The sequence below is a fragment of the Gobius niger genome (genome assembly GCF_951799975.1).
Source record: "Gobius niger genome assembly, chromosome: 3".
NCBI classification, from domain to species: Eukaryota; Metazoa; Chordata; class Actinopteri; order Gobiiformes; family Gobiidae; genus Gobius; species Gobius niger.
Window position 1 is genome coordinate 44,914,054 of NC_136854.1, and position 500,642 is coordinate 45,414,695.

Here is a 500,642-nt window from a genome sequence, read left to right on the forward strand (position 1 = left end):
GCTCCTGATGCTCCTGATGCTCCTGCTGCTCCTGATGCTCCTGATGCTCCTGATGCTCCTGATGCTCCTGATGCTCCTGCTGCTCCTGCTGCTCCTGATGCTCCTGCTGCTCCTGATGCTCCTGATGCTCCTGATGCTCCTGATGCTCCTGATGCTCCTGCTGCTCCTGATGCTCCTGCTGCTCCTGCTGCTCCTGCTGCTCCTGATGCTCCTGATGCTCCTGCTGCTCCTGATGCTCCTGATGCTCCTGATGCTCCTGATGCTCCTGCTGCTCCTGATGCTCCTGATGCTCCTGCTGCTCCTGCTGCTCCTGATGCTCCTGATGCTCCTGCTGCTCCTGATGCTCCTGATGCTCCTGCTGCTCCTGATGCTCCTGATGCTCCTGCTGCTCCTGCTGCTCCTGATGCTCCTGATGCTCCTGCTGCTCCTGCTGCTCCTGATGCTCCTGATGCTCCTGATGCTCCTGCTGCTCCTGATGCTCCTGCTGCTCCTGATGCTCCTGCTGCTCCCGCTGCTCCTGCTTCCCCCTCGCTCCACTGAAACACTCAGAACAGGCCGATAACTGAGACTGTAGCAAACCTAATGTAGAGGCTTGAACTGGAGCGCAGTCCCGGGTCAGCAGAGTGAACAGGAGGGGCCTCAGCACACAGCCTTGGGGGACGCCCTGTGTTCAGTGCGATGGTTCTGGAGGAGTCGTTACAAAACGTACGGCCTGTGGTCTGACACATACTTCAAATTAGTTTTAGGCTTTGGACAAAAAATCTATTTAGTTTTAGCCAAAAAAGCAGCAAAAATGTGACAAAAAGTGGCAAAAACGTAAGGAAAAAGATGGGTTTAGAGTCTCCTCCCCCAGACGAGGCGCCGCTCTGGCCCACAGGCTGCGAACTCTCCAACTCTTCCAGACCTGGGCAAAGCTCACAACATGAAGGTCTCAGGTTCGTTCCCTGGATGTTCTCCCCGTGTGTGTGTAGGTCTCCTCCAGTTTCCCCACCACTAAAAACATGTACAATAGGCCCTGATGGTGGTGGTCCGTTGGCGATGTGACGTTCATGACCAGGAACTCCCCCCACTGCAAAAAGTAATGAACTAGATCAGTATAAACATCTCAGTTTGAGCACAATAATCCACACTTTAGTTGTTCTGACTGGTTAAGAAGTTGTTGGGCATTTGTCCTGGATTATTTCACTTGTTCTGAGGCAAGACACCAAAGAAGAAACAAACTATCCATCCATCCATTTTCTTCCGCTTTATCCGGGGCCGGGTCGCGGGGGCAGCGTCTCAGCAGAGATGCCCAAACTTCCCGGTCCACACACACCTCCTCCAGCTGTTCTGACCCCGAGGCCACACCTCCTCCAGCTGTTCTGACCTGGAGGCCACACCTCCTCCAGCTGTTCTGACCCCGAGGCCACACCTCCTCCAGCTGTTCTGACCCCGAGGCGACACCAGGCCAGCTCAGAGACATAGTCCCACCAGCGTGTCCTGGGTCCACGAGGCCTTGTCCCACTAGGACATGCCTGGAACACCTCCCGCGGGAGGCGACCAGGAGGCATCCGGAACAGATGCCCGAGCCACCTCAGCTGCTCCTTTCGACGTGAAGGAGCAGCGACTCTACTCCGAGCTCCTCCCGGGTAACTGAGCTCCTCACCCGATCTCGGAGGGTGCGCCCAGCCACCCTGCGAAGGAAACTCATTTCGGCCGCTTGTATTCGCGATCCTGTCCTTTCGGTCATTACCCAAATCTCATGACCATAGGTGAGGATCACATGACCATAGGTGAGGATCACATGACCATAGGTGAGGATCACATGACCATAGGTGAGGATCACATGACCATAGGTGAGGATCACATGACCATAGGTGAGGATCACATGACCATAGGTGAGGATCACATGACCATAGGTGAGGGCGGGAACGTAGATCGATCGGTAAATCGAGAGCTTTGCCCCGACTCAGCTCCCTCTTCACCACGACAGACCGATACAGCGACCGCATCACTGCTGACGCCGCACCGATCCGTCTGTCCATCTCACGCTCCATCCGTCCCTCACTGAGAACAAGACCTGAGATACTTGAACTCCTCCACTTGAGGTAAGGACTCCCCACCGACCTGAAGAGGGGAAGGAGAACCATGGCCTCAGATGTGGAGGTGCTGATCCCCATCCCGGCCGCTACACACTCGGCTGCAAACCAGGGCAGCTGAAGGTCCTGGTTTGTTGAAGCCATCAGAACAACATCGTCCGCAAACAGCAGAGATGAGACTCTGAGGCTCCCAAACCGGACACCCTCCGGCCCCTGGCTGCGCCGAGAAATTCTGTCCATAAAAATAATGAACAGAACCGGTGACAAAGGGCAGCCCTGGCGGAGACCAACACGCACCGGGAACAGGTCTGACTTACTGCCGGCAATGAACCAAGCTCCTGCTGCGGTCATACAGGGAACGGACAGCCCTTAGCAGAGGGCCCCGGACCCCATACTCCCGGAGCACCCCCCACAGGGCACCACGAGGGCCCCGGACCCCATACTCCCGGAGCACCCCCCACAGGGCACCACGAGGGCCCCGGACCCCATACTCCCGGAGCACCCCCCACAGGGCACCACGAGGGCCCCGGACCCCATACTCCCTCAGCACCCCCCACAGGGCACCACGAGGGCCCCGGACCCCATACTCCCGGAGCACCCCCCACAGGGCACCACGAGGGCCCCGGACCCCATACTCCCGGAGCACCCCCCACAGGGCACCACGAGGGACGCGGTCGAACGCTTTCTCCAAGTCCACAAAACACATGTGGACTGGTTGGGCGAACTCCCACGAACCCTCGAGCACCCGATGAAGGGTATAGAGCTGGTCCAGTGTGCCACGACCAGGACGAAAACCGCATTGTTCCTCCTGGATCCGAGGTTCAACCATCGGCCGGATCCTCCTCTCCAGCACCCCGGAGTAGACCTTACCGGGGAGGCTAAGGAGGGTGATCCCGACCCTCCGATCCCCCTTCTTAAAGAGAGGGATCACCACCCCAGTCTGCCAATCCAGGGGCACTGTCCCCGACCGCCACGCGATGTTGCAGAGACGTGTCAGCCAAGACAGTCCTACAACATCCAGAGACTTAAGGTACTCAGGGCGAATCTCATCCACCCCCGGAGCCACCGAGGAGCTTTCTCACCACCTCGGTGACTTCAGCCCCGGTGATGGGCGAGCCCACCTCCGAGTCCCCAGCCTCTGCTTCCTCATTGGAAGACGTGACGACGGGATTGAGGAGGTCCTCGAAGTACTCCTTCCACCGCCCGACGACATCCCCAGTCGAGGTCAGCAGCCCCCCACCCGCACTGTACACAGTGTTGGTGAAGCACTGCTTCCCCCTCCTGAGGCGCCGGATGGTTTGCCAGAATCTCTTCGAGGCCGACCGATAGTCTTCCTCCATGGCCTCCCCGAACTCCTCCCAGACCCGAGTTTTTGCCTCCGCGACCGCACGAGCTGCAGCACGCTTGGCCTGCCGGTACCTCTCAGCTGCCTCAGGAGTCCCACAAGCCAACAAGGCCAGGTAGGACTCCTTCTTCAGCTTGACGGCATCCCTTACTTCCGGGCGCCACCACCGGGTTCGGGGATTGCCGCCGCGACAGGCACCAGAGACCTTACGGCCACAACTACGAGCAGCCGCATCGACAATGGAGGAGGAGAACATGGTCCACTCTGACTCCATGTCCCCCGCCTCCCCCGGAATCTGGGTGAAGCTCTTCCGGAGGTGGGAGTTGAAGACCCCACTGACAGAGGGGTCCGCCAGACGTTCCCAGCAGACCCTCACAACACGCTTGGGCCTGCCAGGTCTGACCGGCTTCCTCCCCTGCCAGCGGATCCAGCTCACCACCAGGTGGTGATCGGTTGACAGCTCAGCCCCTCTCTTCACCCGAGTGTCCGAGACACGCGGCCGGAGGTCAGACGACACAACTACAAAGTCGATCATCGACCTCCTGCCTAGGGCGTCCTGGTGCCACGTGCACTTATGGACACCCTTGTGCTCGAACATGGTGTTCGTTATGGACAAACTGCGACTAGCACAGAAGTCCAATAACAGAACACCACTCGGGTTCAGATCGGGGAGGCCGTTCCTCCCAATCACCCCCTCCCAGGTCTCACTGTCGTTACCCACGTGGGCGTTGAAGTCCCCCAGTAGAACAATGGAGTCTCCAGTCGGAGCACTATCTAGTACCCCTCCCAGGGACTCCAAGAAGGCTGGGTACTCTGCACCGATGTTGGGCCCGTAGGCCGAGACAACGGTGAGAGACCTGTCCCCGACCCGAAGGCGTAGGGACGCGACCCTCTCGTCCACCGGGGTGAACTCCAACACGTGACGGCTGAGCTGGGGGGATATGAGCAAACCCACCCCAGCCGCCGCCTCTCCCCGCGGGCAACTCCAGAAACATGGAGAGTCCAGCCTCTCTCCAGGAGTTGGGATCCGGAACCCAAGCTGTGCGTGGAGGTGAGCCCGACTATATCTAGTCGGTATCTCTCAACCTCCCGCACAAGCTCAGGCTCCTCCCCCCCAGCACAACCTCCCGCTCAGGCTCCTCCCCCCAGCACAACCTCCCGCACAAGCTCAGGCTCCTCCCCCCCAGTGAGGTGACGTTCCATGTCCTGAACGCCAGAAGCTGCGCATGTGGACCAGGTCGTCGAGGCACCCGCCTCTGACGGCCACCCAGTCCTCTCCGCACCCGACCCCTACGGATCCCTCTGCGGGTGGTGGGTCCACAGGAGGGCGGGCCCACGTCGTCCTTTCGGGCTGTGCCCGGCCGGGCCCCGTGGGCAGAGGCCCGGCCGCCAGACGCTCGCGTTCGGGCCCCAACCCCAGGTCTGGCTCCAGGGTGGGGCCCCGGCTGCGCCATGCCGGGCGGCGTCTCGGTCCTTGATTGGTGTACGTCCATAGAAGTCTTGTGAGCTGCTCTTCGTCTGACCCGTCACCTCAGACCTGTTTGCCATGGGAGACCCTACCAGGGGCATAAAGCCCCGGACAACATAGCTCCTCGGATCAGAAACAAACTAAACTAAACTAAACTAAACTAAACTATATCCAGTGTTTTAGTCGATGGCCCTTTAAGAGAACAGGAGTGCAGGGGGGGGTGACCTCTTCTGCCTCAGGATTTCCTTTCTGGTAGATTTTATTTGAGATTCCCGCCTGCCCAAAGCCCACTGTCATCTCCTCAGCTTTAGATGTTTCACTGCAGCCGCTCCAGGGGAAACATCAGAGCTGAGCCTCCGTCCACACAGCCACAGCCGCCCTAAGGTCTGAGAGTCGATGTGCAAAGGCCTGAGAGGAAAACACATGACTCCAAACGCCTCCCTTTGTTCCCCGTGGATTCCTCCTCCCCATGTTTCCTTCCTTCCTGCCCGGGGCGGGGAGTGTAAAAACTTTAAATGCCGAAACAGCAGCTGAGGCCTGTCCCGCCCTGGACCCACATACTCCAGACGTGAGCTGGAAAACCTCCATCGCTACGTCACGCTTCTGCAAAGGCATCACACTTTTTTACAGACTTTTTTTTGTTGGGAATTCAACTCATTTTTGTCACTTTTTTGTCATTTTTTTGTCAAATTTTTCTAATTTTTTGGTCAATTTTTTATCAACTTTTTGTCCATTTTTTGTAACATTTTTGGTCAAATTTTTTTTAATTTTTTTTGTCAATTTTTTTTCCAATCCACTTTATTTCTATAGCACATTTTATAAACAAATAAAATCAAGTGAAACCAAACTACACCTTCAGCTAAAACGATAAAATAGTTTAAAACATAAATAAGATGCAATAATAAAAGAAATGTAATAACATTTGTTAAAACAATAAAAGAAAATCAAAGACACAGACGACCACACACTCACGCGGTGCTAAAAGCCCGAGAATAAAAGTGTGTTTTAAGACGAGATTTAAAACCCTCCAGGGTGGGGGCCGTTCGGACGTGGGGGGGGGGGCAGAGCGTTCCACAGCTTAGAACGCCCTGCCCCCTCTGGTTCTACGGTTCGTCTTAGGAACCACGAGCTGGAGCTGGAGGAGCCGGGCCTCAGACCTCAGAGCGCTGGGGAGTAACTGTGGATCTGTTCAAAGCTTTAAAAACAAACAATAAAACCTTCAAATCAATTCTAAAATGAACAGGAAGCCAGAGCAAAGAAGCAAGAACTGGTGAAACATGTTCATGTTTTTTGGTTCCTGTTAAAGCCGTGGAGTTCTGGACTAACTGCAGGCGGTGAAGAGCGTTCTGGCTGATCCCTGTAGAGGCATCGCAGTCGTCCAGGCGAGCGGAGACAAAAGCACGACGTGTTCAAGGTCGGATCAATTTTTCTGATTTTTTGGTTAATTTTTAATCAAATTTTTGTCATTATTTGTAGCATTTTTGTCATTTTTTTTGTCACATTTTTCAAATTTTTGTTGTCAATTTTTAATTTTTAATCAATTTTTCTAATTTTTGGGTCAACTTTTTATCAATTTTTTGTCCATTTTTTTTATCACATTTTTCTAATTTTTTGGTAAAATTTTTTTATCAGATTTTTGTCAAATTTGTAGCATTTTTGTCATTTTTTTTGTCAATTTCTTGTGACATTTTTGCTCCTTTTTCATCAATGTTTTCTCACTTTTTTGTCACATTTTTTTTTTAAATCAATTTTTCTAATATTTGGGTCAATTTTTGAGTAACTTTTTGTCCATTTTTTGTCACATTTTTGGTCAAATTTTGCTAATTTTTTTGGTTAATTTTTTATCAAATTTTTGTCATTATTTGTAACATTTTTGTCAATATTTTTAATCCATTTTTCTAATTTTTGGGTCAACTTTTTATCATTTTTTTGTAATTTTTTGTCAATTTTTTGTCACATTTTTCTAATTTTTTGATAAAAAAAAATTTATCAAATTTTTGTCATTATTTGTAACTTTTTGTCATTTTTTTGTCAAATTTTTTTTTTAATCAATTTTTCTAATTTTTGGGTCAATTTTTGAGCAATTTTTTGTCCATTTTTTGTCACATTTTTGGTCAAATTGTTGTTATTTTTTTTCGTCAAATTTTTTGTCAATTTTTTCTGATTTTTTGGTCAAATTTTTGTCATTATTTGTAACATTTTTGTCATTTTTTTGTCAATTTCTTGTGACATTTTTGCTCCTTTTCCATCCATTTTTCGTCACTTTTTTGTCACATTTCCATCATTGTTTCCGTCTCAGTTTTGTTGCTATTTTCTCAGCTTTTTCCCAGCAGCTTTTGGATTGGGGTAAAGCCAAACAGGCGGGGGTTAAGGGGTTAAATAAATGACATCATCACCGACTCTCTGCAAACTGCCTGGACTCTAACGTTCCCGGTGACTCGGTGTGAAGTAGATATTCCGCCTTTTCCTCAACCTGACAGAAGAACAAACAGTGACTCAAACGCGGGGCTAAAAATAGACTCAGAATCACATTGAGGACTTTCTGCCGGCTCTTCCCTCCTCACTGCCCCCCCCCCCCCCCTCCGCGGGCTCCACGTTTCCTTAAATGGTCAGAGGAAGCGAAGTCTGCACACTGCACCGAGCGCCGCCGAGGATGGAAGATTTTCAATCACTTCACACACGACCGAAGCCTCGCGCAGAGAGACAGAAGAACAAGTCAGGAACATGCAGGGACCACGGGGCGTCCACAGGGACCACGGGGCGTCCACAGGGACCACGGGGCGTCCACAGGGACCACGGGGCGTCCACAGGGCCCAGTTCACGGCCCGGAGGTTTTTCAGTGTCGGAGCTTCTGTTTGTTCAGGGCACGAGTGGAAACTATGTGTTAAAAACGCTCAGTCTTTTTTCACAACTCTTTTAACCCCTTAACTCCCGCCTGAACCCAGCACATGTTCTCCAGTTTGGCTTTACCCCAATCCAAAAGCTTCTGGAAAAAAGGTGAGAAAATAGCAACAAAACTGAGACGAAAACAATGATGGAAATGTGACAAAAATGTGACGAAAAATGGATGAAAAAGTGGCAAAAATGTCACAAGAAATTGACGAAAACTCAACAAAAATGTGACGAAAATTCAACAAAAATGTGACAAAAATTCGACAAAAATGTGACAAAATGTGACAAAAATTCAACAAAAATTCAACAAAAATGTGACAAAAATTCAACAAAAATTCAACAAAAATTCAACAAAAATTCAACAAAAATTCAACAAAAAATGACAAAAATGTGACAAAAAAATGACAAAAATGTGACAAAAACTCAACAAAAATTCAACAAAAATTCAACAAAAATTCAACAAAAATTCAACAAAAAATGACAAAAATGTGACAAAAAAAACATACAAAAGGTGACACAACACAGCAACAACGCGAGGAAAAAGATCAGTTTTGTGGGTCTTAGCTTTCAAATGAGGTGTTACACAGGCCTATATAATAACCAAAGAGGACAGAAGGCATTTGGTTCAGGCGGGGGGTCAGAGGTTAAGGTGAACACGTTACTTAGCGCTGCTTTAAAGTTTCCTCTCTGTGTAGAACGGGAGAAATGTCTTCAGGGGTTTAAACATGTCAGATCATTGTTTCTTATCAGGAAAGTCACTTCTTCTTTTCACTTCATGTTATACATCCAGCTCCAGCTCCAGCTCCGGCTCCAGCTCCATGTTTTACTAACGTCTTACAAACAGGTCAACACATTAACGTAGCTTTAGTTTGTGACTCTGCTGCTCAAAGTCCACATGTGCCGATGACATCACTGTTTACGAGCCCGCCCTCCATGTTGGATGTGGGCGTCGACAAAACACGACTGAATCATAGTTTGTGTATTTCCCACTGCTTGGTCAGGACTCATTACATCACTACGACTTTGTTTAACCCCTTAACTCCCGCCTGAACCGAGCACATGTTCTCCAGTTTGGCTTTACCCCAATCCAAAAGCTTCTGGGAAAAAGGTGAGAAAAAGCAACAAAACTGAGACGAAAACAATGATGGAAATGTGACAAAAAAATGACCAAAATGTGACAAAAAAGTGACGAAAACATTGACAAGAAATTGACAAAAAATGACAAAAATGTGTCTAAAAAATGACAAAAACATCACAAAAAAATGACAAAAACGTGATAAAAAATGTGACAAAAAAGTGACAAAAAAGTGACAAAAAAAATGACAAAAATGTGACAAAAATGTGACAAAAAAATGAAAAGAAAATGAAAAAAAAATGACAAAAAAGTGACAAAAAAGTGACAAAAAAGTGACAAAAAAGTGACAAAAAAAGAAAAAAAAAATTACAAAAATGTGACAAAAATGTGACAAAAAAATTACAAAAAAATTACAAAAAATGACAAAAAATGAAAAAAATGAAAAAAATGAAAGAAAATGGGACAAAAACGTGACAAAAAAAGACCAAAAAAAATAACAAAAAATGACCAAAAAAAATGACAAAAAATGACCAAAAAAAATGACAAAACATGACAAAAAAATGACAAAAAAATGACAAAAAAATGACAAAAATGTGACAAAAAAGTGACGGAAAAATGACAAACATTTGATTTAAAAAATGACGAAAAAAAGGACAAACATGTGACAAAAAAGTTACAAAAATGAGTTGAACGCCCAACAAAAAAATGATGGAAAAAGAATAATCTGATGACGTGATGAAAAAGACCCTCTCGGTTCAGGCGGGAGTTCAGAGGTTAACATAGTGTCGTCTCAGTCTTGGAGGTTTTGTTCTAGAACCGGCCTCTGATGTTTGTAAATCTGTGACTGGGTCAAACCGGATCAGAATTTCCCTTTTGGATTCATGTGACGATGATTTATAACGTTTGTTTGCACCTCGGAGCCGGTTCACTGTTAAAGCAGCCGGTGACTCGTCCACGCCCCCCCCGGGACGCGTCACCGGGACGGCGCTCTTTCATCAGATATTTATCAGACACTCACAGACTCGTCACACTGTGTTTCATGAACGGACCCGAGGCTGAGGGTTTTCTGACATAACAAACAAAGGAAACACATTAAAACGTCTGTGAGCTTTTAACCACATAATGTTCTGTGATTTGACTTCATTCAGGTTCCCTCTTCACTGTGGTCGTCCTTCTTCTGCGGCTGAAACGCTCCCATCTGTAGTTCCTGCTCTTTATTACGACAACACTGTCCCTGTGAAGAAAAATCGACTTTTTACAGGTTTTAACAATGTCATTCCTTTAAACGTTATACAAACATTTCCACTTCTTTGTGAACAACGTGACCGAAAGGGTTTAGGCCCAACCCAGTTTACAGACTCCACCAGAGAAAAAACAAAACACAAACATTAATAATGAACAATATCAAGAGTCAAACAGAGAGAAATCAGCATGTATCTGCAGTGAGTAACATACATCTCAATATTCAAACACTTAAACTAAATCATGTCATCATTATTATTTATTTTTCTCTTACTGTATTCATCCTAAGCTCATATATTCTTGAATTTTATTAGCTTTAAACAACTTTCTGAAGCTTTGACTGTTTGTTTTAACTGATCTTCCACAGATTAACCTCTCACAGAAACACATCCACTCTTTTTATTCTTTTTAGCTTTTGCTTTTGTGAAAATAGCAGCTCCTCAGAGGTTACACTGACTTCTCCTGTGGATGGAGGAGGGAGAAGATTATTAAATGCTTTGTGCACAAATACTAATGTATTTAGATCAATAAGATCATGGATCTTCAGTCGGCTCAGCTCTACAAAGACAGAATCTGCTTTAGTGATGATGGAAAATAGGACGAGTGTTGGATTTATAATGGTTTCCACATATTTCCAGGCCATAGTTAAGGTGAGGAAGTATGAGGGAGTTATACAGTAAGAGAAGAGATTTTTTATCCAGTTCAGTTTTCAATTTGCCGATTACAGCGATGTCTTCTCATCAAAAACTGACCTGGAGTCGTGTTTGGTGCCACTCGCGCAGCTTTGAGTGATCTTTGAGTTCTTCTGAGTGGCTGTTCTTGCCCACCCACATTTTTGTCATTTTTTTATCACGTTTTTGGTCAATTTCTTCTGACATTTTTGCCAATTTTTCATCAATTTTTCGTCACTTTTTTGTCACATTTCCATCATTGTTTTCGTCTCAGTTTTGTTGCTATTTTCTCACCTTTTTTCCAGGAGCTTTTGGATTGGGGTAAAGCCAAACTGGAGAGAATGCTCTCGGTTCAGGTGGGAGTTAAGGCGTTAATGTTGCACGATTCTCAAACAATGTGAATAAAAACTCTCCTTTTGAACTGCGATACATGAACATTACTGTAACAGATAAATACTGTGAGTTACTGCGATACATGAACATTACTGTAACAGATAAATACTGTGAGTTACTGATACATGAACATTACTGTAACAGATAAATACTGTGAGTTACTGCGATACATGAACATTACTGTAACAGATAAATACTGTGAGTTACTGATACATGAACATTACTGTAACAGATAAATACTGTGAGTTACTGCGATACATGAACATTACTGTAACAGATAAATACTGTGAGTTACTGTGATACATGAACATTACTGTAACAGATAAATACTGTGAGTTACTGCGATACATGAACATTACTGTAACAGATAAATACTGTGAGTTACTGTGATACATGAACATTACTGTAACAGATAAATACTGTGAGTTACTGATACATGAACATTACTGTAACAGATAAATACTGTGAGTTACTGCGATACATGAACATTACTGTAACAGATAAATACTGTGATACATGAACATTACTGTAACAGATAAATACTGTGAGTTACTGTGATACATGAACATTACTGTAACAGATAAATACTGATGTTACTGTGATACATGAACATTACTGTAACAGATAAATACTGTGAGTTACTGTGATACATGAACATTACTGTAACAGATAAATACTGATGTTACTGTGATACATGAACATTACTGTAACAGATAAATACTGTGAGTTACTGTGATACATGAACATTACTGTAACAGATAAATACTGTGAGTTACTGTGATACATGAACATTACTGTAACAGATAAATACTGTGAGTTACTGCGATACATGAACATTACTGTAACAGATAAATACTGTGAGTTACTGTGATACATGAACATTACTGTAACAGATAAATACTGTGAGTTACTGCGATACATGAACATTACTGTAACAGATAAATACTGTGTTACTGATACATGAACATTACTGTAACAGATAAATACTGTGAGTTACTGTGATACATGAACATTACTGTAACAGATAAATACTGTGAGTTACTGTGATACATGAACATTACTGTAACAGATAAATACTGTGAGTTACTGCGATACATGAACATTACTGTAACAGATAAATACTGTGAGTTACTGTGATACATGAACATTACTGTAACAGATAAATACTGTGAGTTACTGCGATACATGAACATTACTGTAACAGATAAATACTGTGAGTTACTGATACATGAACATTACTGTAACAGATAAATACTGTGTTACTGATACATGAACATTACTGTAACAGATAAATACTGTGAGTTACTGTGATACATGAACATTACTGTAACAGATAAATACTGTGAGTTACTGCGATACATGAACATTACTGTAACAGATAAATACTGTGAGTTACTGTGATACATGAACATGACTGTAACAGATAAATACTGTGAGTTACAGTGATACATGAACATTACTGTAACAGATAAATACTGTGAGTTACAGTGATACATGAACATTACTGTAACAGATAAATACTGTGAGTTACTGTGATACATGAACATTACTGTAACAGATAAATACTGATGTTACTGTGATACATGAACATTACTGTAACAGATAAATACTGATGTTACTGTGATACATGAACATTACTGTAACAGATAAATACTGTGAGTTACTGTGATACATGAACATTACTGTAACAGATAAATACTGATGTTACAGTGATACATGAACATTACTGTAACAGATAAATACTGTGAGTTACTGTGATACATGAACATTACTGTAACAGATAAATACTGTGTTACTGATACATGAACATTACTGTAACAGATAAATACTGTGAGTTACTGTGATACATGAACATTACTGTAACAGATAAATACTGATGTTACTGTGATACATGAACATTACTGTAACAGATAAATACTGATGTTACTGTGATACATGAACATTACTGTAACAGATAAATACTGTGAGTTACTGTGATACATGAACATTACTGTAACAGATAAATACTGTGAGTTACTGTGATACATGAACATTACTGTAACAGATAAATACTGATGTTACTGTGATTAAACCTGCTCTGTGGTTGTGCAGCTGCAGCTCTTTGTTTGTAGCAACCGGTCGTCAACACTAGTGCTGCTGTGATCCTGTAATAGCTTTAAGATTGGCCCGTAGGTAACCTGTGTTACGTCATCACATCTGGGACACACACACGTATATAAATATATATATATATATATATATATATAAATACTGCTGCTGTTTATATAATGACAGGCTTTACTCGTGACAAAGCAGCTCCAGGTTTGTGTTACTGTTTTTAGGTTTTTCTGCAGATTTCTCGGGGGCAAATCTCCTGGTTTTCCTTATTTAAAGGGGGCCTATTATGCAAAATCGACTTTTTCAAGCTTTACATCATGTTATTAAGTCATTCCCTCATTAAAACCATGCCTGAAGTGTTGCCTTGGCACATTCACGTATTTTCGAGTAATCTGTAGAAACTCTGATGGCGGCCATTTTAGGGATAAAACGCCTGATTCCTTCAGGAAACGCCCTCGACCTCCAGGATACGCCTCCGACCTTTCGTCACCAGCCGAGTAACCAACCACTGCTCCTCAGCAGAACCCCCTCCCCGCAGGGTCCAGCCCTAAGATGTAAACAGAGTCATAATGGAGGATTAGCTTCATGTGTTGTGAACCGGAGCCACAGCAGACTTTTACAAAGACACACATCAGTGTTTCTGTTACCGAAACACCCAGGATTAAAACCGGTGACAAGAACGCTTATTTCAGTGTCTGGTTCTGCGCTGGGCCTTGATGATGCACAGAGCCTCCGGAGAAAGCTCATGCTAAGCTAAACCTCGAGTCATCACGTGAAAACGAGAAATATGCACAAATAAAGTCAATAAAACCACCACACACATAAAGAACCGTTTAACAATGATCACACACGGAGCCTGGCTTGTTGATTTGGAAGTTTATTGCACACATTTCATCTACAATGGGTCATAGACGAGTGGCTTTCTCCCGGAGCTAACAAGCTAGCCGCGATAAGCTAACGGGAAAATTCACTGAATACAAGCATATTATGCATTGAAAACGTCACTAAAACAGGCAACTGCTTGAAGCAGCCTTTATGATGATCACACAATGAGCCTGGCTTTACACATTTGTGGTTTATTACAGACTTTTCATCAACAATGAGCTGTAGTCGATTATAACAAGCTAACGGGTAACCTCGAAAAACCACTGTCCACTTGCACAGATAATGTCCGTCTTTGAATGGTATGGGCTCCTGCAGATCCTGGTGTCGTCCATGGGGGTATAGTTACAGATCCATAGGGCAGATGCAAAGAGAGAGCCTCCAAACAGCAGTTATTTTTCAGGCAAGAGCCCCTTCCAAGCGTCCGGTGTGGAAGGTTCGTCTCCAGATAATATCCTGTGTGGCCATTGTTCACAAAGTGATAAACAGCAGCTCCTTTCCAACAATAAAAATTAAAATGCACCGATCGTAGTTTCAATACTGTGGAGAAAGTGTTGTGATGCCACAGACAGCGTGTGGAGGGGGCGTGTCTAAAGGCTCAGAGGTTCTTAAAGAGACAGAGGCCTATTTCAAGTCATTTGCTAACGCCATTTTGAAAGAGCAATTTTATACAAGGCAGTTATTCTAATTTACTGCATTGACAGACCAACAGAAGGTTTCGTCATCATTGTAGTGTGATATAGACTGGTGCTATGTGGCTGAAAAAAGCATAATACCCCCTCTTTAACTTCTTAACTCCCGCCTGAACCGAGAGGATCTTTTTCCTCACGTCATCAGGTTTTTTTTCCATCATTTTTTTGTTGGGTATTCAACTCATTTATGTCACTTTTTTTTGTAATTTTTGTGTCATTTTTTGGGTAATCTTTTGTCAATTTTTTTTGAAATTTTTGTAATTTTTTGTCACATTTTTCTTCCATTTTTTAATCACATTTTTGTAATTGAGAAAAATGTGATAAAAAAAAAATCTTGTGACATTTTTGCCACTTTTTCATAAATTTTTCGTCACTTTTTTGCCACATTTCCTTCATTGTTTCCGTCTCCGTTTCGTTGCTTTTTCCCAGAAGCTTTTGGATTGGGGTAAAGCTGGAGAGACTGTGCTCGGTTCAGGCGGGAGGTATAAGGGTTAAAGGGAGGACGTTTCCCCGCGGTCGCCCAGTGTTTGTAGCAACCGAGAGCCGCTCCGTGTCAACACACTCGGTCCTGAAGAACCACAGCCCGTTTGCTCCACACACGATTCTGACGATGTTTTGATTCATTATCTATGACTTTTATCCTTTGAGTGTTTCCTGAAGGCGTCGGCCTGAGCTCGAGTGTCGCCATGGTTACCGAGCTCAACGTGACGACGCAAACATGTACAACGGGCGACCTGCACAGGGCGACAGACATTCCTCTCTGTAAGAATCTGCACAAAGAAAGAGGGAAGGACGAGTTACTGATGGACAGACACTGTGCTCCAAATGATTATGCAAAGTGTATTATTGTGTCAAAAAGGTAAAAATAATAATGAAACTCATGGATGGTGTCGTGTCTCGGGCTCTATGAATCACTGACATTAATCTCAGACCTGGGAGGATCAGTTTTCAGGTTAAGCCCAGTTAAGGGAAAAACTACTGAAAAAGGATGTTCCACTTTATTATGCAGATCATCATTTTCAAGCAATGAGGGAAAGAAAAAGGATCTTTCTGCTGATGAAAAGCGTGAAATAGTTGAATGCCTTGGTCTAGGTATGAAAAGATAAGATAAGATGATACCTTTATACCTTAATACCTTCGATATTTCATGAAAGATTAATCATCGAACTGATGAGAGATTTGTGGATGATTCAGACACACTCGGGTTTGTGCAGATAAAGGCACAATGAGGACGGTTTCTGCCAGACAAACACATCAGATTAAGAGAACAGATGCTATAAAGCAACACACTCTGGAGTCTCCAGAACATGAAGGTGTCGGACCCTCCAGAGGCTGCAGTTGTGCATAAACCTTCTCTCCGGCCTCCCCTAAACGGTTCATTGAAGCTGAAGCAGAAACGGCTGCAGTGGCCCTTAACTCCCACCTGAACCGAGCACAGTTTCTCCAGTTTGGCTTTACCCCAATCCAAAAGCTTCTGGAAAAAAGCTGTGAAAATAGCAACAAAACTGAGACGAAAACAATGATGGAAATGTGACAAAAAAGTGAGAAAACATTGGCAAAAAATGATGAAAAATGGATGAAAAAGTGTCACAAAAATGTCACAAGATATTGACAAAAAATGACAAAAATGTGATTAAAATGAGTTGAAAACCCAACAAAAAAATGATGTAAAAAGAATGTGATGACGTGAGAGAAAGATCCTCTGGGTTCAGGCGGGAGGTCAGAGGTTAAGTAATGACATCATCTCTGAACCTCTTCACCCGCCTGACCTGAGCACATTTTCTCCAGCTCAGCTTTACCCAAACCTAGAAGCTTCTCCACTGGAGCTTACAGCCCATAGGCCAGAGTAACGCCTCATTTGTCTTTGTCTCTTTTCCTGTCGCTCACTTTTGTGTTGCTTTTGTGCAGTTTTGTTGAGTTTTTGATGCTTTTCTGCTGCGTTTTCATCTCACTTACGTCTGGATTTGGGTAAAGCTGAACTGGAGTGTGTGTAACCGGCAGTTACATAAAAAGCTCCTGTGACCCAGTTACCTCGCGTTGTGCGTCCACGCCCAGAGACAGGCCACGCCCCCGTTTGGCCTGCGGCCCGGGATCACAAACACACGGCAGTCGCCACGGTAACGCCCGCGGGACAGGAAGCGCTGGGGCCGTTACTGTACAACACTGTAAAACAGAGGAGGAGGAGGAGGAAGAGGAGGAGGAGGAGGAGGAGGAGGAGCTGTTTGATCCTCGGCCAAAAGTCTGGGAGTTATTACGTGTGTGTGTGTGTGTGTGTGTGTGTGTGTGTGTGTGTGTGCGTGCGTGCGTGTGTGTGTGTGTGTGTGTGTGTGAGACTAGACACTATAATACACCGTATGTGTGAATTTGGGAGCTCTGTGAGGAGAGAGGAGTTAATCAGAAAGGAGAGCGTTTCATAAAACATCATTATCTCAGTTTGTCCATAACGAACACCATGTTCGAGCACAAGGGTGTCCATAAGTGCACGTGGCACCAGGACACCCTAGGCAGGAGGTGGATGATCGACTTTGTAGTTGTGTCGTCTGACCTCCGGCCGCGTGTCTCGGACACTCGGGTGAAGAGAGGGGCGGAGCTGTCAACCAATCACCACCTGGTGGTGAGCTGGATCCGCTGGCAGGGGAGGAAGCCGGTCAGACCTGGCAGGCCCAAGCGTGTTGTGAGGGTCTGCTGGGAACGTCTGGCGGATCCCTCTGTCAGTGGGGTCTTCAACTCCCACCTCCGGAAGAGCTTCACCCAGATTCCGGGGGAGGCGGGGGACATGGAGTCCGAGTGGACTCTGTTCTCCTCCTCCATTGTCGATGCGGCTGCTCGTAGTTGTGGCCGTAAGGTCTCTGGTGCCTGTCGCGGCGGCAATCCCCGAACCCGGTGGTGGCGCCCGGAAGTAAGGGATGCCGTCAAGCTGAAGAAGGAGTCCTACCTGGCCTTGTTGGCTTGTGGGACTCCTGAGGCAGCTGAGAGGTACCGGCAGGCCAGGCGTGCTGCAGCTCGTGCGGTCGCGGAGGCTAAAACTCGGGTCTGGGAGGAGTTCGGGGAGGCCATGGAGGAAGACTATCGGTCGGCCTCGAAGAGATTCTGGCAAACCATCCGGCGCCTCAGGAGGGGGAAGCAGTGCTTCACCAGCACTGTTTACAGTGCGGGTGGGGGGCTGCTGACCTCGACTGGGGATGTCGTCGGGCGGTGGAAGGAGGACTTCGAGGACCTCCTCAATCCCGTCGTCACGTCTTCCAATGAGGAAGCAGAGGCTGGGGACTCGGAGGTGGGCTCGCCCATCACCGGGGCTGAAGTCACCGAGGTGGTGAGAAAGCTCCTCGGTGGCTCCGGGGGTGGATGAGATTCGCCCTGAGTACCTTAAGTCTCTGGATGTTGTAGGACTGTCTTGGCTGACACGTCTCTGCAACATCGCGTGGCGGTCGGGGACAGTGCCCCTGGATTGGCAGACCGGGGTGGTGGTCCCTCTCTTTAAGAAGGGGGACCGGAGGGTCGGGATCACCCTCCTTAGCCTCCCCGGTAAGGTCTACTCCAGGGTGCTGGAGAGGAGGATCCGGCCGATAGTTGAACCTCGGATCCAGGAGGAACAATGCGGTTTTCGTCCTGGTCGTGGCACACTGGACCAGCTCTATACCCTTCATCGGGTGCTCGAGGGTTCGTGGGAGTTCGCCCAACCAGTCCACATGTGTTTGTGGATCTGGAGAAAGCGTTCGACCGAGGCCCTCGTGGTGCCCTGTGGGGGGTGCTCCGGGAGTATGGGGTCCGGGCCCTCGTGGTGCCCTGTGGGGGGTGCTCCGGGAGTAAGGGGTCTGGGCCCTCGTGGTGCCCTGTGGGGGGTGCTCCGGGAGTATGGGGTCCGGGGCCCTCGTGGTGCCCTGTGGGATGGATGGATGGATATTTAAAGTGCGATATTTAAAGAGCCATATTTAAAGAGCCATATTTAAAGAGCCATATTTAAAGTGTGATATTTAAAGTGATACTTAAAGGTCTGTCCTGTATTTGTTAATGTTAAATCCACTCTGAGATCCTGAAGTCTCGTTTCTCCTCCGCGCTCCGGCCTCCAGACCTGAGTGTTTTCTGAACGCCGTGTCCGTGAAGTTTCTGAGCGTCACGCGCCGGAGAAGACGGTCTCCACGGCAACGGGCGCCATTTTGCCGCTACATCATCGACGTCTTCAGCACTTCGTCAGTCACAGCTGAGGGAGAGGAGGCTCAGGCGGGTTCATGGGTTTGTTTCTCATTCTTCTTTTGGTTTTCACACACGTTCACCTGCAAAGGGCACAATACAGCACAAATCCTTCCTTCTTTCCTTCCCTCCTTCCTTCCCTCCTTCCTTCCTTCCTTCTCTACTTCCTTCCTTCCTTCCTTCTCTACTTCCTTCCTTCCTCCCCCTTCCTTACTTCCTTCCCTCCTTCCTTCCCTCCTTCCTTCCTTCCCTCCTTCCTTACTTCCTTCCCTCCTTCCTTCCTCCCCCTTCCTTCCTTCCCCCTTCCATCCTTCCTTCTCTACTTCCTTCCTTCCTCCCCCTTCCTTACTTCCTTCCCTCCTTCCATACTTCCCCCTTCCTTCCTTCCTTCTCTACTTCCTTCCTTCCTCCCCCTTCCTTACTTCCTTCTTCCTTCCCCCTTCCCCCTTCCTTCCTTCCTTCTTCCCTCCTTCCTTCCCCCTTCCTTCCTTCTTCCTTCTCTACTTCCTTCCTTCCTTCCTTCCCCCTTCCTTACTTCCTTCCCCCTTCCTTACTTCCTTCCCTCCTTCCTTCCTTCTCTACTTCCTTCCTTCCTCCCCCTTCCTTACTTCCTTCCCTCCTTCCTTCCTTCTTCCTTCCTTCCTCCCCCTTCCTTACTTCCTTCCCTCCTTCCTTCCTTCTTCCTTCCTTCCTTCCTTCCCCCTTCCTTACTTCCTTCCCTCCTTCCTTCCCTCCTTCCTTCCTTCCCCCTTCCTTCCTTCCTTCCTTCCCCCTTCCTTCCTTCTTCCTTCTCTACTTCCTTCCTTCTCTTCTTCCTTCCCTCTTCCTTCCTTCCTTCCTTCCTTCCTTCCTTCTTCCCTCCTTCCTTCTCTACTTCCTTCCTTCTCTTCTTCCTTCCCTCTTCCCTCCTTCCTTCCTTCTTCCCTCCTTCCTTCTCTACTTCCTTCCTTCTATTCTTCCTTCCCTCTTCCCTCCTTCCTTCCTTCCTTCCTTCTCTACTTCCTTCCTTCTCTTCTTCCTTCCCTCTTCCCTCCTTCCTTCCTTCTTCCCTCCTTCCTTCTCTACTTCCTTCCTTCTATTCTTCCTTCCCTCTTCCCTCCTTCCTTCCTTCCTTCCTTCCTTCCCTCTTCCTTCTCTACGTCCTTCCTTCTCTTCTTCCTTCCCTCTTCCCTCCTTCCTTCCTTCTTCCCTCCTTCCTTCTCTACTTCCTTCCTTCTATTCTTCCTTCCTTCCTTCCCCCTTCCTTCCTTCTTCCTTCTCTACTTCCTTCCTTCTCTTCTTCCTTCCCTCTTCCCTCCTTCCTTCCTTCTTCCCTCCTTCCTTCTCTACTTCCTTCCTTCTATTCTTCCTTCCCTCTTCCCTCCTTCCTTCCTTCCTTCCTTCCTTCCTTCCCTCTTCCTTCTCTACGTCCTTCCTTCTCTACTTCCTTCCTTCCTTCTCTACTTCCTTCCTTCCCTCTTCCTTCCCTCCCTCCTTCCTTCTCTACTTCCTTCCTTCCCTCTTCCTTCCCTCCTTCCTTCCTTCCTTCCTTCCTTCCTTCCTTCCTAATAATACATAATAATTTACACCCTTTTCAAACTCTGGCACACTCAGTCCTTTTGCTCTACAAGTATATATATATAGCACCGTCCACTTTCCAGGCCGAGGTTTATTCATCCATTTCCACAAATAGAAATAAAAACATGAAGCCAAAGCGATGCCATAACAGTGTGAGAAATGCACCACCTACAACATGTACAACAGCAGCCGCAGCGCGATGTCAAAGCACAAAACTCAGTGTTCCGACGCGCTTCTCCCTTCATTACGCTCGTCCTCGCTGCTCCGCGCGTCTCCATGGAAACGCCCGACACGTGCGCGCTGTTGTGAGAGCGCGAGAGAGAGAGAGAGAGAGAGAGAGTGAGAGCGCGCGCGCGAGAGAGAGAGAGAGAGAGTGAGAGCGCGCGAGAGAGAGAGAGAGACAGAGAGAGAGAGGAGAGCGTCGTAACCTGTTTTACTCCGGGGCCGCTCCATATAAGGAGACAGACGCGTCATCAGCGCCGGCTACGCACTGACGTCACGGCTTTTCCACTCTTCTCCCTCCCCCCTCCCTCCCCCCTCTGCCGCTGAGAACGGAAACGCCAAATATGGAGCTTCACGCGTCACGGGGAGAGAGAGAGAATCACAACAAACCGTTTTACTAAAGCGGCGTCACTTTCATTCACTCTGAGGTTAAAAATACCAGACTTTCATGACGAGCGTTCCATCCCCCTAACAAATGAAAAAAAGGGAAGCCAGGCGCCGATACTAACGAATGAGGAAGTGGCCGTTATGTAACTTCTCATGAACATCAGAACCTGTATGTTTATCTGACGCCACGAAAAGCAGAATCTGAACTGAATTTGAGTCAGCGTTAATAGACCCTGATTTGTATCTAAAGTAAAAAGTCTGTACGTTCATCAACCCCTTAACCTCTTAACTCCCACCTGAACGGATCCCATTTTCTCCAGTTTGGCTTTAATCAAAAAGCTTCTTGGGAAAAAACGCCAAAATGTAAACGCAACAAAAAAATGAGAAAAATTCAAGAAAAAATGACAAAAATTCAACAAGAATTCAACCAAAAAATTACAAAAAATGTGACAAAAATTCAACAAAAATGTGACAAAAATTCAACAAAAATGTGATAAAAATTCAATAAATATTCAATAAAAATGTGATAAAAATTCAATAAAAATTCAATAAAAATGTGATGAAAAATCAATAAAAATTCAATAAAAAATTCAACAAAAATGTGATAAAAATTCAATAAAAATTCAATAAAAATGTGATGAAAAATCAATAAAAAATCAATAAAAATTCAACAAAAATTCAACAAAAATGTGACAAAATGTTTTGTGGGTCTTAGCTTTCAAATGAGGTGTTACACAGGCCTATATAAAAGCCAAAGAGGACAGATGTTTTTCCATATGTTCTTCCCTGAGCTTAGACGAGTTAATGTGTACCTGATCCGTATATGTTTACATCTGTAAGAAAACACTGGGAGACAAATGCTAACATCAAAAACACTTAGCTTTCAAATGAGACATTACACTGATGCTGTCCAGCCAAGAAGCTTTTAGATTTGGGTAAAGCCTTGACCGAGCACTTACCCAAACCTAACCCCTTCACCCCCTCATGAACATGAGAGGAGTCCTCGCCTCAAGTGGAGGAGTTCCAGTATCTCGGGGCCTTGTTCACTTCGAGAGCGGGGGAGGAGCTCAGTTACCCGGGAGGAGCTCGGAGTAGAGTCGCTGCTCCTTCACGTCGAAAGGAGCAGCTGAGGAGGCTCGGGCATCTGTTCCGGATGCCTCCTGGTCGCCTCCCGCGGGAGGTGTTCCAGGCATGTCCTAGTGGGACAAGGCCTCGTGGAAGGCCCAGGACACGGTGGTGGGACTATGTCTCCGAGCTGGCCTGGTGTCGCCTCGGGGTCAGAACAGCTGGAGGAGGTGTGGTTGAATTTTTGTCACTTTTTGTTGAATTTTTGTCATTTTTTTGTTGAATTTTTGTCATTTTTTTGTTGAATTTTTGTCATTTTTTTGTTGAATTTTTGTCACTTTTTTGTTGAATTTTTGTCACTTTTTGTTGAGTTTTTGTCACTTTTTGTTGAGTTTTTGTCACATCTTTGTCGCGTTTACATCCTTGTTTTCTTCTCATTTTTTGTGGCTGTTTTGGTGCTTTTTTTCCCAAGAAGCTTTTTATTATTATTATTTTGATCGGCATCATCAGCAAAAAGAGCGGGAAAGGCGGTCGTAGAAACAGAAGCAAAATCATTCATTTAAATAATAAATAATAACGGTCCCAAAACTGACCCTTGTGGTGCACCAGACTCCACGGAACTCCTTTCAGATTCATGTTTTTTTATACTGGGCTTTACCCAAATCTAAAAGCTTCTCGACCGGAGATCAACAATGTCACGCCTCATTTGAAAGCTAAGACCTACAAAATTGACGGAAACTTTTCGTCGCCACATTTTTGTCATATTTTTGTTGTTTTTCCCACATTTTTGTAGTTTTTTTTGTCCGTGTTTTTCTCATGTTTGTGTCGACTTTTCATCCTCCTTTTCTCTTATGCTTTTCTTTGTAGCTTTTAGATTTGGGTAAAGCTCGGTTGAGGCGGGACCGGTGTGGAGAGTGAGTGGAGTCCGAGCTGTGATGGAGGCGGGTCTGGCTGCGGCGCCGGGGCTTCTGGGAAACGGCGCTGGGCCTCAGTAGAACGTAAACAGTGACGTGTTCCAGGCCGTGGATCAGCGTTTTCATCAGCAGCTGCTCCTCTGCTCCTCACTAGGTACATTCCTCACATAGCTGGAGAGGTTTGTCCATGTAAGGCTTCGAGCAGTGCAGGAGAAAGAATGTCTGCACCGGGAACGACACACAAACACATTCTACTGACACAACACGGGATTTTAACGCCACAGACGCAGAACAGGTTTCAGGAGGTTCTTAGGATTTACAAACTTTCCATCAGAGGAATGAGGGAAATGTTAATGTTCAAAAGCAGAAACAACTTTAACCTCTGACCCCCCGCCTGAACCGAACGCATTCTGTCCTCTTATATAGGCCTGTGTAACACCTCATTTGAAAGCTAAGACCCACAAAACTGATCTTTTTTCCCGCGTTGTTGCTGTTTTGAGTCACCTTTTGTATGTTTTTTCTTTTTTGATGATTTTTTGTCATTTTTTGTTGAATTTTTGTCATTTTTTGTTGAATTTTTGTCATTTTTTGTTGAATTTTTGTCATTTTTTGTTGATTTTTTGTCATTTTTTGTTGAATTTTTGTCTTTTTTGTTGTTGATTTTTTGTCATTTTTTTGTAGATTTTTTGTCATTTTTTTTGTTGATTTTTTGTCATTTTTTGTTGATTTTTTGTCATTTTTTGTTGATTTTTTGTCATTTTTTTGTTGAATTTTTGTCACTTTTTGTTGCGTTTACATCCTTGTTTTCTTATTTTTTGTGGCTATTTTGGTGTTTTTTCCCAAGAAGCTTTTGGATTGGGGTAAAGCTGGAGAAAATGTGCTCGGTTCAGGTGGGAGTTAAGGGGTTAAACCAGGGGTGTCCAAACTATGGTCCGTGGGCCGACTGCGGCCTGCGGCACACTTTTAATTGGCCCGCTGCAAGTTAAAAAAATATAATTGAAAAAAAATAATCTTTTTTTTTTTTTTTTTTGCTTTAATTGAATATATATGAAATCAATGAAAATCCATTCATAGAAAGCTGTGGTGAGGGCTGTTTTTTTAAGCCTGTTCAATTAAAAAGCATCAACACATTAGTTCATACATGTGTGTGTGTATCAACCAGAAACTATTCTTTTCATAGCAGCTTAATAGCCAAAAATAGTTATTATTTAATGCTTACCTGAAAACAAATTCAACCTCTGAACTCCCACCTGAACGGATCCCATTTTCTCCTGTTTGGCTTTACCCCAATCAAAAAGCTTCTGGAAAAAGCACCAAAACAGCCACAAAAAATGAGAAGAAAACAAGGATGTAAACGCAACAAAAAAGTGACAAAAATGTGACAAAAATTCAACCGAAAAGTGACAAAAAAAAATAAAATAAAATAAAAAAGGTGACCCAACACAGCAACAACGCGCGGAAAAAGATGAGTTTTGTGGGTCTTAGCTTTCAAATGAGGTGCTACACAGACTTATATAATGGTCAAGGAGGACAGAATGCATTTGGTTCAGGCTTGTGGTAAGAGGTTAAAAGACCCCCCCCCCCCCCCCAGAGGGCGCTCTCTCCGACCACAGTCCCCTTGAAACCTACAGGAAACATCTATACATTTTATTTTATTTGCTAACTTTAATACCATAGAGGTGAAGTTATATACCTGACTCGGCTGGTGACCAAAGCTCGGAGGCGTCTCCAGGAGGTGGGGGCGTTCCTAGGAGGACTCAGGCAAACCTGTCCCTAAAATGGCCGCCATCAGAGTTTTTACAGATTACTCAGAAATACGTGAATGTGCCAAGGCAACACTTCAGCCATGTTTTTAATGAGGGAGAGACACAATAACATGATGGAAAGCCTTTAAGAGGTTAATAGATGTTTTTGGTTTATTCTGATACTAAATATATCCACAGGCCTCTCTGGATGAATCTATGGAGAAACGTTCAGTGCAATATTTACACCTGATTGTGTCTGAATGTTCTCGCCTCAGACAAAGATCTGTTTCTGTGATTCCTAAACTGGCTGTTCCCTCACACGCCGAGCGGAGTCGAACACTGAGCGTGAATCACTGGGATGAAAAGGTGAGAACGAGGCCGGTCCGAGAGGCTTTGTTTTCCTGTGACTCAGGCTTCAGTCAGCCCGACCTCTCGCCCAGACACTCCAGGACACAGAGGAATTTATTAATAAACCCAGAGATAAAACCAGCATCGAGACAGGGAGAGGAGTGGGCGGAGCTGGGCACGGAGTGGGCGGAGCCGGACACGCTCAGGCTGCGGGACAGGGAGAGGAGTGGGCGGAGCCGGACACGGAGTGGGCGGAGCCGGGCACGCTCAGGCTGCGGGGAGGGAGAGGAGTGGGCGGAGCTGGACACGGAGTGGGCGGAGCTGGACACGGAGTGGGCGGAGCTGGACACGGAGTGGGCGGAGCCGGACACGCTCAGGCTGCGGGGAGGGAAACACTACAGGTTATTGTGAACGGAGATTATTCATGTAACAGCTCATTGTGTCAAAACAAGACTTTGCTTTGTGTCGCTCTGCACCCGAGGGAGGCGGGTTTCTTCTTCTTCTACATGTGCCAGTGTTCACATCATATACACTGGGAAAAGGTCCATCTTAAATTAGATAAATTAGTTAAATTAGCTTGAATTTAAAAAAAAATGTTAAATTTGAGTCGGTCAAAAATAGAAATCCCACTGGAAATCAGACAAATGAACTTTTACTGTAAAAATTATTGATTTTTCACTTGAAATTATACACATTAATCTGAATTAAGAAAAAACTTGTGCTTGTTCCACTGGCAAGAATATGTTTTATCTGCTCTAAGGCCAGAACAAACCTACTCACACTTTAGATTTAATCTCTTAATTCAAGTAGATGTGAGTCATTTCTTCCTTAGATGATTATTCTTTCAGGATTATAAAAGCTGCTCTGCTCAGACATTTGAAGAAAATGACAGTATTTTCCACATTTCCAGAGCACTTTAACAGGTAACAGTCATAATATTTCTCAAGATCATCTGGAGGGCCAGAGTTTGATGATGGAGGGCCGGTTTTGGCCCCCGGCTCTACACTATACAGGGGGGAAAAATACAAATAAATAAAACAGAAATGACACAGAATAAAACATGGCCGTCCCTACACAAGGCAAACGCGTGATCAAACAATGAAAATGAAGTTGAATGTAATAATTGGAAACATTAGATATTGGAACCGATGCCAGAAAAACACAGTGTAAACCTGTGATTAATCTGCAATGACGTAAGATTAACGACGCAGTCATTCTGTTTCCTCTGGTTCAAACATCTGTAGCAGCTGTTCCAGGCTCCTGTGATGGACTTAAATACTCGTCCTGGCAAACGCTGCTACGTCTGAAGCTTAAGGATGTTTCAGGATGTTTGACACAGGCCTCACGTCCTCGTTATCCAGAGGGTTGCTGATTCATGGAGATGTTTTATTTTTATTCATGCAGTTTATATTTGAAAAGCTACGTGGCGCTAGGCTAATGCTAGGCTAGTGCATGTCTATGGTAACTAGTAGCGTGAAAAGCTTCAAAACGCTGCGGGATGTTTTGACGCTCCCTGAGGCGAGTCCTCCAGGTATTTTCAATGTAAACTTGTGAACGCACCTTAAATAACTCTTTTGTCTCATTTTTGCCGTTTTTTTCTCATGTTTTTAAGCATTTCTGTCGTGTTTTGGTTCTTTTTTGTGGCATTTTTGTCATGTTTTTCATCTCTCTTGTGTATTTGCCTCTTTTTCGTGCCTTTTTAAAAAAACACGTTTTTCCCCATGATTTTGTCACTGTTTATTAACACGGAAACACGGAAAAGCAGTTCTTTATTTCAGGATGTTTGACACAGGGCCTCATTTCCTCGTTATCCAGAGTGTTGCTGATTTCTGGAGATATTTTTTTTTGTAATTCATGCAGTTCTTCGAGTTTCGTGGCGCTAGGCTAATGCAAGGCTAGTGCGTGTCTATGGTATCAGCTAGCCTGCATTAAAAACAGTGTGACCCGCTCCACAGAGCACCTGAGGCAAATCACTGATAACACCAGACTAACCATATACATGTCTGTGCCACTTTGCATTTAAAAGACCTTATATATTACACAGCAGCGGAGGGATCATGCATACTTATATACTTATATACTTATAAACTACTTACATTTTCTTCCCACTGGAACTGCTTTCCCAAAATGGCCGCCATGGTCTGCAGTAGGAAATCTGGTTTCATTGTGGACGTTTTGAATGAGAAATATCTGAATGAAATGTGTCATATTTTTATGGCTTATACGAATATTTCCCCTGAAAAACCTTCAGTGTGTGATTGAGTAACGTCACTTATGTTCAGCTCCTATTGTGCATGTTGTCTCTTCATTTGTTTGGGCTCATGTGTGAACACGCCACACTGGACTGTTGCTATGGGCCCGTGTGACGTGTTCCTGGAGCCGGACGCTCCACTTCCTGTCGCCGATCGTTCCCCATCAGCAGGTCCCACACGGTAAAGAGAGGCTCAGGGTAAAGAGAGGCTCAGGGTAAAGAGAGGCTCAGGGTAAAGAGAGGCTCAGGGTAAAGAGAGGCTCAGGGTAAAGAGAGGCTCAGGGTAAAGAGAGGCTCAGGGTGAAGAGAGGCTCAGGGTAAAGAGAGGCTCAGGGTAAAGAGAGGCTCAGGGTAAAGAGAGGCTCAGGGTAAAGAGAGGCTCAGGGTAAAGAGAGGCTCAGGGTAAAGAGAGGCTCAGGGTAAAGAGAGGCTCAGGGTAAAGAGAGGCTCAGGGTAAAGAGAGGCTCAGGGTAAAGAGAGGCTCAGGGTAAAGAGAGGCTCAGGGTAAAGAGAGGCTCAGGGTAACGAGAGGCTCAGGGTAAAAAAGTGACAAAAAAGTGACGAAAAATGGATGAAAAAGTGGCAAAAAAGTGACAAAAATGTGACAAAAATGTGACAAAAAAATTACAAAAACGTGACAAAAAAATTACAAAAACGTGACAAAAAAATTACAAAAAATGACAAAAATGTGACAAAAAAATTGACAAAAAATGACAGAAAATTTACAAAAATGTGATAAAGAAACTACGAAAAAATGACAAAAATGTGACAAAAAAATGACTAAAAATGTAAAAAAAATTGATTAAAAATGTCACAAAAAAATGACAAAAATGTGACAAAAAGTGAAAAAAAATACGGGAAAAAAAAATACAAAACAGTTACAAAAATGAGTCTCAGGGTAAAGAGAGACTCAGGGTAAACAGAGGCTCAGGGTAAAGAGAGGCTCAGGGTAAAGAGAGGCTCAGGGTGAAGAGAGGCTCAGGGTAAAGAGAGGCTCAGGGTAAAGAGAGGCTCAGGGTAAAGAGAGGCTCAGGGTAAAGAGAGGCTCAGGGTAACGAGAGGCTCAGGGTAACGAGAGGCTCAGGGTAACGAGAGGCTCAGGGTAAAGAGAGGCTCAGGGTAACGAGAGGCTCAGGGTAACGAGAGGCTCAGGGTAAAGAGAGGCTCAGGGTAAAGAGAGGCTCAGGGTAAAGAGAGGCTCAGGGTAACGAGAGGCTCAGGGTAACGAGAGGCTCAGGGTAACGAGAGGCTCAGGGTAAAGAGAGGCTCAGGGTAAAGAGAGGCTCAGGGTAAAGAGAGGCTCAGGGTAAAGAGAGGCTCAGGTTTCATAAAGGACGAGTTACTGATGGACAGACACTGCAGAGAGTTCCAAACGTCATGTTCACTGTGGATCCTGCCCCAAAAGAAAGGCCAGCGAGCGTCAGGGCGGAGCTTTATCTTAGAGCTAAAGGCTAGTGTTAGAAACAATAAACAGACATATCATTTCGGCTATATAATAAAGGCGAGATGTCTCAGACGCACTGCTGGACAATGGAGGTCCGCACACGACGGCCATCTTGCCACAGAATAAACAAAACTTGCTCACTTTTCTACCGATTTTCAAATGGTTTGGTTTGTTATAAACGTCACAGATGTAGTTATGACACTGAATAATGAACACACAAGAGCATACAAGAAACCAAATGGTAAATCTGTGTGTTCATACCTTACTTCAGAGACCACAGAGCTCGCCAGAAAGCTTCCCTGTGGCAAGATGGCCGCCGGTGACGACGGAAGTGAGTCCGCCTTAACCTCTTAGCTCCCGCCTGAACCCAGCACATGTTCTCCAGTTTGGCTTCAGCCCCAATCGGAAAGCTTCTGGAAAAAAGTGAGAAAATAGCGACAGAACTGAGACGAAAACAAGGATGGAAATGTGACAAAAAAGTGACAAAAAAGTGACGAAAAATGGATGAAAAAGTGGCAAAAATGTCACAAGAAATTGACAAAACAATGACAAAAATGTGACAGAAAAATTACAAAAAATGTAAAAAAATATTGATGAAAAATGTCACAAAAAAATTGACAAAAAATGACAGAAAATTTACAAAAATGTGACAAAAAGTGAAAAATAAAGAAAAAAAAAACCAAATATAAAAATTACAAAAATGAGTTGAAACCCCCTTCAAAAAAATGATGGGAAAAAAAATGTGATGACGTGAGGAAAAAGATCCATTTAGATGAGTTTTGTAGGTCTTAGCTTTCAAATGAGGCGTTACACTGGCCTACAGGATTTGGGTAAAGCTGAACTGGAGAAAATTATATTATTATTATATGATATATGGTTGGAGCTGCACCAGCCCCTATAGCGCCTCCTGCAGGTGGTGGGTCCACAGGAGGACGGCCTCATGGTTCTAACCGGGCCGGGTCGTCTCTCATAAGGAGCTTCTGACCCGCTGTGTGTCTGACCCGTCACCTCAGACCTGTCTCGGGATCATTCAGGTGCTCAAACCTCCACCACGTTAAGGTGGTTCCAGTCTCACGTAATGTTTTTAACCTGCTCTCGTCACATCTGTTCCTCACGGTCCTGTATCAAATCCTGAGCAATGGCTTCATTTCTGGGACCTGCTCCTTTTTAATGGGAGGAGATACGGGACAGGAAGGACAGTTCATGTCATCATCAATCACGTGGGGTCAGGGGCGTAGCACCAAACTCTGGGCCCTGGGTACAAACTATCTTGGTGGACCCCCCAACCACCCCCAATTTAAAATTCACATTTCATATTCTCTGTCCTTTAACCACATGACAGTGGTTTAGTGGTTTGACAGTGCAGTTCATTTATATTCTATTATAACTTTATATAAATACCTTAACTAAGTGAAAAAATGGGTCGGCCAAACACATATCCAATCCATGGTTTGTTTGTTTGTTTGTTTGTTTGTTTTATTGTCTGTTTGTTTGTTTCAAGTCAATGTTTGACTTGAAATTGCATCTGATTTGGCTTCAGTTAAGATAAGTTAAGATAAGATAAGATAAGATGAAATTGAATAACCTTTAATCCAGTGGTGACATAGATATTTAGATTAAGGTGGAATATTCTACTCTCATTGGGCCAGTTGAAATGGCTGGTTTTAGGTCGAGCATAATGATTATTAGCATCACATTAAACAGGACGGCTGCACCAGGACATGGGATATTTGTGCTGAGAAAACTTTAAAATAGGCTTTAAAATGCAATTTTACAAAAAGTGATGATACTATGATGTCTCTGTGTCCCACAGGCCAAAAACTGAAGGGCTTCAGTTTGATTTAGTCTCACCATATTTGAAGCCTTTACCTTTAAGTTTATTGTCAGTAAATTGTTGTTGTAAATGTTACATTGGAATCGACTAAAGCTCGAGCTCCACCTTTCACTAGAACCAGGTTGACTCGTCTCCAAAGCTGCGCATTTATAATGTGAGTCTCCAAATGCGCGCGACTCATCAGCATCATTAATTCGGGGGAAATAGCGTGTGTGACCTGTGGCTTTGTCCCTGTATTGGCCTGAGGCTCAGTTATAATAAACATGAGGAAAGAGAAACTTTAGAGGTTAAAACGAGGAGAGAAGCAGCTCTGACTCTGACTCAGACTCAGACTCAGGCAGAGGCAGGACTCGCCTCATGTTTAAGTGTCATTTATGACAGAAAGTTTCCTCTAAGAACAGGCTTGTGTTAAATAAAAGCACATCAGAGCGAGGCCAGACTAATATCTGTCATTACATCACAGAGTTCACCTCATCAGAGTCACTGCTGAGTTGAAGCTGGTGCTGAACACTGTGTGGGCTGAACCATTGGGCACATGTTTAAAGGGGTGTTTCAGGGCCTGAGATATTATCAATCATTATTGTTTGTGCAAACTTCTGTGTAGCAACCACTGTATTTTAGCCGGTTGTTCAGTTCTTATAGCATCAATTATGAGGAAACTTAGAAAGTACAGAACGCTTTCTGCAGCATTTTTGAGGCCCCCCCCTGCTCTGGGCCCTGGGTACTCAGTACCCTTTACCCCCCCAGTCTGACGCCCCTGCGTGGGGTCACTGTGCATGAAGCCCATTGGCTCATCTACACCCACAAACTCATTCTCGGGACCCTATTGTACACATTTTAGTAGTAGGGGAGCTCCCGCAAGGAAAGCTAAATGTACTGTTTATGAGTTTTTTAGGTCTTAGCTTTCAAATGAGGCGTTGCACTGGCCTCCAGGCTGTGAGATTTTAGATTTGGGTAAAGCTGAACTGGAGAAAAAGCACTCGGTTAGCGGCGCGTTCGCACTCGCTGCTCTCGTGCCGGAGCCTGAACGAAAACAGCTGAGAATGTCGTTCCTGGAATCCAGAGGTTACAAGAGGCGATCCGCGCTCCACGAGGACACTGGCGTTTACGCAGTTTACACGAGGGGGCGCGGCCTGCGGCTCCTGCGTCACCGCGTATATAAAACACCGCCCTGCCGCTCCGTCCGCGCTCATTCCTCACCGCGCGTCACCGAGGGAACATCTGTAACGCACGCTTCATCCCCGGGCTGTCAGAAAAGTGTTACGAAACTCACAACATGGAGGTGAACGCAGAAGCGAGGCGGATATTAGCGGTGTCTATCAGTAAACTGTACGCGTCTCGCAGTCAGAGAGGCGGGCTGAGGCTTCACCGGAGCCTCCTGGTGTCTCTGGTCATGAAGTCCGCCCGGGATATCTACCACTCCTCGGCGGCCGTCATGGAGAAAGCTGCCGCCGCCGCCGCCGAAGCGAGTCTCGTGAGCACGGAGGAGGCGATGGAGGCGATGGACACCGCGGAACAACAGCAGCAACAGCAGCACCAGGCTCCGGAGAAACAGCCCCGCGAGGACAAGGAGAACCAGAGCCCCAACCCGCAGCGAGCGAGCCGGAAACGGCCGGGGAAAGTGTCCGCCGTGCCCGACTTCCTCCCCGAGAAACGAGCGAGGCTGGAGCCGGGAGAGGAGCGACACGAGGCGGCCGTGAGTCCCAGCAGCTGCCGGGGGACGTTAGCGGAAACTCTGTCCGCGCTGCCGCTGAACAGAGTCGTCATCGCGGCTTTTTGAGCTGAGACAGACCGGGGGTTTAAAAAAAAGCTCCGATGTGACTGTAAAAGCTGAAATAAAACACAAGTCCCAGTCGACGAAAGTCTGACCTACGCGGGGGGGTGCTTGTTTATCCACCCCCCCCACGAGAAAGCGGGGCTACGAGGCTGCCTGCCCCCGCCGGCCGAGGCGAACTCCTGCGCGGCCACGGCGAGGAAGAAGCTCCCGGGGAGACGGCGGAGAAGGAGCCGAAGCGGGAAAGAAAATGGCGCCGCTCGGAAAAAAAAAAAAGTTCGAGGAAGAAACTTTTTTTTGTTGTTGGTAGTTTTACGAGGAGGAACAAACTTCGGCTTTGTTTCGGGGGTGATTCACCGCCCGAAGCCGTGACTGTGCTGCTGACTCAGTGGATGTGGTAACAACATTCACCCGTTCACAAGAAAAGGGACGTTATCACCGTTTATTACTCACCAACTGACGTGTAAAGTCCAGCGAGCGGACGATAGCGACGCGTTCCGTGCGATTTAACGCGTTCGTGGCGTTACGGAGGATTTTAAGACAATTTTAACATGTTTTTTTTTATGTTAAACTTTTTAAAGAAATGTTGGTATTTGTGAAGAAATGGCTATTCTTGTGACGTCAGCCATTTTTTTTTTTTTTTACTTTTTTTTTACAAACATAATGCCCAAATACTCTCATCACGTGATTTCAGAATGTAACGCTAACCTTTTAAATCAACGTTACGACGGGGGAAAACTTTGAAAATGTTGTGTACTTTCTGGGGGATTTTGTTTCAGTCACGCCATTGTCTCTTGTCACACGCCCCGAGAGAGTTTTGCGGAAGTTTTTTTGTTTTGTTTTTAATGTTCAGCGAGAAGAAAAAAAAAAGGAACCGGTTTGACCCTATATAGTTTCCCGGTGATTCACGGCGTGGCCACAACACGCGAAGTGACGTGTTCCTCTTCTGAGTCATGTGTGGGGAATCGAACCGGCAACTCCTCCCGAAGCGGAAAAGAACCAGGAAGGACCAGGAGATGGAGGGGCGGGGGGGGGTTTCCTGAGCGGACAGACCGGACTTTGTACCAGACACAGATACTACTGACGGGTTTCAGCCGAGATAAAGGAGTTTAACGCTGGAACGAGCTTCACGGACAAGTCTGTGGACGTCTGAAATACCTCACATTCAAAGCTGCTATCGTTTCGTCCTGTAAATATTTGAATGTTGTACATATTTTTAATAAACGAAATGTGAAGATTTTTTATAAAAGTCATGGTTTGGGCTCGTTTTATTCTCTATAACAGGGAGTAGAGTCGACACATAATAACAGTAACATACGGTGAATAACATGAGGACTTTAGTAAATATAAATGCAGTCGTTCTGAACTAAAATCACTAAGCCATAACTGCTCATCTATCCTGTATTTCTCACTTTTTTACTGTCAGAGTGATTTGCCTAAAATGCAAATGAATAATTAGCGACTGAGATTAGCTTAAGTCTTACATAATGCAGTATTTACAGTCCTCTGGCGACTGAGAGAAGCTGCGTGAGTTTTTTTTTTTTTTTTTTTTTAGTTTATTTATTTATTTGAACAGGGACAGTGTACAATATACATTAACCTTAAAGGGAGAGATGCTGTACCAGGTTATAGCACTTGTGCTAATTTCCACCTGCAGTCCCGGGGCACTGATGTCAACTAAGTCATAAAAATACTAATACAGAATAATACATTTCCCCAAAAACAGCATTAAAATCAACACACACTTCATTCTTTCAAAGCATTAGATTTCACGCTCTTGCACACACACCAATTACAGGACATTATGGGAACAAGTTTGTTTTAAAATAAGCCATTTTTTAGCCTGGTGTGAAAAAGTGTTAAAATTTACACATGTGGTTTAGCTCTGTTGGAACATATTCCACTGTTTGATGGCCACACTGGAGAAAGCGGAGCTGCGGATTTACACTGGGGGGTCCGACACTCGCCCCCAACAGTCGACCGAGTGGCTCCAGATGACATTTCTGAGCTCAGTGAAATAAACTTTTTTAATGGAGGAGCTGCAGTACCATTAATTATCTTGAACAACAGACAGAGATTTGAATATATGATTATGTTTTCAAAACTTAATATACTATGTTTTTTAAGAATATGACAGTGATGATATAAGCGAGATTTTTTGTCATGAACTTTAAGAGAGCTTTTGTACAATGATTCCAGGGGCCTTAATGCTGTTTTACAGGCCTGCGACCAACTCGTCATGCAGTAGCGAAAGTGCGGGATTATCATTGCATTTAGATAAAGATTAGAAGCATCTATAGTCAAAGAGTTTCTAATATGTCAGAATGTCAGAAACTTTACGTGTGTTTAGAAGAAGAGAGTCAGGTTTGTTAATCTGATTTCAGACTTTTAGAGACGGATATTGAGTTTCAGCTTTGGTACTTAATTGCTCAAGTAAAAGTGAAAAAGTACTGGGGGAAAGGTACTTGAGTAGTGAGTAACTGAGCGAAAAAGTCTTACAAAACAAAATCATGTGGATATCGTGATATTTACAAAGAAAATTCTCGGCAGAAAACACAGAAAATCTAAATAATTGTAAAGAACGACATCTGTTTTATCAAAATGAAGCGTTTGCTGCTTGAACATTTACTCAGTGAAAAAAAGTCTATTTTATTCAAGTAAGAAACAAATACTTTGTTTTAATTTCAGTCCAGTAGAAGTAAAAAGCACATTTCTCCATTGTGAGATCAATAAAGACTATCTTATCTTAGGAAGTATAATTACTTCAAAAAGTTACTCAACTACATGTGTTTGAGTAAATGTAACTGAGTACGACCTGCCTCTGATGATGAGAAACAAAAAGTCCTCGTATTTATGTGTCAATATGAAACGAGACTCACTCACTGTGGAACAAGTTATTATGATTTTTACTCAAGTAAGAGTAAAGATACTTCATTATAATATTACTCAAGTAGAAGTAAAAAGGAGCATATGGTAAAACTATTCTAAGAAGTACAACTGAGTACTCCCCGCCTCTGTACATCACTCATACACTATTGTTTTGTTATTGTACCTCTTGGATACTATTGTTTTCCCTCACTCTCAGTACTATCACAGCTGCTTTACTGCTACTACTGCTACTGCTACTACTACTACTACCACTGCTACTACTACTACTAATAATAATAAACCTTGACTACTACTACTACCACTGCTACCACCACTACCACTACCACTACCACTACTACTACTACTACTAATAATAAACCTTGACTACTACTACTACTACTACTACTACTACCACTGCTACTACTACTAATAATAATAAACCTTGACCTTGACTACTACTACTACTACCACCACTACCACTACCACTACCACTACCACTACCACTACCACTACCACTACCACTACTACCACTACTACTACATAATTATGGGATTTATTAGGAGACAAATCTTTGGAATCCATTAATTTGAAAGAGCCGTTCAAACATTTAAGTGAGAAAACGTACAGTGGGGAAAAAAAGTATTTGGCCAAAATCCAATACAATGTCTATGTGAAACTGACCAAATACTTTTCCCCACTGTATATTCATTTACACCTAATTTGCTCAAAGGTTCAGATTTGGCATCAACGTCCCGTCACCAACACAGAGTCATTTCCACAGCGAGGACGTTCACCCTTTAAAGCCGGAAAAACAAGAGGTTGAACTGAAAAAACCTGAACCTCAGTGAACCTCACGCAGCCACGGAAACAGGTTCATAAAAGGACTTTACCTCGTGTAACTGGCGGTAATGGAAATGTTTAATGTTTACTCACAACTGAAGTACAACGTGTTCTAATAAAGTAACAGTTTTCATGACTCAAAACAGTGAAAAGGTTTTTATAAATACTTTACTGCCAACATTCCTATTACCAATCTATTAAATCAGACTGTCACTTCTAGCACTACTGCAGAGCCAGGCCCTCACACTACTACAGAACTACCACAGTACTACTGCTGTACTACTACAGTACTACTACAGTACTACTACAGTACTACCACAGCACTACCACAGTACTACTATATTTCCTGCACACCCAGAGTGTTTTTCTCGAGAGCCTAAAGCCACGGGGGAATTCCTCCACTGTCAGATCAATAAAGGCTTATCTTATCTTAGTGATAGTAGTAAACAAAGTACTATAAAACAAAGTACTATAACACGAGCAGCTCCACATCCACATAACTCATTCTGCAAAGCTCTGAACAAACATCAGCTTTTTATTGCTAGAATAAAAACACATTTTAAAGATACTCTTGTGAAGCGTCCACCTTATTCCTGAGGTCACTCTGTAGAATGGACCAGGGGGTTTGTGCGTGTGGACTAAAGCTGGACTTACACAGGGACATGTTTGGGTGATTTTGAACATTCTAACTGTGACTGACATTCTAACTGAAGAAGAGTCCATGGAGGTGTTTTACTGAACACACGCCTGACCCGCCCACACTGACCCCTGACCCGCCCACACTGACCCCCTGACCCGCCCACACTGACCCCCTGACCCGCCCACACTGACCCCCTGACCCGCCCACACTGACCCCCTGACCCGCCCACACTGACCCCCTGACCCGCCCACACTGACCCCCTGACCCGCCCACACTGACCCGAGCCCGTGAGGCCACACAAGCCCAGCTGGGTCTGAAAACGTGGCAGCTGCCTCCCCTGTACAGGTCTTACTGCGGATATGTTTTTCTCAACAAAATTAATTCTCAATTCTTTAATTCTCAACTTAATTACAGTAAAAGGGGAAAAATGATAATGTCAATGAGTTCAGACTAGTGTTAATGTCATCGACTAAAATATTGAGTCTTAATTTTAGTCAAAGTGATATTTTTGTGTCTAAAAATGGACAAAAACTAAATTAAATGTTTCTCATGAGACTAAAACTGTGACTAAAATGTCCAGATATTTGAGTCGACTAAAATCAGACTAAATAAAACTGAAAAGGAGAGACTAAAATCATCCAAGCTTGTATTGAGCGTCTGAAAGAGCCTCAGATCATGTTTAAAGGATCAGCTCTGAGCTTTGTTCATGTGGAGCAGAAACATGAAGCAGAGGAACAACATTAAATATGATTAGAATCAATATTATCAATGCAAAGTCCACTCAATTAGTCTCAAATTTACTTGCAATTTTAGTCGACTAAAACTAGAGTAAAAATGGGGATGAAATTTTCTTTTTTTGTCACATTTTTTGTATTTTTTTTGTATTTTTTTCTTTTTTTTTGTCATTTTTTTTGTCATTTTTTGTCATTTTTTTGTCACATTTTTTGTATTTTTTTGTATTTTTTTCTTTTTTTTTGTCATTTTTTTGTCAATTTTTTAGTCATTTTTTAGTCATTTTTTTTTGTCATTTTTTTGTCTTTTTTTGTGTGTCTTTTTTAGTCTTTTTTGTCATTTTTTTAGTCATTTTTTGTCATTTTTTTAGTCATTTTTTGTCATTTTTTTAGTCATTTTTGGTCATTTTTTTGTCATATTTTTTGTATTTTTTTGTATTTTTTTTTTTTGTCGTTTTTTTGTCAATTTTTTTTTTTTGTCAATTTTTTTAGTCATTTTTTTGTCACATTTTTGTCTTTTTTTTGTCTTTTTTTTTTGTCTTTTTTTTTTGGAGAGACTAAAATCATCCAAACTTGTATTGAGCGTCTGAAAGAGCCTCAGATCATGTTTAAAGGATCAGCTCTGAGCTTTGTTCATGTGGAGCAGAAACATGAAGCAGAGGAACAACATTAAACATGATTAGAATCAATATTATCAATGCAAAGTCCACTCAATTAGTCTCAAATTTAGTCGACTAAAACGAGACTAAAATTGTTTTTGTTTTTTTTGACTAAATCTTGACTAAAATTAAATTACATTTTAGTCAAAAGACTAAAACTAAACTAAAATATGTTGTCAAAATTAACACTGGTTCAGATTCCTTGGCATCATTTCAGACTCGAGACTAAGCTTTAAGAAACACATCAAAAAGTTATGCCAAACAATAAAATATAATTTGTTTACATTTAAATCTATAAGAAATTCATTGACAATACAAGGAGCTCAAACGTACTTCAGTGCAGTGATCTGACCTCACTGACTCTGTGGAGGATCAGGCTGGTCACAAGCAACAAATCCACAATTAAATCTTCAGAATCTCTTTATAAACAGCACTGAGGATTCTAGAGGAAATCACCACAGCATCATCACTGTCAAATACTGACAAATATAAAAGGCTCACATATTGAATATATAGTTAAATCAGCCAATCTAAAATGACTATTCAACATTGTTAATAATGTGGCTCCTCCAGCACTGAAAAAGTTTGTCCAATTAACGTCTGATCAGAGTCAGAAAAACAAAGTCAACAGTCAGAGGCCAATGGACCAAAACTAAAACACATCAGGACAATCAGCATTTTCTTTTAAAAAGAAAATGGAACAAACTTCCAACTGCACTAAAATTATAAAAGACTTAAAACGATTCTGCCTGAGTGTGAAACAACATGTTCTGGGAAATGAAAAACATGTCAGCATTAAAGAAAACAACAACAACAACAACAACTACATTTTACATCTGAGAAGGGTCGGGGCGGGTATAGACGATAGAGGAACCCTTGAACCGAGCACATTTTCTCCAGCTTTACCCCAATCCAAAAGCTTCTGGAAAAAAGGTGTGAAAATAGCAACAAAACTGACACGAAAACAAGGATGAAAATGTGAAAAAAATGAGAAAAAAATTGACGAAAAATGACAAAAAAAATGACAAAAATGGACAAAAATTTGACCAAAAAATGTGAATAATTTGACGAAAAAGTGACAAAAAAATGGACAAAAAAAACGAAAATTTGACGAAAAAGTGACAAAAAAATGGACAAAAAAGTCACGAAAATTTGACAAAAATGAGACGACTTCCCAACAAAAAAAGAGATGAAAAAAAATCTGATGATGTGAGGAAAAAGATCAATTTAGTTTTGTAGGTCTTTCCAATGAGGTGTTACACTGGCCTACAGGATTTGGGTAAAGCTGAACTGGAGAAAATGCTCTCGGTTCAGGCAGGAGTTAAGAGGTTAATGAACTGTATTTTTTGATGCTTTTTGTCGTGTTTTGTAATTGTCTGTCTCGGGGACGGCTGATGGAAAGTCTGGTACAAAGCATCTTTTCATCTGCTGATTAATGCTCCTGTACATGTCCCTGTCAAATAAATAAAATAAATAAAATAAAATAAACCACCCCATAGATGTGATGTCTCTCATCTGCTTGTTGCACATCAGCCTAGTAGAGCGCTGCGGTCTGCAGGACAACACCTGCTGGAGGTCCCCAGGACCAAAAGTAAGCAGTGGGTGATGGTTCCTTCTCAGTGGCTGGTCCGAGGCTCTGGAACTCTCTGCCTGTTGAGTTACGAGCCATCACTGACCTGACACTGTTTAAAGCGAGGCTGAAAACTTACTTGTTTAAAGCCGCTTTTCACTGCTAATTGCACATGTGTAATGTATATGTATTTTCTTACATATTTTATGCTAAAATTGTTTTTATTATATTGCACTTATGGAAAGCACTTTGGTTCAGCAGGTGCTGTTGTAAAGCGCTATACAAATAAAGGTTGATTGATTGATTGATTGATTGATTGATTGATTGATTGATTGATTGATTGATCTGCTGCTCGTCGAGGCTCACTCCCAGTTATTGCTTTTTTAGACAGGACAAAGAATTAAAAGAACTTTGTAGCTAAATAAGGAGCCAGTTGCCAACTCCTGTGGCCCCAAGATGATTATTGTTTTTCTTTTTTTTACAAAAGTTTAAATTTGACCTGAGTTAGAATCCCCCTACTTATATTATGACAATGCTATTATTTGTATATCATTTTGGGGGCTGAGCTGCTTGTACACGGAAAACCTGCCCTGCGATCAAGCAAAACCTGCGTCTCCCCGTTATAAACATTCGACATGATCCCTGACCCCGCTGACCACCCCGGGATGTTTTTCCTAGATCCGCCCCTGCGTTCAAACTACGTCCTCGAGGTTTTTGAGTAATTGAAGTGAGTTATTAAAACTTGTAATGAGGCTTCGTGAACTGTAGCTCAGTTATAATCTGAAAATGTGACGATCTCTGCAGATATTTGACCCATCATTACGAAACAAAGCCTGTTTTATGCTGACGATCGATTCTCTAAACCTAAAGAACCACATCTGAGTCAGGTCTGTGAAAGAGCTGCAGAATCAGAAGATCCACAGAGTTTAAATGCTGCCATTTTCAGTCACTTCAGTTTATTGTCTCTAAAGATAAGAAGTCGTACGTCCTCACCTAAATTATGGCCTGGAAATATCTGGAAACAATTATAAATCCAATACTCGTCCTATTTTCCTTCTCCACAAAAAGGCAATAAGAATCATCACTAAAGCAGATTCTGTCTTTGTAGAGCTGAGACTGAAAACCCATGATCTTATTGATCTAAACACATTAGTAATTGTGCACAAAGCATTTAATAATCTTCTCCCTCCTCCATCCACAGGAAAAGTCAGTATAACCTCTGAGGAACTGCTGTTTTCACAAAAGCAAAAGCTAAAAAGAATAAAAAGAGTCAATGTGTTTCTGTGAGAGGTTAATCTGTGGAAGATCAGTTAAAACAACCAGTCAAAGCTTCAGAAAGTTGTTTAAAGCTGCTCAAATTCATGATTATATAAGTTTAGGATGAATAAAGTAAGAAAAATAAAAACAATATAATAATGATATGATTTAGTTCCAACTAAATTAACATAAAACAAATGTAACATATTTGTTGGAATATTGAAATGTATGATACTAACTTCAGATACAGGATTATTTCTCTTCTGTTTAACACTTGTTCATTATTAATGTTTGTGTTTTGTTTTTCTCTCGTGTTAGTTTGTAAGCTGGGTTAGGGCGTTATAAGTTTTCCCTTCAGCCTAAACCCTTTCGGTCGTGTTGTTCACAAAGAATTGGAAATGTTTTTACGTTTAAAGGGATGAACAGACCGAATAAACTACTACTAAACTACTACTACTAAACTACTACTACTAAACTACTACTACTAAACTACTACTACTACTAAACTACTACTACTAAAGTAATACTAAAGCTCCTGAAAAGTGGATCAGAGCGAACCATGTACCTGCAAACAAACAGCTGCTTCACAAAGGGGCTCACGGGCGGAGGAACCAGGTGGATATCTTTGAAATGTTCAGAAAGTTCAGAATAATAATGTAAATATTGTATAAATATGCCTGTCCACCTTCAAAGTTCTGTAACAATTCTACAATAATGACGTGAAACCTCTTTCCATCATCAGTTAAATGACCCCTGATGTTGCAGACGGTTATTCCTGAAGTCTGAGTTTCTGTGAGTTTAATCCCGGAGTGAAGGAGAGCGAGGCCGAGCCGGAGGAACCGGCGCCAAAAAAGGGAAAAAAAGAACAACATTTAGGGCAGATTACGACAGAGGCCACATCCTGAGCCTGACACACTTTCAGAGCGTTACGCAACACGGAGACATGTGCGGGAGGAGCCACGGCTAGTACTACAAACACTACTACGACTGTGTACTACTGTGTACTACTGTGTACTACTGTGTACTACTGAGAGTACTACTGCGAGAACTACTGAGAGAACTACTGAGCCTGACACACTTTCAGAGCGTTACGCAACACGGAGACATGTGCAGGAGGAGCCACGGCTAGTACTACAAACACTACTACTACTGTGTACTACTGTGTACTACTGAGACTACTACTACTGTGTACTACTGTGTACTACTGTGTACTACTGAGAGAACTACTACTGAGAGAACTACTGAGCCTGACACACTTTCAGAGCGTTACGCAACACGGAGAAATGTGCAGGAGGAGCCAGGGCTGGTACTACAAACACTACTACTACTGTGTACTACTGTGTACTACTGAGACTACTACTACTGTGTACTACTGTGTACTACTGTGTACTACTGAGAGAACTACTACTACTGAGAGAACTACTGAGACTGACACTTTCAGAGCGTTACGCAACACGGAGAAATGTGCAGGAGGAGCCAGGGCTGGTACTACAAACACTACTACGACTGTGTACTACTGTGTACTACTGAGACTACTACTACTGTGTACTACTGAGAGAACTACTACTGAGACTACTACTACTGTGTACTACAGAGAGTACTACTGAGACTGACACTTTCAGAGCGTTACGCAACACGGAAACATGTGCAGGAGGAGCCACGGCTAGTACTACAAACACTACTACTACTGTGTACTACTGTGTACTACTGAGAGTACTACTGAGAGTACTACTGAGACTACTACTGAGAGTACTACTGAGAGTACTACTGAGAGTACTACTGAGAGTACTACTGAGAGTACTACTGAGAGTACTACTGAGACTACTACTGAGAGTACTACTGAGAGTACTACTGAGAGTACTACTGAGAGTACTACTGAGACTACTACTGAGAGTACTACTGAGAGTACTACTGAGAGTACTACTGAGAGTACTACTGAGACTACTACTGAGAGTACTACTGAGAGTACTACTGAGAGTACTACTGAGACTACTACTGAGACTACTACTGAGACTACTACTGAGACTACTACTGCGAGTACTACTGAGAGTACTACTGAGAGAACTACAGTGACTACTACTGAGAGTACTACTGAGAGTACTACTGAGACTACTACTGAGACTACTACTGAGACTACTACTGAGACTACTACTGCGAGTACTACTGAGAGTACTACTGAGAGAACTACAGTGACTACTACTGAGAGTACTACTGAGAGAACTACAGTGACTACTACTGAGAGTACTACTGAGAGTACTACAGTGACTACTACTGAGACTACTACTGAGAGTACTACTGAGAGTACTACAGTGACTACTACTGTGACTACTACTGAGAGTACTACAGTGACTACTACTGTGACTACTACTGTGACTACTACTGAGAGTACTACTGAGAGTACTACAGTGACTACTACTGTGACTACTACTGAGAGTACTACTGAGAGTACTACAGTGACTACTACAGTGACTACTACTGTGACTACTACTGCGAGTACTACTGAGAGTACTACTGAGAGAACTACAGTGACTACTACTGAGAGTACTACTGAGAGTACTACAGTGACTACTACTGAGACTACTACTGAGAGTACTACTGAGAGTACTACTGAGAGTACTACTGAGACTACTACTGAGAGTACTACTGAGAGTACTACTGAGAGTACTACTGAGACTACTACTGAGAGTACTACTGAGAGTACTACAGTGACTACTACTGAGAGTACTACTGAGAGTACTACAGTGACTACTACTGAGAGTACTACTGAGAGAACTACTGAGACTACTACTGCGAGTACTACTGAGAGTACTACAGTGACTACTACTGAGAGTACTACTGAGAGAACTACTGAGACTACTACTGCGAGTACTACTGCGAGTACTACAGTGACTACTACTGCGAGTACTGCGAGTACTACTGAGAGTACTACTGAGAGTACTACTGAGAGAACTACTGCGAGTACTACTGAGAGTATATGTGTACAGACAGTAGAATGAGGGGGTGTTTCAGGTCAGCCTGATGTAAACACTAAGGGGTTTCTGGGTTACATGGATTATAGAGCGCCGGGTTGTGTCATCAAAGCCACTAAGGATTCTGGGAAAAAGGTTCAGTCTCATGATAATAAAGCACTGGAAGCTTCTCTTTTCTGTATTTGTTTCATGGTCGATTTGTAACATTCAGTCTCGACGTGTTTGTGAAGTCATTATGTTCGAGTGGAAGGCCAACACTGCAAAAGTAATTAACTAGATCAGTATAAACATCTCAGTCTGAGCACAATAATCCACATTTTAGCTGTTTTGACTGGTTAAGAAGTTGTTGGGCATTTGTTCTGGATTATTTCACTTGTTCTGAGATGTTTCTGACTCGTTTCGATACATTTCGTCCTTATTTCAGGTCATTTTCTTTGCCAATGGGGAAAGAAAATCGGTCTTATCTCATTGGTGATTTTACTTTCTTATTTCAAGCGAGATTTCCCCTAGAACTGGTGTGAAATGTCCTCAAACAAGCAAAGCAAACTCGATCAGGAAAAGTGTCTAAATGAGTGAAAACCTCAAAACAAGAAACATTTCCTCAATTCATTAAAGCCAATGCTTGATATTTAAACCATTTCTTACGAACGAACAATGAAATGATCATTACTCATCTATCTGGTTACTATCATGAAAACGTTGTGTTCTGGCAGAGGAGAAACATTTGGGCGCCTCTGCTGTATGAAGTGATTTCCCGAGCTTCAAAAGCCGCTCTCTTTCATCTGTTGGTTCGGTTATCAATCTGTGAGACAAAACCACTTGAACTTGTAGTAACTAGTTCACCTTAATAAATCCTTTTCGTCGTCCCTCTGGGGGGAATATAAGTGTTAATGGGATGATTGGAGGGTCTTTCATCGCCCCCTGGTGTCTCTGGCCAGAAAACCACAATTGCAACTTCCCTGCCCCTGACCCGGAGCACCAATACACACTAATGGAATCACGAAGAAGAAGCTAACAGGCTAACGGGCAAAGCTAACTGTGGGCTAGCGCCACTTAAACAGTATTTACAGCCAAGTCTGAGTGAAAAAGAAAGATCTCCGTTGTGTAATTGGATGAACAATATCCCTCTGTCCCCCTTGTGGCCTCTAGAGGCATGAGCTACTTAGTACTGCTTTAAAGAGGGAGTGTTCTGCTTTAAAGAGGGGGTGTTCTGCTTTAAAGAGGGGGTGTTCTGCTTTAAAGAGGGAGTGTTCTGCTTTAAAGAGGGGGTGTTCTGCTTTAAAGAGGGGGTGTTCTGCTTTAAAGAGGGGGTGTTCTGCTTTAAAGAGGGGGTGTTCTGCTTTAAAGAGGGGGTGTTCTGCTTTAAAGAGGGCGTGTTCTGCTTTAAAGAGGGGGTGTTCTGCTTTTGTCAGTCCCACAGCACCAGTCTATATCACACTACAATGATGACAAACCTTCTGTTGGTCTGTAAATGCAGTAAATTAGAATAACTGCCTTGTATAAAATGTCTCTCTCAAAATGGCTGTAGTGAATGTCTTGAAATCGGCCTCTGTCTCTTTAAGAACCTCTGAGCCTTTAGACACGCCCCCTCCACACGCTGTCTGTGGCATCAGTGGGGAGGGGGTTCTGCTGAGGAGCAGTGGTTGGTTACTCGGCTGGTGACCAAAGCTCGGAGGCGTCTCCAGGAGGTGGGGGCGTTCCTAGGAGGACTCAGGCAAACCTATCCCTAAAATGGCCGCCATCAGAGTTTTTACAGATTACTCAGAAATACGTGAATGTGCCAAGGCAACACTTCAGCCATGTTTTTAATGAGGGAGTGACAGAATAACAAAAGTTGATTTTGCATAACACCCCCCCTTTAGTGTCCGTCAGAGAGCTCGCCCTGGAAGAGTCAGTCACTAAAAAGCCTGACTTCATGCTCCTGATTTGTTTTGTCTTGTGGAGCTCTGTGTTGTTGATGTGTGTTTTATAAATGACCCTTTGACTGTAATGTCTTTAGGATGAGAATGGACTCCAGGAAGAGTCGTCTCTGCGTTGGTAAAGACTAATGGGGATCCTTAACCTCTTAACCCCACCTCTGGCTTTACCCTAATCAAAAAGCTTCTTGGAAAAAACACCAAAATAACAACAAAATGAGAAGAAAACAAGGATGTAAACGCAACAAAAATTCAGCAAAATTGTGACAAAAAGTGACAAAAATTCAACAAAAAGTGACAAAAATTGACAAAAAGTGACAAAAATTCAACAAAAAGTGACAATAATTCAACAAAAAGTGACAAAAATTGACAAAAAGTGACAATAATTCAACAAAAAGTGACAATAATTCAACAAAAAGTGACAAAAAGTGACAAAAATTCAACAAAAAGTGATAAAAATTCTACAAAAATGTGACAAAAAAAAACATACAAAAGGTGACACAGCAACAACGCGAGGAAAAAGATCAGTTTTGTGGGTCTTAGCTTTCAAATGAGGTGCTACACAGGCCTATATAATAACCTAAGAGGACAGAATGCGTTTGGTTCAGGCGGGGGGTCAGAGGTTAAATAAAGAAGTAAAGATCACAGACTTAGATCAGAGGCAAATTATCGTTGTGTGTTAGATTAATTCCCTCAGGTCGACGTTTTTACTTAACTGTGAGCCAAACAAATCGTTATTCAGACTCATTTATACTTTCAGCGATAAACTAAGAGTGTGTGTTTTACTTTGTCTGGCTTCTCAAATCCACAAATGCCCTGAACACAAAATACATGTGTGTAAAACGTGATATAAATTCAAAGCAGACGCACAAAGAGCAAAGTTGAAACAGCCCATGACTCTCACAGTGACGTCACCTTCTCTTTTACGACCGGCGGCGTCAGAAAAACAAACGCGCTGAAGTCTGTGGGTATTTTTAGGTCGAGGAAGAATGTGCTGTGAAAGTCCGAGACAAAAGCCGTGAGTTCAGGTCGGACCGGATTCCAGAGCGTCCTGCGTCACCGAGCATCAGGGAAACATATGCTCAACATTCAGTTATTATCATAGAATACGTCTTTATTTGTGTTAACTGTGCCGTAAGAGTCACAGAGTCGAAGGTATGCAGGTGATGTCACAGAGGAGCAACAGCCTGGAAACAGAAGCCCAATGAGTGGAAATTCTGTATCTGTTGTATTATATAACACATATATTATATTTGTTTTGAGCCAGAACTGGTGGTGCTCAGGGTTCCTGTTATAAACTGTCACCAAAATCCCCATATTTTTAACGACAAATCTAAATAATAATGGATATAAATGTGTGATGTTACTTTGTTGACTTTTTAGGCACCATGTTTCTGTTTTCTTCTTCCAGATTATGGATATTTTCTTTAGTTTTTTGAATGAACTGGTTATTGTTGGTTAAAAAAAAACATACAAAAAAGGATCTAAATATTGAAAAATCCCTGTGAAAAAGCTTTAAAAAACTTTGGCTTTAAGGGATATTACATTTCAAGAGTTTAGTGGTGCTAGGCTAATGCGAGGCTAGTGCATGTCTATGGTAACTAGTAGCCTGCATTAAAAAGTCTGTGCTCAGTCTGACCCGAGCACAGAGCACCTGAGGCAAATAACACCAGACTAACCACATATGGAATAAGGTAGGGCTGCTCGATTATTGAAAAAATAATAATCACGATTATTTTTGTCATAATTGAAATCACGATTATTCAAACGATTATTTGTTGCCTTTAAAAAAATCCATCAAAAAAATGACAAAAATCCAGCAAAAAAATGACAAAAATTCAGCAAAAAAGTGACAAAAATCCAGCAAAAAAGTGACAAAAATCCAACAAAAAATGACAAAAATCCATCAAAAAAATGACAAAAATCCAACAAAAAATGACAAAAATCCAACAAAAAATGACAAAAATCCCCAAATTAAAAATTAGAAACAAAAAAAATGTGAAAAAAAAAGGAAAAAAAATATTTAAAAAAATTGAAAAAAAAAATTAGAATCAATTTTTTGCGATTATGCTAATTTTGTAATCGTTTACTGTTGTAATCGAAATCGTAATCGAATTTCGATTAATTGCACAGCCCTAGAATAAGGTTTAATTATAACCATTTTGCATTTAAAATGACTTATATTTGAGCACTTCCTGGTTGTAGCTACGCAGCGGCGGAGTGATCTGCTCACTGGTTTGTTTACCTGCGGCCGGTGATTCACAAAGGAGCTTCTACAAATCAGATCTGGCAACGAGCCCATAGATACAGAGGCATCTCTTCATAGAAGGGGGCGTGGCCTCGCCAAGGGGGAAAATAGAATAATTTGGGAAACTCCATTTTTCACTCTTTTCAGCCATTTTCTGGTGGAAAATCAACTTATTTATCACATAAATAAAGTCAGGTGTAAATCGGGCCCATATGGATATTTTCTCACAGCAGATTGTTCAGTAGAAGTGAAAAAACGGCAGTTGTAGCAAGCGCTAGCTAACCATTAGCATTAGCCCGATGCTAACATGTAGCATCATGTTAGCATTCTCCGTTATTTATGTATTTATGGGCTGTTGAACCACTTTGCTCCTCCCCGTGTCTTTGTATCTTTCTTTAGTAGAAACTAGATTCATGATTCAGCATTTGTTAAAGTAGTTTTTGAATAATTAAAGAAAGTTTAGATTTTTTCTAAATTGTTTCCCCCTTAACTGTTTTCAAACATGACCATATATGGGCGATTCCAGAGATGCCGTCTGTATCTATGATTTAGAAGAGGTTTTTAATGAAGGCTACTAGTTACCATAGACATGCGCTAGCCTAGCACTAGCCTAGCACTAGCCTAGCATCACTAAACTGTGCTGCATGAATACTTTTTAATCCAGAAATCAACAACACTCTGGATAACTAGGAAATGAGGCCCTATGTCAACAATCCTGAAACATCCCTTTAAGACTTAAATCAGATGCACTTTTAAAAAATATTCAGTTTCCGATCACAAATTCATGAAATACAATGTTACAAATGCTACAAATATGTCATGAAATTGCTCAATCATCCCACGACCCCGGCTTCAGAAACCCCGGCTCTAAACCCGGAAAGACAGTGTTTATATCCGTGTTTATATCCGTGTTTATATCCGTGTTCTCCGCGACGCGGCGTCTTAGCCCCCAAACTGTTTATGTTTATGATAAATCCGCGTTACGTCACGGTGACGCCGGACTCTGACCCGGCTGAGGCGGGATTAACCAGAAGTGGGTCATCCCGGGGTTTATATGAAAATAAATAAATGTGTGTTTGTGCCTCAGATGCCCTGCCGTCCCTCTGCACCTCTGTAGTCAAGGTTACCAGTTATCATCAGTTAAGTTTACCAAAAATACATCAAAACCTCATCCAGTTTCTAATGTTTTGGATTTGTCATTGAAAATTAGGATCTTGAATAATAATTCGGCTAAAATTGACATATTTTACATTGGAAACAGCTCTGCCAAAACTCGCACAATCACAACAACTTCACTTTAACCCCGTAACCCCCGCCTGAACCGAGCACAGTTTCTCCAGTTTGGCTTTACCCCAATCCAAAAGCTTCTGGAAAAAAGCTGTGAAAATAGCAACAAAACTGAGACGAAAACAATGATGGAAATGTGACAAAAAAGTGAGAAAACATTGACAAAAAAGTGACGAAAAATTTATGAAAAAGTGGCAAAAATGTCACAAGAAATTGACGGAAAAATGACAGCAATGTGACAGAAATGTGATAAAAATGTGATAAAAAAAAATACAAAAATGTGACAAAAAAAATACAAAAATGTGATAAAAATTTTAACAAAATGTGACAAAAATGTGATAACAATTTGACCAAAAAATTACAAAAAATGGACAAAAAATGACCAAAAAAAATACAAAAATGTGATAAAAATGTGATAAAAAAAGACAAAAAAAATGACAAAAATGTGATAAAAATTTGACCAAAAAATTACAAAATGTGACCAAAAAACTGACGAAAAAACGACAAAAAAATGACAAAAATGTGACAAAAATGTGATAAAAATGTGATAAAAATTTGACGAAAAAAGGACAAAAAATTTGATTAAAAAAATGACGAAAAAATGACAAAAAAAAATTAAAAAAATGCCAAAAAAATGGACGAAAAAATGACAAAAAAGTTACAAAAATGAGTTGAATACCTAACAAAACAAAAATCTGCTGACGTGAGAAAAAAGGTCCTCTCGGTTCAGGCGGGGGTTAAGAGGTTAATAATCTGTTTGCACTGGAAACCTTTATTTATTATTATTAACATGTTCTGCTTCCTTTGTAAAGTCTTTCATTGACTGTATATACGATGCCTTTATTCTTCTAACAGGGAAACACATCTGTGGGTTTTTTCCTGTAGGGTTTTATGACATCTGGCCAAATAACCTAATCCAGATGTGTTTGTGGTGACAGATTACAGCGGTTTAGCGACTTCCTCTGACTCGCTTTATGTCGGTGATGTCACTGAGGGGGCGGGGCCAGAGGTGTTTACAGACGCAGAGACGACAAGGAAACAAATGTTTTACGGTAAAGCTGTGGAAACTAAACCAGGGCTAAAGTTCAGCGACACCAGGAAATCAAACACGATCTGGAAAGCACAGCATCAGCAGCAGCTTTATTTATTCACTTTATGGGTTTGGTCGTTTCAGTCTCAGTTGTTTTTCCACTTTTATTACTGTCAGTTTAACACGTTTACATGAAGTTCTTCCTTTATTCATGCATGAATTAAAGGGAACACTTGGAGTTACATTGTGTTTTTGGAGCAGTGTATATTATATTGTTTGGGGGCAGCGCATTTCCTGCAGTTCAGCCTTACCCAAATCTAAAACCTTCTCACAGGCCCAGTGTAAAGCAGCATTTGAAAGCTAAGACCTTGCGTTTTCGGTCACATTTTTAAAGCGTTTTTGTCGTGTTTTCTTCTCTTTTTTGTCGTGTTTTTATCATGTTTTTGTTGCTTTTTTGTTGCTTTTTTGTCACGTTTTTGTTGCTTTGTTGCTGCTGTCTTTTCTTAGCTTTTTTTGTTGACTTTTCGCCACGTTTTTGTACCTTTTTTGTTTGCGTTTTCATCCTTGCATTGATCTCTATTTTGATCTTTTTTGTCGTGTTTTTGTTCCTTTTCTGGCACATCTTTGGTTGCTTTTATGTCGTGTTTTTCGTCATGTTTTTGTACCTTTTTTGTTTGCGTTTTCATCCTCCTATTTATCGCTATTTTGATGCTTTTTTTTTAAGCTTTTGGATTTGGGTAAAGCCAAACTGGAGAAAACGTGCTTGGTTCAGTGACTGTTTTTCAATAGAACAGAGTTTATTTCAGGTCAATATTAACAGTGCTGTAACTCCACTGTAAAATAAACTCTGATAATACTAATACTAATACTAATACTAATACTAATACTAATACTAATACTAATACTAATACTAATACTAATACTAATACTAATACTAATACTAACACTAACACTAACACTAACACTAACACTAACACTCTGAGCTGCAGCTGTGTCTGAGGCTCTGCACCTGTTCCACATGTGTTCTTCTGTAGAGAGAGACATGTAAATATAACATATAACATATATAACACATATAACACATATAATATATATAATATATTATCATGCTGGTCCTCAGGTCATTAAACTGCAAGATCTCTGACTCTGAGTTCCCAATAAAATCCAGAGTGAATCCTCTTATGCTGATTCACTCTGAAACAGTAATTGTGCATTTCTCCATTGTGAGATCAGTCAAGTCCGATCTTAACCTCTTAACTCCCGCCTGAACTGAGAGGATCTTTTTCCTAACGTCATCACATTTTATTTCCATCATTTTTTTGTTGGGCATTCAACTCATTTTTGTAACTTTTTTGTACTTTTTTGTAATTTTTTGTCAAATTTTTATCATATTTTTGTCATTTTTTTTGGCAATTTCTTGTGACATTTTTGCCACCTTAGTTAGTGCTCTCGCTTCACAGCCAGAAGGTCCCAGGTTCGATTCCCACCTGTACAGACCTTTCTGTGTGGAGTTTGCATGTTCTCCCCGTGTCTGCGTAGGTTTCCTCCGGGCACTCCGGTTTCCTCCGGGCACTCCGGTTTCCCCTACCACTAAAAACATGCACAATAGGCCAGGATGAAAGATGTGAGTGAATGTATGGTGGTGTCAGTGGGTCCGTTGGCGCAGACGTGTGTAGTCGCGAAAGCGCTTCTGACAGCCTCCCCCAGGGGGAGCTGAAGCTACAAACGTAGTTTACACCGAGTATGGAGTGAATGTACAAGTGTCTCATGTAAAGCGCTTTGTGTCTGTGAAAGGCGCTGTATAAATAAAGATCTTCTTCTTCATCAATTTTTCGTCACTTTTTTGTCACATTTCCATCATTGTTTTCGTCTCAGTTTTGTCGCTATTTTCACAGCTTTTTTCCAGAAGCTTTTGGATTGGGGTAAAGCCAAACTGGAGAAAATGTGCTCGGTTCAGGTGGGAGTTAAGGGGTTAAGGGAGCAGTCCAATCTTCAGTTCCGCAAGTTTTATGTCATATTATATTTTCATATAAGAATTAGGTCTTTTATGCCTAAAAATGCCCCACATTTCCCATGTTTTTGGCGATGAAATCTGAATAGTCGATCGAACCAGGTTTTATTCAATGTGTTTTATTTTTACATATTAGTCACAGAGACTTTTCCTGAGGGGATTTTGGAAATCTTTAACGGTTCTTAAATGTGTCTGAATGGCTGCACTAGTGACAGTTTGAGAGGTTTGGGAGGTGAGGAAAACAGAACAGCCACCGGGGAAGAGTCAGGGATCACTCAAAGAGGCGCGAGTGGGTGAAAACACAGCTCCAGGTCTGTTTTTGATGAGAGAACACGGACTTCAATAAAGCGGATCATTGTGGGATCTTTGTGTCAACAAGGAGGAGGAAAAGTGTTAAAACGTCATCGAGGTTAACGTTATTGGTTCCACGAGACTCAGTGTAATCGAAGACTGTGAGGGGAGGAGGAGAAGGAGGAGGAGAGGTGAAGATGAAGAGGAGGTGAAGATGAAGAGGAGGAGGAGATGAAGAGGAGGTGAAGATGAAGAGGAGGAGATGAAGGAGGAGAAGATGAACGTGAGTAAACTGTGAGACATGGACGAGTGGAGGAAGGACCGTGACGTATGTGCTGATGAAACACTGGCTCCTCTGTGGGGCTGAGGAGGATCAGACACAACATGAGCACAGAACAGGAAGGACTCGTCTCTTAACCCCTTAACCCCCACCTGAACCGAGCACAGTTTCTCCAGTTTGGCTTTACCCTAATCCAAAAGCTTCTGGAAAAAAGCTGTGAAAATAGCAACAAAACTGAAACGAAAACAATGATGGAAATGTGACGAAAAAGTGAGAAAACATTGATGAAAAAGTGGCAAAAATGTCACAAGAAATTGACAAAAAATGTGACAAAAAATGACAGAAATGTGATAAAAAAAATGACAAAAATTTGATAAAAAAATGACAAAAAATGTACAAAAATAAGTGACGAAAAAATGACAAAAATGTGACAAAAAAATAACAAAAATGACAAAAATGTGGTAAAAATTAGACCAAAAAAATGCTAAAATGTGACAAAAAATGGCCAAAATTTCATTTAAAAAAATGACAAAAACATACAAAAATTTGACAAAAAAAGACAAAAAAAATGACAAATAATGTGATAAAAAATGGACAAAAAAATGACAAAATTTAGACAAAAAAATGACAAAAGTTACAAAAATGAGTTGAAAACCCAACAAAAAAATTATGGAAAAAAAATCTGCTGACGTGAGGAAAAAGATCCTCTCGGTTCAGGCGGGAGTTAAGAGGTTAACCTCCACCTAAACCGAGCACATGTTTCCAGTTCAGCTTTACCCAAATCTAAAAGCTTCTTGAACAAAGCGTCAAAATGGAGCGGGAAAAGAGTGGAAAAAACATGCCGGAAAAGCAAGAATAACACAATAAAAAAAGCGACTGAAGAGTGATGAAAACGCAAAAAAAAAAGGCGATGAAAAACGGACGAAAACAAGATAAAACACGACACAAAAATACGAAAACACAACAAAAAAAGACAGATTAAAAAGAGACGACAGAAAACAGCAAAAGTGCTTTAAAAATGGGATAAAAATGGGACAAAAAAAAGTTACGATGGGTTTTGCAGGTCTTAGCTTTCAAATGAGCTCAAACCCCACCTGGACCCAGCACATGGTTCCAGTTCAGCTTTACCCAAATCTAAGAGCTTCTGGAACAAAGCGTCAAAAACACGACTAAAAAATGGCAATAATGCGACGAAAAAGATCAAGGAAAAAAAGCGACAAAAAACATCTGCAAAAACAAGAGAAAAACGGAGCTGAAAACCCGGCACTGATGAGACACTGAGAGCCTGGTCAGAGCTGGGATGATCTTCAGGACCCGAGCACCGTTCTGGACCTGAAGACATTTCAACACCATGTTTGAGGATCACTGTTTAACCTCTGAACTCCCGCCTGAACCCAGAGGATCTTTGTCCTCACGTCACATTTTTTTTACATCATATTTTTGTTCGGTATTCAACTCATTTTTCTAACTGTCATTTTTTTGTCATTTTTAGTCACATTTTTGTCATTTTTTTGTCACATTTTTGTCATTTTTTTGTCACATTTTTGTCATTTTTTATCACATTTTTTATCACATTTTTGTCTTTTTTTGTCATTTTTTTTTTCACATTTTTGTCATTTTTTCCCCACATTTTTTATCACATTTTTGTCTTTTTTTGTCATTTTTTTTATCACATTTTTGTCATTTTTTTGTCATTTTTTTCACATTTTTGTCTTTTTTTTGTCACATTTTTGTCATTTTTCTGTCATTTTATTTTCACATTTTTGTCACATTTTTGTCATTTTTTTGGTCATATTTTGTCACATTTGTCATTTTTTGTCACATTGTCATCAATTTTTCGTCAGTTTTTTGCCAATGTTTTCTCACATTTTTGTCACATTATTTGTCATTTTTTCATCCATTTTTTGTCATTTTTTTGTCAAATTTTTATCACATTTTTTGTCATTTTTTCATAAAATTTTTGTAATTTTTTTTTGTCAAATTTTTTGTCATTTTTTGGGTCATTTTTCGTCATGTTTTTGTCAAATTTTAATCACATTTTTGTCACAATTTTGTCATTTGTCGTCAGTTTTTTGTCAATTTCTTGTGACATTTTTGCCACTTTCTCATCACTTTTTCGTCACATTTCCATCATTGTTTCCGTCTCAGTTTTGTTGCTATTTTCACAGCTTTTTCCCAGAAGCTTTTGGATTGGGGTAAAGCCAAACTGGAGAACATGTGCTCGGTTCAGGCGGGAGTTAAGGGGTTAAAACTTGAAAATCCTTCAGCCTGTCGGTCAAACTGACTTTTCACACCGAGGACCAGCTCCTAAACATCTCATCTGGAAGTGAACCACGTCTAAACCTGAAAAAGCCCCGACATGAACCCGTCACTAAAGCAGTGATTCAAATGAATAAAGTCTAGAAGCCCCAGTTCCACAGTGGAGAAACTCTGGGTTCCTGCTGCCCTCTGGTGGTGGCTGTCGATAACACACGCTCGACATGAGAAACTGATCTACAGAGACTCTCCATGCTCCAGCTGTCATGTCTGTGGAACATCTGTCTTTGGTGTGGTCCATGTCCAGGCTCCTTCTTTTATAACATCTGTGAAGTGACACATCTGGATTTTTGTTTGCAGCACTTCTTCATTTGACGATCCTTGACCTTTGTTAACCCCTTAACTCCCACCTGAACCGAGCACATGTTCTCCAGTTTGGCTTTACCCCAATCCAAAAGCTTCTGGAAAAAAGCTGTGAAAATAGCAACAAAACTGAGACAAAAACAATGACAAAATTGTGACAAAAAAGTAATAATAATAATAATGCCTTACACTTGTAATGCGCTTTACAAGCCTGTATTAACAAGTTTCTCAAAGCGCTACATTGTCGTCATTATTCATTCACTCCATACTCGGTGGTGATAAGCTACTGTTGTAGCCACAGCTGCCCTGGGGTAAACTGACGGAAGCGAGGCAACCAGTCTGCGCCATCGGCCCCTCCGACCACCACCAACCACTCACTCACTCACTACATTCGCTCAGGCTTCCTGGTGTTACCAAACGGTCTCCCATCCAAGTACCGACCAGGCCCTTCCCTGCTTAGCTTCCAAGATCTGACGGGATTGGGCATAGCAAAGGCGGTATGACCAAAAAGTGATGAAAAATTGATGAAAAAGTGGCAAAAATGAGTTGAATGCCCAAAAAAAAAGATGAAAAAAAATCTGATGACGTGAGGAAAAAAATGAAAAAAGTGTGACCAAAAAAAAAAAAAAATTGATAAAAATTTGAAAATTAAAAAAAAAAAATGTGACAAAAAATGACAAAAAAATTTGACAAAAATTTGACAAAAAATTGACCAAAAAATGACAAAAAAGTTACAAAAATGAGTTGAAAACCCAACAAAAAAATGATGGTAAAAAAATGTGATGACGAGAGGAAAAAGATCCTCTCGGTTCAGGCGGGAGTTAAGAGGTTAAAACCAAGGTGTCAAAATAAGCCACAGAATGATTTAGTTTTGATCAGAGAAACAGGAGCTGTGTCCATTTATGAAACAAGGAAGTTTTCGTGGGAAGTTTGTTGTTCATAAATGTCCAAAGATCTGAGTGAAACCTGTTTCAATCATGTACGTGACGAAAAATGGATGAAAAAGAAATTGACAAAAAAATGACGAAAAAAATCACAAAAAATTAAATGTGACAAAAAATGACAAAAAAATGACAAAAAAGTGACAAAAATGTGTTGCGTGGCTCTGCCAGACTCTTCCCTGTCCATTCCATGCAGGGAGTGAGTCTGGTCACGGAGCAATTGGAGCAGTTTGAAGGGGCGGGGCCTAACACGCACATATTAGGTGTGTTTGAGATGAGCCAGACGGACGCAGTTTTGACAGCCGACTGCAGACGCACGGTGCATGCCGGTTAGATTTCTGTCCGACTTGCTCCAGACGGGCTCTGATGTCACGGGCACGTGGGGCACGGAAAGATCGTGAGACCCCAACGAGAGCAGCCGACTTGATCAGCCGCTGCATCTCTCCAGAGGTCCTGCAGCGGCTCCTCGGCCCCGTGCATGACGGGAAAACGCCCACCTGTCCGCGGCTCACGCTCAGGTGATTGGATACGAGTCTGCTGTGATCAGAAACGTGCTCCTCGCCCCCTCCTCTCTCCTCTTTAGATCTGAACAAATACACTATGGCTGAAACTATTACAGTTTTGCATCGCCCCCTAAAATAGAGCTCATGTTTGATGCTTTTCAGAACAAATTAATGATTTAAAAGGACGTGTTTTATCTCACAAACTTGAACAAACAAACAAATGGGAAAGTTTTCTCTGATGAAGAATGATGTCTCTGGAGTAAAGGAAACAGAGCAGGAGGTGAATGACTTTTATTTAGGATAAACTTTAAATGAACGCGATATCTGAACGAGACGCTGCGTGATCTGAGGCCACTCTCGCTGTTCTCTGCATGTGGAGGGTCGGATTGGCTTCAGACCTTTTTTCTCCGCCCCCGTTGCGCCGGCTACTCTCGCCGATCATCCAGGCGAGCCGCAACGGCATCTTAAACACACCTAATGTCAGTGAAATAAACCCATGAGCGATTAGCGGACCTGACGACAGCTGTGTCCAATTAAACAAATATGAAGTGAATATAAACTCACGTGGAGAACGCGAGGCAAAATCTTTCACTACTTCATCCAATGGTTAGTTTTGGCTGATGTTAACGTTAATTGAACTAAAAACACAGAGGTGCAGCGAGTGACGTCACCTTCTCATTTCTCTGTGACGGTCGTGATTGGTTCGGCCTTAGCCGCCAATAACAACTTGTCTACCGTGCGTGGCCACACCCACCTTCTTTCGTGCAGAAAGAAGGTGGGTGTGGTTTATCAGGCTACAAAATGTGACACAAAAAATACAAAAATGTGATAAAAATTTTACTAAAAAATGACAAAAATTTGACAAACAAATGAAAAAAAATATGGAAAAAAATGACCAAAAAATGACAAAAAAAAATACAAAAATGTGACAAAAAAATGAGAAAAAATGACCCAAAAAATGACCAAAAAGTTACAAAAATGAGTTGAAAACCCAACAAAAAATGATGGGAAAAAAACCTGCTGACGTGAGGAAAAAGATCCTCTCGGTTCCGGCGGGAGTTCAGAGGTTAATGGGTGTCACTGAAGATGCTTGATCTCCATAAACCCCCCACAGGGCACCACGAGGGACACGGTCGAACGCTGTCTCCAGATCCACAAAACACATGTGGCCTGGTCGGTCTCTCGAGCAGGAGGTGCACAGCTGGTCCAGGGTCCAGGACGGAAACCGCACGGTTCCTCCTGAATCCCAGGTCCAGAAGGGCCAGCACCGGCTCTGGTGGAGCAGCTCCAGCAGGCGTGATAAAGAGCACAGGACGGCTGAGTCGATAACGTTGGATTATGGACAGTTTTTGGGGTTTGAACAATGACGTGAGTGAAACCAGGAAGTACAGAACGAGGCGCTGACACAGTAGAAGAAGAAACTGATACATCTGAACAGCTTTGTCTGAGGAATAACTCAAAACGACATGAATGTTGTGAAATACGGTCTTTGACAAAGGAACATGGTTTAAACCTCCAGACCGTTGATTTAGCATGTGTCCACTTTAAGGTTAATCCTTGTGGAGAAATGTATCGGACACTCTCTCTTCTCTGGTGGAGGAATTACCAGCAGCCGAGTGCAGGGAGGCCCTGACCTTCAGAGCAGGGTGGCCCTGACCTTCAGAGCAGGGAGGCCCTGACCTTCAGTGCAGGGTGGCCCTGACCTTCAGAGCAGGGAGGCCCTGACCTTCAGTGCAGCGAGGCCCTGACCTTCAGAGCAGGGAGGCCCTGACCTTCAGAGCAGGGAGGCCCTGACCTTCAGTGCAGGGAGGCCCTGACCTTCAGAGCAGGGAGGCCCTGACCTTCAGAGCAGAGAGGCCCTGACCTTCAGAGCAGGGAGGCCCTGACCTTCAGAGCAGGGAGGCCCTGACCTTCAGTGCAGGGAGGCCCTGACCTTCAGAGCAGAGGGAGGCCCTGACCTTCAGTGCAGGGAGGCCCTGACCTTCAGAGCAGGGAGGCCCTGACCTTCAGTGCAGGGAGGCCCTGACCTTCAGAGCAGAGGGAGGCCCTGACCTTCAGAGCAGCGAGGCCCTGACCTTCAGAGCAGGGAGGCCCTGACCTTCAGAGCAGGGAGGCCCTGACCTTCAGAGCAGGGTGGCCCTGACCTTCAGAGCAGGGTGGCCCTGACCTTCAGAGCAGAGAGGCCCTGACCTTCAGAGCGGGGAGGCCCTGACCTTCAGAGCGGGGAGGCCCTGACCTTCAGAGCAGCGAGGCCCTGACCTTCAGAGCAGGGAGGCCCTGACCTTCAGAGCAGGGAGGCCCTGACCTTCAGAGCGGGGAGGCCCTGACCTTCAGAGCAGGGAGGCCCTGACCTTCAGAGCAGGGAGGCCTCTGCATCTCTGGCTCGGGCTGAAGAGAACCTGAAGCTCAAGGACTTCACTGGAGAAGGACTTCCACACAGGGGCGGACTGGGACTTCAACACGGCCCTGGACTCAGACCAGCCTGGCACCTCCACAAAGACATAGTTTACCCTCTTACACCCCGCCTCAGCCGAGAGCATTTTCTCCAGTTCAGCTTTACCCAAATCCTGTGGGCCAGTGTAACGCCTCATTTGAAACAATTACAAACTACAAAACTCATCCAAATGGATCTTTTTCCTCATCAGATTTTTTTTCCATCATTTTTTGGGGGAGAGGGTTTCAACTAATTTTTGTAACTTTTTTGTAATTTTTTTTGTCAAATAGTAAATTTTTTGTCACTTTTTGTCACATGTTCATCATTTTTGTGTCATTCTTTTAAGTTTTTTGTCATTTTTTTGTTAATTTTTTCTTTTTTTGTCATTTTTTGTGACATTTTTGCCACTTTTACATCATTTTTTCGTCATTTTCTTTAGTTTTTTGTAATTTTTTCATCTTTTTTTGTCACTTTGTTAATTTTTTCGTAATTTTTTTGTCAATTTCTGTCCATTTTTTGTCTACGTTTTCTCACTTTTTTTGTCCCATCTTCATCATTGTTTTCGTCTCAGTTTTGTTGCTATTTTCTCACCTTTTTTCCAGAAGCTTTTGGATTGGGGTAAAGCCAAACTGGAGAAAATGTGCTCGGTTCAGGTGGGAGTTAAGGGGTTAAAGGAGAAAACTGAGAGGCCAGCCCGGTGCAACAACAATGATGGAAATGTGACAAAAAAGTGAGAAAACATTGACAAAAAATGGACGAAAAAATGACAAAAAATGTGACAAAAATATTACAAAAATGTGATAAAAAAATGACAAAAATATGACAAAAAAATGACAAAAAATTAGGAAAAAATGACAAAAATGTGACAGAAAAATGACCAAAAATAACGAAAAAATTATGAAAAAATGACTAAAAATTGACAAAAAAATGATCAAAAATGTGATAAAAAAAAGTTACAATAATGAGTTGAAAACCCCCCAAAAAATGATGGGAAAAAAATGTGACGACGTGAGGAAAAAGATCCATTTAGATGAGTTTTGTAGGTCTTAGCTTTCAAATGAGGCGTTACACTGGCCTACAGGATTTGGGTAAAGCTGAACTGGAGAAAAAGCTCTCAGTTCAGGCGGGAGTTAAGAGGTTAAAACAGATTCCTGATTGTGAATAAGTAAAGTAAAGTAAACTAAACCTGACAGTGAGAAACGTGGACTTAGGACGAGCTGCACCTTCATGAACCAGGTGTTATGTTAACCAGGTGTTATGTGCTAGGCAAAGACTAGTGTCTTTGTCTCCCTCTTGTGTTTGTTCCCCTCTGTTTTTGTTTTTCAGGCTTGGCTCTTGGCTGGTGGGAGTGTCTCTGAGCAGGCAAAGCTGACATCCATCTTCAATCAAGCTCTGTACATAGACTCCTGGTTTTCCTGCACTCACTGCCAGATTGTTCCGTTTTCTTCACGGTTAGTACCCAAGCTTAGTAGTCAAGTTTTTGGTCATCTGTTTTTGTGGCTAAAGTTTATTTTGTTCCTTTGCGTGCAGATCCTTCCTGCCTCAGAGACACCCTGCCAGACCGTGTAGTAGTGATGGGTTGATGAAGCTTCATGAAGCGTTGAACCTTTCCATCCATCTGGTTCGAGAAAAGGTTCATTTCTTGAAGCTTCATATGCACACAAACCCCCTGCTGGTTAAAATCTGTACTGACATTTGAACTGTTTGAGAGGGCTCTTAAAAACGCCTTCATTTGATTGTGTGTGAATCATTATTGAATCTGTTTGATTATGATCCATATCAGTGTTAAATTATTAATAAAGAATATATTTGAAATGACAATAAAATTATAATGTACTGGTTACTGTTACAGTTGTCTGCTCTACCACGCACGCACGCACACACACACAATGTATATAAATATGTCATAATTAATAATTATAGCTTACTTTACCAGTGTCAAGTCAGTCAAAAAAAATCAATGAAATAAATGTAAGTGCTTTTCAAAGGACGTGACACAGATAGGTATCAAGATATCACTGTCACTCACAAACTTTATCGCCAACACAAACCCACAAAGCTTGAGCGGAGCCATTGCTGTACTTATATAGGTTCATGAAGCCCTCCATTTCCTGTGCTCCCGAGGCTTCAAACGTCATTCGTGACGTCACTCACCCAAAACAACACAGGTTTCGAACCGCGCTCCGTTAAAGACTTCCGGGATTTCTTGACTCACGCTCCGAAGGGCCGACGCAGCACGACCCATCACTACCGTGTAGAGCCAAGCCTGTTTCGTTTTTTGTTACTTGGAGACGTCTTATTAAATAAAGACATTTTTTGTTCAACTTAGCTGCCTTTTGTGTCTGCTTTGGGGTTCACTCACCAACCCTAACAGAACAATCTGGCCAACTATGGACCCCGCAGACTCAGAGGCTATAGTCAGGGCTCTATCTGCTCAAGGACAAACCATTGGACGCCATGAACAGGGCATCACGGAAATCATCGAGTCTCTCCAGGAACTCACCAACCAAGTTGTGGACTTGGGAACAAAGATCACAGCGTTGCAGTCTCCTGAACCTTTAGTGTCTACTGCTACAACTCCTACGCAAGCTCTGCTCCAGGATTTTCGGACCCCTGCACCACGTGAGCCATTCATTCCCATCCCACAACCTTATTCAGGAGACATTGGCAATTGCGTGGCATTTTTGTTAAAATGTGATTTAGTTTTTGAACAACAGCCTTTAACCTATGCTACTGATAGGTCTAAAATTGCCTACATTGTGGGTTTGTTAACTGGAAAAGCATCGGAATGGGCCACAGCTGTTTGGAACAGTCAATCACCCATTTGCCATTCCTATCCTGAGTTCACCACAGAAATGAGACGCATTTTTGACCACCCTATTCAGAGCAAAGAAATCGGCCAACGCCTATTCACACTTAGACAGGGCCCTAACTCAGTTACACATTATGCTTTAAATTTCCGTTTTGCTGCAGCAGAAAGTGGGTGGGACCAAAGGGCACTTCAGGGAGCATTCTTTCATGGACTTAATGAAAATATTAAGGACGAATTGGCTGCTAGAGATGAATGTAGAGACTTAGAAACATTGATCTCATTAACTATTCGTCTTGACAAGCGTCTCAGGGAGAGGCGCAGAGAAAGACTGTCTCGGTCTAGTACTTCCCCTGTGATTCTTGGTTTTTCCCCACCTGTGTCCCATCCTAAACGAGAGCCTGACCATGCTCTTTCAACTGCCACTCGAGAAGAACCCATGCAATTGGGCCGCTTAGGCCTGGATTCTGCAGAACGCCAGCGCCGCCTGGTGTCCCGACTCTGTTTCTATTGTGGAGGTTCTGATCATTTCCGGGGCCAATGCAACCTACGTCCAAAAGACCAGGCTCATCAGCGGGAAAGGGGTCGCTGGTGAGCCCAATTACATCTCACACCAAGACCCCTCAACGCATGCAACTTCAATCCTCCCTTCTGATCAATGGTGAGTCCTTCTCTGTAACTTCGCTCATAGACTCTGGTGCCGACAATAATTTTATTGACGCTGACCTTGTAAAAGACTTAGGCATACCACTTGAGCCCCTAGAACAAGGTGAATTTGTAAAGTCTGTAGATGGTCGACTCATTTCCAAAGTTACTTCCTGCACCATACCATTAACACTGGTTTTATCTGGAAACCATAAAGAATCTATAAGACTGTTTGTGCTGCCTTCGCCACTCGCACCTGTTGTCCTTGGAATCCCCTGGTTAAGACTCCATAACCCTCAATTTGACTGGCCCTCTGGTTCGGTAGTTAACTGGAGTGTATTTTGTCACTTGAATTGCCTACGCTCAGCTCTCACTACTTGCCATTCGGCAACAGCTCCTTCTGAACCACCTGATCTGTCCAACGTACCTCACGAATATCATGATCTGGCTGAGGCATTTAACAAGGATAAAGCACTCTCTCTTCCCCCTCACAGACCCTATGACTGTGCTATTGAACTTATTCCTGGTGCCCCCTTACCCTCAAGCCGGTTGTACAATCTGTCTCCTCCAGAAAGAGAGGCCATGGAAAAATACATCAATGGTGCATTAGCTTCTGGACACATACGTCCATCCTCGTCACCTGTAGCAGCAGGTTTTTTCTTTGTTGAGAAAAAAGACACTACTCTAAGACCATGCATTGACTACAGAGGTCTCAATGACATCACTGTCAAAAATAAATATCCACTGCCACGAATTGACTCTGCTTTTGAGCCTCTTCACAGTGCCACCATCTTTTCTAAGTTGGATCTCCGCAACGCCTACCATCTGGTACAAGTCAGGAAAGGAGATGAGTGGAAAACTGGGTTCAATACCCCCCTGGGGCACTTCGAATATCAGGTAATGCCTTTCGGCCTTACTAATGCCCCTGCAGTTTTCCAAGCCCTTGTAAATGACGTTCTTAGAGACATGCTCAACAAGTTTGTTTTTGTCTACATTGATGACATCTTAATTTTTTCTCGCAACCTCCAAGAACACATTCTACACGTTCGTTTGGTTCTACAAAGGCTACTTGAAAACAAACTTTATGTCAAAGCTGAAAAATGCGAGTTTCATGTCTCCTCAGTTGGCTTCCTGGGATTTATCATTGAGCAAGGCACACTCCGAGCAGACCCTGCTAAAGTTCAGGCAGTAGCAGACTGGCCAAAACAACTTTCTCCAACTAAACTCAGACAAAACTGAGATCATTGTTTTTGGCCCACAGGCACAAAGACACAGTGTTATCAGTCACCTTGAGTCTCTCTCTCTCTAAAACCAAAAAATCAGGTTAGAAATCTAGGAGTAATCATGAACTCAGACCTGAACTTAAACAGCCACATCAAAGCAATAACATCATCAGCTTTTTACCATCTGAAAAACATGGCTAAGATCAGAGGAACAGTGTCAGAACCAGACTTAGAGAGACTTATCCATGCATTTGTCTCCAGCAGGTTAGATACTGTAACGGCTGCTCACTGGCCTCTCTAAACGAGCTATCAGAGCTGCAGAACATCCAGAACGCTGCTGCTCGAGTCCTGACAAGAACCAGGAAATACGACCATATTAGTCCAGTGCTCCGGTCTCTGCACTGGCTTCCTGTCAGAGAATAGACTTTAAAACAGCTCTGCTTGTTACAAGTCTTATCATGGTTTAGCTCCAAAGCACATCTCTGACATGTTAGAGCCGTATGAACCATCTCGGGCCCTGAGAACTTCAGGGAGGGGCCTCCTGGTGGTTCCAGAGTCAGGACTAAACACGGTGAGGCTGCGTTTCAGTTTCATGCAGCTAAAATCTGGAACAGTCTTCACGAGGATGTGAGACAGGCCTCAACTCTGACAATGTTCAAATCCAGGCTGAAAACAGTTCTTTTTACCAATGCATATGACTGAAAGTATTTGATCTGCACTCTCGCCTTTTACTGTAATTGATTAATTTTATGTTGATGTTTTTATTGATTCTATTTGTTTTCAACTGTGAAGCACTTTGAATTGCCTTGTGTGACGGAGCCACCGTCAGCTAACGCGGGGAGGCCACGACGCTAGCACACCTGTATACACGCACACACACGCACACTCACCCAGACCAACTTCCCCTTACCGTGTAGACGGTTTACCGCTGTCCTCTGGGTATTTCTCAGCCACCACAGCCGCCATGGGTGCACACTTGGCTGCTGCTCAATCCTTTTCCCATCCATAGATTATTCCAAGTTACAAACATTTCTCCAGTATACAGCACACGCGCACACCCTCACACAGCCAACCCGAGTGAAGGCGTCTTCCGCATTATGTTGCGTGATACGCAGGGCGCATCCGGGTGACGTCACGGGGCATCACGTGACTTTGCGTTTTTCGTAGGACGTTATTATATTTTTCTTGTTTGGGGTATTTTGAGCTGTTAGGATACAGATTATTGTCTTTAGTTATTTTAGGGATTTTTCAAAATTAATTACTTTGTGTTTTGGTTTCTGTATGTAGAGAAACTGTGGGTTTGCTCTGTTAATTGTTTTGTGGGAGGGGCTACATACTATATGAGGGGGCCTTCAGCACCCCAAGGGCAGAGTGTGTGCATGAAGGGGAGCTGGGTACAACGCAGGTACCAGCTCCAGGAATACTGAAAAGGCGGACTGAAAAACTGTACATATTGTATAGCACTGCACATGGAACTGGTAACAACTTTATTTTTATTGCACCTTTTGGCGGACCAGCACAATAAAGTCACCCGACACGAATCTGACTAAGCCATATCATTTGTGTAAAGGCGTAACCCCGCAACAATTGGTGTCAGAAGTGGGATATGGCTAGTCGCAGAAAACGTAAGGGTCGACAACGGAAGCAGGAGGCGGAGGAATCTGGGTCACTGGACGAGGAAGATGGAGCTTCTACCGGACAACCGATGGCTGAGCTGGTGTCTATAATGAAGCAATTCCTGGTCGGACAGCAGAAGAGGGAGGAGGACCTGGTCGGGGAGCTTCGGGGGCTGAGGGCTGCCATACCAGTCCAGAGCACCCCGCAACAACCTCGAAGGCCACCACCGAGACCTCCGCCGCCACAGCTCGCCGCCCAGAGGTCCCCACCGTCACGGCGCCTGTCCCATGCATCTGATTTGAGCGAGATGTCCAGCAGTCCCCGGATGAGGGGGCTACCAACCCCTGGAGGGACAAGAGTGGTAGGGCGGCATGGTCACCACCAGGAGGATGAGCCAGAAGCTGGTTCGTTCTACAACGCTGAGGGGGGAGCCGGGCCAAGACCAGACTGGAGGCCGTTCAGTGATCCTAAAATTCCGCCCTATCAGGTTAACGAAGACATTGAGAACTATTTGTTGCGGTTCGAGCGTATCGCAAAAACCTGGCGATGGCCAGAGTCAGAGTGGGCATGCCGGCTGGTCCCACTCCTCTCTGGGAAAGCGCTCGAGGCATATTCTGCAATGGATGAGGAGGAAGCACATAGCTATGTCTGCCTGAAGACTGCACTGCTCACCAAATTTGACATCTCTCCAGAGACGTACCGCCAGCGCTTCCGAGTATCCTCTGTGCCGCCTGGGGAATCGCCGACGGAGACGTATCATCGGCTCAAGGGACTCTACCGACGCTGGATCCGACCGGATCAACTGTCCAAGGACGCGATTGGGGAGCTGATCATCATGGAGCAGCTGCTTGGAGTTCTCCCCACGGACGTCAGGACCTGGGTCAAGGAGCATGAACCGGAGGATGGTATCTCTGCTGCAAGGTTGGCTCTGCAATACCAGAATGCTCATCGGGGTCCCGCGCGTTTCTCCACTTCTGGACAGCGTTCTACTCCACCAGCGGAACCACCACGGCATCAACAAAAATTCAGCCAGGACGCTAGAGGTACTGCCGGCTCTAACCCGTTCCAGTCAGCACCTGGTAAGACCTTAATTTGTTTTTACTGCCAGCAGCTGGGGCATAAAGCCTCAGTGTGTCCAATGCGTAAAAATAAACTTACTGGAGCGTGTTATGCCCCTCGTGTTGAGAATGAGCAAGGCGAGAGCAAATCTATTCTAAAAACTGAGAAACTGTTTTTTGTGAACGGTCAGCAGGCTGTGGCACTACTGGACAGTGGGAGCTTTACCTCCCTGATCAAGAGGAGTTTGGTTCCTGTTGGCAGTATAGACTACCGCTCCAAGACAGACATTGTTTGTGTTCATGGGGATTGTCATGTTTACCCCAAAGCAGAGGTCTCAGTCGAGATAGAAGGGCAACAGTATCTTATGACTGTGGCGGTCGTTGACAATCTGCCGAAAGACTTAATCCTGGGAACTGATTTTCCTCTGCTAATGGACCTCTTGCCGGGGTCCGGGATTGTCTCTATGGGGGCGGTCAAGGGGAATGTCGCGTGTCCTGTTATTACACGTGCCCAAGCCAGAGATATTGGTCTCCAACCTCTGCCAGACTTGGATGGTAGTCTGTGCGAGGGAGGGACCAAGGGACCACGCAAATCCAGGCGGCAGAGGCGGTTTGAGAAAGGGCTGGGGGGTACGGTGTATGACAACAAAGACTTAATGGTTGACGGGCTGTGGGAAGTACCTAACAACATCGCGAGTGTACAGAGGCAGGATGCTTCGCTAAAATGTTTATTTGAGAAGGTGGTTGAAAGCACACACCCTTCCTTTTCAGGCAAGGAGCAGTTTGTGATCACAGATGATGTTTTGTATGCGTGTAATGATGGTTGTAAACGTCTAGTTATCCCCACGAGTTGCCGACAGTTAGTGATGCGTCTCGCACACTCACTCCCGTGGGCCGGACACCTCGGTCGCCACAAAACACACATGCGTATAAGCACTCGATTTTTTTGGCCGGGCATGTACACTGACATACAAACCTACTGTCGCACATGTCCAACCTGCCAGCTGACTGGTTCTCCTCGTAAGGCTGACCGGGCACTCCTACAACCGCTTCCCATCATCTCAGAGCCGTTCCGTCGGATCGCCATGGATATCGTCGGTCCATTGCCACGGAGCGGTCGGGGTCACCAATACATCCTGGTCGTGTGTGACTACGCTACCCGTTTTCCGGAGGCCTTCCCTCTTCGGACGATTACCGCTTCGAGTGTGCTGAGGGCTTTGATCCAGCTCTTTTCTCGGGTCGGAATACCAGAGGAGATATTGACTGATCAGGGCACAAACTTTACGTCACGGCTGCTCCGACTGTTCCACCAACAACTGGGGATTTCTGCCCTCAAAACTACCCCCTACCATCCACAGACAGATGGGTTAGTGGAACGATTTAATCAGACTCTAAAGAGAATGCTGCGGAAGTTTGTGGATGACTCCGGGAGGGATTGGGACCGCTGGCTCCCGTTCCTGTTGTTCGCTTACCGGGAGGTGCCCCAGGCCTCCACGGGCTTTTCACCCTTTGAACTGTTGTATGGGTGGGATGTCCAAGGGCCGTTGGACCTGCTTAACTCCATGTGGACATCCCCAGAGTCTAAGGCCAGCGAACGAGGAGTCGTGCAGTTCGTCCTTCAGATGAGAGACCGGCTGGCTCAGTATCGGGAGGAGGCTGCTGAGAACCTGCGGGAGGCCCAGCAGAAGCAGAAGAGGTGGTACGACAGTCAAGCCCGGAACCGGAGCTTTGAACCAGGACAGAGGGTACTGCTGCTGCTTCCCTCCTCCAACAGCAAGCTTCTGGCCAAGTGGCAAGGCCCGTATACCATAACACGGCGTATGGGGCCTGTCACCTACGAGATCCATCACCCTGACAAGAAGAAGGCCAAGCAAACCTACCACATCAATTTACTTAAGGAGTGGAAAGATCCTGCAGTAGCAGTTCCTACGCCTGGCCTTCTGGTCCAATCCGTGGAAGAAGAGGGGGATCCGGATGTTGCTCTTGTCACTGAGGTTGGGGCCGTACCAGATCTCTCCCATCTCACTGCTGACCTGGTCGATCAACTCCGCCAACTGTTTGATGATTTACCCTCGCTGTTCTCCGCCAAGCCAGGAAGGACTTTGGTAATTGAACATACTATTCGACTGAAGGACATTCATCCATTCCGCCAGCGGCCCTATCGCATTCCCCAGAAATTAGTGGATCAGCTGAAGATGGAGATAGAGGCGATGCTGCAGTTAGGAGTCATCGAGCCCTCTAACTCTGAATGGTGCAGTCCGGTTGTGATAGTGTACAAGAAGGATGGAACGCTGCGAATCTGCATCGACTTCCGCAAGCTTAACGCTGTTTCGGAGTTTGATGCATACCCCATGCCCAGGATCGATGAGCTACTGGAACGGATTGGGTCAGCGGCATACATCACCACTCTTGACCTGTGCAAGGGGTATTGGCAGGTGCCATTGGATCCGAGGAGTCGAGCTTATACTGCCTTCCGGACTCCAGCAGGGCTCTTCCAGTTTACCGTCATGCCGTTTGGTCTCCATGGAGCACCCGCCACGTTTCAACGGCTCATGGACAGGGTCCTGCAAGGGTGTGAAGACTGTAGTGCAGCATACTTGGATGATGTTGTGGTCTACAGCCGGACGTGGGAGGAGCATTTGGCCCATCTGCGGAAGGTGTTGGGGAAGATCCAGGGCGCAGGGCTTACTCTAAATGTCAGGAAGTGTGAGTGGGCCCGAGAAGAGGTGCGCTACCTGGGTTATCAACTGGGTCAAGGTCAGGTCCGACCCCAAGTCGACAAGGTGGAGGCACTGCAGAACTGTCCCAGGCCCCGTACAAAGAAGGAGGTGCGGTCTTTCTTGGGTCTTGCTGGGTGGTACAGACGCTTCGTTCCGCAGTTTGCCACCATTGCTGCACCACTCACCGCCCTAACTGCCAAAGACCAAAGAAATCCGGTGGTCTGGACAGAACAATGTGAATCGGCTTTTCAGACATTGAAGGAGTGCCTCTGTTCATCTCCAGTCCTCCAAAGTCCCGACTTCACCAAAAGTTTCCTGGTGCAAGTTGATGCTTCTGCAGTTGGCCTTGGGGCGGTTTTGGCTCAAGGTGATCCGGGTGCGGAGCGGCCCATTCTCTACCTGAGCAGAAAGCTTTTGCCTCGGGAGGGCCGGTACTCGGTGGTGGAAAAGGAGGGTCTGGCCATCAAATGGGCACTGGAGAGTCTCCGCTACTATCTCCTTGGGAGGGAGTTTGTCCTCGAGACTGATCACCGAGCACTCACCTGGATTCACAGCATGAAGGACCATAACAGTAGGCTGACAAGATGGTATCTGTCTCTGCAGCCTTTCAAGTTCGAGATTCGTCATCGGAGAGGGGCAACCAACGTCGTGGCGGACTACCTTTCCAGGTTACCCAACCTTGGCAACCTTGGGGAGAGGGAGGAAGGTGTGACGGAGCCACCGTCAGCTAACGCGGGGAGGCCACGACGCTAGCACACCTGTATACACGCACACACACGCACACTCACCCAGACCAACTTCCCCTTACCGTGTAGACGGTTTACCGCTGTCCTCTGGGTATTTCTCAGCCACCACAGCCGCCATGGGTGCACACTTGGCTGCTGCTCAATCCTTTTCCCATCCATAGATTATTCCAAGTTACAAACATTTCTCCAGTATACAGCACACGCGCACACCCTCACACAGCCAACCCGAGTGAAGGCGTCTTCCGCATTATGTTGCGTGATACGCAGGGCGCATCCGGGTGACGTCACGGGGCATCACGTGACTTTGCGTTTTTCGTAGGACGTTATTATATTTTTCTTGTTTGGGGTATTTTGAGCTGTTAGGATACAGATTATTGTCTTTAGTTATTTTAGGGATTTTTCAAAATTAATTACTTTGTGTTTTGGTTTCTGTATGTAGAGAAACTGTGGGTTTGCTCTGTTAATTGTTTTGTGGGAGGGGCTACATACTATATGAGGGGGCCTTCAGCACCCCAAGGGCAGAGTGTGTGCATGAAGGGGAGCTGGGTACAACGCAGGTACCAGCTCCAGGAATACTGAAAAGGCGGACTGAAAAACTGTACATATTGTATAGCACTGCACATGGAACTGGTAACAACTTTATTTTTATTGCACCTTTTGGCGGACCAGCACAATAAAGTCACCCGACACGAATCTGACTAAGCCATATCATTTGTGTAAAGGCGTAACCCCGCAACACCTTGTGTATGAATTGTGCTCTACAAATAAACTTGCCTTGCCTTGCCTTGCCAACACCTACTTCTCGTAAACAATTGCAACGTTTTTTAGGTTTTGCCAATTTTTACAGGCGCTTCGTCAGGAACTTCAGTCAAGTTGCTGCTCCACTCAATCGCCTCACCTCTACCTCGTCGCCCGTTCAGTGGACCCCTGAAGTCCAAGCAGCCTTTGACCAGCTGAAACACCGGTTCACTACAGCACCTATCCTTGCACATCCGGACCCAAGTCAACAGTTTCTCGTGGAGGTAGATGCATCTGACGTTGGGGTGGGTGCTATTCTGTCTCAACGTTCCCCTCAGACCGACAAATTTCATCCGTGTGCATTCTTCTCCAAACGTCTTTCGGATGCTGAGAGGAACTATGATGTCGGAAACCGTGAGTTGTTGGCTGTGGTTTTAGCCCTACAGGAATGGAGACATTGGTTGGAGGGGGCTACGCACCCATTTGTTATCTGGACTGATCATAAAAATCTGTCTTATCTCCGTTCAGCCCGCAGACTCAACTCTCGACAGGCACGTTGGGCTCTTTTCCTCGGACGTTTCAAGTTCAACCTTACTTACCGACCTGGATCTAAGAACACCAAACCAGACGCTCTGTCCCGACTCCACACGGCTGATGGTACGGATACGCCTCCTGAAACGATAATACCTACTTCCTGTATCCTCGCAGCTGCTCATTGCGACATAGAAAACCTTGTCACTGCAGCCCAACACACCGAACCTGATCCTGGAACTGGCCCCGCTAATCGTCTCTTTGTCCCGTCCACTGCTCGCTCTCAGGTTCTCCAGTGGGGGCATTCATCTAAGCTTTCTTGCCACCCAGGTATTCACCGCACACTGTCCTTTATAAAACAAAGATTTTGGTGGCCTACTATGGGTCCAGATGTGCGTGAATTTGTATCTGCATGTGATGTTTGTGCCCGTAGTAAATCTTCTCATCTACCTGCTGCTGGCTTGTTGCTTCCGCTCCCAGTGCCTTCTCGTCCTTGGTCCCACATTGCTGTGGATTTTGTCACCGGTCTACCCCCCTCAGAAGGTAACACTGTTGTTTTGACAATCATCGATCGCTTTTCTAAGGCGGTACATTTTGTCCCCCTCGTGAAACTCCCGTCGGCCCTGGAGACCGCTAATGTCCTAGTCCAACACGTTTTCAGATTACACGGCATCCCTATTGACATTGTGTCCGACCGTGGGCCTCAATTTTCTTCCCAGGTTTGGAAGGCGTTCTGTCGAGCCCTCGGTGCCTCTGCCAGCCTCACGTCAGGTTACCATCCTCAGTCTAATGGACAGACAGAGCGTGCCAATCAGGATCTGGGTACTGCGCTTCGCTGTGTTACTGCCCGTCATCCCTCTGCCTGGTCTTCCTTTCTTCCTTGGATAGAGTATGCTCACAACTCTATGACCAGCTCTGCTACTGGAATGTCCCCTTTCATGGCCTCCCTGGGATATCAACCACCCTTGTTTCCAGCCCAGGAGGGTGAAGTGGCCGTTCCCTCGGTTGCGGTTCACCTTCGTCGCTGCAGAAGCATCTGGCGGACTGTCTATGCAGCCCTGATTCGTTCTGCAGCTCGTACTAAGCGCACCGCAGACAGACACCGTGCTCCCGCTCCGGTTTACCAGCCGGGTCAGAGAGTGTGGCTCTCATCTCGGGATCTGCCTCTTCAAGTAGCTTGCAAAAAGCTTGCCCCTAGGTATGTTGGGCCATATGAAATTGAGAGGGTCATTAACCCGGCTGCTGTCAAGCTGAAGTTGCCAGCGGCCTTGCCTGTCCACCCTGTTTTTCATGTCTCGTTACTCAAGCCTGTCTTGTCTAGTTCCTTGTCCCCTCCGGCCGAACCCCCTCCGCCCGCCCGTCTGGTCGATGGTCATCCGGCTTTTACTGTATCCCGGATCCTGGATGTGCGCCGCCGTGGGCGTGGTTTTCAATACCTGGTCGATTGGGAGGGCTACGGTCCGGAGGAACGTTCATGGATTTCTCGGAGGCTCATCTTGGACCCTGGGTTGCTTCGGGACTTCTATGTCCGGTTTCCTGGCAAGCCCGGTAGGACGCCTGGAGGCGTCCATTAAGGGGGGGGTCCTGTTATGTGCTAGGCAAAGACTAGTGTCTTTGTCTCCCTCTTGTGTTTGTTCCCCTCTGTTTTTGTTTTTCAGGCTTGGCTCTTGGCTGGTGGGAGTGTCTCTGAGCAGGCAAAGCTGACATCCATCTTCAATCAAGCTCTGTACATAGACTCCTGGTTTTCCTGCACTCACTGCCAGATTGTTCCGTTTTCTTCACGGTTAGTACCCAAGCTTAGTAGTCAAGTTTTTGGTCATCTGTTTTTGTGGCTAAAGTTTATTTTGTTCCTTTGCGTGCAGATCCTTCCTGCCTCAGAGACACCCTGCCAGACCGTGTAGAGCCAAGCCTGTTTCGTTTTTTGTTACTTGGAGACGTCTTATTAAATAAAGACATTTTTTGTTCAACTTAGTTGCCTTTTGTGTCTGCTTTGGGGTTCACTCACCAACGCTAACACCAGGATCATAAACGTTTAACCAGACACAGGATTCCCCTCTTTGTTCACTGGGGCAGTAAAAGGAGGAGCTCTGAACTGGAACCATTTAATCTGTAACTTTTCCTGGAACCATTTAATCTGTAACTTTTCCTGGTTTAGTCTCTTCATCTGCAGAGACTTGGACGAGACCAGATTCTCTTCACAAAACGCTTCAGCCTCAAACCTCGGTGAGTCAGATCAATGATGTGCTTTGGAAAGATTATCAGTCTATTTTCTGTATTTTATAATGTGCGTATTGTCATTAGTGGATTGTGATGATGAAATGAGAATATAAATGAGTTCCAAGTATTTAGTTTAAATTTCTCAGGGGAAACTCACAAAGAATGTTTCAATGTGTTATTTAAAGATATTTAGAGAAATAGTCTGTTTGATATGAATATCGCCTCTTAAAGGAACAGGCCACCGTTTTTACATACTGAGATATGTTCTTACCTCACTTTTGTCGAGTTAATATATCCCCGTCTGGTCTTTGTCCGTGCGCTCACACATACGCAGCCTCTCCCACATGTCACATAGCTCCAAAAAAGCTCACGATAGAAGCTACCAAGCTCTTCCACGTGTTCCCTATTTAAATAAAGTTACGTGAAGTGTTTTCATGCGAAGTATATTTACACAGAAATGTAACATGTGGATTTTATAAGCAGATAAAAAGGGGAACTATATTGTGAGGCGTAATGATACGAGGAGCACAGCGTCCGCGTAGTAACTCCTAAAGACTTCCCCCGCTCACTTCCGTCAATAACCTTTAGGAGTTATTGCGCGGACGTTTTACTCCTCGTATCATTACGCCTCACAATATAGTCCCCCTTTTTATTTGCTTATAAAATCGACATGTTACATTTCTGTGTAAATATACTTCGCATGAAAACACTTCACGTAACTTTATTTAAATAGGGAACACGTGGAAGAGCTTGGTAGCTTCTATCATGAGCTTTTTTGGAGCTATGTGACATGTGGGAGAGGCTGCGTATGTGTGAGCGCACGGACAAAGACCAGACGGGGATATATTAACACGTCTAAAGTGAGGTAAGAACATATCTTAGTATGTTAAAACGGTGGCCTATTCCTTTAAAGGAACAGTACATTTGACTTGTTCGAACGAACGGCAGATAATGTTTTCAGTCAGGGGACATAAATACAGGTAAATGTTTGACCAAAGCTGCCTTTAAGACACTCACACAACAGAGGAAAAGTACGATGATCTGAACAGTCTGTGTAGAATCAGAACGTCCTTCAGGCGAACGCACACCAGAACCTCTGACGCCATGTGGGACTTCACTTCAGAGGCTTTACTCAAACCGTGCAGGGCTTTAAACACGTGTTTTATCATCAGTAACAGGACACACGTATGTGAGAGGGAGCAGAGAGCAAACATGGCTCTGTTTTGCAGGTTAACAGCGAGTTTAACCGGTTTCCCCTGAGCCCTGACGATGGTTTATCAGGGCCAGGTCTTGTGGCGGTGAACGGAGGGCGCAGGCTCTTAGCGAGGGGCGGAGGCGGAGCTACTGCGCCACTCGCCTCCGCCCCTCGTGAGGGGGCGTCACAAGAGCAGTGAGGGGGCGTCACAAGAGCAGGTGACTGCACTGAAGCCCCCGCTGACATTCATTTCCTCGTTCTATTATTGATTGACTGTGGAATTCTTCCGCAGTCAATTATTGGTTTTCATGTGCTTTATTATTATTCCTCCATCTTTTTCCCGATTTTCTAGAGCTTTCAGCACCTTCATGCTTTGTGCAATTTATGCAAGTTATGCATCAAAATGTTCCGCATGTTGAGGAGAAGGTGCTGTTACTTTTGTTCCGCATGTTGAGGAGAAGGTGCTGTTACTTTTGGGACTTCTGCAACTTACGGTTTTTCCGCAATCGGCCAAAATGTCGGAGATTTTTCCCATTGACTTATAATGGGGCTGCCGCAAATCCATGCTTTTCTGCACTTTTTTCTGCATTTTATGCAATTTCTGCACTTTGTGCAGGTTCATCTTCTGCAACTTGTGGGTTTTGAGAAAAAATTGTCCTTCTGCAGATTTCCAGTTTTTTTTATACGAGAGTTTGAAATTTTTGCATTGGTGTGTATGGGGGAATCCAGCCAATGGGGAAACTCCGCCTTTCAGCCATTTGTGCTTCTGCCAATCAAGCACTGAGGCCATTTCAACAGTTTGACCAGTTTATGGAATATAAAAGTTTATGCAAAAAACACTTTATGGGATTTAACCAGTTAATGCATTTTAAAGCGTTTATGCAATTTACATAATTTATGCAAATTAACCCATTCATGCATTTTACCAGTTTATGCAACATGACATTTTATTTATTTATACAAATTAAGCAATTTATGCAATTTGAACAGTTTATGCAATTTCTGCATTCGCTTCCCGCAATTCCGCAGTCAATCATTTCTAGTTATTATTATTATTTATACAGGTGTCTCTTGAGACTCAGTGTCTCATTTGCGAGAGAGACGTGTTAAAACACACAAGGTAAATAACAGTTAAGACAACAGTGGAACGATTAGACTCTAACACAACACTAAGAACATGTGTAAAACTTAAAAACAAGAGCAGACACATGGTAGCGGACGTGTACGTGAACAGCAGGTGGCGCCCTCACTGGCTAAGAGAATAGATGCGACTTCCTTTTTAAATGACAGATTTATTGTAGGATTTGGTGAGTGTGGTTTCTGCAAATGAACAAACAGAACAATATATATATTACAGCACAGACGTGCGCTGTACAAAGCAAATTATATACTGTTATACACACTACTCTAATAATATACATGAATATGTACTGAATTATTCAATAATATAGTATAAGAGAGTATGATCGCACTCATAAACATAAGATTGACGATAAACGAAATTACTGCAAAGAACTAAATAATATGCTATGCAGTCACTGAAAGAAATGCAGGTAAATTACACTGCACTACCATTATAAGCCACAAGATGGCGCTCTAAGACCACACATGGGAGAAAATGGGTTATCTCAGGAACGTCAAGTAAACGTCAGAGCACAAGAAATATTAACATTTCTACCAATTGGAATAAAACTGGAACTATGAACTTGAGCTGGATAAACACTGTAAGTGTGATATATATATAAATGTACTTCCAATCCCCAACATACGTTAGGCAGTAACTTAGGAAATATAAACTGAATTTACCGTTTTCTAGTGGAATAAGAACGGTACCATTAGACTAAACATGGAGGTAAAGTAAGTCTACAGAGTTACCAAACGGCCTGACATGTAACAAACACAAAGAGGGTGAATGTGACCAAAATATAGACCGACATCATGTACTCACATCGTCATTAACGCACACGTACACCCAAACAAATGTCATGCTCGTAGCGCCATGCTGGCGTCGCACGACTTGTGTCCACTAGCGAACTATAAAGAATAAAGTTATTGCACGCAAATGCGTGGGTACGTCACTGCTGACGTAAAAGTCAAGCAGGGAGTTTTCCACAGCCGCCCCCGGATTCGTAAAATGAATACGTAGGAACAGGAAAGTCACTGCTGGACTCGGGTGCGATGTGATCTCCATCGTCGGGCATCTTAGGAAGCTCGATCAGCTTGGCGACAGGACGGGTGTCGAGCTTGCCTTTGATATCCACTTCTGCAGCTCGTACCTTGCCGTCGTCACTGGGGATGATGCGGGTGATGCGCCCAACGGGAGCTGAGCGTCGAGTACCATCACGACAGAGCCCACTGCCAGGTCTGGTGTTGCGGTTCTCCACTTCTGCCGGGGTTGGAGACAAGGGAGATACTTGCGAGGGAACTCCAGAAGTGATCAGAAGCACCTGACTGTGTCGCCATCTGCGTCGTCCTAGTAGATCGCTGGAGCCGTAGACTGCCTGGGGTAGCGCCGCATCCCGCCGCTCCATGAGTAGAATGTTTGAGGTAATCGGATCAGGATCAGCCAAGTCGGAGGACGCGTAGCCTAGAGGCTCAACTTCGATGAGCACGGTCATCAAAACTTTCTCTGGGACAACCTGGTCTTTAAGGATGGTCTGGAGTGATGCCTTCGCCGATTTAATTTCCCTCTCCCAGGCTCCGCCAAAGTGTGGCGCTAAAGGTGGGTTGAATCTGAGAGATATACACAGTTTGGCCAGTTGTTCCTTGAGAGATGGATCTAGTGCTTCGAAAGCTTGTTGGAGCTCCTTATCCCCACCGCGTAGGGCTTACCCCTGCGGGCGATGAAGCGACGGAGGGCAAGGAGAAAGGAGTCCGTGTCCAGGCTCGGCAGCAGATCTAGATGAACACACCGGGACGTGAGACACTTAAACACATATGGGCCAAAACAGTCCACACCGGTAGACCAAAATGGAGGCTTGTTGAATCGGAGGCCCGCAGAAGGTAAGTCGGCCATCTTGGGGATTGTTGGCTTGCTACGCCATCTACGACACTCAACACAGTGTCGCTGATGCTTCTTGATAGCTTGACGGCCTCCTGATCTCAGCGAAGACTCTGTCCGGACCAGCGTGTAGTACACGGTCATCATAGTCTTTCACCGGCAAATGCGTACTGGGGTGATCTGGTGCAAGGACGATAGGGTGAAGTGAGTCCTCAGGCAGATCATCGGCTTTGCGGAGGCGACCTCACACTCTGATAAGGCCAACGGTGTGATCGTACTCTGGCGAGAGTGAAATAAGGCGACTGGTAGATCGGATAGGGCGGTCATGTCGCAGGGCACATCAGCTTGTACTCGCTTCAGGAGGGCTACCTCTGTGTCTAGGCGCGCTGAAGCAGACATAGGAGCTACTGCCGCCCCATTTTGGGATTGATGGGTAGCGTCTAGTAGGTCAGACCATGTATTGTACTTTGAGGGATCAGGACAAGTGTCATAGACTGTAAGCTGACCGCAGAAGGTGGATTTCCTGTGCTCTTCTGTGTTTTCCACTCTCACTGCATCACCGCGGTTGGAGGAGCCTGTAGTTTGGGTGCTGCTGGCTTGCGGAGTAAAGGTGTAGCGTAGCGGGCTAAACCATCCACTGTGACACGGATTGTTCGCTGATCCAGTGTGTTGACAGCTAGCTGGTCTTGTTTAGAGCGTGTTGCCTCCTTCTCAGTTCGAAACGGCAGGGTGTCGACTTGCCACAACATTTCAACATGCCAATATATATCCTGAGTAGGTGACGGGAACGCTGTATGAAAGCACAAAGTTTCCTTGGAAGGGGCTTGTTAGAAGTTGGTCGGTCCCTGTATGGTCCATCCCAGCAAGGTGCACACAGCGACCGGACTTCCTGGAGGTCCCATCTGCACTGGACGCACTGGGGTTATTAAATGTGGGTTATCCGAACCGATGAGGAGCATAGGCTGAACTCTACTGAACCCGCGCACTGGCACCCTACGGAGATAATCAAACCTCTTCTTGAGCATCTCTGCCGGGCAAGACTGCTCTGCGAGACTCAGTTCCTTTGTGGTGAAGGCATGATTGATGAGGTATTTAACACGAGTGTCGTCATGGTTGCACACCTCAAATGAGACAGAAGCTCCATTAAGCTTCACTACATCCTGTCTGATGGTACGAAGTGGCAGAATTTCATCCTCAGTGTGTAGACCAAGATACCTAACAGCATCAGGAGGGATGATGGTTCTTTCAGAGCCGTCGTCCAGTACGGCGTGAGTATTCAGCGTCTTGCTTCCACTGTGAAGCTGAACAGGAACAACTTTCAGCATGACCCGACTAGAGTGACTGGCCTGGCCTACATAAACCATGCAGGAAGAGGCTCTGACTGACTTTGGTGGCCACTTCATGCAGGACTAGAAGGTGTTGTTCATTGCAAGTGGAACATGGCTTTTTCAAGGTGCAGCTCTCCTGTTTGTGTCCACGCCCACATCGCCAGCATTTACCCTTGTCCTTTATCCAAGCACCTTTCTCAGCTGGAGTTGGTTTGGCAAACTCGGTACAGGCACTGAGGTAATGTTCTTGGTTGGAGCAGTAAGGGCAGTACGGCTTAAAACGCTCTCGTTTCTTGGACGTCTCACTTGGGTTAGAACTGGTTGGAGAGTTGGAAAAACTCTGTGGTGTCTCTGAAGTCTCAGGCTGGTTAGTCGCATAGATTTGGGCTATGGGTTAGGCTGCTGGGACTTTGCCGTCTTGTTCTTGCGCTCGTACAGAGTGACTTCCAGTTTGGAGGCTTCAGTAGCACGTCTTGCTACCTGTATGGCTTGAGCCTTGCGTTCCAGCCATTCAGCAAAATCAGGGTGTGTGTGTATGTTCGATCACTGCCACTGCGAATGATCCCACGGGATAAGCAATGTTCAACGAAGCGGTCTCTATAAGTGTCAGGTAGTTTCCTTAGCAGAGTGTCCATGTGCGAACCACATCTCAGCTCAGCCTGAGCGGAACCATCTTTAGTGCTTAGCAGGCCCACTAAAGTGCTGATAGCAGATGAGAAGTCCTCAGATGCCTGTGCATCACCATGCTTGATGGGGGAGAGTTCAGAATAGCCTTCAGCTCTCCCTGGACAAGTTGGCGGGGCTGTCCATAGCGCTGTTCGAGGGCTTGCATTGAGCTTGTGTATGGTGTTGGGTGGTTAACATACCTTTTTGCCACCTGATAGGCATTCGGCAACTTGAGGAGATCTAGTAGCACTTGATACTTGTAGTCCTCTGTTAAGTGTTTGTGTCCAGTCATTATGAAGTCACTCTCCTTTCCAGTGCTAAACGGGGTAAGTTTGGGTTTTGGAATGCCGTAGGAAGAGGCAATAGCCATTTCCAAGATGCCCGGAGCTGTTGGTCCCGGTGGTGGAGCAAGTTGTCCATAGGGTGCTGCTGGTGGCATCGTGGGCATGTGCCCTGCTGGTGGGAGAGGTGGATTATACGGATGGATGCACCAGGTGGATAAGCTGGATAAGCAGGGTACTGTGGGTATGACTGGTATTGTATTGGCGGAGGAAGAGGAATACTGGGTTGTACAGGAGGTGGATGTCTGACGGGCTGGGCAAGCGGAGCCTGTTGCATAGTGGGCTGTGGCGCAGACCGTACTGGTTGGTTTAGATCCTGTCTAGGAGGAGATCTGGGCTGGGAGGACCACTCATCATCCATAGACGCTTGTGCTGCAGCCTGATTCACTGGTTGAGTATGCCTGGATGGGTCTTGTGCACTTGGCTCTCCTGCTTGAAGGGCTGCGTCAGGCTGTGCAAGCGGGAAAACATCTGGTAATACTGGCTGCAGTGGGGGTTCTTGACCACTTCTATTAGTATTCCGTGTGGGGGTGTGCACTGATGCCTGAAAGCAGGGCGGCGCAGTTGTAACTGTGGCATACTAGTGTATTGCAGAAGATAATGTTGGTAAGGTGGAGGATAGTGAGGAACACTTTGTGGATAGGGCAGGCGTTTGGCACTTTCCATCACAAACTGCAACTCCTCTAACTGCTTGGTTAAGTTGCCGTAGCACGCTTCAGGCGGCACCATCGCTCCTCATCACTTGTCCTCTGCAGGGTTGGGTCAGGCATGGTCAGGTCAGCCTGAGCAAGATTGCTAGCTGTTAAACTCTCTGTAGCTTGATGGACGGATCTCTCAAGGGGAGGTCGCTGACTGGGTAAATAGCTGAGCTCGTAGTCTTTAAGGTGCAGGGGGAGATGCCTCACTCGGCTGAGGCGTTCTCTGTCGTCACCCTGGAAGGTCGCCATAACGCAGTGGGAGGGGCTATCCGGCTCGAAGGACGGCGGACGTGTACGTGAACAGCAGGTGGCGCCCTCACTGGCTGAGTATTCCTGTCAGAGAATAGATGCGACTTCCTTTTTAAATGACAGATTTATTGTAGGATTTGGTGAGTGTGGTTTCTGCAAATGAACAAACAGAACAATATATATATTAGAGCACAGACGTGCGCTGTACAAAGCAAATTATATACTGTTATACACACTACTCAAATAATATACATGAATATGTACTGAATTATTCAATAATTCAGTACAAATAATAATAATAATAATATAGTATAAGAGTATAATTGCACTCATAAACATAAGATTGACTATAAACGAAATTACTGCAAAGTACTAAATAATATGCTATGCAGTCACTGAAAGAAATGCAGGTAAATTACACTGCACTACCATTATAAGCCACAAGATGGCGCTCTAAGACCACACATAGGAAAAAGTGGGTTATCTCAGGAACGTCAAGTAAACGTCAATGGCGCCGAAGCACAAGAAATATTTACATTTCTACCAATTGGAATAAAACTGGAACTATGAACTTGAGCTGGATAAACACTGTAAGTTTGATATATATATAAATGTACTTCCAATCCCCAACATACGTTAGGCAGTAACTTAGGAAATATAAATGGAATTTACCGTTTTCTAGTGGAATAAGGATGCTGTCGTAGCATTAGCACCGGAGAAAGCTAATGCTAAGCTAAACCTCCGGTCCTCACGTGAAAACGAGAAATATGCACAAATAAAGTCAATAAAGAACAATGATCACACACTGAGCTGGGCTGATGTTGTAGTTTATTACTCACATCATCTACAAATAGCTCCGGGAGAAAACCATAGCTTGTTAGCTCGGTTAGCTCGGTTAGCTCGGTTAGCTCGGTTAGCCCGGTTAGCCCGGTTAGCCCGGTTAGCCCGGTTAGCTCGGTTAGCTCGGTTAGCTCGGTTAGCTCGGTTAGCTCGGTTAGCTCGGTTAGCTCGCATTGAGCTCCGGTTTTCTCCCATGACAACAAGCATTAAGCACTAATAACGTCAATAAAGCCGTAACGACATAGAGCAGCTTTATGACGATCACACACTGAGCCTTCACACATTTGTGGTTTATTACAGACTTTTCATCAACAACACAGGCTGGGGAGTTAATCCACCTGTAAACTGCACTAATACATGAGTAAGTAAGTAAGTAAACTTTATTTGTATAGCGCCTTTCACAGACACAGAGTCACAAAGCGCTTCACAGTGTTAAAACATAATAATATTCAAAATTCAGTAATACATGAGGCTCCACTCTCTCACCTGAGTCTGATCGTCTTCAAAGTAAATCCAGTTTCCAGAGTCTCCTCATCCCTCTGTGTGTCCTCAGGTGAGCCATGTCTGCTGCTGGCAGCTCTGAGGAGCAGTTCCTGTGCTCCATCTGTCTGGAGGTGTTCTCTGAGCCCGTCTCCACTCCATGTGGACACAACTTCTGCAAACGCTGCATCTCTCAGCACTGGGACACCAGCAGAAGCTGCTCCTGCCCCCTGTGTAAAGAGGTCTTTACCATCAGACCAAAGCTCAAAAAGAACACCTTACTTTCTGAGGTGGTTTCTAAGTCTAAACGAGAAGCAGAACTTCAGTCAAACAAAGTGTCCAAACCTGGAGACGTCCAGTGTGACGTTTGCTCTGAGCCCAAACTGAAGGCGGTGAAGTCCTGCCTGGTCTGTCTGTCCTCGTTCTGTGAGAGCCACCTCCAGCCTCATCTCACAGTGTCTGGGCTGAAGAGACACCAGCTGATGGAGCCTGTGGACGACCTGGAGGACAGGATGTATCCCAGACACCAGCGCCCCCTAGAGCTGTTCTGTAACATTGATCAGAGCTGTGTCTGTACCAAGTGTGTCTTTCTAGAGCACAAGAACCATGAGTATCTGTCTCTGGAGGAAGCGTGTGAGCGCAGGAGGAGCTCTGTGCAGAAGACTGTGGCTCAGAGCCAGGACATGGTGGAGCAGAGGAGGCTGAAGGTCCAGGAGATCAGAGCTGCCCTGGACCAGAGAGAGGCTGATCGAGAGACACAGCAGATGGTGAAGGTCTTCAGTGACATCATGGAGTCTGTGCAGAGACGTTTGGACCATCACCTCGAGGTCATGGAACAAAGTCTTTCTAAACATAAGGAGCGCGCTCAGGCCTTGATCCAACAGCTGCAGCAGGAGATGTGTGAGCTGGAGAAGAGCAGCACTGAGGCCCAGCAGCTCTCACTCTCTACAGACCCCCTCCACTTCCTACAGCGCCGCCCTGCACTGCCCCCTGCTGGCCTGAAGGACTGCAGCAGCGTGAGCTTTGAGCCGCAGACGTGTGAGGGCAGTACAGCCCGAGCTCTGTCTGAGCTGGAGACAAGTCTCTCACAGGAGATCAACAACGTCTTTAAACAACTGCCCAAAAAGGAGCAACTGAGGAGAGTTCAGACGTTTGCTGTGGACGTCACTCTGGACTCAGACTCTGCTCAACCTGCTCTGGTTCTGTCTAAAAATCTCAAACAGGTTCATTGTGGTGATGTGAAGAATAAGAAGCTCCCAGACTCTCCTCAGAGGTTTGATTATTGTCCTTGTGTTTTAGGAAAGCAGAGTTTCTCTTCAGGCAGGTTCTACTTTGAGGTTCAGGTCAAAGAGAAAACTCAGTGGGATTTAGGAGTCGCCCGAGAGTCCGTCAACAGGAAGGGAAAGATCACTGTATCACCTCAGAACGGATTCTGGAAAATTTGTTTGAGAAACAAATATATGTACAGTGCTAGTGCTGACCCTCCTGTCCTCCTGTCTCTGCAGCGTCCTCCTCAGAAGGTCGGGGTGTTTGTGGACTATGGAGCAGGTCTGGTCTCCTTTTATGACGTCGATTCTGTGGATCTGATCTACTCCTTCACCGACTGCAGCTTCAGGGGGAAAATACTGCCTTTGCTTAGTCCCTGCACGAATGATGGAGGAACAAACTCAGCTCCTCTGATCATCACCGACGTTCGGACTTAGTGTCATCCCAAAGACAAGGATGCCACTAACCCTAACCCTGTCACAAAGCTGCCGACAGATGAGTCGACAGCTCAACATTCTGAACTCACTTAGACCCGAGTCATGTTAAAACAAAAACGTCAGACTCATGCCCTAACCCTAACCCACCAATCAGGTATCGGCTACAAATATCCAATACTGAACCGAGGTTTCACCCCGCCGTTCCGACACCCCCCCACTCTGACACTGAGGTCTAATTGTCGGAGTGGGGGTGTTTCCAATTTTTATCAAACGTCCCAGCATTCCGACATTTGTTAGTTGTTAGTTAACTAACTGTAACCTCACCGTAGCCCAAACCTTAAAGATAGTGGGGTCGACAAACTAACCTCACCTTAGCCCTAACCTTAAGGATAGTGGGGTCGACAAACTAACCTCACCTTAGCCCTAACCTTAAGGATAGTGGGGTCGACAAACTAACCTCACCTTAGCCCTAACCTTAAGGATAGTGGGGTCGACAAACTAACCTCACCTTAGCCCTAACCTTAAGGATAGTGGGGTTTACAAACTAACCTCACCTTAGCCCTAACCTTAAAGATAGTGAGGTCGACAAACTAACCTCACCTTAGCCCTAACCTTAAGGATAGTGGGGTTTACGAACTAACCTCACCTTAGCCCTAACCTTAAAGATAGTGGGGTCGACAAACTAACCCTAACCCTAACCTTAAAGATAGTGAGGTCGACAAACTAACCTCACCTTAGCCCAAACCTTAAAGATAGTGGGGTCGACAAACTAACCCTAACCCTAACCTTAAGGATAGTGGGGTCGACAAACTAACCTCACCTTAGCCCTAACCTTAAGGATAGTGGGGTTTACAAACTAACCTGACCTTAGCCCTAACCTTAAGGATAGTGAGGTTTACAAACTAACCTCACCTTAGGCCTAACCTTAAGGATAGTGGGGTCGACAAACTAACCTCACCTTAGCCCTAACCTTAAGGATGGTGGGGTTGACAAACTAACCTCACCTTAGACCAAACCGTAAAGGAACAGGCCACCGTTTTTACATACTGAGATATGTTCTTACCTGAGCTTTGACGAGTTCTTTAGGACCTGTCTGATCTTCCCCCGTGCCTTCAGCCACGTAAAGCGCAGACGGCGTTAGCATTTAGCCTGCGCAGTAATCTTCACTTTACTGTGCGGATGCCAAATTACTCCTGGTATTATTACGCCTTACAATATAGTTCCCCCTTTTATCCGCTTAGAAAATCCACATTGTTTAATTGTGTGTAATTATACTTTGTAGTGGAACACTTCACGTAACCATATTTAAATAGGGAAAACGTGGAAGAGCTTGGTAGCTTCTATCTTGACCTGTTTTGGAGCTATAGAGGAGAGAGGGAGAGGCTAAATGCTAACGCCGTCTGCGCTGTGTTTACGTGACTGAAGATCAGACAGGTCCTAAAGAACTCGTCACAGCTCAGGTAAGAACATATCTCAGTGTGGAAAAACTGTGGCCTGTTCCTTTAAGGATAGTGGGGTCGACAAACTAACCTCACCTTAGCCCTAACCTTAAGGAATTGACGGGATGTCGCAAGGGAGGGGTGTCGGAATGACGGTTCGACCCCCTGAACCAGTTTTGGCTCTCAACGCCTTAAAACATAACTGTTACCACCTAAAATCTAAGTGGATATGGGCTGCATATCATTGGAAAGCTGAGAACCAGGAGAATCCAACCGCTGAGTTACTTTCAACCTGCGCAAACGCATTTCTCATCGCCGCGCGAAATTCCGTGGTTAGCATCAGTAGGATGTGCTAAAGCTAGCGTGCTAAAAAACAAAAAACGAAAAACCGACTTGAAAAATGTATTCATAACACATGCATAAACGAACACAGCACAACGAGGAGTGCGGGAAAGCGTCCGAGTCCGCGGTACATTGTCCAGCACGAGCCGTCGGAACTTCCCGGACAGGTAATATTTAGGTTAATGTTTAGATCAGTGTCGTTATGTTTGTGTTGACTCTCAATCGTCCAGAAGAGGTTGTTTTAGCCGATGTTTAACAGATCATTGTGTGATATTGTGGGAATCAACATTCAATCATTTTGTGGTTTCTAAATGATGGTGTAAATATGGTTTGTTTGTGGCCACAGCGCCCTCCAGTGGGAAGTTGAGTGGAAACATTTAGGGCATTGATGAAGTGCTGGATTTGTTTGTTTTATGTGTAAAGTATTTAGTTAATTTTTTGTCTCTTCAAATATAAAACTGATAATGTCCTGGATTTCTGACTTCATTAATCAAAACAAAACAGAAAATCTGATCGGATGTGGATAAAATCTTCTATAAATCGAAATAAAAATGTGCTGAGCTCACTTGTGTTGTTGTGATTATTAAAGTTTCTCTCTTTTATTCTTCTGCTCTGTCTTAATCAGGGACGGCTGGTATCGATGGGCTCGCTGCACTAAGCCCCCCCTGACATTTCTTTGAAAGAGAAGACATTGTAATTGCCATTTTAATGTGCATCATCAGTGTAGTTTTATGTATCTGATCATGACTTTTGCCACAAAGAACAGAAAATGGGACGAGGTTTAATCAGCCCTAGGCTCAAACAAAGGCAAACATGACAGAGACCAGCAGATGGCAGTAGTGCGTGGACCCAGCACTCACACATTAGCACCCTCTCCATAGGACCGAGACCGGTTCATTTAGGGAGGGGTGCCCAAACCCAAGCCAAAATGAATTGATATCACATTTTGAGTCCGGTCATCTATGACAGTTCATATTTGCACTAGAGACATTTTTGGAATCTAGTGTAGTTGTTCTATATTTTTTCTACAAATAACACTTTTCATTTTTAAAAAAAGAAAAAAAGAGAAAAAGCTGAAGAGACAATGCTTTTACATATTTGCACTCTGTTGCGTTTAAATGTAGCCGGGCCGGACTGGGACTGAAAAACGGCCCTAGACTCTGGACCAGCCCGGCCCAAACCAGCGTAAATGCAACACTTCCACAAATACATATTTTACCCTTAACCGAGTGCATCTTCTCCAGTTCGGCTTTACCCAAATCTAAAAGCTTCTTGACCGAAGAGCGACAGTGTAATGCCTGACTTGAAAGCTAAGACTTACAAAAGTGATTGAAACTTTTTGTCACGTTGTCGCCACATGTTTGTTGCTTTTTCGTCACGTTTTTGTCGTGTATTCGTTGTGTTTTCGTCACTTTTGTGTCACTTTCGTTTTGTGTTTTTGTGGCTTTTTTCCATTGCTTTGTTTTCGTCTCTCGTTTGTCATGTTTTTGTGGGTTTTTGTTGCTTTCCTGGCACATTTTTGTTCCGTTTTCATCCTCACTTTCGTCGCTATTTTGATTCTTTCCTTTTAAGCTTTTAGATTTAGGTAAAGCTCGGGGGCCGGTGAGCCATATGCCCTGTATTACAGAGAACAGAACTAATAAAGCACCAAACAAGACGCCTCTATGTCTTTCATGCCAACACCAGACTGAACAACGTGGGGTTTAGAGAGTTAACCCTCCCAGACACGGTCAGGGGACAAAAGCAGGTCAACACAGCGATAAAGAGAGTTCAGACATTATTCCCTCCTGAGCTGCAGAGACACATCCACATCAGGCTCTTTCAGATGAACTTTTCTAAACTCACTGAGCTGCTGCACAAAGCGGAAACACTTCACAGTCACAGATCTGTTACACAGTGAGAGCGCTCACTCTGTCACTTTACCGGAACTGTTCCAAACGTGGCTAAGGCAGAGTGAGCGCTCACTTTATCCACAAACAATCCCTGATCCCGAACGCTCCGGTGCAGTTGGAGGTCAGTAACAGCAGCAGAAGCGTCAGGCTGTGCAGCGCGGGGGGGCTGTCGCTCAAGGTAAACTTTTCACTTTCTTTATCTGATCAGGGACATTCACAAACAACATTAGTCTAAGAGAGAAGAGATGTCAGTCAGTCAGTCAGTCAGTCAGTCAGTGGTGCAATAGCTGAAGTGTTTCTTGTTGTCACTGTGTTTCTCTTTGTCAGAGAGCTCTAGTTTCTTATTCAGTCCTGGCTTTTAACCTTTTTTCTCTAAGTCCTGGTTTAGTCCTGGCTCAGACTCAGCTCTGCCGTCTCTGAGAGCGACTAAAGTGTTAGTAAGTTATAGCTCTGCTTCGCTTTAACCTCTTAACTCCCGCCTGAACCGAGAGGGTCTTTTTCCTCACGTCAGATTTTTTTTCCAGCATTTTTTTGTTGGGTGTTCAACTCATTTTGTAACTTTTTTGTCTTTTTTTTGTAATTTTTTGTCAAATTTTTATCACATTTTTGTCATTTTTTGGTCACATTTTTGTCATGTTCTTGTCAATGTTTTCTCGCTTTTCTGTCACATTTCCATAATTGTTTTCGTCTCAGTTTTGTTGCTATTTTCGCAGCTTTTTTCCAGAAGCTTTTGGATTGGTTGGACTGGTTGTGTTCTGTCCGTACAGTGCAGGACTTCAACATCTCCTGAATATCTGTTCACAATATGGCTTTGATAATGATATTAAATATAACGCTGTGAAAAGCTGTATAATGATTGTGAGAACCAAGGATGACCGGTCTCTAACATTCCCTGAGTTCACCCTGTGTGGCAGTTCTTAACATCACAGATGAGATGAAGTATTTGGGTCATTATATCTGTAGTGATCTTACTGATGACCGGGACATGCACAGGCAGGTGTGTAAACTGTATGGTCAATCCAACATGCTGGTCAGGAAACTCTATATGTGTTCTGTAGATGTCAAAGTGACTCTGTTTAAAGCTTTTTGTTCTCCTCTGTTCACTGCACAGCTGTGGCGAAGTTTTAAAAAGTCCAGCTTGCAGATGCTCACAGCTGCATATAATGACTCTATGAGGCTGCTGTTAAAGGATAAATGGATCGAAACTAAACCTGATCTGAACAGAGTCACGGAACACGAACTTTGCAACAGAAATGTGTTAAAACTCGTGTGTAAAGTCTGAGGAGAACGACTTGTTCAGAGCTTCATCTGCTCCTCAAAACCAAGGCTCTTATTGCACTAATACAAACGTGAATCGGAGCTTATTATCGGCTCAGTTTTACCGTAATGTTTAAGAATCAGTGGGTGAACGGGACGATATTCACAAGTTTGTGTCGTAGCTTCCGTTTTTGAAGTCGCTCCACCTGGTCCGTGAGCTCACACTGCAAAAAGTAATTAACTAGATCAGTATAAACATCTCAATTTGAGCACAATAATCCACATGTTAGTTGTTCTGACTGGTTAAGAAGTTGTTGGGCATTTGTCCTGGATTATTTCACTTGTTCTGAGATGTTTCTGACTCGTTTCGATACATTTCGTCCTTATTTCAGGTCATTTTCTTTGCCAATGGGGAAAGAACATTGGTCTTATCTCATTGGCGATTTTACTTTCTTATTTCAAGCGAGATTAACCCTAGAACTGGTCTGAAATGTCCTCAAACAAGCAAAGCAAACTCGGTCCGATCAGGAAAAGTGTCTAAATGAGTGAAAACCGCTCAAAACAAGAAACATTTCTTCAATTCAAGTCATTTAGGCCAATGCTTGATATTTACTTTTTGTAGTGCAAAGCCTCGTACCTCCTCGGTGAGAATATAGAGATAGAGACACTACTGAAACTAGTGCATATTAGTTATATTCGTGATTATATTTGCGTGTTTCTGGCAGGCGGGGGCGTGGCATCACCATGGACGATGATATGATCCATCGGACCGACCGTAGTGGCCGTCAGTGTTAATGTCGTCGACCAAAATATTTAGTCTTAATTTTAGTCAAAGTGATATTTTTGTGACTAAAACTAAATTAAAAGTTTCTCATGAGACTAAAACTGTGACTAAAATGTCCAGATATTTGAGTCGACTAAAATAAGACTAAATAAAGATGAAAAAAGGAGAGACTAAAATCATCCAAACTTGTATTTTTTGTCACATTTTTGTTGATTTTTTGTTGAATTTTTGTCACATTTTTGTTGAATTTTGGTCACATTTTTGTCACATTTTTGTCACATTTTTGTTGAGTTTTTGTTGAATTTTCGTCACATTTTTGTCACATTTTTGTTGAATTTTTGTCACATTTTTGTCACATTTTTGTTGAATTTTTGTCACATTTTTGTCACATTTTTGTCACATTTTTGTCACATTTTTGTTGAATTTTTGTTGAATTTTTATCACATTTTTGTTGAATTTTTGTTGAATTTTTATCACATTTTTGTTGAATTTTTGTTGAATTTTTGTCACATTTTTGTTGAGTTTTTGTTGAATTTTCGTCACATTTTTGTTGAATTTTTGTCACATTTTTGTTGAATTTTTGTCACATTTTTGTTGAATTTAACCCAATCTGAAAGATCATTTAATCAGATCATGTAAATTCTCTGCCAAATGAACAGGTTTGTGCTTTATTCATGTGGAAGCAGCTCCATGAAGTCGAGGACCTTGATTAAATATGATTATAATGAATAAATTATAAAATATAAATGCAGAGTCGACTAAATTAGTCTTAAATTTAGTCGACTAAAACTAGACTAAAATTGAAAAGATTTTTTTGACTAAATCTCGAGAGACTAAAATAAAATATGTTGTCAAAATTAACACTGGTGGCCATTTTACTTTTGAGCTCACATTAAAGAACATGTTCATGGTAAGGGCTTCCTGTCACCGGAGGGTTAGCAGATCCAAACCCGCAGCTTCACATGGTTGTCCTTGGGCAAGACACTTCACCCGCCATTGCCTCCGGTGTCTACATGGTCAAAGAATGAAACTGTGAGTGGGTTTGTGGTTCCTCGATGTAAGACAGTGGTACATACAGGCTGGTACATGTCCTTGTTGATAGAGCAGGCCCTTCAAAGCACCACCACATTCTCCATAGGCCTGTGTAGAGTCGCTTAAGCCAAAGGGGGGGCTCTCGGTCTGGCCTTCCACCAAAAAGCCAGTTAACCCCTTAACTCCCGAGTGAACCGAGCACATTTCCTCCAGTTTGGCTTTACCCCAATCCAAAAGCTTCTGGAAAAAAGGTGAGAGAATAGCAACAAAACTGAGACGAAAACAGTGATGGAAATGTGACAAAAAATTGAGAAAACATTGACAAAAAATGATGAAAAAATGACAAAAAATGACAAAAATGTGACAAAAATTTGATTAAAAAAAAATAAAAAAGACAAAAAAAATTACAAAAAATGTGACCAAAATGTAACAAAAAAATACAAAAATGTGATAAAAATTTGACAAAAAATAACAAAAAATTACCAAAAAAATGTCAAAAGGTTACAAAAATGAGTTGAATACCCCCCAAAAAAAATGATGGAAAAAAAATCTGATGACGTGAGGAAAAAGATCCTCTCGGTTCAGGCGGGAGTTCAGAGGTTGACGAGCCATGTCAGGAGCCCAAAGCCGATTTTTCGCCCTCTCTCTCCCATTTGGTACAGTATGGTTATATTTGGTACAGTGTGGTTGCAGTCGGTACAGTGTGGAGGCATTTGGTTCAGTGTGGTTATATTTGGTACAGTGTGGAGGCCGTCCAGGTCCATGTTAGGGTTGTTGTCTGTGAGTAAAGTGAGGATGGCGTTTGAGTACCTGAGGAATCTGATGTGAGCGAGGGACTGACGGGGAGTAAAAGAACGGGCTGAGAACACACCCCTGTGGTGCCCCAGTGTTCACGGTGATGTGGTAGACCTCAGCCGTACGAGGTGCAGAGGAGCTGAATCATGTTAAGGATCAGCAGGTGCCTCTGGGTGGAGCTGAAGGCTGAGCTGAAGTCCACAAAGAGCACACGAGCAAAGTGACCTGGAGAGCCCAAATGCTGGAGGGCAAGGTGTAGCAGACGGGCATCAGGCCCACAGCATCCTCGGTCCCCCATGGCCTTATCGCCGAATTGGAGGGTCCAGTTGAGTGTTGACATAGGTAGGATGATGTTCAGCAGCAGCTCAGGTCGGTAATGGTTCGAGGCTTCTTTGGAACTGGGATTATTGCTGCTTTCTTCCAGATGGTTGGTGTAGCAGTGTTGAAGGCTTCCTGGAAAAGTGAAGAACTGGTTAGAGTTCCTGTGTGCAGTTCTTGAGCACCTTAGCTGAGATGTGGTCTGCTGAGCGTTCTCCTCACGTCCTCTACTGTGATGCTCAGTTCACTTTATCGATGTCAGTGCATGTCGTGTATTTGAATATGCAGGAGCTGCTGAGATCCACAGACACCCATGATCCTGCTCCCTCTTCTGGGAGGCCACATTTTAACCTCTGAACTCCCACCTGAACCCAGAGGATCTTCTTCCTCACGTCAGCACATTTTTTTTCCATCATTTTTTTGTTGGGTTTTCAACTCATTTTTGTAACTTTTTTGTCATTTTTTTTGTCTTTATTTTCTCATTTTTTCGTCCATTTTTTTATGAAATTTTGTCACATTTTTTGCATTTTTTTGGTCTAATTTTTACCACATTTTTGTCATTTTTGTTATTTTTTTGGTCAATTTCTTGTGACATTTTTGCCACTTTTTCATCCCTTTTTTGTCACTTTTTTCTCCCGTTTCCATCATCGTTTTCGTCTCAGTTTTGTTGCTATTTTCTCACCTTTTTTCCAGAAGCTTTTGGATTGGGGTAAAGCCAAACTGGAGAAACTGTGCTCGGTTCAGGTGGGGGTTCAGGGGTTAATCAAGTATGTAGCAGATGTTGAGTAACATTTAGGTGACATGTAATATTATTATTTGTACTACATTTATTATTTTGTATTTATGTAATACTTTTGGGGGTGAAATGCAAAGTCATTGTTGTGAAGAAACTGTCTGCGCCGCACAGTCATGTTGAATGTTTACAGTAAACTGCTCTAAAGGTCCTGCTGCTCCGGGCTCTTCTCACGTGCGCTTTTCTTTCAGATTACGAGTCTCGTGTGGAGCAGGAATCCCAGCAAGTTCAGCATGAAAACAAGTAATTAAAATGGCCGCTGTATCTCTGTCTGGGTTCATTTTGTCAGACACTGTAGCACAAGTAGACACAATGAACGTTATGAAGTTTAAAATGCTGCTGATGCAACTTTGAACCTCTTAACTCCCACCTGAACATGTTTTCTCCTGTTCTCCAAGTTCTCCAGATCTAAAAGCTTCTTCAAAACAGCGATAAAAACGAAAAAACGAAAATGAGGATGTAAACACAACAAAAAAGCGCTAAAAAGTGACCAAAAACAGCGACAAAAGTGACAAAAACTCAACAAAAAATGACAAAAATCCAGCAGAAAAATAGACAAAAATCCAGCAAAAAATGACAAAAATCCAGCAGAAAAAAAGACAAAAATTCAGCAAAAAAAAAAGACAAAAATCCAGCAGAAAAATGACAAAAATCCAGCAGAAAAATTACAAAAATCCAGCAGAAAAGTGATTAAAAAATGGCAAAAACACATAAGGGAAATATAAAGTGACGACACTGGCAAAGAGGAGAGAATGCACTTGGTTTTGGCGGGTGGTAAGAGGTTAAACTTACTTTGTCGTTCTCTGTGGATAATCTACTGGGCAATGCCATGACATGACACTATAATGAACTCAAAGTCAGGCAGAACAATGGACTGCTGTGTCTGTGTCAGCTGCATTATAACCAGTGTATTACTGCACGTCTGTGTCATCAGTCAAACTAAAGGATGCACCTCTGGATGATGTGCTGAGCCTGGGTTTATGCCACAGGCTGCAGATAAACCACTGGCCGTGTCTCAGTCAGACTGTAGAGTGAAGAGGCTCATTGAGGCTCATTGATTTCATGTCTGGTATGTGTCAGTACAGCAGGAGCTCTCACAGGAGTGAATGTGCCTCACAGTCTGTGCACATGACCCTCCACATATTCCCTTTGAACATTATTACTGTCTATACCGGGGGGGCCAGTGGGTCGCGGGTCACACACGGCGATGTCAGCGTGAGACACATATCACTGCAAATAATACAGGGCTGCCAACTCTCACGGTTTCACCGTGAGACACACGCATTTGAGTGCCTTCACACGCTCTCACGCCACACTCCTCATATCACACGCTCAACTAAAAATCATCCCTGACTTTTTGCAGTGAGCGGCTGCAGACGCTTTATTTTGTCTGTGTGCCTCCACGGCTCCTCTGCCGTGTGTTTGTGTGTCTGTTGGCGGCTCTAGTGATGTGATATGAACGGGTTCTGGGTTCGCGGAGGTGAACGGCTCAGTTTTTGTACAGTAGCCTATTATTCGAATGCACGACGCGGCCTGCGGAGAAAGGGTTTTAGAGCGCGGCTCCGGGGAAACAGCGAGAGAGCGCCCGAACGCTCCCAGCACCAGCTCTCCCGGGCCATGGGAGAGAAAAAGGCGCGTGGGTATGTTACGAGGCGGATACAGGGGCCCCGACACTCACATCGTCCACCTGTTCACTCAGCTCACTCCACTCTCGGCCGCCTCCGAAGCGACATCACCGCGCACTGCCTCCTCCTCCTCCGTCCCGGTCACCTCCGCCGCTGCTGCCCCACGAGGAGCTCAAAGTGAGCAGCATAAGGCAACGAGTTTGAGAAATAAAAGTCCTAATGAAATAATAAACAGCGGAGATCGCGTTGAACCTAGACCTCTTTTACTTAAGTTTTTTTTCCCTCTTGCGCGAGGGAGAGAGAGGCAGAGAAAAAGTAGTTATTACATTGAATAATCATATTCAAAGTTAATCATCAAACATGCTCTAACATGTTGCAAAATACAGGGATCAAATGTTCATATTTTCTAAAGCTTGTGCTACTTGATTTTTGTTGGTAATAATTGGAATGACTGACGCAGAGAAACAGACATTGTGTCATTGTACCTTTTGGCAGGGCTGTAACGATGAAGGGGCCTCTGGGCATTTGCTGAGAGGCCCCAATTTGAAAAGGGCCCAAAAATATAATTCTTTAACAGCAGTAAATAGACCAGCTAAAATTATTATTTATGATCTAAAATGCACCAGATTGCAGGAAATCATATTTGAATTCTAAAAAAATTCTTAGGGGAGGACTCCCAAACCCCCCCTTCAGAGTGCCCTCCCACACTTTCAACAGGTTCTGATGGTCATGTGGGGTGGAGCCAAAACCCCAACCATTATGCAGCTCCTGATGAGCTCAGTCATGTTAAACGTAGACTTGTTTTTTTCGTTAGAACTTATTACGATTACGAGACACTGTCACAATGAAAAAGGCCCCCCAGCTCGGGACCGACCAAAGTCTCACTCCAGAGTTTGGTGAAAAGTTGGCAGCCCTGATAATAATAGTTACTTCATTGTTTTATATATTTGCATCTACGCAAATAACATGCCACATTAAAACAAAGTTAACCGTGGCAACGTCCTAGTCTAAGTTGAACAAAACCAACAATTGTAGCAATATAGTGCAAAATGTAAACACAATTTTACAGTGACTTTACCTCATTCCTTTGTTAACTCAAAGAAAAAGCCACATTGGATCATTTTGAAAGTGTCAGTTCAGCTTAAAGTCTTTTATAAGTCAGTTTTGAACATGTGCCTTTGTTGACGTAACAACCTTTGCAATAAAAGTTGGAAAACTGTAAAGTTGATGCTACAAAGCTCTGTAATAAACAACCAAGACACAACAGTGTTTCCTTCACTTTGCGAAAGCAGTGAAACAGCGCCCCCAATTTGACGCTGGTGGCCAAAAAATGTACTGCATCCATATTTACCATTGAGAATGAATGGGAGAGAGTTGGTATTAACCACACACGGCGCCCGCGGGCCCCACTTTGACACCCCTGGTCTTTCACACAGGAGTTAATGTTGTAAATACCGACGTCTCTCTTAGAAAAGGAGGAACATTTGTATAACCTACATATTGAGAATCATTTAGTGCAGTACATACAATAAAGGCCTGTGAGTGTCAAACCCATTCCAGAGGTCGCTGTGAGATCCTGATGAGACTCTGAGGCTAATGCTGCTGTGTCTGTCAGGTCTGTTTCAGATCCTGATGAGACTCGGAGGCTAATGCTGCTGTGTCTGTCAGGTCTGTTTCAGATCCTGATGAGACTCGGAGGCTAATGCTGCTGTGTCTGTGTCAGGTCTGTTTCAGATCCTGATGAGACTCGGAGGCTAATGCTGCTGTGTCTGTGTCAGGTCTGTTTCAGATCCTGATGAGACTCTGAGGCTAATGCTGCTGTGTCTGTGTCAGGTCTGTTTCAGATCCTGATGAGACTCGGAGGCTAATGCTGCTGTGTCTGTGTCAGGTCTGTTTCAGATCCTGATGAGACTCGGAGGCTGATGCTGCTGTGTCTGTGTCAGGTCTGTTTCAGATCCTGATGAGACTCGGAGGCTAATGCTGCTGTGTCTGTGTCAGGTCTGTTTCAGATCCTGATGAGACTCGGAGGCTAATGCTGCTGTGTCTGTGTCAGGTCTGTTTCAGATCCAGATGAGACTCGGAGGCTAATGCTGCTGTGTCTGTGTCAGGTCTGTTTCAGATCCTGATGAGACTCGGAGGCTAATGCTGCTGTGTCTGTGTCAGGTCTGTTTCAGATCCTGATGAGACTCGGAGGCTAATGCTGCTGTGTCAGGTCTGTTTCAGATCCTGATGAGACTCGGAGGCTAATGCTGCTGTGTCTGTGTCAGGTCTGTTTCAGATCCTGATGAGACTCGGAGGCTAATGCTGCTGTGTCAGGTCTGTTTCAGATCCTGATGAGACTCGGAGGCTAATGCTGCTGTGTCAGGTCTGTTTCAGATCCTGATGAGACTCAGAGGCTAATGCTGCTGTGTCTGTGTCAGGTCTGTTTCAGACCCTGATGAGACTCTGAGGCTAATGCTGCTGTGTCTGTGTCAGGTCTGTTTCAGATCCAGATGAGACTCGGAGGCTAATGCTGCTGTGTCTGTGTCAGGTCTGTTTCAGATCCTGATGAGACTCGGAGGCTAATGCTGCTGTGTCTGTGTCAGGTCTGTTTCAGATCCTGATGAGACTCGGAGGCTAATGCTGCTGTGTCTGTGTCAGGTCTGTTTCAGATCCTGATGAGACTCTGAGGCTAATGCTGCTGTGTCTGTGTCAGGTCTGTTTCAGACCCTGATGAGACTCGGAGGCTAATGCTGCTGTGTCTGTGTCAGGTCTGTTTCAGACCCTGATGAGACTCAGAGGCTAATGCTGCTGTGTCTGTCAGGTCTGTTTCAGATCCAAGAGTTTGCTCGGAGAAATGCAGCCAACGCTCTGTCCGTGGCCAACATGGTGATGGGCATGACCTCCATCCTCAGCAGCCTCAGCGGGTGAGTCCAGCCTGTGGTCAGTGGGCTCTGCTGGTGTGGGTCAGGTTTGTAAATGCCACATTTAGACTACATCGAACTCCTGATCACTTCAGTGCACAGATTGCCTTCACTTCAAAGCATTTCCTCCTAATCCGTGGTCACTATAGTTTTAAACAGTCTGGTCACTCACACGTTAAAGATGTTTGTTTGTTTGTATGTTTACTTTATTGTCCCCGTAGGGAAATGTGTCCTCTGCATTTAACCCATCCTTCGATGCCGCTGGGGCGACCCGTAAGGAGCAGTGGTCGACGGCAGTGCCGCGCCCGGGGACCCGTCTCCATGATGTGGAGCCAGGCTGGTGGTCAGAATCACCTGGCTGGAGGATTCACCTATTGTACATGTTTTTAGTGATAGGGGAAACCGGAGCACCCGGAGGAAACCTACGCAGACACGGGGAGAACATGCAAACTCCACACAGAAAGGCCCCGTCCTGGTGGGAATCGAACCCGGGACCTTCTAGCTGTGAAGCGGAGGCGCTAACCACTGCGCTACCGTGCCGCCCTTGTGTTTGTGGAGCAGCTGCAGGACTCACCTTTGCCCCTTCACCAGAGTTTGCCTGTGTTTGTGGAGCAGCTGCAGGACTCACCTTTGCCCCTTCACCAGAGTTTGTCTGTGTTTGGCGCAGGCACCATGGCGCGGCGTGCTGGCTGGTCCTGATTGGCTTCCTGCTGGACTTGGCGGACGGCGCTGTTGCCCGGCGACTGGACGCCTGCTCGGCTCAGGGTAGGTCTCAGCCGTGCTCAGCATTAGCATTAGGACTTTCTGTTCTGGCCGAGCTCTGCGATAAACAAACCCTGCACAGAATGAGAAAAGCTCTGGGTTAGTGACAGAACTGGATAAATATCACCAGATTCATGTCATTGTAATATTTGGGGACACGATATCACAAGAATTCAATTCAAACTATTTGACAGTGACTAAACCACTAGTCCTAGTTACACTGCATAGATTTTCATAATACTGGTGCCCAAAATAGGCTTCTATTGTCTCTGTGATCCCTCTGGTCCTCACGCCTGGGAGCTGGAACCACCTCATCCTCCTGGGCCACAGGTCTGGTCCCGGTGGCTTAAAGGCCGACGGGTTACAATAGGAACAGGAGACGCTGAGCTGACTCCTCCAGCCCCATGAGGAGCGTTAATAAGCCTCTGTCATTATTAGCTATACTTTATTTTGTGCCCAGACAACACGGGAGCCATGTCTGTAGAGACAGACAGAGAGAGACAGAGACAGAGAGATGAAATGCCGGGCTCCTCTCTCGGTTCAGGGGAGGAAATAGTTCCTTGTTGTGGAGTTTGGGCTGGTCTAATCGGGCAGAAAGTGCAAAAATAACACTGTGTGAATGAGTGATACGTATCTTTGCCCAATTAGTAGTGGCTATACGGCGTATACCTGCATATCACGTACACTACACCACTGGTCACATCTGTATCTGGGGGGCACAAGCATCCTGGGGGACGGCCACGGCCCCCTATGGCCCGGCCATAGGGGGCCGGTATGACAACCAATACACACTTATCATGAAGAAGAAGCTAACAGGCTAACTGGGCTAGCGCCAAATGGGCTAGCGCCACCTGGGCTAGCGCCACTTACACAGTGTTTACAGCCAAGTTTGAGTGAAACAATGATCTCCATTGTGTAACTGGATGAACAATATTCCTCTGTCCTTTGTCTTTTCTGTCAGCGTATTTACTCACGGACGATTAATGAGTAAAAAAAACTAACATGCAGTGGCGCTTATGGCCTCTAGGGGCAGGAGTTACTTAGTTCTGCTTCAAGAGTAAAACATTAACAGTCGTTTCCTGTACAGGTGCAAAACTGGATGATTTCGCCGACTTCACCACCTTTGGCATCGCCACAGCTTTACTTCTGAGAACCCCAGAGCTCCTGGACAACCTGCTGTGCATGTGCTACGTCCTGTCGGTGTACGTGCGCCCCTGTTTCTTCTCCAGCGGTGAGTTTGTACCTGGACCGTCTTCAGCAGCTGATTCTGCTGAACGTGTCCTCTTTGACCTGTAGGAATCCCGTTCATGTACCGGGGCCTGCCCTGCATGTACCCCTCAGCGATCCTGGCCAGCGCGTCTCTGCTGTCGGGGGGGGACGTGGTGCTGCTCAGGCTGACCGCGGTGCCCATGATCCTGTTCATGATGAGCCAGAGCTTCTACCCGCACGACCGCGTCCTGGAGTCTCAGGCCTGGAAGAAGGTCGTGTACGCAGGAGGTACGGGCACTTACAGCAGTGGTTTCCAACGCTTTGTGCCTCGCGGGCCCCTGGAGTCGTGGATTTATACTCCGAGTACCCCCTACCTTGAGGATTTGGCCATTATTATTACAAAGTGACTAAATTAACTAAATTATTATACAGTATTTAACCTCTTAACTCCCGCCTGAACCGAGAGGATCTTTTTCCTCACGTCATCAGATTTTTTTTCCATCATTTGTTTTTTTTTAAAAACTTTTTTAACTTTGTCACATTTTTTTGTCATTTTTTTGTCATTTTTTTGTCATTTTTTTGTCATTTTTTTGTCATTTTTTTGTCACATTTTTTATCATTTTTTTGTCAAATTTTTTATCATTTTTTATCATTTTTTATCATTTTTTCGTCATTTTTTTGTCAAATTTTTATCATTTTTTCGTCATTTTTTTTGTTAAATTTTTTGTCATTTTTTTGTCATTTTTTTGTCATTTTTTTGTCAAATTTTTATCATTTTTTCGTCATTTTTTTGTAATTTTTTTGTCAAATTTTTTATCATTTTTTATCATTTTTTATCATTTTTTCGTCATTTTTTTGTCAAATTTTTTGTCAAATTTTTTATCATTTTTTATCATTTTTTATCATTTTTTCGTCATTTTTTTGTCAAATTTTTTATCATTTTTTATCATTTTTTATCATTTTTTCGTCATTTTTTTGTCAAATTTTTATCATTTTTTCGTCATTTTTTTGTTAAATTTTTTGTCATTTTTTCATCATTTTTTTGTCAATTTTTTATCATTTTTTTGTCTTTTTTGTCAAATTTTTATCATTTTTTCGTCATTTTTTATCATTTTTTTGTCATTTTTTGTCAATTTTTTTTATCATTTTTTCGTCATTTTTTCGTCATTTTCTTAATCAATTTTTTCGTCATTTTTTGTCAATTTTTTTTATCATTTTTTCGTCATTTTTTCGTCATTTTCTTAATCAATTTTTTCGTCATTTTTCTGTCAATTTTTTTTATCACATTTTGTCACATTATTGGCATTTTTTCAGGTACCCTGATTTTTTCGGTTCAGGCGGGAGTTAAGGGGTTAACAGCGTGTTGTGTTCAAAATTAAGCTAAAACACCCTCAAAATCACACCATTTACTGAAAAACATAATTAAAACTAACTTTCCTTTGAAATTCACATTGAAATTCTTCACTTTTTTTATGTGAAATAATTCCAAGTACCCCCTGCTAAGTGCTCAAGTACCCCCAGGGGTCCCCGTACCCCTGGTTGGGAAACACTGACTTACAGCAGAGAACATCTGTGGCAGGTTAGAGGCACATCTGAGGACCTCATGGACCTCAAGGACACAGACCACCTCCTGGCAGCTGTGGCTACATATGCGACACATGTCAAGCTTGTAAAGTGCAATTTAAGTGTAAACCTTTTGCAGATGTGAGTCAGGTTCATATCGGGGTGAAAAATGGTTCCGTTCTAACTTTATTGACCCTGTTTGATTTTAAACTACAGTGGGGAAAAAGTATTCAGTCAGCCAACAACTGTGCAAGTTCTCCCACTAAAAAAGAAGATACCGTAACTATGGGAGACAAAATGAGAAACAAAATCACATCGTCTGATTTTTAATGAATTTATCATTTTTTCGTCATTTTTTCGTCATTTTTTTGTCAATTTTTTATCATATTTTTTGTCATTTTTTGTCAATTTTTTATCATTTTTTCGTCATTTTTTTGTCATTTTTTTGTCAAATTTTTATAATTTTTTCGTCATTTTTTTGTCAATTTTTTATCATTTTTTTAAATCATTTTTTCGTCATTTTTTCGTCATTTTTCTGTCAATTTTTTATCACATTTTGTCACATTATTGGCATTTTTTCGGCATTTTTTTAATACGATTTTTGTCATTTTTTCAGCAATTTTTCAACACTTTTTTTTATCACATTTCCATCATTGTTTTCGTCTCAGTTTTGTCATTTTTTTGTCATTGTTTTCGTCTCAGTTTTGTCATTTTTTTTGTCATTTTTTCGTCATTTTTTTGTCATTTTTTAGCTGTGGCTACATATGCTACACATGTCAAGCTTGTAAAGTGCAATTTAAGTGTAAACCTTTGCAGATGTGAGTCAGGTTCAGTTCACATCGGGGGGAAAAATGGTTCCGTTCTAACTTTATTGACCCTGTTTGATTTTAAACTACAGTGGGGGAAAAGTATTGAGTCGGCCAACAACTGTGCAAGTTCTCCCACTAGATAAGATACCTTAACTATGAGAGACAAAATGAGAAACAAAATCACATCGTCTGATTTTTAATGAATTTCTTTGTAAATTATTGTAGAAAATAAGTATTTGGTCAAAAGTTCATCTCAATACTTTGTTATTCACACCCTTTGTTGGCAACGACTAAGTTCTCTGTAGGTCTTCACACACTGCTGGTGTTCTGGCCCGTTCCTCCAGGCTCCTCCTCCAGAGCACTGATGTTTTGGGGCTGTCGCCGAGCAACACGGACTTTCAACTCCCTCCAAAGATTTTCTATGGGGTTTGGATCTGGAGACTGGCCCGGCCACTCCAGGACCTTCGAATGCTTCTTACAAAGCCACTCCTCGGTTACCCCCGGTGGTGTGTTTGGGATCATTGTCAGGCTGAAAGACCCAGACACGTTAAGGTTTTCACTCACGATACATGGCCCCATTCACGCCTCCCTTTACACGGATCAGTCGTCCCGGTCCCAGAGCAGATGTTTCCACCCCCCATGCTTCACAGTATCTTTCTCCTCCAAACACAACAACTTGAGTTTTTAACAAAAGGTTCCATTCTGGTTCCATCTGACCATGACGTTCTCCCAGCCTTTGTTACTTTGGTCCCAGCTCTCTGCAGGTCATTCACCAGGTCCCCCCGTGTGGTTCTGGGATTGTTGCTCACCGTTCCTCTGATCATTGTGACCCCACGGGGTGAGATCTTGCGTGGAGCCCCAGATCGAGGGAGATGGTCAGTGGTCTTGTAGGTCTTTCATTTTCTGATAATTGCTCCCACAGTTGATTTCTTCCCACCAAACTGCAAACCAACTGCAGATTCAGGCTCTACCCACACCAAGACAAAACGCTTGTATAATGTAAACAAAATGATCCAAAAGCTTCTGGAAAAAAGCTGTGAAAATAGCGACAAAACTGAGACGGAAAAAATGATGGAAATGTGACGAAAAATGTGGAAAAAAAGACAAAAAATGTGAAAAAAATGACTAAAAAAAGAGACAAAAAATGTGGAAAAAATGTGGAAAAAAGACAAAAAAAAAGACAAAAAATGTGACAAAAAATGACTAAAAAAAGAGACAAAAAATGTGGAAAAAATGTGGAAAAAAGACAAAAAAAAAGACAAAAAATGTGACAAAAAATGACTAAAAAAAGAGACAAAAAATGTGGAAAAAATGTGGAAAAAAGAAAAAAAAAAAAGACAAAAAATGTGACAAAAAATGTGGAAAAAAGACAAAAAATGTGACAAAAAATGTGGAAAAAAGAAAAAAAAAAAGACATAAAATGTGACAAAAAATGTGGAAAAAAGACAAAAAATGACTAAAAAAAAAGACAAAAAATGTGACAAAAAATGTGGAAAAAAGACAAAAAATGTGACAAAAAATGTGACAAAAAATGTGACAAAAAATGTGACAAAAATGACTTAAAAAAAAAGACAAAAAATGTGACAAAAAATTGTGACCCCACGGGGTGAGATCTTGCGTGGAGCCCCAGATCGAGGGAGATGGTCAGTGGTCTTGTATGTCTTCCATTTTCTAATAATCGCTCCCACAGTTGATTTTTTCCCACCAAGCTGCAAACCAACTGCAGATTCAGGCTCTACCCACACCAAGACAAAACGCTTGTATAATGTAAACTCAATGAAAGTGATGGAAGGATTTAAGATCTACAGAAGAGACGAGGAGGAGAGTTTATTCTTCTGTCAGTGACTTTTCCTGTCAGTCCAAAAACACAAACAGACTCGTGTTTTTCTCCTCGTCGCCTGTGGCTTGTGGAGCAAAGAGGGGCGGAGTCAAACCATCACAGATCCATGAGGAAAACTCAGTATCAGGTCAGTAGGTTCTGGATCACAGACTCTGGAGCTGTGATGTCATCGCTTTAGTCAAAGTTGCGGAGACGTCGTAACAACGGAGCCACGTAAACGGCCTTTTCAGATCTTTCCTCTGGGACCTGGTTTGGAAAATGCAGGGCTTAAAGTGAAAAAATAACCTGAGCCTGAACATTCTGTGGCTCAACCAGGACTTTTATCGATTCTCCTCATCGATCCGGTACTTTAACGGTGCTCTTACTCTCGGTACTTAAAAAGAAAAAAGAAAAACGTTAGAGGCTACTGTATAAAGGCAGTGTAGCCGAGGCCAATATTTTTTATTAAACTTTTTTATTACACATTTACTCTGCATTTGGTCCTAATGTATTTCCAATTTGTGCAAACACTTAATATATGGGAGGTAAAATACAAGTATAGACCAACATGTAAAGTGTAATATTTTTCAAAATAATCTAGTAAAGGCTCATTCATACTTCACAAGATGCAAGAACTTGTTGTTCTTGCACCCTGAGCTGCAGAACAAAATGAAGTAACTTTTGCCTTGTCGCCCTGGAACTGTCGTCAGTTACAAAACGTTTCCATGGCCACAAGGCATGTATGTAAGTGTCAGACATGTTAATCAGGCTGTTGGTCAGATTTGGCTGGAGCTATTGGGGCAGGTCCTTATTTTAGCGGGTGATGCGACCCCGTTAGCCCGACTGTTCTCACAGAAACAGTAAATAAACTCACTGTGGATCAGACGTAGAACCTGCTGCTCTTCACTCTTTACCCGATTCTCACTCGTCTGGTCATCGCGTCCATTTGGCAAAACAAAAGTAGCTCCAGCCTCCGCGTGGCCGTTGTTTTGGTTTCAGAGGAATCACGTAACAGCGAGGCTGCGCGTGAGATGCATTCATGGACCGTAAGAAGTGCGGGAAACGCGAGTTTTTCACAAATGCGCGGAAAGACGGGACAAATACTTTAAGCCCTGAAAGTGTTGGTTTACAGACGCCCAAAACGCCGGCTCGTATGGACGATACACTCAGTCCTCAGCTTGACTTCGTGTGGAGCCTCAGCTTCCCAGCCTGGTCAGGTCGACTCTTTGGTCTTGGCCATAGTGGCTCAGAGTGTGACTGTTTGAGGCTGTGGACGGGTGTGTTTTATACTGATCAAGAGTTCAAACAGGTGCCATTCTTACAGGTACTGAGTGGAGACAGAGGAGCCTCTTAAAGCAGAAGCTACAGGTCTGTGAGAACCAGAAATCTTGCTTGTTTGTTATTGACCAAATACTTATTTACATTTGTTTCTCATTCTGTCTCTGATGGTTGAGGTAAAGCTATGATGAAAATGACAGGCCTCTCATCGTTTTAAGTGGGAGAACTTGCACAATTGCTGGCTGACTAAATACTTTTTCCCCAGTGTAAATAAATAATGTTGTCTTGTATTGTGTAAACTTGTAACTTGCCTCAAGCAGTTCTTAATTTGTAAATGAGTATTTTCAGGAGCACTTTTGGTCTGATGTGATGGATTCGGCGAAGACTCTCATTAACCCCTTAACTCCCACCTGAACCGAGCACATTTTCTACAGTTTGGCTTCTGGAAAAAAGGTGTGAAAATAGCAACAAAACTGAGACGAAAACAATGATGGAAATGTGACAAAGAAGTGAGAAAACTTTGTCAAAAAAGTTATGAAAAAATGACACAAAAATGACAAAAAAAGACTAAAAATTACAAATAAATGAGTTGAATATCCCCCCAGTTATATTTGCTTTCCTAAAACTATGAACTTATTAATAAGAGCTTATTTTTGGCTCCACTTTAACCCCTTAACTCCCGCCTGAACAGAGCACATTTTCTCCAGTTTGGCTTTACCCCAATCCAAAAGCTTCTGGAAAAAAGCTGAAAATAGCAACAAAACTGAGACGGAAAAAATGATGGAAATGTGACAAAAAAATGACAAAAAATGTGGAAAAAAGACAAAAAATGACTAAAAAAAGAGACAAAAAATGTGACAAAAAATGTGGAAAAAAGACACAGAAAAAAGACAAAAAATGTGACAAAAAATGACCAAAAAAAAGAGACAAAAAATTTGGAAAAAATGTGGAAAAAAGACAAAAAATGACTAAAAAAAAGACAAAAAATGACTAAAAAAAAGACAAAAAATGTGACAAAAAATGACTCAAAAAAAGAGACAAAAAATGTGACAAAAAAAGACAAAAAATGTGGAAAAATGACACAAAAAAAAGACAAAAAATGTGGAAAAAAGACAAAAAATGTGACAAAAAATGACAAAAAAAGAGACAAAAAATTTGGAAAAATGACACACAAAAAAAGACAAAAAATGTGACAAAAAATGACAAAAAAAAAAAGACAAAAAATGTGGAAAAAAGACAAAAAAAACACAAAAAATGACAAAAAAATTACAAAAATTAGTTGAAACCCCCCAAAAAATGGAAAAAAATGTGATGACGTGAGGAAAAAGATCCATTTAGATGAGTTTTGTAGATCTTAGCTTTCAAATGAGGCGTTACACTGGCCTACAGGATTTGGGTAAAGCTGAACTGGAGACAATGCTCTCGGTTCAGGCGGGGGTTAAGAGGTTAAAAAACTGAAAATGGAGGATCAAATGAAGCTCTGGCCTCGAGGCGTTCTCAGTAAAGCGAGAGAAGACGCCTCAGCCAGGAATCTGAAGAGAAAGCGTTTGCAAATATGAAACAAAAGTGGGTGATGAAGGGATTTTGTTTTTCAGGAGTGGTCCTGGTGTTCTGCTCCTCGTTCTCTCTGGTGTGTATCTACTACCTGCTCTGGTCCTCCTCCTACATCCTGTTCCCCAGGCTGATCTGGGGAAACAAAGCGTAAGACGTCACCGCTGAACTAGACTAGACGGTGTCGAACCATCATCACACGGACACGGCTTATTACGAATGTGTTACTGACAAAGAGGAGCCTGCACATGTTTAGGAGGGATAATGTTCTAATGTCTCCAGGGCATCTTAGTCAAATCCTGTTCACACTTTAGTTTAAACCTGCATGTGGGTCTCGACAGTGTTACTTTAGCTGTTCATATGTTGACCTTCTCTCCAGTGCTCCTGATCATGTTTAAATGTGCACTAAGAACTCAATCTTCTTTTTCAAATACATTTTTTATTAAAGAGGGGGTGTTCTGCTTTAAAGAGGGGGTGTTCTGCTTTAAAGAGGGGGTGTTCTGCTTTAAAGAGGGGGTGTTCTGCTTTTGTCAGCCCCATAGCACCAGTCTATATCTCACTACAATGATGACAAACCTTCTGTTGGTCTGTAAATGCAGTAAATTAGAATAACTGCCTTGTATAAAATGTCTCTCTCAAAATGGCTGTAGTGAATGTCTTGAAATAGGCCTCTGTCTCTTTAAGCTCTTAACTCCCGCCTTAACTGAGAGGATGTTTTTCCTCACGTCATCAGATTTTTTTTCCATCATTTTTTTGTTGGGTGTTCAACTCATTTTTGTAACTTTTGGTCATTTTTTTTTCCACATTTTTTTTTGTCCTTTTTTTTTCAAATTTTTTTTTCAATTTTTTTTTTCAATTTTTTTTCTTCAATTTTTTGAGTCATTTTTTTTGTCATTTTTGTCATTTTTTGTCACATTTTTTTCATTTTTTCGTCATTTTTTTAATCCATTTTTTGTCACATTTTTATCACATTTTTGTCATTTTTTCATCAATTCTTCTTCACTTTTTTGTCACATTTTCATCATTGTTTTCGTCTGTTTTGTTTGTCTCAGCTTTTTTCCCGAAGCTTTTGGATTGGGGTAAAGCCAAACTGGAGAAAATGTGCTCGGTTCAGGTGGGGGTTAAAGGTAAAATGTCTGTCTCAAAATGGCTGTAGTGAATGTCTTGAAATAGGCCTCTGTCTCTTTAAGAACCTCTGAGCCTTTAGACACGCCCCCTCCACACGCTGTCTGTGGCATCAGTGGGGAGGGGGTTCTGCTGAGGAGCAGTGGTTGGTTACTCGGCTGGTGACCAAAGCTCGGAGGCGTCTCCAGGAGGTGGGGGCGTTCCTAGGAGGACTCAGGCAAACCTATCCCTAAAATGGCCGCCATCAGGCAAACCTATCCCTAAAATGGCCGCCATCAGGCAAACCTGTCCCTAAAATGGCCGCCATCAGCCAAAAATTCAACCAAAATGTGACAAAAAAATTCAACAAAAAATGACAGAAACTCAACAATAATGTGAAAAAAATGTGAAAAAAATGTGAAAAAAATGTGAAAAAAATGTGAAAAAAATGTGAAAAAATGTGAAAAAATGTGACAAAAATTCAACAAAAATTCAACAAAAATGTGAAAAAATGTGACAAAAAAATGACAAAAATTCAACAAAAATTCAACAAAAATTCAAAAAAATGTGACAAAAAATGACAAAAACCTATCCCTAAAATGGCCGCCATCAGCCAAAAACTCAATCAAAATGTGACAAAAATTCCAAAAAATGTGACAAAAAAATGACAAAAATGTGACAAACACCTATCCCTAAAATGGCCGCCATCAGAGTTTTTACAGATTACTCAGAAATACATGAATGTGCCAAGGCAACACTTCAGCCATGTTTTTACTGAGGGAGTGACAGAATAACAGGATGGAAAGCTGGAAAAAGTCCATTTTGCAGAATACCCCCCCCCCCCCCCCTCTTCCACTGCGTTAAAGTGATGGTCTGGAAGTCTAAATGCATTACACCTGGTCTTGCTTTCTGATAAGTAATAATATATATGTAATTCTTTGTGAGGTCCCTCCTTCCCGGATCTCAGTAACTAATCAGAGTCGTCCAATCAAGTCCTGGTCCAATCAGGAGAGGATGGGGAGGAGCTTGATAGTTTACTTTTGAAAACTCTGCTCCTGCTCGCCTCATTTTTAAGAAGGGCTTCCTGGTTAAAGAGGGGAGGGAACTTTATTGTTTACTTTCAAATAAATTTCACTCCATCTTTCACTCACTTTGCAAACTTACAGACGATCACTTTAAAGAATCCAGCCTCTGCATTATCACCATTTCTACCACTCATTACTGCATTCACACTCTCACAATAGCCTGTGTCTACTATGCTGAATTGGCGCCATCTAGTGGTTTGGTTTGATGTTGCATTTTCTGTAAACTGCAAATCATTGTATTGTTTTGATTCTAATAATCTTTCTTTTTATGACATGTCGATATCGTATAGTAGTCCTAGTTTATTTTCTTCAGTCATTATGAACGTTTAGATCTTAGGTCACATGTTTTCCAGAGATCTTAAACATTAGACAATAAGAAAACATTAAGTATTTAAGTGCTAAATGAAGCCTGAGCGAAAGGGGTTCAGGCTGAAGTCGAGACTTATTCTGCCTAAACCCTTTTACAAACTGTGACTCTGTGTCCAAAGAGACGCATTAACAGTTTCTCTGATGCCAACGATGGAAACACTTAAGAACAAAACTTAAACTTCAACTAAAGAATGATGTTAAGCTTCATTCAAGTGTTCTTTACTTCTCCATCATGTTCAATCTCTAACAGTTTTAACCCCTTAACTCCCACCGGAACCGAGCACGTTTTCTCCAGTTTGGCTTTACCCCAATCCAAAAGCTTCTGGAAAAAAGGTGAGAAAATAGCAACAAAACTGAGACGAAAACGATGGAAATGTGACAAAAAAGTGACGAAAAAATTGACGAAAAATTTATGAAAAATTTATGAAAAATTGGCAAAAATGTCACAAGAAATTGACAAAAAATTGACAAAAAATTGACAAAAAAATACAAAAATGTGACAAAAATTTTATTAAAAAAATTGACGAAAAAATGACAAAAATGTGACAAAATAAATTACAAAAATGTGATTAAAATTTGACCCAAAAAATTACAAAAATTTGACCATTTTTTTTTTTTTACAAAAATGTGAGAAAAAAAGAAAAAAAAAAAATACAAAAATGAGTTGAATACCAAACAAAAAAATTATGGAAAAAAAATCTGATGACGTGAGGAAAAAGATCCTCTCGGTTCAGGCTAAGAGGTTAATCAAGGTTCAAGTCATTCTTCGGTTTCCACAGACGTTTATTTATCTTCACGTCTTAATGATGCCAGTAATGCCATTGCCAACAATGCCGTCAGAACCAAGAAAGTAAACACAAACTTAAAATACTGTCACAAAATAACACACAAATATCTCACAAAGCTTAAATAAAGCACCTCATCGGCCGCTTAAACCCCAAGGAAATAAAGTCTTTTCTCTCTCGGACTCAGGTCGGTGCCGGTGACCTCGTGTTGCTCTGTGTCACACTTATACTGTCCCCATAGAAACTCAATTAACCTCTGAACTCCCGCCTGAACCCAGAGCATTTTCTCCAGTTCAGCTTTACCCAAATCCTGTAGGCCAGTGTAACGCCTCATTTGAAAGATCTACAAAACTGAATGGATCTTTTTCCACACGTCAGATTTTTTTCCATCTTTTTATTGGGGGGGTTCAACTAATTTTTGTAACATTTTTGTAATTTTTTAGTCACATTTTTTATTGTTTTATTTTTTTTGTCACATTTTTTGTCATTTGTCATTTTTTGTCTTTTTTTTTTTTTTCATTTTTTGTCACATTTTCATCACATTTTTTGTCTTTTTTCATTTTTTGTTTTTTTTTTCTTATTTTTTGTCACATTTTTTGTCACATTTTTTAATTTTTTGTCACATTTTGTGTCTTTTTTTTCCATTTTTTGTCACATTTTTTGTCTTTTTTTTTCATTTTTTGTCACATTTTTTGTCTTTTTTTTCCATTTTTTGTCACATTTTTATCACATTTTTTGTCTTTTTTTTCTTATTTTTTGTCACATTTTTTGTCACATTTTTTGTCTTTTTTTTAATTTTTTGTCACATTTTTTGTCACATTTTTTGTCACATTTTTTGTCTTTTTTTTTCCATTTTTTGTCACATTTTCATCACATTTTTTGTCTTTTTTTTCTTATTTTTTGTCACATTTTTTGTCACATTTTTTGTCACATTTTTTGTCACATTTTTTGTCTTTTTTTTAATTTTTTGTCACATTTTTTGTCACATTTTTTGTCTTTTTTTCCCTCACATTTTTGTCACATTTCCATCATTGTTTTCGTCGCTATTTTCTCACCTGTTTTCCCGAAGCTTTTGGATTGGGGTAAAGCCAAACTGGAGAAACTGTGCTCGGTTCAGGTGGGGGTTAAGGGGTTAAAGTGGAACCAAGTTCATAGTTTTGGGAAAGCAAATATAACTGCAAAAACAAATGAAATATTGATAATGAACTGTATTGTCTTTATATGAAATTCTTTGTCCTTTTTTAATCTACAATGAAATTCTGAAATTAAATATTTAGATGTAGATCAACTCCTTTGACTGATAAACGCCTCCTCTTAGTATCACTCTTCACATGGGTTTAATTATAGCAGAGCAGCTCCTCTGAGGTGGTTTACAGATTCTCTAGTTTGAAACATCTCCTGTAAACACTGAGGAAGCAGGAGGTTGAACCTTGTACGTCACAACTGCTGTATAAACAACAACAAGATCAAGATCATACACATATATATATTTAGTCTAATAAAAAGTGGATTTGTTGGAGCCAAGTTTTCTGCAGATACAATAAAAAGGTAGGTTGTATATTAGTTTTATAGGTATTCCCCCATATTTCCACACAATGGCTAAAGTATGGAAGGATGAGGGAATGGCACAGTAAATATAATGCATTTGGTTTTTATTTCACATAGTATGCTGCCCTACAAAGGAAAAACGCAGTAACTGCTCTCTAGGTCAAACTGAGAAAACTGACTTTAGTTTTTTTTATGCCCTGTCAAATTGATTTGAACTTTATCATTGGTTTCTTTTTTATTTTGTAGCTTTTTATGGTAGAATTATTATGGGTATAAAACACAAACTCTAAATTTACTCTAGTCCATAAAAAAGCACATACTGCACTTTGCCTTTGTACAAGGCTACATTCCACATATGGTCATACAAAGGAAAAGTGCAGTATCTGCGTGCTTGTTGTGTCAGTTACTGTTCTTTTGCTTTCGGGTATTTTATTTATTGATTGACTGTGGAATTCTTCCGCAGTCAATTATTGGTTTTCATGTTCTTTATTATTATTCCTCTTCCATCTTTTTCCCGATTTTCTCCAGCTTTCAGCACCTTCATGCTTTGTGCAATTTATGCAAGTTATGCATCAAAACGTTCCGCATGTTGAGGAGAAGGTGCTGTTACTTTTGTTCCGCATGTTGAGGAGAAGGTGCTGTTACTTTTGTTCCGCATGTTGAGGAGAAGGTGCTGTTACTTTTGTTCCTCATGTTGAGGAGAAGGTGCTGTTACTTTTGTTCCTCATGTTGAGGAGAAGGTGCTGTTACTTTAGTTCCTCATGTTGAGGAGAAGGTGCTGTTACTTTTGTTCCGCATGTTGAGGAGAAGGTGCTGTTACTTTAGTTCCGCATGTTGAGGAGAAGGTGCTATTACTTTTGGGACTTCTGCAACTTATGGTTTTTCCGCAATCGCCCAAAATGTCGGAGATTTTTCCCATTGACTTATAATGGGGCTGCCGCAAATCCATGCTTTTCTGCACTTTTTTCTGCATTTTCTGCTATTTCTGCACTTTCTGCATGTTCAGCTTCTGCAACTTGTGGGTTTTGAGAAAAAATTGTCCTTCTGCAGTTTTCCAGTTTTTTTATACGAGAGTTTGAAATGTTTGCATTGGTGTGTATGGGGGAATCCAGCCAATGGGGAAACTCCGCCTTTCAGCCATTTGTGCTTCTGCCAATCAAGCACTGAGGCCATTTCAACAGTTTGACCAGTTTATGGAATATTAATAATTTATGCAATATTAACAATTTATGCAAATTAACCACTTTATGCATTTTAAACCGTTTATGCAACTTAAGAGTTTATGCCATTTAGGATTTATGAATTTTAAAGAGTTTATGCAGTTTAGATAATTTATGCAAATTAACCCATTCATGCATTTTACCACTTTATGCAGTTTATGCAGTTTATGCAACATGACATTTTATGCATTTTACCAGTTTATGCAAATTAGGCAATTTATGCGATTTGAACAGTTTATGCAATTTCTGCATTCGCTTCCCGCAATTCCGCAGTCAATCGCAATGGCAGCCATTGCATTTCTATTTTTTTTTGTAATTTTTTAGTCATTTTTTAGTCATTTTTTTGTCTTTTTTTGTCTTTTTTTGGTCAATTTTTATCACATTTTTTGTCATTTTTTTTGTAATTTTTTAGTCATTTTTTGGCATTTTTTTGGTCTTTATTTGTCACATTTTTGTCACATTTCCATCATTGTTTTCGTCTCAGTTTTGTCGCTATTTTCACAGCTTTTTCCCGAAGCTTTTGGATTGGGGTAAAGCCAAACTGGAGAACATGTGCTCGGTTCAGGTGGGAGTTAAGGGGTTAAAGTGGAACCAAAATAAGTTCTTAGTAACAAGTTCATAGTTTTAGGAAAGCAAATATAACTGCAAAAACAAATGAAATATTAATAATGAACTGTATTGTCTTTATATGAAATTCTTTGTCCTTTTTTAATCTACAATGAAATTCTGAAATTGAATATTTAGATGTAGATCAACTCCTTTGACTGATAAACGCCTCCTCTTAGTATCACTCTTCACATGGGTTTAATTATAGCAGAGCAGCTCCTCTGAGGTGGTTTACAGATTCTCTAGTTTGAAACATCTCCTGTAAACACTGAGGAAGCAGGAGGTTGAACCTTGTACGTCACAACTGCTGTATAAACAACAACAAGATCAAGATCATACACATATATATATTTAGTCTAATAAAAAGTGGATTTGTTGGAGCCAAGTTTTCTGCAGATACAATAAAAAGGTAGGTTGTATATTAGTTTTATAGGTATTCCCCCATATTTCCACACAATGGCTAAAGTATGGAAGGATGAGGGAATGGCACAGTAAATATAATGCATTTGGTTTTTATTTCACATAGTATGCTGCCCTACAAAGGAAAAACGCAGTAACTGCTCTCTAGGTCAAACTGAGAAAACTGACTTTAGTTTTTTTTATGCCCTGTCAAATTGATTTGAACTTTATCATTGGTTTCTTTTTTATTTTGTAGCTTTTTATGGTAGAATTATTATGGGTATAAAACACAAACTCTAAATTTACTCTAGTCCATAAAAAAGCACATACTGCACTTTGCCTTTGTACAAGGCTACATTCCACATATGGTCATACAAAGGAAAAGTGCAGTATCTGCGTGCTTGTTGTGTCAGTTACTGTTCTTTTGCTTTCGGGTATTTTATTTATTGATTGACTGTGGAATTCTTCCGCAGTCAATTATTGGTTTTCATGTTCTTTATTATTATTCCTCTTCCATCTTTTTCCCGATTTTCTCCAGCTTTCAGCACCTTCATGCTTTGTGCAATTTATGCAAGTTATGCATCAAAACGTTCCGCATGTTGAGGAGAAGGTGCTGTTACTTTTGTTCCGCATGTTGAGGAGAAGGTGCTGTTACTTTTGTTCCGCATGTTGAGGAGAAGGTGCTGTTACTTTTGTTCCTCATGTTGAGGAGAAGGTGCTGTTACTTTTGTTCCTCATGTTGAGGAGAAGGTGCTGTTACTTTAGTTCCTCATGTTGAGGAGAAGGTGCTGTTACTTTTGTTCCGCATGTTGAGGAGAAGGTGCTGTTACTTTAGTTCCGCATGTTGAGGAGAAGGTGCTGTTACTTTTGTTCCTCATGTTGAGGAGAAGGTGCTATTACTTTTGGGACTTCTGCAACTTATGGTTTTTCCGCAATCGCCCAAAATGTCGGAGATTTTTCCCATTGACTTATAATGGGGCTGCCGCAAATCCATGCTTTTCTGCACTTTTTTCTGCATTTTCTGCTATTTCTGCACTTTCTGCATGTTCAGCTTCTGCAACTTGTGGGTTTTGAGAAAAAATTGTCCTTCTGCAGTTTTCCAGTTTTTTTATACGAGAGTTTGAAATGTTTGCATTGGTGTGTATGGGGGAATCCAGCCAATGGGGAAACTCCGCCTTTCAGCCATTTGTGCTTCTGCCAATCAAGCACTGAGGCCATTTCAACAGTTTGACCAGTTTATGGAATATTAATAATTTATGCAATATTAACAATTTATGCAAATTAACCACTTTATGCATTTTAAACCGTTTATGCAACTTAAGAGTTTATGCCATTTAGGATTTATGAATTTTAAAGAGTTTATGCAGTTTAGATAATTTATGCAAATTAACCCATTCATGCATTTTACCACTTTATGCAGTTTATGCAGTTTATGCAACATGACATTTTATGCATTTTACCAGTTTATGCAAATTAGGCAATTTATGCGATTTGAACAGTTTATGCAATTTCTGCATTCGCTTCCCGCAATTCCGCAGTCAATCGCAATGGCAGCCATTGCATTTCTATTTTTTTTTGTAATTTTTTAGTCATTTTTTAGTCATTTTTTTGTCTTTTTTTGTCTTTTTTTGGTCAATTTTTATCACATTTTTTGTCATTTTTTTTGTAATTTTTTAGTCATTTTTTGGCATTTTTTTGGTCTTTATTTGTCACATTTTTGTCACATTTCCATCATTGTTTTCGTCTCAGTTTTGTCGCTATTTTCACAGCTTTTTTCCCGAAGCTTTTGGATTGGGGTAAAGCCAAACTGGAGAACATGTGCTCGGTTCAGGTGGGAGTTAAGGGGTTAAAGTGGAACCAAAATAAGTTCTTAGTAACAAGTTCATAGTTTTAGGAAAGCAAATATAACTGCAAAAACAAATGAAATATTAATAATGAACTGTATTGTCTTTATATGAAATTCTTTGTCCTTTTTTAATCTACAATGAAATTCTGAAATTAAATATTTAGATGTAGATCAACTCCTTTGACTGATAAACGCCTCCTCTTAGTATCACTCTTCACATGGGTTTAATTATAGCAGAGCAGCTCCTCTGAGGTGGTTTACAGATTCTCTAGTTTGAAACATCTCCTGTAAACACTGAGGAAGCAGGAGGTTGAACCTTGTACGTCACAACTGCTGTATAAACAACAACAAGATCAAGATCATACACATATATATATTTAGTCTAATAAAAAGTGGATTTGTTGGAGCCAAGTTTTCTGCAGATACAATAAAAAGGTAGGTTGTATATTAGTTTTATAGGTATTCCCCCATATTTCCACACAATGGCTAAAGTATGGAAGGATGAGGGAATGGCACAGTAAATATAATGCATTTGGTTTTTATTTCACATAGTATGCTGCCCTACAAAGGAAAAACGCAGTAACTGCTCTCTAGGTCAAACTGAGAAAACTGACTTTAGTTTTTTTTATGCCCTGTCAAATTGATTTGAACTTTATCATTGGTTTCTTTTTTATTTTGTAGCTTTTTATGGTAGAATTATTATGGGTATAAAACACAAACTCTAAATTTACTCTAGTCCATAAAAAAGCACATACTGCACTTTGCCTTTGTACAAGGCTACATTCCACATATGGTCATACAAAGGAAAAGTGCAGTATCTGCGTGCTTGTTGTGTCAGTTACTGTTCTTTTGCTTTCGGGTATTTTATTTATTGATTGACTGTGGAATTCTTCCGCAGTCAATTATTGGTTTTCATGTTCTTTATTATTATTCCTCTTCCATCTTTTTCCCGATTTTCTCCAGCTTTCAGCACCTTCATGCTTTGTGCAATTTATGCAAGTTATGCATCAAAACGTTCCGCATGTTGAGGAGAAGGTGCTGTTACTTTTGTTCCGCATGTTGAGGAGAAGGTGCTGTTACTTTTGTTCCGCATGTTGAGGAGAAGGTGCTGTTACTTTTGTTCCTCATGTTGAGGAGAAGGTGCTGTTACTTTTGTTCCTCATGTTGAGGAGAAGGTGCTGTTACTTTAGTTCCTCATGTTGAGGAGAAGGTGCTGTTACTTTTGTTCCGCATGTTGAGGAGAAGGTGCTGTTACTTTAGTTCCGCATGTTGAGGAGAAGGTGCTATTACTTTTGGGACTTCTGCAACTTATGGTTTTTCCGCAATCGCCCAAAATGTCGGAGATTTTTCCCATTGACTTATAATGGGGCTGCCGCAAATCCATGCTTTTCTGCACTTTTTTCTGCATTTTCTGCTATTTCTGCACTTTCTGCATGTTCAGCTTCTGCAACTTGTGGGTTTTGAGAAAAAATTGTCCTTCTGCAGTTTTCCAGTTTTTTTATACGAGAGTTTGAAATGTTTGCATTGGTGTGTATGTGGGGAATCCAGCCAATGGGGAAACTCCGCCTTTCAGCCATTTGTGCTTCTGCCAATCAAGCACTGAGGCCATTTCAACAGTTTGACCAGTTTATGGAATATTAATAATTTATGCAATATTAACAATTTATGCAAATTAACCACTTTATGCATTTTAAACCGTTTATGCAACTTAAGAGTTTATGCCATTTAGGATTTATGAATTTTAAAGAGTTTATGCAGTTTAGATAATTTATGCAAATTAACCCATTCATGCATTTTACCACTTTATGCAGTTTATGCAGTTTATGCAACATGACATTTTATGCATTTTACCAGTTTATGCAAATTAGGCAATTTATGCGATTTGAACAGTTTATGCAATTTCTGCATTCGCTTCCCGCAATTCCGCAGTCAATCGCAATGGCAGCCATTGCATTTCTATTTTTTTTTGTAATTTTTTAGTCATTTTTTAGTCATTTTTTTGTCTTTTTTTGTCTTTTTTTGGTCAATTTTTATCACATTTTTTGTCATTTTTTTTGTAATTTTTTAGTCATTTTTTGGCATTTTTTTGGTCTTTATTTGTCACATTTTTGTCACATTTCCATCATTGTTTTCGTCTCAGTTTTGTCGCTATTTTCACAGCTTTTTTCCCGAAGCTTTTGGATTGGGGTAAAGCCAAACTGGAGAACATGTGCTCGGTTCAGGTGGGAGTTAAGGGGTTAAAGTGGAACCAAAATAAGTTCTTAGTAACAAGTTCATAGTTTTAGGAAAGCAAATATAACTGCAAAAACAAATGAAATATTAATAATGAACTGTATTGTCTTTATATGAAATTCTTTGTCCTTTTTTAATCTACAATGAAATTCTGAAATTAAATATTTAGATGTAGATCAACTCCTTTGACTGATAAACGCCTCCTCTTAGTATCACTCTTCACATGGGTTTAATTATAGCAGAGCAGCTCCTCTGAGGTGGTTTACAGATTCTCTAGTTTGAAACATCTCCTGTAAACACTGAGGAAGCAGGAGGTTGAACCTTGTACGTCACAACTGCTGTATAAACAACAACAAGATCAAGATCATACACATATATATATTTAGTCTAATAAAAAGTGGATTTGTTGGAGCCAAGTTTTCTGCAGATACAATAAAAAGGTAGGTTGTATATTAGTTTTATAGGTATTCCCCCATATTTCCACACAATGGCTAAAGTATGGAAGGATGAGGGAATGGCACAGTAAATATAATGCATTTGGTTTTTATTTCACATAGTATGCTGCCCTACAAAGGAAAAACGCAGTAACTGCTCTCTAGGTCAAACTGAGAAAACTGACTTTAGTTTTTTTTATGCCCTGTCAAATTGATTTGAACTTTATCATTGGTTTCTTTTTTATTTTGTAGCTTTTTATGGTAGAATTATTATGGGTATAAAACACAAACTCTAAATTTACTCTAGTCCATAAAAAAGCACATACTGCACTTTGCCTTTGTACAAGGCTACATTCCACATATGGTCATACAAAGGAAAAGTGCAGTATCTGCGTGCTTGTTGTGTCAGTTACTGTTCTTTTGCTTTCGGGTATTTTATTTATTGATTGACTGTGGAATTCTTCCGCAGTCAATTATTGGTTTTCATGTTCTTTATTATTATTCCTCTTCCATCTTTTTCCCGATTTTCTCCAGCTTTCAGCACCTTCATGCTTTGTGCAATTTATGCAAGTTATGCATCAAAACGTTCCGCATGTTGAGGAGAAGGTGCTGTTACTTTTGTTCCGCATGTTGAGGAGAAGGTGCTGTTACTTTTGTTCCGCATGTTGAGGAGAAGGTGCTGTTACTTTTGTTCCTCATGTTGAGGAGAAGGTGCTGTTACTTTTGTTCCTCATGTTGAGGAGAAGGTGCTGTTACTTTAGTTCCTCATGTTGAGGAGAAGGTGCTGTTACTTTTGTTCCGCATGTTGAGGAGAAGGTGCTGTTACTTTAGTTCCGCATGTTGAGGAGAAGGTGCTGTTACTTTAGTTCCGCATGTTGAGGAGAAGGTGCTGTTACTTTTGTTCCGCATGTTGAGGAGAAGGTGCTGTTACTTTTGTTCCTCATGTTGAGGAGAAGGTGCTGTTACTTTTGTTCCTCATGTTGAGGAGAAGGTGCTGTTACTTTAGTTCCTCATGTTGAGGAGAAGGTGCTGTTACTTTTGTTCCGCATGTTGAGGAGAAGGTGCTGTTACTTTAGTTCCGCATGTTGAGGAGAAGGTGCTATTACTTTTGGGACTTCTGCAACTTATGGTTTTTCCGCAATCGCCCAAAATGTCGGAGATTTTTCCCATTGACTTATAATGGGGCTGCCGCAAATCCATGCTTTTCTGCACTTTTTTCTGCATTTTCTGCTATTTCTGCACTTTCTGCATGTTCAGCTTCTGCAACTTGTGGGTTTTGAGAAAAAATTGTCCTTCTGCAGTTTTCCAGTTTTTTTATACGAGAGTTTGAAATGTTTGCATTGGTGTGTATGTGGGGAATCCAGCCAATGGGGAAACTCCGCCTTTCAGCCATTTGTGCTTCTGCCAATCAAGCACTGAGGCCATTTCAACAGTTTGACCAGTTTATGGAATATTAATAATTTATGCAATATTAACAATTTATGCAAATTAACCACTTTATGCATTTTAAACCGTTTATGCAACTTAAGAGTTTATGCCATTTAGGATTTATGAATTTTAAAGAGTTTATGCAGTTTAGATAATTTATGCAAATTAACCCATTCATGCATTTTACCACTTTATGCAGTTTATGCAGTTTATGCAACATGACATTTTATGCATTTTACCAGTTTATGCAAATTAGGCAATTTATGCGATTTGAACAGTTTATGCAATTTCTGCATTCGCTTCCCGCAATTCTGCAGTCAATCGCAATGGCAGCCATTGCATTTCTATTTTTTTTTGTAATTTTTTAGTCATTTTTTAGTCATTTTTTTGTCTTTTTTTGTCTTTTTTTGGTCAATTTTTATCACATTTTTTGTCATTTTTTTTGTAATTTTTTAGTCATTTTTTGGCATTTTTTTGGTCTTTATTTGTCACATTTTTGTCACATTTCCATCATTGTTTTCGTCTCAGTTTTGTCGCTATTTTCACAGCTTTTTTCCCGAAGCTTTTGGATTGGGGTAAAGCCAAACTGGAGAACATGTGCTCGGTTCAGGTGGGAGTTAAGGGGTTAAAGTGGAACCAAAATAAGTTCTTAGTAACAAGTTCATAGTTTTAGGAAAGCAAATATAACTGCAAAAACAAATGAAATATTAATAATGAACTGTATTGTCTTTATATGAAATTCTTTGTCCTTTTTTAATCTACAATGAAATTCTGAAATTAAATATTTAGATGTAGATCAACTCCTTTGACTGATAAACGCCTCCTCTTAGTATCACTCTTCACATGGGTTTAATTATAGCAGAGCAGCTCCTCTGAGGTGGTTTACAGATTCTCTAGTTTGAAACATCTCCTGTAAACACTGAGGAAGCAGGAGGTTGAACCTTGTACGTCACAACTGCTGTATAAACAACAACAAGATCAAGATCATACACATATATATATTTAGTCTAATAAAAAGTGGATTTGTTGGAGCCAAGTTTTCTGCAGATACAATAAAAAGGTAGGTTGTATATTAGTTTTATAGGTATTCCCCCATATTTCCACACAATGGCTAAAGTATGGAAGGATGAGGGAATGGCACAGTAAATATAATGCATTTGGTTTTTATTTCACATAGTATGCTGCCCTACAAAGGAAAAACGCAGTAACTGCTCTCTAGGTCAAACTGAGAAAACTGACTTTAGTTTTTTTTATGCCCTGTCAAATTGATTTGAACTTTATCATTGGTTTCTTTTTTATTTTGTAGCTTTTTATGGTAGAATTATTATGGGTATAAAACACAAACTCTAAATTTACTCTAGTCCATAAAAAAGCACATACTGCACTTTGCCTTTGTACAAGGCTACATTCCACATATGGTCATACAAAGGAAAAGTGCAGTATCTGCGTGCTTGTTGTGTCAGTTACTGTTCTTTTGCTTTCGGGTATTTTATTTATTGATTGACTGTGGAATTCTTCCGCAGTCAATTATTGGTTTTCTTGTTCTTTATTATTATTCCTCTTCCATCTTTTTCCCGATTTTCTCCAGCTTTCAGCACCTTCATGCTTTGTGCAATTTATGCAAGTTATGCATCAAAACGTTCCGCATGTTGAGGAGAAGGTGCTGTTACTTTAGTTCCTCATGTTGAGGAGAAGGTGCTGTTACTTTAGTTCCGCATGTTGAGGAGAAGGTGCTGTTACTTTAGTTCCTCATGTTGAGGAGAAGGTGCTGTTACTTTAGTTCCTCATGTTGAGGAGAAGGTGCTGTTACTTTTGTTCCTCATGTTGAGGAGAAGGTGCTGTTACTTTAGTTCCTCATGTTGAGGAGAAGGTGCTGTTACTTTAGTTCCGCATGTTGAGGAGAAGGTGCTGTTACTTTTGTTCCTCATGTTGAGGAGAAGGTGCTGTTACTTTAGTTCCGCATGTTGAGGAGAAGGTGCTGTTACTTTAGTTCCTCATGTTGAGGAGAAGGTGCTGTTACTTTTGTTCCGCATGTTGAGGAGAAGGTGCTGTTACTTTTGTTCCTCATGTTGAGGAGAAGGTGCTGTTACTTTAGTTCCGCATGTTGAGGAGAAGGTGCTGTTACTTTAGTTCCTCATGTTGAGGAGAAGGTGCTGTTACTTTTGTTCCTCATGTTGAGGAGAAGGTGCTGTTACTTTTGTTCCTCATGTTGAGGAGAAGGTGCTGTTACTTTAGTTCCTCATGTTGAGGAGAAGGTGCTGTTACTTTTGGGACTTCTGCAACTTATGGTTTTTCCGCAATCGGCCAAAATGTCGGAGATTTTTCCCATTGACTTATAATGGGGCTGCCGCAAATCCATGCTTTTCTGCACTTTTTTCTGCATTTTATGCTATTTCTGCACTTTGTGCAGGTTCAGCTTCTGCAACTTGTGGGTTTTGGGAAAAAATTGGCCTTCTGCAGTTTTCCAGTTTTTTTATACAAGAGTTTGAAATGTTTGCATTGGTGTGTATGGGGGAATCCAGCCAATCAGGAAACTCCAGGCCTTTCAGCCATTTGTGCTTCTGCCAATCAAGCCCTGAGGCCATTTCAACAGTTTGACCAGTTTATGGAATATAAAAGTTTATGCAACATTAACAATTTATGCAAAGTAACAACTTTATGGGATTTAACCAGTTAATGCATTTTAAAGCGTTTATGCAACTTAAGAGTTTATGCCATTTAGGATTTATGCATTTTAAAGAGTTTATGCAATTTACATAATTTATGCAAATTAACCCATTCATGCATTTTACCACTTTATGCAGTTTAAACAGTTTATGCAACATGACATTTTATGCATTTTACCAGTTTATGCAAATTTGAAGAGTTTATGCAATTTCTGCATTCGCTTCCCGCATTTCCGCAGTCAATCGCAATGGCACAGCCATTGCATTTCTAGTTATTATTGTTAGTAAATTATCATCAGCATCAGTATCAATCATAATTTGAGCATTTGATAGGCTATGTAAAAGTAGTTTATGTAACACATTAGGGGAATCCATATACTGTGTGGTTGCACAGTATGTAACTATTTTTTTTAAGAACCCAAACAATTTTGATTTGAATCAAATTTATTTAACAAACAAATCCAATTTGTCGCTATATTGACGCTTTTTTCCCCAAGAAGCTTTTAACACTTGGGTAATGACAAACTGGAGAAAATGCGCTCGGTTCAGGTGGGGGTTAAGAGGTTACGTGTATCGCGCTGTATTTGTCATCGTATTTTGTCACTGAAAGAAAGGCTATGTACATGACTGGTTGGAGAAAAAATAGGTCAAGCTTTAACGCAACAAGTCATTGGATTTACAGTGTGGTGTGGGTGGGATATTAGCGCTAGCAGACCAATCATCGCCACTTCCGAGAGGAGAGTAACTCCGCCTGAATAGGCCAACTCTGTAGCTTTTACGAGGTACGCGAAAACATCATTTTAAACACGTTTTGTTTGGATTACCCTCGAACACGCCAAGGAAGTAATGGATTATGGAATACCCTGTCTGGATTTGGGAAACTGGATGGCTGTCAAGCGGGAAATGGGACACAACATAACCAGGTAAGACGTATTAGCCGCGGCTATCGCTAGTTTTTACTTTGATTAAACTCCTTACCTTTCCACGGATAGTTCCGTTTAGTGGCCATTTCGACCACCCTCTGGCCCCGTGACAATGCCATAGCTTTGTTGATGAAAAGCTGAAACGCTGATGAAGCCAAACTGGGTTTTGCTGGAGCGGAGTCCTGGTTGCCACGGCAACCCGAGTGGAGTGCCGGGAAAAGCTAAGGAAAAACGCCGTATGCAGAGTTACTGCGTTTTTCCTTGGTTTTTGTCTCAGTTTTGGAGTTACTGCAAATTTAATTATGGATTTTCTCTAAAACGGAATAGTTTTGAAACAAACCACTTTGGTACAAGATAGTACAGATGAGAAGACGTTCAAATCTGCTCTTAACTCAATTTTGACAAAATATGCAGTTACTGCGTTTTTCCTTTGTACGGCAGTATGGCAATACGTTTAGAAAGGTTAGTCTGTAGTGTGTTTATGTGCACTTTCCAGTTTAACTTATCAGTATTGATTCCCAAAAACGTTGTTACATTAACACTTTTGATTCCACATGGTTTGTTTCCAAATACAATATATGTAGTTGTATGCAGATTTATGGAAAGTTTATTTACATCAAAACATTTTAGTCTCTTCAAAGCAGCTCAAGATCTTTTCCAAAACTAAACTGTAAATATAATTTTCTCATTGGGATCATTGTTCTTTAGCCACTTGTGTTAATGAGAGGATTATTGTGAACTGCCTGACGACAGCTTTGGCCGGTTAGTCCAGCTGTTGAGGAACACACTGTGTGCAATTTGTATATTTTGACAATAAAAATGTCATTAACACTAAAGCAACCGTGTGTTTATTCAATGACATTACACGGCCTGGCTTTGAAAGAAAATGGAGATGACAAAGCAGTAAGATGATCAGCCAGGAGTGAAAACGATGTGAGCCCGAGCGACTCACAGGAGAGCGGAGTCGATGGAGCGTCGAAACATGCGCTTCCAGTGACATCACGCATAGTTCCGGCGGCCATTTTGAATACCGAAGTAGAATCATGCAGTACAATAATATCTCTACACAGGATGAAAATGAACGACGACTGATCGACAGTGGCATTTTTATGAACTCGTAATCATTGCTCAAGAAGAAAACAGTTAAAACTCGGCCCCAGAGACGCACGTTTTCATTCCATTTAAAGCGATAGAATAAACAGGAAAACCCCAGACTACTCACTGTAAACATTGGCTAAATGTATTGATCAACCAGATTTCCTTGACACTCTCACATTTATACTCAACCATAGAACCGGAGTACAAAAATGAAAGATACCAGCGCTGCATTCACATATTTTAGAGGCTAGATGCTACGTAGCCAGTCCGTAGTGTTTATGCCGGAGTTAAGGCTAAATGCTAATAGCAAAACAAACACTCACCAAGACCCGTTATATTTTCCGCCACGACGTGATCAACCGGCTCCTACTCCCAAGGTAGACGAGGACTACAGGAGTACAACACCCGAGTAAGCACCCGAACATAGAAGCAATTGAACGAAAACAAGCGGCTCAAGAGACTGACCTGTGGCAGCTGCTCGCTGTGCGTCCCACACCCGACTGAATGGGAACAACCCCAACAGCTTGTAAGGGGTGCTACTGCTACGCGATTGGTTGGCTGCGGTCACGTGACAGGCGTAAGACGCTCCTACAGACTAGATATTTATTTTATTTAATAACCAGGCGTTTTTTACCCGGGTTACATCCTCCCCGCCTTAAACCAGGCCCGTCCCGTTGCATGTTAAAACACTACTAAACAACGTGTAAAGACGGCGCGGTAGAGTCAATGGGTGAACGACCCAAAGCATCAGACAAACTATGTAGCAACGTCTGGACTACCGAGATTAGCGGGTTACCGAGGGCACTATAACCTAGTCGCTGTGGAGGTGCTTTTTGACGGGTTGAACGTCTGGGAGGTGAGTTTTGGTCAACTAAGTCAGTGGCAGGTTGTGGATCCGGTCGGTCAGAGTCTGGTGGAATAGTCTCTTCAGGTGGGTTGTCAGGCGGATCGTCATTCATGGGAATCACGGTAGGTATGGTTACCGCTTCAGGTGAGTATACAGGCAAGTCTGCAACTGATTCACCGACTGGATCCCCCTGATTCTCCTCCACACTGGACTCTTCATGGTCACTGCTCGCTTCCAACTCTGATCCCTCTGAAGCTTCAGGACTAGCAGAAGATTGAGATGGAGTGTGAGCAATGGTTTCCTCGTGATCACTCGTGAGAGACACAACAGGCACTGGACATTGGTTCTCCACAGTGAAACGGACAGCAGGTACCGTAAGATTGAGGGGAGTCATGTCCTCTAATTCTTCATACCCAATAGGAAAATCTGTTTCAGCGGGTGGCTCAGGATTGAGCAGAGTACGAGAGCGCGACACAGGATGTTCATCACAAGGCAGTTTATCGTTCTCACTAGCCAGAAGGAACCCGCAAGGTAAGAGGAGATCTCTATGGAGAGAACGGTCCACCTTTGAGCTCAGGTTTGACTTTATAAACTGGGAGATCTCCAGCTCTGCTGATCACAACAAAGACATCACTTTCCCATTTGTCTGAGAGTTTGTGTTTCCCTCTGAGGCGTACGTTCCTCACGAGCACTCTGTCTCCAACGTCCAATGCTGACGGTATGATGCGCTGGTCGAAGCGTGTTTTGTTCCGCTCAGCTGATTTGAGGGAATTCTCTGAAGCAATCCTGAAGCTCTCGTCCAGGCGTGACTTCAAATCCTGCACATACTGTGAATGACTCTTGTGGTTGCATCTCTGTAAAGGGAGGCCAAAAGCGAGGTCGACAGGTAGGCGAGGTGTACGGCCAAACATTAGCTCATACGGTGCATAGCCAGTTACGTCGTTCTTGGTGCAGTTATATGCATGAACTAATGGCTTCACATAATCCTTCCATTTCGACTTTTGTTTCTCCTCAAGTGTTCCAAGCATGCTCAAAAGCGTACGATTAAATCGCTCCACCGGATTGCCTCTTGGATGGTACGGCGTTGTCCTGCTCTTACGGATTCCTGCCACCTCACACAGCTCCTTGATTAACTTAGACTCGAAATCCGGCCCCTGGTCAGTATGGATCCGCTCAGGAATGCCGTAATAGACAATAAAATTGTCCCACAGACACTTTGCCACTGTTCTTGCTATTTGGTTTGGCGTTGGGATGGCCACGGCAAATTTGGTAAAGTGATCTGTAAGAACAAGAAGGTCTCTGGTGTTACTTAAGTCAGGCTCGATACTCAGGAAATCCATGCAGAGTAGTTTGAGTGGACGTGATGTGGTGATGTTGACGAGTGGAGCAGACTTATCAGGCAGCGCCTTCCTCCAGACACATCTGCCGCAGGTCTTGATTTTCCGCTCTACGTCCACAGCCATTTTGGGCCAGTAGAAACGAACACGGACCAGGTCAAGGGTGTGCTCGATTCCCAAGTGACCCATGTCGTCATGGAGACTCTTGAGAACCCCCGGACGGAGATCAGCAGGAAGAACAAGTTGGTGAGACAAGACCTCGTTATCTTGCCGTTTACGATAGAGAACATCATCGATGACAAGTGTGCGGCCGGCCGGAACTCGCACTGGGACTTTGCTCAGAAGACTCACTACTCCCACGCTGCCTGTGTCTCTCTGCTGGTGTGTTAGTTGCAAAGTCTTTAGAACGGCTCTGTAACCATGAGTGCTGGACTGAAAGGTTGGAAGTTCACTGCACAGATGCTGCTCGTAAAGAGGCTCGAGTGTGTTCATCCCAATCAGCACAGTAGATGGAGAGTCAGGGCGAGAATCAGGAACCAGTGTGGAAACTTCGATGTCTCTGCCCAGAAAGTCCTTTGTAAACATCATCGTGAGGTTGACATAACCGAGGTAGGGGACAGATTGGCCTGCAGCTCCTTCGACTTGTAACAGGTCAGCAAGCGGGTGGATGGGTTCATTGTGGAGATGGCGGTTGTAAAACGATGCAGGTATAGTGGTCACTTGCGACCCAGTGTCCAACAGGCACTGACAGTTGTGGCCAGCAACACCCACTTCAGCTGTACAGCAATCCCACCAGCCCATGGGGTAGTTTAGATGTCACCCCGGGTTGAGGATGCTGTAGCTCTTCACATCGAACAGTTTTCTTCAAAGTTGCGGGACAGTTTGGGTCCAGCACAGTTCCTGTTTGTCCCTCAACAGGAACGGATTCTAGTTTAAATGTTCGTCATTGGAAGTTCTGGTGTGCCATTGTTGTTTCTTCTCGGCGAATTGCTTTCGTTTGGCACTGACAAGGGCGGAGTCTGGTTCATTGTCACACTGAGGCTTGATGTGCCCATCTTCGCCGCAGCGGAAACAAAAACCTGGCTTCGGACTAGAAACAGCAGAATTCATGAGCTTTTGCTTTTTACCGGGCTTTGCTGCGTGACTCGTTCCTGCCACACTGGATTGAGCGCCAATCGTCTGGCCGGCGGTCAGAGCGGCAAGCTGTTGCTGTATGACGGCCATTTGCTGCGTGAGTTCCTTTGTGAATGAAGTAAATGCAGCACACATCCCTTTATCCTCTTCTTCATAAGCAAACTGGGCTTGTGATGAAACCCTTTGCTTTGAGTTCCCCAGATGCTGCTTCATCCTCTGTGCCTTTGCAGCCTCTCTATCCTCTTCGGTCCTGAGCAACAGCAACAGTTCAGCGAATGACGGTGGATCGGTCTTTCTCTGTTTAAGCTGGAGTTCAGAGATAAGCGTATTGTCCCAGCAGCCTCTGCAGAACTGATTTAGCAGGTGTTTATGATTGCCCCAAACAGACTCACCAGGCCGGCTGCCACCTGCTCTGCCACCATGAACACTGATCGTTCTGAGAAGTCCTTCGTTGGATCTGCTGGAGTTAGATTGTTCTGTCATGAAGGAGAACAAAAACATATTGTCGCAAGTTCAGTAATTGTTTTCATTCTTTTGCACATTTTTTTAATGTCATATATGGACCTTTATTCTTACATTTCCAAGAGTCCAGAGGAAGTGCAGGAGGTTCCCGGGGCAGCACTGGTCAAATATCAAATATTCCCTGTAAAGGCACAGAGAGCGAGAGGGAAGAAGAGAAGTCTTTTCTTTTGCCATAAGTCTGTTTAAAGAGAGGTATTTTCTTTTCTACTCTAGTGGTTGTTGTTTTCGACAAAGTTTACATCCAGACATAACTTCCTTGTATAATTGGCTTGTTGCACGGTGTGGCTATGCTAGCTCCTCTGACCTGAAGGTGTGAGCGCCTGGACTTCCTGTCTGTTTTCTTTTCCTGGAATAATAATCATATTTTCTAAAGATTATGTTGTGGGCGGTGAGTTCCCGGTAGACGATCATTTACTGTGTTCAAATCATGAAGTTCAGATCAGAGACGCCTGTGATCATAGAGGCTTGAGAGTTTGTCTTGAAGCTAAAGGCTAACATGCTATGAAAATATATATAAAGGAACTATTTCAAATTAACCGCTTAACTCCCACCTGAACAGAGCACATTTTGTCGACGAAAATTATAATGGAAAAGTGGCAAAAATGTCACAAGAAATTGACAAAAAATGGATGAAAAAATGACAAAAATGTGACAAAAAAATGGACGAAAAAATGACAAAAATGTGACAAAAAAATGACAAAAATGTGATAAAAAATGGACGAAAAAATGACAAAAATGTGACAAAAAATTACAAAAATGTGATAAAAAAAATTACAAAAATGTGACAAAAAAATGACAAAAATGTGACAAAAAAATTACAAAAATGTGACAAAAAATTGACAAAAATGAAAAAAAAAAATGTGATGACGTGAGGAAAAAGATCCTCTCGGTTCAGGTGGGAGTTAAGAGGTTAGATTAGCCTTTAGCTTCAAGACAAACTCCCTGATCCTCACAAACATAAACGTCTCCTCTATGGAAATATTTCTACCAGAAACTCACTGGTCTGAGCTCATCTTAATGGAAATGAACACGAACAGGAAGTACTAGCGCCCACAGCTTCAGCTCAGAGGAACTAGCGTAGCCACATTGTGCAACAAGCCGATTTAGGGAAGGTTTATTGCTCAAACTGAACTGATTAACAGCGCCCTCTAGTGTTGACTTCTGATGACACAGACTTGAGAAACAGGTTTTTGCAAAGGCCTTTCCTTCCTGAGCTGCTGCCGAGTGACTCATGACATTTAAAGCAGCGGCCAATCAGAATCCAGGCTCTTGTGACCTCACCTTCATACCTGGGCTGGGGCAGACCTGTATCGAGGATCCGAGTGAAGACGAGAGCTGCGTTTGAGAAAGAGTCTGTGCGCTGCTCCACTGATTTGCTGTTTTGGTGTCGGGTCTAAAGTAAGTCATCGTATTTTTCTGTAAGTAAGTGGTTAACCTGTTATCTGCCAGCTTAGGGTTAGCCATTCTGCATATCCAAATATCAAAGTCTATCGACCCGAGAGCTTACAGCTTATGGAGAGTGAGGGGGTTATTGTCATGGCACAGAGCCCCTCCCCTCAATCGCCAGTACAGCTGTTTTCACCAGCTGGAGGCTTGTAGCGAGTCCTGAACCAGCCACAGCAGAACGTCTCATAACTTTCCAAAGACTTGTGGCTTTTAAACTCCCGCATCATGTCGTAACTTGCACCAAAAACAAGGTCGTTTGCCATGTATCTGCCTGTGCACGGAGGTAAACGGTCCAGGTCTCTGTGCCGCTCCGCTGCAGGGAGTGTGTGTCCATGTTTTGGATGTCCACAAGCTTCTCCACACACCGCTGCTTTGCGCTTGGTATGAGTTTCTTTGTGTAAGTTCCCTTTTCTTCTACCTCATCTCCTTACTTCCGGGTACTCCGGTTTCCCCTATCACTAAAAACATGTACAATAGCCCAGGATGAATGATGTGAGTGAATGTATGGTGATGGTCAGATGTCTCTCCCAGGGGAAACTGAAGCTGCAAACGTAGTTCACACCACAGAGTATGGAGTGAATGTATAATCCTCTCATGTAAAGCGCTTTGTGACCATGTCTGTGAAAGGCGCTGTATAAATAAAGATCTTCTCATCTTTTTGCATTGCTTTACTTTCTTCCTTTTCTTTGTCGTATTCGTAGGTCCATGTCTGTCTTGCCGAAAAAAGAAATGCGTAAAAATTGAAGTGCTCTGTAATGTGAAGAATGCGAGGCTCATGAATTGCATGGCAACACATGTATACTGGCAGGCTTAGCTTTAGCTTCTAGCTTTTTCTCAATATGCTTTTTCAAAACTAACACATCTTATCTCTGCCAACGGCATTTAAACACATCACACAATGTCAGGATACCAACAGGAGCCTATATTATCCAAAAAAAAAGAGCTTTCTAATAAAATGTACAAACACAAAATGGCGCCCGCAGCATCGCCGTGACTTGGGCTCAATCCGAAACCATCAAATTGCTAAGAGCTCTTACGCCAAACCAGATGTGCGTCAGCGTCCGCCATGGCAAGTTGCTTCCGAATTGGTCAGTCAGTTAGGAAGTAGTTAGGAAAAGGAGCCTTGATGCTAACTATCATAGCCACTTTAGCATAGGGACCTCTGATGCTAACTATCATAGCCACTTTAGCATAGGGACCTCTGATGCTAACTATCATAGCCACTTTAGCATAGGGACCTCTGGTGCTAACTATCATAGCCACTTTAGCATAGGGACCTCTGAAGCTAACTATCATAGCCACTTTAGCATAGGGACCTCTGAAGCTAACTATCATAGCCACTTTAGCATAGGGACCTCTGTAGCTAACTATCATAGCCACTTTAACATAGGGACCTCTGATGCTAACTATCATAGCCACTTTAGCATAGGGACCTCTGATGCTAACTATCATAGCCACTTTAGCATAGGGACCTCTGATGCTAACTATCATAGCCACTTTAGCATAGGGACCTCTGAAGCTAACTATCATAGCCACTTTAGCATAGGGACCTCTGGTGCTAACTATCATAGCCACTTTAGCATAGGGACCTCTGAAGCTAACTATCATAGCCACTTTAGCATAGGGACCTCTGATGCTAACTATCATAGCCACTTTAGCATAGGGACCTCTGAAGCTAACTATCATAGCCACTTTAGCATAGGGACCTCTGAAGCTAACTATCATAGCCACTTTAGCATAGGGACCTCTGAAGCTAACTATCATAGCCACTTTAGCATAGGGACCTCTGAAGCTAACTATCATAGCCACTTTAGCATAGGGACCTCTGAAGCTAACTATCATAGCCACTTTAGCATAGGGACCTCTGAAGCTAACTATCATAGCCACTTTAGCATAGGGACCTCTGAAGCTAAATATCATAGCCACTTTAGCATAGGGACCTCTGAAGCTAACTATCATAGCAACTTTAGCATAGGGACCTCTGAAGCTAACTATCATAGCCACTTTAGCATAGGGACCTCTGAAGCTAACTATCATAGCCACTGTAGCATAGGGACCTCTGGTGCTAACTATCATAGCCACTTTAGCATAGGGACCTCTGAAGCTAACTATCATAGCCACTTTAGCATAGGGACCTCTGGTCCTAACTATCATAGCCACTTTAGCATAGGGACCTCTGAAACTAACTATCATAGCCACTTTAGCATAGGGACCTCTGAAGCTAACTATCATAGCCACTTTAGCATAGGGACCTCTGAAGCTAACTATCATAGCCACTTTAGCATAGGGACCTCTGAAGCTAACTATCATAGCCACTTTAGCATAGGGACCTCTGAAGCTAACTATCATAGCCACTTTAGCATAGGGACCTCTGTAGCTAACTATCATAGCCACTTTAGCATAGGGACCTCTGATGCTAACTATCATAGCCACTTTAGCATAGGGACCTCTGATGCTAACTATCATAGCCACTTTAGCATAGGGACCTCTGATGCTAACTATCATAGCCACTTTAGCATAGGGACATCTGATGCTAACTATCATAGCCACCTTAGCATAGGGACCTCTGGTGCTAACTATCATAGCCACTTTAGCATAGGGACCTCTGAAGCTAACTATCATAGCCACTTTAGCATAGGGACCTCTGAAGCTAACTATCATAGCCACTTTAGCATAGGGACCTCTGTAGCTAACTATCATAGCCACTTTAGCATAGGGACATCTGATGCTAACTATCATAGCCACTTTAGCATAGGGACCTCTGATGCTAACTATCATAGCCACTTTAGCATAGGGACCTCTGAAGCTAACTATCATAGCCACTTTAGCATAGGGACCTCTGAAGCTAACTATCATAGCCACTTTAGCATAGGGACCTCTGAAGCTAACTATCATAGCCACTTTAGCATAGGGACCTCTGAAGCTAACTATCATAGCCACTTTAGCATAGGGACCTCTGAAGCTAACTATCATAGCCACTTTAGCATAGGGACCTCTGGTGCTAACTATCATAGCCACTTTAGCATAGGGACCTCTGGTGCTAACTATCATAGCCACTTTAGCATAGGGACCTCTGAAGCTAACTATCATAGCCACTTTAGCATAGGGACCTCTGAAGCTAACTATCATAGCCACTTTAGCATAGGGACCTCTGAAGCTAACTATCATAGCCACTTTAGCATAGGGACCTCTGAAGCTAACTATCATAGCCACTTTAGCATAGGGACCTCTGAAGCTAACTATCATAGCCACTTTAGCATAGGGACCTCTGAAGCTAACTATCATAGCCACTTTAGCATAGGGACCTCTGAAGCTAACTATCATAGCCACTTTAGCATAGGGACCTCTGAAGCTAACTATCATAGCCACTTTAGCATAGGGACCTCTGAAGCTAACTATCATAGCCACTTTAGCATAGGGACCTCTGAAGCTAACTATCATAGCCACTTTAGCATAGGGACCTCTGAAGCTAACTATCATGGCCACTTTAGCATAGGGACCTCTGATGCTAACTATCATAGCCACTTTAGCATAGGGACCTCTGAAGCGAACTATCATAGCCACTTTAGCATAGGGACCTCTGAAGCTAACTATCATAGCCACTTTAGCATAGGGACCTCTGAAGCTAACTATCATGGCCACTTTAGCATAGGGACCTCTGATGCTAACTATCATAGCCACTTTAGCATAGGGACCTCTGAAGCGAACTATCATAGCCACTTTAGCATAGGGACCTCTGAAGCTAACTATCATAGCCACTTTAGCATAGGGACCTCTGAAGCTAACTATCATAGCCACTTTAGTATAGGGACCTCTGAAGCTAACTATCATAGCCACTTTAGCATAGGGACCTCTGAAGCTAACTATCATAGCCACTTTAGCATAGGGACCTCTGAAGCTAACTATCATAGCCACTTTAGCATAGGGACCTCTGAAGCTAACTCTCATAGCCACTTTAGCATAGGGACCTCTGAAGCTAACTATCATAGCCACTTTAGCATAGGGACCTCTGAAGCTAACTATCATAGCCACTTTAGCATAGGGACCTCTGAAGCTAACTCTCATAGCCACTTTAGCATAGGGACCTCTGAAGCTAACTATCATAGCCACTTTAGCATAGGGACCTCTGAAGCTAACTATCATAGCCACTTTAGCATAGGGACCTCTGAAGCTAACTCTCATAGCCACTTTAGCATAGGGACCTCTGAAGCTAACTATCATAGCCACTTTAGCATAGGGACCTCTGAAGCTAACTATCATAGCCACTTTAGCATAGGGACCTCTGAAGCTAACTATCATAGCCACTTTAGCATAGGGACCTCTGAAGCTAACTATCATAGCCACTTTAGTATAGGGACCTCTGAAGCTAACTATCATAGCCACTTTAGCATAGGGACCTCTGAAGCTAACTATCATAGCCACTTTAGCATAGGGACCTCTGAAGCTAACTATCATAGCCACTTTAGCATAGGGACCTCTGAAGCTAACTCTCATAGCCACTTTAGCATAGGGACCTCTGAAGCTAACTATCATAGCCACTTTAGCATAGGGACCTCTGAAGCTAACTATCATAGCCACTTTAGCATAGGGACCTCTGAAGCTAACTCTCATAGCCACTTTAGCATAGGGACCTCTGAAGCTAACTATCATAGCCACTTTAGCATAGGGACCTCTGAAGCTAACTATCATAGCCACTTTAGCATAGGGACCTCTGAAGCTAACTCTCATAGCCACTTTAGCATAGGGACCTCTGAAGCTAACTATCATAGCCACTTTAGCATAGGGACCTCTGAAGCTAACTATCATAGCCACTTTAGCATAGGGACCTCTGGTGCTAACTAACCGGTGATTAGGAGCTAGTTTCCAAACTGCACAGATCTAACAGTCGACCCATGAAAGGTTCAGGAGTGAGTTGCTAGTGTTAGTGCTTAGAGGCGACAATTTGATGGTTTCAAACGCAGCCTTAGCTTTTTCACGTCTTTTCACATGCTCAAAATTGAACAAAAATGCAGGGTTTACCGACTGATTTATAAAGTTACACTTAGCTATGTTTCTTATAAGTGTTTTCCGACCCATTTGATGTGGTTTATATTGTTACTAACCTGGAAAACAGGAAAATGAATGAGACAGGCGACAGGGGAAGTTTCTCAATGCCTCGCTTCTGCTATTTTGAAGGAGGGCCTATGACCTCAGAATACCGTCTCACGAGGTAATACGCCACCTTCTGGCGTGGGTGTGTAACTACAACTAAATCAAAGTTATTACACGAAATCAGCGTTGTCCTAAAACCAAAACAAGTAACAATATGAACACACATTAGTGTGTCATATACGACCATCATGGCCGACCGGCTCAGAGCCCCCCCCCCAAATCAACCCAACTTGGCCACTACAATATGGCAGTGTAAAACCTAATTTGAAAGCTAAAACCTTCTAGTTTCTAAAACTATGTGTGAAATCTGTGCGAGTCAAACACAACCTGCACTTCACTGATTGATGAGCTCGTTGTTACGCCGTAGTTTTTCTCTGCGTGGACTCAGGGCGGCATCGGCCACACTCCAGTTCAAACACTCCTCTTGTCTCTAGCAGAGGATCAGGACAGTAGGTGAACAGACGAGAGAACGTTGTATTTGTCTTAAAGGGGAGTTGAGTCCACACTTTCAGTAACTCTAGTTCTCTAAATGTGCTCAGTCTAAAAGGACTTACTATCCGGCTTATTTTCAATGATAAGACAGAAATATCTGTCAGGTGCAGGTTTCAGTTCATTTTTATAGCCGCAGTTCTCCAACTACGAGACAATGGGACAATTTGTCAATTAAGCATTTTTTAAAACAAGTCGGGCCTGAATTGAGGTCATTATGTTCCCCCTCTGCCCTGCACTACAGCATAGTGGAACTGACTGTTTTGACTGTAAATGGATTCGCTCTTCGTCGAATAGCCATGGGGAGCGTACTGTAGGGCCCCTATGTGGATTTTTGCTTAGGACCCCAGAAGGGCCAGCACCGGCTCTGGTCATTAGCCTTTGGCGGCCGTTAAGTTGTGGTGACCACTGAAAATAACCCTCACCGATCAGCTGCCGATACATGTCAGATTTTCTCAAAGGTTTATAACTGTTCAGTCAAAGGTTTAGCAGATGGTTCTACGATGCTTTGTCTCATTGTTCCCTGAGGCTCCACTCTCTCACCTGAGTCAAACTGCTGGCTTATCAGCTAAACCCATTTGAGATCTACAAACTTCTTCTTCTGAGACACTGAACAGTGAAGAGGCACCAAGAGCCCCCACACCTGCAGCACGGAGGAGGCGTCACAAGAGGAGCTACAGGAAACAACAAAAGGGACCAACGAGGAGATGGTGATAGACTGTGGAGGGAGCTGTGCAGGAGGAAGAGGAAGGACGAGGAGGAGCTGACCAGTGCAGGACACCACGCTCTGGGGAGGCGGTGCACCGTTTCAGATGATCAGAGGAGACAGAGGGCAGCTACAGTTTCTCCATCCTCCAAGGTCACGCGGGTGGAGTGGCTGAAGGACAACGAGATCATCGACCCGGCCGAGGACAGGAACTTCTACATCACCGTGGACACAACCTGATCATCAAGCAGGCGCGTCTGTCCCACACGGCCAACTACACCTGTGTGGCCAAGAACATCGTGGCCAAGCGCAAGAGCTCCACCGCCGTGGTCATCGTCTACAGATTTCCCATCAACCAGTGCTCCTCCTGTGACCAAAACAGTGAAGATGGCGGCCGCGACACAACGATCTTTCACCAAAGAAAAAAGAGTGGTGCGCACTGAATGGGTGCTGCTGCCGGATGCTCTCTCATCGAATGCAATTTCTCCATCTGTGAGATCAATAAAGTACCATCTTATCTTATCTTATCTTGATCTTCAAAGTAAATCCTCAGTTTCCAGAGTCTCCTCATCCCTCTGTGTGTCCTCAGGTGAGCCATGTCTGCTGCTGGCAGCTCTGAGGAGCAGTTCCTGTGCTCCATCTGTCTGGAGGTGTTCTCTGAGCCCGTCTCCACTCCATGTGGACACAACTTCTGCAAACGCTGCATCTCTCAGCACTGGGACACCAGCAGAAGCTGCTCCTGCCCCCTGTGTAAAGAGATCAACAACGTCTTTAAACAACTGCCCAAAAAGGAGCAACTGAGGAGAGTTCAGACGTTTGCTGTGGACGTCACTCTGGACCCAGACTCTGCTCTTTCTGCTCTGGTTCTGTCTAAAAATCTCAAACAGGTTCATTGTGGTGATGTGAAGAATAAGAAGCTCCAAGACTCTCCTCAGAGGTTTGATCTTTGTCCTGTTGTTTTAGGAAAGCAGAGTTTCTCCTCAGGCAGGTTCTACTTTGAGGTTCAGGTCAAAGAGAAAACTCAGTGGGATTTAGGAGTCGCCCGAGAGTCCGTCAACAGGAAGGGAAAGATCACTGTATCACCTCAAAACGGTTTCTGGAAAATTTGTTTGAGAAACAAATATAAGTACAGTGCTAGTGCTGACCCTCCAGTCGCTCTGTCTCTGCAGCGTCCTCCTCAGAAGGTCGGGGTGTTTGTGGACTATGGAGCAGGTCTGGTCTCCTTTTATGACGTAGATTCTGCAGATCTGATCTACTCCTTCACCGACTGCAGCTTCAGGGGGAAAATACTGCCTTTTTTTAGTCCTTGTTTAAATGACGGAGGAACAAACTCAGCTCCTCTGATCATCACTGACGTTCAGACTCACAGACTCTGAGAAAACAACAGATTGTAAAAATGAATTACAACAACTACAAAATTAAAGGTGAACTTTATCAAGGCAGCTGTACAATCATATGCAATTCCCCATCTGAAAGCTCAGAACCTCACAAACTCACCAAGCACAAATTAGGACTCGACTGTTGTTTAGATCAGTCTCATTATGTTTGCTCTCAATCAAGAGGTTGTTTTAGTCCATGTTTTACAGATTATTATGTGATATTGTGGGGATCAATATTAAATCATCTGGTGGTTCATTTTGACGCCTTGGTTTTTAATGTTGATGTAAATAAAGTTTGTTTGTGGCCACAGCGCCCTCCAGTGGGACGTTGAGTGTGAACATTTAGGGCATTGATGAAGTGGTGGATTGGGTTATTTTATGTGTAAAGTTTATCTGTTTATTTTTTTACTTTTTTTTTTCTTCCATTAACGTGGAAAAGTGTCAATGACTTGGATTCACATTTTCTGACTTTGTTCATCAAAATCAATGAACTAAATCTGATCTGGATAAAATGTTCTGTAAATCTAAATAAAAAGGCATCTCTCACTTGTGATGTTGTGATTATTAATACAGTTCTCTCTTGTTTTCTTCTGTTTTGTCTTCATTGAAACATAAACTCCTGTGATGGAGCTGGTGAATAATCGATGATCAATAATCGTGACGACACAAGCGACTTCCAGGTCCAAACTCTACAAAGCAACAATGAAAACTTTTGTGACTTGACACAAATAAAAGGTCAGAAAGCACACAGACGTTATTAAGACACATCATTAATAACACACAGTAAACAATGTATAAAAACAGGGATTTCCACAAACCACAGGAGCAGACGGCGCAGCTTCAGACAGCGGATGTGTTCACTTCCGACTTCCACTTTTCATACGTCACATGGTTTGGTCTGAGCCACAGAAGTGACTTTTCTGCCCGACTCTGCACAGACACTTCAGCTCCTGACGCAGAAACTGAAGACTCTTCTGTTCAAGACCCTGGAACGAGCTCTGGTGAGTAAAGAGCAGAGGATGAATGTATTGTATTTAAACAGTTTGACGCTACATTACATTTCAGAGAGGCTTTTGTCTGTACATGACTATGTTTTAATCATTACTCAAACACAGTACAAAAGGAACATTCCTGATGGAGCGTGTGCAATCACTGAACATAACGAGGTAGAAACAGTATTTTCACTGTTAACTCCAGACAGAGGAGTTGAAGAGAGAATTACAAGACATGGTTTTAAAATGGACAGAAGAAAAAGTAAATGTGGCTTTTCATCTTCAAGAAGATCAAAATAATCCTGTCTAAGATAAAGACACTGACTTGACAAACCTCATGCAGAGGAAACGTTTCTGAGACAGGAAGTGGTGAGACAGGTGGGAGGAGTCTGTAAACCCGCCATGGTTTCCCTTTCGAACGTGGTCGTTATGGTAAACAGGGAGGAGTGAGCAGAAGCCTATGTCTGTAGTGATGTTAATGCTGAAGGGGGGGGGACACGGCTTTTAACGGGGGCTTCTCGCTCTCAGAACTGTTTTTAAACAAAGAAATGAACAGAGAGAAAGAAGACGGAGAGACAGACTGACTGAAGACTGTTCAGCTGATCACGTACTGGCAGGACAATACAAAGCGAATATCACAACTTGCATTCAAGCACCGTCTCTCACAAGAACATCCAAATCCGTCTGTAAAAGCGTCAGAACTGAAGTGAGGAGATGTGGCATGAGTCTCGTGCCTCCATCTCCCTCCCAGAGCTTCAGAAAGCGCTCATTCACTCACGACATCGAGCACAAAGTGAAGATACAGACAGACAGGACACTGTTCAGGACGTCGCACTGATTAGTCCAGTGTAAGAGGAAATATTTCAGGAACAGAAACAAACTGGGACAGATGAAAAGTCCAGTCTGATGCAGGTCACTGTGTCTTTCATTAATCATACGTTCATTATTGGCCAACATGAGCTTATTACAAAAACACAAACTGTCTGAGTTTGTGGCCTTTGAGCTGGTGTTTCTCACTTTAAAATATACAACCAATAGAAGCCTTATGAAACCCCTGGAAGCTTTTACAAATGTGTCTGTGTGATGAGCAGTATTTTTAAAGGCACATCAAATAATAAAAAACAGTCAAATCAATATTTAATAAGACCTAAAGGTGTGTTTCGGCCCCCGCTCCAAAAGAGTTCGACCCCCCTGCTATGAACCATCTGTTTGGTCTGCGTTGGATTATTAATATATTATTTTCTGTTGCAAAATCGACCATTTACAAATGAGTTTCTGAAACAAATATTGTCAACTGCAAAATAAGATGCTTAAAAACACTGACGTACATGATCACTAACCTCCTGGTTACAAGACTAGACTCAGGATCTCTTCCCTGCAGAGCCTTAATATACACTACTCAAATGGAAACCTGATTGAAAACACTGATGAATTTAAATATTTAGGACTATGGCTTGACCAAGAACTAACCTATAAAAAACATATTGAATATGTAACTAATAAAGTAAATGCTTGTCTTGGTCAACTATATAGATCTATCAACTGTTTTACCCTCGATATCAGGAAAAGAATAGCTCAGCAACTTATACTACCAATAATGGACTATGGAGACATTGTTTACCAAAACACTACAGATGCTGTTCTTAAACCACTGACGACACTCACAAACTCGCTCTGCACATTTGTGCTGGAATCACTTATCAATAGAACTCAGATCAATGACATCCTTACATATATTCAAAACATTCATGTACAATCATCTAAAATGTCAATGTCAATGTTATTAGCATTTTTCCTAATGTCCAATTTCTTTTCTTTTCTATTATCCCTCTTCTTATGTTAATTTATTTTCTCTTTATAGAGATATTGTTTTATTTTGAAAGTGGGGGCATTGGTGGGGTGGGCGGGGATGGGAACAAGACATGAGACCTTGTGATGTGATGTTATGTTGTTATGTGTATGTGACTGTTGTATGTATGTGTCAATACTTGCTATGTTTTGTTTTGTTACTTTGTGTTCAGGACCCCCTTGAAAAAGAGATGGTTCATCTCAACGGGGCTATCCTTGAAATAAATGAAATGAAAGTTGTAAAAATGACGCCTCACTGAGTCTGTCCTTGTGTCCTCAGGTGAGCCATGTCTGCTGCTGGCAGCTCTGAGGAGCAGTTCCTGTGCTCCATCTGTCTGGAGGTGTTTTCTGAGCCCGTCTCCACTCCATGTGGACACAACTTCTGCAAACGCTGCATCTCTCAGCACTGGGACACCAGCAGAAGCTGCTCCTGCCCCCTGTGTAAAGAGGTCTTTACCATCAGACCAAAGCTCAAAAAGAACACCTTACTTTCTGAGGTGGTTTCTAAGTCTAAACGAGAAGCAGAACGTCGGTCAAACAAAGTGTCCAAACCTGGAGACGTCCAGTGTGACGTTTGCTCTGAGCCCAAACTGAAGGCGGTGAAGTCCTGCCTGGTCTGTCTGTCCTCGTTCTGTGAGAGCCACCTCCAGCCTCATCTCACAGTGTCTGGGCTGAAGAGACACCAGCTGATGGAGCCTGTGGACGACCTGGAGGACAGGATGTGTCCCAGACACCAGCGCCCCCTAGAGCTGTTCTGTAACACTGATGAGACCTGTGTCTGTACCATGTGTGTCCTTCTAGAGCACAAGAACCATGAGTATGTGTCTCTGGAGGAAGCGTGTGAGCGCAGGAGGAGCTCTGTGCAGAAGACTGTGGCTCAGAGCCAGGACATGGTGGAGCAGAGGAGGCTGAAGGTCCAGGAGATCAGAGCTGCCCTGGACCAGAGTCAGAGAGAGGCTGATCGAGAGACACAGCAGATGGAGAAGGTCTTCAGGGACATCATGGAGTCTGTGCAGAGATGTTTGGACCATCACCTCGAGGTCATGGAACAAAGTCTTTCTAAACATAAGGAGCGCGCTCAGGCCTTGATCCAACAGCTGCAGCAGGAGATGTGTGAGCTGGAGAAGAGCAGCACTGAGGCCCAGCAGCTCTCACTCTCTACAGACCCCCTCCACTTCCTACAGCGCCGCCCTGCACTGCCCCCTGCACTGCCCCCTGCTGGCCTGAAGGACTGGAGCAGCGTGAGCTTTGAGCCGCAGACGTGTGAGGGCAGTACAGCCCGAGCTCTGTCTGAGCTGGAGACAAGTCTCTCACAGGAGATCAACAACGTCTTTAAACAACTGCCCAAAAAGGAGCAACTGAGGAGAGTTCAGACGTTTGCTGTGGACGTCACTCTGGACCCAGACTCTGCTCAACCTAATCTGGTTCTGTCTAAAGATCTCAAACAGGTTCATGACACTGATGTGAAGAAGGATCTCCCAGACTCTCCTCAGAGGTTTGATCTTTGTCCTTGTGTTTTAGGAAAGCAGAGTTTCTCCTCAGGCAGGTTCTACTTTGAGGTTCAGGTCAAAGAGAAAACTAAGTGGGATTTAGGAGTCGCCCGAGAGTCCGTCAACAGGAAGGGAAAGATCACTGTATCACCTCAAAACGGATACTGGAAAATTTTTTTGAGAAACAGAGATCAGTACAGTGCTTCTGCTGACCCTAGTGTCCTCCTGTCCCTGCAGCGTCCTCCTCAGAAGGTCGGGGTGTTTGTGGACTATGGAGCAGGTCTGGTCTCCTTTTATGACGTAGATTCTGCAGATCTGATCTACTCCTTCACCGACTGCAGCTTCAGGGGGAAAATACTGCCTTTTTTTGGTCCAGGTCTAAATGACAAAGGTAAAAACTCAGCTCCTCTGATCATCACTGACGTTCAGACTCACAGACTCTGACTAAATTAAAGGTGAGGTTTATCAAAGCAGCTCTGCACAATCACAGGCCATTCCTCATGTGAAAGCTCAGAACCTCCAAAATTCACCAAGCTCTTTCCAGGACCTGAATGTGACAGTGTCTGTTTGGTTTCAATTGTCCAGGATTTTGTTTTAGTCGATGTTTTACAGATTATTGTGGGGATCAATATTCAATGATTTTCTGGTTTAATTTGTCGCCTTCGTTTTAAATGTTGATGTAAATAAAGTTTGTTTGTGGCCACAGCGCCCTCCAGTGGGACGTTGAGTGTGAACATTTAGGGCATTGATGAAGTCGTGGATTGGGTTATTTTATGTGTAAAGTTTATCTGTTTATTTTTTTACTTTTTTGTCTCTTCCATTAACGTGGAAAAGTGTCAATGACTTGGATTCACATTTTCTGACTTTGTTCATCAAAATCAATGAACTAAATCTGATCTGGATAAAATGTTCTGTAAATCTAAATAAAAATGCATCTCTCACTTGTGATGTTGTGATTATTAATACAGTTCTCTCTTGTTTTCTTCTGTTTTGTCTTCATTGAAACATAAACTCCTGTGATGGAGCTGGTGAATAATCGATGATCAATAATCGTGACGTCACACACGACTTCCAGGTCCAAACTCTACAAAGCAACAATGAAAACTTTTGTGACTTGACACAAATAAAAGGTCAGAAAGCACACAGACGTTAATAAGACAGATCATTAATAACACACAGTAAACGATGTATAAAAACAGGGATTTCCACAAACCACAGGAGCAGACGGCGCAGCTTCAGACAGCGGATGTGTTCACTTCCGACTTCCACTTTTCATACGTCACATGGTTTGGTCTGAGCCACAGAAGTGACTTTTCTGCCCGACTCTGCACAGACACTTCAGCTCCTGACGCAGAAACTGAAGACTCTTCTGTTCAAGACCCTGGAACGAGCTCTGGTGAGTAAAGAGCAGAGGATGAATGTATTGTATTTAAACAGTTTGACGCTACATTACATTTCAGAGAGGCTTTTGTCTGTACATGACTATGTTTTAATCATTACTCAAACACAGTACAAAAGGAACATTTCTGATGGAGCGTGTGCAATCACTGAACATAACGAGGTAGAAACAACAGCATTTTCACTGTTAACTCCAGACAGCGGAGTTGAAGAGAGAATTACAAGACATGGTTTTAAAATGGACAGAAGGAAAAGTAAATGTGGCTTTTCATCTTCAAGAAGATCAAAATAATCCTGTCTAAGATAAAGACACTGACTTGACAAACCTCATGCAGAGGAAACGTTTCTGAGACAGGAAGTGGTGAGACAGGTGGGAGGAGTCTGTAAATCCGCCATGGTTTCTCTTTCGAACGTGGTCGTTATGGTAAACAGGGAGGAGTGAGCAGAAGCCTATGTCTGTAGTGATGTTAATGCTGAAGGGGGGGACACGGCTTTTAACGGGGGCTTCTCGCTCTTAGAACTGTTTTTAAACAAAGAAATGAACAGAGAGAAAGAAGACGGAGAGACAGACTGACTGAAGGCTGTTCAGCTGATCACGTACTGGCAGGACAATACAAAGCGAATATCACAACTTGCATTCAAGCACCGTCTCTCACAAGAACATCCAAATCCGTCTGTAAAAGCGTCAGAACTGAAGTGAGGAGATGTGGCATGAGTCTCGTGCCTCCATCTCCCTCCCAGAGCTTCAGAAAGCGCTCATTCACTCACGACATCGAGCACAAAGTGAAGATACAGACAGACAGGACACTGTTCAGGACGTCGCACTGATTAGTCCAGTGTAAGAGGAAATATTTCAGGAACAGAAACAAACTGGGACAGATGAAAAGTCCAGTCTGATGCAGGTCACTGTGTCTTTCATTAATCATACGTTCATTATTGGCCAACATGAGCTTATTACAAAAACACAAACTGTCTGAGTTTGTGGCCTTTGAGCTGGTGTTTCTCACTTTAAAATATACAACCAATAGAAGCCTTATGAAACCCCTGGAAGCTTTTACAAATGTGTCTGTGTGATGAGCAGTATTTTTAAAGGCACATCAAATAATAAAAAACAGTCAAATCAATATCTAATAAGACCTAAAGGTGTGTTTCGGCCCCCGCTCCAAAGGAGTTCGACCCCCCTGCTATGAACCGTCTGTTTGGTCTGCGTTGGTTTATAAATATATTATTTTCTGTTGCAAAATCGACCATTTACAAATGAGTTTCTGAAACAAATATTGTCAACTGCAAAATAAGATGCTTAAAAACACTGACGTACATGATCACTAACCTCCCGGTTACAAGACTAGACTCAGGATCTCTTCCCTGCAGAGCCTTAATATACACTACTCAAATGGAAACCTGATTGAAAACACTGATGAATTTAAATATTTAGGACTATGGCTTGACCAAGAACTAACCTATAAAAAACATATTGAATATGTAACTAATAAAGTAAATGCTTGTCTTGGTCAACTATATAGATCTATCAATTGTTTTACCCTCGATATCAGGAAAAGAATAGCTCAGCAACTTATACTACCAATAATCGACTATGGAGACATTGTTTACCAAAACACTACAGATGCTGTTCTTAAACCACTGACGACACTCACAAACTCGCTCTGCACATTTGTGCTGGAATCACTTATCAATAGAACTCAGATCAATGACATCCTTACATATATTCAAAACATCCATGTACAATCATCTAAAATGTCAATGTCAATGTTATTAGCATTTTTCCTAATGTCCAATTTCTTTTCTTTTCTATTATCCCTCTTCTTATATTAATTTATTTTCTCTTTATAGAGATATTGTTTTATTTTGAAAGTGGGGGCATTGGTGGGGTGGGCGGGGATGGGAACAAGACATGAGACCTTGTGATGTGATGTTATGTTGTTATGTGTATGTGACTGTTGTGTGTATGTGTCAATACTTGCTATGTTTTGTTGTGTTACTTTGTGTTCAGGACCCCCTTGAAAAAGAGATGGTTCATCTCAACGGGGCCATCCTTGAAATAAATGAAATGAAAGTTGTAAAAATGACGCCTCACTGAGTCTGTCCTTGTGTCCTCAGGTGAGCCATGTCTGCTGCTGGCAGCTCTGAGGAGCAGTTCCTGTGCTCCATCTGTCTGGAGGTGTTCTCTGAGCCCGTCTCCACTCCATGTGGACACAACTTCTGCAAACGCTGCATCTCTCAGCACTGGGACACCAGCAGAAGCTGCTCCTGCCCCCTGTGTAAAGAGGTCTTTACCATCAGACCAAAGCTCAAAAAGAACACCTTACTTTCTGAGATGGTTTCTAAGTTTAAACGAGAAGCAGAACTTCAGTCAAACAAAGTGTCCAAACCTGGAGACGTCCAGTGTGACGTTTGCTCTGAGCCCAAACTGAAGGCGGTGAAGTCCTGCCTGGTCTGTCTGTCCTCGTTCTGTGAGAGCCACCTCCAGCCTCATCTCACAGTGTCTGGGCTGAAGAGACACCAGCTGATGGAGCCTGTGGACGACCTGGAGGACAGGATGTGTCCCAGACACCAGCGCCCCCTAGAGCTGTTCTGTAACACTGATCAGAGCTGCGTCTGTACCATGTGTGTCCTTCTAGAGCACAAGAACCATGAGTATGTGTCTCTGGAGGAAGCGTGTGAGCGCAGGAGGAGCTCTGTGCAGAAGACTGTGGCTCAGAGCCAGGACATGGTGGAGCAGAGGAGGCTGAAGGTCCAGGAGATCAGAGCTGCCCTGGACCAGAGTCAGAGAGAGGCTGATCGAGAGACACAGCAGATGGTGAAGGTCTTCAGTGACATCATGGAGTCTGTGCAGAGATGTTTGGACCATCACCTCGAGGTCATGGAACAAAGTCTTTCTAAACATAAGGAGCGCGCTCAGGCCTTGATCCAACAGCTGCAGCAGGAGATGTGTGAGCTGGAGAAGAGCAGCACTGAGGCCCAGCAGCTCTCACTCTCTACAGACCCCCTCCACTTCCTACAGCGCCGCCCTGCACTGCCCCCTGCTGGCCTGAAGGACTGGAGCAGCGTGAGCTTTGAGCCGCAGACGTGTGAGGGCAGTACAGCCCGAGCTCTGTCTGAGCTGGAGACAAGTCTCTCACAGGAGATCAACAACGTCTTTAAACAACTGCCCAAAAAGGAGCAACTGAGGAGAGTTCAGACGTTTGCTGTGGACGTCACTCTGGACCCAGACACTGCTCAACCTGCTCTGGTTCTGTCTGAAGATCTCAAACAGGTTCATCACACTGATGTGTGGAAGAAGCTCCAAGACTCTCCTCTGAGGTTTGATCAATGTCCTGTTGTTTTAGGAAAGCAGAGTTTCTCTTCAGGCAGGTTCTACTTTGAGGTTCAGGTCAAAGAGAAAACTAAGTGGGATTTAGGAGTCGCTCAAGAGTCCGTCAACAGGAAGGGACAGATCACTGTATCACCTAAAAACGGATTCTGGACCATTTGTTTGAGAAACAGAGATGAGTATAAAGCTTCTGCTGACCCTAGTGTCCTCCTGTCCCTGCAGCGTCCTCCTCAGAAGGTCGGGGTGTTTGTGGACTATGGAGCAGGTCTGGTCTCCTTTTATGACGTAGATTCTGCAGATCTGATCTACTCCTTCACCGACTGCAGCTTCAGGGGGAAAATACTGCCTTTGTTTGGTCCAGGTCTAAATGACGGAGGAACAAACTCAGCTCCTCTGATCATCACTGACGTTCAGACTCACAGACTCTGACTAAATCAAAGGTGAGGTTTATCAAAGCAGCTCTGCACAATCACAGGCCATTCCTCATGTGAAAGCTCAGAACCTCCAAAATTCACCAAGCTCTTTCCGGGACTTGAATGTGACAGTGACTGTTTGGTTTCAATTGTCCAGGATTTTGTTTTAGTCGATGTTTTACAGATTTTTGTGGGGATCAATATTCAATCATTTTCTGGTTTAATTTGTCGCCTTTGTTTTAAATGTTGATGTAAATAAAGTTTGTTTGTGGCCACAGCGCCCTCCAGTGGGACGTTGAGTGTGAACATTGAGGGCATTGATGAAGTGGTGGATTGGTTTAGTTTAGGTGTCATGTGTTTATTTTTGTCTCTTCAATTAATGTCCGGGATTTCCATTTTCTGACTTTGCTCATCAAAACCACCACACAAAATCAGATGTGGATCAAATGTTCTGTATAAATATGAATAAAACTCACTTGTTTTGTGATTCTTACTGTCGGTCTTTCTTCTGTTCTTCTGCTTTGTCCATTTTCTGACACTGAGAAATGACTCCAAACTTCCATCCATAGTTTATGTGGAGTGAAAAAGAGCCGTCAGTCAGAGTTTGGCAGAATGCATTCTCCGCTTATTGAGTCTCTGCTTGAAGGAACAGGTTCTTCCACACTGAGATATGTTCTTACTTGAGCTGTGACGAGTTCTTTAGGACCTGTCTGATCTTCAGTCACGTAAACACAGCGCAGAAGTTGGAGTATCATCCTTTGAAGACGGGGTGGTGCGGCAGCGAGTGGTTTTTTGAGAATTGCCTCCAGTGGTTTGTGGTCGGGTTCTACGATCACTTTTCTGCCGTACATGTACTCGTGGAACCGTTTGCACCCAAACAGCACAGCGTACAGTTCCTTTTCGATTTGGGCTTAGTTTTGTTCAGTATTGTTTAGTGATTTGGATGCATAGGCCACTGTTTTTTCATCTTGGAGCAGAACCGCGCCCAAGCCACATTTTGAAGCGTCCACTTGTAACGTGAGTTCTTTCTGTGGATCAAAGTTCGTTAGTACTGGGTGGTTTGTGATCAGCTCTTTAATCTTGCTGAATGCTCTGTCATGGATAGCGTCCCACACAAACTCACTGTCTTGTTTCAACAACTGCCTTAATGGTGCGTTTACCTCTGAGATGTGCGGTGTAAATCTGGCCAAATAGTTGATCATCCCTATAACAGTCTCTAGCTCGGACACAATATCAACACAATATCTTGTATGACATTGATCTTTTTGGGGTCTGGGCTGATCCCTTTGTTTGAGAGGGTGTGGCCAAAATAGCTGACTTCCTGGACGCAGATTTTGCACTTATCTGGGGTTAACTCGAGTCCCCTCTCTCTTGTGCGCAGTAACATAGCTCGCAGATTTTGATCGTGTTCTTCTTTGGTTTGACCAAAAACTAGAATGTCATCCACGATAGCAGTGACTCCTTTCAGTCCTTCATACGGCTCGTCCACACGCCTTTGGAATTCATCTTGAGCTGAGCTTACCCCGAAAGGCAGTCTGAGGAATCTGTATCTGCCAAATGGTGTGTTAAAAGTCGTCAGTAGAGATGATTCCTCACTCAGTTTTATAGCCCAGTAGCCCGATGTGGGATCAAGTACGCTAAAGTACTGAGCTCCCGCTAGCTTCGTTGTGGCATCTTCGAGCGTGGGCAGAGGGTAATGAGGTCTCTGGATAGCCTTGTTTAGGTCTCTTGGGTCTAGACACACACGCAGTCTGTGTCTTTGGGCCTTTCGAACAACAACAAGGGCGTTGACCCATTCTGTAGGTTCAGTTTCCCTTGTGATGATTTTGTCGTCCTCAATCCTGTCGAGCTCTTCCTTAAGACGTCCTCGTAGGGCGATGGGGACTCTGCGTGGAGGGTAGACCACTGGTGTTGCGTTTGGCTCGATGCGGAAAGTGCATTCTCCTTGAAACTCTCCAATACCCTGAAAAACATCTGCGTATTCTTTATACCGTGCTTTCGGGTCATTGTCTGTTTTGGTATGGCTTTCACTCACCCCCCATGACAAGCCTGATGAGGTTCAGTTCTAAGCTGGCACTCAGCCCTAGGATGGGTGGTGCTTTTGCGTGGATGATGTGAAAGTCCAGTGTTGTTTTGCGTTTTTTTCTGTTCACACGTTAGGTTGCAGATGTACCTTTAACGCCTTGCCACCATAAGCTGTTGTGCAGGTGGTGTCATCGGTACAGTCTTAAACAGTGTGTCGTACATACTGTTTGGAATAGCGTTGATTTCTGCACCTGTGTCGATTTTGAACTGTATTGTTTCCTTCTTGGGACCCACTTGTATGTCTGCATAGGCTCGGACATTGCTTTTGTTTGTGTTTACAGTAGTGATGCTATCAATGAAAAGCTCACGCTGTTCATCGTCGTTTTGCTCCAAGGCATGCACGGGTCTCCTTTGAGGCTTTGCACTTTTATCCTTGCATGCCCTGGCGAAGTGGTTGTACTTTTTACACTTCATGCATTGTTTACCTTTTGCGGGACATGTTTCTTTGAGACTGTGAGATCCCGCGCATCTGTAGCATTCTTTACTTGCTTGTTTTGGGTCATTGGGTTTTTACATATTTAGGAATGCCTTGCTGCTGTTTTACTGCGTCTTTTGATCCGGTCATCTCTTTTAGTTGTGTTCGAGCCAGTTCATGTGAGCGAGCGACATCTATTGCCTTTTCCAGGGTGAGACTAGCTCCCTCGTTCAGCAGCTTTTCTCGGACTCGCGGTGAATTTGTGGCAAAAACGATGCGGTCGCTATTTGGGTAGCCTCGGTCTTTTACCAATCGCTTCAGTTCGGTTACAAAGTGCTGGAATGATTCACCGGTAGCTTGTACTTTCTCGTGGAAACGGTACCTGGCGTAGATCGGGTCGGACTTAGGAGTGATGTAGGCGGTGTACTTGTCATAGTACGTCTGTAACTTCTTTGCTTCATCAGCCGTAAGTGTCCATGTGTTATAGATATCGCGTCCCTTCTCTCCAATCCACAGTACAAGATGGCTGCATTTGTCAGGTTCCTCTTTTTCGCGGAGCGGTCCTGAGAATGTTAGCTCGACTTGCTGCTTGAAACACCGCCACGCCGTGACGCTGGAATGCCGTACATTTCCATTGTTGGCTCTGTCGGTGGGTATACTGGCCTCTACTCTGACACCATGTTGTATTTGCCCTCTGGCATGAACTTATTATTGTAGAATAACCACACCAGTATAGCTTCAGGTCTGTTTACTTGGCCATATTGGATCTCATGCATGTATACAAAGTCTCGCGGTACTTACAATACATCCACATATTACCTTGTGACAGCGTCTCTAGCGCTAGGATGTTACATTGATGAAGTGGTGGATTGGTTTATTTTAGGTGTTTTATCTTTTAGCTTTTTTAATGGCCTGGATTTCAATTTTCTGACTTTGTTCATCAAAACCAATGAACTAAATCTGATCTGATGCGGATAAAATGTTCTGTAAATCTAAATAAAAATGCATCACTCACTTGTGATTATTAATACAGTTCTGTCTTCATTGAAACATAAACTCCTGTGATGGAGCTGGTGAGTTAAAGTGAGTGTTGTTTGTAGAGAAAAGCTGGTGAATCACTGCTCAAACTGAACGGATTAACAGCGCCCTCTAGTGTTGACTTCTGATGACACAGACTTGAGAAACAGGTTTTTGCAAAGGCCTTTCCTTCCTGAGCTGCTGCCGAGTGACTCATGACATTTAAAGCAGTGGCCAATCAGAATCCAGCTCTTGTGACCTCACCCTCATACCTGGGCTGGGGCAGACCTGTATCGAGGATCAGACTGAAGACGGAAGCTGCGTTTGAGAAACAGTCTGTGCTCTGATCCACTGATTTGGTGTCAAGTCTAAAGTAAGTCATTGTTTTTTTCTCTTCATTGAATGTTGGAGCAGGTTTTCCTCTTGATTTGCCAAAGTTTGGACAAACACATGGACATAAATCTAATCCTGAACTTATGTCCAGACTGTCCAAGCAGCAGCATTCTTCTTTTTTTTTTCATCTGATCTTTATTTAACCAAGAAATTCCACTGACATTAGGAATCTCTTCCAGGAGAGTGCTGGCCCCACAGGGATAAACCTATTGTACATGTTTTTAGTACAAGTTTTGGAGTTTGGACGAGAAAAGGGGAGATTATTGTGCATTAAATGATTTTGAGCTGAGGTTTGTATAAAAAGGTGTGTCACATTTTGCTGCAGGTGTGTCTAAACATACCTGATTCATGAATCATGAATCACATGATCACATGAATCACGTGATTCATGATTCATAAATCAGTGAATCACATGTAATTATTTTATTATGAAAAATCAAACCAAATTAAAAAATGTGATTGATTTTTCTGCCATATCATCCAGTCCTAAGTTGCTGTGAATCGGAGCTTGAGTTGAACAACATTAGTAACAGTTTAGTTATTTCATGAGCAAAAAAGGACAATGAGGCGTAATACAGACTGTAATCATAATCATGGAGGCTGATTCATGTTTTTCCCAGTGGGAGCCCAGTCTGTAGAACTAAAGTCCTATTCTCAACAATAGAAATTATTTTAAACCCTGATTAAAAACACAACTCCTTCTAACCCCATAGCTCTTTAAAGGAACAGGCCACCGTTTTTACATACTGAGATATGTTCTTACCTAACCTTAGTGGAGTTAATATATCCCCGTCTGGTCTTTGTCCGTGCGCTCACACATACGCAGCCTCTCCCACATGTCACATAGCTCCAAAAAAGCTCACGATAGAAGCTACCAAGCTCTTCCACGTGTTCCCTATTTAAATAAAGTTACGTGAAGTGTTTTCATGTGAAGTATATTTACACAGAAATGCAACATGTCGATTTTATAAGCAAATAAAAAGGGGAACTATATTGTGCGGCGTAATGATACAGGAGCAGTAACTCCTAAAGACTTCCCCGCTCACTTCCGTCAGTAGAAGCTGCGTGACTTGCACAGAGCCTTTTACAACAAGCAGAAAATATATTTTGGGAAAGTGCTCGCGCATTCCTACCTCATGGTGGAGCTCCTGAGTCCTGCGTCGTCGTCCGGGGTGAGTTGGAAATCTGTGAAACATTACTACACTATATACTTTCTGCTTGTTATCACAGCCCGGCACGATGCACGTAAAAGGCATCGTTCACAAGTTATCCAGGCTTCAACTGTTCTCTGCTGCTCTACAAGTCACGCAGCTTCTACTGACGGAAGTGGGAACACGTGGAAGAGCTTGGTAGCTTCTATCGTGAGCTTTTTTGGAGCTATGTGACATGTGGGAGAGGCTGCGTATGTGTGAGCGCACGGACAAAGACCAGACGGGGATATATTAACTCGTCTAAGGTTAGGTAAGAACATATCTCAGTGTGTAAAAACGGTGGCCTATTCCTTTAACACGTTTGCAAACCACTTCAGGGGAAAGATAGACACTATCAGATGTAATATTTTATCTACCCAAAGTAACACGGTTCTAAATTTCCAGAGGAAACACTGGACAGTTTTGTCCTGGTTAATGCTGAGACGCTTGATAAAGTTTTCTCCTCAGTGAGTTCCACCACATGTCTTTAGGACCCGGTCCCAACGCCGTTTTTTAAAACATTTTATGGATCTTTTAGAGACGAGCTTCTAAACATGATGAACTGCTCTTCAGACGGGGTCTTCCCTGCTGCCTTTAAAGGGGCGGTGGTGAGGCCCCTGTTGAAGAAGAGCAATTTAATTTGGACTGTAATGTTTTAAACAATTTCAGACCAGTTTCCAACTTACCATTTTTAAGCAAAATCTTAGAAAACATGTCTTTATCCAACTTAATGATTTTATTACTGCACAAAATGTCCTTGAGAAATTCCAGTCCGGCTTTAGGGTAAACCACAGCACCGAGACCGCCCTCTTAAAGATTTTAAATGACTTTAGATTAGATTCTGACTCACAGAAGGTCACAGTGTTGGTTCTTCTGGATCTGAGCCTTTGATACAGTCGACCACACTATTCTTTTAACTGGTTTAAAACACATGGGCCTCTCCGGTGCTGAACACAGATGGTTTACTTCCTCCCTCACAGACAGGACGTTCATGGTGAGTGTGGATACCTGCTCCTCTAAGGTCCATGGAATCACATGTGGTGTGCCCCAGGGGTCGATGTTAGGCCCAGTGCTTTTTAACCTGTATATGCTCCTCTTGGTGATGTCATCAGGAGACATGGAGTCAACTTTCACAGTTATGCTGATGATACACAGTTATACATCTCCATGTCTCCTGATGACACCAGGCCAATAGATCTATCTATGCACTTTTTACATTTTAGATATCAAATTCTGGATGGCAGAATCCAGCTTAACCAGGACAAAACTGAAGTTTTAGTCATCAGCCCTGAGAGAGAAACTTTTACACAAACTTTAATCCTTCCTCACAGGTGAAAAACCTGGCGTGATCTTGACTCTGAGCTGACTTTTATTCCACACATTAAGAATATCACAAAGACAGGTTTTTACATCTAAAGAACATAGCCAGAGTCGCCCCATTCTCTCTCGGGCCAACACGGAGACGCTCACGCATGCTTTTATTACCAGTCGTATCCACTACTGTAATGCCCTGCTTTCTGGTCTTCCCAAAAAGAGGATCTCAGGTTTACAAACTTCTACAAAATTCAGCATTCACTGTCGTAATTAACCAACTACTTTCAACAATTTTTGCTCGTTAGAATGTTGTGGGAACAATTTTTTCCAAGTTACAGTATGAGAAAGTTTTCTCTACATTTATGTTATTTTCTTCTTTAACCTCTTAACTTACACCTGAACAGAGCACATTTTCTCCAGTTTGGCTTTACCCAAATCTAAAACCTTGAAAAAAGCGCTCCCTGAGGCTCCGCTCTCTCACCTGTGTCTGATCGTCTTAGAAGTAAAACCTCAGTTTCCAGAGTCTCCTCATCCCTCTGTGTGTCCTCAGGTGAGCCATGTCTGCTGCTGGCAGCTCTGAGGAGCAGTTCCTGTGCTCCATCTGTCTGGAGGTGTTCTCTGAGCCCGTCTCCACTCCATGTGGACACAACTTCTGCAAACGCTGCATCTCTCAGCACTGGGACACCAGCAGAAGCTGCTCCTGCCCCCTGTGTAAAGAGGTCTTTACCATCAGACCAAAGCTCAAAAAGAACACCTTACTTTCTGAGGTGGTTTCTAAGTCTAAACGAGAAGCAGAACGTCGGTCAAACAAAGTGTCCAAACCTGTAGACGTCCAGTGTGACGTTTGCTCTGAGCCCAAACTGAAGGCGGTGAAGTCCTGCCTGGTCTGTCTGTCCTCGTTCTGTGAGAGCCACCTCCAGCCTCATCTCACAGTGTCTGGGCTGAAGAGACACCAGCTGATGGAGCCTGTGGACGACCTGGAGGACAGGATGTGTCCCAGACACCAGCGCCCCCTAGAGCTGTTCTGTAACATTGATCAGAGCTGCGTCTGTACCATGTGTGTCCTTCTAGAGCACAAGAACCATGAGTATGTGTCTCTGGAGGAAGCGTGTGAGCGCAGGAGGAGCTCTGTGCAGAAGACTGTGGCTCAGAGCCAGGACATGGTGGAGCAGAGGAGGCTGAAGGTCCAGGAGATCAGAGCTGCCCTGGACCAGAGTCAGAGAGAGGCTGATCGAGAGACACAGCAGATGGTGAAGGTCTTCAGGGACATCATGGAGTCTGTGCAGAGACGTTTGGACCATCACCTCGAGGTCATGGAACAAACTCAAACTAAACATAAGGAGCGCGCTCAGGCCTTGATCCAACAGCTGCAGCAGGAGATGTGTGAGCTGGAGAAGAGCAGCACTGAGGCCCAGCAGCTCTCACTCTCTACAGACCCCCTCCACTTCCTACAGCGCCGCCCTGCACTGCCCCCTGCTGGCCTGAAGGACTGGAGCAGCGTGAGCTTTGAGCCGCAGACGTGTGAGGGCAGTACAGCCCGAGCTCTGTCTGAGCTGGAGACAAGTCTCTCACAGGAGATCAACAACGTCTTTAAACAACTGCCCAAAAAGGAGCAACTGAGGAGAGTTCAGACGTTTGCTGTGGACGTCACTCTGGACCCAGACACTGCTCATCCTGCTCTGGTTCTGTCTAAAAATCTCAAACAGGTTCATGACACTGATGTGAAGAAGGATCTCCCAGACTCTCCTCTGAGGTTTGATCTTTGTGCTTGTGTTTTAGGAAAGCAGAGTTTCTCCTCAGGCAGGTTCTACTTTGAGGTTCAGGTCAAAGAGAAAACTAAGTGGAATGTAGGAGTCGCCGAAGAGTCCGTCAACAGGAAGGGACAGATCACTTATTCACCTCAGAACGGATTCTGGGCCTTTGTCTTGAGAAACAGAGATCAGTACAGTGCTCGTGCTGAACCTCCAGTCGCTCTGTCCCTGAAGCGTCCTCCTCAGAAGGTCGGGGTGTTTGTGGACTATGGAGAAGGTCTGGTCTCCTTTTATGACGTAGATTCTGCAGATCTGATCTACTCCTTCACCGACTGCAGCTTCAGGGGGAAAATACTGCCTTTTTTTGGTCCAGGTCTAAATGACGGAGGTAAAAACTCAGCTCCTCTGATCATCACTGACGTCCAGACCGGTGGTGGAGCCTGGGGGTGGCTTGGAACGTTTTTTCAAAAGTAACGAAAATGACACGCACACTCACCTCAACTCCAGCTGAACACAGGAGACTTTCTTCTGGCCGACCTTTGAGACTTTACAAGAGCCACATGTCATTTTAGAAGACGTTTACGAAGTTTTCAACTGGACTAGGTTGTTTGAGACTTGACATTTTGCCCTTTTTTCTTAGGTTCACATTGACATTATTTCTGATTGGATCATTGTCATAAAGTAGACACACCAGCAGTAAAACGCGAACATGATTGAAACAGGTTTCACTCAGATCTGTGGACATTTATGAATAACAACATTCCCACGTGTTACGGGTCCGGTCTACGGGGCAGACCCGCACCAGAAAAACCATCTGAAGAGACAAGAGGCAGTACGCTTTGTTCAATGCAGCCTCGCTTCATGTATATTTAATTACAGAAATTATTCAAATACATTACATTCCTGTATTACCAAAAATCATGTATACTTTTACTTTGTCTAATCATGTTTCACCTTTTATTTCAATAATCACGTGTAACCTTTATACTGTACAAGTACCTTGTTACTATCTTATCTGGTTTATCACTATGTTACTTTTAGCTTTAGCAATTTTCAGCAGAGAATAGTGCTTTCACTTATATCTAATTACATATGTAGTTTTCTACTTTTTAAAACAAGTGTATTTCGTTGCTTGAGTACAACTAAAATAATGTTTATAAGTACAATCGCTTGGTCTGCTAATCAATGTTCACTTTCTTTACAAAATTACGGAACCAAAAATATATATCAAAACAGATAACCATGACTATGTTATCCTAAACGAAGCCAGTCTAGCATTTAAACATTAATTACACTTTTCAACAATGTCTCGGAGCTTATGTTCTTGTTACGGAGAGTAGGGCTGTGCAATTAATCGAAATTCGATTACGATTTCGATTCCAACAGTAAACGATAATATTTTTTTTTCAATTTTTAATGTTTTTATTTATTTTATTTTTTTTTTCAAATTTTTTTCTTTTTACATTTTTTTTCCTAATTTTTGATTTTGGGATTTTTGTCTTTTTCTGCTGGATTTTTGTCTTTTTTCTGCTGGATTTTTGTCATTTTTTTTATTGGATTTTTGTATTTTTTTGATTGATTTTTGTCATTTTTTTTGCTGGATTTTTGTCATTTTTTTGCTGGATTTTTGTATTTTTTTGCTGGATTTTTGTATTTTTTTGATGGATTTTTGTCATTTTTTTGCTGGATTTTTGTCATTTTTTTTGATGGATTTTTGTCACTTTTTTGATGGATTTTTGTCTTTTTTTGATGGATGTTTGTCACTTTTTTGCTGGATTTTTGTCACTTTTTTGATGGATGTTTGTCACTTTTTTGATGGATTTTTGTCATTTTTTTGATGGATTTTTGTCATTTTTTTGATGGATTTTTGTCTTTTTTTGATGGATGTTTGTCACTTTTTTGCTGGATTTTTGTCACTTTTTTGATGGATTTTTGTCACTTTTTTGATGGATTTTTGTCACTTTTTTGATGGATTTTTGTCTTTTTTTGATGGATGTTTGTCATTTTTTTGATGGATTTTTGTCACTTTTTTTGATGGATTTTTTTAAAGGCAACAAATAATCGTTTGAATAATCGTGATTTCAATTATGACAAAAATAATCGTGATTATTATTTTTTCAATAATCGAGCAGCCCTAACGGAGAGAGTTAAGGTTAGGGTGGGGCGCCGCCATTACACGACCTCATGGTAGCCTTACTACAACGGCCGCGATACCAAACAGCACTAACGTAATCCAGCTTTACCAAACTACTTGAAAAATGAAAAAAGTAAAACACTGCTGTTGTTGATTCAATATGTTCTTTGCTATTGGCTTAAATAAAGAAAATCAAATTGGTTAGTCCAATTAAAACCATATAGATTGAACATTGTGTTTTGATACATTTTTGTATGTACATCTAATGGTCTATTGCAAATTGACAGTTATTTATAAAAGTTAATTGATCGAATGAACAATCGTTCGTCGAGCCATCGAACGCAGGGGGCAGCACTGACAACCGCAGCGCTTGACTCTACCAATTAACGCTGAAGAAGATGACACACCACGTGTTCCAGATTTCAAATGTGGCCAAGACCTTTTCACTCAAGATATGGCCAGACCCACTGTTGGAACTTTACAGCGAGAAAAGGTAAGTTAAAAGCATATTTAGACTTGTAAACTTAATACATGTGTCCTGTATGTATGCACAGAGGCGTCAACTAGAATTCTCCTGAAGTTGAATTTTAATTGAACATGTTTTGGCACTGAAACGGAATAAACTGATTGTGCATCAAATCTCTAAAATATTGTAGGCTATGAGTATTAGGGTGAAGGTTTTATTTTTGACCAATTGCACCCTTATGATTTAGATATTACACTAACTTAGGAGGGTTAAGCGCAGCCGCCATTTTGTGTCGTGACATCGCCTGGACTTTGAAATGCAACTCGCATACAATAAATACTATCTACCTTTACTGTGCTTTAAGCTGACAGTGATGTGACGTTCACGAACGAATCGAGTCTTTGTTCGTCTCTTCACTGAGAACGATGGGAGGGAACATGAACTCTTTTTCTTTATTATTCCTCTTCGCGCATGATTATTTTGCGAAACAAGCGTGGAGTGGGGCGGAGATAGGAGTGGCACGGGGACAGACCGCGGGACGTGAGCGCGGCCTGCGGGGAAAGGGTTTAAGCGCGCGGCTCTGAGGAAACAGCGAGTGAGCGCGGCCTGCGGGGAAAAGGTTTAAGCGCGCGGCTCTGAGGAAACAGCGAGTGAGCGCGGCCTGCGGGGAAAAGGTTTAAGCGCGCGGCTCTGGGGAAACAGCGAGTGAGCGCGGCCGAACGTTCCCAGCGCCAGCTCTCCCGGGCCATGGGAGAGAAAAGGTGCGCGGGGTCGGTGAGTGATGCGGCGGCTACAGGCGCCCCGACACGAAACATCTTCCACCTGTTCGCTCAGCTCCACTCCGCTCTTGGCCGCCTCCGAACGGCAGCGACATCACCGCGCCCACTGCCTCCTCCGCCCCGGTCACCTCCACCGCTGCTGCTGCCCCACAGGGAGCTCAAAGTGAGCAGCATGAATGAAATAATAAACAACTGTTTGGGGCAGACGAGCCCCGCGTTGAAACACTATTATATGACCTGTAATTACAATTAAAGGACAGAAAATGTTTGACCCAACTTCCAAAAGTGACTGTCATAAAAAAGTCATAAAAAGTCATTTGTAAAACAGTTTGTTCAAAAAGCTGAACCAAGCAAATGTAATTAATGTTCAGCTGTTCTTGTGTTATTGTGTACTTTTTGTAATTTTAGCATGAATATGCGTTGCACTTTTTTTCTTAACTTATTTATTAAATTCACAAGACTATATGCATTTTAGTGTTAAATTTGCTGAAAAAATGACAGACCATTTACAGTTAAGTAATGTATTTTTCTGTGTCTCATCTGCACAGGAGCCGTCCCCCACACCAGCACTAGGACGAGGACTCCTGTTTGCTGGTCATCTCCATTTGAGGAGGTCGGTCTATGCATTATTTGAAAGGCATAATGTTATGTAATCTTATTGTGCCAACACATTTTCAAGAATATATATATTTAAATTACTACAATGTCTGTACATACTTGTTTACAGTTAAATCATTATTTTACAGGCTTCCATGAGGTACACTGGATGCAGGTACACACCATGTGTACTGAAGTTAGTGATGCTGTTCCAGTGGACGCGCTCATTAAAGAACATCAGGTATGACTGGGCTTGAAAATAACTAGGGATGCACCGATACCGATACCAGTATCGGGTATCGGGCCGATACCACAGGCTTGTACTCATACTCGTACTCATTCATGAGGTCCCGATACCAGAAACCGATACCATTTGACGTGCGGCCAGCGCAGCTACGAGGCGCAGCTACGACGCATCTCTCAGCTGAGGAGAGAAGAAGCAACAAACTGTAGAATTCTGTAGTGCAAATACAATAATCCACATAGAGCTGACTTTATTACAGACTGCGCTCTCTAAACCAGAGTCTGAGCTGGATTTAACCAGAGCTTAATGTTGTTCGTGCTGCAGCGTCTGCAGTGTTTACAACATACAGGCTAACTTTGCTAACTCGCGGCTAGCGCAGTTTTGGCCATTCTGATGCCGTTTTATGCCCAGGGGTTTATTCTTCTGAAAAACTAACCCAGCGACTAAAAAGTCCTCAGAAAATCCAAATAAAAGAGATACAGCATGTCCATATTGAGCGAAAATGAGCTGCAGCAGAACAATGAAAACGCTGTAGCTTCTCGCTAAGTTACTACAAAACACACGAGAAAATCCACACGGAGCTGAAGTAAAGACGAAAAGAGACCATTTAAGTAAGATTTCAATACTATTGTTAAAAAAAATATATGAATAAAGCTCAGGAATTGGGAGCTTTTGGACATGGGCTTTTCTGTCTATGATGGACAGTGCAATAAATGAATGAAAATAAAAATAAATAAATAAATGGCATCAGCACAATTCTAATAACTGCTCTTAAATGTGTAGCCTACTTAAGGAAATGTAAATGAGTAAATTTACTAATTACAAACCAGTCTGCTGTTGAAAAAGTAAGAATGTTGAAGAAAATGCCTTGTACTCGTATCGGTATTCGGTATCGGCGAGTACTTAAATCCAAGTACTCGTACTCGTATCGGTTTTAGAAAAAGTGGTATCGGTGCCTCCCTAAAAATAACCATGTCTTTGTAGTGATTGTGCTCTTAGCTGTAAAATGTCTTATTATATTATGGTATTAACAACCGAAAATGTTACATGATTTATAAAACTTAACTGTTCAGATTTGAGCAACAATGCTATTAATCATTTCTCTATTTGATCGGTTCTTTACTGGTTCTCTGGGTTCCTGATCAATGGCCTACATAACATATGTGCGCCTTGTAGTTTTACATTTGATCAGAGCCAATAAATGGATCTTTTTTGACAAGTGTGCGAGCTGACAATGGGCTCTATTCACACAAGTGACACGTGACTTCAGACTGGACTCTCTGGGAGGCACTGCTCTTCCTCTCCCATTATTTCCCTAAGGAGGATTAAAAGTATCTCATCCAAATAAATGAATAGTTCTAGATTACATGGCAGGCTGTAAGTTACTGACAGTCAGTGTTATAAACATCATACTGGATGTAAAGGCTTCACTGAAGGACACAGTGTTCCATCGTGGTAGATGTTTTTGACCTCAAGCTAAGGGCTAACTTTTTTCTTTGGTTAAGTATTTACATCCAACATAATGTTTTTAACATGTACCATCAACTGTTCATGGGTAATTCACTGTCCATGGAATCTAGAGCTTTTCATTAATTTGGACGAGACACTGCTAATCCCCGACAAGGAAATAACGGGAGATGAAGAGCAGCGACTCTCAGAGAATCTAGTCAGAAGTCCCTCATATAGAGCCAATCATGTACTATAATGCATTTGAAAAAAATCTGCAAATAAGCCTTTGGATGTTATGTACTTAACATCGGCCACTGAGTTGGCAATGTTTTCTTGAACTGTCCCTGTCAAAGAAACAAATAAATGAATAAGGGTATTGTACAAATATTAGAAAATGAACTGAAAGCTGAAGATATTAGAGTTGCAGGAGAAATATGTTTTTATTTTACCCAAAAACTAAAATTAGTTCTCTTGTTGTGCAATACCTGACATTTTGCTAAAGATCAATATCATGTAAATACTGGAGCCAGTCCTTTTGTCTAAAATTGGTGTATATATATGCTGCTTTATATTTTGATTAAGAAATACCATAGGAATGTATCATTTTCTAACTTTACTTTACAAAATGGGGGAAATCAGGCTTTTTCATAGAAGGAGAAGACGAACGACATTTCAAATATTGTAAGATTCTGGTTTGTGTTTAACATGAAGTGCAGATTTATTACTGATTTGGATATTTTGAGAGCGGACATACTTACTTACATACTTTCTCAGAGCTCCCCTTTAATACATGTATTTTCAGTTTTATCTACAGCTGCAGTAATGTTATTTACAAAACCCTCATACTGTAATTACAAAGTTAAAATACCAGTGGTTCATTCAGACTCTGTTTGACCTGGTTAAGGCTTAGTTTAGCCGGGTTTAGACCTGACCATGAAAATCACTGCATTATTTGTAAATTCTAATATGTGTTATTCCACTCATGTTTTGCAGATTCAGCAAGATTTCCGTGTGGAGGACGAGCCGATGGCAGTCGTCGTAACACCCATCGTGAAGATTGTGACAGATCTGCATTCAATGGTTCAAGACTTTGCAATTCGGACTCACAACACCTCAACATGAAGTACCCAAAGAAATGTGAACGCACAGTTGAATTCATCCTGAAGGTACTCATGGGACTGGATAACAAGAAATGAACACGGATCACAGGGAGACTGATGCAGTGATTAGTATGCTGTACCTTGGCTGCACAGTTTTTTTTTCTTGGAAAATTCTTGTTCATCCAGTTTTGCTGTGCAAGTGTTTGAAAATGCATAACAATGTGGCTAAATACATTATACTACAGTTTTAACACTTTTTCTCAAAATGTTTAACCAGCTTTTGAACCTTGAGCCAAGAATTGAAAAATTAGAAAGTATGAAATGTTTGTGTACCTACATTACTCATATTACAAAATATTGCAATTTGCATTTGTACATACAATGTCTTTGGTAATAAAAAAGTAAATTAATCCAAATGTGTTTTAATGAAATTAATCAATTTAAATGAAATCAATAAATGGCATTGATTAAGCTATTAAAAGTACATTGGTTCAATGAAAAAAATTAAATTGGCTCATATCTGCTAATGAAGAGTTTTAAATTGACTCAATGAACCTTTGAACATTCAACTCACGAACATTTTTTTGTTGAACCAATTTAAAATGTTCACAGTTACAGATGAAACATTTATAGTTGGACTAATGAATATATATCATTATAAACAACTAGTAAAATGCAGATGTAAATGATTTCTAAACAATTTGCAGATTAAGCCAATGTTTTATTTTTCTCAGTGTATAACCAACCACAATAGTAAACAATCTTGTTGTATGTGATATTGTATGTGCTTTATACGTTACTACCTGAAGAGATGGAAGAAATGATGAGACAAGAGGCAGTGAGTGTTGTTCGATGCAGCCTCGCTTCATGTACATATTGATAATGTCAAAGTAAAGGTGTCCCAAATAATAGCTGTGCTGTATAAAGTCAAGGATTCTCTCAATAAGAATGCATTGTTTTTGTTGTATAACTCATTGATTGTTCCATATCTGACCTATTGCATTGAAGTGTGGGGAAGTGTCTGCAAAACATACATTAATCACATGTTTCTGTTACAGAAAAGAGCGATTAGAGTCGCCAGTGGAAGTGGATACAGAGACCAGACCAATCCTTTATTCATACAACTAAAAACACTGAAATTCTGTGAATTAGTAGAGTTTAACCTTTTAAAAAACATGTATAAAGCTCATCTGGAAAGTTTACCAAATCATTTACAAAGCAGATTCAATAAGAGAAAAAGCAGATATGAACTAAAAGGTACTGAGGTTTTTACAAAACCCAGGTTTCCATCGGCAGCAAAGGAAAGATGTTTCTCGCTCTGTGGAACAGTCTCGATTGTAAAGTTAAAACTTCGAAGTCCATTGATGTGTTTAAAAAATGTGTAAAATTATCAATGTTCCAAAAATATGACACTGCGGAGGAGCAGATCAACTTTATTTATGTATTTGTATTTTGTGTTTTGATGTCTTGGACAAGAAAAAAAAAAAAGAAAAGTTGGCTGCATGAGACAGTTTAACATTTAAATGAACTGGAACTGTAAATGATTTTGTGTTGATTAGGGGCAGACATTATAAGTTTTTTACTTCTTTCTGCTCCTTTTCATTCATGCTAAATGCTGCTGTTGCATTTTTAAATGAATGAAATAAATAAAAAAATGAAAAAAATGAAATGAAAATGAGGGAAGGCCGCAAACGTGTTGACAAGAAGGACCCGCCTGGCGGTTCCGCTGCTTCCTCACTACATTGCCCCCTTGTGGCGCACCCCAATACTGCAATAACCTCAGAATCAAAGAAAGACATTAATACATTAAATTATAAATCCCCGTTAACTGAAGTTCTACCAACTAAAAATACTCTGATTATAAAATAACATCAAAAATGTGACTGCACGTTTTGTGTGCGTCACACACGCAAACTTCCTTGTTTCATAAATGGACACAGCTCCTGTTTCTCTGATCAAAACTAAATCGTTCTGTGGCTTATTTTGACACCTTGGTTTTAACCTCTTAACTCCCGCCTGAACCGAGAGGAGCTTTGTCCTCACGTCATCACATTTTTTTACCATCATTTTTTTGTTGGGTTTTCAACTCATTTTTGTCACATTTTTGTCATTTTTTGTCACATTTTTTATCTTTTTTCGTAAATTTTTTATCAAATTTTTGTCATTTTTTTGCTACATTTTGGTCATTTTTTATTTATTTTTATTTTTTGTATTACAACTTTAAAGTATAAACGTCGTGCCCAAAGGCATTGGCGGCTGGGTTCATGAATATTAAAACATAACATCAAAGATCAGCCTCTTATCAATGTCCCATAATTTGTTTTTAAAACAGTCCAAAGTAGTAAAAGTTAAAGTTATCACATTTTGTCCATTTTTTGTCAATTTCTTGTGACATTTTTGCCACTTTTTCATCCATTTTTCATCATTTTTTCATCAACTTTTTGTCACTTTTTTGTCACATTTCCATCATTGTTTTCGTCTCAGTTTTGTTGCTTTTTTCCAGAAGCTTTTGGATTGGGGTAAAGCCAAACTGGAGAAAATGTGCTCGGTTCAGGCGGGAGTTAAGGGGTTAAACGCTGATGCGATTAAAGCTTGTTTGTGGCCACAGCGCCCTCCAGTGGGAAGTGGTGGATTGGTTTAATGTGTGTCATGTGTTGAGCCCGGTTTCTTTTTTATGTTTTGTTTCTTCAATCACAGAAACCTGTCGTCTGCTTGGATTCCCATTTTCTGACTTTGTTCATCAAACTCAATACAGAAAATGGGATGTGGATGTAAATCTGAATAAAAACACATTACGCTACTCGTGTTATTGTGATTATTAAAGTTTCTCTTCTATGATGGAGCTGGTGAATATAATCCCATATTGCACAAAGGCCCGTGTGGCCAAAGGAAGCTCAGACAAATAGAACTGGACTGGAGAGAATCTTGTTAAGACTTCATTTAAATGGATCAACAACAGACTCTGTGTAGGATAAAGACTATTATTACAGAATGAAAACCAGAAAGAAAAGTCTCTGGATGTGTTTGTAACCGCGGGAAAAGCAGAAACTTAAAGGCGCAGCAGGTGATATTACCTTATGACTGGTGTAACTGTAACTGATACGTAGTAAAATAAAAACATACAATCAAACCTGAACCCACACTTTTCCTGCACGTCACGCGGGGGTCAGGCGGGGGTCAGGCGGGGGTCACGCGGGGGTCACGCGGGGGTCAGGCGGGGGTCACGCGGGGGTCACGCGGGGGTCACGCGGGGGTCACGCAGGGGTCACAGTGAGGGTGATGTATACGCAGAGTGGAGAAATCCATCAGCTCATGGAGAGGAAAGGAAGAGGAAGATGGAAATCAGAGGCGTACCTGATGATTTGAAGCTGATCCATGTTGCCTCGTCAGAGCTTAATCCAAACGTCCTCAGGAGCGTTCGAGTCAGTCGCGTCAGAGTGAGGATAGTTCACCAGAGGTCGGCCACATTCACACCACGCCCGCCCCGGGGCAGAGGGCGGCTCAGGCTCCGAGACCTCCTGCTCCAGCCGCAGTGTGAAAGTGCTGCGCTCAGATTCACACTGACCCTAAAGCCGTCGGGCCGAAAGTCCCTGAAAGTCCCTGAAAGTCCCTGAAAGTCCCTGAAAGTCCCTGAAAGTCCCTGAAAGTCCCTGAAAGTCCCTGAAAGTCCCTGAAAGCACAGCCTGTGTTTTAGCGCCCTGAGGCTGACACTGGTCTCACAGCTGCAGGTGATGACCCATCACGGCACACCTGTGTCAGGCTGAGTTGCCAGATAAGATGGTGATCTCCCTCTGAGGCAATGGCCCTTTAGTCTGAGGGTGAAGAAGTTGCTCTCAAACTTCTGAGGTGTTTAGTCTTTAGCTCTAAAACAAGCCGACATTTGTGCCTGAGTCCACCTTAGTCAACACTCGGAACTTTTTATCACTTTTTTTTTTTGGTGATGTGGTGTGTGTTTGGTAATGAAGAGCCGTGTTTGGCAAAGAAGAGCCGTGTTTGGTAAAGAAGAGCCGTGTTTGGTAATAAAGAGTCGTGTTTGGTAAAGAAGAGTCGTGTTTGGTTTAATAAAGAGCCGTGAGCCGTGGTTGGTTTAATAAAGAGCCGTGGTTTGTTAAAGAAGAGCCGTGAGCCGTGGTTGGTAAAGAAGAGCCGTGTTTGGTAATAAAGAAGAGCCGTGTTTGGTAAAGAAGAGCCGTGTTTGGTAAAGAAGAGCCGTGTTTGGTAAAGAAGAGCCGTGTTTGGTAATAAAGAGCCGTGAGCCGTGTTTGGTAGAATGCATTCTCAGTTTATTGAGTCTTTAGGAAGAGTCGTGTTTGGTTTAATAAAGAGCCGTGAGTCATGGTTGGTTTAATAAAGAGCCGTGTTTGGTAATAAAGAGCCGTGGTTGTTTTAATAAAAAGCCGTGAGCCGTGGTTGGTAGAAAAGAGTCGTGTTTGGTAATAAAAAGCCGTGAGTCGTGGTTGGTAAAGAAGAGCCGTGAGCCGTGGTTGGTAGAATGCATTCTCAGTTTATTGAGTCTTTAGGAAGAGCTGTGTTTGGTTTAATAAAGAGCCGTGAGCCGTGGTTGGTAAAGAAGAGCCGTGAGCCGTGGTTGGTAGAATGCATTCTCAGTTTATTGAGTCTTTAGGAAGAGTCGTGTTGAAGTTACAAAATGCACTGTAGAAACAGCTGAAAGGTTCAGACAGAGATGTTTCGCCCTCGGCTAAACTCGCACCACTGCCCTCGTCCTCCGGCCATTTCTCCTCTTTTTTTTGGTTCAAATTTTACTCTTTTTTGTTTTTAAAAATAGAAGAAAAAGAAACACATTGCTTTAAAAACATCTATCTATATATATTTTTACATATATATACTTCATTTTCTCATAGTATTTTTTATTCCTGAAGTTGACTGTTACCCCACATAGTGGCATGCACATCGCACATGCAAATCTGTATTAAAGACTTCTCTTTTGTCGTCGCCCTGTCGCTTTTTTCTATCCCCGTCTCTGTGAGCGATGGCCCCGCGGTCGGCCCGTGGTCGGCCCGTGGGTCTGCGAGTGTCCGGTCGCACTGGGTCGGGGGTGTTACCATGGGATGGGAAATGAAATGAGGGTTTCCGAAGTCGGCCATTTTGGATCGCAGCTTCAGCAAAGTCAGTCAACGCCGGCACTTTGGCCCTGAGCTCTAATCTGACTTTTAAAATGACATCGCGCCTCGTTTTACTAGAAACATGTCAAGAAGTCGGTCTGTACTTGAGAAATATGGCTTTTTAAACCACGTACTGGCTTCATCGCCTTCGCCGTTTCAACTTCACTAACAAGACGACACTGTTTCTGTCACACTGGTTTACATTTCACTTCTGAAGATTTGCAAATACTTGATCAAAGTGAAGAATGACGAGGAATATTACATTATATCAAACCAAATCAGCCACAACAAAACTCTTTTGAGCAGAACATTGTGTATAATTTCATCCATAACTGAAGCTAAATGTGTTTTATGACCAAATGTTTAGATTTTGGACAAACTTGTGCAGTAAAAATGGTCAAGCAATGTTATTATATTCTATGAGATGTACATTCGATGCCAATTTAATGCTTTGTAAAATGGCTCAAACTCCTGCACTAACCGAGTTTCCTGATCATTTAAAGTCTGTCCACGGAACGTCCACGATTACCTTATTATTATTATAAAAGCGTCACTGTGATTTCTCCAATAAGGACAGTTTTTATTACGATTCATGAAATAATTACAAAGGGATGTGCCTCGAAATAGCTTTCCTCAACAGCTTCAATCACAGAACAGAGTTAAATGTGACTGAATAGAGTTAAACGTTTCTGCAGTCGAGTGAGTCGTGAGTCGTGAGTCGTTTTCCGGGGGGGTCAAAGTGGGAGTTGAGTTTGTGAAGCTGCAGATCACAGGGACAGGACGAGTGTGAAACATGAGTGGATCCGAGTGACGTCAAACTGTGGAAACGCTGAGGTTTTGACTGCGGAACAAGAGGCTGATGAAAGATCCAGATCTCCAGGACAGCAGGTGGCGCTGTGAGGATGTTCTGTCAAATGTAACTGACTCACAGCGAGGAAGAAGAAGGTTTGTCCCTGACGTTTTCACCTTTTTGAAGCCGCAAACTCATTTTTACGAACACTTATTTCCTGCAGCAAAGACTTCAGTATTTTAACTTGATTCCACAGAGCAAATAACTACACGTTTATATAATTTAAATGCCTTTTTGAAGCTTGAGTTCTGAGTCTGATGTTTGATCTGGTCCCGGGTAAACTGGAACATCTGGTCACCCTTTTCTTTGGGCCGTAACGATCTTTTACGGTCTACAAACCAGTCGGTCTTTTCTGATGCAAAACTACGACTTCCACACTTTCCAACATGACATTTTCGGGACTATTTAAGCAGCTTTAAGTGCGCAGGAGCGTGAAGACGGTATTTTATGTATGAATTGTCTACGAGCGATCACTGTTGTTTAGTTCGGCGATATGTTTTGCTCGGCAACAGAGGCGTAGCTTGCCGTAGGGCTGCCTGGGGCCCCCATGATTCTAAAGCCTGCAGTAAACACTTAGATATTCACAGTCTTCCTAAGGAGTTTGGAGCTGCAGTTACATCATCTCTCCACCAGTGCTCTGTGGCGCTGCTGCTTCAGTGAGTCCTGGTTCCCTGATGTTCACTTATCACGAGCTGTGGACAGACTTTTCACTCACGGCTCCACCAGATCATGTTTCTAAAGTGAAACCAGTGAATTAACTCTTCATGACCTAAAGAACCTCAGCTCCTGTTCTGAGGAGAACTTGGAGAACTGCATTATGGGAGTTGTCAGGTGACCCGCTACGCCACTGCCGATCATAGAACTGTTATTATTATTTATTTAAAACATTCACACAACCTCATCAACCTCGACATCGCGATCGCTCGTGTCGTCTAAAGAATCTTGTTCAATGAATCGGCTTTTACAAAAGTCTGAGTCTCTCTGGTAGAAAGAGGCCAGTGTTTATCTGTGTTTATCTGACTCTGTTCGAATCGGAGTCCGAGTGAGGACTGATCCGAGCCAGGTCTGAGTCAAAGTCTTCAGTAAAGAGAACTATAAAGAGCTGAGTCTTCGGTAAAGAGAACTATAAAGAGCTGAGTCTGAGTCTTCAGTAAAGAGAACTATAAAGAGCTGAGTCCGAGTCTTCAGTAAAGAGAACTATAAAGAGCTGAGTCTGAGTCTTCGGTAAAGAGAACTATAAAGAGCTGAGTCTGAGTCTTCAGTAAAGAGAACTATAAAGAGCTGAGTCTGAGTCTTCAGTAAAGAGAACTATAAAGAGCTGAGTCTGAGTCTTCAGTAAAGAGAACTATAAAGAGCTGAGTCTGAGTCTTCAGTAAAGAGAACTATAAAGAGCTGAGTCTGAGTCTTCAGTAAAGAGAACTATGGTCCAACAGCGCCAGCGTGTGGTCGGGGGATGGTATGACACATGGAAGAAACATGGATGGATTTAGAGGAAGTTTGAAATACTGAGGCAGGAAAATAAATGATAATCGAAAGCTTAAAAATGACTGAACCATATTTAAACATGACAAAACATGAAGGATAATGAATATAAAGATATTGAGCATCTGAGCTTCTGGATCTGTTTTACATTTTAGACAAATTCAGTGACTGTTTTTCTGTTTCAATGTTATTTAAGCCGAAAACGCAAACTCTGTGCATATTCCACTTCTTAAAATTTAAAAACATTCCCTTGAGCAGAAAAATGACATTTCCACCTGCACTGAAAGAAGTTTCTGTTGAGCCAACATAAAAAATGACTAAATAAATTAAGTTTATTGAACTTATATTCTAATGTTTAGTTGAACTAACTTTAAAAATGACTTCAGTTGAATAGTAGAAAGATCCCGGTGCCGAGGCGGATCTGCCGTGACAGTGCGCCCTCTGCTGGACGGAGCAGATCCACAACAGTGTTAGTTCATATTTTATGTTTTACAATTATTGTTAGGGTTAGGTTAAGATTAGGGTTAAGGTTGTTGGGGTTAGGGTTGGGTCAGGGTTGTTGGGGTTAGGGTTGGGTAAAGATTAGGGTTAGGGTTGTTAGGGTTGGGTAAAGATTAGGGTTAGGGTTGTTGGGGTTAGGGTTGGGTAAAGATTAGGGTTAGGGTTGTTAGGGTTAGGGTTGGGTAAAGATTAGCGTCTGCTGTTCAAGGTTATGTTGTCTTTATCGATCAACAGAAGCATCTAGTTACACTTTCCTAATTTGTTCATAAAACGCTTTTGTGTTTATGAAAAATAATAAATAATTCAGCCTAACTCCTCACGTGCGTGAAGTAGATCCACATATCGCTCACCCTTCCTAAAGCTGATGGTCTGTCCAGCAGAGGGCGCACTCTCAGGGTGGATCTGCAGCTTTCCCTTCAGTCGGTAACACTAGATTGAATTGAGTTTATTTAACTCATATTGTAATGTTTAACAGACTGATGTTTAAAAGTTTGATTTAATCCAATCGGCTGCTTTACTCTAACTCAAAAAGACTCAGAAAACCAACTTAACATTTGCTGTTTGTACTTTTAACCCGACACCATGAGTGACAGTAACACAGTGAGCAGCTAAACGAGATTCAAACCATTTTCCACTTTTTGACAAACTCTGTGGTGAAAATATTTTTTTCTTTCACAGAAATTTCGATTTATTGCCAGTTTGAACCCGATTGGTCGTTGTTGCTTGATATTGACATTGAAGCACAATTTAGAACATGCTTTAACCTCTTAACTCCCGCCTGAACATCACTTTTATTTTGTTGGGTATTCAACTCATTTGTGTAACTTTTTTGTCATTTTTTCGTCATTTTTTTTCATCAAATTTTTTGTCATTTTTTGGTCAAATTTGTATCACATTTTCGTCACATTTTTGTCATTTTTTCGTCACATTTTTGTCATTTTTTCGTCACATTTTTGTCATTTTTTCGTCACATTTTTGTCATTTTTTTGTCACATTTTTGTCATTTTTTTGTCACATTTTTGTCATTTTTTGGTCAAATTTGTATCACATTTTTGTCACATTTTTGTCATTTTTTTGTCACATTTTTGTCATTTTTTTATCACATTTTTGTCATTTTTTCGTCACATTTTTGTCATTTTTTCGTCACATTTTTGTCATTTTTTTGTCACATTTCTGTTATTTTTTCGTCAATTTCTTGTCAATTTCTTGTGACATTTTTGCCATTTTTTCATCACTTTTTCGTCACTTTTTTGTCACGTTTCCATCATTGTTTTCGTCTCAGTTTTGTTGCTTTTTCCCAGAAGCTTTTAAACTGGGGTGAAGCCAAACTGGAGAACATGTGCTCGGTTCAGGCGGGGGTTAAGGGGTTCAGAGCCTTTTCGAACCACATCGCGGAACATTCCAGACCACACGTGCTCCTCGTGCTCAGCTACTCGTGGGTGAAGCCGTTTTACCAGCGGCTCCTCGAGGTGCAGCGTATGAAACGCATGGACGTGAAGGGAGTGGGTGAACAGAGACAAAGACATGAGACAAAGAATGAGATGGAGACGAGGGTTTGTCCAAAGTTTATGAAGTTTATACAGAGATGAACAGGAAGTGAGGGGGCGGAGACAGATGGTGATGATGATGTCAGAGGAGGAGGAGGAGGAGGAAGGCACTGAGGCGACCCACGACCACGGGGGAACGGGGGCGTGGCCGGTCGGAGGCGGGACCACGTCGAGTCCGAGCTGAGTCCAAGTCTCTGGAGGTCAAGTCGAGACGCAGGAAACAAATCAGAATCTAAGGAAATCACTTTGACATGAATATATTTATGGAATCTGGTGAATGGTTAGATCCAGGTTCAGATGGATGGGTTTATTCTGTGACATATTGAACACAAATGCAAGAGTTTTTGGGGGTTTTGTTGGATATCGCCTTTGTCTTTTAGTGAAACTCAATCAGATGCTTGTTTTGGGGATTGAAAACAAAACTCAAGGAAACAGGACGGAATTTGATGATACTGAAAAATCTCTATGAACTTAACCTCTTAACTCCCGCCTTAACCGAGAGGATCTTTGTCCTCACGTCATCAGATTTTTTTCCCGTCATTTTTTTGTTGGGTTTTCAACTCATTTTTGCAACTTTTTTTTAATCATTTTTTTGTAATTTATGGCAAATTTTTTATCACATTTTTGTAATTTTTTATGTCTGTTTTTTTGTCCAATTTTTATCACATTTTTGTCACATTTTTGGTCATTTTTTGGTCAAATTGTTATCACATTTTTGTCAATCTCTTGTGACATTTTTGCCACTTTTTCATCAATGTTTTCTCACTTTTTTGTCACATTTCCATCATTGTTTTCGTCTCAGTTTTGTTGCAATTTTCCATCATTTTTTTGTTGGCTATTCAACTCATTTTTGCAACTTTTTTGTCCTTTTTTTGTCATTTTTTGGTCATTTTTTAAAATCAAATTTTGGTCATTTTTTTGTCACATTTTGGTCATTTTTTTGGTCAAATTTTTGTCAATTTGTTGTGATCTTTTTGTGACATTTTTGCCACATTTTAATCAATTTTTCGTCACTTTTTTGTCTGTTTTTTGTCTAAGTTTTCTCACTTTTTTGTCACGTTTCCATCATTGTTTTCGTCTCAGTTTTGTTACTATTTCCAAAACTTTTTTCCAGAAGCTTTTGGATTGGGGTAAAGCCAAACTGGAGAAAATGTGCTCGGTTCAGGTGGGAGTTAAGGGTTTAAGTAAAGACCTGGAACATCTGTAATGGCTGTAACAGGTGCAGATGTGAGAAAACGGGCCTTGAAGTTCTTGAATCTATGGACAAACATTGAGCTAATCTTCACCGCACTGGTTCTTTTGTCTGTTTCCTGGTGAAAGTCAGCGTGAACCAAGTGGAAAATAATCAGTTTTCCTGCAGTGTCTCCCCCTTTAAATACTTTTCATGGTGTGGCTCGATAACAGAAGAGAAGAGTCAAGTCTTTTCAAGTCAAGTCCAGAGTCAAGTCGTCAGATCGGTGACTCATCTCAGACTCGATTTGCTCAGGCAGTTCGTTCATCCAGAAACTCAAACAACCAAAGCGAAAACGAGGAACACTGGCGGCAAAACGGGGGAATCTTAGATAAAACACTTTGCTAAAACTCCACACGGTTTGGGAATCCGTGACCTTCGAACCCTTCGCACGATCGTCATCTCTGCTGCGTTCTTTTGCGACAGACTTTGCTCCAGCAGTAAAACCTCTTTGTCCACAGTTTCTCTGCTTCGCGAAACCGCCTCGGCGAAAGATGAGCGGGATGGAATGACCACATGGCATCTGAAGGGGATGAGCTACGCCGGCGAGTCCAGTGCCATCGAAATTGTGTTCTGTTTGTTTTATAGTTTCGACCTCCGCTGCTGCCCCCCGCCCCAGATTTACTCTCAGTTTCTCCTTCTTTGTCTTTCTATCCGTGGCCCTCTGAAAACTCTTCCCGCCGCACAGACTCTGGCTACATTATCGAGACTTCCTGCACGAGAACCCCACGCCTTCTGGAAACAGAGCCCTTTAAACATCCGTCGACACAATTTCACCAAAGTGGATGGGTGTTTTTGTTCCGTTTTAACTTCGCCCCACGACGAGCCGTCCCTAAAACATGAACAAAGCGTTGGAGGAGGAGACTTTGCTACCGCACGCAACATGCCACCGCAGTGTTGTGTGTCGGCCATGTTGGATCTGCTCGCGTGTGCGGGTTAAGATGGAGGAGGGGGGGATGGAGGGTAGGGCCTGCCTTTGGGGACAACACGCTTCTTCGGAGGCGGGTGTTGGTGCGAGGCAGGAGCGCCGTTAGACACGAGCAGCTCGGGGAAGCGCGGCCGGCGGCTTTACGGGGGGAGCGGAGGCTTTTCCATCGGACTAATCAGGCGTATGTGGAGATATAGCGTTGATACTGATCGTCCCGGGTCAGTGCCCTCGTGGGTCAGTGCCCTCGTGGGTCAGTGCCCTCGTGGGTCAGTTCCCTGTAGCTGCGCTGGACTGCTACTCCCAGCAGCTCCTCAAATGGGGTTTCCACTTGTGTCCATCTGTACCCAGCCTTATATATCTATTTATGTTGTTCTGTGTATGTGTTCTTGTAATTACGACATTGTGAGGACCAGTTTGAGTTTTTAACCAACTAAGTGAGGACATTTTTGGTGGTCCTCACTTCTTTGAAGGACTGTTTGAGGGTCAAGATGTGGTTCTAGGGTAAAGGCTAGGATTAAGGTTAGGGTCTGGGTAATACATTAAGTCTATGAGAGGGCTTTTCCACCAAGGTGTTGGTTCTGGGCTGGTTCTGGTGCCGGGTTGGTTCCACACTGACTTGGTTTCCCACCAAAATGAGAGCTCTGCCTGTTGTCATAGCAACGCTTTGGGAAGTCAACATCAAACATGGATAGTAACATCTCACTACAGCCCCTTCTGGTTATAAAACACAGAAAAATCAGTTCATGTTTCAGTCACGGCAGCCGTTAACATTCTGATTTCTTCTTTCTAACTCTTGTTTTAGCTGAAGAGCATAAAGCAAAACAACAGTTTCCTCCACAGAGACTGTTTTGGCTTCTCCAGGAAGTTCTAACTAATATTGATTGGTTGTTGGAGGAGAGAGCCACGCCCCCAGCCGCTGACATCACTGCTGCTCGTTTCTTGGTCCAGCTTTTAACTGGTTCCCGACCGGCACCAGATTTTGGAACCAAGAGCCGGGGTTTCTTCAGTGGAAAACAAAAGAACCGGTTCTGAAACTGGAACTGGCCCAGAACCAGCACCGGCACCAGCCTGGTGGAAACGGGCTTTGAGTGTCCTCACTGAGATAGAAGTACAGGATTATGTGTGCGTTAGTGAGGGTGTGTGTGTGTGTAGACGGTGGGGTAAAGGTTTGTGTGTAACGTTTGTATATATTCGCGGGGATGGGAGGCTGTGTCGGGCGTATTGTTTTAAATGTTGTAATTTATAAAGCACTTTTGGTATGAAAAGTGCTTTATAAATAAAGTTTGACTGATTGATTGACTTGCTTTACGTAGCTATTTCTACTTAAACGTCGTTGATAGAATAGAGTCTGGTCTTTATGTAAATAGAGTATGGTCTTTATGTAACCAGGAAAGTCCCGCTGAGATTCAGAATACCCCAGAGGGTAAAGGTGAGGTTGTTCTCATGGGAAAATGTTCCCTCTGCGTTTGACCCTTCCTTTGCAGGGCAGCGCCCGAGGACAAACCTCCAGATGTGGAGGCTGATTGTCAGAATCACCTGGAAGATTCACCTCTTGTGACGAGGAGAGAAGATCCAAACTCCACACAGGAAGGCCTCGCTATGGTAAGTGCTGACCACCATGTCACGGCTTCAAGACTTCAGGAGAATGTGTAATGAAGTGTGGGCACATTGCAACAGTAATCTAGAACTTAGTGATGGATGATTAAAGGGATTAACAGTAAATAAATGTCAGTTTGTCCTTGATTTGACCATAAGACAAGCTTTTTTTCTTTACTTTAGTTAATTTAAAACTATTGTTGATGTTTTTTCTCAACATGAAGGACAAATATTCTTATTGCAAGAAAATAAAACGCCTGAATCTTTTCAGAAGTCTGACCCAGTTAAAATACTACGTAAATTCTAGGGCTGGGACGATCCACTTTTTTCACGAGCCGATACACATCACGATACTCAGGGGCCGAGTATTACTTATATACAGTAAGTAATTATGATAAGTAACATGTTAAGCTTAAAATGTGCATAAAGTCCTGTGTCCAAAGTCTATAAACCAAAGTGTTCAGATTGAAGTGCATTAACACAACATGTAACAAAGTGCTGTGTAGCTGTTACAAGTATTGAAAGTATTGAAAGTATTGAAAGTATTGAAAGTATTGAAAGTATTGAAAGTAATGAAAGTATTGAAAGTATTGACAGTATGGAAAGTGTTGAAAGTATTGAAAGTATTGAAAGTATTGAAAGTATTGACAGTATTGCGATAGGAGATTCTGTCCCAGCCCTGGTAACTTCCTGTTTGTCCGTGTTTTTGTCCCGATGGAAAAGCTCGGTTCCGCCCGAATCGCCGGCCGCCTGGTTCCCCGGGGCGCGTCTAAGCGGATGGAGCATGGGTTGGTGTTCTGGGACGGTTTACGTGCAGGTTACGTCAGATGCCATGCCGTTTCTGAAAACACGTGCGACTCGTACCGCCAGCAGCCTCTCTCTGTTGTGGAGAGCCCTGAGTTTTCCCCTTCGCACCTCTGTAAACCTCACACACCGACCTGAAGCTTGTGCCGCGCCTCGAAAACGGCGAGGAGCCAGGAAAGGGGGCGGGGGGGGGCGGGTCTTAAAGGAGAAGTAAGTGAGGGGTTTCTACATGAATCTGTGAGGAAGGATCCCAGAGCGTAGATTTAGACTGTTGTGCATGTTTTAGATTCGGTGCCAAAGGGATGGAGCGGATACGACTTGTTGCACAATGTGGCTACGCTAGTTCCTCTGAGCTGAAGCTGTGGCCGCGAGTACTTCCTGTTTGTGTTCATTTCCATTAAGATTAGCTCAGACCATAGAGGAGACATTTGTGTTTATAAGGATCAGTGAGTTTGTCTTGAAGCTAAAGGCTAATTTAAACTCTGTAACTCCCGCCTGAACCCAGAGGATCTTTTTTCTCACGTCATCACATTTTTTTTTTCATCATTTTTTTGTTGGGTGTTCAACTCATTTTTGAAACTTTTTTGACATTTTTTCGTCAATTTTTCGTCAATTTTTCGTCAATTTTTAATCATTTTTTTGTCCATTTTTTGTGACATTTTTGTGACGTTTTTGCCACTTTTTCATAAATTTTTCGTAACTTTTTTGTCAATGTTTTCTCACTTTTTTTGTCACATTTTTGACATTTTTTCGTCAATTTTTCGTCAATTTTTCGTCAATTTTTAATCATTTTTTTGTCACATTTTTGACATTTTTTGGTCCATTTTTTGGTCCATTTTAGTGACATTTTTGTGACATTTTTGCCACTTTTTCATAAATTTTTAGTCACATTTTTGATTTTTTTTTGCCAAAATTTTGTCTTTTTCTATCAATTTTTTTGGTCAAATTTGTATCACATTTTGGTCATTTTTTCGTCATTTTTTTAATCAAACTTTTGTCATTTTCTTGGTCACATTTTTGCCTCTTTTTCATCAATTTTTCGTCACTTTTTGTCAATGTTTTCTCACTTTTTTGTCCCATTTCCATCATTGTTTTCGTCTCAGTTTTGTTGCTATTTTCACAGCTTTTTCCCAGAAGCTTTTGGATTGGGGTAAAGCCAAACTGGAGAAAATGTGCATTACACAATTTGAAATAGTGGCCGCGAGTACTTCCTGTTTGTATTCATGTCCATTAAGATGAGCTCAGACCAGTGAGTTTTTGGTAGAAATATTTCCATAGAGGAGACGTTTGTGTTTGTGAGGATCAGGGAGTTTGTCTTGAAGCTAAAGGCTAATTTAAACTCTGTAACTCCCGCCTGAACCGAGAGGATCTTTTTCCTCACGTCATCACTTTTTTTTTTCCATAATTTTTTTGTTGGGTGTTCAACTCATTTTTGAAACTTTTTTGTCATTTTTTTGTCACATTTGTTTTTATTTTTTCGTAAATTTTTTTCAAATTCACCAAATTTTTGTCTTTTTTTTAGTCACATTTTTGCCATTTTTTTTGTCAATTTTTAATCTCATTTTTGAAAAATTTTTGCCAAAATTTTATCCTTTTCTGTCAATTTTTTTTGGTCAAATTTGTATCACATTTTGGTCATTTTTTCGTCATTTTTTTAATCAAATTTTTGTCATTTTTTTTGGTCACATTTTTGCCTCTTTTTCATCAATTTTTCGTCACTTTTTGCCAATGTTTTCTCAGTTTTTTGTCCCATTTCCATCATTGTTTTCGTCTCAAAGCCAAACTGGAGAAACTGTGCATTACACAATTTGAAATAGTGCCTTTTTATGTATATTTTTTGATAGCATGTTAGCCTTTAGCTTCAAAACAAACTATCAACCCTTTACGATCACAGGCGTCTCCTCTGAACTCGCTACATCATGATTTGAACACACAGAAAATGATCATCGACCGGGAACTCCTCGCCCACAACGTAATCTTTAGACAACATGATTATTATTCCAGGAAAAGAAAACAGACGGGAAGTACTGGCGCTCACACCTTCAGGTCAGAGGAGCTAGCATAGCAACGAGCCTATTGACTTCACTAAAGGTTCTGCTCTGAAAGGCCTGTTCTTGTCCGAGCACAGACACAGACGCATCTTTGGGAAACGCCCACAAACGTTCAAACGCTCCTCCTTCCGTGATCGCTCCAACATCGCTTCATGGATGTATTTCCTTCCAAATAAAGAGACACGGAGAACGACAAAGCAGTTCGACGGCCCACATTTGTACATATAACAGGGGGTGCTAACCATAATGGTCAGTGCTGGATGTTCTGCTCCGGAGGGACGGTCTGCTGTGAAAACGTGAGATATCATGACACAAATGAAGGTCAGGGCCAGGGAAATGGTTAACCTCTGAACTCCCGCCTGAACCCAGAGGAGCTTTTTCCTCACGTCATCACATTTTTTTTCCAACATTTTTTGGTTGGGTGTTCAACTCGTTTTTGTAACTTTTTTGTAATTTTTTATCAGATTTTTGTCATTTTTTCGTCAATTTTTAATCAATTTTTTGTCACTTTTTTTGTCACATTTTTGACATTTTTTCGTCAATTTTTCGTCAATTTTTCGTCAATTTTTAATCATTTTTTGGTCAATTTTTTGTGACATTTTTGCCACTTTTTCATAAATTTTTTGTCACTTTTTTTGTTACATTTTTGACATTTTTTCGTCCATTTTTAATCATTTTTTTGTCCATTTTTTGTGGCATTTTTGTGACGTTTTTGCCACTTTTTCATAAATTTTTCGTCAATTTTTGTCAATGTTTTCTCACTTTTTTTGTCACATTTTTCTAATTTTTTTGTCACAAATTGTCACATTTTTGACATTTTTTCGTCAATTTTTAATCATTTTTTGTCCATTTTTTGTGACATTTTTGTGACATTTTTGCCACTTTTTCATAAATTTTTCGTCACTTTTTTGACACATTTCCATCATTGTTTTATTGCTATTTTCACACCTTTTTCCCTGAAGCTTTTGGATTGGGGTAAAGCCAAACTGGAGAAAATGTGCTCGGTTCAGGCGGGAGTTAAGGGGTTAACCTTAAGGATTAGGATTATTTGTATTTTTAGACAAACCAACTCATAGATCTACACAAACTCACAGCAGACCGTCCCTCCGGAGCACACGATCTAGCGCTAACCAACCATAATCCTAACGTTAGCTCCATGCTACATGCTAATGGCCAGTTCAGAGCGCCATTTCTCCACTTCGTCTGCTGTTTCAAAACATCCATAAGGACCTGATTTTGCTTTACTTTATCTGTTTCTCCGCCAGAAGCGTCTAAAACAGTTACAAATGATGATTCCCATAACGGACTTCCCTCCCCCCTCGTTAGACCACGCCCCTCCCACTATAGATACAGACGGCATCTCGTCATAGAAGGGGGCGTGGCTTCGCCGAGGGGGAAAAAAGAATCTTCCCACTCTTTTAAGCCATTTTCTGGTGGAATATCAACTTATTTATCACATAAATAAAGTCAAGTGTAAATCGGGCCCATATGGATATTTTGTCGCTCCAGATCATTCCGTATAAGTGAAAAAACGGCAGTTGTAGCAAGCGCTAGCTAACCGTTAGCATTAGCCCGATGCTAACATGTAGCATCAAGTTAGCATTCTCCGTTATTCATGTGTTTATGGGCTGTTGAACCACTTTGCTCCTCCCCATGTCTTTGTATCATTATTTAGTAGAAAACTATATTCATAATTCAGGGTTTGTTACAGTAGTTTTTGAATAATTAGAGAAAATTTACATTAACTGTTTTAAAAAATGAGCATATATGGGCGATTCCAGAGATGCCGTCTGTGTCTATCATGGCCAAAGCACTTGTCTAGACTCAACAAAAGGAGGCCACGTGTTTGGAAACCTTCACCGATTGCTTTATCTGCGTAGCCCGGCCAGCCAGACTGAATGCTTTTCCAATCCTTCTGGCATTCGGTTTAACCTCTGACGGGCGGATCAACCAATCAGAGAAACGCACGGTCCGCCAATCTGTGTGCGGAAACATTAAGGAATATCGCACGGTAACTTTCCACACTGCAAAAAGTGTTTAACTAGATCAGTATAAACTTCTCAGTCTGAGCACAATAATCCACATGTTAGTTGTTGTGACTGGTTAAGAAGTTGTTGGGCATTTGTCCCGGATTATTTCACTTGTTCTGAGATGTTTCTGACTCGTTTCGATACATTTCGTCCTTATTTCAGGTCATTTTCTTTGCCAATGGGGAAAGAACATTGGTCTTGTCTCATTGGCAATTTTACTTTCTTATTTCAAGCGAGATTTACCCTAGAACTGGTCTGAAATGTCCTCAAACAAGCAAAGCAAACTGGGTCCGATCAGGAAAAGTGTCTAAATGAGTGAAAACCGACAAAACAAGAAACATTTCCTCAATTCAACTCATTTAAATTTGACAAAAATATGACAAAAAAATTGATAAAAAATGGACGAAAAAATGACGAAAAAATTACAAAAAATGACAAAAAATGTGATGAAAATTGGACGAAAAAATGACAAAAAACTGACCAAAAAAAAAATACAAAAAATGACAAAAAAATGACAAAAAAATGACAAAAAAATGACAAAAATATGACAAAAAATTGATAAAAAATGGACGAAAAAATGACGAAAAAATGACAAAAAATGTGATGAAAATTTGACGAAAAAATGACAAAAAACTGACCAAAAAAAATAGAAAATATAACAAAAAAATTACAAAAAATTGACAAAAAAATGACAAAAAACTGAAGAAAAAAATTGGAAAAAATGACAAAAATGTGATAAAAATTTGACAAAAAAATACAAAAAAAATACAAAAAAATGACAAAAAGTTCAGAAGTTGTTGGGCATTTGTCCCGGATTATTTCACTTGTTCTGAGATGTTTCTGACTCGTTTCGATACATTTCGTCCTTATTTCAGGTCATTTTCTTTGCCAATGGGGAAAGAAAATTGGTCTTATCTCATTGGCAATTTTACTTTCTTATTTCAAGCGAGATTTACCCTAGAACTGGTCTGAAATGTCCTCAAACAAGCAAAGCAAACTGGGTCCGATCAGGAAAAGTGTCTAAATGAGTGAAAACCGCTCGAAACAAGAAACATTTCCTCAATTCAAGTCATTTAAGACAATGCTTGATATTTTTTGTAGTGCATCTCCTGCCAAATCAACAGGAGAACTACTAAACTATTACTGTTACAGGTGGGAGGAGCTTGTTCTGAGTGAAAGGCGGAGCTAGAGTGAGGCGTTACACATTGGAGCAGTAAAAAAGTCCCAGATTATTCAGTGACGTGACTTATTTTATGCTAGTGATGCCGTTTCCACTCAAGATCGATCGATTTATTGCAAAGGTCCCGATGTTTTATCACATGAGACTCGTGGATAAAGGAACGCCGGCTGACTGATTGATTGTTGGCGTCACAGACTTCCCAGAACTCCCCACCCTTACACTTACTTCTCCTTCAGCGTCTAAACGTCGTGGGTTTGTCTCTTGGCGTTTCCTCTGTTTCTGATGTTGTTGTTTTTTTTAAGGCGCTTTTTTCGACCGTGACATGTTTTTCTTTAGAACAACGGGATGGGTTTGTTACAGAAGGCACTGCTTTTGGAGCGTCCGCTTTCGCGCTCCACCACTTTGAAACCTTTTTTTTTTTTCTCAGCAATTTGTCCTTTTAAAAAAAAAAAAACACGGCGTTTTTTTGTTGTTTTTCATCGGAGCAGCGAGCGGGCGGGCGGGCGGGCGGGGGGCAGCCTCGGAAGTTCGTGGCGTGTGCTTAAAAAAACAAAAAAAAGTCTTCACATTTGTTGTTTTTTCTTCCTATATTCGCGGTTTTCTAGAACGACTTTGAAAGTAAGACTATGCGGCGATGAGGTTCTGCATAGCTCTCGCGCGACGCACTGGGATTTTTCTTTTTTTTTTTTTGTTGTTGCGAAAATAAATAGAACTTTCCTCTGACTACGTCTACCTCTATGGATTCGTTTCTACAGATATACCACCTCTAATAGTCTACTCTTATAGAATGTATCGAATATAGTTTGATGGAAAAAGTAGCTCGTCTTTCTCGTGATGCTAAAGGCGGCGGGGGGGGGGGGGATTTCTGAGCAGTGCTACAAACTCTCTCGGTAAAATCCTGAGGAACTGGAGGGGTCAGCGTTGGCACAGACAGGGGAACAGCTGGGGGGCCGGGAGGGGCCGGGGGGGCGGGGCCACGCGCTGCATCCAGGTGTGCAGGAAGTGTCGAACCGTCTCACTGTTGTGCAGAGAACGGTTGTAATTCACTACAGAAGTGAGCGATATTTACAAAACAACTGCTCGTAGAGAGAAGGAACCTCATGGTAAACGAGTCCTGAAGCTCTTTTGAGATTTAGCATCTTTTAACTTTCTTTTCATCGAGCTTGTTATTGCAGTTTGGCAGATCCTCCCACTCATTCATTATTCTGTTAGTATCAGCTGGTATTCATTTTTTCTATTTTATTCTAACTATATATGTTTTTTTAGTATATTTAGTATTGTTTTATACTTTATTACTCGTCTATCTCTTGTTTATTATCTTGATTACATGCCCTTAAAATGTTAACGGTAATAAATAACCTATTGTTAATCTATTTTTCTTATGTTAAAACACTGAGTTTGTGAACCCTTTCATAACAGCAATGATGATATTGATGTTATCTTTGATGTTATTGCGAAAGCTAAGCTAGTAAAATGACCTCTTGCTACATAAACTATCTTTTGTGCACGAATATAAAACTATTTTTTAAAAGAATAAGGTTCACATTTCTTTTTAAAAATGAGTTTTCTTGTTATTTTTTGTTGTCGACTGATAAACAGTATCAACACATCTAACCCAGTGGTCCCTAAAGGGGGGTCCGGGGCCTCCGGGGGGTCTAAGAGGTATCGCAGGGGGCGTATCTACACAAGTCTATTAGAAAAAGTGCTTTACAGACGAAAGCCAGTGACCGATCTTGTTCAATCTACTGAAGGAACAATTTTTATATTCAGTAAAGCTTGAAAACGTTCATCTATTTGTTAAAATGTTCTGCCCTATATCAGTGTTTACTCTGCTGCCATAAACATTACAAATCCTTTAAAAAACAGGGGTGATCAGCGTGGACCTTCGAGCCGGTCACAACGACACACTGGACTTTAGAAATGTCTGAGCTAAACATTTAACTATGTAACTTGAAGCCTTAAGGGGAGACACTACAGGCAAAACTCAATTTTTTCAGTTTTCAGGTTTTGGGCCAAATCTGTCTCTGAACATATAAGCTTTTATATGTTTATAAGCTTTTTTTTTCCACTAAAAAACAGCTTATTTTAAAACTAAACAAGAAATCCTGAATCCGCTCTGAGAAAGTCTCGGTAACTAATTTATCAATAAAATGAAACCATAAATTTGAATGTAGCTCTAACATTATTCAGATTTCGTCGCCGAAAAGATGGGAAATTTGGGACATTTTTAGGCATAAAACCTTGTTCTTATATGAAAAGATAAAATGACAGCAAACTTGCAATGTATTTTTTTCTCACATTTATGCCACTGATCTACAGCAAATGTATATCTGTAAATATACATTTTTTCCCTATTCACCTGCAGTGTCTCGCCTTAAACATTTTTTAAAACAGGGATTATCAGCGTGGACCTTCGAGCCGGTGTGGGGGCAACGACACACTGGACTTTAGAAATGTCTGAGCTAAACATTTAACTATGTAACTTGAAGCCTTAAGGGGAGACACTACAGGCAAAACTCAATTTTTTCAGTTTTCAGGTTTTGGGCCAAATCTGTCTCTGAACATATAAACTTTCACCCGGAAACAGAAAATATGCCTAATCTTCACAATAACATGTTTAAATATTGCGCTGATTCAATGTTCCCCCATAGACTTATATGGGAGAACGCAATTTCAAGGCCCTTTTTCTCCAAACACATGTTTCTGTCATTGTGGCGACACTATGTCCACGTCAGTCGGACCTAAAGACGTCACATTTTCCAGCCTCGGACTGAACAAGATTTGGAAGATTTTTCCAGAGGGATTTTTTATTATTTAATCCCTTAAGCCCCATTTATTCAGTTTTGAATATCAAAAAATAAGGCAAAAATTACATTTTTACACATTTTTCCACTAAAAAACAGCTTATTTTAAAACTAAACAAGAAATCCTAAATCCCCTCTGAGAAAGTCTTGGCAACTTATTCATCAATAAAATGAAACCATAAATTTGAATGTAGCTCTGTCCATTATTCAGATTTCGTCGCCGAAAAGATGAGGAAATTTGGGACATTTTTATGCATAAAACCTTGTTCTTATATGAAAAGATAAAATGACAGAAAACTTGCAATGTATTTTTTTCTCACATTTATGCCAGTGATCGACAGCAAATGTATATCTGTAAATATACATTTTTTCCCTATTCACCTGCAGTGTCTCGCCTTAAACATTTTTTAAAACAGGGGTTATCAGCGTGGACCTTCGAGCCGGTGTGGGGGAAACGACACACTGGACTTTAGAAATGTCTGAGCTATTTGTTATTTTACATGTAACTTGAAGCCTTAAACATTTTTAAAACCGGGATTATCAAAGTGGACCTTCGAGCCGGTCACAACGACACACTGGACTTTAGAAATGTCTGAGCTAAACCTTTGTTATTTTACATGTAGCTTTAAGCCTTAAACCTTTTTAAAACAGGGATTGTCAGCGTGGACCTTCGATGGACTTTGGGGTGAGCTCAACAATGGCTTCGCTAACCTGGATGCAGCGCGCACACGCCGCCCGTCTCGTCGGAAAAGGGGGTAAAAAGGCATGACTGAGAATGTGTGCTGATAACTGCCCTCTAGTGGCGACAGAAAGAACATCACCGCTGAGTAAAACACCGACTGACACCAACACTGCACCGCCAGAGACTGCGCTGCGACGCCTGCCTCAGTCCAGGGGAAAGATACTGCTCTGTACATGTACGCTTTCGGCCTGCAGGTGGCGCTCTGAGTTCAGATGCACACATTCGCTCTGGGTGGATGTTTTTTTTGTGTTTTTTTGTTATAGCCCTGGCCGTGTGTTTGGAGATCGGTCTTTGGGATTATCTCTCACTCTCTCGGTCTCCCCCCTGATCTCCACCGTTTGCAGTTCATCAAGAGTGTTAAAAACGCGCCATGCTACAACACGTGACGCTCAAAAAAGACGCTAAAGGACGTTCCTGAAACGTTTCCGCGGAGAAGGCCTCAGGATCGAAGTGTGGGGGGGGGGGGGTCGGGGGTAAACACCTTCCGGAGAAGAAAGGAGGGGCTTAGGGGGGGAGGCGGAGCCCGGAAAACAGAATGCATGTAAACAATTATGGACGTTAGCATACTCCGGATCACATGACACGAGTCTACAATAACAGCGCGATCAATCATCAACAGGTCGTCATCATCAGCGTCGCTTTGCATTGACATCGACTTCATTATTTCATAAGACTATCATTAAGAAGAAGAAATCAGGAGTGGAAAATGTCCGCCGTCCGCTCGTCTCTCTCTCGCGCTCCGTCGGCAAAGGAGGCAAACAAAATGGCTGCCGAGGTTTGGGAGTTGAACCAGCAGACGCAAGATCTCTGCCATTTGTGGATGTTTTTTTTTTTATGTAGTTTTTTTTGGGGGGGAAAGAAATTGCTCCATGTTTGTGGCAGTACCGCAAACGGCCACCAGAGGTAACATTGCCATCTCAAGGCGTAGCTCGGCTAAAACTGGAGTAAACACCAAATTCCTGCTGCTGTTTCTCATAAACGATGCACTTCTTCACACCGCGAATGGTCACGGGCGGAAAGTCTTTGTTTAGAGATAAAATCTAATCTAGTGACGGAAAGTCAAACGTCTGAGGCAGATTCCACATCCTGCGTGTTCGCTCCCAACTCCACAGTAAACAGGTTTCTATCCACCACAGTTATTCAATTCAATGTATAATTCAATTCAACTTTATTACAGACTCAATCTTTTAACATGTTATTTAGTTTTTTAATCAATCAATTCAATCAACTTCATATTAATATTCAAATATATTCAATCTTATTCACTGCTTCATGGAGCTTCTTCCACATGGACGATGCACCGATCTTATCCATTCTTATTTATGTTTTCTAATTATTTATTATTAGTTTGTTTAATGTTTTTTTTGTTGTTTCAACTTATTCTTTGTTTTCCTATTTACTGTGGATCTCACGTGCAGCACTTTGGAAACGCCTGTTGATAAAATGTGCTTATGAATAAGTGGATTGGATTTTAGTCCAAGGTTTCGTCTCCTTGAGTAGTTTAAGTTGAATTTAGTCAGCAGAAACATGACTTTTAATGTGACTTTTTGTGACTTTTTTTATTTTTTTGTCATTCTGCACAGCTGGTCTGTCAGAGAAGGTTTTTAAGGAATGTAGGTAACGATTTTAACATAATTTCAACTGAGGTTGACGGGCCGTGGTTTGTTCTTTGTGTGTTGTCAGTGTTTGGATCTGTCTGCTGTGTCACTGTTGTATTTGTGTACTCACTGCACATGAATTTCCCCACGGGGACAATACATTCTCTACTACTACTACTACACTGCTCTGTACTTACTGTGTTCTACTGTATATTCCACTTTCTTACTTCATATAACATTTCCACTCTGTTTAAGCATTTATGGCACAAGTTCACGTAACCGTCCTCTGCCAAGTTATGATATTTTTATATATAATCCTATGATATTAGTTTTCAGCTTGTCTGATCCTAAATATCTAGTGTTTTATGCAAACAGGACCAGGAAGGATCAGTGGGAGGCGTTTGCAGCCGAGCGAACACGCCTGCTGTGGAATCAGGGAGTTCTGTTCGTACAAAGATAAACTCGCTTTGGCTTCGTCGTCGAACCTTCTGATTCAGTTTCTTGTAGAGAAAGATTCCCTCATCTGCGCGCTCGTTCATGGAGTCGAGAGAGGACCAGCGGGAGGCGAACGCGGCTTATAAACTTAAACTTTTTCCTAACAAAGAAAGCCCCTGATCCCACCCACAGCAGTAAAACCTCCTCTCCAATATGTTTTTAATCAATCATGCAAGGTTTCCATCACTTTTCGGACTTGACTTGGAAAAAGGTTGGGGAAAAAGGAGGCTGAGCGAATGCAACAGAAGTACCAAGCTCCAAATGTCCCGAGAAGAACGAGAAAGTTAATACAAGGAATACGCAAATTCACCTTTTTTTTTTTCTTCTTCTTTTTTGAAACCCCTTTCGATCCCCTCCGCCCCGTTCCAGCCGCGTGATGCCACTTCCTGTCAGGTGACCCGCTCCACGTGTGCTGGGGCCGAGCGACGGAGGAGGTTTCTATCAAAAAAAACGTTATGGCATTCCATCTTTTTTATTTACTCTTTTTTTTTTTAGCTCAAAGAAATCGACCAATCGGAGCTTCGTATCACGGAAACAATTAGTAAAAGCAGTTAGTTTGGCCAGTGCAAAAAACGATTTCAGCATTCGTCGCCGTAGTTACCGCATGTCACTTTAAGTTTTGGTAAAATCGTGCAGCCCTTGTCGGTTTTTCTCAGCCGTCTCCTCCTCCTCCTCCTCCTCCTCCTCCTCCCGCCACCAGACAGGAAGTGATGTCACCACAGCGCCGTCACATTAAGAGTCTTTAACAGTAAACAGAGATGATAAAACTCATCGAATATCGGCCAGCGCTGTGATTGGCTGGTTTTTGCAGTAGTAGGCGGAGCTTCCTGGTTCAGTCTCTTAAAATAAAGTGGTTGTTCTCCCTTTTTTTTTTTTTTCACGTCAGTCTGAACATTGTTCGATTTCGGAGGCATAGCTTGGCGTTAAGAGAAAAGAGGAGTCCTGGCTTTTGTTGATTTATTTTCCCAGATCCCGTTTGGACGTCTGCAGCGGCGCCGCCGGAGTCTGGGATCGCAGAGCGCTCTCATGGCGGCCGCCGTGACCGCAGCGCCTCTCGGAGCCGTGCAGAGAGCAGGGCACTCTGGGAGCTGTAGTTCTGACCCCGGACGTCCCGCGTGCACCGTCCCGTGCTGCGTGTCACTGATTGAAGTCTTTATAAAAGGCTTGTGGCAGCACCGCGACCCAGCGCCCCCCTCCCTCAGCTCAGAGAGTCCGATGTAAAAAGGGGGCGAGCCGTTTCCACGTTAGCGCATTAGCATGTTAGCACGTTAGCGGTTCTCTCCGGGGTCAGCACCAGTCGTCCTCGTCCGTTTCGCTGTAAGGTTCGTGGAGGCCTTTCCGGGGGCCTCGGGGGTGGGGCCCGCGGTGGTGCGGGTGCGGGGGGGCGCCCGGGGGTCCGCGCCGGTGCGGGGAGGGCGAGGACGAGCGGTACCCGTTGGGGACCCTCCGCGTGTGGGGCGGGGGAGGCGGGCCGTGACGCGAGGTCCTTGGGGAGCGGGGGTGGGGGTTCCCGTGGGACAGGCTCTGCTCGTAGGCCGGGGGCTCGTAGTCGTGCTCGTAGAACGGGCCGTCCCCCTCCAGGCTGTCCCCCGGGGGCGGCCCGCTCCAGCGCGCGCGGTGCGGCGAGCGCGGCGAGCCGTGCCGGGAGGAGGAGCCTCCGTGGTGGGGCGAGCCGTGGCGAGAGGGCGGCCGGTGGTGGTACGCCCGCTCGTGGTCCGGGGGGGAGAAGTGGCGCGGGGACGGGGAGCGCAGGCGTCCGGGGGCGGGGGCGCCGTAGCCGGGCTTCCTCACCGCGGGGGAGTAGGTGACGTGGGGGCGGGGCACGGCGGGCGTCTGGGGCAGCTGACGCCGGCCTCGCCGCGGCGTGCTGGTCCCGGACGTGGACGGGACGGGGCTGCCGCTCACGGAACTACTGCCCTACAGCAAAACGCACACAAGGAAAATCAAACCGCACACCACCACAAGAAAAGCAGTGAACAAAGCAAAGGATCCACAGGAGAAGCACAGACACACAGACACAAGGCGAGAGAGAAAAGCGTCAATGCAAAGTGTGAGCAGGTCAGCGGCAAACAACCCGCGGTCTAAAGGGTCACTCTGAAGTGGACATAACCCTAACCCTAATCCTACACGAGGCTGAAACAGACCTAAAACTGGTACTGTTGGGTTTGACGTGGTAGAATTTGAAATGACGTGTCTGTAATTAAATAATGACAATGAAATGCATGTGCTGGAGCTGGTGAAGGCTTTGATTAGAGCGCCTTCTGCTGGCGGCTGGAAGAATAACTTATTAAAACCGTTCAGTTTCCATTCACGCCGTGGTTTCCAGCTTCAGCACTGACTGATAAACACCTCAGAACCGATATGTAGTTGGATTATGGGCCTTGTAAATGTGGAGGACAGTTTCATGTTTGAATAATGACACAGTTGTATCCAGGAAGTACAGATCAGGACAGAACAGGATTAACTTGAAACTGTGGCTGTATCCGAATGTCCACACTATCCCCTAACCCCTCATTCACTACACAGGCCGCACTATATAGTCACTGATTCTGTTGGCGATTCGGACACAAGACACGACTTTCTCCGCGCTGCAGCTGCAGATATGTTTTTTTAATTTTTTTATCTGAATTTATTTATTGTTACAAACATTTATTTTATGAAACAGAACGATTGTTTTGGCACTTTTACAGGCGTTACTGTCATCACAAAAAAGCAAAAAAAAAAAAAGAAAAAAAGTCACCCCAGCGTGAGCTCAGAGACGCCGTAAGTAGGTCACAGCCCGGTGTCCGAACACCAGCAGATTGAGCGACTACATCTGATAAAAGTTTGCGAAACTCCTGGAATAAAGTATTTCTGCGATAAAAACCAACCAGACTCATGAGACAGTGGAATATTTATGATAAATACGAGTCAGATACGCTTTTACTTCACATGGATTTTACATGAATGGCTTGGATTATCCGAGAGGAAGCTGTCGGTCATTTAACAGCTCCAGCTAAAGGTTAGCCGCTAACGTTAGCATGAAGCTGTCGGTCATTTAACAGCTCCAGCTAAAGGTAAGCAGCTAACGTTAGCATGAAGCTGTCGGTCATTTAACGGCTCAAGCTAAAGGTTAGCAGCTAACGTTAGCATGAAGCTGTCGGTCATTTAACAGCTCCAGCTAAAGGTAAGCAGCTAACGTTAGCATGAAGCTGTCGGTCATTTAACGGCTCAAGCTAAAGGTTAGCAGCTAACGTTAGCATGAAGCTATCGGTCATTTAACAGCTCCAGCTAAAGGTAAGCAGCTAACGTTAGCATGAAGCTATCGGTCATTTAACAGCTCAAGCTAAAGGTAAGCAGCTAACGTTAGCATGAAGCTATCGGTCATTTAACAGCTCCAGCTAAAGGTTAGCAGCTAACGTTAGCATGAAGCTATCGGTCATTTAACGGCTCAAGCTAAAGGTTAGCAGCTAACGTTAGCATGAAGCTGTCGGTCATTTAACAGCTCAAGCTAAAGGTAAGCAGCTAACGTTAGCATGAAGCTGTCGGTCATTTAACGGCTCAAGCTAAAGGTTAGCAGCTAACGTTAGCATGAAGCTGTCGGTCATTTAACAGCTCAAGCTAAAGGTTAGCAGCTAGCGTTAGCATGAAGCTGTCGGTCATTTAACAGCTCAAGCTAAAGGTTAGCAGCTAACGTTAGCATGAAGCTGTCGGTCATTTAACGGCTCAAGCTAAAGGTTAGCAGCTAGCGTTAGCATGAAGCTGTCGGTCATTTAACAGCTCCAGCTAAAGGTTAGCAGCTAGCGTTAGCATCTTTTCACCGTAACCGGTTATATTTTGGTCGTTTATTCATGACAAATACACTCGACTGAAACAGCTGATTTACTTCAGTCGTGTTTAGTTCACAGACCTGTCTCTGTCAGGCTCTTCTCCCACTCTCCCAGTGCATTGTGGGAAATATTGACCCGTTTAGTGACCATCGATGCTCACTACTTTTCCAGATGCATTGTGGGAAATTTCGAGTGCACTTCTTTTTTCTCTCTGGACATTCGGACACGCCTACAACATGGCGTCAGCGCTATATAGTCACTATATAGTCACTATATAGGGAATAGTGTGGACATTCGGACACAGCCTGTGTGTAACTTTACAACATGGTTTAAAGCTAAGGTTATAATATGTCCACTTTCAAACTTTCATTACAGGTTTTCTTAATTGATAAGACACGGTTTCTAACACATTTCCCCAAACACCGAAGGCTATTTGTTCTTTACTAGAGAAACTATAAGAAGAAGAGATGACTGCGAAATGGAAAGGAGTAAACGTTAATGAAGTGAATGTGATCTTTACTTGTCTTACAGAGAGATTAAGAACTGTATTCAAACCATTCATCGGGTTAAAGGCTCTGCCCAGAGCTCAGTCAGGTGGTGCCTGGTGCGGCGACGGCATTTTGTGTCTTATCAATGGAGAAAAACTGTAAAATATGCAATAATATACGTAGTACTAGCATTTTTCAAAGTCCCGTTTCCGGGCCCCTGACTCCCACCTGTCTGTGGCCCCTCCCGTCGGGGCCCTCGCTCGGGGACCGGGACCAGTGGCGGTCCTGCGGGTGCCGGTGGTAGTCGTGGTAGCGCTCCTTGTCGAAGGAGCCGTGGTGGTGGTGGTGGTGGTGGTGCCGGCGGTCCTTGGTGCGGCCGCGGTCCCGCTCGCGGTCTTTGGGGGGCAGGTCTCCGGACTGCGTGGTCGTGCTCAGGTCTGTGCCCAGGCCTAGCGGAACAGTCAGTCAGTTCAATCGAGAAACATAGAAACGGCGAACGGGAACGCGGGGCTGAGGCGTCGTGGGGAAAAGATCAGCAGGTTCCTAAGCAGTCGTCTGTACTGTGCAGTGTCGGAAGCTTCATCAGCTCAACTCATGGCTTAGCTTTTGGTCAGCAGGCATTTAAACAATACGAGCGGGTGGACTTGCACAAGAACTGCCCATCTTTAGGCGAAAGAGCTACTCTCGCCTTGTTGCTCAGGGGGTTGGAGAACCGAAACCAGTTAAAAATAAAAAACCCAGGTAATCCCACAACAACAACACTCCCCACCACACTCTTTAGCCTCCTTTTAGAATCATGTCATCAAGGAATTGTTAGCTTTGACTTTCAACTCTATCAAACATCAAGTTCTGGTCCACCTATAGGCCTATGTTATGTGTACATTTAATTTAAATGTTGTTTTAAAGCAGCACTAAGTAACTCTTAACCCTAGAGGCTTTAAAAGAACAGGCCAGCGTTTTTACACACTGAGATATGTTCTTACCTAACCTTAGTCGTGTTAATATATCCCCGTCTGGTCTTTGTCCGTGCGCTCACACATACGCAGCCTCTCCCACATGTCACATAGCTCCAAAAAAGCTCACGATAGAAGCTACCAAGCTCTTCCACGTGTTCCCTGTTTAAATAAAGTTACGTGAAGTGTTTTCATGCGAAGTATATTTACACAGAAATGTAAAAAGGGGAACTATATTGTGAGGCGTAATGATACAGGAGCAGTAACTCCTAAAGACTTCCCCGCTCACTTCCGTCAGTAGAAGCTGCGTGACTTGTAGAGCAGCAGAGAACAGTTGAAGAAGCCTGGATAACTTGTGAACGATGCCTTTTTCGTGCATCGTGCCGGGCTGTGATAACAAGCAGAAAGTATATAGTGTAGTAATGTTTCACAGATTTACAACTCACCCCGGACGACAACACAGGACTCAGGAGCTCCACCATGAGGTAGGAATGTGCAGCACTTTCCCAAAATATATTTTCTGCTTGTTGTAAAAGGCTCTGTACAAGTCACGCAGCTTCTACTGACGGAAGTGAGCGGGGAAGTCTTTAGGAGTTACTGCTCCTGTATCATTACGCCTCACAATATAGTCCCCCTTTTTATCTGCTTATAAAATCCACATGCTACATTTCTGTGTAAATATACTTGGCATGAAAACACTTCACGTAACTGTATTTAAATAGGGAACACGTGGAAGAGCTTGGTAGCTTCTATCGTGAGCTTTTTTGGAGCTATGTGACATGTGGGAGAGGCTGCGTATGTGTGAGCGCACGGACAAAGACCAGACGGGGATATATTAACTCCACTAAGGTTAGGTAAGAACATATCTCAGTATGTAAAAACGCTGGCCTGTTCCTTTAAGCGCAACTGCAGTTGTGATATTTTAACCTATTAATTGTAAATTTACTACGCTGACAGAAACTCAAACACAAATTTGGCTGTAAATACTGTTTAAAGTGAAGCTAGCCCGCAGTTAGCTTTGCCTGTTAGCCTGTTAGCTTCTTCTTCGTGATTCTGTTAGTGTGTATTGGTGCTCCGGTCCGGTGGCAGTCAAATTGCAATTGTGGTTTTCTGGCCAGAGACACAAGACCAAGAGTAGTTTGGCGTCCGCACAGTAAAGTGAAGATATTACTGCGCGGATGTCAAACTACTCCTGGTATTATTACGCCTTACAATATAGTCCCCCCTTTTATCCGCTTAGAAAATCCACATTGTTTAATTGTGTGTAATTATACTTTGTAGTGGAACACTTCACGTAACCATATTTAAATAGGGAAAACGTGGAAGAGCTTGGTAGCTTCTATCTTGACCTGTTTTGGAGCTATAGAGGAGAGAGGGAGAGGCTAAATGCTAACGCCGTCTGCGCTGTGTTTACGTGACTGAAGATCAGACAGGTCCTAAAGAACTCGTCACAGCTCAGGTAAGAACATATCTCAGTGTGGAAAACGGTGGCCTGTTCCTTTAACACTTGTATAACCCCCAGAGGGACTACAAAAGGATTTATTAAGGTAAACAAGTTACTCAGTATTGCTTTAACACAAATAACTGTGCACACACTAGAAATTCAGGACCTGAAATCACCAGCTTCATTCATAGCATCACCCGAGTAAAACTTTGATCTTTGTTTCCACTCTCCAAACACTGCTGTATCTTTACACGATATCGCCTCCTGTCTGTCCCGATATCGTCACATGACTCTGACACGCTCTGAGGCGAACCACATGTTCATAAGGGCAGGATCCCACTGGCCAAAGCCCCTCTCACCGGTGTCCACGTCGGTGTAGCGGGTCAGCGACCTCTGGCTGGTCCGGTGGCTGCGGTCGCGCTGCCGCCTGCCCCCGCCGCGGTGGTTCTCCTCGGACACCTCGCGCTCCAGGGAGTAGTCCTCCAGTCGCACGTTCCTACCCGAGCGGCCGTGCACCAGGCTGGAGGAGGAGCGGCGCAACGGGCTGGAGTCTGGCACCGACTGTGGAGAGAAGACGGTCTGTGAAACTCAGGTACAAAGGGTTTCAGGCATCTGGGAAAGTCCTGTCTGTTCCTTTACAACAATGATTTACTTGATCTTCAGCAGGTCTCACGTTTGACCTCAGGCACTGCATGTTAGAGCAGATACACTTTACAGCAAACATTAGTCTGGATGGGGTTCCCCTTCAACCTGAAACATGTACATTACACCAGTCCTCCAGCTCGGCACTTGAAAAAAAGTGAGTAAACATTGACAAAAAAGTGACGAAAAATTGATGAAAAAGTGGCAAAAAAATGACAAAAATGTGGGGGAAAAATGACAAAACTTTGACAAAAATTTGATTAATAAATGACGAAAAAATGACAATAATGTCATAAAAATGTCACAAGAAATTGACAAAAAATGACAAAATGGGACAAAAAATGACAAAAAATGACAAAAAAATGACAAAAATGGGACAAAAAATGACAAAATGGGACAAAAAATGACAAAAAAATGACAAAAAATGACAAAAAATGACAAAAAAATTGACAAAAATGTGACAAAAAATGACAAAAAATGACAAAAAATGACAAAAATGTGATTAATAAATGACGAAAAAATGACAAAAATGTCACAAGAAATTGAAAAAAAATTGACAAAAATGTGACAAAAAAATTGACAAAAATTTGACACAAAATTACAAAAATGTAACAAAAATGTGATAAAAATTTGACAAAAAAATTACAAAAAATTGACCAAAAAAAGAAGACAAAAATGTGATATAAAACTTACAAAGAAATGACAAAAATGTGACAAAAAATGACAAAAAAGTTACGAAAATGAGTTCCCAACAAAAAAATGATGGAAAAAAAAAATCTGACGTGAGGAAAAAGATCCTCTCGGTAAAGAGGCTAATAGTTGCCATTTTGGATTGTTTTTTATTTATTTATTTGCCTTCAGTCTTATTAGAAAGTGTGTTTTTGCTTTGTTCAGGTGGATGTGTTCGCGTACGGGATCATCCTGTGTGAGATCATCGCCAGGATTGAAGCCGACCCCGACTTTCTACCAAGGACTGAGGTACAAAGTTTTTCTTTCTTGTGATGTCCGGATAAGGGAAGGTCATATTATTTATATTTACTCATTTTGTCAAAGATCAAGCTTTTATATTGACATTTGGAGGAGTGGCACAGTTGTATAAGATATTTCTTCACAGAGTTCTGAGCCAAAAGCCATGCTATCAGAAACTGTCAAAAACGATTTATCAGCTGCCGTTTATGGAAAGGCCCACGACCCGCTGAAAACTGTCCTGTGGTCCATGGTGTCTGTTTGTTGATTCCAGTCCAAGATCAGGATCTTAGTCGCTGCAAATCGCCCACCACTAAGCAAACTACCCCTGCACTCAACTCTCCAACTGAGCATGAGACACGTTTCCCTTATTTACCCACTAAAGTCCACTTAAACTCCTTCACCTTTTGCTTGTTTGATTTTTAAAACCTTTAAACTATTGAAACTGTGTTATCAAATATCAAGCCCAGACCCAGTGGGACTGTACATGTTTCCAGGAGTCGGGGAAACCCCAGCACGGTTTATTAAGTTAAATCTTCAGCAGATTTGAATGGCCTCAGTCAGTTCAGTTCATGAGCCATTCTCCACAGGTCCACGGGAAAGACAGGACTTTTACACAGGTTCTTATTTCAATGACAAACACATCAATGCTTTTAACGTCCCAGCATTTTCATTCAGTTTTACGCCACAACTACACAGCGCGTAATATCCAGATGAATCAGGCAAACACACAGTCCAAGAGTCTACAGCAGATGAAATGCAAACTCCAGGCAGAAAATCCAGCCCATGCGTCTCTTCCAAGAACAGGAGCCGAACCGGAGGAACCAGGAGAACCAGCAGGACCACAGGGAGGGCGACCATGCCTCATGCAAACTGCCCACAAGCTCCATAATCACACATATTACAAAAGTCTTATCAAGCAATGGGTTTCTAATAAAGGGAAAGCTTCTCTCACAATCAGTCGTATCAATGACATGGCAGATTTGTTGACCCCAAAACCAAACAAAAGAATGATAAAGTTCAACAATATTATGGATTTTCTATTGGAGTATTAAAAAATGTAATTGCCTTGAAGATTGCAGTGAAACAGCTTTCTTTGGGAGCGTTTCAAATCTAATATCATATATGGAACCTCACCTTAGAAAACCTCCATTTTAGGGGGAACTAACAAACATTACCCACTGCATAGACTAACATTTGCTAAAACCATTTACATACAGTAGAGGAAAGCGCTGCAGAACAGCTCTGTTTGCTGCCATATCACCACTGGTAAAGCTCTAACACACTGCAGATTACAAAGGATTTCATGTCTAAGAGAACAACAATTAACATGTTCAAACATCCTTGACTTATTATTGTGCAAAACACTGAAATCTGAGTTCTATTGAGGGTGTGGTCATCTATTTTTTTATCTTCTTCAGGTAACCAGGAAGAACCGCCTTCAAATTGTAGGAGCTGGGATTTGATCTCACAATGAAGCGAGCATGTGTGCTGCCACTTTACCCCTGGGCCATTGAACATGCCCCTATTTTGGTCTTCAGTCTTTAGTAAGTTCCCCCTAACCAAGCCTGATATTTACAAGCTAATATTCTCTTTTAATTAACTGTGAAAAGTCAGAAACATCCCCGTTTGAGAGGGGACGGAACAGGGGTGCCCTTTATCTCACCTCGTGTTTGACTCAACATTGAGCCATTTTAGAGGCTTAAAGCAACAGGCCACCGTTTTCCAGACTGAGATATGTTCTTACCTGAGCTGTGACGAGTTCTTTAGGACCTGTCTGATCTTCAGTCACGTAAACACAGCGCAGACGGCGTTAGCATTTAGCCTCTCCCTCTCTCCTCTATAGCTCCAAAACAGGTCAAGATAGAAGCTACCAAGCTCTTCCACGTTTTCCCTATTTAAATATGGTTACGTGAAGTGTTCCACTACAAAGTATAATTACACACAATTAAACAATGTGGATTTTCTAACCGGATAAAAGGGGGAACTACATTGTAAGGCGTAATAATACCAGGAGTAGTTCGAAATCCGCGCAGTAATTACAAATTACAATTTTTTTACAAAAAATGACAAAAAATGTACAAAAAATGTACGAAAAATGACCAAAAAAAAGACAAAAAACTAACAAAAAATGACCAAAAAATGACTAAAAAACTGACAAAAAATTACAAAAAAAATTACAAAAAATGACTAAAAAACTGACAAAAAAAGACAAAAAAATTACAAAAAAATTACAAAAAATTTAAGAAAAATGACAAAAAATGTACAAAAAATTTAAGAAAAATGACAAAAAAAGACAAAAAATTTACAAAAATTTTAAAAATAAAATGACAAAAAAATGACAAAAAAATGTCAAAAAACACAAGTTCGAAATCCGTGCAGTAATCTTCACTTTACTGCGCGGATGCCAAACTCCTGGTATTATTACGCCTTACAATATAGTTCCCCCTTTTATCCGCTTAGAAAATCCACATGGTTTAATTGTGTGTAATTATACTTTGTAGTGGAACACTTCACGTAACCATATTTAAATAGGGGAAACGTGGAAGAGCTTGGTAGCTTCTATCTTGACCTGTTTTGGAGCTATAGAGGAGAGAGGGAGAGGCTAAATGCTAACGCCGTCTGCGCTGTGTTTACGTGACTGAAGATCAGACAGGTCCTAAAGAACTCGTCACAGCTCAGGTAAGAACATATCTCAGTGTGGAAAAACGGTGGCCTGTTCCTTTAATCCATCATTCCTAACAATGTTTTGAATCCCATCTACGATCTGTCCCATCGTAATGAAGATATCTGAAGCATTTAGAACTTAAGGATACAGAATATTTACAGATGAAACAGCTGAGAGGTTTGACAGTGGTTGGTGTGAGACCAGACGATGACAAAAGCACATTGAAAAGGACATGCCATTTATAAAAGCTACAGCAAATGTACTGACTCCCACAGGACTTTCCTTCATTCACAAAACAAGCACCAGGTCAACACCACACAGGACCAGCAGAGGGCGCAAGCCATGCACAGAACAATGCCACCTCTCTACCGCAGAGTTTTACACCAATTACCGAAGTTATGCATAAAAACCTCTTAAACCCTTGAGTGTTTAGCTGAGTCAAATTTACTGATGTTAATGATGTGAACAGATGTTAAATTATCAGGGAAATATCTGTGGATTTTCCGTTTAAAGTAACCAGATATTCTGCCTCCATCAAAGAGATATTAGCAACATTCAAATTGATTAAACCAGTGATAACAAGATGACTTTTTTAACACATTGAGGCCGCGCTGTTTTGGGGATTTGGCTGTTGAGTGCCAATAATCCATGATATTTGTGGCACCACAGTGTATTCTGTGTTATAGCTGTGGACACAGGCTGTGGCTGGTCTGAATGACGAGACTCTAAGCTCTCCGTAGGTGAAAGCAGTTTCATTCTACGTGCCTCGGTTCCTGAGAAATCTAAGCTAATCAGAGGCTAAACTTCGTAACGTTCATTGTGTCTACTTGTGTTCTAGCATCACTTTTTAGGTTGGTTTTGTCAGACACTGAGGTTAGAGATGTGAAAGATCTTTTACCTTTACATGTTTCAGCGCCATTTGCAGGCCGTCATCAGAAGTATCACCGGCGTGCGGTGACGTGTCACTGATCAGCTGTTCTTACTTCCGAGGCGTGACCAGTCTTGATGATTAGGCCCCCTGTCGCCCTGAATCCACCGGGCAGCAGAGGGCGGGACCAGTCTGTCAGACCTGTTGGGACCGTCAGACTGGTCACGCCCCCTGGTGGCAGGGGGCGTGACCAGTCTGTCAGACCTGTTGGGACCGTCAGACTGGCCACGCCCCCTGGTGGCAGGGGGCGTGACCAGTCTGTGGGACCTGTTGGGACCGTCAGACTGGCCACGCCTCGTAAGTAAGAACAGCTGATCAGTGACACGTGACCGCACGCCGGTGATACTTCTGATGACGGCCTGTAGATGGCGCTGAAACATGTAAAGGTAAAAGATCTTTAACATCTCTAACCTTAGTGTCTGACAAAACCAACCTAAAAAGTGATAAACAGAGGCTAGTTTTGATCAAAATCACAGTTGCTTTTCTAGATTCGGAGATAACGGGGGTTTCTGATTATCTCCTCTCTCTCCTCTCTGGACGGACACTGACATTATGTGAAGAGGCAAATGCCGAAATATCTCAGTTTCAAGTCAATTTTCAACAACATTGTTGACACGTTTTGAAACACGCGTGTTGCCGCAGATCGATGCTTTTTATGGCGTGTGCATTTAAACAGCCTGGTTCTGGATTGAAGACTTTAACAGGATGTTTCTCAGTCGTCCGTGGACCGATTTTGACCACGCCCCCTCAGACTAACACCACGCCCCCTCGGACAAAAAGAAAAGAAAAGAAACGCAATAATACATATGAAATGTCCAGATGTGACTTTTCACAAGTATTTGATCATTATTTATTTCACTTTAATCAGAGCTACCAAAACCACACATAAGGTGTATTAGAGTGTCGAGTTTCGTAATAATAAAAGTTTGTTTTTGGCATGTGTTAATGTAGGGCTGCACGACATGAGCTTAAAAGTGCGATAATTAATAACTGTCTTGATTTTTCTAATAGTGATTTAACAGTGATAAACAATTACAGCGCAGTAATTCTATAACATTTCAACACACATTTTAAGCACTTAGTTTTATTTTGTTAAAAAGGAAAGTTGTTTTAAAATGTACTGAAGAAAAAGATGTGTCGTCACGTGGAAGGCCTCCGTATTATGTGAAATGTAATATATATTGTGCTTCGTTAAAGCGTAAACCACATCATGCACAGTAGATCCCATGCCAGACGGGCGCCATGCTCCCAATGCTGCGGCAGCAAAACAAACATGAACGCCGCACGTCAGACACGGCGAATTCAGCGACTTCACAGAGAAAATGAGGAGGGACAGAAAGGACAGACAGAGCGAAGCAGAGCTGTACATACACAATAGTTATTTCCTCTGGGCCTGTGTCTCCTCCGCTGCAGAGCAAAGACAAGACGAGACAAACCAATGCAAAGAAACGTGAAACCGCCGCCAAAAAGAGAGGGGGGGGGGGGGAGAGGGGGGGGAGGGGGGGGGAGGGAGGGAGAGGGGGGAGGGAGAGGGGGGAGAGGGGGGAGAGGGGGGGAGGGACAGAGCTTCTGACCAGGGAGAACGAGGCCTCTCGAACATCAAACTCTGATATTTTGAGAACAAATCTGTTTTTTAGTTGAAAATAAGGCATTTATTTGTCATGTGGCCGGTTGGTTCACGTCCCACACAGGGATACTATGACTGTATAGGATCAAACTAAGTATTTGGGGTATTTCCGGGTACTAGATGAGACTTTTTTCCAATTGAATAGTTTTTTTTTTTTAAGTCCTATATTAAGCAAAATCGACTTTTTGGAGCTTGAATCCATGTTGTGCTATTTCCTTATGGTTCTTGGCTTCATTCACACAGTTCTCAGTCAATCCTCCTGAATCCTGCTCTGAGCAGCTGCTCCGCCCCCTGCTGGTGAACCGTCGTCACAGCGGAGCAGAGTCTGTAATGTAATGTCTTAATTCTCTGCTTACGGCCTGAGTTTAATTTGTGAAACTGCTTTTTCATTATTTCTGTCGTAAGAAAGAAACAAAGGAAGGAAAAAACAAACAAACAAACAAACAGACAAACAAACAAACAAACGCACGCCTGAGCGTCTGAACAGACGTCATGTTTGCACTGAAGGATGTGAAGAAGGAGCTCGTTCTAACCTGCTCTGGGGTGGATTAACTCAACGAGTCCCATAACAGCGATGGACCAGAGCGGTGTTAGCATGTGTGTTAGCATGTGTGTGTTAGCATGTGCTTTAGCATGTGTGTTAGCATGTGTGTTAGCATGTGTGTTTGCGTGTGTGTTAGCGTGTGTGTGTTAGCGTGTATGTTAGCATGTGTGTTAGCGTGCGTGTGTTAGCTTGTGTGTGTTAGCGTGTGATAGCTTGTGTGTTAGCATGTGTGTTAGCATGTGTGTTAGCGCGTGTGTGTTAGCGTGTGTGTTAGCGTGTGTGTTAGCATGTGTGTTAGCGCGTGTTAGCGTGTGTGTTAGCATGTGTTTTAGCGTGTGTTTTAGCGTGTGTGTTAGCGTGTGTTAGCATGTGTTTTAGCGTGTGTTTTAGCGTGTGTGTTAGCGTGTGTGTTAGCATGTGTGTTAGCATGTGTGTTAGCGTGTGTGTTAGCGTGTGTGTTAGCGTGTGTGTTAGCGCGTGTGTTAACGTGTGTGTTAACGTGCGTGTTAGCATGCGTGTTAGCATGTGTGTTAGCGTGTGTGTTAGCGCGTGTGTTAACGTGTGTGTTAACGTGCGTGTTAGCATGCGTGTTAGCATGTGTGTTAGCGTGTGTGTTAGCGCGTGTGTTAACGTGTGTGTTAACGTGCGTGTTAGCATGCGTGTTAGCATGTGTGTTAGCGTGTGTGTGTTAGCGTGTGTTAACGTGTGTGTTAGCGTGCGTGTTAGCATGCGTGTTAGCATGTGTGTTAGCGTGTGTGTTAGCGTGTGTGTTAGCGTGTGTGTTAGCGTGTGTGTTAGCGTGTGTGTTAGCGTGTGTGTTAGCGCGTGTGTTAACGTGTGTGTTAGCGTGTGTGTTAGCGTGCGTGTTAGCGTGCGTGTTAGCGCGTGTGTTAGCGTGTGTTAGCGTGTGTGTTAGCGCGTGTGTTAACGTGTGTGTTAGCGTGTGTGTTAGCGTGCGTGTTAGCGTGCGTGTTAGCGCGTGTGTTAGCGCGTGTGTTAGCGTGTGTGTTAGCGTGTGTGTTAGCGTGTGTGTTAGCGTGTGTGTTAGCGCGTGTGTTAACGTGTGTGTTAGCGTGTGTGTTAGCGTGTGTGTTAGCGTGTGTGTTAGCGTGTGTGTTAGCGCGTGTGTTAGCGCGTGTGTTAGCGCGTGTGTTAGCGTGTGTGTTAGCGCGTGTGTTAACGTGTGTGTTAGCGTGTGTGTTAGCGTGCGTGTTAGCGTGTGTGTTAGCTTGTGTGTTAGCGTGTGTGTTAGCGTGTGTGTTAGCGTGTGTGTTAGCGTGTGCTAGCGTGCGTGTTAGCATGCGTGTTAGCGTGTGTGTTAGCGTGTGTGTTAGCGTGTGTGTTAGCGTGTGTGTTAGCGTGTGTGTTAGCGCGTGTGTTAGCGCGTGTGTTAGCGCGTGTGTTAGCGTGTGTGTTAGCGTGTGTGTTAGCGTGTGTGTTAGCGTGTGTGTTAGCGCGTGTGTTAACGCGTGTGTTAGCGTGCGTGTTAGCATGCGTGTTAGCGTGTGAGTTAGCGTGTGTGTTAGCGTGTGTGTTAGCGTGTGTGTTAGCGTGTGTGTTAGCGTGTGTGTTAGCGTGTGTGTTAGCGTGTGTGTTAGCGTGTGTGTTAGCGTGTGTGTTAGCGTGTGTGTTAGCGCGTGTGTTAGCGCGTGTGTTAGCGTGTGTGTTAGCGTGTGTGTTAGCGTGTGTGTTAGCGTGTGTGTTAGCGCGTGTGTTAGCGTGTGTGTTAGCGTGCATGTTAGCGTGCGTGTTAGCGTGTGAGTTAGCGTGTGTGTTAGCGTGTGTGTTAGCGTGTGTGTTAGCGTGTGTGTTAGCGTGTGTGTTAGCGTGTGTGTTAGCGCGTGTGTTAACGTGTGTGTTAGCATGTGTGTTAGCGTGTGTGTTAGCGTGTGTGTTAGCGTGTGTGTTAGCATGTGTGTTAGCGTGTGTGTTAGCATGTGTGTTAGCGTGTGTGTTAGCATGTGTGTTAGCGTGTGTGTTAGCGTGTGTGTTAGCATGTGTGTTAGCGTGTGTGTTAGCATGTGTGTTAGCGTGTGTGTTAGCGTGTGTGTTAGCGTGTGTGTTAGCGCGTGTGTTAACGCGTGTGTTAACGTGTGTGTTAGCGTGTGTGTTAGCGTGTGTGTTAGCATGTGTGTTAGCGTGTGTGTTAGCGTGTGTGTTAGCGTGTGTGTTAGCGTGTGTGTTAGCGTGTGTGTTAGCGTGTGTGTTAGCATGTGTGTTAGCATGTGTGTTAGCGTGTGTGTTAGCATGTGTGTTAGCGTGTGTGTTAGCATGTGTGTTAGCGTGTGTGTTAGCGTGTGTGTTAGCGTGTGTGTTAGCGCGTGTGTTAACGCGTGTGTTAACGTGTGTGTTAGCGTGCGTGTTAGCGTGCGTGTTAGCGTGCGTGTTAGCGTGCGTGTTAGCGTGTGTGTTAGCGTGTGTGTTAGCGTGTGTGTTAGCATGTGTGTTAGCATGTGTGTTAGCTTGTGTGCTAGCTTGTGTGTTAGCATGTGTGTTAGCTTGTGTGTTAGCATATTAGCATGTGTGTTAGCCATTTATGAAGCTGTGTTGCAGGTGTCAACTCCTTATAACTGCATCATGAAGCAACTTCACTTTTTGCTACGTATCTATATTCCTAATACTGCAAAAGTTGTGTGAGCGCAGACAGGGGGCGGAGTTAACGGAATCGAAGCGTTGTGTCTTCCAGGTTCGAAAAATACCTCCAGAAAATACTTATATTTATCACAAAAATGAGTTCTCCATAGTGGTCGTCGTAATAAATCATATGCCCATAGTTTACTGTAGAATGGCTAAAATAGCAGGAAACAGATCCTTTACGATAACAATGGCCACATTTCGGTGCATAATCTCTTTATAACTTTGATCATTTATAATTTGCTGTAATCTGACCTTTGCGTGTTTTAAGAGCTGCTGTAACACTGTGAGACTATTATCCAATCTGAACTAATTAAGTCTTTAAATAGTTGTATAAGTTTCCCTCCAGTTTAACAACAGTCACAGTAACAAAGAGTGAAATAAGACTTGTTCCTAAAGCATCAGCGTGAGTTCGTGTGGCCGTGGTTTCGGGGGAGCAGACAGAGTTTCACCCACAGGGGGGCAGACGCTGAAGCGGGAGGACACTCGAACACAACACTTACCGAGACACGAGGAGCTCTCTGGAAAGCAGCAGTGTTAGACAGTCAGTGAACGCACCACCAACGAGAAGCACACAGAAAGGACAGGACCAGGCTACTGATACTTCTACTACTACTACTACTGCAAGTGTGGGGAGGTTCTGGGGTCATGCGCAGCTACTGTCCTGAACTAACAGGTACTAAAAGATAAAACACTTAAAGCCACACTGAGGACCGTCCCAAGTTATAACTCAAAACAGAAACTTAACTATTGTAAAACCTGATACAAAAACATTTCAGTGCTCCTTATAGAGGGTTAGTGCTAGATCGTCTGCTCCGGAGGGACGGTCTGCTGTGAGTTTGTATAGATGTGAGTTGGTTTGTCTAAAAATACAAATAATCCTAATCCTAACCCTAATCCTTAAAGTTAACCCCTTAATTTATTGCTACTGTGCAAATAGCAATAAAACAATGATGGAAATGTGACAAAAAAGTGAGAAAACATTGACAAAAAAGTGACGAAAAATGTATGAAAAAGTGGCAAAAATGTCAAAAATGTGACAAAAAATTTATAAAAAATGGACCAAAAAAATGACAAAAATGTGACAAAAAAATGACAAAAAAGTGATTAACAAAAAAAGACCAAAAAAATGACAAAAAAGAGACAAAAAAATTGATTAAAAATTGACAAAAATTTGATAAAAATTACAAAAAAGTTACAAAAATGAGTTGAATACCCAACAAAAAAATCTGCTGACGTGAGGAAAAATATCCTCTCGGTTCAGGCGGGAGTTAAGAGGTTAACCGTGTCATGATATCTCACGTTTTCACAGCAGACTGTCCCTCCGGAGCATACGATCTAGCACTAACCCTTATAGAGCTCAACAGTCCCGCCCACTTCCGGTCACATGTTTTATGTCCGGACCCAGGCATGTGACCGGGATAGGACTGTAAAGAACAGGGGTGCCCAAACTTTTTGTCTCCGAGGCCAAAATGAAAAAGTGCCTGTGGGTCGCGGGCCAAACACGGCGATGTCAAGCGTGAAACACATAACTGCAAATAATAAAAGTTATTTTCTTTTCTTTTTTGGTTTACCTTTGCATTTAATTCAATCTACGCAATTAACCTCTTAACTCCCGTCTGAGGATCTTTTTCCTCACGTCATCAGATTTTTTTTCCATCATTTTTTTTGTCGGGCGTTCAACTCATTTTTGTAACTTTTATCTCATTATTTTGTCATTTTTGTCACATTTTTACCACTTTTTCATCAATTTTTCGTCACTTTTTTTCAGTGTTTTCTCACTTTTTTGTCACATTTCCATCATTGTTTTCGTCTCAGTTTTGTTGGTATTTTCACAGCTTTTTTCCAGAAGCTTTTGGATTGGGGTAAAGCCAAACTGGAGAAAATGGTTCAGGTGGAAGTTAAGGGGTTAAACCTGCTACAAAAGCCTAGTTTTAGTAGAACAAAATCAATGATTGTGTATAGAGCAAAATGGAAACAACAGCACCACCTGTACCTGCAGCACCTACAGTGACTTTAGCTCATCCATTTCTTTAAGTCAAAGAAAATGCCATATTATATCATTTTGAAAGTGTCAGTTCAGCATCAATTCTTTTATAAGTCATAAATGTCAACGATTTTAGCAAAAAAAAAGTTATAAAACTGGGAAAGTTGATGCTACGACGCTCTGTGATTGATAAACACCAAGAACAGTGTTTCCTTAACTTTGCGAAAGGAGTGAAACAGCGCCCCCAATTTGACGCTGGTGGACAAAAAGTGAACTGCATCCATATTTGCCATTGAGAATGAACGGGAGAGCGAGTTATTAACCCCTGCTTTAGAAGATGAACTAGGAGGCTCATGTAAACCATGGGCTGGTCCTGTCCTGGGTGAACTATGTTACACAGTGTGGCTTTAAAATCCTTCCCAATCTCGAATAAATCATGTTTTCATACGAGCGCAGAGCAAAACTAAAAACGCTTTACCAACTGCTTCTGAAAATGCCACCTTTTACCATCAGCCCTGTTCAGACCTCACTCGGCTAACAGCTAACTGAGCTAATGGCTAACCGAGCTAACACATTACAAAGCTATTGACACAGAGACATGCGGTTAAAATGAGGTTAAAAACTTGCTGCGGCATCGACAGACTGAAACAGTGGCCAGAGGTTTTACCAGACAAGCCACAAACAACAGCACCAACTGAGCAAAGAGGAAAACGTTTGACAATTTCACACGCAAGTGACTCCACGCAGAAGTCAGGAGTCAAACCCAAACTGTGGCGCTGATCGAAACGTGTGTGTTTTGGGAAATTCTCCTTCTCTGACGCCTCGACTTTGTCTTTCTAAATGACTTGTGGATCCAGAAGCACTGTCTGAAACCTCCCCTGGTTCATTTCTGCAGCTCACAAGTATAAAAGCGGCTCCGTGGCTTCGACCTCTGGACACTGTTTACAGAGAAGAGACACACCAAGGATTGAATGTGGATGAGGAAAGGGTCGGGATGAGGCTCTAAAGAACTGAATCTACAGCTCACAGTGTTGATGTATATACTGTATATGTGGTGAACATGCTTCTGTCAGAAAAGGGGCTTCTGAACTGATGAAGTGCAGTGGAACAGGTGAAAGTATACGCCTCTGGGATCTCTTGCATTCGTTCATTCTTAAATACATTGGTTTGTTAGGAATTCTTAGGAAGATTATAGACAGAATTAGATTTTAGATTTAACAGCCATGACGACTCTCACATAAATAGAGACCATTGATCATTTAGTGATTGATTGTGGTGTTTCTTAAAAGATTTTGTGAAGAATGGGGGGTCCACATGACTGGATTTAGTCCCATTATAGAAGGACTGGGGGTTCACACATACCGAGAGAACGGTGAGAGTGGACTCACCACACGAGTCTGTTACAGCTGCTGTGTTATAATCTGACCTCTCTTCATTTCTCTCTTTACAGATCAGCAAATGTCGGCCTCTGTTTGTGAACATGGGAAACACGTCTACCGTAAATGCTCTAATATCGGCCGGGCCTTTATTTACTCCAGGGCATCTGGGACCAGGCCTTTATTGGAACCAGGCCACAATTAGAGACAGGCCTTTATTTCTATTTGAGCAAAACGGACGACCTAACTAAGAAAAACGAGATTTGTTCCATTTGCACCTAAAATATTAGGTTCATTTATTAAGTAACATTTCAAACCCTCTCCCAGCAGCTGGAACATTGACGCCTTTTATTTTGTCGGGACAACAGGAAGTGTTTCGTTGCTGTTAGCGGAGCTTTGACATCAGTGTCACTGCAGGTTTCTGTTTCGTTTTTACCGGATTATTTGTTGTTATCTCGTGTAAAAGGCGAGTTTAGACGGAGCGTTTGTGTTTGTGATCGATCATGAGACTGACCCGAGAGAAGACGAGACGCTCGCGCTGATGGGAGGAGTTATTTTGAGGCGTGGGACTGACCTGCACACGGAGCAGCTGGACGTGCTTTGAAGACGCGATGGAGACTTTATTAAAACCCTTTATTAAAGTCCTGTTTCCAAATATGGTCACAGGAGGTTTGAAAAGTGGCTGAATCTGTGTCAAAGTTACGCTGGGATCAGCTCCTCCGCAGCGTCCCCCTCGGCCCGGGTTCAGTTTGTTACTTCCTGCACCTGAGTTTTCATTTACACCAGTATGAGACAAACTCCAAACATGGGGAATATTTCTACTGCTGTAGTTTCTAATAAAAGCCCCGGCCTGTTTTAGAGACCGCCTTTAATTTAGACCCGGCCTCTGTTAGACCCGGCCTAATGGAATACAGGCCAGTATTCGAGAATTTACGGTATCTCATGATTGGTCAAAAGTGTCATGTGATCACTGTCTGCACAACACGGTTCAGCGGCGCGGGTTCGAGTCTTCAACTTGTTAATAGTGGGAAATAAGCGGGTGTATTTCTGTGGATTTACTAAGAAAAGGAGACTTGGGCTTCAGTCCCGGGACGGAGAATAGTCCGACTCCAAACTCAGTAAGAGCCGCTAAACTCTGTGGTTGAAATGTAGCTGGAAAAGGTGGTTCGTGTGAACGTTTGCCTCACTTGTTGTGAGTGACGATTGTCGCAAAATGGCCGCCACGTTTCTGTAACACCAGGCAGCTTCGGCGTGTGTTTCGTACTGTTTTCTTATTTTGTGTCCGGAGCAAAGCCCTCACAAGGCCACGCGTTCACAAGGTTTCCCGCAATAGCAACTACTTACATAAAGAAATAATAGTAAACGGTGCATTAAAGTATATAGGACAGATCAAACTATTCACTGTCCTGCTAATCCACTCCATGATGCTCCGTTCTGTTGCCGACCTCAGAAATCCACATGTTCCTCAGACTGTGATTCTGATTCTGATTTGTATTGTTTACATTAGCAAAGTTAGCATAAGTTTGCGGCTGATTTTATTCTGAAAGTGAATGGATTTTCTCCCCTGGCCGGCACCGGACTTCCTGTTTGGTTTGGTTTGGTTGATCTGGGCTAATGTGAGTCGAGAACATTGATGTACGACATAGTTTTGATTGGATTCTGAGTAAATCTCCTCTTGGATGCAAGCAGAGGCCGTATACTTCACTCGTGTGCCTTTAGTGTCCGGTCTGTGTGGAGGCGAAACCGCCCGGGGTGGGGGGGCGTGTGGGGGGGGGATGGGGGATGGAGGTGCTCACTTGGTTGTCAGTGGAGAGGCGGGGCATTGACACCGTGCGCCCGTGAACATCCAAGTTCGGCGGCTCAGAGTCCGAGAACCGCCCCATCTCCCTCATCTCTACAGTCTGCAAAAACAAACCAGCATCAAGGCGCCACACGCTGCACACACGCCAACACACGCCACACACGCCAACACACGCCACACACACACGCCAACACACATTTATGCAACACGTGCTCTTGCATAAACCCACGGACCCGCGGCGTCGGCTCGATCACGGGGAGTTCTCTCCACGTTTCAGCTCCGTGTGCGGCCCTGTCCCAGCTCTCGCTCCTGCAGCCGGCGTGTCCCCACACTCCACATGTGTCTCAGGACTATGATCCCGTCAGAGAGCAGCTCCACGCTCATCGTTTAAATCAGTTTGGAAATGAACACGAAAGGATTCTCTCTCCCTCAGTCTCCTTTCCCTGGTGAAGTCTCAGTCGTCACAGCTCAGTGATGGGCCGTCTCTGACCCATTGATTCAAAGGGCCAGTCTCACCGGCCCGGAGACTTGTTGGAGACTTGTTGGAGACTTGTTGGAGACGAGATCCGCCACTGGCAACAAGGCAAGTCTTGGTCGAGTATGGAGTGAATGTACAATTGTGTGTAAAGCGCTTTGTGACTATGTGTGTGAAAGGCGCTGTATAAATGAAGCTGACATTTATAAATAAAGATCTTCTTCTTTTTCTCTGAGAGGTCTCTGAGAGGTCTCTGAGAGGTCTCTGAGAGGTCTCTGACTGAGAGGTCTCTGACTGAGAGGTCTCTGAGAGGTCTCTGAGAGGTCTCTGAGAGGTCTCTGACTGAGAGGTCTCTGACTGAGAGGTCTCTGAGAGATCTCTGACTGAGAGGTCTCTGAGAGGTCTCTGCGAGGTGAGAGGTCTCTGACTGAGAGGTCTCTGCGAGGTCTCTGCGAGGTCTCTGAGGTCTCTGAGGTCTCTGAGGTCTCTGCGAGGTCTCTGCGAGGTCTCTGCGAGGTCTCTGAGGTCTCTGAGGTCTCTGAGGTCTCTGAGGTCTCTGAGGTCTCTGAGGTCTCTGAGGTCTCTGAGGTCTCTGAGGTCTCTGCGAGGTCTCTGCGAGGTCTGCACGGTCTCAAGCTGCTGTGGCCATGTTGCGAACACTCTTTGTTTTCCACACCCCTCTTTGAGATCTCTTTGGAATCTCACAGGTTGAGGATAACACTTAGTATTGGAAACAGTCAGAGGCCAGGCGGAGACCACATGGAGACTTTTCCATGTGGTCGTTTCCGTGTGGTTCGTTTTCACCGAGACTACCTGGAGACTCGCCCTCTCTCCAGGAAATCTCTCGGAGACATCTCTGCAACCAGCGGCAGCTCGAGCTAGTCTCCAGCTAGTCTCCAGCTAGTCTCCAGGCCGGTGAGAGAGGCCCTTTAGCCACCGTTCCACCCAAACGTTCAGTTTCCAGGCGGCTCATTTGAGAAGTGTATTTGTCTAAAAGCCTCCGCAGTTTCCCCCCTGGAGGAGAAACTTCCCTGTCTGTAGTTCTGAGTGAAGCCAATGGGGCGATGGTCCAGGTTCAGCTGGTGACGAGAACAAAGAGCGTCTCGTAAACCCTCGTTTTTTGTAAGGACTGTAAGGAAATCTGAACAAGCTTCTGACTCATGCTTTGCTCACACTACAGAACATGAAGACCATAGACAATGGTAACGTCACAATCATCCCGGACGAGGGGACGGTTAGGACCTCTTTTGAATCACGCGAGAACAGATATTTGGAAAAAGCCAAAGCAAACACTGGAGATAGAAGTCGTCTCAAAGAAAAGGCTTGTTCCTGGTTACAAAGCAGTAGAACAGCTGGTGACTTCAGAGGAACAGAAGACGTGAAGTCCAGACCTGACAGTCCCCGTTCATCCTGGTCCTGCTCCTCTGCACAGAGAGGCTGAGGCCCATCTGTGAGGCAGCTGTTTGTGGCTAAGTGTTTGTATATCATCAGTACTTCACGTGATGTTCAGGATGATTATGGTGTTTCCATTGTCCGCTGATCTCACTGACATGGTCTTCATGTTCTGGAGCGCGTGAGCAAAGCACGAGTCAGAAGCTTCAGTGAAAATATCAGCGTTTGTGTCACCCTGACTGTGAAGAACTCACACGTCTACCCACAAAGCACCAGGGGTTTCCTTCAACACCATGAGCCGGAGAAGAACGCGCCTGAACTGGGACAGGGCCGACGGGAAAACCTTAAAGCTTCATGATTTACGAAACCGTCTCTAACCATGGAAACAGCCGCAGTCACGTGACCAACACCACCAATAATTTATGCAAAAAGTGCAGTTGCATAAATTGACAGTGAATCAGCGGCAGCTTTTTTTGGTTCGTTCTGGGAAACAACCGAGAACTTTCCTTCAAACACCTGCTTCACGCGGCGCGTCTCGGGTTTCGCTCAGGTTATTATGTCGCAACCTCCATGATGATGCTGATTAGTGATGGGAGGAGTTCAGATGAGGAGGATTATTGTTTAGTAAGATCATGCCAGACGCTTCACGAGGTTTTACAAAAAAAAAGGCACAACTGTATCTGTGTTTCAAAGAAGCAAAACAAACAATGAAAGAGGATCATCCAACAGCGAGCGTGTCCGTCCGGGAAAATGGCTGCTTCAACCACAAACGGGTCCCCATGGAGTCGAAAAGATGCAACAGGATCCACAGTTTTACCACAAACCGAGTCATTACCACCTAAATACTTCAACGCTTTACCAGTACATACAACAAATACTTCATCATCTCTGAGGGAATCCATTTGGCCTGTTCCAAGCCACGTTCAGCAGCTTCACGAACATGTGCTGTGTTTCCGGCGTTAGCGTTAGCGTCTTACCTGGGGGTTGTTGCGCGAGTCGTGCAGCTCGTCGGGGTAGGCCCTCTCCGGACTCCAGTTGCCCGTTTTCTGGAACATTTCCTGGGCTTTGGCCGTCATCCAGGAGGGGCTCTCCGTCATGCCGCCCTCCTGAGGTCTGATACACACAGCGACAGTCAGAAACCGCACGGCTACACGGGTTAGAGACGCGCTACTCACATGTGGCTGAGGCTGGGTTAATATGGATGTTTATAAACCATGTGCCTTACATGAGGAATCATTTGTGTCTAATCTCTGAAACATGGCGTGTGTGACGTTATTGAGCTGGTCTGTGTCAGTTTAATGTCCTGTATAATCAGTCTATGAACTAGGACGACATGGAAAAAAAAACATTTTTTGTCTCATCGATCGATCTCAATATTTGATTCAATATAATTTCGTCTAAGCTCAAACAAAAACACTTTCCTCTGGTTTCATCGTCTCGTCTGTTACGACACTTTTAGTCAGTTAAGTTGGTGACCACACTGGCGTCCTGTTGCTGGGTTCCCTGCTGGGCCTTTGACTAAACCAGGTAGAGAGACCGGCCTTTCCTGGACCCCAGACGAGGCCCTCGCACCTTTTAGACAAAGGTCCCAAATGGCCCATCTCCCCAACAGCAAAAGTATCTCCTTCTGCCTCCAAACGCCACCATGATTTCATTCCCATGCAAAGTGCCTTTTGGTGGCTGCATTAACATCTCCAACTGTATTACCATTTCTCTGTGTTTCTGGGCTTCCCTTTGTTGTGCATGACCCCTGTCCTGCTGCTCTGTCTGTGGCACTCACCTATAAAGGTAATGCCAGGGCTGAGCAGAGCAGAGCTTAACATGAACTCGTGTCAGGTGTAACTTCTCCGCGATGCATTGTGTAATAAAAACTTCACATCTTCACTAGACAAACTTCTCTTAAGCTTTATTAAGCAAGAAAATCCACAACACGTCCAAACTTCTAAACCAGGAGCTGCTTCTGCCAAAGACCTGCCTGTAAACCTGACAGTAATGTTGACTTTAGAATCACATTTAAATCCATAAAGGGTTTAGCTCCGCTTTATCTCCAAGACTCTGTCATTCCATATCAGCCAATCAGAGACTCCGCTCTCAAAACTCAGGGACTAGTGATTCCTCGAGTCTCCAAGCCTTCAGCTCCAAGCTCCGGTTTTATGGAATAAACTCCCAGCCCACGTTAAAGAAGCAGAAACAGTCCCTACATTTAAGACTAGGCTCAAAACGAACCTCTAAGAAGTAGCTTATGATCAGGTCAGTTTGGTAAAGCTCTGACCCACAGCCTGAAGTAAAGCTCTGACCCTCAGCCTGAAGTAAAGCTCTGACCCTCAGCCTGAAGTAAAGCTCTGACCCTCAGCCTGAAGTAAAGCTCTGACCCTGAAGTAAAGCTCTGACCCACAGCCTGAAGTAAAGCTCTGACCCTCAGCCTGAAGTAAAGCTCTGACCCTCAGCCTGAAGTAAAGCTCTGACCCTGAAGTAAAGCTCTGACCCACAGCCTGAAGTAAAGCTGCCTCAGGAGAAACACTGCTGTGGGAAGTACGGTCCACTGAGCGCTCTCCTCTTCTTCTTATTGCAGACTTTCTTATCATGATACAATATTTAATTTATCTGTAGTCTGTTCATCACTATTCACATGGTGTCTCCTGTCCCCCCCCCCCTCGGGAGTGCCTGTCTAGATCGAATGGAGGAACCCGGGTGAACGGAGGAACTGGCATTCTGGAATCTGAGGACTGGACAGTCTGTGATCTCGTCTGCTGAGGGATCCTTCGGCCCTGGGTCTCTATAGCCTGTCCGTCCATGGGAGTGGATCTCTCCTTCTGTGGTTCTCCCCAAGGTTTCTCTTTTCTCCTGCTGGGTTTGTGAGTTTTTCCTCGCCGTGCTGGAGAGTCTAAGGACGGGGGACGCCCACGCCGCTCGCCGCTGCCTCCTATTGGACATTATATTTGCCTGGATTCACCTGAACTTTTCATTGTGATATTTATTGCTCTGTTTTATTGCCTTAGTGTCGGTGCAGCTGTGAGGCCACTGGGCTTTACAAAACCATTAACTGAAACCACAGAGATTGCGATGTCGATGAATTCCCCAGCTCTACCGTGTCCAGAGATACTCACATGATGTTGAGGTGGTCGGGCTGCAGGTTGGGGCCCCCGTTGGGCCCCTGACCCTCGGGGCCCCCCTCGTTCGGCGCCTCCATGCGCTCAAACATTAATGGCGGTCGGTTCTGTGACAGATAAACATGGCCTACAGCTCGAATCAAACACTCACGGACAGATGCACTCACAGCATGCACCCACAGGGGGCGCCAGCGTCACAGCCGGGCTTTGGGTGAGCACAAGGTGAAGGCAGAAGAACTCCAATCTGAGATCTGCCCTTCGTTAACATGTGGACCTTCAAAAACATCTGTGCCCTTCGTTAACATGTGTGCCCTTCAAAAACAGGCAGAGACACAAACTCCACCGTTTGGAGATTCTTTTGGTTTCTGTTCCAGGATAAACATTAAATCACAGTCGTTCTCTCTGTCAGAGCCTGGACTGTGGAGCTCAGACTCTTGTGTATCAGTCTGACGCTCCGAGAGGGTTTTTATCCCTCGTCTGTGGAAGCTCAGACAGACTTGAATGGCAGGACCAGCGCAATGTCTCGAGTTCGTGTCTCCGGGTCCCGCTCACATGGTAAATAAACACCTCCTGTATGAGACATCCAGACTGCTGCCTGTTCTTCATCTACCATCTTCAACACCATTGTTAATTCTCTAACAGCATCTGTAACTGTCTCTCACATCAAGTCTTATTTTGTCCATATCTTTCGCTCCTACGCCCTCTAGTGGTAAAGTAGACGGAACAATTATTCAACCTCTTAACTCCCGCCTGAACCGAGAGGATCTTTTTCCTCACGTCATCACATTTTTTTCCCATCATTATTTTGTTGGGGATTCAACTCATTTTTGTTACTTTTTTGTCATTTTTTGTCCAATTTTTGTATTTTTTTTTGGGTCAAATTTTTATCACATTTTTGTAATTTTTTTGTCCATTTTTTGTCACATTTTTGCCACTTTTTCATCCATTTTTTCATCAAGAAAATGTGCTCGGTTCAGGTGGGAGTTTAGGGGTTAAAATGCTTTGTTTTTTTTTATTATTTATTGACCTTTATTTAACCAGGATAGTCCCACTGAGATTAAGAATCTCTTTTTCAGGGGAGTCCTGGCCCCAGTGGGGAAGCTATTGTACATGTTTTTAGTGGTCGGGGAGACCGGAGTACCCGGAGGAAACCTACGCAGACACGTGGAGAACATGCAAACTCCACACAGAAAGGCCCCGTCCTGGTGGGAATCGAACCCGGGACCTTCTAGCTGTGAGGCGTGAGCGCTAACTGCTGCGCCACCGTGTAAGACTTGAGCTGGTTAAACACTCACTGTTTCTAAAATAAAAGCAGCTTTTCCACTCGTTTGCAAAGAACAAAACACTGTCAACTTTACAACTCATTAATGATCATAATTATTTTAATGATATTATTATTAGGCCAGAATCTAGTCCAGGTTTTCTGTTTCCTAAACGTGTTTGTCAGATGTTTTGATGTTTCTAAAGTAACAGGACTTTCACAGAGGAGCGTTCGCTTTGTGTTTCCAACATTTGGACAAACTTTATTATGAATGATGCCGTTCATGACCTTGAGTTGGATATTTACAGTGAAGGATTATCTCCACGTTGTTTCATATTGGACGTGTCTTTCACCGACAGCAGCGTTACGGATCCATCAGCCACACCTCGCTCATGTTCTGGATTCTAAACTTTGGATTCTTGAATTTGAGACTTTTTAAGCGGATTCCCTGAAGAACATTTCCTCGTTCTCCACTTCGTAAACGGACTTCGTGTTTACCGAAGTGCCTTGACAAAGGAAGTGCTGATCCGAGGCAAAAAGAGGCAAGAGTGGGCGGGGCGTAATAAGGTGAATACTTGATATACTTGACCCACTGTTAAACGTCTGCTGTTTCCAAACGGAGCCTGAGCGTCTGAAGGGAATTCATTATTTCATTTGTGTACAAAACTTAAGGTGACCATAAAGATGATCCATTTATGAAACAAGGTGATGCTGGACAAGGGTTTTGGGAACGTTACAGTTGGATTTCTCTAGATATTCAAGCAGAAATATTGATTTGTTGATGCTCTATTACAATTAGGTGTAATGAAGTGCTCTGTGACGGTTTTTATCCAAAAGGTTTGTGTGGCTTGACAGATCAAGCTTCTCATCTGAACATTCTGTTAATGTAAACATGTATTTTACTATCGGGGCTGGGTTAGCTACAAAGGGCTGATCTCAGATCTGGCTCAGAGAAACTTTCACCTTGTTTTCAGGAACAGCACGTTTCAGATAATTCACCAAACTCTACAGACTCACCACAGAATAATCATGCGGAATCTCACACAGTCAGAGATACGGAGGTGTAATAATATGAGGATTATATTATTATTGTGACTTATTCTTACTGTCGAATCGTCATGTTCTGAAACAGTCACATGATCACCACACACGCCACACAGTTCAAACACAGTCACACCAAGGTTTAGTGAAGGTTCAGGAGCAAAAGAAGAGTCAGATCTGACCTTTGGCTGGAGAAATGAAGGAGGAAAAGAGACAGAAACACGGGACACATGTGACAAAGCAACACGCAAGAAAACCACATCCTAACATTAAAACTACAGTCTGGGTTCTGATGGAGACCAGACAAACCTCAGCTCCGTTCACTCAGAAACACAGAAATCATTCAACAGAGCGGAGAGCGAGCAGTCGAGCAGTCGAGCAGTCGAGGAGAACTGTTTGTTAACGGCAGAGCGAACCAACGGGCTCCTCTTTTCATGCAAAACAATGTCCGACATAGATACAGACGGCATCTCGTGGCCTCACCGAAGGCGGAAAAACAACATTTTTCTCTCTTTTTATCCTTTTTCTGGCGAGATATAAAAGTATTTATCACATACAGAGAAAGTCACGTCTAAATCAGGTCCATATGGATGTTTATTCACAGCAGATTGTTCAGCAGAAGCACAATGCTAACATGTAGCATCCTGTTAGCATTCTCCATTATTTAAGTATTTATGGGCTGTTGAACCATTTTGCTCCTCTCCATGTCTTTGTATCTTTATTTAGTAGAAACTATATCAATAATTCAGCATTTGTTAAAGTGTTTTTTGAATAATTACAGAAAAGTTACATTTTTCTCCAAATTGTTTTCCCCTTAACTGTTTTCCAACATGACCATATATGGGCGATTCCAGATGCCGTCTGTGCCTATTGCAGATATTGTCCGAGACGAAACCTAGATAATGGATAGACCCAGGTAGACCTCAGTGCAGGACGGAGCGCTACCGCAAAGCCTTCATCCCCACTGCTGTCAGACTGTACAATAAGACTGTGAAGTAACGCCGACTGTAACAAGTGAATTTCTCCTTTGTGAGATTAATAAAGGTTTATCTTATCTTATCTTATCTTAATTTATTTACAGTAAGTCAGACGGTGGGACTCCATTGAAATTGAGCTAATTAAAGCCTTTGTAAATAAATTAATCACATTTGAGCATCTTTTATTTAGAGGTTGTATTTATGTTTTAACCTCTTAACTCCCGCCTGAACCGAAAGGATCTTTTTCCTCACGTCAACAGATTTTTTTTCCATCATCTTTTTTGTGGGTATTCAACTCATTTATGTAACTTTTTTGTGAAATTATGTCACATTTTTGTCATTTTTTCTTCAATTTTTTGTCATTTTTTCTTCAATTTTTTGTCAATTTTTTTTAATTTTTGCCATTTTTTTGTCAAATTTTTTTGTCATTTTTTTGGTCATTTTTTTGTCATTTTTTGTCACATTTTTGTCACATTTTTGTCATTTTTTTGTCACATTTTTGTCATTTTTTCTTCAATTTTTTGTCATTTTTTTGTCATTTTTTTTCTTTTTTCGTCATTTTTGTAACAAATTTTTGGTCATTTTTTCGACCCTTTTTTGTCAATTTCTTGTGACATTTTTGCCACTTTTTCATACATTTTTCACACTTTTTTGCCAATGTTTTCTCACTTTTTTGTCACATTTCCATCATTGTTTTCATCTCAGTTTTGTTGCTATTTTCACAGCTTTTGTCCAGAAGCTTTTGGATTGGGGTAAAGCCAAACTGGAGAACATGTGCTGGGTTCCGGTGGGAGTTAAGGGGTTAAAGGTATATCTTAGATGCCTCTCTGTATTTTCCGTTTTAAGTTTGTATGTAAAAATGTGTATATTTCTCCGCTCTTTAGCCGCTGCCTCTCCCACAAAGGAAATGACCATATTTGGATTACAGCGTCATCTCGGTCACAGCCTTTCCTGCTACACGTGGATACCAAACACGTCAGTACTTGTGAAGAGAGAAAACTAGCTGGACCACGGTCATTAATCAACACTTTTCCCTTTAAGTCTTCAGGCTATAAGTTGCAGTTATGACCCTTTAAAGATAAGTGGCGCCGCCTCCACGTGGAGACACAGAAGAGCAGTCATTCATCCACACAGACAGGGGGCACCACTGACAGAACTCTCAAAGCCACTCCTGCTCAGGTTAAACGATGCTCAGGCTCGTTGCCAAAGGAAGTGCTCGTTTTGGACGTTAATGCATGAAAAATCATCGAGTTACTTCCATTGCCAAACGGTGTCAACATTCCCAAACCATCTCTTTAAAGGTCCCGCGTTGTGCTGATTCCACTTATTCACTTTAACGCATTTATATATAATATAATTATAATATCGCCTCGGTGTCAGAAATACACCTCAACAGTACTTTCTCAATGTACTTTCCTATCGCCGTTAGCATTAGCCTGCTCTATGTATTTTCCTATAGCCGTTAGCATTAGCCTGCTCAATGTACTTTCCTATAGCCGTTAGCATTAGCCTGCTCTATGTACTTTCCTATAGCCGTTAGCATTAGCCTGCTCTATGTATTTTCCTATAGCCGTTAGCATTAGCCTGCTCAATGTACTTTCCTATAGCCGTTAGCATTAGCCTGCTCAATGTACTTTCCTATAGCCGTTAGCATTAGCCTGCTCAATGTATTTTCCTATAGCCGTTAACAATAGCCTGCTCAATGTATTTTCCTATAGCCGTTAGCATTAGCCTGCTCTATGTATTTTCCTATAGCCGTTAGCATTAGCCTGCTCAATGTATTTTCCTATAGCCGTTAGCATTAGCCTGCTCAATGTACTTTCCTATAGCCGTTAGCATTAGCCTGCTCTATGTATTTTCCTATAGCCGTTAGCATTAGCCTGCTCAATGTACTTTCCTATAGCCGTTAGCATTAGCCTGCTCAATGTATTTTCCTATAGCCGTTAGCATTAGCCTGCTCTATGTATTTTCCTATAGCCGTTAGCATTAGCCTGCTCAATGTATTTTCCTATAGCCGTTAGCATTAGCCTGCTCTATGTATTTTTCCTATAGCCGTTAGCATTAGCCTGCTCAATGTACTTTCCTATAGCCGTTAGCATTAGCCTGCTCAATGTACTTTCCTATAGCCGTTAGCATTAGCCTACTCAATGTACTTTCCTATAGCCGTTAGCATTAGTCTGCTCTATGTACTTTCCTATAGCGGTTAGCATTAGCCTACTCAATGTACTTTCCTATAGCCGTTAGCATTAGTCTGCTCTATGTATTTTTCCTATAGCCGTTAGCATTACCCTGCTCTATGTATTTTTCCTATAGCCGTTAGCATTAGCCTGCTCAATGTACTTTCCTATAGCCGTTAGCATTAGTCTGCTCTATGTACTTTCCTATAGCCGTTAGCATTAGCCTGCTCTATGTACTTTCCTATAGCCGTTAGCATTAGCCTGCTCAATGTACTTTCCTATAGCCGTTAGCATTAGCCTGCTCTATGTACTTTCCTATAGCCGTTAGCATTAGCCTGCTCTATGTATTTTCCTATAGCCGTTAGCATTAGCCTGCTCAATGTACTTTCCTATAGCCGTTAGCATTAGCCTGCTCAATGTATTTTCCTATAGCCGCTAGCATTAGCCTGCTCTCTGTATTTTCCTATAGCCGTTAGCATTAGCCTGCTCTATGTATTTTCCTATAGCCGTTAGCATTAGCCTGCTCAATGTATTTTCCTATAGCCGTTAGCATTAGCCTGCTCAATGTACTTTCCTATAGCCGTTAGCATTAGCCTGCTCTATGTATTTTCCTATAGCTGTTAGCATTAGCCTGCTCTATGTACTTTCCTATAGCCGTTAGCATTAGTCTGCTCACTGTATTTTCCTATAGCCGTTAGCATTAGCCTAATCTATGTACTTTCCTATAGCTGTTAGCATTAGTCTGCTCACTGTATTTTCCTATAGCCGTTAGCATTAGCCTGCTCAATGTACTTTCCTATAGCCGTTAGCATTAGCCTGCTCTATGTATTTTCCTACAGCCGTTAGCATTAGCCTGCTCAATGTATTTTCCTATAGCCGTTAGCATTAGCCTGTGCAATGTACTTTCCCATAGCCGTTAGCATTAGCCTGCTCTATGTATTTTCCTATAGCCGTTAGCATTAGCCTGCTCAATGTATTTTCCTATAGCCGTTAGCATTAGCCTGCTCAATGTACTTTCCTATAGCCTTTAGCATTAGCCTGCTCTATGTATTTTCCTATAGCCGTTAGCATTAGCCTGCTCTATGTATTTTCCTATAGCCGTTAGCATTAGCCTGCTCTATGTATTTTCCTATAGCCGTTAGCATTAGCCTGCTCAATGTACTTTCCTATAGCCGTTAGTATTAGCCTGCTCAATGTATTTTCCTATAGCCGTTAGCATTAGCCTGCTCAATGTATTTTCCTATAGCCGTTAGCATTAGTCTGCTCAATGTATTTTCCTATAGCCGTTAGCATTAGCCTACTCAATGTATTTTCCTATAGCCGTTAGCATTAGCCTGCTCAATGTATTTTCCTATAGCCGCTAGCATTAGCCTGCTCAATGTACTTTCCTATAGCGGTTAGCATTAGCCTGCTCACTGTATTTTCCTATAGCGGTTAGCATTAGCCTGCTCAATGTACTTTCCTATAGCGGTTAGCATTAGCCTGCTCAATGTATTTTCCTATAGCCGTTAGCATTAGCCTACTCAATGTATTTTCCTATAGCCGTTAGCATTAGCCTGCTCAATGTATTTTCCTATAGCCGTTAGCATTAGCCTGCTCAATGTATTTTCCTATAACCGTTAGCATTAGCCTGCTCAATGTATTTTCCTATAGCCGTTAGCATTAGCCTGCTCAATGTACTTTCCTATAGCCGTTAGCATTAGCCTGCTCAATGTACTTTCCTATAACTGTTAGCATTAGCCTGCTCTATGTACTTTCCTATAGCCGTTAGCATTAGCCTGCTCTATGTATTTTCCTATAGCTGTTAGCATTAGCCTGCTCTATGTACTTTCCTATAGCCGTTAGCATTAGTCTGCTCACTGTATTTTCCTATAGCCGTTAGCATTAGCCTGCTCAATGTACTTTCCTATAACTGTTAGCATTAGCCTGCTCTATGTATTTTCCTATAGCTGTTAGCATTAGCCTGCTCTATGTACTTTCCTATAGCCGTTAGCATTAGCCTGCTCAATGTATTTTCCTATAGCCGTTAGCATTAGCCTGCTCAATGTATTTTCCTATAACCGTTAGCATTAGCCTGCTCAATGTACTTTCCTATAACCGTTAGCATTAGCCTGCTCTATGTATTTTCCTATAGCGGTTAGCATTAGCCTGCTCAATGTACTTTCCTATAGCCGTTAGCATTAGCCTGCTCTATGTATTTTCCTATAGCCGTTAGCATTAGCCTGCTCAATGTATTTTCCTATAGCCGTTAGCATTAGCCTGCTCAATGTACTTTCCTATAACTGTTAGCATTAGCCTGCTCTATGTATTTTCCTATAGCTGTTAGCATTAGCCTGCTCTATGTACTTTCCTATAGCCGTTAGCATTAGCCTGCTCAATGTATTTTCCTATAGCCGTTAGCATTAGCCTGCTCAATGTATTTTCCTATAACCGTTAGCATTAGCCTGCTCAATGTACTTTCCTATAACCGTTAGCATTAGCCTGCTCAATGTACTTTCCTATAGCCGTTAGCATTAGCCTGCTCAATGTACTTTCCTATAGCCGTTAGCATTAGCCTGCTCAATGTACTTTCCTATAGCCGTTAGCATTAGCCTGCTCAATGTACTTTCCTATAGCCGTTAGCATTAGCCTGCTCAATGTACTTTCCTATAGCCATTAGCATTAGCCTGCTCAATGTACTTTCCTATAGCCGTTAGCATTACCCTGCTCAATGTACTTTCCTATAGCCATTAGCATTAGCCTGCTCAATGTACTTTCCTATAGCGGTTAGCATTACCCTGCTTTATGTATTTTCCTATAGCCGCTAGCATTAGCCTGCTCAATGTACTTTCCTATAGCCGCTAGCATTAGCCTGCTCAATGTATTTTCCTATAGCCGTTAGCATTAGCCTGCTCTATGTATTTTCCTATAGCCGTTAGCATTAGCCTGCTCTATGTATTTTCCTATAGCCGTTAGCATTAGCCTGCTCTATGTACTTTCCTATAGCCGTTAGCATTAGCCTGCTCTATGTACTTTCCTATAGCCGTTAGCATTAGTCTGCTCACTGTATTTTCCTATAGCCGTTAGCATTAGCCTGCTCAATGTACTTTCCTATAGCCGTTAGCATTAGCCTGCTCTATGTACTTTCCTATAGCCGTTAGCATTAGTCTGCTCACTGTATTTTCCTATAGCCGTTAGCATTAGCCTGCTCTATGTACTTTCCTATAGCCGTTAGCATTAGCCTGCTCTATGTACTTTCCTATAGCCGTTAGCACTAGCCAGCTCAATGTATTTTCCTATAGCCGTTAGCATTAGCCTGCTCAATGTACTTTCCTATAGCCGTTAGCATTAGCCTGCTCAATGTATTTTCCTATAGCCGTTAGCATTAGCCTGCTCAATGTATTTTCCTATAGCCGTTAGCATTAGCCTACTCAATGTACTTTCCTATAGCCGTTAGCATTAGCCTGCTCAATGTATTTTCCTATAGCCGTTAGCATTAGCCTGCTCAATGTATTTTCCTATAGCCGTTAGCATTAGCCTGCTCAATGTATTTTCCTATAGCCGTTAGCATTAGCCTGCTCAATGTATTTTCCTATAGCCGTTAGCATTAGCCTGCTCAATGTATTTTCCTATAGCCGTTAGCATTAGCCTGCTCTATATATTTTCCTATAGCCGTTAGCATTAGCCTGCTCTATGTATTTTCCTATAGCGGTTAGCATTAGCCTGCTCTATATATTATCCTATAGCCGTTAGCATTAGCCTGCTCTATGTATTTTCCTATAGCCGTTAGCATTAGCCTGCTCAATGTATTTTCCTATAGCCGTTAGCATTAGCCTGCTCAATGTATTTTCCTATAGCCATTAGCATTAGCCTGCTCAATGTATTTTCCTATAGCCGTTAGCATTAGCCTGCTCAATGTATTTTCCTATAGCCGTTAGCATTAGAATGGAAACATTAATGAATGTTCAGACCTTTGGAGATTCTACTTTAAATGGAAATTAGCGTCTCTGAGCTACATGCTAACTGCTTGTGTAAGGTCAAAAGGTCAACAGGCCGGAAAAGCCGAGAGCCTCGAAACAATGTTAGAACTATTATCTGTGAACTCTGACCTGTGAAAAAGCACAACATGGGAGCTTTAACCCCGCCCACGGCACGAGCAGATGCAGACCCCGCCCCCTCTGTTTTCAAAGTGCCCGCAGGCCGGGTGTGTGGGCGTGTCTGTGGGCGTGTCTGTGGGCGTGTCTGCGGCGTTACCTGCTCCTCCCTGAGCGTCTGCAGCTTCTTCATCTTGCTCTGCCGGTAGTACTCCATGATCATCATGGCGGCGTAGATCTTGCCTACTGTGAGGTCTGTCGCTGCTGAGAAAGTGAAGAGTTACCTGCCCCATTAGACCCTTCGAGTAATGAACCCTGAGCGCGGGGGGGGGGGGGGGGCGGGACAGAGACACAACAACAACAACAACAACAACAACAGCAGTACCAGGCACCGGGAGGCAGAGCAGCGCGGGGGTCTAAACGAACATCTAGTCGAAAATGCAATTCAATTTTATTCAAGATTTAGTAAAAAAAAAAAAGACTAAATCTGCATTTTAAGGGGTTAGATGCAAGTTCGCCATTTTATACTCACTACTGCCACCTCAGGTCTTATGCGTAACTGCAGCTTCTGTATTAAGCTCGTGCATGACGGCGCTTCAGACAGAACAGGTCTGATCTTCTACACATTAGGACATGGAGGAACATGTGGGGGAGGAAAATACTTTAGTTTTAACATGTTTAAACCCTGTATAGTCTCTTTAAGACAAATGTAGTGGACTTTGCATTTCTAATATTCATTATAATCATATTTGATCTGGTTCCTCTGCTTCACGGAGCTGCTCACATGATCTGAGGCTCTTTCAGACGGTGAGGATTTTAGTCTCTCCTTTTCATTTCTATTTAGTCCAATTTTAGTCTTCAAAAACATCACTTTGACTAAAATTAAGACATATTTTAGTCGATGAAATTCACACTGCTGGAGTAATAATGTGTCTCTTTGTTAATGCTTACTGCTAACTGTAATTATATTTATTTATCCGAAAAGTCACGTGTCGGCAGATGTTCAAACCCTGAGTGTCAGAATCAGAACTCGCTGCTTTAAATCCTCGAGACATCAGGGTTTCTGAACTTAAATGTCTGTAAACACTCAGTTCATCAAAGTTTCATAAATTCTGATTAAAATGACTTTTGCAAAAATACAACAGTTACTGGAGTTTAGAGAATCTGAGCTGTTACGATAACCAGGCTCCCGTCAAACTGCAGCCAACAATCAATGGATTTAAGTCACACATTCAGATGTAAACTCTGCTTAGAACTGACTCCTTCATAAATATAGAGCTTTTTTTGTTTTTAAAGTATTTTGGAAAAGTACTAATTTGTGCATGATGTGTACGGTCAATACACAACAAGTCATAGTAAAAGGCAAACTTCACCCCGTCATTATTTGTACTTGAAATAAGACTTTTAATGCTGGTTTTGACTCGGTCTCGACTCATCTTGAAATAAAATTGCCAATGGAACAAGCATTAATTTGCATAAAATAAGATAAATCAACTTGAACGCTTAAAATAAGACAAAAAAAACGGAGACAAAATGGTCACAGACAAGAAAAATATGTCTAGTTCCATTGGCAATCGTGTTTCAAGTCAAAACCGCATTAAAGCAGCATTAAAAGTCTTATTTCAAGCACTTTTAAGGCACTTTTGTCTAAGATAAGATTTCATTTTTTCCAGCAAACAGTCAAACAGTCTCCGTGACGGTAAAAACACTGCACTGCTGAACCAAAATGCTGAACTTCTCTTGGTAAAAGTAATTGGCTTGTTGCTCGGTGTGGCTATGCTAGTTCCTCTGACCTGAAGGTGTGAGCGCCTGGACTTCCTGTCTGTTTTCTTTTCCTGGAATAATAATCATATTTTCCAAAGATTATGTTGTGGGCGGTGAGTTCCCGGTAGACGATCATTTACTGTGTTCAAATCATGAAGTTCAGATCAGAGACGCCTGTGATCATGAAGGATTGATAGTTTGTCTTGAAGCTAAAGGCTAACATGCTATAAAAATATATATAAAGGCACTATTTCAAGTTGTGTGAAAAGAAAATTACAAAAATGTGTTAAAAAATGGACAAAAAAGGGACGAAAAATTGATGAAAAAGTGGCAAAAATGTCACAAGAAATTGACAAAAAATTGAAGAAAAAATTACCAAAATGTGATAAAAATTTGACCAAAAATGTGACAAAAAAATACAAAAATGTGATAAAAAATTGTCAAAAAAGGGACGATAAATTGATGAAAAAGTTACAAAAATGCGACACAAATGTGATAAAAAATTGACGAAAAAATGAAAAAAAAAAAAAAAGTGACAAAAAAATTAACAAAAAAGTTTCAAAAATGAGTTAAATACTCAACAAAAAAATAATGGAAAAAAAAAATCTGACGTGAGGAAAAAAAGATCCTCTCGGTTCAGGCGGGAGTTACAGAGTTTAAATTAGCCTTTAGCTTCTCGTCTATGGAAATATTTCTACCAGGAACTCACTGGTCTAAGCTCATCTTAATGGAAATGAATACGAACAGGAAGTGCTAGCGCCCACAGCTTCAGCTCAGAGGAACTAGCGTAGCCACATTGTGCAACAAGCCGATAGAGGTTTATGCAGATCAGGAGATTCAGACCATTTGATAAAACTATCTCCACACAAAATATATATATATATAAATATAAATATAATGAAATATGAAATGCAAAGGCTGCTCCTGTGTGTGGGAAACACTGCCGCTGCTCTGCCTCTGTGGTGAAAACACACTTTTACAATTCCACATTTCAACAGCACAAAGCGGTCGTCTTTTCACAGGCAGATGCTCCTCTCACCTCTAATGCATTCATTTATATCAGACTTAAATTTAACTTAACGCTGAGCTGGGGGGGGTCGGGGGGAACCATTACGATCGTCACGGTGCAAAAAGAAAAGACTCAAAAACACCAGCTCAGCATTTTTCCAAAAACTCCGGATTCATCCCCAGAGTTTGGTGAAACAGTGAAACATTTAAAGTTGGAAAAATGTGAGCTTTGTTTTTGGAAACGGCATGCTGTTTATTACAGAGGCTCCGCCCCCCAGCACGTACGGTCTACGACATATTTGATCTATTAGGATCTATCATGCACAGATTGAATGTACATGCACCGTCCAGTCTTTGCTGAGGCTATTTCGATGCAGCTAACTGTAGTGAAAAGACTTCTATAGAGGATCTTCTATAGCGACACCCCCTGATGCAGACGAGTGTGAGGAGGGGTCAGAGTGCAGCTGTGTGTGTGAATACAGCTGCTGAATGACCAGTGTGAGCAGGTCCTGTGTAAATACAGCTGCTGTAGTGGAATAATGACCAGTGTGAGCAGGTCCTGTGTAAATACAGCTGCTGAAGTGGAATAATGACCAGTGTGAGCAGGTCCTGTGTAAATACAGCTGCTGAATGACCAGTGTGAGCAGGTCCTGTGTAAATACAGCTAATAATGACCAGTGTGAGCAGGTCCTGTGTAAATACAGCTAATAATGACCAGTGTGAGCAGGTCCTGTGTAAATACAGGCTATGATTAAAGAGCCTATAGCGTTTATAATTTATTTACTCCTTTATAACTACTTTATACACTGCAAAAAGTGGATTCTAAGCAAGTAAAAAAAGTCTTACTTTAAGAAATAAGTTCTTATTTTTTTCCCTAAAAAGTAATAATGTTTTGCTGAGCAAAGTTTTCTTGAGAAAAAAAAATCTTGTTTTAGGAAATAAAATCTGGCCATTTTCTTGTTCAGATAAATTTACTAAAAACATGCTAGTTTTTCTCTTAACAAGAAAGAAAAACTTTTTGAATCTTCAGTTTTAGACAAATAATATTTTTTTCTTATTTTAGGAAAACTCAGATCAACAACTCTTAATGTAAGAACTGCTTCTCACAGAGAGATAAAACATTCCATTCTTTAAAGTGGGCGGCTCGGTGGCACAGCGGTTAGAGCCTCAGCTTCACAGCTAGAAGGTCCCGGGTTCGATTCCCACCAGGACGGGGCCTTTCTGTGTGGAGCATGTTCTCCCCGTGTCTACCACTAAAAACATGTACAAAAGGTGATTCTGACCATCAGCCTGGCTCCACATCATGGAGGCGGGTCTCCGGGCAATACTTTCCTTAAATATTAGTATTTATTAAGAACATTTTGCTCAAAAATGTGTGAAATTTAGAACATTTGACTTAAATCAAGCAACATTTAAGTAAAATATCCACAATTTTTCACTAAATAAGAATGTTTTTCTTAAATTATTCCGTTTTCTGAGGACATTTTGCTTAATTCTAGTTATTTATTTGCTTAAATTGAGTGTTTCTTTCTTGTTTTATGAAAGAAAAATATTCTGGAAATAAGAATTCTTAGCAAGAAAACAATGCTTTACCCCATTGGCAGAATGTGTTCCTTAAAACAAGACAAAACGTCCTTGTTTTTAGTGGGGTACTTTTTGCAGTGTATCCATTAGCCTCGACATTGATCGTTGCATCAAATCAAAATAACGTATGGATCTAAATAAGTATATGGATGTGAACACGTGACCTCCGCCGCCGCCGCCAGAGTCATAAGTACCAGAGGCGTGAGCGGGTCTGACTCTGTGAAGTGTGGAGTCTGTAGGAGCGACTCAGGTGCAGATGTTGTTCCAAGACTCGAGCCTGGTGTGGTCACGCGGTGTGGTCACGTGTGCAGTGTATGTAGCGTGTTTCTGCTGCGTGCTGTGGGCGTGGTCTGATCAGGGGGTGCAGAGCGGACACAGATGTCGGTAGAAGCTTTCCTCTCGTGGTGAAGTGAGTTCAGAAACACAGGCCGGAGCTTCAGTAGAAACTTACCCTTGTGCGGCGTCACCAGCAGGTCCAGCGTCTTCTGCGACAGGTTCGGCCAAATAGCCATCATCTCTTTTCTGAGCTCTGCGTCCATTTGGTGCTTATCTGCCCCTCCTGACGCCCCGTGACCCCCGCCCGCATCAAAACACAAACCCCCCACCATTCATTCACATGGAAGACACAGACAGGAGGACAGACAAACCCAAAGGTGACACATCCAGTCACAGAAAAAAGGCACGAGATGGACCGGGTCAAAAAACAAGACGAAAGAAATGGAAGAAGAAGCACGAACGATCGGCACGAGACATGGACCAGACACATCCGCCCACATGGACCAGACACATCCGCCCACATGGACCAGACACATCCGCCCACGGGCACATTCAGCCAGAAAGAGGAGAGGTTAGTGACATCGTCAGAAAACACACAGTCTAACTACAGCAGGCCTATGCTAACATCTACTATCATCAGTCTAACTACAGCAGGCCTATGCTAACATCTACTATCATCAGTCTAACTACAGCAGGCCTATGCTAACATCTACTATGGTCAGTCTAACTACAGCAGGCCTATGCTAACATCTACTATCATCAGTCTAACTACAGCAGGCCTATGCTAACATCTACTATCATCAGTCTAACTACAGCAGGCCTATGCTAACATCTACTATCATCAGTCTAACTACAGCAGGCCTATGCTAACATCTACTTTCATCAGTCTAACTACAGCAGGCCTATGCTAACATCTACTATGGTCAGTCTAACTACAGCAGGCCTATGCTAACATCTACTATCATCAGTCTAACTACAGCAGGCCTATGATAACATCTACTATCATCAGTCTAACTACAGCAGGCCTATGCTAACATCTACTATCATCAGTCTAACTACAGCAGGCCTATGATAACATCTACTATCATCAGTCTAACTACAGCAGGCCTATGCTAACATCTACTATGGTCAGTCTAACTACAGCAGGCCTATGATAACATCTACTATCATCAGTCTAACTACAGCAGGCCTATGCTAACATCTACTATCATCAGTCTAACTACAGCAGGCCTATGCTAACATCTACTATCATCAGTCTAACTACAGCAGGCCTATGCTAACATCTACTATGGTCAGTCTACCTACAGCAGGCCTATGCTAACATCTACTATCATCAGTCTACCTACAGCAGGCCTATGCTAACATCTACTATCATCAGTCTAACTACAGCAGGCCTATGCTAACATCTACTATGGTCAGTCTACCTACAGCAGGCCTATGCTAACATCTACTATCATCAGTCTAACTACAGCAGGCCTATGCTAACATCTACTATCATCAGTCTAACTACAGCAGGCCTATGCTAACATCTACTATCATCAGTCTAACTACAGCAGGCCTATGCTAACATCTACTATCATCAGTCTAACTACAGCAGGCCTATGCTAACATCTACTATCATCAGTCTAACTACAGCAGGCCTATGCTAACATCTACTATCATCAGTCTAACTACAGCAGGCCTATGCTAACATCTACTATCATCAGTCTAACTAGAGCAGGCCTATGCTAACATCTACTATCATCAGTCTAACTACAGCAGGCCTATGCTAACATCTACTATCATCAGTCTAACTACAGCAGGCCTATGCTAACATCTACTATGGTCAGTCTAACTACAGCAGGCCTATGCTAGCATCTACTAACATCAGTCTAACTACAGCAGGCCTATGCTAACATCTACTATCATCAGTCTAACTACAGCAGGCCTATGCTAACATCTACTATGGTCAGTCTAACTACAGCAGGCCTATGCTAACATCTACTATCATCAGTCTAACTACAGCAGGCCTATGCTAACATCTACTATCATCAGTCTAACTACAGCAGGCCTATGCTAACATCTACTATCATCAGTCTAACTACAGCAGGCCTATGCTAACATCTACTATGGTCAGTCTACCTACAGCAGGCCTATGCTAACATCTACTATGGTCAGTCTAACTACAGCAGGCCTATGCTAACATCTACTATGGTCAGTCTAACTACAGCAGGCCTATGCTAACATCTACTATCATCAGTCTAACTACAGCAGGCCTATGCTAACATCTACTATCATCAGTCTAACTACAGCAGGCCTATGCTAACATCTACTATCATCAGTCTAACTACAGCAGGCCTATGTTAACATCTACTATCATCAGTCTAACTACAGCAGGCCTATGCTAACATCTACTATCATCAGTCTAACTACAGCAGGCCTATGCTAACATCTACTATCATCAGTCTAACTACAGCAGGCCTATGCTAACATCTACTATGGTCAGTCTAACTACAGCAGGCCTATGCTAACATCTACTATGGTCAGTCTAACTACAGCAGGCCTATGCTAACATCTACTATCATCAGTCTAACTACAGCAGGCCTATGCTAACATCTACTATCATCAGTCTAACTACAGCAGGTCTATGCTAACATCTACTATGGTCAGTCTAACTACAGCAGGCCTATGCTAACATCTACTATCATCAGTCTAACTACAGCAGGCCTATGCTAACATCTACTATCATCAGTCTAACTACAGCAGGCCTATGCTAACATCTACTATCATCAGTCTAACTAGAGCAGGCCTATGCTAACATCTACTATCATCAGTCTAACTACAGCAGGCCTATGCTAACATCTACTATCATCAGTCTAACTACAGCAGGCCTATGCTAACATCTACTATGGTCAGTCTAACTACAGCAGGCCTATGCTAGCATCTACTAACATCAGTCTAACTACAGCAGGCCTATGCTAACATCTACTATCATCAGTCTAACTACAGCAGGCCTATGCTAACATCTACTATGGTCAGTCTAACTACAGCAGGCCTATGCTAACATCTACTATCATCAGTCTAACTACAGCAGGCCTATGCTAACATCTACTATCATCAGTCTAACTACAGCAGGCCTATGCTAACATCTACTATCATCAGTCTAACTACAGCAGGCCTATGCTAACATCTACTATGGTCAGTCTACCTACAGCAGGCCTATGCTAACATCTACTATGGTCAGTCTAACTACAGCAGGCCTATGCTAACATCTACTATGGTCAGTCTAACTACAGCAGGCCTATGCTAACATCTACTATCATCAGTCTAACTACAGCAGGCCTATGCTAACATCTACTATCATCAGTCTAACTACAGCAGGCCTATGCTAACATCTACTATCATCAGTCTAACTACAGCAGGCCTATGTTAACATCTACTATCATCAGTCTAACTACAGCAGGCCTATGCTAACATCTACTATCATCAGTCTAACTACAGCAGGCCTATGCTAACATCTACTATCATCAGTCTAACTACAGCAGGCCTATGCTAACATCTACTATGGTCAGTCTAACTACAGCAGGCCTATGCTAACATCTACTATGGTCAGTCTAACTACAGCAGGCCTATGCTAACATCTACTATCATCAGTCTAACTACAGCAGGCCTATGCTAACATCTACTATCATCAGTCTAACTACAGCAGGTCTATGCTAACATCTACTATGGTCAGTCTAACTACAGCAGGCCTATGCTAACATCTACTAACATCAGTCTAACTACAGCAGGCCTATGCTAACATCTACTATCATCAGTCTAACTACAGCAGGCCTATGCTAACATCTACTATCATCAGTCTAACTACAGCAGGTCTATGCTAACATCTACTATGGTCAGTCTAACTACAGCAGGCCTATGCTAACATCTACTAACATCAGTCTAACTACAGCAGGCCTATGCTAACATCTACTATCATCAGTCTAACTACAGCAGGCCTATGCTAACATCTACTATCATCAGTCTAACTACAGCAGGCCTATGCTAACATCTACTATCATCAGTCTAACTACAGCAGGCCTATGCTAACATCTACTATGGTCAGTCTAACTACAGCAGGCCTATGCTAACATCTACTATGGTCAGTCTAACTACAGCAGGCCTATGCTAACATCTACTATCATCAGTCTAACTACAGCAGGCCTAAGCTAACATCAGTCTAACTACAGCAGGCCTATGCTAACATCTACTATCATCAGTCTAACTACAGCAGGCCTATGCTAACATCTACTATCATCAGTCTAACTACAGCAGGCCTATGTTAACATCTACTATCATCAGTCTAACTACAGCAGGCCTATGCTAACATCTACTATCATCAGTCTAACTACAGCAGGCCTATGCTAACATCTACTATCATCAGTCTAACTACAGCAGGCCTATGCTAACATCTACTATGGTCAGTCTAACTACAGCAGGCCTATGCTAACATCTACTATGGTCAGTCTAACTACAGCAGGCCTATGCTAACATCTACTATCATCAGTCTAACTACAGCAGGCCTATGCTAACATCTACTCTCATCAGTCTAACTACAGCAGGTCTATGCTAACATCTACTATGGTCAGTCTAACTACAGCAGGCCTATGCTAACATCTACTAACATCAGTCTAACTACAGCAGGCCTATGCTAACATCTACTATGGTCAGTCTAACTACAGCAGGCCTATGTTAACATCTACTAACATCAGTCTAACTACAGCAGGCCTATGCTAACATCTACTATCATCAGTCTAACTACAGCAGGCCTATGCTAACATCTACTATCATCAGGTCTAACTACAGCAGGTCTATGCTAACATCTACTATGGTCAGTCTAACTACAGCAGGCCTATGTTAACATCAGTCTAACTACAGCAGGCCTATGTTAACATCTACTATCATCAGTCTAACTACAGCAGGCCTATGCTAACATCTACTGTCATCAGTCTAACTACAGCAGGCCTATGCTAACATCTACTATCATCAGTCTAACTACAGCAGGCTTATGCTAACATCAGTCTAACTACAGCAGGCCTATGCTAACATCTACTATGGTCAGTCTAACTACAGCAGGCTTATGCTAACATCAGTCTAACTACAGCAGGCCTATGCTAACATCTACTATGGTCAGTCTAACTACAGCAGGCTTATGCTAACATCTACTATGGTCAGTCTAACTACAGCAGGCCTATGCTAACATCTACTATGGTCAGTCTAACTACAGCAGGCCTATGCTAACATCTACTATGGTCAGTCTAACTACAGCAGGCTTATGCTAACATCTACTATGGTCAGTCTAACTACAGCAGGCTTATGCTGACATCAGTCTAACTACAGCAGGCCTATGCTAACATCTACTATGGTCAGTCTAACTACAGCAGGCTTATGCTAACATCAGTCTAACTACAGCAGGCCTATGCTAACATCTACTATGGTCAGTCTAACTACAGCAGGCCTATGCTAACATCTACTATGGTCAGTCTAACTACAGCAGGCTTATGCTAACATCTACTGTCATCAGACTAACTACAGCAGGCCTATGCTAACATCTACTATCATCAGTCTAACTACAGCAGGCCTATGCTAACATCTACTATCATCAGTCTAACTACAGCAGGCTTATGCTAACATCTACTGTCATCAGACTAACTACAGCAGGCCTATGCTAACATCTACTGTCATCAGACTAACTACAGCAGGCCTATGCTAACATCTACTATCATCAGTCTAACTACAGCAGGCCTATGCTAACATCTACTATCATCAGTCTAACTACAGCAGGCTTATGCTAACATCTACTATCATCAGTCTAACTACAGCAGGCCTATGCTAACATCTACTATCATCAGTCTAACTACAGCAGGCCTATGTTAACATCTACTATCATCAGTCTAACTACAGCAGAGCCTATGCTAACATCTACTATCATCAGTCTAATTACAGCAGGCCTATGCTAACATCAGTCTAACTACAGCAGGCCTATGCTAACATCTACTATCGTCAGTCTAACTACAGCAGGCCTATGCTAACATCTACTATCATCAGTCTAACTACAGCAGGCCTATGCTAACATCTACTATCATCAGTCTAACTACAGCAGGCCTATGCTAACATCTACTATCATCAGTCTAACTACAGCAGGCCTATGCTAACATCAGTCTGACAGGAGCACTGATGTGAGTAAATGGACCCCCCTTCGTACCCTTGGCGATCTTGATGTCCAGCGCGGTGCGGATCAGGGCCATCAGCGTGGAGTTGAAGTGCACCGTGTTGTCGTCGGCGACCGGGAGGTCCATCCTGAGCAGCCTCTGTGGAGAGTAGCCAGGTAAGGTGCGGTCAGGGGGGCGTGGCCTGCACACCTGGGACACACCTGAGCGCCTCGGGACGGGGGGGAGGGGGGAACGGGGAGGGGGCGGGGGTCGAGAGAGCTCCATAGACCACGGCCTGAGTTTAGGACGGCGTTTACGCTCCAGGGGTGTCTTTTCATTGGACGTCAGAGCGATCCAGGGCCGCGGCGCTCGGCCACTTCAGCCACGCCTCTTTAGAATACTTCCCTTCTCCATTCGCTCGATAGTGATGGGACAAATGAGGCTGGAATAAAGGGAATCTCACGAGCCAAAGATTTGTTTTTGGTGTAAATTAAAGGCCCTATACTTAATTTTGACCTTTCGTTCTTTTATGTTGTACATTTTGCAATAGTTTTCTGTTGTTTTTACGGACTTTAGGCCAAGGTAAAGAACTGCATAAACAAAGAAGTGCTGTCGATCCACTCATATTTTTGAATCACAGGTTCCAGAGTTCATTTTACTGTAAGAATTAAACTCATTATTGATACTAGTCCGACATAAACACTTAAGGCGAGACACTTTAGGTGAAAGTATTGATGTTTCCCGCAGTGGTGGAAGTGGAGATTTGTATCTGTTTTCCTCCCTTTACACCTTAGTTTTCATGTCAGATATAAAAATGATGATGTTTATTTGATGATGTTTTGTCTGCGAGGTGGGGGCGACCCGGAAGTAGAAAGGCCGTCTTTCCCGCGGGTTTTCATTCATAAATATTGACAGATTTGACATCCACGTGTCCTGCTAAGGGGCCCCGTGATGACGCTTTCACCCAAATATGGTGTTTTTCCTCCTACGAGACGCTGGAGCGGAAAAGTGGAAGAACGGGCCGAGCATGCGCACTCGCTACAAAACTTCAGGGCTGGTTTTCTCTGAATGAGAGAAGCCGCACTCGGGCAGAGCCTGAGCCCTTATAGAAGCTCCCACAGACTCCACACTTTACAGGCTGAGACACAACAAGGTTTAGAAGGTTTTTTCAGACAGTTTTTTTAATATCTAATTCCTAGCCTGATTTATTCAGCTTTGAAACCAAAAAAACAGGCGGAATTTGAGTTTTTACAGATTTTTTCACTGATGATTAGTTTATTGAAAAACTAAACAAAATATCCAAAATCCCCTCTGAAAAAAATCTTAGTTACTAATATGTCAATAAAATAAAACCATTTAATCTGGATCAATTCATTATTTTGGTTTCGTTGCCCAAAATATAGACAATTTTGGCCATTTTAATGCTCAAAATGCCTTATTTTTATGGGAAAACATAAAATGACAGAAAAAGTGCAACACATGTTTTTCTCATATTTATATCTGTGATGTTCAGCAAAAGCTTCAAATTGACATCTCTACATTTATTTATTTCCCCTATTCACCTACAGTGTCTCGCCTTAAAGCATCTGCTCACATTTCAATGACTATTTCCTGAATGTAGATGTGAAAAGTTTGTTATCTGCAGAGGTGGTCAGTGACAAAGTGAAGAGGTTTTCAGGATCCGTACTTTATTTGAAAAGGTATTTGTGTTGAGGACTTGCTACTTCACTTTCTGTCATTGACACTGACTCACACAGGTTTGTCCCGGTTGTGTTGCCGTACGGAGGGGAATTCTGGCACAGCTTTTATGTTTTTGAAGAGACATAGAACATACTTCACAACAGATCTGTTTTTTCTACAGAAAATACTGAATTACTTTTACTTTGACCACCTCTGTCACGTTCCAGATACACGGTCATCACGTACGACAGGGATTTGCAGCTAATCCATGATTCATTTGTTAATTATGTCTTGATTAATTGTGAGTTAAAGCGTTTACTTTGACAGGCCTGAAGTAAAGTTGACAGTGACATTTTCCTTTTGAAGAAAACGTGGTTCAGTAACGTGTCATACAAAGGGGTGTGGCTTAGCTGAGGGGAAGAAAACCTCTCAGGGGAATCACAGTTTTTTGCCGTTGTCTTGTCGACCCTAAACATATTTAACACACAAATAAAGTCAAGCCAAAATCGGGTCCATGTGGATGTTTTTTCAGCACAAATTGTTCAGTAGAAGCAAAAAAACGGCAGCTAACGTTAGCATATGTAGCATGAAACTAACATTAGCTTCCTGGTTAGCATTGTCCGTTTTTCATTACTCCATCACTTTGCTCCTCTCTGTGTCTCTCTTAATAACTCAGCATTTGTTAAAGCAGGTTCACTTTTTCCTCTTTGTTTTCCCTCTGGCTGCTTTGGACATGACCATATATGGGCGACTCCAAAGATGCCAGAAAACATCCACAAGTACGACTCAGACTTGCATAAATTACTACTCGTACAATGAAATTCATGGGGTGGACGCGAGATTTCCCGACAAAAAGAAAAAAATTAGACACAGGGCCTTTAAGAACTTTTGGGTTTATGCAGCTCTACAATATTTTAGAAATATTCTCATCACTTGCATTGACTTGCACATGCTTCAATTCAACTTTCAGCCGTGAAAAAGTAAACTGTGATACTTTCAAATCAACAGCAGATGGCAACGGTAAAAGAAGCTCCAGCCACTGCTTCATTTTCCCATCACTACTGATCATTCATGGTTTATTCATGGTTTTCCGTGACTTTTCCCGCATTTAAAGGATTATTTAATCGATAGAAACGTGTGATTTGGCAACACCCTTCCTTTTGCATCACTCGAAACCCATGGATTGAAAGCTGTGACGTCACATGAACGCACCCCACTGAAGGCACGGGCTAAACTCGCCTTAGTTCTTCAATTAGCCTGGATTTTATTTGCTTTGAAACTAAAAAAAAACAAAAAACTGCGTCTCCTGCTTTGCCAGTGATACTCTTCGACAGCACAGCTTCCCAAATGAGCGCCATCTGCTGCTAAAAGCAACCGTGAGAGCCGCCAACCACGAGGAGGAACAATCGGAGCCGAAGCGGCGTCCGACCCAACCTGTGCCCATGTTCCCTAAATGTGTGAATGCTGGGGGCGCATTGACACATCTCGTTTTCCACACAAACCCCGCCGTAGAGACAGATATACACCGATCCCACAGACCCTAACACACAGACTGCAATTAAGGCTTTTAATTGGCTGGTCGCGCGGTGTGGCTGCGCTAGTTTGGCTAACCTGGCGTCGCTAGCGGCAGCGCTTCCTGTCCGTGTTCGCTTCCGTTTGAGGTTAGCTTAAATCCATCTTCGGTGGACGGTAAGTTCCTTGTAGATGATAGTTACTGCGTGGGAAAAATACTTATTAAATATGTCTGGATTTATAAAAGAGTTTGTCTTGAAGCAAAAGGCAAGAGTTATAACGCTGCTAATATGAACTGATCTGGTTTTGAATTGTCTTTAGCCTGTAGCTGCAAGACAAGCTCTCTGATCTTTATAAAGACTCTGAGTTTTCTGTTCAATATTAAAGTATGACGAGGTAAGACGTTTCATTAACATAGTATCAGGCGATGTTCACAAAAAGCATTTAGCTCGGAGAACACTTGCTCATTCTTATCTTAGGTTTCAAAAGGTCTGGTCGTTCATTAAGGATTTCTAACGAGGCTTTGACCTAAACGTGTCGAGGAGTTGACAACAGCGTAAAACATTTGGATTGTTCGTAATTTGGGACGCTTGATGGCTAATGCTAACAGCTATAGGAAAAATACAGCCATACAACCAGAAAGGGTTAGTGCTAGATGTTCTGCTCCGGAGGGACTGCTGTGAAAACGTGAGATATCATGACACAAATTAAGGTTCGGGCCAGAGAAATGGTTAACCTGTTAACTCCCGCCTGAACCCAGAGGAGCTTTTTCCTCACGTCATCAGGTTTTTTTCCAACATTTTTTTGTGGGGTGCTCAACTCATTTTTGTAACTTTTTTGTCATTTTTTGTCACATTTTTGTCATTTTTTCGTAAATTTTTTTGTCATTTTTTTGTCATTTTTTTGTCATTTTTTTGTCATTTTTTTGTCATTTTTTTGTCATTTTTTGGTCATTTTTTCATCAATTTTTCATCAATTTTTCATCCATTTTTCATCAATTTTTCATCAATTTTTTGTCACATTTTTGACATTTTTTTTGTCATTTTTTTGTCATTTTTTTAATCAATTTTTTGTAATTTTTTTGTCACATTTTGTCAAATTTTTGTCATTTTTTTGTCAATTTTTAATCAATTTTTGTCACTTTTTTGTCATTTTTTTGTCACATTTTGTCACATTTTTTCGTCATTTATGTGTCAATTTCTTGTCAATTTCTTGTGACATTTTTGCCACTTTTTCATACATTTTTCGTCACTTTTTTGTCACATTTCCATCATTGTTTTCGTCTCAGTTTTGTTGCTATTTTCTCCCCTTTTTTCCAGAAGCTTTTGGATTGGGGTAAAGCCAAACTGGAGAAAATGTGCTCGGTTCAGGTGGGAGTTAAGGGTTAACTTTAAGGATTAGGATTATTTGTATTTTTAGACAAACCAACTCATAGATCTACACAAACTCACAACAGACCGTCCCTCCGGAGCAGACGGTCTCGCACTAACCAACCAGAAACCACGCCCCCAGTGAATTCTCATTGGATTAAGGTTGGGGTAAGAACACTGTCGGGGGCGGGATCATGGCGTAACTGGGTTGGAAGGTAGAAAGACACTTCCCGGACTAGCCCGCTTGCTAACTGTCCGCATACGCTTAGATAAAGGATGCACTGATCAAACACTGGTATTGGATATCGGAGCAGATACTGAACTGATACGGTTATATCGGGTATTGGCTACAAATATCTGATACTGAACCTGTTTTGGCTCTCAGCGTTTTAAATACACAACTTTCACCAACTAAATATAAGTGAATATGAACCTGCTGCTCCTCCTTTTGAAGCTCAGAACCTGGAGAATAGTTTTAACCTCTGCAAACGCAATCGCCGCGCAAACTTCCAGCAGCAACAGTATGCTAATGCTAACGTCAGCTAATCAAAGCTAGGGCAGAAATTATGATTGGATCATCTTATGAAATAAAATAGCCACTGCTGGAGTGAACAAGTATTTAAGTTTATGAGTTTAGTTATAATGATCAGATCGGATCAGATCATCGTAAGCTAAAAGTCTTACACCCGAGGACATTTAGTGCAGAAAAGTCCAGTGATCTTTGTGTGATGTGTTTTCCAGTAGTTTATTAATATATATCATTTATCTGCAACATCTCGTCCGTAAGAAAAGATTAAACTTTGTTGATCTGACAATGGAGTAAAGAGGACCATTCATGTTTTTCACTCACAGCAGCCATTTTAAAAAAGTCTCTTGACGTCGGATATCGGCAGATACTCAAACCCACAGTATCGGAAAAAAATAGTTTGGATCGAACACCATTTCTTCTCTTTATTTTTATGCTCAACACACCACGTGATCATCTACTAGAAACTGGCTTTTCACCGCAGAAGCTTCAGACGTTATAACTGAATCTCAACAGGAAGTGAATTAGGACAGGAAGTACTGGCGCTCGCAGCTTCCGGTTAGCGTAGCTAGAGTAGCCACATCGCGCGACGAGCCAATCGCAATTTAATCGCTAAATGGAAACAAAAAAACCGGTATCACTGCTCGCGTCGCAGGAGACTGCTGATTCGTAGGCGTCTGCTATAGAGCTCCCCCTACCTGTAAGGAGGTTCCCTGTCTGTTACAAGTCTATCCCGGGTAAAACCCATGGACGGCGGCGTGCGGATAGAAGCGGGAAGCGCGGGCGCCGCTTGCCGTTCGTATCCGGGGGAAACGCTTCCATGGGGTTTACCTCCGAACATGAGCGTTGGGCACTCACTATGGCACACGGGTGGATGGCGGGGGGGAAGGGGGGCGTGTGGTGTGTTTGTGTTGGGCATGCCCCGAGCCAAGAGGGTGGGCAGGCTGGAGGGGCATCGGCCGAACATCCAGAGCGGCATGCCAACTACTGCCACGGCCATGCAACCCAAAAAGAACATGCGGAAAGAAAGAAGCCGTAAAACACCGACAGGACTCCCCAGACACATGCACATGCGGTGGATCTAAACCCGGCGGGTCTGCACACACAAGCAGCCGTGCACCGCGCAAAGAGAGTATCCTCCGAATCACGCAGGATCCAACTCTTACGCTAAACTTTTGCGTGTTTTTAAAATCCCTGGATATGAGTCAAATTGTGCAGTATGAAGGTCTCTCTCGATGCCAAACGGCTGCGGTTGACAGAGGTGGGCAGGATTGCGGGAGAGTTTGTTTTGGACAGGTTGTAAAGTTGGTCGGGGGACGGTTGTTAGAGCTGAGGTGAGCGATGGTTTCACAGATAAAAGGGGAGAGTGAGCAGAGAGGAAGGGGGGGGACAACACTTAAAAGGCAAAAAAATTAACCAAAGAGAATATTTATATCTTTGAAAACACATAGATCTGTGTAGAGAGAGAGAGAGAGAGAGGACACTGGGCGGAGACTTCTAACGAGACGAAGACTGGACCAACATTGACGTAAGCTCACAGGAGAAGTTGATAAAGACAAACTGACTATTTCTCTTTCCCAAAGTGTCTCCAGTGTTGGATACTGTCCCGTGCCCAGTGCTTAGGAGGCTAGCCCTGCTGTGGGTGTGACATGTCTTGCAGCTGGTTCAGAGCCAGGACTTTGGGGCTGGGAACTGGTGGAGTCCAGGAGGAACAAGTTCTGCCGGACCTACTTGGTGCAAACGCAGGAATACTCGCTTGTATCTTGTCCAACCCGGTTTTCCACCACACAGAAGCGATCAGGGCTGTGACACGAACAGAGCTGCTCTTTACGCACTCCTGCCGTGAGCACAGGCAGTTTTCTGTGGCTGACGGGGACTGAGGTAAGCTTTATGGGGAGAGCGGTGCAGCTGAGGCGGGATGATGAATGGACTTATACAGTGCTTTTTCACCTCCATCAGGCTTAAAGCGCTTTGCATCAACAAACCACTCACTCATTCACAGCAGTGTGATGGGAGAGTGTCAGCGTTTACCTACCACTGTCTTCCATCTGAACCACTGTCTTCCATCTGAACCACTGTCTTCCATCTGAGCCACTGTCTTCATCTGAGTCACTGTCTTCCATCTGAACCACTGTCTTCATCTGAGTCACTGTCTTCCATCTGAGCCACTGTCTTCCATCTGAACCACTGTCTTCCATCTGAGTCACTGTCTTCATCTGAGTCACTGTCTTCCATCTGAACCACTGTCTTCCATCTGAGCCACTGTCTTCATCTGAGTCACTGTCTTCATCTGAGTCACTGTCTTCATCTGAGTCACTGTCTTCCATCTGAACCACTGTCTTCCATCTGAGCCACTGTCTTCCATCTGAACCACTGTCTTCCATCTGAGTCACTGTCTTCATCTGAGTCACTGTCTTCCATCTGAACCACTGTCTTCCATCTGAGCCACTGTCTTCCATCTGAACCACTGTCTTCCATCTGAGTCACTGTCTTCCATCTGAACCACTGTCTTCCATCTGAACCACTGTCTTCCATCTGAACCACTGTCTTCCACCTGAACCACTGTCTTCCATCTGAGCCACTGTCTTCCATCTGAGTCACCGTCTTCCACCTGAACCACTGTCTTCCATCTGAACCACTGTCTTCCACCTGAACCACTGTCTTCCATCTGAACCACTGTCTTCCATCTGAGTCACTGTCTTCCATCTGAACCACTGTCTTCCATCTGAACCACTGTCTTCCATCTGAGCCACTGTCTTCCATCTGAGCCACTGTCTTCCATCTGAACCACTGTCTTCCATCTAAACCACTGTCTTCCACCTGAACCACTGTCTTCCACCTGAACCACTGTCTTCCATCTGAGTCACTGTCTTCATCTGAGTCACTGTCTTCCATCTGAACCACTGTCTTCCATCTGAGTCACTGTCTTCCACCTGAACCACTGTCTTCCATCTGAGCCACTGTCTTCCATCTGAGTCACTGTCTTCCATCTGAACCACTGTCTTCCATCTGAGCCACTGTCTTCCATCTGAGTCACTGTCTTCCATCTGAACCACTGTCTTCCATCTGAACCACTGTCTTCCATCTGAGTCACTGTCTTCCACCTGAACCACTGTCTTCCACCTGAACCACTGTCTTCCATCTGAACCACTGTCTTCCACCTGAACCACTGTCTTCCACCTGAACCACTGTCTTCCATCTGAACCACTGTCTTCCATCTGAGTCACTGTCTTCCATCTGAGTCACTGTCTTCCACCTGAACCACTGTCTTCCATCTGAACCACTGTCTTCCATCTGAACCACTGTCTTCCATCTGAACCACTGTCTTCCATCTGAGTCACTGTCTTCCACCTGAACCACTGTCTTCCACCTGAACCACTGTCTTCCATCTGAACCACTGTCTTCCATCTGAGTCACTGTCTTCCATCTGAGTCACTGTCTTCCACCTGAACCACTGTCTTCCATCTGAACCACTGTCTTCCATCTGAGTCACTGTCTTCCACCTGAACCACTGTCTTCCATCTGAACCACTGTCTTCCATCTGAACCACTGTCTTCCATCTGAGTCACTGTCTTCCATCTGAGTCACTGTCTTCCACCTGAACCACTGTCTTCCATCTGAACCACTGTCTTCCATCTGAGTCACTGTCTTCCACCTGAACCACTGTCTTCCATCTGAGCCACTGTCTTCCATCTGAGTCACTGTCTTCCATCTGAACCACTGTCTTCCATCTGAACCACTGTCTTCCATCTGAGTCACTGTCTTCCACCTGAACCACTGTCTTCCACCTGAACCACTGTCTTCCACCTGAACCACTGTCTTCCACCTGAACCACTGTCTTCCACCTGAACCACTGTCTTCCATCTGAACCACAGTCTTCATCTGAACCACTGTCTTCCATCTGAACCACTGTCTTCCATCTGAACCACTGTCTTCCATCTGAACCACAGTCTTCATCTGAACCACTGTCTTCCATCTGAACCACTGTCTTCCATCTGAGCCACTGTCTTCCAGTGTCAGACCTCATTTGAAAACCAAGACCTTCTAGTTTCTAAGAATATGGTAAATGGTCTATAGTGCTTTTCCCCCTACATTAGGCACTTTCACCCTGAACCACTGTCTTCCACCTGAGTCACTGTCTTCCATCTGAGTCACTGTCTTCCATCTGAGTCACTGTCTTCCATCTGAGTCACTGTCTTCCATCTGAACCACTGTCTTCCATCTGAGTCACTGTCTTCCATCTGAGTCACTGTCTTCCATCTGAACCACTGTCTTCCATCTGAACCACTGTCTTCCATCTGAGTCACTGTCTTCCATCTGAACCACTGTCTTCCACCTGAACCACTGTCTTCCATCTGAGTCACTGTCTTCCATCTGAACCACTGTCTTCCATCTGAGTCACTGTCTTCCATCTGAACCACTGTCTTCCACCTGAACCACTGTCTTCCATCTGAGTCACTGTCTTCCACCTGAACCACTGTCTTCCATCTGAACCACTGTCTTCCATCTGAGTCACTGTCTCCCATCTGAGCCACTGTCTTCCATCTAAACCACTGTCTTCCACCTGAACCACTGTCTTCCACCTGAGCCACTGTCTTCCATCTGAGCCACTGTCTTCCATCTGAGTCACTGTCTTCCATCTGAGTCACTGTCTTCCATCTAAACCACTGTCTTCCATCTGAGTCACTGTCTTCCATCTGAGCCACTGTCTTCCATCTGAGTCACTGTCTTCCATCTGAGTCACTGTCTTCCATCTGAGTCACTGTCTTCCATCTAAACCACTGTCTTCCATCTGAGTCACTGTCTTCATCTGAACCACTGTCTTCCATCTGAACCACTGTCTTCCATCTGAACCACTGTCTTCCATCTTAGTCACTGTCTTCCATCTGAACCACTGTCTTCCATCTGAGTCACTGTCTTCCATCTGAGCCACTGTCTTCCATCTAAACCACTGTCTTCCATCTGAACCACTGTCTTCCATCTGAGCCACTGTCTTCCATCTGAGTCACTGTCTTCCATCTGAGTCACTGTCTTCCATCTGAACCACTGTCTTCCAGCTGAACCACTGTCTTCCATCTGAACCACTGTCTTCCATCTGAGCCACTGTCTTCCATCTGAACCACTGTCTTCCATCTGAGCCACTGTCTTCCATCTGAGTCACTGTCTTCCATCTGAACCACTGTCTTCCAGCTGAACCACTGTCTTCCATCTGAACCACTGTCTTCCATCTGAGTCACTGTCTTCCATCTGAACCACTGTCTTCCATCTGAGCCACTGTCTTCCATCTGAACCACTGTCTTCCATCTGAGCCACTGTCTTCCATCTGAACCACTGTCTTCCATCTGAACCACTGTCTTCCATCTGAGTCACTGTCTTCATCTGAACCACTGTCTTCCATCTGAACCACTGTCTTCCATCTGAACCACTGTCTTCCATCTGAACCACTGTCTTCCATCTGAGTCACTGTCTTCCATCTGAGTCACTGTCTTCCATCTGAACCACTGTCTTCCACCTGAACCACTGTCTTCCATCTGAACCACTGTCTTCCACCTGAGCCACTGTCTTCCATCTGAGTCACTGTCTTCCATCTGAACCACTGTCTTCCACCTGAACCACTGTCTTCCATCTGAGCCACTGTCTTCCACCTGAACCACTGTCTTCCATCTGAGTCACTGTCTTCCATCTGAACCACTGTCTTCCACCTGAACCACTGTCTTCCATCTGAACCACTGTCTTCCACCTGAACCACTGTCTTCCATCTGAGCCACTGTCTTCCATCTGAACCACTGTCTTCCATCTGAACCACTGTCTTCCATCTGAGTCACTGTCTTCCATCTGAGTCACTGTCTTCATCTGAACCACTGTCTTCATCTGAACCACTGTCTTCCATCTGAACCACTGTCTTCCACCTGAACCACTGTCTTCCATCTGAGCCACTGTCTTCCACCTGAACCACTGTCTTCCATCTGAACCACTGTCTTCCATCTGAACCACTGTCTTCCATCTGAGCCACTGTCTTCCATCTGAGTCACTGTCTTCATCTGAACCACTGTCTTCATCTGAACCACTGTCTTCCACCTGAGCCACTGTCTTCCACCTGAGCCACTGTCTTCCATCTGAACCACTGTCTTCCACCTGAACCACTGTCTTCCATCTGAACCACTGTCTTCTATCTGAACCACTGTCTTCCACCTGAACCACTGTCTTCCATCTGAACCACTGTCTTCCAGTGTCAGACCTCATTTGAAAACCAAGACCTTCTAGTTTCTAAGAATATGGTAAATGGTCACAACTTGTATAGTGCTTTTCCACCTACATTAGGCACTTTCACCCATTCACACAGACATTCATACACCAGTGTACGCAGACACTGGAGGCCAGGTTGGTGAAGAGTTTGCATCTATGGGTGCTGGGATTCAAACTGCCAACCTTTCCGGATATAAGGTGACCTGCTCTACCGTCTGAGCCTCTGTCTTAACCTTTAAACCTCTGCCGTGAGGCCAGAGTTATTTCCTTCAGTTGCACCCGAAGCTGATTGACACCTCAAGCCAAAACCTTCTATTTGACTAAAAGCTATGTGAATGAAACACAACTTACATCAGACTTGCCGTCAACAACCCGAACCATCACCCCACGGTAAACAACAGGTGGTAAAGAACTGTCCTCCAGTGTGTGTCTACACCTTCCACAAACACGCAGTGTGTGTTGGCTTTTAGAACACAAAACAACAACAACAAAGTGCGTCTAAGCAGTTGCCACTAACAAATCTCTTGCATGTCTTTCTTATCTAATCTCAATACTGCTGCATTTTAATGATTACTTTCTTTTTTACACCTTCTATTATAACTGACTAATGTTATTAACTGTATCTTTTAATCTGTATTGACTGTATCTTTTATCTAACTGACTAGTTGTTCATGAACTCCTGCTGTGCTTCCTCATGTTGCCTCCTGCATTCTCACTTAAGCTCTGTCGCGCATGAACTCTTTGTTGCATGTTTGTTTTGGTGTGTTATTCCTGCTGCTGAGCAAATGTGATGTTTATTGTACTTTGCCATGTGATAATCGTGATAACTTGTCTTACCCATTTCCAGGGTGCCTACTGTACATCTGGCCGAGGACTACAGATGGAAACTAGCCTTTTGGCAACTCTGGCATATTTTACAGTTGAGCTGTTATGTTAATATGCACTGTCCTTGCAAAAATAAATAAATAAATAAATAAATATTGGTATTATCTTGTATGCTGTGAGTTTCAGACGGCCGTCTTGTCTCTCCTCTGGTAAAGTATCAGCCGACAGTCTGTTGAGATCATGTTTAGGTACGTACTCTGGGTGGATGTGAGCTGAGTGGGTCCCATGCGGCCCTTAAACACACTGGTCTGTTTCAGAGAGGAGGGAGCTTGTTTTATCTCAGTGTTCTTGAAGGTAACACATGGTTAAACAAAGCTGCGAGACATGTCACACCTGACCTCGATCTGTATCCTGTGGTTAAGGACCTCAGTGGCTGAAGGATGGATGGGGGATCAGTGGAGTTACGGACTTAAGTCGTTATGCGGTGGACAAACTTAACAACAGCGTAAAGACGACAGAGGAGGGGAATGGACAGTGGACGGACAGGACGGACAGGAGAGAGAAAACAAACCGAGGGACTTAAAGGAAACTGAAATGGGTTCATTCGATATGAAACAGAAGTGTGGACAGACCAGGAGGCAGTGAGCGCGGACACACCCTGCAGTTACTGTGAGCTCGTCTTCGTGTACTTACAGCGTCAGTACTGTGTGTGTGTGTGTGTGTGTGTGTGTGTGTGTGTGTGTTTGTGTGCGGAGGGTTGGATATAAAGAGTCCACAGCATCGAGAGAGGGACGACTGAAGCGGACTCTGCAGGTCCTTCTGCGCCCACAACGGCAGCTTTAGCTTACAAATGTCTCTGAGCACATTGGAGGTTTATCCTACAGGACTGTCTGTCTTTGGGGCCGACCCGCCGCCACACGGGGGGGTCAGGTGCACGTCTAAATACTGTAAACCTGGCTCCGCGTTAGGGCTGCACGATATATCGCAAAAAGAATATCGGATCGCAAACCAGGCGATGCAATATCCGGATCGCAAGAAGCTACGATACATCGCAAAGTCTCTAACCTCAATAAAAAGGAGCTTACAAATGGTTAAGTTTTAGTGATAGTTTTCCTAATTTAGTTCCATTGTTGCCTTGTTTTGATGATTTAGGTTGAAACGGGTTCCTAAAATACTAAAAGGTGATTCCAATATCATGCAGCCCTACTCTGTGTGAAGTAAACAGATTAGCAGAATGGAAGGACTTCCTGCTGCGAAGGCTACAGCCGCACTAATGCTTCACAGAGGCGTAAAGGGAGTTTAATTTGAGCGTCGAGTCCGTGGAGCTGGTTTGATCTGAATGTCATGATAAAGAACGGCGCAGAAGTGTGGCTGTAGCCCCCGGCGCCGCCGTGTGGCTCACAGGAGAACCGCAGAGCTCTCCCTCTCTCGCTGCTGCGGACACAGACCACTTCACTGCACAGAAGCCCAGGGGCCTCCACCGGCCGAGAGAGGAGGGCCCACCAAAAAAACCACCACCAAAGACACCAGAGCACCAGATCACCACACCGGCACACACACTGGGAGCTGAGACGACAGGACAGGAGCGGGACGGGGGCAGCCCCTTTTACAGAGAGACCCTGCAGCTGGTCCGTCTGACTGACGCTAAGAAAAACTTCGTACTGAGCAGGGAACTGGCTCTCGCCTTCGTGCTGTCGGCTTTGGGTCATTTAAAGGCTCTACACCTGATGGTTTTATAGCTTTAGAATGTTGTTTGTAACAACAGGTCCAACACAGAACCAGCAAAACCCAGGGAACGGTTTGGTCACATGACACTTATCCAAGAAGCATATCATTGATTTTTCTAAAGTCTCTCCGTTTGCTGATCTTTGTAACTTATCAGAGTCTGGGCACGGACCAATGAGAGGAGCTTCTCTGTGCACAGGGAATGAGGAGGGTCCAATCAGGACGGAGCTTTTTCCCTCTCTGTGTCCTTATCTTATTATTTCTGTATTATCTTACAGAGCATCACTTTAACACAGCAGCATGTAGGCTCTGTAACTGTAAACACTAATCAAACAGAGGCTTATTGCAAATCACCTGTGGAGCAGAAGGGGCTTCATTAAGTATGTAAAAACAACTGAAAGTATCTATACTTTAATTAGATATCGGTATTGCTATATGTTCTAAAACGATATATCGGCCTCTGCCAGCTCCCACGCACCCTGACCCTTTACATCATGGAAACTACTGTACTTTCCTCTCAAATATAATGACAAAGCATTAGTTTTCATAGAGTGGTGTTTCCTTACAATTTGTATAGATAAATATTAAACTAACAGGCCACCGTTTTACACACTGAGATCTGTTCTTACCTGAGCTTAGACGAGTTCATGTGGACCTGTCTGGTCTTCACGCGTGTCCTCAGGCGTTAGCATTTAGCCTCTGCTCCTCTATAGCTCCAAACAGGGGAAGCTAACAAGCTCTTAAATATGGTTACGTGAAGTGTTCCACTACAAAGTATAATTACACACAATTAAACAATGTGGATTTTCTAAGCGGATAAAAGGGGGGACTATATTGTAAGGCGTAATAATACCAGGAGTAGTTTGGCATCCGAGCAGTAATGTCTTCACTTTACTGTGCGGAAGCTGAAGGACTCCTATAAGCTCAGTAGCTTCTATTTTCACCTGGTTTGGAGCTATAGAGGAGCAGAGGCTAAATGCTAACTGTGCTGTGTTTACGTGATTGAGGACACGCGTGAAGACCAGACAGGTCCACATCAACTCGTCTAAGCTCAGGTAAGAACATATCTCAGTCTGTAAAAACTATTCCTTTAAAGGAGTTGGTTCCTGGTAAAGGAGAAGGGTTCTGAACCCACCAGTTGAGAAGCACAGGTCTGGAAAACCAGCCGTGTTTCAGCATATACTTATACGTGTTTCATGTTTTTACAATAGTATTAGTGGCTCGTGCTCATAAAGTCTTCCCTGTGAGGAATTGGGATGTTAGAAAGTAGCACTAAAGACTTTGGACCAAAACTAAAACCTTCAAATGTTTGCTCTCTCTGTTCACAGCTCGTAAAGAAAAAGAATCAGGTGTAGGGCCTTTAAAAGTGGAGTTTAAGGTTGAAGGAAAGTGAGTTTTTATGTGAGATGGTTTCACATTGTCACCAAAGACCTCCCCACTCTGTGCAGAACAAGCACCCCAGATGGATGTCCATGTTCTCTCACAGTCTGAGCTGTCGACCTGGCGCTGAATGACCCTGGCGTTCAGTGTAAAAGGGGCTGCGCGGAGGCTGGGGGGGGGGTCTACCTTGTAGGCGACCCGGGCGGGACACCGCTTGCCCAGGCCGAGCGGCGGACACATGTGTCTTAACATCTGATACATGTCTGAGTAAGTGATCCGACCACTGGGGGGGGCGCCGTGACACCGACAGGGACAAACAGAGGACAGGAGCATTCGTTCGAGCGTTCAGCCGCCCCCATTCGCACGAGAAACACAACCCACGGCCCACACGCACAGCACACGCAGACGAGTGTGGGAAACAGGAGACAGACCACAGAGGAGAAACACAGTTATTGAGAGAAACATGGGGCCGGTCCAGGACAGGACAGAGTCAGAGGGGCGTCAGAGGAGGTTAGTGTTAGGATGAAACCCTTCTGAGGCAGAGCTAACAGCCAGGGGGCTTTGGGACATGACCTTCTGAGAGCGAGTGGTGATGTGCATCTGTGACAATCTCTGCTCTTGTGTCCAGAAAAGGGTGTGTGCAAAGCTGGACAATCAAGGAAGCATCAGTGTGTTACCGAGAGTCCACCAGGGGGCAGTGTTCGTGAGCGTGTTTCCTCCCTGGACGTCCTGCTTCCAGCCTTAAGCCGGGTGTGCACTGTTCGTTTCGACCGCGTTTGCCTTTCACCTTTCCGTGGAAACAAAAAACGCTTCCGAACTCTTTCCCACAGACTTTGGTGGAAGCGATGGATCAGTCTTTGCTCACGATTCTACATTTCTCACAGTCCCGAAATGGCAGCCAGGCCAGCCAGACAACTCTCCTCTTTTTATTCTAAACGCTAAAGCAGTCTGGTCACAAAGCCGGGTGAATCAGCTTCACGTGGAGGCGGGACTTGTGACTGGTAGCCAATCAGAAGGCGTGACCAAGGCAGAGCGACAGCAATAAACATGGCCGTGCACTAAAGACTCGATTTTTCCACAAAACGGAGGAATAAAACATTGTTCCAAGACGGTTCTTTTCCTTTAACGGTGGAAAATGAGACCGATTCTAAAAGGCTCAACAACAAAAAAGTTCTGTTAAATCGCCAGGACTTCAGAGCGATTAGCATGAGCTACAAGAGCTAGCGGTAACAGCATCAAGCAAGGAGGACGCGATCTTGCTGAAGTCCACACCAAATAGAATATATTTTATATATTCACTGTTACCATGGAAATCCGCCATGTTTGTGGCCACCAGCAAACATTGTCCCTAGACTGACACTAGCTATGAAAAGAGTATAAAGTGGAGAAAGAGTCGCTACTGCTCCGTTAGCTCCAACTTACTGCAAGTAAATCCATCCTTACCTTCTGAAACCTCCATTATGGAAGATGCTGCAAATCCCATAATGCTTTGTAATATGACATCATGATCCCAAACTGCTTCATTTCGATTTCCAACAGTTGAGCCATAAGCCACGCCCCTGCAAATTCTCATTGGATGACACTGTAAATGAAGCTTTTTCAGTTGGATTTATGTTAATACTTTAGTTTTACAAATGATCATGGCGTAACTGGAAGGTAGAAACTAATACTCCACAGCTAAGCTAGTCGTGAGCTAGCCTGACATGTCCCTGCACAGAACGTTCAAAGCAACAAAGACGCCATCGTTTCCACAGATTCTTGACCTCCGGAGGCGGGAGCGGCCGCTCGTTCTGTCGATCGTAAAGAAGTGGGTCTGAACTGAACAGTGCACACCGGGCTTTGGGATCTGCTAAGTCTTTCTAGAACTGGACTCTCCAACCATTTCTCCCCGTGAGCTTCTGTGCCTGATCTTCACAATAACGAGTGGAATCATTGTGCGGATTCAAAGTTTCTCCACAGATTTAAAAGGAGAATTGTAACTTTTCTCCCTCCACATGCAGACACTATGTTTTCCTGTCTAATTCCTGCCAGATTTACTGAGCCTTGAAACCCCAAAACAAGTTTGATTTGACACATAAATGGCTAATCTTTCTGCTCTTCACCTGCCGTGTTTCCCCCGCAGGTCATTTCCCCCCTGATTCTTTACCACATGAACCGAAACATCAGATTGAGCTTTTCGGAGCTGCTTGGAGAGTTCCTGGTTGGAGACCCGGCTCTGCGACTTTATAAAGAGTGTTCGCTGTAGCTTGTGTTGAGTGCAGAAGTGTACTGCGTGTATTCACATGTATTTGCGTGTACTGCGTGTATTTGCTTGTATTTGCGTGTACTGCGTGTACTGGGTGTATTTGCGGGGCCCTGTTGGACTCAGAACTCATGGAAGTCCCTCCCATCTTTCCCCCACAGCGGAGACACAGCCAGAGCGGGTCCGACCGGTCGATGGCAGAGCCGACTTTAAGAAAAATCTGCTTTATTTCAGTTTGAATTAAAGTTACACACTTATGTGAATGACAGGGCTGCACAATAATCCACACATGATCGAGATCAGTTATGAGGAGACGATATTCCCCTTAAAAGAAGACACAAGATCTAGCAACATTAGCACGATCATTTTTGTAAATACGACCTGTAATAAAAAGTCCGCAAAACCACAATCAATATTTGTGAAACTCAGCAGAGAGTTACTGAACAGACTTATTTATCAGACTCATTACCCAAAAATGCCGCACCTACTGCTAAAAAAGTAATATTTACTGAAGTCGGTACTTGCGTTGCCATTAGCATTTATCTTTGCTAACCCGGATGTAGTGATTTTGGTAAATCTGACTTTTATAGCAGCAGGTTCAGCATGTTTGGCTAAAGGTTCTGATAAATAAGTGTGTTCAGTAACTCTCTGCTGAGTTTCACAAATATGGATCGTGGTTTTAAAGAGTTTTTTGTAGTTTCTCGCACATCTGTGAACCCGGAGGTCGAGCTGTGATGTCACCACTTCCTGGGCCGAGCAAACCGGCAAATATGTGAGAAGAAAAACATTAAAACCTCTTTAAAACAACATCAATATTTGTGAAACTCATCAGAGAGTTACTGAACAGACTTATTTATCAGACTCATGAGCCAAACATGCTGCACCTACTGTTAAAAAATCAATATTTACTGAAGTCGGTACTTCCGGGGTTAGCGTAGCTGCTACACCGTTGTAAATCTGACTTTTATAGCAGTAGGTTCAGCATGTTTGGCTAAAGGTTCTGATAAATAAGTCTGTTCAGTGACTCCCTGCTGAGTTTCATTAATATTGATCGTGGTTTTAAAGAGTTTTTTGTAGTTTCTCGCACATCTGTGAACCCGGAGGTTGAGCTGTGACGTCACCGCTTCCGCTTCCTGGGCCGAGCAAACCGGCAAATATGTGAGAAAAAAAACATTAAAACCTCTTTAAAACAACATCAATATTTGTGAAACTCAGCAGAGAGTTACTGAACAGACTTATTTATCAGACTCATGAGCCAAAAATGCTGAACCTACTGCTAAAAAAGTCATATTTACTGAAGTCGGTACTTCCGGGGTTAGCGTAGCTGCTACACCGTTGTCCGCCAAACCAGAAGAACCGGTAAATCTGACTTTTATAGCAGTAGGTTATGCATTTTTGGCTAAAGGTTCTGATAATTAAGTCTGTTCAGTAACTCTCTGAAGAGTTTCACAAATATTGATGTTGTTTTAAAGAGTTTTTTGTAGTTTCTCGCACATCTGTGACCCCGGAGGTCGAGCTGCGACGTCACCGCTTCACAAACGTGTATCGCTCCACTGCAGCTGTTTCCATAGTAACGATAAACAATTGAGCTGGAACTAGTTTCAGGTAAAACAGCTTAAAAAGTGAGATACCTCCTGCCCAGGAAACAGTTCCCAATGAACAGTTCGCGGGACCAGGGTTAAGCGGGATAATGCACGACGAGGGGTCCATTAAAAGACATAACGGGACTAAACGAGGAAGTCCAGTCATTCCTGATGATGGACGCCTCGTCGTGCATCATCCCTGACTTACATTTGACTTGCTGCTCCAGTAGAAGCTCGAGCCCACAAGAGGATTTTGATCAAATATTAAAAAAGCTAAAAGGTTAATTTGCGCCTCCCAGACCCCTGTTTGTTTCTCATATTGTGCAGCCCTTAAAGCTTCCAGCAGGAAATGGCCGCTCAGCCACACTATTCTCTGTGATGTTGGTGAAACAGACCACGCCCCGTCTGCCTGCGTCTCCGGTTCTCAACCCAAACCCCCCCTCGAAACAGAACAATGCACTCAGTCGTTTTTTTTTTTTTCTGCTCAGGCAAAAAACTAGAGACAGCAAGCAGTAAGTCTAGACTACCACGACTCCCATCAACATGTTATAATGGACAGGGTGTAAAAGTCAGTAGCAAGTGCAGTGACCACCTCATGCTCGTGTCAGTGTGGCATCGCTGCATCGTCCCAAAACATTCTCAACAGAAACTTTCGATGGTGAGATGAGCGTCAAAGTAAAACAAACAACTAAAAAAAAACCAAAGAAAAAGTCTAGTGTCGTCTACAGTGCCACATTCATCAGGCTCTAGAGCAGTCTCTAGGTCTGTAGGGTGGGGTCCAAACCTTGCAGGCCACCCTATGAGGGCATTTCTTGCCAAGGCCCAGGGGAGGGGAGATAACTCGCAATAAACTGTACATATCCTTATAATGAATGCGCCCGCTGCAAGAAGAAACAAGGAGGGTAAGGTTAGGCCACAGACAGAGGAGAGACAGAGGAGCATTAATAATCACAGCCCGCTTTAAAACAGGCCCCTGATGTGGGCGCCGAGGACACCGATGGGTCCAGTCACTCTACACTGTCCGAGACCTGTGGATGAGCGGCTGGTTCACGGCGTCAGGCAGAGGGTCAGGTGGAAGCAGAGGTTACAAAGCCTTGACGTAACATTCTGAAAGGCGTCCTTCATTCTGAGGGATTGAAAGTGAAGCTGTGCACTGTCCCTGAGCCGGGGGCCTCTGAGCTCTCGGTAAAGCGCAGCTCAAAGACCCACCATGTGAACTCCTAAATATGATACAAATAAACTGTCCGTCCACTGTGTTTCGGAAACACAGCGTTGAAATTGAGGTAAAAGGAAAAGGCCACCATTTTTCCAAACTGAGATGTTCTTACCTGAGCTTAGACGGGTTGATATTTTGGGAGAGGCCAAATGCTAACAACATCTTTGGTCGTTTTGCGTGACTGAGAGCTCGCACAAAGACCAGACAGGTACACATCAACTCAGGCAAGAACATCTCAGTTTGGACAAATGGTGGCCTGTTCCTTTAATACTTAACTCCAGTTTGGCATTTCGAATAGTGAAATATGAGCCTTAAAGAAACAGGCCACCATGTTTTCATACTGAGATGTTCTTACCTGAGCTTAGACGAGTTGATGTGTACCTGTCTGGTCTTTGTGTGTTCCCTCAGTCACACAAAACGACCAAAGATAATTTTAGCATTAGCCTCTCCCAGTGTATTCCTATGGCTCCAAACGGGAGTTGGAACGTACCTTCCACATACCTCAGTGTGGAAAATGGTGGCCTGTTCCTTTAGCCACATTTTTGTCTGGATGTTTATGTAAGTACTATCTCTGCACAAACATGACTGTGTCACTTTCATGGTTTTGTTCGATCAGTGACTGACGTGTTCTGACGTGTTGTGACGATCCTCTGCCGTCTCTGAGGCCTCGGATCCACCACAAAGACACTGGAGGATTGTCCAAACATGGCCTGTTGCTTTAATATTGCTGAGCAGATGATGCTTTGAATAAGTCGTTCTTTCAGGCTTTTCCGCACAAGTTTTAACACATTTCTGTTGTTTAGTTCAGCTCCGTTTATCCTGGAGTCTGATCGAAATAGCTCATGACTAAACCTCCGGTCAGGTAAGAACTTCAGCTCCTAAAGTCTGTGTGTGAATGTGACGTAGCAACATGATGCTAACGTCCAAGAGTGCAGAGGTGGGAAAACTAAGGCGCAGCCTTTCAATCCAGCCAGCAAAAACACAAGCCTATATGGGCTTAGAAGAGAGATGATACAGGACTGACGCTGTTTTGTTCAGTTTACTCGACTCGACTCCACCTGAAACAACTTAATGCTTCAAAACATTTGCAACTGGTCCGGCCCTCGGGGGTTAAAAAACAAAACAATACAATGCAGAACATATCCCGCTGTTGTATCAATTTAAAAAAACTTTCCTCGGGTGTAAATACTTCACTGGAGGAGACTTAAGTGTTTATAATGTGTTTCGTGTGACATGTCTTGCCTAATGACCAAGGGGCGAAGGGTCAATAGGTCATTACGTCAGCCCCTGTCCTCATGGCTGAGGGCTGACATCGCTGCGATACCACCCCCTAGTGGCCAGAGGCGACTCCAAAAGGTTTAGCATAACAAAGAAACCAAAGTGGACGTCACACGGGCCCTGGAGCACTGTGGGGCTGCTGTTGCTCTGCACTGGAGCTTCTGCATTGGAGCTTCTTGGCCTCACGGTGAAGGGAACACTGAGGCCTGTGAGGGCTTTAGCGCCCCCTGTATTAGCCATGACAAACAAAGCACCTCCACGTTTGGATCTAAATGAGGGTTAAAATGACTGGACCCATCGGCGCTCGGGGGAAACATCACAGGAGCCTCAGCGTTTTAGACCGAGGCAGTTTTCACAGAAGAGAAGATTAAATCCCACACATCAGGAAACGGGACGACGGGACTCTGGACCTGAGAGAGAGGGTTACACACATTACACCCATGCAGATCCACATCAGGGTTACTGAGAGTGTCCTTCATCACATCAGGGTTACTGAGAGTGTCCTTCATCACATCAGGGTTACTGAGAGTTCATGTCCAGGCTGAAAATGGGCCAGTAAATAAACATGTGAAACAGTGGCATCATTTTAAAGGGCTAACGTCACCACAGAGGAATCTAACATACATATAACAGATCATGGGTTTGTCGCTTGTACATTTGTTCTCTGCCCTTCCTGATGCAAACCTTTTCATTTATCCTGACTTGGAGCTGACACAAAGAGAGCAGGATTAGACATTCCCGGGGACCTCAGGTAAAATGTACCAATTAAAGGTGTTCCTCTAAATCTGGGCAACACTGATTAAAGATGGATCTAACGTCCACTCACATTATGAAGCATCACGGCTCTAAGTTTAACTCAAACACATGAAGACTCTTACACTTCACTGTCATGGAAACGTTGGAGGATCTTTGGGTCCATGAACTGACGCCGCCCAAGAAGTGACTTCCTGTTTCGATTCACTATGACAGTGGCGTAGCAAGGGCACCAGGGGCCCAGGCAGGGATGTCAGTGCGGGGCCCTCTGGGGGCCTTTTTGTGCTCTGCCACGGGGTGGGGGAGCTCCAGCTTGTTGAGGATATTTGCCAAACATTGAAGGCTGCTGAAACTAAGCACTTCAGAAACAACTGCAGTAACTTATGACACTCGCTGCTCCTTCCTCCTCTTCATCCTCCTCTTCTTTCCTTTTTGCCTCCAGAAGCAGAACTTCTCCACATTCTGTTGTGTCGGTTTTCTATGTGACGGCCTGTTGTCGTTGCAAACTGCGCCTCTGCCTAACTATGAAAACACATTCCAGTGTGTGTTTGATTATATTCCTACACTGCAAAAAGTATTTAACTAGATCAGTATAAACATCTCAGTCTGAGCACAATAATCCAGATTTGAGTTGTTTTGACTAGTTAAGAAGTTGTTGGTCATTTGTCCCAGATTATTTCACTTGTTCTGAGATGTTTCTGACTCGTTTCGATACATTTCGTCCTTATTTCAGGTCATTTTCTTTGCCAATGGGGAAAGAACATTGGTCTTATCTCATTGGCAGTTTTACTTTCTTATTTCAAGCGAGATTTACCCTAGAACTGGTGTGAAATGTCCTCAAACAAGCAAAGCAAACTCGGTCCGATCAGGAAAAGTGTCTAAATGAGTGAAAACCGCTCAAAACAAGAAACATTTCCTCAATTCAACTAATTGAAATTTGACAAAAATATGACCAAAAAAATGCAAAAAAATGACAAAAATGTGACAAAAAAATGGACAAAAAATGGACGAAAAAATGTCAAAAAAATTACAAAAAATTACAAAAAATTACAAAAATGTGATGAAAATTTGACGAAAAAATGACAAAAAACTGACCAAAAAAACCCCAAAAAATAACAAAAATGTGATGAAAATTTGACAAAAAAATACAAAAAAAAATACAAAAAAATGACCAAAAGTTAAGAAGTTGTTGGGCATTTGTCCTGGATTATTTCACTTGTTCTGAGATGTTTCTGACTCGTTTCGATACATTTCGTCCTTATTTCAGGTCATTTTCTTTGCCAATGGGGAAAGAAAACTGGTCTTATCTCATTGGCAATTTTACTTTCTTATTTCAAGCGAGATTTACCCTAGAACTGGTCTGAAATGTCCTCAAACAAGCAAAGCAAACTCGGTCCGATCAGGAAAAGTGTCTGAATGAGTGAAAACCGCTCAAAACAAGAAACATTTCCTCAATTCAACTCATTTAAAACAATGCTTGATATTTACTTTTTGTAGTGTGTCAAGTACCTGCTGAACTAACACTGAGACGAGCTGTGCTTTTATTTTGCCGCGCTGGATCGAAACAGGAAGTTGTTATGATTTGACGTTTTGCACAGAGTCACTTGTGCCTCTTCACATTCGTTTACACAGGACCGGAGAGAAAATCAGCCCTGAGGACCCGCCTCCGACAGCCCTGAGGACCCGCCTCCAACAGCTCTGAGGACCCGCCTCCAGAGCGAGCACGCCGAGTTCTAGATTTTATGGAACACTGATTATTCGTAAAGGTTTCAATAAAGATTAACCGAAGCATTAAAGAAGAAACACATTCAAATAAAAGTACTGTTTGAACCTTTACTGTAACATTCGTCGTGTCTTAAAGGCGGCTTTTGTAAAAAACATAGAATAAAAGGATTGTTTGATTATCTGGACGTCACTTCTGGATAAAAGATTCCAGAGGTAAGTTTGACCGAGGTCCCCGGGCCGGTCTAATCCCGTGTGACTCGGGTTTATGTGGATGATTAAATAACCCTGTTCTGTTGGAGCTCTGATCCTGTGGACGCTCAGACACAGCCACAGTTTAACCTGTCCTGACTAAAGCGGCGTCCTGGGCCTGTCCTGACTAAAGCGGGCGTCCTGGGCCTGTCCTGGGCCTGCCCTGGGCCTGCCCTGGGCCTGGGCGCTCGCCACAGTCTCCGCTCTGGCTGGTTACAGGGACAGATGGCTCCGTTAGTCACAGGTAAACCCACGGCGTTTCCCCCGCGGTCACTCACCAGGCGGCCGGGTCGTACTCCGCCCAGATCCTCACGTACTCGTCCAGGTGGTGCGGGCCCAGGATGGACGAGTCCCGCGTCAGGTACTCAAAGTTATCCATGATGACGGCCACGAACAGGTTCAGCATCTGAGGGCGAGGAGGAGAGAAGGGAAACCTTGACAAAATAATAATAATCTACGTGCAGATATAAAGGACCCGTGTTTTGTTGTTTAAAAAAAATAAATAGTGGGAATGTATATATATATATGTGTAGAAACTTATACGTGTGTAATATCTGCTTATACAGGAGGCTCACACTGCTGACACCAGACTTTTATTATTTTATTATTATTTTATTTCATTTTTAATTTTTTCGCTATTGATTTAACTATTTATTTATCTGTTTTACCGCTGTTTTCTCCTTCTTTGTTTCTGTTTTTTTTCTGGGACAGTGTGTGTGTCCTGACCAGGAAGGAGCAGAGGAAGGTGTGTGTGTGTGTGTGTGTGTGTGAGTGTGTGTGTCCTGACCAGGAAGGAGCAGAGGAAGATGAAGGAGACGAAGTAGGTGTAGGCGAAGGTGCTGCCGCACTCCGGCTCCGTGTTCCCAGAGTCCGGGTCACACTCTTTCCCTCCGAGACACGCCAGCATGATGTCATGCCACGCCTCGCCCGTGGCACTCCTGAAACATGTATGTACGAGAGAACACGCGTGTGAGTGAAGCAGAGAGTGAAGCAGAGGGGCAGAGAGTGAAGCAGAGGGGCAGAGAGTGAAGCTCAGGGGCAGAGAGTGAAGCAGAGGGGCAGAGAGAGTGTGAATACCTTTTTTTTCGTCCTTTTTTCGTCACATTTTTTGGTCATATTTTTTGTAATTTTTTCGTCATTTATTGTGTTTTTTTGTGTTTTTTATGTCATTTTTTTGTCAATTTTTTTGGTCATTTTTTGTCATTTTTTGTCATTTTTTGTCATTTTTTTGTCATTTTTTTTTTGTCATTTTTTTGTCATTTTGTGTCATTTTTTTCGTCTTTTTTGTCATTTTTGTCATTTTTTCGTCATTTTTTTTGTCTTTTTTTGTCATTTTTTTGTCATTTTTTTTTTTGTCATTTTTTTGTCATTTTTTGTGTTTTTTTGTGTTTTTTATGTCATTTTTTGTCCATTTTTTTGGTCATTTTTTTGTCATTTTTTTGTCATTTTTTTTTGTCATTTTTTTGTCATTTTTTGGTCATTTTTTGTGTTTTTTTGTGTTTTTTATGTCATTTTTTGTCATTTTTTTTGGTCATTTTTTGTCATTTTTTCGTCATTTTTTTTGTCTTTTTTTGTCATTTTTTTGTCATTTTTTTTGTCATTTTTTTGTCATTTTTTGGTCATTTTTTGTGTTTTTTTGTGTTTTTTATGTCATTTTTTGTCATTTGTTTTGGTCATTTTTTGTCATTTTTTCGTCATTTTTTCGTCTTTTTTTCGTCTTTTTTGTCACATTTTTGTCATTTTTTCGTCAGAGAGTGAAGCTCAGGGGCAGAGAGTGAAGCAGAGGGGCAGAGAGTGAAGCTCAGGGGCAGAGAGTGAAGCTCAGGGGCAGAGAGCAGGAGCTGACCTGAAGAGCAGCATGAGCGCCATGATGAAGGTCCTGAAGTTGTTGTGTTCGTTGATGGCACTTTCATCGTCGTCCACCAGGGCCACGTTTCCAAACAGCTGCGGACACAGATGAGCCGTGTTTGTTTTTAAAAAGGTAAAAGCGTGAGCAGAGCCGTGTGTTCCGCACTCACCTGCATCCCGATGATGGCGTAGATGAAGAAGAGCATGGCGATGAGCAGACACACGTACGGAAGAGCCTGAGCCACAGGAGAGATCAGTCAGTTCCCTCACACACGTCTGACTCTTTCTGTACCACGAGTAAAGTCATGATACATATTACATACACAGTTTAAAGAGGGGGTGTTCTGCTTTAAAGAGGGGATGTCATTTTTTTGTCATTTTTTTGTCATTTTTTGTCATTATTTTCTTTTTTCTTTTCTTTTTTTTTTCTTTTTTTTTTTTCTTTTTTGTCATTTTTTTTCTTTTTTTTGTCATTTTTTTTTGTCTTTTTTGTCATTTTTTTTTTGTCTTTTTTTGTCATTTTTTTGGGTCTTTTTTGTGTGTTTTTCGTGCTTGGCGTCGCCGTGTTTGACCCGCGACTCACAGGCACTTTTTCATTTTGGCCTCGGAGACAAAACGTTTGGGCCCCCCTGATCTAGACCCTTTAATACAGGGGATTCCACGCTTTTACTTCAAAACATCTTCATAAACCTGTGGATAAATTCGTGTATTGATGACATCGTGTTGTCCAGCCCCACACCATGTGACCAGTCGACTGTCCCTGGCTTTTAAAGCAGCATAAGTCACTCCTGCCCCAGTAGGCTTGTTGCACAATGTGGCTACGCTAGTTCCTCTGAGCTGAAGCTGTGGGCGCTAGTACTTCCTGTTCGTGTTCATTTCCTTTAAGATTAGCTCAGACCAGTGAGTTCCTGGTAGAAATATTTCCATAGAGGAGACGTTTGTGTTTGTGAGGATCAGGGAGTTTGTCTTGAAGCTAAAGGCTAATTTAACCTCTTAACCCCCGCCTGAACCGAGAGGATGTTTTTCCTCACGTCATCACATTTTTTTTCCATCATTTTTGTCACTTTTTTGTCACATTTTTATCACATTTTTGTCATTTTTCGTCAATTTCTTGTGACATTTTTGTGACATTTTTGCCACATTTCCATCATTGTTTTCGTCGAGAAAATGTGCTCGGTTCAGGTGGGAGTTAAGCGGTTAATGCTTTACACAACTTGAAACAGTGCCTTTATATATACTTTTTATAGCATGTTAGCCTTTAGCTTCAAGACAAACAATCCTTCATGATCACAGGCGTCTCTGATCTGAACTTCATGATTTGAACACAGTAAATGATCGTCTACCGGGAACACACCGCCCACAACGTAATCTTTAGAAAATATGATTATTATTCCAGGAAAAGAAAACAGACAGGAAGTCCAGGCGCTCACACCTTCAGGTCAGAGGAGCTAGCATAGCCACACCGTGCAACGAGCCAGTTGGATCACAGCGTCCAGACTCTAACACTGAGTACAGGAGATGAACAGCCGCATTGGAGACGTGTGGACAGTCTGAGCCCAGAGTCCCGCGTGTGAGAACATGGACTGACCTTAAAGGACTGCACGAAGGTCCAGAGCAGGATGCGGATGGTCTCCCCCTGTCGCAGCAGCTTGATGAGACGCGCCGCCCGGAACAGCCTCAGGAAACTCAGGTTTATGAAGTTATTCTGAACAGACAACAAGCACCTTTAACAAGCACGTCGCCGCGGGACAAACGGCCTCGAAAAGGACGAGAACTGAACAAAACCAGAGGACAGAGAGAGAGGAGAGGGAGGGGGGGGGGCAAGTCAAACCACAGAACCAGCCTCTACGACTGAGGGTGCAACCAAAGAACCAAAGGGGAGACAGAGAGAGGAGGCAGAGGAAAACCGGGAAACCAAAGAGTCAAAGGAAAAGTCACTTCGGACGTCGTCATCCAATCTGGTACTATCCGTTTTTTTTTTAAGAGGAAAATGCACTGATCTTTGGGGACGAGCAGAACACACAGGATGAGGAGCGAGCTGTCTGTCGGCCAGCGCGGGACCACCACGGCGGGACCACCACGGCGGGACCACCACGGCGGGACCACCACGGCGGGACCACCACGGCGGGACCACCACGGCGGGACAAGGATCTGTTATTGGTGTGAGGACATGCAGGGGCTTCAGGACGTGCTCTCTGTGTCTCCAAACTCAAACTAAAATGTCGTCTTTTATTTGTCCTTTATCCAGAAAAAGCTCTGAACTCCCGCCTGAACCGAGAGCATTTCCTCCAGTTCAGCTTTACCCAAATCCTGTAGGCCAGTGTAACACCTCAAGCTAAGATCTACAAAGCTCATCTAAATGGATCTTTTTTCCTCACGTCATCAGATTGTTTTCCATCCTTTTTTTGGGGGGGTTTCAACTCACTTTTTGTCATTTTTTTGTCATTTTTTTGTCATTTTTTAGTCATTTTTTCGTCATTTTTTTGTCATTTTTTTGTCTTTTTGGTCATTTTTTTTGTCATTTTTTTGTCATTTTTTTGTCATTTTTTTGTCATTTTTTTGTCATTTTTTCGTCATTTTTTTGTCATTTTTTTGTCTTTTTGGTCATTTTTTTTGTCATTTTTTGTCATTTTTTTGTCATTTTTTTGTCATTTTTTTGTCATTTTTTTTGTCATTTTTTTGTCATTTTTTTGTCATTTTTTTGTCATTTTTTTGTCATTTTTTAGTCTTTTTTAGTCATTTTTTGTCATTTTTTTGTCACTTTTTTGGTCATTTTTTTGTCATTTTTTGTCACATTTTTTTGTCATTTTTTCGTCATTTTTTTGTCATTTTTTTGTCATTTTTTGTCACATTTTTTTGTCATTTTTTTGTCACATTTCCATCATTGTTTTCGTCTCAGTTCTGTCTTCACTTTCTCACTTTTTGTCCAGAAGCTTTTGGATTGGGGTAAAGCCAAACTGGAGAACATGTGCTCGGTTCAGGCTGGAGTTCAGGGGTTAACTTCCCTCAAATGTTCCCTATAAATATGTAAACACTTCATAATGTGCTTTTATTGTTGTTTAAAGTTTAAATTCCCCTAACTCGGGCTTGGCACCGTTAAACAACACTAATAAAATACACATCTTTAAAGATCAGGTTTTGATGCTGTCGATCGCGGGACTTGAATGTTTCACCTCCAATAAATGATACACATTTATAAGAAATTATCTTTTCTGGAATAAATTCACATTTTTGTTCTGCTTTATGGTTCGATATACAAATATTTTCGTATTTTCGTAACGTTCACATATTGGAAATCAAGTATCTTTAACCTCTTAACCCCCGCCTGAACCGAGGGGGTCTTTTTCCTCACGTCATCACTTTTTTTTATCATCATTTTTGTAACTTTTTTTGTCATTTTTTTGTCAAATTTTAATCACATTTTTGTCACATTTTTGTATTTTTTGTATTTGCCACTTTTTCATCAATTTTTTGTAATTTTTTTGTCACATTTTGGTAAATTTTTTTCGTCCATTTTTTCGTCAATTTGTTGTGACATTTTTGTGACATTTAGCTTAGCCCATTAGCATGTTAGCTTCTTTTTAAGAGACCCCAGGGGGAGATGAAAGACCCCAAATCATCCCTTTAACACTTGTCTTACCCCAGAGGGACCACGGGAAGTTTTCTCACTTTTTTCTCACATTTCCATCATTGTTTTCGTCTCAGTTCTGTCTCTTCTTTCTCACCGTGTTTTCCGTTAGCATTTGGATTGGGGTAAAGCCAAACTGGAGAACATGTGCCCGGTTCAGGTGGGGGTTCAGGGGTTAACAGTTCCTCTGCTATGCTATGAATGAGTTTATATATAATCCGGGTGTTGAGGGTGAGGTTTGGCGCTGGCGGACAGGCAGGGCACCGGGGCATGAGGGCACAAGGGCATCGGGGGGGGGGGCACAGGGGCAGGCGGCGTCAGGCACAGCTACAGGAGGCTCCGGGGGGGGGGGGGGGGGGGTCCATCTCATGCAGCAGAGACCGAGAGCATTCGCCGCTACAGAGGGAGAGCTCGACTGGGAACTAGAGCTCGACTGGGAACTCTCTACACGGCTTCAATCGCAGTAAATCAGAGAATAACATGAGACTGAGCTCAGCTGGAAACCCCAGAGAAACTAAAAACTAAACTTCTATATCTTATACTGTTCCCTGGTTCTTCCTTACATGACTCTGGCCTAGAAGTCTGGAGAAACACGAACAAAACCAACCTTAACCCGACTAGTATCATTGAAAACAGAGCGACTAAACTAAACTAAACTAAACTAAACTAAACTAAACTAAACTAAACTAAAGGCACTAACGTTGAAGGACTCGTCGACTTTAAAACAGCACAATTTATGTATAACATGAGCTATAACAAGTCACCTGTGCAGATTTAAAACAACATACGTGAGTAAAAGCAGCCTTGTTTCGATTGTTAGGTTTAATGTGTGGAGTAAGAGGCTGTAAAACCTTAACGGAGGCTAAGGATGCAAAATTAAGATAAGAAAACAATCTGAAAACAAAAAGTGTAGAACTGCATTAAAGACTTTTGTAAACACAATGGGATCCGCCTATTCCATTTCAGACTTTATGTTTATTTATGTCTTTATTATCTTTTATTATCTGTTAAATGTGTAAATGTTTGAATAAATCAAATCACAAACACATCATCTTTCTAAGGTTAAAGTCTAGTTCTGAAGTCTGTCGATGACTTAGACACAGATGCATCTCGTCATAGAAGGGGGCGTGGCTTCACCGAGGGGGAAACAGAATCTTTTGGGAAACATATTTTTCACTCTTTTTAGCGGAATATGAACTTATTTATCACATAAATAAAGTCAAGTCTAAATCGGGTCCATGTGGATGTTTATTCACAGCAGATTGTTCAGTTGAAGCGAAAAAACGGCAGTTGTAGCTCACGCTAGCTAGCATTAGCATTAGCACGATATGTTATGTATGTATTTATGGGCTGTTGAACCACTTTGCTCCTAAACATGTCTTTGTATCTTTATTTAGTAGAAACTATTTTCATATTTCTGCGTTTGTTAAAGTCGTTTTTGAATAATTAGAGAAAGTTTAGATTTTTCTCCACATTGTTTTCCCCCTTAACTGTTTTCAAACATGACCATATATGGCCGTCTGTATCTACATTCTCCCGTCTTTCGCCGCCGCCTCTCCCACAGAGGAAAGGTCAGTGCGAGATGTTCTGCTCCGGAGGGACAGTCTGCTGTGAAAACGTGAGATATCAGGACACAAAGTAAGGTCAGGGCCAAGGACATGGTTCACCTCTTAACTCCCGCCTGAACCCAGAGGAGCTTTTTCCTCACGTCATCAGGTTTTTTTTCCAACATTTTTTTGTTGGGTATTCAACTCATTTTTGTAACTTTTTTGTAATTTTTTTTATCACATTTTTGCCATTTTTTCTTCCATTTTTAATCAATTTTTTTGTCACATTTTTGTCATTTTTTCATCAATTTTTAATCAATTTTTTGTCAATTTTTTGTCATTTTTTCGTCCATTTTTAATCAATTTTTTGTCACATTTTTGTCATTTTTTCGTCCATTTTCAATCAATTTTTTGTCACATTTTTGTCATTTTTTCGCCCATTTTTAATCAATTTTTTGTCACATTTTTGTCATTTTTTTGTCCATTTTCAATCAATTTTTTGTCACATTTTTGTCATTTTTTCGCCCATTTTTAATCAATTTTTTTGTCACATTTTTGTCATTTTTTCGTCCATTTTTAATCAATTTTTTGTCACATTTTTGTCATTTTTTTGTCCATTTTTAATCAATTTTTTTGTCACATTTTTGTCATTTTTTCGCCCATTTTTAATCAATTTTTTGTCAAATTTTTGTCAATTTTTTGTCAATTTTTAATCAATTTTTTGTCACATTTTTGTCATTTTTTCGTCCATTTTTAATCAATTTTTTGTCACATTTTTGTCATTTTTTTGTCCATTTTTAATCAATTTTTTGTCAAATTTTTGTCAATTTTTTGTCAATTTTTAATCAATTTTTTGTCACATTTTTGCCATTTTTTCGTCCATTTTTAATCAATTTTTTTGTCACATTTTTGTCATTTTTTCATCAATTTTTAATCAATTTTTTGTCACATTTTTGTCATTTTTTCGTCCATTTTTAATCAATTTTTTGTCACATTTTTGTCATTTTTTCGTCCATTTTCAATCAATTTTTTGTCACATTTTTGTCATTTTTTCGCCCATTTTTAATCAATTTTTTTGTCACATTTTTGTCATTTTTTCGTCCATTTTTAATCAATTTTTTGTCACATTTTTGTCATTTTTTTGTCCATTTTTAATCAATTTTTTGTCAAATTTTTGTCAATTTTTAGTCAATTTTTAATCAATTTTTTGTCACATTTTTGTCATTTTTTCGTCCATTTTTAATCAATTTTTTGTCACATTTTTGTCATTTTTTCGTCCATTTTTAATCAATTTTTTGTCACATTTTTGTCATTTTTTCGTCCATTTTTAATCAATTTTTTGTAATTTTTTTGTCATTTTTTCGTCCATTTTTAATCAATTTTTTTGTCACATTTTTGTCATTTTTTTGTCCATTTTTAATCAATTTTTTGTCAAATTTTTGTCATTTTTTTGTCAATTTTTAATCAATTTTTTGTCATTTTTTCGTCAATTTTTTGTCAATTTTTAATCAATTTTTTGTCACATTTTTGTCATTTTTTCGTCCATTTTTAATCAATTTTTTGTCATTTTTTTGTCAATTTTTCATCAATTTTTCATCAATTTTTCATCAATTTTTTGTCACTTTTTTGTCAATTTCTTGTGCCATTTTTGCCACTTTTTCATAAATTTCTCATCACTTTTTTGTCACTTTTCCATCATCGTTTCCGTCTCAGTTTTGTCGCTATTTTCACACCTTTTTTCCAGAAGCTTTTGGATTGGGGTAAAGCCAAACTGGAGAAACTGTGCTCGGTTCAGGCGGGAGTTAAGGGGTTAACCTTAAGGATTAGGATTATTTGTATTTTTAGACAAACTCACAGCAGACCGTCCCTCCGGAGCAGACGATCTAGCACTAACCCAAAGGAAATGCCCATATTTGGATCACAGCGTCATCACAGCCTTTCCTGCTACACGTGGATACCAAACCAAACATGGTCTGTATTTAAACGAAGATGCTAAAGGAGGAAACTGGCTCAAACCTTCACCTTTCACTGACTGATAAACAGTATGGGAGTGGGGGAGGGGCATGCACTGGGACAGGGAGGGGGGCGGGGCCAGGGCGAGGGCATGACCAATGAGGATGCAGCATTTAGCTCCGAGAGAGAAATCAACCAACCAGATTCTAAAGTGCGGAGATGTAGAAGGATGGATGGGTTGGAGTGGGTGACACACACACAGGTTTAGATTTAGGGGTTGTTTAAGTGTTTTTTTGTGTGTTTTTTTTTTTAAATCGTGGGACATGGGGCGGACACCACAGCACCATCACATGGCATGGGCGGAGCACACGATGTGGGAGGAGTCATAGTGCATTTCGATTGGATGGATTTGTCAAAGGGGGAGGGGTAAAGAAAGCATGTAAAGAGACAGAGAGATTCATTACTGTCAACACGGGTCACAACAACGTCTGTTACAAAACCAAAAAAAACAGACACAGAAAGTTCAGCGTCTCTTTGGATAAACTCAACTCCTGCACGTGGTTCTGATCCAAGGGAAACTCGTGAACAGACTGGACACAATGTGACACGTTTCAGTTAAAACTATCGGCCAAAACTGCAGCTGAAACAGTATTTGGGTATTTTTGACGAACCTATGCAGGAAAAATAGTTCAGTGATGTTATTTAAAATCCAAGAAACTTTACTTTAAAGCTAGTTTGGATGGATGAGGCGCTTGTGGCAGCATGTCGGGGACAGGAAGAGACTTGGACACAGGGGTTTAGCGCATGCGCCAGCTTCGCACGGCCAATTTATGTTTACGACAGTTAGAAGACAGTTGTGGCGTATCGGGGACAGTTAGAAGTAGGGCTGTGCAATTAATCGAAATCCGATTACAACAGTAAACGATTACAAAATAAGCATAATCGCAAAAAAACGATTATACTTTTTTTTTTTTTTTCAATTTTTTTTTTCAAATTTTTGGATTTTTGTCATTTTTTTGATGGATTTTTTTAAAGGCAACAAATAATCGTTTGAATAATCGTGATTTCAATTATGACAAAAATAATCGTGATTATTATTTTTTCAATAATCGAGCAGCCCTAGTTAGAAGTGATTAATATGTTGGAGTCGAATAAAAAAAATAGCTTGACACAGACATAATGCTTTGTATAACATCATTTTAATACAAATCAAAAGTACTGTTTTGAAAGAAGTTTGTTTTAACTCAGCACAATATATTTAGTACTTCTGCGCATGCGTCTTACAGGCGCGAAGTTCGACCGGCTTTAAAATGTATTAATATTTTTATGATCGGTACAATTTATGTGTTTAATAATATAATTATAATTTTAATAGTTTTTCCGCTTATTCCAGTCATATAGATGCAAACTACCCACGAGGATGTTTTCTTTCGCGTTTTTTCGCTGAAAAGAATGGCTTTATGAGGAACTAACCTATTTAAATCTTATATTTGGCTGCCTTGTGTGTAAATATATAGGCCTATAAATATTATCATAGATTGTACATTTTGTAAATAGCCAATTGTTGTGTTTTTGTTTAGTTAAATCTGATCGTTTATAATTATTATAATTTATATCATCATCAAAATCATCATTATTTTGTTTATTTGTATTTTCTATAAATATACACAATTTACAACTTGTTGTTCTGTTGCTTTGTCAAATCTTTCATAATCGTTTTTATCATTTCTATCATCATTACAATTATTTATTTCAATGTATTTTACATAAATATCGCCGACATAATTTACACATTGCCAAATTAACACTTTCTCCATCTGTGAGATCAATAAAGTATCAAAGAGCTGCGTAAACATGCGAGGCTGCGCATGCGCTAAACACCGTAGCCCCGATTCTCCAGCGTTCGCTAGCTCCGATTCACTTCCTGTCCCCGATATGCCTGCCACAGCGCTGTGCAGTGTTTTAGCTAACTTCCTGTTAGCCGCTGCAGGCTAAAGACGACTTCCTGTCCACATTTTAACGTAATATAGAAATAGATTGGTTGGTACATATTAACATTATCAGCGTCAAATTAACTTTAGCCGTTAGCTTCGAGGCTAAAAGAGTTAATAATTTTCCAGCTGCTGCTTGTTTTCTGCCACGTACTGTTTAAACATGTATTCAACTTAGCTTCGTTAGCATCATGTTGCTGTGGACCAGTTCATTAATGTTGTTTTAAAGCAGTATAACTAACTCATGCCCCCTCTAGAGGCCATAAGCGCCACTGCAGGTGTCGTAGCAAAAGGACAGAGGGATATTATTCATCCAGTTACACGATGGAGATCATTCTTTTCACTCAAACTTGGCTGTAAATACTGTTTAAGTGATGCTAGCCCGCAGTTAGCATGCTAGCTTGTTCTTCGTGATTCTATTAGTGTGTATTGGTGACTCCGGTCTGGAGCAGGGAAAGTTGCAATGGTGGTTTTCTGTCCAGAGACACCAGGGGGCGATGAAAGACCCCCCGATCATCCCTTTAACACTTGTATCACCCCCACAGGGACGACGGGAGGATTCATTAAGGTGAACACGCCCCTTAGCGCTGCTTGAATTACATTACAGGTCTTTTTTAGGGGTGCATGTTCCGTAATCAACGTTTTTTTTAATGTCCAGTGGAAATGTTGGGCGTCGCAGCTTGTTTATGGATTCAGGAAGTGAACCAGGCCTGAACCCGGGCTGTGTCCGAACCTCCCAGTGCATTCACTCCCCGTCGCACGTTTGGGTCGTCATGTGACCTCTGACCAGCTCTGACCACGCCCACAATACGTTTGCTTCACTGAACGGATGTAAATGATGGATTTAAGCGAGAAATGGCAAACAAATCAATCAACAATATCATTAGATCAGTTTTATTGATCATGGATTTTTACACGTTTGAATTGGATTACCTGAAGGGGGCGCTATCGATCATTTAACAGCTCAAGCTAGAACACCTAATGTTAGCGACATTTCTTTGTAACGGTTTATATTGAAGTGTTTAGTTTATGTAAAATGAAGCTAATTTGCTGCTTTCCTTCATCACCTCCTCATCATCGCTCTCTCCGATCATCCAATCACAGACCTTCACCACAGCCAATCACGCAGCTGCTCATCCCCTCACCCGCCGTGCTGCGACCCTCCTCCACCCCTCTCTCCGCCTGGCCCAGGTCTCCTCTTCCACCACCACCAGGGTCCAGGCTCTCACTCATCCATGTGGTTCGTTCAGTCTCGGGCTCTGAGCTCCAACACTCACTCATGTCTGATAATAAATCACTCACACCGTCTGTTTCACCTCACGTGATTCCTACACATGTTTTCACTCATTTGTGTTTAGTTCAAAGTAGTGATGAACTGATAACCGATTATTCCACATGTCCCGATACCGATAACCGATAATTATGTTTATATATATTTGCACTTTAGTTTGTGACAAGAACTCAATGTAACAGTTCTGCCCAAAATGTATTAACTCTACAAATATACAAGTGTATAAATATAAATCTTTGGGTTTGAGTCTCACCTTTTTCTAAAGCTCTGGTTTTTACAGTTCATCATCTGAGCAGGTCTGACTCTGCTCATCTGTGTCACATCTTATTACAAAAAAGAATAATAATAATATTACTACCACTACTTCCTTCCTTGTATTTTTCTTTTTGTGGACATCATACTAATGACTTCTTATTTACAACACTGGAATATAGACAGTATTATAGTATTTCACTGAGTCTGGAGGCGTCTCTGTGACAGATTCTGACTAATAATCTGATCCTACAGCACAAAAACCAGACTCTCTCCTGCACTGGATCATTTATGCATCTGTGACGAGGCTCATTTCATCAAAGTAAAACTCCTCTGGTTCACAGCGCTTCAGTCTCGGGGCTGTCGTGTTTATTTGATCAGAAATACGAAGATAATACATGTGTTTAGGCCCCGCCCTGTTCCAGTAACTCACGTGAGCGGGTCAGAGGTTCACATTTCCTCGTCTTTCTCTCATGTTGTTGCTAAAAACTCTTCCTTCACGTGAGCGCCTGCACAGCTGTTCCTCTGGAAAACTCGTGGTGTTTTTCAGCCGTGCAGAAGTCGGCCGTGGAGAGCGAGTATCTGCTGCTGTAAACGTGCTGTCCTGAGTCTGCAGCAGCTCCGGGCTGCAGGACGAGCGGGTCGAGAGGGAAAGGCAGCGAGCTGGAGCCGCAGACTCAAGGTCATTTTAGCTCATAATTATCAGGCCCGATATTATGAATGGCCGATATTATGAATGGCCGATATTATGGATGGCCGATATTATGGATGGCCGATATTATGAATGGCCGATATTTTGGATGGCCGATATTATGAATGGCCGATATTATGGATGGCCGATATTATGGATGGCCGATATTATGAATGGCCGATATTATGAATGGCCGATATTATGAATGGCCGATATTATGGATGGCCGATATTATGAATGGCCGATATTATGAATGGCCGATATTTTGGATGGCCGATATTATGAATGGCCGATATTTTGGATGGCCGATATTATGAATGGCCGATATTATGAATGGCCGATATTTTGGATGGCCGATATTATGAATGGCCGATATTTTGGATGGCCGATATTATGAATGGCCGATATTATGAATGGCCGATATTATGGATGGCCGATATTATGAATGGCCGATATTATGAATGGCCGATATTTTGGATGGCCGATATTATGAATGGCCGATATTATGGATGGCCGATATTATGAATGGCCGATATTATGAATGGCCGATATTATGAATGGCCGATATTTTGGATGGCCGATATTATGGATGGCCGATATTATGAATGGCCGATATTATGAATGGCCGATATTTTGGATGGCCGATATTATGAATGGCCGATATTATGGATGGCCGATATTATGGATGGCCGATATTATGAATGGCCGATATTATGGATGGCCGATATTATGAATGGCCGATATTATGGATGGCCGATATTATGAATGGCCGATATTATGAATGGCCGATATTATGGATGGCCGATATTATGAATGGCCGATATTATGGATGGCCGATATTATGGATGGCCGATATTATGAATGGCCGATATTATGGATGGCCGATATTATGGATGGCCGATATTATGAATGGCCGATATTATGAATGGCCGATATTTTGGATGGCCGATATTATGAATGGCCGATATTATGGATGGCCGATATTATGAATGGCCGATATTATGAATGGCCGATATTATGAATGGCCGATATTTTGGATGGCCGATATTATGGATGGCCGATATTATGAATGGCCGATATTATGAATGGCCGATATTTTGGATGGCCGATATTATGAATGGCCGATATTATGGATGGCCGATATTATGGATGGCCGATATTATGAATGGCCGATATTATGAATGGCCGATATTTTGGATGGCCGATATTATGAATGGCCGATATTATGGATGGCCGATATTATGGATGGCCGATATTATGGATGGCCGATATTATGAATGGCCGATATTATGAATGGCCGATATTTTGGATGGCCGATATTATGAATGGCCGATATTATGGATGGCCGATATTATGAATGGCCGATATTATGAATGGCCGATATTATGAATGGCCGATATTTTGGATGGCCGATATTATGGATGGCCGATATTATGAATGGCCGATATTATGAATGGCCGATATTTTGGATGGCCGATATTATGGATGGCCGATATTATGGATGGCCGATATTATGGATGGCCGATATTATGGATGGCCGATATTATGGATGGCCGATATTATGAATGGCCGATATTTTGGATGGCCGATATTATGAATGGCCGATATTATGGATGGCCGATATTATGGATGGCCGATATTATGAATGGCCGATAATATGGATGGCCGATATTATGGATGGCCGATATTATGGATGGCCGATATTATGGATGGCCGATATTATGGATGGCCGATATTATGAATGGCCGATATTATGGATGGCCGATATTATGAATGGCCGATATTATGAATGGCCGATATTATGAATGGCCGATAATATGGATGGCCGATATTATGGATGGCCGATATTATGAATGGCCGATATTATGGATGGCCGATATTATGGTGCATCCCTAGTTCAAAGACTGTTCCGACTCTCGTAATGCACCGAGGTCTACATATCGATCGCTGCTTTTCAGGATGCATTGTGGGTTATTTTGCACTTTTTTCTCTCTGGACACTCAGACACAGGACAAAATGGCGACTACGATAGCGTGACTTTAGGGAAGGTGCGGACGCTCGGACACAGACCAGGTCTTCACAAACAAAGATGTTTTTTCTGGAGTTTATGACCAAAGAGAGGCTGAAACACACGTTCATCATGTTCTAAAGACATTAACATGTGCTGCTGCTGTCAGACAAACCTCATGGACCATCAGAGAAACATGAGGTTCCTGACAGCAGCAGACGTCACAGGGTTCACTACACGCTACCATTAACAGAAGAACATGTTTAAAGGGGGTGGAGCCACAGACTTACCCCTAACTCCGTCACCAAAATGTCGGTGATGCTGCCGAGGACCGACACGAAGTCAAAGATGTTCCAGGCGTCTCTGAAGAAGTTCTGAGGAACAAACCCGGGAGTTTAAAAGGCGGCGGCGCCTCCGGAGCCGCCGTTTCGCCCGTCGTCTCACACCTACCAGAGGCCCGAAGGCGATGACCTTCAGGATCGACTCCATGAAGAAGAAGGTGGTGAAGACGATGTTGAGGTTCTTCAGGACGTTGTCGTAGGCTTCGGACGCTCCGTTGAACTGCAGAGAAACAAACACAGACGTTACCTTCTGTGTCGAGGCTTCAGGACCGGGAGCTTTGGAGGTTCGTAGAGTCATTAGTGAGAAAAGTATTTCAGATAAAACAAAAAACACCGGCAAAACAAATGAATGGAAACAACTTCACTATTTCTGCGTTGTGTGTGTTTAACTTCCTGCTTATTGTCCAGTTCACTATGTTTACATTTCCACTGTTGTGAGGATATTAACTATATATTTTAGGAAACCTCGTGGTAAAAGAGATGAACAACGTTTCCATTTGCCCTCGTCATTTGGTAAAATTGTGCAATTACACCATTTTCCCACTAGAGTAAAGTCATCGCTGCGGTAACGCCATGAAACACATGAATAGAATTTCATTGACTTTGTAACTCACTGGCTGCCAATGACGCCTTCAGATGTCAGTTAGGTTTTGTAAGTAAGGATTAAACAACGAGGAGCCGTGCATTAGACGGTTATAATGCACGACGCGGAGTCATTCTAACGTCTAACGCGGCTCCTCGTTGTTTAATCCGCTTATACCAGGGTCCCACAAACCTAACATTTATAATAAATGTGTTTCTCATTGACTAAAGTCACTAAATCTGCCAGACTACGGGACTATTTTGTGTGGGTTATTAGCCGGTCACTGAAGGCTGGTCTCAGAGCGAGTCATTCTCCGCAGCTATTACGAGGATCTCAGTCAGGCTCAACGACACAACATCAGCACAGAATCACAACACAACAGGACTAACCCGGAAACACTTTTCCCTGGAAGGAAACACCGATATGCGGCACTCGTGGGCAGGAGTTATTTACCTTTTACATTTTTTTGTGTGTTTTTTTTTTTTAATTTTTTTTCTTCATTTTTTTTGGTCATTTTTTTGTCGTTTTTTTTGTCATTTTTTTGTCATTTTTTGTCATTTTTTTGTTTTTTTGTATTTTTTTTTTTTTACGTTTTTTTTTTTTCATTTTTTTTCATTTTTTTACGTTTTTTTGTCGGGTTTTTTTTTCATTTTTTGTTGTTTTGTAGTTGTTGTTTTTTTCGGGGTTTTTTTCGTTATTTTTTATTTATTTATTTTTTCGTTTTTTTGTCTTTTTTTTGTTGTTTTTTTGTTGTTTTTTTGTTGTTTTTTTCCATTTATTTTTTTCATTTTTGCCTCCATTTTTTGTCAATTTCTTGACATTTTTGCCACTTTTTCATCAAGTTTTTGTCACTTTTTTCTGTCACATTTCCATCATTGTTCCAGTTTTGTTGCTTTTTCCCAGAAGAGCCTTAACCGTTTCCAATAGAAATGTAAAGCTCATATGTTATTAACAGTAGCTAACCTAGCTGCTCACTCTCCTCTACAAACATTTAGCAAACACTAAATCCATCTCATACGTTCCTGTCAGTCACTAATTACGCCTTTATCTGACTCAGCTGTGTCAGGCGTTGCTATGGCGACGCCACAGCGGAGTGACATCCCAGTGATATAACTACCGGACTAAAATAATGCACCAGCCAATCAGAGTCCAGTATTCACCCAGACCATGGTATAATGGTGCATTAAAGCCTTGTGCAGCGGCGATATTGAGTCAGCAGGTGGCAGCAGTGCCTTTGGATGCGTCACATGTCGGGTCAGAAGTACTTGTTTTGATCATGGTCTCAGACAAAGACTCTGGCGATGAAGATCCAGAGGGAGTGACGAAATGTGAGGAAAAACACAGCTTCTGTTTGGGGGGGTCTTCGTAGTAATGGTGGAACACGGGATCAATGAAGCAGAGCTAATGAAAAGCTCTGCACTTTTGTTGCTTCTCTGTCGTGTGTGTGAGCGAAGAACACGAGAGAAGCTTCTGTGTTATCGATGGAAACCACTGTTCAGATGAGGAGGCGTCACTAAAGCAACTCACTGTTCTGCTTCATTACAACAAGCTCCTTTTCTTTGCATCATGTGGGATCTCACCTGTTTCCTATGGACGATTACTAAAGAACAAACTCTTTTAGATGAAAGAAGAGGTTCTAATCCAAATCCAAATACAAATTTTGTAAATTTCCGCCAAACTACGTTTTTTTTACTCCCCATATAAATGTTATTATCGCACTTTTCTCTTTGTTTCTACATATCAAAGCAAACGGAAACATTGTTTTTCTGATTTAACCTCTTAACTCCCGCCTGAACCCAGAGCATTTTCTCCAGTTCAGCTTTACCCAAATCCTGTAGGCCAGTGTGACGCCTCATTTGAAAGCTCAGATCTACAAAACTAAATTGATCTTTTTCCTCACATCATCACATTTTTTTTCATCACTTTTTAGATTTTTTTTGTCCATTTTATTATCGATGTTTTGTCACTTTTTTCGTCAAATTTTTCACATTTTTTTGTCAAATTCTTAGCACTTTTTTGTCCATTTTTGTCTTTTTTTTTCACATTTTCATCCTTGTTTTCGTCTCAGTTTTGTCGCTATTTTCACACCTTTTTTCCAGAAGCTTTTGGATTGGGGTAAAGCTGGAGAAAGGTGCTCGGTTCAGGTGGGGGTTAAGGGGTTGATAAAGTTTTTTGATATTCTTTACAACGATCCAGCCAAACGACATTAGGGTTTGTGAACCTGACTTTTATTAGTTCATACATAGTGTCAAATGTAGCTTCATTTCCTTAATGTTTAAAAAGCACATTCTAGAGCAGGGTCGGCAACGTCAGGCCCGGGGGCCAAATCCGGCCCTCCAGCACAGAACCTCTGGCCCTCAAGGTGATTTTGAGAAACATTATGACACAAATCAGAAAGTACTTTAACATTTTTAGGGTTAAATGGGAGAAATACTGTCGATATACCCAATTAGGTCATACCATGTACAACTCTGGCATTTGTAGAAAGTGCAGTGGAAAAAAAAAATAAAAAATAAGGAAGAAATGACAGAAACCTACTTGAATTAAGAGATTCAATCGTATGAGTAGATTTGGTCTGGTCTTAGATCAGATAAAACATCCTGTCGCCAATGGAACAAGTCATTATTCTCTTAACTCAGATTATCTTTTTAAAGGTAAAAGTTCATTTGTCTGATTTCAAAGTGGGTTTTATGCTCGTTCCATTGGCATCAGCGTTTGTATCTTTATCTTAGATTAGTCCAAACAGACTAAAATTCAACATAAAGAACCTTTATTCAAGCAATTTTAAGTCATTTATCTCATTTAAGATGGTCATGTTTCCAGTGTGGTGCTTTACTTTGGCCCTCGGTCTTTTCATAATGAAAAAAACTGTCCCTCCGTTCCTGTTCTAGTGTAATAAAAGCAAACTGCTCTACATCTGGATGCAAACATATGCCTCTTTTGTCCACATGATGGGGCAGTAGAGCCATGAATATGTGTCATAGACTGTAAGTTAAGACAGCCTATGGTCATTAACCTCTTAACTCCCGCCTGAACCGAGAGCATTTTCTCCAGTTCAGCTTTACCCAAATCCTGTAGGCCAGTGTAACGCCTCATTTGAAAGACCTACAAAACTAAATTGATCTTTTTCCTCACGTCATCAGATTTTTTTTCATCACTTTTTCGATTTTTTTTGTCCATTTTGTGTCACTTTTTCGTCAAATTATTCGCATTTTTTTGTCAAATTCTTATCACTTTTTTGTCCATTTTTTTCACATTTTCATCCTTGTTTTCGTCTCAGTTTTGTTGCTATTTTCACACCTTTTTTCCAGAAGCTTTTGGATTGGGGTAAAGCTGGAGAAAATGTGCTCGGTTCAGGTGGGAGTTAAGGGGTTAATTATAGCCTCCTTCCTCCAGAGCTCCAAAGGAAATCCTCTATTAACCTCTTACCCCCCTGAACCAAACACATGTTCTCCAGTTCTCCTTCATCCAAGTATAGAGAGGTTCCTTGATGGAGCTCACAGCCTCCCTCCTGTGTATCGTTGTGGGTGCTGAGTGTCTGAGGGAGCGTTACCTTCATCATGAGGACGATGGTGTTGAGCGCGATCAGAGCCATGATGCTGTACTCAAACGGGGGCGACACCACGAACTGCCACATTCTGTACTGGAAGCTCAGCTTGTTCTTGGGCATGTGGCGCGTCAGGGGCCTGGCGTTTATGGCGAAGTCTATGCAGGCTCTCTGTGGACGAGGAGAACCAGGAGAACCAGGAGAACCAGGAGAACCAGGAGAACCAGGAGAACCAGGAGAACCAGGTCAGTCACGGATCCAGAGGAGAACCAGGAGAACCAGGAGAACCAGGTCAGTCACGGATCCAGAGGAGAACCAGGAGAACCAGGTCAGTCACGGATCCAGAGGAGAACCACCTGCCACGCGCCGCACTCACCTCGTTCTTTTCCAGGCTGTAGTCCTCCATCATCTTGTCTCCTTGCTCTTGGAAGGTGATGATGATGAGAGCCACAAAGATGTTTACGAAGAAGAAGGGGAAGACAACGAAGTACACCACGTAAAAGATGGACATCTCCATCCTGTATCCCGGGCTGGGGCCCTGATTCTCATAAGTGGAGTCCACCGAGTGTTTTAACACCCTGGAACAGAGAGAGAGCGGGTTAGAAGCTTTCACTTCAAGAAGACACTTTCACTTCAAGAAGACACTTTCACTTCAAGAAGACACTTTCACTTCAAGAGGACGCTTTCACTTCAAGAAGGCACTTTCACAATAAGACAGAGCCGGTTAGACACTTTCATTTCAAGAAGACGCTTTCACAATTAGAGATCTTTTACATGCTTTATATTAAAGAGGTGCTTGTTAAGCATTAATAAGGTATTAATAATTAATAGGCCATTAATAATGTGCTTGTTAAGTATTAATAAGCTGCTCACTATATCATTACTACTACACTCCTCATAAACCTTGTATAATATGCTTATTAACACTGACCTTCAGATTACTGATGATTATTTACACCTTAACTTAACGAGGATCCTAAATTTAAGGCGATTCAAAATGTTCTGCATCAATTTTTAGACACCTGATAAAAAGTATTTTTTTTGTAACCCAGTGTTATAGAAGCCACAAAGGGCCACCAGGGGGAGCTGTTCCCCCAAAGATGACCCAGAGCAGGGGCTGAACATCTGGCTCTTATGTTGCTTCTATTTGGACACTGGGAAGGTTTCAGACGCTCATCACGTGCACACGCACGTGCACACGGACAATACACAGGATGCCGTGTGAACTGAACTGACTTCCCGTGTGTTAATGAGAGACCAAGACTCATCGTTTCCAAAATGAGGGAAAGATCACAGGATTTCTTTCACCCACAGGGGGCGGGACTCGGATGTTACTCCCATCCGTGGGTTAGAAATGCTTCAACACCTCGCCACAATAAGAGCGTGGGTAACCATACAGAGTAGTAGTAGTAGTAGTAGTAGTAGTAGTAGTAGTAGTAGCAGTAGCAGTAGCAGTAGTAGTAGTAGTAGTAGTAGTAGTTGTATTAGCAGTAGTAGCAGTAGCAGTAGCAGTAGTAGTAGTAGTAGTAGTAGCAGTAGTAGTAGTAGTAGCATTAGTAGCAGTAGTAGTAGTAGCAGCATTAGTACTCACTGGGGCCACCCCTCTCCAGTGGACACAGTGAAGAGGGTGAGCAGGGCCCAAGCCACATTGTCGTAGTGAAAATCGTACTTCTTCCACTCCCGCTTCTCAGCTTTGACCTCGTCCCTTTCGTAAACCAGGAACTCGCCCCTGAGGAGACACAAGCAGACAGAAGACATTCACTACAGCCATTTTGAGAGAGACATTTTATACAAGGCAGTTATTCTAATTTACTGCATTTACAGACCGACAGAAGGTTTGTCATCATTGTAGTGAGATATAGACTGGTGCTGTGGGACTGACAAAAGCAGAACACCCCCTCTTTAAAGCAGAACACCCCCTCTTTAAAGCAGAACACCCCCTCTTTAAAGCAGAACACCCCCTCTTTAAAGCAGAACACCCCCTCTTTAAAGCAGAACACCCCCTCTTTAAAGCAGAACACCCCCTCTTTAAAGCAGAACACCCCCTCTTTAAAGCAGAACACCCCCTCTTTAAAGCAGAACACCCCCTCTTTAAAGCAGAACACCCCCTCTTTAAAGCAGAACACCCCCTCTTTAAGGCACTTTCTTGGCCTTAAATGGTTTGTTTGTTTGTAATAAATACAAAGTTTGAAATGCCTATGTGCGTTCATGTTGTGGTTATATGGGGGGTGTAGGTACATGTGCACGTGATGGGTCCAGTGCACGAGTAAAACACAGTATAACTAACCCTAACCCACGAGAAAAATGACTAAAAAAAGACTTCACCACTGGGTGGCAGTGTTTGCACAGAAAGTTGATGAATAATGAATTTTGTATTCGAGACACTGTCCTCAAAACCCTCATGAAACCTCTCAAAAGTTGTCACGTCCAGGCCTGTAGAGTCTTAAGGAGCGACAAAAGTGCGGATGTTTTAAAGAGTGTTTAAAGTTTAGTCCCTTTGTCTGCACATGCCCCCCGTGCGATCTAATCGAATCGAATCTAATCGAATCGAATCGAATCGAATCGAATGCTCTTCAATGACGTCTAAGATCTGAGCGTGTGTGAACCCGCTCTCCTCCGCACCTGCAGTCGCGCTCAAACTCCTTGGACTCGTCGGTGCAGAAGAAGAAGCGTCCCTTGAAGAGCTGCACGGCCACCACGGCGAAGATGAACATGAAGAGCATGTAGACGATCAGGATGTTCAGGACGTTCTTCAGGGAGTTGACCACGCAGTCGAACACGGCCTGGACGCAGAGAGAGGCGGACCACACAGTCAAACATCTGGGATCAGGAGGAGCTTTTAGGAGAAAGTGCAATGACATGTTCTCCCCTGTAGGGACCGAGTGGCTCTGTAGTGCCTCTACTTTCCATCACGGTGGGCTCTACAACGCTCCAGGATCAATCTGTAGGTTTCCAAACAATTCATCCTTGAACGTCCTAGAGACCAGTTTGTGATGGAAGGTAAATGCTGACCACTCACACATGAGGTCACTACGAGGTCAAACACAAATATCAGCTCAAGCTACAGCTGGTCCATTCAGACCCGTTCATTGAGAAGGTCCTGAGTCCTGTGTGAACCTTCATGGCCGCTCTGGCTCCTCCTACGCAGCCTGTTCCTTAAAAGGGAAAAAAGGCTCTTGATTGACAGGCTCTGGAACCAGTTAATGCACTGAAAATGCTTGGTTTAAAATATTCCCCCTCCCCCAGCTGGTCACATGGGTCAGAGCGATATTTAGAAAAACTCTTTGGAGCCGTTATTGGGACGTTTTAAGTCCCATCAGAAGGAAAGCTCCACAGTGACTTGTTGCTCGGTGTGGCTATGCTAGTTCCTCTGACCTGAAGTTGTGAGCGCCAGCACTTCCTGTCTGTTTTCTTTTCCTGGAATAATAATCATGTTTTCTAAAGCTTACATGGTGGGCAGTGAGTTCCCGGTCGATGATCATTTACTGTGTGTGAGTAACGAGTTCAGAGGAGACGCCTGAGATCATGAAGGATCGATAGTTTGTCTTGAAGCTAAAGGCTAACATGCTGAATGAATAAAAGGCACTATTTCAAATTGTATAATGCATGAAATGAATGTTAGCCTTTAGCTTCAAGACAAACTCACTGATCCTCATGAACATGGACGTCTCCTCTACAGAAATATTTACTCTGTACAATAGGAAGTGATCGTCTACCAGGAACTCACTGTCCAACACAGAATCTTTAGGAAATACCATGATTCCAACAGGTCAAAGCTCATCTTAATGGAAATGAATGTGAACAGGAAGTACTAGCGCCCACAACTTCAGCTCAGAGGAACTAGCGTAGCCACATTGTGCAACAAGCCCACCAGGGGGCGGTATTACCACAATGCTCCCTCCATAAGGACCATAGAGAAGCTGAGGGACCGGACTCTCACCGCCGGTAAACGCCAGCGTGAGCTTCTCTGTGCTGACAGTTTGTGTTGTGTTAATGCTGCGTTCAGAGCTACTCTGGAAATAGTGATATATGTTTGTGGAAAGCGGTTTACATGGGTTTAATGTATAGTTCATAGTCCTAAGCAATTCATCACTGCATTTTACTAAACCATTCAGATTTGTTAAACTTATTCATTTTTTAAATCTAGATTAATCTAGATTAAAATGTCTCGCTTGAATTCTGCCGAAGCCATTCAGAACATGTGTTGCTGCCCAAATACTGACTAAAAGTAAGTCTTTGAGAACGAGTTTCTCAGGTCAGGTGGTGCGTTAGACCAGGGGCTCATCTCCTGTTTCCAAAATGCATCACAAACTGCTTGAGAACGTTCTACTATGATCATTGGTGATGAAAATAATTCATGTTCAAGAAGATGCACTTGTGTTTCCTAACTGTTTATTCAGTTAAACATTAATGTTGAACTGTCGGCCGACATCAGAGGTCCTGATGAACTGTTTACAGTCAGTAGCTTTGTGTTTGTGACAAACTAAATCTCCTCTTCAGCAACTATGACCTGCTAAAGAACATGGGACAGTTGTTTCAGCTTCTGGAGAAGATGTTCATGAATGAGTTGTCGTTTTCCCCGATAAACAGAGTTGTGAAGGACCTTTGTTACCCAGCACTGACCTTGAGTGTGGGTTAGGGTTAGGTATAGGGGTTAGGGTTTGGGGTTAGGGTCCAGGCACTGACCTTGAGTTTGGGTTAGGGTTAGGTTTGGGGTTAGGGTCCAGGCATTGACCTTGAGTTTGGGTTAGGGTTAGGTTTGGGGTTAGGGTCCAGGCACTGACCTTGAGTTTGGGTTAGGGTTAGGTTTGGGGTTAGGGTCCAGGCACTGACCTTGAGTTTGGGTTAGGTTTGGGGTTAGGGTCCAGGGTTAGGGTTAGGGTTTGGGTCAAGGCACTGACCTTGAGTTTGGGTTAGGGTTTGGGGTTAGGGTCCAGACACTGACCTTGAGTTTGAGTTAGGGTTTGGGGTTAGGGTCCAGGCACTGACCTTGAGTTTGGGTTAGGGTTAGGTTAGGGGTTTGGGGTTAGGGTTTGGGGTTAGGGTTTGGGGTTAGGGTCCAGGCACTGACCTTGAGTTTGGGTTAGGGTTAGGTTAGGGGTTTGGGGTTAGGGTTTGGGGTTAGGGTTTGGGGTTGGGGTCCAGGCACTGACCTTGAGTTTGGGCAGCCTCTTGATGGTCTTGAGCGGCCGCAGCACTCTCAGCACACGCAGCGACTTGATGGTGCTGATGTCTTTGCCTTTGCTGCTCCCTCTGCAGGCCGGGCACGGGAACGACAACAACACAAACAGAGTTAGAGGAAGCTCGGCGCGAGGTGGCACAGCCCTGCAGCAAAGGGCACTCACCACGCCCTCTCCTGGAAAGTGCGGTCAGACATGAAACCAGGCGTTCCGGTTTCATGGACGTGTGAGTCTAAAAGCGGGTCATTCCGATGGACAGGCAGCTCGCGGGGAGTGCCCGGCCAAACCTCTTTCTTTCTTTACCGCGCTGTTCGCTTCGGTTCGTTTCAAACATGGCCGCCCAAGGATTATGTCTGGGATAATCCTGTGTTTGTGAGTCATCAACACACTATTCACTCTTTCACGTGGTTTCCACCCAGGCTCCGTTTGGGAAAGTCAAAGCCAGAGTTCATGTTTTGTAATAAATCTGAATCAAACCTACGTAAGTGCAAACACGACGATGCAGACGGAAGGTGTGGACCAGGGATCGTCATGGAAACCCAGATTGTAGAGCTATGTTTACATTGAGTGTTCTATCACCAAACATATCACTAGGGAAGCCAGGCCCAATACTAAAGTATGAGGTCGGGTCGCCCGTTGCATTATGGGTAATGGAATTTCTTTTGGCAACCAAACAGTATTGATCGTTAGCGTAAAGCAACAAATAAAGCTCTGATTTGGACCGTTTTAACGGCTGGAAAGTTGATGATTTAAAGCTTAGCTAGCTTAATATTAGCTTAAAGTCTGTTTTTACACCAGGACTGAGTACGGAGATACAGAAGAACGGAACAGCCGTTCATATGTAGAGATGCTTCAACATAGAGGTCCAGTCCTGGTTCACACAGCTGGACAAACTATGTGAGAAAAACCTTTCTGACCCTGAAGGCGACTGTTGGACAAAGTCCTGGGTCTGAAACTGTGGCCTCAAGTCGCCGACATTCAGAATATTTGTCTGTTTGTTTGTTTTTGTGATCTGACGGAAATCTACCCACTATGTTAAACTTCAACACCGTTTTGAAACTTCTCCCTGTGATTCCAAGACAAATTTAAATGATTTAAAAAGCCCTGACTTTTCCCGCGCTTTCACCTGAAGTATTTGCAAGAAATGTCACTAAGACTTAAAGTCTTTAAACCACTGCCCGTAAGCCGCCATGCTGACCACTCATGCTCACTCACTGCGAGGTCAAATACTCACATTTATAAACTTTCATCTAAAAAGATGCATAAAGCACCTTCAAAACAAATCTGAACCCTAATCTGAATGTTCGCAAGACTCTTTTGATTCCAGAGAAGCGTCAGAACTGTAGAACTGTAGAACAGTAGAACTGTAGAACAGTAGAACTGTAGAACTGTAGAACAGTAGAACTGTAGAGCTATAGAACTGCAGAACTGCAGAACAGTAGAACAGTAGAACTGTAGAACTGAACTGTAGAACTAGAGAACTGTAGAACTGTAGAACTGTAGAACTGTAGAACTGTACTGGGCCCATGTGATTTCCCTTCACAGACTTTGGTGGGAGCCACGTGAAAGACACAGTAAACATGTCATGCCTCGTCTGGGACATGACATGTTTCCACGTTACAGCCGAGCGTCCGGTTTGAGCCGAGCGTCCGGTTTGAGCCGCGAGGCCGGTTTGAGCCGCGAGGCCGGTTTGAGCCGCGAGGCCGGTTTGAGCCGTGAGGCCGCTTCTCCGCTGAGCTGAGGACGGTATAATTGAGTGTGGATTGACTGATCGGGCCTTGGCAGGTGCCGGAGTCAGTCGCTGCATTGATTTCCTGTGGCAGCCGTGCCCTGGAGGAGCGCGGGAGTCCGTCAGAGAGACTACGGGAGTTAGAGTAAAGCCCCGAGAGGTCAGGGGTCACGGGCGAGGACTTAATATGCGGCTGTATCTAGTACAGGAATAAAAGCCAATCACACATTAGTCGGCCCTCTCCTCTTAAATGGTTCTGGTGTGAGCTCTCCTCAGGGCAGAGGCCGATGGAGCCCTGCTGATAAACTTCAAGCTTTTCACAATGAAGCATCACATGAAGAGTTGATTTCCTGATTGTAAAATTGTGAAAATGAACTTCTAAGAGGGTGAATTCTAACGGAAGATCCTCCTGACAAACCAAAATACCGATGGCTGCGCGTCTAAATGTGGAAAGATTCTATGGCTACGTTCAGACATCAGGCAGAAGGAAGAAGATGTTTTTGTATCTGATCTTTTCATGCCAGCATGAACAACACAGATCCAGGTTTTGTCATTTGTCTCCTGAACGCAGATCCCAATCCGATCAGTCACAGGCTTTAACGGGGCTCACGGTGCGCTCACAATATTCAAGAATGTCAAATCATTGCTTAGTAACGTTCACGGTGTCTACTTGTCTTAGGATAACTCACTGCATACTGTGATACGGCTTGCAGATCAAGGGCAAGTCATAATGTCAGTTTGAGCAGGGGCTTCTTATACTAAACCCCTAAAACCGCCTAAAAACCCCCGGCTCTGAAGACTTCGCTCACCGATTTGACCATCACCAGATCCGCGGTTCATTTTGGGGATGCATTTGTTCAGACAGAAGATCAGCTACAAGACCAGGTTAATAGTTAGCGATGTGAGTGTCATTCCGGAGCGCCAGGGCCTGCAGTCTGAACGTAGCTCCTTTATCACTTCCATAGATTCCTAAACGCTTCGTAAAGCTTCACGAACTGCGGAAACATGCACCCGATTCACTCATGAACCACCGGGATGTGCGCGAGCGTTAGTAACAAGGTCGGGTTTGTTTTCACACTGGGATCAGCCGAGGTCGTGGCGGAGGCGGAACGGCGTGAATGGGCTCGAACGAACAAAGAAAGAAAGAGAGAGAAGCCATTTTGGGGGTTGTTGTTTTAGTTCCGGAGGTGAGTAGGAGCAGTTTGTGGGGAGGAAGAGGAGGACAGAGGGACTTTACCGGGTACTGCTCCTGTGGAGAGGCAGCGAGAGGCAAAACGTGTGCACACGGACAAGAGATTACACAGAGGACAGGAGAGAGACAGATGGACGCAGCAGACGGACAAACATCCACAGCAACAGGAGAAAAGACACAGATGAGAGAGACAGACAGAGATGGGTCAAACTGAAAGCATCTGGGACTGGATAGTGTTAGAAAACACAGCGTGGCACAGCCTTCCAGACCATGAATTAAAGAAGACAGGAAGCATAGTTACTTTTATCGAGAAGACACCACAGACACCTCATGCACTGCCGGGTCAAAAGAGTCTCCACCAAAAGGAAAAGGCTCTTCTGCGATAACACAAGGTTCATCTTTGTCCAGTTCATTGATCATCAAGATCTGGGGAGAGTTGGACCAAAGCTCTCTCCATGGGGATAAGGTCTGGAGTCTCTGCTCTTTCCCAAGCTGATGTCAATGAGTCTTGGCATCTTGGAATATGGCCGTGCAATCAGGGAAGAAGGCCTGGTTTATACAAACTAATGTAGTGCAACTGATATGAACCTTTGTACCGGGCTCAGGTGTCATGGGAAAATGTATACAAAGATGTTGACCTGTCTGGTGATCAACCATAAAAGTGCCTCATAGTGTTTATGGGTTTCTTATCTGACTGGACCAGGGTCGACAAAGGAAGTATAATTAGGAGTGAAGGGGTTAGTCTGAGAAGTCAAGTCAAGTCTGAAGTTTCTTCTCTGTCAGTCTCACTCAGACGTTTACATATGTGTTATCATTTATTCATTTGCTCTTTTTCTCCCGCTCATTACTGGGTTTTTCCGCAGCACTTCCTCGTGCATGGACAGTTTCAAACATTTACACACTCTTCATTGTATTAGAGCTGTGAGCTAATCACTTGTTAGCATTTTAGTCAAAACACTGGGTACGACAGCGCCAACCCCGGCCCGTTTGGTCACCAGAAAGACTGGGCTTTAGGCTACACTATGTTACACGGCTCCCTGGACAGTTCGACACAAAAGAGAGCAAGTCTCATCAGTCTCCGATTCAAAGCTATGCAAAAGTACGCGATGTTGTAGATGGCAGGACATGGACCTCATGATTTTGAAGAAATAAAGCATGATCTGGTGCTCTGTCCAGCAGATGGCACCGTTGAGGCAATATCGCTAACTGTACGTTTAAATATGTGGCTGTACTTTGTGCTGTTGCTGTTGTAACTCCTATTGCCTCTGTTTGACTTTCAAAAGTGAGAATGTTTCATAGCTTTGTGACAGTCACAGTCACATGACTCTGATTGTCTTTGATTGGCTAAATGATTTGACCAGGCAGTGCATTTCCAGTGTCCATGAAGGTAAGCACTCCTCACACAAAAAGGATAAAGAACAGGCTTTGTAGAAGAAGTGCTGACGAATGGGCTGCACAGACGTCCTGTAAATGCTCTTCTTTCCCCTTTGTTCCTGCTGGTTAGAGGTGAATGGGCTGAATCTTCCGTCTGAACAGGAAACTGGCTGCGCTCGCACTGATCCCATCTCACTAAAGACCATTTAAACCAATTGGCCACATTTAATCTGCCGCCGCTGATATCATCTGGAAGGTGTGGGAAATGTGGACCGTCGTGACAATAAACGCTGCCCTTCGTATCGATAAACATCTGCTGCTGTTTAGATGTTTTCTCTGATCAAAGCGCGCAGTGAGAGGTTAAGAAAATATCTGTCTCCTGAGCGGACGATGAAGACTGATGGTGGGACAGTCTCCGACAGGGAAGTCGGTGCCGGGGGGACGGGGGTCATGCTCTGGAGCGATTCCAAACTTACTTTAAACACTGGTCAATGCTAAGCCTGTGGAGCATCACTGAAGTGCAATGGACACTTTGTAATAACCTGAAGCAGGTGTTTAAAGGAGAGGCGTTATGCAAAATCCACTTTCACAGCTTTTTACATGTTAGGATCTATTCTGTGTCTTCAGGAGAAGAATCTATATAATGGATAGAACCAGGATTTGTTTTTGGATTAACTAGTAAAAAGTTAAGGCCGAGACTGGATAGTTTGGTGCCTGTAGGAGCTACTAAAGAGGAAATGTTGTTGCAAAGGGGTGAAAAATACATTTTACAGAAACTTTCAGCATTTTTGTTGCATAAACAATTAGTGTGATCGGTTAAATTCACCCGTCACTAACTAAGATCAGGACAGACGGCCTGAGTCTGACACAGAGCTGCTTTACAGTGACAGCCTGGACGTCTATATGTTTTACAAACTTGATCAAATGTGCAAAATCGGCCAAAGTATGTAAAAATATATATATATAAATCATGTTTGTAAAGTCCTCCTTCCCTGATCTCAGCAATTAATCAGAGTCGATCTTCAATGAAGGTTCTTGAGTCATTCCGCTTAGAACCCGGACGATGGAAAACTCCTCCCCGTGGTCTTTATCTGGGCTGCGGGCTGACCTGAACTTTAGTGTTGCCTTTTGGATGAAAGGCCGACAGAGAACAGAAGACGACTAAAGCAGAGGCATGTCTGCCATTAGGCAAGCCAGCAGGGCCCCCAGAGGGCCAACAGATTTGACAGAAATGACCAAGAGAATACAGTCACTGCAGCAGCAGTGAAGAGGTGCAACGACAGCGCTGACAGAATGTGGAGAAGTTCTGCTTCTGGAAAAGGAAGATAAAGAGGAGGGAGGATAAAGAGGAGGGAGGATAAAGAGGAGGGAGGATAAAGTCAGCAGCCAGTGTAAGAAGCCACTGTAGTTCTATGTCTATATGTTCTATATCCTTCATCATTTGTCACCGTGCAGAACACAAAATGGCCGCCAGAGGCTACTGACATGCCTGGTTGGGGCCCCCGGTACCCTTGCTATGCCACTGGACTCAAGAACCTTCATTGAAGATGGAGAACTGCTGCACGACTGAGAGCCTACACAGACATAAGAGTCTAGTCTCCTCCCGCGTCGACCAATGAGACGAGCTCTTCCTGTGAACCAGCCCGTCTGGATCCGGCTCTCCTCATTCTGCAAACTAAAGGACTTTCTTTTGAACGAGGGATTTGATTCTTTACTTTCAGATTTCACTGTCGCTCCATAAACATCAGTGAAAAGCATAAAACCCCCACTTTAACGTTTACAAAGTCACATGCAACCCCCCCCTCCCCCCCGTCTCCAGCAGCATGCCCCCCCCCCCTCCCCGTCTCCAGCAGCATGCCCCCCCCTCCCCCCTCCCTCCCCCCGTGGGTCATGCAGGAGGACGGAGACAGGTACCTGGGTCTCGGAGACTCTGACAACATTAAAGTCTAAACCTGAGCGTGAGCAGGTCCTGGTCTGTTAAAGGGTTACAGGTGTCTGGGGCCGCCGGGGGGGGGGGGGAGGGGGGGGCGAGATGGGGGGGTCCTGACTCGGAGAATATGGCGTGGATGTGGAGGGAGGGGTAGAAGGTCCCGGAGCTCCACTTTGAGGACACACACACAGACTTTCACGCTCCTGTCAGAAGCACCTGTGTTTTTATGTTTCCGAATCTCATTTCAAAACAGTGACTGTCGTTGGCTTATTTCTTGATGGAAATCACTATTATCGAGCGACAAAATCTCCAACCCAGAGAGTCTTTCTCAGTGAGAGACAGAGAAATGACTGAAGGATCACATCTGTAAACTCACGGACTGTCTGGGAACTGAGGTGACTTATTCACATATTTTTGAGCGGGTTTGACGCTGTAGGGTCAGCGTGAGGACTGAAGTCTGTCTGTCTGTCTGTCTGTCTGTCTGTCTGTCTGTCTGTCTGTCTGTCTGTCTGTCTGTCTGTCTGTCTGTCTGTCTGTCTGTCTGTCTGTCTGTCTGTCTGTCTGTCTGTCTGTCTGTCTGTCTCTAAAGCCTGTGAGCTCCAGGGTCTGAGTCTTTCCTGTGGAGCAGATCACATGTAAAGGATGCGTCTATAACGAGAAACGCTGAGCTGATCATGTGACCAAAAGAGCGCTGTCTGGGCGTGTCCATTGACTATTTTTATTTGACTTTTATTTAAAGGAACAGGCCACCGATTCTACATACTGAATATGTTCTTGCCTGAGCTTAGACGAGTTGATGTGTACCTGTCTGGTCTTTGTGCGTGCCCTCAGTCATGCAAAACGACCAAAGATGTAGCTAGCATTTGGCCTCTCCCAGTGTATTCCTATGGCTCCAAATGGGGGTGAAGTTGGAATCGACCGCGCTCTTCCACGGGCACAAAGACCAGGCAGGTACTCCTCTAAGCTCAGGTAAGAACATATCTCAGCATGGAAAAACAGTGGCCTGTTCCTTTAAATCTCATTCCCAGGGGAGTCCTGGCCCCAAAGGGGAACCTATTGTACCTGTTTTCAGTGGTAGGGGACACAGGAACACGAGGACACAGAAAGGCCCCGTCCAGGTGGGAATCGAACCCAGGAACCTCTCGCGCCACCGTGAGCCTGGCGTCTGACATTTATCCGAAAGGGGGAAAAACAGCGTGGAATATCTCTGACATGTCGTCGTCTGGCTGTAATAAAGTAGAGTAAATCCTGAGGACATGAGGACGCTGGGGGGGTCATAGGTCTGTGCGTGTGTCCTCCCAGTGGAGACCCACATCTGACTTTGGGACAGAGCGTGAGGCGTCAGGAGGAGATGAGCAAAAGGAGCGCGATGGCTTTTCTACAGATCCGTCTGGACACAGCGGTTAAACCAGCGTCTCTACAAACTGAGACGGGGATGAGTGTGACAGATGCAGATTTATGACCTGAACAGCGCTGATGATAGACTTTTCAAAGCACAGTTTAACCTCTTAACCCCCACCTGAACGGACCCCATTTTCTCCAGTTTGGCTTTGCCCGAATCAAAAAGCTTCTTGGGGAAAAAACACCGAAATAGCCACAAAAAATGAGAAGAAAACAAGGATGTGAACGCGACAAAAATGTGACAAAAACTCAACAAAAATGTGACAAAAACTCAACAAAAAAGTGACAAAAATGTGACAAAAACTCAACAAAAATGTGACAAAAACTCAACAAAAAAGTGACAAAAATGTGACAAAAACTCAACAAAAATGTGACAAAAACTCAACAAAAATGTGACAAAAACTCAACAAAAAAAATGACAAAAAAGTGACAAAAATGTGACAAAAATTCAACAAAAAAGTGACAAAAATGAAAAAGAACAAAACATACAAAATGTGACTCAACACAGCAACAACGCAAGGAAAAAGATCAGTCTTGTGGGCCTTAGCTTTCAAATGAGGTGCTACACAGGCCTATATAACAGCCAAAGAGGACAGAAGGCATCTGGTTCAGGCGGGGGGTCAGAGGTTCATGTTCACAGATGGCGAGGAAGAGTGTGGTCATGAAGGGGAGGGACTTACGTGAAGGCGAAGGCCACCAGAGCACCACTAACCACTATAAAGTCCAGGATGTTCCACAGGTCGCGGAAGTACGAGCCCTGGTGCAGGAAGAGCCCGAGGACCACCATCTGAAACACACGCCGCGGCACACGGTCAGACACACGAAACACGCCAAGCTCCGTGTTACAAACAAACAAGCGTTACCTTTATCAGCATTTCAAAAGTGAATACTCCCGTGAAAACGTAGTCGAAATATCGCAGCACCTGGAAAAGCAGGACACAGATCATTTAAGGCGAGACACTGCAGGTGAACAGGGGAAAAATGTGTATTTACAGATATCAATTTGAAACTGTTGCTGTCGATCACTGGCATAAATGTGAGAAAAAAATACACGGCGAGTTTTCTGTCATTTTATCTTTTCATATAAGAACAAGGTGTTTTATGCCTAAAAATACCCCAAATTTCCCATCTTTTCAGCGACGAAATCTGAATAATGGACAGAGCTACATTCAAACTTATGGTTTCATTTTATTGATGAATGAGTTGCCGAGACTTTCTCAGAGCGGATTTTGGATTTCTTGTTTAGTTTTAAAATAAGCTGTTTTTTAGTGGAAAAATTAGTAAAAATGTAATTTTCGCCTTATTTTTTGACAAAACTCAATAAATGGGGCTTAAGGGATTAAATAATAAAAAATCCCTCTGAAAAAATCTTTCAAATATTGCTCAGTCCGAGGCTGGAAAATGTGAAGTCTTTAGGTCCGACTGACGTGGACATAGTGTCGCCACAATGACAGAAACATGTGTTTGGAGAAAAAGGCCTTGAAATTGCATTCTCCCATATAAGTCTATGGGGGAACATTGAATCAGCGCAATATTTAAACATGTTATTGTGAAGATTAGGCATATTTTCTGTTTCCGGGTGAAAGCTTATATGTTCAGAGACAGATTTGGCCCAAAACCTGAAAACTGAAAAAATTGAGTTTTGCCTGTAGTGTCTCTCCTTAACAGCGTGACAGGCCCGTCATTAGAACTTCAGATATGTTTGAGGCCCGTCATTAGAACTTCAGATATGTTTGAGGCCTGTCATTAGAACTTCAGATATGTTTGAGGCCCATCATTAGAACTTCAGATATGTTTGAGGCCCATCATTAGAACTTCAGATATGTTTGAGGCCCGTCATTAGAACTTCAGATATGTTTGAGGCCCATCATTAGAACTTCAGATATGTTTGAGGCCCATCATTAGAACTTCAGTTATGTTTGAGGCACGTCATTAGAACTTCAGTTATGTTTGAGGCACGTCATTAGAACTTCAGATATGTTTGAGGCCCATCATTAGAACTTCAGATATGTTTGAGGAACACGGAACACGGATCATGAACGCCGCCACAGGAGCAGACTCTGGGTTCTCACGTTGTTGCGAGGCGACTCCGGCCACACCGGGTCCTCTGCGGCTAAAGCGATGCTGCTCATGGCGATCACCGACAGGATGCTGAACTCGAAGTACTTCAGCGTCAGGATGTAGTGGCAGAACTTCCGGAACCTGCGGGAAACAAAGGAACGATAAAAACCATCAGATCAGCGGCATTTCCCAAACTGTTCAGCCCGGCGTAAGGACAGCTCTGCTCCCGACGAGGCGGCCACTCACAGGTGCACAGCTGTGGCCGTGCACGCCTGGGCCACCAGAGGGCGCTGCTTCTGCCATGTGGTTTTACAAGCAGTACTGTAGTAGAACTAGTACTCACGGGTTGGTAGTACTCATGATGAAGCAGGAGCTGTAGGGGGGCAGTAGTAGTAGTAGTAGCAGTAGTAGTAGTAGCAGTAGTACTCACGGGTTGGTAGTACTCATGATGAAGCAGGAGCTGTAGGGGGGCAGTAGTAGTAGTAGTAGTAGTAGTAGTAGTAGTACTCACGGGTTGGTAGTACTCATGATGAAGCAGGAGCTGTAGGGGGGCAGTAGTAGTAGTAGTAGTAGTAGTAGTAGTAGTACTCACGGGTTGGTGGTACTCATGATGAAGCAGGAGCTGTAGGGGGGCAGTAGTAGTAGTAGTAGTAGTAGTAGTAGTAGTACTCACGGGTTGGTAGTACTCATGATGAAGCAGGAGCTGTAGGGGGGCAGTAGCAGTAGTAGTAGTAGTAGTAGTAGTAGTAGTAGTACTCACGGGTTGGTAGTACTCATGATGAAGCAGGAGCTGTAGGGGGGCAGTAGCAGTAGTAGTAGTAGTAGTAGCAGTAGTAGTAGCAGTAGTAGTAGTACTCACGGGTTGGTAGTACTCATGATGAAGCAGGAGCTGTAGGGGGGCAGTAGTAGTAGTAGTAGCAGTAGTAGTAGTAGTACTCACGGGTTGGTAGTACTCATGATGAAGCAGGAGCTGTAGGGGGGCAGTAGTAGCAGTAGTAGCAGTAGTAGTAGTAGTAGTAGTACTCACGGGTTGGTAGTACTCATGATGAAGCAGGAGCTGTAGGGGGGCAGTAGTAGTAGTAGTAGTAGTACTCACGGGTTGGTAGTACTCATGATGAAGCAGGAGCTGTAGGGGGGCAGTAGCAGTAGTAGCAGTAGTAGTAGTAGTACTCACGGGTTGGTGGTACTCATGATGAAGCAGGAGCTGTAGGGGGGCAGTAGCAGTAGTAGTAGTAGTAGCAGTAGTAGTAGTAGTACTCACGGGTTGGTGGTACTCATGATGAAGCAGGAGCTGTAGGGGGGCAGTAGTAGCAGTAGTAGTAGTAGTAGTAGTAGTAGTACTCACGGGTTGGTAGTACTCATGATGAAGCAGGAGCTGTAGGGGGGCAGTAGTAGCAGTAGTAGTAGTAGTAGTAGTAGTAGTACTCACGGGTTGGTAGTACTCATGATGAAGCAGGAGCTGTAGGGGGGCAGTAGTAGCAGTAGTAGTAGTAGTAGTAGTAGTAGTACTCACGGGTTGGTAGTACTCATGATGAAGCAGGAGCTGTAGGGGGGCAGTAGTAGCAGTAGTAGTAGTAGTAGTAGTAGTAGTACTCACGGGTTGGTAGTACTCATGATGAAGCAGGAGCTGTAGGGGGGCAGTAGCAGTAGTAGTAGTAGTAGTAGTAGTACTCACGGGTTGGTAGTACTCATGATGAAGCAGGAGCTGTAGGGGGGCAGTAGTAGTAGTAGTAGTAGTAGCAGTAGTAGTACTCACGGGTTGGTAGTACTCATGATGAAGCAGGAGCTGTAGGGGGGCAGTAGTAGTAGTAGTAGTAGTAGCAGTAGTAGTACTCACGGGTTGGTAGTACTCATGATGAAGCAGGAGCTGTAGGGGGGCATACGTTTGGGTCCGTCTCCGTCTCCGTCCTCGTCTTCCTCCTCTTTCTTCTCGTCTGTTTTCTTCTGGTCAGTGTTTGCGTTTTTGTTCACTGTGACACAGAAACAACATGAAGTATAAATATATGAATATATGAAACCCCCCCCCCTCAGCAGAAGAGCCCGCCCCTCAGCAGAAGGCCCCGCCCCTCAGCAGAAGGCCCCGCCCCCCCCCCCCCACACTCACCCTGCAGGATGGCGTTGGTGGACGGGTACGGGTACACGGGCGGCATGTCGATGGCCGTGTACTCGGGTTTGGCGAGGCTGGTGAGGATCAGGCTGTCCATGCTGTGCAGCAGCGTGTGCGTGTCCGAGTCGCGGGCGTTCAGGAGGTTGTTGATGTGGTCGGGGTGGTCGGGGTGGTCCGGGTGGTCCGGGTGGTCCGGGTGGTCCGGGTGGTCCGGGTGGTCCGGGGGCAGGCCGTAGGGCAGCTCGCACAGTTTGCTGTTGTTGCGCAGGTTGTCCAGGGACTCGTTGTACTGCTGGATGGGCCGGTGTGTGGACAGGCTGGGGCCCAGGCTGTGGTGCTCCCTAAAGGAGGAAGGAGTATACAATATATTATATATATAGTAATATATATATATTAGTGCGTATTTGACCTGCATACAGGCGGGGGCCCAGGCTGTGGTGCTCCCTGCAGGAGGAAGTATAGAATATATTACTATATATAGTAATATATTTAATATTAGAGCGTATTTGACCTTCGTACAGGCGGCGGCCCAGGCTGTGGTGCTCCCTGCAGGAGGAAGTATAGAATATATTACTATATATAGTAATATATTTAATATTAGAGCGTATTTGACCTTCGTACAGGCGGCGGCCCAGGCTGTGGTGCTCCCTAAAGGAGGAAGGACAACCGGCGTTAAAGGAGGTTAAAGACAAGACACTGAGGAACATTCATCCACAGGGGCTGAAATCTGACCTGAGTATATATAATATTTAATATTAGAGCGTATTAGACCTTCGTACAGGCGGCGGTGCCTTTACTTCCCGTCCCGGAGGCCTCTAAGACGCTCCACAATCAATTGTATTTTAGTTTTCTGGATGGAATGTTTACGTAACCATGGAGACAAATCCATCAGCAGTGAAAGTCATGGCAAATGTCCCCAAAGTTTAACCCAACCCCCCTTTGAAAAGCCCTAAAACTCATACATTAAAAAATATATGCAGCTCAAATTGTATTCACAGAATATTTAGTATCAACATCAACTGTGCAGAGTTTGAAGCAAATCCAAAAAGGTTTGGTTGAACTGTTGTCCTAAAAGCTGTAACTTCACCCTGGATGTTCTCACAGGCCTGTATGGACACGTGCATGAGGATCCACAGCTCTGAGAGGGAACATGAACATGTTCTGTTACAGCTGCTGATCCGTCTGAGCTCCTGAGCTCATCTTCATGTGAAGCTGATGAGTTGGGGCAGTTTTCTATTTACATTTGAAAAGGTGAAAATAAACACAAAAGACAATAATGTTTGTGAAGCGCTTTTCTGATCTATATGACATTTATTTAGCATTTTTGCAGATTTATAGTTGAATAATGGAAAAAGAAAAAGCTAAAGTCCAAAACTGTCATATCCCTTTGTTCCTCATCATGTCAGCTTTCTTTGTTCTAAATGTCATTCATCTGTGACTCTGTGTGTGACCACAGCACTGCTTTGGAGAGAATCACAAAGTCCCGTCTGAAGCCTGTCCCGTTAAAGTGTTTTTTGGGGTCCCACGGCCGAACGGGGCCGATGGGGGTCCCCACTGGTGATGAGCCAGGATATACTCTATTAAAGAGACTAGTTTGGAAAAGGCAGCAGACATGTGCCTGAGGAGGGGGTCCTGCTGGGTCACTACAGGCCACGTTAATGCCAGCGTACACTGGGGCAGTGAGAGGTTCCTCGATGTAAAGCACTTTGTGATAAAGCGCTTTATTAGTCGAGACCATTTACCTTTAATATGAAGTACTTTTTCCACATAAAAAGTTGCATAATGCACCAGAGCAGAGTTCACTACTGACACCTACTGATGAAAAGGTTAAAGGGCCAATACCTGACTTATTATTATTATGTTGTTAAAGAAAAAGTCCATTTTGCATAATAAAAAAAGTACTACTATTAAAGTAGTAATATGTAAAAAAAAAAAAAAAAAATAAGCCTGATGCGTGAAGTTTGCATTGTGTTAGATTTGTTGATGTTGAATTTGATCAACCCAAAGGGTCAATATGTGAAGAAAAGGGCTTTACCTTTTTCCTCAGATACTGAAGGCCGGGCCGTGATGATAAAAATACATATTTTGTCAGATTTTGTTTAAAAAGACGCTACATTTGACTCATCCTTTAATCCCGCCGGTGTCGCCGTCAGGAGCAGGGGGCAGCCACATGCAGCACCCGGGGCCATCTCCAGATGTGGAGCCAGGATGATGTCGTAGTAATCGTTTATTTTGAAAGTCATAATGTGGAGATATATTGTTTAGCCTTATTGAAGAAACTTTAGAATAACACCATGATGAGTAACTGAGAGGCCCAGCAGAGGGCAGCAGAGAGTCACATTAACTCCTAACCCTGTGTAAGGCACAGAGAGCCGGTCGCTATGGTTTTGGGGCCGTACCTCTTGCGGTGGCGGTGGCGCCGCCCCCTGCGCCCCTCGCCTTCCTTCTCGCCCTCTCCGCACTTGGAGTGGTGTCTGCGGCCGCCCTCCTCCGAGTCTCTGGACCTGCGGTGCTGCCGGGACCGCCGGTGCTCGTGCTGCCCCGCCCCGGCCGCCTCGCTGTGGGGGGACGCGCTCCTCGCATCACGGCCCTCGCCGCGCTTCCTGTGCCTGGGCCAGACGGGGGCAGTAGAGAGTCACACACACACGCACATTTATCTAGTGCTGTTAGTCCAGCCATTCTGTATCAGGATGAACCCGGGATCAGGTCCTTTCAGAAGGGCTGGGTACTATTACAGGGCGAGGTACTACTTTTGGACACGTTTATGAGAAAATACTGTCGCCTTAGACGTTTAACTTTGTGTTAGTTTTTGTTTCATGCGGCTCGGCCCAGGAATGACACAGATATTAACCATAAACTAAACCAAAAACACATTAGCAGAGTCACTATAAACATAAACGATGTACTGTATGTTAAACATATCCAGCTAAATGGACTTTCTCAAGGTTTAAACCATGTTTTATCGTTGTTCCTCATCAAAGACAGACCTGGAGTCGTATTTCACAACATTTACGCAGTTTGAGTTAATGCTCGGACAAATGTGGCTGTTTCTTCTTCTGCGGCGTCAGGGCCTCGTTCTTGTTCCAACATCACGACTCTGAGCCGCTCTGTGTTTGACGTGTATCTAATCTTTCTTATTTAGAAAATGATTCCTTCAGCTGCCAGCAGGAGGAGCCCCAGTCCAGTCTTCACCAGCTCTTCCTCCTGAATGTCATCGTTACCAGAGGAGGCTCCAAAATAAGCTCAGTCTATTTGTAGGTTCCGCATGTACGACACGTCCACTTTAAATCACCTCCGTCTAAATCCATGAGTCAAAACGTGCAACTATTGATTAAGCTTTGAAATCGTTTCATTTTGTTGAGAATAAAACGTATTGTTATTCATTGCTAACTGATGCATGTAAACGAATGGGAGCGGCTAAGCTAAGCTACACATAGGAATGAATGAGCCGCTAAGTGGTTGTGTCCTACATTTCGACAACAGATGCATTTAGTTTTCAAAGTTAGTTAATTTTTTAATTTTCAAAACATCAAGTGCTTTCTCAAGATTTAGCATTTTTGTAAATTTAGGCTAAAATCAAACTTTTTGGATTTAAAGAGACTAGATGCAAGTTAGCCGTTTTATACTCACTACCGCCACCTCAGGTCTTAGGTGTAACTGCAGCTTCATGCATGACGGCACTTCAGACCCGAAACAGTAACAACAGTGCAGGATTTTAGAGGCAGTTGTGGTGAACAGGTCTGATCTTCTACACATGAGGACATGGAGGAACATGTAGGAGGAAAATACTTAGTTTTAACATTTTTAAACTCTGTATAATCCCTTTAAAGTCTAATGAATATTCAAATCACTACAACATTTTAAATATATATATATTTTAAATGCTCCAGCCTATGTATACAATTACTGGGACAGAATTTTAAGTAAGGGGGCCGAGTCTTTTAAACATGAGCTGCTTTTCCCTGCAGTCAGAAAGATAAATATAAAATAATATTTTATTTTTGTTAGTTTCTGTCAGTTTTTCTGGCAGTGGTTCCCCTGTAACGCCCCTGCCCCTGTATACTCGGAGTCGCCCCTGCTCAAAGTAGATTCTGCAAATGCTGTCACTTTCGAGATTTCTGTCTTTAATCTGCTCTAACATCGTTGTTCTGGAGCTTCAGTCATCGCCTCGGACGTTTTCCTTAATAAATGTGAATCTTCACTTCTTCACTCACTGTAGAAAACGTTTACAGCATGAAACCTTTCCTTTAGGCGCTGTCCGGTCATGTGACTCGACTCTCCCCCCTGTGGCTGTGGGTGAGCGGCGGGGGGTTCGGCGGGGGACACGTGTTTAAGTATAAGTGTGAGCGCCCCCACCTCTGCCGGTGCCGGTGATGCCCGCAGTGGCCGTGGCGCTCCTCGCTGCCCTCGGCGTGGCCCAGCGAGGAGCAGCTGACGCCGTGCCCGATGCCGGCGTGGGCGTCCCCCTCCCCCTCCCGGTGGTGGTGCCGGTGGTGGTGGTGGTGGTGGTGGTGGTGGTGGTGGGAGGAGTGTGTGAGGCGGCGCTGGTGCTCCGTGTCCTGCGTGCGGTACTCCTGCTCCAGGGGCACCTCGCCGGGCACCGTGTTGTTGGTGTTGTTGTTGCGGTTGTCCTGCACAGAGAGAGAGCGCCCGCGTTAAAGGCAGTTCCTAAAGAGTAACCGGGACTTTTGTGCAAGAGCTTCATCTGTTTCTGATCTGAGGGGAGACTGAAAACTCTACCAGCGTTTAAACTTTCACCGGGAAACTGATACATCTAAACATAACATGTATAGCTATATATATATATATATATATATATATATATATATATATATATATATATATATATATATATATATATTTCTCTATTCCTCTGCAGCATCTCAGCTTAAAGGCCTAAACCTGATTTGTTTGAATGATAAACAGTGAAAGGGGACTTTCACTAGATTTCTTCCTAAATATTGGGCCTAATTCCATTGCTGAATTGTGTGGTATTGCATTTCTAAACCAGGGGTCGGCAACGTCAGGCCCGGGGGCCGAATCCGGCCCTCCAGCACAGAACCTCTGGCCCTCAAGGTGATTTTGAGAAACATTATGACACAAATCAGAAAATACTTTAACATTTTTAGGGTTAAATGGGAGAAATACTGTTAATATTAGGTCATATTATGTACAACTTGATTTTAAGGAAGAAATGACAGAAACCTACTTGAATTAAGAGATTCAATCTAAAGTGTGAGTAGTTTTGGTCTGGTCTCAGATCAGATAAAACATCCTGTCGCCAATGGAACAAGTCATTATTCTCTTAACTCAGATTATATTGTATCATTTCAAGTAAAAAACAAATCTTTTTAAAAGTAAAAGTTCATTTGTCTGATTTCAAAGTGGGTTTTATGCTCGTTCCATTGGCATCAGCATTTCTATCTTTATCTTAGATTAGTCCAAACAGACTCAACATAAAGAACCTTTAATTCAATTTCAAGTCATTTATCTCATTTAAGATGCCATTTTTCCAGTGTGGTGCTTTACTTTGGCGGCTTCAGCCCTCGGTCTTTTTATAATGAAAAAAAATGGTCCCTCCGTTAAGAAAACTGGCCTCCCCCTGGTCTGAACAAACCCTGTCTGTAGGTGGTATAAATGCAGGTCAATGATAATGAATAGAATATGAACGCTCTGTATATATATATATATATATATATAGTATCTGTTTCTTACCTGTGGGTTGACCACGAGGGGCCGGTCCAGGTGCGTCTTCATGTCGCTTTTGGACTTGGTGCGCGGGTAGGGCACCTGGGTTAGAGGGTTCAGGAGCGGAGGCTGTTAACACTGCACAAAGCTTCACAAACATCTGCACAAACACTGATATTATATAAATACATAATATAACATGAATGAAAAACCATGCAGAGAGAAGTGTTCAGCGACTGCCCCGGCCACGACGGAACGCGCTCCGGTTCCTCACGGGGGATTCCCGCTCACTTTCCCCAAAGAAAATCAAGTTTGGAGAATTCAGCTCATCACTGATCATCACATCATCATTTATGTGGACGGGGGTTTATCTTCCGGGACCAGGGCGGGTGTGGAGGCGGAGCGGGGCGGCTTACTGGACCAGACGACAAAGTGTAACAACTCTAGACCGGTATAGAGTTGGCCAATAGGAGGCGCTGTGGGGAAAGGTTTATGCTGGATAAAGGGATTAGAGGCAAGTTGCTCATTTCATCCTCACTACTGCCACCTCAGGTCTTACGCGTAACTGCAATCTCTATATTAAAGCTGTACTAACTCTTGCCCCGAGAGGCCATGAGCGCCACTGCAGGTGTCGCAGCAAATGGGGATGTTTTTTCTCATGAATCGTCCGTGAGAGTAAATACTACGCTGACAGAGGGATATTATTCATCCAATCACACAATGGAGGTCATTATTTTCACTCAGACTTGGCTGTAAATACTGTTTAAGTGGAGCTAGCCCGCAGTTAGCTTTGCCCGTTAGCCTGTTAGCTTCTTCTGCGTGATTCCATTAGTGTGTATTGGTGACTTCGACCCCGGTTTTCTGGCCAGAGACACCAGGGGGAGCTGAAAGACCTACAATCATCCCATTAACACTTGTATTATCCCCAGAGGTGATTAAAAGGATGTATTAAGGTAAACATCTGACTTCGTGCTGCTTTAAGCTCGTCATGACTTCAGACCCGCATTAACACCTTTTTGAGTCACAGCTCCAGGATTAGATTCATTTTCAGGACGATTTGAGCCGCTGGATTCGTGACCTCGGACGACAGCCTCGAGTTCTGGACCGTCCTGAACTTCTTGCATCATCTGGTCACCCTTGTTTAGCACTGATTTAAGTGGAGATCCCGCCCCCCAACCAAAGCATTAGCAGCAAACGAGCGAGCGCGATGTCGCCACATCCGGGGGCCGTGTTAAATACTTTACGTTTTAAACAAATGAGGAGAGTTCTATGATCGGCAAAAACGATGTTCATAAACAGGGCATTGCTTCTGTAACAGGTCGATCATCTTATAAAGCCGGGCTCGAGGCCTGGACGCATCAGCGGTGGCCGACCGTTCACCAAAACATCCGGCCACAATCGCAGAAGTAAACGTTGGCGTTCGGTCTCTGTGATCTGATGCAGAGTTACACTGTAGGTCAGACGCTGTGAGTCACAGTAACATGACGCTAAATAGTGAGGTCTTTATTGTCAGTCACAGACTGAGAAGTGAAGAAGGAAGTCATGGAGCTTCTGCTTTACAACATCAAACTCCTGCTGGATTTAACAACAACATATTGAAATTCAAGTATTCCTCCATAATAAGTGTGAAAAATACTATGACAAAATTATACATTTTTAATGACTCTCATTCTACAAAAACAAACCCGGGTCATTTGTATCTGCTGTAGGTCATGTTTGTCCCAGTTCCTCTGAGTCGTGGAGCAGCAGGACTAATGTGGACAGATGTTACAGAAGAAGCTCGTGAGGTTCATTTCTTCAACAGTTTCTATAGTAACTATTCTCTCCAGAGTAAAAGCAGATCTACCACAGTCCTGTCCACATCTGTCACGGTCCACATGACCCACCACGAACTGGGACAAACATGACTCTACAGAGATATTTAGAGATATTTCTTCAACCTTTATCCCCATCAATCATGTGCTAATTGTTCCTATATTTGTTGTTTTACCATCTTTTTGAGTGTCAGAATAAGATATAACTATATATCTTGTATCCAGCAGAAGTCTGATGTTCTGTCTAAAGCAGAAGCTCCATAACCTCCTTCTTCACTTCTCAGTCTGTGCCTGAGGAACAATGAGGCCTAAATAAAGAGCTGACTATTTAGCGTCATGTTACCGTCACTTACAGCGTCTGACCTAAAGTCTAACTCAATTCACATTCACGCTGAGAAGGTTGGAAGGGCGCCCCCTTGTGTCCAGTGACATCCAACTGCCCAGAGCATAACTGGGACCCGGATGCTGCTGGGGTTGAAGAGGTTAAGAGAATACCATTTTAATAATGTCCTCATATCACATATCCCTGGTCCAGATGTCCCATAGTTTTGACTTGATAGATCCAGGATTTTCTTTTATATCATATTAAAGTTCTAAGCTAAAAAGCAACGCCATGTCAAGCCCCGGCCGTGAAGTTTCAGCCACATCCAGTCCTGCTCGTCCTGCTGCTGCTGTTCTTGTTTCCGTTTGGTTCTAGTTTAGTGAAGTCTAGGCGCTCCGGACATGCTGTGTGCCCCACTTAAATAATGCACGGGCCCCGAGCAGCAGCGGTGGCGGCGGCGGCGGCGGTGGCGGCGGCGGCACCACTGTCCCATACACAGCAGCTGACGGCCTAAAGGAACCTCAGGAAGAGCGACGGAGCAGGATAAAAGCAGCCCCGAGCTGAAACGCGTTGAAACGTCTGCGAGTGACGCTGTTTTATAAACTCTGTGATCTGAGACTTGTGGACATGTTTGCCTTAACGTCAGCATTCGCTCGGTTCAAACATGTGCAAGACTCAAAATCAGTTTATAAAGAGCTCATTTCAAACATGCTCGTGCACAGATAAAGAGTTAGTGTCGGCTCGAGAAGGTTATTTATCATATTTAATGTATCTCAAAGCCGTAGTGTCCAGAAGTCTCAGGGCGTTTTCACAAAGTCTGCACCGTGGCCCGGACTGAGGACTGAGGACTGAGGAGTGTTTGGTTTGACTCAGGCCTCGATATCTGAGCTTCACTGGATCTGCCTAAAGGGAAGCTCGGGCCACGAACAGGAAACATGAGGAAAGTTTACTCCTTTTCAGAAGGAAATGTTGATTTATTCAGCCAAGTGGACGTGGATCAGAACTGCAGTCCCGTTTGTGCCTGGGATACTGTTGTACACTGCAAAAAGTATTTAACTAGATCAGTATAAACATCTCAGTCTGAGCACAATAATCCACTTGTTAGTTGTTGTGACTGGTTAAGAAGTTGTTGGGCATTTGTCCTGGATTATTTCACTTGTTCTGAGATGTTTCTGACTCGTTTCGATACATTTCGTCCTTATTTCAGGTCATTTTCTTTGCCAATGGGGAAAGAATCTGGTCTTATCTCATTGGCAGTTTTACTTTGTTATTTCAAGCGAGATTTACCCTAGAACTGGTCTGAAATGTCCTCAAACAAGCAAAGCAAACTCGGTCCGATCAGGAAAAGTGTCTAAATGAGTGAAAACCGCTCAAAACAAGAAACATTTCCTCAATTCAACTCATTTAAGACAAAGCTTGATATTTGCTTTGTGCAGTGTATTTCGCTGACCAGACACTTGGTACTTTAACCATACTTGGTTTACGATACCCGGATGATCTTTTTTTCTTTACATCAATGCCGGGTACTCCGGTTTCCCCGACTACTAAACATATGTATAAAGGTTTCTCTCTGGGGCCAGCGGGATTTAAAGGTCAAAAAATAACATTTTGATTCCAGTAGCACCTAATCCTCTTTTCCATTCCATATTGTTATTTTGTTTAATGGTAAAGAGTGTAAAATGTTTATTAAGACAGTGTAAAACTGGACTCATGTACTGCAGATTTAATCTAGGGCCTTATTTTCCCAAAGTCCCAAAGTCTGGACCAAACTGTGCGAGTGTGAAAACGCCCTTCATTTGAAACAGTCTCTCACTCAGACTAAACGTGATGTTTATGGTTTCATTATTCTGCCTGTGAGGTGAGATTGTGTCGGTTTATGGACTGTCAGATGATTTCTGTGTTTGTGCAGGAGCCGACTGCACATGTGCGACCCGCTGTTCCAGGGGGAGGGGCCTCACCTCGTCGCCCTCGCCCACCTTCCAGTCCTCCTGCTCCAGCTCGTTGTACAGCGCCTCGCGGCTCGTCATCAGGTTCTGCCGCCGGATCTCGCTGGTCCTCTGCTCCCACACAGACTTGTTCCCCTTGAGGTGGTTCTTCTGCTGCTCCTTCCTGCGAGCGGGACACAGTCAGGTCATTGGAGGGGGCGGGACACAGTCAGGTCATGAAGGACAATGAGCTGTGTTTGTAACAGAGGGGGCGGGACACAGTCAGGTCATGAAGGACAATAAGCTGTTTGTAACAGAGGGGGCGGGACACAGTCAGGTCATGAAGGACAATAAGCTGTGTTTGTAACAGAGGGGGCGGGACACAGTCAGGTCATGGAGGACAATGAGCTGTGTTTGTAACAGAGGGGGCGGGACACAGTCAGGTCATGAAGGACAATAAGCTGTGTTTGTAACAGAGCGGGCGGGACACAGTCAGGTCATGAAGGACAATGAGCTGTGTTTGTAACAGAGCGGGCGGGACACAGTCAGGTCATGAAGGACAATGAGCTGTGTTTGTAACAGAGGGGGCGGAGACACAGTCAGGTCATGAAGGACAATGAGCTGTGTTTGTAACAGAGGGGGCGGGACACAGTCAGGTCATGGAGGACAATAAGCTGTGTTTGTAACAGAGGGGGCGGGACACAGTCAGGTCATGAAGGACAATGAGCTGTGTTTGTAACAGAGGGGGCGGGACACAGTCAGGTCATGAAGGACAATGAGCTGTGTTTGTAACAGAGGGGGCGGGACACAGTCAGGTCATTGGAGGGGGCGGGACACAGTCAGGTCATGAAGGACAATGAGCTGTGTTTGTAACGGAGCGGGGGCGGGACACAGTCAGGTCATGAAGGACAATGAGCTGTGTTTGTAACAGAGCGGGCGGGACACAGTCAGGTCATGGAAGGACAATAAGCTGTGTTTGTAACGGAGCGGGCGGGACACAGTCAGGTCATGAAGGACAATGAGCTGTGTTTGTAACAGAGGGGGCGGGACACAGTCAGGTCATGAAGGACAATGAGCTGTGTTTGTAACAGAGGGGGCGGGACACAGTCAGGTCATGGAGGACAATGAGGGGGCGGGACACAGTCAGGTCATGAAGGACAATGAGCTGTGTTTGTAACGGAGCGGGCGGGACACAGTCAGGTCATGAAGGACAATGGAGCGAGCGGGACACAGTCAGGTCATGAAGGACAATAAGCTGTGTTTGTAACAGAGGGGGCGGGACACAGTCAGGTCATTGGAGGGGGCGGGACACAGTCAGGTCATGAAGGACAATGAGCTGTGTTTGTAACAGAGGGAGCGGGACACAGTCAGGTCATGAAGGACAATGAGCTGTGTTTGTAACGGAGGGGGCGGGACACAGTCAGGTCATGAAGGACAATGAGCTGTGTTTGTAACAGAGGGGGCGGGACACAGTCAGGTCATGAAGGACAATGAGGGGGCGGGACACAGTCAGGTCATGAAGGACAATAAGCTGTGTTTGTAACAGAGGGGGCGGGACACAGTCAGGTCATGAAGGACAATGAGCTGTGTTTGTAACGGAGGGGGCGGGACACAGTCAGGTCATGAAGGACAATGAGCTGTGTTTGTAACAGAGGGGGCGGGACACAGTCAGGTCATGAAGGACAATGAGCTGTGTTTGTAACAGAGGGGGCGGGACACAGTCAGGTCATGAAGGACAATGAGCTGTGTTTGTAACAGAGGGGGCGGGACACAGTCAGGTCATGAAGGACAATGAGCTGTGTTTGTAACAGAGGGGGCGGGACACAGTCAGGTCATGAAGGACAATGAGCTGTGTTTGTAACAGAGCGGGCGGGACACAGTCAGGTCATGAAGGACAATGAGCTGTGTTTGTAACAGAGGGGGCGGGACACAGTCAGGTCATGAAGGACAATGAGCTGTGTTTGTAACAGAGGGGGCGGGAAACAGTCAGGTCTGTTTTTAAATGTGTGGAAACCAAGTGTTGATCTCAATGGGACTAACCTGGTTAAATAAAGGCTGAATAAAACAAATAAAAATAATGGAAATGACTAGACATTAGTATCTTTTTATTCCGGTGGATTTCGTGTTTTTCGTTGATCTGACGTCTCGCTCTGTTTAGGGTTAGGAAACACTCGTCTCCTGTTTGTTGTTTTGGGAGGAGGCGCCGCTGCTGTGGTTTGTGTTGTTGACACATCCTTTAGCTTTACAGCAGGATGGCTTTATGTAAATGAGATGTAAATGAGCCCTATTGTCCCTCCCAGAGAGGTGAGAACAGCACAAAAGTTTAGAGGCCGATTCCTCTTTCACATATTTCCACTTCCAAACATCTTCTCCAAACATGATCAGATCTCCATGTGTTACACTTGGAGACGACACTTTCACAGCTCGCTCACATTGACCCCAGTGGTGTAGTCTTCACTTTTCTAGTGGGTAAACTGTATTTTTTAGCAGGCGTGGGGGAGAGCCAATTATATGCACTGAAAAAAATAGCCCGTCACATACTATTACTAATATTAAATGTATCAGAGAATTAAATAGATTATAAACCAAACTGTGAATATAAATGTCATTGAAGTAACAGGCAATAGACCGATAGGAATGTTCTAGAAATTCAAAGGCTGTCAGACTATAAGGCTGTGGGACTGAAGCCTAAATGAAAACTTCAATGAATAAATCCCAGTCTGCTTTCACCAACCCCTCCACCGGTCAAACACCGGGCTCTCGCACCTGCAAACTCCCCCCACACAAAACCATGCACACTGCCCCGGAGAACCACTCTTTTAGGACATTTTAGGACGAGCACAGCTGAGAGGGAACAAACTCCATTAAGTCCCTTTAAAATATACTGACGAAAGACAAAGCAAATGTTGTTCCATTATGAGAAAGAAAATGAGGAATAGTGGCTTTAAGTACATCAGGAACACGGGAATGAAAGACTCCATGCTCAGTCCCTTTCCTCCTCTCGGCGGTGAATGTCTGAGTGTGACTCACGCGGCGATGGACAGGTTGGCTGCAGACAGAGGGCTGACCTCCGCCACCTCTTTGGCCTTCTGCAGAGCCGTCTTCTGACTCGCCGCCTCCTCCTGCTCCTCCTCGTCCTGAAACGCACCACAAACAGCACTTTCCAACCAATCTCACACGTTTACACCAAAGCCTTCACACGAGACAAAGCAGAGCCACAGCAGTAACGCCACGGCCGGATCTACTTTCAGGCCAGAGCTGCAGCTGAACGCCTTCAACAACATATTGTCTGCGTTTGACTAACGAATGCAGTAAAAATAATCGTGCAACGTCGTTATTTTCCAGGAAATGTAGTTGAGACGCCAGCTGGAATCGAATGTGACGCTTTGGGAGACACTGAAATAAATAAATAAATACCAGAGTGACCAAAAGCGAAGCCAAGTTTTAAAGTTAGTTCTCTCTCTTTTTCCTCTCTCGGAGTTGGTGGTACCTTGGTGAGCTCCTGAGCGTTGGCCAGATTGTCGACGGCGATGGCCAAGAACACATTCAGCAGAGTGTCTGAGGCGGAGTCAGGGACACAAACACAAAACGCACAGAGAGCAAAGCCACCCAACAGGAAATGCCACACATTTATCTCTCTCTGCGATCCAGGGACGAGGATACAGTTCCCGAACAGCGTGAGCACGATGAAGAAGATGGAGAAGACCATGCCTTTGTCGTTGACTCCGCCCTGAGACTTGATGCCGTCGTACATCACCACGTTCCAGTCCTCTCCCGTCAGGACCTGAGAACCGGAGAACACACGAGTGAAGTTACTGACGGAGAGAGAGGACAGAAACTGCTCGCATTCAGTGAGAGCGGAGAAAGAAGAGCGGCCATTTTGAATACCGAAGTAGCATCATGCAGTACTACAACACGTAACAATATCTCTACTCAGGATCAAAACGAAAGACGACTGATCGACAAAGAAAAGAGTAAAAACACGGCCGTTTATGTGAAGAAACCAGCACATGTGTCTCTCAGTCTGAGTCAGGACACCCGGGTTCCTCTTCACCCCCACCTTAGCCGAGTGCATCTCCTCCAGTTCAGGTTTACCCAAATCTAAAAGCTTCTTCACTGGAGAGTTTACCACCTACAGACCAGTGCGACGCCTCCTGTGAAGAAGGAGGTTCTTCCTTGTGTTGTTGTCGCGCTGTCGACACATTTTTTGCCACATTTTTGTTGCGTCTTGTTTTGTCACACATTCTAGTCGTTTTTTCCAACTGTTTTTTTTGTCACGTTTTCTTCATTTTTTTTCATGAGATTTTTGTCACTTTTTCATCAGATTTTTGTCATTTTTTAATCATATTTTTTTTCATTTTTTGGTAATTTTTTGACCAGTTTTTTGTCATTTTTTAATCCGATTTTTGCCATTATTTCATAACTTTTTTACCATTATTTCATCACTTTTCTGTCTTTTTTTCATCACTTTTTTGCCATTTTTTCATCACTTTTCTGTCTTTTTTTCATCATATTTTCGTCATATTTTCATCATATTTTTGTCATATTTTCATCAGATTTTTGTCATTTTTTCATCAGATTTTTGTCTTTTTTTCATCACTTTTTTGATATTTTTTCATCATATTTTTGTCATATTTTCATCATATTTTTGTCATATTTTCATCATATTTTTGTCATATTTTCATCATATTTTCGTCATATTTTCATCACTTTTTTGTTGCTTATCTGATGCTCTTGTGTTGAATTTTCAACACCTTTTTGTCACTATTTTTGTTGTTTTTTGTGACATTTTCATTCTTGTTTTCTTTGACTTTCTTGCTTTTAGATTTGGTTAAAGTCAAACTGGAGAAAATGTGCTTGGTTCCGGTGGGGGTTAAGAGGTTAAAACTCGACAGGGAGATTAACACACTAGTCTGTTAAAGCCCCGTATGGCAGTTTACTTCACTAACTGTGACATCACCTGCATACCCTCTACATCACAGTTAAACAACACCAACCTGGAAGACTGTCATGATGGCGGCGGCGAATGTGTCGAAGTTGGTCGATGGAGTCCCGCCCTCGAAGTTAAACCTGGAAGAGAAGGAGGTGAGCGTGACAGAGAAACACAGATATGTCTGAGCTTCGTGGGAAATCCGTACTGTCCTCCGAAGAGCTGCATCCCGAGCAGCGCGAAGACCACGATGAAGAGGAAGAGCAGGAACAGCAGACTCACGATGGACTTCATGGAGTTCAGCAGAGACACCACCAGGTTCCTCAGAGGAGCCCAGTACCTGCGGGACACGAGGCGTTTAAAGGCGGCTGATCTCCTACGTGTGAAACGCCTGTGTTGGACTCACTTGGTGACTTTGAAGATGCGCAGCAGCCTCAGAGCTCGTAACACGCTGATGCCGAAGGACGTGCCGGGTTTGATGAGGGCCCAGACCACTTCGAAGATACTGCCCACGATCACCTGCACACAGACGTTCAGAGCTTTCAACAAGGAACCGACAGATGGATGAAGTACAGAGGAAGAAAAAAACACATCGAGGCCGTCACAGTGACCGCACATCTGCACAGCCACTGTTCTGGAGGGTTCACACAAAAGGTACGGTTCTTACCAAGCAACTTTTATTCTTGACAAACATCATATGCCTGAATAAAATGGCCTCCTTGTGACTACAGCTCCTCTTTTCAGGATGTTAGAATAGCCTCTCAGAGCTGCTGTTTGGATGAAAACTGCCTCCCACCCTCATAGAAGTTTTGCTTGAGGCTCCAAAGGTTCCCAATAGGGCTGAGGTCAGGGGAGGAGGGGGTCCACATCATGAGCTTCTCTCCTTTTATGCCCAGAGCAGCCAGTGATGCAGAGGTTTTCTTTACAGCAGGACATGGGGCGCTGTCATGATGAAGATGATGAAGACAGTGGTCAGTCAGAAAGAGGTCATTTTCACACCTTCAGGGATCCTAAAAGGGCCTAATGGGGCCGACCAGTTCTCTCACCATGACTCTGGCCCAAAACATGACTCCGCCCCCTCCTTACTGACGTCACAGCCTTGTTGGGACATGGTGGCCATTCACCTCCATCCATCTGACCATCCAGGGCTACACGGCCTCATCAGTGAACAAGACTGTTTGAAAATGAGTCTCATGTATTTCTGAGCCACTGCAGCCGTTTCTGCTTCAGCTTCAATGAACAGTTTAGGGGAGGCCGGAGAGAAGGTTTATGCACAACTGCAGCCTCTGGAGGGTCCGACACCTTCATGTTCAGAGACTCCAGAGGCACCAGCAGCTTCAAATACCTGTCTGCTGCTTTGTAGCTGCTGTTCTCTTAACCTGATGTCTGTCAGAAACCGTCCTCATTGTGCCTTTATCTGCACAAACCCGTGTGTGTCTGAATCATGATCACGCTTCATCTTTCATGAAATATCGAAGGTTTTCACACCTAGATCAAGGCATTCAACTAGTTCAGAGAGATCCTTTTCCTCCTTTTTCTTTCCCATATTCCTTGAAAATGATGGTCTGCTTGATAATGTGGAACACTTACTTTTTCAGTAGTTTTTCCCTTAACTCGTTTTAGGTCAATATTTCCTCCTGCAAAGTTTAAAGTGTTCGAGAATGTTGTATGTGTGTAATAGATGATCTACAAACTGCAGTGAAATAACTGTACTGTACTTTTACTTTGCGCCGAAACCAGTTTAGTCGTACGACCTATTACGAAGAACAGGGAGAATGAAAACCTCCCGAACCCACTGCGTCGTTAACTGTTGCCGTTGGAGCTGATTCCCGATGGTTTGGCAGATCCGTCCATTGTGTTGTGCTTATGTAACGCGGAGCCTGTTCCCGGACGCGGCTCAAATGAATTCACTGTGAGGGTTTGTGCGTCACTTCATCTGCCACTCACAGATGTTCACGGACCACGAGGAAGAGCTGAACCCGCTCGTCCCCACAAACGTAAAGGGACGACTGGGGAACGCGACGGAGCCGAGGCGCGAGGAGGAGGAGGAGGAGGAGGAGGAGGTTCATCCGAGAGGCGCGAGGAGGAGGAGGAGGTTCATCCCATCAAAACGTCCTTTCAGAGACTGTGCGGCGCTTTTGGAAGTGTAGTGATAGAAGTGTTTGTGGAAGCTTTCAGTCGTGCGGGCGGTTTCCATTCCAAGGGTTTAAGACCAGATGCTGCCGGTAAATAGCAAAACAAATGTAATGTAGAGTCTTCAGCATCGCTTCTGCTGAAGATTTTAGTTTTCTGTCATTTTATGCATTAATATTTCCAAATTTGCCCATATTTTAAAGGAACAGGCCACCGTTTTTACATACTGAGATATGTTCTTACCTCACTTTAGTCGAGTTAATATATCCCCGTCTGGTCTTTGTCCGTGCGCTCACACATACACAGCCTCTCCCACATGTCACATAGCTCCAAAAAAGCTCACGATAGAAGCTACCAAGCTCTTCCACGTGTTCCCTATTTAAATAAAGTTACGTCAAGTGTTTTCATGCGAAGTATATTTACACAGAAATGTAGCATGTGGATTTTATAAGCAGATAAAAAGGGGAACTATATTGTGAGGCGTAATGATACAGGAGCAGTAACTCCTAAAGACTTCCCGCTCACTTCCGTCAGTAGAAGCTGCGTGACTTGTAGAGCAGCAGAGAACAGTTGAAGAACCTGGATAACTTGTGAACGATGCCTTTTACGTGCATCGTGCCGGGCTGTGATAACAAGCAGAAAGTATATAGTGCAGTAATGTTTCACAGATTTCCAACGACACAGGACTCAGGAGCTCCACCATGAGGTAGGAATGTGCAGCACTTTCCCAAAATATATTTTCTGCTTGTTGTAAAAGGCTCTGTACAAGTCACACAGCTTCTACTGACGGAAGTGAGCGGGGAAGTCTTTAGGAGTTACTGCTCCTGTATCATTACGCCTCACAATATAGTTCCCCTTTTTATTTGCTTATAAAATCCACATGTTACATTTCTGTGTAAATATACTTCGCATGAAAACACTTGACGTAACTTTATTTAAATAGGGAACACGTGGAAGAGCTTGGTAGCTTCTATCGTGAGCTTTTTTGGAGCTATGTGACATGTGGGAGAGGCTGCGTATGTGTGAGCGCACGGACAAAGACCAGACGGGGATATATTAACACGTCTAAGGTTAGGTAAGAACATATCTCAGTATGTAAAAACGCTGGCCTATTCCTTTAAGTATTTTCCTCCCCTACATGTTCCTCCATGTCCTCATGTGTTCACCACAACTGCCTCTAAAATCCTGCACTGTCACAAAGTTCGAAATACCGTCATGCACGAGCTTAATATAGAAGCTGCAGTTAGGTGTACGACCTGAGGTGGCGATAGTGAGTATAAAATGACCAACTTAAAGGCTCAGGCCACCGTTTTTCCAGACTATGTTCTTACCTGAGCTTAGACGAGTTGATGTGTTACTGTCTGGTCTTTGTGCTCATGGAAGAGCTCGGTCGCTTCCAACTTCACTCCCGGTTGGAGCCATAGGAATACACTGGGAGAGGCCAAACGCTGACAACATCTTAAATCATTTTGCGTGACTGAGGGCACAGGCAAAGGCCAGTCTAAGCTCAGGGAAGAACATATCTCAGTGTGGATAAAGGGTGGCCTGGACCCTCATGAATGTGGAACCCTCGCTTTCATTTCCTCGTTTACATCGCGTTGCCAAACTAAGAACTTTATCGACCTCATCGTGAGCTACGGGCGATGACATTTTGTAAAGTTTGCATGTGTGAACTTTGGTGGCTTTGGCTTCCACAAAGTAAAAGGACCATATTTGTTTCACAGAGCAGCATCAGCTCTTCTAGAAAGACACGGGAAAGACGAAGCCATTTCAGACAAAGTAAACCTCGTAAAGGGAGCGTCTGGTGCGGTTTGTGATGACGGCGTTCTCACCACGCAGTCGAAGCAGTTGAAGGAGGAGTGGAAGTACGACTGGATGCCCAGGCCGTACATTTTGATCATCATCTCGGACATGAACAGGGCCAGGAAGATGAACTCTGCATAGACTGTGGAGAGAGAGAGGAGTGAGCAGACAGTTCGCACGCAGTGATTCAACACAGCTATTTTAAAGGCTACAATTACCAAAGCGCTGAGTGTGAGTGAGTGGGAGGAGACGGAGTAAAGATGATTCACCGGTTCGACTGCAGGAAACGCTGACAGAGGAGCCGCGGTTAATGTCACCGCCGTTATTTTACACCCGAGAGGGGGGAACCGGGGCTCGCACAGAAGGCAGCCCGACGAGAGATCGAGCCGGATCTGGAGTTAAGTCAGAGCCGCTGATCGGAACGAAGGGCCAGTTACATTGTTCAGTGAAACCAAATCTCGAAGTGCACTGACAGCCGATAAGCCAGGCTCATTTGAAAACCAAGACCTTCTAGTTGATGAAACTATGTGTAAGATCCAACCCTAACCCCTGATGAGGAGGGCGGCAGGAACAGCTCAACAAACCGGGTTTAAATGTACGGTTTATTTTGTTCAAGCCCTCGTTCCTGCCCCGCGTTCTTTCAATAGGCTCGTTGCTCGGTGTGGCTATGCTAGTTCCTCTGACCTGAAGGTGTGAGCGCCTGGACTTCCTGTCTGTTTTCTTTTCCTGGAATAAAAATCATATTTTCTAAAGATTACGTTGTGGGCGGTGAGTTCCCGGTAGACGATCATTTACTGTGTTCAAATCATGAAGTTCAGATCAGAGACGCCTGTGATCATGAAGGATTGATAGTTTGTCTTGAAGCTAAAGGCTAACATGCTATAAAAATATATATAAAGGCACTATTTCAAGTTGTGTAAAGCATAAACCGCTTAACTCCCACCTGAACTGAGCACATTTTCTCGACGAAAACAATGATGGAAAAGTGGCAAAAATGTCGCAAAAATGTCACAAGAAATTGACAAAAAATTGACGAAATATTACAAAAATGTGACAAAATGTGATAAAAATGTGACAAAAAAGGGACAAAAAAGTGACAAAAATGATGGAAAAAAAAACTGATGACGTGAGGAAAAAAGATCCTCTCGGTTCAGGCGGGAGTTAAGAGGTTAAATTAGCCTTTAGCTTCAAGACAAACTCACTGATCCTCACAGACATAAACGTCTCCTCTATGGAAATATTTCTACCAGAAACTCACTGGTCTGAGCTCATCTTAATGGAAATGAATATGAACAGGAAGTACTAGCGCCCACAGCTTCAGCTCAGAGGAACTAGCGTAGCCACATTGTGCAACAAGCCTGTAAGTCCAAAGATCCTTGTCTTGATTGATTGAAGTCTCGTGTGTTTGTGTGGATAGTAAGTTTATATAGTAAGTTTATATAGTAAGTTTATTGATGGAATGCCCCTTGAGACGTGCCATCTCGTTTGCGAGGGGGTCCATTAACACAAAACACTAGTTACACAGTAAAAGACAGGACACAGACATGACAAAACACACATTAGGACAGTCACACAGACAAAACAAACTTGCTCCATAGTCCTCCCAAACCCCTCCAAGATACTTAGACAAAATTTACAAAAAAAAAAAAAAAGATAAATAGATAACAACAGAAATATACTCAAAAGAAAACAATAGAAAACCATTCCAAAAGGTAAAAGTACAAAATTACAAATACACTTAAAGACATAAACAAGGTGTTTTTAGGTGAGAAAATAAGGAGGCTCTAAATAAACCAAACAATGTTAAAGAACGAATGGATAAAGGTAAACTATTCCAGTCAGGGGGGGCTTTGAACTGAAAAGCTCTGCGACCTATTTCTTTATTAACACGTGGGACAGTAAAAGTAAGAGAGTGAGTACTTCTGAGTGAATATGTGGATGTAAATGGAATAAAAAAATGCTCCAGATACTGCGGACAGCTAAAGTAAATACATTTAAAAATAAACATAATCCAGTGATAATGGCGTCTATTGTTTGGCTGCAGTCGAGTTTTTCAAACAAAATGCAATGATGGTTCTGTGTGGACATTTCAAAATAAATCTGCACAGGGTGTTGAAAAGAATATTAAGTGGCTTAAGGTAAAGGGTTAGGTAAAGCGCTTTGTGACCATGTCTGTGAAAGGCGCTATATAAATAAAGATCTTCTTCTTCTTCTACAGATCAGATGTGTTTTGATAAATAGTGTCGGCATAATCAATGATGGGCAGAACCAGCTGAGCGATCACTCTGTTTCTGACTTCCTGCGTAAAACAATTTGCTGAACGAAAAATAGGATTTAAAGTGGCGAACGTTCGCTTTATGGATGTCTCGTGTGTCTCGTGTGTCTCGTGTGTTTGTGTGTTTGTGTGTTTGTGTGTTTGTGCGTTCTTGTGTGTTCGTGACGCTCACAGAGGAAGTCGGACAGCATTTCCGGCTGGTCGTAGTGTGTTTGTGCGGATGTCTCGTGTGTCTCGTGTGTCTCGTGTGTTTGTGTGTTTGTGTGTTTGTGTGTTTGTGTGTTTGTGTGTTTGTGTGTTTGTGTGTTCTTGTGCTCGTGGCGCTCACAGAGGAAGTCCGACAGCATCTCTGGCTGGTCGTAGTGCACCGCGGCCACACACATGGTGTTGATGTCTCGTGTGTCTCGTGTGTCTCGTGTGTCTCGTGTGTCTCGTGTGTCTCGTGTGTCTCGTGTGTCTCGTGTGTTTGTGTGTTTGTGTGTCTGTGTGTTTGTGTGTTTGTGTGTCTCGTGTGTTTGTGTGTTTGTGTGTTTGTGTGTTCTTGTGTTTGTGGCGCTCACAGAGGAAGTCCGACAGCATCTCCGGCTGGTCGTAGTGCACCGCGGCCACACACATGGTGTTGATGTCTCGTGTGTCTCGTGTGTCTCGTGTGTTCGTGTGTCTTGTGTGTCTCGTGTGTTTGTGTGTTTGTGTGTTTGTGTGTTCTTGTGCTCGTGGCGCTCACAGAGGAAGTCCGACAGCATCTCCGGCTGGTCGTAGTGCACCGCGGCCACACACATGGTGTTGATGTCTCGTGTGTCTCGTGTGTCTCGTGTGTTTGTGTGTCCCGTGTGTCTCGTGTGTCTCGTGTGTCTCGTGTGTCTCGTGTGTTTGTGTGTTTGTGTGTTCTTGTGTTTGTGTGTCTTGTGTGTTGTGTTGCTCACAGAGGAAGTCCGACAGCATCTCCGGCTGGTCGTAGTGCACCGCGGCCACACACATGGTGTTGATGTCTCGTGTGTCTCGTGTGTCTCGTGTGTTTGTGTGTCTCGTGTGTTTGTGTGTTTGTGTGTTTGTGTGTTTGTGTGTCTCGTGTGTCTCGTGTGTTTGTGTGTTTGTGTGTTTGTGTGTTTGTGTGTTTGTGTGTTTGTGTGTTTGTGTGTTCTTGTGTTTGTGTTGCTCACAGAGGAAGTCCGACAGCATCTCCGGCTGGTCGTAGTGCACCGCGGCCACACACATGGTGTTGATGTCTCGTGTGTCTCGTGTGTCTCGTGTGTCTCGTGTGTCTCGTGTGTCTCGTGTGTCTTGTGTGTTTGTGTGTTTGTGTGTTTGTGTTGCTCACAGAGGAAGTCCGACAGCATCTCTGGCTGGTCGTAGTGCACCGCGGCCACACACATGGTGTTGATGTCTCGTGTGTCTCGTGTGTCTCGTGTGTCTCGTGTGTCTCGTGTGTCTCGTGTGTCTCGTGTGTCTCGTGTGTTTGTGTGTTTGTGTGTTTGTGTGTTTGTGTGTCTCGTGTGTCTCGTGTGTTTGTGTGTTTGTGTGTTTGTGTGTTTGTGTGTTTGTGTGTCTCGTGTGTTTGTGTGTTTGTGTGTTTGTGTGTTTGTGTGTCTCGTGTGTCTCGTGTGTTTGTGTGTTTGTGTGTCTCGTGTGTCTCGTGTGTTTGTGTGTTTGTGTGTTTGTGTGTTTGTGTGTTTGTGTGTTTGTGTGTTTGTGTGTCTCGTGTGTCTCGTGTGTTTGTGTGTTTGTGTGTCTCGTGTGTCTCGTGTGTTTGTGTGTTTGTGTGTTTGTGTGTTTGTGTGTTTGTGTGTTTGTGTGTCTCGTGTGTCTCGTGTGTTTGTGTGTTTGTGTGTTTGTGTGTTTGTGTGTCTTGTGTTTGTGTTGCTCACAGAGGAAGTCCGACAGCATCTCCGGCTGGTCGTAATGCACCGCGGCCACACACATGGTGTTGATGTCTCGTGTGTCTCGTGTGTCTCGTGTGTCTCGTGTGTCTCGTGTGTCTCGTGTGTCTCGTGTGTTTGTGTGTCTTGTGTGTTTGTGTGTTTGTGTGTTTGTGTGTTTGTGTGTTTGTGTTGCTCACAGAGGAAGTCCGACAGCATCTCCGGCTGGTCGTAATGCACCGCGGCCACACACATGGTGTTGATGTCTCGTGTGTCTCGTGTGTCTCGTGTGTCTCGTGTGTCTCGTGTGTCTCGTGTGTCTTGTGTGTTTGTGTGTTTGTGTGTTCGTGGCGCTCACAGAGGAAGTCCGACAGCATCTCCGGCTGGTCGTAGTGCACCGCGGCCACACACATGGTGTTGATGTCTCGTGTGTCTCGTGTGTCTCGTGTGTCTCGTGTGTCTCGTGTGTTTGTGTGTTTGTGTGTTTGTGTGTCTTGTGTGTTTGTGTGTTTGTGTTGCTCACAGAGGAAGTCCGACAGCATCTCCGGCTGGTCGTAGTGCACCGCGGCCACACACATGGTGATGTCTCGTGTGTCTCGTGTGTCTTGTGTGTTTGTGTGTCTGTGTGTTTGTGTGTTTGTGTGTTTGTGTGTTCTTGTGTGTTCGTGGCGCTCACAGAGGAAGTCCGACAGCATCTCCGGCTGGTCGTAGTGCACCGCGGCCACACACATGGTGTTCAGTCCCACCAGGCACAGGACGGTCCAGTAAAAGGCCTGAGTCTTCACCATCTTCCGGATGAAGAACCGCATGCGCCGCTCGGTCGTGTTGTAGTTCCCGTCTTTGCCGTTCTTTAAGCTCGACCGCGCGAAACCTGGGCAGAGACGGACTTTTACTTCAAGCTCGTTCACTTGACTGAAGCACATTCTCAGCCACTCATCTACAACGATGTGGCCTTTTTCATGGGCACACACTGGAAAAAGCACCAACGTATCTGACAAAAACACTCAAACCTTCAATTCCTAAACATTCAAACATTAATGATCCACAAAGGAAAAAGGTTCGTAATGAAGTGTTTTCTGTTTCTCACCGACGCCGTCCCCCATGGCGTCCTCGCCCTCCTCCGTTTTCAGCAGCTCCGTTTTGTTGCTTTTGGTTTTGATGGTCGGCCGCCGTCGGGAAACTGCACAAACCAGAGCGAGAAGTCCATTTAGCTTCACTTCAAAATACAATGAGTAAATTACTGATTTGTCCTGAGCCGAAGCTCCGATATCACGCAGAATCTAGTTTGCTTTGAACCATGTTGTTATATTTCTTTATCAAAAACACATCCAGAGCGTTTCTCTTCATTCACGCATGTCTCTGAGCAGCTGCTCCGCCCCCTGCTGGTGAACGACTGACTTAGGACCCGGACCCTAAACCAGGAAGTGGTTAATAAAACAACTCTTTCATTATTTCTGTAGGTAGAAAGACATAAAGAAATAAAGAAATAAAGAAATAAAGAAATAAAGAAATAAAGAAATAAAGAAGGAAGGAAGGAAGGAAATAAAGAAATAAAGAAATAAAGAAATAAAGAAATAAAGAAATAAAGAAACAAAGAAATAAAGAAATAAAGAAATAAAGAAACAAAGAAATAAAGAAATAAAGAAATAAAGAAATAAAGAAACAAAGAAATAAAGAAATAAAGAAATAAAGAAACAAAGAAATAAAGAAATAAAGAAATAAAGAAATAAAGAAATAAAAAAACAAAGAAATAAAGAAATAAAGAAGGAAAGGAAAGACAGACGGAAAGAAAGAAGGAAAGAAGGAAAGAGGGAAAGAGGGAAAGAGGGAAAGAGGGAAAGAGGGAAAGAGGGAAAGAGGGAGGGAAGGAAGGAAAGGAAAGGAAAGAGGGAAGTGCCCAACATGTCCACGCTGCCCCTGCAGAGAAAACAAACCCACCCCCTGATCGTCCGAACATGTCATTTTTGCTGTAGTTGTGAAGATGGAGCTCTTTCTAACCGACTCTGGACACGCCTCTTCTTTTTTCTTAACAATAATGTGCGTTTGGCTGCGACAGGACAGGACTTTATTCAGTATATCACATGAACGGCTACAACAGCAGGATATCGTCCCTTTAAAGTGACTCTCCGCGGGCCGTGGAAGAGACGAGCGTCAAGAATAGCCTCACAAATGAAGAGGTGGCGGCGTTTACACCTGATGAGCCGTTTACACCTGACGAGCCGTTTACACCTGACGAGCCGTTTACAACTGACGAGCCGTTTACACCTGACGAGCCGTTTACACCTGACGAGCCGTTTACACCTGACGAGCCGTTTACACCTGACGAGCCGTTTACACCTGACGAGCCGTTTACACCTGACGAGCCGTTTACACCTGACGAGCCGTTTACACCTGACGAGCCGTTTACACCTGACGAGCCGTCCATCGAGCGTCCAGGACACAGTGAGTCAGCGACCTCGTGTTTGTGATAAAACGCTCCATTATAAACAGTGTCCAAGAGTGGGTAAAACAGACATCACCATAATCAAGAACAGGCGACTCATCAACGCCGGGACATTTATGTTCTGTTACCCACGGAATCCCAGACAAATGTTGGTGAATATCTCTGCTTTTGGAGGACAGCGTGCACCTGTTTTTGTTCTTTCTTTGTTTTCCAGCTCTGACATATAACGAGTATGATTTAAGTAAGGGATAATGTGTAGAACGCTGGTCATTATCGGGAAATAAGAACCGACCGGGCGAACGGGACTTGCTTATTAATGTCATTTCCAAACGTTTGCTATGAGTCCCGCGGTGTGGCTAGGCTAGTAGCAGCAAGGCTAGCTACTTATTGCTAGCCTAGCTACTTAGTTGAAGGTGCAGTTGGAGGAATGATGGTGAATCTCTGGTAAGTTGAAAGTCGGACTCCCGTTAACTTCGATTCCCCGACTTCTCTGGCAGCGACGGGACAGAGACAGTGTCCTCTAACACTAGGCCTATTTGAGGAGTGAAATGAAAGATCTGTATTATTACAGGTCTTTAATATTACAATGATCTCCATTACCATTGGCATCATTATGTTTTTCAGGTCCTCTATCAGAAAATAGTGACCGGTAGAACGTTGGAAAATCCCATTCAAGTCAATGGAGCTTCTACTTGCATCGTGTATAGTAAAGCTTTTTAATGCTAATTTAATTCAAACAGTTTTTATTTGTCGAACCATTTGCCCAAACACTGTATTTTAATGCTACAAACGGAGGAAAAAAATCATTTCTTAAGATTTACAAACATTTCATGAAACAGGAGGATGATTTTGAGAAATATTATTATGCAAATAAGAGATCAAATACTTGTTGAAGTACTCTTAACACGCGAGAAATAGTGTCAGTATTTTAAACTGTCAGAACATCCCGCTCGGTCATATATAATGTTAAATAATGATTCTCTACTGGTGGGTCAGGACCCGAAACTATCATTTTCAGCGGGTCACGAGTCTATAGGGAACTTTTATTCAATGTCTTCCCTCTGAAACTGCATGGAATGTCTGTAAAAATGAATGTTATTGGGTTGTTTTGATCATAAGTGCTTGTTCAACAAAAACTTGTGTGAAAAATACAATATTTTATACGATATATGACAAATTACAGTTTTATTTGGGTCCCAAAGCCACTTGGGAGCCGCTGATGTAAAACATTGGCATTTGTAGAGAAAAGTTCTTTACTTTAGCTACAATGTTGAGGTTCGGCCCTTGGGTGTTTTGGCAATGATGAAAATCGGCCTCCACGACGAAAACTGATCTAGACCATTATATTTGTTTTTTGGTAAGAGGTTAAACCTAAACCACCTACAGACCTAACCCTGTAGTGCCTCCCCTTACAAGAGAAAAGTGTCAAAGCAGTTCCAGTAAATGAGCAGCATTTGGTCCAGATTCGCCATTGGTTCATTTCCAGGCAAAGGTTTGTATGTTTAAAGCTGACCCAGAACCTGAACATGAATAATGAGTTTTGCTGCAGCGTCTCTCCTTCTTTCCTCCTCTCGCTCCTGCTCATCAATAACAAGAAACAATCATCTAAAAAAACAAGTCTCTATTGTCTGGAAACCGCACGTCCAAAAGCGAACTGGCCGCAGCTCCGTTATTTATGAAAACCGTTGCCAAAAATCACAAAGAAAAATCCCTGGCGTCAGAACTAACAGGAAGAAAGGGTTCTGTCCGAGCGCTCCATCTGCCCAGAAACCGCTCCGTCTCTCCGGCCCAGCGACGCTTTGGAGCTTTTTATCACCGATGCGTTTGTTTGGATGAATATGGAGACGAGCGGCGAGAGAACGCGATGTTCCACCACGGGCTCGGACGTGGCGGCGTTTCACGAAACCGTTTGGAGACGGAAAGAAACCGCTCAACGTTGACACCGACACTGGCTTCTCTCGCCCTGCGGTGACATCATCTGCATGCCCTGAATACATGGGAGGAAGTGTGGGACGCTGCAGGTGATACAACTGAAAGCTAAGGATATCAGGGAACAAAAAAGGGGTAAACGAGGAGGTATCCGGGCAAAACTTTTCCCAGTCTTATACGATTTTATATCGAATGGAGAGTCCACACTACACGGCTGGATTCAGAGCGATTATAGAACGAAAGAGCGAACCCGAAAAAACCCTGACCCCAGATCCGCAAAGAAAAAGAATTTACCATCAAAGGTCCCGGGTCCATCTTCAGCCAGGATCACCTCTTCTGTGGGGCAAGAGAAAGCCTGGTTAGATCTTCACTTTGGGATGAACACAGTCAGACTTTTCTAGACTCAGACTTAAATGTTTCAGTTTCATCCAGTTCAGTTTGTTCAAGGCCAAGAAAAAGATAAAAGTGAAGCACATTGATGTGGCCCAAACGTTCCTGACGCATTTCTAACACACCAGCTCTTCATGAGGAAGAGAGTTTAAGCACTTTCACAGGTTGAAGAACTTTCCTCACAAACAAACTTCACTCCTCTAGTAGAAGTGAAAAGGTGGAGTATCAGGCCTCGTTCTACGCTGTAAAATGCTGACCTGCTTTACAGATCCACTCCAAGTATCCGTTGAGCTCTCTCTCGATTTGCTGCTGCCGCCGGAGCTTCAGGAACTCGCTCCTGTTCTCCACGCGCTCCCTCTCTTTGGCAAATTCACTGCGGGACATCGTTTTACAGAGTCAGACATGTGAGGAAGAGCAGTGTGGATGAAGATGTGTGTTGATATGAACGTGTTCTCTGAAACAGACTGATCTCGGTGTAATGAGAGTGAATGAAGAGTAGCAGGAGCGTACCCTGAGAGCACACCCAGCACCAGGTTGAGCATGAAGAAGGAGCCGATGATGATGAGGGGGATGTAGTACATCCAGTTCCAGGCACTGCCCTCCACGTCGTTGCTCTGAGGAGAAACAGATGAAAACCATTATATACAACAGACCCATTCATAATAATGGAGTCATGAACCATTATATACAGCAGAGGGATTAAAGTCATAATAATGGAGTCATGAGGCCTGTGAAATTAATAGGACAGAATAGAATTTTGCAATAAATCACAGTAAGTCTTTGTTGTGATACGTGTATCGTATCGGAAACCGTTATCGCAGAACTTTTGATGCTCAACTCAGATCGGGAAAAATAAAGACCAATGTTTTTGCCTTAAAGTTGATATGGTTTGTGCTGATATAAAGAAATGAGGATCATTTTGAAATATGTTTTCAAAATGTCCACATATACGTGGTGTATCGGGCCCTCTGTATCGGGATACGTGTTGTATCGGGCCCTCTGTATCGGGATAAGTGTTGTATCGGGCCCTCTGTATCGGGATACGTGGTGTATCGGGCCCTCTGTATCGGGCCCTCTGTATCGGGATACGTGTTGTATCGGGCCCTCTGTATCGGGACACGTGTTGTATCGGGCCCTCTGTATCGGGATACGTGTTGTATCGGGCCCTCTGTATCGGGATAAGTGTTGTATCGGGCCCTCTGTATCGGGATACGTGGTGTATCGGGCCCTCTGTATCGGGCCCTCTGTATCGGGATACGTGTTGTATCGGGCCCTCTGTATCGGGACACGTGTTGTATCGGGCCCTCTGTATCGGGATACGTGTTGTATCGGGCCCTCTGTATCGGGATACGTGTTGTATCGGGCCCTCTGTATCGGGATACGTGTTGTATCGGGCTCTCTGTATCGGGATACGTGTTGTATCGGGCTCTCTGTATCGGGACACGTGTTGTATCGGGCTCTCTGTATCGGGATTCGTGTTGTATCGGGCCCTCTGTATCGGGATACGTGTTGTATCGGGCCCTCTGTATCGGGCCCTCTGTATCGGGCCCTCTGTATCGGGACACGTGTTGTATCGGGCCCTCTGTATCGGGCCCTCTGTATCGGGACACGTGTTGTATCGGGCCCTCTGTATCAGGATACGTGTTGTATCGGGCCCTCTGTATCGGGCCCTCTGTATCGGGACACGTGTTGTATCGGGCCCTCTGTATCAGGATACGTGTTGTATCGGGCCCTCTGTATCGGGACACGTGTTGTATCGGGCCCTCTGTATCAGGATACGTGTTGTATCGGGCCCTCTGTATCGGGACACGTGTTGTATCGGGCCCTCTGTATCGGGATACGTGTTGTATCGGGCTCTCTGTATCGGGACACGTGTTGTATCGGGCCCTCTGTATCGGGACACGTGTTGTATCGGGCCCTCTGTATCGGGATACGTGTTGTATCGGGCCCTCTGTATCGGGACACGTGTTGTATCGGGCTCTCTGTATCAGGACACGTGTTGTATCGGGCCCTCTGTATCGGGATACGTGTTGTATCGGGCCCTCTGTATCGGGATACGTGTTGTATCGGGCTCTCTGTATCAGGATACGTGTTGTATCGGGCCCTCTGTATCGGGACACATGTTGTATCGGGCCCTCTGTATCAGGATACGTGTTGTATCGGGATACATGTTGTATCGGGCCCTCTGTATCGGGACACGTGGTGTATCGGGCCCTCTGTATCAGGATACGTGTTGTATCGGGCCCTCTGTATCGGGACACGTGGTGTATCGGGCCCTCTGTATCAGGACACGTGGTGTATCGGGCCCTCTGTATCAGGACACGTGGTGTATCGGGCCCTCTGTATCGGGATACGTGGTGTATCGGGCCCTCTGTATCAGGATACGTATTGTATCGGGCCCTCTGTATCGGGATACGTGGTGTATCGGGCCCTCTGTATCGGGATATGTGTTGTATCGGGCCCTCTGTATCGGGATACGTGTTGTATCGGGCCCTCTGTATCGGGATACGTGTTGTATCGGGCCCTCTGTATCGGGATACGTGTTGTATCGGGCCCTCTGTATCGGGATACGTGTTGTATCAGGCCCTCTGTATCGGGATACGTGTTGTATCGGGCCCTCTGTATCGGGATACGTGTTGTATCAGGCCCTCTGTATCGGGATACGTGGTGTATCGGGCCCTCTGTATCGGGACACGTGTTGTATCGGGCCCTCTGTATCGGGATACATGTTGTATCGGGCCCTCTGTATCGGGATACGTGGTGTATCGGGCCCTCTGTATCGGGACACGTGTTGTATCGGGCCCTCTGTATCGGGACACGTGTTGTATCGGGCCCTCTGTATCGGGATACGTGTTGTATCGGGCTCTCTGTATCAGGACACGTGGTGTATCGGGCCCTCTGTATCAGGACACGTGGTGTATCGGGCCCTCTGTATCGGGACACGTGTTGTATCGGGCCCTCTGTATCGGGACACGTGTTGTATCGGGCCCTCTGTATCGGGATACGTGTTGTATCGGGCCCTCTGTATCGGGATACGTGTTGTATCGGGCCCTCTGTATCGGGATATGTGTTGTATCGGGCCCTCTGTATCGGGCCCTCTGTATCGGGATACGTGGTGTATCGGGCCCTCTGTATCGGGATATGTGTTGTATCGGGCCCTCTGTATCGGGATACGTGTTGTATCGGGCCCTCTGTATCGGGACACGTGTTGTATCGGGCCCTCTGTATCAGGATACGTGTTGTATCGGGCCCTCTGTATCGGGATACGTGTTGTATCGGGCCCTCTGTATCGGGATAAGTGTTGTATCGGGCCCTCTGTATCGGGACACGTGTTGTATCGGGCCCTCTGTATCGGGATACGTGTTGTATCGGGCCCTCTGTATCGGGCCCTCTGTATCGGGACACGTGTTGTATCGGGCCCTCTGTATCGGGATACGTGTTGTATCGGGCTCTCTGTATCGGGACACGTGTTGTATCGGGCCCTCTGTATCGGGATACGTGTTGTATCGGGCTCTCTGTATCGGGACACGTGTTGTATCGGGCCCTCTGTATCGGGATACGTGTTGTATCGGGCTCTCTGTATCGGGACACGTGTTGTATCGGGCCCTCTGTATCGGGATACGTGTTGTATCGGGCTCTCTGTATCAGGATACGTGTTGTATCGGGCCCTCTGTATCAGGATACGTGTTGTATCGGGCCCTCTGTATCGGGACACGTGTTGTATCGGGCCCTCTGTATCAGGATACGTGTTGTATCGGGCCCTCTGTATCAGGATACGTGTTGTATCGGGCCCTCTGTATCGGGATACGTGTTGTATCGGGCCCTCTGTATCGGGACACGTGGTGTATCGGGCCCTCTGTATCGGGATACATGTTGTATCGGGCCCTCTGTATCGGGATACGTGTTGTATCGGGCTCTCTGTATCAGGATACGTGTTGTATCGGGCTCTCTGTATCAGGATACGTGTTGTATCGGGCTCTCTGTATCAGGATACGTGTTGTATCGGGCTCTCTGTATCAGGATACGTGTTGTATCGGGCCCTCTGTATCAGGATACGTGTTGTATCGGGCCCTCTGTATCGGGATACGTGTTGTATCGGGCCCTCTGTATCGGGACACGTGGTGTATCGGGCCCTCTGTATCGGGATACATGTTGTATCGGGCCCTCTGTATCGGGATACGTGTTGTATCGGGCCCTCTATATCGGGATACATGGTGTATCGGGCCCTCTGTATCAGGATATGTGTTGTATCGGGCCCTCTGTATCGGGACACGTGTTGTATCGGGCCCTCTGTATCAGGATATGTGGTGTATCGGGCCCTCTATATCGGGATACATGGTGTATCGGGCCCTCTGTATCGGGACACGTGTTGTATCGGGCCCTCTGTATCGGGACACGTGTTGTATCGGGCCCTCTGTATCAGGATATGTGGTGTATCGGGCCCTCTGTATCGGGCCCTCTGTATCGGGACACGTGGTGTATCGGGCCCTCTGTATCGGGACACGTGGTGTATCGGGCCCTCTGTATCGGGACACGTGGTGTATCGGGCCCTCTGTATCGGGACACGTGTTGTATCGGGCCCTCTGTATCGGGACACGTGTTGTATCGGGCCCTCTGTATCGGGATACGTGTTGTATCGGGCCCTCTGTATCGGGATACGTGTTGTATCGGGCCCTCTGTATCGGGATACGTGTTGTATCGGGCCCTCTGTATCGGGACACGTGGTGTATCGGGCCCTCTGTATCGGGATACGTGTTGTATCGGGCCCTCTGTATCGGGATACGTGTTGTATCGGGCCCTCTGTATCGGGATACGTGGTGTATCGGGCCCTCTGTATCGGGACACGTGGTGTATCGGGCCCTCTGTATCGGGACACGTGGTGTATCGGGCCCTCTGTATCGGGACACGTGTTGTATCGGGCCCTCTGTATCGGGATACGTGTTGTATCGGGCCCTCTGTATCGGGATACGTGTTGTATCGGGCCCTCTGTATCGGGATACGTGTTGTATCGGGCCCTCTGTATCGGGAGACGTGTTGTATCGGGCCCTCTGTATCGGGACACGTGTTGTATCGGGCCCTCTGTATCGGGACACGTGTTGTATCGGGCCCTCTGTATCGGGATACGTGGTGTATCGGGCCCTCTGTATCGGGATACGTGTTGTATCGGGCCCTCTGTATCGGGATACGTGTTGTATCGGGCCCTCTGTATCGGGACACGTGTTGTATCGGGCCCTCTGTATCGGGACACGTGTTGTATCGGGCCCTCTGTATCGGGCCATGTGTTGTATCGGGCCCTCTGTATCGGGATACGTGGTGTATCGGGCCCTCTGTATCGGGATACGTGTTGTATCGGGCCCTCTGTATCGGGAGACGTGTTGTATCGGGCCCTCTGTATCGGGACACGTGTTGTATCGGGCCCTCTGTATCGGGACACGTGTTGTATCGGGCCCTCTGTATCGGGATACGTGGTGTATCGGGCCCTCTGTATCGGGATACGTGTTGTATCGGGCCCTCTGTATCGGGACACGTGTTGTATCGGGCCCTCTGTATCGGGATACGTGGTGTATCGGGCCCTCTGTATCGGGATACGTGGTGTATCGGGCCCTCTGTATCGGGACACGTGTTGTATCGGGCCCTCTGTATCGGGATACGTGTTGTATCGGGCCCTCTGTATCGGGATACGTGTTGTATCGGGCCCTCTGTATCGGGACACGTGTTGTATCGGGCCCTCTGTATCAGGATACGTGTTGTATCGGGCCCTCTGTATCGGGACACGTGTTGTATCGGGCCCTCTGTATCGGGCCATGTGTTGTATCGGGCCCTCTGTATCGGGATACGTGGTGCATCGGGCCCTCTGTATCGGGATACGTGGTGTATCGGGCCCTCTGTATCGGGATACGTGGTGTATCGGGCCCTCTGTATCGGGATACGTGGTGTATCGGGCCCTCTGTATCGGGATACGTGGTGTATCGGGCCCTCTGTATCGGGACATGTGGTGTATCGGGCTCTCTGTATCGGGATACGTGGTGTATCGGGCCCTCTGTATCGGGATATGTGTTGTATCGGGCCCTCTGTATCGGGATACGTGTTGTATCGGGCCCTCTGTATCGGGATATGTGTTGTATCGGGCCCTCTGTATCGGGACATGTGTTGTATCGGGCCCTCTGTATCGGGATACGTGGTGTATCGGGCCCTCTGTATCGGGACATGTGGTGTATCGGGCACTCTGTATCGGGATACGTGTTGTATCGGGCCCTCTGTATCGGGACATGTGGTGTATCGGGCCCTCTGTATCGGGATACGTGTTGTATCGGGCCCTCTGTATCGGGATACGTGGTGTATCGGGCTCTCTGTATCGGGATACGTGTTGTATCGGGCTCTCTGTATCGGGATACGTGTTGTATCGGGCTCTCTGTATCAGGATATGTGTTGTATCGGGCTCTCTGTATCGGGACATGTGCTGTATCGGGCCCTCTGTATCGGGACATGTGCTGTATCGGGCCCTCTGTATCAGGATATGTGTTGTATCGGGCCCTCTGTATCGGGATACGTGTTGTATCGGGCCCTCTGTATCGGGATACGTGGTGTATCGGGCCCTCTGTATCGGGACACGTGGTGTATCGGGCCCTCTGTATCGGGACACGTGTTGTATCGGGCTCTCTGTATCGGGACACGTGTTGTATTGGGCTCTCTGTATCAGGATATGTGTTGTATCGGGCCCTCTGTATCAGGATATGTGTTGTATCGGGCTCTCTGTATCAGGATATGTGTTGTATCGGGCTCTCTGTATCGGGACACGTGTTGTATCGGGCTCTCTGTATCGGGACACGTGTTGTATTGGGCCCTCTGTATCGGGATACGTGTTGTATCGGGCCCTCTGTATCAGGATATGTGTTGTATCGGGCTCTCTGTATCGGGACACGTGTTGTATTGGGCTCTCTGTATCAGGATACGTGTTGTATCGGGCCCTCTGTATCGGGATACGTGTTGTATCGGGCCCTCTGTATCGGGATACGTGTTGTATCGGGCCCTCTGTATCGGGACACGTGGTGTATCGGGCCCTCTGTATCGGGATACGTGTTGTATCGGGCCCTCTGTATCGGGATACGTGTTGTATCGGGCCCTCTGTATCGGGACACGTGGTGTATCGGGCCCTCTGTATCAGGATACGTGTTGTATCGGGCCCTCTGTATCGGGATACGTGTTGTATCGGGCCCTCTGTATCGGGACACGTGGTGTATCGGGCCCTCTGTATCAGGATACGTGTTGTATCGGGCCCTCTGTATCGGGACACGTGTTGTATCGGGCCCTCTGTATCGGGATACGTGTTGTATCGGGCCCTCTGTATCGGGATACGTGTTGTATCGGGCTCTCTGTATCGAGATAAGTGTTGTATCGGGCCCTCTGTATCGGGACACGTGTTGTATCGGGCCCTCTGTATCGGGACACGTGTTGTATCGGGCCCTCTGTATCGGGACACGTGTTGTATCGGGCCCTCTGTATCAGGATATGTGGTGTATCGGGCCCTCTGTATCGGGCCCTCTGTATCGGGACACGTGGTGTATCGGGCCCTCTGTATCGGGACACGTGGTGTATCGGGCCCTCTGTATCGGGACACGTGGTGTATCGGGCCCTCTGTATCGGGACACGTGTTGTATCGGGCCCTCTGTATCGGGCCCTCTGTATCAGGACACGTGGTGTATCGGGCCCTCTGTATCGGGACACGTGTTGTATCGGGCCCTCTGTATCAGGACACGTGTTGTATCGGGCCCTCTGTATCGGGATACGTGTTGTATCGGGCCCTCTGTATCGGGACACGTGTTGTATCGGGCCCTCTGTATCAGGACACGTGTTGTATCGGGCTCTCTGTATCGGGACACGTGTTGTATCGGGCCCTCTGTATCGGGACACGTGTTGTATCGGGCCCTCTGTATCAGGACACGTGTTGTATCGGGCCCTCTGTATCGGGATACGTGTTGTATCGGGCCCTCTGTATCGGGACACGTGTTGTATCGGGCCCTCTGTATCGGGACACGTGTTGTATCGGGCCCTCTGTATCGGGATACGTGTTGTATCGGGCCCTCTGTATCGGGATACGTGTTGTATCGGGCCCTCTGTATCGGGATACGTGTTGTATCGGGCCCTCTGTATCGGGATACGTGGTGTATCGGGCCCTCTGTATCGGGATACGTGGTGTATCGGGCCCTCTGTATCGGGATACGTGGTGTATCGGGCCCTCTGTATCGGGACACGTGTTGTATCGGGCCCTCTGTATCGGGACACGTGTTGTATCGGGCCCTCTGTATCGGGATACGTGTTGTATCGGGCCCTCTGTATCGGGAGACGTGTTGTATCGGGCCCTCTGTATCGGGACACGTGTTGTATCGGGCCCTCTGTATCGGGACACGTGTTGTATCGGGCCCTCTGTATCGGGATACGTGGTGTATCGGGCCCTCTGTATCGGGATACGTGTTGTATCGGGCCCTCTGTATCGGGATACGTGTTGTATCGGGCCCTCTGTATCGGGACACGTGTTGTATCGGGCCCTCTGTATCAGGATACGTGTTGTATCGGGCCCTCTGTATCGGGACACGTGTTGTATCGGGCCCTCTGTATCGGGCCATGTGTTGTATCGGGCCCTCTGTATCGGGATAAGTGGTGTATCGGGCCCTCTGTATCGGGATACGTGGTGCATCGGGCCCTCTGTATCGGGATACGTGGTGTATCGGGCCCTCTGTATCGGGATACGTGGTGTATCGGGCCCTCTGTATCGGGACATGTGGTGTATCGGGCTCTCTGTATCGGGATACGTGTTGTATCGGGCCCTCTGTATCGGGATACGTGTTGTATCGGGCCCTCTGTATCGGGACACGTGTTGTATCGGGCCCTCTGTATCGGGATACGTGTTGTATCGGGCCCTCTGTATCGGGATATGTGTTGTATCGGGCCCTCTGTATCGGGACATGTGGTGTATCGGGCACTCTGTATCGGGATACGTGTTGTATCGGGCCCTCTGTATCGGGACATGTGGTGTATCGGGCCCTCTGTATCGGGATACGTGGTGTATCAGGCCCTCTGTATCGGGATACGTGGTGTATCGGGCCCTCTGTATCGGGACATGTGGTGTATCGGGCCCTCTGTATCGGGATACGTGTTGTATCGGGCCCTCTGTATCGGGATACGTGGTGTATCGGGCCCTCTGTATCGGGACACGTGTTGTATCGGGCCCTCTGTATCGGGACATGTGCTGTATCGGGCCCTCTGTATCGGGACATGTGCTGTATCGGGCCCTCTGTATCGGGATACGTGGTGTATCGGGCCCTCTGTATCGGGACACGTGGTGTATCGGGCCCTCTGTATCGGGACACGTTTTGTATCGGGCTCTCTGTATCGGGACACGTGTTGTATTGGGCTCTCTGTATCAGGATATGTGTTGTATCGGGCCCTCTGTATCGGGACACGTGGTGTATCGGGCCCTCTGTATCGGGACACGTTTTGTATCGGGCTCTCTGTATCGGGACACGTGTTGTATTGGGCTCTCTGTATCAGGATATGTGTTGTATCGGGCCCTCTGTATCAGGATATGTGTTGTATCGGGCTCTCTGTATCGGGACACGTGTTGTATCGGGCTCTCTGTATCAGGATATGTGTTGTATCGGGCTCTCTGTATCGGGACACGTGTTGTATTGGGCTCTCTGTATCAGGATACGTGTTGTATCGGGCCCTCTGTATCGGGATACGTGTTGTATCGGGCCCTCTGTATCGGGACACGTGGTGTATCGGGCCCTCTGTATCAGGATACGTGTTGTATCGGGCCCTCTGTATCGGGACACGTGTTGTATCGGGCCCTCTGTATCGGGATACGTGTTGTATCGGGCCCTCTGTATCGGGATACGTGTTGTATCGGGCCCTCTGTATCGGGATACGTGGTGTATCGGGCCCTCTGTATCGAGATACGTGTTGTATCGGGCTCTCTGTATCGGGCCCTCTGTATCGGGACATGTATTGTATCGGGCCCTCTGTATCGGGCCCTCTGTATCGGGCCCTCTGTATCGGGCCCTCTGTATCGGGCCCTCTGTATCGGGCCCTCTGTATCGAGGCCACTGCATTAGTTCTGAATGACTGTCCAGGATCCAAAGCTCTTGTTTTACACGTGAAAGGACGTTTACAGATCCTGTTCCCAGGCCCATATGTCTCTGTTCCTTGTTGCCTCCTCTCCCTCCTCTCTCTCCTCTCTCTCCTCTCCCTCCTCTCTCTCCTCTCTCTCCTCTCTCTCCTCTCTCTCCTCTCCCTCCTCTCCCTCCTCTCTCTCCTCTCTCTCCTCTCCCTCCTCTCTCTCCTCTCTCTCCTCTCTCTCCTCTCCCTCCTCTCTCTCCTCTCCCTCCTCTTCCTCCTCTCCCTCCTCTCTCTCCTCTCCCTCCTCTCTCTCCTCTCTCTCCTCTCCCTCCTCTCTCTCCTCTCTCTCCTCTCTCTCCTCTCCCTCCTCTCTCTCCTCTCTCTCCTCTCCCTCCTCTCTCCCTCCTCTCCCTCCTCTCTCTCCTCTCTCTCCTCTCTCTCCTCTCCCTCCTCTCTCTCCTCTCTCTCCTCTCTCTCCCCTCTCTCCTCTCTCCCCTCTCTCTCCTCTCTCTCCTCTCTCTCCTCTCTCTCCTCTCCCTCCTCTCCCTCCTCTCCCTCCTCTCTCTCCTCTCCCTCCTCTCTCTCCTCTCTCTCCTCTCTCTCCTCTCCCTCCTCTCTCTCCTCTCTCTCCTCTCTCTCCTCTCCCTCCTCTCCCTCCTCTCTCTCCTCTCCCTCCTCTCTCTCCTCTCCCTCCTCTCTCCCTCCTCTCTCTCCTCTCTCTCCTCTCCCTCCTCTCTCTCCTCTCCCTCCTCTCTCTCCTCTCTCCTCTCCTCTCCCTCCTCTCTCTCCTCTCCCTCCTCTCTCTCCTCTCCTCTCCCTCCTCTCTCTCCTCTCCCTCCTCTCCCTCCTCTCCCTCCTCTCTCTCCTCTCCCTCCTCTCCCTCCTCTCTCTCCTCTCTCTCCTCTCCCTCCTCTCTCTCCTCTCTCTCTCCTCTCTCTTCTCTCCCTCCTCTCTCTCCTCTCTCCTCTCTCCTCTCCCTCCTCTCCCTCCTCTCCCTCCTCTCTCTCCTCTCCCTCCTCTCTCTCCTCTCCCTCCTCTCTCTCCTCTCTCTCCTCTCCCTCCTCTGTGTCTCTCTCTATTCTGGGCGTCGGTCTATTTTTACCCTGTTGTGATGGATGAGGCCTGACTTTACTCAGAACCAGCGAAGAGGAAACCAATCAAACTTTAATATAGAGACCGCACCGTAAAACTACACCACTGTGAAACTCGACCTCAGTCCAGTCGTGGATTCAGGAAACTTCACGTCCACATTATTGAATTCTAACATATTAAAGAGATTGAGTGCTTCATTACGAATACTTTGACATCAAAATGACCGAGGAATGAGGGAAAATATTCAAAAGCAGGTTGATAAAACGGGCCACAGTGGAAGCGTTTAAGACTTTTGTATTTTGGACAAACTTTAGCGATAAAAAGGGTGGGCACAGTGTCAAACCGGCGTAGTGCAGGTAATTGGCTTGTTGCACGGTATGGCTACGCTAGTTCCTCTGAGCTGAAGCTGTGGGCGCGAGTACTTCCTGTTCGTGTTCATTTCCATTAAGATGAGCTCAGACCAGTGAGTTTTTGGTAGAAATATTTCCATAGAGGAGACGTTTGTGTTTCTGAGGATCAGTGTGTTTGTCTTGAAGCTAAAGGCTAATCTAACCTCTTAACTCCCGCCTGAACCGAGAGGATCTTTTTCCTCACGTCACATTTTTTTCCCATCATTTTTGTCACTTTTTTGTCAAATTTTTTTTTCTTCATTTTTTTGTCAAATTTTTGTCATTTTTTTGTCACATTTTTGTCACATTTTTGTCATTTTTTTGTCATTTTTTTTCCAAATTTTTTCCACATTTTTGTCACATTTTTGTCATTTTCTTGTCATTTTTTTCCCATATTTTTGTCACATTTTTGTCATTTTTTTGTCATTTTTTTCCCACATTTTTGTCACATTTTTGTCATTTTTTTCCCACATTTTTGTCACATTTTTGTCACATTTTTGTCACATTTTTGCCACTTTTTTGTCATTTTTTTCCCACATTTTTGTCACATTTTTGTCATTTTTTTGTCATTTTTTTCCCACATTTTTGTCACATTTTTGTCATTTTTTTGTCATTTTTTTCCCACATTTTTGTCACATTTTTGTCATTTTTTTGTCATTTTTTTCCCACATTTTTGTCACATTTTTGTCATTTTTTTCCCACATTTTTGTCACATTTTTGTCACATTTTTTTCCACATTTTTGTCACATTTTTGTCATTTTTTTTCCACATTTTTGTCACATTTTTGCCACATTTCCACCATTGTTTTCGTCGAGAAAATGTGCTCGGTTCAGGTGGGAGTTAAGGGGTTAATGCATTAAACAACTTGAAATAGTGCCTTTATATATATATTTTTCATAGCATGTTAGCCTTTAGCATCAATCCTTCATGATCACAGGCGTCTCTGATCTGAACTCGTTACATCATGATTTGAACACAATAAATGATCATCTACCGGGAACTCACCGCCCACAACGTAATCTTTAGAAAATATGATTATTATTCCAGGAAAAGAAAACAGACAGGAAGTCCCGGCGCTCACACCTTCAGGTCAGAGGAGCTAGCATAGCCACACCGTGCAACAGGCCGATTTGAGCGCTGCTTACGTAGTAGAGCATGTCGGTCCAGCCCTCCATGGTGATGCACTGGAAGACGGTGAGCACGGCGAACAGGATGTTGTCGAACTGCGTGATGCCGAAGTTGGGGCCGAGCCAGCCGCCCCGGCAGACGGTGCCGTTGGGGCAGAGGCGCGACGGCAGCTCGGTGCCACAGGGGCGCTCTTCGTCCATCACCTCGTCTGAGAAACACACGAAGAAGACGTTATCCCTGCTCCCACTGAGGTCCCAATGAAGGCAACGTCCTCCTCCGTAAACTTCACCAAGATGGAAATACTTCACTGGAGGAGACGTCTGTGAGAAACTGTCAGGGCTTTTTCTTAGCTTGGTCAGTAATTAGCTAATTCACTCATTTACATTTCCTTGAGTAAAGAGAAGTTATATCAGAATTGAACAGATGCCATTTTATTTTTTCCATTTTCACAAACAGCCCGTGTCCTAAAGCTCCTCAGTGCTTGTGCTTTGTTCATTTGTGTATTTTTATTCAACAACAGTATTGAGATGTGTCTTATTACTGCAGATAAACGCTCTCTTTTCTCTTTTACTTCAGCTCCGTGTGGATTTTCTCGAGTGTTTATAGAAACTTATCCAGAAGCTTCAGCGTTTGGATTGTTTTGCTGCAGCTCATTTTCTCTCAATATAAACATGCTGTATCCCTTTATTTGGATTTTCCAAGGACTTTTTAGTCACGTAAGAATCACCAGAACTGCTAGCCGCGAGCTAGCAACTTTAGCAAGATTAGCAACATCAGCATCAGTAGCAACATTAGCAACATTAGCAACATTATAATAATAATAATAATAATGCATTGGTTTTATATAGCGCTTTTCTGGACACTCAAAGACGTTTTACATTGCACTATTCGTTCACTCCATACTCGGTGGTGGTAAACTACTATTGTAGCCACAGCTGCCCTGGGGTAGACTGACGGAAGCGAGGCAACCAGTCTGCGCCATCGGCCCCTCCGACCACCACCAACCACTCACTCACTACATTCGCTAGGCTTCCTGGTGTTACCAAACGGTCTCCCATCCAAGTACCGACCAGGCCCTTCCCTGCTTAGCTTCCAAGGTCTGACGGGATTGGGCATCGCAAAGGCGGTATGAACATTAGCAACATTAGCATCATTAGCATCATTAGCATCATTAGCAACATTAGCATCATCAGCCTGTATGTTGTAAACCCTGCAGACGTTTAGCTCTGGTTAAATCAGCTCAGACTCTGGTTCTGGGAGTGTCGTCTGTAATAAAGTCAGCTCTATGTGGATTATTGGATTTACACTAAACTATTCTCCAGTTTGTTGCTCTTTCCTCTCCTCAGTGGAGCTGCTCCTGTCGGAGCGCCGGACACACGGCAGGGGGTATCGGCTTCTGGTATCGGGACCTCGTGAATGAGTACGAGTATGAGTATCGGCCCGATACCTGTGCATCCCTAAGAACTGTAGCTGTTTTAGCCTTGAAGCTAAAGGCTAACGTCAATTTAACGCTAGCAAATAGTAAAATAACTCCCACATCAGAGCTCATTTTCATCAAACACATTCCGCTTGACGTATTTTTAACTTTACATCTGTTTTTAAATCTTTTCTATGTTTAATTTGTGTTCAAATGTGGAGAGAATGGAGGTTAGCGAATAGAAAAAGGCACTAAAACTAATTAGCATTAAAGGCACTTAATAACACAGGAAAGAAGCACATCCTCATGAATCAGCAGGTGGAGCTGAGCGTGCTGAGCTCTTGACCGTTTCAAAGAGACAGCAGAACCTTCAGAACCTTCAGAACCTTCAGAACCTTCAGAACCTTCAGAACCTTCAGAACTCTAAAGCTCTGCACAGGAGACTCACGGGTGACTTCGTCGAAGCACGTGGTGTGGAACTTCCCCATGTAGAACTCCAGTCCGATGATGGCGAACATGAGGATGGCCACGAACAGGAGCAGGCCGATCTGCAGCAGAGGGATCATGGCCTTCATGATGGACTTGAGCACCACCTGCAGGCCTGGAGGAGACAGCGCGGTTAGAGCAGCCCCGTGTGTGGGTCATGGTGCAGCGGAGGAGAATGTACTGACTGGGGATTCCAGAGACGAGTTTGAGCGGCCGCAGCACTCGCACCGCCCTGAGCGTCCGCAGGTCCAGCTGAGAGCCCACCGACGACAGGATCCTGCACAGAACATCACCAAACATCACCAAACATCATCACCAAACACTCGCACCGCCCTGAGCGTCCGCAGGTCCAGCTGAGAGCCCACCGACGACAGGATCCTGCACAGAACATCACCAAACATCATCACCAAACATCATCACCAAACACTCGCACCGCCCTGAGCGTCCGCAGGTCCAGCTGAGAGCCCACCGACGACAGGATCCTGCACAGAACATCACCAAACATCACCAAACATCACCAAACATCCAAACATGAGCACCAAACATGCGTCCGCAGGTCCAGCTGAGAGCCCACCGACGACAGGATCCTGGACAGAGGCAGGCAGAACATCACCAAACATCACCAAACATCACCAAACATGATCACCAAACATCCAAACATGATCACCAAACATGTCGTAATGTAAGAGAGAAAAGATTAGGTCAGGAATCTACAATGGCCGAGAGCGCCCTCTGAAGGTCAACATGGTCAATATGCGGATTTTACATCATCGGCTATCGGACAATATCATCCTGACAAAAGGCTGCTTGAAAGAGCTCAGTCAGAGCTTCATCATGAGCAACACCTTCCTCTTCCTCAGAAACATCGCTGTGAAAGTCTGTTCATCTCAGATCGAGTTTTATATATTTATGTGATTACGTTTGTTTGGAATCTGCTGATTTTTGTCTTTCGAACAAGCTCCTTATATATGAACGTCCTGATTAAATCAGCCTCTGTGTCTAATACAGCGCCCCCTGGTGTCACAGTTCAACACTGACATATGTTACAGTTTAGAAGCTTCACACATCGGCCTCACTAAACCTCTAGCGCCCTCTGCAGGTCTCTCTCACCCGGGACAGGACTCTCCCTCAGGCAGGACGTCCCGGTCCACCCAGACCACATGACCAGCCTCCCCCTCTGCCTCCAGACCATAATAATACATCATAAAACACTACAGGCCTGTTTCTCAAAGCTGTGGACATGTTTCATTCACGCCACACTCGGTGGTGGTTAGCGACTACTGTAGCCACAGCTGCCTTTGGGGCAGACTGACGGAAGTGAGGCCTCGGTCCCTCCGACCGTCACCAACTCACTCACACTGCAATCTTTCTGGCCTCCGTGTTTGTCGGGACACATGAAAGGCCTCGAGCCGGAATCAAACCCACGACCTTCTCACTGTGAAGCACTAGTGCTAACCACTGTGCCACCGTGCCGGCACTATACTATATATACTATATATGTATACTATACTATACTGTATATATTATACTGTACTGTACTATACTATACTATATATACTATACTGTACTATATATACTATACTGTACTATATATATTATACTGTACTATACTGTACTATATATATTATACTGTACTCTCCGCAGAGCAGCGCTGAGAGCCGCCGTGTCCCGGGACGCTCGGGTGTGAGGGACAGATTGAAAAGCGCCACAGCAGAGTGTGACACAGGTGTGACAGAGCGCAGTGCTCAGGGGAACCTCTGGGAGGCGCCGCGGGGCAGGGCCGACGGGGGCGGAGCCGACAGGGGCAGAGCCCACGGGGGCGGAGCCGACGGGGGCAGAGCCCACGGGGGCGGAGCCGACGGGGGCAGCACCTCCGGGAAACACCTGCTGATCAGAGGAGCTCTCCACGGGACAGAGGGCTGTTACCAACATCACTGACCTCCGAAAGTCATGTGATCATGTGAGTCAGAGCAGGAGAGACGGCGCCACCTGCTGTCCTGGAGTGGCATTATCAGCCAAACACATGAAAACAAACTTTTGTCTCTAAATGCAGTGAAGTGTTTCAAAGTGGAGCAAAAGTAATGTTTCTTCACAAAATACTACTCGAGTAAAAGTACAGGCCCTCAGTACTTCCTCCCTTCGCCCGGCGTGCCCCCGCCGTGGCACAGTGGTTATCCCGTCCCCTCCCGGCCCCCGGTCTTCTCCCGTCGCCAGGGCAACAGCAGCTCGTCCTCCCCGGCGTCTCCACGGTAACGCTCTCATTCACAAAGCGTTACCGCGGCAACAGAGTCAGGGCCTCATTGATGGAATCTCGCTCCTCGACGCCGCATCGGGAGGGTGACCCGAAAACAGAACAGAGGGAGAGGCGGGTACGAGAGGCGGGTACGAGGGGGAGAGGCGGGTACGAGAGGGCGGGTACGAGAGGGAGAGGCTGGTACGAGGGGGAGAGGTGTTTGGGGAGGTGTTTTTCGGGGACAGTTGCAGGTCAGAGAGAGAGCGAGAGGGAAACTGGCCCAGGACGAGCGGGTTTAGGGAGGCCACACACTGCGGGTGAAGAGGTTAAAGAGCGAGAACTGAAGAGTGAGTTACCCAGTTATCCAGAGTGTTGCTGATTTCTGGAGATATTTTTTTTGTAATTCATGCAGTTCTTATATTTGAAGAGTTTCGTGGCGCAAGGCTAGTGCATGTCTATGGTATCAGCTAGCCTGCATTAAAAACAGTGTGACCCGCTCCACAGAGCACCTGAGGCAAATCACTGATAACACCAGACTAACCATATACATGTCTGTGTCCATAGAGTCATGTTTGGAATATAACTGACCTGCATCACATGAATGATCACATTCTGAGGGACTATTTTCTTGCAGATCACTCCGCCGCTGCGTAGCTTATACCAGTGTTTTTCAACCACTGCGCCGTGAGATATTGTCTGGTGAGCCTTGGAAAATGATCCAATTTCACTTAGTTGTTTTTTTTTAAAAGAAATTCATTATTATCCGCAAATAATGTATCGTTTTCGAGTGTCTGTGCTTCTAGAGTAGAGTAACCATGTAATAAATACTCCATATTAGGTCGCTAAGAGAGAAATAGTGATGCATGGATGTGACAGGTGGCGGTGACTGTGGCATTGTGGGTAGTGAGACTATACGCTGTTCCTATTCAAGACACTTTGATGTGAACGACTGAATATCGGCTACAGGGTCACATTTTTAAATATTTTCTGCTGGAGGTGCCTCATGATTGTGCCTTGGCTCAAAAAAGGTTGAAAAACACTGGCTTATACAACCAGGAAGCTGATGCTGCTCAAACATAAGTCATTATAAATGATTCTATGGACACAGACGGCTCACACTGTTTTAATGCAGGCTAGCTGATACCATAGACATGCACTAGCCTTGCACTAGCCTAGCGCCACGAAACTCTTCAAATATAAAATGGTTTATGGCATGAATTACCTGTATATCTCAGAGCGACTCAAAGGAACAAAAAGGCAATAATCCGCTTTCTTCATTCATGTCGCCGGTTTCTTCGCGAGTCAACCCACACGTGGACAACGCAGTGACTTTATCCACTATAGTTTATGATTAACATCTCTGTAACGACTGGACCTTTCCACATGGAACAAACACTGTCCCAAATGATTATACATTCTCTCTCAGCACTTAAGCTCACATGACTCGTAAAGTGGAGACGATCTTCAAAAAGATGAATCCGGTCACTTCCAGAGAAACAACTGGACTTTTCTTTCCAAACAGAAAACACTAAAGCCGGGACATAAAATCTCAGTCTTTTAAACAGCGGCCCCGATGCTTCCCCGTCCGTAACGAGCCGCTCGTCGTTACGTGTTTCCTTTTGTCCCTTTAAGTGCACGTACTTAAAGCAGCACCAGGCGCACTGTGAAGCAGAGGGAACCATCTGTGAACGAGGCCGCGGTGCGTTCACGTGCAGGGCCGCTGTGTGTAAATCTGAGATGTGGGAGGGCCATGTGTCATCGCAGTGTGACTCCTGTCCCCCCCCCCGCGGAGAGGCCCCCACACGCTCACACACACACCAGGACCAAGCTGCACTCGGACACTTTAAGGCACCAACACACGGGTTTATGTTTCAACCTCTAACCACCAAATCCATCCTCTCCTCCAGGCCATTGGCACTTTTTATATGTGTCTTTGTCACTTTTTTATTACTTTTTTGCTGGATTTTTGTCACTTTTTTGCTGGATTTTTGTCACTTTTTTGCTGGATTTTTGTCACTTTTTTGATGGATTTTTGTCACTTTTTTGCTGGATTTTTGTCACTTTTTGCTGGATTTTTGTCTTTTTTCTGCTGGATTTTTGTCTTTTTTTTGCTGGATTTTTGTCACTTTTTTGCTGGATTTTTGTCTTTTTTTTGCTGGATTTTTGTCACTTTTTTGCTGGATTTTTGTCATTTTTTTGCTGGATTTTTGTCACTTTTTTGCTGGATTTTTGTCATTTTTTTGCTGGATTTTTGTCATTTTTTTGCTGGATTTTTGTCACTTTTTTGCTGGATTTTTGTCTTTTTTTTACTGGATTTTTGTCATTTTTTGATGGATTTTTGTCATTTTTTTGATGGATTTTTGTCTTTTTTTGATGGATTTTTGTCATTTTTTTGATGGATTTTTGTCTTTTTTTTGCTGGATTTTTGTCACTTTTTTGCTGGATTTTTGTCTTTTTTTGCTGGATTTTTGTCACTTTTTTGCTGGATTTTTTTCTTTTTTTGCTGGATTTTTGTCATTTTTTTGCTGGATTTTTGTCACTTTTTTGCTGGATTTTTGTCTTTTTTTGCTGGATTTTTGTCACTTTTTTGCTGGATTTTTGTCTTTTTTTTACTGGATTTTTGTCATTTTTTGATGGATTTTTGTCATTTTTTTGATGGATTTTTGTCTTTTTTTGCTGGATTTTTGTCATTTTTTTGCTGGATTTTTGTCACTTTTTTGCTGGATTTTTGTCACTTTTTTGCTGGATTTTTGTCACTTTTTTGATGGATTTTTGTCACTTTTTTGATGGATTTTTGTCACTTTTTTGCTGGATTTTTGTCACTTTTTGCTGGATTTTTGTCTTTTTTCTGCTGGATTTTTGTCTTTTTTTTGCTGGATTTTTGTCACTTTTTTGCTGGATTTTTGTCATTTTTTTGCTGGATTTTTGTCACTTTTTTGCTGGATTTTTGTCATTTTTTTGCTGGATTTTTGTCACTTTTTTGCTGGATTTTTGTCTTTTTTTGCTGGATTTTTGTCATTTTTTTGCTGGATTTTTGTCACTTTTTTGCTGGATTTTTGTCTTTTTTTTACTGGATTTTTGTCATTTTTTGATGGATTTTTGTCATTTTTTTGATGGATTTTTGTCTTTTTTTGATGGATTTTTGTCATTTTTTTGATGGATTTTTGTCTTTTTTTTGCTGGATTTTTGTCACTTTTTTGTTGCGTTTACATCCTCATTTTCTTCTCGTTTTTTGCCTCTGTTTTGAAGAAGCTTTTAGATTTGTAGAATGTGGAGGAAACATGTTCAGGTGGGAGTTAAGAGGTTAATTACACTTTAACACTGACAGAGGGTTAGCGTTACAGAAGATTAACGACATAAACATGTACTAAAGGTTTTCATTTTATGGCCAGTATTTAAAGTCTAAGTGACGAGAGCCAGGTTTCAAAGTATGTTTTTATTTTGGGACATATTCAGTGTTAGGGGTATAAATATATGACTCTTTGCAGTAACTAAGGAACAAAATCTGACTATGTCTCCGAGCTGGCCTGGTGTGGCCTCGGGGTCAGAACAGCTGGAGGAGGTGTGGCCTCGGGGTCAGAGCAGCTGGAGGAGGTGTGGCCTCGGGGTCAGAACAGCTGGAGGAGGTGTGGCCTCGGGGTCAGAACAGCTGGAGGAGGTGTGGATGGATGGAGGAATATAATGTATTACTTAAACACATCACTGGGACTCTGCTGTGTAAGATCTGGTCTGTAATTAATGTTGTCAAAACAAAACACGAGAGAACGGGGGAAGAGACGGGAATCTTTGACTCTACGTTTGCTCTGTGGCTTTAATGTTGTAACACAAAGTAGTGTAATAAACATATTAAAACAGAACTAAGTAACTCGTGCCCCTAGAGGCCATAAGCGCCACTGCAGGTGTCGTAGCAAGTTATGTTTTACTCATTAATGAGAGTAAATCCTGCGCTGACAGAAAGACAAAGGGACAGAGGGACAAACTTGGCTGTAAACACAGTTTAAGTGGTGCTAACCCACAGTTAGCTTTGCCCGTTAGCGTCTTCTTCCTGATTCTATTACTGTGTGTTAGCTGCTCCGGTCCTGTGATTTTCCCGCCACCAGGGGGAGCTGAAAGACCCCCCAATCATCCCTTTAACACTTGTATTTCCCCCAGAGGAACTACGGGAAGGATTTATTAAGGAAACAAGTTAGTGCTGCTTTAAGCTGTAATCGCTAATATAGAATAGCACAGTTTTGTTCTTTTAAGGCAGAAGGTTTAGTTTCGATCACTTCCTGTGATCGAAACTAAACCTTCTGCCTTAAAAGAACAAAACTGTAATAGGCTGAACCTATAAGACAGTCTGAACCTTTTACAAAGACTTAACATAGAATATTTACCAACACTGGACACATTAGTGACAACGAAGCTAAACATTGAAATTTACAGTTGTTTTGGGTTCAAAGCGGAGCTGATTTTGTTTTTGTTTCTACAGACGAAAATGAGACTAAAACTATGACTGAATAAAACTGAAAAGAAGAGAAAAGTCACATCTCTGAGAAGAAACAAGAACCTTGAATATGATCAGAATAAATATTAGAAATGTTTTAACCTCCTCCTGACCCGAGCACATTTACGGTCTCTCACTGTAAACTGTTGGCTTTAAAGGGACAGGCCTCAAAACATGTACACTAGGGTCCCTCTCACGCTCAGAGGTCGTGTCTGGAAGTGAGTGGGAGTTTCCAGGGTAAACAAAGGTCAGATAAAAATAAAACCAGCCTCTCTCTCTCTGACGCGGTGACATTCTGCCTGTGCCCCTGCCTGTGCCCTCGCTGCTGCCCCCTGCTGCTGGCTCTGATATTCTGCCTGTGCCCTCGCTGCTGCCCCCTGCTGCTGGCTCTGATCCTCCCCCATGTGGGCCGGCGCGGGGGCAGGGCGCCGCTAAATTATTCAAGCTGAACCAGTCCACTGTGATCGCTGCCTCTGCAGGAAGTCCAGACGAAAGGGGAGAATCTGTCACGGCCTCAGTTTCAACGAGAACAACGAGAAAACTGGACTTTGTTCCGACCCGGAGGCAACGCCGGGATTAAGGAACGTTTCAGGAACTTTAGTAAAGATGGACTAACCTGAGGCCATGTTATTGCTCATGAAATATGTCCATTTTATACAGGAATATAATGCAAATCCATGTGGAAATATTCAAGCATTCAGAACACTCGGATTGGCCATGGGAGCTGCTGTTTACTTTAAAGGGGGGGTATTATTACTTTTCCAGCTTTCCATCCTGTTATTCTGTCCCTCCCTCATTAAAAACATGGCTGAAGTGTTGCCTTGGCACATTCACGTATTTCTGAGTAATCTGTAAAAACTCTGATGGCGGCCATTTTAGGGATAGGTTTGCCTGAGTCCTCCTAGGAACGCCCCCACCTCCTGGAGACGCCTCCGAGCTTTGGTCACCAGCCGAGTAACCAACCACTGCTCCTCAGCAGAACCCCCTCCCCACTGATGCCACAGACAGCGTGTGGAGGGGGCGTGTCTAAAGGCTCAGAGGTTCTTAAAGAGACAGAGGCCTATTTCAAGACATTCACTACAGCCATTTTGAGAGAGACATTTTATACAAGGCAGTTATTCTAATTTACTGCATTTACAGACCAACAGAAGGTTTGTCATCATTGTAGTGTGATATAGACTGGTGCTATGGGACTGACAAAAGCAGAACACCCCCTCTTTAAAGCAGAACACCCCCTCTTTAAAGCAGAACACCCCCTCTTTAAAGCAGAACACCCCCTCTTTAAAGCAGAACACCCCCTCTTTAAAGCAGAACACGCCCTCTTTAAAGCAGAACACCCCCTCTTTAAAGCAGAACACCCCCTCTTTAAAGCAGAACACCCCCTCTTTAAAGCAGAACACCCCCTCTTTAAAGCAGAACACCCCCTCTTTAAAGCAGAACACCCCCTCTTTAAAGCAGAACACGCCCTCTTTAAAGCAGAACACCCCCTCTTTAAGAAAGCTTTGTGCTACTGTTACCAAAACCTGAGTAGTGGGAATCAAGGAAAGCAATACTTCCTCATCCTGTCTGACCCACGAATCTTAAAGGAACAGGCACCGTTCTTCCACACTGAGATATGTTCTTACCTGAGCTTAGACGAGTTGATGTGTACCTGTCTGGTCTTTGTGTGTGCGCTCAGTCACGCAAAACGACCAAAGATGTTGCTAGCATTTGGCCTCTCCCAGTGTATTCCTATGGCTCCAAACGAGGGTGAAGTGGGAAGCGACCGAGCTCTTCCACGGGCACAAAGACCAGACGGGCACACATGAACTCGTCTAAGCTCAGGTCAGAACATCTCAGTGTGGAACAACGGTGCCTGTTCCTTTAAAGGCAGCCGTGGCCTCATTACTGCACATCCACGATCTGCCTTCACTCGAGACTCTGAGGTTTGGAAATGAAAGTGTGATTAATCCCTCATGGCCGTTAGCATTTAGCCTCATAGCCGTTAGCATTTAGCCTCAAAGCCGTTAGCATTTAGCCTCAAACATCCCACAAACACCCAGATGTTCTCAGCTGTTGTCAATCATCGACCTTGCTGCAAATCGTCACTGAAAGTACAGACCTTACTTTAGATACAAATCAGATCAACTCAGATTCACTTAGGTTTGTGTGTTTTGTGTGTCGGACACAGATTCCCACGAACCCTCCTCTTATTGGGCGATATCGAAGGAGAAACCACAGTCACACTTTACTGCTGGGAGACGTTTGGAGACGTTTGGAGACGTTTGGAGACGTTTGGAGACGTTTGGAGACGTTTGGAGACGTTTGGAGACGTTTGGAGACGTTTGGAGACGTTTGGAGACGTTCCTGTGTGTGAGCAGAGCGCTGATGTTTGCACAGAGCCTCTGACTGTGGGTCTGAGCTCCCCTGACAAACACCGCCCCCTCCCCCACCGCCGCGGAGAGAGAGGCAGCGCTGCGGCCATGTTTAGATCGCTCCACAGCAGCAGCAGCTCACGCTCGCTCCTCCCGCCGGCTTCTTAAAGGCACAGCTCAGGTGGAGGAGCACGACCGGCGGAGACCGAGGAAAACATCTGATCTGAGAAACCCCCTAACCCCCACCTGAACCGAGAGCATGTTCTCCAGTTTGGCTTTACCCCAATCCAAAAGCTTCTGGGAAAAAGGTGAGGAAATAGCAACGAAACTGAGACGGAAACAATGATGGAAATGTGACAAAAAAGTGACGAAAAATGGATGAAAAAGTGGCAAAAATGTCACAAGAAATTGACCAAAAATGGACCAAAAAATACAAAAATGTGTCAAAAATGTGACAAAAAAATGATAAAAATTGATGAAAAAGTGGCAAAAATGTCACAAAAATGTCACAAGAAATTGACAAAAAATGACGAAAAAATGACAAAAAAAATGACAAAAAAGTTAAACAAATGAGTTGAAAACCCAACAAAAAAAATGATGGAAAATCTGCTGACTTGTGGAAAAAGATGCTCTCGGTTCCGGCGGGAGTGAAGAGGTTAAGAACGTGCTCGAGCTGCTGCAGCCCCGGTGAGAGACGGGAGGAGAGTTATGGACTAAAGCTGAGCTCCATCATGTCTTCAGTCTTCCTGAGTCGTGACTTTAGTGCTAGATGTTCTGCTCCGGAGGGACAGTCTGCTGTGAAAACGTGAGATATCATGACACAAATTAAGGTTAGGGCCAGAGAAATGGTTAACCTGTTAACTCCCGCCTGAACCCAGAGGATCTTTTTCCTCACGTCATCACATTTTTTTTCCAACATTTTTTGGTAACTTTTTTGTCATTTTTTTGTCACATTTTGTCACATTTATGTAATTTTTTCGTCAATTTTTAATCAATTTTTGTATTTTTTTTTAATCATTTTTGTATTTTTTTCGTCAATTTAATGTCAATTTCTTGTGACATTTTTGCCACTTTTTCATCAATTTTTCGTCACTTTTTTCTCACATTTCCATCATTGTTTTATTGCTATTTTCACAGCTTTTTTCCTGAAGCTTTTGGATTGGGGTAAAGCCAAACTGGAGAAAATGTGCTCGGTTCAGGCGGGAGTTAAGGGGTTAACCTTAAGGATTAGGATTATTTGTATTTTTAGACAAACCAACTCATAGATCTATACAAAATCCCAGCAGACAGACTGTCCCTCCGGAGCAGACGATCTAGCGCTAACCTTCAAGCTTCTCTGATCAGCACAGTTTTCAGCAGTGCTAGCATGTTTACACAAGGGTTTTCTCATCATCAACTACCTTTAACAATAAGCTCTAACACAAGGTAAGATGAGAAGATCTGCACACACCTCCTCCAGCTGTTCTGACCCCGAGGCCACACCTCCTCCAGCTGTTCTGACCCCGAGGCCACACCTCCTCCAGCTGTTCTGACCCCGAGAAACAGGTTTTGATATTCAGATGAGCTGTGTCTCTGCTGTGATTGGCTCCTCCTCTTCCAAAATGAACGCCTCATAAACCCTGAGAGGGTCAACGACAACACACCGTGCAGAACCACAGATCCTAAAGCTCCAGGTCTGGGTTTGTCGACCCGGGTTGGAGGAACTAACCCAGGTTCCCAGTGAAGATCTGAGGACGAGCACGGTTTATGGAGTAATAATAACATATACTATAATAACAGAGCGGAACACACAGAACATACAGGTTTCTCCTCACACAACATCGACCACAGTGAGCCTCACGCAGACCAACCAGCACAGACTTCAACCATCTTTAAACAAACAAACCTGTTCTTCTCATTAAACCCACTGTATCTCCATGTGAGAGACCGACCCTCAGAGACAGACATGCAGGAGCCGGGTCTGCAGCAGCGTCGCAGAACCACAGAGCGAGTGCAGGCCGGACTCACCCCGTCAGCACCACCACGAAGTCCATCACGTTCCAGCCGTTCCTCAGGTACGAGCCTTTGTGCAGCGCGAAGCCCAGAGCCAGGATCTTAATCCCCGACTCGAAGCAGAAGATGGCGATGAAGTACGGCTCCGTCTCCTCCTGCGCCGCAAAGCAGAAGAAGAAGAACGGCTTAAATCAGTGGAGTGTGTTAGTTCATCTCTCTATGTAATGGACAGGATGGACTGGTCTGGCCGGTTTAAGACAGGTTTGGACCAGTTTAGACTGGTATGAAGTAGGTTATGACTATAGTTAAGATAAGGTTTGGACTGGTTTAGAGCAGGATGAACTGATTTAGGTCAAGTTTGTACCGGTGTAGACCGGTTTAGTGCAGGTTTAGACTGGTATACATCAGGTTATGACTAGTTTATACAGGTTTGGACAAGTTTAGAGCAGGGTGGACTGGTTTAGGTCAGGTTTTGTACTGGTTTACACTGGTTTAGATCAGGTTTGGATCAGTTTTGGTTTAGAGCAGATTGATTTAGGGCAGGCTTGGACCGGTTTAGACTGGTATGAAGCAGGTTATGACTCGTCTAGACGGGTTTGGACAAGTTTGGACTGGTTTCGACCGGCTTAATTCAGGTTTGTACCGGTGTGGACCGGCTTTGTGCAGGTTTGAACCAGTTTGGTTTTAGAGCAGATTGATTTAGGGCAGGTTTGAACCGGTTTAGACTGGTATACAGCAGGTTATGACTCGTCTAGATGGGTTTGGACTAGTTTAGAGCAGGATGGACTGGTTTAGGTCAGGTTTTGTACTGGTTTAGACGGGTTTGGACTGGTCTGGACTGGTTTAGACTGGTATAAAGTAGGTTATGACTATAGTTAAGATAAGGTTTGGACCAGTTTAGAGCAGGATGGACCGGTTTGGGTTCAGAGCAGGTACTTTGACCGTTTGCTCCACACCTCGATTAAATAAAGAAATACGTCAGTAAATGTTACCAGTCTCTCGGACAGCGGCGTCTTGTCTCCGTCGGGAAGATGCTGCTCCAGCGCCAGCACGATGCAGTTGGCGATGATGGTCGTCAGGATCATCCATTCGAACGGAGTGAGCGGAAGTCAAGGCAAAACGAGGCGGGAAAGAAACACGTCCGGCCACAGCACAGCCTCACACACGGACACACGACTTATCCATTCATATAAAGTCAAACAGAGGTGACACACACAGGCTCAGTCCTACAGGGATGACACACACAGGCTCATTCATCTCTCACAGACACGCAATAAAGACACCAGGAAATAACCACATCCACCAAAGCAGAACAAGGGGCTGATGTGACAACAATTCATTTCAATCAATTATCCAGAAAAAAAAATCAACAAAATCCAATCCCACAGACTTCACAGACGACTATTAATGCATTTAATCATTGTGTGGAAGGAAATGGCCAGAGCCACAAACTCAACAAATCCGCTCAAAACGAACTCGCTCCTCGTTTCCGTCAATCAGTCATTGGCAGGAGTCGGGAGTCACAGAAAGAAATACCACAGATATAACGAAATGAAAGTTTCAGGACCAGGAACAGCCCCAGGTTCTAAAACACTGTTTCAGGACCATGGACAGCGCCTCAGATGCTAAAGGTTTACTTCATTACAGCTTTAAAGGAAGAGGATTTTAGTGAAATGTTTGATAAACTTGACCTGTGACCTTGTGCAAAGGCCTCATACCCGACTCTTTCCTTTTCATTACAAAGCCATGAAAGAGGATCCTGACCTTTCTAACATATCTGTATCAGTTCTACACTAGGATGAGGTGCTTTCCACACTGGGCCGGGTCACGTTCATAGAAAAGCTACAAACCTTTATTTTACACGACATTGACACTAAGTTCAGTACAAAGTAATGCTCTGTAATAATCTGTAATAACCTGTGCCTTTGCTACACACACAGTGGAACAATGTGTGTTAGTACTTTGTAGGTACATAATGTAACAGGACATTGGTCCCCAAAGTGGGGTCCGGGGCCCCCTGGGGGTCCTCAGAGACACTACAAGGGCCCACAACGATTCTCTACACAACAAGTATATTAACAAAACACTAATGAAAGGAAACGTACATGTGTTTGCTCAAAAGTACCACTTTAATCAGTATCAACTACAGTCATTGTTGGTGTTTTTCACGTAATTTTAGCAGCAAAATAAATAAAAATGCTTTGAAAATAGTAAATAAACACTATTGCAGGGCCGTGATGTCCCGGACTTTGGGAGTGGCTGTAACAGGACATAAGACCTTTAGGGTTAGGAAAGGCTCAGAGGTTCTTAAAGAGACAGAGGCCTATTTCAAGACATTCACTACAGCCATTTTGAGAGAGACATTTTATACAAGGCAGTTATTCTAATTTACTGCATTTACAGACCAGCAGAAGGTTTGTCATCATTGTAGTGTGATATAGACTGGTGCTATGGGACTGACAAAAGCAGAACACCCCCTCTTTAAAGCAGAACACCCCCTCTTTAAAGCAGAACACCCCCTCTTTAAAGCAGAACACCCCCTCTTTAAAGCAGAACACCCCCTCTTTAAAGCAGAACACCCCCTCTTTAAAGCAGAACACCCCCTCTTTAAAGCAGAACACGCCCTCTTTAAAGCAGAACACCCCCTCTTTAAAGCAGAACACCCCCTCTTTAAAGCAGAACACCCCCTCTTTAAAGCAGAACACCCCCTCTTTAAAGCAGAACACCCCCTCTTTAAAGCAGAACACCCCCTCTTTAAAGCAGAACACCCCCTCTTTAAGAATACACAGTACAATATTCTGTAAGACAGTATTTCTACACCCGGTTGTGCCATAATGAGCTGATCAGAGAAACCACGGGAATGTAAACAAATGGCATAAATAAGTATTGTTCACTTCCTTATTGGACACTGACAGGAAGTGACACAGATACAGGAAACTATTTCAAAGCTTCCAGGTCAAGTCAATGGAAATGAGTCAAACTGCTTGTAATTGTAACTTAACATTGTGACTCACGGCAGTTGTTTTTCTTCTAAAAGCTTAAACCCTGTCATGTGCACTTTAAGAGAGAAAACTCTAACCCTCCACAATGTGACGGTTCCTCCCGCGGCTCCGGGACCTCAGTAATCAATCAATCAATCAATTTTTATTTATAGAGCCCTTTACAACACTCAAGGCGACCAAAGTGCTTTACAATAAAACCACATAAAATCCATTAAAAACATTCATACAACCAAACGATAAAACAGGTAAAATGTACTAAAAGTGTCGCCGTGCTACATAGTGTTAAAAGCTCCTCCAGTGAAGGCGCCGTGTCCCGCCCGCCGGGCCTGAGTGACTGGATGCGCTCGGACGGCTGCGGCCCGCGCCCTAATTGCCCTCTCATTATCCCGTTTGCGGCGTTAGCGTGTGTTAGCGTGTGTTAGCGTGTGTTAGCGTGTGGAGGCCCGGGGGGGGGGGGGGTTAGTGACACCGCCGCCCCGGGACAGAGCAGCAGGAGACGAGAGCGGAGACGACAGGACGTCTCACCCAGGACTGACAGAGCTTTGTCTCACACACACATGAAGCGGAGCAGCTTAAACGCTTCCCTTTAATATCCTGCCCGTGAAAGAAAGAAACGGCTGAAATGAAGAAAGAGAAAATCTGCTTTGGACTGTCCTGAAGTAAGATGAACAACAAAACAAGCTTCATTTCCCTTAAAATGAGACGAACTGACTTGAAATGAGACACAAGAACATGTTCCGTCCGCTCACAAATCTCTCTGTTAATTAAAGCTCTGCGAAAGCTTCCAGAGTCTTGTCTGTGTTAAAGCTGCACTTTGCCGTTTCTGAAGTGAAAACTAAATCTTTTCCCTCGCAGTGGCCTTTATGACGCTCCAGGACCAACTGTTTTTCGAGCTGTTTTGCTAGAAAACCCCAAAGTAATTGATTTGGTCAGTTGTATGTATCACACACAGAGATCCTCCACATACTGGTAGAAACTAGAGGGACTTGAACTGAGCTCTCACACTGGAATAAAGGCGACAAGCTCCAGTCAAGACACATTAAAGGGACCATAGATACAGTACAATAAAGATGAGCGGGTTTCATTCAGCCCCGTTCATTGATTCATTGAAAACGTTTCCCCAGTCGTGTGTCCAGAGCTTGATCGACAGGCCCTGGAGCCCTCGAGTCAATGTAATGAAAATGCTTCCAAATTTCGGGCTGATGAACAAAAACCAGTGTGGCTAAAAACATTTCACACACCCCAGCGCGGTCACATGGGTCACATGGGTCAGAGCAGGGCTGGACTGGCAGAAAAAATCGGTCATATTCAATGCAATAGTCGAGGTGATGAGCAGAACAATGAGCCCTTTGGTTGAACTAAAACAGTATAAGCTACGAATCGAGGACAATAGTTGCATTTTGTTTCTGCCGAATTCAAGCTCACGCCTCAGAGACTCAACACTTTCATCTTGTCTTTTACAATTTGATGGAACTTTTGTAAAATGACTAAACAATCTTAAAATGTGAGTTCTGTTAATGAAGTTCCTCTCGCGACTGCAACACAAATAAACTTCTCAAAACCACATGATCGACTGTAGATGAAGATGAAACAGAGTCAGAGAGGTGAGGAGTGAGAACAGAAATCACAAAAAGGCCAAACATTGTAAATCCTTTCAATGGAAACTAGAAGATTTACAAACTGCACTGACGACGAGTCACCTGACAACTCCCAGCATGCACTTCTTTGCAAACATTTGTCTAAAATGTATAAAAACAGAGTCCTGAGGTTCTGTGGGTCCTGGAGGGAGTTACAATAAACTATTTCCTCTGATATTCACAGTGTGAGGGGCATGAGTGTGATGTCCCAGAGGCCCATCGCTCATTATAGAGATTATCTGAACCAGGACTCAAGAAAGGCCACCAGAGGGCGTCACATCCCCCTAGTGGCGGAATTGTGTAATTGCATCTACGTAACGATAGAGACTCTGATGGCTCTTCACGCTAATTGTGGGCCGGTGTTAAGGTATAACGGGCCTTATCTCGATCTGACCGGCCCAACCGGCCCAAAAGTGCGTCGGCCCATCGGGAAAAGTCCCGAATCTCCCGATGGGCCGTCCAGCCCTGGGTCAGAGCCATTTTTAGAAAGAGAAAAACTCTTTGGAGCCGGACTTTTAAGCCATTATTGGAACGTTTGAAGTTCCATTAGAATCAATGCTCCCACGTGTCTCTTAGAGTCGCCTCTGGTGTTACAGCAATGTCAGCTCCCACCATGAGGACCAGAGAGAAGCACGTTCTTCACCCATTGGACTATACGGAGTTTAAACATGTTCCTCCAGGTCCTCATGTGTAGAATGACCCAGACCTGTTCATCACAACTGCCTCTAAAATCCTGCACTGTCAGAAAGTTGTTACTCCGGGTCTGAAGTGCCGTCATGCACGAGCTTAACGTAGAAGCTGCAGTTACGTTTCAGATCTGAGGTGGCAGCAGTGAGTATACAATGACCTACTTGCATCTAGTCCCTTTAAGATTTCGATATGCTACAAACTAACCCTAACCCTGACTGGCAGATACAGGTGAACTGGCTTAAAGTGAACCTGGAATCAGAGAATGACGATGAAACAGGAAGTGTGAACTGTGAGTTGTGTCCAGTGGTTGGACTAATATTAAAACAATGACTTCCCGGCTGAGTGTCTTGAAGTCGTGGCTGTGTTTGCTCCGGTGCATCTGCAGAGAGCGCGTCAGTGGGTCAGCTCCATCTGAAATCTCTCTAAATAATTCACATTTGAGGGAAGTGCCGCGGCCGCACGACACAGAACAAACGCTTTTACGGCGGGAGGGAAGGCCTTTCAGCTCGCACGCTCTCGCAGACTTCAGGCTCTCGCAGACTTCAGGCTCTCGCAGACTTCAGGCTCTCACATACGCCACGTCAGGCTCCGCTCGAACCACGGGACAAACCACTCTTTCTTATTGCAAAACGACTTTAACCTCTGACCTCCCGCCTGAACCGAGAGGATCTTTTTCCTCACGTCACATTCTCTTTTTCCATCATTTTTTTGTTGGGTATTCAACTCATTTTTGTAACTTTTTTGTCTTTTTTTTTTTTTTCATATTTTTGTCACATTTTTGTCAATTTTTTGTTATTTTTTCGTAATTTTTTTGTCATTTTTCGGCAATTTTTTATCACATTTGTGTCACATTTTTGTCATTTTTTTGTCCATTTTTTCGTCATTTTTTCGTGACATTTTTCCTCACTTTTTTGTCAATGTTTTCTCACTTTTTTTGTCACGTTTCCATCATTGTTTCCGTCTCAGTTTTGTTGCTATTTTCTCACCTTTTTTCCAGAAGCTTTTGGATTGGGGTAAAGCCAAACTGGACAGAATGTGCTCGGTTCAGGCGGGAGTTAAGGGGTTAAACAAACGCTGAATTACAGATGGATTTTCTACTACAGGTGCAGAGACTTGGAGAGGAGCAAAGCCAACAGCCATAAACACATGAATAAAAGACAATGCTAACCGTGCTCCTAGTGTTAGCTTCATGCTACATGCTAACGGCTAGCTTTGAGTGCCGTGTTTTCACGTCTATGAACAATCGGCTTCATATTAGCTTTATTTTTGTGAGCTAAATATGGTTGTGCTTCCCCCCCCCCTCGGTCTTAGGCCAAACTGAAAAGTCACTTTTTCTTTTGTGTTTCAAAGCTCCGGCACAAAAACATTTCGTAATAACGGCCTTTGAATTCCCTTTTTCCCGCGTACATGGATGAATATTGAATCCGCTCGTTGTTCGGACGAGGCGTGAACATTCTGCTGCTTCTCTTCAGACTTATTTAAATGTCTCTAAACCTGGAGTTCTGTTTCCTTCACACACGTTTCACCGGATTCTCTCCGATCATGTCAGAGCTCAAATCGCCTCCACTCACAAATCATTCCTTTCAGCCGCATGTGCGCGCGTGTCCGGGCCGTGTTTCGTAACAACACAAACGAGGCGGGGTCTTTGGGGAGGAGGGGGGTGTGGGGATGGGGGGGGGCGGGTGTGGGGAGGGGGGGGTGTAAGAGGGGGAGGTGTGGAGCAGTGCGGCCCGAGGAGGTGCTCACGGTGTGGGGGCCACAGCCTCCTGCTGAGCTCAGCACCGTAAAACTGTCACCGGAGAAACATGGCCCCGGCTCCACACCTTCCTCTCCCTCTGGCTCCCCCCCTCCCCCATCTATCTCTCTATCTCTATCTATCTATCTATCTATCTATCTATCTATCTATCTATCTATCTATCTATCTATCTATCTATCTATCTATCTATCTATCTATCTATCTATCTATCTATCTATCTATCTATCTATCTATCTCTCTATCTATCTATCTATCTCTCTATCTATCTATCTTCTTCCCTCAGTTCATTCCTTGTCTTCCTGACTTACATAAACACATGCACTCTCCTAGGCTAATGCTAACGGCTATAGGAAAAATACATTGAGCAGGCTAATGCTAACGGCCTGGGGTCTGGAACGTCTCCTGGACGAGCCGCTCACTGACTGTTTACGTTATAGGATCGAACGCTGCTTCTGACTAGATTTCATTACTGATCATCAGGTTTAACCTCCTGATTCTCCGGTTTGATGTTTTCACCTCTCAGTTCAAACCAGGAGATGATTTGTCTCTTTTGTGGGAATTTAATCCCTTTAATAGCAGTCGGTCAAACCAACCACACGCATGTAACGTTCTGCTCCACAGTCAGTGCTCCTGTTTCTGAAGGTTCAGAACGATTGGTTGTAGAAAGATATAAAAAAGTAAGGGATGGTTAGTCTCAGTCTAGGGTTTGAGCTTCGTTGGGTGTGAGAGTGTCTCCTGTGGAGCCTCAGTCTCTTCGACGCTGAACCTTTTATGAAACAACTGAGTTAAACATTTCCCTCGGATGAAACGACAAAAATCCAAACGATGAACCACAAAACACTAAATCAGCAGCTCTTCCTTCCCCTCCCTCCCTCTGCCCCGCGCCGGCTGCATCTCCCGAGCTGCGAGCGTGCACGTGGGGCGGCGGGCGTGCACGTGCGGCGGTGAGAGCGTGCACGTGGCGGTGAGAGCGTGCACGTGGCGGCGGTGAGAGCGTGCACCACCGCCATCCGCCACGTGCACGCTCCTCCACACGTGCACACTCCTCCGCACGTGCACGCTCCTCCACACGTGCACGCTCCTCCACACGTGCACGCTCCTCCACACGTGCACGCTCGTCACACCGGGGAGGGAGAGAGTGTGGCAGAAGCCGCTGCACCGAGTCGCAAATGTGTCAATGATCTGACGCCGTCTGCAAAAAGTCACATCAGAGGTTCTCAAAGCGGGGGTCGGGACACACCAGAGCTGGATCCAAATGAGGGCGAGGAGCTGCAGGTGAAGAGAGGACAAACTAGCTCAGCGGTCCTCAAACTTTCTCCTCTTCCATCCTGTTATTCTGTCACTCCCTCATTAAAAACATGGCTGAAGTGTTGCCTTGGCACATTCACGTATTTCTGAGTAATCTGTAAAAACTCTGATGGCGGCCATTTTAGGGATAGGTTTGCCTGAGTCCTCCTAGGAACGCCCCCACCTCCTGGAGACGCCTCCGAGCCGAGTAACCAACCACTGCTCCTCAGCAGAACCCCCTCCCCACTGATGCCACAGACAGCGTGTGGAGGGGGCGTGTCTAAAGGCTCAGAGGTTCTTAAAGAGACAGAGGCCTATTTCAAGACATTCACTACAGCCATTTTGAGAGAGACATTTTATACAAGGCAGTTATTCTAATTTACTGCATTTACAGACCAACAGAAGGTTTGTCATCATTGTAGTGTGATATAGACTGGTGCTGTGGGACTGACAAAAGCAGAACACGCCCTCTTTAAAGCAGAACACCCCCTCTTTAAAGCAGAACACCCCCTCTTTAAAGCAGAACACCCCCTCTTTAAAGCAGAACACCCCCTCTTTAAAGCAGAACACCCCCTCTTTAAAGCAGAACACCCCCTCTTTAAAGCAGAACACCCCCTCTTTAAAGCAGAACACCCCCTCTTTAAAGCAGAACACCCCCTCTTTAATGTTCAAATAAAGCATCATTGCGTAATGTGACTAAAGTAATAACTGCTCACACTTGCGCTTTACAAGCCTGTGTCACAAGTTTCTCAAAGTTAGTCCTTATTCGTTCACTCTGTGGTTAAGCTTCCTTTACCACGTGGTTGTAATGTGTTGTTTATGTCCTGATCTGTTATTATGTCAGTGCCCCCTAGTGGCTGGAATGAGTTTAAAAAAAGAGGTTAAAGACTTACTACCCAGGGATTTGTGCTCTAAACCCCTGCTTTAGATACATCAACTTGAAACTAAACATAAGGGAAATGTATTGTTTTCTGTCATTCTATGTTTTGAGTCACATGTTTTTGAATAAGCGAATAAGCGTTTATAAGTGAAAAGATGAGATTTCAGCTTCCAAACTAACCCAGGCAGGAATAGGTTTATATATAATAGGTTGTGTTCATGTTCGAGAGTTGTGTTTCAGTCGGAGCCGGTACAAAACAACTCTATGGGAGAGAAACATGTTTGTGAAAGACATTTATTTGACAGTGACTGGATTCACAAACCTGACACACTATCCTTTGTAGAAGGTTCACACTGTCTTCTTAGGTTAAGGCTATTATAGTTTTGTTTCTTATAGTAAGACAGAAAGGTTGAGTTTACGACACCTGGTGGCGCTTCTGAGGAAGATCACAGGAAGTGATCGAAACTAGTCAAGCAGGTAAACTAAACCTTTCTGTCTTACTATAAGAAACAAAACTATAATAGCTGACACATTATCATTATTCTACTGAGCAACATCACGCTCATGTGTTTGAATATTGCCTTTACGAGGAAATCCTTAGACCATAGTTCATATGAAAAGAGAAGACTTTGAACTTTGTGACAGTTTTAGTTTAGGCCCAGGAATTATCGAGAAATGAGGAACAAACTAAGACTAGAAATCTGCATTTTGACAGTTACCAAAGTTAAGCAATGGGATTTTCAGCTGCTACGCCTCAGTTTTCTTCAGAAACTTATTAGATCTAAAAAAAAAACCTTCCAAATCGTGTCAAGTCCAGGCCTGTAACGTGCGGAGCCTGACGGAGCGACTGAAGCTCAGATGTTGTTAAAAAGTGGAATGAAAACCTCATTTGGAGCAAACTGGACCTGAAGTAAACTCCTCCCGCCTTTAGCCGCTGCCTCTCCCAGAAAGGAAATAACCATATTTGGATTCCAGCGTCATCTGGGTCACAGCCTTTCCTGCTACACGTGGACACCAAACCTGGCAGTATTTGTGAATGAATAAGCGCGAGGAAAGACCAGGGAGCGCCACAGCCAGGTCAGAGTCACTTCCTGGATCAAACTCTGCCGTGAAATCTAAAATGTTAAAGGAGAAAAGGAAGCATTTCTTGGAGGCTCTTTGATATTTCTCCAAACGTCTGAACGTGATCATGTGTTTCTGAGGCTGATCGTACGGAGCGTTTGTGAAAGTGTGAGTCATCGAGTCAGGGCTCACTCACACAGACGTGACTCAACGCCAACATTTTGTCTTACTTGCAACTGCAACTACAGGAAGGTCGCCGGGTGTGAAGACGTTCAGCTTCTCACCGGCACAGAAAGGAACAAACTTCTTATAAAGTATGGAGGGGAGATATTGACTTGAGCAGGTGTTGATGCTCCGCCTCCAGCTCTGCTCACGTGGCCGGTACTCGAGCTGAATCTCTCTCAGCGCTTTGATCCAAACTGTAGAATGGTTAGTGCGAGATGTTCTGCTCCGGAGGGACAGTCTGCTGTGAAAACGTGAGATATCATGACACAAATGAAGGTTAGGGCCAGGGACATGGTTAAACCTCTGAACTCCCGCCTGAACCGAGAGGAGCTTTTTCCTCACGTCATCACATTTTTTTTCCAACATTTTTTTGTTGGGCGTTCAACTCATTTTAGTTACTTTTTTGTCATTTTTTCGTACATTTTTAATACATTTTTTGTCACATTTTTGACTTTTTTTTTTTTATCGATTTTTTGTAATTTTTTGTCACATTTTTGTCAATTTTTAGTCACTTTTTTTGACATTTTTTTGTCACTTTTTTTGACATTTTTTCGTCAATTTTTCGTCAATTTTTAATCATTTTTTTGTCACATTTTTTACATTTTTTGGTCCATTTTTTGTCCATTTTTTGTCAATTTTTTGTGACATTTTTGCCACTTTTTCATAAATTTTTCGTCACCTTTTTGTCACATTTCCATCATTGTTTTATTGCTATTTTCACAGCTTTTTTCCAGAAGCTTTTGGATTGGGGTAAAGCCAAACTGGAGAAAATGTGCTCGGTTCAGGTGGGAGTTAAGGGGTCAATTTTACGGATTAGGGTTCGGATTAGGATTATTTGTATTTTTAGACTAACCAACTCATAGATCTATACAAACTCACAGCAGACCGTCCCTCCGGAGCAGACGATCTAGCGCTAACCCTGTAGAATTTGGAAGTGTGGCTAACGTTAGCTTAGCGGCCCATTCGCTCCCAAGCGTAGCTTAGCCTCGGGTGACCAGATGTCCCAGGACCCGGTAGATTTCTCCACCACCATTGACTTGTCCCAGTTTGGCTCAGTCTCTGTCCCAGTTTGGCTCAGTCTCTGTCCCAGTCGTCCCGGTTTTGACCAATATAACACTTCACTCCAAAATCAATGGTTTTGGGCCATGTGGATATAATTACCAAGAATAAACCAATTAAAAATGAATGCAGAGTGGAGCATGTCATGTGACGCTGACCCGGTCTCTGAGCGAGAGGCGGGACATGGCCGAGCAGGCAGAGCCTCCAGAACATCCAGAAGGACAGTTCCTCTGCTCCTTCATTACTCAGACCCTCCATTGGAGACCAGCTCAGGCACTGAAGACCAGCTCAGGCACTGAAGACCAGCTCAGACACTGAAGACCAGCTCAGGCACTGAAGACCAGCTCAGACACTGAAGACCAGCTCAGGCACTGAAGACCAGCTCAGACACTGAAGACCAGCTCAGGCACTGAAGACCAGCTCAGGCACTGAAGACCAGCTCAGACACTGAAGACCAGCTCAGGCTCTGAAGACCAGCTCAGACACTGAAGACCAGCTCAGACACTGAAGACCAGCTCAGGCACTGAAGACCAGCTCAGACACTGAAGACCAGCTCAGGCACTGAAGACCAGCTCAGACACTGAAGACCAGCTCAGGCACTGAAGACCAGCTCAGGCACTGAAGACCAGCTCAGGCACTGAAGACCAGCTCAGACACTGAAGACCAGCTCAGGCACTGAAGACCAGCTCAGGCACTGAAGACCAGCTCAGACACTGAAGACCAGCTCAGGCACTGAAGACCAGCTCAGGCACTGAAGACCAGCTCAGACCAGCTCAGACACTGAAGACCAGCTCAGACACTGAAGACCAGCTCAGGCACTGAAGACCAGCTCAGGCACTGAAGACCAGCTCAGACACTGAAGACCAGCTCAGGCACTGAAGACCAGCTCAGGCACTGAAGACCAGCTCAGACCAGCTCAGACACTGAAGACCAGCTCAGGCACTGAAGACCAGCTCAGACACTGAAGACCAGCTCAGACACTGAAGACCAGCTCAGACACTGAAGACCAGCTCAGGCACTGAAGACCAGCTCAGACCAGCTCAGGCACTGAAGACCAGCTCAGACACTGAAGACCAGCTCAGACACTGAAGACCAGCTCAGGCACTGAAGACCAGCTCAGACACTGAAGACCAGCTCAGGCACTGAAGACCAGCTCAGACACTGAAGACCAGCTCAGGCACTGAAGACCAGCTCAGACACTGAAGACCAGCTCAGGCACTGAAGACCAGCTCAGGCACTGAAGACCAGCTCAGACACTGAAGACCAGCTCAGGCACTGAAGACCAGCTCAGACACTGAAGACCAGCTCAGGCACTGAAGACCAGCTCAGACACTGAAGACCAGCTCAGGCACTGAAGACCAGCTCAGGCACTGAAGACCAGCTCAGACACTGAAGACCAGCTCAGACACTGAAGACCAGCTCAGGCACTGAAGACCAGCTCAGACCAGCTCAGACACTGAAGACCAGCTCAGACACTGAAGACCAGCTCAGGCACTGAAGACCAGCTCAGACCAGCTCAGACACTGAAGACCAGCTCAGACACTGAAGACCAGCTCAGACACTGAAGACCAGCTCAGACACTGAAGACCAGCTCAGACACTGAAGACCAGCTCAGGCACTGAAGACCAGCTCAGACCAGCTCAGACACTGAAGACCAGCTCAGACACTGAAGACCAGCTCAGACACTGAAGACCAGCTCAGGCACTGAAGACCAGCTCAGACCAGCTCAGACACTGAAGACCAGCTCAGACACTGAAGACCAGCTCAGGCACTGAAGACCAGCTCAGGCACTGAAGACCAGCTCAGACACTGAAGACCAGCTCAGACACTGAAGACCAGCTCAGGCACTGAAGACCAGCTCAGGCACTGAAGACCAGCTCAGGCACTGAAGACCAGCTCAGACACTGAAGACCAGCTCAGGCACTGAAGACCAGCTCAGGCACTGAAGACCAGCTCAGGCGCTGAAGACCAGCTCAGACACTGAAGACCAGCTCAGACACTGAAGACCAGCTCAGACACTGAAGACCAGCTCAGGCACTGAAGACCAGCTCAGACCAGCTCAGGCACTGAAGACCAGCTCAGACACTGAAGACCAGCTCAGACACTGAAGACCAGCTCAGGCACTGAAGACCAGCTCAGACACTGAAGACCAGCTCAGACACTGAAGACCAGCTCAGGCACTGAAGACCAGCTCAGACACTGAAGACCAGCTCAGACCAGCTCAGGCACTGAAGACCAGCTCAGACACTGAAGACCAGCTCAGACACTGAAGACCAGCTCAGGCACTGAAGACCAGCTCAGACACTGAAGACCAGCTCAGGCACTGAAGACCAGCTCAGGCACTGAAGACCAGCTCAGACACTGAAGACCAGCTCAGACACTGAAGACCAGCTCAGGCGCTGAAGACCAGCTCAGGCACTGAAGACCAGCTCAGGCACTGAAGACCAGCTCAGGCACTGAAGACCAGCTCAGGCACTGAAGACCAGCTCAGGCACTGAAGACCAGCTCAGGCGCTGAAGACCAGCTCAGACACTGAAGACCAGCTCAGGCACTGAAGACCAGCTCAGACACTGAAGACCAGCTCAGACCAGCTCAGACACTGAAGACCAGCTCAGACACTGAAGACCAGCTCAGACACTGAAGACCAGCTCAGGCACTGAAGACCAGCTCAGGCGCTGAAGACCAGCTCAGACCAGCTCAGGCACTGAAGACCAGCTCAGACCAGCTCAGGCACTGAAGACCAGCTCAGACCAGCTCAGGCACTGAAGACCAGCTCAGGCACTGAAGACCAGCTCAGGCACTGAAGACCAGCTCAGGCACTGAAGACCAGCTCAGGCACTGAAGACCAGCTCAGGCACTGAAGACCATCTGCAGCCAAGAAGAGCCTCGCAAACATGTGTCTGAATATTGTCTGCACTTTTGGACGCCTTTATGAGGAAAGACAATCAAGATGAGAAGAGAATCTGTGACCTGAGCTCAGCTGATTCACACGTTCATGACTTTACAACATGTTTCAGTTTGTTTAAAAGTCTCAATAAATGAAATTCTAACAAAGCCAAATATACAGGTGCTCGTCATATAATTAGAATATCATGAACAATGTCATTTATCTTCACATGTGAAAGTAATATGTGATATAGACTCAAATGCACAGTGACACATGTCAAGCCTTTGTTATAATAATCCACATTCTAACAAATAAAAGCTCTACAAATCTCACTTTGATGTAATGAGTCCATCCTATAATAGTTTCACAGTTTAAGTTGAAGAACAGACGTTAATGCACTCATGATATTTGGAGCATTTTAAAGGTACATTTAAACATTGTTTGGGGCCTTGTATTAACACTGTTCTGCTCCTGAACGCGGCAGCAGTGACTGTTCAGTGCTGTGTAGTTTAAAGGGACTATACGGAGTTTAAAAATGTTCAAATGAAGTATTTTCCTCCCACATGTTCCTCCATGTCCTGATGTGTAGACTGAGCTCAGACCTGTTCACTACACTTCACTGTCACTGAATCATGCACGAGCTTAATATAGAAGCTGCAGTTACATGTAAGACCTGAGGTGGCAGTAGTGAGCCTAAAATGGCCAACTTGCATCTAGCCCCTTTAAATGAAAAAAAAAACAGCAAAATATTTTCTTTGGACAGTTAAGAAAGTCCAAATGATACTAAAGACTCTCACGTTTCTAAACTAATCCTTTATTAGAGACGTCCCTGGCTCACCTGCCCCCTGCTGGCCGGCCCTCACACCTGCCCCCTGCTGGCCGGCCCTCACACCTGCCCCCTGCTGGCCGGCCCTCACACCTGCCCCCTGCTGGCCGGCCCTCACACCTGCCCAAGCAAACCAAGCTGCGCGGCCTGATGACATCATCACACAGCGCCGTTTGTTTATGTTCATCAGAAGCTCGTGAAATGTGAAAGGAGCAGAAACAATCATCACAGCGGCAACAAACATCTGCTCCTGAAGAAGAGTCTTAGACGTTTTCCACAAGAACCAGCCCTGGGCAAAGGAAACAGAAGCTTCTAAACCTCTGTCCTTCTGTCAGACAAAGCTGAGCACTTGTATCATAGTTCTGTATAAGTATTTGACTGTGAATACTGCAGATGAAAATACAAAACATTTCATAGAGATACAAACATAAAGTAATAAAGTGTTGAGACTAATGTAGATAAAACAGACTAAAGAGACGAGCAAACACAGTGTATATTTAAAAGGGGATTATTGTTTTTTTGCTCTGGTATCGGAGTCGGTATCTGGCAGTGGCGCCCCCTAGAGGCCGAGTGTGTAAAGTCCCAGAGTCCCCGCTCTGCGCTCTTCATTAAAAACACAAGTCTCCTGCGAGTCTGCGCTGGGATTAACATGTCATTAACATCTCCGTCTCCCCCGGTGCGAGCTCGGCTCTCACGGCTCTGTCTCGGCTCTCTCGGCTCTCTCGGCTCTCTCTCCTCTCTCTCGGCTCTCTCGGCTCTCTCTCGGCTCTCTCTCGGCTCTCTCTCGGCTCTCTCGGCTCTCTCTCGGCTCTCTCGGCTCTCTCTCGGCTCTCTCCTCTCTCTTGCTCTCTCGGCTCTCTCTCGGCTCTCTCGGCTCTCTCTCGGCTCTCTCCTCTCTCTTGCTCTCTCGGCTCTCTCTCGGCTCTCTCTCGGCTCTGTCTCGGCTCTCTCGGCTCTCTCGGCTCTCTCTCCTCTCTCTCGGCTCTCTCGGCTCTCTCTCGGCTCTCTCTCGGCTCTCTCTCGGCTCTCTCTCGGCTCTCTCCTCTCTCTCGGCTCTCTCGGCTCTGTCTCGGCTCTCTCGGCTCTCTCTCGGCTCTCTCGGCTCTCTCGGCTCTCTCGGCTCTCTCTCGGCTCTCTCGGCTCTCTCTCGGCTCTCTCCTCTCTCTTGCTCTCTCTCGGCTCTCTCCTCTCTCTCGGCTCTCTCGGCTCTGTCTCGGCTCTCTCGGCTCTCTCTCGGCTCTCTCGGCTCTCTCGGCTCTCTCGGCTCTCTCGGCTCTCTCGGCTCTCTCGGCTCTCTCTCGGCTCTCTCGGCTCTGTCTCGGCTCTCTCCTCTCTCTCGGCTCTCTCGGCTCTGTCTCGGCTCTCTCGGCTCTCTCGGCTCTCTCTCGGCTCTCTCCTCTCTCTCGGCTCTCTCTCGGCTCTCTCGGCTCTCTCGGCTCTCTCGGCTCTCTCGGCTCTCTCGGCTCTGTCTCGGCTCTCTCCTCTCTCTCGGCTCTCTCGGCTCTGTCTCGGCTCTCTCTCCTCTCTCTTGCTCTCTCTCGGCTCTCTCCTCTCTCTCGGCTCTCTCGGCTCTGTCTCGGCTCTCTCGGCTCTCTCTCGGCTCTCTCTCCTCTCTCTCGGCTCTCTCGGCTCTCTCTCGGCTCTCTCTCGGCTCTCTCTCGGCTCTCTCCTCTCTCTCGGCTCTCTCGGCTCTGTCTCGGCTCTCTCGGCTCTCTCTCGGCTCTCTCGGCTCTCTCCTCTCTCTCGGCTCTCTCTCGGCTCTCTCGGCTCTCTCCTCTCTCTCGGCTCTCTCTCGGCTCTCTCGGCTCTCTCCTCTCTCTTGCTCTCTCTCGGCTCTCTCCTCTCTCTCGGCTCTCTCGGCTCTGTCTCGGCTCTCTCGGCTCTCTCTCGGCTCTCTCGGCTCTCTCGGCTCTCTCGGCTCTCTCTCGGCTCTCTCGGCTCTCTCTCGGCTCTCTCCTCTCTCTCGGCTCTCTCGGCTCTGTCTCGGCTCTCTCGGCTCTCTCTCGGCTCTCTCGGCTCTCTCGGCTCTCTCGGCTCTCTCGGCTCTCTCGGCTCTCTCGGCTCTCTCGGCTCTGTCTCGGCTCTCTCCTCTCTCTCGGCTCTCTCGGCTCTGTCTCGGCTCTCTCGGCTCTCTCGGCTCTCTCTCGGCTCTCTCCTCTCTCTCGGCTCTCTCTCGGCTCTCTCGGCTCTCTCGGCTCTCTCGGCTCTCTCGGCTCTCTCGGCTCTGTCTCGGCTCTCTCCTCTCTCTCGGCTCTCTCGGCTCTGTCTCGGCTCTCTCTCCTCTCTCTTGCTCTCTCTCGGCTCTCTCCTCTCTCTCGGCTCTCTCGGCTCTGTCTCGGCTCTCTCGGCTCTCTCTCGGCTCTCTCGGCTCTCTCTCGGCTCTCTCGGCTCTCTCGGCTCTCTCGGCTCTGTCTCGGCTCTCTCCTCTCCCTCCTCTCTCTCCTCTCTCTCCCCTCTCTCCTCTCTCTCGGCTCTCTCTCGGCTCTCTCCTCTCCCTCCTCTCTCTCCTCTCTCTCCTCTCTCTCCTCTCTCTCCTCTCTCTCCTCTCTCTCGGCTCTCTCGGCTCTCTCCTCTCTCTTGCTCTCTCTCGGCTCTCTCCTCTCTCTCGGCTCTCTCGCTCTCTCGCTCTCTCGGCTCTCTCGGCTCTCTCGCTCTCTCGCTCTCTCGGCTCTCTCGGCTCTCTCGGCTCTCTCGGCTCTCTCGGCTCTGTCTCGGCTCTCTCTCGGCTCTCTCCTCTCCCTCCTCTCTCTCCTCTCTCTCCCCTCTCTCCTCTCTCTCGGCTCTCTCTCGGCTCTCTCCTCTCCCTCCTCTCTCTCCTCTCTCTCCTCTCTCTCCTCTCTCTCCTCTCTCTCCTCTCTCTCGGCTCTCTCGGCTCTCTCCTCTCTCTTGCTCTCTCTCGGCTCTCTCCTCTCTCTCGGCTCTCTCGCTCTCTCGCTCTCTCGGCTCTCTCGGCTCTCTCGCTCTCTCGCTCTCTCGGCTCTCTCGGCTCTCTCGGCTCTCTCGGCTCTCTCGGCTCTCTCCTCTCTCTCCTCTCTCTCGGCTCTCTCCTCTCTCTCCTCTCTCTCGGCTCTCTCGCTCTCTCGCTCTCTCGGCTCTCTCGGCTCTCTCGGCTCTCTCGGCTCTCTCGGCTCTCACGGCTCTCTCGGCTCTCACAGCTCTCTCGCTCTCACGGCTCTCTCGCTCTCACGGCTCTCTCGGCTCTCACAGCTCTCTCGCTCTCACGGCTCTCTCGCTCTCTCGGCTCTCTCCTCTCTCTCCTCTCTCTCGGCTCTCTCGCTCTCTCGCTCTCTCGGCTCTCTCCTCTCTCTCCTCTCTCTCGGCTCTCTCGCTCTCTCGCTCTCTCGCTCTCTCGGCTCTCTCGCTCTCTCGCTCTCTCGGCTCTCTCGGCTCTCTCGGCTCTCTCGGCTCTCACGGCTCTCTCGGCTCTCACAGCTCTCTCGCTCTCACGGCTCTCTCGCTCTCTCGCTCTCTCGGCTCTCTCGGCTCTCTCGGCTCTCTCGGCTCTCTCGGCTCTCTCCTCTCTCTCCTCTCTCTCGGCTCTCTCCTCTCTCTCCTCTCTCTCGCTCTCTCGCTCTCTCGGCTCTCTCCTCTCTCTCCTCTCTCTCGGCTCTCTCGCTCTCTCGCTCTCTCGGCTCTCTCGCTCTCTCGCTCTCTCGCTCTCTCGGCTCTCTCCTCTCTCTCCTCTCTCTCGGCTCTCTCGCTCTCTCGCTCTCTCGCTCTCTCGGCTCTCTCGGCTCTCTCGGCTCTCTCGCTCTCTCGGCTCTCTCGCTCTCACGGCTCTCTCGGCTCTCTCGGCTCTCTCGGCTCTCTCGGCTCTCTCTCGGCTCTCTCGCTCTCTCTCCTCTCTCTCGGCTCTCTCCTCTCTCTCCTCTCTCTCGCTCTCTCGCTCTCTCGGCTCTCTCCTCTCTCTCCTCTCTCTCGGCTCTCTCGCTCTCTCGCTCTCTCGGCTCTCTCGGCTCTCTCGGCTCTCTCGGCTCTCTCGGCTCTCTCGGCTCTCTCTCGGCTCTCTCGCTCTCTCTCCTCTCTCTCCTCTCTCACGGCTCTCTCTCGCTCTCACGGCTCTCTCGGCTCTCTCGGCTCTCTCCTCTCTCTCCTCTCTCTCGGCTCTCTCCTCTCTCTCCTCTCTCTCGCTCTCTCGCTCTCTCGGCTCTCTCCTCTCTCTCCTCTCTCTCGGCTCTCTCGCTCTCTCGCTCTCTCGGCTCTCTCGGCTCTCTCCTCTCTCTCGGCTCTCTCGGCTCTCTCCTCTCTCTCCTCTCTCTCGGCTCTCTCCTCTCCCTCCTCTCCCTCCTCTCTCTCCTCTCTCTCCTCTCTCTCGGCTCTCTCCTCTCTCTCCTCTCTCTCGGCTCTCTCGCTCTCTCGGCTCTCTCCTCTCTCTCCTCTCTCTCGGCTCTCTCGCTCTCTCGCTCTCTCGGCTCTCTCGGCTCTCTCGGCTCTCTCGCTCTCTCGCTCTCTCGGCTCTCTCGCTCTCTCGGCTCTCTCGGCTCTCTCGGCTCTCACGGCTCTCTCGGCTCTCTCGGCTCTCACGGCTCTCTCGCTCTCTCGCTCTCACGGCTCTCTCCTCTCTCTCCTCTCTCGCTCTCTCGCTCTCTCGGCTCTCTCGCTCTCTCGGCTCTCTCGGCTCTCTCGGCTCTCACGGCTCTCTCGGCTCTCTCGGCTCTCACGGCTCTCTCGGCTCTCTCGGCTCTCACGGCTCTCTCGCTCTCTCGCTCTCTCGGCTCTCTCCTCTCTCTCCTCTCTCTCGGCTCTCTCCTCTCCCTCCTCTCCCTCCTCTCTCTCCTCTCTCTCCTCTCTCTCGGCTCTCTCCTCTCTCTCGGCTCTCTCGGCTCTCTCGCTCTCTCGCTCTCTCGGCTCTCTCGCTCTCTCGGCTCTCTCGGCTCTCTCCTCTCTCTCCTCTCTCTCGGCTCTCTCCTCTCTCTCCTCTCTCTCGGCTCTCTCGGCTCTCTCGGCTCTCACGGCTCTCTCCTCTCTCTCGGCTCTCTCGCTCTCTCGCTCTCTCGGCTCTCTCGGCTCTCTCGGCTCTCACGGCTCTCTCGCTCTCTCGCTCTCTCGGCTCTCTCGGCTCTCTCGGCTCTCTCGCTCTCTCGGCTCTCTCGGCTCTCTCGGCTCTCTCGGCTCTCTCGGCTCTCTCGGCTCTCACGGCTCTCTCCTCTCTCTCGGCTCTCTCGGCTCTCTCGGCTCTCTCCTCTCTCTCCTCTCTCTCGGCTCTCTCCTCTCTCTCCTCTCTCTCGGCTCTCTCGGCTCTCTCGGCTCTCACGGCTCTCTCCTCTCTCTCGGCTCTCTCGGCTCTCTCGGCTCTCTCCTCTCTCTCCTCTCTCTCCTCTCTCTCGGCTCTCTCGGCTCTCTCGGCTCTCTCGGCTCTCTCGGCTCTCTCCTCTCTCTCCTCTCTCTCGGCTCTCTCGCTCTCTCGCTCTCTCGGCTCTCTCGCTCTCTCGCTCTCTCGCTCTCTCGCTCTCTCGGCTCTCTCGCTCTCACGGCTCTCTCGCTCTCACGGCTCTCTCGCTCTCACGGCTCTCTCGCTCTCTCGCTCTCTCGCTCTCTCGGCTCTCTCGCTCTCACAGCTCTCTCGCTCTCACGGCTCTCTCGCTCTCTCGCTCTCACGGCTCTCTCGGCTCTCTCGGCTCTCTCCTCTCTCTCCTCTCTCTCGGCTCTCACAGCTCTCTCGCTCTCACGGCTCTCTCGCTCTCTCGCTCTCTCGCTCTCTCGCTCTCTCGGCTCTCTCGCTCTCACGGCTCTCTCGCTCTCACGGCTCTCTCGCTCTCACGGCTCTCTCGCTCTCTCGCTCTCTCGCTCTCTCGGCTCTCTCGCTCTCACAGCTCTCTCGCTCTCACGGCTCTCTCGCTCTCTCGCTCTCACGGCTCTCTCGCTCTCACGGCTCTCTCGCTCTCACGGCTCTCTCGGCTCTCTCGGCTCTCTCGCTCTCTCGCTCTCACGGCTCTCTCGGCTCTCTCGCTCTCACGGCTCTCTCGGCTCTCTCGCTCTCTCGGCTCTCTCCTCTCTCTCGGCTCTCACAGCTCTCTCGCTCTCACGGCTCTCTCGCTCTCTCGCTCTCTCGCTCTCTCGCTCTCTCGGCTCTCTCGGCTCTCTCGGCTCTCTCGCTCTCTCGCTCTCACGGCTCTCTCGCTCTCACGGCTCTCTCGCTCTCTCGCTCTCTCGCTCTCTCGCTCTCTCGGCTCTCTCGCTCTCACGGCTCTCTCGCTCTCACGGCTCTCTCGCTCTCACGGCTCTCTCGCTCTCTCGCTCTCTCGCTCTCTCGGCTCTCTCGCTCTCACAGCTCTCTCGCTCTCACGGCTCTCTCGCTCTCTCGCTCTCACGGCTCTCTCGCTCTCACGGCTCTCTCGCTCTCACGGCTCTCTCGGCTCTCTCGGCTCTCTCGCTCTCTCGCTCTCACGGCTCTCTCGGCTCTCTCGCTCTCACGGCTCTCTCGGCTCTCTCGCTCTCTCGGCTCTCTCGGCTCTCTCGGCTCTCTCGGCTCTCTCGCTCTCACGGCTCTCTCGGCTCTCTCGGCTCTCTCGCTCTCTCGCTCTCACGGCTCTCTCGGCTCTCTCGCTCTCACGGCTCTCTCGGCTCTCTCGCTCTCTCGGCTCTCTCCTCTCTCTCGGCTCTCACAGCTCTCTCGCTCTCACGGCTCTCTCGCTCTCTCGCTCTCTCGCTCTCTCGCTCTCTCGGCTCTCTCGCTCTCACGGCTCTCTCGCTCTCACGGCTCTCTCGCTCTCACGGCTCTCTCGCTCTCTCGCTCTCACGGCTCTCTCGCTCTCACGGCTCTCTCGGCTCTCTCGGCTCTCTCGGCTCTCACAGCTCTCACGGCTCTCTCGCTCTCTCGCTCTCACGGCTCTCTCGCTCTCTCGCTCTCTCGCTCTCTCGGCTCTCTCGCTCTCACAGCTCTCTCGCTCTCACGGCTCTCTCGGCTCTCTCGGCTCTCTCGCTCTCACGGCTCTCTCGCTCTCTCGCTCTCACGGCTCTCTCGCTCTCACGGCTCTCTCGGCTCTCTCGGCTCTCTCGGCTCTCACAGCTCTCACGGCTCTCTCGCTCTCTCGCTCTCACGGCTCTCTCGCTCTCTCGCTCTCTCGCTCTCTCGGCTCTCTCGCTCTCACAGCTCTCTCGCTCTCTCGCTCTCTCGCTCTCTCGGCTCTCTCGCTCTCACAGCTCTCTCGCTCTCACGGCTCTCTCGGCTCTCTCGGCTCTCACGGCTCTCACGGCTCTCTCGCTCTCTCGGCTCTCTCCTCTCTCTCGGCTCTCTCGCTCTCTCGGCTCTCTCGGCTCTCTCGGCTCTCTCGCTCTCTCGGCTCTCACGGCTCTCTCGGCTCTCTCGGCTCTCACGGCTCTCACGGCTCTCTCGCTCTCTCGGCTCTCTCCTCTCTCTCGGCTCTCTCGCTCTCTCGGCTCTCTCGGCTCTCTCGGCTCTCTCGGCTCTCTCGGCTCTCTCGCTCTCTCGGCTCTCTCGGCTCTCTCGGCTCTCTCCTCTCTCTCCTCTCTCTCGGCTCTCTCGCTCTCTCGCTCTCTCGGCTCTCTCGGCTCTCTCGCTCTCTCGGCTCTCTCGGCTCTCTCGGCTCTCTCGGCTCTCTCCTCTCTCTCCTCTCTCTCGCTCTCTCTCGGCTCTCTCGCTCTCTCGCTCTCTCGGCTCTCTCGGCTCTCTCGGCTCTCTCCTCTCTCTCCTCTCTCTCGCTCTCTCGCTCTCTCGGCTCTCTCGCTCTCTCGGCTCTCTCGGCTCTCTCGGCTCTCACGGCTCTCTCGGCTCTCTCGGCTCTCTCGGCTCTCTCGGCTCTCTCGGCTCTCTCGGCTCTCTCCTCTCTCTCGCTCTCACGGCTCTCTCGGCTCTCTCGGCTCTCTCCTCTCTCTCGGCTCTCTCCTCTCTCTCGCTCTCACGGCTCTCTCGGCTCTCACGGCTCTCTCGGCTCTCTCGGCTCTCTCGGCTCTCTCGGCTCTCTCGGCTCTCTCGGCTCTCTCCTCTCTCTCGCTCTCACGGCTCTCTCGGCTCTCTCGGCTCTCTCGGCTCTCTCGGCTCTCACGGCTCTCTCGGCTCTCTCGGCTCTCTCCTCTCTCTCGCTCTCTCGGCTCTCTCGCTCTCTCGCTCTCTCGGCTCTCTCGCTCTCTCGGCTCTCTCGGCTCTCTCGGCTCTCTCGGCTCTCTCGGCTCTCACGGCTCTCTCGCTCTCTCGCTCTCTCGGCTCTCTCGCTCTCTCGGCTCTCTCGGCTCTCTCGGCTCTCTCGGCTCTCTCGCTCTCTCGGCTCTCTCGGCTCTCTCGGCTCTCTCGGCTCTCTCGGCTCTCACGGCTCTCTCCTCTCTCTCGGCTCTCTCGGCTCTCTCGGCTCTCTCCTCTCTCTCCTCTCTCTCGGCTCTCTCCTCTCTCTCCTCTCTCTCGGCTCTCTCGGCTCTCTCGGCTCTCTCCTCTCTCTCCTCTCTCTCGGCTCTCTCCTCTCTCTCCTCTCTCTCGGCTCTCTCGGCTCTCTCGGCTCTCTCGGCTCTCTCGGCTCTCACGGCTCTCTCCTCTCTCTCGGCTCTCTCGGCTCTCTCGGCTCTCTCCTCTCTCTCCTCTCTCTCGGCTCTCTCCTCTCTCTCCTCTCTCTCGGCTCTCTCGGCTCTCTCGGCTCTCACGGCTCTCTCCTCTCTCTCGGCTCTCTCGGCTCTCTCCTCTCTCTCCTCTCTCTCCTCTCTCTCGGCTCTCTCGGCTCTCTCGGCTCTCTCGGCTCTCTCGGCTCTCTCCTCTCTCTCCTCTCTCTCGGCTCTCTCGCTCTCTCGCTCTCTCGGCTCTCTCGCTCTCACGGCTCTCTCCTCTCTCTCCTCTCTCTCCTCTCTCTCGGCTCTCTCGCTCTCTCGCTCTCTCGGCTCTCTCGGCTCTCTCGGCTCTCTCCTCTCTCTCCTCTCTCTCCTCTCTCTCGGCTCTCTCGCTCTCACGGCTCTCTCGCTCTCACGGCTCTCTCGCTCTCTCGCTCTCTCGCTCTCTCGCTCTCTCGGCTCTCTCGCTCTCACGGCTCTCTCGCTCTCACGGCTCTCTCGCTCTCACGGCTCTCTCGCTCTCTCGCTCTCTCGGCTCTCTCGCTCTCACAGCTCTCTCGCTCTCACGGCTCTCTCGCTCTCTCGCTCTCACGGCTCTCTCGCTCTCACGGCTCTCTCGCTCTCACGGCTCTCTCGCTCTCACGGCTCTCTCCTCTCTCTCGGCTCTCTCGCTCTCACGGCTCTCTCGCTCTCACGGCTCTCTCCTCTCTCTCGGCTCTCTCGGCTCTCTCGCTCTCACGGCTCTCTCGGCTCTCTCGCTCTCTCGCTCTCACGGCTCTCTCGGCTCTCTCGCTCTCACGGCTCTCTCGGCTCTCTCGCTCTCTCGCTCTCACGGCTCTCTCGGCTCTCTCGCTCTCACGGCTCTCTCGGCTCTCTCGCTCTCTCGGCTCTCTCGGCTCTCTCGCTCTCTCGCTCTCTCGGCTCTCTCGGCTCTCTCGCTCTCACGGCTCTCTCGGCTCTCTCGGCTCTCTCGGCTCTCTCGCTCTCACGGCTCTCTCGGCTCTCTCGCTCTCACGGCTCTCTCGGCTCTCTCGGCTCTCTCGGCTCTCTCGGCTCTCTCGCTCTCACGGCTCTCTCGGCTCTCTCGGCTCTCTCGGCTCTCTCGCTCTCACGGCTCTCTCGGCTCTCTCGCTCTCTCGCTCTCACGGCTCTCTCGCTCTCTCGCTCTCTCGGCTCTCTCGCTCTCTCGCTCTCACGGCTCTCTCGCTCTCTCGCTCTCTCGGCTCTCTCGGCTCTCTCGCTCTCACGGCTCTCTCGGCTCTCTCGGCTCTCTCGCTCTCTCGGCTCTCTCGGCTCTCTCCTCTCTCTCGGCTCTCTCGCTCTCTCGGCTCTCTCCTCTCTCTCGGCTCTCTCGGCTCTCTCCTCTCTCTCCTCTCTCTCGGCTCTCTCGCTCTCTCGCTCTCTCGGCTCTCTCGCTCTCTCGGCTCTCTCGCTCTCACGGCTCTCTCCTCTCTCACGGCTCTCTCGGCTCTCTCGGCTCTCTCGGCTCTCTCCTCTCTCTCGGCTCTCTCGGCTCTCTCCTCTCTCTCCTCTCTCTCGGCTCTCTCGCTCTCTCGCTCTCTCGGCTCTCTCGCTCTCACGGCTCTCTCCTCTCTCTCGGCTCTCTCGCTCTCTCGGCTCTCTCCTCTCTCTCGGCTCTCTCGGCTCTCTCGGCTCTCTCCTCTCTCTCCTCTCTCTCGGCTCTCTCGCTCTCTCGCTCTCTCGGCTCTCTCGCTCTCTCGGCTCTCTCCTCTCTCTCCTCTCTCTCGGCTCTCTCGCTCTCTCGCTCTCTCGGCTCTCTCGCTCTCTCGGCTCTCTCGCTCTCTCGGCTCTCTCGCTCTCTCGCTCTCTCCTCTCTCTCCTCTCTCTCGGCTCTCTCGGCTCTCTCCTCTCTCTCCTCTCTCTCGGCTCTCTCCTCTCTCTCCTCTCTCTCTCCTCTCTCTCCTCTCTCTCGGCTCTCTCCTCTCTCTCCTCTCTCTCCTCTCTCTCCTCTCTCTCGGCTCTCTCCTCTCTCTCGGCTCTCTCCTCTCTCTCCTCTCTCTCCTCTCTCTCGGCTCTCTCCTCTCTCTCGGCTCTCTCCTCTCTCTCGGCTCTCTCGCTCTCTCGCTCTCTCGGCTCTCTCGCTCTCTCGCTCTCTCGGCTCTCTCGCTCTCTCGCTCTCTCCTCTCTCTCCTCTCTCTCGGCTCTCTCGCTCTCTCGCTCTCTCGGCTCTCTCGGCTCTCTCGGCTCTCTCCTCTCTCTCCTCTCTCTCGGCTCTCTCGCTCTCTCGCTCTCTCGGCTCTCTCCTCTCTCTCGCTCTCTCGCTCTCTCGGCTCTCTCGCTCTCTCGGCTCTCTCGCTCTCTCGCTCTCTCCTCTCTCTCCTCTCTCTCGGCTCTCTCGGCTCTCTCGCTCTCTCGGCTCTCTCGCTCTCTCGCTCTCTCCTCTCTCTCCTCTCTCTCCTCTCTCTCCTCTCTCTCGGCTCTCTCGCTCTCTCGCTCTCTCCTCTCTCTCCTCTCTCTCGGCTCTCTCGGCTCTCTCCTCTCTCTCCTCTCTCTCCTCTCTCTCGGCTCTCTCCTCTCTCTCCTCTCTCTCGGCTCTCTCGCTCTCTCGCTCTCTCCTCTCTCTCCTCTCTCACGGCTCTCTCGGCTCTCTCCTCTCTCTCCTCTCTCTCCTCTCTCTCGGCTCTCTCCTCTCTCTCCTCTCTCTCGGCTCTCTCGCTCTCACGGCTCTCTCGCTCTCTCGGCTCTCTCGGCTCTCTCGCTCTCACGGCTCTCTCGGCTCTCTCGCTCTCACGGCTCTCTCGGCTCTCTCGCTCTCACGGCTCTCTCGGCTCTCTCGCTCTCACGGCTCTCTCGCTCTCTCGCTCTCACGGCTCTCTCGCTCTCTCGCTCTCTCGGCTCTCTCGGCTCTCTCGCTCTCACGGCTCTCTCGGCTCTCACGGCTCTCTCGGCTCTCTCGGCTCTCTCGCTCTCACGGCTCTCTCGCTCTCTCGCTCTCACGGCTCTCTCGCTCTCTCGCTCTCTCGGCTCTCTCGGCTCTCTCGCTCTCACGGCTCTCTCGCTCTCTCGCTCTCACGGCTCTCTCGGCTCTCTCGCTCTCACGGCTCTCTCGCTCTCTCGCTCTCACGGCTCTCTCGCTCTCTCGCTCTCTCGGCTCTCTCGGCTCTCTCGCTCTCCCGGCTCTCTCCTCTCTCTCGGCTCTCTCGCTCTCTCGGCTCTCTCCTCTCTCTCGGCTCTCTCGCTCTCTCGGCTCTCTCCTCTCTCTCGGCTCTCTCGCTCTCTCGGCTCTCTCGGCTCTCACGGCTCTCTCGGCTCTCTCGGCTCTCTCGCTCTCTCGCTCTCACGGCTCTCTCGCTCTCACGGCTCTCTCGGCTCTCTCGGCTCTCTCGGCTCTCTCGGCTCTCTCCTCTCTCTCGGCTCTCTCGCTCTCTCGGCTCTCTCCTCTCTCTCGGCTCTCTCGCTCTCTCGGCTCTCTCCTCTCTCTCGGCTCTCTCGGCTCTCTCGGCTCTCTCGGCTCTCTCCTCTCTCTCGGCTCTCTCGCTCTCTCGGCTCTCTCCTCTCTCTCGGCTCTCTCGCTCTCTCGGCTCTCTCCTCTCTCTCGGCTCTCTCGGCTCTCTCGGCTCTCTCGGCTCTCTCCTCTCTCTCGGCTCTCTCGCTCTCTCGGCTCTCTCCTCTCTCTCGGCTCTCTCGGCTCTCTCCTCTCTCTCCTCTCTCTCGGCTCTCTCGCTCTCTCGGCTCTCTCCTCTCTCTCGGCTCTCTCGCTCTCTCGGCTCTCTCCTCTCTCTCGGCTCTCTCGGCTCTCTCGGCTCTCTCCTCTCTCTCCTCTCTCTCGGCTCTCTCGCTCTCTCGCTCTCTCGGCTCTCTCGCTCTCTCGGCTCTCACAGCTCTCTCGCTCTCACGGCTCTCTCGCTCTCTCGCTCTCTCGGCTCTCTCGGCTCTCTCGCTCTCTCGCTCTCTCGGCTCTCTCGCTCTCTCGCTCTCTCGGCTCTCTCCTCTCTCTCGGCTCTCTCGGCTCTCTCGGCTCTCTCCTCTCTCTCCTCTCTCTCGGCTCTCTCGCTCTCTCGCTCTCTCGGCTCTCTCGCTCTCTCGGCTCTCACAGCTCTCTCGCTCTCACGGCTCTCTCGCTCTCTCGCTCTCTCCTCTCTCTCGGCTCTCTCCTCTCTCTCCTCTCTCTCGGCTCTCTCGGCTCTCTCGGCTCTCTCGGCTCTCTCGGCTCTCTCGGCTCTCTCGCTCTCTCGCTCTCTCGGCTCTCTCTCGGCTCTCTCGGCTCTCACGGCTCTCTCGCTCTCTCGCTCTCTCTCGGCTCTCTCGGCTCTCACAGCTCTCTCGCTCTCACGGCTCTCTCGCTCTCTCGCTCTCTCGCTCTCTCGGCTCTCTCGGCTCTCTCGCTCTCTCGCTCTCTCGGCTCTCTCGGCTCTCTCGGCTCTCTCGGCTCTCTCGGCTCTCTCGGCTCTCACGGCTCTCTCGGCTCTCTCGGCTCTCTCGGCTCTCTCGGCTCTCTCGGCTCTCTCGGCTCTCACGGCTCTCTCGCTCTCTCGCTCTCTCTCGGCTCTCTCGGCTCTCACAGCTCTCTCGCTCTCACGGCTCTCTCGCTCTCTCGCTCTCTCGCTCTCTCGGCTCTCTCGGCTCTCTCGCTCTCTCGCTCTCTCGGCTCTCTCGGCTCTCTCGGCTCTCTCGGCTCTCTCGGCTCTCTCGCTCTCACGGCTCTCTCGGCTCTCTCGCTCTCTCGCTCTCACGGCTCTCTCGCTCTCACGGCTCTCTCGGCTCTCTCGGCTCTCTCGGCTCTCTCGCTCTCTCGCTCTCACGGCTCTCTCGCTCTCACGGCTCTCTCGGCTCTCACGGCTCTCTCGGCTCTCTCGCTCTCTCGCTCTCACGGCTCTCTCGCTCTCTCGCTCTCACGGCTCTCTCGGCTCTCTCGGCTCTCTCGGCTCTCTCGGCTCTCTCGGCTCTCTCGGCTCTCTCGGCTCTCTCGGCTCTCTCGGCTCTCACGGCTCTCTCAGCTCTCTCGGCTCTCTCGGCTCTCTCGCTCTCTCGCTCTCTCCTCTCTCTCGCTCTCTCGGCTCTCTCCTCTCTCTCGGCTCTCTCGCTCTCTCAGCTCTCTCGGCTCTCTCGGCTCTCTCGCTCTCTCGCTCTCTCCTCTCTCTCCTCTCTCTCGCTCTCACGGCTCTCTCGGCTCTCTCGGCTCTCTCGCTCTCTCGCTCTCTCCTCTCTCTCCTCTCTCTCCTCTCTCTCCTCTCTCTCGGCTCTCTCCTCTCTCTCCTCTCTCTCCTCTCTCTCCTCTCTCTCCTCTCTCTCCTCTCTCTCCTCTCTCTCGGCTCTCTCGCTCTCTCGCTCTCTCCTCTCTCTCCTCTCTCTCGGCTCTCTCGGCTCTCTCGGCTCTCTCCTCTCTCTCCTCTCTCTCCTCTCTCTCGGCTCTCTCCTCTCTCTCCTCTCTCTCGGCTCTCTCGGCTCTCTCGCTCTCTCGGCTCTCTCGGCTCTCTCGCTCTCTCGCTCTCACGGCTCTCTCGCTCTCTCGGCTCTCTCGGCTCTCTCGCTCTCACGGCTCTCTCGGCTCTCTCGCTCTCACGGCTCTCTCGGCTCTCTCGCTCTCACGGCTCTCTCGCTCTCTCGCTCTCACGGCTCTCTCGCTCTCTCGCTCTCTCGGCTCTCTCGGCTCTCTCGCTCTCACGGCTCTCTCGCTCTCTCGCTCTCACGGCTCTCTCGGCTCTCTCGCTCTCACGGCTCTCTCGCTCTCTCGCTCTCACGGCTCTCTCGCTCTCTCGCTCTCTCGCTCTCTCGGCTCTCTCGGCTCTCTCGGCTCTCACGGCTCTCTCGGCTCTCTCGGCTCTCTCGCTCTCTCGCTCTCACGGCTCTCTCGCTCTCACGGCTCTCTCGGCTCTCTCGGCTCTCTCCTCTCTCTCGGCTCTCTCGCTCTCTCGGCTCTCTCCTCTCTCTCGGCTCTCTCGCTCTCTCGGCTCTCTCCTCTCTCTCGGCTCTCTCGGCTCTCTCGGCTCTCTCCTCTCTCTCCTCTCTCTCGGCTCTCTCGCTCTCTCGCTCTCACAGCTCTCTCGCTCTCACGGCTCTCTCGCTCTCTCGCTCTCTCGGCTCTCTCGGCTCTCTCGGCTCTCTCGGCTCTCTCGGCTCTCTCGCTCTCACGGCTCTCTCGCTCTCTCGCTCTCTCGGCTCTCTCCTCTCTCTCCTCTCTCTCCTCTCTCTCCTCTCTCTCGGCTCTCTCGGCTCTCTCGCTCTCTCGCTCTCTCGGCTCTCTCTCGGCTCTCTCGGCTCTCACGGCTCTCTCGGCTCTCACAGCTCTCTCGGCTCTCACAGCTCTCTCGCTCTCACGGCTCTCTCGCTCTCTCGCTCTCTCGCTCTCTCGCTCTCTCGCTCTCTCGGCTCTCTCGGCTCTCTCGCTCTCTCGGCTCTCACAGCTCTCTCGGCTCTCTCGCTCTCTCGGCTCTCACAGCTCTCTCGCTCTCTCGCTCTCTCGCTCTCTCGGCTCTCTCGGCTCTCTCGCTCTCTCGCTCTCTCGGCTCTCTCGGCTCTCTCGGCTCTCTCGGCTCTCTCGGCTCTCTCGCTCTCACGGCTCTCTCGGCTCTCTCGCTCTCTCGCTCTCACGGCTCTCTCGCTCTCACGGCTCTCTCGGCTCTCTCGGCTCTCTCGGCTCTCTCGCTCTCTCGCTCTCACGGCTCTCTCGCTCTCACGGCTCTCTCGGCTCTCACGGCTCTCTCGGCTCTCTCGCTCTCTCGCTCTCACGGCTCTCTCGCTCTCTCGCTCTCACGGCTCTCTCGGCTCTCACGGCTCTCTCGGCTCTCTCGGCTCTCTCGGCTCTCTCGGCTCTCTCGGCTCTCTCGGCTCTCTCGCTCTCTCGCTCTCACGGCTCTCTCGCTCTCTCGCTCTCACGGCTCTCTCGGCTCTCACGGCTCTCTCAGCTCTCTCGGCTCTCTCGGCTCTCTCGGCTCTCTCGGCTCTCTCGCTCTCACGGCTCTCTCGGCTCTCTCGCTCTCTCGCTCTCACGGCTCTCTCGGCTCTCTCGGCTCTCACGGCAGCAGGCGACTCAGTGGCTCAGTGGTTAGAGCTCTCACAACCACAGCGAGGTGAGTAAACACAGTATCGTTATTGTGCAAAACGGGCAGTGATTTGTTTCCAGGTGAGAGTTTGTATCCGTCTGGTGGAGTTTCCTGTCAGGGGCCCCGGGGCCCGGACTCAGCCCCACAGACCGACCCACATGTGACACTGAAGGTTAATAAAGTGAGCTGTCAATACGGACTAAACAGAGTGGGCGACACTTCCACAGAGGAGAGTGACCACTGACTTCATGATCTCAGGTGCAGAGGCAGAGGGGGGGTGGGGGGGCCGAGCCGGGGAAACAAAACCTCTCATGGGAGGAAATCATCGTGTCTGTTTGGTTTCATAGAAGTTTCTCCTTATGACATCACAGAAAGAGACACGAATTAATGCTAAGGTGATTCAATAAATGATTGTTGTGACTCAAAATGTGAAACTACTACAGTGGCTGCATATATATATATATATATATATATATATATATATGTATATAACCCTAACCCTTTAGCTTTTCGATGCAGCCACATGGAGGCACACGGGACTTCTTATGGGTTTCTTTTAAAAATGCCACTCTTCCATAAAGGTCAGCCTTTTGCAGTGAACGACTAATAGTCCAGTGGACAGTTTCCCCCACCTGAGCTGTAGCTCTCTGCAGTTCATCCAGGGTCATCATGGGCTTCTTGGCAACAACTCTCGGGGTTTGAGGATCTGCCGATATCCGATATTTACCGATACCAAGACACTTTAACAGTGGCTTTCTCTGAGTGAAACATTTAATTGACTCTTTTCTCATATTATATTATAATGATGTGACGGATCAATTATCAATAATATCTATTGAAAAGCTAATGGACAAACATTAAACAGGGATCACTGGACTTTTCTACACTAACTATGACAAGCTTTAGGTCACATTAATATAAAAAACTCACATGAAGTGTCTGATCATTACAAATATGTTTCTTCTTCTTTAGGTTTTTCTATCAGAGTCTCTGACCGAGCCTTGATTAGTCTTCGTTAGCTTTAGCATGCACCCGCTAGCTTTAGCATGCTATTGCTAGCGCGGCATTTTGCTCAGCGATTAAAAGTAGTTTGCAGCGGTTAAAACTAACTAAGCGTTTGGATTCCCTGATATGCAGAATGCCCATATTCACTTATTTAGGAGGTTAAAGTTGTGTTTTAAGGAGGAAAAACTGGTATCGAATATATGTAGCCGATACCCGATATCATATTATTTCCAGTATCGGCTCCGATATCCCAGACCAGTATCTGATCGGTGCCTCCCTCGGTAAAACCCCCCATCCAAATATCACTTTGATGAAGTTCATTCACAGAATCACAAAGACGCGTCGGCTCTGGGGCTGTTTCTGTTTCTGTTTCTGTTTCTGTTTCTGCTTCACGTCTTTCACAGAATCTCCCAAAACAAGAAACACTCGGACAAATCTGAGTCCGTCCCGTCGTCACTGGAAACATCAGGATGTAAAAGTCCAGGCCTCGGTTCTAATGGATTGTTCTGTGTAAAGTCATGAAGCCTGTGTTTCCTCAGCTGCTGTCGGCTCCTCTGGCCCTCAGGAGCCCTCAGCACACTGGGCTCCTCTGCACACTGGGCTCCTCTGACCCTCAGCACACTGGGCTCCTCTGCACACTGGGCTCCTCTGACCCTCAGCACACTGGGCTCCTCTGGCCCTCAGCACACTGGGCTCCTCAGACCCTCAGCACACTGGGCTCCTCTGCACACTGGGCTCCTCTGACCCTCAGCACACTGGGCTCCTCTGGCCCTCAGCACACTGGGCTCCTCTGGCCCTCTGCACACTGGGCTCCTCTGACCCTCAGCACACTGGGCTCCTCAGCACACTGGGCTCCTCTGGCCCTCAGCACACTGGGCTCCTCAGCACACTGGGCTCCTCTGCACACTGGGCTCCTCAGGCCCTCAGCACACTGGGCTCCTCAGCACACTGGGCTCCTCTGGCCCTCAGCACACTGGGCTCCTCAGCACACTGGGCTCCTCTAACCCTCAGCACACTGGGCTCCTCAGCACACTGGGCTCCTCTGACCCTCTGCACACTGGGCTCCTCTGACACTCAGCACACTGGGCTCCTCAGACCCTCAGCACACTGGGCTCCTCTAACCCTCAGCACACTGGGCTCCTCAGCACACTGGGCTCCTCTGGCCCTCAGCACACTGGGCTCCTCTGGCCCTCAGCACACTGGGCTCCTCTGGCCCTCAGCACACTGGGCTCCTCTGGCCCTCAGCACACTGGGCTCCTCTGGCCCTCAGCACACTGGGCTCCTCTGGCCCTCAGCACACTGGGCTCCTCCGACCCTCAGCACACTGGGCTCCTCTGCACACTGGGCTCCTCTGGCCCTCAGCACACTGGGCTCCTCAGCACACTGGGCTCCTCTGACCCTCAGCACACTGGGCTCCTCAGCACACTGGGCTCCTCTGACCCTCAGCACACTGGGCTCCTCAGCACACTGGGCTCCTCTGACCCTCAGCACACTGGGCTCCTCAGACCCTCAGCACACTGGGCTCCTCTGACCCTCAGCACACTGGGCTCCTCTGGCCCTCAGCACACTGGGCTCCTCTGACCCTCAGCACACTGGGCTCCTCAGCACACTGGGCTCCTCAGCACACTGGGCTCCTCTGACCCTCAGCACACTGGGCTCCTCAGACCCTCAGCACACTGGGCTCCTCTGGCCCTCAGCACACTGGGCTCCTCTAACCCTCAGCACACTGGGCTCCTCAGCACACTGGGCTCCTCTGACCCTCAGCACACTGGGCTCCTCTAACCCTCAGCACACTGGGCTCCTCTGACCCTCAGCACACTGGGCTCCTCTGGCCCTCAGCACACTGGGCTCCTCTGACCCTCAGCACACTGGGCTCCTCAGCACACTGGGCTCCTCTGACCCTCAGCACACTGGGCTCCTCAGCACACTGGGCTCCTCAGCACACTGGGCTCCTCTGCACACTGGGCTCCTCTGGCCTCAGCACACTGGGCTCCTCTGACCCTCAGCACACTGGGCTCCTCAGCACACTGGGCTCCTCTGCACACTGGGCTCCTCTGACCCTCAGCACACTGGGCTCCTCTGACCCTCTGCACACTGGGCTCCTCTGACCCTCAGCACACTGGGCTCCTCTGCACACTGGGCTCCTCTGGCCTCAGCACACTGGGCTCCTCTGCACACTGGGCTCCTCTGACCCTCAGCACACTGGGCTCCTCTGGCCCTCTGCACACTGGGCTCCTCTGACCCTCAGCACACTGGGCTCCTCTGGCCCTCAGCACACTGGGCTCCTCTAACCCTCAGCACACTGGGCTCCTCTGGCCCTCAGCACACTGGGCTCCTCTGCACACTGGGCTCCTCTGACCCTCAGCACACTGGGCTCCTCTAACCCTCAGCACACTGGGCTCCTCTGACCCTCAGCACACTGGGCTCCTCTGACCCTCAGCACACTGGGCTCCTCTGACCCTCAGCACACTGGGCTCCTCAGCACACTGGGCTCCTCTGGCCCTCAGCACACTGGGCTCCTCTAACCCTCAGCACACTGGGCTCCTCTGGCCCTCAGCACACTGGGCTCCTCTGACCCTCAGCACACTGGGCTCCTCTGGCCCTCAGCACACTGGGCTCCTCTGACCCTCAGCACACTGGGCTCCTCAGCACACTGGGCTCCTCAGCACACTGGGCTCCTCTGACCCTCAGCACACTGGGCTCCTCAGCACACTGGGCTCCTCTAACCCTCAGCACACTGGGCTCCTCTAACCCTCAGCACACTGGGCTCCTCTGGCCCTCAGCACACTGGGCTCCTCTGACCCTCAGCACACTGGGCTCCTCAGCACACTGGGCTCCTCAGCACACTGGGCTCCTCTGGCCCTCAGCACACTGGGCTCCTCTAACCCTCAGCACACTGGGCTCCTCTGACCCTCAGCACACTGGGCTCCTCAGCACACTGGGCTCCTCTGGCCCTCTGCACACTGGGCTCCTCTAACCCTCAGCACACTGGGCTCCTCTGGCCCTCAGCACACTGGGCTCCTCTGGCCCTCAGCACACTGGGCTCCTCAGGCCCTCAACACACTGGGCTCCTCAGCACACTGGGCTCCTCTGGTCCTCAGCACACTGGGCTCCTCTGACCCTCAGCACACTGGGCTCCTCAGCACACTGGGCTCCTCAGCACACTGGGCTCCTCTGGCCCTCAGCACACTGGGCTCCTCAGGCCCTCAGCACACTGGGCTCCTCAGCACACTGGGCTCCTCTGGTCCTCAGCACACTGGGCTCCTCTGGCCCTCTGCACACTGGGCTCCTCTGACCCTCAGCACACTGGGCTCCTCTGACCCTCAGCACACTGGGCTCCTCTGACCCTCAGCACACTGGGCTCCTCTGCACACTGGGCTCCTCTGACCCTCTGCACACTGGGCTCCTCAGCACACTGGGCTCCTCTGGCCCTCAACACACTGGGCTCCTCTGACCCTCAGCACACTGGGCTCCTCTGACCCTCAGCACACTGGGCTCCTCTGACCCTCAGCACACTGGGCTCCTCTGCACACTGGGCTCCTCCGACCCTCTGCACACTGGGCTCCTCTGACCCTCTGCACACTGGGCTCCTCAGCACACTGGGCTCCTCTGACCCTCAGCACACTGGGCTCCTCTGACCCTCAGCACACTGGGCTCCTCTGACCCTCAGCACACTGGGCTCCTCAGCACACTGGGCTCCTCAGCACACTGGGCTCCTCTGACCCTCAGCACACTGGGCTCCTCTGACCCTCAGCACACTGGGCTCCTCAGCACACTGGGCTCCTCAGCACACTGGGCTCCTCTGACCCTCAGCACACTGGGCTCCTCTGACCCTCAGCACACTGGGCTCCTCAGCACACTGGGGTCCTCTGACCCTCAGCACACTGGGCTCCTCAGCACACTGGGCTCCTCAGCACACTGGGGTCCTCTGACCCTCAGCACACTGGGGTCCTCTGACCCTCAGCACACTGGGCTCCTCAGCACACTGGGCTCCTCTGGCCCTCAGCACACTGGGCTCCTCTGACCCTCAGCACACTGGGCTCCTCAGCACACTGGGCTCCTCTGACCCTCAGCACACTGGGCTCCTCAGCACACTGGGCTCCTCAGCACACTGGGCTCCTCTGCACACTGGGCTCCTCTGACCCTCTGCACACTGGGCTCCTCAGCACACTGGGGTCCTCTGACCCTCAGCACACTGGGCTCCTCTGCACACTGGGCTCCTCAGCACACTGGGCTCCTCAGCACACTGGGGTCCTCTGACCCTCAGCACACTGGGGTCCTCTGACCCTCAGCACACTGGGCTCCTCAGCACACTGGGCTCCTCAGCACACTGGGCTCCTCTGGCCCTCAGCACACTGGGCTCCTCTGACCCTCAGCACACTGGGCTCCTCAGCACACTGGGCTCCTCTGGCCCTCAGCACACTGGGCTCCTCTGACCCTCTGCACACTGGGCTCCTCTGGCCCTCAGCACACTGGGCTCCTCTGGCCCTCAGCACACTGGGCTCCTCTGACCCTCAGCACACTGGGCTCCTCAGCACACTGGGCTCCTCTGGCCCTCAGCACACTGGGCTCCTCTGCACACTGGGCTCCTCTGACCCTCAGCACACTGGGCTCCTCTGACCCTCAGCACACTGGGCTCCTCTGGCCCTCAGCACACTGGGCTCCTCTGGCCCTCAGCACACTGGGCTCCTCTGACCCTCAGCACACTGGGCTCCTCTGGCCCTCAGCACACTGGGCTCCTCTGGCCCTCAGCACACTGGGCTCCTCTGGCCCTCAGCACACTGGGCTCCTCAGCACACTGGGCTCCTCTAACCCTCAGCACACTGGGCTCCTCTGGCCCTCAGCACACTGGGCTCCTCTGGCCCTCAGCACACTGGGCTCCTCTGGCCCTCAGCACACTGGGCTCCTCAGCACACTGGGCTCCTCAGCACACTGGGCTCCTCTGGCCCTCAGCACACTGGGCTCCTCAGCACACTGGGCTCCTCTGGCCCTCAGCACACTGGGCTCCTCAGCACACTGGGCTCCTCTAACCCTCAGCACACTGGGCTCCTCAGCACACTGGGCTCCTCTGGCCCTCAGCACACTGGGCTCCTCAGCACACTGGGCTCCTCAGCACACTGGGCTCCTCTGGCCCTCAGCACACTGGGCTCCTCAGCACACTGGGCTCCTCTGGCCCTCAGCACACTGGGCTCCTCAGCACACTGGGCTCCTCTAACCCTCAGCACACTGGGCTCCTCAGCACACTGGGCTCCTCTGACCCTCAGCACACTGGGCTCCTCTGACCCTCTGCACACTGACTCCTCTCAGAGAACTCGGTTCAAGGAATCGACTCCTTCGTGAGGAGATGATCATTTCAAAAGCTGTTATTGGTTGATCCTAAAAGCTAGAAAAATAGTCTACTTTTGGTGATTATGGGCAAAGAAAAACCGATGAACTAAATGATAGAATCTAATCTCATGAAGATCGTGTCATTGTAAAGAATATTTGACATAAAATGGCCGACAGATCGATCTCACATCAGGAGGATCAGGAGGGAAACGGCCCCGGATCTGAGTCGACCCTAAAGTGTCGTCTCTTTTTTGAATCACTTTTTTCTGTTGCATCTTTGTTTGTATTTTCATCGCTTTTCGTCATTTTATTGTTGCTCTTTTTAGGCGTTTTTGTCACGTCTTTGTTGTGCTTTTGTTGCGTTTTAGATTTGGTTAAAGTGGAGCTGGAGAGCTCGGCTCAGGTGGGGTTAAAGTGTCTCTATGGGTTCATCTCGGACACGGCAGACGCTCAAACCCCAGTCTTGGTCTTGGAAGTAAAGTCAGTATCGGTGCATCTCGATCACTTACAACAGAACCGCCTCAGCGTCACCTCGTTCTGTCTCGTACTTTACCAACGAGAACGTGTCCTCTGGTGTAACATCACAGCTCCGCCTTCCTGTCATTTTTCATCAGAGCCATTCACAAACCGTCCGACGTGTCCTGGAATGTAATTTCCTGCTCTAATCACTCGGCCTCCTCCTCGCTCTGTCCTCGCTCTGTTTCTGATCAATAATTTACAAAGAGAAAAGTGAATGAATCAGTGACTCAAACGTCTCCTGAAACATCACAGCTCCCAGAAGCACCATGACATCACAGGGTTTGGGGAAAAGATCAAACTAAATCCAAACTGTGGGTTCATGTTGTGCTATGAGGTCATAAAGTATATCACCACGGCAACAGCAGCGAAGCAAGTGGCAAGTCTGCTTTGCTATTCATTGATTTTGCCACTCAGTATCATTTAACCTCTTAACTCCCACCTGAACGGATCCCATTTCCTCCAGTTTGGCCCAATCAAAAATCACCAAAACAGCCACAAAAAATGAGAAGAAAAACAAGGACGTAAACGCAACAAAAACGCAGGGGGTCTTAGCTTTCAAATGAGGTGCTACACAGGCCTGTATAATGGCCAAAGAGGACAGAAGAGGTTAGAGGTTCAGCACGAGACCAGTTCGGTTCAGTTCGGACCGGTTCATTTAGGGGGGGGGTTCAAGTGTCTTTAGAGTAAAGTGGTCTGGGTCGTTATGGGAGGGGCCAAGGTCATTCATATGCATGTGACAGGAAACACCCACAGCCTGATATCACTGAGCTTCAAAACACCTTTGTATCTGCTGCATGTGGCCATTAGGGGGCAGAGGAACAGTTACTGAGAAAAAAGAACAATCACAAAAATGAGGAGGAAACCTATTCTTTTTAGTTCGACAGTGAATTCTGAAATAAAAGAGGGAGATCTGAGGCTCCTCTCATTTGGGCCTGTCTTACTGACATAAATATGAGGAAAAATCTATCATTTCATTGAATGATTTCACATCAAAATCAGGCACAGGCCATCACTGAGTAGAGAAGGAAACAATGGATACATTTTCTGTGAACCAGTCATGATAGAGCCTTATGAATATGCAAGCTGACTATTGGCCTGACCAATCAGAGAGGTGACAAGCCCCTCCCCCCTCGCCTTTCCCCCCAAACCGGTCGAGTTTGCAAACCTCTCCAGACCCCATGGCTGAAGTGGTCCGGGACTGGAGCGGTTTGGACCCCCCTTTGGGAGCGGAGTGGTTCACTTTAGGCTGTGGAAACACCTTCAAACCGCTCCGGTCTGGGCCGGTCCGGTCTGGTCCGGTCGAAATGGGGCTTTAGAGAAAACTGGACCTGGAGTATATTCCTCCCGTCTTTAGCCGCTGCCTCTCCCACAAAGGAAATGACCATATTTGGATTACAGGGTCATCTCGGTCACAGCCTTTCCTGCTACACGTGGATACCAAACATGTGAGTATTTGTGAATGACTAAGCGCGGGAAAGACCAGGGAGCGGCGTCTCACCTTATAATGTGCACAGACAAAAGAACGCGCTTCACTGTAAAACCTGACTTGTTTATCTAACTGTAGAGCAGGTAAAGTTTGGCCTGAGGCGGCAGAGGGTCCGGCTCGTCCAGCCGAGCCCGAGGTGACGGCAGGACAGTGAAGGCGTCGCGTTTCCCCCCAGGGACGTGTTTACTTCAGCTCCGGTGTCACAACAACCAGCTCTACTACAGAAGCTGACGCTGCTGAAAGAGAAACGTGAAACTCGATCCCTCGCCAGCGCCGGTGAAAAGCAGAGGTGGCACGTTCACCGCAGTCGTGTTTGCAAACAGTACGGCCGGAGCGGAACACACGCCAGTGCTTCTCTACAGAGGAGGGGGAACACACGCCAATGCTTCTCTACAGAGGAGGGGAACACACGCCAATGCTACAGTACAATCTCTACAGAGGAGGGGAACACACGCCAATGCTACAGTACAATCTCTACAGAGGAGGGGGAACACACGCCAATGCTTCTCTACAGAGGAGGGGGAACACACGCCAGTGCTACAGTACAATCTCTACAGAGGAGGGGGAACACACGCCAATGCTTCTCTACAGAGGAGGGGGAACACACGCCAATGCTTCTCTACAGAGGAGGGGGAACACACGCCAGTGCTTCTCTACAGAGGGGAACACACGCCAGTGCTTCTCTACAGAGGAGGGGAACACACGCCGATGCTTCTCTGCAGAGGAGGGGAACACACGCCAGTGCTTCTCTACAGAGGAGGGGAACACACGCCAATGCTTCTCTACAGAGGAGGGGAACACACGCCAATGCTTCTCTACAGAGGAGGTGAACACACGCCGATGCTTCTCTGCAGAGGGGAACACACGCCAATGCTTCTCTACAGAGGAGGTGAACACACGCCAATGCTTCTCTACAGAGGAGGTGAACACACGCCGATGCTTCTCTGCAGAGGGGAACACACGCCAATGCTTCTCTACAGAGGGGAACACACGCCAATGCTTCTCTACAGAGGGGAACACACGCCGATGCTTCTTTACAGAGGAGGGGAACACACGCCGATGCTTCTCTACAGAGGAGGTGAACACACGCCGATGCTTCTTTACAGAGGAGGTGAACACACGCCAATGCTTCTCTACAGAGGAGGTGAACACACGCCGATGCTTCTCTGCAGAGGGGAACACACGCCAATGCTTCTCTACAGAGGGGAACACACGCCGATGCTTCTCTGCAGAGGAGGGGGATTTGAAGAGCATGTTTACGCTGAATGTTAGTCAGATTTCACTCTTAATGCTTTAATCCTAATGTCAGAATCTAAAAAAGACTACGCTTATGTAACACGGGTGGGAAATATGTTATATTTCCTTTAATGTCATTCCCTTACATTACCTGCGCTGTCCCTACGTTTAGTCTCGCGAGCGTAGCGTCACCCGCTCACGTGACTCCTATCGCGCTCTATATTATCCAGCGTTCCAATATGGCTGACAGGTGCGGTGGCTAAGCCTCGGGGAAGTTTGAAGCCGGTATGTTTTAAAGTTTTCGTTTACCCGCAGATCACGATGACAACTGTCCAACATTGTACAACTGATTGTTAACTTATAGGCGCCGACCATCAGGGCTGATTCGTGAGAGTGTGTCGATGTTGTGATATTGAGCGGAGTTGGTGAGTGAATTTGTTGCTACTGTTAGCTACTAGCCGGCCCTATGTATTCCTTATGGGCGGGTTAGCAGGGTTAGCATTGGGCTTTAAACCCCGTTTTTACATTGTTTATTTTATCACTTTTTGTTGCTATAGCAAACCAGAGATTTCCAGGAAGTAACTACAACATTACACTTATTCCATCCATCCAGCAGCCTCAGCAGAGACACCCAGACTCACACCTCCTCCAGCTGTTCTGACCCCGAGGCCACACCTCCTCCAGCTGTTCTGACCCCGAGGCCACACCTCCTCCAGCTGTTCTGACCCCGAGGCCACACCTCCTCCACTTATTCATTCACAAATCCTGACATGTTTGGTATCCACGTGTAGCAGGAAAGGCTGTGACTGAGATGACGCTGTAATCCAAATATGGTCATTTCCTTTATGGGAGACAGTGCATGTGGTGCGTTCCAGGTGATTGAAGTCGTATGTAAACAAACGGCTAATGCTACAACCGTTAGCTCACACGATGCTAACGTTAAATGAACGTTTCTTCAAACCAGATCTAATCACAAACATGTGAGATAACGTTGTGTTGAAGCTGTGACTAAAGCAACGTTCACGTCACTGATGCCGTGGTTTTGTTACAGTTTTAACATTAGCGGCTCCTCCACCGGGGGGCGCCATCACGGTCTTCATCTCGTATACGAACTCGTGGCAGTTTTCAGGTTTCCGAGTTTCCGAGTTGTAATGACCAGCTCGAGCGGCTCCGAGGCGTTTCTCCAAGTGAGAAATTTACCAGTTGCCAGGAACGCACCAATAGATGTGCATGGAATCGCCCATATATGGTCATGTTTGAAAACAGTTAAAGGGGAAAACAACACAAATCTAAACTTTCTCTAATTATTCAAAAACTGCTTTAACAAACGCTGAATTATGAAAATAGTTTCTACTAAATAAAGATACAAAGACATGGAGAGAAGCAAAGTGGTTCAACAGCCCAGAAATACATAAATAACGGATCATGCTAATGCTAACGCTAGCTAGCACTAGCTACAACTGCCGTTTTCTTGCTTCTACTGAATAAACTTCCACATGGACCTGATTTAGACTTGACTTTATTTGTATGTGATGAATAAAAGAGTGAAAAACTGTGTTTCCCAAAATATTCTATTTCCTTGGTGAGGCCACGCCCCCTTTCATGACGCGAGGCTGTCGGGCGGTGGCGCAGCAGTTAGCGCTCGTGCTTCACAGCTAGAATGTCCTGGGTTCGATTCCCATTCCCCCAGTTTGCATGTTCTCCCCGTGTCTGTGTAGGTTTCCTCCGGGTTCTCCGGTTTCCCCCACCACTAAAAACATGTACAATAGTTTAAACAGTTTTAAACTCCGTCCCTTTAACACACACTGTCCCGACCAAATAAACAAGCACAAATATGACACAAGTATGTTTAAGATTCTGCTAAAGACCGTTCTCAGCTTTCTGTAGTTTGATCTTTGCGTGATGTTTATTTCTTCACTTCCTTATTGGACACCGACAGGAAGTGACATCATTTAGATACAGGAAAACAAAACAGTTGCCGTGCCGACCGTGTTATGTCAATGGGAAATGAGTCAAAACGTTCTGAAACTTTGCCTCTGCTTATGTCACTTCCTGTCAGCAGCTTAAAAATTCAACATTTCCTCATTAAAATTGCTGCTTCACTGAAATAAAATTATATTTATGACTGAAATATCAAATGTCTGATTTATGAGCATTTCTAGACTGTGGGATGAATAAATGAAGTGGGGGAAGGTTCTTGTGTTGCCTCATGATCGTAATTGTGTGATATCGACACATTTTTGCAACAGAACCATAATTCAATAGAAAACTTGCATTACATTCTTTACATTTACATCAGTGACCTCTTCAATAACGTCCTCATCCGGACAGAAAACACTAAAGCCTCCGATAAATGAAAGTCTCCAGTGAACGGACTGGTTTTGTGAGCGTGTTTTGGCCTGATGGCGGCTCCGTGTGCGACTGCGATGAATGCACAGTGGAGCGTAAACGTTCCAACTGCTGCACCTCGTCTCTGCCAAACCAAACCCTCACAAACCCCCAGCCCCCAACCCCCCCGTCGCTCATCCTCTCATCCCTCATCCTCTCTCCTCTCTGGACAGACATAAATATCTCTGTTTCAAGTCAGTTTTCAACAACATTGTCTCATGTTCTCGATCTCTTTTTATGGCGTGTGCATTTAAACAGCCTGGTTCTGGATTGAAGACTTTAACAGGATGTTTCTCAGTCGTCCTTGGGCCGATTTTAACCATTTAAAAACTCAGACTAACACCACGCCCCCTCAGACTAACACCACGCCCCCTCAGACTAACACCACGCCCCCTCAGACTAACACCACGCCCCCTCAGACTAACACCACGCCCCCTCGGACTAACACACGCCCCCTCAGACTAACACCACGCCCCCTCGGACTAACACACGCCCCCTCAGACTAACACACGCCCCCTCAGACTAACACCACGCCCCCTCGGACTAACACACGCCCCCTCGGACTAGCACACGCCCCCTCAGACTAACACCACACCCCCTCAGACTAACACACGCCCCCTCGGACTAACACACGCCCCCTCGGACTAGCACACGCCCCCTCAGACTAACACCACGCCCCCTCGGACTAATAAAAAAAAGAAACGCAATAATACATGAAACGTCCAGATCTTGACTTTTCACAAGTCTATATTAGTTTTTATTTCACTTCTGTCACAGAGCTACAACATCACACATAAGGTGTATTAAAGTGTCTAGTTGCAAAAAAAGCTTCCCATCCTGTTATTCAGTCACTCCCTCATTAAAACATGGCTGAAGTGTTGCCTTGGCACATTCACGTATTTCTGAGTCATCTGTAAAAACTCTGATGGCGGCCATTTTAGGGATAGGTTTGCCTGAGTCCTCCTAGGAACGCCCCCACCTCCTGGAGACGCCTCCGAGCTTTGGTCACCAGCCGAGTAACCAACCACTGCTCCTCAGCAGAACCCCCTCCCCACTGATGCCACAGACAGCGTGTGGAGGGGGCGTGTCTAAAGGCTCAGAGGTTCTTAAAGAGACAGAGGCCTATTTCAAGACATTCACTACAGCCATTTTGAGAGAGACATTTTATACAAGGCAGTTATTCTAATTTACTGAATTTACAGACCAACAGAAGGTTTGCTCATCTTCTTTAATGGTATTAGACACAAAGATTTGTTCAGAGGGATTTTGGATCTTGTTTAGTTTTTGAATAAGCTAGTTTATAATAAGATATAATATATAATAATAATTTCTCCTTATGTTCTGGGTTCAAAGCTCAATAAATCAAGCAGGAATTAGACGTTACAAAAGCCAGTAAAGTGTGGAGTCTTGTGGAGCGACTGGGACGATGACCTCATTTGGAGAAAGCTGGACCTGAGGTATATTTCTCTCTCACAGAGGAAATGACCATATTTGGATTCCAGCGTCATCTCGGTCACAGCCTTTCGTGCTACACGTGGATACCAAACATGTCAGTATTTGTGAATGAATAAGCGCGGGAAAGACCAGAGAGCGACTCAGACGTGTTGGAGTCACTTCCTGGAAACAAATAAACATCGTAAAGGGAGAGTTTGGTCTTTTTTTCGCTCTGACGTTAAATCTAAGATGCTACGGGAGAAAACCAGCTGAACGAGCGGCTGGAAACAAAACTCCAGGCCTGTTCTGGACGAGAGAGTAACTTTGAAACATGGTAAAAGGTCGATTTCTCGTGATTTCTGACTTTGGACACGGATTGGAAACATTGAAACAGTCTCCGCTGACGAAGAGTCCGCGGAGGCCGAGTGACCGCGGCGTGAAAGTCTCGTTACAGGATTATCCTCAGGTCACAGAGGGCGTTTTCACACTTTAAGGGTTTAAGTTTCCACAAACAAAAGTAAACGCGCCTCTGCCTCTTCGATCCACTCTCAGCGATCAGTGACTGAACTACTCAGAAAAATCACACATTTCTGCAGATGAAACGTTCAGAACCCAATTAAAATGTGACAAAATGTAATGTTTACAGATTTGTTCAGATTAAAGTGTAAATATGATAATCAGATAAACATGTATCAGAGTAAAGAAGACGACACTTAAGTCCTGACCTGACACTATTCCGTTGTACAATGACAAAGCACTTACTTAGTGAACGAGAAACGTAAGATTCAATAATATACTTTATAATAAACACTATTTTGATACTTTTTTCTCATTCTTATGTTTCCCTTTTGATCCTGCACTAGTTCAGACTGGATGTGCGTTAGGGCTGAACGATTTAGCCAAAAATCAATATTGCGATTTCAATTTTATTGCGATTTTCCGCGAATAACTTTTTGTTGCAATACAATTAAATATTTACTACTGATTTAATAAAGTGTTACTCACTCTTAAGTCCTTTATAATCACATGAAGATAATTCCAAATAGTCCACAGTCATTTAGCCTCATCATTTCCAATAAGCTTATATTGAATTATTTTTTTTGTAAATAGCCCAAATAATGTCTTGCTATTTGCTCTTGTGTTTTAGTCACTGGTTGTGAGAAAAGTTCTTATCTTTATCCAAAACATTCCCAAACATAAGTCTTGAAAAGTGAGTCACAAAGAACTCTGAACATCAGCAGCTAACGCGATGCTAACGGAGGAAACAGCAATAGTCCTGAGCGCTGCAGCTAACGCGATGCTAACGGAGGAAACAGCAATAGTCCTGAGCGCTGCAGCTAACGCGATGCTAACGGAGGAAACAGCAATAGTCCTGAGCTGTGGCTGCTTTATAAGCGCTGATATTTTCACATCCACGACCTACGCGCACCTTAAGTAGACAGAAGTAAACAAAAGCACGCGGTGGAGCCGGACGTCTGTGGCGTCTCTCGCCGCTACACTTCTCTGGGCCGCGGCATCAGCTGCATCAGCTGCATTGGGCCAAAATCGCGTGTCTGTGCGATTTCGAAATCACGTTGTGCAATATCGCGATAAAATCGCAAATGCGATTAATCGTTCAGCCCTAATGTGCGTGTTTTTTTGTTCAGGCACTGACTTAGTGAACCCTGCTCTGAAACCCCCCCCCCCTCACCTAAGCTCCTCCCCCTCACCTGAGCCCCCCCCCCCCCCTCACATAAGCTCCTCCCCCTCACCTAAGCCCCTCCCTTCACACCACACACACACGCTGCTCATTTATCAGCAGAAATAAGTATTATTTGCTAAACTGCAGCTTTCATGTGAGCCTCTCTTTGAGGGATGTATTTAGAACAAGATTCTTCCATTTAGAGCTAATGTTACAGCGCGGAGCTTTTCCCTGCAGCCCTTGAACGCCTCACACTCACAGCCTCTCGATGCAGCTGATCATGAGGAGGAAAAACACCTCACGGCTCCTGGAGATTATTCAAAGGACTCGCAACAAAAAACACAGAAAAGAGACAAAAATGCCTAATAAACGCAGCGACAATGCAATAAAAAAAGTCAGATTTGTGGGTCTTAGCTTTCAAATTGATGCTCTACTCTGGCCTGTGAGCTACAGTCGAGATGAGGCGTGAGTTGAGAGGTTAATCCAGGTCCTTTAAAACATGATTATCTGCTCACGTTTCAAACTGACTGAAACGTTCTCTCTCCTGATCTTCACCCGTGACGACGTGAGTCCGTGAGCTGAGCCGGTCCTATGAGCGACTCCCAGCTCTCCTCTCCTGCTCCTGCCGGATGAGCGACTCCCAGCTCTCCTCTCCTGCTCCTGCCGGATGAGCGACTCCCAGCTCTCCTCTCCTGCTCCTGCCGGATGAGCGACTCCCAGCTCTCCTCTTCTGCTCCTGCCGGATAATCGCCGCTCGCTCTCCCTCCCGCGGCTCCGGACACATGCCCATATTTGGCCCTGGCAATTACCGCGGCCCAGTCACTTCCTGTGCGGCGCGAAACGCTGAGCTCAGCAGAAACGCGCTCTTCACACACACACGGCCACAGCCCGGGCCAAGAACTCGAGACCGACGTCCTGAACAGCCCGAGCGACGGGGATGAAGGAGCGCTGACCTGAAGGCGAGACGCTGCAGGTGAAGAGGAAGAGAACATGGAGGCTGGAGCTGTGGATCAGGGACAATGTACAGCCGTCTTTAGGAAAGGAAATGCCCATATTTGGATTACAGCGTCATCTCGGTCACAGCCTTTCCTGATACACGTGGACACCAAACACTGAATTATCCCCAAATAACAACTCCTTCCATTTGTCTTCTGAATGAATCGTGGTCACAAACGAGCCTGAGCAGTTTCTCTCTGCGTCCTAGTGTTTTAGAAAAGGTACTGTGGATTTTTAGCCAGAACAGTTTTTTTATGTTTACGCTAATTTTTCTGTAACGTCATTTGTATCAAACAGAAAGTTTCACTTTACTGCCCGACACACGGCATTAGTGCCGACTTTATCCAGCTCTGTTTCCTCTGTTGATTTAAACACGGTGACAGTCGACACTCGCCCACACCTTTAGCTTCGTTACAGCCTCTTTCCTACATTGATCAAATTCACTCATAATGACGAAGTGAAATGTTTAACAAATGTCCATCCATTTCCTTCCGCTTTATCCGGGGCCACAGAGAACAAGACTAACAGCTTTATTTATAAAGCGTCTGATAGAGCGTCACGGTCACAAAGCTTTTACATGAGACACTTATACATTCACTCCACACTCGGTGTAAACTACGTTTGTAGCTTCAGCGCCCCCTGGGGGAGACTGACAGAAGTGCTGTCACGACTGCACACGTCTGCGCCAACGGACCCTCTGACACCACCAGACATCCACTCACACACATCACTCCTCCTGGCCTATTGTGCATGTTTTTAGTGGTAGGGGAAACCGGAGAACCCGCACTCCGCACAGAAAGGCCCGTCCAGGTGGGACTCGAACCCGGGCCTTCTAGCTGTGAAGCGAGAGCACTAACCACTGAGCCACCGTGCCCCCCAGGCAGCGTCTCAGCAGAGGTGCCCAGACTTCTCTCTCCCCAGACACCTCCTCCAGCTGTTCTGACCCTGAGGCCACACCTCCTCCAGCTGTTCTGACCCTGAGGCCACACCTCCTCCAGCTGTTCTGACCCTGAGGCCACACCTCCTCCAGCTGTTCTGACCCTGAGGCCACACCTCCTCCAGCTGTTCTGACCCCGAGGCCACACCTCCTCCAGCTGTTCTGACCCCGAGGCCACACCTCCTCCAGCTGTTCTGACCCCGAGGCCACACCTCCTCCAGCTGTTCTGACCCCGAGGCCACACCTCCTCCAGCTGTTCTGACCCCGAGGCCACACCTCCTCCAGCTGTTCTGACCCCGAGGCCACACCAGGCCAGCTCGGAGACATAGTCCCACCAGCGTGTCCTGGGTCCACGAGGCCTTGTCCCACTAGGACATGCCTGGAACACCTCCCGCGGGAGGCGACCAGGAGGCATCCGGAACAGATGCCCGAGCCACCTCAGCTGTGAAGGAGCAGCGACTCTACTCCGAGCTCCTCCCGGGTAACTGAGCTCCTCACCCCCAGCCACCCTGCGAAGGAAACTCATCTCGGCCGCTTGTATTCGCGATCTCGTCCTTTCAGTCATGACCCAAATCTCATGACCACAGGTGAGGATCACATGACCATAGGTGAGGATCACATGACCATAGGTGAGGTTCACATGACCATAGGTGAGGATCACATGACCATAGGTGAGGATCACATGACCACAGGTGAGGATCACATGACCATAGGTGAGGATCACATGACCATAGGTGAGGGTCACATGACCATAGGTGAGGATCACATGACCATAGGTGAGGATCACATGACCATAGGTGAGGATCACATGACCATAGGTGAGGATCACATGACCATAGGTGAGGGTCACATGACCATAGGTGAGGGTCACATGACCATAGGTGAGGATCACATGACCATAGGTGAGGATCACATGACCATAGGTGAGGATCACATGACCATAGGTGAGGGTCACATGACCATAGGTGAGGATCACATGACCATAGGTGAGGGTCACATGACCATAGGTGAGGATCACATGACCATAGGTGAGGATCACATGACCATAGGTGAGGGTCACATGACCATAGGTGAGGGTCACATGACCATAGGTGAGGATCACATGACCATAGGTGAGGATCACATGACCATAGGTGAGGATCACATGACCATAGGTGAGGGCGGGGTCGACTCAGCTCCCTCTTCACCACGACAGACCGATACAGCGACCGCATCACTGCTGACGCCGCACCGATCCGTCTGTCCATCTCACGCTTAACAAAAGTATTCACACTGCTCTGACTCTCAGAGCTCAGGAGGCTCCTGTTTTCACTGATCGTCCTTGAGATGTTTCTACAAACTGACCAGAGTCCACCTGTGCTAAACTAAACGGACTGGACTTGATTTGGACACGTCTCTATGAGGTCGCACAGTGGACAGAGACGCCAGAGCAGAAACTAAACCCTGAAGTCAAAGGTCTGTAGACTCAGACGGGTTTGTATCGAGGCTCAGATCTGGTGGAAGGTCCCGAAGAGCAAAGTCACATCCATTATTCGTAAGTTCAGAACCACCAGGACTCTTCCTGGAGCTGGGCCCGTCCAAACTGAGCACCCAGGGGAGAAGAGCCTCGGTCAGGGAGGAGACGCTCACTCTGACAGAGCTCCAGTTATTCTGAGGAAACGGGAGAACCATCTCTACCATCAGAGTCATGACAGGGCAGCCGGCTGTGTGGAGACTGATGAGGGAAAACATGAATCTAATCCATGTTGGAATGAGGCTGAAACATGACAAATATGGGAAAGTGTGTGGGGTGTGTAGACGTTCAGGAGCGTTCTGGAGCTACATCACTCCTGTCATTCAGTCGCTTTGAACCCGTGGTTGTTTTGGTTTCATGATTTCAATCTTAAATGCCTGGTGTTATGTCTTTCATCTTTCTTTTCTCTATTACACGATTCATGAAGCTGGTCGTCCCTGTTTCACGCTCGCACATCTGTATGACCCGACGATCTCGCACTGATCATCTCGAAAAGGGGAAGATTTCATCACGTGACACATGTGGACGAATCAGGAGCGAGTGACGGCACAACAGTGTCGACAAACTAAATATGCACTTCCTTTAGAGCCAGAGTAGCTCAAACTCAGACTTTCAAAGGGAATTTCGAGCTAAAGAAAATGTCAGAAAACTGTTGCATGATCCTCCTCATCGTTGCTGAAGGAATCGTTCTCGTGCTTTTACTCTTTAGAACAGCTGACTTCAAACAGCTGGAATAAAGGCGCCTTTTTGTTGCCCCTAGAGGCCGTAAGCGCCACTGCAGGGGTCGTAGCATGTTGTGTTTTTTACTCATTAATCGTCCGTGAGAGTAAATCCTACACAGAGGGATATTGTTCATCCAATTGTTCATCCAGTTACACAATGGAGATCTTTTTTTTTCACTCAAACCTGGCTGTAAACACTGTTTAAAGTGAAGCTAGCCCGCAGTTAGCATGCTAGCTTCTTCTTCGTGATTCCATTAGTGTGTATTGGTGACTCCGACCCGGTGCAAGCAAAGTTGCAATCCTGGTTTTCTGGCCAGAGACACCAGGGGGAGACGAAAGAAAGACCCCCCAATGAGGACAAGTATGGGACAAGAAAACGCCAAACGATGAGTCTTTCTATAAACCTGGACATGTGAAAATGCTGCTACTCTGACCTTCTCAGTCCCTAATGATGAAAGCTAGACTCAAACCGGCCTAAGAAGAGTTTAAAGTCAATCCAAACGGGGGATAAACCATGATTTACACCACGGTTTAGTCCCATTTAGATCTGGTCTAGTCTTGACCTTGGCCTGGTGGTGCTTGGAGTCAGAAGTTCGAGAGCCGCTGCCCTAAAGAGCTCTTCCTCTTCAGAGCTTGTTCATCGTACAGGCGTCAGTCACGTGCACACGATGACTTCACACTATCGGACTGTGTTTGGACTTTAAGACACTCTCAAACTGTGAAAAAGCCGGATATATTCGCCCCAAACACAACAACACCAACCTCCATACGATCTGTGCAGAATAACGGTTAGCGGCAAAGTGGAAAGTGACCTGGATCTCAAACTGCACAGCTGTGAGGACCCTTTGGTACAGGATCAGTGCGGCACAACAACAATGAGCTTCAGTCCAAGATCAAACCAGGGCTGAAGACGAGAGAAACTGGACTAAAGCAAGTCTAAACTGGGTGTGAGGAGTTGAGAAGCACTGAAATAGCAAACAGGCCTCCGTCAGTCCTGGATTCAGCTGGAACTAGAGATGGTAGAAGCCAAAGGAGAGAGAGAGGATCATAAGACACTCTCAATCTGTGAAAAAGCAGACGCATTTCACCAAAACACTCCAACATTTTGTTAACAATGAAAAAGCTATGTCGACTTCCTGATCTTTGAGGCAAAATGGAAATGAATGCAAGATCCAAGCGCTACACGACGAGGCTGGACAATGACCAGTGGTACAGTGTTCGTGCATCACAAAATCATATCTCGAAAAACTGGAGATTCTTCAGAAGGAGGTTTTTGGCTCCTGAACAGTGACGGCTCCTTCCCAGAAACAGAAGAAGAAAATCGCCGTCTGAAGTGGAGCAGCTTTAGTGCAGCCGGTAGAGCAGGGGTCGGTGTAAAAAGACCAAAGGCCTAAAGTAAAGCAGTACTTTCTCCACATGCCAGTGCTGTGCATAACACATGACGAAACTACGTGTTCTGTTTGGAAATCTCTAAGTAACTGACAGTATTTCTCATATTTTACAGTACTTAACCCCCTGCCTTAACCCAACACATTCCCAACACATTCTAAACAGCCACATCAAAGCAATAACATCAGCAGCTTTTTACCATCTGAAAAAACATTGCTAAGATCAGAGGAATAGTGTCAAAACCAGACTTAGAGAGACTTATCCATGCATTTGTCTCCAGCAGGTTAGATACTGTAACGGCTACTCACTGGCCTCTCTAAACGAGCTGTCAGAGCTGCAGAACATCCAGAACATCCAGAATGCTGCTGCTCGAGTCCTGACAAGAACCAGGAAATACGACCATATTAGTCCAGTGCTCCGGTCTCTGCACTGGCTTCCTGTCACTCAGAGAATAGACTTTAAAACAGCTCTGCTCGTGTACAAGTCTTTTCAAAGTCCATCTGACATGTTAGAGCCGTATGAACCATCTCGGGCCCTGAGAACTTCAGGGAGGGGCCTCCTGGTGGTTCCAGAGTCAGGACTAAACACGGTGAGGCTGGGTTTCAGTTTCATGCAGCTAAAATCTGGAACAGTCTTCACGAGGATGTGAGACAGGCCTCAACTCTGACAATGTTCAAATCCAGGCTGAAAACAGTTCTTTTTGCCCGAGCATATATGACACTGAAAGTATTTGATCTGCACTCTCGCCTTTTACTGTAATTGATTAATTTTATGTTGATGTTTTTATTGATTCTATTTGTTTTCAACTGTGAAGCACTTTGAATTGCCTTGTGTATGAATTGTGCTCTACAAATAAACTTGCCTTGCCTTCTCTCCAGTTTGACCCAAATCTAAAAAGCTTCTAGAGTCGTCTTCTGTACTCAGCTGGAGTCTCGTACAGAAGACGACTCTAAGACCTTCAATGAAGATGGAGAACTCCTGTACGACTGACACAGTCCTACACAGACTTCTTACAAAAAAAATCGAAAGAGCGACAAAAACGCAAGAAAGTGGATCAAAACTCCTAAATCAGTTTTGTGGGTCTTACACCTGTCGGCTGTAGCTCCAGTTGAGAAGCTTTGGGGAAACTGAACTGGAGAAAATGTGCTTGGTGAAGGTTAAACTCTGTGCCTCTGGTTTGTATAATAATATTCCTCAAAATCATCTTGAGGGCCAAAGGTCCGATGCTGGAGGGCCGGATTTGACCCCCGGGCCTGACGTTGCCTGGCCCTGCTGTAGAGGCCCTGAGATCTGGAATGAGACTGATCGTTCTAACATATTTAAAAAGCTTCTTAAAGGAACAGGCCACCGTTTACTGAGATATGTTCTTCCCTGAGCTTAGACGAGTTGATGTGTACCTGTCTGGTCTTTGTGCGTGTGCTCAGACAAAACAAACAAAGATGCTGTTAGCGTTTGGCCTCTCCCAGTATATTCCTATGGCTCCAAACGGGGGCGATGTTAGAACAGGTACGGATCAACTCGTCTAAGCTCAGGTAAGAACATATCTCAGTAAACGGTGGCCTGTTCCTTTAAGGATAATGTGTTGCTACTTATACTTAGTGAACCCCAGACGGCTGATAATAAATGCACAGTATTATTCTTACAAATCTTCAAGCTGTAACGATGTAAATTTAATATAAGGAACACGATGTAGAGACTGAATGAGTGAATTCAAAGCTTCCTCTTGTGTAAATGTAATCCTGTTGGTCGGTGACTGCAAACGGGTACTGGGTGGGAACATTTCCAAGTTTTATTTTCCTTTTGCAATTCTGTATTTTCTATATTTTCCTCTAATATCAACAAACATGAATGATGTATAATGAGAAGATAAGCTAGAGTCGACACTTGTCAGACCTTAAGCCAGATTTCACCAACTTCCTCTAAATAAGCACCAAAACGTGGCTAAAATATAACTAAATGAGGACAATTACAAATATAACTGACCTTTAGGGCATTTATACCGACATTATCACCTGATGTGCTGCACAGCTCGTCTACACTGGGCCTGAAGTCGACTGAACTGGGACTAAACCCTGTCTTAAAGCATTCGTCATCTCTGGAGTAAAGTCTGATGTTGCTGTTTGAGGAGCAGTGTTGGCAAACTGCAGGCCTCAGGGTTCAGCTGGAACCAGATCACCGCACACGCCAATCACATGTGTGGACCTAAAGATGCTTTCGAACTGTGAACATTTCACCAAAACACATCGACTCCACAAACCCGTCTGCGGCACCGAAACCGAGTCAAAACGAGACAAAACCGGCTCCAAAACGTGGCTCAGATGGAGCGAAATAAGACAATTCCAACTGAAACAGACCTTTGGACATTTATAAGTTCAGAGCATTGTTTGTTTGTAAAAAAAATAATGTAAAAGCTTATATTGTTCTCGTGGCTTCTTGCGATACCGATATGTTATATGCAATATATCGCACAGCCCGACGAACAAGGACCTAAAGACGTTGTGTCTAAACCAGGAATAAACCACGTCCAACACTAGGGCTGAAAGATAAATCGATATCGAGATATGAACATTCAAGATATTAATATTGAAAAAGCAAGATATAAACGATGTAGATCTTCATCAATAAAACTGCACTCTTTGGTACTACGGCTGAACGATATGGACACGATTTAATATCTCAAAATTCATGCCAGATATCTGGATACGATACGATATATCATTCATAGCCCTATTTTGGATTATGTTTTTATTTTTCTGGTTTTCTCCTAACCCATAGTTATATCGCATCATATCGATATCGAGATATGAAATTCTGTCCGTATCGTTCAGCCCTGCCCAACACCAAACATTATCTTCTCTCTTATTTAAATGAAACAAACGTCTGCAGTTGCTGTTTGAAAACCTCTGAGAGCAAACGACAGACCTCCATCAATCCAAGACTTCACCGAGCTGGAAAAGATCATTTTCTGGACTGAAGACATTCTTAAACTGTGAAAAAGACCGATATATTTCAACAAAACACCCAATATTTGTTAAAAAAAGGAAAAAGCAAAGTCTACTTCCTGATCTTCGACGGCAAAATTGAAATAAATGCAAGATCCGAGCACATCTCCACCACTACATGACAATAAAAAGTGAATCTCAAACTGCACAGCTGTGAGGCCCCTTTGGTACAGGATCAGCGCAGCACGAAACAATAAGCTCCAGTCCGAGATCAAACCAGGCCTGAGACGAGAGAAACTGGACTAAAGCAAGAACTACAGGAACTACAGGAACTACAAGAACTACAGGAACTACAGGAACTACAGGGCCTCATCAGTCCTGGATTCAGCTGGACCTAGATGGTAGAAGCCAAAGGAGGTTGTGCAGAGATGGAGAGGATCATTTTTGGACTAAAGACATTTTCAAACTGTGAAAAGGCCAAATACATTTCACCAAAACACTCCAACATTTTGTTAAAAAGATCCAAGCACATCTTAAAGGAACATTTCAGGACTTTTGACATAGGGCCTCATTTCCTAGTTATCCAGAGTTGTTGATTTCTGGAGATGCAGTTCTTATATTTGAAGAGTTTCGTGGCGCTAGGCTAACGCTAGGCTAGCACATTTCTACGATATCACCTAGCCTGCCTTAAAAACAGTGTGAAGAGTCATTTTAACCATTTTGCATTTAAAAGAAGTTATATTTGAGCAGCATCAGCTTCGTGGTTTTATAAGCTACGCAGCGGCGGAGTGATCTGCGAGAAAATAGTCCCTCATAATGCGATCATTATGTGCTCCTAAATGATTCTATGGACACATATGGTTAGTCTGGCGTTATAAGTCTCAGGTGCTCTGTGGGTCAGACTGTTTTTAATGCAGGCTAGCCGATACCATAGAAATGCACTAGCCTAGCGAAACGAAACTCTTCAAATATAAGAACTGCATCTCCAGAAATCCACAACACTCTGGATAACTAGGAAATGAGGCCCTATGTCAAAAATCCGGAAAAATCCCTTTAACCAGGACACGACATGAAAACCGTGACCGCTGGTTCTGTCTTAGAGCAACACAAACCAAAGCTTCTCCTGGATCAAACCGGGACTAAATCATCTTGTCCACAGCACATTCCTGAAGCAGAAAGGACGTTTCTCAGATTCAAATGGGAAAGGTAAGCACTGAAACAGCCAGGCCCCCGTCGGTCCAGGATTCAGCCGGAGCCAGAACCGTAGAAGCCATTCGAGGAGAGACCATTTTCAGACCTTAAACTGTGAAAAATCCAGCTACATTTCCCCCCAAAAACACACACTCCTCCGTCCATCCATCCCAGCACAGCCAGGCCACACCTCAGGCTCTCCCCCCACACAGTGCCCCCACCTGAACCCCGGTGTACCTGCTCTCCCGCCGGGACCCCCCTCTCTCCACACCTTCTGTCGCTCTGAAAGGATATGGCCACTCCGTGATCTTCTTGGCGTACTTCCTCACGAAGTTGTCCTCGCTGAAGAGGAAGAGCGAGCGGTTGACGGTGAGGCAGCTCTGGCGCACGGGGATGGGGTTGTACAGCGCCATGGTCCTCGCGCGCTGGGCCATCGACTGCTTGTACACGCGCGGCGCCCCCGGGGGTCCTCCCTGCCTGCTGCCGCCGCGGTTGGGGCCCCCCTGTCCTCCTCCTCCTCCGCCGCCCTGTCCCGCCGCCTGTCCCGCCCTGGGCACCTCGTCGCCGAAACGGGCCATTCTGCAAACACCGAGAGGTCAGGAGCCGGGCCTCGCGAGCGCCCCCTCAACATGCCCCCCGATCCGGGCCCCCCTGTCCTCCGTCGCGCTCGCGTGTCTCTGTGCGTCCCCCCCTTCGGCGCCTACTACTCCAGCTCCATCCGCCTTCAGGGGAGTGGGGGGGGGTGGAATTACAAACCGGGGGAGTCAGGGACGGGGGGAAAGGCTCCTCCGCTGTGTCCCTCAAACCCGAACACTCGATTCAATCGGTCGCTCGACTGAACCGAAAAAAAATCTCAGTTGTGAACCTGTTCATAACGATTCTGCTTCGGAGTCGATTTTCGGGGGGGAGGAAAAGATCAGGAAAGTGGCTGTTCTTGGGTGTCGGGTGTCCACGGAGAGCCACGGAGAGGCGGCGCGGGGGGAGGAAGGGTTGTGTCTTCTTTCCTTGACGCGCTCGGAACCCGGAGGAGCGAGAGAGAAAAAAAAAAAAAGGGCCGCGCTCGGAGAGAGAAACGGGAAAAAGAGGCCCCGGCGGTCGCGTGTCAGATGTCCGCGGAAAAGCTCGGCGCACCGTAGAGACACATCGCGCTTCCCTCCACTGCGTCTTTCCCCCCTCTCCTCCTCTCCTTCTTCTTCTCCTTCTTCTTCTTCAAGCCACACAGCCGCAGTTCTCCCTCACCCCTCCCTCGGCCCGGGCTTCGCTCCGGAGCCGGATAAAAATAGCGAAAACGAAAAAAAAAAAAAAAAAAAAAAAACCGAAAGGAGGAAAAGAGAAAAAGGCGAAGAGAGAGAGAGAGAGAGAGAGAGAGAGAGGGGGGGGGGAGGAAAAAATGTACGAGTTGGAAATGTTTAATAATTCATCTTTCGCCGCTCGTCTTGTGCCGTATATCCGCAGTGTGTGCCGCTGCCGTGGACGCGCGTGCCCCTCACTCCTCTTCCTCTCCTCCTTCCCTCCTCGCGCGCTCCTTTCCGCTCACGAGGCGCCACGACGAAGAAGGGGGCTTCCCCAAAATCCGCACGCGGTGACATTTGTTGATATTTAGTGATGGACGGTGCGGCATCCCTCCTCCTCCTCCTCCTCCTCCTCCCTCTCTTCTTCCTCCTCCTCCTCCTCCTCCTCCCTCTCTTCCTCCTCCTCCTCCTCTTCTTCCTCTCTCTCCCTCCTCCCGCGCGCGCAGATTTTGGGCGTTGATCGCGCGCACTTGGAGATACAGCCTCGCGGAAAACACCACCAGTTTTTCAATCTCGCAAATGGACAGCGCGGCCGCGGGCCCCCTCCCCCGCGCGCGCAGGGGGGAGAGAAGGAGACGCGTCAGGTGGAGAGCGCGGGTCCATCAGTGGAAAACATCTGTAATCCGGGGTTTGTTTGTTGCTGCTGTTGTGGTTGTTTTGGAGGGGTATGTGCGCCCCTGCAGCAGCGCTCTCCCCCCGGGCGGCCTCACTGGGTGTCCTCACTGGGTGTCCTCACTGGGCCCCCCCTGGTGCCCGCCGTGTCCAGGGTCGGATGGATGAGGGGGTGAGAAGAGAGAGCGGAGAGCGCGCCGTGGGAACGATCCGAGCGGCCAAGCCTTGCAGCGCACGACGACGACGCTCCCCCCTCCCTTCCTCTTTCTCTCTCTCTCCCTCCCTCCCTCAACTCTCTCTTTCTCTCTCTCTCTTTACTTTTCTCCCTCTCTCATTCGCTCCCTTTCTCTGTCTCCCTCAGCCCCTCTTTCCCTCCTCATGCACCCCCTCTCTCTCTCTTCTCTCTCCCCTTCTTTGCCTATCCCTCTTTTCCCATTTAATTTTCTCCTTCTCTCACTTACTCTTCTTCCCCCCTTCTCTCTCTCTCCCTCAACTCTCTCTCTCCCTCCCTCCCTCAACTCTCTCCCTCTCTTTCGCTCCCTCCCTCTATAATTGTCTCCCTCATTTACTATCTTTCTCTCCCCCTCTTCTCTCTTCTCTCTTTTGCTCCCTTTCTCCCTCCTCATGTCCCCTCTTACCACCTTTCTCCCTCTATTTTGCTCTCTCTCTCTCCTTCCCTCTCTCTCCTCTCTCTCTCTCCTCCTCTCTCTCCATCCCTGGGTTTCACTGAGGGGATCAGTGAGGGGATGGTTGTTTACAAACGAGGTCTGGGTTTGGCCTGAAAAATAAGCGTCATTTTGGTTCAAACAGAAATAAAAGACTTTAAATCCGTAACAACATCGTTCACAATCATCATAAAAACACTTTGTTGGTTTTTAAAACGCTTGATCTAAAACGGCTGAAACAAAATATCCAGTTGTTGATTTTCAAGCGCTCTCCCTATAGGCCCCTCCCACTCCCCCCTCTTGCCCCTCCCACTCCCCCTCTTGCTCCCCTTCACTGTGCAGCTGCTTCAATCAATAAAGAGAACAAAACAATCTGTGGCTGTAGTGAAGCTCTGGCGAGTGTTGAGGACGATTCAGAGATCACTCAAAGATGCGCGAGGGGCTCCAGGTCTGATGAGAGAACATTCTAACACGGAACATTTCAGTCATGTGACCTCAGTTCATATGTGCTGAGAGAGAAGACGCCGGACTCTGGTTCAGCCGTTACACGGATATTAACCAAATAAAAGATCAAAGTTCAGCGTTTTGCCGGTTACCATAGTTACCACAATAGAGTTCTTAGTTACACTGACGCCATTTTAAACTATGGGCTGTTTAACCCGAGACCGTCACTAACGCCGGGTGATTTTTACCTGAGATAAAACACCCGATAAAAAGTACAAAATCTCCCAGAACAGTTTAAAATCGTCGTGTTTAATATAATGAAAGAAAAGCCTCATGAGACGACCAGATAAAAATGATCCAAAATTACTGGAAAATTAGGAATTTTGAAACACAAATTTCCTAAAAATGTAAATAATGAAGATGTAAAGTTGGTTTTAGGTCCAGCCATTCCTGGATCTGAGACGTCTCTGGTGAAGCTCCGCGTCCTCGGCACAAACAGCCGCAGGAGAGAAACTAAATATGTCTGATTTTGAATATCGGGAATAAATGACCCGTCCTGGAACCACCTTAGGCTCTGTTGTCGGGGCTTCGTGCCCCTGTAGGGTCTCCCAGGGCATCAGGTCCTAGAGGTCAGTGTTTTTCAACCTTTTTTGAGCCAAGGCACATATTTTTCATTGAAAAAATCACGAGGCACCACCAGCAGAAAATGTAAAAAAATGTAACTCTGTAGCCTATATTCAGTCATCAAAGTGTCTTGAATAGGAACATCGTATAGTCTCGCTAGCCACATTGCCATTGATCATCACAGATGAGCTCCTGCGGCCACTTACTGATATGGAAGAGTGTTACATGGTTACTCTGCCGATCACTAGAGGGCACAGACATTCGAAAACTGTACATTATTTGCGGATAATAATGATTTTTTTAAATTTTTAAACTAGGTAAAATTGCATAATTTCCCAAGGCACACCAGACAATATCTCACGGCACGCTAGTGTGCCACGGCACAGTGGTTGAAAAACACTGCTATAGGTGACGGGTCAGACAAAGGGCGGTTCAGAAGCTCCTTATGAGAGACCAACAGGCCTGGTTAGAACCATGAGCCCGTCCTTCTGTGGACCCCCCACCTGCAGGAGGCGCTATAGGGGCTGGTGCACGACCCGGAAACGGAACAGTGGAAGAAAATGGACGAATGTGTATAAATGAGCAGCTGACTAAAATAACTATGTGTTACTCACTCACTGTGAGGCCAGAGACACGAACTCTGAGGCCGGAGCAAAGCTGGAGTCACAAAGTAAATGTGTCCTGAATGTCAACCTGGGGCCAGAGCCTGATTACACTGACCCTCCCCGACCTTCATCACGATCGCCGGGGGAAAACCTCCCAAACATGAGAGGAAACACCCAGGCCTGAAGCTACAGAGTCCCAGGACACTCACAGGCCTGAAGCTGCAGAGTCCCAGGACACTCACACTCATAGGCCTGAAGCTGCAGAGTCCCAGGACACTCACAGGCCTGAAGCTGCAGAGTCCCAGGACACTCACAGGCCTGAAGCTGCAGAGTCCCAGGACACTCACAGGCCTGAAGCTGCAGCGTCCCAGGACACTCACAGGCCTGAAGCTGCAGAGTCCCAGGACACACCCAGGCCTGGAGCTGCAGAGTCCCAGGAAACACCCAGGCCTGAAGCTGCAGAGTCCCAGGACACTCACAGGCCTGAAGCTGCAGAGTCCCAGGACACTCACAGGCCTGGAGCTGCAGAGTCCCAGGACACTCACAGGCCTGGAGCTGCAGAGTCCCAGGACACTCACAGGACACTCACAGGCCTGGAGCTGCAGAGTCCCAGGACACTCACAGACCTGGAGCTGCAGAGTCCCAGGACACTCACAGACCTGGAGCTGCAGAGTCCCAGGACACTCACAGGACACTCACAGGCCTGGAGCTGCAGAGTCCCAGGACACTCACAGACCTGGAGCTGCAGAGTCCCAGGACACTCACAGACCTGAAGCTGCAGAGTCCCAGGACACTCACAGGACACTCACAGGCCTGGAGCTGCAGAGTCCCAGGACACTCACAGGACACTCCCAGGCCTGAAGCTGCAGAGTCCCAGGACACACAGGACACTCACAGGCCTGGAGCTGCAGAGTCCCAGGACACTCACAGGACACTCCCAGGCCTGAAGCTGCAGAGTCCCAGGACACACAGGACACTCACAGGCCTGAAGCTGCAGAGTCCCAGGACACTCACAGGCCTGAAGCTGCAGAGTCCCAGGACACTCCCAGGCCTGAAGCTGCAGAGTCCCAGGACACTCACAGGCCTGAAGCTGCAGAGTCCCAGGACACACACAGGCCTGAAGCTGCAGAGTCCCAGGACACTCACAGGCCTGGAGCTGCAGAGTCCCAGGACACTCACAGGCCTGAAGCTGCAGAGTCCCAGGACACTCACAGGCCTGGAGCTGCAGAGTCCCAGGACACTCACAGACCTGGAGCTGCAGAGTCCCAGGACACTCACAGACCTGAAGCTGCAGAGTCCCAGGACACTCACAGACCTGGAGCTGCAGAGTCCCAGGACACACACAGGCCTGAAGCTGCAGAGTCCCAGGACACTCACAGACCTGAAGCTGCAGAGTCCCAGGACACTCACAGACTCACAGACCTGAAGCTGCAGAGTCCCAGGACACTCACAGGCCTGAAGCCGCAGAGTCCCAGGACACTCACAGGCCTGAAGCTGCAGAGTCCCAGGACACTCACAGGCCTGGAGCTGCAGAGTCCCAGGACACTCACAGGCCTGAAGCTGCAGAGTCCCAGGACACTCACAGGCCTGAAGCTGCAGAGTCCCAGGACACTCACAGGTCTGAAGCTGCAGAGTCCCAGGACACTCACAGGCCTGAAGCTGCAGAGTCCCAGGACACTCACAGGCCTGAAGCTGCAGAGTCCCAGGACACACCCAGGCCTGGAGCTGCAGAGTCCCAGGAAACACCCAGGCCTGAAGCTGCAGAGTCCCAGGACACTCACAGGCCTGAAGCTGCAGAGTCCCAGGACACTCACAGGCCTGGAGCTGCAGAGTCCCAGGACACTCACAGGCCTGAAGCTGCAGAGTCCCAGGACACTCACAGACCTGAAGCTGCAGAGTCCCAGGACACTCACAGGCCTGGAGCTGCAGAGTCCCAGGACACTCACAGGCCTGAAGCTGCAGAGTCCAGGGACACTCACAGGCCTGAAGCTGCAGAGTCCAGGGACACTCACAGGCCTGGAGCTGCAGAGTCCCAGGACACTCCCAGGCCTGAAGCTGCAGAGTCCCAGGACACTCACAGGACACTCACAGGCCTGGAGCTGCAGAGTCCCAGGACACACCCAGGCCGAAGCTGCAGAGTCCCAGGACACTCACAGGCCTGAAGCCGCAGAGTCCCAGGACACTCACAGGCCTGAAGCTGCAGAGTCCCAGGACACTCACAGGCCTGAAGCTGCAGAGTCCCAGGACACTCACAGACCTGGAGCTGCAGAGTCCCAGGAAACACCCAGGCCTGAAGCTGCAGAGTCCCAGGACACTCACAGGCCTGAAGCTGCAGAGTCCCAGGACACTCACAGACCTGAAGCTGCAGAGTCCCAGGACACTCACAGGCCTGAAGCTGCAGAGTCCCAGGACACTCACAGACCTGAAGCTGCAGAGTCCCAGGAAACACCCAGGCCTGAAGCTGCAGAGTCCAGGGACACTCACAGGCCTGAAGCTGCAGAGTCCCAGGACACTCACAGGCCTGAAGCTGCAGAGTCCCAGGACACTCACAGGCCTGAAGCTGCAGAGTCCCAGGACACTCACAGACCTGAAGCTGCAGAGTCCCAGGACACTCACAGGACACTCACAGACCTGAAGCTGCAGAGTCCCAGGACACTCACAGGAAACACCCAGGCCTGAAGCTGCAGAGTCCCAGGAAACACCCAGGCCTGAAGCTGCAGAGTCCCAGGACACTCACAGGCCTGGAGCTGCAGAGTCCCAGGACACTCACAGACCTGGAGCTGCAGAGTCCCAGGACACTCACAGGCCTGAAGCTGCAGAGTCCCAGGACACTCACAGGCCTGGAGCTGCAGAGTCCCAGGACACTCCCAGGCCTGAAGCTGCAGAGTCCAGGGACACTCACAGGCCTGGAGCTGCAGAGTCCCAGGACACTCACAGACCTGGAGCTGCAGAGTCCCAGGACACTCACAGACCTGGAGCTGCAGAGTCCCAGGACACTCACAGACCTGGAGCTGCAGAGTCCCAGGACACTCACAGGCCTGAAGCTGCAGAGTCCCAGGACACTCACAGGACACTCCCAGGCCTGAAGCTGCAGAGTCCCAGGACACTCACAGGACACTCCCAGGCCTGAAGCTGCAGAGTCCCAGGACACTCACAGGACACTCACAGGCCTGGAGCTGCAGAGTCCCAGGACACTCACAGGACACTCCCAGGCCTGAAGCTGCAGAGTCCCAGGACACACAGGACACTCACAGGCCTGGAGCTGCAGAGTCCCAGGACACTCACAGGCCTGAAGCTGCAGAGTCCCAGGACACTCACAGGCCTGGAGCTGCAGAGTCCCAGGACACTCACAGACCTGAAGCTGCAGAGTCCCAGGACACTCACAGACTCACAGGCCTGAAGCTGCAGAGTCCCAGGACACTCACAGGCCTGGAGCTGCAGAGTCCCAGGACACTCACAGACTCACAGGCCTGAAGCTGCAGAGTCCCAGGACACTCACAGGCCTGGAGCTGCAGAGTCCCAGGACACTCACAGGCCTGAAGCTGCAGAGTCCCAGGACACTCACAGGCCTGAAGCTGCAGCGTCCCAGGACACTCACAGGCCTGAAGCTGCAGAGTCCCAGGACACTCACAGGCCTGGAGCTGCAGAGTCCCAGGACACTCACAGGCCTGAAGCTGCAGAGTCCCAGGACACTCACAGGCCTGAAGCTGCAGAGTCCCAGGACACTCACAGACCTGAAGCTGCAGAGTCCCAGGACACTCACAGACTCACAGGCCTGAAGCTGCAGAGTCCCAGGACACTCACAGGCCTGGAGCTGCAGAGTCCCAGGACACTCACAGACTCACAGGCCTGAAGCTGCAGAGTCCCAGGACACTCACAGGCCTGAAGCTGCAGAGTCCCAGGACACTCACAGACTCACAGGCCTGAAGCTGCAGAGTCCCAGGACACTCACTGGCCTGGAGCTGCAGAGTCCCAGGACACTCACAGGCCTGGAGCTGCAGAGTCCCAGGACACTCACAGGCCTGAAGCTGCAGAGTCCCAGGACACTCACAGGCCTGAAGCTGCAGAGTCCCAGGACACTCACAGACCTGAAGCTTCAGAGTCCCAGGATACTCACAGGCCTGGAGCTGCAGAGTCCCAGGACACTCACAGACCTGAAGCTGCAGAGTCCCAGGATACTCACAGGCCTGGAGCTGCAGAGTCCCAGGACACTCACAGGCCTGAAGCTGCAGAGTCCCAGGACACTCACAGACACAGGCCTGAAGCTGCAGAGTCCCAGGACACTCACAGGCCTGGAACTGCAGAGTCCCAGGACACTCACAGGCCTGGAGCTGCAGAGTCCCAGGACACTCACAGGCCTGGAGCTGCAGAGTCCCAGGACACTCACAGGCCTGAAGCTGCAGAGTCCCAGGACACTCACAGACCTGAAGCTGCAGAGTCCCAGGACACTCACAGGCCTGAAGCTGCAGAGTCCCAGGACACTCAGGACACTCACAGGCCTGAAGCTGCAGAGTCCCAGGACACTCACAGGCCTGAAGCTGCAGAGTCCCAGGACACTCACAGGCCTGAAGCTGCAGAGTCCCAGGACACTCACAGACCTGAAGCTGCAGAGTCCCAGGACACTCACAGGCCTGAAGCCGCAGAGTCCCAGGACACTCACAGACTCACAGGCCTGGAGCCGCAGAGTCCCAGGACACTCACAGGCCTGAAGCTGCAGAGTCCCAGGACACTCACAGAGTCCCAGGACACTCAGATAAACAGGACGGATCTCCGGCGTAATGGTGGCTCTGAAACCTGTCTGTCAAACGGGAAATACAAGCTTTCATTTTGAGCTGACGACATCGACACAAATCAAGTCTTTCTTCTTGTCACATATTGAAGCCATTTTTTACATTTATTTTATTTATTAACGTTTTAAACATTTTCATACAATGAGTTTTGCCCACGGCGCCTCCCTTTAAACAGACGACGGGTGAGAGGCGGTCCTGGAGAGGCGGTCCTGGAGAGGCGGTCCTGGAAAGGCGGTCCTGGAAAGGCGGTCCTGGAAAGACGGTCCAGGAAAGGCGGTCCTGGAAAGCCGGTCCTGGAGAGGCGGTCCTGGAGAGGCGGTCCTGGAGAGGCGGTCCTGGAAAGGCGGTCCAGGAAAGGCGGTCCTGGAGAGGCGGTCCTGGAGAGCCGGTCCTGGAAAGGCGGTCCTGGAGAGGCGGTCCTGGAGAGGCGGTCCTGGAAAGGCGGTCCTGGAAAGCCGGTCCTGGAGAGGCGGTCCTGGAGAGGCGGTCCTGGAGAGGCGGTCCTGGAAAGGCGGTCCAGGAAAGGCGGTCCTGGAGAGGCGGTCCTGGAGAGGCGGTCCTGGAAAGGCGGTCCTGGAAAGGCGGTCCTGGAGAGGCGGTCCTGGAGAGGCGGTCCTGGAAAGGCGGTCCTGGAGAGGCGGTCCTGGAGAGGCGGTCCTGGAAAGGCGGTCCTGGAAAGGCGGTCCTGGAGAGGCGGTCCTGGAGAGGCGGTCCTGGAAAGGCGGTCCAGGAAAGGCGGTCCTGGAAAGCCGGTCCTGGAAAGGCGGTCCTGGAAAGCCGGTCCTGGAGAGGCGGTCCTGGAAAGGCGGTCCTGGAGAGGAGGTCCTGGAAAGGCGGTCCTGGAGAGCCGGTCCTGGAAAGGCGGTCCTGGAGAGGCGGTCCTGGAGAGGCGGTCCTGGAGAGGCGGTCCTGGAAAGGCGGTCCTGGAGAGGCGGTCCTGGAAAGCCGGTCCTGGAAAGGCGGTCCTGGAAAGCCGGTCCTGGAAAGGCGGTCCTGGAAAGCCGGTCCTGGAGAGGCGCTGTGCAGACGGGCCGCTCTCCCTCCCTCTCACAGACTTCGTCCTGTCACAAAGTACATCTCTCTCCGCCGCTCGCCATCTGCCGCGCTGGCTCGCCATCTGAGGATCTCGCCATCTGAGGATCTCGCTGACGGTTTCCGAGCGGACGCTTTGTTTGAGCTGGCGCCGGATCCGTCGCTCCTCCAGATCGGAACGAAGGTACAGACGCGGGAAAAAAAGGAAAAGGAAGGAAAAGCTGTCTAAAAATACCTAAAAAAAAACCTGCGACAGCAACGACACGACCACACGAGGCTCAGAGTGAGGCTCAGAGTGAGGCTCAGAGTGAGGCTCAGAGTGAGGCTCAGAGTGAGGCTCAGAGTGAGGCTCAGAGTGAGGCTCAGAGTGAGGCTCAGAGTGAGGCTCAGAGGCTCAGAGTGAGGCTCAGTGAGGCTCAGAGTGAGGCTCAGTGAGGCTCAGAGTGAGGCTCAGAGTGAGGCTCAGAGTGAGGCTCAGAGTGAGGCTCAGAGTGAGGCTCAGAGTGAGGCTCAGAGTGAGGCTCAGAGTGAGGCTCAGAGTGAGGCTCAGAGTGAGGCTCAGAGGCTCAGAGTGAGGCTCAGTGAGGCTCAGTGAGGCTCAGAGTGAGGCTCAGTGAGGCTCAGAGTGAGGCTCAGAGTGAGGCTCAGAGTGAGGCTCAGAGTGAGGCTCAGAGTGAGGCTCAGTGAGGCTCAGAGTGAGGCTCAGAGGCTCAGAGTGAGGCTCAGAGTGAGGCTCAGAGTGAGGCTCAGAGGCTCAGAGTGAGGCTCAGAGTGAGGCTCAGAGTGAGGCTCAGAGGCTCAGAGTGAGGCTCAGTGAGGCTCAGAGTGAGGCTCAGAGTGAGGCTCAGAGTGAGGCTCAGAGGCTCAGAGTGAGGCTCAGAGTGAGGCTCAGAGGCTCAGAGTGAGGCTCAGAGTGAGGCTCAGAGTGAGGCTCAGAGGCTCAGAGTGAGGCTCAGAGTGAGGCTCAGAGTGAGGCTCAGAGGCTCAGAGTGAGGTCCGGGGGCAAAACGCGGCCCTCAGATCGTTTCTGTGAGCGAGCTCCTACAGGGAGGAGCTGTCCCTGGTCCTGAACCGCAGTGACCGCTGTTTAGATGGATTCATGTTTCTGTCTCTCTCACCGGCCTGGAGACGAGTTGGAGACTTGAGTTGGAGACTTGAGTTGGAGACTTGAGTTGGAGACGAGTTGGAGACTTGAGTTGGAGACTTGAGTTGGAGACTTGAGTTGGAGACTTGAGTTGGAGACTTGAGTTGCCACTGTCCTCTGGAGATAAGGCGAGTCTCCAGGAAGTCTCAGTGAAAACAAACAGATTTCAGAGGAGTCTCCGCATGGTCTCCAAGAGGTCTTCACGTTCTCAACCAGCTGTGGCAATGTTCAAACACTATTTACTGTCCTCAACCTGTGAGACATTTCTGTGACGTCTCTTCAACGACACCAAGGAGAACTCAAAGAGCCACATGTGGAGTCTCGCTGAGATCTCCTTGGACAGAAGCAAATCCCACAGACGCTCACCCCCTCTTTCCCTCCTCACGCTCCCTCTCTCCTCCTCTCACCCGGCCACTCCCTCTCTTCTATCTCCTTTTCTTTCTCTGCCTCTCTCTCTTCTCTCTCCCTCTGTCTTTTACTCCCTTCCTTTTTCTCTCTCCCTCTTTCATTTACTCTTTCTCTCCCTCTGTCTTCTCTCTCTCCTTCCTCTCTTTTTCTCCCTTTCTCCCTCCTCACATCCCCTCTTTATCCATTTCTCTCTCCCTCCCCCTCCCTCTCCTTCCTTTCTCTCTGTCTCTCTCCCCCTCTTTCCTTCTCTCCCTCCTCACATCTGCTCTCTCTCTCTGACACCATGGAGAACTCAAAGGGCAGGATGTGGAGTCTCGCTGAGATCTCCTTGGTCAGAGCCACATCCCACAGTCAAAGAGCTTTTGTAGCTACAGAAAAAATCAAACTCAATGAATAAATGACTCATTCCGTGTCATTATCTATGTGAAAAAGTCCATAATTCAATGATATCCAATGTTGATTCAGCATTAATTCATGCAGATAACACAGGATATTCCAGGATATAAAGGAAATGTGCTTCTGATTTAGCCTGATAAGGTTCGAATCCCGCCTCCTACAATAGTCTTTAGTTTGTTGTGGACAGCACCGAAACCTTTGTTTGTCCCTTTTTCAGAGCATGGTGTCCTGCACTGGTTAGCTCCTCCTCCTCTTTCACCATCTTCTGGGAAGAGCTTAGTGGATAATCTGTTTTATTCCCGAGGGATTCTTGGTGCCTCCTCAGTGTTTCAGAAGAAGAAAAACCTAAAGAGCTGCTGCTTCAGGACCATCATGGACTCCACACAAACAAAAGCCTCCAAACAATGTGGGACAGAAACTACAAATGCAAGAAACACCTGCAGCTGTACCGAGAGAGAGGGCGGTGGCTCGTATGGAGTGAATGAATAATGCAACATAAGGCGTCTTTGAGTGTCCAGAAAAGCACTGTATGAAACCAATGCATGATTATTATTATTATTATCATTATTATTATTATTATTATTATTGTTGTTATATACAGAGCCTCTCGAAAGTATTCATACACCTTGAGCTTTTGCACATTTTGTCATGTTTACAGCCCTAAACATAAAGATTTTATTCTTATTTTTTTACTGAACGTTCACACACAAGTAACAGACGACTGTGAAGTGAAAGCAAAATGATTCATGATTCTGTTATTTTTCAAAAAATAGAAAAGTGAAAAGTGGGGCGTGCATAAGTATCATACAGATGAATGAATACTTTGTGGAACCTCCTTTTACTGTAATAACAGCAGAAAGTCTTTTGGGTCTGACTGTACAAGATTAGCTCATGTAGAGACTGACATTTGAGCCCATTCCTCTTTACAAAACAACTCCAGCTCTGTCACATTAGAAGGAGAGCGTTTGTGAACAGCAGTTTTCAGATTATTCCACAGATTTTCAATAGGATTTAGGTCAGGACTTTGACTTGGCCATTCTAACACATTAATATGTTTGTTCTAACACATTAATATGTTTGTTTTTGTAGATTTATCTTTGTGTTTAGGGTCATTGTCCTGCTGAAGGTGAAGCTCCGCCCCAGCCTCAGTTCTCTTGTGACTCCAGCAGGTTTTCCTCCAAAATGTCTCTGTATTTGGCTCCATCCATCTTCACAACTATTCTTACAATCTCCCCAGTCTCCGCTGAGGAAAAGCAGCCCCACAGCATGATGCCCCCCCCCCGTATATCTGACACTGGGGATGGTGCACTCAGGACCATGAGCAGTGTCAGGTTTGCTCCATAACGTTTGTCTCATCTGACCAAAGCTCCTTCTTCCACATGGAGCTGTGTCCTCCATATGACTTCTACAAACTTCAAACAGGATTTCTTATGGCCTCCTTTCAATAATGTCTTTCTTCTTCCACTCGTCCATGAAGGCCAGATTTGTGTAGATACGACTTATAGTTGTCCCATGTCCAGATTCCCCCAGCTCAGCGGCAGGACTTCACAGCTGCTCCAGAGTTATCTTGGGGCACTTGGTTGTATTTCTGACCAGTGTCTCCTTGTTCAGTTTGTTAGTTTAGGTGAACAGCGGTGTCTTGGTAAGTCTGCAGTGGTGCTTTACTCTTTCCATTTCTGAATGATGGATTGAACAGTTGCTCCGGGAGATGTTTAAATCTTGGGAAATCTTTGTATAACTTAACACTGCTTTAAACTTCTCCACAGCTTTATCCCTGACCTCTCTGGTGCTCCTGGACCTTCATGATGTTGTTTAGTGACCACAGCTCTGAGGGCCTGAAAGAACAGCTGTAATTATACTGAGAGTAGATCACACACAGGTGCCTCTGTTTAACCGTTAGGCCAAGGTGTGAACATTCTGGAGTCATTAGGAATGTTTTAAAGGCAATTTAATGCACTCAGAAAATGCTGTATGATACTTATGCAAGCCCCACTTTTCACTTTTCTATTTTTAAAAAAACTAACAGAATCATGTATCATTTTGCTTTCACTTCACAGTCGTCTGTTACTTGTGTGTGAATGAACACTCACGAGAGGCACTGTAAGTGTATGTGATGTAAGTTCCGGGTGTATCAGCCGCTCTCCTGCTCTTATCCTCCCTCAGAGTGTCATGACTGTCATGACGGGCTCTGAGATCTCCCTCATTATCTCGTCCGTCTCGGTGACGCGCCTCTGCAGCGTGTCTCTCTCTCCTCTGGGGGTTAGTGTGTGAGGCGTAAGTCCCGTCAGCCTGAGGTCAGGAGGAGGAGGAGGAGGAGGAAGAGAGGAGGAGGAGGAGGAGGAGGAGGAGGAAGAGAGGAGGAGGAGGAGGGAGGAGGGGTAAGTCCCGTCAGCCTGAGGTCACGCCCGGGTTTTACCACTCGCCGCTGTTGCGTCACGTGGTCGCGCTCGTACGGTGGCGACGGTTTCCCGGACATGAGGAAGAGGAGGGGGAGGAGGAAGAGGAGGAGGAGGGGGGGGGGGGGAGGAGGAGGAGGAGGAGGAGGGGGGGGGAAGAGGAGGAGGGGGGGGGGGGGGTTGGGGGGGGACAGGCTCTCAATAATGAAAATGGACGGTGAAGGAAACATTTGTGATGCGGCGACAAATCGGCTCCAACAGATGATTGTGAAAAGATAATGTCGAGTTTATTTCCAATGTCAAGAGAAATAGTGGATTTTAAGGTAAAAATAGGGGGAAAGAAAATAAAAGGGGGAAAAAGGGAAAGAAGAGGATTTTTATTTTAATTGGTGAAAAAAATTGGGGCCAAAAATGTTAAAAATTGGGGAAAATATGAAAACATGTAAATAGTCTCAGCTGACAGTGTGTAGTGCCTTTGCTGCCTTCATTAGCTCCAAAGTGCTTTACAGGAAGGAACCCATTCACTCTCTCACTTATGCACCATTGCACACAGTCACTAGAGGGAAGGAGGGGGAAGTGTCTTGCCCAAGGACACAACAACAGTGAGCCTCCTCAGGAGCTGGGATTCGATCCCCCGACCTTCTGATCATGAGACGATCGGCTCCACCAACTGAACAACTGGGAGATAAAGTGGATTCTCGAGTCTGTGCAGCGCGTGGGTAGCGAAGCTGTGGTGAGTGTTTTTACGCTGTGAGGAAAAGATGAAGCTTAGCCAGAGATGGAGAAAAGAGGAAAACATTTCCTGGCAGGGTTGGTTTTGGCGCCTTCACAGTTTTAGTCTAGTTTTATTCAGTTTCATTAAAGAAAAAAGAAAGAAAAATGAGGATAAGTCTTGTAAATGAGGATGAGGATAACAGGCAAGTTCCTCCACAAACGGCAGAAGTGTCATTGTGGACATGACTTTTATTAAGTATTATTTAAGTATTTCACTGAGAGAAAACTCAGTCCCAGTTTGATCAGTCGCTCAGACCTGGAGCTTCAGCCACGAGGGCACGAGAGCGCCTTTATCTGCACAAACCCGAGTGTGTCTGAATCATGATTTTGCTTCATCTTTCATGAAATATCGAAGGTTTTCACACTGAGATCAAGGCATTCAACTATTTCACTCCTTTCATCAGCAGAGAGATCCTTTTTCTTTCCCTCATTGCTTGAAAATGATGATCTGCATAATAAAGTGGAACATCCTTTTCCAGTAGTTTTTCCTTTAACTGGGCTTAACCTGAAAACTGATCATCCCAGGTCTGAGATTAATGTCAGTGATTCAAACTGAGACACAAAACCATGAGCTTCATTGAAAAACTTTGACACTGAAATACAATTTGCTTAATAATTTGGAACGTGGTGTAAAATGTTCAGTTTTCTTCTAACGCCCGTTGAGTTTCTGAACGACTGTTGGATTTACTCATAAACGCCGGTAAGTGGGACAATCGTCTCGGTCTCTCCGTCTAAAGTCTTTAATCGAGTGGATTCTACGGCGGGGGGTCCGGGGCGGTGAAAGCGGGGGCTGCTTTTATGAATGGCCCGGCGCCTAAAAGTGCTGATCGTGCATTTGCGGCGCTGACGTGTCGCGCGTTTTCCCTCCGAAAGCGGCGGATCGACGCTCGCCGGCGCTGGAAGGGACGCGGCGGCGAACTGCAGTGCTGACTCCGAGCTTGTGTCCGCGAGGCGCTCGGAGGGGAGAGGGGAGAGGGAGGCGAGGGAGGCGAGGGAGGTGAGGGAGGAGAGGGGGAGAGGGAGGAGAGGGAGGAGAGAGAGGAGAGGGAGGCGAGGGAGGAGAGAGAGGAGAGGGAGGAGGGGGAGGCGAGGGAGGCGAGGGAGGCGAGGGAGGAGAGGGAGGAGAGGGAGGAGGGGGAGGCGAGGGAGGCGAGGGAGGCGAGGGAGGAGAGGGAGGCGAGGGAGGAGAGGGAGGCGAGGGAGGCAAAAGGCGGCTGATGTAGCGTCCAAGCTAATTAGCAGATTGCTCCTGTTCTTTTTGGCCGCGCGGCTCTGCGGTATTAATTGATTGGTTGTTTAATGGAAGAGGAGGGCGAGGGAGGGGGGTGAGGTGGAGGGGGGGGAGGGGGGGGGGGGGAGGAGCGGGGGGAGGGAGGGGGAGTGCTGGGATCAGCTAATGGCACTGTGTGGAGTAAGCATTACTGTAGTGAGAGAATCAGCAGTATCTGGAAGAAGCAGAAACACGGCAGAAAACGGAGCGCGATACAAACAGTAACAGATTTATTTATGTTATTTCCTCTTTTGCCACAAAACAGTGAAGGAAACATCAGGCACTGGTGAACGAGCGAGATGAGCTTCAGTTTAAACAAATGATGCTGATGGTGAGTCTTTAAGGTATAATAATAATGATGCATCGGTTTCACACTCAGACGCTTTACATGGCACTTTTCATTCACTCCATACTCGGTGGTGGTAAGCAACTATTGTAGCCACAGCTGCCCTGGGGGAGACTGATGGAAGTGAGGCAGACAGTCTGTGCCACCACCACTCACTCTCACACTAGGCTTCCTGGCGTTACCAAACCTGCTGCTACGTCCCTGCTGAGCCTCAGGACGGGCTCGGGCTTTGGCCATATATGGTCATGTTCAAAAACAAAGAAAAAACAGAACTTTCTCCAATTTTTCCTCCATCACTTTAACAAACGCTGAATCAGGAATAGATTTTCTCTCAAAGATACAGACATGGAGAGGAGCAGAGCGGTTTGACATGCTAACCGGGAAGCTAACGTTAGCTTCAAGCTACATCAACACAGGCCGTTTTTTGTTTTTTATCTTTTATCTTTTACTGAAAAATCTGCAGTGAAAAAACATCCAAATGAACCCGATATTCAGTCCCTGGAATTCCTCATTGTTGCTTTTTCGGGCCATTTTTCTAAAAGACGTTTGTTTGTTTCTGCTCAAAGAAACAGGCCCCCGTTTTCCAGACTGAGATCTGTTCTTACCTGAGCTTAGACGAGTTGATACGTACCTGTAGCATTTGGCCTCTCCTAATACATTCCTATGGCTCCAAACGGGGGTGAAGTTAGAACCGAGCTCTTCCACGCGCACAAAGACCAGACGGGTACGGATCAACTCGTCTAAGCTCAGGCTAGAACAGATCTCAGTCTGGAAAAACCCCACAGAAACGCCAGTGGATCAGGGGGATCCAGGAGCAGAGGAACGAGCCTCGGACTGAGGGCAGGAGGAGCGGCGCTCGCTGTGAAGTCAGACCGAGGCAAGTGAGAGGAGGCGGGGCTTCAGGCGGAATGATGCGCAAATAAAACAAGTAAACTGGATTTAACCGATCAGAAACTCACGTTGTTTCCGCAGAGTTAAGGAATAGTTTCAGGACAGGTTTGGAATAGTTACAAAGACACTGCACTGATTCCGCGGCGCTTGATTTAAAATGGCTGAAGAAAGGGGGGAAAAAAAGGAGTTTCTTCCCCCTCGGCCAGGCCACGCCCCCTCGTATGATTCATTGTCATCTGATCCTATACCTGTATTTGAAATGAGCTTCACCTTGACCTTCTGTGTGGAGTTTACATGGTCTTCAAAACATGTACAACAGGTCGATCCTCCAGCCGGGTGACTCTGCCCATCGGCCTAGTGTTGGAAAAGCCGCTCCAGTGGTTTGGATGAGATAACGGAGTGGTAGCCCCGCCCCTTTAGCGCCGTATGTTTGCTGTCTGTGCACAGATCGTCGCCGCGGTGCCGTATTTAGGCCGAGCTCGTTACCGGCAGAGCCTCCACTTCCTGTCGCCGCTTTTCTGGGACACGGTTGAGACGCGGCGGTAACGTCTCACCAGGGACAGACCCGACCCCCCCCCCTCGCTGCTGCGCTCAGGTATAATCACAGAGCTTTAATCACAGGACAGTAATTACCCCTCGCAATAAGGAGTCATTACAGGAGGAGGTTAAAGTCCTGCACGTCGGACAAAACCACCTCATCCCACCATTTTACAGCATTTCTGTTTCTCTTTTGTGGCTTTTTTTATACTGATTTGTTGCATTTTCATCCTTGTTTTCTTCTCGTTTTTGTGGCTTTTTTTTCAATAAGCTTTTAGATTTGGGTAAAGCCAAACTGGAGACGATGCGCTCGGTTCAGGTGGGAGTTAAGTGGTTAAAGGGATGTTTCAGGATTTTGGACACAGGGCCTCATTTCCTCGTTATCCAGAGTGTTGCTGATTTATGGAGATGTTTGTTTTGTAATTCATGCAGTTCTTATGTTTGAAGAGTTTCGTGGCGCTAGGCTAGTGCAAGGCTAGTGCATGTCTATGGTATCAGCTAGCCTGCATTAAACACAGTGTGACCCGCTCCACAGAGCACCTGAGTCACTGATAACACCAGACTAACCATATACATGTCTGTGTCCATAGAGTCATTTAAAATACCTTATATTTGAGCAGCATCTGCTTCGTGGTTGTATAAGCTACGCGGCGGCGGAGTGATTTGTGAGAAAATAGTCCCTCAAAATGTGATCATTCATGTGATGCAGGTCAGTTATATTCCAAACACAGACATGTATATGGTTAGTCTGGTGTAATCAGTGATTTGCCTCAGGTGCTCTGACTGTTTTTAATGCAAGCTAGCTGAGACATGCACTAGCCTAGCATTAGCCTAGCACCACGAAGCTCTTCAAACATAAGAACTGCTTGAATTACAAAACAAATATCTCCAGAAATCAGCAACACTCTGGATAATGAGGGAATGAGGCCCTACGTCAAAAGAGAGATATTTTTCAGAACTGCTTTTCCGTGTTTCAGTGGGACAATAAACAATGACAAAATCATGGGGAAAAACGTGTTTTAAAAAAAAGGCACGAAAAAGAAGCAAATACACAAGAGAGATGAAAAACATGACAAAAATGCCACACAAAAAAGAACCAAAACACGACAAAAATGCTTAAAAACATGAGAAAGAAAAAACGGCAAAAATGAGACAAAAGAGTTATTTAAGGTGCGTTCACAAGTTTACATTGAAAATACCTTGAGGACTCGCCTCAGGGAGCGTCAAAACATCCCGCAGCGTTTTCAAGCTTTTCACGCTACTAGTTACCATAGACATGCACTAGCCTAGCATTAGCCTAGCACCACTAAACTCTGCAAATATAAGGCCTGCCTCAACTAAAAACTATATATATCTCCAGAAATCCGTGATATAACAGGGACATTCACTGTAAACTGTGGTCATGAGTTTCTATTCCTCACCCGATCTTAAGTCCGCTCCTATATATAGCCCCCCCCCCCCCTGTCGGTACGGAGGCCCAGGTGGGACGGCGCCCGGTGGATCCGCGCAGGTGTCGCCGGGAGGGGAGGGGGAGATCCAGAAATAACCCGCGGAGCATGTGCCGGACGCGGGACGAGGAAGAAGAAGAAGAAGAAGAGGCTAAAATAAGGCGAGGCTTTTTTAGCGCCTCATTTATCCACTGCCCCCCTTTCGAGCGGCGCCAGATTGGGAACGCTACAGACTCGGGAGGCGCTTTGAACGGAGAAGAAACTCACCAACCAGGCCAGGTTTGCTCAGACATGACTTCGAAGTAAAAATAGACAGTTTAATGTAGTAAACTTGTACAAACTCGATAAACTCTCCCACAGAGCACTTTCTTTAATGCACTTATGTTTGTTTACATTGTTCATATAACTGTTAGATTGTGTAAAAAACAGCTAATGTTTCACTCTTTCTGTCAAAAGAGTGCAATAATCTCTGTAGTGTCTCTCTACCTGCACGAAGGAAGAATCTGCACTGCTGACATTTTTATAGTCTGCTCTAACTTTACTTATGATTGTTTTTATTTGCATTCATTACAAAAGACCCTTCATTTACTATTTCATTGTTTGTACATTTCTTTTTCGTGTTTCTTGAGCGCTGATTTAACGAGTGTGAGATCAATAAAGGCTCATCTTATCTTACTTCAAGAACGGACTGATATTTCTAAGAAAAATCTTGCACCACAACGAATAAAATGAGGCAGCAAACGTCTGACGAAAGTTCATGTAGCTTTGACTTGAGTGTCGGCTCTGTTGACCAGTTCTGACCTGAGCTTAGACAAGTTGATCCGTATCTGTCGTGCCCGTGGAAGAGCTCGGTCGCTTCCAACTTCACCCCTGTTTGGAGCCATAGGAATACACTGGGAGAGGCCAAATGCTAACAACATCTTTTCTCTTTTTGCGTGACTGAGGGCACGCACACAGACCAGACAGGTACACATGAACTCGTCTAAGCTCAGGGGAGAACATATCTCAGTGTGGCCTGTTCCTTTAACAACAAGTCCTCCAAATCCATACGACACAAGTGCTCGTTTGTCCCTGAATTACGACCATTAAAGACGTCTACTAAAACAGCGCCCCCAACCTCCCATTGAGGGTATTACATTACATTTAACTTAATTCAGAAACCACTTTATTTTACGTAGTGTTTCTGACCAACTCTGACGACGATTCCAAAAGTCAAACGCAAAGAAATGAATCACAAACTTGCAAAATTAGCCCTAATTGCGAAATATGTGTTTGGGCAAATATCAGCCCCAGGTCTTCAGCCCCGCCCACACCTGTGAGGAACTGAACGTCCAGCTGTGCCAAAGGCTCTCCAAACGCCCTCGAGCTGATTCACGTGTTTTCATTGGACAGAGCGAGTTTCCGTCAAACCCAGTTCAAAAACCCGTGAGCTAAACACAGCTGTGATGTTTTATATGTGGGAGCTTGGGGGCGCTGTTTTAGTAGACGTCTTTTATGGTCGTAATTCAGGGATAAGACAAACGAGCACTTGTGTCGTTTTCTATTGGAGGACAGTCTCTCCTTTAAAGAGCCGTTCAAAAGAGCCGCTCGGTCATGACCCGAACCCCGGTCAGGAAAAGAAATGACACTTTGATTTCTGTTTGCAGCAGTTGTTAAACACTTCACCCCTTAACTCCCGCCTGAACCCAGCACATTTTCTCCAGTTTGGCTTTACCCCAATCCAAAAGCTTCTGGAAAAACGCTGTGAAAATAGCAACAAAACTGAGACGAAAACAATGATGGAAATGTGACAAAAAATTGAGAAAACATTGACAAAAAAGTGACGAAAAATTGATGAAAAAGTGGCAAAAAGGTGACAAAAAAATGAAAAAAAAGAAAATGACAAAAAAGTTTCATAAATGAGTTGAACACCCAACAAAAAAATGATGGAAAAAAACATCTGATGACGTGAGGAAAAAGATCCTCTCGGTTCAGGCGGGAGTTAAGAGGTTAAAGGCGCTGTGTCATGGCCCTTTTGCTTTATTTATTTACATAAATGGTCACATTTATAGAACCCCTTTCCACCAGCGTTAGGCACAAAGCGCTTTACATCAAGAAACCAGTCACACACTCTCATTCATACATCAGTGTACTGGATTTTCCGGACTATAAGTCACACTCTTTTCATAGTTTGGCAGGGGGTGTGTCTAATACTCCGACGACCCCGTTTAGGTTTTATTGATCACATCTCCATTAACACCGTCCAGCTGTCGCCATCTTCTCTGGAGCCCAACGTTTTCCCCCGTCCACACGGTACAAAACTCCAAATGGAAGTGTTGAAGGAGAACAGAGGTGAAGCAGGAGATAGGAGAGAGGAGAGAGGAGATAGGAGGCATAGAGAGGATAGAGGAGGCGCAGAGAGGAGATACGAGAGAGGAGATAACGGGACGAGGACGCTCTAAAGAGGGGACAGCGGCCGATGGAACAGAGGAGATAAGACGGAGCTGGACCGGGACAGTCAGAGCAGGACAAACGCAGGTCACATGACTTCAGATCAAATATCTACAGTAATAAACAATTTAAAGATGTGACGATGAGTCTAACCCAGTGATGACGTCACCGCGGGACAGACGACTGACTGTGCAGAGTCTCTCATTCATAAACCTGTGACCTCTGTCTAATGGGACGGTCCCAGAGGAGAAGCCCATTCACAAAGACCCGGGGGGGGCGGGTCCTTGTGAGGCTCTGGCGCTGGCAGCCGGCCAATCACGGCCTGCGAGCGTCACCGCGGCGACAGAGAGAGCAGCGAGTGCGGCAGCGGACACTTCATTCATGCGTCAGTACGGATCCTTCACTTCATTACCTGAGCCCCTCATGTTTACTCCAGTAGTACTTTCTACAACAAATACTGCAGTACTTTTACTTCAGGATTCAAAAACACAGATTGTGCCCGAGTTGAAGCAAAGAACTTTTTTCTGCAAATGCCAAGTGGTTCTGGCTCTGGATATGCTTTAACCCCTTAACCCCCACCTGAACGGATCCCATTTTCTCCAGTTTGGCTTTACCCGAATCAAAAAGATTATTGGGGAAAAAGCACCAAAATAGCCACAAAAAATGAGAAGAAAACAAGGATTTAAACGCAACAAAAATGTGACAAAAATAAGACAAAAATTGAACAAAAATTGAACAAAAATGTGACAAAAATGGAAAAAAAGAAAGAAAATGAAAACATACAAAAGGTGACTCAACACAGCAACAACGCGAGGAAAAAGATCAGTTTTGTGGGTCTTAGCTTTCAAATGAGGTGCTACACAGGCCTATATAACAGCCAAAGAGGACAGAATGCATTTGGTTCAGACGGGGGGTCAGAGGTTAAGAATCAGCTGTGAGGTGAGGGCCTGGATCTATTATAATAAACGGCTTGTTGGTGATGCATTGGTGCCAGACCGGCAAAACGGGAGCAGCTTTAACTCTAGGTCAGGGGCAACGTCAGGCCCGGGGGCCTAATCCGGCCCTCCAGCACAGCCTCTCTGGCCCTCAAGATGAGTTAAATGGGAGAGAAAAAAAGTAGAAATACTGTCAATGCACCCGATGAGCTCATACATTATGTACAACACTGGCATTTGAAAGAAGTGCACTGGAAAAAGAATCGTTTTAAGGAGGAAATGACATAAATCTACTTGAATTAACAGATTAAATCTAAGGTTTGAGCAGATTTGGTCTTAGACGAGATAAAACCTCTCGTAGTTGTTCTCTTAATTCAGATCATTTTGTGTCATAGCATTTGTAACTTGCATTAGTTCAAACCGACTCAAAGTCAACATAGAAGAACTTTAATTCAAGCTATTTTAAGTCATTGATCTCATTTAAGATGGTCATGTTTCCAGTGCTTTACTTTGGGCCCTCGGTCTGTTTACAATAAAGAAAATCAGCCTCAGCCAAGAAAACCTGCCTCCCTCTGATCTGGGTTATTTGAGGATTTAAGAAATAATACATCAACTTAAATCGCTTCAAATATCGGCTTAAACATCGGCCATGTTTTCAAACCTTTCATCTAATTTTCCAAAAGGAAATTCCCCAAACCCGCCCTGGGTTATATTTATCTTCCAAATGTAGAAAGTTCTCAACATAAATACGACTCTAGCAAAGCACCGTTTGCTCACTGTTACTCCAGACTCTACTGGAGTAAAAGTACTGAGTTACTGACATGAACAGGTCTTTGCTCACTGTTACTCCAGACTCTACTGGAGTAAATGTACTCACTGTTACTCCAGACTCTACTGGAGTAAATGTACTGAGTTACTGACGTGAACAGGTCTTTGCTCACTGTTACTCCAGACTCTACTGGAGTAAATGTACTGAGTTACTGACATGAACAGGTCTTTGCTCACCGTTACTCCAGACTCTACTGGAGTAAATGTACTTAGTTACTGACGTGAACAGGTCTTTGCTCACCGTTACTCCAGACTCTACTGGAGTAAAGGTACTGAGTTACTGACGTGAACAGGTCTTTGCTCACTGTTACTCCAGACTCTACTGGAGTAAAAGTACTGAGTTACTGACGTGAACAGGTCTTTGCTCACCGTTACTCCAGACTCTACTGGAGTAAATGTACTGAGTTACTGACGTGAACAGGTCTTTGCTCACTGTTACTCCAGACTCTACTGGAGTAAAGGTACTGAGTTACTGACGTGAACAGGTCTTTGCTCACTGTTACTCCAGACTCTACTGGAGTAAAAGTACTGAGTTACTGACGTGAACAGGTCTTTGCTCACTGTTACTCCAGACTCTACTGGAGTAAAAGTACTGAGTTACTGACGTGAACAGGTCTTTGCTCACTGTTACTCCAGACTCTACAGGAGTAAAAGTACTGAGTTACTGACGTGAACAGGTCTTTGCTCACCGTTACTCCAGACTCTACTGGAGTAAAAGTACTGAGTTACTGACGTGAACAGGTCTTTGCTCACTGTTACTCCAGACTCTACTGGAGTAAAAGTACTGAGTTACTGACATGAACAGGTCTTTGCTCACCGTTACTCCAGACTCTACTGGAGTAAATGTACTTAGTTACTGAGGTGAACAGGCCTTTGCTCACCGTTACTCCAGACTCTACTGGAGTAAAAGTACTGAGTTACTGACGTGAACAGGTCTTTGCTCACTGTTACTCCAGACTCTACTGGAGTAAATGTACTGAGTTACTGACGTGAACAGGTCTTTGCTCACCGTTACTCCAGACTCTACAGGAGTAAAAGTACTGAGTTACTGACGTGAACAGGTCTTTGCTCACCGTTACTCCAGACTCTACTGGAGTAAAAGTACTGAGTTACTGACGTGAACAGGTCTTTGCTCACTGTTACTCCAGACTCTACAGGAGTAAAAGTACTGAGTTACTGACGTGAACAGGTCTTTGCTCACTGTTACTCCAGACTCTACTGGAGTAAAGGTACTGAGTTACTGACGTGAACAGGTCTTTGCTCACCGTTACTCCAGACTCTACTGGAGTAAAAGTACTGAGTTCCTGACATGAACAGGTCTTTGCTCACTGTTACTCCAGACTCTACTGGAGTAAAAGTACTTAGTTACTGACATGAACAGGTCTTTGCTCACCGTTACTCCAGACTCTACTGGAGTAAATGTACTTAGTTACTGACGTGAACAGGTCTTTGCTCACCGTTACTCCAGACTCTACAGGAGTAAAAGTACTGAGTTACTGACATGAACAGGTCTTTGCTCACTGTTACTCCAGACTCTACTGGAGTAAATGTACTGAGTTACTGACGTGAACAGGTCTTTGCTCACCGTTACTCCAGACTCTACTGGAGTAAAAGTACTGAGTTACTGACGTGAACAGGTCTTTGCTCACTGTTACTCCAGACTCTACTGGAGTAAATGTACTGAGTTACTGACGTGATCAGGTCTTTGCTCACTGTTACTCCAGACTCTACTGGAGTAAATGTACTGAGTTACTGACGTGAACAGGTCTTTGCTCACTGTTACTCCAGACTCTACTGGAGTAAATGTACTGAGTTACTGACGTGAACAGGCCTTTGCTCACCGTTACTCCAGACTCTACAGGAGTAAAAGTACTGAGTTACTGACGTGAACAGGTCTTTGCTCACTGTTACTCCAGACTCTACTGGAGTAAAAGTACTGAGTTACTGACGTGAACAGGTCTTTGCTCACCGTTACTCCAGACTCTACTGGAGTAAATGTACTGAGTTACTGACGTGAACAGGTCTTTGCTCACTGTTACTCCAGACTCTACTGGAGTAAATGTACTTAGTTACTGACGTGAACAGGTCTTTGCTCACCGTTACTCCAGACTCTACTGGAGTAAAAGTACTGAGTTACTGACGTGAACAGGTCTTTGCTCACCGTTACTCCAGACTCTACTGGAGTAAATGTACTGAGTTACTGACGTGAACAGGTCTTTGCTCACTGTTACTCCAGACTCTACTGGAGTAAAAGTACTGAGTTACTGACGTGAACAGGTCTTTGCTCACCGTTACTCCAGACTCTACAGGAGTAAAAGTACTGAGTTACTGACGTGAACAGGTCTTTTCTCACTGTTACTCCAGACTCTACAGGAGTAAAAGTACTGAGTTACTGACGTGAACAGGTCTTTGCTCACCGTTACTCCAGACTCTACTGGAGTAAAAGTACTGAGTTACTGACGTGAACAGGTCTTTGCTCACTGTTACTCCAGACTCTACTGGAGTAAATGTACTGAGTTACTGACGTGAACAGGTCTTTGCTCACTGTTACTCCAGACTCTACTGGAGTAAATGTACTGAGTTACTGACGTGAACAGGCCTTTGCTCACCGTTACTCCAGACTCTACAGGAGTAAAAGTACTGAGTTACTGACGTGAACAGGTCTTTGCTCACTGTTACTCCAGACTCTACTGGAGTAAATGTACTGAGTTACTGACGTGAACAGGTCTTTGCTCACCGTTACTCCAGACTCTACTGGAGTAAATGTACTGAGTTACTGACGTGAACAGGTCTTTGCTCACCGTTACTCCAGACTCTACTGGAGTAAAAGTACTGAGTTACTGACGTGAACAGGTCTTTGCTCACTGTTACTCCAGACTCTACTGGAGTAAATGTACTGAGTTACTGACGTGAACAGGTCTTTGCTCACCGTTACTCCAGACTCTACAGGAGTAAAAGTACTGAGTTACTGACGTGAACAGGTCTTTTCTCACTGTTACTCCAGACTCTACTGGAGTAAATGTACTGAGTTACTGACGTGAACAGGTCTTTGCTCACCGTTACTCCAGACTCTACTGGAGTAAAAGTACTGAGTTACTGACGTGAACAGGTCTTTGCTCACTGTTACTCCAGACTCTACTGGAGTAAATGTACTGAGTTACTGACGTGAACAGGTCTTTGCTCACTGTTACTCCAGACTCTACTGGAGTAAATGTACTGAGTTACTGACGTGAACAGGCCTTTGCTCACCGTTACTCCAGACTCTACAGGAGTAAAAGTACTGAGTTACTGACGTGAACAGGTCTTTGCTCACTGTTACTCCAGACTCTACTGGAGTAAATGTACTGAGTTACTGACGTGAACAGGTCTTTGCTCACTGTTACTCCAGACTCTACTGGAGTAAATGTACTTAGTTACTGACGTGAACAGGTCTTTGCTCACCGTTACTCCAGACTCTACTGGAGTAAAAGTACTGAGTTACTGACGTGAACAGGTCTTTGCTCACCGTTACTCCAGACTCTACTGGAGTAAATGTACTGAGTTACTGACGTGAACAGGTCTTTGCTCACTGTTACTCCAGACTCTACTGGAGTAAAAGTACTGAGTTACTGACGTGAACAGGTCTTTGCTCACCGTTACTCCAGACTCTACAGGAGTAAAAGTACTGAGTTACTGACGTGAACAGGTCTTTTCTCACTGTTACTCCAGACTCTACAGGAGTAAAAGTACTGAGTTACTGACGTGAACAGGTCTTTGCTCACCGTTACTCCAGACTCTACTGGAGTAAAAGTACTGAGTTACTGACGTGAACAGGTCTTTGCTCACCGTTACTCCAGACTCTACTGGAGTAAAAGTACTGAGTTACTGACGTGAACAGGTCTTTGCTCGAGGCCGTTGTTGGAGTTTTTTTAGCTCTGCTGCTTTAGTCGTGTTCCCGAGTCCTCGGTCCCCGTGAGCTCAAAGCGCTGGCTCATTCTGACGACGCCAACGCTATTAGCTGATTACAGTCCGGGCTGACACCACAAAACCGGCCCCGCCACCGCCCAGCGGAGAGAGAGGCCGAGGGCTGGAAAACGTCCCGACGCTGCAGGTCAGAACATCCGTCTGTCCCGTCCAGTTCACGCCGTCGTTTTCTCCTTTCACGTCTCAGTTTTAACGTCAAAGTGAAAACAAAAGTCTCCCTTCACGATGTTTGTTTCATCACGTTTTGGAGACTCCATTGTTTCAACAGGAAGTGACTCCAACATGGCTGTGTCGCTCTAACGCTTATTCAGTCACAAATACTGACATGTTTGGTATCCACGTGTAGCAGGAAAGGCTGTGATCCAAATATGGTCATGTCCTTTGTGGGAGACGGCAGCGGCTAAACTAAAGGGCCGTTTTCATTCCACTCTTTAACAACATGTGACCTTTACTCGCTCCGAAGAGGAGAAGGAGCGGAGGGAGCTGCGCAGGAGGAAGAGGAAGGGGGAGGAGCTGGTCAGTGCAGGACACCACGCTCTGAGGAGAGTGAAGGCAGTTCAATGATGGAGGCTCAGGACGAACCCAACACCTTAAACAAAATCCTTCGATCAAAACTTTGTGACTAATATTTTAACAAAGTGGAACCACATGTGCCACGAGGACCAGGGACTCAAGTCAAAGCCATGAAGCCATGAAGAAGCCTCTCCATGTTTAAGCTGCAGTATCGGTGTTTTCAAAAGTGTAAACGTTCCTTGTTTAGGGAGATTTAGGAGCTGCAGTAAAAAGGGGCGTGGCTTTGTCTGTGTGTATTTACATACCGGGTAAACACACGATTGTATGAGACGAGCTGAACCGTGGACATGTTTGAAGTGGATTTATTCATCCCGGATTAGAAAACACTCGTCTCCTGTTTGCTCTTGTTTATGTATTTAGGCTTTATGTAAATGAGATGTAAATGAGCCCTATTGTCACTCCCAGAGAGATGAGAACAGCACAAAGGTTTAGAGGCCGATTCCTCTTTCTCACATATTTCCACTTCCAAACTTGCCACATCTTCTCCAAACATGATCAGATTTGTTGGAAACTTTGGAGACGACACTTCCACAGCTCGGTCCCGCTCACAATGCCCCAAACCCAGCCGTGTCCCCGTTCTCGTGTTTAGTCACATACGTCTAATCCGAACTGTGATTATTTGGATTTTTCTTTTATGCATAAATGACACTGATATTCCCTCATATGTCATGAATCTACAGCAGTGACGTCTCTACATTCATGTATTCACTATGACCTCCCCCTCATTCCCCTCAGAGTCTGTGAGGTCATCAGCGTCTGTGAGGTCATCAGAGTCTGTGAGATCATCAGAGTCGCTCCTGTGTCTGTGGAGAAAGTGCTGACGAGCACAAACTGTTCATGAGGAAAAATATGAATCGCGTCCAGAGGAAACGGCGCCAAAGTCTCGACAAGGAGCTCGGCCCCCCCTGCACTTCACTGTTCACTACGGGGAGGGAGGGGGGAGGAGGGGAGAGGAGGAGGGAGGAGGGAGGAGGGAGGAGGAGGGAGGAGGGAGGAGGGAGGAGGGGGGAGGAGGGGGGAGGAGGGAGGAGGGAGGAGGGAGGGATGGAGGGAGGAGGGAGGGATGGAGGGAGGAGGGAGGAAGAGGGAGGAGGAGGGAGGAGAGAGGGAGGAGAAAGCTCGGCCTTATCCGAGCTTTACCCAAACGTAAAAGATTAAAAGAAAAGCATCAAAACAAGCATGAAAACGGAGAAAAATGTGCTGGACAAGCAACAAAAAAGTGACAAAAACGTGATAAAAACACGACAACAAAGCATCAAAATGAGAAATGAAAACACGACAAAGCAAAGAAAAAAGTAATGAAAAACATGACAAAAACATGACGACAAAGTAATGAAAAAAGACACAAAAAGTGACAAAAACCCCCCAAAAATGTTATGAAAAAGCAACAAAAAACAACAATAATGTAACATAAACGCGGCCACAACGTGACAAAAAGACACATTTGTAGGTCTTAGCTTTCAAATGAGGCGTTTCACTGTCGTTTCTCCAGTTGAGAAGCTTTCAGAGATTAAGTTATAACAGAGACATATTATTAATAGACCGTCAGTGCTCACTCCTCCCCCACGGTCGAGGGGGAAATCACGGCGATTTACAGACTCCTCCCCCCCAGCTCTGACGAAGCATGTTCCTAAAAAGGGCATAAGGGCGGGATCTTCACCGTAGACTCCGCCCTTGTGTGACGTGTAGCTCGTGTAGCTCACGCAGCTCCAGCCTGATCTCTTTAATTGTAACTAACCCATCGTTATCACGGGAGGAACATCTAACTAACCAGGCTTTAAAGTTGTTGGTGGAGCCAATTCAGGTAGAGGGCGCTCTGGGAGGCTCTAACCCCAGAAAGGTTAAAGGGTGCGCCAATCCAGCACCAGGTGTGGTGTAATGGAGGCCAATGGTTTTGACCGTGCGGGTGCTGTGTATTAAATTACCCTAACTGTAAGTTCTTTTCATTTCATCATTTTGTTGCCTACAATAAATGGATTGGCATATCCGACTGGACATCTACAATACTCTGTTACTTTATTTTCTCTCACAGTAATCACCTGCACATAGCCAGCACGCGTTCTTCCAACGCTTAAAATACGCCACAACATTATGTCAAAACCAACTCTCATCGTGATGTTGGAGAAATAAACGGCACTCGCCTATCGCTGCCTACGCTGAAGACCACCTGGCAGACTAAGCACTGGGTGCAAAGAGCCTACGCGACCTGGAAACTACCGGGCGTGGTGTGTCGAGGAGCTCGTGGTGAAACGCTGGGGGACTGGGTCTTACCGGAGCCACGGAGCGTGTTGACCGAGGTGGGCTTGGCGCAGCGGCGGAGCCACCGGGACAGACTGGGTCTACCTGGTGCGTAAGAGGAGCCATCTCGCTGGAGACGGAGAGCGAAACGGAGCCACGGAGGCGCTGGGTTTCGCTGGAGACGGATCGCGGAGCCACGGGGTCGGATCTATCTCGTGGGCCACGGAGCTCGGTGAACGGGGCCGGAGGAGGGACGGTCGGTGCCGAACCGAGTCGGCAAGGTCGTGCCTAGGGCGGCCAAGAAGTAGACGTGTGGAGAGCCGAACCAAGTCGGCAAATCGTTCTTGGAGCGGAGATTCTGCGGGCGCGTCTGGCCTGCCGCCTGCAGTAACCTATGCGAATGTTCTTCAAATTTGAGGTACAAAAGGCGCTACGGTTATAAAATAAATGGCCATTGAATAAAATGTGTGCACACGAACTAAACCAATGAATTATATAAGCCTAAAATTAAAAAAGCTTACGTAATTCCAATGCGCATTGGTGAAGACGACTGAACTGTACTAAAAACAAAGAAGAATAAATTAAAGACTGATTTATAAAGGTATACATTTAAAGGGTCGGTCTATTTTGTTTATAAAACAATACCTGCATTTTTTGTTTTGAACTGTATAAAGTAACTCAATTTTGATTTCAAAATGAGTGACATTGGGTTGCCACTTTTGTTAGACGGTGGCAATGACGCATGTGAAAAAACTGGGGTTGTTGAAAGCAAAAGAGTGATTAAATTAACAAAAAAAGCACTTCTTGCAAAAATTGATGAACTGGAAAAAAGAAGGAAATCTCTGTTGAATAAAGCTGCTAATGTTAAAGAACAAATATGTAAGTTGATGTCTGATAATGGGTCATGTGATGAAGTCAAAGGTATCTTTTCTCAATATGAAATTCTTGTTAATGATGCCAAAGATGCACATGAATGTTTATTGGAGTTTTTACCTGCTTCTGACAAAGACAAAAATGAAGTGTGGTTTAAAGCAAAACTTCTAAGTGTTACTGACTGTGTTGAGTCTGTGACAGAGTATTTGAAAGGTACAACGAATACTGAATACAGCCAAATTGAGCATGAACTTAAACATGCAGATGATATAAAACCAGGGGACAGTGCATCTAATGTGAGCTTCAAATCCTCAAAATCAAATCGCTCCACCAGATCCTCAACTTTAAGGGTCCAAGCAGAGGCAAAAAGGGCAGCCTTAATTGCCAAAGAAACTGCATTACAAGAAATACACAAACTTCAACAAATGTCAATACAGCAAAAACAAGAGCGTGAAGCTAAAGAAATAAAAGAAAAACAGGAGTGGGAAGCACAACAGGAGGAAATGAGGAAGAAAATTGAAACGGTGGAATTGGAGGCTGAAATTAAAGCTGCTGATGCCGAACTTGCAGTCCTGGAGAAATACAGCGATGGCATGAACTCCTACCTTTCAAAGACAAGGAAAAGCATCACCACTCCTACCACTGAAACGAAACCTGTTCAAGTTGAAATAACTCCTGCAACCAAACCAAAAAGTCTGCAAACAAGAACTTTTGCTCCTACTGTCCAGCCAAACATTCAAGGGACTCAAAACTTACTTGCAAACTCACCTGTACAATTACCAGAGCTGGTTCAATTTCTCCAAAAGCAAAATGACATTTCAGATCTGCTAATACAACAACAAAATGCTGCACAGCTTCCAGCCAGAGACATCCCGATTTTTGACGGAGATCCACTCAAGTTCACAGTATTCATCCAAGCGTTTAAACATTGTGTGGAAGATAAATGTGCAAACAAAGGTGACTGTCTGTACTTTTTGGAAAGGTACACAAGGGGGCGTCCTAAGGAACTGATTCAGTCTTGTTTACACATGGCTCCTGAAGTTGGCTTTGAAAAGGCAAAGACATTATTAAATGAACATTTTGGGAATGAAACGAGACTCACAAATGCATACATGCACAAAGTACTTACCTGGCCAGTCATCAAAGTTGAAAACGTGTCTCTCTTACAAGACTATGCATTATTTCTTCGTGGGTGCAACAATGCGATGTCTGATCTCACAAACCTTAATGAACTGAACATGTCATCAAACATGAAAACTGTCATTTCAAAACTCCCATATAAAATGAAAGAACAATTCAGGAACGTGGCATGTGATATTCAAGAAGCCAACCACCGCAGACCAAACTTTAATGACATTGTGAACTTTGTTGAACGACAACTAAGGATAATTTCAGATCCAATTTTTGGAGACATACAAACGCAAAATGTGGACCGTACTAAGCCTGTTAAAGCAACAGAACTGTTCAAACCAAAGCCAAGACATGACAACTTTGCAGTCAATGTGTGTCAAACTAGTAACCCACAAATCAAGGATAAAAGTGAAAGAAGCAAAGAAAGTAATGCAAATACATTCAAATGTTTGTTTTGTTCACAAACTCATATGCTCAACAGCTGTCAACAGTTCAATGAAAAGCAACATCGTGACAAAATAAGTTTTCTGAAAGAAAAGGGAGCTTGTTTTAAATGTCTGAGACTGGGTCATTTCGCTAAACAATGCCATAAACCCATGTCTTGCAACAAATGTAAGCTGAGCCATCCTACTGCTCTACACACTGTAACAAAGGTTGATAAAGCAGTAAGCACGAATGTTATTCAGCCATGTACAACTGCAAATACCACAGTGTCGTCTCAGTCATGTGTGAGCCATACCGGGGCCGGTATTTGTGGTAAACTTTCAATACTCCCTGTTACAGTCAAGTCTAAAAAGGGAAACAAACTTGTTCAAACTTATGCGTTTTTGGACAACGGTTCAACTTCTACCTTTTGCACTGAGAGTTTGATGAAAAAGCTGAATCTTACGGGAAAGAAATCCAAGATCAGTCTACTAACAATGAGTCCAACCACAACAACTTCTACATACATTCTAAATGATTTGGAAATCACAAGTCTTGATGGAACTGAGTTTTATGACTTACCTGTTGTTTACACACAAAAGCAAATGCCTGTGAACACAGCCAACGTCATTACAAAAGAAGACATAAAGCAATGGACTTACCTGTGTCAAGTTGACTTACCTGAGATCGATGCTGAAGTGGATCTGCTGATAGGCACAGATGCCTCGAAGTTTCACGAACCCTGGGAGGTTGTGAATAGCCAAGGTGAAGGACCTTACGCCACGAGGACCCTGTTGGGATGGGTTGTAAGTGGCTCTAGTGAAAGCTGTGGTGACAAGTCTGATGTACACAGTGATTGTTCTACTGTAAATCGCACTTCAGTACTCACTCTGGAAAGTCTCTTGGAAAAACAGTATGAACATGATTTCAAAGATTTCAACAAAGATGATAAGGAAGAGTTTTCTCAAGATGACAAAAAGTTTCTGCAGATTATGGAGGAATCTGTGAAGTTTGAAAACGGGCACTACAGTCTAAAGTTGCCATTTAAAAATCCAAGCATTGAGCTCCCGAACAACAGGTGTGTTGCTCAACAGCGCCTCAATGGTCTAAAAAGAAAAATGGAAAGAAATGAATCATTTCACAAGGAATACACAGCATTCATGGAAGAAGTATTGAACAATGGTTTTGCAGAACTAGTCCCTGAAAGTGAACTAAAACCATCTCAGAACAATATCTACTATATTCCTCATCATGGTGTGTATCACCCACGTAAAGGAAAACTACGTGTTGTTTTTGATTGCGGAGCAAAGTTCAAAGGAACTTCTTTGAACGACGAGCTTCTTCAAGGTCCAAATCTTACAAGTACATTGATTGGAGTGTTAATAAGATTCAGACAAGAACCACTTGCATTCATGTCGGACATCAAATCAATGTTCTATCAGGTCAAAGTTGCTGACGAACACAAGGACTTCCTCAGATTTCTATGGTGGCCTGATGGAGACTTGAACAAGGAACCTGCCGAATACAGGATGACTGTGCACCTGTTTGGAGCAGTTTCATCGCCGAGTTGCTCCTGTTATGCTTTAAGAAGAACAGCAGAAGATCATTGTGAGGAGTTTGCAAGTGAAGTCGTTCAAACAGTCAATAAAAACTTCTATGTTGACGACTGCTTGAAAAGTTTGCCCTCAGTTGGCGAAGCAATACAAGTCGCTCATGATCTCAGTGATTTGTGTCACAAAGGCGGATTCCATCTCACACAGTGGATCAGCAATAATCGAAAACTACTTCAAGCAATACCAGAACAAGATCATTCAAAACATGTTACAGTGCTTGATTTGGACAAAGACAAACTCCCAACTGAAAGAGCCTTGGGGCTACAGTGGTGCTTGGAAAAAGATCGCTTCATCTTCTCAATGGATGAGAAAATAAAACAACTTACCCGTCGTGGAATGCTCTCTGTGATTGCTTCAGTCTATGATCCTCTCGGCTATTTGGCTCCAGCAACACTTCAAGCTAAACTGCTTCTGCAAGAGCTCTGTCGTAGAAATCATGGCTGGGATGAAGAGATTCCACAACAGTTAAAGCAACAATGGATCAATTGGCTATCAGAGTTGGAAAACCTATCCGCATTTGAAGCAGACAGATGCATTAAACCTCCTGATTTTGGCCTTCCTGTCAAAGCTCAAATTCACCATTTTGCAGACGCCAGCAACAATGGCTATGGCACAGTAAGCTATTTGCGACTGGAAAATCAAACAGGACAAGTACACGTGTCTTTCCTGCTTAGTAAAGCCAGAGTGTCACCACTAAAACCAGTCACAATTCCTCGTTTAGAACTGACTGCGGCTGTCCTAGCAACACAAGTGGACAAACTGATCAAGGTTGAGTTGCAACTTCCATGTAAAGAGTCCTCCTTTTGGTCTGACAGTTGCACTGTTCTCAAATACATTAATAATGAAAATAAAAGATTTCGAACGTTTGTGGCAAATAGAATCTCGATCATCCGGAAAGCATCGAACCCGGACCAGTGGCACTACATTCCAACTAAGGAGAACCCCGCCGACATCACTTCTCGAGGTGTTTCAATCCACAAACTATTGAATACAAAGACGTGGTTAACTGGACCCGAGTTCTTGTGGAATGTGCAACAAACTTGGCAGAAGAATCAAATAAACTTTGAAGATTTAGAAATGGATGACCCTGAAATTAAAGCTGAAATTTTCACAACTCAAATGGATATTAATCCAATCGACAAACTAATCACTCACTTCTCAGATTGGAACAGGCTGAAAACGGCTGTTGCTTGGATATTGAAGATTAAAGAAACTCTGCGTGAACTGAGTAAAATGAGAAAAACCCTCTCACAAGACAACACTCCAGCGTATGTTGAACAAGAACTACGAAAAGTCAAAGGTTGCAAGAAAACTGCAAAGATCTCTACTGAAGACTTGAACAAAGCAGAAAGTGCAATTTTAAATTTTTCACAAAACCAAAGGTTTCCAAATGAAAAAAATGCATTGTTTAACGGAAAAGGCATCAAAGGAAACAGTCACATTTACAAGCTGAACCCAGTTCTACAGGATGGTTTGCTAAGAGTTGGCGGACGATTGTCAAAAGCAGCAATGCCTGAAGAAAGTAAACACCCGATCATTTTGGCAAAAGATCAACATGTTTCAAGTTTAATCATCAAAGATATTCACGAACAATTAAAACACACAGGAAGAAATCACGTCCTCTCCAAATTGAGAGAGAAGTTCTGGATAACTCACGCAAATGCAACAACAAGAAAGATCTTGTCCAAATGTGTTTTCTGCAAAAGGTTTAAAGGAAAACTGTGTCAACAAAAAATGGCCGATCTTCCCACAGAAAGAATAACTCCGGACTTGCCTCCATTTACAAATGTTGGAGTCGATTACTTTGGACCCATTGAAGTTAAGCATGGGCGTTCTCATGTAAAGCGATATGGAGTAATATTCTCATGCATGGTCAGCCGAGCAGTCCACATCGAGGTGGCACATTCGTTGGACACAGACTCATGTATCAGTGCAATACGACGTTTCATGTGCAGAAGAGGACCGGTCTCACATTTTCGCTCAGACAATGGCACAAATTTCACGTCAGCTGAAAAGGAACTAAAGAAAATGATTGCAGATGTGAACCACGACAAAATTGAAAAAACACTTTTGTATGATGACATTAAATGGACATTTAATCCACCTTACGCTTCACACCATGGAGGTGCTTGGGAGAGTATGATCAGACTGATTCGGAAAGTGCTATGTTCTGTTTTACATCAGCAGACACTCACGGATGAGGCTTTACTCACGGTGTTATGTGAAGCAGAAGTCATTCTTAACGACAGACCTATAACGAAGGTATCTGATGATCCTAATGACCTGGAACCATTGACACCTAATCATCTGCTCACTCTAAAACGCAAACCAACACTTCCTCCTGGTGTCTTTGACCAGCAAGACGTATATGCTCGTCGAAGATGGAAACAATCGCAATATATCTCAGATCTCTTTTGGAAGAGATGGTCAAAAGAATATCTATCAAACTTACAAGAAAGACAAAAATGGAATCAGTTGAAAAGAAATCTAAAAGTCGGAGACATTGTCGTCATTGCAGACTCTACAGCTCCACGTAATTCTTGGATGATTGGAAAAATAATAAATGTGTTTCCAGACAAGTATGGAGTGGTTCGATCAGTTGAAATCAAAACAAAAGCAAATATCATCAAAAGACCAGTAACAAAGCTATGCATGTTGCTGGAGAATGACCCATAATTTCTATTGTTCCCTTTTAAATATAAGTAAAAAGGGCAAATGTTGCATGAAGAAAGTAAAGCAACGAAAAATATTGTCATTGAAATATATATATATAAAAAACTTTAAATTCTTGGTCGGATATGTATTTTTTGTTATTACCATGTAATGTAATGTACTTTTCTATTTGGCTCCACTTTGTTTAATTATTATGCCAAGGCCATAGATAATTAGGGGCCGGTATGGTGGAGCCAATTCAGGTAGAGGGCGCTCTGGGAGGCTCTAACCCCAGAAAGGTTAAAGGGTGCGCCAATCCAGCACCAGGTGTGGTGTAATGGAGGCCAATGGTTTTGACCGTGCGGGTGCTGTGTATTAAATTACCCTAACTGTAAGTTCTTTTCATTTCATCATTTTGTTGCCTACAATAAATGGATTGGCATATCCGACTGGACATCTACAATACTCTGTTACTTTATTTTCTCTCACAGTAATCACCTGCACATAGCCAGCACGCGTTCTTCCAACGCTTAAAATACGCCACAACAGTTGTGTTTAACGTGTCTAAAGTGCAGTGCATTCCAATGGGAGACTAGCGGAGGTTATCACATGTCTTTGTGGAAGTGTCGCATGTGAGCCGGGCTGATGAGAGTCCAGGGCCGGATCAGTCTCAGTCGGACCAGAGCGAGGACTGAACAAAGAAACCAGGTCCACGTTTGGGAGACTTGTTTGTGTCGTGATGTAGCTGCGTGAGGCTAACAGCAGCTAACGTGATGTAGCTGCGTGAGGCTAACAGCAGCTAACGTGATGTAGCTGCGTGAGGCTAACAGCAGCTAACGTGATGTAGCTGCGTGAGGCTAACAGCAGCTAACGTGATGTAGCTGCGTGAGGCTAACAGCAGCTAACGTGATGTAGCTGCGTGAGGCTAACAGCAGCTAACGTGATGTAGCTGCGTGAGGCTAACAGCAGCTAACGTGATGTAGCTGCGTGAGGCTAACAGCAGCTAACGTGATGTAGCTGCGTGAGGCTAACAGCAGCTAACGTGATGTAGCTGCGTGAGGCTAACAGCAGCTAACGTGATGTAGCTGCGTGAGGCTAACAGCAGCTAACGTGATGTAGCTGCGTGAGGCCAACAGCAGCTAACGTGATGTAGCTGCGTGAGGCCAACAGCAGCTAACGTGATGTAGCTGCGTGAGGCCAACAGCAGCTAACGTGATGTAGCTGCGTGAGGCTAACAGCAGCTAACGTGATGTAGCTGCGTGAGGCTAACAGCAGCTAACGTGATGTAGCTGCGTGAGGCTAACAGCAGCTAACGTGATGTAGCTGCGTGAGGCTAACGGCAGCTAACGTGATGTAGCTGCGTGAGGCCAACAGCAGCTAACGTGATGTAGCTGCGTGAGGCTAACAGCAGCTAACGTGATGTAGCTGCGTGAGGCTAACAGCAGCTAACGTGATGTAGCTGCGTGAGGCTAACAGCAGCTAACGTGATGTAGCTGCGTGAGGCTAACAGCGGCTAACGTGATGTAGCTGCGTGAGGATAACAGCAGCTAACGTGATGTAGCTGCGTGAGGCTAACAGCAGCTAACGTGATGTAGCTGCGTGAGGCTAACAGCAGCTAACGTGATGTAGCTGCGTGAGGCTAACGGCAGCTAACGTGATGTAGCTGCGTGAGGCTAACGGCAGCTAACGTGATGTAGCTGCGTGAGGCTAACGGCAGCTAACGTGATGTAGCTGCGTGAGGATAACAGCAGCTAACGTGATGTAGCTGCGTGAGGCTAACAGCAGCTAACGTGATGTAGCTGCGTGAGGCTAACAGCAGCTAACGTGATGTAGCTGCGTGAGGCTAACAGCAGCTAACGTGATGTAGCTGCGTGAGGCTAACGGCAGCTAACGTGATGTAGCTGCGTGAGGCTAACGGCAGCTAACGTGATGTAGCTGCGTGAGGATAACGGCAGCTAACGTGATGTAGCTGCGTGAGGCTAACAGCAGCTAACGTGATGTAGCTGCGTGAGGCTAACAGCAGCTAACGTGATGTAGCTGCGTGAGGCTAACAGCAGCTAACGTGATGTAGCTCTGTGAGGCTAGCAGCAGCTAACGTGATGTAGCTGCGTGAGGCCAACAGCAGCTAACGTGATGTAGCTGCGTGAGGCTAACAGCAGCTAACGTGATGTAGCTGCGTGAAGCTAACAGCAGCTAACCTGATGTAGCTGCGTGAGGCTAACAGCAGCTAACGTGATGTAGCTGCGTGAGGCTAACAGCAGCTAACGTGATGTAGCTGCGTGAGGCTAACAGCAGCTAACGTGATGTAGCTGCGTGAGGCCAACAGCAGCTAACGTGATGTAGCTGCGTGAGGCCAACAGCAGCTAACGTGATGTAGCTGCGTGAGGCTAACAGCAGCTAACGTGATGTAGCTGCGTGAGGCTAACAGCAGCTAACGTGATGTAGCTGCGTGAGGCTAACGGCAGCTAACGTGATGTAGCTGCGTGAGGCTAACAGCAGCTAACGTGATGTAGCTGCGTGAGGCTAACAGCAGCTAACGTGATGTAGCTGCGTGAGGCTAACAGCAGCTAACCTGATGTAGCTGCGTGAGGCTAACAGCAGCTAACGTGATGTAGCTGCGTGAGGCTAACAGCAGCTAACGTGATGTAGCTGCGTGAGGATAACAGCAGCTAACGTGATGTAGCTGTGTGAGGCTAACAGCAGCTAACGTGATGTAGCTGCGTGAGGCTAACAGCAGCTAACGTGATGTAGCTGTGTGAGGCTAACAGCAGCTAACGTGATGTAGCTGCGTGAGGCTAACAGCAGCTAACGTGATGTAGCTGCGTGAGGCTAACAGCAGCTAACGTGATGTAGCTGCGTGAGGCTAACAGCAGCTAACGTGATGTAGCTGCGTGAGGCTAACAGCAGCTAACGTGATGTAGCTGCGTGAGGCTAACGGCAGCTAACGTGATGTAGCTGCGTGAGGCTAACGGCAGCTAACGTGATGTAGCTGCGTGAGGCTAACGGCAGCTAACGTGATGTAGCTGCGTGAGGCTAACGGCAGCTAACGTGATGTAGCTGCGTGAGGCTAACGGCAGCTAACGTGATGTAGCTGTGTGAGGCTAACAGCAGCTAACGTGATGTAGCTGTGTGAGGCTAACAGCAGTTAACGTGATGTAGCTGCGTGAGGCTAACAGCAGCTAACGTGATGTAGCTGCGTGAGGCTAACAGCAGCTAACGTGATGTAGCTGCGTGAGGATAACAGCAGCTAACGTGATGTAGCTGCGTGAGGATAACAGCAGCTAACGTGATGTAGCTGCGTGAGGATAACAGCAGCTAACGTGATGTAGCTGCGTGAGGCTAACGGCAGCTAACGTGATGTAGCTGCGTGAGGCCAACAGCAGCTAACGTGATGTAGCTGCGTGAGGCTAACAGCAGCTAACGTGATGTAGCTGCGTGAGGCCAACAGCAGCTAACGTGATGTAGCTGCGTGAGGCTAACAGCAGCTAACGTGATGTAGCTGCGTGAGGCTAACAGCAGCTAACGTGATGTAGCTGCGTGAGGCTAACAGCAGCTAACGTGATGTAGCTGCGTGAGGCTAACAGCAGCTAACGTGATGTAGCTGCGTGAGGCTAACAGCAGCTAACGTGATGTAGCTGCGTGAGGCTAACAGCAGCTAACGTGATGTAGCTGCGTGAGGCTAACAGCAGCTAACGTGATGTAGCTGCGTGAGGCTAACAGCAGCTAACGTGATGTAGCTGCGTGAGGCTAACAGCAGCTAACGTGATGTAGCTGCGTGAGGCAAACGGCAGCTAACGTGATGTAGCTGCGTGAGGATAACAGCAGCTAACGTGATGTAGCTGCGTGAGGCTAACAGCAGCTAACGTGATGTAGCTGCGTGAGGCTAACAGCAGCTAACGTGATGTAGCTCTGTGAGGCTAGCAGCAGCTAACGTGATGTAGCTGCGTGAGGCCAACAGCAGCTAACGTGATGTAGCTGCGTGAGGCTAACAGCAGCTAACGTGATGTAGCTGCGTGAGGCTAACAGCAGCTAACGTGATGTAGCTGCGTGAGGCTAACAGCAGCTAACGTGATGTAGCTGCGTGAGGCTAACAGCAGCTAACGTGATGTAGCTGCGTGAGGCTAACGGCAGCTAACGTGATGTAGCTGCGTGAGGCTAACGGCAGCTAACGTGATGTAGCTGCGTGAGGATAACAGCAGCTAACGTGATGTAGCTGCGTGAGGCTAACAGCAGCTAACGTGATGTAGCTGCGTGAGGCTAACAGCAGCTAACGTGATGTAGCTCTGTGAGGCTAGCAGCAGCTAACGTGATGTAGCTGCGTGAGGCCAACAGCAGCTAACGTGATGTAGCTGCGTGAGGCTAACAGCAGCTAACGTGATGTAGCTGCGTGAGGCTAACAGCAGCTAACGTGATGTAGCTGCGTGAGGCTAACAGCAGCTAACGTGATGTAGCTGCGTGAGGCTAACAGCAGCTAACGTGATGTAGCTGCGTGAGGCTAACGGCAGCTAACGTGATGTAGCTGCGTGAGGCTAACGGCAGCTAACGTGATGTAGCTGTGTGAGGCTAACAGCAGCTAACGTGATGTAGCTGTGTGAGGCTAACAGCAGCTAACGTGATGTAGCTGCGTGAGGCTAACAGCAGCTAACGTGATGTAGCTGCGTGAGGCTAACAGCAGCTAACGTGATGTAGCTGCGTGAGGATAACAGCAGCTAACGTGATGTAGCTGCGTGAGGATAACAGCAGCTAACGTGATGTAGCTGCGTGAGGATAACAGCAGCTAACGTGATGTAGCTGCGTGAGGCTAACGGCAGCTAACGTGATGTAGCTGCGTGAGGCCAACAGCAGCTAACGTGATGTAGCTGCGTGAGGCTAACAGCAGCTAACGTGATGTAGCTGCGTGAGGCTAACAGCAGCTAACGTGATGTAGCTGCGTGAGGCTAACAGCAGCTAACGTGATGTAGCTGCGTGAGGCTAACAGCAGCTAGCGTGATGTAGCTGCGTGAGGCTAACAGCAGCTAACGTGATGTAGCTGCGTGAGGCTAACAGCAGCTAACGTGATGTAGCTGCGTGAGGCTAACAGCAGCTAACGTGATGTAGCTGCGTGAGGCTAACAGCAGCTAACGTGATGTAGCTGCGTGAGGCTAACAGCAGCTAACGTGATGTAGCTGCGTGAGGCTAACGGCAGCTAACGTGATGTAGCTGCGTGAGGATAACAGCAGCTAACGTGATGTAGCTGCGTGAGGCTAACAGCAGCTAACGTGATGTAGCTGCGTGAGGCTAACAGCAGCTAACGTGATGTAGCTCTGTGAGGCTAGCAGCAGCTAACGTGATGTAGCTGCGTGAGGCCAACAGCAGCTAACGTGATGTAGCTGCGTGAGGCTAACAGCAGCTAACGTGATGTAGCTGCGTGAGGCTAACAGCAGCTAACGTGATGTAGCTGCGTGAGGCTAACAGCAGCTAACGTGATGTAGCTGCGTGAGGCTAACAGCAGCTAACGTGATGTAGCTGCGTGAGGCTAACAGCAGCTAACGTGATGTAGCTGCGTGAGGCTAACGGCAGCTAACGTGATGTAGCTGCGTGAGGCTAACAGCAGCTAACGTGATGTAGCTGCGTGAGGCCAACAGCAGCTAACGTGATGTAGCTGCGTGAGGCTAACAGCAGCTAACGTGATGTAGCTGCGTGAGGCTAACAGCAGCTAACGTGATGTAGCTGCGTGAGGCTAACAGCAGCTAACGTGATGTAGCTGCGTGAGGCTAACAGCAGCTAGCGTGATGTAGCTGCGTGAGGCTAACAGCAGCTAACGTGATGTAGCTGCGTGAGGCTAACAGCAGCTAACGTGATGTAGCTGCGTGAGGCTAACAGCAGCTAACGTGATGTAGCTGCGTGAGGCTAACAGCAGCTAACGTGATGTAGCTGCGTGAGGCTAACAGCAGCTAACGTGATGTAGCTGCGTGAGGCTAACAGCAGCTAACGTGATGTAGCTGCGTGAGGCTAACAGCAGCTAACGTGATGTAGCTGCGTGAGGCTAACAGCAGCTAACGTGATGTAGCTGCGTGAGGCTAACAGCAGCTAACGTGATGTAGCTGCGTGAGGCTAACAGCAGCTAACGTGATGTAGCTGCGTGAGGCTAACAGCAGCTAACGTGATGTAGCTGCGTGAGGCTAACAGCAGCTAACGTGATGTAGCTGCGTGAGGCTAACAGCAGCTAACGTGATGTAGCTGCGTGAGGCTAACAGCAGCTAACGTGATGTAGCTGCGTGAGGCTAACAGCAGCTAACGTGATGTAGCTGCGTGAGGCTAACAGCAGCTAACGTGATGTAGCTGCGTGAGGCTAACAGCAGCTAACGTGATGTAGCTGCGTGAGGCTAACAGCAGCTAACGTGATGTAGCTGCGTGAGGCTAACAGCAGCTAACGTGATGTAGCTGCGTGAGGCTAACAGCAGCTAACGTGATGTAGCTGCGTGAGGCTAACAGCAGCTAACGGAGGAGGAGCTAACGCCACTTTTTACTCTCCACAGAAGCCTCTTATCCACATCTTATAAACATGACGTTCAGGCGAAAGTCCGTCTGTCATGTGACCACAGCAGCTTCAGTTTCTTCTCTTAGCTTCAAAACGGCTCATGCTAATGCTAATGCTAATGCTAATGCTAATGCTCTCACAGTCAGAGCATTCAGCTGGTGGGTTTTACACATCGCCTCCCACTCAGAGTCAGCCAATCAGAGGCTGCTTTCCAAACGTAGAGCTTCAGTGGGATGTTCCACAGACCTGTGGTTCCAAAAGTGGGGGTCACGAGGCCTGGGGTGGGGGTCACGAGGCCTGGGGTGGGGGTCACGAGGCCTGGGGTGGGGGTCACGAGGCCTGGGGTGGGGGTCACGAGGCCTTGGGTGGGGGTCACGAGGCCTGGGGTGGGGGTCCCCAGATGCTTTCAAAATATAGTATATTTTTTAGCATCTTTCCACTTTCCCTACATAGTTCTAACTCTAACCCAGGGTTTCCCAAAACGGGGCCCGCGGGCTGGAACAGAGTGACCTACTTTTGGGTTGCATTTGGTTAATAGTCTCTCCCATTCATTCTCAATGGTAAATATGGATGCAGTACACTTTATGGCCACCAGCGTCAAATTGGGGGCGCTGTTTCACTCCTTTTGCACAGTTAAGGAAACTCTTGAAGTGTCTTGTGTTTATCCATCAGAGAGAGTTGTAGCATCAACTTTCCAATTTTCCAACTTTTGCACTGGTCGTTAACGTCAACAAAAGTACGAGTTAGAAAGTGACTGATGAAAGAATTTACACTTTAATGATCTAATGTGGCATTTTCTTTGAGTTAACAAATGAATGAGGTAAAGTCACTGTAGGAACTATACAGGTGTGGGTGTTTTTTGCAGTAGTTGATTTTGTTCTACTAAAACTTTGCTTTTGCCATTGTTAAAATGTGTTGTAACATGTTATTTGATAGATTTTTTTCTTTTTTCGCGGAGGCAGCAGTCTCTTCCCGATCCACGCACACCTCCTCCAGCTGTTCTGACCCCGAGGCGACACCTCCTCCAGCTGTTCTGACCCCGAGGCGACACCTCCTCCAGCTGTTCTGACCCCGAGGCGACACCAGGCCGGCTCGGAGACACAGCTCTTCCACAAGGCCTCGTTTATTCTGTGACCTAATTCCATCTGTTTGTGGCCAAAGCAGCAAAGAGGAAAGACTTCAGAGCTGATCTTCATGTAGGAGCTTCTCATGTTCTCCTTGTCCATCTCTCACCACGATCTGAGGTCAGGGTCACAGTTCCTCCATCTCAAAAGCATGACTTAGATACTTTGATGTTTTCCCTGAACTTAGCTGGTCCAGGAAGTGAACTCTGGAGCTTCTTGCTGTAACAGAGTCCAGGTCTAAGTCCGGCCTCCTGTCCCGCGAGGCCCCGTGAGTCCCCGAGGAGGAGCGCCTCATTTAAAGCGTGGATCGAAGTCCTCAGACCTCAGCCTCGTCTCATCAGGAGAAAGTGCCGCCGCTGCACAAACCGCCACATTTACACATTAATGACCATTTATATGAAAACAAACTAACTTTCTCTGGACTTTCTGAGGAGCCAAACCACGGCTTCAGGAGCTCAGGCCAAACTATGAGACGATACTGGAATAAAGTTCACCATCGATAAAAAGGATTTAGAATAAGACGCAGAGAGAGAGAGATTTATGTTTGAAACGCTCCGTGCTACACGTGGATACCAAACATGTCAGTGTTTATCAGCGCGGGAAAGGAGCCAACGCCAAACTCCACAAAATGTCATAAAATAAGCATCGTAAAGGATGAGTTGGTCTTTTTTAACTCCGACATTTAAACTGAGATGTTAAGAGAGAAAAAAGTCTCAACATTTGACTTTTTTTGGGACCAATCTCAGTGAATGAATTCTATGACTATTTCCCCCCAGAATGCACATGGGTCATGGACATTTGGAACGAGGTCATCGGAATAATTAGATCACGTGAATTAGAAATGTTTTGAGGAAAATCAAGAATGAGTTTGGATTAAAACACAACTAATAAGGTTCAGGTTTGTGTCCAGGGGCGACTGACGGATGTGTTGCTCTTAATCAGCCTGTTGCCATCAGAGAATGAGGCTCCCAGACAATCTAAAGAAGTAGAAGTAGAAGTAAAGTACCAGACGATTTGGCATCAGAGGACACCCTCCCGTCAGGCGCAGGGGCAGGCAAATGTATGTCATTTCAAGGGCTGAAACACACGTGTAACCCAAAGTAAAGCACCTTTTTTCTACAAATATAAGTTTTGCACATAATATATGACCGGTTTTGCTGGAAATGTAAAAATGCTGACAGTATTTTTCACATTTTAGTTTCACGTATTTAGTCTCTGATTTATAAATAAATGTTCCTTCAAAATTCTCTTGGGGCCAAAGGTTTTATGCTGGAGGGCCGAATTTGGCCCCCGGGCCTGACGTTGCCTTCCCCTGGTCTAAGGGCTGCCAGATTACTGGTGTAATAATGTTATCCTTATTATAAAGAGTGTAAAAATGAAGTATTTTCCTCCCCCACCTGTTCCAGCCATGTCCTAATGTTAGAATGAAGTGAAATAATGTGAAATAATATATTTCTGAAAAATTACTACTATATAAAAATATATATATTTCTGAAGAAAAAGGGGCACGAAACACAAAGTACAAACAAGTTACTGTTTTTTCTTTTTTTAACGTAAAAGTGAGAGTAAAGATACTTGTTTACAATGTTACTCAAGTGGAAGTGAAGAGTACTGCATGGTATTGAGTACTGCAGTACTACCCACCTGAGTACTACCCACCTCTGGTTATTGACAATACATCAAGTAGAAAACAGATACAAAATGTCACAGATGGAGCACAAATATTTGCCGAACTAGTGACCCTCGAGTTATTTACTAATATTTGAGTATTTCGGAGCAGTCTGGCCTCACAGGAGGTTCTTTATGCTACAGCGACACTGGGAGGTTGGTTTAAAAACTGAGCGGAAACACTGCCCCCTGGTGGAACCCGGAGTCCAAACCAGAAACAGGTGCGAGTCCATAAGCTTGAGAACACTGCCCCCTGCTGGACGTGCACACACTTCAACCAATCCCCGTCACTGCCTCCAGGCTTGAGGGAAATGAATCAATTTAAATAAATAAAAATATGACGATAAAGTGATGAAAACGCAGCAAAATAACACAAAAAAGCAAAGACAAAAGTGATGTTAAAGCAACAATAGAATGTGACAAAAAAGTTCAAAAATGTGACAAAAATGTGGTGACAAAGCGACTAAATGTACAGTGGGTTTTGTAGCCCTTAGCTTTCAAATGAGACGGTTCACTGGCCTATAGGCTGTAAGCTCCATTCACGAAGCTTTTAGATTTGGGTAAAGCCGAACTGGAGAAATGTGCTCAGTTAAGGCGGGGGTTAAAGTTGAGTTCCCTTTCCCGTCTTTAGCCGCTGCCCACAAAGGAAATGCCCATATTTGGAAAACAGTGTCATCTCGGTCACAGCCTTTCCTGCTTCCTTGATCAAGTTCATGTAGGCAATGATGAAGGTACTTGGAAACACCTGGACAGAACCTGGTATCACAGCTTCTGTCAACAAGAAGAAGCTTCTGAAGATGAAGTGAAACGTCCTGAACTCCAGCAGCCCAGTCCAGTCAAGGAGCTTTGAAAACGGATTAAATATTTACTTCTAACTCGAGCTTTGACATGAGATTAGTTAATGATAAATCGCTCATATTATCATCATTTCTGGAAACACATCATCACCTGCAGCCTCTTGCTTTGACCACCAGAGGGCAGCAGAGTCATCCAATCAAACTACAGCCTATTATTTAGATCTATGACTGAACTAACCCCTTAACTCCCACCTGAACCGAGCACATTTTCTCCAGTTTGGCTTTACCTCAATCCAAAAGCTTCTGGAAAAAAGCTGTGAAAATAGCAACAAAACTGAGACGAAAACAATGATGGAAACGTGACCAAAAAGTGAGAAAACATTGATGAAAAAGTGGCAAAAATGTGACAAAAATGAGTTGAATACGCAACAAAAAAATGATGGAAAAAAAAAAATCTGATGACGTGAGGAAAAAGAAAGTTCAGGAAAAAAAAGTTCAGGCGGGAGTTAAGAGGTTAAAGAGGATTCTGTATCTAGAGCTTGAAACCACAGTTAGCATCTCTCTCTCTCTCATATCGTTTAGATGGAAATTCCACAGATATGAAGTTTTAAAAGTGAGCCGAGCGAGCGTTCTGAGTGAACGTTTGTGGGAGTTGGCAGAGCGAGTGCAGACTCAGGGAAAATGAATGACGTTGGATTTAACAGGAGCCGACACAAGGTCAGAGCCGTCGCCAAAACGTGTCCTAAACCTGACAGAGAAACAGAGAAAGTCCTACAGTCGGCTCTGACACCGGGTTAACGATCACCACCTGACCTGAAGTCATGTGATCATGTGAGTCGGAGACAGAGAAACAGAGAAAGTCCTACAGTCGGCTCTGACACCGGGTTAACTCTCACCACCTGACCTGAAGTCATGTGATCAGAAAAACTGTTTATGAGACGGTCATGTGACCTTAGTTCAGTTTACAATGTGGGGACGTCGTCTGAACGCAGCCGATTTAAAAACAGAGTGAAAGAATTGTGTTCGCCTCATCACGGCTTGAGACCACGTAGACCTCAGGGAAACGTTTTCAAGTTTCCATGGGAAATTTAACCTGTTCGTTTTCACGGAGGCTCTGCCTGGAGACTCGCCTTATCTCCAGGGGACGTCTCGGAGACGTCTCGGAGACCAGCGGCAACTCGGGTCTCCAACCAGTCTCCAGGCCATTGAGAGCTCTGTGGAGGATAGTTTCCCTCTCGGAGGAAAGTTTCCCTCTGTGGAGGATACGGTGCCTCTCGTGAGTGTTCATTCACCTTGGACTTTTGCACATTTTGTCATGTTTACAGCCCTAAACATGAAGATTTTATTTAGATTTTTTTACTGAACGTTCACACACAAGTAACAGACAACTGTGAAGTGAAAGCATAATGATACATGATTCTGTTATTTCTTTTAAAATATAAAAGTGAAAAGTGGGGCTTGCATAAGTATCATACAGCATTTTCTGAGTGCATTAAATTGCCTTTAAAACATTCCTCATGACTCCAGAATGTTCACACCTTGGCCTAACGGTTAAATAGAGGCACCTGTGTGTGATCTACTCTCAGTATAATTACAGCTGTTCTTTTAGGCCCTCAGAGCTGTGGTCACTAAACAGCATCATGAAGGTCCAGGAGCACCAGAGAGGTCAGGGATAAAGCTGTGGAGAAGTTTAAAGCAGCGTTAAGTTATACAAAGATTTCCCAAGATTTAAACATCTCCCGGAGCAACTGTTCAATCCATCATTCAGAAATGGAAAGAGTAAAGCACCACTGCCAACTTACCAAGACACGGCCGTTCACCTAAACTAACAAACTGAACAAGGAGACACTGGTGAGAAATACAACCAAGTGCCCCAAGATAACTCTGGAGGAGCTGTGAAGTCCTGCCGCTGAGCTGGGGGAATCTGGACATGGGACAACTATAAGTCGTATCTACACAAATCTGGCCTTCATGGACGAGTGGAAGAAGAAAGCCATTATTGAAAGGAGGCCATAAGAAATCCTGTTTGAAGTTTGTAGAAGTCATATGGAGGACACAGCTCCATGTGGAAGAAGGAGCTTTGGTCAGATGAGACAAACGTTATGTATGGAGCAAACCTGACACTGCTCATGGTCCTGAGTGCACCATCCCCAGTGTCAGATATACGGGGGGGAGCATCATGCTGTGGGGCGGCTTTTCCTCAGTGAGGACTGGGGAGACTGTAAGAATAGTTGTGAAGATGGATGGAGCCAAATACAGAGACATTTTGGAGGAAAACCTGCTGGAGTCACAAGAGAACTGAGGCTGGGGCGGAGCTTCACCTTCAGCAGGACAATGACCCTAAACACAAAGATAAATCTACAATGGAATGGTTCAATAAAAACATATTCATGTGTTAGAATGGCCCAGTCAAAGTCCTGACCTAAATCCTATTGAAAATCTGTGGAATAATCTGAAAACTGCTGTTCACAAACGCTCTCCTTCTAATGTGACAGAGCTGGAGTTGTTTTGTAAAGAGGAATGGACTAAAATGTCAGTCTCTACATGTGCTAATCTTGTAGAGTCAAACCCCAAAAGACTTTCTGCTGTTATTGCAGCAAAAGGGGGGTCCCACAAAGTATTCATGCTGTATGAATACTTATGCACGCCCCACTTTTCACTTTTCTATTTTTTGAAAAATAACAGAATCATGTATCATTTTGCTTTCACTTCACAGTCGTCTGTTACTTGTGTGTGAACGTTCAGTAAAAAAATAAAAATAAATCTTTATGTTTAGGTTTGTAAACATGACAAAATTTATAGAGCCGTCGATTCGTCGAGTCCGAGCTCAAACACAGAGAAGAAGAATAAAAAGAATAAAAAGAATAAAAAGAATAAAAGAAACATCTCGTCCTCTCAGATCCGAGTCCAGACTTAATGAACAAACTAAGACTTTCCCCTTTCAAATATTAACACAAGGTAAACTGATCAATGTCCAGTTTATGACGTCATTAATTAATGTCACGGCGTTTGCACAGTGGCTGTAAACATGAACCTGCTGTTTCCTAAAGTCAGCACCAAACAGTGAAGCTGTAAAAGAGCTTCAGCCGCCGGAGACGCCGTAAATCAGCCTCAGCCGGGCCTGGGGGGCGTCCACAGAGGAACATCTGTTTCTCCATTTTTATCTATTTATTTTTAAAGTTTAACAGCCATTTCTCATGATCTTGTTGTCGATATTGCCGACTCTGGCCTTATATTGACATTTAAAACATTAACGATAAATAAAGTCCGTTTGTAAAGGACAGATGTTCAGAAGTGGCCTCCTGCTTCTCCCTGAGCTGTTATTATTTGCTTGTGTGTTTTGGAAACAGGACAGTCTGTGTTTGTGTCTGATTACGGCTCCTATCGCTCATTATGATGCTTTATGGTTATGGTCTGTCTCCTGGAAACCCACTCTGGACTTTAGGTCCTAGAAATCATAAATGTGCAGCGTCTGTTATCGGCCTCATTGAGCAGGTTCTCTCTTTACAAATGAAATGTGAAGCCAGGCCCTCTATGAAAGTACGGCAGTTATATGACTCCAGTGGTTCCTCCATCATGAACAGCAGCTCTGTGTCTCTGTAACGTGAGTTTCTGAGGCTTTCATTAAATGTGCCAATTCAACCAGAATCCTGAGCCCCTCCAGAAACGGGACAAGATCAGCTTTTGGCCCCGGGACAAACTCTCTCCTGAGTTCACACAGTGCCAACAATCCAGACCGTTTTTCATGATATTTGTCGCACCACAGTGTATTCTATGTTATAGCTGTGGACTCATGCTGTGGCTCGTTTGAAAGGTGAGAATCTAAACTCTCTGTAGGTGGAAACAGTTTAATTCTACGAGCCTCAGTTCCTGAGAAATCTAAGCTAAACAGAGGCTGCATTTTATCAAAATCACACTAGATTCTGAGATAGTGTTTTCTGAAACACTCTCTTTTCTGATCAACTCCTCTCTCCTCCTCTCTCCTCCTCTCTCCTCCTCTCTCCTCCTCTCTCCTCCTCTCTCTGGCGTGTGCATTAAAACAGCCTGGTTCTGGAAACAACACCACCAAAAAAAAAAAAAAAAAAAAAAAAAAATATATATAAAAAATGTCCAGATGCAAAAACGCAAAATCGATAGATGTGATTTGCCGTTTGTGGAGTTAAAAATATCAAAGCGATTCGAACGTTTCCTCCGTTACCAAAGCAGCACAAAGTCACAGAAAAGTCATGAGTTCTGATAAAGGTTTCAGCTTCAGTGAGCAGGGGCGGCGCTGACACAGGCAGCAGAGGGACCGGGGCCCCACAGCATTTTTACTGTAAATAAATAATGAAGTAAATCACAAACAGACCTGGAGCAATGTTTCGAACCACTCGCTCATCTTTGAGTAATCTTTGGAAAGCTCATCCTTCCATCACAGAGACACTTCTGTTTGTCTCTTTTTCATTGAGAGGAACTTTGTTATTGAGAGGAGGGAGGGGCTTAGGGAGAGTGTGGTTGTTGAACCAGGAAGATCAGCTAAAGAGACTTTGAATAAGCCGTTTTAGATCATTGTAAAACCAATAAAGTGGATAATGATCAATTACCTGCAAAAAGAGATATTCAGCGATAAAACCTGAATATGTCATGTACTACTTTATATTTTCTTCACTGGGTTTGTTCTGAAACAGCAGCATGAAAAATGAACACTGCGCCCCCCACATGTCCGTGTTTACCTCGGAGATACTCACTCTCATTGCCCCCCACATGTCCGTGTTTACCTCGGAGATACTCACTCCCATTGCCCCCCACATGTCCGTGTTTACCTCGGAGATACTCACTCCCATTGCCCCCCACATGTCCGTGTTTACCTCAGAGATACTCACTCCCATTGCCCCCCACATGTCCGTGTTTACCTCGGAGATACTCACTCCCATTGCCCCCCACATGTCCGTTTACCTCGGAGATACTCACTCCCATTGCCCCCCACATCGTCCGTTTACCTCGGAGATACTCACTCCCATTGCCCCCACATGTCCGTGTTTACCTCGGAGATACTCACTCCCATTGCCCCCCACATGTCCGTGTTTACCTCGGAGATACTCACTCCCACTGCCCCCCACATCCCCGTGTTTACCTCGGAGATACTCACTCCCATTGCCCCCCACATGTCCGTGTTTACCTCGGAGATACTCACTCCCATTGCCCCCCACATGTCCGTGTTTACCTCGGAGATACTCACTCCCATTGCCCCCCACATGTCCGTGTTTACCTCGGAGATACTCACTCCCATTGCCCCCCACATCCCCCGTGTTTACCTCGGAGATACTCACTCCCATTGCCCCCCACATGTCTGTGTTTACCTCGGAGATACTCACTCCCACTGCCCCCCACATGTCCGTGTTTACCTCGGAGATACTCACTCCCATTGCCCCCCACATGCCCCGTGTTTACCTCAGAGATACTCACTCCCATTGCCCCCCACATGCCCGTGTTTACCTCAGAGATACTCACTCCCATTGCCCCCCACATGCCCCGTGTTTACCTCAGAGATACTCACTCCCATTGCCCCCCACATGTCTGTGTTTACCTCGGAGATACTCACTCCCATTGCTTGCGTCGGGCCTTGGGCGTGTTGTGCAGCTTGTGGGCCTGGTGCGCCAGGATGACGTCACGGTAGTCCACCCAGGCGCCCCTCCTCCGGATCAGGGGGGCCGTGGGGTCCCAGCCCGGCGGCTCCTGGGGGAGAGTCCGGCTCAGAGATCACCTTTTTACAGTTTCAGGGCCGTCTCTGGGTAAATGTACGGGGGCCCACAGGACTCACCAGGGGCTCGGCGGGCTCTTCCTCCTCGTCCTCGTCCTCCCCCGTGTACGGCAGGTCCCTGAACTGCTCGACAGCGACGCTGAACTCTGTGTGGTACCAGGTCCGGGACTTCTGGGGCTCTTCCGGGACGGTCCCAGGGCGAGGGGGGGAGGAGGGGGACCACGCTGCACTGCCATGGTCCACGAGCTCCGGGGACCGCATGGAGCTACGGACACAGCAGAGGACGCGTGAACTCAGAGGAGGACATTTATAAACATGTGAGAGAGTGAGGACATTTATAAACATGTGAGAGAGTGAGGACATTTATAAACATGTGAGAGAGTGAGGACAGACGCTGCAGGGAAGACAAGGAAACACATTTAGAGACACTGTAGATTATTCACACTGTAGATTATTGTCACTGTAGATTATTGACACTGTAGATTATTGTCACTGTAGATTATTGACACTGTAGATTATTGTCACTGTAGATTATTGACACTGTAGATTATTGACACTGTAGATTATTGACACTGTAGATTATTGACACTGTAGATTATTGTCACTGTAGATTATTGACACTGTAGATTATTGACAGTGTAGATTATTGACACTGTAGATTATTGTCACTGTAGATTATTGACACTGTAGATTATTGACACTGTAGATTATTGACACTGTAGATTATTCACACTGTAGATTATTGACACTGTAGATTATTGACAGTGTAGATTATTCACACTGTAGATTATTGACAGTGTAGATTATTGACAGTGTAGATTATTCACACTGTAGATTATTCACACTGTAGATTATTCACACTGTAGATTATTGACAGTGTAGATTATTGACAGTGTAGATTATTCACACTGTAGATTATTCACACTGTAGATTATTGACACTGTAGATTATTGACAGGAATAAAACCCTGCCATTTTGCGTTTTGATATAATAAGGCATTTTATGTGTAAAAATTGCTTGGTTTTACTAAAGCCAGCTTTTACACCTCTCCTAATGGGAAAGGGCCGCCCACAGGTTCCTTTAGCTTCAAGGGTAAATTCCAAACATAAGTTTAGTGGCAAAGTTTTAATATTTTACATAAAACAAGTAGCTTATAAATTATTATAAAATAAAACTGTTCAAATGAAATGAATAAAGACAATACAAGTTAAAAATCATATACAAAAGGAAATGCCGAGAAAGGTTTAGCCTAGCTTCCCCCCCGCCACATGGTTCAGCCTCAGATTTTAAAATGGCCGACAAAGACCATGGCTCCTTCCGGAACCAGCAGATTGGTAAGAGGTCTTTCACCAAACCGGATGTGTCCGTCATGATAAGAAGTGTCCGAATTGGGCTGTCAGTGAGGAAGGAAAAGCAGCCTCAGTGCTAACTAGCATAGCCACATTAGCATAGGGAGCTCTGATGCTAACTCACCGGTGATTAGGAGCTATGTGCCATCCCATAAGCCACTGCACCTATCCCCCCCACCCCCTTCGGCCCCTCCCTCAGTGATTCATGCGCAACCACTGTGGATTGACAGGAGCACATTTAATAATAAAAATAATAATACAAAAATAAGATTCTGCACAAGCCAAACTTTATAAAAGTGATAAATCCATGTTGTCGTCCCCACAGCTCATTCACATGTCAGTGTTAAAGATGATACACCAAAAAGACCTCCATCTACTATCCTTCCCTGTGCCTGTCTTGTCCACATTTGAATGCCTTCTATTCAAATGTATATCAAAAATAACAACAACAATAGTCCTTATCTACCGTCCACCTAAAATGCATTCAGGTTTCATCACTGAACTACAGGACCTGCTAATATCACTCTGTGCTACATCCTCCAATACAGTCATACTTGGGGATTTTAACTTGCATGTTGACTCCTCCACAAACCCATTGGCTTTTGAGTTTCTCGAACTCCTGGACTGTCTCCATCTTAAACAGCATGTAGAAGGGCCCACACACACCAAGGGGCATACCCTTGATCTGGTCATAACCGACACTGCCCCTATATACAACCTTCAAGTCCACGACTTAGGCGTGTCTGACCATAAGGCCATTTCAATGGAGCTGTCCCTAGGATGCCCATGCTCCAGACCAAAGTGTCAAATGCAGTTTAGAAATCTGAAAACGATAGATTCAGCCTCCATGAACCAGGACATTCAAAAACTCTCCTCACTCTCTAGTTTTCCATCAGTTAGTGCATCTGTTCAACATTACAACTCAGGCCTTCATAACATTCTCGACATCCATGCACCATTAAAAACAAGAACAGTTTCTTTTCCCAGATCATCCCCATGGTTCACAGATGAGCTGAGGAAAATGAAAATGACTGGTCGAGCCCTGGAGAGGCAGTACTTGGCTAGCAGGCTGTTAGTACATAAAGAAGCCTACCGAAACCATTAAAAAGCCTATTCCAAAGCTCTAGCTACAGCCCGCTCTCAATTCTATTCACACAAAATCGCCAGTAGTTCAGGAAATTAAAAAAAAAACTATTTTCCACAGTTAGCTCGCTCATCAAACCCCACACACATGCAATCAGTGATACCACTGAGGATCAGTGTAATAGGTTCATGGACTCTTTTACCCACAAGATTGACACTATACGTTCTACCTTTCCTGCTCTAACCCCCCTTCATCCAGGAAATATGCTTTTGGAGCCACTGTCCACATTCTCTAGTTTTCACAGTATTACACAGACAGAGGTAGAGGGCATCATGATGAACATGAGGGCCTCTACATGCTCCCTGGATCCACTGCCAACTCCACTTATAAAAGCCAATATCCCCGCCATCAGTCCATTAATTACTGCTGTAATAAATCATTCATTAAAATCTGGTGAAGTCCCGCCTGCTCTTAAAACTGCTGTCACTCATCCCCAACTGAAAAAACCCTCATTAGATCCTGAAAATCTGGCAAACTATCGACCAATATCCAACCTACCGTTTTTATCCAAGGTCCTGGAGAAGGCTGTTGCAGCTCAGCTTCATCATCATCTTCAAACACATAATCTGTACGAAAAATTCCAATCCGGTTTCCGGTCAGCACACAGCACAGAGACTGCCTTGGTGAGAGTAACAAATGATTTGCTGATGGCTGCAGATCAGGGCTCACCCTCCCTCCTGGTCCTCCTGGATCTGTCGGCCGCGTTTGACACCGTGGACCATCACATCCTGCTCCATCGGCTCCAGTCAGTTGTTGGCCTCACTGGTACTACCCTTGACTGGTTCCGCTCATACCTCGGAGGAAGAGAGGAGTATGTTGCCCTGGGGCAGGCCAGATCGTTGCCTCACACAGTCACCTGTGGGGTCCCTCAAGGATCGGTCCTTGGGCCGGTCCTTTTTACTATCTACATGCTCCCCCTTGGCCAGGTCATCAAAAACCACCAAGTCTCTTTTCACTGTTACGCTGATGATACACAGCTATACATGAAACTTGACTCTACATCCTCCTCAGTCCCACCGTCTGCACTCCACCTCTGCCTGGAGGAGATAAAGGCATGGATGACTAACAACTTCCTCCAGTTAAATAGCAGCAAAACTGAAGCCATCCTGATTGGCACCCGGCACCAAATCCAGTCATCCACCATATCTAATATTCATGTCTCAAGCCATAACATTCCCCTTTCCTCCTCCGTTACAAACCTAGGGGTCAGATTTGATCCTCATCTGTCATTTGAGAACCATATCCGCCACCTCTGCAAAGTGTCCTTCCATCACCTACGAAACATCGCCAAACTCCGCCTCTCCCTCTCACAATCAGACACTGAGAAACTGGTCCAGGCCTTTGTCTCCTCTAGGCTGGATTACTGCAATGCCCTCCTCGTGGGATCCCTGGTAAGAGCCTCCTGAAGCTCCAGCACATCCAGAGCTGTGCAGCCAGGATCCTGACGCGGAGGCGCAAATATGACCACATCACCCCCGTCCTCCGGTCCCTTCATTGGCTGCCCATTCACCAATGAATCCACTACAAAATCTGCCTCCTCACAGACCAGTGTGTCCATGGAACAGCCCCGGCATACCTCACTGAGCTCCTTACCCCACACACCACCACAAGGCGCCTACGGTCCACTTTCACCCACACCCTTCACCAGCCCGTGACCAAGCTCTCCACAATGGGCGACAGGGCCTTTAAGGCAGTTGCCCCGAGACTCTGGAATGCCCTGCCAGAGTCCCTGAGGGTTCCCCAGAGTGTTGAGGCCTTTAAAAAAGGCCTAAAAACACATTTATTTTTAAAGGCCTTTTCAGACTAATTTGTTTGTTTGCTGCGTTGTTTTTACTCTGTGAATGTTCCTTTTGTTTTTATCAGATTTTACTCTTCTGTTGTAGCACTTTGAGGTTTCGTTGAAATGTAAAGTGCAATATAAATAAAATGTATTATTATTATTATTATTAAAGATGAAACTCAGGAAACAGATTAAATGCGTTTGTTTTCATTTAGTAGAAACTTAAGCCACATGGATCATTTGCTGCTGTCGCTTTAAGAAACAGCTGTTGAGATACAATAACACTAAAGGGAAATGTTTGGATCATTTGGATTTATTTTTCTCCTTAAATGTCTTTGTTTGGACACTATGTTGTTGTTGGACACTAGGGGGCGACATGCACTTTTGTTTGGCCTGCACTCCACCAATAACTTTAAAGAAGAAGAAAAACAGCTGTTGGTGATGTCACTTCCCTTTCCCCTGTTTAAGGACGGTCGAATTGGGCAAATGCTGCTGAAGCTCTAGTTCACTAACTGCATAGATCTAACAGTCGACCCCATGAAAGGTTAAAGGTCAGTTGCGAGTGTTAGAGCTTAGAGGCGACAATTTGATGGTTTTGGACGCAGACCACGCCTTCCCTTTGTTCCCACCATGTGGTACAGGTATGTTGTATACTGAGTAAATGAATAAAGTTTTAAAGCAACAATATGACGTAATTAATAACTTAAAGAGGGGGTGTTCTGCTTTAAAGAGGGGGTGTTCTGCTTTAAAGAGGGGGTGTTCTGCTTTAAAGAGGGGGTGTTCTGCTTTAAAGAGGGGGTGTTCTGCTTTAAAGAGGGGGTGTTCTGCTTTAAAGAGGGGGTGTTCTGCTTTTGTCAGTCCCATAGCACCAGTCTATATCACACTACAATGATGACAAACCTTCTGTTGGTCTGTAAATGCAGTAAATTAGAATAACTGCCTTGTATAAAATGTCTCTCTCAAAATGGCTGTAGTGAATGTCTTGAAATAGGCCTCTGTCTCTTTAAGAACCTCTGAGCCTTTAGACACGCCCCCTCCACACGCTGTCTGTGGCATCAGTGGGGAGGGGGTTCTGCTGAGGAGCAGTGGTTGGTTACTCGGCTGGTGACCAAAGCTCGGAGGCGTCTCCAGGAGGTGGGGGCGTTCCTAGGAGGACTCAGGCAAACCTATCCCTAAAATGGCCGCCATCAGAGTTTTTACAGATTACTCAGAAATACGTGAATGTGCCAAGGCAACACTTCAGCCATGTTTTTAATGAGGGAGTGACAGAATAACAGGATGGAAAGATTGAAAAAGTCCATTTTGCAGAAAACCCCCCTTTAATAAATGAATCAGATGGTTATTAGGTGATGCCGGTAAGTGACCAGGAGACACACCCGAGCGTAGTCGTATGTATTTACACTCACATACTCAAATCAAGGGCAAATGCACTTATTTCAAGGGAAACGTGCCTGTTCTTAGATGACTTTTTGGCGTGTTTAAATTCGGGCCCAATGATGGTTGAAAAACGCTGTATAAGTTCAGATCATTTTCCATTTCGCTTTGTTTTTGGGTTCAAAGCTCAACAAATAAGGCAGGAATTGGAGATTAAGAAATAATCCCTCTGAGTGGAGTCTTTAGCCGCTGCTGTCTCCCACAAAGGAAATGACCATATTTGGATTACAGCTTCATCTCGGTCGCTGCCTTTCCTGCTACACGTGGATACCAAACGTGTCAGTATTTGTGAATGAATAAGCGCGGGAAAGACCAGGGAGTGACAGACATGTTGGAGTCACTTCCTGGAAAAACTACGGCACGAGAGTCGACAAAACGAGATCAAATAAAAACCATAAAGAAAGAGTTTGTTCTGTTTTTTACTTAAGGAGAAAACGAGCTGAAAGTCTCAACACGGAGTTAATCCAACAGTAAAGTGATTACATGACGAGGACAACCCTGCTCCGTCCTCTTTGTCCCGGTCTCTCTGTCCTACTGTCCCATGTTCCATCCACACTCCCCCTTCTCCCCCTCTCTCTCCCTCTCTCTCTCTCTCTCCCCCCTCCCCCTCTCTCTCCCCATGTGTTGTAAATCACGGAGGAAGTGTCTGGGAGTCAGTGGAGCCTTCACCTCGTCGGGGTCGGTGAAAATGTGGTGCAGCATCAGCAGAAGCCTCAGCTACAACTGCACTTTCCCACTGCCTTCAAACGTCTCGCACCTTCATAGGCGGCGGCCGCGGCGAGGGAATAACGACTGCAACACGGGGGGAATAACGACTGCAGCACGGGGGGAATAACGACTGCAGCACGGGGGGGAATAACGCCTGCAGCACGGGGGGAATAACGACTGCAGCACGGGGGGGGAATAACGCCTGCAGCACGGGGGGAATAACGACTGCAGCACGGGGGGGGAATAACGACTGCAGCACGGGGGGAATAACGACTGCAGCACGGGGGGGGAATAACGACTGCAGCACAGGGGGGGAAATGGGTCAAACAAATACACGAGTGGCCCCCAGGAAGTCAGCTCTCATCACATGCAAACATAAATATATCCACCGCCCTTTACCTGGAACTAACTGCTCCCTGATCCACTCTTTCCCAGGAGATTCATCAGCTGATCTTTACCACATTGAGAATCTTTGGGATGTGCTGGAGAAGGCTTTGCGCAGAGGTCACAGTCTCCCATCACCAACACATGCATGAGGACTTCATGGTGATCTCAGCACGTCTGCAGTTCACACACTGTCCTCGTCCTGCCTGATTGTTGGATTTAATAAGTGTCAGGTCAGATTAGCCGCTGAGGTCCCAGGACGTTCTGACTGAGACTGAACGGGGGTCAGAGGCTTTTGGCTGCTCTGCACCTTACGCCGGGTGGAAATTGTTAACAATGTTTGTGGCAACAAATAAAAACTGAATGACTGCCTTTGTCACTTGCTTTGGTCTAGACATCGTACATCCTTCACGTTCTGTTAAATACTGTTCATTTATACCAACATTTCAAACAGTGCTTTGTCATTGTGGTGCGTGTTAACCTCTTACCACCCGACAAAAACAAGTGCATTCTCTCCTCTTTGCCTTTGTCGTCACTTTTTATTTCCCTTATGCATTTTTGTCACATTTTCTGCTGGATTTTTGTCTTTTTTTGCTGGATTTTTGTCACTTTTTCTGCTGGATTTTTGTGTTTTTTTGCTGGATTTTTGTCACTTTTTGTCAATTTTCATCCTCATTTTCTTCTCGTTTTTTGTCGCTATTTTGAGTAACAGGATAAAATGTTCAGGTGGGAGTTAAGAGGTTAAACCAGCCGCTCTGATGAGTGATTGCAGGGTTGCAGGTGACATCACAGCATTCTAAAGGCCTATACTATTATATAGAGGAAACAATATTTAGTCTTTGAGGACATTTTTGGTCTTGTACAGAGAGATCGTGGACCCAGTGACTGATATTAATGATCCTTTTTCTAATCCATAAATGTCCTTTTTAGCTACGACTTCTGTGACATCATCATATTCTAGAACCTGCAACCCAAAGGTTCTCTTTTGCCAATGAGGAAAATCACACTTCGGAAATCTGCATAATCTTCCATTATAAACTCTTTTTTTGACCTCCCATCTCTAAATGAAGGTGAAACTTATTTTTTTCCCTTTTTTATCTTCTAAACCAGGGGTAGGCAACATCAGGCCCGGGGGCCAAATCCGGCCCTCCAGCACAGAACTTCTGGCCCCCAATATGTTTCAGAGAAATACTATTATGCAAATAAGGGATCAAATACCTGTTAAAGAACTCTAAAAACATGAGAAGCAGTGTGTTTCATAGTGTATTTCTAATATGTCCTTGCAGAATATCCCACTTTGTCATATTGCCTAATGTAAAAGAGTGATTCTCAACTGGTGGGTCGCGAGCCTGTAGGGAACCTTTTTTTTGTCCAATATTTTCCATCTGAAACTACATGGAAACACACTGGAGTCTGTTCAAATGAATATTATTGGATTGTTTTGATCATTTCCAGTGGTAAATACAATATTTTATACGATATATGACAAACTACAGTTTTATTTGGGCCGCAGCTCGTCATTAAAGTAATGGCGGGTCTTGGAGACGGACCAGTTTAGACCCACAGCTACAATGGTGAGGTTCGGCCCTTGGTGTTTTGGCAATGATGAAAATCGTCCCTCCTTGACATAAACTTGCCTAACCCTGTTCTAAACCCTTTACATTAAAATAGAATAAGGTCAGTATAAATTCAGTCCACATTTAACCCCTTCCCCCATGGCCTCTTGTGCAGACAAGTCAGAGTTTCCCATTGACTTCCATTTTCCAGTTTTTATGCTCCTTAAAATATGTAATTTTTAGTTTAGGCCATTTTTAACCCCTTCCCTCCCTTGCCCTATATTATAGCCCTAAACCAGAACCAGAACCAGGCAGCAGTGGGTTATTCATGTCTAGAAACCAGACTGTGATTCTCTAAAATGGTTTGGATGTGTTGTCCCTCTTTGAGTCTGAATGATTGAAAGGCCGCACAGGTTTGCACATTGGTAAGAGGCAGGGACATTCCAGTATGAAAATATATGACATTTATCTGGTTTAAAACTATAGATTAATTTATATCAATTCATTGTTACAAAGCTCCCATTTCATTGTTAAACCCATTTGATTTACAGTTCAGTTTTGAGTTCCCTTTAAACACATTGAGCATGGAGGCAGAAAAGGGGCCAGTGCTGTAAAATGATGGAGCCTAAAAGTTTAAAATCGAGTCAGTTTGCATCATTTTAACACTTGTGGGTCTTGGATTATCACATTTAACCTTTTTACAAAACTACAAAGACAAATACAGTAGAATCATAATATATAACTATACCTGGCCCAGTTGAAGACAATCTGAGGCCACACCCAGCCAAACAGGAAGTGTGGGAGAGAGGGCAAACAGGGGAAGGAGGTGCTGCCACCTGCTGGCCACTTGGGCGTTAGTGTTTTACAGCTGTTATCCTCTTACTGTAACTGAGCACAGTGTCTCCAGTTCGGCTTAAGAACCCAAATCTAAAAGACCCTGGACTGCAGAGCTTGGCCAGTGTCACGCCTCATTTGAAAGCTAAGACCTGCAAAACTGATCGTAACTTTTTTGTTGCATTGTTGCAGTGTTTTTATCATGTTTTCATTTCCTTTTTATATCTTTATTTCGTAGATTTTCTGGGCTTTTTGTCACTTTTTCATCCCATTTGTCACATTTTTGTCACGTTTTTGGTCTCTCGTTTGTTTCTTTAATGTGGCTCTTTCATTCCTCTTTACACATATTTATGTCACTTTTTTGTTGCGTTTTATCCTTGCTATTTTCCCTTTTTTTTTCAAGAAGCTTTTAGATTTGGGTAAAGCAGGAACAACAGGAGGCTAAGAGGTTAGAAGTAGAATAACAGTGTTACCCCCGGCTCACATTAAATCCGGTTAAGGTCCGGTACGGCCTCCGTGAACTTAGAAAGTCATTCAAACCAATGTAGCAGACTCACACTGCTCCGCCAAGTCCGGGTCCGGCTCCCGAGGCCGTCCGGCACCGAGGCCGTCCGGCACCGAGGCCGTCCGGCACCGAGGCCGTCCGGCACCGAGGCCGTCCGGCTCCGAGGCCGTCCGGCACCGAGGCCGTCCGGCACCGAGGCGTCCGGCACCGAGGCCGTCCGGCACCGAGGCCGTCCGGCACCGAGGCCGTCCGGCACCGAGGCGTCCGGCACCGAGGCCGTCCGGCACCGAGGCGTCCGGCACCGAGGCCGTCCGGCACCGAGGCCGTCCGGCACCGAGGCCGTCCGGCACCGAGGCGTCCGGCACCGAGGCCGTCCGGCACCGAGGCCGTCCGGCACCGAGGCCGTCCGGCTCCCGAGGCCGTCCGGCACCGAGGCCGTCCGGCACCGAGGCGTCCGGCACCGAGGCCGTCCGGCTCCCGAGGCCGTCCGGCACCGAGGCGTCCGGCACCGAGGCCGTCCGGCTCCCGAGGCCGTCCGGCACCGAGGCCGTCCGGCTCCCGAGGCCGTCCGGCACCGAGGCGTCCGGCACCGAGGCCGTCCGGCTCCCGAGGCCGTCCGGCACCGAGGCGTCCGGCACCGAGGCGTCCGGCACCGAGGCCGTCCGGCTCCGAGGCCGTCCGGCACCGAGGCCGTCCGGCACCGAGGCGTCCGGCACCGAGGCGTCCGGCACCGAGGCCGTCCGGAGCCGAGCGGATCAAGCTGACAGAAAAACACGAGCCAGGGGGCAGTAGTGAGTTAAAGCTTCACTGGGAGAGTCATTTTTTTGGCAAATACGGCTTTTGTTACAAAAACTACGTATACACGGGGCTGATCATCACGTAAACTCGCTCCAGGCGGGAAACCCGGCACTTCTGTTCTCACGAGCGCCGTTTCTGTGCCTGGAGCAGCGTCTGGGCCGGAGCCGGCGGAGCCACAGAGTCAGCCGGACTCACTGTGAGCGGCAGTTTGGGGCAAACCCGGACCGGATCAGGACCGAACCCGGACCCGGACCGTAGTTAATGTGAGCCAAGTCCCATAACCTTTTTCAGTGGGTCGTGATTCTTTCACAGAAAACATTTCCTCCAATATTTATCCACAGAAAAAGTATTACAGACTTTTTAATGATGATCACGAGACTGACTTTTGCTCGAGAAATAAACAGTATTTGGGCTCAAGATTGAGCTTCTGTGCATTAATAGTACATTTTTTGACTATATTTCTATAAATGAAGTGCACAGTTCAGTGCAGCGAACACACGTCTGAACACACGTCTGAACACACGTTTGTGTCTGTGTTCAGACGTGTTTTCAGACGTGTGTTCAGTTCAGACGTGTGTTCAGACGTGTGTTCAGACGTGTGTTCAGACGTGTGTTCAGACGTGTGTTCAGACGTGTTCAGACGTGTGTTCGAGGCAGACGTGTGTTCAGACGTGTGTTCAGACGTGTGTTCAGTTCAGACGTGTGTCGGCTGACGCTGCGTCTGAGGGAAAGGGCTGCTCTGTAGCGTGACTTTGGTCCGGCCCCGGGGCAGAGCTGTGCTGCGCTAAACACTAATGTCAAACGAGGTTAGAGCCAGAGATGATGGATGAGTGCGAGGAGGAAAGAAAGAAACAGAGAGAGGGAGAGATTCCACCAGCGCCGCTTCATCAGCACATTATCGGCATCGCCACGTCAGGACACGCAAACTACGGCTTCAATATCCAGACTGAAAATGAAAAGTCGTTTTTTAGTATTGTTAGTTTTCTTTCTTGAATGGAGCTCTATATTACACCAACAAAAGTCAAATCCTACAAGCCCCAGTGCTCCAGAACCTACATAAGAAGGACCCGACTACAGTCTGTTCAAAACTCTGCAGAGGCTCCTGACCCGCACCAACAGGAGAGTCTCTCCACTGGCTTCCACCTCCAGAGTTCACTTTAAAATCATTAAAAATTATGGCACTTTTCTTACTTTTTATTTTTTTTACATTTTTAGCTGGATTTTTGTCACTTTTTTTGCTGGATTTTTGTCATTTTTGTCAATTTACATCCTCATTTTCTTGTTGTTTTTTGTCACTATTTTGAAGAAGCTTTTAGATTTGGAGAATTTGGAGAACAGGAGAAACATGTTCAGGTGGGAGTTAAGAGGTTAAACTGAAACATGGGGATGAATGATTCCATTTAAATCAGGTCCACGATTAAACAACGCTTTAACATCAACTGTTCTTTGCATCATTATTGTCATAAAGTCACTTTAACCCTTGTGTCGTCCTGGGGTTCAGTTCTTCCTCTTTAAACCCTTTTGTTTGTGATTTCCTAACCCACTGTTTAAAAAGCGGTTTCCAGATGTGGCCGGTGTGTGTGAGGAGCAGAGCGCTGTTGTTTTAGCAGCGTCTGCGTAAATGAAGCGTGAAAGTGGTCAGCGAGCTGTGAAAAACGGCGCCGGTCAAAGAGGCCAGAGCGGCTCGCAGATGGGAACACGCCGGTAAACAAGAAAACAGTGCGAAGTGGTGGGAAGAGTCTCTTCATTTACACTTTTATTTAACCGAGGACGCGCGGGAATCGACCGGCTCAGGAGGGCGCCCCCATGTGGGCGGAGCCTGAGGCTGCAGGGGAACAAGGACACATTAGGCTTTAAATGGATCGTTTTAATAATCATAAACATGTGGCCTTGTTATTGTAATGTTCAACCTCAGTAAATCAGGCAGGAATGATGTTGCATTAAAGGTGACAGGTAATTACAATGATCAGCCTGGTCAGAGTTCAGATACAGATGAAGACAGTGATGGCGCCCCCCAGTGGAGAAATGCAGCTAATGATCAAATGTTAACAAAACCACTGCATCAGTGAACATTACGATAACGATGATGTCGCATGTTTTGAATTATATCTAGAGGAGAAACATTTATATAACGTTAGCATCTTATTAGCTAACTGTTGTAGCATTAGCCGCTTTGTTACACTCGAGTTGAACGTTCTGAGGTCGTAATGGTGACTCTCAGCAACATCAGTGTGACGATGTATGTTCAGTCTGTTTCATCACATTTCTATCATTTCGGTGTTTCTTTGTTTTTATCATTAACGTATCATAAGATGATGAAATAAGTCAATATATGTTTTATATTTTAAATTCCATTTGTTCTTGGCCTTTTCTCCACGAGCTTCATAAAGTCCTTGTCCCTGAGAAAATACCAAAAGTGCGAGGTAGTAATCAAAGCAAAAGGCGGCTGTTTGGAAGAATCTATTTCACCTGTTTCATACAGTTCAACAGTGTTAGAACACGAGCAAATACACGTATGTGGTTTTAATGATGCTGAGTTTATCTGAGTTTATCTGAGTTTATCTGAGTTTATCTGAGTTTATCTGAGTTTATCTGAGTTTATCGGAGTTTATCGGAGTTTATCTGAGTTTATCTGAGTTTATCTGAGTGTCCTGGGTCTCTGTAGCTTCAGCTTTGTCTTTCACATCTTTGATGGTCTGGGTGTTTCTCCTACAGGCTCATGTTTGGGTGATTTTCACCCAGCGATAGTGATAGAAGGGTTAGTGTTTTTAGTCTTTCCCCTTTTCAAGGTTGACATTCAGGTTTGACACATTTATTTCTTTGCTCCGTCTCAGAGTTCGGTGTCTCTGTCTCACAGTGAGAAACACAGAGTTATTTTAGTCAGAGGCTCATTTAAACCCATTCAAAATATACTAATATAATAGATATTTAGTTTCTCTCCTGTGGCTGTTTGTGCCGAGGACACGGAGCTTCACCAGAGACGTCTCACAGACCCAGGATGGACCAAACACCAAGTTTACATCTTCATTATTTTATTTTTTAGGAATTTTTTATTCCCAAATTCCTAATTTTCCAGTAATTTTGGATCATTTTTATCTGGGCGTCTCATGAGGCTTTTCTTTCATTATATTAGTCATTAGTTTAATATAAAAGACTCACATGTGTCATGTTTTGATAGATTTTGATGAAGTTCTTTTATCGGGTGGATCATTTCACTATCTTATTTGAGTGATGGTTTTCTAGAGCTAAAACATACTTCCACATGTGCAGTTTCACACTCGGGTAGTTTCTCTGGTAAATAGTGAAGGAACTGCTCCACTGACCCTGACAGTGACATGGTGAATACCTGGACGACTGAGAGCCTGCACTAACCCCTGAAAGCACCGCTCTGCCCACGACAACACAAAGATCCTGATTAAATATCAGTCAGGGAGGACGAGCGTCTGGAGCGCCTCAGACGAGCGTCTGGAGCGCCTCAGACGACGCCTCACATGGACTTTGACGTCAGTGGTTTGTCTCAGACACCGGAGACGCCTCGGGCTGAAGATTCACATCACGCTCTAACGACCCGCACATCCGCCCACGGCCCCAAGCGCAGGGTTTATCTGCTCACAGCCGCCCACGGCCCCAAGCGCAGGGTTTATCTGCTCACAGCCGCCCACGGCCCCAAGCGCAGGGTTTATCTGCTCACAGCCGCCCACGTTTCTGAGAGAGACGAGCCAGACCGAGGCCACGGCGGCCGGAGCGTCTGGAGCCGAGCGTAAACGGAGGCGCAGGTGAGGAGGAGCGAGAGGAGCGAGAGGTGACGAGGAGCGAGAGGAGCGAGAGGTGAGGAGGAGCGAGAGGTGAGGAGGAGCGAGAGGTGAGGAGGAGCGAGAGGTGAGGAGGAGCGAGAGGTGAGGTGGAGCGAGAGGTGAGGAGGAGCGAGAGGTGAGGAGGAGCGAGAGGTGAGGAGGAGCGAGAGGAGCGAGAGGTGACGAGGAGCGAGAGGAGCGAGAGGTGAGGAGGAGCGAGAGGTGAGGAGGAGCGAGAGGTGAGGAGGAGCGAGAGGTGAGGAGGAGTGAGAGGAGCGAGAGGTGAGGAGGAGCGAGAGGTGAGGAGGAGCGAGAGGTGAGGAGGAGCGAGAGGTGAGAGAGGAGGGAGAGGAGACGAGGAGCGAGAGGTGAGGAGGAGCGAGAGGTGAGGAGGAGCGAGAGGTGAGGAGGAGCGAGAGGTGAGGAGGAGCGAGAGGTGAGGAGGAGCGAGAGGTGAGGAGGAGCGAGAGGTGAGGAGGAGCGAGAGGTGAGGTGGAGCGAGAGGTGAGGAGGAGCGAGAGGTGAGAGAGGAGGGAGAGGAGACGAGGAGCGAGAGGTGAGGAGGAGCGAGAGGTGAGGAGGAGCGAGAGGTGAGGAGGAGCGAGAGGTGAGGAGGAGTGAGAGGTGAGGAGGAGCGAGAGGTGAGGAGGAGCGAGAGGTGAGGAGGAGCGAGAGGTGAGGAGGAGCGAGAGGTGAGGAGGAGCGAGAGGTGAGGAGGAGCGAGAGGAGACGAGGAGCGAGAGGTGAGGAGGAGCGAGAGGTGAGGAGGAGCGAGAGGTGAGGAGGAGCGAGAGGTGAGGAGGAGCGAGAGGTGAGGAGGAGCGAGAGGTGAGGAGGAGCGAGAGGTGAGGAGGAGCGAGAGGTGAGGAGGAGCGAGAGGTGAGGAGGAGCGAGAGGTGAGGTGGAGCGAGAGGTGAGGAGGAGTGAGAGGAGCGAGAGGTGAGGAGGAGCGAGAGGTGAGGAGGAGCGAGAGGTGAGGAGGAGCGAGAGGTGAGGAGGAGCGAGAGGTGAGAGAGGAGCGAGAGGAGACGAGGAGCGAGAGGTGAGGAGGAGCGAGAGGTGAGGAGGAGCGAGAGGTGAGGAGGAGCGAGAGGTGAGGAGGAGCGAGAGGAGACGAGGAGCGAGAGGTGAGGAGGAGCGAGAGGTGAGGAGGAGCGAGAGGTGAGGAGGAGCGAGAGGTGAGAGAGGAGGGAGAGGAGACGAGGAGCGAGAGGTGAGGAGGAGCGAGAGGTGAGGAGGAGCGAGAGGTGAGGAGGAGCGAGAGGAGACGAGGAGTGAGAGGTGAGGAGGAGCGAGAGGTGAGGAGGAGCGAGAGGTGAGGAGGAGCGAGAGGTGAGGAGGAGCGAGAGGTGAGGAGGAGCGAGAGGTGAGGAGGAGTGAGAGGAGCGAGAGGTGAGGAGGAGCGAGAGGAGACGAGGAGCGAGAGGTGAGGAGGAGTGAGAGGTGAGGAGGAGCGAGAGGAGACGAGGAGTGAGAGGTGAGGAGGAGCGAGAGGTGAGGAGGAGCGAGAGGTGAGGAGGAGCGAGAGGAGACGAGGAGCGAGAGGTGAGGAGGAGCGAGAGGTGAGGAGGAGCGAGAGGAGACGAGGAGCGAGAGGTGAGGAGGAGCGAGAGGAGACGAGGAGCGAGAGGTGAGGAGGAGCGAGAGGTGAGGAGGAGCGAGAGGTGAGGAGGAGCGAGAGGAGACGAGGAGCGAGAGGTGAGGAGGAGCGAGAGGTGAGGAGGAGCGAGAGGTGAGGAGGAGCGAGAGGAGACGAGGAGCGAGAGGTGAGGAGGAGCGAGAGGTGAGGAGGAGCGAGAGGTGAGGAGGAGCGAGAGGTGAGGAGGAGTGAGAGGTGAGGAGGAGCGAGAGGTGAGGAGGAGCGAGAGGTGAGGAGGAGTGAGAGGAGACGAGGAGCGAGAGGTGAGGAGGAGCGAGAGGTGAGGAGGAGCGAGAGGAGACGAGGAGTGAGAGGTGAGGAGGAGCGAGAGGTGAGGAGGAGCGAGAGGTGAGGAGGAGCGAGAGGTGAGGAGGAGCGAGAGGTGAGGAGGAGCGAGAGGTGAGGAGGAGTGAGAGGAGACGAGGAGCGAGAGGTGAGGAGGAGCGAGAGGTGAGGAGGAGTGAGAGGTGAGGAGGAGTGAGAGGTGAGGAGGAGCGAGAGGTGAGGAGGAGACGAGGAGCGAGAGGTGAGGAGGAGCGAGAGGTGAGGAGGAGCGAGAGGTGAGGAGGAGCGAGAGGTGAGGAGGAGCGAGAGGTGAGGAGGAGCGAGAGGTGAGGAGGAGACGAGGAGCGAGAGGTGAGGAGGAGTGAGAGGAGACGAGGAGCGAGAGGTGAGGAGGAGCGAGAGGTGAGGAGGAGCGAGAGGTGAGGAGGAGCGAGAGGTGAGGAGGAGACGAGGAGCGAGAGGTGAGGAGGAGCGAGAGGTGAGGAGGAGCGAGAGGTGAGGAGGAGCGAGAGGAGACGAGGAGGAGTGAGAGGTGAGGAGGAGCGAGAGGAGCGAGAGGAGCGAGAGGTGAGGAGGAGACGAGGAGCGAGAGGTGAGGTGGAGCGAGAGGAGACGAGGAGCGAGAGGAGACGAGGAGTGAGAGGTGAGGAGGAGCGAGAGGAGACGAGGAGCGAGAGGAGACGAGGAGCGAGAGGTGAGGAGGAGCGAGAGGAGACGAGGAGCGAGAGGTGAGGAGGAGCGAGAGGAGCGAGAGGAGCGAGAGGTGAGGAGGAGACGAGGAGCGAGAGGTGAGGTGGAGCGAGAGGAGACGAGGAGCGAGAGGAGACGAGGAGCGAGAGGTGAGGAGGAGCGAGAGGTGAGGAGGAGCGAGAGGAGACGAGGAGCGAGAGGTGAGGAGGAGCGAGAGGTGAGGAGGAGCGAGAGGTGAGGAGGAGCGAGAGGTGAGGAGGAGCGAGAGGTGAGGAGGAGCGAGAGGTGAGGAGGAGCGAGAGGTGAGGAGGAGCGAGAGGTGAGGAGGAGCGAGAGGTGACGAGGAGCGAGAGGTGAGGAGGAGCGAGAGGTGAGGAGGAGCGAGAGGTGAGAGAGGAGGGAGAGGAGACGAGGAGCGAGAGGTGAGGAGGAGCGAGAGGTGAGGAGGAGTGAGAGGAGCGAGAGGTGAGGAGGAGCGAGAGGAGACGAGGAGCGAGAGGTGAGGAGGAGCGAGAGGTGAGGAGGAGCGAGAGGTGAGGAGGAGCGAGAGGTGAGGAGGAGCGAGAGGTGAGGAGGAGCGAGAGGTGAGGAGGAGCGAGAGGTGAGGAGGAGCGAGAGGTGAGGAGGAGTGAGAGGTGAGGAGGAGCGAGAGGTGAGGAGGAGCGAGAGGTGAGGAGGAGCGAGAGGTGAGGAGGAGCGAGAGGAGACGAGGAGCGAGAGGTGAGGAGGAGCGAGAGGTGAGGAGGAGCGAGAGGTGAGGAGGAGCGAGAGGTGAGGTGGAGCGAGAGGTGAGGAGGAGTGAGAGGTGAGGTGGAGCGAGAGGTGAGGAGGAGTGAGAGGTGAGGAGGAGCGAGAGGTGAGGAGGAGCGAGAGGTGAGGAGGAGCGAGAGGTGAGGAGGAGACGAGGAGCGAGAGGTGAGGAGGAGCGAGAGGTGAGGAGGAGCGAGAGGTGAGGAGGAGCGAGAGGTGAGGAGGAGCGAGAGGTGAGGAGGAGCGAGAGGTGAGGAGGAGCGAGAGGTGAGGAGGAGCGAGAGGTGAGGAGGAGCGAGAGGAGACGAGGAGGAGTGAGAGGTGAGGAGGAGCGAGAGGAGCGAGAGGAGCGAGAGGTGAGGAGGAGACGAGGAGCGAGAGGTGAGGTGGAGCGAGAGGAGACGAGGAGCGAGAGGAGACGAGGAGCGAGAGGTGAGGAGGAGCGAGAGGAGACGAGGAGCGAGAGGTGAGGAGGAGCGAGAGGAGCGAGAGGAGCGAGAGGTGAGGAGGAGACGAGGAGCGAGAGGTGAGGTGGAGCGAGAGGAGACGAGGAGCGAGAGGAGACGAGGAGCGAGAGGTGAGGAGGAGCGAGAGGAGACGAGGAGCGAGAGGTGAGGAGGAGACGAGGAGCGAGAGGTGAGGAGGAGCGAGAGGAGACGAGGAGCGAGAGGTGAGGAGGAGACGAGGAGCGAGAGGTGAGGTGGAGCGAGAGGTGAGGAGGAGCGAGAGGTGAGGAGGAGTGAGAGGTGAGGAGGAGCGAGAGGTGAGGAGGAGCGAGAGGAGACGAGGAGCGAGAGGTGAGGAGGAGCGAGAGGTGAGGAGGAGCGAGAGGTGAGGTGGAGCGAGAGGTGAGGAGGAGCGAGAGGTGAGGAGGAGTGAGAGGTGAGGAGGAGCGAGAGGTGAGGAGGAGCGAGAGGAGACGAGGAGCGAGAGGTGAGGAGGAGCGAGAGGTGAGGAGGAGTGAGAGGTGAGGAGGAGCGAGAGGTGAGGAGGAGCGAGAGGAGACGAGGAGCGAGAGGTGAGGAGGAGCGAGAGGTGAGGAGGAGTGAGAGGCCACGAGGAGCGACGAAAGAGCGACAAAAACGTGACACCAAAGCGATGAAAAAGTGACAAAAAATGTGAGAGAAAAAATGTGGCGAAACCAAAACAAACACAAAAATTACGCAAAACGTGACAAAAAAAGTTAATTAGTCAGTTTTGTCGGCCTTAGCTTTCAAATGAGGCGTTACACTGTTGCTCTGCAGTCAAGAAGTTTTTAGATTTGGGTAAAACCGAACAGGAGGAAATGCACTGTTCGGTTTAGCATCGCTTTTAAACCGATGCTAAAATATTTGTCACCATAAATCTCGAAAAGTCACGTTCAGGATTCAGATTGTGATGATGTCATAGTGTCAGGTGGAGGAGGGGCCTGTCAGGTGGGGGAGGGGCCTGTCAGGTGGGGGAGGGGCCTGTCAGGTGGGGGAGGGGCCTGTCAGGTGGGGGAGGGGCCTGTACGTCACAGCTCTACTTCCTGTCCGCAGATGTGCGAGAAACTACATAAAACTCTTTCTACTCGATATTTCTGACACTCATGTTTTTCTAAATGTTTTTTTCTGATACGCCCGGAAGCGGAAGCGGAAGTCGTGACGTCACATTTAACAAACGTATCAGACGCATCGTGTCATAGAAGGGGGCGTGGCCTCACTGAGGAGAAAACAGAATCTTTTGGGAAACACAGTTTTCGCTCTTTTTAGTCATTCTGGCAAAATCTAAAGGTATTTATCACATATAAATAAAGTAAAGTCTAAATCAGGTCCATGTGGATGTTTTTTCACAGCAGATTGTTCAGTCGTAGCTAGCGCTAGCGTTAGCAGGATGCTAACATCCTCCGTTATTTATGTGTTTATGGGCTGTTGAGCCACTTTGCTCCTCCCCATGTCTTTGTTTCTTTATTTAGTAGAAACTATATCAATAATTCAGGATTTGTTAAAGTAGATTTTGAATAATTAGAGAAAGTTTAGATTTTTCTCCAAATTGTTTTCCCCTGTTTTCTAACATGACCATATATGGCCTGAATTATGAATATATATAGAAGTTTATTTGGGCAGCACGAAGGTCCCGGGTTCGATTCCCACCTGGACGGGCCTTTCTGTGGAGCATGTTCTCCCCGTGTCTGCGTAGGTTTCCCCCGGTTACTCCGGTCTCCCCTACCACTAAAACATGTACAATAGGCCAGGATGAATGAGAGTGTTTGAGAGTGTGCATGGCTACAATCTGGTGTGGCTTGTTTACATGCATGAGACCCATGTATGTTCATGAACCAAATAAACCAATACATGAAAATGGCCAAAAAGAGTTTCTATTTTCCCCCTCGTGAGGCCACGCCCCCTCCTATGACGAAATGCCGCCTGTATCGACAACTCTATTGGAGAAATACAGTTTTAATAAGAAATCTTAGATATGTGATCATTATTGTATGAATGATATTGTTATGTCTGAAAGTCCTTTCTACTGACCAACATCACGCCCATTTTTATAAATTTACATTGTCACCACTTTTGGCCTTCATGAGGAAATAATCGGACATTAGTTCATATGTGCTGAAAGAGGAGACAATAAACTTTGAAACAGTTTTTGTTTCATGTGGACTCTCCCAGTAATGACAGAGACATTAACCAAAAACTAAGACGTTTTTCCCGTTTCCGTAGTTACCGCCTATTTATTCCATAAAAGACAGTTTATTTTTAATTACCGATATCGTGGGAATAAATGAAGGCGACCCAACCCTGCCCCAGATGCAAAACAGTGAAGAACGTGCACATGTGTATCCGAGTACCTCACGTGTGGGTCAGGTGAGCGTCGGTCCAGCGGGACTCAGCGTCTCAGCCCGGTCCAGGCGTCGGGCTCACGGAGGGCCAGGGGGCGGGGCTCACGGAGGGCCAGGGGGCGGGGCTCAGAGCGGCCCGGGCACTGAGAGCCGCCATGGTCACTCCATCTGACGGCGCCGCTCTCCAGCCTCAACACCAGAACAGAGCACGTGGAGGCTCGAGCCCGGACGCCAGGCACAGGCACGGTCACGGGAGGTTTCGCCCCTTTGTTCCACTGCGGTAAAGCCAGAAAAAAGGTCAGAAAATGAGAGGAAATGAAGCGAAAAGAAGAAACGTGCGATTCCAGGTCTTTGAGTTTGAGCTCTTGGAAAAACGAGGCAATCCCGAGGAGAAAGAAAGACTTTAGAGAAGATTCTTGAGGAGATCTGAAGCTGGGAGTTTGTGTTTGAGGCGGGAGTGGAGGAGGAGAGGGTCGTCCCGTGGAGGAGCCGTCCCGTGGAGGAGTCGTCCCGTGGAGGAGTCGTCCCGTGGAGGAGTCGTCCCGTGGAGGAGTCGTCCCGTGGAGGAGTCGTCCCGTGGAGGAGTCGTCCCGTGGAGGAGTCGTCCCGTGGAGGAGCTCGGAGCAGGTCTGTGGCTGAAGCGACGCTGAAGGACATTAGTTCAGAACAAACTCCTCCTCTCTCCACAGCTCTGCCCCCGCTCACTCTCTCTCCTCTGCACAAACGGACAGCGGTGAAGGGAAGGTGGTTTTGTATTTGTCACATTTTAACAGAATAAGAAGCTGTGAGTGTTTGTGTTCCGTTGTGGGACACAGGAGCAAAGGCGGCGTCTGAGGAGGGGTGAAGAATGGGGTCATGTGACAGTAAAGTAGGCTGCAGGTGCCACAAAGAGGAAACGCTGCACAGGAATAACAGTGGGTCAAGAGAGTCGGTGCTTTACTTTTACTACAAAGAGAGAAGTGTAATTCTCTCTGCTCCGATACACGTCTTCATTATGTCCATGTGTTCGGTTCATTTGAAAAACCGAAGGCCACTGACTCACCACAAGTTTGTCCCAGTCATGTCGCCGTACAGAGGGGGATTTGGACGTTATACCTCTTAACTCCCGCCTGAACCGAGAGGATCTTTTTCCTCACGTCATCAGATTTTCTTTCCACCATTTTTTTGTCACATTTTTGTCACATTTTTATCTAATTTTTGTCATTTTTTTGTCAATTTTTTGTCAATTTTTCGTCAATTTTTTGTCAATGTTTTCTCACTTTTTTGTCAAATTTCCATCATTGTTTTCGTCTCAGTTTTGTTGCTTTTCACAGCTTTTTTGCAGAGGCTTTTGGATTGGGGTAAAGCCAAACTGGTTTAGGTGGGAGGTAAGGGGTTAAACTTAGATTATTGCCTTTAAAAAAAAGTCCATCTTTATTTGATTTATTTGTTGATCAAAAAAACAATGCTGAATATTCTCTGTTTTCTGAACACTCATTTAAGTACAATTGATTTCAAGTTTGCCTCGATTGAGGGGGGTCTCTGTTTCACACCTGCCCCCTGCTGGCCAGCCCTCACACCTGCCCCCTGCTGGCCAGCCCTCACACCTGCGCAGCCTGATGACAAGGCCGGATTTATGCAGGGGTTTACAGGGGCTAAGCCCAGGGGCCCAGCAGGCTGAAGGGCCCCTGGGCATAAGGAGAGAAGGAGAGACTCCCTCATATGTAAAGCTTAACCTCTTACCTCCCGCCTGAACCAAATGCATTCTGTCCTCTTTGGTTATTATATAGAACTGTGTAGCACCTCATTTGAAAGCTAAGACCCACAAAACTCATCTTTTTCCTCGCGTTGTTGCTGTGTTGAGTCACCTTTTTTATGATTTTTGTTGTTGTCACATTTTTGTTTTATTTTTGTCACATTTTTGTTGAATTTTTGTCACTTTTTTGTTGAATTTTTGTCACTTTTTTGTTGCGTTTATATCCTTGCTTTTTTCTCATTTTTTGTGGCTGTTTTGGTGTTTTTTTCCCAAGAAGCTTTTTGATTCGGGTAAAGCCAAACTGGAGAAAATGGGATCTGTTCAGGTGGGAGTTCAGAGGTTAATCAGATGTACCTGAGACTAAACCAAGACTAAACCAGGTCTAAACAAGGTCATTTTTATTGAAGGTTGTTGCGTTTTTATCCTCATTTTTGTTGCTATTTTGACGCTGTGTTTAGATTTGGGTAAAGCCAAACTGGAGAGCTCGGTTTTCTTATACTCCTTTCTACAACCACCACTAAACTACTGCTTCCACTTGAGTCAGAGACATTACAGAAAGGAAGGCAGAGATTCCCTTTGGGATGTGGCTCCATCTGGTGGTACAACGGGAAACTGCACCACTTCATCTTCTTTTCAGGCAAAAATCTAAAAGGAAAAGGTTCAAATTACTCACAGATCACTGCCCTTCACAATAAGAAGAGAGAAAGAAGGAAAAAGGAGAAAGGAGAAAGGAGAAGGGACAATGGAGAAGGGAGAAGGGAGAAGGGAGAAGGAAGTAGGGAGAAGGGAGAAAGGAGAAAGGAAGAAAGGAGAAGGGAGAAAGGAGAAAGGAAGAAAGGAGAAGGGAGAAAGGAGAAAGGAGAAGGGAGAAGGAAGTAGGGAGAAAGGAGAAGGAGAGGGAAGACTGGAGAAGGGACAAAGGAGACGGGACAAAGGAGAAGGGACAATGGAGAAAGGAGAGGAAAGAAGGGATAAAGGAGGAGTTAAAAAGGAGAAGGGGAAAGGAGAAGGAAGTAGGGAGAAGGGAGGAAGGAGAAGGGAGAAAGGAGAAAGGAGAAGGAAAAAGGAGAAAGGAGAAGGGAGAAGGGACAAAGGAGAAGGGAAGAAGGGAGAAAGGAGAAAGGAGAAAGGAGAAGGGAGAAGGGAGAAAGGAGAAGGGAGAAAGGAGAGGGAAGAGGGAAGAAAGGAGAATGGAGAAAGGAGAAGGGAGAAAGGAGAGGGAAGAAAGGAGAAGGGAGAAGGGACAAAGGAGAAGGGAAGAAGGGAGAAAGGAGAATGGAGAAAGGAGAAGGGAGAAAGGAGAGGGAAGAATGGAGAAAGGAGAAGGGACAAAGGAGAAGGAAGTAGGGAGAATTGAGGAGTTAAAAAGGAGAAGGGAGAAGGGGAAGGAAAAGGGAAGAAGGGAGAAGGAGAGGGAAGAAGGGAGAATTGAGGAGTTAAAAAGGAGAAGGGGAAAGGGGAAGGAAAAGGGAGCGCGGGGAAAGCAGTGACTTCAGTGAAGTCAGCAGCAGAAATGCTCCGGGTCTGACGGGAGCTGTGAGCTGTGGCTGAGTTATTTCAGCGTCAGTGAGAGTCAGGTCTTTGGAAACACTGAGGAAGGACAAAAAGAGGAGTTTAACGGCGTCTGCAGAACACGGCGACGGAGATCTATGTCCGAGCTCAGGGCCACGGCCAGAACTCACGCAGCTCTGAAGGAAAACGAAAACACAGCAGCACTTCCTGTTTCTGAGGCTTTATTTACTATATTACAGTGGTATGTTTGGGCCCAAACTTTACTTTTATGGTCCGTATATGGCAACATGTGGAAAGGTTAAAGGGGTGCCACTGTAAAATGCTCCACATTTAAAGGGACAATATTGGATTTGTGTGATTTACGGAAAACAAAGAGTATAGACCCTTTAACTGCTGACCTCATCAGTGACATCATCAGTGACATCATCTGGAGGCAGGAAGTGATCAAGAGAAATAAGATTAAACTAAAACTAGCCATTATAAATGTAAAACAGCTGAATAATGTGGTCCTGTTGGTGCAAGAACAAGAGGAACGACATTTGAGATGATAAAATAACATTTGTTTATCGTTACCATGACAACAGCTCCAATGGAAATAGACAGGAGTCTTAACTTCCTGCCTCCAGCGAAGCCCGGAATGTTTGCAAACAATTAAAGGGTCTATTAAACAATCTGTAAAAATGTAAATTCCACTTGTTATTCTTGGGTTCAAAGATCAATAAATTAAAAATCAATCTATAATAGAAAACGCTATCTCAATGGCCGCCGCCATGTTTATTTCCCATACCGACTTTGAAGCTAAGCAGGGACGGGCCTGGTTAGGACTGGGATGGGAGACCGTTTGGGAACACCAGGAAGCCTGGCGACAGTACTGAGTGTGTGCGTGGACATCCGCGGCCGGCCCCCACGTTGCGGTCCCGCCGCCCGCGGGCATTGACCACGGGTCCATATGGACCGCGGTGCTGCTGTCCGAGGACAACCCGCTGTCACAACAACGCGAGTGCACGAGACCTGACTGCCGTGCGTGTGCGCGCATCCAAACAGGGCGGTGTGTGTGTGCGCGCGTTTGTGTGTGCGTCGGTGCGTGTATGTGTGCGCGCGTGCATCAAAACAGGGCGATGTGTGTGTGTGCGCGCGCGTTTGTGTGTGCGTCGGTGCGTGTATGTGTGCGCGCGTGCATCAAAACAGGGCGATGTGTGTGTGTGCGCGCGCGTTTGTGTGTGCGTCGGTGCGTGTATGTGTGCGCGCGTGCATCAAAACAGGGCGGTGCGTGTCCGCGCGTATGTGTGCGCGTCGGTGCGTGTATGTGTGTGTGTGTGTGTGTGTGTGTGTGTGTGTGTGCGCGCGTATGTGTGCGCGCGCACACACACACAGGGCGATGTGTGTCATCGTCACTCACCCTAACCTGCAGCTGCAGACGCTCCGCACAGGTACAGTTACATCCTCCAAAACACATCTGCGTGTCTTTGTTTAACTCTCTCCTGCAGTGACCGAGGCTGTGGTTCATTATAATTCATTATTATAGCTTAAGATCCAATCCTGGCCGTATTCCGTCTCCAAAGCTTTGTCTCCGAAAAAAGTACACGCAAAACTTTGCCCAAAACCTGCTCTAACCCGAGCCTCTAATCAAACGCGCTGCTCCGACTGATTTATCCTCCGTGTGAGTAAAAGCGAAAATGAAACTACCCCTTAACGAGCGCATAGCCTGCCCTGCGTAGTTTTTTTCACGTTGCTGCTGTACCATTTGTTTTCTATTTTGCTTTCACGTATTGTGAGCCCAGAGGTACATTTCATTCTAAAGCAGCTTTGAAAGCATTGCCAGTTTTATTGTAAGGTTATAAATACTGTCTAACAACGATCATTAGGCTATTTCAGTTCAAAACCTACTCATTATTTTTTTTATTGTAAACTACCGTGATGGACCAAACCGCGGGTCCTGCACCGTGAACCAAACCGTTAGAGCTGAACCCCTAATATTTATCCATAATTATGCCACTGTCTCTTGAATTCTATCCCCTGAGTTTAGTGAACATATTGTCGTTGTAGTTTATAAGAAAGGAGCACGGGTGCATCAAACACTCAAATTGCAGTTTGTTTGAAATTATTTTTAGCATTCATTATTTTAAACATTTGTAGTGGCCATAGTTTTTGGACTGGGTTGGGAACCACTGGTCTACAGCTGAACTGTGTGACAGGCTGGACATTTCTTTGTAATCACTCATAATCTAAGAATATCAAATGTGGAGACTAGCGAGGCCCGGCCAAAGGCCGGGTCTCAGCTAGTAATGAACAGAAGTGGCCATTGAACCCTCTTGTGCCCTCCTGTGGTCGATCCATTTACTGCAACACTTACTGAATGTACATTGTCAAAGTGTTTCCCGAAATGACAAGAAAGCAGATCGAATCAGAGTCTGGACTAAGTGAAGCAGGTACAGAGTGTCCTGTCCTGTCGGGCTGTGGGGGGAAAGTGTCCCAGAGCAGCAGCTGCAGAGTGGAGACCGAGAGAAGCAGAGCGGGAGGTGGAGGAGGTGGAGGAGGTGAAAGGAGAGACGCGAGAGGCGCAAACAAACAAAGGTCTAATCAGACATCAGCCACTCCAGCCCCAGCGGGACGTCCCACAGAGGGACGTCTCAGGGCGAGGCTGGACCTGGGTCTATAAAGGTCTCACAGTTTGATTTAATCATAGTTTTACACCAATGAAGTGACACGTTTATGAAGAATGACATTTGTGATGCAGGAAAAGGCAGATGTTCAACAATCAATGGATATCCTGGTTATGATCGGGAGCACTTAAAGCAGTACTACGTAACTCCTGCCCCTAGAGGCCATAAGCGCCACTGCAGGTGTCGAAGCATGTTGCGTTTTTTTACTTATTAATTGTCCGTAAGAGTAAATACGCTGACAGAAAAGACAAAGGGACAGAGGGATATTGTTCATCCAGTTACACAATGGAGATCATTTATTTTCACTCAGACTTGGCTGTAAATACTGTTTAAGTGGTGCTAGCCCAGTTAGCTTTGCCCGTTAGCCTGTTAGCTTCTTCTTCGTGATTCCATTAGTGTGTATTGGTGACTTCGACCCAAGAGACACCAGGGGGAGATGAAAGACCCCCAATCATCCCTTTAACACTTGTATAACCCCAGAGGGACTACGGAAAGGATTTATTAAGGTAAACGAGTTACTTAGTTCTGCTTTAATATTCCGGTTTAGTCTTTTTTTATCATATAAACAGATTTGCGATTAGAGAAACACAAACATATCAGTTTCCCGGTAATAAGAAACCTTGATTTTCCAGATGGGTTAGTCCAACATTAACCGGGATGTAACAGCATGTGTTCACCTTATTCCGCCCCGCCCACTTTTGCCTCTTTTTGCCACGGCTCGGCACAAGGGAAAGTCAACACTGCACCGTTTTTGAAAAAAGCTTTGTGTCCGTGTAGGAACTGATTTCCTCTTAACGTCTGCAGTTCTATTGTAAACTACTACGAGAGAAGGGGCGGGCACTATTCATGGCGACGCCCACAGGAACTTCCGGAAAAAGGTGAATACGCTATTTCCCATTTCGATAATCGTAAACAAACATGGCGGCTATAGTTTTCCATTTCCATTGCGTCAACAGTGTCGAAACCAGAACGGAATGCATTTTAATAAACACCTAGTTTACAATCATTACAGGCGGCATCACGTCATAGAAGGGGGCGTGGCTTCACCGAGGGTGAAAATAGGAATACAACACAATTTTTCGTTCTTTTTAGTCATTTTCTGGCGGAATATGAACGTATTTATTAGGGATGGGCGATACCACATTTTTTGGAATCGACACGATACTGATACTTTTGGGGTGTTTTTTGTCGATGCCGATACCGATACTGGTCATTTCATATGGGTGAATGTACTTCAATCAATACGCATTTCTAAAACTGGTTGTTTTATATAATTAATTGGTTAATTATAATTATATTTATTTAGCCAGTTATTTAATTGGCTAAATAAACAATGTTAATGTGAAATTAAAAACATAAACAACATTTAAAATGAATACTTCAATGACAAACAGAACCTAAACCAGAGTGATCAACCTGGCTCAGTTCAATCCTTTGCCGTTGTGACTGTTTTGTCTCAGAACAAAGAAATAAATCATCCTTTTGTGTTGATAATTGCTGCCCCGCCTTCTTTTTCCATATCGTTAGCCACATAGCATAATTGCCAAACTCATTTTTGTTTTGATTTTGGAAAACATGTAAAAAGACGTTTTATTGGAAACACATTGTTTTTCTCTTATTGCCATTTGAACAATACAAAATGACTTAGGCAGTTATGCTATGTGGCTAACGATATGCAAATTAGCATCGATACTTTTTGCCCAATACCTCAATACTTAAAAAGTAGCTGTTTGGTATCGATATATCGATGGTATCGATATATGAGAGCAACAGGGCAAGAGGAATTCACTAAAAACACACACAATAGGGTCACTGCTGGGGCCAGCATGACACAAAGTTGGAATAGAACATATAAAACACAAAAACTGGACTTAACTGAATAAAACCTCAATAAAACTCAAAAGAAGAGTCTAAAACCATGTGTGGATGGTTTGTTTCTGATTGGGACAGAACAAAGCTCCGGTGAAGCTTTTGTGTCCGGCATCAATGCGGCGTCAGACACAGACAGAGACGGGCTCCGGTTCGGTCTCCGGAGACGACTGTTCCCAGACTCAGTGTGGACTCGACCCGGAACCCGGACTGAACCAAGACCGAGGACCAGAGGCGGAGACGACTGTTCCCAGACTCAGTGTGGACTCGACCCGGACTGAACCAAGACCGAGGACCAGAGGCGGAGACGACTGTTCCCAGACTCAGTGTGGACTCGACCCGGAACCCGGACTGAACCAAGACCGAGGACCAGAGGCGGAGACGGGAATAACTTTACAGGAACAAACGTCTCAGATCACCGTACTTATACTCAGGCAACTGTATTTCAAGTACAAAAAGTTACTCTAATCTCTTTCCACTTCAAACCAGCATCATTAGCATTATTGTGCAACCCTGAACATGTTCAACAGACAGTACGTTCTTAAAGGCGCATTCTGAAATGTTCAGTGTGTAAGTCTTGGATCATTTATAAAAGTGGTACAAAGCATTAAAACGAATGTAAATGATGAATAATATGTAGTATGTTAAAATAAAGGTTAAAGTTGTGTTTTTTGATCATGACGTCTTGCAGATTATTTGTCGGTGTAACGTGAGATAATCGTATTCGTGAGCCATGTATCGCGTATCGAATCGTGAGGTACCCTGAGGTACCCTGAGGTCCCGCCCCTCGTCTCTGGACGCTCCCGGATCAGTTGTTTCGAAGGTTTTCACTGCTGACCAGAAAACCTACAAAACCAGTGATTCTAAAGCGTTGTAGAGACCTGAGTCACTACAAGGTCTAACCCCAACTAATATCCACTTTATTTTCCACATAAAAAGTTACATAATGCACCTTTAAATGAGCTGGTGACATGTCCACCCTAGTGCAATTAAACAACTGATACAATATGTTTTTAAGAAAACAATAATAAATAATAAATATTGTAAACACTATAAAATTATCTTTAACATTGTGTTTAGATACATTATTAACATTAACACACCTGGAGCTCCTCCTCCTGTAGCACCTGGAGCTCCTCCTCCTGTAGCACCTGTAGCTCCTCCTCCTGTAGCACCTGGAGCTCCTCCTGTAGCACCTGGAGCTCCTCCTCCTGTAGCACCTGGAGCTCCTCCTGTAGCACCTGGAGCTCCTCCTCCTGTAGCACCTGGAGCTCCTCCTGTAGCACCTGGAGCTCCTCCTCCTGTAGCACCTGGAGCTCCTCCTGTAGCACCTGTAGCTCCTCCTGTAGCACCTGGAGCTCCTCCTCCTGTAGCACCTGGAGCTCCTCCTCCTGTAGCACCTGGAGCTCCTCCTCCTGTAGCACCTGGAGCTCCTCCTCCTGTAGCACCTGGAGCTCCTCCTCCTGTAGCACCTGGAGCTCCTCCTCCTGTAGCACCTGGAGCTCCTCCTCCTGTAGCACCTGGAGCTCCTCCTCCTGTAGCTCCTCCTGTAGCTCCTCCTCCTGTAGCACCTGAGCTCCTCCTGTAGCACCTGGAGCTCCTCCTTTTGCTCCTCCTCCTGTAGCTCCTGGAGCTCCTCCTTTAGCTCCTCCTCCTGTAGCTCCTGGAGCTCCTCCTTTAGCTCCTCCTCCTGTAGCTCCTCCTCCTGTAGCACCTGGAGCTCCTCCTGTAGCTCCTCCTCCTGTAGCACCTGGAGCTCCTCCTCCTGTAGCTCCTCCTGTAGCTCCTGGCGGGAGGCGTGGCCACACTGACAGGTTTATTGCTGTGGCCACGCCTGGGAAGAACATCCTAATGAGAGACGCATCAGGCACGTTGGAGACGCCTCTGACCAAGACGGAAATATTTCCTTGTCCGTCGAAACGTGTAAAGTATTTGAACAGCTTTGTTTGTTTTTACCGTCTTTCAAAAAGAAACCAAAAAACTAACATTTGTTGCTCAAGAAGACATAATGAATGTAATAAAAGAAAGAAAGACTTACAGTGGTACTTGTGGTGGTACTTACAGTGGTAAATTCTAGTAATAATAGTGGTACTTCTAGGTACTTATTGTGGTACTTAAAGGATACTATAGTGAGAATTACATGTACTTCTAGATTCAGTGGTAACTCTTCGTAATGAAGGTCGTGCTTCTTGTTTTCCCTCATGCTGTTTTTTGTTGTTTTATAGTCACACAATCCTAGAAATGACTTCTGTTTGTAGAAGTACCACATTTCCTACGTATCAATTGCTGCTGTCGTATTCTTGAATTACCAATAAGTACCATAGATGTATCAGTGTAACTACGAGAAACTATCATTTAAAGTACCAAAGTACATAGAAGTACAACCGTCATTACTAAGAGTTATCACTGTATCTGTTAGTAACTCTGTGTCTCCCAAACCCTAATGACTAGTAAGTACCACTGTAAGTACCACTGTAAGTACCACTGTAAGTACCACTGTAAGTACCACAATAAATACCTAGAATTACCACTGTAAGTACCACTGTAAGTACCACTGTAAGTACCACTGTAAGTACCACTGTAAGTACCACTGTAAGTACCACTGTAAGTACCACAATAAATACCTAGAATTACCACTGTAAGTACCACTGTAAGTACCAAGGACTTACGGCCCGTAATGTAAAGTGCCACTTTTTTTCTAAATAAGAAATTGCTTAATGCAGCTTTAATGCGGCTGGAAAAGCACAGTAAAAAGTGACCATTTTATTTATTGGACTCATTCTAAAGTATAAATAATTCATTGTTATCAGTGGCTCACAGATTGTTGTGATGAGAAAGTTGGAGCCCCTGATTTATACAGAAACACATGTTTACAGTCGTTACCACCGCAGACTCATGTTTTCAGTCACAGGAAGTTGCACTTGTTCCGTTTCGAGCTGAGACACAGAGACACTGGGAGGGTTCAGTCTCTTTCACACCGTCTCTCCTCAGACACATGAGGAGTATTTTACCCAGGGAGACGTTTACACCATGGATATAACGGAGCGGAGGTGCCGACCGTGCGTCAGGATGAGGATCTAAACGCCTTTTCTCCTGTGCGATGTTGAAGCGCCGCTGGCTGAGGCGCGCGGGGCCGGTCTGCCTCCTCATCTCCGTGCTGCTGCTGTGCGTGGACCTGCGGCTCCGCTCCAGGACCGGCGCGTCTCCTCCGGCGACCCCCCCTCCTCCTCCAGACCCGGGGCAGAGGCTCACCGCGCCGCCGCTGAGGCTCGAGGACGTTTACATCGCGGTGAAAACCACGGGGAAGTTCCGCAAAACGAGGCTCGAGCTGCTGCTCCAGACGTGGATCTCCAAAACCAGAGCGCACGTGAGTCTGTCCCGCAATGATGAGGGTGATGAGGCAGCAGGTGGATTTGACTCAAGTAAAACGTGGTGACCCCAAAAATGACTCAAGTAAAAGTAATAAAGTACTTGGAGAAAAGTGACTCAAGTACTGTGAGTAACGGAGCGAAAAAGTCTGAGGAATCCTGTGGAATTCGTGATATTTACAAAGAAAAGTCCAAAAATATGGAAAAGACCTGTTCACAACCCACTTACTTGGAATTATTTCCTCAAATCTGGCAGCTTTTGGCATATTTTAAAGCAGAACTAAGTGACTCGTGCCCCTAGAGGCCATGAGCGCCACTGCAGGCGGCTGCAACTTCCCCCAGAGGGAAAGGATTTATTAAAGGGGGGGTATTCTGCAAAATGGACTGTTTCCAGCTTTCCATCCTGTTATTCTGTCACTCCCTCATTAAAAACATGGCTGAAGTGTTGCCTTGGCACATTCACGTATTTCTGAGTAATCTGTAAAAACTCTGATGGCGGCCATTTTAGGGATAGGTTTGCCTGAGTCCTCCTAGGAACGCCCCCACCTCCTGGAGACGCCTCCGAGCTTTGGTCACCAGCCGAGTAACCAACCACTGCTCCTCAGCAGAACCCCCTCCCCACTGATGCCACAGACAGCGTGTGGAGGGGGCGTGTCTAAAGGCTCAGAGGTTCTTAAAGAGACAGAGGCCTATTTCAAGACATTCACTACAGCCATTTTGAGAGAGACATTTTATACAAGGCAGTTATTCTAATTTACTGCATTTACAGACCAGCAGAAGGTTTGTCATCATTGTAGTGTGATATAGACTGGTGCTATGGGACTGACAAAAGCAGAACACCCCCTCTTTAAAGCAGAACACCCTCTCTTTAAAGCAGAACACCCCCTCTTTAAAGCAGAACACCCCCTCTTTAAAGCAGAACACGCCCTCTTTAAAGCAGAACACGCCCTCTTTAAAGCAGAACACGCCCTCTTTAAAGCAGAACACCCCCTCTTTAAAGCAGAACACCCCCTCTTTAAAGCAGAACACGCCCTCTTTAAAGCAGAACACCCCCTCTTTAAAGCAGAACACCCCCTCTTTAAAGCAGAACACGCCCTCTTTAAAGCAGAACACCCCCTCTTTAAAGCAGAACACGCCCTCTTTAAAGCAGAACACCCCCTCTTTAAAGCAGAACACCCCCTCTTTAAAGCAGAACACCCCCTCTTTAAGGTAAACAAGTTACTTAGAGCTGCTTTAAGGAAAGACACTGCAGGTGAATGGGATCTTTTTCTTTAGTTTTTTAAAGATCTCCTTTAGGATCCGATGACGTAATTATGGTCGATAACGTAATAACGACTTACTGGCCCATAATGTAATAATTATCACGTTATTGTCGGGTTCTTACATTATTGGCCTGACAACATGAAAATCACAAATGTAATAAAATCAGTCAAATCAAAATATTGCGTCTCTGACGACTTCCAGGCTCACTCATTCCTACATCTCTGTTTGAAGTTTTTGATGTAGATTTGGATTCAGATTACTGACAAAAATATGAGTTAGGAGTAACACGTTAACCTCTTCACCCCCACCCGAACCAAGCACATTTTCTCCAGTTTGGCTTTACCCAAATCTGAAAGCTTCAGGAAATAGTGACAAAAATGAGACGACAACGCAAGGAAAAAGATCTATTTAGATGAGTTTTGTTGGTCTTTGCTTTGAAATGAGGCGATGCCCTGGCCTATAGGCTTATGGATTTGGGTAAAGCTGAATTGGAGAACACCCTAAAAGCAGGTACCGGAAAAAAAATCGTATACCTTTAGTTTTGAAGTTGGTTCAGGGACAGTTTTAACCCCTTAACTCCCACCTGAACCGAGCACATGTTCTCCAGTTTGGCTTTACCCCAATCCAAAAGCTTCTGGAAAAAAGCTGTGAAAATAGCAACAAAACTGACACGAAAACAATGATGAAGATGTGACAAAAAAGTGACAAAACTATTTGACAAAGAAATTACAAAAAAGTTACAAAAATTAGTTGAAACCCCCCCCAAAAATGATGGAAAAAAATCTGATGACGTGAGGAAACAGATCCATTTAGATGAGTTTTGTAGATCTTAGCTTTCAAATGAGGCGTTACACTGGCCTACAGGATTTGGGTAAAACTGAACTGGAGAAAATGCTCTCGGTTCAGGCGGGAGTTAAGAGGTTAAAGGAAGTGACTTGGTTGTTTCAGCTCAAATACAGGATTTTTTTCCCCCAAAAAAATGTTTCCAAATTTTTGTCTTATTCTTGCCTATTTTTTCTAATTTTCCCAATATTTTCCCTAATTTATGCAATTTTTTTTTTTATTATATTAATTCATTAATTCACTCAATTTTTTTTTACACCCAAGAGTTCCCACAGTTTCTTCCTATTTTCCCCCATGTTTCACACGTGTGCTGTCATTGGGGATGAACCCGATATTAGATCTTCCAGAAGAACATTTTTGTACGACTGATATTTGAGTTTTGGCGTCAGAAACCAAGTATTGTTAAAGTTCTGGTATCGGGAGAAAAGCCCCAGCCCTCGGCTTAATGTTATAGCTTGATCGAAGAGTCTCAACAATAATATGACAATTAGTGACTCAAACGTGCTTCTTAATGTGACAAAACAATGTTATATTCCAATCACAATCACATTTAACCCCTTAACTCCCACCTGAACCGAGCACATTTTCTCAGGTTTGGCTTTACCCCAATCTGCAAAAAAAGCTGTGAAAATAGCAACAAAACTGAGACGAAAACAATGATGGAAATGTGACAAAAAAGTGACGAAAAATTGATGAAAAAGTGGCAAAAATGTCGCAAAAATGTCACAAGAAATGGACAAAAATTTGACCAAAAAAAAGTGACAAAAAAGTGACAAAAATGAGTTGAACCCAACAAAAAAATGATGGAAAAAAATCTGATAACGTGAGGAAAAAGATCCTCTCGGTTCAGGCGGGAGTTAAGAGGTTAAGAGCAGGTCTTTTATGTTTTATAATTTGCTTTGTGTTATTTTGGACGAGAAAACGTTTGCACACTTTCTCTTGAGCAAAATGATAAATCCATAAACAAAGTTGGTCCCGAACATTCTCAGTCTTCATGTGTAAAGGCCACAGATTAAAGCAGCTGAACAAGAGCCACTTCCTGTTCTGCGCTCAGACACTTCCTGTGTGTTACTGAAAAGAGGAAATGGAGATCGTTGCTCTAAAGCAGGGGGAGGCAACTTTTTTTAACGGAGAGACAATTCTTTTCATTATAAAAAGACCGAGGGCCAAAGTACAGCACTGCACTGGAAAAAATACCATCTTAAATGAGATAAATGAGATAAATGACTTAAAATTGCTTGAATAAAGGTTCTTTATGTTGAATTTGAGTCTGTTTGGACGAGGATAAAGATACAAATGCTGATGCCAATGGAACAAGCATGAAATCCACTTTGAAATCAGACAAATTAACTTTTACTTTAAAAAAGATTTGTTTTTCACTTGAAATTATACAACATAATCTGAGTTAAGAGAATAATGACTTGTTCCATTGGCGATAAGATGTTTTATCTGATCTAAGACCAGACCAAAACTACTCAAACTTTAGATTGGATCTCTTAATTCAAGTAGGTTTCTGTCATTTCTTCTATATACAGTATATATTTTTTTCCCCCAGTGCACTTTCTACAAATACCAGAGTTGTACATAATATGACCTAATTGGGTATATTGACAGTATTTCTCTCATATTTAACCTTAATAATGTTAAAGTACTTTCTGATTTGTGTCATAATGTTTCTCAAAATCACCTTGGGGGCCAGAGGTTCTGTGCTGGAAGGCCGGATTTGGCCCCCGGGCCTGACGTTGCCGACCCCTGCTCTAAAGTGTCGTATGATTCTTCTGTGCCACTCACGCCTCGTGTTCGATGATGTTAAAGATCATGTTCAGGGAAACAAGGCGCTGAGGGGTCAGAGGTCACGCACTTACTGAAGGAAAAGTTCAGGAGTAAAACACAGAACATGGTGAGAAGGTTAGATCAGGAGCACAGGCAGTTATTCATGGAAGAAGAGCGGACAATACAAGACAAACTGAACACACTCCTCCATCAGTTCCTGAAACATTTACACTCAGGACAGGGAAGTGTTAGTTTGAGAGAAGAAAGGAACTCTTTTGTTTGTTTGACAGAGTGTATGACACACTTACAGCTGATCTTATCTGAAGCTCTGAATAGGTTTGTTTCAGAAGCAGCTGGAGCTCAGAGTCCGTCCTTTCTGTTCCAAAAAAACTGGGAATTGTTTCTCTGCGACAGGAGAGAGGCACAACATTCTTAGTTATCTGTAAAAAACATGTTGGTGTGATAATGTGGTGCTCTGTCCTATTGACTTTAATGGGATTTTGCTGATTTAGCCTCTGAGCTTTGTTTAAGGCTTTTTTCAAGCATCTGATCACTCAGAAACATGCCAAGTTTATTTGTAGAGCACATTTCAATTCAAAGTGCTTCACAGTTGCATAAAATGACAAGAAAACAGATTAAATCAAACCATAAAACATCAACATAAAAATGTATCAATCATAGTAAAAGGCAAGAGTTCCTTAAAGGAGCTATACCTGATTTCTTCTCTAGTTATGGAATGAAATGTGTTTTTTCTTCCTTAAGTATATTGTAAACTCAGACATTTGTGGGGAAAACACTGTACATCTAATTATAAAGCATTTGTATCTATTTCATGAACTTTGAGGTGAGTTTTCTTGCATTTTTGTGAAAGTGACCCTGAAAAGTGACCCTGCCTGTAGTGAAATGTGCCGATAAACATGTCCCTGTTAAGAATTGGGAAGCTACAAAAGTGTTAGGAAGATTTGGGATGAGTTTGTTCCCCCACCCACATTTTTAATTTAGTGGCTTCCTCTTTCATTGTTTGAAATGAAAGAATCCGGCGTCGGGCCTTTGAGGTCAGTGGACTCTTGCCTAAACTCATGCTCTGTCCGAAACGAGCAGATTGGTAAGAGGTCTTACGCCAAACCGGATGTGCGTCAGTGTCCGCCATGATCAGTGTCCGAATTGGTCCGTCAGTTAGGAAGGGGAGGAGCCTCAATGCTAACTATCATAGCCACTTTAGCATAGGGACCTCTGGTGCTAACTAACCAGTGATCAGGAGCTTTGTGCCATCCCATAAGCCACTGGTTCACAACGTTTTTTGTCTTTCGTACCCCTTTGGCCTTTCAGTGGTCAACCGCGTACCCCCTACCTCCTCCCCTACCTAAGGGTGTTACAGTTTATTTAGAAAGTAATTACTTAAAAGTGGTATTGGCAAGAAAAAGGACAATGTTGCAGTCAAAATAAACCTAAAATTATCCCAATGCAACTCATTTTACTCAAAAATATAGCTTTTCCTATAAAGAATTCTGTTACATTTTCCCCTTTTTTCAATCTGAAATAGTTCCAAGTACCCCCTGCTAGGTCCTCGAGTACCCCTGGGGGTACACTGCCAAAAGCCACTGCGCCAAAAGAGAGTCAGAGTTTAGGTCGACCTAACCAGAGCAAGTATGAGAACTCCCTAAGTCATGATGGGGAGACAAACTCCACACACAAAGGCCCCGGATTGAATTTGGGACCTTCTAACTGTGAAGAACGAGTGCTAACCCCTGAGCCACCCGCTTATAAGACCCCTCCTGCACTTGCCCCTCAGTCAGCTTCACTTGTTGATTCTGCAGCTCTGACAGTGTCACGGGAAGTGCACAGCGTGAGCCAAACAGAAATGGAAACTGCTCTGAAACCAGGAAGTCAGACAGGAAGTGAGGAGAGGGGACAGGAAGTGCATGCTGAACCGCTCCTCTCTGCACTGTTTTCCCCAAATACAAGAGTTTAAATCATACGAAAGTCTGATGTTCTTGTGTGTGGCTGCTTGTTTTTGTGTTGGAGTAATGCTTGACTCATGTTTCTGTTTTCAGACGTACATTTTCACGGACGCGGAGGACGAGGCGCTGAGGTCGGCAGGTAACTCTCGCTCGTCTGGTCTCAGTGACGCTCAGAGGGTTGGGTTTGACCTCGTGTTGTTTTGAGCAGGTTATAATGTGGAGGTGACGCGGTGCCAGGAGGATCACAGTCAGCAGGCCCTGTCCTGTAAGATGTCTGCGGAGTACGACGGCTTCATGAGCTCGGACAAGAGGTCAGAGCAACAACAACTCTGTTAGAGCGATCCACATGTCTTCTCTCTCAGCACACATGAATAAAGGTCACATGACTGTCCCATATGTAACACGTATGAATTACCGAGTATGTGAAACTTGTGGTAGGACTAGAACGAGGTAGAGGTTCGTCTCAGAGGAAGGGACCAGCACTTAATAAAACACAGGGCGAAGATCTGCTGTGATATGACAAGCACCAAATGTATTTAGAAAAAAGGAAAAAACTATGTACAGTATGTACAATATTTACAGCAGTGCACTTTGGGAATAATCCTTAAGTTCATGAGTTCATAGGGTCTCGGTTAGACCCTTAGTAACACCGTTCATTGTCCACTTGACCACAACACGCAAAGTTCATAAGTACCAGGTTAAACAGAAGGAACCAAAACAAAACGGCGAGTAGTGACAAACGTAGGTCCAAGCGTGTGTTGAGTAAGTGGAGAACGAGTGGTTCGGCTGCAGAGCCTCCGACTCGTACAGTAGGAGATCTGATCCTTGACTTATGGACGTTATTGTCCATATGTAGAACCAGGTCCAGTGTGCAGCAACCGAGCCTGCAGTGAAAGCTAACATCAGTTTACATGTTTACACTTTTCATAGGAATGCACCAATTCAATACATTCATTCATCAGCAACGATAATCAAAAACATTAACTCCATTGCATCCTCAATAACCATGGTCATGGCAGTGACAGCAGCTAAAGCCGAGACATAGCTGCGGCGAGCGGTCACAAACATTAAGTCACAGTAGCTACTTTATAGACAATCAAAACATAATGTGGCGACGTCTTCACACTATAAACATTTAAATCAATGGCACAGCTTACGGCAGCGTGTGCCAGCCTTAGCACAAAGCTTACCATTTCCATTCACTCACAGCACACGAATCAACAGCATGGCTTGATCGCGGTATAGAGATCGGGAAAGTCTACAGTTACCATGGAGATCGGCCATCTTTGCAGCTGTTAGCATACATTTCAATGACTAACATTAGCTAAAAACAGTTTATGAAGTGGAGAAAATAGCCGTGGAACAGCTCCGTTAGCTGCTGAGTTACTGCTGGTAAAAACATCTAACTCACTGTGGTGTCCAAGAGTTTTAATGTGAACAATAACTCCAGTATTTTAACTTCTAAAATCTAGTTTACAATCGCTGCTAATCCCAGAATGCTTAGCGACATGACGTCACATTCCCGAACTCTGTAAAGCATCTGCCAGTCGAGGAGCACATATCTTAAAACGAGTGCATGAAATGTGACAGAAGAGGCTCATTTAGATATTAAAAACGCTCTACCTGCAGCCGAACTCCGTCCTGGCTTCCCACCCGTCTCCCCACTAGTGCGTGCCGCCATGTTTGATCCCGCACATGCCGCCATGTTTGATCCCGCACATGCCGCCATGTTTAATCCCGCACATGCCGCCATGTTTGATCCCGCACATGCCGCCATGTTTAATCCCGCACATGCCGCCATGTTTGATCCCACACATGCCGCCATGTTTGATCCCGCACATGCCGCCATGTTTAATCCCGCACATGCCTCCATGTTTAATCCCGCACATGCCGCCATGTTTGATCCCGCACATGCCGCCATGTTTGATCCCGCACATGCCGCCATGTTTGATCCCACACATGCCGCCATGTTTAATCCCGCACATGCCGCCATGTTTAATCCCGCACATGCCGCCATGTTTGATCCCGCACATGCCGCCATGTTTGATCCCGCACATGCCGCCATGTTTAATCCCGCACATGCCGCCATGTTTCATCCCGCACATGCCGCCATGTTTAATCCCGCACATGCCGCCATGTTTCATCCCGCACATGCCGCCATGTTTCATCCCGCATATGCCGCCATGTTTGATCCCGCACATGCCGCCATGTTTGATCCCGCACATGCCGCCATGTTTGATCCCGCACATGCCGCCATGTTTCATCCCGCACATGCCGCCATGTTTCATCCCGCACATGCCGCCATGTTTCATCCCGCACATGCCGCCATGTTTAATCCCGCACATGCCGCCATGTTTGATCCCGCACATGCCGCCATGTTTGATCCCGCACATGCCGCCATGTTTCATCCCGCACATGCCGCCATGTTTCATCCCGCACATGCCGCCATGTTTCATCCCGCACATGCCGCCATGTTTAATCCCGCACATGCCGCCATGTTTCATCCCGCACATGCCGCCATGTTTCATCCCGCATATGCCGCCATGTTTGATCCCGCACATGCCGCCATGTTTAATCCCGCACATGCCGCCATGTTTGATCCCGCACATGCCGCCATGTTTCATCCCGCACATGCCGCCATGTTTAATCCCGCACATGCCGCCATGTTTGATCCCGCACATGCCGCCATGTTTAATCCCGCACATGCCGCCATGTTTGATCCCGCACATGCCGCCATGTTTCATCCCGCACATGCCGCCATGTTTGATCCCACACATGCCGCCATGTTTAATCCCGCACATGCCGCCATGTTTAATCCCGCACATGCCGCCATGTTTCATCCCGCACATGCCGCCATGTTTAAACCCGCACATGCCGCCATGTTTGATCCCGCACATGCCGCCATGTTTCATCCCGCACATGCCGCCATGTTTAATCCCGCACATGCCGCCATGTTTGATCCCGCACATGCCGCCATGTTTAAACCCGCACATGCCGCCATGTTTGATCCCGCACATGCCGCCATGTTTAATCCCGCACATGCCGCCATGTTTAAACCCGCACATGCCGCCATGTTTAATCCCGCACATGCCGCCATGTTTAAACCCGCACATGCCGCCATGTTTGATCCCGCACATGCCGCCATGTTTGATCCCGCACATGCCGCCATGTTTCATCCCGCACATGCCGCCATGTTTGATCCCGCACATGCCGCCATGTTTGATCCCGCACATGCCGCCATGTTTCATCCCGCACATGCCGCCATGTTTCATCCCGCACATGCCGCCATGTTTGATCCCGCACATGCCGCCATGTTTCATCCCGCACATGCCGCCATGTTTGATCCCACACATGCCGCCATGTTTGATCCCGCACATGCCGCCATGTTTAATCCCGCACATGCCGCCATGTTTCATCCCGCACATGCCGCCATGTTTAATCCCGCACATGCCGCCATGTTTCATCCCGCACATGCCGCCATGTTTAATCCCGCACATGCCGCCATGTTTGATCCCGCACATGCCGCCATGTTTGATCCCGCACATGCCGCCATGTTTCATCCCGCACATGCCGCCATGTTTGATCCCGCACATGCCGCCATGTTTCATCCCGCACATGCCGCCATGTTTAATCCCGCACATGCCGCCATGTTTAATCCCGCACATGCCGCCATGTTTCATCCCGCACATGCCGCCATGTTTGATCCCGCACATGCCGCCATGTTTCATCCCGCACATGCCGCCATGTTTCATCCCGCACATGCCGCCATGTTTGATCCCGCACATGCCGCCATGTTTGATCCCGCACATGCCGCCATGTTTGATCCCACACATGCCGCCATGTTTGATCCCGCACATGCCGCCATGTTTCATCCCGCACATGCCGCCATGTTTGATCCCGCACATGCCGCCATGTTTAATCCCGCACATGCCGCCATGTTTCATCCCGCACATGCCGCCATGTTTAATCCCGCACATGCCGCCATGTTTAATCCCGCACATGCCGCCATGTTTCATCCCGCACATGCCGCCATGTTTGATCCCACACATGCCGCCATGTTTGATCCCACACATGCCGCCATGTTTGATCCCACACATGCCGCCATGTTTAAACCCGCACATGCCGCCATGTTTCATCCCGCACATGCCGCCATGTTTGATCCCACACATGCCGCCATGTTTGATCCCACACATGCCGCCATGTTTGATCCCACACATGCCGCCATGTTTAAACCCGCACATGCCGCCATGTTTAATCCCGCACATGCCGCCATGTTTCATCCCGCACATGCCGCCATGTTTCATCCCGCACATGCCGCCATGTTTCATCCCGCACATGCCGCCATGTTTAATCCCGCACATGCCGCCATGTTTCATCCCGCACATGCCGCCATGTTTCATCCCGCATATGCCGCCATGTTTGATCCCGCACATGCCGCCATGTTTAATCCCGCACATGCCGCCATGTTTGATCCCGCACATGCCGCCATGTTTCATCCCGCACATGCCGCCATGTTTAATCCCGCACATGCCGCCATGTTTGATCCCGCACATGCCGCCATGTTTAATCCCGCACATGCCGCCATGTTTGATCCCGCACATGCCGCCATGTTTCATCCCGCACATGCCGCCATGTTTGATCCCACACATGCCGCCATGTTTAATCCCGCACATGCCGCCATGTTTAATCCCGCACATGCCGCCATGTTTCATCCCGCACATGCCGCCATGTTTAAACCCGCACATGCCGCCATGTTTGATCCCGCACATGCCGCCATGTTTCATCCCGCACATGCCGCCATGTTTAATCCCGCACATGCCGCCATGTTTGATCCCGCACATGCCGCCATGTTTAAACCCGCACATGCCGCCATGTTTGATCCCGCACATGCCGCCATGTTTAATCCCGCACATGCCGCCATGTTTAAACCCGCACATGCCGCCATGTTTAATCCCGCACATGCCGCCATGTTTAAACCCGCACATGCCGCCATGTTTGATCCCGCACATGCCGCCATGTTTGATCCCGCACATGCCGCCATGTTTCATCCCGCACATGCCGCCATGTTTGATCCCGCACATGCCGCCATGTTTGATCCCGCACATGCCGCCATGTTTCATCCCGCACATGCCGCCATGTTTCATCCCGCACATGCCGCCATGTTTGATCCCGCACATGCCGCCATGTTTCATCCCGCACATGCCGCCATGTTTGATCCCACACATGCCGCCATGTTTGATCCCGCACATGCCGCCATGTTTAATCCCGCACATGCCGCCATGTTTCATCCCGCACATGCCGCCATGTTTAATCCCGCACATGCCGCCATGTTTCATCCCGCACATGCCGCCATGTTTAATCCCGCACATGCCGCCATGTTTGATCCCGCACATGCCGCCATGTTTGATCCCGCACATGCCGCCATGTTTCATCCCGCACATGCCGCCATGTTTGATCCCGCACATGCCGCCATGTTTCATCCCGCACATGCCGCCATGTTTAATCCCGCACATGCCGCCATGTTTAATCCCGCACATGCCGCCATGTTTCATCCCGCACATGCCGCCATGTTTGATCCCGCACATGCCGCCATGTTTCATCCCGCACATGCCGCCATGTTTCATCCCGCACATGCCGCCATGTTTGATCCCGCACATGCCGCCATGTTTGATCCCGCACATGCCGCCATGTTTGATCCCACACATGCCGCCATGTTTGATCCCGCACATGCCGCCATGTTTCATCCCGCACATGCCGCCATGTTTGATCCCGCACATGCCGCCATGTTTAATCCCGCACATGCCGCCATGTTTCATCCCGCACATGCCGCCATGTTTAATCCCGCACATGCCGCCATGTTTAATCCCGCACATGCCGCCATGTTTCATCCCGCACATGCCGCCATGTTTGATCCCACACATGCCGCCATGTTTGATCCCACACATGCCGCCATGTTTGATCCCACACATGCCGCCATGTTTAAACCCGCACATGCCGCCATGTTTCATCCCGCACATGCCGCCATGTTTGATCCCACACATGCCGCCATGTTTGATCCCACACATGCCGCCATGTTTGATCCCACACATGCCGCCATGTTTAAACCCGCACATGCCGCCATGTTTAATCCCGCACATGCCGCCATGTTTAATCCCGCACATGCCGCCATGTTTAAACCCGCACATGCCGCCATGTTTAATCCCGCACATGCCGCCATGTTTAATCCCGCACATGCCGCCATGTTTAATCCCGCACATGCCGCCATGTTTAATCCCGCACATGCCGCCATGTTTCATCCCGCACATGCCGCCATGTTTAATCCCGCACATGCCGCCATGTTTAA

The 500,642-nt window shown here is 45.5% G+C and overlaps 8 protein-coding genes across 14 annotated transcripts in view; 7 read left to right on the forward strand and 1 right to left on the reverse strand.

Moving 5' to 3' along the window:
* The first annotated feature begins 32,052 nt into the window (after window positions 1–32,052).
* On the forward strand, window positions 32,053–33,076 carry ier2b (immediate early response 2b). The gene has a single exon (XM_079552785.1). The coding sequence runs from the start codon at window positions 32,070–32,072 to the stop codon at window positions 32,571–32,573; it is 504 nt and encodes a 167-aa protein (XP_079408911.1). The 5' UTR covers window positions 32,053–32,069; the 3' UTR covers window positions 32,574–33,076.
* Window positions 33,077–82,837: 49,761 nt separating this feature from the next.
* Window positions 82,838–84,466, forward strand: LOC306961123 (E3 ubiquitin-protein ligase TRIM21-like; the record flags this gene model as incomplete). Its single annotated transcript, XM_079553739.1, has 1 exon — window positions 82,838–84,466. The coding sequence occupies exon 1, from the start codon at window positions 82,844–82,846 to the stop codon at window positions 84,464–84,466; it is 1,623 nt and encodes a 540-aa protein (XP_079409865.1). The 5' UTR covers window positions 82,838–82,843.
* A 13,013-nt stretch (window positions 84,467–97,479) lies between these two features.
* LOC306960529 (transmembrane protein 269-like) lies at window positions 97,480–106,807 on the forward strand. The gene is made up of 6 exons (XM_079552958.1): window positions 97,480–97,493; window positions 97,547–97,649; window positions 98,314–98,411; window positions 99,496–99,639; window positions 99,705–99,905; window positions 106,682–106,807. The coding sequence occupies exons 2-6, from the start codon at window positions 97,609–97,611 to the stop codon at window positions 106,789–106,791; spliced, it is 594 nt and encodes a 197-aa protein (XP_079409084.1). The 5' UTR covers window positions 97,480–97,493; window positions 97,547–97,608; the 3' UTR covers window positions 106,792–106,807.
* Window positions 106,808–136,608: 29,801 nt separating this feature from the next.
* LOC306961124 (E3 ubiquitin-protein ligase TRIM21-like) lies at window positions 136,609–137,388 on the forward strand (the record flags this gene model as incomplete). The annotated part of the gene is made up of 1 exon (XM_079553740.1): window positions 136,609–137,388. One exon carries the CDS (start codon window positions 136,609–136,611, stop codon window positions 137,386–137,388), a length of 780 nt encoding a protein of 259 aa, XP_079409866.1.
* Window positions 137,389–138,354: 966 nt separating this feature from the next.
* Window positions 138,355–142,178, forward strand: LOC306960527 (E3 ubiquitin-protein ligase TRIM21-like). Its single transcript, XM_079552956.1, has 2 exons — window positions 138,355–138,392; window positions 140,512–142,178. Exon 2 carries the CDS (start codon window positions 140,519–140,521, stop codon window positions 142,163–142,165), a length of 1,647 nt encoding a protein of 548 aa, XP_079409082.1. The 5' UTR covers window positions 138,355–138,392; window positions 140,512–140,518; the 3' UTR covers window positions 142,166–142,178.
* An 860-nt stretch (window positions 142,179–143,038) lies between these two features.
* LOC306961125 (uncharacterized protein) lies at window positions 143,039–187,980 on the forward strand (the record flags this gene model as incomplete). The annotated part of the gene is made up of 5 exons (XM_079553741.1): window positions 143,039–143,117; window positions 145,238–146,877; window positions 153,833–155,498; window positions 174,944–175,061; window positions 187,729–187,980. The coding sequence occupies exons 2-5, from the start codon at window positions 145,245–145,247 to the stop codon at window positions 187,978–187,980; spliced, it is 3,669 nt and encodes a 1,222-aa protein (XP_079409867.1). The 5' UTR covers window positions 143,039–143,117; window positions 145,238–145,244.
* On the reverse strand, window positions 187,331–404,397 carry cacna1ab (calcium channel, voltage-dependent, P/Q type, alpha 1A subunit, b). 7 transcript variants are annotated; one of them, XM_079553243.1, is made up of 50 exons: window positions 403,969–404,397; window positions 349,092–349,197; window positions 348,115–348,254; window positions 337,220–337,311; window positions 336,997–337,149; window positions 335,149–335,339; window positions 322,917–323,020; window positions 322,664–322,779; window positions 322,311–322,352; window positions 318,732–318,824; window positions 318,321–318,515; window positions 313,543–313,655; window positions 309,984–310,096; window positions 309,786–309,917; window positions 309,645–309,717; window positions 308,311–308,431; window positions 308,138–308,205; window positions 307,678–307,784; window positions 304,681–304,831; window positions 300,614–300,688; window positions 299,255–299,529; window positions 297,298–297,507; window positions 294,896–295,239; window positions 294,629–294,761; window positions 292,803–292,932; window positions 291,594–291,653; window positions 291,411–291,517; window positions 283,078–283,177; window positions 280,547–280,707; window positions 279,516–279,653; window positions 278,301–278,502; window positions 277,931–278,095; window positions 273,904–274,014; window positions 273,744–273,827; window positions 261,681–261,797; window positions 260,263–260,328; window positions 260,091–260,188; window positions 259,032–259,182; window positions 258,523–258,650; window positions 253,808–253,904; window positions 233,988–234,093; window positions 227,940–228,047; window positions 223,293–223,396; window positions 213,601–213,710; window positions 211,471–211,606; window positions 208,622–208,726; window positions 200,029–200,064; window positions 193,813–194,014; window positions 191,285–191,505; window positions 187,331–188,676 (listed from the first exon to the last, which is right to left on the reverse strand). In XM_079553243.1, exons 1-50 carry the CDS (start codon window positions 404,250–404,252, stop codon window positions 188,047–188,049), a joined length of 7,104 nt encoding a protein of 2,367 aa, XP_079409369.1. In that variant the 5' UTR covers window positions 404,253–404,397; the 3' UTR covers window positions 187,331–188,046. The 7 variants fall into 7 exon arrangements, with proteins under 7 accessions (XP_079409369.1, XP_079409367.1, XP_079409364.1 ...); XM_079553241.1 differs by lacking the exons at window positions 322,311–322,352; window positions 322,664–322,779; window positions 322,917–323,020; ... (4 more) ...; window positions 349,092–349,197; window positions 403,969–404,397 and adding an exon at window positions 203,966–203,983 and having other exon boundaries at window positions 304,699–304,831; window positions 318,732–318,860; XM_079553238.1 differs by lacking the exons at window positions 253,808–253,904; window positions 322,311–322,352; window positions 322,664–322,779; ... (5 more) ...; window positions 349,092–349,197; window positions 403,969–404,397 and adding exons at window positions 203,966–203,983; window positions 249,385–249,481 and having other exon boundaries at window positions 318,732–318,860.
* An 83,717-nt stretch (window positions 404,398–488,114) lies between these two features.
* Window positions 488,115–500,642, forward strand: part of mfng (MFNG O-fucosylpeptide 3-beta-N-acetylglucosaminyltransferase) — a 26,970-nt gene continuing 14,442 nt past the window's right edge. The window contains exons 1-3 of the mRNA XM_079554021.1: window positions 488,115–488,458; window positions 494,393–494,438; window positions 494,508–494,610. Coding sequence (XP_079410147.1) covers window positions 488,192–488,458; window positions 494,393–494,438; window positions 494,508–494,610 — 416 coding nt within the window. The 5' untranslated portion in view covers window positions 488,115–488,191. The remainder of the gene's footprint in view (window positions 488,459–494,392; window positions 494,439–494,507; window positions 494,611–500,642) is intronic.

Coding starts and splice junctions, on each gene's coding strand:
- ier2b (XM_079552785.1), top strand. CDS start 32,070: ATGGAGGTGAACGCAGAAGCGAGGCGGATATTAGCGGTGTCTATCAGT.
- LOC306960529 (XM_079552958.1), top strand. CDS start 97,609: ATGGTGATGGGCATGACCTCCATCCTCAGCAGCCTCAGCGG. Junction 97,650..98,313: donor ATCCTCAGCAGCCTCAGCGG/GTGAGTCCAGCC, acceptor TGTTTGGCGCAG/GCACCATGGCGCGGCGTGCT. Junction 99,906..106,681: donor GAAGGTCGTGTACGCAGGAG/GTACGGGCACTT, acceptor TTTGTTTTTCAG/GAGTGGTCCTGGTGTTCTGC.
- LOC306960527 (XM_079552956.1), top strand. CDS start 140,519: ATGTCTGCTGCTGGCAGCTCTGAGGAGCAGTTCCTGTGCTCCATCTGT.
- cacna1ab (XM_079553243.1), bottom strand. CDS start 404,252: ATGGCCCGTTTCGGCGACGAGGTGCCCAGGGCGGGACAGGCGGCGGGA. Junction 300,689..304,680: donor AGGTGGGCGAGGGCGACGAG/GTGAGGCCCCTC, acceptor CCTCTAACCCAG/GTGCCCTACCCGCGCACCAA. Junction 279,654..280,546: donor GAGTTTGAGCGCGACTGCAG/GTGCGGAGGAGA, acceptor GTGTCTCCTCAG/GGGCGAGTTCCTGGTTTACG.